This window comes from Drosophila melanogaster, chromosome 2L (genome assembly GCF_000001215.4).
Source record: "Drosophila melanogaster chromosome 2L".
In the NCBI taxonomy this organism is placed as follows: Eukaryota; Metazoa; Arthropoda; class Insecta; order Diptera; family Drosophilidae; genus Drosophila; species Drosophila melanogaster.
Genome location: NT_033779.5, coordinates 11734846 through 12288151, shown reverse-complemented (window position 1 = coordinate 12288151; position 553306 = coordinate 11734846). Strand labels below are relative to the sequence as shown.

General features: G+C 41.2%; 81 protein-coding genes, 13 long non-coding RNA genes and 5 other non-coding genes across 182 annotated transcripts in view, besides 8 other annotated features; 41 read left to right on the top strand and 58 right to left on the bottom strand.

The window, feature by feature from the left end:
• bru1 (bruno 1) overlaps positions 1-113148 on the bottom strand; it is a 138435-nt gene extending 25287 nt beyond the window's left edge. For 3 of the 11 annotated variants that reach the window (NM_165003.3, NM_165004.3, NM_001169492.2), the window contains exons 1-4: positions 16805-17220; positions 16068-16561; positions 9233-9315; positions 5590-5638 (exon numbers count right to left, since the gene is read on the bottom strand). In NM_165003.3, coding sequence (NP_723738.2) covers positions 5590-5638; positions 9233-9315; positions 16068-16561; positions 16805-16887 — 709 coding nt within the window. In that variant the 5' untranslated portion in view covers positions 16888-17220. Of the gene's footprint in view, positions 1-343; positions 930-5589; positions 5639-9232; positions 9316-16067; positions 16562-16804; positions 17221-46371; positions 47285-65814; positions 65956-82021; positions 82310-86380; positions 86827-112731 lie in introns of those variants that run through there. The other 8 variants (NM_165002.2, NM_001273474.1, NM_001273478.1 and 5 more) reach the window with 8 other exon arrangements.
• Positions 2149-2179: a mobile genetic element.
• Positions 25526-25593: a mobile genetic element.
• CG31759 (uncharacterized protein) lies at positions 78042-80443 on the bottom strand. 2 transcript variants are annotated; one of them, NM_165001.3, is made up of 2 exons: positions 80191-80443; positions 78144-80132 (listed from the first exon to the last, which is right to left on the bottom strand). In NM_165001.3, the coding sequence occupies exon 2, from the start codon at positions 79934-79936 to the stop codon at positions 78242-78244; it is 1695 nt and encodes a 564-aa protein (NP_723736.2). In that variant the 5' UTR covers positions 79937-80132; positions 80191-80443; the 3' UTR covers positions 78144-78241. The 2 variants fall into 2 exon arrangements, with proteins under 2 accessions (NP_723735.2, NP_723736.2); NM_165000.2 differs by having other exon boundaries at positions 78042-80233.
• Positions 90804-90838: a mobile genetic element.
• atilla lies at positions 110266-112701 on the top strand. 2 transcript variants are annotated; one of them, NM_135714.3, is made up of 3 exons: positions 110266-110608; positions 111178-111348; positions 112382-112701. In NM_135714.3, exons 1-3 carry the CDS (start codon positions 110554-110556, stop codon positions 112585-112587), a joined length of 432 nt encoding a protein of 143 aa, NP_609558.3. In that variant the 5' UTR covers positions 110266-110553; the 3' UTR covers positions 112588-112701. The 2 variants fall into 2 exon arrangements, with proteins under 2 accessions (NP_609558.3, NP_001260408.1); NM_001273479.1 differs by having other exon boundaries at positions 110400-110608.
• Positions 113149-113513: 365 nt separating the features above from the next.
• lncRNA:CR43356 (long non-coding RNA:CR43356) lies at positions 113514-114062 on the top strand. Its single transcript, NR_047942.1, has 2 exons — positions 113514-113576; positions 113628-114062. It is a non-coding gene; the product is annotated as a long non-coding RNA:CR43356 (long non-coding RNA).
• crok (crooked) lies at positions 114061-115171 on the bottom strand. Its single transcript, NM_135713.3, has 2 exons — positions 115022-115171; positions 114061-114943 (listed from the first exon to the last, which is right to left on the bottom strand). The coding sequence occupies exons 1-2, from the start codon at positions 115080-115082 to the stop codon at positions 114549-114551; spliced, it is 456 nt and encodes a 151-aa protein (NP_609557.1). The 5' UTR covers positions 115083-115171; the 3' UTR covers positions 114061-114548.
• Positions 115172-115565: 394 nt separating this feature from the next.
• CG6583 (uncharacterized protein) lies at positions 115566-116948 on the top strand. The gene is made up of 3 exons (NM_135712.4): positions 115566-115729; positions 115850-116035; positions 116228-116948. Exons 1-3 carry the CDS (start codon positions 115678-115680, stop codon positions 116452-116454), a joined length of 465 nt encoding a protein of 154 aa, NP_609556.2. The 5' UTR covers positions 115566-115677; the 3' UTR covers positions 116455-116948.
• CG17217 (uncharacterized protein) lies at positions 116920-117602 on the bottom strand. The gene is made up of 2 exons (NM_135711.3): positions 117253-117602; positions 116920-117195 (listed from the first exon to the last, which is right to left on the bottom strand). Exons 1-2 carry the CDS (start codon positions 117493-117495, stop codon positions 116956-116958), a joined length of 483 nt encoding a protein of 160 aa, NP_609555.1. The 5' UTR covers positions 117496-117602; the 3' UTR covers positions 116920-116955.
• Positions 117603-117643: 41 nt separating this feature from the next.
• On the bottom strand, positions 117644-145372 carry CG31760 (uncharacterized protein). Of its 3 annotated transcripts, none has more exons than NM_164996.3 (14): positions 145297-145372; positions 142886-143082; positions 134178-134644; positions 132494-132680; positions 127270-127462; positions 126502-126907; positions 125111-125412; positions 124542-124695; positions 121316-121425; positions 121110-121254; positions 120831-121039; positions 119783-120032; positions 119540-119724; positions 117935-119464 (listed from the first exon to the last, which is right to left on the bottom strand). In NM_164996.3, exons 3-14 carry the CDS (start codon positions 134622-134624, stop codon positions 118771-118773), a joined length of 3282 nt encoding a protein of 1093 aa, NP_723730.2. In that variant the 5' UTR covers positions 134625-134644; positions 142886-143082; positions 145297-145372; the 3' UTR covers positions 117935-118770. The 3 variants fall into 3 exon arrangements, with proteins under 3 accessions (NP_001260402.1, NP_723730.2, NP_001162962.1); NM_001169491.2 differs by having other exon boundaries at positions 145319-145372; NM_001273473.2 differs by lacking the exon at positions 145297-145372 and having other exon boundaries at positions 117644-119464; positions 142886-143103.
• ZnT33D (Zinc transporter 33D) lies at positions 121448-123911 on the bottom strand. 2 transcript variants are annotated; one of them, NM_001201864.2, is made up of 2 exons: positions 122560-123911; positions 121448-122359 (listed from the first exon to the last, which is right to left on the bottom strand). In NM_001201864.2, the coding sequence occupies exons 1-2, from the start codon at positions 123831-123833 to the stop codon at positions 122323-122325; spliced, it is 1311 nt and encodes a 436-aa protein (NP_001188793.1). In that variant the 5' UTR covers positions 123834-123911; the 3' UTR covers positions 121448-122322. The 2 variants fall into 2 exon arrangements, with proteins under 2 accessions (NP_001188793.1, NP_723732.2); NM_164998.3 differs by having other exon boundaries at positions 122567-123911.
• On the bottom strand, positions 125547-126385 carry CG31861 (uncharacterized protein). The gene is made up of 2 exons (NM_164997.4): positions 126347-126385; positions 125547-126271 (listed from the first exon to the last, which is right to left on the bottom strand). The coding sequence occupies exon 2, from the start codon at positions 126143-126145 to the stop codon at positions 125657-125659; it is 489 nt and encodes a 162-aa protein (NP_723731.1). The 5' UTR covers positions 126146-126271; positions 126347-126385; the 3' UTR covers positions 125547-125656.
• Positions 131153-131186: a mobile genetic element.
• A 2387-nt stretch (positions 145373-147759) lies between the features above and the next one.
• On the bottom strand, positions 147760-150144 carry Gr33a (Gustatory receptor 33a). The gene is made up of 5 exons (NM_080363.8): positions 150050-150144; positions 149549-149985; positions 148999-149406; positions 148047-148512; positions 147760-147987 (listed from the first exon to the last, which is right to left on the bottom strand). Exons 1-5 carry the CDS (start codon positions 150077-150079, stop codon positions 147901-147903), a joined length of 1428 nt encoding a protein of 475 aa, NP_525102.4. The 5' UTR covers positions 150080-150144; the 3' UTR covers positions 147760-147900.
• Positions 150145-154740: 4596 nt separating this feature from the next.
• On the top strand, positions 154741-157636 carry rho-6 (rhomboid-6). 2 transcript variants are annotated; one of them, NM_001298943.1, is made up of 4 exons: positions 154741-155058; positions 156717-156860; positions 157097-157266; positions 157335-157636. In NM_001298943.1, the coding sequence occupies exons 1-3, from the start codon at positions 154813-154815 to the stop codon at positions 157205-157207; spliced, it is 501 nt and encodes a 166-aa protein (NP_001285872.1). In that variant the 5' UTR covers positions 154741-154812; the 3' UTR covers positions 157208-157266; positions 157335-157636. The 2 variants fall into 2 exon arrangements, with proteins under 2 accessions (NP_001285872.1, NP_788038.1); NM_176024.3 differs by having other exon boundaries at positions 157087-157266.
• Positions 157637-158255: 619 nt separating this feature from the next.
• Positions 158256-173792, bottom strand: CG17211 (uncharacterized protein). Its single transcript, NM_135708.2, has 6 exons — positions 173502-173792; positions 162967-163590; positions 162396-162731; positions 162248-162328; positions 159739-162186; positions 158256-159634 (listed from the first exon to the last, which is right to left on the bottom strand). The coding sequence occupies exons 2-6, from the start codon at positions 163052-163054 to the stop codon at positions 158523-158525; spliced, it is 4065 nt and encodes a 1354-aa protein (NP_609552.1). The 5' UTR covers positions 163055-163590; positions 173502-173792; the 3' UTR covers positions 158256-158522.
• A 2103-nt stretch (positions 173793-175895) lies between these two features.
• Positions 175896-177042, bottom strand: Phae2 (Phaedra 2). Of its 2 annotated transcripts, none has more exons than NM_001298942.1 (1): positions 175896-177042. In NM_001298942.1, the coding sequence occupies exon 1, from the start codon at positions 177002-177004 to the stop codon at positions 176207-176209; it is 798 nt and encodes a 265-aa protein (NP_001285871.1). In that variant the 5' UTR covers positions 177005-177042; the 3' UTR covers positions 175896-176206. The 2 variants fall into 2 exon arrangements, with proteins under 2 accessions (NP_001285871.1, NP_609551.2); NM_135707.3 differs by having other exon boundaries at positions 176157-177042.
• Positions 177043-177487: 445 nt separating this feature from the next.
• Positions 177488-178735, bottom strand: Phae1 (Phaedra 1). 2 transcript variants are annotated; one of them, NM_001298941.1, is made up of 1 exon: positions 177488-178735. In NM_001298941.1, exon 1 carries the CDS (start codon positions 178507-178509, stop codon positions 177697-177699), a length of 813 nt encoding a protein of 270 aa, NP_001285870.1. In that variant the 5' UTR covers positions 178510-178735; the 3' UTR covers positions 177488-177696. The 2 variants fall into 2 exon arrangements, with proteins under 2 accessions (NP_001285870.1, NP_609550.1); NM_135706.4 differs by having other exon boundaries at positions 177630-178533.
• A 300-nt stretch (positions 178736-179035) lies between these two features.
• On the top strand, positions 179036-180931 carry Rab6. Of its 2 annotated transcripts, none has more exons than NM_001298940.1 (1): positions 179036-180931. In NM_001298940.1, the coding sequence occupies exon 1, from the start codon at positions 179353-179355 to the stop codon at positions 179977-179979; it is 627 nt and encodes a 208-aa protein (NP_001285869.1). In that variant the 5' UTR covers positions 179036-179352; the 3' UTR covers positions 179980-180931. The 2 variants fall into 2 exon arrangements, with proteins under 2 accessions (NP_001285869.1, NP_477172.1); NM_057824.5 differs by having other exon boundaries at positions 179036-180865.
• A 50-nt stretch (positions 180932-180981) lies between these two features.
• Positions 180982-184401, bottom strand: ThrRS (Threonyl-tRNA synthetase). Of its 4 annotated transcripts, none has more exons than NM_001298939.1 (4): positions 184096-184401; positions 183600-183660; positions 183031-183464; positions 180982-182976 (listed from the first exon to the last, which is right to left on the bottom strand). In NM_001298939.1, exons 1-4 carry the CDS (start codon positions 184255-184257, stop codon positions 181390-181392), a joined length of 2244 nt encoding a protein of 747 aa, NP_001285868.1. In that variant the 5' UTR covers positions 184258-184401; the 3' UTR covers positions 180982-181389. The 4 variants fall into 4 exon arrangements, with proteins under 4 accessions (NP_001285868.1, NP_723725.1, NP_524839.3 ...); NM_164994.3 differs by having other exon boundaries at positions 181258-182976; NM_080100.6 differs by having other exon boundaries at positions 181258-182976; positions 184318-184401.
• A 465-nt stretch (positions 184402-184866) lies between these two features.
• On the top strand, positions 184867-187387 carry Patsas. 3 transcript variants are annotated; one of them, NM_001370040.1, is made up of 2 exons: positions 184867-186657; positions 186713-187387. In NM_001370040.1, the coding sequence occupies exons 1-2, from the start codon at positions 185008-185010 to the stop codon at positions 186902-186904; spliced, it is 1842 nt and encodes a 613-aa protein (NP_001356957.1). In that variant the 5' UTR covers positions 184867-185007; the 3' UTR covers positions 186905-187387. All 3 variants share the same exon structure in this region, with proteins under 3 accessions (NP_001356957.1, NP_001356894.1, NP_723724.1).
• Ced-12 lies at positions 187313-190314 on the bottom strand. Its single transcript, NM_135704.3, has 4 exons — positions 190090-190314; positions 188786-189796; positions 188174-188725; positions 187313-188110 (listed from the first exon to the last, which is right to left on the bottom strand). The coding sequence occupies exons 1-4, from the start codon at positions 190199-190201 to the stop codon at positions 187611-187613; spliced, it is 2175 nt and encodes a 724-aa protein (NP_609548.1). The 5' UTR covers positions 190202-190314; the 3' UTR covers positions 187313-187610.
• A 150-nt stretch (positions 190315-190464) lies between these two features.
• Mt2 (Methyltransferase 2) lies at positions 190465-191627 on the bottom strand. 2 transcript variants are annotated; one of them, NM_001042890.2, is made up of 2 exons: positions 191506-191627; positions 190465-191456 (listed from the first exon to the last, which is right to left on the bottom strand). In NM_001042890.2, the coding sequence occupies exons 1-2, from the start codon at positions 191564-191566 to the stop codon at positions 190480-190482; spliced, it is 1038 nt and encodes a 345-aa protein (NP_001036355.1). In that variant the 5' UTR covers positions 191567-191627; the 3' UTR covers positions 190465-190479. The 2 variants fall into 2 exon arrangements, with proteins under 2 accessions (NP_001036355.1, NP_477475.2); NM_058127.4 differs by having other exon boundaries at positions 191506-191602.
• A 13-nt stretch (positions 191628-191640) lies between these two features.
• CG6712 (uncharacterized protein) lies at positions 191641-192976 on the top strand. Its single transcript, NM_058131.5, has one exon. It carries the CDS (start codon positions 191732-191734, stop codon positions 192914-192916), a length of 1185 nt encoding a protein of 394 aa, NP_477479.1. The 5' UTR covers positions 191641-191731; the 3' UTR covers positions 192917-192976.
• Pex19 (Peroxin 19) lies at positions 192902-196330 on the bottom strand. 2 transcript variants are annotated; one of them, NM_164991.3, is made up of 6 exons: positions 196026-196330; positions 194242-194464; positions 194041-194158; positions 193671-193974; positions 193441-193604; positions 192902-193383 (listed from the first exon to the last, which is right to left on the bottom strand). In NM_164991.3, the coding sequence occupies exons 2-6, from the start codon at positions 194288-194290 to the stop codon at positions 193140-193142; spliced, it is 879 nt and encodes a 292-aa protein (NP_723722.2). In that variant the 5' UTR covers positions 194291-194464; positions 196026-196330; the 3' UTR covers positions 192902-193139. The 2 variants fall into 2 exon arrangements, with proteins under 2 accessions (NP_723722.2, NP_609547.2); NM_135703.4 differs by lacking the exon at positions 196026-196330 and having other exon boundaries at positions 194242-194390.
• On the top strand, positions 195794-196143 carry lncRNA:CR44594 (long non-coding RNA:CR44594). Its single transcript, NR_124217.1, has one exon. It is a non-coding gene; the product is annotated as a long non-coding RNA:CR44594 (long non-coding RNA).
• Positions 196331-200126: 3796 nt separating the features above from the next.
• lncRNA:CR44593 (long non-coding RNA:CR44593) lies at positions 200127-201531 on the bottom strand. The gene has a single exon (NR_124216.1). It is a non-coding gene; the product is annotated as a long non-coding RNA:CR44593 (long non-coding RNA).
• A 207-nt stretch (positions 201532-201738) lies between these two features.
• On the bottom strand, positions 201739-202503 carry asRNA:CR44592 (antisense RNA:CR44592). The gene has a single exon (NR_124215.1).
• On the top strand, positions 202325-205157 carry prd (paired). 2 transcript variants are annotated; one of them, NM_164990.3, is made up of 2 exons: positions 202325-202689; positions 203064-205157. In NM_164990.3, exons 1-2 carry the CDS (start codon positions 202623-202625, stop codon positions 204836-204838), a joined length of 1842 nt encoding a protein of 613 aa, NP_723721.1. In that variant the 5' UTR covers positions 202325-202622; the 3' UTR covers positions 204839-205157. The 2 variants fall into 2 exon arrangements, with proteins under 2 accessions (NP_723721.1, NP_523556.1); NM_078832.3 differs by lacking the exon at positions 202325-202689 and adding an exon at positions 202774-203009.
• A 920-nt stretch (positions 205158-206077) lies between these two features.
• On the top strand, positions 206078-207347 carry lncRNA:CR44590 (long non-coding RNA:CR44590). The gene has a single exon (NR_124214.1). It is a non-coding gene; the product is annotated as a long non-coding RNA:CR44590 (long non-coding RNA).
• A 236-nt stretch (positions 207348-207583) lies between these two features.
• lncRNA:CR44591 (long non-coding RNA:CR44591) lies at positions 207584-208548 on the bottom strand. The gene has a single exon (NR_124213.1). It is a non-coding gene; the product is annotated as a long non-coding RNA:CR44591 (long non-coding RNA).
• Positions 208549-210412: 1864 nt separating this feature from the next.
• CG14947 (uncharacterized protein) lies at positions 210413-212052 on the bottom strand. Its single transcript, NM_135702.2, has 2 exons — positions 211961-212052; positions 210413-211355 (listed from the first exon to the last, which is right to left on the bottom strand). The coding sequence occupies exon 2, from the start codon at positions 211327-211329 to the stop codon at positions 210517-210519; it is 813 nt and encodes a 270-aa protein (NP_609546.1). The 5' UTR covers positions 211330-211355; positions 211961-212052; the 3' UTR covers positions 210413-210516.
• Positions 212053-213772: 1720 nt separating this feature from the next.
• Positions 213773-220767: a mobile genetic element.
• Positions 220768-221376: 609 nt separating this feature from the next.
• Positions 221377-224695, top strand: firl (firelighter). Of its 3 annotated transcripts, NM_001259068.2 has the most exons (7): positions 221377-221483; positions 221639-221709; positions 222759-222882; positions 223433-223586; positions 223648-223802; positions 223863-224223; positions 224282-224695. In NM_001259068.2, exons 3-7 carry the CDS (start codon positions 222860-222862, stop codon positions 224543-224545), a joined length of 957 nt encoding a protein of 318 aa, NP_001245997.1. In that variant the 5' UTR covers positions 221377-221483; positions 221639-221709; positions 222759-222859; the 3' UTR covers positions 224546-224695. The 3 variants fall into 3 exon arrangements, with proteins under 3 accessions (NP_001245997.1, NP_001285867.1, NP_001033900.2); NM_001298938.1 differs by lacking the exon at positions 221639-221709 and having other exon boundaries at positions 224282-224629; NM_001038811.3 differs by having other exon boundaries at positions 221377-222882; positions 224282-224629.
• A 272-nt stretch (positions 224696-224967) lies between these two features.
• Rab3-GAP (Rab3 GTPase activating protein) lies at positions 224968-229848 on the top strand. Of its 2 annotated transcripts, none has more exons than NM_164989.2 (8): positions 224968-225071; positions 225127-225436; positions 225490-227283; positions 227349-227565; positions 227627-227754; positions 227814-228939; positions 229125-229322; positions 229389-229848. In NM_164989.2, exons 1-8 carry the CDS (start codon positions 224996-224998, stop codon positions 229560-229562), a joined length of 4023 nt encoding a protein of 1340 aa, NP_723718.2. In that variant the 5' UTR covers positions 224968-224995; the 3' UTR covers positions 229563-229848. The 2 variants fall into 2 exon arrangements, with proteins under 2 accessions (NP_723718.2, NP_609544.2); NM_135700.5 differs by having other exon boundaries at positions 229386-229848.
• Positions 229849-229900: 52 nt separating this feature from the next.
• On the bottom strand, positions 229901-231804 carry CG34164 (uncharacterized protein). Of its 2 annotated transcripts, NM_001103682.3 has the most exons (3): positions 231720-231804; positions 231005-231653; positions 229901-230937 (listed from the first exon to the last, which is right to left on the bottom strand). In NM_001103682.3, exon 3 carries the CDS (start codon positions 230257-230259, stop codon positions 229939-229941), a length of 321 nt encoding a protein of 106 aa, NP_001097152.1. In that variant the 5' UTR covers positions 230260-230937; positions 231005-231653; positions 231720-231804; the 3' UTR covers positions 229901-229938. The 2 variants fall into 2 exon arrangements, with proteins under 2 accessions (NP_001097152.1, NP_001285866.1); NM_001298937.1 differs by lacking the exons at positions 231005-231653; positions 231720-231804 and having other exon boundaries at positions 229901-230374.
• Positions 229901-231826, bottom strand: RpL7-like (Ribosomal protein L7-like). 3 transcript variants are annotated; one of them, NM_001103681.2, is made up of 3 exons: positions 231720-231804; positions 231005-231653; positions 229901-230937 (listed from the first exon to the last, which is right to left on the bottom strand). In NM_001103681.2, the coding sequence occupies exons 1-3, from the start codon at positions 231728-231730 to the stop codon at positions 230824-230826; spliced, it is 774 nt and encodes a 257-aa protein (NP_001097151.1). In that variant the 5' UTR covers positions 231731-231804; the 3' UTR covers positions 229901-230823. The 3 variants fall into 3 exon arrangements, with proteins under 3 accessions (NP_001097151.1, NP_001285865.1, NP_609543.2); NM_001298936.1 differs by having other exon boundaries at positions 230736-230937; positions 231720-231826; NM_135699.3 differs by having other exon boundaries at positions 230736-230937.
• A 283-nt stretch (positions 231827-232109) lies between these two features.
• On the top strand, positions 232110-236397 carry JhI-21 (Juvenile hormone Inducible-21). Of its 5 annotated transcripts, none has more exons than NM_001298935.1 (8): positions 232110-232250; positions 232793-233067; positions 233654-233849; positions 234068-234170; positions 234228-234495; positions 235064-235388; positions 235468-235592; positions 235649-236397. In NM_001298935.1, the coding sequence occupies exons 2-8, from the start codon at positions 232856-232858 to the stop codon at positions 235920-235922; spliced, it is 1503 nt and encodes a 500-aa protein (NP_001285864.1). In that variant the 5' UTR covers positions 232110-232250; positions 232793-232855; the 3' UTR covers positions 235923-236397. The 5 variants fall into 5 exon arrangements, with proteins under 5 accessions (NP_001285864.1, NP_609542.1, NP_723717.2 ...); NM_135698.4 differs by having other exon boundaries at positions 232167-232250; NM_164988.4 differs by having other exon boundaries at positions 232203-232250.
• Positions 236103-238734, bottom strand: PLCXD (Phosphatidylinositol-specific phospholipase C X domain containing). 2 transcript variants are annotated; one of them, NM_164987.2, is made up of 3 exons: positions 237120-238734; positions 236771-237044; positions 236103-236699 (listed from the first exon to the last, which is right to left on the bottom strand). In NM_164987.2, exons 1-3 carry the CDS (start codon positions 238054-238056, stop codon positions 236462-236464), a joined length of 1449 nt encoding a protein of 482 aa, NP_723716.1. In that variant the 5' UTR covers positions 238057-238734; the 3' UTR covers positions 236103-236461. The 2 variants fall into 2 exon arrangements, with proteins under 2 accessions (NP_723716.1, NP_609541.1); NM_135697.2 differs by having other exon boundaries at positions 237120-238254.
• Positions 238735-239233: 499 nt separating this feature from the next.
• On the top strand, positions 239234-241441 carry Plzf (Promyelocytic leukemia zinc finger). Of its 2 annotated transcripts, none has more exons than NM_001298933.1 (2): positions 239234-239803; positions 239860-241441. In NM_001298933.1, the coding sequence occupies exons 1-2, from the start codon at positions 239291-239293 to the stop codon at positions 240754-240756; spliced, it is 1410 nt and encodes a 469-aa protein (NP_001285862.1). In that variant the 5' UTR covers positions 239234-239290; the 3' UTR covers positions 240757-241441. The 2 variants fall into 2 exon arrangements, with proteins under 2 accessions (NP_001285862.1, NP_609540.2); NM_135696.3 differs by having other exon boundaries at positions 239860-241295.
• A 31-nt stretch (positions 241442-241472) lies between these two features.
• On the bottom strand, positions 241473-241710 carry lncRNA:CR44589 (long non-coding RNA:CR44589). Its single transcript, NR_124212.1, has one exon. It is a non-coding gene; the product is annotated as a long non-coding RNA:CR44589 (long non-coding RNA).
• A 323-nt stretch (positions 241711-242033) lies between these two features.
• CG6770 (uncharacterized protein) lies at positions 242034-242809 on the top strand. Its single transcript, NM_135695.2, has one exon. The coding sequence runs from the start codon at positions 242177-242179 to the stop codon at positions 242384-242386; it is 210 nt and encodes a 69-aa protein (NP_609539.1). The 5' UTR covers positions 242034-242176; the 3' UTR covers positions 242387-242809.
• A 142-nt stretch (positions 242810-242951) lies between these two features.
• On the top strand, positions 242952-247098 carry CG6785 (uncharacterized protein). 3 transcript variants are annotated; one of them, NM_001298931.1, is made up of 4 exons: positions 243803-244052; positions 244571-245825; positions 245918-246638; positions 246714-247098. In NM_001298931.1, exons 2-4 carry the CDS (start codon positions 245161-245163, stop codon positions 247041-247043), a joined length of 1716 nt encoding a protein of 571 aa, NP_001285860.1. In that variant the 5' UTR covers positions 243803-244052; positions 244571-245160; the 3' UTR covers positions 247044-247098. The 3 variants fall into 3 exon arrangements, with proteins under 3 accessions (NP_609538.2, NP_001285860.1, NP_001285861.1); NM_135694.3 differs by having other exon boundaries at positions 242952-245825; NM_001298932.1 differs by lacking the exon at positions 243803-244052 and having other exon boundaries at positions 245043-245825.
• On the bottom strand, positions 246637-247370 carry asRNA:CR46070 (antisense RNA:CR46070). The gene has a single exon (NR_133080.1).
• Positions 247371-247462: 92 nt separating this feature from the next.
• CG6766 (uncharacterized protein) lies at positions 247463-249521 on the top strand. Its single transcript, NM_135693.2, has 4 exons — positions 247463-247714; positions 247773-247887; positions 247950-248767; positions 248825-249521. Exons 1-4 carry the CDS (start codon positions 247571-247573, stop codon positions 249323-249325), a joined length of 1578 nt encoding a protein of 525 aa, NP_609537.1. The 5' UTR covers positions 247463-247570; the 3' UTR covers positions 249326-249521.
• A 119-nt stretch (positions 249522-249640) lies between these two features.
• Tom70 (Translocase of outer membrane 70) lies at positions 249641-252168 on the top strand. Of its 3 annotated transcripts, none has more exons than NM_135692.2 (3): positions 249641-249780; positions 249982-250997; positions 251088-252149. In NM_135692.2, the coding sequence occupies exons 2-3, from the start codon at positions 250022-250024 to the stop codon at positions 251879-251881; spliced, it is 1770 nt and encodes a 589-aa protein (NP_609536.1). In that variant the 5' UTR covers positions 249641-249780; positions 249982-250021; the 3' UTR covers positions 251882-252149. The 3 variants fall into 3 exon arrangements, with proteins under 3 accessions (NP_609536.1, NP_723712.1, NP_723711.1); NM_164986.2 differs by having other exon boundaries at positions 249641-249859; NM_164985.2 differs by lacking the exon at positions 249641-249780 and having other exon boundaries at positions 249842-250997; positions 251088-252168.
• Positions 252021-253962, bottom strand: CG18788 (uncharacterized protein). Its single transcript, NM_144408.3, has 3 exons — positions 253885-253962; positions 253019-253806; positions 252021-252958 (listed from the first exon to the last, which is right to left on the bottom strand). The coding sequence occupies exons 1-3, from the start codon at positions 253925-253927 to the stop codon at positions 252167-252169; spliced, it is 1623 nt and encodes a 540-aa protein (NP_652665.3). The 5' UTR covers positions 253928-253962; the 3' UTR covers positions 252021-252166.
• Positions 253963-254029: 67 nt separating this feature from the next.
• dmGlut (Dietary and metabolic glutamate transporter) lies at positions 254030-260714 on the bottom strand. Its single transcript, NM_138760.3, has 5 exons — positions 260331-260714; positions 256081-256259; positions 255575-256021; positions 254883-255506; positions 254030-254821 (listed from the first exon to the last, which is right to left on the bottom strand). Exons 1-5 carry the CDS (start codon positions 260368-260370, stop codon positions 254621-254623), a joined length of 1491 nt encoding a protein of 496 aa, NP_620115.2. The 5' UTR covers positions 260371-260714; the 3' UTR covers positions 254030-254620.
• A 2235-nt stretch (positions 260715-262949) lies between these two features.
• Positions 262950-264096, top strand: lncRNA:CR44587 (long non-coding RNA:CR44587). The gene is made up of 2 exons (NR_124211.1): positions 262950-263211; positions 263286-264096. It is a non-coding gene; the product is annotated as a long non-coding RNA:CR44587 (long non-coding RNA).
• A 3095-nt stretch (positions 264097-267191) lies between these two features.
• Wdr81 (WD repeat domain 81) lies at positions 267192-273848 on the top strand. The gene is made up of 4 exons (NM_135691.2): positions 267192-269050; positions 269111-271521; positions 271586-273161; positions 273225-273848. The coding sequence occupies exons 1-4, from the start codon at positions 267411-267413 to the stop codon at positions 273457-273459; spliced, it is 5862 nt and encodes a 1953-aa protein (NP_609535.1). The 5' UTR covers positions 267192-267410; the 3' UTR covers positions 273460-273848.
• Positions 273849-274252: 404 nt separating this feature from the next.
• lncRNA:CR44588 (long non-coding RNA:CR44588) lies at positions 274253-274624 on the bottom strand. The gene has a single exon (NR_124210.1). It is a non-coding gene; the product is annotated as a long non-coding RNA:CR44588 (long non-coding RNA).
• Positions 274625-278319: 3695 nt separating this feature from the next.
• On the bottom strand, positions 278320-279999 carry Rh5 (Rhodopsin 5). 2 transcript variants are annotated; one of them, NM_001298930.1, is made up of 3 exons: positions 279468-279999; positions 279063-279409; positions 278320-279012 (listed from the first exon to the last, which is right to left on the bottom strand). In NM_001298930.1, the coding sequence occupies exons 1-3, from the start codon at positions 279701-279703 to the stop codon at positions 278447-278449; spliced, it is 1149 nt and encodes a 382-aa protein (NP_001285859.1). In that variant the 5' UTR covers positions 279704-279999; the 3' UTR covers positions 278320-278446. The 2 variants fall into 2 exon arrangements, with proteins under 2 accessions (NP_001285859.1, NP_477096.1); NM_057748.5 differs by having other exon boundaries at positions 279468-279774.
• A 5886-nt stretch (positions 280000-285885) lies between these two features.
• Positions 285886-286918, top strand: Hacd1 (3-hydroxyacyl-CoA dehydratase 1). The gene has a single exon (NM_135690.3). It carries the CDS (start codon positions 286001-286003, stop codon positions 286736-286738), a length of 738 nt encoding a protein of 245 aa, NP_609534.1. The 5' UTR covers positions 285886-286000; the 3' UTR covers positions 286739-286918.
• Nfs1 (Nfs1 cysteine desulfurase) lies at positions 286908-288498 on the bottom strand. The gene is made up of 2 exons (NM_135689.2): positions 288298-288498; positions 286908-288239 (listed from the first exon to the last, which is right to left on the bottom strand). Exons 1-2 carry the CDS (start codon positions 288425-288427, stop codon positions 286981-286983), a joined length of 1389 nt encoding a protein of 462 aa, NP_609533.1. The 5' UTR covers positions 288428-288498; the 3' UTR covers positions 286908-286980.
• A 313-nt stretch (positions 288499-288811) lies between these two features.
• On the top strand, positions 288812-290252 carry CG18787 (uncharacterized protein). The gene is given in 2 exon segments (NM_144407.3): positions 288812-289000; positions 289056-290252. Coding segments are annotated over 2 exon segments (1197 nt in total). The 5' UTR covers positions 288812-288923; the 3' UTR covers positions 290176-290252.
• Ada1-1 (transcriptional Adaptor 1-1) lies at positions 290187-291343 on the bottom strand. Of its 2 annotated transcripts, none has more exons than NM_164984.3 (2): positions 290449-291343; positions 290187-290384 (listed from the first exon to the last, which is right to left on the bottom strand). In NM_164984.3, the coding sequence occupies exons 1-2, from the start codon at positions 291246-291248 to the stop codon at positions 290258-290260; spliced, it is 927 nt and encodes a 308-aa protein (NP_723707.1). In that variant the 5' UTR covers positions 291249-291343; the 3' UTR covers positions 290187-290257. The 2 variants fall into 2 exon arrangements, with proteins under 2 accessions (NP_723707.1, NP_001285858.1); NM_001298929.1 differs by having other exon boundaries at positions 290449-291318.
• Positions 291344-291428: 85 nt separating this feature from the next.
• Qtzl (Quetzalcoatl) lies at positions 291429-292412 on the bottom strand. Of its 2 annotated transcripts, none has more exons than NM_001273472.2 (2): positions 292209-292412; positions 291429-292150 (listed from the first exon to the last, which is right to left on the bottom strand). In NM_001273472.2, exons 1-2 carry the CDS (start codon positions 292336-292338, stop codon positions 291909-291911), a joined length of 372 nt encoding a protein of 123 aa, NP_001260401.1. In that variant the 5' UTR covers positions 292339-292412; the 3' UTR covers positions 291429-291908. The 2 variants fall into 2 exon arrangements, with proteins under 2 accessions (NP_001260401.1, NP_723706.1); NM_164983.3 differs by having other exon boundaries at positions 291683-292150.
• A 307-nt stretch (positions 292413-292719) lies between these two features.
• On the top strand, positions 292720-294163 carry CG18789 (uncharacterized protein). The gene is made up of 2 exons (NM_164981.3): positions 292720-292911; positions 292967-294163. The coding sequence occupies exons 1-2, from the start codon at positions 292835-292837 to the stop codon at positions 294084-294086; spliced, it is 1197 nt and encodes a 398-aa protein (NP_723704.1). The 5' UTR covers positions 292720-292834; the 3' UTR covers positions 294087-294163.
• Positions 294098-295250, bottom strand: Ada1-2 (transcriptional Adaptor 1-2). Its single transcript, NM_164980.3, has 2 exons — positions 294360-295250; positions 294098-294295 (listed from the first exon to the last, which is right to left on the bottom strand). The coding sequence occupies exons 1-2, from the start codon at positions 295157-295159 to the stop codon at positions 294169-294171; spliced, it is 927 nt and encodes a 308-aa protein (NP_723703.1). The 5' UTR covers positions 295160-295250; the 3' UTR covers positions 294098-294168.
• A 53-nt stretch (positions 295251-295303) lies between these two features.
• escl lies at positions 295304-297225 on the bottom strand. Of its 2 annotated transcripts, none has more exons than NM_164979.2 (3): positions 296881-297225; positions 296633-296822; positions 295304-296577 (listed from the first exon to the last, which is right to left on the bottom strand). In NM_164979.2, exons 1-3 carry the CDS (start codon positions 297177-297179, stop codon positions 295678-295680), a joined length of 1389 nt encoding a protein of 462 aa, NP_723702.1. In that variant the 5' UTR covers positions 297180-297225; the 3' UTR covers positions 295304-295677. The 2 variants fall into 2 exon arrangements, with proteins under 2 accessions (NP_723702.1, NP_001285857.1); NM_001298928.1 differs by having other exon boundaries at positions 295581-296577.
• dgt2 (dim gamma-tubulin 2) lies at positions 297173-298216 on the bottom strand. Of its 2 annotated transcripts, none has more exons than NM_001298927.1 (2): positions 297897-298216; positions 297173-297839 (listed from the first exon to the last, which is right to left on the bottom strand). In NM_001298927.1, the coding sequence occupies exons 1-2, from the start codon at positions 298126-298128 to the stop codon at positions 297376-297378; spliced, it is 696 nt and encodes a 231-aa protein (NP_001285856.1). In that variant the 5' UTR covers positions 298129-298216; the 3' UTR covers positions 297173-297375. The 2 variants fall into 2 exon arrangements, with proteins under 2 accessions (NP_001285856.1, NP_609531.1); NM_135687.5 differs by having other exon boundaries at positions 297318-297839.
• Positions 298217-298269: 53 nt separating this feature from the next.
• Positions 298270-299417, top strand: zuc (zucchini). The gene has a single exon (NM_135686.3). The coding sequence runs from the start codon at positions 298328-298330 to the stop codon at positions 299087-299089; it is 762 nt and encodes a 253-aa protein (NP_609530.1). The 5' UTR covers positions 298270-298327; the 3' UTR covers positions 299090-299417.
• CG34163 (uncharacterized protein) lies at positions 299351-299882 on the bottom strand. Of its 2 annotated transcripts, none has more exons than NM_001103680.2 (2): positions 299823-299882; positions 299351-299768 (listed from the first exon to the last, which is right to left on the bottom strand). In NM_001103680.2, exons 1-2 carry the CDS (start codon positions 299832-299834, stop codon positions 299517-299519), a joined length of 264 nt encoding a protein of 87 aa, NP_001097150.1. In that variant the 5' UTR covers positions 299835-299882; the 3' UTR covers positions 299351-299516. The 2 variants fall into 2 exon arrangements, with proteins under 2 accessions (NP_001097150.1, NP_001260400.1); NM_001273471.1 differs by having other exon boundaries at positions 299351-299765.
• A 230-nt stretch (positions 299883-300112) lies between these two features.
• Positions 300113-303825, top strand: CG6686 (uncharacterized protein). Of its 3 annotated transcripts, none has more exons than NM_164978.3 (7): positions 300113-300456; positions 300658-300680; positions 300765-301714; positions 301772-302319; positions 302381-303145; positions 303202-303427; positions 303490-303825. In NM_164978.3, exons 1-3 carry the CDS (start codon positions 300207-300209, stop codon positions 300819-300821), a joined length of 330 nt encoding a protein of 109 aa, NP_723701.1. In that variant the 5' UTR covers positions 300113-300206; the 3' UTR covers positions 300822-301714; positions 301772-302319; positions 302381-303145; positions 303202-303427; positions 303490-303825.
• On the bottom strand, positions 303772-306561 carry CG16965 (uncharacterized protein). Its single transcript, NM_135684.5, has 6 exons — positions 306429-306561; positions 305798-306171; positions 305051-305738; positions 304477-304995; positions 303919-304415; positions 303772-303860 (listed from the first exon to the last, which is right to left on the bottom strand). The coding sequence occupies exons 1-6, from the start codon at positions 306518-306520 to the stop codon at positions 303811-303813; spliced, it is 2220 nt and encodes a 739-aa protein (NP_609528.3). The 5' UTR covers positions 306521-306561; the 3' UTR covers positions 303772-303810.
• Positions 306562-317057: 10496 nt separating this feature from the next.
• On the top strand, positions 317058-335952 carry lncRNA:CR43314 (long non-coding RNA::CR43314). 3 transcript variants are annotated; one of them, NR_047940.1, is made up of 3 exons: positions 317058-317895; positions 326085-326224; positions 329482-331922. It is a non-coding gene; the product is annotated as a long non-coding RNA::CR43314 (long non-coding RNA). The 3 variants fall into 3 exon arrangements; NR_047937.1 differs by having other exon boundaries at positions 326085-335952; NR_047941.1 differs by having other exon boundaries at positions 326085-331922.
• On the top strand, positions 334649-334742 carry mir-bft (bereft). The gene has a single exon (NR_047938.1). It is a non-coding gene; the product is annotated as a mir-bft precursor RNA (primary transcript).
• Positions 335953-339348: 3396 nt separating the features above from the next.
• CG16964 (uncharacterized protein) lies at positions 339349-340211 on the bottom strand. Of its 2 annotated transcripts, none has more exons than NM_001298926.1 (2): positions 340118-340211; positions 339349-340047 (listed from the first exon to the last, which is right to left on the bottom strand). In NM_001298926.1, the coding sequence occupies exon 2, from the start codon at positions 340040-340042 to the stop codon at positions 339686-339688; it is 357 nt and encodes a 118-aa protein (NP_001285855.1). In that variant the 5' UTR covers positions 340043-340047; positions 340118-340211; the 3' UTR covers positions 339349-339685. The 2 variants fall into 2 exon arrangements, with proteins under 2 accessions (NP_001285855.1, NP_609526.1); NM_135682.3 differs by having other exon boundaries at positions 339529-340047; positions 340118-340187.
• Positions 340212-341020: 809 nt separating this feature from the next.
• On the bottom strand, positions 341021-344023 carry Crys (Crystallin). 2 transcript variants are annotated; one of them, NM_001298925.1, is made up of 2 exons: positions 343909-344023; positions 341021-343166 (listed from the first exon to the last, which is right to left on the bottom strand). In NM_001298925.1, exons 1-2 carry the CDS (start codon positions 343915-343917, stop codon positions 341742-341744), a joined length of 1434 nt encoding a protein of 477 aa, NP_001285854.1. In that variant the 5' UTR covers positions 343918-344023; the 3' UTR covers positions 341021-341741. The 2 variants fall into 2 exon arrangements, with proteins under 2 accessions (NP_001285854.1, NP_476906.1); NM_057558.5 differs by having other exon boundaries at positions 341396-343166.
• Positions 344024-348949: 4926 nt separating this feature from the next.
• On the bottom strand, positions 348950-350183 carry Or33c (Odorant receptor 33c; the record flags this gene model as incomplete). Its single annotated transcript, NM_078831.1, has 2 exons — positions 348950-349373; positions 349453-350183. The coding sequence occupies 2 exons, from the start codon at positions 350181-350183 to the stop codon at positions 348950-348952; spliced, it is 1155 nt and encodes a 384-aa protein (NP_523555.1).
• Positions 350184-350650: 467 nt separating this feature from the next.
• Positions 350651-351971, bottom strand: Or33b (Odorant receptor 33b; the record flags this gene model as incomplete). Its single annotated transcript, NM_078830.1, has 2 exons — positions 350651-351062; positions 351244-351971. The coding sequence occupies 2 exons, from the start codon at positions 351969-351971 to the stop codon at positions 350651-350653; spliced, it is 1140 nt and encodes a 379-aa protein (NP_523554.1).
• A 464-nt stretch (positions 351972-352435) lies between these two features.
• Or33a (Odorant receptor 33a) lies at positions 352436-353647 on the bottom strand (the record flags this gene model as incomplete). Its single annotated transcript, NM_078829.1, has 2 exons — positions 352436-352850; positions 352926-353647. 2 exons carry the CDS (start codon positions 353645-353647, stop codon positions 352436-352438), a joined length of 1137 nt encoding a protein of 378 aa, NP_523553.1.
• A 5932-nt stretch (positions 353648-359579) lies between these two features.
• On the top strand, positions 359580-473996 carry Pde1c (Phosphodiesterase 1c). 9 transcript variants are annotated; one of them, NM_001144348.4, is made up of 10 exons: positions 359580-359609; positions 362424-362610; positions 376444-376466; positions 449379-449669; positions 452501-453062; positions 454779-454892; positions 457321-457875; positions 469303-469552; positions 469659-470799; positions 471446-473996. In NM_001144348.4, the coding sequence occupies exons 5-10, from the start codon at positions 452767-452769 to the stop codon at positions 471592-471594; spliced, it is 2505 nt and encodes an 834-aa protein (NP_001137820.1). In that variant the 5' UTR covers positions 359580-359609; positions 362424-362610; positions 376444-376466; positions 449379-449669; positions 452501-452766; the 3' UTR covers positions 471595-473996. The 9 variants fall into 9 exon arrangements, with proteins under 9 accessions (NP_001137820.1, NP_001137816.1, NP_001260395.1 ...); NM_001144344.2 differs by having other exon boundaries at positions 362437-362610; positions 471446-472167; NM_001273466.1 differs by lacking the exons at positions 359580-359609; positions 362424-362610; positions 376444-376466 and adding exons at positions 391374-391941; positions 455365-455427 and having other exon boundaries at positions 471446-473222.
• Positions 388123-390984: a mobile genetic element.
• Positions 434227-434722, bottom strand: CG42751 (uncharacterized protein). The gene is made up of 2 exons (NM_001201863.1): positions 434635-434722; positions 434227-434560 (listed from the first exon to the last, which is right to left on the bottom strand). Exons 1-2 carry the CDS (start codon positions 434637-434639, stop codon positions 434434-434436), a joined length of 132 nt encoding a protein of 43 aa, NP_001188792.1. The 5' UTR covers positions 434640-434722; the 3' UTR covers positions 434227-434433.
• On the bottom strand, positions 435271-438194 carry Mal-B2 (Maltase B2). 3 transcript variants are annotated; one of them, NM_135679.5, is made up of 6 exons: positions 438104-438194; positions 436601-437762; positions 436384-436534; positions 436130-436325; positions 435931-436071; positions 435581-435774 (listed from the first exon to the last, which is right to left on the bottom strand). In NM_135679.5, exons 2-6 carry the CDS (start codon positions 437738-437740, stop codon positions 435708-435710), a joined length of 1695 nt encoding a protein of 564 aa, NP_609523.2. In that variant the 5' UTR covers positions 437741-437762; positions 438104-438194; the 3' UTR covers positions 435581-435707. The 3 variants fall into 3 exon arrangements, with proteins under 3 accessions (NP_001188791.2, NP_609523.2, NP_723693.3); NM_001201862.1 differs by lacking the exon at positions 438104-438194 and having other exon boundaries at positions 435271-435774; positions 436601-437845; NM_164975.3 differs by lacking the exon at positions 438104-438194 and having other exon boundaries at positions 436601-437845.
• Mal-B1 (Maltase B1) lies at positions 438983-440926 on the bottom strand. The gene is made up of 3 exons (NM_135678.2): positions 439731-440926; positions 439325-439671; positions 438983-439253 (listed from the first exon to the last, which is right to left on the bottom strand). Exons 1-3 carry the CDS (start codon positions 440919-440921, stop codon positions 439037-439039), a joined length of 1755 nt encoding a protein of 584 aa, NP_609522.1. The 5' UTR covers positions 440922-440926; the 3' UTR covers positions 438983-439036.
• On the bottom strand, positions 444089-445015 carry CG42486 (uncharacterized protein). Of its 2 annotated transcripts, none has more exons than NM_001298924.2 (1): positions 444089-444468. In NM_001298924.2, exon 1 carries the CDS (start codon positions 444397-444399, stop codon positions 444166-444168), a length of 234 nt encoding a protein of 77 aa, NP_001285853.1. In that variant the 5' UTR covers positions 444400-444468; the 3' UTR covers positions 444089-444165. The 2 variants fall into 2 exon arrangements, with proteins under 2 accessions (NP_001285853.1, NP_001162960.1); NM_001169489.2 differs by having other exon boundaries at positions 444140-445015.
• Positions 444140-445324, bottom strand: CG14933 (uncharacterized protein). 2 transcript variants are annotated; one of them, NM_144309.4, is made up of 1 exon: positions 444140-445014. In NM_144309.4, the coding sequence occupies exon 1, from the start codon at positions 444924-444926 to the stop codon at positions 444693-444695; it is 234 nt and encodes a 77-aa protein (NP_652566.1). In that variant the 5' UTR covers positions 444927-445014; the 3' UTR covers positions 444140-444692. The 2 variants fall into 2 exon arrangements, with proteins under 2 accessions (NP_652566.1, NP_001285852.1); NM_001298923.1 differs by having other exon boundaries at positions 444491-445324.
• On the bottom strand, positions 444491-445324 carry CG46426 (uncharacterized protein). Its single transcript, NM_001382140.1, has one exon. It carries the CDS (start codon positions 445301-445303, stop codon positions 445169-445171), a length of 135 nt encoding a protein of 44 aa, NP_001369127.1. The 5' UTR covers positions 445304-445324; the 3' UTR covers positions 444491-445168.
• On the top strand, positions 445707-446650 carry CG44008 (uncharacterized protein). Of its 2 annotated transcripts, none has more exons than NM_001298922.1 (1): positions 445707-446556. In NM_001298922.1, the coding sequence occupies exon 1, from the start codon at positions 445955-445957 to the stop codon at positions 446192-446194; it is 240 nt and encodes a 79-aa protein (NP_001285851.1). In that variant the 5' UTR covers positions 445707-445954; the 3' UTR covers positions 446195-446556. The 2 variants fall into 2 exon arrangements, with proteins under 2 accessions (NP_001285851.1, NP_001260398.1); NM_001273469.1 differs by having other exon boundaries at positions 445926-446650.
• Positions 446948-447461, bottom strand: CG31704 (uncharacterized protein). Of its 2 annotated transcripts, none has more exons than NM_001273468.1 (1): positions 446948-447461. In NM_001273468.1, the coding sequence occupies exon 1, from the start codon at positions 447438-447440 to the stop codon at positions 447234-447236; it is 207 nt and encodes a 68-aa protein (NP_001260397.1). In that variant the 5' UTR covers positions 447441-447461; the 3' UTR covers positions 446948-447233. The 2 variants fall into 2 exon arrangements, with proteins under 2 accessions (NP_001260397.1, NP_723689.1); NM_164973.3 differs by having other exon boundaries at positions 447154-447461.
• Positions 447239-447697, top strand: asRNA:CR43936 (antisense RNA:CR43936). 2 transcript variants are annotated; one of them, NR_124208.1, is made up of 2 exons: positions 447239-447258; positions 447313-447697. The 2 variants fall into 2 exon arrangements; NR_124209.1 differs by lacking the exon at positions 447239-447258 and having other exon boundaries at positions 447279-447697.
• Positions 447823-448240, bottom strand: Sfp33A3 (Seminal fluid protein 33A3). The gene has a single exon (NM_001169488.2). The coding sequence runs from the start codon at positions 448215-448217 to the stop codon at positions 447918-447920; it is 300 nt and encodes a 99-aa protein (NP_001162959.1). The 5' UTR covers positions 448218-448240; the 3' UTR covers positions 447823-447917.
• lncRNA:CR43937 (long non-coding RNA:CR43937) lies at positions 448492-448854 on the top strand. The gene has a single exon (NR_073763.2). It is a non-coding gene; the product is annotated as a long non-coding RNA:CR43937 (long non-coding RNA).
• On the bottom strand, positions 450103-450439 carry Sfp33A2 (Seminal fluid protein 33A2). The gene has a single exon (NM_001169487.1). The coding sequence runs from the start codon at positions 450421-450423 to the stop codon at positions 450271-450273; it is 153 nt and encodes a 50-aa protein (NP_001162958.1). The 5' UTR covers positions 450424-450439; the 3' UTR covers positions 450103-450270.
• Sfp33A4 (Seminal fluid protein 33A4) lies at positions 450666-450909 on the bottom strand. Its single transcript, NM_001169486.2, has one exon. The coding sequence runs from the start codon at positions 450891-450893 to the stop codon at positions 450741-450743; it is 153 nt and encodes a 50-aa protein (NP_001162957.1). The 5' UTR covers positions 450894-450909; the 3' UTR covers positions 450666-450740.
• Positions 451048-451105: a mobile genetic element.
• On the top strand, positions 451344-451712 carry lncRNA:CR45014 (long non-coding RNA:CR45014). Its single transcript, NR_124207.1, has one exon. It is a non-coding gene; the product is annotated as a long non-coding RNA:CR45014 (long non-coding RNA).
• On the bottom strand, positions 452249-452832 carry lncRNA:CR45013 (long non-coding RNA:CR45013). The gene has a single exon (NR_124206.1). It is a non-coding gene; the product is annotated as a long non-coding RNA:CR45013 (long non-coding RNA).
• On the bottom strand, positions 453278-453544 carry CG45012 (uncharacterized protein). The gene has a single exon (NM_001298921.1). It carries the CDS (start codon positions 453493-453495, stop codon positions 453298-453300), a length of 198 nt encoding a protein of 65 aa, NP_001285850.1. The 5' UTR covers positions 453496-453544; the 3' UTR covers positions 453278-453297.
• Positions 453655-454066, bottom strand: CG45011 (uncharacterized protein). 2 transcript variants are annotated; one of them, NM_001298920.1, is made up of 1 exon: positions 453655-454066. In NM_001298920.1, exon 1 carries the CDS (start codon positions 454011-454013, stop codon positions 453810-453812), a length of 204 nt encoding a protein of 67 aa, NP_001285849.1. In that variant the 5' UTR covers positions 454014-454066; the 3' UTR covers positions 453655-453809. The 2 variants fall into 2 exon arrangements, with proteins under 2 accessions (NP_001285849.1, NP_001285848.1); NM_001298919.1 differs by having other exon boundaries at positions 453742-454066.
• esc (extra sexcombs) lies at positions 458747-460948 on the top strand. The gene is made up of 4 exons (NM_058083.4): positions 458747-458976; positions 459049-459182; positions 459245-459416; positions 459781-460948. Exons 1-4 carry the CDS (start codon positions 458917-458919, stop codon positions 460690-460692), a joined length of 1278 nt encoding a protein of 425 aa, NP_477431.1. The 5' UTR covers positions 458747-458916; the 3' UTR covers positions 460693-460948.
• A 375-nt stretch (positions 473997-474371) lies between the features above and the next one.
• CycY (Cyclin Y) lies at positions 474372-478060 on the top strand. Of its 2 annotated transcripts, none has more exons than NM_001273465.1 (3): positions 474372-474427; positions 475470-476558; positions 476653-478060. In NM_001273465.1, exons 2-3 carry the CDS (start codon positions 475721-475723, stop codon positions 477033-477035), a joined length of 1221 nt encoding a protein of 406 aa, NP_001260394.1. In that variant the 5' UTR covers positions 474372-474427; positions 475470-475720; the 3' UTR covers positions 477036-478060. The 2 variants fall into 2 exon arrangements, with proteins under 2 accessions (NP_001260394.1, NP_609519.1); NM_135675.4 differs by having other exon boundaries at positions 476653-477655.
• Positions 478061-478713: 653 nt separating this feature from the next.
• Positions 478714-493825, top strand: crol (crooked legs). Of its 9 annotated transcripts, none has more exons than NM_001273461.1 (8): positions 478714-479026; positions 484254-484367; positions 484478-485781; positions 487830-487997; positions 488747-488917; positions 489002-489487; positions 490111-490323; positions 490411-493825. In NM_001273461.1, the coding sequence occupies exons 3-8, from the start codon at positions 484713-484715 to the stop codon at positions 491025-491027; spliced, it is 2724 nt and encodes a 907-aa protein (NP_001260390.1). In that variant the 5' UTR covers positions 478714-479026; positions 484254-484367; positions 484478-484712; the 3' UTR covers positions 491028-493825. The 9 variants fall into 9 exon arrangements, with proteins under 9 accessions (NP_001260390.1, NP_723687.1, NP_001260393.1 ...); NM_164971.2 differs by lacking the exon at positions 487830-487997 and adding an exon at positions 481995-482104 and having other exon boundaries at positions 484478-485865; positions 488750-488917; NM_001273464.1 differs by adding an exon at positions 481995-482104 and having other exon boundaries at positions 484478-485865; positions 488750-489487; positions 490411-492983.
• Positions 482991-483029: a mobile genetic element.
• A 240-nt stretch (positions 493826-494065) lies between the features above and the next one.
• On the top strand, positions 494066-495740 carry CG14937 (uncharacterized protein). The gene is made up of 2 exons (NM_135674.4): positions 494066-494126; positions 494206-495740. Exons 1-2 carry the CDS (start codon positions 494105-494107, stop codon positions 495519-495521), a joined length of 1338 nt encoding a protein of 445 aa, NP_609518.1. The 5' UTR covers positions 494066-494104; the 3' UTR covers positions 495522-495740.
• Positions 495741-495786: 46 nt separating this feature from the next.
• Tsp33B (Tetraspanin 33B) lies at positions 495787-497127 on the top strand. Its single transcript, NM_078828.2, has 3 exons — positions 495787-496601; positions 496777-496884; positions 496940-497127. The coding sequence occupies exons 1-3, from the start codon at positions 495849-495851 to the stop codon at positions 497057-497059; spliced, it is 981 nt and encodes a 326-aa protein (NP_523552.1). The 5' UTR covers positions 495787-495848; the 3' UTR covers positions 497060-497127.
• A 13-nt stretch (positions 497128-497140) lies between these two features.
• On the bottom strand, positions 497141-498233 carry CG14932 (uncharacterized protein). 2 transcript variants are annotated; one of them, NM_001169485.3, is made up of 6 exons: positions 498147-498233; positions 498037-498093; positions 497938-497976; positions 497842-497880; positions 497726-497782; positions 497141-497669 (listed from the first exon to the last, which is right to left on the bottom strand). In NM_001169485.3, coding segments are annotated over exons 1-6 (648 nt in total). In that variant the 5' UTR covers positions 498149-498233; the 3' UTR covers positions 497141-497215. The 2 variants fall into 2 exon arrangements, with proteins under 2 accessions (NP_001162956.1, NP_609517.2); NM_135673.4 differs by lacking the exon at positions 497842-497880.
• A 443-nt stretch (positions 498234-498676) lies between these two features.
• Positions 498677-499818, bottom strand: CG14931 (uncharacterized protein). 2 transcript variants are annotated; one of them, NM_001273460.1, is made up of 3 exons: positions 499562-499818; positions 499375-499499; positions 498677-499318 (listed from the first exon to the last, which is right to left on the bottom strand). In NM_001273460.1, exons 1-3 carry the CDS (start codon positions 499608-499610, stop codon positions 498821-498823), a joined length of 672 nt encoding a protein of 223 aa, NP_001260389.1. In that variant the 5' UTR covers positions 499611-499818; the 3' UTR covers positions 498677-498820. The 2 variants fall into 2 exon arrangements, with proteins under 2 accessions (NP_001260389.1, NP_609516.2); NM_135672.3 differs by having other exon boundaries at positions 499384-499499; positions 499562-499715.
• Positions 499819-533649: 33831 nt separating this feature from the next.
• Sfp33A1 (Seminal fluid protein 33A1) lies at positions 533650-534067 on the top strand. Its single transcript, NM_001169484.2, has 2 exons — positions 533650-533748; positions 533808-534067. Exons 1-2 carry the CDS (start codon positions 533673-533675, stop codon positions 534011-534013), a joined length of 282 nt encoding a protein of 93 aa, NP_001162955.1. The 5' UTR covers positions 533650-533672; the 3' UTR covers positions 534014-534067.
• Positions 534068-534129: 62 nt separating this feature from the next.
• Positions 534130-534512, top strand: CG42471 (uncharacterized protein; the record flags this gene model as incomplete). The annotated part of the gene is made up of 2 exons (NM_001169483.2): positions 534130-534214; positions 534268-534512. 2 exons carry the CDS (start codon positions 534130-534132, stop codon positions 534432-534434), a joined length of 252 nt encoding a protein of 83 aa, NP_001162954.1. The 3' UTR covers positions 534435-534512.
• Positions 534513-534596: 84 nt separating this feature from the next.
• Positions 534597-535179, top strand: CG42470 (uncharacterized protein). The gene is made up of 2 exons (NM_001169482.2): positions 534597-534694; positions 534751-535179. Exons 1-2 carry the CDS (start codon positions 534622-534624, stop codon positions 534951-534953), a joined length of 276 nt encoding a protein of 91 aa, NP_001162953.1. The 5' UTR covers positions 534597-534621; the 3' UTR covers positions 534954-535179.
• An 8448-nt stretch (positions 535180-543627) lies between these two features.
• Positions 543628-549204, bottom strand: Vha100-5 (Vacuolar H[+] ATPase 100kD subunit 5). 2 transcript variants are annotated; one of them, NM_001273459.1, is made up of 4 exons: positions 549116-549204; positions 544423-546622; positions 544147-544318; positions 543628-544084 (listed from the first exon to the last, which is right to left on the bottom strand). In NM_001273459.1, the coding sequence occupies exons 2-4, from the start codon at positions 546599-546601 to the stop codon at positions 543991-543993; spliced, it is 2445 nt and encodes an 814-aa protein (NP_001260388.1). In that variant the 5' UTR covers positions 546602-546622; positions 549116-549204; the 3' UTR covers positions 543628-543990. The 2 variants fall into 2 exon arrangements, with proteins under 2 accessions (NP_001260388.1, NP_609515.1); NM_135671.2 differs by having other exon boundaries at positions 543860-544084.
• On the top strand, positions 543730-544406 carry asRNA:CR44144 (antisense RNA:CR44144). The gene has a single exon (NR_073762.1).
• A 1406-nt stretch (positions 549205-550610) lies between the features above and the next one.
• lncRNA:CR44145 (long non-coding RNA:CR44145) lies at positions 550611-551750 on the bottom strand. Its single transcript, NR_073761.1, has 2 exons — positions 551351-551750; positions 550611-551281 (listed from the first exon to the last, which is right to left on the bottom strand). It is a non-coding gene; the product is annotated as a long non-coding RNA:CR44145 (long non-coding RNA).
• Between the last annotated feature and the right edge of the window lie 1556 nt (positions 551751-553306).

Below are 553306 nucleotides of genomic sequence, written 5' to 3'. Positions count from 1 at the left end.
ATTCGGCGTCCGATTTTATAGACGCCTTCCTTAAATCGATCCTAAATATAGTTTTGCAAAGTGATACTAGCCAATTGTTCGAAGACAATGAATCCGCTTGCTCGATTTTATTTTGGATCATTTCAATTCGAATCGAACCGATGCGCAGCGATTTATTTCAGGCATGCGACATTTGCAAATTGCATGAAAAGGTTAATGGACTGTTTGCAAAAAGGGTGATTTTGTACCAATATACATTTCATTTGTAGAATATCAAATCTTAATGATTTAAAATTTAAATCCTATAGTCAGTAAAGAATGTTTACTAAACAAAGTAAATGTACAATTACCATTATGGACTTACTTTAACTAATCTTGATTTTTCGTGAAAATCCAATTTATTTGTAAGCTTTTGGAGAGACACCCGTTTTTATGTAAATATTTTTGGTTTGTTTTCCGTCGTTCTTTGTTACTTCACTTTCACAGCCTGTCCATCACCGATAAGTTTCGCTGTGATTTAAATAAATTCCTTTGTGCAAAGGCCCGCACTCTATTTATTTTTCAATTTTTTTTTTAGCCCGACTGCCCTGCCCGACGTATTGGCAAAACTCGATCCACTAAAAATAAATTGACATCAATCAGGGGGCCCGAGGCAAAAGGAAAAGTCATCAGAACCAGACGATGGCGATGGCAACTAATTAAGCAACGTCACACATGCAACGTCCATTAATGAAAGCGAATCAAACAGGACTGACTGAAGCGGATGAAAAGGGATTCGCGCATCGGATTTAAATACCAAACAATAGGCTCAATTAAAAAAGGCAAAATAAACTCGCGAAAATTGGAATTTTAGCACGTACGCGATGGAGGGGAAAATAAATCAAGTTGATTGCTCGCCGATTCGTCTTCTCCACTCGATTCGAACTGATTGACGTTGGAAATGCAACTAACCTGCGCTCGAGATCTAGTCCCTAAAACTCGTATAAACTCATCGCATATTAGATCTAATTTCATCTCATACAAAGATGGTTCTCGACTGCAAAAACTTGATTAGCAACTTTGGCTGACTTGTGAAATGGTTGACTCTGAGTTGAGCTCTTTTAAGCGACTTTTAATGTTGGTCTAGCTTAGTTTACTTTTTGTTCTCTTCTCAGCCTTTGATGAATGTGTGTGTGTGTGTGTGTATTCTTTGCTCATTCGCGTACTTGTAGCACCTGATGCTAATGAGTTAATTAACACCTTTTGCTCCGGCGTTTTGTCGCTCACAAAAAGTTGGCTTTGAGAACCTTTCAGACGCACAAACAAACGCAAAAAAGTGCTCACAAAAGAAAGTTTGGTGTTCTGTAAGTCAATCTTATATCTGTAAAACTAGTTAGATGACTCATTTTAATGCAATGTTTTTAAGTAAGCCATTTAAAATATAAATAAGCAACATTTTGTTTATAAAAGCAAATTTAGCTAATAGATACCAACTACATAAGTTAAACTTTCACCTTCTAGTCGACTCATTGATTTCTGCACCGGGCAAAGTACGAGAAATGCAAATACAATACGTAATTTGTTCAAGGTTCCTTCGTACGTACACCCATGGTAAAAGTTTGTGCGGTAATTTCTTGGCACATTTTGCATTTCAGCGCCACAAAATGAAGACTCATATGTGTGTGTACTCTCTCCTTGACTTGCCATATATTATGGCTAATTTGAATTTTTATCATGTTTACAAGCAAACAATACGTGCATCATCATCATCATCGTAGCAGAAAGAAGGAGACGCCAACGTTGCTGTCTTTTTCCTTATTTTTTCTATTTTCTTTTTTTTCTTTTCTTTTTTTGCTGTAGCTGTTGTTGACGCCGGGGAAAACCTCACACAACATTTGCATATCGATTTCATATGCAGTGGGCAAAAATTCATATGTTCCCCCGCCGTATTTCCACGACAACAACAGCGCCCAACATCATTTCATCCTTTGGTTTTTCCCCCGCAGTTGGCAAATGCAATCGTCTTATTTTGCTGTTGATCCGAAAAATTTACTAAATTAACGTGAAGATGTTTACATCTCTTGCAATTTCATAGCAGTTTAAGATTTTATGTAGTATTTTAGCAAAGTTATTTAATCAATCAATACATAATACATAATACTCGACCTACACCGAATTAAAATCCTTCATTCGACTCTGCTATTGATCCTGATCAAGAATAAGGATCCTCTATATCTATCCATTTCAGAGATGAAAGAAAATCTTAGTGCAACCTACACAAGTGAAAAATGTGAGCGACTTGAAAATTTAATATCACCCAAGTAGCTGCCTTTCCCTTATCCATTTTCCCATAATCCTTCAAAACTTGACATTGTCTTTGGACTCGCTGCTCTTTATTTTTGTATTTTCCACTTTTCCTCGTTGCCTGTTTGAAGTTTGCTTGCATGTAAATTGCTCTGATTACCACGTTGCAGCTTTTCGCACCTTCCCCTTTTTCTCGCCGCTTTTCCACTTTTGCTTACTCATTTGATTTGCTTGCACATTTTGCTGTTGTCTCTCGTTTGCCATCCTTTTTTTTTTACTTAACGTAATGCAAATCGCTGTTATTATGCACTTTTTTCCCTTCGACAATATTCCCTTTGTTTCCCCTGCTTTTTTCAACTTCCTTGAGGTATTTATGTCCTTCTGGCTTTTCTCCTTTTTCGTTGAGGGTTTATCGGCCCAGGGTCAGAGGAGGAAAAGCTCCGGAGTCGCAGAGTGTCATAAAATTTGAATGCAATTTTTCCTTCTCCCTTTGCTTCAATTTAGGTGGAAATGAGAAGTCATTTGTTCGGTATTTATGGCTGTGGGGGTTTCTTCAGGAAAGCACTTTTTGTGGGTTCGAGGATTTTATGTGCAAGCTGCAATCGTTGATTGAATTTGTGATGAAAGATCAAAGGTAAACAAATCGTCGGGGATAATTTCATTTGATTGTTTGACTCGCTTTAATCCGGAATTTTTACATCTGAGCGAGGGAGAGCTTTGTGCGAAATGGGAAATCGTATCGACTTCGAGTTTTAAATTCTTAAAGTGCATTTAAAAAATTGGCTTAAAACAGAACGATGTTTGGTTAGAATAAATTCCAAAATTCTAAGTTCGTTCTTGAGAAACCTATTATGCCTATAATGCTCTTCCCAGAAAAGTATTTTTACCGCGCACTTATATATTCCGTGTTATTTTTCTAAAAGCGCCTGCTTCGATTCCCACGATAACTTAAGCCTTTGACTAAAGCACTCGTTAAAAGACATTTTAGAATCTATTATAGAACGCAGTCAAAGAATCAAGAATAACAATACCTATGGCGAACGAAAATCAAAAAGAAAACCAATCAGAGGGTTGTCCTCTTTAGCGATTTCCGCCTGCCAAAAAGTATGCAACACACTTTGGCGCAAGGAACTTTTGGCCAAAAGGAAAAATTGCAGGAAAGAGAGGAAAGAAGAAGCGTGAGCCAAGCAGGAAACAAAACTCGGCGACTCACTCAAGCATTTTATTAAATTGCCACCTTCCGTTTGTTGTTACGCTGAGACGACAACTGTCTTTTCTAGAAATACCATTTTTTTTCGATTTCTAGGCTCTGAATACCGCCCACATGACCCCACACACCATCCAAACACTTTGGTGGTAAGCCATAGAAAAAAAAAAGAGAAAACATGGGGCGAAAATATTCCTGCCATCTTTTTCTATTATATCGCTTCCGTTGTGAGCTCTAGCCAAACTTTTTTGCCAGTTGTTTTCGTTTGAGGTTTTTATTTAAAACATTTTGTTGCTACTGCTTCTTTCGAGGTTAAAGTGCCAAATCACGAAACAAGCCACATTTCTCTCTGTCTAGTTTGGAATATTGAATTGAATTGCAATTTCGCTGTTTGCCGGGGAGTCGCCGTCGTCTGTCTATAATGCGGCAAACATTGGATGGCGTCCAACTTGAATTTGCATCGAATTTGTTTTAGGCGCAATGCGGGCGGTCGCTACCAAAGGGCTTATCTGAAATTGAAAAGCCCTCACAGGGGGTTTTTGTTTTCAGCCCCAAAAAGGGGTCTCAAAACAAGCTGTCTAATTCACTACACATTATAGAGAAATTAGCAAAAGTTTTCGGGTTGCACATGGCAAGAATGCAGTCTATTTACTTGTTAAATAGCATAAGCCAAAATGGAAAAGGATATATATATATACCCCAATCTACAGCAGCTACGAAGAAGTATAATTTTCCTCATTACCGCCATTGAATGTACTTATCCATCAGCAACCCACTAAAAAAGCATGGGAAAAAATTAGTAAAGCACACACAGAGGAAAGAGTGCCGAAAATTATTAAGCATACGCCATGTTGTACAAGCGTAATTACACATTGCTGAAAAAGCAGATGGTGGGGGATTTTGAGAGCAGAGTTTGGCTGCCAGGAAGACTCGCAGTGCCAGCGAAACTTTTTTTGCACTCAGTTTGCATTTTCTGTTTTTTTTTTTTTACAGCTTGTTAACAATAAACGCCGCAAGGTCCCCCAATTAAACGTGGCATTCTGGCCCTTTTCCCTTCCCCTTCCTTTGTGTGTGTGTGTGGGTGAGGAGCAACATTTTTGTGGTCACTTAAGCAGATTAATATCATGGGTGTAATTAAAAGAAGCCGCCCCAAAAGTGTAAGCGGGTTGAAGCTTCCTGTCTGAAATTAACATAAATTAAAAAATGTTCACCAACTTTTTTGTCAGCTTTTTGAACACTCTTTTTTGTTTCTGCGTTGGCAATTTTTGCTGGCTCACATAATTGATGGTTTTTAATTAACTGCCAAGTGACCGACAGCTGACAACGAACTTTGGCAACAAAGGGATGGAGAGGCAGCAGAATGCAGAAATGAAAGTTCAATGGAAAAATCCGAACAAAAAATTTCGTTTACGCACACACATACATATGTACACCAAGCTAGCTGCCTTTCCATGTTTTTCGCAATTTTCCCTTCCATAGAGCTTTTCATCGTTTTCCCCTTGACCATTGCCAATAAAAACTGTCAAATACTATTGCCCGCTTTTGGGTTGACCGCGTTTTTCGCACGCAATTTCCACCGCCACCAAAATTCTGATCGCTCACTGTCTATCTCTGTCACTCATTGGCCGTCTCTCTCTTTTCACCGTTCATGCGACCTTAGTTTTTCCATGGAATGTAGTTCAGATGCGGGTTTTTAGGCTCTTAGGATATATATATCATATAGACTTATATATAGAATATATTGAATTTGTAAAGAATTATATTCAAAATACGTATAAGTAAAGAACTCTTTTAAAAATTCACTAATTTAGGGAAATATGATGGAGGAAAACTACTTGTATCCTTCCAAGCGCTGCCTTTTCCATCCATAAGCCCCCATTTGTGTTTGATTTCCGATTGAACATCGCACACATATTTCTCACGCCTCGCTGGTCACTTTGTACCGCGTTTTGTTGATTTGTTGGCGGTGGAAATATTTCGGCTTCGCATAGTTTTAGTCACCCACATGCACAAAACACCGCATCTATTCACCGCATTGTGTGCGTATAGCTTTCTATTTCAACTACTAGTTTTTCCCGTTTTTTTTTTGCCTGGTTTTTGTGAATTTAATAAAAACTTACCATTGCGATTCTCGCTATCGGCGGGCTTCATTTGAATGGGATGGTACATCTGAAATAAAACGAAACGAAGAGCAAATTTAATGAGAGTTTAAATTGAAAACTAATTGGTTTGGTTTTGGAAAAGTCCTTGACACAGTTGGTGGCATTAGTAGATGAATTCATTTTTGATGGCTGCCGAAATAAATTTATTCTTTTATATTAGGGTATGTTTAAATAATGTGAGCTCCATGGTATTAGTATGAATTCTTATATTGTACAAATTCCTTCTATCACCAAAAGTCTCGTATTCTTGCTTGTTTTAATCCTACCCTTTACTCTCGTTAAAATCAAATCCGGACTGTGTTAATCACATTTGAAATATTAGAGCGCAATATGCTCCGTGCTTCCGGTCGAAAGAGAGAAGGCCGCGATTAATTTACAGAGCTTAGGGCCAAAATGCAGTCGCCAAAAACGGCGACAAGGGATTGCCGTTGGTGCAATAGGGGAATAGGGGGAAATCGGGCGAAAGAGCCCATTCCTCCTTTCCGCAGGGCCACCACCACCATCATCCACTTAAGCTGCATAATGAATGGAATGCAGGGCAAAGGCAGAAAGGAGCCTCGCGCAGGACACGGAACAAAGCCTCCGCCTAAATCCTTGACAAAAGCCAAACACATTTATTCAGCGTTCGCTAAAAAGGACACGGGCGGTGTGTAAAATGTTAACGGGGTCTGCAGCAAAAATCCTAAAATATGCGTTAGACTTTGCAGCGTGTTTTAAATGTAATTTTTCGCACACACACACAAACACACCTCGTAGCGTCTTCTAATTAAAACAAGCTTAAAGTTCGCACCACGCCCCATTCCACGGTAAAAGAGACCGCGTATCGGGCACGAGGTCAGTCTGCCTTCTGTCCTTAGAGATGGCATCGTGATTTGGGGCAAACAGGAAATGCCATGGCATACAGTGTCATCCAAGTTTTGCGATTTAATTGCTTGCTAGTATCTATTGGACGAAGCTATTTCCTAAAGTTGGACTGGTCGAAACTACTACTATAGTTACTGAAAATACATTTTATTAACCTATCACGCGTGTCACGTCCTCACCTCCGCGTGAAACTACAGCTTGGCTAATGGCGCGTGATTTATTGGCAAACGGGCGGCGAACAAACGACGACAGTCTACGCTAGAAGGCAATGTCCTTGTACTTCCCTCGGGCGCTGCCCTCTGCCACCATTCCGTCTTTCCTGCTTTCATGGCCCAACCTCTGCTAGCCGTAAATAATACACGCAACGCGACTGGTTACAAATTGCAGCCAAAGTCAACCCGGCTCTCCGTCACCGCCACCGCCACCGCCACCTTCTGCCTTTCTTATTCAGCCAATTTATTTATATGCAGGAAGTAGCAATTACCAGTCAAACACAGGCGGCATTCACGCCCCCACCAGGAGAAGCCGAGTTTCGAAGGTGGAAGTCGTTTCCTCGCCTTGTCAACCAGCTTTCGTGGTTGGCTTTTTCCTGCCACCAAGTAATTGGTTGAAATATCGCAAGCAACTGTTTTCTATTGGGGCAATTATCGGCCGGTGTGCACACTTGATCTGCGAAATGTGGATCATCAAATGCAGCACTGCGATAAGTTATCGATATGGGAGGTAATTGCAAGTTAATCGATTGACATTATAACGATATAGAATTCAAAAGCTCGAAGCAATCGGTCACAAACTAAAAGTCAACGATTAAATAAAATTTTAAATAATTCTTTTAACGTTTACCAGCAATCAACATGAATTTTCCCCCCATTCGATAACAATCGCAATTGTGCAAGAAAATTACAAGGCAACGTCAAAGCCTGTCAGCGGAGCTGCCAAAAGCAGTGGCAACAACGATGGGAATCATATGCAGCACGCACATGTCCCGTTCTACGCCCTTTTAGCCGTCATCGCCACAAATGTGTGGCATAGCAATTTTCTAAAATAAATATCGCAGCTGCAGCCACGAAGCTACATGCAAATTATGTCAGTTTCTCTTTTTGGGAGCCGATAACGTGATGACATAAGCATTGTCCATAGGAAGCTTTTCCGCTTTTTCTCCCAATCCTGCTTGCTTTTTCGCAGCCAACACATGGCTTTCAAATAATAATAATATTCAATGCTTATTTGATGGCGCTACAAAAGCAGAAAAAAAGGGTACAGCGCACGAACAAAAAGTGAAGGGAACCCCAAATAAAAAGCAACATTGCCAAATGTCGCTCGCTTTTGCTGACGTTGCTCGCTATCTCCTGACCCCTCCCCGCAACACCCATACCCCTTCGCGTAGCCATACCCATACCACTATATCTTTTCCCTTTGCACTTGTGCTGACAACTTTTCCAGAACTCTGCTTGCTTTTCCGCTTTTCAGCTGCTTCTGGTCCAAAGTGCAAATTGACATTTTTGTGCCTGCGGTTTGGCTTGCTCTCTTACCGCCAGAAAAATTACGGAATAATGATCGACCTATTCTATATCCTTGCAAGGACTCAATGCATTCAAAAAAAAAATGCAGGAAGTACATAGATGTGCTGAATCGAAAACACAACTATAACCTTCCCCACAAACACACTTCTACCTTAGATTGCTAGATTTGTTATATTTATTATTGAAACTTTTGATTCATCTACGTTAGCCTGCTTTTTTTGCACATATATATATATAAAATATTTAACAATTTCTTAGAACTTATCGAACATTTCATCATACCTCAACGCAAGCAAGTCTGAAGAAAATACTTTTGGCGCGTGTCTTGTGCTAACAATTTTCGCAGTTTTTTGCGCTTCTTCTCCATTTTTAAGCTGCCACAGGACACAGGGCTAAACTTTTGAAATTACTTGCATTTTATAGGGAAATGTTCAGAGCGAGGAGAAGAAAAAACACTATATTGGAAAATAGAGGAGGAAAAATTTCACGTTCCACGTTATTATTATTTTTTTTTTTTTTGTTTGCAGGCGAGGCGCTTTACAAAAACATTTCCCCCTGCGATGCATTTTATTTTAGCCCCACAGTATTTCTGGCTTTTTTGTGCGGTGTCATGGCTCTGTCAGTCCAAACGCCAGTCAATCTGTCAGTCAGCGAGTCAGTTAGCCATAATGAAGGAGGCGAGAGGAATCACGACGATGATGCTGCTATCCCCCGTCCCCCCGTCCCTTCACACGCCCACAAAATATCCCGCTTGCTGTGCTGTCAGCCGGATGATAGCGTTTCATGATAAGTTTATAGAGTTTTCCCTTGTTTGTGTCGGATCAGCGAAAATTCCAATTAAAGACCGTGATGCCCATGTCTCTTTCACTTCTCTGTCGAGTGCCTCAATTTAGGCTCGAACGCATTTCGAGGTGACTAACAATGTCTTATTCAAAAGGGTAATTACTACGGCTTTTGAGCACTTGAAGAAAATTTGGAGTTCTAAAATGCAATATACTTTAAATTTTAAATGTAATAATATTAGGTAATTGAACAAATTCAATGTTATCGTTTAAAAAACAAAAATTTATGTCATCGTTTTTCAACGAAATAAATCTTGGTTTAAAATAGGTATATATTCGTTTGAAACTGTTGTTATATTTCCGTTTAACTTATAATGGAGTTGAGAGGGTTTAAGCTTGATAAAATCGTAACACAAATCAAAATTTTCTTACCCCATTTAGCGTCTTAACATTATGCAAAGCATCCTGGGCTTTCAGGGCGGCGTGTCTCGTATAAAATGTCACAAAGCAGCAACCTGGAAAATAAAGGGAGTAGCATAAGATTAGCATGAGGGTTAAATTGAGTTTATTTGCAAGCTGGCTTCGTAAAAGGTGGCAATGGGAAATTATGAAAATTATTGTTATTAGCGGAGGTGGGCAGGGCAAAATGCGCGAATGGAAAACGTGTGAAAACTGAGTAAGCCATGGGCGTGGCCTAGGGGGCGACTAGAAATGTGGCAACAACATGACAGCCTAGCACTAAATTGAACATTATAGCCCCGGCAAATGTGTCGCGTTTGAGATTGGAGTGCTAGTTTCCTGGGAAGGATGTAGGGTGCCACGAAGGCGGTTCGGACGACTTTTGGGCGGAAAGAGGGTGGCCAAGGTGTTGGAATTTATGAGGGTGCGAGTCGACGGCAAGTGTGACCAGCATACTAAGTGATACTTAAATTTAAACATTAGTTTTCTCTACCCTGTGTCATACATGTTGTAAACTTAACATTTAGATGGTATAATAAAAGCTCCTTCTAGTTATCAAGTACAATCAAAATACTTATGTATACATAGTTTACTCCTCTTACTTTAATAAATATATTTATAATATTAAAGCATTCAGATATTTTAAATGTCTCTTTAAATAAAGCCAGAAAACCTTCCACCTACCTTTTTATTTAACTCTCTTTTCGCATGGCATTCCATTTCCATTTTACCAAAATACGTTTTTGTAGATTCTGTTTTGGATGTGGCAGAAATTCCCTTTCTTTTATGCGCCAAATCTGTGGCCAAGTTACACACACATACACTGCCATCCAGAGCTTTGGTTAAATCCATTTCCGGATCCTGCACTCACACACACACACACACACACACACACACACACCTATACTTTTCACTGCATCCCATCGTTTCCCACACTTGCAATTTCCCCACATATTCCCGCATTTTCCCACAATTTTCCCGCCCAATTTCAAGGCCTACCTCAACCTCGGGCTCAGCGGTGTGTGATGGCATCGCTGGTTACAACAAAACTTAATACGGCAATGCAATAGTTGCATAATGCAATTACCCACCAGCGTATCGGCGGCATTTAGTGGTGGCCATTTTGGCTGCCTTTTTCCCCCTTCGGTTGGTTGGTTGGCCAGGGGGGCGTAGAATCCGGCTCAGTGCCACCCCACTTCGACGCCCCACACAGGTAATTCAATCTGTCGCAGTTTCTCTCTTTTTATGCCATGTCACCACCAACATTTTTCTGCATTTTTCACATATTTGCAAATATTTTCATTTCTCGTTGCGGCCGCTTTTTTAACTGCCATTAAATATCTGGCAGAGTGAGGTTAGACGCAGCAGTCGTCGGCACATCCGACGTTTGAGTGAATTATGAGACCAGCTTTTCCGTTTTCAAAAAACATAAAAATATTTAAAAGGGGTGTACGATTTTTTTTCTCTGGGTAAATGGTTCCTCAAAATATTTTTGTGATTTAATGGAGTAAATTTGGGTGAAATCAAAGCTTTTAAATCTAATTTTAATTGGAAGTGTATAACAAAGCTCTTCGCTCTATTATTATTATTCCATCATAAAAGAATATTGTGTTTCACTGAAAAGTAAGGAAAGCTGGTAGAAAATATCACATTCAACTTCCCTTCAATGGAGCAGATTAAATATCACTTAAAATTAAACTAGCGTTAAATGTAACAAATGAAGGAAAATCGAAACCATTTGGAATGCAATAAAACATAGTCGTCGGCGAGCAAGGATACTGCATTCTGGTTCTGGCTGATCGAAGCTATAGATACGGAAAGCAATCGAAGGATAACGAAGGAGGAGGCAACGGAACTGCATCAAAACAACGCAGAAAACGAAGAAAAATCTCACACAACTCCCATTATGTGCATGTCAACTGCAGTTAGAATCAAACCCAAGACACACGCACACACACACACACACACACACACAAACACAACCAAATAGAACAAAGCGATAAAAAACAAGTTTGCCAACGAAGGAAAAATAAAGGAAACGCCAAGGAAAATCGAAGAAAAAGCAACAGCAACATTGATGAAAACGACACCCAGTCACGTTTTTGGACAAAAAGAACTTAATCCCGGCAAGTGGGAGGAAGATGAAATCGAGAGCCGCCAGACAAGACGTGCCAAAGTCCGGCAAAAACTAAACTAACTTATATATATGTATCCCGACCTTTATATATCACCCATAAAGTACAAAAACCTTGGAAACACGTTTGTGAACGAAGAGCGCAACGAAACGAATTAATCGAAGTTAAATAAATCAATGTCCTTAAACATTGCCACCCACAGATTTACTGACTACGACTAGTAGAGGAGCACAAAGTAAATGGAACCAAACACGAGAAATTGCACAGGATCAAGGATGCAGCTGAAACGAGCCAATCTCAAATGTATCTTTGTATATACGATGTTTATACGTGGGATTAAAAGCAATACTGCAATATTGCACTAACTAGAAAACACAGTAACTTTTAGCAATTTTCAATTATATTTAAATCTGGCACACTTTAATTAATATTTGATTTTGGATACTAAAATAAATTTTGTTTGCTTAAATGATGACTAGATTTCTCTATGCTCGTAAAATCTATATCGAAACTATACTTGAATCTTTCACCTGAACCGTGACAAAGGTTTAGTAATGCTCCAATGGCAACTAAAAGTCATGACCAAATTGCAATCTAAAAAAAAAAAGAAATCAAACTCAAACTGCTCGAAATTTACTTCTTCGGAACCTGAATTTGAAATTGAAATTCGCCTTTTCCTCTGGTGCGCAGCAAAGGCAAGGGGGATGTGGAATAAAATTAAGTGAAATTTTATGCATTTTTCACGCTCAGTGCAGCAGCTAAATAAAAATGTCAAGAGCACAAAGTTCCTGGAAGAAGGCAACTAACAAAAAAAAAAAAAAAGAACGACCGATGAAGGCGTTAGATAAGTGCGTTACTTTTCCTTTTTCCGAGGCGACATTGGACAGCTGGTCTTAGAGTTGGGAAAAGCTTTTCAAAATGAAGTTCTCAAGGCAGTCGAAAGATAACTAAAATGGGGACGACGCTAGCAAACAGCCAAAACAAAAAAAAAATCTGCTAACTGACCAAGATTTTCCACCACTCCCCCCTACTTGGGACTGTAAGAAAAACCCCACTTAACCCCGATTTCTAACTCAGTGTGAATTATATTATTTCTTTTCCTTGGTTTTGGGTGGATTCTCATCTGCGTTTCTTCGTTCTTCCTTTTCTGGTTTGGTCAGCGAGTTGGTTTTTTATAAGGCTGAGGTCATAAATCACAGGCTCGACTAAAAAAAAAGTGGGCGTTGGGGGTGCGTGCGATGGGCGTGGCTGGCTTGGTGGGAAACAGTGACATATGCTCTTGTTTTGGGGTGCAGCAAGTTCACAATTGAATACGGTCACGGGGTGGTTTATCTGCAAAAGCCTAGCTTAAGGGCTTAAAACTAATGATTATCGAAATCTTTTACCATAACGTAATGTAATTAAGTTGATTAGAAAGGGGAGCGATAAATAAATGTAAAAGTACGAGGGGAAAATTCAATGAAATATGTGAGCTAAAAGTATTTCTTAGAAACAAATTTAAATATATTACCAATAGGATATCTTTAAAAAAGGAAGGTAAACCTTTTAGAGCACCAGGTTAAGAATCGATTTTTCATTATATCTACTTAAAATTGAAGTGAGATTTGTGCGAGGGAAATCTTAATTTCTTCATAGTTGGCTGCGTTTCGTTGGCCACAAAAGCCGCGAGAACTTCGAATTCCAAACCAAAGAGGCCACAAAACATTTTGCACCGCTCCCCTCTGGCAGCTCATTCAATATCAAATTAAAAGCTACCTGTTTCTACCTTTTCTCACCTGAAACAATCCGAAACGAGAACCGCAGAAAATCCCTCTCGCTATGCTTCAACTCCTTCCAACCTGAAGCTCCGACCCCGAGAAAATAACGCCCATTTATCCCGTATTCGGAAAATACTACCCATTCTATCGCCGAACCGCAAGCGCTAATAAATTATGACCCAAGCGCTTAACCTTGCCCCTCTGCTCTCCACCTTTCCCCGCCGCATTCACCATTCTCTTCTGACCCCCTAACCTTCACACCTCTCACCTTTATCTCTTGGCCACAATGCAACAAAAACATCAACCGTAAAACCGCAACACCCGCAACAACGTCGAAAATCCAAGAGAGGCGGAAAAGTTAGTGGAGAAAATGGGAGGAAAAACTGCCCGCTAACGAAATTTAGTGCCCCAAAAAGGATAACAATTTCGGGGTGCTAGAAGGAAAGGGAAGCATTAGCCCAGAAATACTTGTCCGAAACGAAAAGGAAATTTTTTTGGTCGATTCCTTTTATTTATTTTCGTTTTGCTGTTGGTATTTTTAGTTATTTACGACTTTCTGGTTCAGAGGTCAACCATCGCACTTAAAAGTGTCATTTTGCATTTTGTTTGGTTTAAAGGAAGGAGCGAGTCAGCCGCCAAACAACAAAAATGCAACAGACAAAAGCCAGCAGCAGAATAAAAAGTTGCACAAGTCTAAGGATATGGATGAGGTCCTTTAAAATCCACTGGTAGCCTAAAACTGGGTTACATTTTGCCATCTAAATGGAAATGTTGTTAGCAGGAAGTTTTGCTGGCTTAAATCGAGAAAAAAAAGCGACCAACGAAAAATGCATCATGCAAGCGGAGAAAATGGTGTTCCCAAAAAGGTCGAAATAAAAAGTAGTTCACTAGACAAAGTTTTGTGGGTATTTACCAGGTGTTTACGTCTATTAAAGGTCACTTAAGATTAAGTTAAATATAAAATGTAATACTTAATTAAAATAATATGAGTCTAAAGAAAAGTTAAAAATATAATTTTTATATTGGTTTCTTTTTCATCTCTATAAGCAGTCCAATATACCCTTGAAAATATGTAACCAAGAATGAGTAAAGTTCGTTACCACTTTATTTTTTCGCCACGACTCGTTGTAGGTCACTGGCACGCCCACAAAAAAAAAGGAACCGCCTACTTCTCCTTCTTTGCGCTGACATAAATAATAACTTTGAAATGCAATTTGTGTCGATTTTGTGTTTGTGACTTGCACAAGTCTCTTCCAGCGACAAAAATACCAGCAATAAAAGCGAACATTTTCACATGAGCACTTTGGGAGTGGAAAACGCTGTGACTACTTTTCGTTGCTTGTCATAAATCATCAACACAACGCGCCACTTAAGTGCTTCTAAAACTGTTTTTCCCACTCGCATTTCCCCTTGCCACGCCCCCTCTTTTTTTCGGACACTACCGACCAGAACAGCACAGCCACGCCCACTTTTACAAAAATAAGGATGAACCTGTCAGCGGCAGTCGGAAAACTAGACAACAACAACTAAAAAAAATGGGATAAATACAGATGGAAAAGCTAAATAGACAGTTGGATATGGAATAACAATGACGCTGAGTAAACAAAACGTTTTCGAAACACAAAATATACAAATGCACAATGGAAACGAGACAAGAATGAATCCTCCTCACAGAAATATGAATAGAAAAATCGGAGCCAAATGGCAATTGGAAATGAAAGAGATTAGAAGTGGAAATGTCGTTATGAATGAATGGGGGAAAAAGAGCACATCAATAAAAATAGAAACTTGACTGCAGTTGAGAGGCCTCAGAAAAAGAGGCGGAGAAATGAACAGAACAATGAATATATTGGAATAATGAAAGGGAATACCGAAACTCGCAGAGATTTCCATTCCAATGAAAATAAATAACTGAACGAAATAAACTGATTTTGTCAGAAATTTCGCATAAGTATATTCTATTTTCTTAATAAATAATCTAAATAATAATTTCAAATGACATTAAGCTTTGAATAGCCTACAATTTATTACACCAACTAGTCCTTAATCAGTAATCCCTAAGCCTTGATCTTAAACTCTTAAATAAAACCCAAGAATTGAATACTCTGAATTGTATTATTTAAATCAACACATAGTCCTCCCCCCGAGTTTCGGTGCAATCTCCATTAGCAAAGCTCAAGGCTATTGAAATGTCTGCTCAAACACAAATAGCGAACAAAAAGCAATTTGCTGATGAAATGAAATGGCAATTGCAAGTGAATGCAATTAAAAGGGAGAGAAGGGGAGACATAGAGGAATACATATGTATGTATGTATGTATGCACCGAATGCACGACTTTGGTATATTTGTGTTCTGGCTAGACCAATATCTCATATTAATTCTGTCTGCACTTCTCTCATTTCCATGAAGGGGACGATAAAGTTTTGGCGGAGCTTTTAGCTATTTACCGCAACAAACTCGAGTGTAATTTATCAGCCAGACAAAGGCGATGGACAAGAAAAGAGAAATCGTACAGTGGTCTGTCGCTAACAGGAATATAACTATAGCAAACATAACTTAAGAACGCATTGGTTTATTAAATTTCTTAGCATAACTTCTGGGGACTTCGTGGAAAATATTAAGACAATTATAACAATTATCTTATTAATAATAAACCTAACACGATTGATCTGAAATTTTAAATGAGGATACGAATTTGGTTTCTCTTGAATTTAGTTGTTGTTCTTAGGCGGTAGGAATGAATCACAAGTATCTCTTGAAGCTCTGAACAACATCATATGATAGTGAAAGAAAATGTTTTAGTCATTATTCTAAAGTTTCTATTCTAGGGATGCACAAAACAGGGTTATCTGGGGCTTGTGCAATGGAAAATTAAATATTGTCTAGAACTAATAGTTCCCATTGGAAACACTTACCCTTGCTAATTCCGGTAGCCTTGTCCCGCAGAACGTTGATCGAGTGCACGGCGCCGTACTCCTCGAACATCTCGCGCAGCTGCGACTCGTCCATCGACTTGGGCACCTGGCCGACGAACATCTTGATGTTGTCCGGATCCGGTTCCTTCTCGCCGTACGTCACCGTGGCGTCCGTATCCAGACGGAAGCAGGCGTCATCGTCGACCATGGCGACCACATTGCGGTTGGCGCTGCACGGATTGTTATTGTTGTTGACCAAACCGGCGGCGGACATTATACCGTTGCTGCCTACGGAAACCAGTGCGTTGCTGTTGCTGCCGCCCAAGCTCGGATTGCTGTTGTTGTTGCCAACGTTTAAGCTGTTGTTGCTGCTGGTGCCGTTGCTGTTATTGTTGTTGTTGTTCAGCAGCGATGGATTATTGTTGTTGCTGTGTATGGGACTATTCGGCAGGCTGTTCGTTGCACTGCTGCTCTTATCACTCATACCAAAAGCACTGGAAGAGATTGGAAGGAGAGAGCCAGGATTAGTACAGTGAAGTCACGATAAATGAGGTAATATAAATTTGTGACGTGCCTATTAAAAATTAAAATATGTTACAATACTTAATATAGTTATTTTATTTTAAAGATATTTGTACAATTTTTGCAGTTCTAGGAGAAAAGTGTGGAAAGGAATCGACTTCTACGAGTGTCCACTGTACTCAAATCTTTTACAGTTATCACACACTAGCACTTACTCCAAGTAGATATCGTTGTTCTTCTCGGAGAAATCGAAAATCATGCGGCGATTGGCCAAAAACGAAGCGCGGCTGGTGAACATATTTGCGTTATCAAACTGAATTTTTTACACGGTCGACGCGAATAATGAATAATGAACGGGAAAACTTGAAACTTTCAATTTAGCGGCAGCCAATTACCAATACCAATACGCTTCACGTTTACTGTTAACGCACACGGACACTCGAGGTCGGATTGATTAAATTAAGGGCCTAAATAAATACTTCCACTTAACACGGCACTCGGAACTCAACGTGACTAATTAAAAAAAGCTATATATTTAATATATAAACGCAGCGGCTTCGCTTCTCCTCCCTCTTCCTCTTCTTCTTTCTCGCACTTCCTTTTCGGTCAATCGTCGATGGACAAATGAACGAGAAATCGTTGCGGCGATTGGAATGGAGTCAGGTGGAAGTTGTGACCTTCCAGTGCATTCCAAAGAGAGCGTAGGAAAAAGAACAGACTTCAAGGTCAAAAGCTCGATGGAGAAGGAGAGAGGATCAAAAGTGGAGACTGTCTAGAGCGAGATAGCTACAAACTATTGCATTGGTATTAAAATTAACGGGTGATCAAGTTTTAAAAATCGCTCAACTCCAAGGCCGACATACGTATTTAATCTGAAAAATAAATTCGAGGAATTTATCCTATGAATATTTGAAAAACAGGAAAGGTTCTCTTTATAAGGGTATTTCATGCATGTGAAAATACCACAAACGACAGGACATCATCATTAGGGTGTGTTTGCTACTGCTTAATTATGTGAAATGTGATACGTTGCGATTTGTCTTCGTGCTCAAACGGACTTTAAAGCTAATTCGAATGCCTAAAACAACTTGGACTTTGGCTTGAGTGCGCGCCCCACTTGTTGGCCCTGTCGATTTTCTGGCCGAATAGACCTCAAATAGCATTAACCTAATGGCCATTTGCTTGTGTAAATAAACGATTTGAGCTTTTTCGAATGGAATTGGGTCGGCTGAAGCGCGATGAGCAAACACTTGGGCAAAGGACCTCCACACCACACCTGCTGATTTAAGGCTTACTGTCTACTAACGTTTACGGTGGTGAGCCAAAAACTAGAGTTTACTTTAAATTAGAATAAATTAAGTATATACATAGATAGTAGGTTTAAATATACATTTGACCACTTCGAGTATATAGAAAGTAACCAGTAGAGGGTAGATTTTAATCGGTTAGCAGGGCGTATTAACAAATTATTATACATTTTTTGGTTTAGAATTGAGAATTTCTTTTTATCTGTTTTTGTTTATATCTACACAAATTTGGTGCCCAGTAGAAGTTAGATTTTAATCGGTTAGCAGGAAGTGCAATTAACAAATTATTATAACTTGATATGTCAGGAGAAAAATTTCCCATGTTTTTGGTTTAGAATTAGGAATTTTTTAACGGATTGTTTATCTGTTTTTGTTTATATCCACACAAATTTGGTGCTACTTGTTAATTCTACTTTGTCTTCTAATTTCTTAAAAGTTTCACTTTTATCTACCAAATTCTTGTCATCCCGTTCCAGTTGCATTTCGCCCTTTGCGACTTCTTTGTTGCATTTTGTAATTTAAACTTTTTCTTTGCTCTGTGTTTTCCAGACTCAAACTTTCGTTCTTCCCCACTCTGCCCACTTAACCCTCTCTTAGCTTTTTCGTCTTGACTTTAATTTAGTTAAAGTTTGTAAGTCACTGGAGGCAGGGGCGGATGCCACGCCCTTACACTAGACTGCAAAATCGTGGGCAATCACTAGGGACGGTCTGTAATTGCAACGACCCTTTGACACATTTATTGCATTTCTTGCTCTACTCCACTGATAGAAAATAAACATAAATTTTTAAGGAAAAATCAGAAATATGTATATTCAATGATTCTACGTGTTTAAAGTTTAAAGAACACATTCTTCAGGTTTCACGCATTATTTCAAATATTAATTCTAAGTATTTCAAAATAGTACTCAATATTGAAACTGTATACCCATTTCACCTATTTTTTGCGGTGTAAAATGTACATGATCCGAGTTCAGCTAAGGTTCCAATAAAACATGCAATTGCGACAATTTTATCCCAAACTTTTTTAACCAAAAAACAAAACTTTCACCCCAGCACAAACAAAAAAAAAAAAAAAAAAAACAACTGAACAACTCAACGAAGAATGAACGAGCAAAACGTAGTGAACTTTGTTGCTATCAAAGTTCAAACTGCAATTCATCTTCATCAACAAAAAGTATGCAATAAAATTGGCAACAAGGAAATTCTGCGATATTTTGACCCCAGTAATACAAGTACACAATGCTAACTCGCAATTTAAGCTTGTTGTTTTAAATAAAAAATAATTTTAAAGACTCAACTATGTCCTGTAATCTAACATCCTTAAACTTAAGAAAGACTGTCCCATTTGAGATCCAGTTAAAATTTTAAGATTTCACTCTTTAAATTTTTAAAGCAAACTTTGGCGCTCTTTTCCTTCGCTTACTTTTCTTGGCATTTATCTTCATTTGTCGAAGGAGCCGAAGGAAAAGCAGAAGGACCTCGTCCTGCAGCAGCTGTCAACAATTTGCCAACCGCAAAATTGTCGAGGGAGCCAAGTGGGTGTTTGAAATTCGGCATAGGGATTGGACTTGGACCACGCCTGCGATTCTCTCGAGAAACTCACTAATTTGCTTGATTACTCCAGAGAATATCCGGCGGCTGAGAAATTTGAAATCTATTATAAAAGTTTTTTAGCCTCAAAATGAAGGCCCACTTGGGACAGCTGGCTGAGATGCCGTGCAAAGTTGTGGGTAGGTGTTTGGGGAAAATCATCTTCGACGGCGTCGACATGGGTCAACACTTTGACAGGCACAAGGACAAAGAGTCGGAACTTTACCAACAAAGGTGAGGAAAATTAACACAAAAAAAAAATATATATATATATATGTAGTTGCAGCAGCTGTGAGGCACTCGGAAAAATTGGATCATAAATTTAGTTTATTTTAAGGACACTAATTAAGAGTAAAAGCACCTTTAAATTATAGTGTATAATTATATTCTTGAATGCATTATTTTAATATTTTAAAATATTTTAAGTTTTTTTTTGTATTGCAAAATTATTAAAAGCATGAATGATACTCCACTTGGATTAAGTAAGTATTTTTATTAAGTATTTTTTTCAGTGATGGCAGCAGCTGAAAAATTCTTCAAACAACTTTTGCTAGTCTTCACATTTTACTTTTTATTTTTTGTTTTTCGGATCTCTCTTATTTTGCAGGTGAGCTGGATAATTTTCTTTTTTTTATGTCTAGCGTCTGCTTCACAACAAATCAAGTGCAAAGTGGAGTCGTCCACTCCATGCTATTGTTGTTGTTGTTGTTGTTCTTGGAGCAGAGTGAACTTTTGATTCTTGTTATTTTGTTACTCATTGCTCTTTGTTCTCCCTGATTGGTTTTTTGTTGTTAGTGCGGTATACTAGAGAAGTGAAATCAATGGGAATGGAAAAAAAACCCAGTAGATTTTATACAGAGCTTCACAGTGCAATTTCTGATGTAGGGCATAAGGACTTTGCGAGGACGAAACGTTCATAAAAAAAGGGAAAGAAAGCTTAAAGATTTTCTCAGTTAATAACTCAAGAAACTATAAAATTGCATTAAATTATAACAATATTGCCGCTTTCTTTTCTTCTTTTCGGGTAATACTGCCGGATTCTGTAGTATATCTTAATTTTACAACCATGCATATAAGCCCCATTCAAATCTCATATTTCCCATAATCCCCCTTCATCGCTAAACTATAAAATGAAGTATGCACCTTTACCATTTTTCCTTGAGTTAATAACCAACCTAGCGGTTTTTAAGCAGCTTAAACTCAACAACCAACCCACCCAACCCGGAGTTTCCTTTGATCTGGCCAGAAATAACCTTTTAATGCGACTCAAGTTCAGAAGACTATAAATTACTGAACTGCGCGAAAAACAGCAGAGAATGAAAAAAAAAAATAAGAACATTTCAGCACGCTTATCAAAGATAATTTTAAGCCGCATTTAAAAATGATTTCTTTGCTTTATTTTCGCACAGGCCCTGGCACTTTCTCCAGCCGCTTTCCCCCGGCGCCATTCCCTCGCTTTTCGTCGAGCTACGCGACTTTTTCCGCTGACTGTGCGTTGTCTGGCAACCCTGGAGGCAAATGGAAACGTGGGAAGGTGTACGATTTTGGTGGGTACCAGAGCGGAAGGAAAGGCGGACCAGGGTGGCCAGGATGGTGACTAGGGTGGCCCAATGTTGACAGTCAGTGAACCCCGAAAAAGGCAATGCCAACAATATAACCAAGGAGCGATGTTTTGATGAACGAATTCCCTGATACCCTATGAACTTATCGAGTTGGAAATTTTTTATAAATAATATTTTTGTTAAAATATTATTTTCTGCTATGAAATGTTTTTTTTTTTGCAACATTTTATATTTGCTAAAGAGATATTCCTAGAAATTGTTTTATGGATGCCGAGTCCTTTTCTTTAAAGCGCCCAAAGTAGTTCATTCCACCAACGCGCTGTTCTTTTTTGGTCAAGGGTCCCCCCGTGTCTCCCCACACCCTCATAGACCCAAAAACCTGTGCAAGGACTTGCTCTGCTTTCGTCCTTCCACTGCGACAATTGGATGAGCAAATGCTGACGAAAGGGGTAGGAGAAGATGGGGCTTATGGACATGGAAAAGAGGAAAAAGGGAGCGCAGCTTGGACTTTGCCCAAATATTTGACATGGCCAAAAGCAGAGAGCGGCCAGACCAAGGGGAGGGAGGGGAAACACTGTCTGGGGGACTGGAAGGATGATGAAGGTGATGCAGCTCATTTTTTGACTCTACTCCTGGGATTTCCATGGGACTTTCGGCGATGGGGTCGTTGTTGAGTTTAGGACTCGTGTGTAATTAAGCAAAAATTCCAAATCGTTTGTAGTTGTTGTCCTTGTCTGGCTCTCCCATTCCCAATTTTGTTGTTAATAATCACTTGTAAATAGATCAAAGTTGGCATTTTATTTGAATTCCTCATCGCAGTGGGGAATTTTTGGCACCAGACTGAAAGTCCGAGCCGGATTATGTTGACTAATTAGAGGTTGATGAGGCAGAGTTCATTGGGGAGTTTGGAATGTTTGGGTTGAGTGTCAAGGGGGGACACTTTTGAAGTTAAGTTAGGCTTTGGACTTTTCGACAATAACTAATGGTGAAGAAAAAATAACTTGCAAGTAAGGAATTACATCCACTGGAATCATTAAGAAATAACCATTTCTTGAGACGTTCATTCCATCGAATATAAATTCAACGACTGCAGCATTTCATTTACTTAAATTGCTCACCCATAACATTCCATCTTTACAACTGAAAATGACACACAAATTAAAAAGGCAGAAGCACGAAAATAAAACGCCAACGTCACCGAAGAAGAAAAAAAGTGTGCAATAAATATCCGCCACACAGGAAACCAAATTAAATAAGTAAATCTTGTGGCCATGTAAAAAATGAAACCGAAAAGGCAAAAATAAAGGACCGAAAGCCGAATCGAGTGAAAAATATATATATGTATGTACGTTTGTCTGTCGAAAGATAAAGCAGCACAAAGGGATGCCAGCACTGGGCTCTCAATGTCACTGGGAAAAAAGAACAAAATTCGTACCAAAAAAATAAAAAAAAAAAAAAGAAAATTAAATTGTGAAACGTAATGTTAACGCAGCCAAATGCCCAAAAGTCCAAGAGAGGCGGCGATTCGAGCCAGGCCTTAACCACAATGAAATGAATGGAATACATGTGAGCATACTCTAACCAGAAAAAATATATATTTATTCCCTTTTTCTGGGCCCAATACATACATATGTGTTCCCTTTTTTTTCTGGTATATTAAAAACTTTGGATGCTCTTTAAGGGAACCAGCAATGACACACATGCCCCAAAAAAAAAAAGATTTGAGTTCTGGTGTTAAAACAAAAGTACAGGCATTTCGCCCAACTGCGGAGCAAAAATTTCAACAATGCCAACGGCTTTGGCAAACGGAAGTAAAAAAAAAAGTGAAAAGAAACTCGAAGGACGAAGGTGGGAAAAGCGAAATTTGGATACGCTCAAGTAACTAATGTAAAGATTTAATACAATTTAATTTAATTCCGTCTTAGAAGTACATAGTATTATTTTCCAAAAACAATACATATATCACTTAACTAGCATTTTATAATAGTAGCTTTATACTTCAAAAATATTACCTTCTTTATTTAAGATTGACTTGGGCTAAAATTTAAGAGTTCCCAATTTTTAAGGGTTCCAATTTCGCAAAGATTAAATTCTAGAAACGAAATTTTTCCGCCCGGAGAGACGGAATTTATTGATTCATTCTGAAAAATCCCCAAACTGAATGCGAGCAGCGACAACTGGGGGCCTTGGATGAAAAAGAAAATGATTTGCATGGCTTCGGGAGACAAAAACAAAAAAAAAAAACAAAAAAAAAGCGAAAAAGAATTCCACACGCTCCCCCGAAAACTCCAACCGACCAAGCGAAGCAAGATATGCGGAAAATTGAACCAAATGATTTTTATTTTCTTCTCCCGGCAGTGAAAAAGCAAGGGGTTAACACTTTTGCCAGCATAAGTCTTCGAGAAAAAAATGTATAAAAAAAAGGTTGGAAAATTATAAATGAAAATTCCAAAAGTGCCGAGGGGGGGTGAGCGAAAATAAAACAAAAAACGAATGCCCCGCATGCAAGTTTGGCAAGTTTGAAGCAGGCAAAAATTGTCGCCACTTGGTGCCAATTGTTGTTTACCAACGAAATTGAAACAATTCGATGCTCTTAACTGCACCATTTTCCTTTTCCAACAGCCAACACCATTTTCACATGACTCTTGTTTTTAGCCATTCGATGCAGTGGCGAATAAATTTTGCTGCGTTGATTTTAAAAATGGATGCATTTTAATGCATTTGATCAGTTTCATTTTGAAACACTATAAGGTTCGTTTCAACTCGTTTTGTTTGGGAAATCAATAGACTGAAAGTGGCTGAAATTGTACTTTTAAACTCTTACAAAGCATCTACAATCTTAACTTATATTTATTTATTAATGCAAAATCATTTCAATTGAATATCCCGTTTTGATGACAATTTCGTGCTTTAAACGCATTTGAATGTATAATTTATTTTAAGCCCATTCCGAACTGGAACACATCGTTATCCTAGACCCGAAAGCACACCCTTTCCGCCATTGTTGGCCATCGTGGTCTCTTAGGGACCATTACCTCAACATTGTGACAACAAAGGGGGGCCAAGATTGGGTGGAGAATAAAAAATTAAGTCCCCCCCCCTTCATTTTAATTCTCATGCGGGAGACATTTGTATAATTTGTTTGTGTTTTGTGTGCATTTTTATGATTTTGTCAACGCGGCACAAAAGGAAACGAGCTGCGAAAGCGAAAGGATGCTGCGAAGCCGTGCTAGAGAGGGATGGAAAATAGCCCACAAAACGAGCAAACGATAATCATAATAACGGGACATGGCCAACGAGGCCCCTGGGAAAATGTTGACCGAAAGGATGAGGGATAAGGAAAAGCGTCGGGGAAAGAAAAGTCGTTTAGCCGTGTCTCTAATTGCCCAGGAAAGAGACCATTAAATGGACAAGGACACAGCATTATTCGCCGTCTCTTTCAGACAGGTAAAGCATTAAAGCCAATGCAAAAACGAAAAACAGAAGGACCATCTATTTATTGAAAAACAATCTCGAGACATAAATTGGCCAACAGCCAGGGGCAACGAAGATGACCATATTTTAAACGATCCTTTGGGGCAAAATATTTAACGATGCTCTTTTTATCTCTTGATTGTGGGCGAAATATTGAAAGATATAACAGAAACAAATCAATTCGCAAGCAAGCGAGCACATTTGTCACAAAATTATATCTATTTATTTTTTTTTGTTTATTTCTATCTATATTTAAGTTTCTTTCGGTTTATTTTTAGTCGAGGCAATCTGAGAAACTTCCTCCATATCGTGGAGTGCAACAAGAGCAAATAGAGCACACGAAATCACGCACGCCCACTTGTCTAAAGAAAAAGTCGCGACATCAAGTTTGCCATGTGTCCTTAGAGCCATCCTTATCGCACACACACGAAAGACGCTTAGTTGCCGTCTCTTTTTGGCCAGGCTCTACTTGACGCATGTCACGTGTTTAATTATTTACGTGACTTGGCGGCATTTTTTTTTTATTTTGTATCCTGGCATTTGAAACGCTTTTCCTCGCATAGAACTTTTTTTTTTTCGCCTGCCTTGTGTAAATATTTATTGCCATTTTGTGTCGTGGCTAAAATACATATTGTAAAAGGCCAAAAAAGAATCTTCAACTTACAGGAGTTTTGTTTGTCTTGGCTAAAAGACAATAGCTCCATTATTGTTTAAGCTTTTACATAAACATATTTTTATACTATTATTATTTTACAAATTATTTCCACATGTATTAACTTAGAAGTCCTACATCTGTGATGAATTTCGTGAAAATTCTTGCTGCACACATGCACAAACGCAAGAGGAAAATAAACAGAAACAGAAACGCAGAAATAATAGACTTTTACGCGCTTTGTTATTGTTTAATAAGGCAACAAAAAAAAAAAAAGGTTGAAAAATTATATTGTATGTCTGAGCTGCTTTCCATTTTTTGTTGTTATTTTCATCTGATTAACAGGAGGACAGGATTGGTGCAGAAAAACCTTTGGCTGAGTGGACGCACAAGCAACGATCGGCCGCAGGTCATTTTTTTATTTATGCCGTACTCGGTCCCGTATTAAATTTTAAATTGACTTGAAATTTTTCACTTTTTTTTTTTTAATAAATTCAAAGCACAAAATCACGATGCATGTATGCAACGAAAAACAATGGCACTTTGTATTTACACATGCGATTGCCCAATTTCAGTTGCAATTCATTTCAACATCAATTTTTCACACATTTCGCATCGAGTGTTTGATTTTTGCCATTTGATTTGCCCTCTTTCATATTTTATAACGCAAACGTCTTGGCTCCATTGCTCAGCATGGCCTCAAAAGCTGCTGTTTTCCCATCATCGAATGTGACACACTTTTCCACCTGCACACGCTTCTCTCTCTCACACACACACACACAGATACAGATGCACCTTGAATCTACAGGAAAAACCTTTCGAATCACTTCACTTGAAGACAATTCCTTGGGCCAGGCCACTTACGATTTCTGCTCCATGTGTGGCCCATAAAAAGTGTTTTGAAATGGGAAAAGGGGGGGGGCAATGTCTGAGTGGCACAAAGGTAAACGAAAGAAAGTGCCATGTTGTCTACCCAATACAATAAATATTTAATGCACATGTTATTACATCAATAAGTGTGTCACTCGCCCACACATAGACACACTCGGCTCACACAGATACTCTGTTGTCGAAGCTTTTATCTTTTATCTGTTGTCTGTTGCAAATTGCTAGAAGCAAAAATCGCGAATCGAAAAAAAGGCGGTTACTTCACAATGCTGTTTACGAAGTAACCAACATCTATATAAATATGTTGGTTTTTTTTTCTTCCAAAATTACATTATAAGTCGCATTGAAATACATCAAAATAAAGCTTTAGAGCATTTATTTTTTAAACTTATTTTGTTATGTATCAATGATTCCTGTCCAAAGGCATTTCCTTTTGATTATTAAATTGTCAGCTTGAATTGCTCTCCAGCCGGTACATTGATAAATCGATTCGATTTTATTTTCAAGCTCGAATCAACTTTCGTGTATAATACTTTATTATTCATGAAAAAAGGTTTTTCCGTTGGTGTTTCTATACTTTTATTTCGTTGCTTAAACAAACGTAAATATGAATATGTATATTTAATCGAAATGTGGGTCAATTTTTTATGCATTAGCGTTGGAAAAGCGTTAAGAGAGAGAGGTAGAAATACCAACAAAAAAAAAAAAATGAAGAGGAAACACATTCCCTACTACTTGACGTTTGTTTGTTCGTTTGGCATTATTTTTGGCCATATTTTCTGTGTGGGTGTTGGCTGTCAATCGCATTTTGGGCGGCCTTAATGCCACATGACAGGAACAAAGCGTTGCATATTTTAAGGCGCCACAGGAAATGGACACCAACAAAAAATAGTTTGTTCAGTGGTCAACTTTTTTTCCTCCATATTCAACAGCCAAATATTCATGAAAATATCACATACATTTGTTTTGTACAAAATAAAAAAAAGGAAATGAATTTAGCTTATCGTTCAAGTGACCAATAAATATATAATGCATGCAGCAATTTCACGAATTAATGGATTAGAATGAATGGCTAAATTGTTTGATTATCCGGGGGATATTTTAGTTTGCACTAGAGTTTAGAAGTTCGATTTAACTCACCTAATTTGGTAATGTCAAAAGTTCATGAAAAGAGAAGACCATATAAGAATTTGTTAGATTTTTTAGTTTGGCGCTCAAAAAGAATGTACCTTAAATTAATAGCATTCAACAAAACGATGCTCACAATTCTCAAAAGCAGGTTGGAAAGTGGTTACAATGAATAAGTGCTCACTAAAATGCATAATTCGAATAATTTCCAGTGTAATTAGAGCTGCACTCAAATGGTCAACAAGGAGCAGGACTCAAAAACAGATTACACTAAACACAAATGTGCATGCAACTTACACACAGGCAAATTGGAAAACAAAGGAGCAACATCATCGAGGAAAAAAGGATGGAAAACCAACAGCAGCAAGAAGGAAATAGCCTGGCCATAAATGTACGACAACCGCAAATAAAACGGCTGGCAAATTGCTCCAGGACGAAGTCTGAGAATGGAACGAAAAAGGACACACCGAAGGAGGCAGGCTAAAATTATGTGCTTGTGCTCAGAAGGAGAAAAGGTCCTTTAGCTGCTATTTACTTTGTCTATTCGCCGGAATTACCAGCAGTGCGTCTGATTGTTAGACTGGATTAAATGAGGTTACGCTCTTGTGCAAAGAGTTCAAGTGGATTCAAAAGGTTCTTATTAAAAAAAAAGTAATTAATAAGTTGTGTAATGGGGCTGCTTTTTAATTGTACAAGATATATAACGCAATTTAAAGAAAAAATTACTTTTTTTCGATACAGAAAAGTGTAATGCTACTTTAAACACTACAAAACTGATTTTTTAGATTTATAACTTTTTGCTAGCTATTTTTATGCCACAGCATACTTGTTTCAGCAACAAACTTTCTGTTGATATTATGCCAACTTGTTTGTTAATATATTTATCTTTTTTCCCTGGTTGTCGTCTGTCGAATTATATTTTATAAGCACACAGAAGTAGCAGACAATTTGGACCCAAAAACAAACCAATTTAATGCCGCGACGCCAAAAATTTTCCGGCGCATAGACAACAGCTTAGTAATGTGTGTGTTTTTTGGTCACAGGTGCCACTTATGCGGTCCTTAAAATGAAAACTGACAAAACTGTGAGAGGCGGGGAAAAGTGAGAAGAAAAGGCAAAGTAGACTGCGCTTTTTGTAGCCGCTTTTCGCAGTCGCCGCAGTTTCGACGCTTATTATAACCGTTTTTATAACCAAGTAAAAAGGAAAAGCAAACTTTTTCTGATAAAAAATGTTAGGGTATCAAGGTTTGGAAGAATTTTCTATTCTCAATTAAATTCGAAGTCAACCAAGCAAATTAAATATTAACTATTTAAATAAGTAGTTAATTCGAAGTCAACCAAGCAAATTAAATATTAACTATTTAAATAAGTAGTCAAAATACATAATTACAAGATAGACCAAAAAACCCGTAAAATATGTTCATAGAATTTTTAATTTTTTCATAATATTTGGTATGCCAATATGGTATCCAAATGGTCGACTTTTCCCAAAAACCGCCTTTCTTTCGCTTTCCCGCTGCTGGCCAGACTTTGCTAGTCATTTTGTTTTCCCCCCGTTTTCCTCATTTCCCTCCCATATCCTCTTCTCTTCCAGACGGCGGCGCATTTTAAGCATCTTAAAAAAGTTTTCACTCCGGTTTGGGGCCACACACACACATTTGCGGGTTAAAGTTTCGGCTGGGCTCCTTCTGTTTTTCAGAGTTTTTGCTTTAATAATTCATTCGTTCGCTATTTATGTGACAGGTGATAGCCGTGGAAAGGCTTTTCCTCCGGTTACCCAACCATTTGGTCAAGTCGAGAGTAGAGTGGTCTAGACTTTCGGCACCCGCAGATGGAATAATTGCTGTGTGTCTCGTTCCCAGGGGTCCATTTTTGGCACTTTGAAAAGGGTGTATGTGAAATGCAGGGAATTTAATTTGGAGAATTCGCAATGGTCATATGGGTGACTAATTGAAGCGACCCTTGAGCAAAATAAAAAGCAGAGCTTTGGAAAAGATTTCAAGGTCGAACAAAATCCCTTTCAGGTTCAGTAAGTGCTTGTTATAAATGTTTAAATATCCTTAAACGAAATTGGTTGGGTTTTTGATCATATACCTGAATTTATTCTGTACATAGTTTATTTGGAAAAATCTTGTAACACTGGAATTTCTCTCTAAACAAAATTGCTTCAGATAAGAAACACTCACATCGAGTACGAGAGTGAGTTTGGGTGAATGCCACTACATGCTGGATCATTAACTAAACGACAGTTTAAGCATTTCTGCCGCACAAAAGGCGAGTGGATAAAGAATGAAAACGGAAGCTGGGCGAAATTTGTTGGCCAACCCGGGAGCAAATTTCTTGGCAATCTACGCAGCGGCAGCATGTAGGAAATGTGCGCCATATAACATTAACCAACAACTCATATCCTTGAAAATTTAGCCAGACGACTGAGCGCGCCTGTTGATGGGCAACACATTTTTCCTACTTTATTTTCTTCTACTTGCGGCAAGGTCTAATGAAGCGGCAATGAGGCGTGCCAACAAAATAAAGAAAAGTTCACTCGTAGGGGAAAAACAAACATCGTCGTCATCATTATCGGCGAGGGGTGAAAGGGGGGCAAGGACACGTCATGACCCTGCTGCAAATTTACATATAGCGAAAAGGAAACTTTTGCGGTTTATCAGCGAAAAATAATCAAAGATACTCGAAAGACCGGAATGCCAAATGAGGGAAGGGCTAAAAGAGAAACAGGGATGCGGCCAAATTAATATGAAGAAAAAAGGCAGGAAAATTTCACATTGATGTTGAAAGTAAAGATCTTTAAAGAAAAGAGAATTATTGGAATATTAAGTCTACGTTATTTGTTATCACAAATGATTGTAGATTTTGGCAGTGTTTCCCAGAATTCTGAACTCAACGAATTAAAGAAAAGTTCGCTGTGCCTGAAGAAGAACATTTAAAAAATATTCTTCCTTGCCAAAGAATAAAGCAATCAACAGCAGAACTCAAGGAGCCAACAATTGAGCAACAACAAGAAAAGCGCAAAGAGTACAATTACAACTACAAGTGCGGGGTGGGGGGGTTGCAACCAACAAGCCACACCCCCCCAAAAGACCCAACTACCGACCCCAACACCAAGACCATCATCATCCCCTTGAGACTGCCTCAACAATTAAAGCCAACTGAGTTGCCATATTTGAAGTGAGCCAGCGAAAGGACAATAATAATGAGGGAATGAGCGGGGTGATGGTGGGAAGGGGGAGGGGGGGGGGGGGCGGCAGGAAAATTCTGAGGGAGTACTCATAATCATAATTATGGGCTTCCCTCGAACAACAAAACCAAGTAGAACTACATCAGAAACAGCAAAACCTTAATTGTTCTCATGTGTTTTTCTATGGGCGGGGCGTGGCCTCTTTCATATTTTGCCTTCTCATTGTTCGACAAAAAGAAAAGCACATGCATTTAGCCTGGTCAAAAGGAAAGTTTCAGCATTTATTGTTGCCTGCTCTTTTCTGTTTTACAGCCAAGATAATTAGATTCCAGTTGTTGCTACCCCATCCCCATCCCCATCATCATTATGATCTTCAAGCCTGACCGAATTTGGTTTTAATTGTTTCTCCATCATAACTTGTAATGGTGGTGTTGGTGCCATCAATGAAACTAATTTGGAGCAGCATTCTTCGGTTGGGACAAATATTTCATCACAGCATCTGCCAGCATCCACTTGCAACACAAAACGAGACAATTAAAATGACCAGAATGGTGAGCTGACGAAGACCAGGTGACATCAACAATATGAGATGCAGAGGGAAAAATATTTCTATACATTTAACATTATTATTTTTAAATTTATTTTATTAAAAAAAAAACAGTTCAAGCAGTTTCTTTGCATTAACATTTAATTATGGTATATTGCAAAAAAGAATTATGCCAAATTTCGAAACACTAAAAGAGGTTCTTTTAACAAGTATTCACTGTACCAACGAGTGAATTCCTTTGTTTGCCTGGCCTCATGTGTGTGACAATTAAAATGGTTGGGGTTTTATATACTTATACTTTTGCATCGTTTGCGGCTTTTTAATTGTTTCTGCACTTGCCACTATTTAAATAAAGTAAGTTGTAGTTTTCATGAGACGGAATTTTAAAGCATTTAGTGCACTTGTTTTATACATCTAAATTTCGATGATTTCAAATGTATTCTAATTTATAACATTTATTTTAAGCAACATTTTCTTGACACATTTTCCCTGCAACTCATCAAGTATTAGCATTACACTGTGCAACCATATCACTTTCCCCATTTTTTTCTTTTTAAGCAAGTCAAGTGGGAAGCAAGTTTCCTAATTACACCAACGTCGACGCATCCTCGTCTTCACTTGACATATTTTCCCCGCCATTGAAAAGGAAAATCTCACGCTGCGCGAAAAAAATTAGGATGGAGTGCGAGTGGCTGAACCAGTGCACAAATTTCGTTTTAGAAAAAAGTATACGTGACATTTTTTGGATTCTTTTTGATGACGCAGAGCTTGTGTGTATAAAAAACATGCTCAAACTCACATATTTACATTATAGTAGCTCTGTTCGGTTCTGTAGTGCATGAAAAATCCCTATTTAGCAAAAAAAAAAAAAAAAAAAAAAAAAAAAAAAAAAAAAAAAAAAACGAAACCATTTCAAACGCATTAACGTATGTGTGTGTGTGTAATGTTGGTAACCCAAATAGGGCTCATAAAGTGATAATTAAATAAGTTTTTGCACTAAAGCCCTGGATAAAACTCTAATTAAAAGACATTGTGTTTGTGTGTGCGAATCATTTATAGTTTTCTAAAATTAACTACTAAAATTGAAAAATGTGTGTACTAATTGTGGAATTTAAGCCGCTTAAACTCTTTAAAAGCGAGAAACAAATTCATGTAAAGAGTAATTGCATTTACATTTCAATATATGTTTATGCATTAGTAATCAGCGTTTTAGTTTTGGATGTGCCTTGATTAAAGCCTTAAATCGCTGCATACTTTTTTGAGTAGTTTTTTTATTTTCAGATTTACTAATCTTAATTAATCTATGCACTTAAAGCCAATTCAATCTTTTAATTACCAATGCTCATTGAGCTTATTTCGTAGATGAAGTATTATATTTTTGGGAAGATTTGTTACAGTTAAGTGACTTGGAATGAAAATTGAAGTTAATCCACAAATAAGTTTGTTTGCTTCATCATTTCTGGGCTGTAATTTTGGGTTGAAATTAAAGCACACAAAATACATGAAAGCGATGTCAAAAACACAAAACGCAACAACCTGACAGTTGCACAATGGACGGGCTAACTAGCACAAAGGCAGTAACATGGACCAGGGTCTCCTCTGCTCATTGACCACTTAAAGACAAAGCACGACTCCGCTGTCCCTTGTCCATTGGCCATTGTCCGTTCGGTGTTCGCCAGTTGCCAATCGCCGGTGCAACGAAGCGGCAAATGCAACACCACGACACGACAGCAGCAAGGCTGCAACAGAAGAGGTAACACGGGCAACATGGACGGCAGCAACACGAATGAGCAGCAAGTTGCAAGTTGCAACATGAACACACTTTAACCCAGAAGGAGTCGATATCATTTCCGGGCAAATGCGTTTACAATGTGGCACGGGCATTTCGCCAACCAAAAAGATAGAACGGGTATTTTCGAGGTAAGCATCAAGAGCAGACACACACACACACAAACAAGCCGGCGAAGTTGTGCCACCGCACTCCTCCGGACTTTCATAGTTGGCTTCTATTAAAGCCCGACGCACACATAAAATTGCATTCAAAATATTTCCAAGTCAAAAACGCTGACAGACTGCATCGTCTGGGTTTGTATTTACTGACAGGCCGCCGCCGTCTAGCCGAAAAATGTAGTTAGCCTGCATTCGTAAGCTACACTAATAAAATGGAAGTTTTATAGTTAAAAAGTAAGAGCGGAATGGAAATAAGATGAGAAAGAAAGTGAAAGTAGCTAAAGAATATTGCTCATACGCAATGATGTCCCATTAGAAATTACGTATATTTCAAATAATAATCAAAAGACGCATTTCACGAAATCTTTTTCAATTTGACTATTGAAAGAGTGAGTTAATTTTTTTCAGTGCCTTGCCCGTCCACAAACTGAAGACCACACAAACAAGCCAACCCAGAGCAGTCGTCATTGCAGTCACTCACTCAGTCAATCAACGAGTCATTCCGTTTGCCAAACACTTCGGCCCCCTTTTTCTGGCCGCCCCTGCCGCAGGTCGAATCCCCTTTCCCCCCTTCGATTGCCGCAAACAGAGGCGCCGCCTGTCAAGTTGTCGTCTGGTGCCTGTGAAATTAGCGGCTGCTTGCAATTATGGCCTAAATGCGATGAGAACACCGTTAGACAGAAGGGAAGGCGAAAAGTCTTTAACAACTACCCGCCCACCACATTTTCCTCTCATTTTACGTGAAAACTTATACCATTCGGCACTTGAACGCCGTGGCCGTAGAGGCAGCAACAAGAGCAACAATTTTCGGGCAATTCTTTAATCCCAGGCTAATTGTTGTTGTTAGCCGTATCCGTTTTGGCAGCAAACTGGGCTAATTGGCCTCCGACAGAGTTTGTATGGATTTTTAATTGAAAATCAATAGGAGTGCGCGCAGCCCCAAAATAGTGGGGGCATTGGCTGAGGATGGCACAGCTGGTGCTTCGAATATTCCAACATAATCTATGGCCCAATTCTGGCACACAAAACAGTTTAAGCGGGTTTAAAGATTTCCAACTGCAGGAAAATCAAATTCAAAGCGATGAAAATGGGTGGGAAATGCAGTTAGTTATAGTAAAACAATAAACAGCTAACTAACGCTATTAAAAATTTAAGAAATTCCTTAAATGTTTTGATAAATGTACGAGTATATACAAAGTTTTTTATAAAATATAAAACGCTACAAAAACTTCTTTTATCAGGAATCACTGTACTTTGTTTGCGGAGTGAAGGCGAAAAGCCAGTGAGGAAGATAGAAACATTGCTTACAGCAATTTTGCAACACTTTGGCAACTCAAAGAATGTTTTTAATTAAATCAAAAAAGCAAACCGGCTTCACCATCCCCCCACCCCCCTGCCCATCGTTCTGCACGTATGAGAAAACTTTTCGTTTCGTGAAAAAAATTCATTAAAAATTTAATTTTCGCTCAACAAGTTGAAAAACGGAGGACGAAAAAAAAAACAAAAAAACTAGACGGTGAAGGGATGGGCGGCCAAAATGGAAACTCAAACCTGACCTCGAAAGGTAGAAAGATAGCGCAGAATGCACTTTGCTAATAAGTTTCGGCGCTTTTCGATTATCAGATGACGCGCGTGGTGGAAAGCGGAAAAGTGGAAAAGCGAGCTGAAAGTTTGCACCACATGACAGGCGAAAAATATTTTTGCAACTCTTGAAAAAAGGAAAAGAGTTAAGGGCTGAGTATTTTCGAGTGCTATTTTTAGCCAGCTCAAACCTTCTTTTTTTCCACCTTAGCTCCACCGTAAGTTTTCCCCATTTCTGTGTCAATGTATGCCAAGAGGAGCACCCCCCTTCGACTCACACACACCACTCCCTCTGTACACCAAACCCCATTTTCACTAAAGTGAAGCCTCACTGCACAGCAAAGTGTTTGTTGTTGTTGCTGTCGCCGCTCTTTCCTAGCTGTTGTTGTTGTTGTTTGGTGCGCAAAGGGGCATGCATATGGTTTACATTAGGCTAAGTAGCACATACACACACACACACACACAGGTGATATTGCCCCCTCACACACACACTCGCATCCACAATGCCCCCAAAAACTCACACACAGAGCAAACTCACTTGGCGCCTACTTGGATACCAAAAGTCCAATTACAGTGGTACAGAGAAGACAAGATATAGAAACAGAACAGATATATAAATATATATAGAGTAATGCCTATAAAACAAAATAATTGAATATTTTATTGTTAAATCTTTTTCTTGAAATTTTCCTTAAGCAAGTTCCAAGCTCATTTAGAATTATATCTAGTACCTTGTTTATATAAAACATGCTCCTATAGGATTGACATTGCATTATTTCAATTTACTGCACACGTATGCATATTTCCCACGACCACTGTCAACGCGGCACAGTAGCGTCGAAAAGGTTTCGCACAGCGCCGAGTGTTTGTGTTTTGGCATAAACGCGCCCTGATAAGCTAAAAGGCTAAGGGCTGCCAACGCCGCCACATGTGGCTCAAGGGTTAAACCAAAGGGCGATGCAGCAGCTGCCCTTAAATAGCAAAAAAAAAAAAATAAAAATAAACTCGGCGAAAATTTAGAAAAACAAAATGTGGCGAGCGGGTAAAAACAATGTTGATAAGCGACCAGTTTTCCGGGCGCACTTAACATATTTTTCCAGGGATGAAAGACGACTGTGCATTGTCTATAAAAATTTATGTCGAACAGGGGCAAAATGCCGCAGCTCTTGGTTTAATGGTGTGAATTATATTAAGCGACCTACACACGCACGTGCTGGAAAAACCATCTGCTTAGGTGTGGGTGTGGTTGCTGTCTGTGTGCAGGAAAAACCCCCTTCTTTTGTGTGTGTGCGCCGCTGATTTGTTTTTATCACAGCTCCCCGGAGGCATCAATTATGCGCCGATGTCAGAGCGGGAAACTCCTTCTCGGTGGTAGCAGCATTTAATGGAAGGAAAGAGAATACGGCTGGGGATATGGGGAAATTCTTTGCTCGATTTTTCCGTGGGGTTGCTTAAAGTGGTGGAGTCAACCCACAAGTAAAACCTTAAACTTAAAAGGAAAAGTGAACGCGCACAAAAAAATGCTTATTTTGCTTTTTAAAAATAACAAACAAAATTATTTTTGGACCACATTCGAAAACATGGATAAGCATATTAAGAAAATCAGTTTATAAATTTTCATTCAATAACGTTTTTGATTTAACTTTTGTTAAATGGGCATGAATTCATTGAATTCCATTTATAATTCGATATAAAATAATGTTTTAAACTAAATACTTCAGAGTCTAATATATCTTATTCCGAATTGATTTTTTAAAGCTCTACAAATATTAATCCATATTCATTTATTAAGCTAAGATTGCGAATTTAACAAAAGTGAGCTTCAGTCCAATACTGACAAAAAAACGACCATTATTTTCGCATATATATTGCCCTTTATATGCCACATAAAACCCAGAATTATAACCAAAAATGTAAATGTCAACAATTGCCAAGTAATGCGTTTTCCTTTCAAGTTGCTCGCTTAATCCTCACCCTTCAAGGAAATTTTCCGCCACCGCAGACGCACATAAAAAACAATTTCGCGCATTCAAAAGCACAAGGAGGAAAAACGAACATAAAAAAATAAAATACAGCAGAAAACCGCTTTTAATTCTTTTTTAAGCAAACAAATAAAATTATGCTGAATGGCTGGCAGGGGGGAGAGCATAAACACGGCGAATAAATATGCCGAAGGAGTAAGGAGACGCTGATATTTTCCCTGGGGTGCCTTCAATGCGGCCATTATGACGAGCAGAAAATTCGTTCTTAAAAAAAAAAAAAAATAAAAAAACACATTTCGTTTTGCGAAAGTGAGTGAGTGAGTTTTCTCTGAGACAGACTGAAGAGGGATTTTTTTGCCTTTCTTGATGTTTAATGAGCTAAGCGGAAGGAAGTCAAGTCAGCGACGTCGAAGTTGACGTTTGTGAAATAAAATAAAAACATACAAAAAGTCGCAACGAACGTTTTGAGGACAGGCCCCCTTTTTTTTTGTACTGAAGGCACCCGAAAAATTGGTTGGAGAAAGCGGTGGTAAGTCGCTGAGAAAAGTTGAAAATTAAGGCGCTTCTGTCACTTTCACTTTTCATTGCTTACCGAAGAATTTTCCCGGATTTGCTCGTCATTTGCTTGACGAATTAGAGGCGGGTGGCGGGTTTTTAGAAAATTTAATTTCTTTAAGACCACTTTTTAAGAGCCCCCATTAGGGCTGACAATAAAAGGGCGCAAATTTGTGGGTTAATTTTATTTGTGTTTGGAATGCATTGCAGTGTGAAGTTTTGAAGAAAATAATACAGACATATTTATTGCATTTCCTCTTATTTCATTTCCCTGCTTCAATCCAATCTGAGGCCCAAAAAGCGAAAGTATAGCCTTATAAAGCCCAGAAATATGTATATCTTCCTAGGGATAATTCTCAATGTCTTGAAACCATTTAACCCACCTCAAAAAATCTCATACTCAAACTGATCCCAGTGTAGTCTCCACCACTCACCCAAACCACTTTGCTCAACCAACTGACTTAGTTTCCCAATGTAAAACATTCGCTAAACATGGCGAGTCACTCTAAAATAAGCGGGAGCGCGAGGAAATCAGGTAATAAAACACCGTCGTTTAGATATTTGACTTAGATTTACAATAAAATACTGTGCCAATCTACGCAGCCAAATGCTTGCGACAGCAACAGCCAGCCAAATCCTTTGCATAAGCCAGGACAATCTAATTTTATGGCCAACGAAGGCGGAGGAGGATGAGGAGCAGCAGGGCTGCAAAAACTGAGGAAATGCGGGCCAAACAAATTGCCTCAGTTGAAATGTAAGCCCGGACCTCATTCCCATCCGCTGTCTTCCCATTTGAATCGCGTGTAATGCGCTCAATCAAAAGTCAAATGTCTAAAAATATTATGAAAAGCCCTTTTGCCTGTTAGCCAGGCCCAAAAACAGAACAGACCGGACCAGGATTCGTCCAATCCGTGGCAGGACGTGGCCAGGACGCAGCTCTTCCCGGGACAGACTGAGCTAGAATTCCCCAAGGGGTTCCCTATTCACCGCTGCCGGATTCGGAAACTTGTGTTCGTACAGTGGGTGCAGTACTGCTCAATAAGTAGTTCAAAATAAGGACATATATTTTTAAAAGCACAAATAAATGATAGAATTTAATGAAGGGTTTTCATTCTTTAGTTGAATTTGATTTATTGATTTCTTTTTTAAAGAAATTCACAGTACTAAAATGTTTTGGATTAGTAACGAAAGTTCTTACACACGACTTAATTATTAAATATGTTTTTCATTGTGAAAATTGATTTACTTAAAGTGAGGATTGAGTTTGCACTTTTCTAAACTTTTCTTCAGACATGTTTTTCCTTTTCAGAAATTCCTTATTTTGAACCACTGTGCGGTGCACTTGCCTGCTTGGGATTCATTTATGCTGGCTGGCCCCGGGTTCGATTTTGGTCCGTTTGTGCTGTTTGCGTTCGACTCCTGCCTGCTTATCGTTCACGTTCCCTTGGCCCGCAACTTGGTCGAAATGGTTTCGATTTCTTTTCATTTATACACTTTCCTGAATTCAGTTTTTCCCCCGCCCAAAATCGAATATATCTGGAAATCGTCTTTGCTTGTTATGCTTTATTTAGTTTTTTTTTCATCGTACATTTTTTTTTTTATTATTGGCTCCATTTGCTTTTGGCCTGTGTTTGTTTATGCTTCATTTTGATTTTCTCAGCTCAAATTGTATTTGTTGTTTCCATTTCCGTGGGTGTGGGGGGCCACCCATCTACTACCCATAGTTTACACAGAGCCACTACCACTTTTCCTAACCCCTTTTTTTTAGTTTGCCATTTTAGCCTCTTTTTCTGCTCTAGTCTGGTGGGTTTGTTTTGTTAGTTGAGTTGTTCGTCGGCAAGTTTATTTGGATTTCGGTTTATAAAACCCCCAGTTCGGTGGCTTGTTTGCCCTTTTTTTTTTATTTTGTTGGCCCAGCCAATGGCAAATGACTCGCCGCCTTGCTTCCTTAAGTTGGCCTCCTTCTCAATGTCAAAATGTATGTGCAGCCGCAATTTATTTAAATTTATGTGGCTTTTGTCAAATTGATTTCAACGCTAAAATGGGTTGACAAGGTAAAATGTTTTGGGCCAAAAAGGGCGTTGGCTATGCGATTTTTCAAGAGTCCTGATTGAGTTAGCATGGCCAAATGGCTGACCGGATAAGGTGGTGCTGGGTAATCAGTGGGGCAGCAAGTGGATTGGATTATAAGCCAAATAAATGATTGTGTTTCAATAGAGTAATTTGCTGTTTTTTCTCCGAAGCGTATAATATCTAGTTTTGGAATATTTTAGCCAAGATAATTCAAGGTCTGAGTTGTTTGTCCATATTTGGTTATTTAACATAAATTCCTGCTTGCTAGCTTCAATCATTATTGATGACTTGTTATTGCCTTCGATATCCATATAGCCTGGCAAAAACGATTGTATGTGAATGGCAGGAGCATATCTGCGGAACCCCCATAAAGATGGCAAACTAGGGGCACGAAAAAGGGTTTCGTATCAAAATGGCAATAAATAACAAACAATGCTGTCTGCAATTTTCCACTTTATAAAAGAAAACCCATAAACAAAAGCGGCCTGCTGGCAGGGGAGGGACACAAAACGAGCCCGAAAATTACCATGGATGTTGCTCCTTTTTTTTTCTGGCAGGGGTTAAGGCAGCAGGGGGGGGGGGGGGTAGCACTCGCTTGTTTTTGTTATTCCGACTCATAAATGCAAGGATAAGAGTTAAGGCTCGTGGGTGGAGCAGGAAATGACTGACAGTTGTAGAGGCCTCGACGGGTTGAAAAAGTGAAGTCAGCGGGTCGGAAGGGATCTGAACTTGTAGCATATTTCTGCCTCGCAATTAATTAATCTCCAAGGTAATAACGAACAACAGCAGACTGGATCACAGGGTAGCAATTGTTGGCGCTTCTGTTTTTATTGTTCTCATGTGCTGTTTCCAGAAAAACTGGAATTTGTTGAAAGCACATATATCATAGAATTTAAATCGTTTTTTTTTTCCTAATTTTGGAAATTTAAAACAAATTTAATATGTTTAGCTTTTATGAAGTCGCATATGTAAATCGAAAAGATGCGGAACGAGTACTGCTTTTTTCCTGTGTACCAATAAAGGGGTTTTCGTTTGTCTGCAACTCATTTTGGGTACCGTCATGTGTTTGGCATTTTGTGCAATGCCGCTGACGCGTCGTTTTAATTTATGAAAATGTTTTTGCACAAATAAAACAGGAGTCGAGTCACCACCATCAATGTCATGGACTGGAGATGAAAGGTGTGGCAAGGATTAAAGAGTGGGCGTTGCCAGTGGGGCGTGAATAAGTCTGCACTTTATTTGACATTGAACTGGGTTTTGTTAAAACCTTTTACGAGGATTAAAAAAGACTCTTATTGGTTTTTGAATAATGCGTTAAAGCCCATGTGCCCATTGTATATTTCTTAAAACAACAACACTTAATTCGATTAGCTAGCTAAAACTGCACTTTAGTAGAACTATTATATTTATAACTTTCATTTGCTCACAGTTTTGGTGTGAACATCCAAAAATTGCATACTAAACAAGGCGTACCGCAACATAAATAAAAGTGAAAACAAATAATGCTTACAAAGTGCTGAAAATCTACCAACAAAAACCAAAACCAGCTATAAGAAACTACTGTAGAAATATACATACATAGACGATGGCGAAGGATGTGCTGAAGGGGGACGAGGGGCTCTGGGTATAGGAAAAAACCGGCAAAGTTCATTTCCACACCAAAATCAATGAACCGACAGATGCAGGCAAAAGGGGAGTGGGGAAAAGCAAGTGAAGTGCACAGGAAAATCCAAAAAATAAGATTTAAAAACTATAAACGATTCCTATATTTGGCTATAATAAGAACATACTTAGTCGTACTTATAGGTTCTGTATTTAAGACTTAAAATATTTGGTTTTCAAATTTGAATGTGTAAAAATTTATCGAATTTTTCTCAGTGTAGATTTAGACGGGCCACAGCTTGTGTGGGTCGAGTAGAAGTGAGATAAGAAATGGGGATTTTTGAGTCGATGGCAAAGGTTGTGCAGGGGAAAAGCGAGCGCAGCTTTCCAGCTTTTGTTTTTCCACTGAAGCAGTCGAAGACCGCAAACGCAGTTACACAAACACCCCACACACACACACACACACACACACACCAAGCACACACTCAAAAACGCACACTCACACTCACACACACACATTTGGCGTGTACCAGAGAGCAAACACCAAAAAATGGTAAAAGAAAAACCCGAAACTAACCGCAATTTTCGAGGCGCTTGCATGCAATAGAAATAGAAAAGGCAAACGAATAAAAAAGGGATTGAACTTGGCTTAGAAACAACGAAGAGCTTAATACCTTAATACTTTATTTCAGGGTTTTATATAAAAAAAAAATAGAAGGACATTGGAAGGGCTTATCACTTTACTCTTGATAATATGGATAGTTAATAGTTTTCAATATGAAAATTAAATATTTGGATATGAATGCGTATTAAAAGAAGTTATATTTTAAGTGATATATATTTAGTTACTATAATAGTACAGCTTTAATATATGACTTAGAAACGTACAAAATAGACCTCCAAAACCTAAGAAAAAACTATAGCATACTTAACGGCGCCATTTTTATTAATGTTTTCTGCACCAACAGACTGCGACTGCTTTCACTTTTCACACTGTTTTCGTCCAGCCACATTTTTTATAGCTTTATATTTTATTTTATGTGGGTTCGCATCCAATTGCTTTTTGCTATTTGCTGACCGAGGAGAAACCACAACATAAAATAAACCGAGAATCAACATTTGCAGCAATTTCATTTACTAATTTTTTTGGTGTGGTGAAACTTTAGTTATTGATTTGGAGGGTTCCATTGATATGTGTTTGCGAGGAAAAGTTTGCAGACGAATGGTAAGGTCCACTCTCCCTTTTCGAGTGTGTGTGTGATTAATACATTTGGTCAGGCATTAAAAAACACACACAGGACAAGCAAACCCACTCAAAAGCGAACTCTGTTTTATTTGACTTAACCACTTCAGATGGCCATGTGCCGTGTGTTTTTTATCCCTGCCTCCCCATTTTTTTTTTATTATTTTTATTTGGCCCGAGTTTAAGGACTCTTGAGTAATGATGGCCAGACCAAAAGCGAACTGAATTCATGGCGGGGACGACTCCGCAAATTTGCGGCAACCAGGGGTCGAAAGGGAGAAAAGGAAAAGTGCTGACATGTTATTTGTGCAGTTAACGAGCTGAGTTATTTTCCAGGGAACAAACCGCACTTGAATTCAATAAAATAAAGAAAATAAAACCAACAGCAGAAATCGAGTGAAAATATAATAAAAAAGAAAAAAAAAGGCGGTTCGGACCCCCAGCAGGCAAGCCAAACCAATTTTCGACAATTCTGGTTGCAGCCTAACAAATTATATAAAATGTATTTTGCTGGTTGAAAGTTTATTTGTTTATTTTTGATTGCTGCTCATTAAAATTGGAAATGTAATATTTATGCATTGAACCCGCAAACTGCCCCCATCTAATTATATTTTGTAAATCAAATTTTTGGCTAGCATTTCAACAAATAATATTCGTTTATATAAAATGCTGGAATTTGTGGAAGGGAACTGTTTTCATTGCTTATTGCAATAGCCGTGTTATTGTTAAATGCCCACAACACAATGCATACAGCATATTTCCCTGATTGTTTTTAAATATTTTATTAAGAAACTTAATATTTAAATATTTTTGCTCGTTGTGTAGAGATTCCCCAACGCGTAAAAATAATTTTCGCAAAATTCGCATTCTCTTTTAACTATGCACTCGTAATTTATGTGCAACTTTCTATTTTTATTTAAATAACAAATTTTGGAAAAAGTAAGCAGATGCAAGTCAACTCAAGCCAACTAACACACACCCCGAACAAATATTTAACATATTTTTTTGCAAATAAAATTTTCATAAAACAATAAAGGTGAAAAGTATGCAGACACACATGACTAACACAAATGCGTGTTGGACTTGGCTCGAATTGCAACTATGCAAATGGCAAACATAGAACATCTGACGCGTCCTGTCTCATTCACAAACATATATTCTTTTGAAGGCACTGCAAAAAAAATTTCTTGTAATTAATAAAAAAAAAACTTACATTAAGGACTAAAAACATATTTATATCGAACCTCTAGTTTATTTGAAGAAAAAATGTATTTTTTAGATTTATATAAAATCAAGAACACATTTTTTTCGTTCAGTGTCCAGGGAAATGGATGCACTGCCCCTTGTCTGCTGGATTTCGATTTCACTAGAACAAAACCCCACAAAAAGTCGCGGTAGCTGAGCTTACTCACTGGGTTATCCTTGAATGTCCCTCAGCCAGTAGCTAAATTAGCTTTTCCCGGGTCACACACACACACACACACACACACGCATACTCACTCACACACTCATAAACCCACGAATAAAGAAAAGTTGGCTGTTTTCTGTGGGTGGCGAGTGGGTGGTGGCAGGGCGGTTGCTTGATAAACAAACAACAAAAACAACGACAGAGGCAAAAAGCAGCAGCAACAATTGAAATGATACAAACACCGAGAACGCTGCAAAGTGAAATGCAATGCAAGAATGGGTCTATAAATAGACGGCCAGGGTGGAAAAATGTGGAAAAAGTGGTTCTAGATGCGTTTTTCCCGTATTTTTTCTAAGGCCCAGAAGAAGCAGCAGTGCAGCATTCTTTTCAGCTGCTTTTGTTGACTTGAAAGGTACGGAGGTAAAATTGCAAAAGGGAAGAAAATGTACTTGCGAAAAATCAAGAAAATGACCTTCAGATTATGATGCAAAATTTTACAAGCATTCTAGGATGAAATTATAGTAAAGACTGCAAAATTGAAACTATTGAAAATCCGTTAAATACCTCAGATATAACAAAATATGTTTATAACTTTTATTTGGTTTGTATGTTTTCTACGTGAACATTTTCTTTTGGAATTTCCCTCTTTTATAATGTCCCTTCCCTTTGGCACTCGCAGTCCATTGTCGCCTTACCTTAAGCCACAGCAAAGCTACACTGCCTGCTTAAAGTCCTTTTTCAGACCACCTCCTTCAAACATCCTTGCATTCACATGTGCTGGGCATTATTTGCTTACATGACCAAAGCTCCTCAACTCACACAAACCACCCACTCTTGGCCACTTTAATAAATGAAAAACCTCTCTGCGTTCTGTTTCTGCACTTCTATTTGTTTAGCACTGTGTTTTTTTCCTACATTTTTGTGCTGTTTATTGTTGTTTGTTTTGTCGCGCATTAGAACAAATAGACATTTCACTTTCAGCAGGAAATTCTCCCGTTTGGGGATGAACTATTATTATATGAGTCGCGATTTATTTAATATCTACTTTATCTGAAGCACCAGCGCCCAGTTGCCAACTAATTGAATGTCACATGCAAATGCAACATTACATTTACCTCGAGCTAATTGCATTGCAGCACGCGCTTTAAAGTCAATGAACGATTTTGGTATTTCGCCATTTTACTTGGCCACAATTGCAGGCACGCAAATGTCAAAGCTTTTTAAAATAGCCATAAAATGCCCAGAACGAAAATAGCAGCCAAAGTTGTAAATTGCTAGGGTAGTAAACATAAAATGTCATACTCAGTGGGTTATAAAAAATTTACGCATTGTTTGCCTTTTTCGTGAAAGACGTTAGAGATGGGAGTATGTTATGTTAACTATTGGAACGATAAATGTAGATCTAATATTTAATTTTGCAAATATTTTGAGTAATGAGCATATGTTGTTTAGAAAAGTTTTTCATGAAAATAATCGCAAAATTGCACTCATATTCATTAAAGTACTTATATTATCTGTAATATATTATTCTCAATATCTCATCCCTAGTTTTCAAATCTATTTTTGTTTATAAATTATATCCTAGAGCGTTTTCCACTATAGGTGGTAACCGTCAAAAAGGCGCCTCCCTGGGCGCCAACTATTTGCATGTGTGATAAGGCTCAGACGAAAATGAGGAAAAAGAAGGGGAATATGGGTAAAACCAATGGCAAGGAGACCCTTGGCAGGGCCACAAATCAAAAGCAGAAACATGAAAACAATATGTCAAATGATATTACACATTAAATTAGTTAAGACCAAACAAATGTGAATAATAACGCCGCCTGTCGCGTGTCTGTGGGGGTGTGTTTGGGTGTGAGTAAAGGAAAGAGTACGGTTTCGTGTCGAGCATGTGCTCGGAAAACTCGATTTTCCTCACACCTACGACAACAAACTCACTTAAGTTAACCTAACCACCGCAAGACGATTTTCCGTTGCTACTTGGCTCATATATGCACACATATTCGCCCAGCGGCAATTTGTCACGTGACATTTTCGTTTGGCCAAAAATTACAAATGTTTTTATTATTTTTGGTTTGTTTTTCCGGTTCGCGATGCCATGTAGGTGGTGTTTTAAGGCGTTGCCAAGGATGCGTGTTTCTGGATTTTGATTTCTCGGCGTGTTTACACTGGAGGATACAAAACAACATGACAGCGCACACACACACCTATGGCGAAAACAAGTTCGAGGGAAGGGGAAATGAGCCCTTTCTGTTTAAGCAAAATTTAGTTAACTAATTTTAAAAAAATCCCACTTTAAACATCAAGACTGCGAGCTAAAATATTTTTGATTCTCAAAAATTAAATGCATATTGCATCACAGCCACCTGACTTTCGATGTTTCTTTATGCATTTACCCATAAATGATGATGATAGTTTTAATGGATTTTTCCTGTATCGCTTGTGCATTGTATATATTTACATTCCTCTAAATATATAGCTTCTTGCGCATTTCTCTTAATGAATTAAAGTTGGATTTCAAAAAGCATTCTAGTTGTGCACGCAAACATGCAATGCAGTTAAAACCATGCAGGAAAACCCAAATGGAAATGGTTTACAATTGCTGTTATTATAGTTTCTTATGTGAAGGGAAAACTCGTTAAAAAGTGAAAATTATGATTAATGATTTCATGAAAAATGCATTAATATTGCAGAGAGCACATAGAAATATTATGTTCATATTAATGATAATAATTACATTTTTTGTTCGAGTTCGCTTTTTACATTCTAAATCACATTTTTTTACAAATTTACAAATAACAATATAATTACTAATAATACAATAAAATGTTTACGATTTATGATGATAACAATAAAAAACTATTATTATATTGACAGCGGGATTTTTATAGATAAATATTTAAAAGGATAAATAAAGGTTTAAATAAATTATTGGATCGTACGTTGATATGTTAAACAAAAAACAAGAAAATTGTTTAAATTAATAATGAGAACATTTTGTTATGGTTTAGTGTGAGTTGATTTTAGTTCTTCATTCGCACACTCACCTATCCCTCAGGCAAATTTTGAACTCCGTCTGGGAATCGTAATCGCTGTTATCAATGAAGCTGCTGCGATCCCGCTCCCGTTCCCGCTCACGTTCCCGCTCCCTTTCCCGCTCACGTTCCCGTTCCCTTTCCCGCTGGTACTCCTGCATGGTGGCCAGCTGCTTGTGGAAGAGCTCCTGCTGCGTCTGGAGGAGATCATGGTGATCCTGCAGAGCGGCCAGCTGGGAAAGTTGCTGCTGGTATGAGGACGTCTGTTGTTGCGGTGGCGATGTGGGTCTGGGTCGCTGGTACGGATGATGGTGGTGATGATTGTGGTGGGGCTGATGGTGGTGCAGCTGCTGCTGTTGCTGATTGAGCGCCGTATGGCGCTGCAGCTGGTGGTGATGACTGTGGTGATGCTGCAGACTGTGGCTGCTCTTTAGCTGCGTCAGCTTGGCATCCACCTCCGCGAGACCGAACTCCAGTTCCGCCTGGGCCTGCTGCTCGTAGGCCTGTTGGGCCTGCTGCAGTCGCTCCCGTTCGCTGCGCGGTGAATTGGCCAGTTGTTCCGCCGGTGGTTCAATCTCAACCGCCGAGTAATCATAGTCCAGGCGATGGTGATGGTGCAGCGACTGTGTGTTCTTGCTGTCCGCCGTTACCGCCCCCGTTCCGGGCGTGGCAGTGGCTATTTTGCCGGCCAGCGCGTCCAGCGAACTGAGCATCTTAATGGATCCGCTGATTGATCAGAAGTTGTGGCTATAATCGATTTGAAATCTTTCGCCTTGCGGTGGGTTATTCGCTGACATGCAGATTCTGCTGTTGAGTCCTCGACCTCAAACCCTTCGCTTCGCCACTAGAGCTTCTTGTTGTGGTCTCCTTACTTTGGTATTTAAGCTTTTTTTTTTTAAATTGTAAATTATTGCCTATAATTTGCCTGAAGGAGAAGTTGAGAGGCAAATTGCAATGGATTAGTAAATTTAAATGAATATTTATTAGTTAAGGTAGATATATGAGCGGATGCGACCTTGAGACATTCAGACATGCAATATATGTACATATATTCCCTGTTTATTTTACAGCTTAGGTCAGCTACATTTCACTTAAGCTCACAAACTCGAAAATAAAGAACCATTTCACACACACTCGCACACACTTAGTCACCCACACGAGCACCCGGTTAGTGTGTGTGTGTGTGTGTGTGCTGTCAGTCTGTGTCGTAAAATGCAAACACTTGAACTAGAAAAGAGGGCCAGCCAGCCAGCCAGCCAGCCAGCCAGCTTGAAAGGCAGAAAAGGGGTTTCAGGGATAAGAGGATGCACTGTGTGCTGGAGAGTGTGGATACCACTCACATTGTGTGCACTGTTTGTCCAGCACGTCGCCCATTGCCCCTCGGGCATCATTGCACCCCGCCCACTTTCCACATGGCCACCCCCACAAACACAAACATCTCGAGGGGCAAAAGTCGCTCTTCTGGCTTCTGTGGTCAAAATAATTGGGGGACACATTCAAATGAGGAAAATCAAGAGGAATGCCAAAGTTATACCTTTTTAGCAGACTGAAATTCGTTGGAATTCGTTTCACACATGCTCCGGCTACAAAATGAATATTCATTTATCATTTTATTTTAATAGTACTTTAAAAGTTGACAAGGAAAATGCGTATCTGTTTTAATATAATATCTAATGAAAGTGTTAAAGAATAGTGTTTCATCGACTAGATACAACACTTTCTAGAGGCTAGAAACTAATCAAGATAGTCAAAATATGCTGTCACCAGAGAAGTGTAAGGAATTCCATTAAGAATATATTGCCATATTTGACCACACTTGTGCTAAAAACAAACTCTTAAGCCCCAACTGATCCTATAGTCTGAGAATCCTTATCCACTCTGCTCAACACCTGCTATATCTTCAATCAAATGGCAGCTTACAACAAAAATCCATTGTTGCTGTTGGCGGGGCTGGAGCAATTTTATATCTACAAAAAAACTACAAAGTTTGCTTAGTATCTTTTGCCAGCAATGATTGAGGTGCTGATGGAGAAAAAGTGCAGTGCAGTGCCGAGTGGGTGGCTGAGTGGATGGGCGATATCGTTGTCCCTGGGATTTTGTTGTATGACATACTATAAAAGTCAACTTGAATGCGGTGTGTAAATTTCACCACATCTCCTACACTCCAACAAGGATACTACTCTACTGCAGTACTGCTCAGTCTAGTGGCTTGCAACTTTAAGTAGTTCTCCCTGCCGCACACACACATCCTTTCAGCATCCGTAGCAATGGTTGCATTTGAAAGGAATTTGCCTTTTACAAGATTTTACTCTTTGCAATTTACACGCGTCGACCGCTTTTCCATAAGCACACAAATGCATCTAAAACACACACAATACACGTACACCACGTTGTGTCCATGTGTTTGTTTGACTGTTGCAAGCAGTTGGCTTTTGTAAATGTTACTTCCTTATTACATGGCATTATATTACTCCCAGATACACGGAGGAGTTGGAGAGGAAGTTCCAGGAACAAAAAGATGTGGGTTGCTGGTAGAAAGATTTTCCTAAATGCTTTCCAGGATGTTTGCCCACGCAGGATGTCTTTGCAGCCACAGAAACGGAAAGAAAGAATTCATTGTGCTTGTAATTAACGAGAGGTAGATGTGGGCAATCCATTTTTAAGTTTAATTGAAGGACCTTAAGTTTAATATGAAATTGCATAATGCGACAGTTTGGTTATCCTTATTAATAACATTCAGAAATCCATCAAATAACTGATGCGAGTGTTTCGATGATGAAATATTAAATTAATTGGTTTTTTTCTGCTCGTCACCCACATTCAACCTTTAGTGATGATTTTTTAAAACGGTCATTTAAAATTTTAAACCTGGCGTAACTATTTTTTTGTCGCTACAAAAGAGCTTGTATTATTTATAGAGCAGGCAACACAACAAGAGTTTATAAATAATTATCGGCACAATATTATTTAAAAAATCTGTCCGAATAATGCACAAATAAATGAATCATCAACTTTGCCGAAAAAACGCAAAAGCTTTGTCATTAAAAAAGCTTAATTAAATGTACGAAAAACCGAAATTTGCATTCATTAATTTCGAGCGAGTATAGCTTTAATCCTTAAAAAAAAAAAAAAAAACAATTCAGCAACTTAATTAGGCAAGCAGCTAATTGCATTCAAAGGATATCAAACTCAACCCACAGCCTCAAGGCAAAAGTGCCAGACAGTTGAAAGTCAGCTCAGCTTTTTGTACTTTTCATTAGTCCGCTTATAATAGAATTTGAAAATGGCTTTAAGAACGCTCGCTCTGTGTGTTATCACAACTAACAAACGGAAAACTAAGAGGAATGTGCGCGGAAAACTGCGAATAAAAAAAAAATTGCAAGAGAAAATCGCGCTAGACGGGAAAAACTCTCGTTCTCTGCGCTTCAAAGACACAAGCGCGCCATAACCCAAAAAAACATAAATCTTTTGGCGCAAAATAAATAAAGCAAACTGGCAGGAGGAAAATGAATATGCTCTTCGCCATCGGAGACAGAGAGGATATATAAGTGGAAAAAAGTTGATAAGCGGCATCTGCAAAAGCTTTTTAACACCCGGCCAGCAAGGAAAAGGCGAAAGAGACACATTGAATGCGGATTTTTCCCGCTGCGGGTCCGCAAATAAAGGAAATTAATGAGATTTTTCATGCCATCCAAGTGACTTGGAAATGATTGAGAGCTCAACAATACAAATAGTAATAATTACATGCATATATGTTTCGTTTTTTAAAATGAAATGGGTCAAATACCACAATCGACTCAGATTAGATTTCTTATAATTTATTTGAATACATTTACCGTAGATTTCATACGATATGTGCACTAATTAATTTACCTAAATTAAACCATCAACAATAAAGTCCCAGCCCGGTTGTTTTACTTTGCAAAGCCCTTTTCTTCTCTATTTTATGAATAAATATGTGCACAATATTCAATTATCAGCTGAATCTAAAGCACAATTTCCTGATTTTCATGCTGATGCGAAACTAGTGCAAACATTCATTTTGGCCAGCATTATTAAATCAATCGAATCGTTTGATGCGCCACACAAGCATTGTGTCACTTCACAATATATAATATATAATCTTGAGGATGATATAGAAGCCCAGCAGTAAACGACCTGCCCCACCCCCCAAAGACAATGGCATAAATTGTCAGCCGACAATTTAATAAACAATTCAAACTCAGGGCTAAAGTAATTAGACATTTATGGATGTGTGCTCGATGCCCAAGCAAATGTAAATGCAACGAGTGGAGTAGCTAATTAAGCAGCCAGAGATGCCCCAAAAACAGCTATGCAAATTTCGAGCATATTATTTAAGAATATATTTTCCATTTAAAGCTTAAATCCTTGAAATTAAATATCGCACACAATTACTGCCTTCGCTGTGGGTCGTAAAGAAGAAAGTCTTAACCGCAACAAGCCAAAGTCACGATGAGCGGGAGAAAGCAATTACTTTCTGCTTTGCTTGTTGCTTCTGCCACAAGGAGACGTCGGTGGTCTTGCCACCCGAAAAAAAAAACAAAAAAAAAAACGAAAAATGGGAATAGAAAACTTTTTGTGGCCCTGACAGCAGTTTATGCTACACTTGCTCCGACTCAAACTGTCAATATTTTACTTTAAGACACCCAGAGCCACAAGGAGTCGGGCAGCAACCACATCATTTGCTATAAATTTACTTCATGCCGCTGCTGCTGTTGTAAGAGCCAAAAACTCAACGGAACAGAACAACAAAGTGGCAACTTCTTGTGGGCGGTTCCAGACATAAATTCCTTCTCACTGATTTTCTGAAGCTGGACATGGGAATTAAAAAGAAAAAGTGCTCAAGATTCCTTCCTTGCTGGAACTTTAAATGAAGTAATATTTCCATTTTGATGCAAAGTCAAATTAATAAGGTTTATAAAAGTATGCAACACTTTTTTGTGAACTACGCTGGATACCAATGCACGATTCTCAATTAGTTTTTCAGAAATATTTTATGTGGTTAAGAACAGAAGGAGGTAACTATTTCATGCTTTTAAATCTCTCAACTTTTGCAGATAATAGCCTATTGTGAATTTTCCTATTGCCTGGCTACCAAAAATCCTACTGTACTTTGTGGTCGATGCTGAACATGTTTTCCTGCCAAAGTTAAGACGAAACCTACCCCACCACTTCCACCCCTTTTTGAAATCACCCACCCAAGTGGGCCACAAATTTTGAGGTCAGTCTTGGATGGTCTGGCATAAATCTGAGCGCAAACTACACGGAGGGGAAAGCGTCGTGGACACAGGACACATCTCGGTCCCAGACTCCTTTGGCCTGTGGCGAGTCCTTGGGAACGGACTTTGAACCCCACCGTTGATGCTGGTAATCAAGGCATTAAGTGTGTTTACTGTTTATTTTATTAGACTTTAAGGCTTAATAGCTTTTTCGAGAGCGTTTTTGGGCTCGCCTTTGTTTAGCTGCCGCCTCCTCGCCGAAACTCAACCCCCGCCCATTTAAGTATTTAATTAAAGTCAACTTTGATTTAATTAAAAGTTCTGGCGCTTGCCCAATATTTTGCTCATGAATTATTTATGCCAACAAAGGCGCAAAAATAATAAGAAAAAAGGCGTCCAAACTGATTAAGTCGAATAAACATAAAAAAAAAGCGAGGCAATTGCTGATGGTAGAAAACAGGAAGTGCGACAAGTTACAAGTTTGCACCGCAAAATAAGAAAAACTCTTACTCTCATTAGCGAGAAACTTTGCCCAGCACTAAGACTATAACCTTCCCTATTTTCCTTAATACTCTCTTCCTCTTTTGAATGGCGAACTTTTCCTTAAACTTTTTCAGTCCTCTCACATTTCCCATTTGTCTCAGCCAGTACTTGGTCAATTTCCTGGCCAGTTGCGATCGACTGTCATTGACTGCTTCTGTTGATTGTCGTGAAAAATATATCCAATATCTTTTAAACATATTGCAATGCAGCATACCTCATACTTCATAGAGCAACATCATTAAAAAAAACGAACTATTTCAATAGGTGACTTAAAAATGTCATCGAATTTAAATTTAAATCCAACAATGGAAGGCCAAGAAACCCTAAAATTTTGGAAACAATAATGTTTGAAAAATTTCAATTTCATTTTCTTTTCATTTGATCAATTTGATATCCATTACCATTTAAGGCATAATATTATTGGCAACACTTAAAAATGTGAAATATCGGTGATGAAGTTATAATAAGATGCTATTTTTCAAATCACCAGTTTATTTTTTATATTATAAACCATTGACATTTAGAAAATTCGCTGTTAAAGGGTAATCTTTAGCCTATATTTTGTGTGTTTTTTTCTGATGTCTGGGGCACAGCACTGACCTAGTATAAATATTAAAACAGTAGCTGAACGAGTTTCCCAGCCACACCGAACCAACTGGGGAACAACTGCGACGACTCTGTAATAATTTATATTTATTTTCTGTTATCTATTTGACCAAAAATTGCAAACTGCAAAATTGCCAAAACACAGTACCAGAGAGAGCCTGTGAGTCTGGGCCTCATGAAATTTCTATTGGGTGGATTTTACCGCCAGGTGGGTGGACAGAACTGCCATTATTGTGTCAGGTCCATGTTCATGTTTCATGTCCATATGCACACGCTCTCTGCTGTTTGTTGTTTATGCAAATCTCAAATGCCTCGTAAAAGTAAATGAACAGACAACAGAAGGCAAACTGAACAAAAACCGGCAAACAACAAAAAAAAACCTAAAACAATTTCATATTGAAAATAAGCTGTTGCCCTTTGCGGCTTAGTACTTGATGAAAACTGAAGTGTTTGCTTTTGCGATAATAAAAAACACTCAGTATATATATTTATATTGAAGAACGTAAAACATGGATTTTAATTAAATAGTATGAAATTTTGATTCCAAAACGAAATTCACGAATGCCTGCAAAGAAAGGCATGACTGGCATTTTAGGCTCATTTATTTGGTAAGATTGCATTGGAGAAACCATTCCATGGTTTTCTTCAAAGCAATTAACACATTGTCCACCTTTTTAATGCTTTCAGCCAAAAAGGAAAATGCCAAAACACTTGCGACTCATCGATGTGAGTTGGCCAAAACCAGAAAGTTGCGTGCCAAACACTCGCAAACTGAACAATTTAATATATATCAGACCTGGCCGGCTCTCTACCTTTTATTGGTCAGTGAAATGGGGGAATTATTTATGGAACCCACACACGCAGCTGGCGGCACATTTCTCATTTAACTGCCTTCACCATTTGCTAATTAATTCGAGAAATTCCATTTATTTCAACGCTGAAACAACTAAATTTCACTCCCTATTTGTTCTCATCGGCCGTTGGGGGGTTCTGTTCTTCTTGAGCCGCAAGAATGTCGAAATCAATTTGTGTTGCGTTTGCTTTTTCGACTTCGGCAACGAGATTTGTGCTTTTACGACTTTTGGCATGTCCAGCAGGAAAAAAAAACGAGGAAAACTGCTGCTTTTCCACAATTGCGTGTTTTCTCAACGGGCGAGAAGGTTAGAATCGTTTAACTTCTGACCAAATGTTCGCTCACGCAAAAAATATTTGTACGAAATCAAATTAATGGCCTCCCGTTGATGTTTTATTAATTTATACGGCTTTCCTCTCTCCATTTTCCCGCTCCTCCAGCCACCGAAATGAATGATATTGCTCATACGACGCGTGGTTTGCATTATTGAGTAATTAAATACTAATTAAAGCGTAACATGAGCCAATTCCCTTGATTTTTATGTGAAGCCTCGCGCGCCGTTGAGAATTTTTGGTCGGGGTGGAAAAATAAAACAAGTTAACGAAAAAATGGTCGACTTTGGGTTCTTATCCCCAGATTGCGTCAGCCTTAATTAGTTGACAGAGTATTTTTAAATAGCCTACGCTTTTTTTACGCGCCATAATTAAACGTATTGCAGTTGCTGGTCTCGAGGTAATGAATAATAAGAAATGCTTTATTTTTAAGCAGCTACTTGATTTAACTGGAATTCTATACTTTCGAATAAACCTTTTAGGCAAACGCATTAAATCTGACATGCAAAGTGCTGTAAATAACAAATTAGGCGAAAGGAGACCAATAACAATTTTGCACGGCTAGACGACTTGGGTTTTCTATTTAATTGCCCCACAGTGATTTGCATCCTGGTTGCTGGTAAAACCAGAAGCCAGACATTGAGGGCATGGGTCTCATAAAGGACACTTGTCTGGCTTTCGCTTCGCTTCGGAAAATTCCTCAACTGAACTGAACTAATTACTCGCAGAGTTTCCCGACTCCCAAGAGTGCGGGGCCAAAAAAAAAAAAAGAAGTATATGCATGCGTTTCATACATTGATAAATGCAATAAACTTTGACAATATTGTATTGTCGCTGTTGATAAAAATGTATATAAATAAATATATATTTTTTCGATGCAATGGGCATTTTTTTTTTTTTTCACTTTTTGCCGCTCTGTGCTGACATGTCACTCAAATTGTGCGACGTTCGATTCTGTTTGCCCGACTTCCTGCTCTTGTTGTTGTTTGCTCCTGTTGTATAATATATCCTATCATAATCTTTCCTGACACGCGATGCTCCCGTTGCCGCTTCAGTTTCCTTTTTTTTATTATCCTTATCTTCAACTGGGTTCGTTTGTTTACCATCCGCTCACTGTCCGTATGTGTGTGTGTGTGTGTGTCCCTTCAAATATTGTTGCGACCCATCAATTTGATGTTGTCAATTTTCGTGAAAATTTATTGTTTGTTGCTTTCCAAATTTGACATTGTCATGCAGTTCGTTAGCCATTTCTGGCTGAATTGTGATGTATTAAAAACAGTTGACAGACCATTGCATGGTCAGAAATGTAAGCGAAGGATATTTTCGTTTCGAAATATGAAAGCATATGAAGTACGCTAATTTAAAAACTATCAAGAAAACTGTCAGTACCATGTATGAAACTTAAAAATAGATAAAAATTTAAAACCACCTGCCAGAAAACCAACGGTCTGCGATATAATTCTTCTTCCCTCATATTTCTAAGCGAAATGAAAAATTCTGCAAATATCCTACACAAAAGCACACAGGTTTTCACCAGTATTCGATTTACAGAGCCGCATTTAAATCTTTCACTCGATATGTGTGCATCTGGTGTGCTTATCGGTTCTGCGCCGCCATAGGTTTTTGTCAAATAAATATTGGGTGCAACATTCGCACATAAAGTACACAAAAACAAACTAAAATGCGCCAAAAACCGGTATAAAGAAAACAGACGACAAATAAAAATAGAAACGAAAGATATCGTATGAGGGGGAATAGGTGCGGGAAGCACACAAAGCTGTTGACATTTTGTGGAGGATATATTCACGGAGTGGATGCACCAGATACAGATACGGATTGAATGGGGCTATATAGCTTATGGTGGGGATTCCCCTGCCCAGCTACGCCGTTTGTTTATTTTCCGGCTTCATGTTAATTCGTGTGTAATAGACAATGTGGCCGAAATCAGGCAAAAAGACCAAAAGGGATTGGCCTGAGGAAAAAAATAATAAACATTTAAAATCCTTTTTGCCTGCGTGGTGTTTTGTGTCCCTTCTCGATTTTTGTTATCAAAAAGGGTTGTGCGCTTTGTTTTACACACAATCTGCAGGTGTCCTGTGTGACTTTGACCAGTCGCAGGACCTTTCTCTTTCCGTGAATATCTGTATCTGTGACTCACCTTTCTGTCTGTCTGCAAACAAAATATATTATCAGCAATTTTCCCCTCCTTTGTGGAAACGATTTAAAAAGGGTTTTCAACGTGAAATTGAATTAGGTTTGCGAAATTGCGTAGATTTGTTGTGCAAAACAGGTTTTAAAGATTTTACGCTGATTTGCAGCGATTTAATGGTAAGTTAATGTAATGTAACTAAGTGGACCATTAAAAATATCATATTTAATTCCTTAGGTAAGTTGAATAATTAAGTGGAATTCAAGTTTTACTGATTCCGTGTGCATTCATTTCATTTTCATTTGGCATTTATTATTAGTTTCCTATTTATTTTCGTAAATATTTCACGAAGCCATGTCCAACTCAAAGACTTTAATAGCTATCTGCAAAATATGCAAAATTTATATAGCAACAATCGAGAGATTAAAGCTGGGGCCAGGCCCAAAAGCTCCACTTGCTAAACTGAACTACATCAATAATTGAATACAATAAATGTGCTCCAGAACACAGTGCGTATGAGTTATGTTGTCGTTGCCGACGTCGCCGTCGTTTGTCGCTTGTTAATATGGCTCATAAATAACACATTTATGGCACAGACACACGCACAGTTCAGGACGCATTACAATGAACTCACACAGACACGCCGAATGCTGGCATGTGTGCGTGTCTCTGAATTTACACACACACACTCATTTGTTTGGCCCTGCCCGTGTCTCTCTATTAGCAGCTTTGATATGCAAATTTTGCGCTCACATAATAAAGTTGCACCAGATTTTTAACCCCACTAAAACAGCACAAATACACACACGCACGCCACGCCCCGTTACGCACACTAATGCAAATCCTAATAGTTTAATATGCTTATAATTGTTGGCTAAAATTGTATTGTGCTGCTGTTGTTTTATTTGCCTCGTCGTGCCATCTCACTTTGCCATATTTAAATATTTTATTAATTTCCTATATATTTTTGAGCATTTAAATTTTTGTCGGCGCCGAGCGCTGAGTGCATTTGACAGACAGACAGGCATTGTTTAGGCTTTCCAGTACGCACCACTTGCACTCTTCTATCTCAGGTTTGATTTATGTTTTATGCATTTTACCAAATGAATTTAATTTATGGTAGAATATTCTATACACACTTTTTTTTACAAATAATTCGCTCGCTGTCAGAAATGCTCATTTCGAAATGCTCGACGGAAGTGGTGAACGTTTGTTTGGTTTTCAGGCAGTTTTTACTATTTTTGCAGGACGACGTGAAACAATTTGTTTGGAGGGAAAAAGGGGCCGGGCAATATACATATCGATTTTTAAAACAATGCGTGAAAAGGATATGAGGGTTTTGGTATTCAAAATTCCATCCATTTTTAATTGAGGAAATTGTGTAGGAAATTTAAAAGTACTTTTTGCGTTTTTTTTTTTTTTACTTAGTTGACGCGGTTGCAATCAAGTTAGAAATTGTATAGGACTGCATTTTTACTATTCAAGGAAAAGCTGGTATCATAAGTATTATAATATTATCTTTAAGTTTGATTATTTCTTGAATTTTTCTTTAACGCCAAATCGAGTCAGGCAGCTGCTTTCACTTTTACACCATCAAATTGAAACATTTCCAGTGATTTCACTTGCAGAATTTTCACAGAATTTTCGCATAAAGCCCTGGGAACTTGGCCCAATTATGGACCGGCACAAACAAACACCAGCCGATGTTGTACCGCGCCAGACGCCCAAAAGTCGGCAAATGTTTTTTGTTTGCTCTGGTTACGGGGACTGGATTCTGGGATCTGAATTCTGGGTTCTGTGGATCTGGCTTGGCAGTTAAACCGCACTTGCGGCAGTCACCTTGTCGCTCCGCTTCTCTTTTCCTCTCGCTCTTCGTTTTATGGAAAAACCATGGGTGGTTCGGCTGGCAAGTGGGTGGTTATACATGCATACATACATATACATATACTCTCTGTCATAAATCTCACAATTTCTGCATGAAACTCAGCTGCGTTTTGGCTTGGCTTGTCTTTATTGCCGCCAGTAGACGCGACTCGTTGTTGCTTCTCTACTTTTATATATTTATGTATATATAAAGTTCAGCGTGAAATGTCTTAATAAAGTCTCCTGAGCGCAAAGATAGCTGTTCAAAAAGCCAGAGCAAGATGTCCCGCTAACATCTTTATGTCAAGGACATTTTTATGCCTCCCACAGCCGTCGGACAGAGATAGAGATTAGATATCCGGTGTTGTTTTTACGTTCAGGTTTGACTTTATGGCCAAGAAGACATTTATTTTGAAAGTATTGACAATTAAGTGTGATTTTATATTGGGAATATTGTATTGGTAAAATGATTAGTTTATGGTACTAAGAAATTAAGCAACATTTGTAGGCATTTCGAGAACTACTATTGCGTATCTTAAAGATAGAACTGATGTGGTATAGTGTGCTAAATTTACAGTGCTCGCTAGATTATGCCAACTTGTTTGGCTTTTAAACTTCATTAAGCATTCTTCCCCGCCAGTGGAAAATCTTGTTTGCTTTTAGTTTTTACTCTTCATACAATTCTCTGCACCAATTTAATAAAGTCTAGTTAGGGGCAATTTGCTCACCCAATTCCCACCCAGCCCAATTAGCGAGAGCATCTTTAGCCACAGCACTCGCCATGTGTCCCCCCACTCATGTCTTTATTAAATGCTCCCGATGTCTGAACATCTGCCATGACCATATGGAGGATATGGAGGATATATATAGCAAACATATGTCGAATGTTGCGTGTGTCCGTAATTTAATAAATTTAATGAACATATGCCGCCAGGGGAAACAAGCTGAGATTGAAGAGATTCAGAGGTGGAAAAGAAGATGTTACCCTGGCTAAAATACACACAGACTTCAATGTCAATGGGCATTTGGCTGAGTATAATTTTTCACTGCCCCTCTAGAAATATACATAAACACGGAAAAGTTGAGGGAGAAAGATTATGTGGACGTGTGCCCACTGACTTATGATTGATGTCTTTTGTTATTGTTCCCTCTTTTATGTATCTCTCATCTCGGTTCTCGCCCCCAAACTTTTTTTCCTTTGGTTTATTAGATATAATATTTTAGTGGCCTTTTGTGAGTGTGTTCTTTTTTTTTTTTTTGTTATTCGATGCTTTTCAGCAGACATGTGTTTACTCTTGTTTCCGAGTGCAAAGTTGAATGGAAGGGGATATAATATATTTCACGAATTTTTTTTTCTCTGTGCATAACAAAAGGCGGCACTTAAATGATGTCTCTCTCCTTGTTTTCCGCCTCTAAATTATGTTCCATATGCTCTCTGCATTCTCCTCTTTTCCTTCAGCAATAAATGTTTGCCACATTTTTCTTAACAATTTCATGGAAATTGCTCATTTTATGTTCAAATTTTGTGAGCTCCTTCTTTTGCTTTCCTCATTTTGTTTGCAGAAATTGTTTATTTTTATTTATATGGTCGGGTTTAATTGGCCGCACACACACATAAAAAGGGGAAGGAATGCGAGTAGAGGCATGTTAATGCGTATAAAAAATTGGGATCAAAATGATTTTAGAGTCATAGTAACTAGAAGGTCTTTGCCTTAAGGGTAGCAATAAATCACTTAGAAAATGGTACTTAAAATGTTCTATGCAAGGAATTTAAAAAGGTTAGGAATACCGAAAATTATTAAGCTGTATGTGAATGTTTTATTTATTTATGTGGGATAGCTCAAAAATCTGTAGAACTAAAACAATAATAGCCCCAAAAAGTAGACTTTAATATTTTCCTGTTAATATTACGTATACGCACCATATGGTGGATGAAAAAAAACCCATCAATTAACAGAATGAGAGATTTATTTAATTTTGTATGAAATAATCTTAATTTTTTTTTAAACATCAGTAAATAAAGTTAAGCCGCGTTTTAAGCCCACATTGCTGTTACGGTTATTTATTTGGCTCAGATGTTGCACAATTTACTGGCTATTTTCACTGCATTTTTTACGCTTTGCATTGCGGTTGAGTTTCCTGCGTCTTTTGTTGTTCGTTTGCTGTTGTTGGAGTGGCGTCAGCTGACGTTGGCACATATTCAATACATTTCCTTTATGCCTGCGAACTGGAGCTAATTTGTTTACTGTCGAGTCCAGTTTTCAGTCCAATTTTCCCTCTGCCGCCATTCATTTGTGCCAGCTGGTCAAACCGTTTCCATAGCACACGATGTGCTTTTCCATTGGCTGGCGAAATTAATTTTTAAATATGCCCCGAAATAACTTTTTTAATTAAATTTCTACCATGCCACTGAGTTGACTTAATGCCACGAAGTTTAGCTAATACTTAAACAATTAGTGGAAGAGTGCCTCGTCTTGTTCTCATTTTGTTTTTCTTTGTCTTTTGTGTCTGGGAATTCTTGGGGAGTTTTTGTTTTCATTGGTATACCTTTTTACATATTTTATTTTAGGACAAGGAAAATTGACTGGATTTTATTTTAGCTTAGCTTGCCAAGATTGGTGCGGATTATAAAGTTAATTGTATTGTATATGTATCTAGATGTACTTGAACAGCTAAGTTGATTGCTTAATTTTTATCTAGTAGCACCCACTCCATATATTGTTGGTATTTTAAATTTAATTGATATTCAGCCTCACGGATGGCTGAAAAAAATATTTTCTTGTTAACTTTCAACGCAGTGTAGTTACGGACTTATTTTATTTTCATAACAAGAGCTTAACCTGAATTCAGCGTTTCGGCAGCTGTTACAACCGATTGCTTTTGTTTCGCTTATTGTTAAACAATTTACAGGCTTAGCCTCGAATGTGCACAAAAGTTGAATAAAAATGTTTTCATTTGCATTGGGTGAGCGTTTATTCATTGCCATTTATTAATTAACTATAAATTGAAACGAATTCCCTCTCTCTGCCTTTCGCTTTCGATTCAATTATTGACGGCAAACAAAAAAAATATTTTACAAGCGAATTAATTTTTATAGAAAACCATATTTTTTGTTTAACTTTTTACTGGGGAAAATGGGGGCAATTAGTAAAGAATAAAACGTGGTAAAAAAAAAAAAATAAATAAATAACTGCTGAACTCTGTACGTGGCATACTTTTTCACAGCGAGCCAAATAAAGCTCTTAATTGTTGCGAATGGATTAAGGGTTCACGGTGCGTATACTTAATGCAGGCCAAGTCAATTCATATTGATGTTAGCATTTAATGTGTGGCTGATGTTTTTATAAAGCGCTGTATGCACAGTTGGTTTAAAATAATAAGCATACTCTATAAAAAAGAGCCATAAGTATATGTAAAAAGATTGCAAACTATTTTTACCATACTATGATACTAGTTCTAAACAAAATATTAAATAATCGTTTAGAATTGTTTCCCTATTTTGTTAACAAGCATGAAATTGTATATCCCAGTTTGCTGTCATTTTCCTTACTCCCCCCGCTGCTAGTAATTAAAACTATAAATTTTCCCATAAAATACTTTAAACACATCGCATTGCAATATTTATATTGTTTTTGGTGTTGAAGATTTTTTTCTTTTTTTGATAAGCAATTAATTGAAATATGATTGCCAATTAAAAGCATACTTGATGACCCACAAGCAGTGGCATATTTTAACATTTAAATTCATAATTAATGCAGCTGGCAATAAAAACTGCATAATAAAATAAAAACAGTGTATTTAATTAAAGTTTGTGGCGATATTGAAAATCCGTGTCGTTCACTTTTAATGGGACAAATGCGCAAAGGCTTGTCACGTGCAGTCTAGTCTAGTCGCAACAACTAATTGAAAGGCAGACGGAAGGAAAAGTAAACAAAATTTCCATGCCAAGGAGTATGGAGAGTGGGAAGGACGAAGGCCTACAAAAAGGATGGGCGATGGTAAGAGCAAGGATGGAGGAAATAAAAAAAAAAAAAAAGAAGTGGAGCACAGCTGCCGACCGACGACGTCCTTGCCCATCGTTATTATCCTGTTATCTCTCTAATAATGCCTCAGAGAGTTTGTAATTAAATTTTTCAAACACTGACGTCGTTGGCGACGAGAGTGGCTGGCAGAGACTTGCGATCCGCAGACCAGATGCAAAGATACAAGCGAGGAGGGTGTATTCAGATACAGCTACAGATACGCTCACATAAAGAACGTTACGCGCACGAGTGCCACTAGTTAGTTAGATAATAACGCTCAACGGAAGCCGTTCAAAGCGGAAACGGAAGTCAAGTTAAGCGCACTACTAAACAGATACTTGAACAACGCAGCACGGGCCGGGGGGAGGGGGAGCGGAATGAAATGGAATGGCGGAGCGGCGGAGAATAGGACAGCAGATGGAGCAGGATATTGATTGACTGCTGAAACGACGTAAACAAAACCGATTGAATCCAAATGACTAAAACGAAGGAGTGGTTTGAGTTATGTTCAATTCAGCTCTTAAGTCTTCTTTTCTAGCCAATTTCGCACAAAAGAATTCATTATTCGGAATACAGTTCAGTTAGAGTGCATATGTATATAAGAAATACATAACTCCTAATTAATATAACAACATAAATGATTCAGTTTTTTAATATTAATCAAATCTAATCAAATATTTGCTTTGAAGGATATAATTTATAAATAACCTTTGCTTGCCATGCAAATAAAACAAATGAATGATATTGCTTTCTCTTTTGTGAATATTTGTACAATGGATTATAGAGTTTTCCCTGCTCTTCTTTTAGCTCTCTGTTGAATTTTCTTTTTGAATGTGTGTGGTTTGTTTCTGGCTCACACCAATACAAATTAGTTACGTACGCAGTACGCTTGGGTCCTTCTGGAAGGGAGACGGTGCTAGTCTGGCAGCGTTCGTCCCTCTCCCTTTCACCAGTGCAACCGCAGGAGACTGGCAACGCAACAGTCAAGTCACGTCAAAGGCAGTCTGTCTCCCTCTGGCTCATTTCCCTTTTTTCCGCTTTTCCGTCTGCGTATTTCATTTCACTTTGAATCCGTCCGATGTTCTATTTAAATGGTTACGTAATTGCATAATTATGGGCAAATGTAAGTTGAAACTTGTGGTTTGTCTCGCTCCTCTGTAAACAAGATTTTCACAAAGAGCTTCGGTATTTGTTGTGGGAGGAAAATTAATTCGGGAAAGGCATTCAAGGCAGGTCACTGAACTGGCACCAACTTTTTAGCTGGAACTTGGTGGCCATTTGGCAGCGGAAGCATATAAATGATGCTCATAATTTAGGTTTTAAGATAGTAAGATATATATTCTGTGGTAACAAAAAGAAGGCAATCGTTTTATCGATATAGAAATATACTGAAATGCTTTAAAATTAGACAAAAGGTACACCCCTTAAATCAGAAAATACCCATTCTTTTCTACCCTAACTCATAGCATCACGCACTCATCTCCACCTTAGAATTTAAAATCAGTCCCAGATGTCAGGCATTTAATTAAAAGCAATAAATCAAATGCCTGACAACTTTATGCAAATACCATTCAACCATTTTTAGCCTAAGGTCAAAATACTAGGAGTTTGCATTTACACATTTAAAAAATCAAAATTCACAAAAATAAAATGCTGAATGCAATTTATATAAAAAGGAATTATATTTTTATGCAAAGTAACTATAAGGACATGGACCATGGGACATATTTTTTTTATCCCTCTCACGTTTTTCAATTAAAAGCACGTTTCCTTTTTCCGGTCTTGTCTTTTATCTCGCCTTATATTTTCCCCCAAAATTCCCGCAGTCTTTTGCTGTCGACAGACTTCGCGTTAAAAAACGCCAGCAAGAAAACGCACCCGCGTTTATTTCCGCTAGGCAACCGCGTCGGCACGTGATTGGCAACGAATTTTCATTTTTGTTGATTTCTGCTGTTGTTTGTTTCCCCGCTTGCGGCCACCACTTGCCAATTTAAATTTTGCGGCCTAACATTTATGCAATAGATTGTTAAACACAGTTTTGTACCACATTATATCACATTTAAAATTTTATTAAAATCGTAGCACAATATTTGACTTGATGTTTGCCTGGCAGTTATTTACCCGATTTTGTCAATTAAACATGAAATTTAATTATTTAGTAGAGTTTCTTTTATTTAGGTGTTCAATAGAAGAAACTATTTGTAGAATTGAAATCGAAATATTCTGTAAGATTCCTTGGATTCCACACTGAATTTTCAACAGATTTAATTATATGAACCATTTTCACATCGTTTTCCATGGCACAATTATTTTCAAGTTTGATATAAACTGGCGCATAACTCCGTACCAGTCAGATTACAAAAACTCACAAATTATGCGCAGACCATAAAAACGAAACGAGATTCCACTGTGCCACCATATATACCACACCCGTGGAATATTCTTCTCAGCCAGGAGCCGCCATCTGCTGCCCCAAAGAAATCAAAACACTTATCAAATATGCATTGCGCATATTAAAAATCAATTAAATATTTACACAAACACACAAAATGGCGGCGGCCAAGAGCACTTAAAAATGACTGGCATGGCAAAAACAATGCTCACTGCGAGGAGTTTAACAAAGGCAGCGAGCACTGTAATGTAATTGAGGCAGCAGCAAATATACAAGGGCGAAATGAAATTATAAATTTATTATGCCTCAGCTGTTGTTGTTTTCGGGACGGCAAGGTATTGTTCAGATTCACAGATAAAGGAGCTTTAAAAAAAAACACTAAAGTCCTTGATTTATACGTTTTTAAAACCTAAAAGGACAAACCAAAATATAACATATGAATTTAATTTTGGGATTTCTTTGCACATAAACTTGCATTTCAAACAGAATGTAAGAATATACCTTTTTCTTTATTTATTTATCATCACAATACGATTTCTGATTTAAAAATATATATAATAAGTTCTTTTAAAGACTGGTTGCACAAAAGTTTCTAATATAAGCTGTTAGCAAGGACTTCTTCAAGGATAATAGCCAATAAAATCAATTTCTTGTACTCTTAATACTATTACAACTACTTATATTTCCATAGGCATCATCTCTTCCCGTCTGAAAAATTTGTTTACTTAGTTTTCCAAATCTTTTAAACCAGTTTCTTTGAATTTTTTATACAGCCTGGCAACCACGGTAACGGAAATGGAAATTGCAATTGCAAAACAGACGCGCAAACACATCGCAGGAATGCAAGTGTGGGAAAAAGCGAGGGAGACGGGAAACGGAAGGGAATAAAGGAGGAGAAGGCTGCCATTGCTGTTGTTGAAGTTTTGCATTTCCGGTATGCAAACACACTCACATGCACACACATTTTAACGCAAAGAGAGTGGGAAAGACCCAATCTGAAGACGTAACAATGTGTAATTGTTGTTGCCCATTGATAAAGCTTAACAGTCAAAAAAGCCAAGAGAGAAGCCAGCTACAGAGCCACAGAACTCATTTGCATTTAACACGTTGACACACAGCAGGAAGTTACAGTAACAATCGGCTAAATGCAACTATGCGATGCCACTTTAAAGCAATGAGAGATTAAACTCAACATTGCAAAAGATTTCTTGTTGAAACAAAACTATTTAAAATACTCAGAAAAATTTAAAAATTGTTGACTGCATTCAACCCAAACTGCAAACTAACTAACTTGACCGCTAAACAAAATACTAAAGGTTTATTAACATGGTAACTGAACGCATTTTCTAACATGAATTAAAGCTCGCCTTTTAAACGCAATCAACTCAACATTAAATAATTAAAAAACCAATGATAGCTTTTTTATGTAACACTACTACATATTAAATTGCTTACTTTAGTGTTGCGTTGCAATACACTTTAAGCTGCACAGTGGCAAACGAATTTACTTGCCGTAAATCAACAAAGGACAAAGGCCAACCGAGAGCCTTTGATTACGACTGTTATCATTTGAGCCTGTCTCTTTTTTTTTATTGCACACACAGACGCACTCCCTTTTTATATAGATTTCTTTTCCACTTTGACTGATTGAATTTTCGACGGCGCACCTAATTGTACACTTAACCGAATGCGACAAAAAGGACCGAATGTATAATTAAAGAAGCCGGGCTCCTTGGTAATTCTCTTTACTTTTTGTATTTAATTTTTTTTTATTTTTGGGTTAATTGCAGAGTTAAATTCGAGTCTTACAAAAGTGTTGCCTACTTAAAAGGGCACACACTGGCGCAAATGTCCGGACGCGATAACGGTACCCAACGACAACGGCTAACGACAATCGACGAACAGGACGAACAAGACGAACGACGCAGGATAACACCGCTGATCAGGACATCCGCACCGTTTGAAAGCACGATTTATACTAAATACTGATTTTCGCTTCGGCAGCTGAGTCGGCAATTGTCAAATTGAATTTCGCACACGCACACAGGGTCCTTTTTGGCGAAGGTCCTGCAGGAATTGGCTCTCTGTTTACAGGCGGCAAACGTTGAGTGTGCTAAAAGCCAGAGTAAATAATTCGATTCTCTCTGGTACATTTTCTCTCGTTTGCATTGAGTTCGGCTCTCCTGGCCAACTCTTCTCTTCCACATGTTGCCATCATAGCAACCTGTTAGACTGAGCCCTGCATCGGCCCCTCCGAAAATTGTCAATTGAATTAATGAATGGAAAACTGAATAACGTGAGTTTAACGCATTTCAAATTGGTGTAATACTAGCTAAATAGCTTAGTAATTTAAAAATAAATGTTTGCTTTGGAACGAGTGCTATAAAAACGTTTCTTTTATTCAATATTAATGTTGCTCAACAAAATTCAAACAGAAATAAATAATGAAAAATCATTGAATGGTGATATTGTAAAATGTGCTACACAATTCATAAAACTATTGCAAGTATTGTGCATAATTCCATTTTAAGTTTATTATAAAGCAAAGTTAAGACAGTACTATTTAAAATAAAAACAAAAAATAACGAAAAAATCAAAGGGATATTTTATAAGATTAAAAGAGAAATTTAACCCCTACGAAAGAGCACGCCTGCGCAGGACTTCTTAACGGTAAAGGGAAATTTAGTAAACGAAACGGTTTGGGAAATATTGTACGGTACAAAAAAGACCAAAACATTAAGTTTTACTCATCAAAATGTAAACAATGAAACAAGAAAACAAAAATAACATTAAATATTATTATTATTTTAACAGCTACTGGAAAGCAAAGTTATGCGAAAGGTAATTCCTTACATTTAAGTGTGTTCCATTCATATAGTAAATATATATAAAAATAAACCCCTACAGTTATTAAGTAAGATAACATCTTACAAGTAGGTCCCTAAGTATCTTAAAGGATATTTGCCTATCATTGCAGAGGGCTGTTATTTCCACAAACAGGAAAAAAGGATAACAACAAACAAGGACAACAGCCACAAACGTTGACAACGAACCGTGTGGCCAGCCGAGGAACAAATGCCGGCAACTTTAACCGCGAAAAGGCAACAGGAACAACAAGAAAAAAAAATAACAAATAGTATTGCTCTATATATAGCAACAAACCCCAATTGAATACTCTCAATAATTGTTGTTTTAACTAAAACTAAAATCAACACAATTAATTACTGCTTTATAGGCTTTAAAAGAAATTAGTTGACTTTCTGTTTGTCTAATTAAGTAAGTTGCTTAATAATATTGTAATGCCCGCGTAAAGGGTAAAAGCACGCAACGAACAGCCTGAATGGGGCAAGTTGAAGTGGAAATGGAATGTAACCAACATCATCCAGCGGCGGAGTAGTGGAATTGGGTATGGGAGCTGGATGTGGCGATGTTGAACCTAGACGACAATAAATACGCAACAAAAACTACAACCATTATGTGGAAATGCTGGGGTAATCAGGTGAGAGGGGGGGGAGCAGGACAGAAAGCAGCCATAGCAACCTATCTCTGTCCAACTCGCAGAGCCATATCATCGCCGCATCATGATGTAAAAACTTTGCCCGCTCGCCGCTTTAACCCGTAGGAAAACCACTAACCCAAGACCCCCGATTTCCCACCTCCCCCAGCGGAGAGTCTGGCCTTTAACACAATTTTTGTTTACAAACTTTTGCTTGTTTGTATATATATTCCATCCGAAATGGGGGAACGCAGGGGAAAAGGCAAAGGACCTCGATCCCCGTTCACAAAGGACTCCAATCCCTCATACCGCCAACCCCACCTCTGTTGACTTTTTCTGCGGCGACGCGACGCCCGCTAAAGTTGCGAAAATGTGTTTTTTTTTTTTTTGTATATTATTTTTCTTCTTTTCCCTGGCGCTTAACAAGAAAATTCCTGATGCGATTATGAGGCTCTTGTTAAGGTGAGCCAGAAAAATGGGAGGCACAACAACCAGATCGCATGACACAGAGAATGGAAATTCCTTTGTGGCAGCTCCGGTGGTCTACCGAAGCCAAAAACTTGATTGGGAAGCAGCGCTTTTCCTTACTGTTGCCTTAACAAATTTCATAATTTGCTTAATTATGTACACTCAATCTTAATAAAGAACTTTAATTGATGTGCAAGATGTGTTGTAGTATATTATGTATATTAACTTTAATCCTTCGAAAATACTGATTAAAAATTGATGATTACAGCATTGAGGCGCATACAAATTTGAAATGCGATCAGAGTGGAAAACTCTTGTTGCCATCCATATGTGATATGTATTTCATAGAAGGATGTTCACTCCCAGATGTCAGGCATTTAATTAAAAGCAATAAATCAAATGCCTGACAACTTTATGCAAATACCATTCAACCATTTTTAGCCTAAGGTCAAAATACTAGGAGTTTGCATTTACACATTTAAAAAATCAAAATTCACAAAAATAAAATGCTGAATGCAATTTATATAAAAAGGAATTATATTTTTATGCAAAGTAACTATAAGGACATGGACCATGGGACATATTTTTTTTATCCCTCTCACGTTTTTCAATTAAAAGCACGTTTCCTTTTTCCGGTCTTGTCTTTTATCTCGCCTTATATTTTCCCCCAAAATTCCCGCAGTCTTTTGCTGTCGACAGACTTCGCGTTAAAAAACGCCAGCAAGAAAACGCACCCGCGTTTATTTCCGCTAGGCAACCGCGTCGGCACGTGATTGGCAACGAATTTTCATTTTTGTTGATTTCTGCTGTTGTTTGTTTCCCCGCTTGCGGCCACCACTTGCCAATTTAAATTTTGCGGCCTAACATTTATGCAATAGATTGTTAAACACAGTTTTGTACCACATTATATCACATTTAAAATTTTATTAAAATCGTAGCACAATATTTGACTTGATGTTTGCCTGGCAGTTATTTACCCGATTTTGTCAATTAAACATGAAATTTAATTATTTAGTAGAGTTTCTTTTATTTAGGTGTTCAATAGAAGAAACTATTTGTAGAATTGAAATCGAAATATTCTGTAAGATTCCTTGGATTCCACACTGAATTTTCAACAGATTTAATTATATGAACCATTTTCACATCGTTTTCCATGGCACAATTATTTTCAAGTTTGATATAAACTGGCGCATAACTCCGTACCAGTCAGATTACAAAAACTCACAAATTATGCGCAGACCATAAAAACGAAACGAGATTCCACTGTGCCACCATATATACCACACCCGTGGAATATTCTTCTCAGCCAGGAGCCGCCATCTGCTGCCCCAAAGAAATCAAAACACTTATCAAATATGCATTGCGCATATTAAAAATCAATTAAATATTTACACAAACACACAAAATGGCGGCGGCCAAGAGCACTTAAAAATGACTGGCATGGCAAAAACAATGCTCACTGCGAGGAGTTTAACAAAGGCAGCGAGCACTGTAATGTAATTGAGGCAGCAGCAAATATACAAGGGCGAAATGAAATTATAAATTTATTATGCCTCAGCTGTTGTTGTTTTCGGGACGGCAAGGTATTGTTCAGATTCACAGATAAAGGAGCTTTAAAAAAAAACACTAAAGTCCTTGATTTATACGTTTTTAAAACCTAAAAGGACAAACCAAAATATAACATATGAATTTAATTTTGGGATTTCTTTGCACATAAACTTGCATTTCAAACAGAATGTAAGAATATACCTTTTTCTTTATTTATTTATCATCACAATACGATTTCTGATTTAAAAATATATATAATAAGTTCTTTTAAAGACTGGTTGCACAAAAGTTTCTAATATAAGCTGTTAGCAAGGACTTCTTCAAGGATAATAGCCAATAAAATCAATTTCTTGTACTCTTAATACTATTACAACTACTTATATTTCCATAGGCATCATCTCTTCCCGTCTGAAAAATTTGTTTACTTAGTTTTCCAAATCTTTTAAACCAGTTTCTTTGAATTTTTTATACAGCCTGGCAACCACGGTAACGGAAATGGAAATTGCAATTGCAAAACAGACGCGCAAACACATCGCAGGAATGCAAGTGTGGGAAAAAGCGAGGGAGACGGGAAACGGAAGGGAATAAAGGAGGAGAAGGCTGCCATTGCTGTTGTTGAAGTTTTGCATTTCCGGTATGCAAACACACTCACATGCACACACATTTTAACGCAAAGAGAGTGGGAAAGACCCAATCTGAAGACGTAACAATGTGTAATTGTTGTTGCCCATTGATAAAGCTTAACAGTCAAAAAAGCCAAGAGAGAAGCCAGCTACAGAGCCACAGAACTCATTTGCATTTAACACGTTGACACACAGCAGGAAGTTACAGTAACAATCGGCTAAATGCAACTATGCGATGCCACTTTAAAGCAATGAGAGATTAAACTCAACATTGCAAAAGATTTCTTGTTGAAACAAAACTATTTAAAATACTCAGAAAAATTTAAAAATTGTTGACTGCATTCAACCCAAACTGCAAACTAACTAACTTGACCGCTAAACAAAATACTAAAGGTTTATTAACATGGTAACTGAACGCATTTTCTAACATGAATTAAAGCTCGCCTTTTAAACGCAATCAACTCAACATTAAATAATTAAAAAACCAATGATAGCTTTTTTATGTAACACTACTACATATTAAATTGCTTACTTTAGTGTTGCGTTGCAATACACTTTAAGCTGCACAGTGGCAAACGAATTTACTTGCCGTAAATCAACAAAGGACAAAGGCCAACCGAGAGCCTTTGATTACGACTGTTATCATTTGAGCCTGTCTCTTTTTTTTTATTGCACACACAGACGCACTCCCTTTTTATATAGATTTCTTTTCCACTTTGACTGATTGAATTTTCGACGGCGCACCTAATTGTACACTTAACCGAATGCGACAAAAAGGACCGAATGTATAATTAAAGAAGCCGGGCTCCTTGGTAATTCTCTTTACTTTTTGTATTTAATTTTTTTTTATTTTTGGGTTAATTGCAGAGTTAAATTCGAGTCTTACAAAAGTGTTGCCTACTTAAAAGGGCACACACTGGCGCAAATGTCCGGACGCGATAACGGTACCCAACGACAACGGCTAACGACAATCGACGAACAGGACGAACAAGACGAACGACGCAGGATAACACCGCTGATCAGGACATCCGCACCGTTTGAAAGCACGATTTATACTAAATACTGATTTTCGCTTCGGCAGCTGAGTCGGCAATTGTCAAATTGAATTTCGCACACGCACACAGGGTCCTTTTTGGCGAAGGTCCTGCAGGAATTGGCTCTCTGTTTACAGGCGGCAAACGTTGAGTGTGCTAAAAGCCAGAGTAAATAATTCGATTCTCTCTGGTACATTTTCTCTCGTTTGCATTGAGTTCGGCTCTCCTGGCCAACTCTTCTCTTCCACATGTTGCCATCATAGCAACCTGTTAGACTGAGCCCTGCATCGGCCCCTCCGAAAATTGTCAATTGAATTAATGAATGGAAAACTGAATAACGTGAGTTTAACGCATTTCAAATTGGTGTAATACTAGCTAAATAGCTTAGTAATTTAAAAATAAATGTTTGCTTTGGAACGAGTGCTATAAAAACGTTTCTTTTATTCAATATTAATGTTGCTCAACAAAATTCAAACAGAAATAAATAATGAAAAATCATTGAATGGTGATATTGTAAAATGTGCTACACAATTCATAAAACTATTGCAAGTATTGTGCATAATTCCATTTTAAGTTTATTATAAAGCAAAGTTAAGACAGTACTATTTAAAATAAAAACAAAAAATAACGAAAAAATCAAAGGGATATTTTATAAGATTAAAAGAGAAATTTAACCCCTACGAAAGAGCACGCCTGCGCAGGACTTCTTAACGGTAAAGGGAAATTTAGTAAACGAAACGGTTTGGGAAATATTGTACGGTACAAAAAAGACCAAAACATTAAGTTTTACTCATCAAAATGTAAACAATGAAACAAGAAAACAAAAATAACATTAAATATTATTATTATTTTAACAGCTACTGGAAAGCAAAGTTATGCGAAAGGTAATTCCTTACATTTAAGTGTGTTCCATTCATATAGTAAATATATATAAAAATAAACCCCTACAGTTATTAAGTAAGATAACATCTTACAAGTAGGTCCCTAAGTATCTTAAAGGATATTTGCCTATCATTGCAGAGGGCTGTTATTTCCACAAACAGGAAAAAAGGATAACAACAAACAAGGACAACAGCCACAAACGTTGACAACGAACCGTGTGGCCAGCCGAGGAACAAATGCCGGCAACTTTAACCGCGAAAAGGCAACAGGAACAACAAGAAAAAAAAATAACAAATAGTATTGCTCTATATATAGCAACAAACCCCAATTGAATACTCTCAATAATTGTTGTTTTAACTAAAACTAAAATCAACACAATTAATTACTGCTTTATAGGCTTTAAAAGAAATTAGTTGACTTTCTGTTTGTCTAATTAAGTAAGTTGCTTAATAATATTGTAATGCCCGCGTAAAGGGTAAAAGCACGCAACGAACAGCCTGAATGGGGCAAGTTGAAGTGGAAATGGAATGTAACCAACATCATCCAGCGGCGGAGTAGTGGAATTGGGTATGGGAGCTGGATGTGGCGATGTTGAACCTAGACGACAATAAATACGCAACAAAAACTACAACCATTATGTGGAAATGCTGGGGTAATCAGGTGAGAGGGGGGGGAGCAGGACAGAAAGCAGCCATAGCAACCTATCTCTGTCCAACTCGCAGAGCCATATCATCGCCGCATCATGATGTAAAAACTTTGCCCGCTCGCCGCTTTAACCCGTAGGAAAACCACTAACCCAAGACCCCCGATTTCCCACCTCCCCCAGCGGAGAGTCTGGCCTTTAACACAATTTTTGTTTACAAACTTTTGCTTGTTTGTATATATATTCCATCCGAAATGGGGGAACGCAGGGGAAAAGGCAAAGGACCTCGATCCCCGTTCACAAAGGACTCCAATCCCTCATACCGCCAACCCCACCTCTGTTGACTTTTTCTGCGGCGACGCGACGCCCGCTAAAGTTGCGAAAATGTGTTTTTTTTTTTTTTTGTATATTATTTTTCTTCTTTTCCCTGGCGCTTAACAAGAAAATTCCTGATGCGATTATGAGGCTCTTGTTAAGGTGAGCCAGAAAAATGGGAGGCACAACAACCAGATCGCATGACACAGAGAATGGAAATTCCTTTGTGGCAGCTCCGGTGGTCTACCGAAGCCAAAAACTTGATTGGGAAGCAGCGCTTTTCCTTACTGTTGCCTTAACAAATTTCATAATTTGCTTAATTATGTACACTCAATCTTAATAAAGAACTTTAATTGATGTGCAAGATGTGTTGTAGTATATTATGTATATTAACTTTAATCCTTCGAAAATACTGATTAAAAATTGATGATTACAGCATTGAGGCGCATACAAATTTGAAATGCGATCAGAGTGGAAAACTCTTGTTGCCATCCATATGTGATATGTATTTCATAGAAGGATGTTCACTTCCGTGGAAAAAAACAATGTACGAATCAATTAGCTGGCTCAGATACTCATAAAATTCGCCCCTTTGAAAATGTATCAAATTCCAAAAGGGGCAGCTCCTTGGGCGCCCAATAAACTTCTTGAGCATTCACAAGGAGCAACCGCAGGAAAATGCACTCAAAAGTCTAGGTGACATCGCACACCGCCCGCGCCCCCCTTTTCCCGGGCCGCCCATCTTGGCGAGCGACCACACAATGCAATAACGCCGACAGATTACAAAGTGCACATGTGGTAAGCTCCCGAAGTGCTGGGCGCATTGGGGAGCTACGTGGATGCCAATGGAGATGGGCTCTGAAAATCCATGTAAGGAGCAACGGAAACAAAGCACTTGGAACCTTGCGGTTGAAACCTTGTGCTCTCTGGTCCTTCAATACCCTTTCCCTTGGGATCATTCACAATCCCCGTGGGAAATGAAGATCTTGTAAATGAAAAATCGGACTTTTCTAAGCATTTCTCTTTAAAGTCATGATAATCCTACAAATTAGATGGAAATATAATATAATATATAAACTATGGCGAGGAACTGTATTTGAAACTATATATTACAACGAAACCGTGATTAATCACAATTCTATTGAGCTGATTTCGAAGTAACAATGATGGGAATGCATTAACTTAAGTGTACTTAAGTACTCGGCTTTTTAAGACTTATTCCTTCTCTTATTGAGGTGGCATTTTGCCGAACTCCATTAAGTTTACGCGAAGAACTTTGCGTTTGTGGTCGCTGCTTGTTGCTCCTATCATTGTAGTTCATGTTGTTCGGAGTGTGTCCAAAATGTATCGTTGTCTCCATGTCGAGACTGGTGCCTCAAGCTTCTCAACGGGCACAGGCACTACTTCTACTGGGAGTTGACCTCCACCCAGAGCATTCGCATGCTCATGTGGAAGGGACATGGGAAGGGACAGACGCCCACAAGGCAAGGATATTCCCTTTTCAGGGGCCTCAACTTCAATGGGCATTCAAAGGATACGGGGCTACTCTATTCATGTGACTGACCTATGACAACATCCATTCATAATCATGAAGGACTTGTGCTGATTTGATGATGAAAGCTTGACATAAATAAATCAAATGCAGGAAACACGTCGTTACGTTACTTTTCCATAAAGTTGATTAGAAAGTACAGTGAGTAAAAGCCTTACGCAGAAAACAAAACCAACTCCGATGTTGCCTAGCATCCTTTTTTAATGCGACAAAGAGGCAGTGAATGGCAAAGGACTTTTCCTTTTTGTCCCAATCTATCCATTCCAATAAGCTGCTACCGGAAAAATTTTCTGAGCACAGGGCCTTTTACAAAAAATATCAACGCAGCCTCTGCGAAGAGCAAGCGGATGAATTTGCCGCACGGAGGGGAATAAAGGATCTGAATTGGGAGCAAGGAGCTGAAGGATGAAGCGTCCCCACACACACACATACACAAAGCAGATAAATGGTAGCAAGTTTTTAACAACACCAACGGAACGGGCAGTGCATTGAGCTCAGACATTTCCTGCCCCATGCATGCTCAAACAAAATAGGACTAAGCGATGCTATATCGACTATTGGATACCCAGTAAACAAAAAGCAAAGTTGAAACCATAAATGCAACAAAAATACATTAATGCTGCGACAAGTTTTAAGCATCTTTCATCGACAATGAACTTTTTGTCTATGACATTCATATATACCCTGTAAGTTTCAAGAACAGGGTACTTCAAGAAACAACAACGACAACATGTAAAATTATGCGTCAGTAGGAAGGAAAAGTTTATGGGGTGACCCCAGCAAAGTCGAGGCAAAAGAAGATTCGCAGACATTTACGGTCCAAGTGCATTCATTGCCCCTCAAACTCGCACAGGGAAAAAGGAAAATCGCAGGGGGGAAAAAGGGGGGTTATGGAAAAGAAAAAGCAGGCAGTCAAAAGGCGAGAAAGAGACGGCGCAGAGCACGCAAATATGCCAAAGCTTGCAGAGACAACAAACAGGAAGTACGCATTTCCTGCACTTGAGAAAAAAAAAAACACAGATAAAATAAAAACATTCCAAGGAGTAGGAATCGCTGGGAAAATATGGAGAAATCAGGGATCTGGTGAATCTGGGGAAAAGGGAAACGCAGTCGAGACACAGTAGAAATGTCGCGACGACAACTTTTTGACACAAAAGTGCCCGGAAAACAGTTTTTCTTTAGTTTTCCCAGCCAGTCGCCCTTCGCCGTGAAATTAATTGAAAACGACTAGACCTCTGGGGGGAAGAGAATGAATGAATGAGGTGGATTTGCAGACTTGATCTTGACACTGTCCCCTGGCGATGTCCCTGAATTTTCCAAGTACTCCACCAGCTGGATTCTCCCCTTTTCAATTACAACTGACCCTGCAATTGCAGAAAAATGTCACATTTTATAACTTTACTTGCGCATGTCCTTTAGAAAAACTAAAAAACCTTTAAAAAAAAAAAAATGCAACAAGTTTTCAGTTTTAGATACTAAATCTTAGTTGTCTTTGTAGCGAATTTGTTTACTCAGCAGTCTCGAGCACCTTACCCTCCCCAAATGAGTTTCGTGTCACAGGTTGACCCAGTCGAGATTAAGTGGGCGTTTAATTTGGCAACTTGCAACTTGCCTCCCGAAAAACCAAAGCCCCTCCCCGCAAATCCCATTCCCACCCACCCCCCGCACCACCCTAGTCTATGAAAATACTGCGTTAATGTAATCCACGCTCCTGGCATTTCCGTATGCTTTCGTTTGCTTTTTCTTCGTTGGTTTTTTTTTCGGGGGTTTTTCTTGTTTTCTGTTTTTTTTTTTTTTTTTTTGCAGGACTTTGTCCTCGGCAGTTGCCTCGTAACTTTGCCACTTGGATGATCCCATCCCTGCTGTTATGCTATTTTAGCTTAATCAACAAAGTAAATAAAATGTCCCGGCGATGACCCTTGGTTGGTGGTTATTTTCTGTCATTTTTTATGAACTCAATGTACTAAATGAGTAACATAAATAAGTAAATAAGATTACCGTTTGTACATAAATGTTGATTTTTATAATGTACGCATTGCTAGTTAAATTACTTCAATTAGAAGAAATAAGCAATAGAGGTCCTTCGGAATGGCTTTCTATTGAAATACATGAATAAATACGAGTCTTCACTACTTTCCACTCAACCATACCCACACAACTCATTAAAATCTTTTGAATTTGCCATACACATGTTGCCATGGAAAAAATCAGAACTAAATCAAGCGAATTCACTTTGATGTGCAATAACAATATGCCTCATATGCGCAGGAAAATGAGGAGCTAAAGCAAACCAAACCAAACAGTGAGTGGAAAGCTGAGCTTCCCCTTTTCCCATTTTCCCGCACTGCAAGAAGTTAGTTGTCAACACGGTACCACGTAATTATAGAGTTGCAGGGCTTATAGAACACACCACACGAACACATACAGCCAAAGAAAAATGAATAGCAGTCTTTAATATGCATCTATATTTATTGAATTTATGGCATAGAATAGTTTATAGTATTCTAGAGATTTTGAAATATTTTAAAAATATTTTTTAAAATATCTTATGGTATTTAGCAAAAGTCATTTCACATAGAAATCAAGTTAGGAGTACTATTATTTTCGACGAGAGTGCGCCGCACATCGGGCCACATTTCATTTGCTTTCTAATAATTTCTGTGGAAAATTCCGATTGCACATGTGGGACTTTATATTGGCAGCACTGTGGAAACCAATTAAAATGCTGCACTGGCTCTGATTATGGCCAACGACAACTTTGTGTGGGAGTGGCGGTGTGAATAGATTGGTATGTGTCAACTAAGTGCAGTTAATTAGTGCGAAAATCACTTCAGTTGGCTTGGGATATTTTTTCGCTCTCGGATTTCCTTTCAGCTTTTCGCGCCATTGTTGTTGGCGCCACCTCCGCAACGGAGCGTTTTTCCTTGGCGAATTTTCACGTTAATTGCTCTGCGTCCTGCAATCAGCCGGAAAACAGGAGCAGATGCCGGGAAAGCCAGCTGCTTGCAGGCGAGCTATAAGCCACTCAGGGATTTACTCAATTTGTTGTCACTTCATTCCGCAATTTATTTCGGTTTATTTTCCGTGTTTTACTTTAAATCTACGCAGTTTCTTTTTTTTTGTTTATATGCCACAGTTTATAAAGGAGAAGAAGCATTTGTTAATAGGCCAGGATTTGTTGAACGAATTTTGTTTTGTATATAAAGAAGAAATGAGTATTATTACATTTAAGCATAGTATTTGGCATACGTATACATTTATTTATGCTGAGAAATCCCCGAGATATTCTTAATTTTTCTTATATGCAAGCCCAAAAATTTATCAATCTGACTTAAATTTGAGATCTGCTACAAGAGCAACATGATCGGATGGAAAAACAGCCGATGGTATCGCAGTATTGGCTTTCAACTCCTCCTCCGTTGGCAGTGGCACCACCTTTAGAACTTCGAAGCGATCGTTTTGGTAGAACACATAGTCCAAGCAACCCGCAAAGAGGGTGGTGTAGTGGGTATATTCCGGTGCCCCATAGGCTGATGCCATTTTGAAAGGCTGCGCGAGTTCCACATTCGAAACCGCCTGCTCGGCATTACTTTGCCAGTCCTCCAGTGTTTTTTCGGCGAGCTGCTCCGTCATCAGCTTGTAGATTCCACACTCGGGAACGCTATTGAAATCGCCACAAAATATTAGTCCAATGTTTTTGTGGCTACTTATGTTAAAGTCCTTTATAGCTTTGCTAATAGATTGCTCTACGAATAGCATGGAAAATCCCATTTGCAGCAGGCGAATGTGATCTGCATCCGGATGGAAATATAAATGCGTGTTGGCCACCAGAACGTAGTTATCGGTACCCTTTATTCTAAGCAAACAAGTTTGCAGAGTGGTGGACCGTTCACAGATTCGTTCTGCTAATTGTGCGTTAACTTTGATCTTATTCCAAAGGCTTTCAAATACGGGCAGTGCGGGAATATTGGACCCCAAATGCAGGATTTGAGAATCCAAGAGATCGAAGCGCGAGTTCCGAAAGAAAATTGCCACTCCCTCAGCGCATTTGCCTTTCGGGGCCATTATGCCGTGATAGTTATACGGCGGTTGTTCTAGAATTTCCTTTAAATCAAAATCAAATATTCGCTGATCGACTTCTTGTAGACAGAGAATATCGGAGTTATAACCGATGATCTCGTTGATGAACAGTGGCTTCCTATAGTCTATTTGCAGATACTTTGCCGGGCAATAGGAGAACAGAGTGCTACCGGCATAGTCACTACTGGCATATAAATCGGCCAACAAATTGTAAGACACCACACGAATTTCATTCGATTCGCTCAAAGAATTCGTGGTGTGCCTTTGGCGATCTTGGAATGGACAACGCCCGGGAGATTCCTGCACTGCAGAGTTGGTTATCTTCTCCACCACAGGACCCGTCATTCCCAGTGCATTACCCGGCGTCACCACGAACTTCAAATGGTAACCAATATCCTCAGGAGTCACTAGATATTGAAATCCTTCTCCGCACACCTCCCAATCGGTGTCTGTGGGCTTTTTGGCCTTGAACCAAACTGCTTTGCTGAACTGACGTTCTCCGAATTGTATCTGAACATTGGTGGGGTATATTACAAATCCTGCCAATATGCATGAGGGCAAAAATTTTAGGGATGAAATCCACGGTGGATTGAACACCAAATCGTAGACCGTATCTAATACCTGCAGTTTTACATTGCTGATATCTTGGGTGACGACTAGATCCTCAAATGTTAATTCATTGAATTTTTCACCATATTTGTCACTCAGAAGTTTAACATTGATTTCTGCCGGCGGTTTGATTTTTGATTTTTTGCAGGACTTTGCAAGCCTGCCAATAATATTACTCTGAATCCTGGCCAATATCGCATCAATGGGCTCATTCATCTGGCGACGGAAATTGAATTCCCGGTTTATTTTCAAATTCTCATTCACAAAGCGAAACACAATGTCCAATTCTTTGGTATCACTTGCATTTCTCAAATAAACCTTCTCCATTTTACCAGCCAAGGAAGTGCCACAAAATCTGGACAATAGCGAAACTCTAGTTGGAGTTTTATTTCCGAATAATTTATCAGAATTGCGAACTATGTTTTTAAACAAAAAAAACCCCATCAATGTTGCAAATGTTGGAGCGAAGATCGGCGTTGAAGAAGAGAACTTCTCTTAGTTGACTTGTTTTTCGCCGTTTTATCTGGGAAAATTTTGGGTTAGACAACTTTACTTGGTGCACCGATGTCGTAACAACTCACTTGTCCAGATTTAGTTGCAAAATTAATCACATTTAAGTTGTTTTACACCTATTTACAATCGGCAAACAGTCGTGTTGCACGAAAACACCGCAGAAATTAGGCGAAACTGCGCCGATTTCGATAAAAACGAAGAGAGATTTTTACTTTTTCGCTCTGCCACGCCGCGCGATCAGCTGTTGTTTTTGGCATTCACAACGAAACCAACCACATGCTCGGCATTGAGAAACAGCTGATCTTGAGAGAGCTTCTGCCATTAGCAACGTTGAAGCTTTGACGCAAAAGCTTTTAATAAAAGCTTTATTTAATTTCAAATCTTGAAAGCAAAAAGATTTCACTTAAATATTACTTTTTTTCATAAAATTATAAAGCTGATAAATATATGAAGAGTTGCTATGATCTGAAATTGAACATATCGAAGAATAGAAGATTTTTTCTATGAAATAGAAAAAAAATTTCTATATAGGAAACGTTTATTCCTTTTTTGTGGTCATTAGGAGGAACATTATTATTCGCAAAATATACACCCGAACAAAACTATAAAACCTCCTATTTCACTTCAGTTGAAAACTATTTTCACGGCAAACGTCGTAAACATTAAGCTAAGTGTTACGATCCAAATGAGACATCTTGCCCCAACGAAGGAAACTCAACTTTCGGCCAAGTTAAGAAAGGACAACTGAGACGACGGCCATAAAAATTCGAAACAGAAGCCAGATCATATGTGTAGAGCGTATTTGGCAAAGGGGTGGACCAAAGGTATGGAGCACACAAGTGCATAAAACGCCGAAACAAGCCAAGAGATGACTTGGCCAGGCCAAAAAGGAATTGGCTTGGCCCCGAAACAGAGTCAACAACTGTGCGCCACACAAGAGTTTGCCAAAAAGATTGCACTACGAAGGAGCAAATGAAAAAATAAAAATCAAAAACAAGAGAAAAATCGCATAGAACTCTATAAAGGACACAGAGGACCAAAAAGGACAACAACCTGACTGGCAGGGCAAACGAAACCAGTTGAAGAAATGTTGCTGACACCAAAAACGAAACTGCAGGAAGACGCCGATGATGAGGATGAGCCAGGGAATGAGGCTAAGCCCGAGGATGCAGAGAGCATCCTTGGGCCCGAGATGTGGAGCAGAGGCGGTAAGGACAACAACGAAATTAGTTAGCACTTGAGAGAAAGCAGCTTTGGCTCAGTTCCAGGACTCGTTGCTGGCTTACAACACCTGCGGGAAAAAGAAGAGGACTTTTAGCTGCTCCTTCTGTTCCCTACTCCTTTCCTATTGACCCGAACCAGAGATGGCCAAAAAGCTTCGATTAGACACAGTGGATGGAACAAGGACTAGAAACTAACTATAAGTCATTTAAGAGTTTTACATATTGAACATTTTTTAAGCAATATTATATACACTTTTCAAAAATTTACCAGCATTTATATTGAAATTAAGTATAGATGATTATATTCGATAGTATATTTCTGAGATATAAAGATTAAAATCCACCAAAAATCAGCAAAATAGTTAGCTCATCTTCGACAGAAGTGGTGAAAAGCAAGTTCTTGGAGGCAGGCGGCAGCAATTAAATAGCTTCGAGCACTCCGAACTCAATTGCAGCAATTTCAATAACCGTCGAGGACACTCAAAGGACGGCAAGGTCCTTGCGATAATCTGTCATGCAGCGTGGAAGCCCAAGCACCGTGTCGCACACACCCACTCACACACACACAGCACACAGGACGAGTTCACAGCACACCAACCCACTTTCCATTCACACTCAAGGACAACTAGAATATCCGCTTTTGGTCTGAACACTTGAAGAACTTTCTTGCACTCACCTATTTCACTTGCTGCGGGAATTTGCTATATTTCTTCTTATTTTCCTTTTTACACTTGTAGAATTTGTAGCCGAAAGCGGATAACTGGGCTATTTCATTTGTAGTCTTGTGGGGGTAAATACTTTGTATATTTTTTTGTAGATTTTCTTCTTAAGAATTATTGATAAAAGCATGGAAGAGTGACGCGGTACGGCCGAAAGGTTAACACATTGAGAATTTTGCCACCAATAAGCCGAAAAATTGATAAACTTTTATAAAATTATATGTACGTTACACAATCTGATTTGGAAACACTACAACTAAAAATCTATATTGAATCGATTTGACAAGCGTTAGCGCAGCCAACTGGGATGCAAAGCTCTCGCTGTTCATTTTTTATTTTTTATGAACTTTGCTAAAATAAAACTAAATTAAATTTAAAAAAAAGCAAATGAATTGGATACCATAATTGATTGCTATCACTGATTCATATCAGTCGTTCAGCTCACCAAGTCGAACGTTTGACATTAGCAATAAATGAATCAACAAATATAAAAGTTTTGCCAAGAAAGTAATTTGCTAAAATTGGCGAGTCGAGAAAGAAAGTCAAGAGGGTGAGTGGAAAAAAAACCGAAAGAAATTCAATGAGGCTGAAAATTTCCTGGCTCGATGCCAATTGAAGGCAAAGAAAGAAAACAAAACTCGAGTTTCTAATCAATTAAAAAATACAACGAGCGGCGGCAGGGGCAAATCAAGAGTAGAGGGTACGATTTTCGGCAATAAATAAATTACAACCAGCATGCAGTCAAAGCGATTAAATTGAAGGGGAGGCTTCCAGGACTATCTGATGCCGAAGAAAGTACAAAACTTCACTACGTCTGGTGCAATTTTAATTACGACTGCGATAGGAGCAGGTCGAAAGTAATGGCAAGGAGCAAAGACACCAGTCACGAGATACACAAACTCGTTGCGACTGCGAGAATACCCCGTATCTTATTGTGTTGTTTATAGAAAATGTAGGAAGCTACTTTTTGATGATTACATGGAGTCTTTCTTTCAAATTTGCATGAATATTTCGAAGAATATTTACATGAATTGTTTGAAATCATTGCTATATGGTTGTAGATTTAAAATTTCCAAAATAAATACTACTATAAACGTTAACAAATTTTATAAAGATTATGTTACTTATATATTATTATATTATATATTTTCTCCTCATATTTCAATTTCCAAAACCCTAATATGATAATATCCCTAATATCCTAATATATCCCTAACTTAAAACTTCTTTATAGTACCATTTACAAATGAATTAAATTTTAAATCGATTTCAAAAAGGCTTTTCTTGAAATGTCCTTTTGTCATTAATCAAAAAAAAATCTCTCAGTTGCAAATTTCTTTATCGTAAATGCAACATGATATTAAAAAAAATTAAAAATTAAAAAAAAAAATTGGTAACCCATATTTGATCCAAATTACTCCATGTGTAATATATCCTTAGCGCAACTTTTACAGGGTATAGCAGGGCGAAAGGCGCCGAGTCGACTAATCCTTTGGCAAAGTCTTTGACAGTTGTCTTAGATTGCACAACAACAAAGAGGAGAAACACAATAACATCTTCATTATTATCATTATCATTGTTTCCAGCACTGTGGGATGAAAAAGTACAATAAACGAATAAGTACAATAAATAAGCAAACGAAGAAACAACAAACATTATCGCACATCATTATCGTTGTCATTCAGAGAGCGTCGTTCCAGCTTAAAAAAGCCAGCCCAACAAATATATGTATATATATATATACCTATATATATTTGCTTTATTTTGGTGTTTAGTTAGTTTTTATGAGCGTCATTATTTTCGCTTGCCATGGCGCTAAGCATCTTAAGTGGCTCCTGCTCCCGCATTTCCCTCCTATTTTTTAGTGGAGCACTTTCCTCGTGTATTTGTTTTCATAGGCGCAAAATGTCTTCGTCAACTTTTGACGATTTTATAATTTAACTTTTGCCGGGAGAGCTCCTCCTTTTCTCCATTCCTCCATTTCCGCCCGCCGGTTTTTCCTCTTCCTAGTTTCGAAAACAACTTAATAATAAGTGAGTGCTGAGTGCTGGTTGGAGGAAAGTTGACTTGGTTAGAGAAAGACGCCTGCAATTAAGGTGGCACCACCAAGGCTGTGTATTTTTGTTGGGTCTTTTGGGCTAGGCAATTATTACAGGGGATCCAGTGCATTTAGAAAGTTTTCTGTGCGGAAATAATTGTCAAGGATAACCATGGTAATTGTAGGGAAAAACTGATAAACTGAAAAGCAAAGCTCGTTGCTCATTGTTGTCTTTTGCACACAGAATTCTGAGCAAAATGTTACTAAAATAGGGGCATTGCAAATGCAAGAAGCCCATACGAACGTATTTTCTGAAGACAAATTAACAAATACATTATCATTAAACATTAAGTACTCATATTTGCTGGTCAATTATGCATTAAGATACTCAAAATTCCATGATATTTAGGCACATTAAATAAACAACATACTAAAGATTATAAATATATTTTTTAAATTATATGTATTCATTGTCACAATTAGGCCACAAAGCCCTAACAGGAACGTTTTTTTAAGATCTAGCGAATTGTATTCTATTTTAAAAACTTTATTCTAGTAATATAACCCAATGACATTTAAAAGCTTCTTAATATAGAAAATAAAATAAATTGGGTTGGAGAACAAATAACTTATTCCTTTGAATAGCATTCAAGACATCTGCAAGTGAAGTCTACTACGTTAATGCCATCTCCATTTAATACCTGAGCTTACTCACCTGTTAACTTAGCCCAAAAGGGTTGTTACCAAACTAATTTCAGGTCCTAAAAGTTTACTCTAAGTTAGCTAATTTGATTAAGGTAAATGGACTGGCCAGCTGTAAAGGCATAATGTTTAAGATACAGCCATTTAAATACAGCCATTTGCATACATCACTCGCAGGCATCGTCATCAATATAAATTTGTTTTGTCAGAGCTGCTTTATTTTGTAAATATCGAACAAATGGCTTGGAACATAAGTGAAGCATATGTTGAAAGCTGGAGGAATCGTATACGAAAAGCGTAAACAAGCTGCTTTTCATGTTTGACATGCGTTAGGAAAAAAAAATGAAAGAACTAGGAATCCACATTTTCAACATATTACACACAGTCAAGCAAGTAAAAACAATAAAAAAAATACATACAAAACAATCACAATTCACACAAAGAAAAAACAATGTTAAGAACACTAAAGGACCCATTGCAAAAAGGTTGCTAGCGAGCGAATAAAAAAGAATCTTTAAGCTTCTTTTTTATCTGCCCCCACAAACATTGAACTTTATGTGCGAAGCACTGCAGCACCACGCCCCCTTTTCGTTACCATTATAATGAAACATCTATAAATTGTCAGCCACTTTCATCGATTCTCGGCTCCTCAGCTACTCGCTTCTGTTCGGCGATGTCCTCTGGAGGACCATAAATAATATTATTATGGCTCCAGGAGGCAACTTGTATTTGTCAAAGCAAACAGAACTGCTGGAGCTGGAGCAGGAAGAATCCTTTCCGATAGCTCCATTTGGACGCATGCCTTCCCTTGTTAACGGCATTATTATTGGCAGCCATTATTCATGCAACAAGTGATGCTCAGTGGCAGAGCGGCAACTTCCGTCTAATTACGGCTAATTGAATGGCTCTAAGTTCCGGGATTTGTCAATTGATTTGTAGTGGGATTTCCGTATATAAAATGCCAGAGTACCAGTGTATTCAAATATCGAAATTGCGAGTACAATTATTTATATTGTTTCAACCAGATGATAATCCTGATTGCAAAAAATTAACGCCACAAATAAACCAAACAAATCTATAAATTCGCATGTGAACTTTATTATTTATTTATATATTTGCGGAACAAAAAAAAACATGTATCGATGAATTGAATAAAAACTTGTGAAATTAATCTGTCACTCGAGGAAAGCTGATATGCACATAACAACGTTTTAATCAATTATAATGCCATAAAAAAGTAAACACAAGGATAAGGAAACCTTTATTGGCACATCGACAGCAAATAAAAACCACAGCATCAACATGAATAACAACAAATAGGCGAAAACAGATAACCCAAGCAACAAAGATTTATTGCATTTATAAGCACATTTATAGACTTTTGTGTACGTATGTATGTATATTCGCTGATTTATATAGCCGAGTTAAACCCATGTGGTTTATAATGAGACAACACACTTAAATGAGGTTAGAGTTGCGTTCGTTTTGGCCATAAATTGTCCGAATTGGCCGAATAAACACAGCGAAGAACTTAAAGGCTTAAAAATTAAAGATACTCCACTCGAGGTGTACTCACATAAGACTCAGATGCATGTAGGACACAGACAGTTATAGTAAATGATAGCTGGGATATCGAAATATATATTTGTATAGATAGATACCAAGAAACCCACAAAGAAAGCAAAAAACAGTCACTTTTTTTTACGTTGTACGGAAGACGTGACGTGATGTGACGTTACGCTACGCTACGAGACGTAATGACATAAGCGTACAATACTTTCGATCCTTTTTTTTATTGTTCCAACTGCGTTAACGTCCACGACAATTACGGCACTTTTCCAAATAATTTCAGCTATTTTAATTTTTTTTTAAATAAGCAGCAGTGTTTTATAAACGCACAACACGAAAACGCAGACGAAACACACAGCAAAAAGTCGAATTGAATAGTATAGAAAAAATTAGACACGATCAGCAACGTTATCAAGACAACAGACTCTGACAAACTAAAAAATCAGAAGACGAAAAAAAACAACAAAAAATTAAATAAAATAAATGAAAATGCCAACAACAACTGATCGGTGATAATGCTCAGTTTGAAATAAGAGGCGGCGTTCGAAAAACAGAGAAATCGCATCGAAAAGAAGAGAGCTCCCTCATTCGATCTATTTTCGAATACTGATAAGACCACTTTGAATCGATTCGTTTGGCATTTGATTTTCGAACAAGTAAAATCCAATTGCAATCAATGCAACTAACAGAAGAGGCCGACTATCGAAATGAATTTCTTATCAGTGCGAGAGCGGGAGATCTCTGAGTTCATAAAGATGATCTACACACTCGGTCAAGGGTAATGACTTAATCTGACCTTTTCGTATTAAATAATATAATGATATTTTACTGCATTAGGAATTTTGTAAACATTTATTCAACTTGAAAAACACTCATTTAAACGAAAGAAATCATAGAAGTGTTTAAAATGTATTGCCAATTCCATTAGTACACTGCAATTAGGCATTGCTCAGCTGAACACTTTGCACTGCAGTTTATTTTTTCCGTCCCATTGAGCTAAACGTCTTTTAGGACTTTCTAATGGACTCCATTCGCTGATACTCAGGCCGAGAACATAAGAACCAAATCGATTTACAGGACATGCGGCACGTGACCACCAGGTATTATCAGCGTATCCAGACAGGATCGAAATACCACCCACTCGCACGGTTTCCAGTTCAATTGGCTACTTAAAACTTTAACAGCCGTAAATTCGCAACAAGCAAGGGCTATGAAATTTAATAGCAGATACGAGCAAATACCCCATACTAGCAAAAAAGGAAATGTCTGACCAATACAATACGCAACTGTATTAGCTCACGTATCAGTAAAAGTACGTATTTCGTCTGGTCATTATTTCGATGTTGCTGCTGCTACAGCGAAACACACATTATTGACTTTTATGGCTGTTCCTGCGACTCTGAATGCATTGTATCTATGTATCTTTTACAGTCAAAGCTGCATAAATGAAATGGAAAGGGATGCTTTTCAGCAAAATAAGTTCACATATAACTGAACGCCAAGAAAATGAGTTGATCAACTAATAAATTTAAAAAAAAAAACTTTTAATAAAGATGTAATACGAATTGGTTTGATATGTCTTAGGCAGGTTTCACTGTTTTCCCGGGTTTCCGCTTTTTCTATTACAGATACTTCTGTTACTTCTGCCTTTTCCTTAACCCTTTGCGTGTGTTTACATTTTCCACTATGTAATTCGTTGCATTTTGTTGCATGCGTGTGAGTGTGAAATATTTATGGGGGTTGCAACCCTACTCAGGCACATGGCCAAAACAGGTTCCATCGATATCCAACCCTGCTGCTCAAGTTTAACGAAGTGTTAAATGGCCAGAAGCAGCGAGGGCGTCTAAGAAACGAGGTATCCGCTTCGATTTCATCACATCGCTAGCCGAGCAAACTGGTCAACGCCTTTTTATCGAAATTTGTCACGCACGGTGGAATTTCTGCGCTCCTTTTTGTTTGGTCTAGATTAATAGAGGGAAAAAGATTTTCATTCGGAAAATGTTTGCTACATGAGTCGCATGAATGACAGCTGCGAGAAGGAAAAGTGTCGATGGTCCAAGGGAAGTTGGCATATTGACACGACTGAAAGCGCACGTGTGTGGTCTAATACCACCTTTCGATGACAAAAATTGCATTACTTTCACTTTCTGGCCGGTAGGTAAGGAGGCTGAATGGAGCTTAAGAAGTATTACTTCTTTGTTTGCCTATAAATACCTGGATAAAGGTAAACATGATATTTGGGATTTCCCCTTTTTGGTCGGTGATAAATGTGAGTCATTTAATAGACGTTTATTGAATTCGGAGCAGGTGAAAGGGATGAGATTTCATAGCCTTAACTGTAATAAATAAATATACGAAATACAATATTACATTTAAAATATAATAGAATTACTTCAATTACTTCCCAGTTTACCCCTCAAATTGTATTCTGTATTTTTAAGCAATTTTTCCCCAGTAAAGAGGAATCAATAATGACCACACAGTAAGTTAATAGCTTCATTTACCGACAAGAAACCCCTCTACTTGTGGTAGTTGGTTGGCAGTTGTGTATCTTTCCTTTCAAGGTTCCATTCGAATCTAATAACCGGCAATTTGCCAAACACCGAAGGACCGAACCATTTTAGAGTGTTGCAAAGAAATTAGCCATCATTTAGTGTAATGAGCATAATAATAGCAACTAATGGCCAACCACCAACACAAAAGCAGCACGAGTCGATCCACCATTTGATCAAACAAAGATTGACTGAAGTGCGATTAACTTTGGGATAGGGCGCAAAGTGTTATAAATGTGGTGCAATTTGTTCGAAACGGATGAAGCCAGCGAAATGCTGGTAAATACATATTAAGCAAAAAGGAAAAAAAAATATCCAAGGCCATGTGAATTACTCAATTAATTCAGCTCGGTCTGCCAATAATCATAAATAAACTCCCACGGAACCTACGCTCGGTACACTTTTAATTATTTTCGCTCTCGTCCCTAGCAAATTTAATAAAGAATAATTACAAGGAAACCAATAACAGCCAAGAACCCAAAATGCGTATATGTGTGTGTGTGGAAAAATAATTAACAAAAATCCGCACAACAGCAGGCGGCTTCTTATGCCGCCACCCATACTGAAGTATAACCACAAATGGCATGTAATTAACATATAAATTAAAGCCTAATACATATTTACGTAGCAATAAAGTGCTAAAATTGCTGCTTTAGCTCACGTTCGCATTCATCAAGGATTTAAGTCGTACTCGAGTTTCTAAAAGTTACCACGAAGATTGAACATTAAGTATGGATTAACTGAATCGCACAAAAAATAAAATTGACTATTAATTGCTTGGAAAATAAATAAATAATAGACGCAATAGTATGGTATAATATAATAGAATATATACAATATAATAGAATGGTAACATAATGGAGAACGCGTTTGATGCCAAATCAATTTCCGTTGCGAAAATTTTGAAATCAACGAACAAAGGATAAAGCAAATGTCGGGCTTAAATAAATTTCGCTAAATTAGTTGACATTTTGCGTATTCAATGGATTCGAGTAGGAAATGGAGATGGTTAGCTGTCAGTTTGGTTTAACAAGAACACAAAAAAAAAAAAAAAAAAGACCCAGTAAAAACCAGACAGAAATGGCAGATAAAATAAAACCCATTTTACACCAGAATCATTCATTTGCGGAGCACATTCGTAAAATCGAGCATCGCATTGTTTTATGTCAGCTTCATCAGCAGGAACTGAAACCGAACTGGGGCATCATCGAATGGGGATTCAATTGTGCTGAACAGTGGCAGTAAAATCAACAGCAAGTCGACAAATAACTAGTCGAATTTTGTATGTCCTAGAAGTAGAAACTAAAAGTTAAATTCTATTACTATACTAATACCAATATAATAGATTGCTTACTTTTTAACTAGGTTTTTCTAGCATTGATTGAATTTCTATTGATATGTATTACCAATGTTTAACGGTGACTTCTAAACCAAATATTCATCTCATTTACCATGAAATGCATTGATGACTTTGGAAGTACTGATACTTGATGATGACGGTTTTGAAGTCGGTGACGAGGATATTTCGGTTTGACTGCAGTTTTTAACATGGCACGTTTCTTACTCCCCAAATGCCCCTCGGTGATTGCAACAAAATGCTGACGGATTCGGCACAGCCACACATGGACAAAACATCACATACAAATGGAGACGGATGCACTAAGGAAAATTATTTATTCGATATTTGTTACTATGCCTAAAGTTGGTTTCATTGCCCTAATTTGTGAATTTAATTATTATTAAATTGTTAAAGCCGGATAAAGATAAATGTGTTATTCCTTTTTGATAAATTTTATATATTTTGCAATATTTTTGATTGTGTAGAGATAAAAAGATCTGCAGTGAAAACTAAAACAACAGAAGGACATAATTGTAGGAGAGTGTCTCGACTACCAGATACCGGTTACTCAGCTTAAGGGGACGGAGAAATTCAATGGCTTAGGCTCAAATATCTATCGTTTTTATACAGATATGGTTGGTGACTAGATTTTCCATTTGGAATCTTATGGAATTCTGGGAAAAGCTTCCCACTACCTGTTAAATACTTTAAAACGAATCTACTCTGTGAGTAAAGGCTATAAAAATGGCCTCTAGTTTTTTTCAAATTGTGTATTCGAACTGGTTGCCTTTTAACTATCTGTTTAAAAATGTAGTTTTGCGGGGAAAGGGCTCCAAAATACATGGAAAACAACTATATCCTTAACAATTCACATATATTGAAGAAAATAATATTCAGAGAAGATTAAAATCGATCTATTCTTATAAGGAAAATAATAATTTTTTAAATCGCCGAAGATCTATAAGCCTTATTTTTATTCATTAAGTTTTATTTGCAAAAACATTACCAAGCAAAAATTTCAAAAAGAACTTAGTAAAAATCGGTAAAAACTTCTGCATTTCTTATAAACTCCTAGAACTTCGTCCTCAGCTCGAATCCGCTAACAACTTTATTCAATTTCGTGGCTGTTCTTCACCCTTTCGAAAGATTATCTCTGGTTTTCCATCAACCACATCAAATGCTTTCTGTGCTCCATTTCCCCTTGCAAAACTTCAATGGAGCGCAAGACCACAAATCCCGAAAATCAGTCACAATTATTACGCCCAGAGTGAGGGAAGGTCGGCCCTGAGGTTAAGCCAGCCAGCCCCACTATATTAAGCCTTCCATTTGCTGGGAAAAGCAAGGAGAAAATACCGTGGAACAATGCTAAAACTATTCCCCATAACAAATGCGAACCGAAAGTGGGTTGCCGCCTTTGGGGAGAATTGGGGTGGAGGAGTTGGGACTGCGAAAGTTGGTTGGCTGGTTGGCTGATTGATAGACAAGGAGACAGTCACCGACACCATCGACGTCTATGGTTCCACTCTATCCCGGTCTTTTGAGCCGTGGCAACATCATCTTCTTCTCCCCCTCACCGCCCTCGGTTGTTGTCAATTAACGTACGAAAATGACTTCCGCTTTGATTGTGTGCCTCATTCCCCCCGCCGACCATAAACCTCATCCATCGATCGAATGTCAACTGGTTGACTGCCTGCCTAACTGTCACAGCCTGTTTCCGTTTCCGATTAAAGCTTTGGCAAATAGTTTTGAGAGTCCTGCCAGCGATTCACTGCCTTATCGTGGTGGTGGTGGCGAAATGTTTCATTTGAAATGATTTCTGCAATTGTTGCCAATGCCCCAACATCATCAATCGCTTGATTAATGACCGGTTAATTGTTCGATTTATAGAAAAGAACTTTCGCAAATTCTTTGCTTTTTTCGAGGCGGAATTGTTAGTGCTGATTTATTGAAAAACGTTTTATGTCTGCTTGCTAAAGAAAAACTTAAGGGATGCATAAGAACTTGTTAAAGTTTACGCCTAAAACCAAATAGTCATAAGGATTAAAAGCACCTAAAATATGTTTAAGAGGGTAAAACAATTAAAGTGATTTGATCATTGGAACTCCAACACCAAAGGACTGATTCCATCCCACTGGTGGAAAACCCCCATTTCTCTTCAGCAAGAGGACCATGCAAATTACTCTGGGAAAATCAGAGTCGCAGGGCATCACTTATACATTGGGCGACACCTTTTGCGAGCAAGCAAAGCATGAAATTAGGCAAACAACTTTACCCAGCCAAACAACAACAAAAACACAGAAGGAAAAGCGTCGCGCCTAAGCTGAAAAAAAAAAAGAGGAAAACCTTAAGGAAATAAAGACAGTGGCAGACTGAGAAAAGAGCAAACAAAACGAAACGCACTGGAGCACTTAAAACGCAAGAAGCATCGAGGAAAAGTCGTGCACTGACAAAAATATCATGTGATTTAGATAAATAATTAATATATGACAAATAAATAGCTATAACTAAGTTTTTATGATCTTAAAGATAAATATTTAAGATTAAAAGTGGCCTCTTTGTATGATGATCCTCAAGAGGAAAACATCTTTTGAGTTGGAACTTAGTAAGGTCAAAAATAATTTTATTATAACAATTTAAAAACTGACAATTTTTTCTTTCAGTTTGGCGAAATGGTCAATGGGTGTAGAATGGGGTGGCAATGAAATGCTGAAGACGTCGCAGCCGCAGTGCAGACGACGCAAACAGAACGCCTAAGTAATTGCAGAATAAACAAGCATCAACAAAAGATTAAGACGCGCTCGGGGATCCGCCTTTAATCGCGCCACGCCCACCCACAGCCCAGCACCGCGGATCCCTGCCCACAGGGGGGGGGGGAAATAAACCCAAATAAATAAGCCAAGAAAAACATAAACAGCCAAGAGTGAAAAGCAGCGACAATTGCAAACATCTCGTCTGTTTTGCCGTTGCAGTAGTTTTTTTCCCGCACACTAGGAAAAAAAATAGGGAAACTTTACAAAATTCACAGCAACCAATACAAGACCACGCTAGATCTTTAAAAACTAAAAAATATACAGTGAAAAATTTAAAAAAAAAATTTGATTTATTACATAATAAATGCATGCTATTGGATTAAATAATATTATTTTAAAAGCTTTGTAGTAAAAACAAACCCACATCTATCCTTAGATGGCAACATGCAATCAAGCAGTTTGTAGAGTTTTCCAATGGTTTTTAGCAAAACTTAAAGCACTTAAAGATGTTCGAGAATCGGAGACAAATTTAACGTTATGAGCAGACGTCGGTTGTTAGTTTCCCAAAGAAAGTGCGACAGTGAGTGGAAACTTTCTCCACATTTGCGGTCGATGTGCAAATGAAGCTCAACGCAAAAAGTGGTCATTACACAACACCCCGCTCACCTTGCTGTCGCCAATCGTTTGTAGAACTTGTCGCTGCAAAAATGTTTGGGCAAACTCCTCGAAAACTACGCTGCCACTACCCGCAATCGCCGGAATTTCTTTGGATTTTTGGAAAGCACAAATTTTTAGCACAAAAAAGTTTTAACAACTGCGTTAAGAAAATAAGGCAAAAGGAGTTGAGTAGCGGCGCTTTGAAGCGTTAAGCAATTTGCCAGTTTCATTCACATTTCCCCAACTAACCCTCTCCTTACAACTCTGTACTTTCGGCTAGGTCTTGGCCTTAGCCAATTTCGGTCTAACAGTTAAGTGCGGGATTAAGAAAAGATAAACATTTGTAAGGATTTGGCCGAAAGTTTGCCTTTTGGCTTGCTTGCTTTTGTTTCAGTTCTTGTTAGTATTATTATTTTACTTTTACAATGCTTTGCGCGCCAGTTTGCTTAATACTTTTAAATTTCGTAGGTCAAAACTACGCTGTTTGCTGAAGAGAGGTTAAAAACTTCCCAAGATATACATACGATATATATATGAAATAAATTCGAAGCATACTTTAAGATACATATCGTTTGTCAAAGCAGCATATTTCAACTTCCCTATTTATTTCCCCTGCTGTAAATGCTACTAACTTTTTACGACCGAGTCCTAACTCAAGAATTTCATATCCACAAACACCATCCATGGCAGTGGATGGTCCATTTCGCCGATGACTTGTAGACAAGAATCGTAAAATATCAACGCCAATAACTTTGGCCAAAGGCTGTCCTGGGTTGCCAACGGAATTGCGATGAATTGTGCATGTGGCGGATGTTTTTCCCACTCGACGACTGAGAAGATGTGCACGATGCAGCAAACTGAGGCAAATGGAAAATCATGTGGCAAACGATTTGCGACACAAAACCAAGTATGACAAGCGCCCGGTGGCGCTTTCGAGCCACATGCCACGCCCCCTGGGCAAATGCAAACGCAAGACGAGCCAAAGGATCACTGGGCAGCATTATGCGTGCGTATGGCTCTGCCAGGGAAATTCTTTATGCCCCAAGGCGTCAGGCATACGCATATGGAGAGCAGGAGCAGGCAGAGCTGCAGCTACCATATTGATGATGCACTTGCTGCGGCCAATGCACAAAGGTTGCCCCATGAAGCCGCAGGCGGTGCCCGCTGCTCTTTTCTTTTTTGTTTTTGCTGCTGTTGCATACCAGTTGCACTTAACAAAAACATTGCAAATGTTTATTATAGTCATGCAAAAAGAAACCATAGAAATAAAATCATAGAATAAGAAATTATCAATTAAAATTTGTATCAATTTTGGTGTTCGGTGTTAATAAAATTTATATGGTAATTGTTTTTGAATATTTGTTTCTCCCAGTGCATTAGAAGTTTAGCGCATTTTTTGCCATTCTTTTTCGTTATGCAGTTGGCAGTCTGATTCCAGGGGCGTCGAAGTCTGAGCCCTCTGTCTCGGAGGCGCAAAATGTTTGCACAAAGGCTTAAGGCAAACAAAGCTGAATCAGCAGGACACTCACTGTCTGTCAGCAGGCACTCTCCACTGTACGGGGGAGACAATACGAAACGCGGGGCACTTTGGGTGACAAAAGCAAGCGGCGGGGTCGCAGGGGAAATATTCATTGGCGTAGTACGAGGGTCAGCCCTCCACTTCTATTTTACTCTTCTTTTTTTTTTTTGCCAACGCAAACAAATGAAAGTGGATCCACTTGAGTGGAGCAAATGAAGTGCCATAGTTGGTCGGTTGGCAGGATATTCGGGGGAGGGGGGGATTGAGTTCGAACGGGGGGTAATCGGTACAAGGAGCAACAGCGGCAGGATCGGACAGTAAAAGTGCAACGAAAGCGAAAAAGAGCACATGATACAAAGACAAAAAGAATTCAAAAAAAAAGGGTAGCAAATGCACACAAAATGTCGATGTTAGCCATACAAATGCTACAAGCGAGGTACAGTGAAAAGCCTTTAAGCGGTACTTTTATGCTCATCAAAGTATTTATTATCTAAAGCTAAAGGTTTTGCTTAAAAAATCACATTGATTATCATTGATAGTTATTAAAAAGGAATTTTCATAAATAAGTAAACAAGTCCTTATTCGCTAGTATTACTTGTTGGTTTTCTTGTATGTAAATATATAATTTCTTAACATTGCGAGTTTCCACTGTAACCATCCTGCCATGTGTGGGTTCGGGAGCAAGTTTAGTTGGCAGCAGTGTCGTATGTGTTGCACACTAGTTGATGATGTTGCTGACGTAGCCAGGAAAGGATAGGTCAGGACTCGAGCGTCTGGGAATGTAGCAACTGGAGTGGGTATAGCCCATTGGACTGCTTACATAGGATGAGCCGCGCTGGAGCACAATTTTCAAGAGATACGTCAATATTTGACAAGTCGTCATTGTCGTTGGCTGCTCCCCCCACCGATTTCCCCTCGTGCCACACCCACCAATCTTATTTTCCAGCACGACGTCATCGTTGTGTATTAAGCGTTATTTTCGCTTTGCTACTTGCCGCTTCTTGTTGCTCTTTTTTATGAATATTAGTTTGTTTGCTCGCTGCTTCCTGTCGTATGGCGAGTTCTTATGTTTGCCATGAATACAATAAGCACAATATCAATTTATTATACACATATATTTATAAAGAAATTTAAGCAAAGGAAATCAAACAATAGTGCACCATATTTTTCAGAAATCTCCTATGATATGCATAGGGTATTAGATGGTAGCAATTTCTAATAACGCTTCAAATTCATTTGAAGGCTGACTCATATCTATTGATGAATTTCGTTACTATTCTTTCCCAAACCACCCGAAAACTTGGCAATACTCTTTTGGCTTATTAAAAGTGGCTTGCAATATGAAACTTGTTCATAGACCCTTCAAGCGAAACAAATAAATGGAGAACACAAAACAGTCTAAGCCTATGGCTCAAATTCTATTGAACTTCACTTCAAGCCTGGTTACCCACACTAAGTGTGAAGAACTCTGTTGGATGATGTGCATCATCATGGGGAGAATACACTGATAATATGTAAAGTTATAAAGCCTAATAGTAAATTTTCCAGTCGATTGTAAAATGGTCTAATGATTTTAATATACTTTTTAATAGTGATTTTATAGTGGCACAAGCTAGACTTGAGAATTTTTTAAAGTGTATACCTCGGGACACCTCAAGCACCGGAAAGCCGCTACTCAATGCCCATAGAGAGGGACAAGGACATAGACAAAGGACAGCCGATGAAGAGGCAGCAACAGCAGCAGGAGCAGCTGGTGCTCATGTTGCATTTGATGCTGCTCACCTAAATGCAATGGCAAAAGTTTTATGTTCGAAACACGAGCAGGCAGACAACAACGGCCAGGACGAGGACGAGGACTAAGCTCACTTCCGCTAGCATTAACGATGCACGCCCATGGGTCGGGGTAGATATGGCTGCATAATGGAGTCTGGAAGAGCCAATGACCATTAGATGGGGTCCAGGCACAGTTGCCGGGGGCCAAGTTTGTCTAGCGGAGTGTCCTGGCCATGGAATGGACAATAGGGCAAAACGAGTTATTAATAAGCAAGGTTGGGATACGCCAATAGCATATAACTGAAGTGAAAATACACTTTCTTACCTTTGAACAGAACATGGTTGGTAAAAGTCTTTCAGTTTGAAATAACAAATTCGAATGATAACTGCTGATTACCCTCATTTGGTATAGGAATTGGAGAACAAGAGTTTATATTATACATTAAAAAAGAATTGTACCTCTAGTTCTATGAGTAAAAACATATGATATAGAAAAAACTTCAACAAAACTAATGACTTTGATTGTAGGAATCGGAAAATGCAGCCTAAACTAAACAAAACCCAGCATGTACAATATTGACAGCCGTGATTATGGATAACAGATCACAGACCAATCCCCGTAATTTCTAACAGAACAAGCAACACAACTTCGCCTGATTGGCTTATGGTAAGTGTATTATAAACAAATATGAAGTGGGCTGAGCAAAATATTCCGGCCTAATACAGGAAACGGAAGTGCCGACAAACACACACGGACACACATGTAAGCAACAGTATATAAACAGGGAGAGGGAATGTGTGTGTGTGTGAGGAGGAAAGAAACAGACGGAGTGATAGCCAAACTAAATGTGAACAAATATTGCGAAAGTTTTTGCTGTAGCACATAAATTTCTGTCATGGGCATCATTAATTAGCGCACTCTGCTCGCCACCGCACCCAAAATAGAAAAAACGGAAAAGAGATACATTAGCTCAAACCGGAAGTACAGTCGCGTTAACATAAACAAGCTGGCGATAAGCAGAAAAAAAACGCAGAGTTGCAAAAAGTTAAATTAAGTTGGATGGTAATATGAGGCCGTTTTTTGCCGTTTATGCATCCACCACTTGACATGAAGATTCAAATTGAAACCATCAATCATGCTGCTGGGAGTCAGAGAAGATGAAAGGATTCTAGCAACTAATGAAAACCAAACACAGCAGGTGATGTTGATATGTTATTAGAAAGAGGAGCTGGTGCAGATGAAGGTGAAGCACAAAACGCTGTCGCTGCATTTTGTGGCGCCTTTTCCTTTGCTTGACTTTTTGTTCCGTTTTTCTATTATTTTTTTTTTTTTTGTTTTTGTGTTCAGCTGGTTGCATTTTTTCTTGCTTTTTGCATTCTGTTTGCGCGGCGGTATCAGTGTAGTAATCAGAAATTTTAATCAAGAGGAGAGATGCCCTCCTCGTCATTTGCCTCCTGATGCCGCCTTAACGCTTCACTTAACTTGGCTCCCAGCGTCGAGGTAAACATTGCAATTATGTCGAGCACAAGAGAGCAGTGCGATCCAGGTGAGCTATGATTAAAAACCCGGGCATGAAAAAGCAGGTGAAACGAATGAGGGGACGGACTCTATTTGAAGTTTATGAGAAGCGCGGAGAGAGGCGCTGTAATGTTAACGAATCAAGTGTTTGCACAGATTTTGATTAATGTGTGGAGGAATAAGCTAATAAATCAATGGAGAAAAACCTTGAAAAATAAACGAAGTTCATATGAAAATAAAATAATTAATATTATAGTGGATCACCTTTACTGAAATCCACCTGTTCAGCAAGAGAATCCAGCTTGCAGTATGAAACTGAAACATGTTTTTGGCTGGCCGCTCAAGCACACACAACAACAGCGCATTCCCCCAAAAACAATTGAAGAAAAGTAAATAAAGCAGACCAAAATGGCAAAATAAACGCATTGGTGCATAAGTCGCACGAAGGAAAGAAAATTGGGAGCGGAAGTGTAGATATAGATGTGAGTGGGCCCGGGGATCCATGCAAAGCAGCCACGTGCAAAATGGCGCTCAGCTGCCAGGCGGAAGTGGAAATGACCCCCCAGCCCTCCCGTCACCGTTGCGAATTTCCCATGTGGAGTGCCTTTTGTGGTTATGATGAATATGAATGCTATGTGATTGCATTAGCAACTTGAACTCCTCGTCCGGACCTCACTTCTCGGGCATTCAGTACACGACATGACAACACACTCATTTTCACATAATGCCCCACCAAAGGATGGGTAATTGGGGCCGGGTGGCAAATGGGGGGATGGAAGTTGCAAAATGGAAGGCCGTTGGCCAACAAACGGAAGCTTTTTGAAAAATGTGTTTAGTGTGTGACAAAAGACGAAAAGAAAACTTGGACCAAGTGCATAGAAGGGCGAATACTTTTGAAGACAGGTTCCGAAGTTGGATCATTGGATTTGATTTACAAAAAATGTACGAATGATGCAAAATATTTTAAAGGTAAATATAATAGATCTAATACTTTATCATTCATGTTACAAAAAAAAAAAAACTAAAATATTGAGGTATAATCCAAAATCAATTGATATGAACCTAAATATAACCGGACTCTTCAAAAGACACAATCCTCGCACCTTTTTTTTAGCATTCAATCAGTCAGTAAGGATTGAAGTACCTGTTTCGTAATGATAAGATTCGCTAATAATCTGAACCAGTTCCATGTGAGCCCCCGCAATTGCTCGCAGCCTCATCCGCAAGCGGAAGTGCAGTGCTCGAGCATGCAGCACGAACCGAAGCGAGTCCTTTTTTTGCCCCCAACATTCGTCTGGTTGGCGTCCTGTTTGCGGTCAAAAACTTCACTTAGTGGCATTTTAGTTTACTTGTTCCTATTCGCTAGTGTGTTTTTTGTTTTCCTTCTTCAGTTGTGTGCGTTTGTATGTGGTGTGTGCATGTGTTTATTTAAATTATGTCATGCGGTTTCTAGACTTCCGTTGGCTCAATTAGTGGTCAGTTAGTTACGGACACTGCTTTCCGCCGTCCAAACACACAGCCAAAAAAAGATGGAAACAAAGAAGAAAAAAACGGACGGAGAACAAGGATACACCCACGCTCACTCATAATATCACTCGTGCAAGTTTCCGGCATTTTTGCTGCATTGCGTTTTCATATTAAATGTGATTACTACTCGCCCAATGCCCAGAAGATTGGCAGGACCCAGGGACAGGAAGTCCGCCATCCAATGAACCGTTAAGCAAACGCATTGTGGGCGGTGGGAGGGAGTGGCTGGCGCCCGAACGCCTCCCCCGCAATAACCGCCAATTCATTTGAGTGCCGTTGTCGAATTGGCAACATTTGCCGGCCTCTCCGTTTTTGGTCCTGCGGGATGTCGGTCAAAAAGGGTTATGGCTTACCTTACACAGATATAAGGCGACAATTGAGGATGGTATATTAGTGCTTGTTATGAAGAAAAATTATATTTAACACACATATGTATGTAGAGTAAGCAAACAACAGATTTATATAAAATATAAATCTTTTTGAAGTTTTTGTAGTAAATCTAAGTTTTTATAATCTTAAACATAACTTTGAAAGAACTACTTAATTGGAAACATGTTCTTTTCTACCTTTGTTTGCAGTCTGTGCTTGGCCTTTCCAAGTGCGATATCATTCCTACTAACTTGACCGCGGCTGTGCGTATGTGCGTGAGTGGTGGAGCAGAGCCAAAACAATCATAAAAATGCCTTAACCCAGCGGCTGGCGAGCCATCAACATTTGATTGAAAAAGTCTCCGAACCCGAAAAGCAAAGGCATGATGGAGGGGGAATCGTCATCAGTTGGAGATTTGATTGCATTTGCTCGCTCAGCCGCTTCCTTCAGGAAACACAAAAAAAAGGATATCATATTCGCACTGCTCTCCCCCGAGGCACTCAAATTTTACGACACTAAATTTGGTACTGCATACTAAAAACGATAATAAATGCCTCTGGATGTGCAAGATTTTTTTCCACTTCTCCTGGCGAATTGTTAAATTATTTGTTGATTATGAATATGTAAGCAGGTCAGGGCGTGTCGAAGGGCATTTAAGCGGTAGTGAGAGCAGGTAAATTTATTGCAATATTAATGTTCATTAGGCAGTTGCGTTGGGTTGTGAAATTTTATTTAAAGTACTCGGCTTGCATAAATCATGAATTGCATTTAGGGAATGAGAAGCAATTTTGTTTTATGTGCAATGGAGAAAATCTAAGTATGTTTTTTTTTTTTTTTTTTTGGAAAATTGACACATACATATACATATGCTTTCAGGTTTAATCTAGAGAAACTGGCTAATTGAAACCAAGCAGCAAGTGAGATACATCCATTTAATCACAATATTCTCAGCTCATTGATTTGTTTCGCATTTGGGCAATCAAATACGGTATACAATACCAGATTTGGCTCAGTAACTGACCTCATTCGATATACCCAAACCTCGATCTATTTATTTGCACCTCAATTTCGCTGTTTCTGTGTGGCATGAAACACATTGTGTTTGGCTCACGCGATGCAGCCGAAACAAATTGGTTTCATTAACTTTTACTATAGCATTTTGGCCCGCTTGATGGCAATAAATTGTTATCTACTCCACATGATGTTCCCTGTTGCTCTGATGCTCCTGCCACCTTTCGAAGTCCTGATAGTCCTGCTAGCTGGTAGCTACTTCAGGCTAAATGCCAATACATATTCATTTTGTTGCAAAATTTTCGCACATATGCAGTTGTCCTGCGGAGTGTGTGAGTGAGAGAGAGCGAGAGACCAAGCGGACGAGCGAGTGAGTGAGAAACAGTGTGTTACGGTTTGAAAATTGTGTGGGGAATCAGTTTTACAAAATTGAATTTATTTCGCCTGCGTTGCAGCAGCACCAGCATAGGGGACCTGCACTTAGAAAAATACTCTACAAGTTTATAAAACCTATTAGGAAATGCTTTTGAAAAGCAAGGCAAACACACACACAATTTTGTTTAAGATGCGAATTATTTCCTTTAGAGGATATTTATGGCTGTATTTTCTCTCGGTGTATGCCAGAGGGAGGACCCACTCGATGAGTTTGTTGGTGTGTGGTGCTATAAGTATCAATAAGTCCAACGGCAACATCAGCTGGCGTGTAACTAAGAAGGATAAGTGCTCTGCTCCACTATGTTTCACTCAACCCATGCCAACGAAATTTTCATTATTATTTTTACGGGGCCTTTATCTATCTATGCATCCATCTAGCTGGCCATCTCTTTTCCATCCCGTGGCTCTATAACAATTGTTTAGTGGCGCTGCAATTTATTGCTCTGTTTGTGCGCCACCAATGGGGCTATAAATTGAATCGTGTTCCCTGACCGAAGGCCAGAGCATAATGTGGCGAATAATTGTAAGAATTAGAAAGTCCTTAAATATGCAGCTGTTGAAAAGTATCGACTAATGTGTATAGCTTTCTTTTCGCATCAAAATAAGCTTAAATTATGAACTAAATTAAATTGAGTGTGCACAACACAACTAGTTTCTTATGTGCCAAAAACAATGAAATGTTCAAAGAGATCAAAAAAGAAATTATCCAAACCAGAAAAAGAACTTCGCCCACAAGCAACACATATGAGCCACAAGGATACCGAGGAGTTACGAACACACAAAGTCTATAAACAATTGCGAAAGTTGTTCCAGGCCGCAGCCACGAAAATACCAGCAACAGGAAGAGGAGACACAGAAATCCTTAAATGCCCAAAGTGTAGTAAATATCTGAAAGGATGGGGATGAGCAGCAAGCTTAAGGAGCAGCACAAAAGCCACAGACAGGAAGTTAACTCACAACGAGTCTGTGTGTTCCTGGCAATGAATTGCAAATTTCATAGAAATTGTTTTCGAGCGTTCAACATGGCGTATGCGTAACGCATTCACAGTCTCAGCGTTTTCCAACTCCATCGACCTTTAAATGCCGTTTTCGACACACAATTCTGATTTCATTGAGTCGACAACAACAGACATATAAGAATGGAGCATCGAACGCAGACGTCAAACGTCAACTACGTCGCTTTTATTGGTTTGTTTATTTGTAGCGCAAATTTTTATGATTTTTCCTCACTTGTTCGTAGCTGCTAAACTGATTTCCATGGGGAAATCATAAGGATACGCTCGGCAAGTTTCTTGTTCAGCTAGATATATTTTTGTTTTCTATGCCTTCCAATCGACTATCGTTGCCTTTTTGAGCAGCTTGATTTGCTTTAGTTTATCGAGCTTTTTCAACGCAGTTTAAGGTAGTTGTAAATGAAACGGATTTTTGTTTCGGGGGCAAATTAGCTGTATCCTTTAAGAAAATGTATTTTTGTGCTTGCAATACAAGCTTTATACTTTACTTGAAATTCTTAAACCATTTGAAAACGTCCCAACTCAATAAGTCCGACATCAACTGAAGCTTCAAAAATACGAAATCAACTTTAATTAGCTTCTGAAATAGCAGGGCGGAAATGCATGTAAGCGCACAAGTAAAATGGACTTTTAAATCAACCTCACAGGACTTTGATCCCTCATTCCTGATGCCGGATAATTGCAACTTAGCCACGCCCAGTTGGTTAAGCAGAACGCCCAACTCAGCCGAGCCAAACACTATTAAGGAACAGATGCCGGAGGTAGACGGCTCTCCCAAATGAAATGTAAAGAAAATGTTATTTATGGCCAATTTCACGAGTGTCTGATGCTGTTCCTCCTGCAGCTCCTGCGGAAAGTGCAGCTCCTCCTGTTGCTCATATTGCTCATGTTGCCCATGTTGCCCATGTCCTGGCAACTGCAGCGGATAGCTCTTGGCCAGAAAGGGAGCGGAGGCATCGCATCTCCCTTCGGATCACCACGAAGGATTCGCCCAGAATGCGTGCGTATTTGAAGGCTCCACATCGACGAGGAATGCAATCTGTAATGCAAAAGGCGAATCAAACGTATTTTGCTGAGCCAGCGCCAGCAACAGTGCTGCCCGTTTAGCCGTTTTCAAGCCAATTCGAAATATTCCCTTAATTTTTAGTACTTGGAAAAATAAGAAACAAGAAAGGCTTTTCTCCGAAAAAGTTAAATTAAATTAAGTTTATTTATGTATATGTATATCATTCTAATACATTTTTTAAAAATGAAATGACAATTGTCTTTATTTTGTTTAAAACAATTAATATTGAAATTAAACAGTTAATTTGGTAACTTCAGCTTTAATTTGCAATAAATAATCAAAGTCATCTCCAGCACTTAAATCGGCAGTCGTTAATAGACACATACACTTAAAGAAAAATAAATGAAATAAGTGGTTTTAAGTAATGAAACGGCCTTTTACCATCCACTATTGAGATCCTCGAATATCAGATACATATTGCTGTTTGTGCACGTAATTGCTTTCTAAAACAAACTTGCACAGAATAGGCATCACTAGAATCTCCATGCTTAATCTTAACTATCTTGCTTTTATCTTTATATCTTGTATCTTTTTTATACTTTTCAACGAATTTAGTATATCTAGTTAAAAGTTGTTTTCTCAGTGCACACATGTACATACATATGCAGTCACTATCTGTGGGTAGCTCCATATCCCTTCATTTCTCCGATTCCTTCTCTGTCTGTCGGATTCTCTTGGTGCTTGGGAATCGAATGCAGGTTAAATGAAAATGTTATTTCATTTGGCCGCCACTTAGAGTGTCGGAAATTGAAATTTATATCCGTGTTTCTGGCCAGGATGCGGAGGACGACCCGACTGCGAAGGCGAAGCGGAAGAGAAGTAGCCCATTGAGGAGCGAATTCATTCGATTGTGGTTTATTGCCCCGATTGCTCAGCTGCTACCAAACTCAGACTGCGCCAATGTACGCCCCACTTTGGCTTTGCAAATTTACAATTGTTGCCACGCCCCCTTTTTGGATGCTCGGACGCCCCGTATTTTGAGGGTAATGCTCTGTGACATTTTTAGACGATACATTAATAACGAATTTATTCCTCAACTTTGTTTTAATTTATGGCACTTTTGGTTATCGTCACAGATGTGACTCGTTACTGAGGGTTTTCTATTGGCAGAGTATAATATCTTAATATATGTAATAGAAAAAGTAAAAGTACAAGTATCATGAAATATTTCATAAATACATATTTAAAGTCTTTCAAATCTTGAATATACTGTAACTCTTCAGTTATATCTTGTGTGGCAAATCTCTGTGTTTACGTTCTATATCTAGATTTATTGTTATTTTCGTATTATGCGCATCATGTAAACACAATTGAGTGTTTCACCCTTTTGGGGAAAGGTCTCGAATCTGTCCGGCACTCCAGGATATAGATTCCATTATCTGGGCTGGCTGCAGCCTGTACAATTTAATTAACTTTCAACAGATGTGTCTCCTATCAATTGGATTGCACTGCTGTTGTTCTTCTCGGTTGATTGTTTTAGTTTAGTTGCGAGGGTAATGTCGATGTCAAATGCTGGTTAAATGCCCGTTCATTTTGTTATATTTACATGGACAGAGTATCGAAATTACCTTCAAATTAATTCGGGACAAAGACAACAAATAGAGTGTGTTTGAGCATAGATTCGACTTTATATTGCGACTATAAACGACTTACTACAAAATTAAACTTATATAAATATTGTTTCTCTAGAAACGTTCAAGTTTTTGGAATTAAATTTCTAAACAGATCTATTTGTTCTCAAGATTGCATCTCGTTTAAGCTCAATTCTATCAAAACTGCATTTTTGGTTTTAGCCAAGTGAGCTGCTGATGCCGCTGCTGCCAAGAGAAAAGTGCACTATCGTTTTGCTCCGCAAAAGTCCATAAACACGTGCCACTTTGGAGACATCTTCTCCAGAGCCAGCATTCCTCACCCCATTCCCCCAGAGCCACTGCTTTTATGCCCACGTGCCAAGCGACGTGTTGCAAATTATTTCGACATCTGATTTTAAACGGAAAACAAGAGATAGAAAACCTAAAAGGGGCGAGGGATTTTCTCGTTCACTCTCTTCGGGTCTAAGCGCAAAATTACTGGCTAAAAAGGACAACAGCCGAGCCGGCGAAATGGACAGAGGGACAGAGGGACAGGACTCCCAGTCGCCAATCCCCATGCTCGATTCGGCTATGGCTGAGCTTTTTGGGTGGGCCACTTATGGCCTTCCTGTGTAAACTTTTGAGTGCATTTTTCGTTGCATTGCAAACAAAAGACCGGAGAACACAGCGATGGACTGGGATGCCCAGGCAAACGGGCACATTATGGAACGTTAGTCCAGCTACACTGGCAGAAATTCTCAGCCAGAAGTCAACGAAGGTTAAGGTTGGGATTATTACAGATATATGATGGCATTTATTATGATTTATAAGCTATTTGGAGAGTTAAGTAGCCAGCTTAGCTTAATTTCTGGATATTTATTAGCAAATAAGAGGTTTTTGATTCTTTCAGTGGTGCCAAAAGTTGAGTCTTCATGCCTGAGTAGTAGTAGTACAAGGGGCACGGGACCAAGGAGTGGCGCCAAAAGAGGCGGACTAGCACTGGCGAGGCTCCATCAGAAAGTGGTGCAGTTGGTGACATTTGCATGAACATAAAAAGCTCATGCACAGCAATTTGCGACTTTGCCAGTGACATTAAACGTGGACAGCAGCAGCGGCAGCAGTTCAGCAGCTCCAAGTTTGGGGGCATCTGGAATGGGATGGGGATGGGTGCATCGTTCGAATGGAGCGGTGCATAAATGCGAATTGGTCAGGGGCTCATTTCGTAAAGAAACAGTGGCAGCTGCAATGGGGTTTAGAATCATATGCAGTAAACCATACAATCATAAACAATATCAAACTTTATAAAAATGAACTAACTGATGCTCATTACTTCTGTGATTTATTCACTTATGCTAGTACTAGTATAATATAATTGCTCAAATAACATGATGTGCTTTTCTTAAATGTATCTATTAAATTTTCCTATCCTTTCTTTCTGATAACAGGCACACATCTACGCATCTGGCAACTGGGGTGACTCCCCCACATTGCATACGAGAATGGACACTGAGTTGGGGGATTGGGACTGGAGGATTGGGGCCTGGGCAGACAACACTTTGCACACTTCATTAGATCGCAAGTGAAAGATAATGGAAGGCGACCGAAACAATGCCCCGAAAAATGATGTGTTAACTGCAGCGTTAAAAATCTAGAGAAAATAAGCAAAGAAGGAGCGAACGTTAACCTTAAACAGCCGCTGGGGGTGAAATTGAGTACAGTGTGGATGGAGCTTGGATTTCTTTGCCTGTACGCCTCTATCGCTATTCTGCTGATGTTGCGTAAAATGTGCAATTTATGCCGCCCCCAAAGTGTTGAATTTTAAATTTCCCTCCAACTGCGAGGCGATGGAAAGGACCTTCAAGTTCAGGCAACAATGGCCAGACATTGATTTCTTATCGTTGGCCTGGAAGCCTTGGATACTACACACATCCTGCAAAGTCATTTTGATTTATTGGCAATGATTTTCCAAGTTATTGAACAGATTAGATGGGCGTGTCTTAGTTTCCCAGCAAAGTGCCAAACAATTTGTTTATGTTTTTTGGTAATGGACTTTGCTTCCTCGATCCTTCTTCCCCGCCATTAAATGCAGGAAAGTCAGTCCTGAGACGAAATTGAACATTTTCAGCTCGTTTCTGGTAGAGCAAGTTTTCCAAATGAAATGACAATTGGCCAGACCAGAACCGAATGGAGAAATTGGGTAGACGCAATAGATCCCCCTGCTCCGAGCTTATTAAAATTGTGCACAGCCAGTCGAATTTCCTTAAACGGATTTTCTCCAATTTGTTGCCGTCCGTGTGCAGCGGAAAAGCAGATTGAATATAATAAGTATGAAATAGCTATAAATATCATATTGCCAAATGGTCAGCAACAGGCAACTGGACACCAGATACAACCTGCAGCAACTGGTCCCCATTGGGCAGTAGAAATATGAAGCGAGAAAGGGGTGAGAACATCAACCACAGCACGATGATAATGTTGATAACAACCAATAACGCCGCAGACAAGCTGAAAAAGTTTGCAAACATAGCCGGCATTTAATTGCTCTGCAAATGCAGTTCATTAAAAGTACTGAATAGAAATAGCAAGAAACTTACTGTTTTTATCTTAACTTGAAAATATATCCTCTCTTTTAAATAAAGATAATATTTAAAAAGGGTATCCCACAAAATAGTTGACTGCCTCGTTGTGCCATTCACTTTTAGCCAAGCTTTTCCCCAATATATAATTGAATTCTAAACCAACGCAAACATCTCCAGAGAAATAAGTCGACAAAGAATGCAACTGCAGCTTCCATGCAGCCCCATCCTCATCTGAAATATAATAGAAAAAATTCTATGCTCCTCTATGCGGTGGCGTAAAAAAAAAATAAAAGATAAAAGAAATTCAATCAGAATTTTCTGTTGCATCTGACCACCGCCACAAAGGAAAGCCGAGCGAAGTGAGATGGAGATGTGGCAAAAATGGGAAAAGTAAATCCGCTTAAGATATTGTATAAATCATGAGCCACAACATTCGGCTACCTGCTCCACCGCCCTCCTCAACCCCTTTTCAACATTTGCAATTATGTGGCAAATTGGCGGCATGGCAATGCAATCGAATGCAAAATATTTGAACAATGAACTGCGAAAACCCGCCGAGAGGCCGGAAATTGAAAATGTCCTATGACGACCCCGCACATCTGAACCCTTTATCACTATTCTAGTTTGTAGTCATTATGTTGCTATTACATCGATCCAATGGACATAGCTAATTATCCAAGCTCTTTATGGTGAGTTGAAAATATATTTAGAAATTTGATGACTGAAACATAATGTATAAGTGTTACTAAATTACTTATATTTTTAGAATTAAAATTGAATAAAATGTTGAATTAATGTATGTGTTGTATGTACACGCACACATAGAAATTAAAAAAAATTATTTAGCTATTTGGTTGGTAAAATTGGTGGTTGATATTTTCAAAAAAACATTTAAGTGCAAATCAAAGTTGTTGAGTGAAGCTCTGTGAGTGGATCTATGTAAATATTTGATATTCCTCGCTAATTTACATACTCATTGAGTTTAAAATTTTGTTTTGTTTTTGCGGCGCAATTGAAACAAGTTTCTGAAACATAATGTATAAGTGTTACTAAATTACTTATATTTTTAGAATTAAAATTGAATAAAATGTTGAATTAATGTATGTGTTGTATGTACATGCACACATAGAAATTAAAAAAAATTATACAGCTATTTGGTTGGTAAAACTGGTGGTTGATATTTTCAAAAAACATTTAATTGCAAATCAAATTTGTTGAGTGAAGCTCTGTGAGTGGATCTATGTAAATATTTGATATTCCTCGCTAATTTACATACTCATTGAGTTTAAAATTTTGTTTTGTTTTTGCGGCGCAATTGAAACAAGTTTCGCCGACAACAACTAATTTTGCACTCAACTAAAAATTTGCTCAAAAAGCTTGCAAGACGTGAAAAGTTAATTTTCCATGAAGAGCTTCTTTAATGCGACAATTTTCTAAGGGAAAACCAGCTTTCGAAGTAAAATGAAGCTGAAAAGATTTACAGATATGTTTGTACGTATTTTGGAATTGCAATTTAGTGACTTCCATACACATACTCCTGCTTTTTCTTCTCGAAGAGGATTTGTTGCTCCCCAGACGGCTGGTCTTATCACAGAATTTTCCTTTTAGTCCAAAATTGCCATGGTAACAGACAAAGGAGGCAGATTCAATGAGCCGATTGCTCAAATAACATGCAACAAAATGAGCAATCAGTGCCAAAAAAAAAAAAAAAAGGAAAGGAACAAGCTACACGCAAAATTGCAAGGTCCTTTTCTTCTTGAGCTGCTTGAAAATTATACGTAAAAGATTAAAAGAGCTGCTTAAGTTCATTGAACTCAAAAAAAATTATCTTTTCTTAAACTTTTTACATGCAATTGTGTTTATAGTAGCTGCTTCTTATCCAAAGATCTAGTCAAGCTATAGATTTAATAACATAGTTTTAAAATAACAATACTAAACTCAGAGAAACTAGTACAAATATTGCCGCATCAAAACCAGAGATTTCTGGCTTTAAATTTGAACTCATTCCGCCGATCACCTTTCCAATTAAAGTTCGATAGCCCAAATCAGAGAACTGTGTCACTTTGCAATTTAATTCCATTATCCGCAGTAAGTTTAATTGAAGAAAAGTCCCACAGTTCAACCGCAGTCAATTCACACCGCTAACAACAAATTGCACTCATAACAGTAGTAGTTTAAGATACTTCTTATATGACCGCCTACGAAGCTGCTGATCAAAACAAAATAGTTTTTTTTTTAGTGACCCCAATGCGTGGATCGCCAAATTGACATAACAAACACATAACTCGTTCCGAGTTTCACTCAACTAATGCCAGTTTCTTGAGTGAATGAGCAGAGCTTTTCACGCTGATCGCCACTCGAAAACAAGTTGCGAATGTGGAGCGTGCTGAAAACAAACCCGAAACTAATTTCAGTTGTTCAGCGTCTGCCAAACGGTTCAAACCGAAAACGATTTGAATACATTTTCCAAATATTAAAGTTTGTTCAAAACCCACCAAATATGCTGAAACAAGTGATTTTCGTGCTCCTCATCGCCGTGTGCACAATGCACAGTGGTAAGTGACTTTTCTTTTGAATGATTTTTCACCGGAAAGTAATTTTAAAAATGAGTATAACCAGTTTTGAGTGCAAACGTAGGGTGTTTAGAAAACCAATTACAATTATAATAAGATTGCTCTACAATTTACATATAGGTAAATTTATATACGCATTTCTGAAATTAAAATAGACATAAAAAACTGGAACAAAATGATACGCATTAAGTCATCACGTTTGAATGCCAACCACAAATATTTGAAATACCGAAACACACGAAAATGTTAGGTAAATAAATAAATAAATAAAAAAACAGAAATATTCACGTATTTTTCCGTACGTTTTGGAATCGTATATAGAAATGGCTTCATAGTCGTTAAATGACAGAGGTCTTGAGAAAGAAAACGCGCTTAAAGTTATTGTTTATTCCGGCTGAGGGCGTTACATAAGGCGATCGAGTGAGATTACGAGCGAAATGGAGATCTCAAACTGGTTACAAGCCAAAACAAACACATTCAAATGGTCGACCTTGACCAAGCCATTGAATATTAATTGATATTAATTAATATGTCTTATCTGCCTACTTCAGCATCGGCCATCAAGTGTTATCAGTGCAAATCCCTCACGGATCCCAACTGCGCCAAGGACAAGATCGATTCTGCCTCTAACATCCGCGCCGTGGATTGCGACAGTGTGCCCAAGCCCAACACCATGGAGCAACTGCAGCCAGTGACCAGGTGCAACAAGGTGGTCACCAGCGGTGAGTGAAATCCCACGGAGTTCCCCTTTTGCATACCAATTTTACTACCAGAGGCGCACGCACCTTGAACGCAATCAAATAAATTAATAAGTCATGATGTCACCCAAACAGAGGAGTCAAGATCTGGAGGGTACGAGTTCCAATTAACATATGGCAAACAAAAAACAAAGTAATATACAATCTCTGAAATCGTATGCAAAGTAGATACAGTGCGTTTCGCAGTCGTAAGATCATAGGGCTTAAATACTGTACAAGAAAGCATAATGACTCACTAAGTAGAAAGTAATTCCAGAAAAATATAGTCAAACTAAGTTGTTCATACTTAAAAACTAAACATAAAAATATTCAAGATAAAGACAGAATTAGTCAGAAAATAAAATTCATCAAAATTAAAGTGGTAAACAAATTAGCAAGCCACTGTGAACTAATTTTAGATAGAGCCTGTGACTCATTTAGAAGTAAACAATGTTGTGTATCTAACAATTTTTACAGCGTTATAACTGAAGTTTAATTGTTAGGAATAGTGTAAAATATACCCAAGGCGGCGACTTGTAAAAATTGCCAATTTAAACATTTTTGTTTGTTCATCTGTAGTTGATTACCGGCTTTTTCACAATGGTAGTAAATGGTATACTTTGCACATAAGTCACATGTATTATTGATAGCAGTACTGTTATGTTACATAGCTTTCTTGTATAGAAATATTAATGCAACCAACTAAAATTCATGTTTTATACTTAATTTAGCATATATAATTTCTAATAATTTCTATGCCTTTAAGAAAATTACGTTATTTTCCTTTGAAAACAATTCACATTTACATCGTGAGGGAATGTTCGATGTTTTAGATAATAAAGTTTAAGATATATAATTTTCCGCTATGATTTAGTCTAAAACCATTAATATGACTTATTTTTAATCAGCGCAATTAGTAGATGACAAACCTTATTTCTATGTATTCATGATTCTGTTAATATGAGGATATCCATTGTGGATGACTATTAATGTGTTATTAATTACTTGTGATCCACAGACCGCGCTGGAACGATTGTGTCCCGCGACTGCCACTTCGAGTCCATCGGGCAGAAGGACAACGAATGCACGGTGACCCACAGCCGGCAGGTGGAGAGCTGCTACACCTGCAAGGGTGACCTGTGCAACGCATCCGGAGCAGGCCGCTTTGTGGCGGTCAGTGCAACGGCTCTCCTGGCGATCCTCGCCCTCAACTTGAGCCTGTGATGCCGCACCAAATCCGGTCCAGAAATGCATTAAATAAGTGTGAAAAACATACCTGTACAAAGGAGAAATGTAAATGTTAACTATAATATTGATCAAAATAAAGTAAATCAAACTAAAGTGGACTCTTTTAACTAATTTATTTACCTGTGGTAGTCCCAGAGCTCCAGTCGCAACTGATTAAAGTTAAGCAATAAGAAGTCGGAAAAATCGTCGTCATGAATGCAACCAAACTCAAAGCGGTAGACCGAATCCATTAGTAACTAATGTTGGTTTAGTTAAATAAAACGTTTACTCGACACAATAACAATAAGAAAACGGTGGACAATGTGTACGAAAGGAAAACAAAATGGCGATCAACGGGACTTGCAGGTTTCGCAATCGGCGTATTAAAAAAAACAACACATTTACGATCAAAACGATCACACACAATGCTTAAATCACACGCACTTTTTTATGTCTATAAAACCCAAAACATTTTATCTTCGCTTTTAGTTTAAAACACAATTAACACATTAAAAAATGCAGAAACCGCACAATACGAACAAAAAGGAAAGGAGATGCGAATTAGAGATGGCAGATAAAGTCTAACGGTGCGGGCTTTTATCGATAATGCAGCCCAGCGTGCTGTGTTTACATAAAGGAACATAGAATAAACATGTGCATAATGAGAAACATAGAATTTATAATAATTTCTTATATAACTCAATTTTTTTTTAAGAAACTCGAGTTAATATATATGCAAGATTATAGTCTTCATGAAGACTATAGAGATCTGCGTTTTTAAATAGAATTTTTTAAAATTTCTCAAAGTTTCCCATGTTCCCCTGTTTTATATTTCCCAATCGGTCCTAATTTGAGAAAAATTTACAATACGTTATAGGTTATACCTTGATTTGAATTTTGTTAACCGTTTCAACTCTATGAAACACAATAGAAAGCATAGGCGCTACAATCGAAAAGTTTTCGGATTAGAATGCAGCTTATTTAAGGCAATATATACGTTTTTCGTTTGAATTTAAATTAACTGCTGGCTTTTTCAGATGGAAAACCATTACTTAATTACTACTCCTGGTCGTCAAGGTTCGGAAAATCTCCAGAAGAACTGTGCCGTAAAACGCAGATTGCAATTTGATTTCGTACCGTTGGAGGAGTCGGCTGGTCCAGCCAACAAACGTATTATGTACGAAGATGACTTAAAATCTGGCGAATATGTCCAAGGAAATCGTAACAATCAGTGTGAGACTCAAAATGTGCTTCCGGGAGATTCCTCATCAAATGAGTTTGCAGCTAAGGACATGGAGCCGCCCCATTGCCCAACTTTTCCAAATAGAATCGTTTCAAGAAGGCTTACTAATTAAAACAGCATAAGAGGTCTGCAGAGAGATTCTGGATGTGAATATATATATAAATATATAATATATATATGAGTTATTCTCATCTGCAGTCTGAATAAACAATAACAATGGTCGACTAGTGTATAACCGTTTTTTTTTTTAATTATTCAAAAATGTTCTATTTGACATCGCATTACAATAAAAACTTGTAAGTCGACTAAAACTAGGCGATCTTTCGCAAAAACATTACAAAATAAATGTAGAAAATAGAAAGTATTACAAGATTCAGTTTACGAGATGGAATGTCATAGGCGTAAGATATTTTTTGGACGGAAATAGTATTCCAGGCTTAAGTTACAATACGAGTCCGTTACAGAAAAGGCACTTGATTACACATCGCTCATTCACCACAAGACTGTTCGCGCGTCAGGTAAGTTACTGCTAATTAAGGTAATTTACAAATTTTAAAAATATTTGCTAAATATCTCGGTTACAATTATAGAATTCTTCAGTTTTTATATCTACGTTGAACACACAAGCAAGCATGCTAATACAGTTTATACTATCTGATCAGCCTTGTGGCAAATGGGGCGTGGCATTGGCTACAGCTGAAGCAGGTGGATCCACCTATTGCCGCAGAAGATGAGCCACAATCACCGAGAGCAGTGTGCCAGTTAGGACGCCCATCAGTCCTAGCCTATGGATGCCCGCCGAGTTGCAGCCGTCCTTGCTGTTGCACGTGCAGAACTCCATGAAGATGTTGTAGCTGCCAGTGCGCATCAGGCAGAAGCGTTCGTCGCCCTCGATGCCCGGCTCGCCCATGTAGGCGCAGCTGCGAAAGTAGCGCCATTCACCGTGCACCTTCTGCCGGATCTTGCGACACATTGTCGGTCGCACGCCCTTCAGATGCTCCAGCTCCGGCGCCTGTTGGCAATCGGTGATGGCCAGCGTGCTGTTGTCAAAAGGATCCCCGCATTTGGGATCGTTATCGCTGCGACAGTCCCAACATTTGATCGCCTGGCCTGGAAAAAGTAGTTATGCGGGTTTGTTTGCTTTTTGCTGTCGGTTGCGCAGGCGCAGTTTTGGCATCACGAACTTACCCAATTGCAGCAGGCAGCAGAGCACGATGGCGAATAGGATATATTTCTCCAGTGTTTTCATCGTTATATTTATGTTTTTCTTCGCGTTTCAATTGGATTCAATTTTTTTGGGCGTGTAAATAGCAGTGTGACCGTGTGAGCAGCGTTCGAGTAATCTCCAAAATATGCATTATCCTAGACACAAACCAGGATAAAAACCAAAACCATGTGGCAATATTGTTCATGCTTGAAAACACCGTTGCAAATTTTAAAAATAACCTCTCAGAAAAATAAATGTTGCAGAACAAGAATTTTATTTCTAGCTCAGTAGTTCCTCGCTTAAATTTTATAGGCCATACACTTAAATAGATACAACTATTGGGCATAGAGAACATAATACAAATTCGGTAACGAGAGCCATAGGCTTAATTAGAGAATAACAAATGTATTAAATACGTTTCTTTTTGGAACATTCGTGCTTATATTTTTATATTTTTTAAGAAATAATATTTGAAATAAAATATCTAGATGGCAAACATAATATTGGTATTTTCATAGTTTGGTATTTTATAGCGATCTACCATATGGTCACACAGTAACTCGCGTTATTTATTTTCTTGTTTTAATTCTATTTTATTTAAGTTAAACAAAGCGCACAAAACAGTTTTAAGTAAAAAATGAATGTCCTGCTCCGTTGTACGTTCCTGCTGCTCACCCTGGCCATATGTGGTAGGTCACAGGAATCCCAAGTCGTACGAATCCCAATAAGCCACCTTTTAATCTCGGCTTTTGGGTGTGGCTTTGGCAATTGTTTTTGAGGAATTTTAACTAATTGTTGACTTCATACAGGCAGCTGGGCCATTCGATGCTACCAGTGCTCCTCCGACCAGGATCGCAAGGGACACGACAGCTGTGGCGCCTACAAGAGATTCAACCGCACCGAGCACATTTCCATTGAGTGCAACAGCGACGAGAGCCACATGCCAGGATCCTTCTGCATGAAGGTGGTGCAGCAGGGACCGAGAGGATTCATCTGTAAGTAGGAGTAGCGTACGCCCTAACTCCACAAGTATCGTATTTTCCCAAGGATCTTGTGATCAGTCCATTTGTGTGGTTACCATTTTACCTTGACTGTGATTATTGCCTATTGCAGCAATAGGTGTCCAATGGATTATCTCTCTTGGCAAATATGTGTGTACAAATTAATAATTACATTATATTTTCCAGGGGACGGTCGTTGGCGCCAGGTGATCCGACGATGTGCATCCGTTTCCGATACCGGAGTGGTTGGCGTCTGTAACTGGGGAGTCTACGAAAACGGAGTGTACTGGGAGGAGTGCTACTGCTCCAGCGACAGCTGCAATGGTTCCAGCTTAGTTCAAATGCACGGATCCCTGCAGCTTCTGTTGGGACTCCTGTTGATTGGCGTTGCCTCCAGAATATTTAGAAGTTAATAGGAAAACCAGGCTTATCCTCACCACAAACGAAACACGCAATAAGTGCCTTTTCGCCACTCCACATGATATCTAAGCTAGGATTGACTTTTGATATCAAAAACACATTCCGTCCACCTTTTTCCTGCCTATAATTAAGTCGAAAAGTTGAAAACATTTTAATCGTATAGGTACATTAGTTATCTACAATATCCAAACAAGAGGCAGGTAAATTTACAGACCAAAACTAGCTAAAATATTTAAATGAAAAGTAACGTTAAACAATTGTAAATTTCCTATGTCGCTTGTACTTTTTATATAGTTAACTTAATGAACATGTTTTCAAAATGATTTTACTACATTTGATTTTTAAAAAATGACCATTCCGAAAATGCTTACGTTTGACATATTTATTACTAGTATTTACCTGCCATATCCGAATAACCACTACCATATCGAAAAACCAGTAAATTGTACACACAGAATATGAAAATATATACTATATTAAGAGTATTAAACAATTCAATTTTCATTTCGATTCAAAGCGCAGCCCACTTGCGTTTCCATCAGAGTTTTCAGACCATTTTCCGACCAACCAGCTCTCGCATCCTTAACCACCGCTGAGTAAACAACTGTGGAGCCATCTTCAAATGTTTTCATGGCGTAAAAGGACTTGCCCTCCTCCAACCAAACACGCTGTTCATCCTCGGAATTGCCGGCCGATGGGGCAGACTTTGGGTCCTTGCCAAAGTTTTGTCCATACTGAAAAATTGAAACATTTACTAAATGATCGCTACTTAACTGAAAAATGTAATTAACCCATTTGCGATATAGATCCGTTGGCTGATTCTTGTACGACCATCTCAGAACTTTTAGATAGAACATCAGGAACTTATGCACATTCTCCTTAATCCTAATCGACGATCCCTGGCGGAACTTGGCCAGATCTTCTAGAGTGCTTCGACATATCTCCCGATCTTTTGGTCTCCCGAGATTCTCGCATATGGCCAGCGCTACGCGACGCAGATTCTCGAACTCCTCGTCCAGCAGCTGCTGTCTCATAATGTGAAATTTTGGGGATTTGTATAAACTTAGAAAGTATATCCAAATCGGAATGAAAATGACCGGGCGTGCTTGTAGTTTAAGGAAAATAAAGTAACACACTTGCTTCATTTGTATAACATTTATTCTTGATGTTTTTGATTTTGCCATATTGTTTCCATTACAATATAATAATTTAACTTTAACTTACTCAATAAAAGTTGAATGTTTCGGATTCAGTTATATTATATGTGTATGTTTATTTTATGTTTTTAAATACCTTTCATTATACGTATTGCCCAACTTTACGAAGAAGAATTGCGCTCGTCTGTTAACACTTTTTCAGCTTAAACTAGTACGCTAAAATGTCAATTTATTCATTTATAATATCAGTATATATTTTCATCTTGTACACTAAAATCGACTCCTGTGCTAAGCCTATTTGTAGGTTTTTTTTTTTGTTTTAAGATTATGACCATGAAAATCATGTAAATTTAGCTACGAAGCAAATAATATTTGTCCTATGAATGGGTGCAACGAGAACAAGGAAAATGCAATTTATTTCGCTAGGTGCATGAGTGCTAAATGAGATTTATTAATGCCAAGTCCCTAGGGGCTCCGATGGACTCTATGAGACCCATCAGACCAACTGGCTGCCTACTTTCTTCTATACAACATCCTTCTGTCGATCCGAACGAAGTGAGAAAAATTTGCTCAATGTTGATACTTTTCTGCTGTTTCAAAAACGATGGAGATCATGGATGATGGGATAATGATTTGGGTGGATATGACTAAAAAGCGAAAATAAAAGGTTACACATGAAGTTTGCGTTTATGCGGCTGGAAAGTTTAAGTTTAAGGATGAAACGTTCTTAAAAGTGAAAAGAGGCAATGTTCGAATTGTGAATTAAGACAGGCGTTCGACAAATAAAATAGTTTTGTGAAAAGATATTTTAGAAATGTATATATCATTGTTTCATTTGAGAAAATAAGTAAAAGTTCTAAGAAATTTGAAAAATGTATTTGGTGGGATATTTGCTAAAATTTCTGGGTTTCTATAAATATTGGAAGCTTCATTTGAAATAGTTTAAGCAATGAAATGATGTTCGAAATGATTTGACTTACCGCATAAACGCCTTTAATATTTAAACAACTTTGACAGACACATACACACAAACATTATTTAAGACTATATTAAACATTAAGCGGCTTATTTTTCGCTAACTGTTTGTTGTAGCTCTAAGACTGTGTAAACATAATCACAAGTTAAGCAGAACGGGATTGGAGATGGAAGCCATCAGACGACGATTGGGGTGCGACCATCCAGGGTCTTGCTATCCGTCAGATTCGATGACAGCGAACAGGATGTGTTGTTCTCATCCTCGAGTAGCTGCAGATGGTGTGGCGGATTATGCAGCTCTACCTGCTCGGTGATTGTGATGGCATCACTGCCGGACAGCAACGGTGACTCCAAATTCTGGGGCATCAGGAGCACACCACTGGGATGAGCCGGAGACGGAGTGTGGATGGCGTACAGAGAACTGCTGGCCGTCGAACTGTCGCTGGAGATTGGAAGCAAAAGTTCCACACCCACCGGCGGTGGCGATGGACTGTTCACCTGGGTAACCATTGTCTCCTCTTCGCTGCTGGTCAGATCATTCATCTGGGCTACCGTTTGATGGATCCTCACGTGCTCCGTGTCATCCAAATCGTTGAGTTGGTAGTACAGATTCAAGCTATCATCCAAAATGGGCGCAAAGAGGCGGCGAAACTGTGCGATCAAGGCCGCCTCCTCCTCATCTGATCCTGGCCGCTCGTCTTCCTGGACAATCAACCCCTTCTCCGTATCCGCTAGGTGGAAATTAAATTCAATGGCATCCTCCACCAGGGTGGTTCTGCCCTGCCCCCCATCGATTTCTATTGAGCAATCTTTAACACTTCGTTGACCTCGTCAGACTTTGCCTTTGGGCGATTTTAATTTCGTTGGCGTGCTAAATGTAATTAATAGATAATAAATTATTAATAGGTTATAATAAATGATATTCTTTTCATAGGATATGGCTCACCTGTTCTCATCCTTGCCCGTTTGCGTCTGCGCTGTGGAAACCGTGTTTTTGCTATATGGCGCTTGAAACGAGGTTGAAGTTATGGTAAAATATCCGCCGGGCTTTGGCTTCAGATGCCTGTTGTTCATCTGCATGTGCACAGTCTTCATGAACTCGATTTGGTGGGCCAGTTTCTGGACTTGTTCCTGGAGAAGATTGCCATATGGTGGAGCTGCCTAAATCATAATGCCTCTGTGCCCTTACCTTGAGTTCTTCGTTCTCCTGGTAAAGATCAGGCGACTCCTCCGGGACCAGACCCACTCCATTTAGCGAGAATGATGCTGTTATGCTCCGCACCTTGGCCTTCTGATCCCACTTGTCGCCTTGGCCCTTAAAGACACGCAAAATCTTTGGACCGAAGACGAGGGCAATGGTGGTGGTCGTGGAAAGCTGGGTGCGCACAAATCCCAGCATATACTTATAATCGGGTCCGGCGTTCGGAAAGAGCATTACACTGCAAGGAAATTTTGGTAGTAAGTAAATAATCTATCACAAATTAAGTACTGTCTACTTTTGTATGCCAGCCAATTAGGTTTAGATACACAATAGTAACCTAACACAATTGTAATGGCTACAGGTGCGTGGAAAGTATTCCAACAAATGGCATTAATTATTAGGGCTTCATCGAGGGAACTTCAGTGGACCAGCCGGAATGCTCCGGAATGTCTGTGTAAACAAAGCGACAGCCGGATGGAAGTCCGTGAAAATGGAGAGAAGGATGCGGGTCCTTGTGAGGCCAACAAAAAGGATTACGCGCGAGCACGAGCGCGCACAAAGCAAAAGGAATTTAATTAAAACCGGGCCGCGTAAGACGGGCAGCTTTACATTTCCCCTAATGGACGGGATGCGTTCCCCAGCTTCTCCCAGCTGGATTACCCAACATGTGTCAACTGTTATAATTCAATTTGCTGCAAGTGGGAGCTTGTTCAGGTGGGGCATCCTTCAGGATGTCTAAATAAATATATGAAAATGCTTGAGCGAGCTCATGCCATTTTTTCTCTATTCATAAATAATATTACTTTGGATATTTGGATTTGTTAAAAATTTTGTCTAGAGAAATGTATCATCATATTAAGATAGATTCTATAGATTCGCTTAAAAGATGCATTATATATATTTGGAAACTATTAAAACTTTTTAGCTCCAGTGATATATATTTAGATATATTTATGTACTATTACTCTGTTCAGTATCCTTAATAATGCTTAATATATTCTTGGAACAATTACTAGAATATTACTACAATACTTACTGGAACACCACCATGGCGATATTGACGAGGGCTATGTTGTAGATGGCGTAGGAGATGAGCCGGGCCTCGTTGTACAGACTCTCCGCATTTCGCACATTGTAGCAAACCCGGATGCCCCAGGCCAGGAAGAACACTTCTCCGATGGCCAAACTGTGATCCCACCAGTTGTACGAGCACTGCTTGAACTTCAACTGACTCTGATCTAAGATCTGGATAATTTATATATGAAATATCTAGGATGAGGATTCTTAACTTATTGTACTTATAAAGTTTACTAACCACTTCTGCTGTGGGCGTTGCCGAAATCGTCCATGTGCCCAAGTAGATCAACATAACCAACAGAATGGGCACCATCCACTGCAAAAGCTGCTGATCATTCAGTTTTATTTTGTGGGCCGACTTGACACGATACGTTAAAGAAACCCTTTAAATGAAAGTAAGTATTTTAAAGTTTAAAATTAAATATTATTGTAAAATAGTCCTACCGCCAGGTTTTCATAAGCAGCGAAGTGTAGGTGATGCAAAAACCCATATGCCGCGTCCATTTAGTGGCAATACACCAAGTGGTATCCAGATAGGGAAAGATAGCTACCATCTAAAAAAAAACAATCAAATATATGGATTTAAAAAATACACCTTATAATTCATTTAAAAAGGGCATGTAAATGTAACATGATCAAGTTATTAGATTCATTCAGATCCCGAGTGATTCTTAATTTTTCCCACATCAGATCCTCTTTTGCGGCCAGCTTTTCCTTCGCCCTTTTCCGGATCCGAGGATTTCCGTTTTCCACTTTTATCCGAAGGGCTCAAACATTGCCCGCAGTTCTCCATGCCTGGCGAATACTCCTCAATTTGTATGGTTGTCTCGAAGAATTTGAAGCGCTTGTGAATCAGAGTGGTGGCCTCCTCGAGAATCAGCTGGGGATCGGCATCCTTGGAAATGGCCAAATGAGCGGATAAAGCCACCTTATTGATGGACAGAGCCCATATCCTCAGGTTATGCACATGCTCCACACCCGAAATGGACAAAAATGTCTGTTTCACCTCCTCGTAATCCATAAAATCGGGCGTGGCCTCCATCAGAACCATGAGGACGTCCCTTAAGATTTTGAACGTAACGACAAGAACCAGCACTGAAAAGACAAATGTGCAAACCGAATCCATGAAGGCCCATTCCGGCCAAAAGAATATTATCAGGGCGGCAACGAAAACGCCAAAACTCTGGATGATATCACCAACCACGTGGATGATAGCAGCTCGGACATTGATGTTCTCATGCCCCTTTGCCGCATACTGCATGGAAACGGATTTTCCCAACAATAAGATCATCTTACTTCCTAGCACCGATCCTGCGTCCTTTGACATTTTGTGGACTCCTGGCAGAGAGTGCGAATGGCCGTGTTGCAACTGCATGGCCATGATCACATTAAATAGTATAGCCAGTGCCGATGTGATCAGCATTATCTTGGCATCCAGTTCGAAATCTTGGTTAACCCATCGCATTATGGCCATGTACACGAGGATGCCTGGTATGGAATTCTAGTTTACTTTTCAGAATCACTGAATGATTTCAATTTAAAGTAGATAACTTGTTTTGCCAACATTTTCAAAATCGTTCTTACTGGCTGATTCTAAATTTAATATTATTAAAAGCAAAGAGTAATAGTAATCAGCTGAGCGATTGATAAGACTGGCAAGTTTTTCATCTACCAGGACGAATAATTACCGTTCACCTGTGACTACCCAGATGAAGAATATGGATACCATGGCCCCAATGACCTCAGCCCGATGCCATCCGTAGTTCAGACGCTCCGATGAGGGTCTGCCAGCCAAATGAAGTGCAGAAATCGAAATGAGAAACGAGGCCAGATCCGTCAGCAAATGTGCGGCATCTGTGGCAATCGCCAGGCTATTGGACAAAATGCCTCCGATGACTTCGAGTATCAGGAAGATGGTGCACAGAATGCAGGCGATTATTAAAACTCGCCTGGCGGCCTTGTCAACACCAGTTTCCCTCTCCTTGAAATGACAGTGGCCATCCCATTTGGCGGTTATATGCGAATGTCCTGTAATTGTGACAGTTTTCGTCGAATCGGAATTGTCAATTTTTTTCTCTTCCGAATTTTTTACATTTTCTGGCATAATTTCAACGGCTTTTCGATCGGAGTCCACGGCGGAGTTTTCAACAATTGGTGTTTCCGGAGCTCCTGGTTGAAAGTCCGATGTTCCAGAACCCTTATCCTGGCGTGATGGCTTTTCTGGAACATAATATAAATTGCTTTGGAAGGGAACCTTTAAAATATTTATACACCCATGCGTTTCTTCAGTATTCGTAGCAGTTTGTGGCTTCGCATCCAACGCATTTTCACTGTTTTTGTTGGCGGAATAATTTTGATTTGATTTCAAAACTACTGGCGTTGGCCTCTTCCAAGTTTTAGGCTTCGATGCCTCTTCGATTCGTCTTAATTTGTTCAGAAACTCCGGCGATTCTTCACTCAACTGATTATTTGAAAGTGATTTGATTGCATCAGATTTTGTTTGAGAATTCTCATAATATTCCGATCGTATCAGCTTTTCGTTAGAGGTAACTGTAGAATGTTTGTTTCCACTTCCTTTATTTTCTGTAAAATCCTTTGAGGACCCTTTAGTATTAGGTATATTTTGATTAACTGCATCCGTTTTATTGTCCTTTGTCCAAGCAAACCTTTTCCGAAGAAGTGCTGCCCAACTATCATCGCTTTCTAACTTCTTTTGCCTCGTTTTTGAAGTTGTATCTTTTCCATCACCCGTTTGCGATCCACGTTCATCATGATTTTTCTTAAGTACATTTCCAGTCGACTCTTTTTCCCTTACACTTTCGCTACTCTTTCTGGGTATTATATCAATATCGGGAATCTTGACCATTTCCCTAATTGCCGCCTGTAATTCCTCCTCGTCTTCTTCCTCACAATCATTATCTTTTGTGTGCTCATCTTGCCTCTTAAGCGATTTTTTACTCATAATTTAAGGAATTTATGTGTTCATTTTGATTAGAAAATCGACACATATTTGTTCATTTAGTTCCGTCTTGCATTCCACCCTCTTAACCCATTTTGTTTTCTTGTTCCAAAAGTCATGTATTGCCATTGTGTGTTGCTTTTATGGGTGGGGTGGTAGGTGGTTTTATGTGTCCACCGGGGTGTTTAGCATTGTTGGTTTACTAATGTGGACAACATAATTGCCAGCCAGTGAACGGGGAATAGAAAGCTACACGTTTTTGTCTAGTGAATGTTGTATACCTTATACACTTGTAACAATATACAGGATTTAGCTTTAGTTCAAGTAAATTGGACAATGTATACTCTCTATTTAGCTTTGCCAAGATATTTAACTTCTTTACTTTACTATATAAGTCACGAAATAATTTGAAAAATCTGCAATACCCTTTCGACGCGTAAGTGCTTAAAAGCCGCATTTAAAAACCCATAAGTGGAACTTTTTATGTGTTCGCTTGTTTCCAGATCCCTTTGCCGTCTGTGAAATGGGAATGGGATAAGGGCCAAAACGGGTACATATGTGGGTTAATTATGAATGAGCGCGTGCCGACCACTTTGGGCCTTTTGTCGCATTAGCAACATTGTTTTCAAATGGCCTTTGTATGTTTCTGACCCCTTTCTGGCCCCCTTAATGGGTTAAGAGTGTTGTGCCCAAATGGGGACAAGTACTCACCTCCAGATACATGATGGCGCAGCCGATGAGCGTGATCATCAGAAAGATGGGGCTGGCCACCTTGAAGACCTTCACGCGACGATGCCGAAAGAGATAGCCGGCGAGAACGAAGGTGCCGCAGGCACAGCCAATGGATATGGTCAACAGGGATATTCTAAAGGAGCCAAAGAAAAGACATTCACTTGAAAGATAGCAAACAAACAGCAGTGAGTGGAGTCTGATTCCTTTGGTGGTCTGTACTTTCTTCAGTTAAACCATGATTTTTTAAAATAAATATTTGCTTTGGAAAATTCAAAAGCAAGTTTTGCTTTTGCCATCTTTTATTTGACTAATTGAGACTCTAAGCAGCAATAGCACTTTTAATAAAACCAATTAAATGAAAAAAAAGTTGCACTGCATAAAAGAGAATTTGAAATTTAACTTTCACTTCAATAAAAATGAAGTCATTTAAAAACAATATTTATTGCACATTTTCAGCCTTTCATTTTTTTTTTTTTGCCAACGGAGAAAGCACGCATAGGTATCACTCCTGCCATCACTGGCAAACCAAATCGGATGCGGATACCCACCTGAATGGCCAGTGGTAGTTGGCCAAACATGGCTCCGGACCCGTGCACGTGTCGCAGCCGGGGGCGCAGGGCAAACACTTAAAAACCTCGGAATAGTAATTGCTTATGTTGTCCTGCTGCTCCTGCCAGGCAATCTCCATGATGGTGCCGTTGAATCCGTCCGGATGCCGCAGCGAGTAGAATCCCCCGCGGCAGAGGCACTGGTACGATCCACGAGTCCAGCTGCTGCTTCCGGTCAGCGTGGTCAGCAATTTGCCACCAGTTACGGTAGGAGTCTCCGCACTTGGCTGACGGTAATCACACTGCAAGGAGGCAAACAAATGGACTCGGATTAGTCAGCCTCAGGTGGAATCGTTACGAATTGGATCAAATGTAGAAGCACCAAAGCACTTTACACCCTTATTATATAAACCTTTAAATTGAAATCAATTTGATTAAAATCAGAGCAAGCGGCCAAACATTTATTTCGTACAATATTTACTTATTCATCTTGAATTAGTAACTTTTGTGACTTCTTACAAATGCAATTTGGAAAGCAATCAGTATTTAGTAAAACATATGCAAGGCCCTATTAATCGCATTTAAAAAATATCTAAAAATCGAGGGGTTTCTCTCCGGTATCGGTGGGCTAACTTCAACTATATCTATAACATCATTGGAAATGGGTACAGGAACTTCCTCCTCCTCAAAATGCACGTGTGTTGGAGTTTCTTGAATTGTGCCGATTCTTTGAAAGGCTTGCTTTTCTTCGACGCTCATTTTGCGCCAAATGGAGACGACCTCAGCGCGCAGCTTTCCAGGATGTTCTCTCCTGTATTTGTTAATAAAACTCTTTAATGCCGCACTGGTACGAGCTCGACGCGCCACCACCGATGGACTTGGACTTGGATCGACAGCCACCGGAGTATTGATTCGTTTAATCCGCCTGGTGGGAGTAACATTTTGGTTGGCAGATAGTTTTGGAGAAACAGGTTCTTTAATTTTTCTATTGAGACGCTTGACGGGCTTAAACGACGATCCAGTAGACTTTCCCATTTTCTGCCAACTAAATGACTTTCAAAGTTTCACCAAAGTTGATCCTTATAAGTGCTCTACAATCGGCTGCTTCCGTAGTTCAGTTGTCCACCGAAGCGACTCAGGATTTCGTGGAATGTATATGTTCTAAGGATAATAAACAACTTATATGTATTGTAGGTTCAAAAAAAAAAAAAAAAAAAAAAAAATAAATTTATTTACCCGGGGAGTGGCAATTGAATGTCAAAGACAAATGTAATGTCAATGCTAACTAGATCACATTGTATGGCAAAAAAATTACATAACCTATACGTAAGCTAATTTATTCCTAATCCATAATAAAGAACACTTTTCAATATGTAACACTTTTTACTCACCACCATTGAGGTGCGATGACACTTGTGGGAGCTGTGGAATGCCTGCAAATCGTTGATGGTGCTCTCATCGATGGCCCCCATTCGGCTGCCCAAAAACAAGGATCTTCGTGCCCCCAAACGATTGTGCGTCTGCAGTTGCTGCATTTTCTGCCGGCGACTGCCAAATGGATAGGGCTCCGCCTCGCATTGGTTAACCCGCAGCGTGGACACATCAATGTCGATGCTGATGAAGCCCCTTAACCCATGGCGCCCAATCGGCGGAATGGCAATGCTGTAGGACACCAGCCAGCGGCTCTGCGAGCACGAGAAGTAGGGATATGTCCACCAGCCCTTGTAGTAGTTGTTGGGCGGACTGGGCGCGAATTTGGGCGAACGCAAGGTGGGTGAGGATGTTTCATCGTCGAACCTACGGAGGAGATGCCAAATGAATGCGTGGTAAAGAATGTTGTAGCGTTGCCACTTTGGTTTTTAGTTATACAAATTAGTGACGAATATTTCTATTTCTCTACTTATTAACTTTCTACACAATTTATGGCAATTTTAATTTTATCATAAATTAATTTCAAATATATTATTTTGCGAACGATGGGTTGATTTAATGTCATGCTTATTTCCTTTTAAAATTCTTTATTTTAAAACCTGAACTACATTTTTCTACGATCCTTTAATAGAAATGAAATGCAAGTGAAACTTAATAGTAATTTAGCAACTTTCCGTTAGCTTTCAATTAACAATCTAGTCGCCAACTCTGATGATTTTTCCACCTACCAGGGATAACTGCCAGCGGGCTTTTTGCCAATCTGCAGTCCGTCCTCGTCGTACCGCTGGATTTCCGCCGCTGTTCCCTTGACCCACCAGACGTAGGACTGGACCGCTCCATTCGTTAGATTCAGGGCCAAAATGCGGGCTCCAGTTATAAAGTCATCGGTTAGCAGGCCTTTGGCTAAAGCATCCGACAGTCCTGTTAATGAAAAGCGGCAGCAATCGTTAGCATGGCCAAAATGTTATTTCAATAATTGGTGGAGGAAATGAAATGAAAGTACGCAGAAAGTAATTACACATCGTACTTGCAATTGGTCGTGTCACTTGACTGCCAGTAATTGCTGATTACGGAGCCCAAATTGCCCAAACTTTAATTATTTATGTTGCGAGGTCTGCGGCTTTCCATTTCGGCCAGCCATCGTTTCGATTTCCCAAAAGGGAAATGCATTTCCATTGTTGATTTTCCCAGCCAGCGACGTGTTTCGTTTGATTGCGTTCGCCGTGATTTACATAAATATTTTTGCAATTTCAACATTGTTGGGCGGTTATTGCAATAATTCTTATGTTCGCATGCACAATTATTAATCGAAACCAACCGATATTTTTAACCACTGAAGCATAATTATGAAGCATACAATATTTTTCTCAGCTTAATAAAAAATCATTTGAAATATATTCTATAAATATTTTGCAGAGCTTGTCTCGATTCAAGCTTCTCAGTTTCCATTTTGAAAATACTATTTGGTTATTACACATGTAATAACAACAATGCCTTTTGTTTTGTTAATTAAAACGCAGCTTTTAATTAAATGATGATATGCAGTCCACATGAATTATACATGTACAATTAAATGTGTTAATCGCGCTACGAGACTTTGGGGCTGTTTACCCAATTTGAGTGACATTCTGGGAAACTTTAAGTGCTTAACGTGTCACATCTGTTATTGTTGTTGCGACCTTGAAACAGTCATTAAAATCAGCAGCCGTTGTTGCAGTTGTTCTTTCGGCCTTGGCGGAAGTGTCAACCCAACAGCAATGATTAATATGCGCGGCAGGACATCAGAGGCCTTCTCTTTCCCTCTGCTACCCTCTCGCTCCCACCACCAGCGAGTGTGTGAAAGTGTGTGGGCGGTGACTGTCAAAAGCTAATATTTTTGCAACACTCGTCCGCTCTTCGCTTCTAGTGTTGGCAGGATTTCAGAAACGAATCCGAAAAATAGCTCAAACAATACTGACATTCAAACCTTTGGTTTTCATCAGATATTAAGCGCTTATAGCTTGTTCCTATCATTCCAAGTTTAAGATTAACTATTAATCTTAATCTTAATCTACTTATGATTATGAGTGGCGTAAAACACAAACCAGTACTATTTATTTTAATTTTAAATGTACAAATTTTACAAAATATTTTTAGCGTGAAGTAAAGTGCTACTCTATTTTAAAATATTAGTGTAATGCTTCTTAAAAATAATAATGAAAACCAGCTAGATTAGCGGGAAAACACCCAAAAAGGATGTCACTGTTGTTTAACTTTCTGCGATGGAAAAAAAGGGGGGGAGGAAGCGAAAGCGAAACGAGAATTGTTTACAAAGTAAACTTATTTAAATTCGATTACCGCAACTTCCGTGGCACTTTCTTTATTTTTATGTTTTAGTATGTATAGGGTTTGCTTATTTTCCTTTTCCTGTTTGCCGCTGTTGCTACCGTACAAGGTACGCATCTCAACATCTCGGAAACTTTTCCTCTTTATCCTGGAGAAAGCAACATAAACCGAACACGTGCATTTTTTAGTTGGCCAACTTTTTTGATTCCGTGCCGTGGGAGTGGAACTGAAACAAAGGATTTGCAATGTGCCACTATATGTGGGAAAAATAGCGCTGTACGTTTACTTAGTTCGCACGATTTAATTCATAATTGTACTATTGCTCTCTGGCTCTTTAAACGTACATATGTGCACTGGATTATGGAGCACATTATAAGAAAATATTGGGAATATATTAGGGATATTATATTGTCGAAATTCAGAATATATTTCGGCAATTTGAAAACCAATTTGCTTATACACTATTACCTTATTTTTTCACAATTTAAATAAGTTGTTTATTTAACGTAATATTTCGTACTCAACACTTTCTTTGCAGACAGTTTAAGAAATATGCGCAATTATACATTTTTCACAGTGTATACATAAACGTGTGCTTACTTCTTATCCTTTTTCTATTCTGAAAATTGTGGCCACGACAGAACGCTTATGGTAAACAACATTTCGCATTTGCTGTCAGCTGGTTTTCACCTGAAAAGGTAACACACAGTGGACAGAACGAATAACGTGAATAACGTGAACGATGTGCTTATGGGTCACGGACTCATTCATCATTCGCTGAGCCATTTTGTTCCGCACTCGTTCGTATTCCGTCATCAATCTTTTTTTTCACTTTTTGGCCCCTTCTCTTGGGCCTGTTTTTTTGTTTAACTCACGGGAAAGGTGTTGCAGACAAGAAAACAACAAGTGTAACAACTTGTGTTTGCCTTTTTTTCTTGGCCGTCCGGACAAACAGTAGTTGCAGGGTGTGTAAAATTGGCAATTATTCAAACTACAGTCGGACATGTTTTTGCTGCCATATGTGGGGCTTTTTTTTTTGCAGATGTCAGGTGATTCAGGAATAATTAAATTTACCCGAGATTCGGTTTGCCTGAAACTAGACATTTGGGGCCAATATTGTAGGGGAGTCCACAAGTGGAACAATTAAGTGCGAAGGGCAACTGAATAATTTAAGTGAATTCTTTAAAGGTTTTTATTGTGTGATGTGTATTTTGAATTAAAAATGTAACATTGTACAAGTAAAGAATTTATTTAAATTGCCTTCTGCATTTACATTTTTTGGCATTTTAAATATTTAGGTTTCTTTATTTAATTTAACCTTACGACACTTAGGTAATTGTTTTCAGAAAATAAAGGAAATCCAATGAAACAGAAAAGGGGTTTTCAATAAACCCAACGCGTAACCGTTTTATTTAAGCCCAAAAGCAATGAATTTTCCACACAGCCTCTCTCTGCGCTTCTCACATTTCGTAGTTAAACGCTAGCCAGATATGAAGATATCCCTTTGAGTGGCTACCGATGGTGGCCCTTTTAAATTGGCTTAAATTTATTCGATTTGCGAGGGCACTCTATACGAATAATTTATGCGCCGCATCAAAATTTCAAGAGTCAACATCGTCGGACGAGGCTAAAATGGAGGCAAGTGCCAAAATTGTACACAATTGGCCGCCTCCTGTTGCGCTCCTTCGCTCAACACGATGATGGTAGATGAACAACAACGACAACAAAGGGCACCAATTTGCTTTCGTCTTATGCGATTTTCGCTGACACGTCTCACCTTTTTGAGCACGAAAGGAAAAGTCTGATATAGCTGTCTGCCCGTTTTGAAGACGGTGTGGAAATCATGACCATAATGGCAACTCGTGCGCTCCAACACTTTCAAGCTACCCCTAGTATCCCAATCCCTATGCCAAGCCCAAGGACCAGAGCTCCAGCGATGAGTTCATTGTGCGTTCAGAGCTCTGACTTGCCCTTGACTCTGCATGACACACAGATAGCATTTTATTGGATGATTTTTACACTTTGCGAATAACGCGTTGTCCTTAGCCCTCTTTAAGCAGCTTAGCGATTTACGGCAAACACTTTAAAGTGTTAAGTGTAGAGTAAAATGGTATACTAGATTATACCGTGTATAAATTTGATCAGGATCACTAGCCCAGAACATCGAGATTTGGAAAACTATAAAAGCTAGAAATGCCTAAAACTGTTACACCTACATTTATGAGGAAAGTTTTAAATTTTTTAAACGTGTATTAGTATATTATCAGTATAAAACTTTTATTCATCTTCGTATTCCCATTAGCTGAGTAACGGCTATCTGGAAAATATAAATAGATTTCCAAACAGTTTGGTATTTTCTTAAAAATAAATGTAGATATTAGAATGTTTTTTTTTTCTCTTCTTAAAGTAAACATGTATGTAAATGTAAGGCCAGCTTATGTTCGCATTCATAATTTCTTTCAGTTCATCACTTTGTTGGGCATTGTCAAGGCTGCTGTCGGGCGACTGGCAACTGGATCAGAATGAAAGTCTTGTCCTGACAGCCGTGCAGCGGCATTGGGGTTGACAACGAACGACGCACTTGTGGCGCATCAAGCGATGCCGACGCTTCGTCCTTTTTTGCTTCGCCTGTGGACCCACCACCCACCACCCACCAACACCCACTCGGTGTCCTTTACCGTTGTTAGAACCAATGTGAGCGTTGTTGCTGTAGATTTAATTTAAAGTTCACATTGTGCGTTGTGCCATCCGTCGCATTCGTTCTTGTATTCAACTGTGATTTACCCACGATGCTTTTACGGGAACATCCTCAACGAGAACAAATGGATAGGGGGTTCCAAAAGGAGCAGATTTTGTAAAATTAAGCAAGGACATGTACATATGGCAATAAGTACATATAAACACAGCATTTTACAAGGTTCGAGAGCCAAATGGAATCTTTACACAGCACAAGGGCTTCAGATTTCCACTTAAGGGAATATAAGGATTGTGTTTGAAATGGAAAGGATCCACGATTATGTTGTATATAAATTATATGTTATATCTGAAATATTATTAAAAACCCTTCATTTATTTTTTGTAATTTAAATATTGCGTGAAAGTTCCCAAGTACTTTGCATAAAATGTGTGATAGTACATTTTCCTAGGACCCCGCTTCCATGGAAATTTAAATGAAAAAACCCTGATTCTTTGATGCTTTCAATATTTAATGGAATTATCCATTAAGCGAATGTGTCATCGTAAAAAGTGTGTTGGTAAGTGCTGGAAATTTCAAGAGCACCGATATCCGAAAATCAACTTCAGTGTGGCATTTCCGACGTGGCCAACGAAATAACTTTAAATGGCCGGCATTCAATAAAAAGTTGTGGAACTGAAACCATATCGATACAGTTAAGCTCACGCACACATACTATATTTTAATCGGCCGCATGTGGGCCACGCGTATTGACTTGGCTATATGAATTTTCCCAGCAGGAAAATGTCATCCTACTGCGATAACAGACCAAACATTGCCCCGCACGCAAACAAAAACAAAATCAATAATCGATGATGGGATAAAAAAATATTGCCATATATGCTGGCAGTAAGCTATGAAGGTGGAATTATATATATTCTGGCCAAACTCACCGCCGTGCCGAATGATGCCCACTTCCTGGAGTATCGAGGCGGCCAAATCGGTTTTCTGTCTAGAGCTCTCATATCGTTCCGAGTTGATGGGCACTTGTAGGGGGCGATATAGGGTCGAGATGCACAATGTCCCCAAGTTCTCGGTGGCAATGTCGTGTATCGTCACCAGCGATTGTTCAATGGACGTCTGTAAATGGTTGGGGAGTTGGTCATTATTGTTATTTAAGTAGGCTTAAAAGGGGGGTGGAAAGTACTGTACTGAAAGAATCAAAAAATATTTGTGTTAATCAAATTTGAAAATATTAAAACACATCTAACACTTTTAAAATCTCGCTACAATACATATATTTATTTATTTTATTTATATATATATTTTTAATCAATTATAATGCTTCTTAAAGTTGATTTTTTATTGGTGTTTCATTCTATTTTCCAACATAATTTTTTCGAGTGCATTTACATATTTTGGGGCTACCCAAATCACTTTTTTTTTGTCTATTCAAGCGATTGTTTCGCTGGCAAACGCATTAAAAATATATATATTTTAGGCGGAACAAAAACTCATGGTGACCATCATTTGTTAAGACCCTTTTATCGTTTGATTGGAAAATTACGTTATTGACTTTTCTTTTTATTTTTGAATTTTTCGTTGGTTGGTTCGGTTTTGTTTTAGACTTTAAATTGCTAAAGAAAAGTGAAAGAAATTGAATTGAAAACTTTTCTGAGAATTTTCACTTGAAGCTTCCATTGTTAAACAAGTGTTTTGTGTTTGGCTTGACAAACCAAGACAATAAAGTTTTGGCCAAAAGAAATGGAGCCCAAGTGCGGAAGCTTAGTTACACTCAAGTTTTTTCTAAGGATTTTTTCTCGCCAAGTATTTACATCAAAATTCGCTTTTCTCAACTGCTAAGCATTTAACCTAATTAACTGCGCTCATTAAGTGCACAAAAACCACAAGAAAATACGCCAAAATTGTTGCCGAAATCAACTTGGGTTAATTGTGGTATTTAAAAAAAAAAGAAATTAAATGGTTTTTGTCTGTTTATTACCAAGCACTTAAAATTCGCTATGCTGTGTAAATACTATTTTGTTTTCCTGTGTAATTTCACCAAGAACATATAATATTTTGCCTAGCAAACTGCATTTGACAGCTCTTATCGTCCGCATTGAGCATCATTAAGTGCACACTAAATAGCCACTTTATTAATTTTGTAGTGGAAGGGGGTTGAGGGGCTCAAGTGGGCTTCCGTCTGCATTCTCAATTCAATTAAATTCAGCCGAGTGCCCCAAGCTGCGGAACGCACCTTGAACTCAGCTCCACATTTAAAGCCACTCATTCCCGCTCTTGAGCAACACTTATTCGCATTATTTCAATTGCATTCCTATGTAAGTGCAGCTTAATTGGGGTTAGCACTAGGCAACATGGAGTGGCTGACAACGAGGAATATATCTTTCTATATGCCCAAATGTCGGAAAGTAATCGAGAAGATCTCAATTTTAAAGAAATAAAGACCCTTTTCTATCTATTTCAAGTATTCTGTAAACCACACAAATTAATTGTATATAAAGTATATATAAATACGTGAAATAATCCACTTTAGTCTTATAATTTTGGATTAAGTGGAGTCTGTTCTTCATCAATGTGTTTTCGGGTAAGCAAATTCAGTGAATTTTAATGACTTACCCGTGTCACCGTGTTCCCATCACCAATCCGCACGATATTCCGGAACGAATCCTCCAAGTTGGCCCAGTTGCCGGCGAACTTATCCGCCGCAGATGATAAAGCTGGAGCTGATCCCGATGAAGTGGTTGTCGTGGATGATGATAGTGCCGTGGTCGTCACCGTGTAGTTGCTCACCGTTGTTGTGGTGGCCTCGGGATTTGTGGCAATTGTTGTGGCTGCAGCCGCATGTTTTGCAAATGCGACAAGGAGCAACAAGTGCAGCCACAGCAGAGGGACAGCTTGTGTTGTTAGCCAAGTGTAGGTATCCACTTGTTGCTGCCGCTGGCAGATGGCATCTTCATCTCGAGGACTTGCCACGCCTCCATGCGACCCCTTTGATCCTTTCGCCGCCGCCGCTGCCGTCGGCTTCTTCCTTCTGCGCCTCACCACATTGTGCCAGCATTTCATTGTTGTTTTCGCATTTGCAACTGCAATGGGAGGACACAGAACGTGGATTACTGCCAGACAATAGTGGCTATTAAACGCGAATTGAACCCGTAGCATAAACTGTAAACGTTTTTAAATATAAGGAATATCAGATCTGTATTGTTGTTATACAAAAAAAAATTTTACAATAGTTAGATACTTAAACTCGTGTAACAACAAACTGCTTACAACATGTCATTGGCAACATATTGATGTTAAACTTAAAAGACTCCCTCATAACTTTAATAGTCAAAAAATGGGAAAAGGCATTTCAATCGCTAAGGACTTTATGGCGCACGTATATGTTTTTCAGCCAGGTCCTTATTACACACTTTCTTACAAATGGGTGCCATTTTTCCGAGTTTGAAAGCACTGCAAATAAAATGGCAAGTAAGACGTGGGTGTGTTACACTCTTTTCGGGGGCTGGAAAAGCCATTATTATGACAACATGAGCAGACAGAAGTGGTCTGGAAATCAAGTCCAAAACTTACTTTCCATGCCTTTCAGTTCAGCTCAAACGCAAATGTGTAGCATTTCCCTTTTTTTTTTGCTACGCGTTTTATTTGATATTTACATTTCGCTCGCTTTCACTGTGCTGACGTGGAAATGGGTCGGTTCTGCAAGTGTTTTCCACCCACTCCCACCTATTTTATTTATGCTTTCAGTATTTATTTACGAGTTCGTTTCATTCAGAACAGTATTGTAGGCGTTTAAGGTAAGCAAATGGCTATCTGTTCATGCACTTACTTTGCTGTCATCGCATACTTTAGTTTCTGACTGTTTCGAGTTTCTTTTCGATTAGTTTACACCTTCCGGGCCATAAATAAATATTTTATCAATTTATTTATGTGTCGGCTCAATATTGTTTGCATGTGGTAGTAAACGTACGACGAATAAATGAGCATGGCTTAAGAAAGCAAACAAATATTATTAGTTATTTATAAGCCAAAAAGCAGAAGCTTGCTTATGTCTCCTCAAGATTATAGATTGGCATTCTATATGGATCTGTTAGATGGCTTCATAGATTTACATTGGCTTACGTGTCGTATACGTATTTTTATTCGACACATGATTTATTGTAACATTTGAGCTTTCTATTAACACCTGTCGCTTTTATGTAAAATATTATTATTATTGATGGCTCCAAAGAATTAAAGTTTGCAACTTTCAGTGTCAGTCTTTCATTATGGATAACTGCTCCCTTGTTTGTCCAGGAACCCCTTCCATCACCTCGTATCCTCGCATTCTAAAGCTGTAACCACCCTGTGGCCCCCAACCCTATATGCATTAGCCATTTGTTGGTATATGGTAAATGTTTATAAAAAAAATTTGCCAGCCATTTGAACTTGACTGACGACAGCATGTGGATTATGACGATGATGATGCTGGGATGGGATTATTATGATTCCGCCCACAGCGCTACATGTTTATATTTATTGTTTACAGTTGGAAAATTCCTTCTTCTCCATCTCCATGGTCGCGTTTTTCGCGTTTCATCAGCATGACTAAGCAGCGTGCCAGGAAAAACCAGCACACACATGGCCAAAAGTGCAGACAGGCAGCGATGCTGAAGATATATGAGCAATATGCAAAGGATTGAGTGGATAGCTTTTGACTGGCTTTGCCACCAGAAGCTCGTAGCCAAATGTTCCGAAAGGGTTCAAGGCGCACACACAAACACAAACACACACCCACAAATACACACACACACACCAATTCATCAGAAACCGAAAAAAAGAGACTTATAAGCAAAAATGCTGTTGAACATGGCTGCCAGTTGTTTATCCTTTTTATTTGCTGGCTAAAATAAACATGAGCGGGGACAAAAAACGAAAGTCCCTCTAAATCTGTGACGGCCACATGGGGAATATATGTACGAAAAAATACACTAAACAGCAAAATCATAGTCAAAGCTAGTTTACATTGAAAATTATTCTTAAATGTGTACTTTAGGTATCTTATGTTATTATATGTTAAACATATTATAAAGTGATTATAGCATTGCTGAAAATCTTGTAAAGAAAAATTGAAACGTATGATCTGTGCCATACTTTGATCAAAATTTTGTTAGCCACTGTTAGCATGCATATTGAAAAAATTCTTCTACCTTTTTAAGTTTTAAAATGTTTTTTTAACCCCTCAGCTTGTCGAATTTTTGTGGGCTTCTGCTTTTTTGTGTCTAATTTTCTGCTAACCTCTTTTCATGCATAAAAAATGTTTTTGGAATTGGTTCGACTGATGGAAAGAGACTTTTTAGAGGGTTTTGGTGGCCCCTTTGATTAATAGAATACCTATACTATTCGATGTTTCTGGAATTGGAATTTGCGTGCTACAAGGTAAAGAACATATAGATTTGTAATTCATTATGCACACTACTTCTTTTTGTGTTTATGCTTAACTTACAGTAAAAAATATCAAAAATATGCCTTTCATTTGCAATTAAGGTACCATCTGAGAACAAAGACCGTTGCCACTTTGCATGTTATTTATATAATCTAACAAAACGACTCCGTTTTGGCCATACAATCAAAACTAATCCTGGGCACTCTGCTAACTGTGGTCCTTAAGGGGTCCTGCCAATCATTTCGGCCACGCCTATCAGGCATTTCAAATCTCTGGGACAATTTGGCAATACCCACCGAACCAGATTCTCTTTTGAATTAACCAAGGTCGTTGCTGTCGGCGTTTTTTTTTTTTTTTGGGCTGGAGAAAAACTCCTGAGGCTTGCATTAATTTAATGAGGTTCCTTCTGCCTTTGATTTGCCTGTGGTTAATTTTTTTGGCCATCACATCGTTTTTTTTTTTTTTTTTTTTTTGGCTCAAGTGCCGACAGACGTTGAAGGAAATGAAACGTTTCAACGCCTTTTCACAGGATTTTCTTGCCTGCTTTCCTTTTTCCCCCACCCATTGAATTCATTTGCCAACTGCCTGCGGTCAGGATGTCACAACTCAACTGGAATAAGTGAAGTTGTCAGTTGGATGTTTTAGTTGTTGTTCCTGGGATTCCTTAAGCTGTTTCGGCTGTCATGTGTTTTGCATAATGCTCTAGACTTGATTGAACATCTGATTCGACGTGGATCAACTTTCCCTTGTCTGTGGTCAAATTAGGTTATAAAAATTGGTTTGACGATTAGGGTTATCAGTACCCATTTCACCACGTGGTCTTCAAAGATGGATTTCTCAGAAATAAATGTTAGCCAGCGTTACCTTTTCAATATTGTAGACGAAAAGTTATAATCATGTTTGTGAAATTTATTTATATTTCTTTCTACGCGAAAGTGTTTGTATTTTCCATTGATGTCTTACCTTGCCTTTCTTTGCCAAATTGCCATTTACCAAGTCAGCCCGAAAACATTTGTACAATGATATATGTATATTGTCCACATTATAAAGTCATAAAAAGAAAACACACAATGAGCTTATGAAATGCCTTGGTAACAGACAGGAAACGGAAACGGGGAGGCAAACAGAATACCATAAAAATGAAATCATTGCAGAGCTGAAATCATCGCATATGAGCAGGATAAAATGCATTGCAATGGATTGGCAGATGGTTTTCGTCCTTTTTAGCGGGCACTTTCCGGCACATAAAGCACACGAAATTATTATGATCGAAAATCAATGACAGAGAAAAGAGACAAAATCAGCAGAATGTGGCTAAAACGCACAATTGCCAACCATTAGGATGGGGGTTGTATGTAAGAAGCTTTTACTGGCGAACTCTAAATGGGGCTTAAAGGACGCTTGACCCTCCCCCAGGCATCGCGCCCATTTGAAGAGACGCACAAATGTGTAAAGCAGATAAAAACGTGCTTATGAAAAGGTCCCCGGAGCCATAGATATAGTTTATGCGATGAAAGGCAGCAGAAAAGCAGCCATGGACCCCAAAATAAAGCCACTGGTCGAGTAGCCCGGAGATGGGGAAATTCCCTGCTAAACAGCTCAAAGTTTGTTTGCCGTTTTTTCCGCAAAACGAGGAAGTAATTTAGCTTTAACCCATTTCCATAAATAAAAGTTTGCTTTCATGTCCGCAACTTTGGACAGGTGCAAGTGTTTTTCCGGTGGCCTTAAAGGCGGAAAAGTCGAAAGGCAACAGAAAGTGTCGCAAAAACTGCAACGACATCAAATGAGATAGTGGCAACAGCTGGAAAAAGTCATTTCGCCTCCAGCACTCAGAGCAACATTAGAAACAGACGCACAAAAATATATTTACGGAAAAAATAATAAAATTATATTTTTCAACACAGTTTCTGTTATGAAAACGAGTTGAAAACGATTTAAATTTTAGTAAAGAGTTTACTAATGCGAAATATTTTCTTTATAGTAAATAATTTCGTAATCTGATTCATAACCTGGTTCATGTACTTAATTCCCGTGAATAGCATTTTGTGAAAACTTTAAATGCAAGAAAAGAGCCAAAGCAATGATAATGCTGACAAGCTGCTACGCTGGAAAAACTGGGAAAATTGGCAAGGACAAAGTGGGAGCAAAAGTTAAAGGACTAATATTAATATAAGGAACAGCCACAGTAGTGTCAAATTAAAAATATACTTATAAACATGTTGACAAATTTTGTCTCTGCTCGTTTTACTCGGTCCTTATTGTTTTTCCTCCATTTTCCTCCATCTCATCCCTTTTAAAGGCACGTCATGTGGAAAAATGCGCTGGAGGACACAACTTGAAGCTGGCGGAAGGAATGCGAAAAAAAAATAGTAATAGTCGGCTACCCCACGAGGAGCCCCACTAAAAAAAGACTTAGTTGGAGCAGCTGGAATAGCGCAGAATTCAGGAGCATCTGCGTTTGATGTCTTTACCCAGGAAGTGGATGGCGTTGGGCGGCGGAAGGGGGCTTCGACATTGCATTGCTCCAACGGCATAGATATTCCATATAGTGTTCTTCTTTTGGGCGAAAAAGGAGCGGAGGCCACCAAAGTACAAAGACTGAACATTTTTTGGGTCTACGATACTTTTCTGCTGGTCTTGAGCCTCTAAAAGTCCTGGTCAAATTGCAACATTTGGATATTATAAAGTATTGAAACTATTCAGATTATTATTTTCTCTGAAAACTGAAAGTATGGTTTTTAAGTAAATTCAAAAGTTTCTTTCCACATATTTTAATAAAAACATGATACTTATAACTAGAATAAAAGTCTACGTACACATGTGAAAAATGAGTCACCACAGGACGACGCATATGTTAAATTGGAAAAGGATGAAAAGGACCTCGTTAGAGGATACAATCTATGTCGCCATCGTCTGTGTCGCCGTGTCAATTGCACTTTGCATATAAATTAGCGTAATTAAATGTCGAAAAAATGCTATAAAATTACAGCAACAAAACAGTGCTTAATTGTGCTTTTTATTTTTTAGTACTAAGTTTAGAGTATGTTAGATAAGTTAATGTAGTTCGCTTGGTTGCTTATACAACATTATAACTGAAATATTTTTCATATAATTTTTAGCACCGTAACGATTTTTACTGAAATTGAAAACATATATAAACTTATATAACTTACATAAAGTATTGCGTATACGCCCGGTTGGATTTTATCCACCAGTTAGTTATTCATTTCCATCACCTTTATAATTAAAATATTATTCTTGTTACAAATTCATCGCACTAGAAATTTCTCTTTAAAACACACATTTCCCAATTCACTTCGTGACCTCTCCCCACATTTTCCCACTTTGGCGACCATTAAGTGCGAAAGTTCCCTTTAGAAGAGGCAGGATTCTGACTTGTTTGCCACAGTTTCTTGGGACTTTTAAAGGATTTGCCAGAGTCACTGGGTAGAAGGCAGGCGAAATTAAAATGGAAGTGCAAATTTGTTTCTGTTGTGAAGGCAACTCTTTGGCGTTTGACTTTTGGGCCACGCCCATCGCTGCCCACTGGGAGATGCAAATGAATCTGCCCAAACAGTTTATAAAAAAATGCACGCCCTCCAGGATGTCACGCCCCTTACGCCTCGGTTTTGGACAAACCATTTCTGTTCACTTTGTCGGCATTTAGTTATTTTCCCTGTGTAGGGAATTATTCAGATATATACATATAAATTTGAGTAATGAGAAAAGTTGCGATTGGGGGCAGTGCGGATTATTCATTAGCAGTGGTTTCTGGCTCGGTTTTAAGCTTATTTAAGGCGGCTACTTTTTTTTTTTGCTGCGCTCCCTGCATTGCAGTTTTCTGAGTAAAGTTAGTTCAACTAACACTTTTTTGTTGCCAAAACTTGTTTTCATGGTTATTTCTCAATATATTTTAAAAATAGAATTCTTTTACATTGACGTTATATTAAAATAAAGCTTAGAAGTTGTAAACTTGAGGAAATGAGCTTATAATGGGCTTATAATCTTAATTTTAATTCAGTATCTAAGTAATAGGTATCTTATAGTCGCGACAATCTATTGTAGCACGCTCCCTTGTTCCATTTAATTACGTGTCGTTAATAACGTTGTAAAAAATAAGTAATATAATCACAATTTGGCCATGCTGATTATTATTATACTTTTATTGTGGCTACTGGCTGGTCAATAATAACGTAATTTCCCGTTTTCATTAGGCCAAAACAATCAACACCCAATAAAGATGGCTAATATGAGTAGAAAATGTTGTGTTCTGCTTCTGGCTAGTTAATACCATTAAAATGGCTCCTTTGGTGAGTTATATTTGTTTAAATATCTATTAATTCCGTTGGTCGTTATTATTTATTATTTATTGTCATTGGCAGCAGCCACCATGTGGCTCCTTTTCATTTTGTGTGTTTTTTCTGTGCAATGTGATTATGGTAGACGTAAACTCGGCTGGGAAATGAATAAGCAGCTAATAAGCCTGGAGAACATAATCAGACTAGCGGCTCAAGTGCTTACACACTGCCGCCCATAAGTTCGCATACACTTGGGGCTTTTGTGGAGTCTATTATTTTCCAGGCCCCGTTTTCCGAGCTGCTGGTGGGGCATTATTGTCAGACATTGAGTGGTATGATTGATGTGGTAAAGCAAATGCCTTATTCATGTGAGCAGGGCTTTGTTTAATTATAACAAATGAAAGGGCTAAAGGAAAATGCCATAGGTTGCAAGAGTCTTGTAAGAGTGCAACTTGCAAACATAAATATATATACTTTTCAGTTCTTGAATAAATCTAAAATGTTTTGAGTTAACCTTTTCATTCTCTGAGCCAGCTCAAATTCTTTTACTTGGGTGCTAAGCCTATTTGTTAACTTTAACTAAACAATTATTTTCAATTAAATCTGCCATGTTTTCTATTTTAGTAAAATTCCCATTAAAATTGAGCCATTGTTTATGTTTGCCTGCAGGCAAAATGTCTTTAATTCGTTTAAAACGAAAATTATGTTATTCGTCTAACTTTATGGGCTAATAATCCTGTGTCTTGAAAGCAGTTTATTGGATTTTCCAATTAAATGCGATTAACTGAAATTAAATCTTAATGCTTTCGTTTGGTTTTAGATGCTGACATGGAAAGCAATAAATTTAATATCGCTTGGGATTAGGAATTTTAGAAGCGATTATACACCGCATTAGTATGCAAATGTATACTAGAGGCTGGAATTGATGGTTCAATGCCTTACTCTGGTTCAGAGTCCTGGATATTTACTGAACAGACATGGGTACACTTTTCATTTTCGTCTCAGGAGACACAGAAAAAAAAGGTGAACGAACAGCCAAACGCATACACTCAAACCGCTAAGATACATCAATATTTCTGGACAGAATTCGTAGCATACTTTCCAGGGTCGCCAGACGCGTTTGAGCCTTAAAGCCATTTAATTTTATTACACTTTGCGGACTTTAAGAGTCAAATGGCGGTTAAATGCTGCCTCCGTCGACAACCCCAAAACCCTCAACGAGTAAATAATTCAAGGGATTCAATTATGTACAATAATTTTGTATATGCTTCACATAAAATGTATATACTACATACACGCACAGGTTCTCGAAGGTCTGGGCTAAATTTAAATCTCTAGAGTGGTGGTTTCGGGTCTCATTTTGCTAATACATCTGATGAAATGGAATATCTATGCCGTACTTTGGGGAGCTGCTTCATGTTGTTGAATGAATTATGAAAATTGGGTTAGTTGCGTTTTACTCAGCGAACATGGGAAAATATTGCAAAGGAATAACGCGCAGCTTCAATATAAAAGTATAACGAATATATTTCTGCTTAGTTTATGCATTGCCTAGAGTATCGCTTACTCATCACTTTTCTTATAACTAAACATTTACTTACCTCCTTTTTCCTGAAAATCAAATCATGACTCGCACTTTCTATTGCCTTCTGCAAAATCAAAGACGTCTGATTTTCAAGCGTTTTTCCTTTTGTATCAGTTATCACTGAGCCTGTTATTTTCACTTCATCATCTCCCTCCACTTTAACGTTTCTTTTATTGTTTGGTTTTATTCAATTTTGTTTGTAGCTGCTTTCTTCTGTGTGTGCACAAATATTTAAATACATTTTTAGAAATGCTATTGGCTTTTGCCAGCTTTTGAATATTTGGTGAATGTCGCTTTGGCTCGTTATTGTTGAAATTGGCTTTATTTCAAGTTATGCAATGTTTGCTCATCGAGTTTATGTGTTATTTGTGTCGAGTTTTTTATTGGTTTAATACTTAAGAAGTGTAACGAATATTTGTGATTGCTATTCAAGATTCTCGAGTGCTTATACTTTATATAGTGTTAATGTTGAACAGTTCTGACTCACAAGTACCATTTTAGAGAATTCAAATTTCAATTTAGAGTCATAACTCATGTCTAAATATTTGCGTACTTGTAAATTGGAGGACGCACTTTAGCATAAAATATCAATGTCAAATATTACAAATATTTTGATTAAAATTCCTTCCTTTCCTTCGGTGACTTGCAATTATTTGCCAACTTTATGCCAGTATTCTAGCAATTTTGAACTTAGCATCCGTGGAGCTGAGCACACATTATCGTTAATAATTAATGGAACTAAAAGTTTTCTTCAGCCCACAAGGACAACGGAGGAAAGTTGCTGCACAAACTTTCTGATGGGACGGAAAAAAAAAGAAACTTTTAAATACTCTTAAAATTTGCCAAAAGCAAATCGCGGAAGGAGTACATTTGTTGGCTAGTCTTTCGTAAATTCCCTACAGCTGAGCTGATATATTCATGAATATTTATTAGGCGTGAACTGTCGGTTATTAAAAAAATTAATTGATGCTGCTGTATAACCTGTTGCCGCCTCATGAAGGCAGAAATTTCCATCGGTTTGCCCGTTGGCAGAAAAGTTAATTACAATATTTCATTGCTCAGACGTTGGTGGAGGGGCGGGTGCGTTGTAATTTTTATATCCAACAAATTGCCAACAGCGCATTAAACACAAAAGTACAAAAAATAAAAAGAGGAAAGCAAAATTACACAAAAGCAAAACTGGTCCAAAATGCAAAGCAATTTGTAGTAAATAAAAAGCGGAATGCTGAAATGGCGCGCAAATACGCAACTCAAACAGGAAGACCAACTTTTCACGCCCCCACAACAAACACCCGTATAATACACACATACATATACGCCTATGCGTGTGCGTGTGTTTGTGTGTGTGTGTGTGGGCGCTCACACCGAAGCAATAGGCACAGATGGGGCCAATACATTGACATTGGGCACACGGGGGACTTTGATTTTCATGACCAAGGGAAAGCGAGACGCCAAGAAGAAGACAGCAAAGTGCTGGAGAAAGCAGTGGAAAGTTGTCGTTTCTCCTTTGGCAGGCAGAAGGCTGAATGCTCTTAGCACACCAACGTTTTGAAAAGGTGCAACTTGCAAGGACATTACAGCGGTCAGAACTGCAAAATACGAAACAAAATGGCTGAAAAAGTTAGCCCTATAGCCTAGGATCTTTACTTTTTAATGATCCAAAGTTTAACTGAAAGGGCAAAACTGCTTGAAATAATTAATTACTTTCAATGAGTCGAATGTTTTAATTCTCATCACATAATTGCTACAGTATTTTTCACTTTACTTTGATATGAATGTACTTCCTATCTAATTATATGTTTCTAAATAGGCACAGAGTAAAGGAGTTCTTTTGAGAAATTTATATATTTCTTGTGAACAATACCTAAATATATTCGAAGTAGTTATTCTTTTAAAGCAAGAGTTCCAACACATTGGAATTACTTAAGTGGATACATTATGATAAATAGGAGTGCAAAGATCTTGCGTTTGCATAAGACTGCAAAAGCAACTTGTAAGTAAAAATCAGAGGCAGGCACACCGTTTTCTGTCTAGGAGAGATTTATGTATTTCTTAGGTTTTTTCTGCCCTTTTCTCCGTTTCACTTCTTGTATTTTTGGGCAAACGCCCACGCGGCGCCAAACTGCGCAGTCTGCTCTGCTTGATTATTCAACAGAGTTGATATCAAAACACATTCTTGTGTTTTATTTAATTGCAGTCACTAAATTGAATAACGTTGATAGGTTTTGGAATTTAATATATATTAATTATACGAAGCTGCGTTTGTTTAATTGGCATAGTATCTATGCTTTGGTTTTTATTTATGCCAAGCATATTTTGGATGATTTTTTAATAATAATATTAAATTTTAAGCAGTCATCGTCTTATAGTTTCTTTTTGACAACAAAACACTGAGGCTGAGGCACCCACACAATCGTACACACTCACACACACACTGGCTTTGTTGTACCGTTATTCCGCTATGGCACAACCGACACACTCGAAACTCCGCGACGAACTGTCCCGTTATCCGTGGCTCCTGCTGAAGGAAAAGGAAAAGTTCGCCTGGCTTCGTGCTTTTTCGCTCTCTCGTGTGCTTGCTTTCTCTTTCTCTCTGTTATCAATTTGATTTGATTTCGAACCGAGTCCTCGCACAATCTGCCTTCGCTTGCGCTTGCAACGGTGACTGCGTGCTCAAGGATGTTCGCAAAATTCACCACACTTGTCGCTCGCTCGCAAAGACACCTGTAGTGTGAAAGCTTTCGTTTTGTGCCAGTGTTGTCATGCCAAAGTAAACAATTAGCTTACATCAATTTGTGTCCTTGAATGTACATTTAGTTTCATAAATTGCATAATTTTGTTTAAATATTTTTACGTATCTAAACAGCAACTTGCTTGTTAATATTTATTACATTTTTTATTTAAGCTCTTTATATTATAGAGCAATTTTAGGTAGGGATGTAAATTCCCATTTAGGGTCCTTCATGTCCTTGTGTATATTTAACAAACTGAATGGGGTCAAGCTTACCCCAAATGAGTTATAAATAAGTTATGCCACCGTTGAACGCACTGGAATACTATGTCCAGGGAACTCCTTTCCCCGAAAAACCATTACGTTTTCATCCTCAATTACTGATGCAACAGAAACAACCTGTTGACATTTGCCTGCTTGTGTTTACCGTTTTTTCTGACACAGTATTTTCCCATGCACATCCACCGCATTAAACGCTTCGGTATAAAATTTGCTACCGTCTAAATGAACTCTTAAAAGTGCTCTGACATTTCACATTGCCGTGCAGGGGTCACGTGGCTCATGTCGAGCTTTTCACTGAAAATAAATCTACTGCAGTTGCAGTTCACTCTATTATAAAAGTCAATTATTTCGAGAAACATAGACTGATCAAAGAATAAATATAATATACAATTACAAATTAACCACTAAATTAAGAGAAAAGATACAAATATTCCCCTTCTATTATTTTTTACGGTGAACTTTTGTAGCTGCTTATTTTTTCCATTGAAGAAGCGACCATTTTAACTTGAAGTCCGACCTCTTTTAACCTGACCCGGCAACAGTTGACGTAATTTGCAGGTAATATGTGTGTTGCCTGTTGCTTCTGTTTCCAGCCACTTTACTGACCAGGACAGCCACATTTCATCCGCTTTCTCCGCAGGCCCTTGTGTCTCTTTATTCATTTCTCCACCATGGAAGGGGGATTCGTGTGCAAACGAGCCAATCGAGCCATATATTGATTTACGTGTGTGTTCTAGTAGCCAGTGAAACCAGGCACACAGAAAAATCGCATAAACTTTTTAATTAGTATGTCCACTTTTCCTGATTGACAGTTTCATTGATATGTGTACATACTTTTTTAATTAAATGAAACGGTGAAGCGAACCATACCTAGTTGTTTGAACACTGCTTACTCTCTGTTAAGGTACTATTATTTTTTAAATAAAAAAAACTTATTTATAAGAATTAAAAAGTTTTTAAATATATTTATATTATTATTCATCTCTCATAATTTCTTTATAGCCATATATTTTGCTTATATATTTTAGGTAATTTTATTTTTCTTAAACCACGAAATAGCTTTCAGTGCACTGATAAAGTGTGTAATGTGAAACACGCAGCGTGTGTAAGAAAAAGAGACAGAAAGTGTGACAAAAAATCAATCGAACGCATACTCCTCGCACATAATGTGCAATTAATTGAGTTTCCCTTGACACTCAATGGTGCTCGATTGCCCCTCTTTTCCGTGAAAATAGATTGAACCGCACCCAAATGTAATTTACAATCTAACCTCATTCCGGTTGGAAAATTTTGCATAGGAAAATGGGAGAAGAAACATATTTCTGCACACATTTCCGGTGCACTAAACGTGATTGAAAGCGGAAATTGCTTCATGTCCTTCTTTTTCTGCCGTCGAGCATCCTTCCTCGTTCCCGTTTTCACTTTTCCACGAATCCCGCGACTTCCGTTCGCTGGCCACAAACTGTGGACTGGGCGTGGAATAGAGGCCCTGACTGATGACTGGCAAATCGGGTTTCAATTGACATTTGATAGAAATTGCATTAGAAACCCTGTGTAGCTGTCCTCTACTCCTGCCCTTTTGCAAGCTTCACGGAGTTTTGGCTGATGTGATTACCACGCGGGTGCTGACTGGAGCCATCGTTCGCCTCCTGCGGATTTTCCGCATCTCGCTTTGGTTACTCTCGGAAAATGTCCTTGGATGAGTGATTTATGAGCCAGCAATTGACTGATAAGCGCCAAAAACGTGTTGCAAATTGTCCATTTAATTATATTGGAAATAAGATTTACGCTTGGTAAACATCAATAATGATTTCATTGAGCGCTTGTTAAAATGAGTGTTAAAGATAATTGCTTAAAATGCTTTTTTTTTCTTTTATACACAATAAAAACATTTATGATTTAAGAAATAAGCTTTTTTATCGCAAGTGTGTTTTGTGGTCGACTTTTTCAAGTTCTTTTTTCTTATTCGCATGAAAGGGCTTCAAAAAATTCAATTTAATCGAGTTCGACGGGAACTTTTATGACATTAGCCCCTCGTTGCGCAAAATTGCAGTCATGTCAAACTGCAGCAGGACAATTAAATAGGATGTGGCTGCACTTACAGTCTGAAAATGGACGCTCTTAATTATTAAAAAAAAACTAAAGTAAGCACTCTGAAACTTACCGAGAAAATGAATGTGTAGTCCAGAGCAAACAATCCCACGCCGTTGAATTGAAAGAAACCCTCCCAGTGAAGAAACTGCAGTGTGAATGACTTCATTTTGTTGTAGAACAGATCGTTGCTCAACATAAATGCCGGTTTCTTTTGCATAATCTCATGGACAATCATCGCCGATTGTTTGGAATGATTGTTGGCATTGCAGCATAGTCGAAGCACTATGTAGGCCACCATCATGGTGGTGAAGCTCCAAATCACGTACAAATAGGTCATATAGTCCAGCAGTCGACTCTTGCCGCCCACAATGAAGTTGACCTTGGTCTCCAGGAAAATGCCAAAGATGCTCACCACAAAGCAGGCCGCCATATAGGGTACACACTGTGGTCCAAACTCGCCGTTTGTAATCACGCTGAGCGCCAGGATTTTATCATGCAGCTTGAAGAGATCTGGTAAATTGGCTTCCGATGTGTTTCTAAATTACAATGAAGTTATTACATTTTTTTTAAAATATTTTTCCTTTTAATAATGTGTTGGCAAAAAAATACATATTAAAAAGCCATAAATTAATCAAACCTTTTTTGTGTGCAGAAACCATGGGAAAACCGAAAAGTTTGAACATGTTTTTGCTTCGCAAAGTAATTAAATTTAGTAAATAAATAAGTTATAAAAAAGTCATAAAAATATAGATAATAAACATTTCGAGGTTGACTTTGGCTTAGGCAATGAAATTCTTAATTGCACACTTCTATTACCACTTTTGAAGCTCATTAGTGCTTTATATATAACTTAATTCATTATTTTATGTTGACACTATTTTGATTCGCCTGCTGACAAATAAATTCAAAAATGCATAAATGAAAATGCATATATTAAGGTAGCTAAACAACAAACATAACCATTAATCAAACCATTTTTTGTTGGCCAAAACCATGGCCGCCAATTCGCTTTTTCCCCTTACCCAGTATTTTCCGCGATGGTGGCATTGTCATAATCAAAGTCATCCTCGTCCTCGTCGTTGCTGGTGTCCAAATCGTCATCGTCGTTCTTTTGTTGCCCCTCCTGGCGCTTCATTTCGCCGGCGAACTTGTTCTCATTGCCAAATCCTGTCGTCGTCCTGCCGTCCATGACCGTAATCGGTGTAACGGTCTTCCGCTCCTTTTTGCCCTCGCTCTCGATATCGAACACGGTAAGGGGTGCGTGGCGATGGCGCGCCTCCTGGTTAATCTTCTCCAGCAGCATGTTAATCTGCTCGAAGCGCTGCGAGATGACCGACACGTGATAGATGAACTCACCCTGAATGATGCTGCCGGCCAAATATGGGAAACTGGACACCATGAACGGAATGAAGGCGAGATTGCCGAAGGTCCTAGAACGAGACAATTTGGGCTTTAAAATTCAACTACCAATGATTAGGATATGGCAAAAATATTGCAATTTAAGTAATAATTATTGTAGTTCGGCAACAATTTAGTTCTTTAATCTTTAGTATATTTGAACGGCATACTCACAAGTACAAAGATCTGACGTCATAGTAAAGGGCAAAGGTGAAAACGCAGAATAGGAAAAGCCAGGTGAAGTGATAGGCCACACTGTGTTTCACCGCAGTAACCTTCACCTTGTCCATTTCCGCCACCCGCTGGCATTTCTGGATAACTGCATCAATGTCATTAAGTCTCGCATCAAACTGCTGGAAAAACTCCTTTCGGCGATAAAGTGACAGCAGGGTGATGGTCAGATATAGAAATGCGCCCAAATGCATAAAGAGATGGCTGCTCAGCTTGCAAACACTATTGCAAGAGTCCAGTAAACAGAGGCCAATAATGTGGCTAAGATTTATGAGAAGATAGCAAGCCACATAGAAGATGGGCACAATGCACATCATGGCGTAGTCGAGTATGAAGTTAGTTTCCGATTGCTGGCGATTCAGTGGAATGAGGCCTATGACCTAATTTTTAAAGAATTATGTGATTAGAATGCACGGTAATTACGAGCATTTTCTTAATTTTTACCATTGAAAACCAATTCATAATTTGAATCATATTGCTGGAATTTACTCGCTACTCCGTTTGATAACTTTTCCATATAACTTTTCTCTGTGAACTGCCACTAGTTTGTCGGTCGATTGGTGTTCCAAAAGGGTTTCCATTTTCCCTATGTACTCACTCGATTGTTGGCATAATGAAAACGCTTATACGCAGCGGCGGGGGAAAATAATGCGCATATGGTTAAGATAAATATCTTCGGAGGGGAAGCCTAAAATGCTTTTAGCTTATTAAATGTGAACTGTGCACCCTGAGAAATGAGTGAGCCATAAATAAAAGGCTGGGAAGTTAATATATAAAGAACTCACTGACGAAATGTTTTTAATAAATTCAAGAAATTCACTTCTTGGTAGATTTAAAAATAAGTTCTATACCATTTTTTAACTTAATAAAAGAGGAAAAGTTTGAAGACATAATTTTTTTAAGTGCTTTAGCGTTTGATCCGCTAATGTATTGATTATTAATATTACTAGTTCACACTGAAAATTATTGGTTTCAATAGTAGATTTAATTTATAAAACTAAATAATACAAAATAACTTTGCAAAATAAGGTTTTAACTAGTACAGAAAGAATTACAAAAAATATAGGTTATCCTTAACTAAATAGTTTACAAATTAAATTACTTCCACGGCCTTCCGTTTCATTTATTTATTTAATATTGAAGTGCCATATGCAAATTCCCAGGATACTCAAACACCCATGATAATATCGTCTTTGTGTTGAGTCCTTGAAATCTAATAATTTCCACATATTTTCCCCTTATTTTACTTGCTAATTAAACAATTATAAGTTAGTGCCGCCTAGCAGTAAATTAACAACTATGTAAGACAACACCGGCAATAAGATTTCCCCCTTCGAGTTGCCAACTAGCTAAGACGTTTCTCGCCTAAGAAAACCAATTAAAAGCAAAGCCCTTACTGGCAGCAATAACTGGCGACAAGGGACGCAGAAAGGTAAAGGAAAGCGGGCCAAAACCATAAGATGATAAAATGCAAATTTCCCCAGAGTTGGTTGGGCATACAGCGCGGGTTGGAAAGGGACTTACAACAGTTACAACTAAAACAAGACGGCACTGGGTGAGTGTAAGGTGATTTTCCCGCCTGCTGGATGCCTTTTGGCCCACTTAGTAAATAATTGAGTTTGCATCGGAGGCACGCACCAACCAACATTCATGCACACGCACTCACACATATATTTTTGACCAAGGGGATCCGGCGACGGCAGGAAAGGACTTTCGTGTAGAGCGACGGACAAACATCCTGTGCATCTTACTTATGCTCATGCACGCCCAATAGACCGCAAAATCATCGGTTCTACATGTCTTAGAGATGGCCAATTATGGGCACGCAACGGAAGCTACATGTAATTAATAAATTATTTTGGTTTATTATTAGCCGAAATACCATTAATATATATGCCTACAAAGCTGAAACTAAACTTTTTCGTTCAAGAATATCACTTATACGACTAGTTAGCCAGAAACAAAAAACTACGGTATACTTACTATCAAATTATTTTAAAGAACTGTTTATATCTATTTATTCATTTATTATAAATGTTTTATATTTTATAAGTTTATGTATTTAACAAAAATTTGGTTTTTAAAAAAATTACTCATTCGACTCGATGTCCATAAAAGATATGCATGTAGTATATTACAGACAAAAGATGAAACCGTATTGTTTGTTGTTAGTTATTAAACAAATGATATATATTTAAGAAATACATTTTCAGACTTACAAATGTATATATATTATATTATAATTCTTTATGAACCCATCTCTATCTTGTACACACATGCTAAGCCAATGAAGTGAAGCTGGTTAATATTTGCCTATGGAGCATGTTCTTCCCGAATGTCGTTATTCGCTCCATGTCGTGGTGCGAGGCTTTTCCGGGAAAGTCTTTTAAAACGCCGCCGAGTTGAAGCATGCAAATTTGATGCGCACATTAGATTAGTTTATTGTAGTGCTCGGTAGTGATTGTTATTGCCTTTGGTGTCCTTAATAAAAACCGCCCAGCATTCCAGGCAAAATCTCTCTCTCGACAAGTTGTTCCCACTGCGCTTTATAGCCGGCAATCCATTGGGATTCCTTGGGGCTTCTCCGATTTAACCGATTTGGGTTGCTTTATTTTATTTTGTACTCGCTCCCCTTGGCGGTATCAATAAAATTGCGGTCATAAACTGCGACCGTAATGGTCTTCAAAGTCTGCCACGCCCCCTTTGCACCCAGCCCCTTTTGGGTCTGGAATGCCTGCCAGCAAGTCACTCAATCATGTGGCACACTTAGTTGCCTCGCTCACAATTTTCCCCCCGACTTATTTTGGCTTTCAGCTTATTTTTGTATTTTGCCGCTCTGTAATGAGCTTGTTTGCCCAAGATTTTGGTCGAAAGATTTGCCTAAACGTTTTCTGCTTCCGTAAGTTAGCTGTTAGGATTCTTGGCATTTGGGATTTGGGTGCTGCTAAAGTGGAACATCTTGGTCCTGTTCGAGGCGAAACGGGCCAAGTGGGCTGGCCTCGAAATTATGTCCTTGGGGAAATGCTGGCCTGCTAAAGTGTTTCGCTTACTTGCAACATAAGAGTTTCATCATTTGATAAGTCCTAAGTGCTGATTAAAATACAAGTAATCAAAATATTGTTTCTCCATCATATTAATCTTGAGATGAGGCTGGCTTTAAACTTCGAAACCCAATATTTTCTTTAAATGATTGTCTAGCCACGTGATCCGCACAAATAAAGCAGCACAGACATATCAGACACATCAGCCGGGATATGTGCCTGGGGTCTGGCTTAGTAGCCAACTTTCTTGCTTTCCTTCGGCCTTGCCGCATTTGTCAGTTTGCCGTTTATAGGGTGTATCTCCCACTTTTGTGGCACGTAGCCGTTGACTGTTAATGACTTCTGGCAACACAACCAGCAAAGGAAGTTTACGACAAGCACTGAGAAAAATGCGTGCAAGTTCAGTTGCTGTTTAAGTCAGAGAATTAAGAATTAAGATGGTGTAAGGCGAGAAAATGATAAAATATTTATATTGTTTATACACAACGTAGTAAAATGAAAATTGACATCATGTAATTAAGTTACATTTCACTAGCAAAATTTAACAAACCACTGCTATTTGTGTGTCCACGGTTGTGTGTTGTGCCAAGTGTGTGTTTCCTCGTTTATGTGTTTGCTTTATCTTAGTTCAACGTAGCGTCAAACTTAACTAGCCAAACAATTATTTCCAACGCTCTTGTGCATCCCCCCCTCTCTTTCGACATTTCTATTTCGCAATGCTGCCATCTCTTTCGCATCCGCCGAGAAGCCAAAAGTGCTCTTTATTGCTTGTTACATAAATATTTCATTAAAAGCCATTCATAACCAAGCATTCGGTGTTGACAGTCGCCTCCCACCATCAACGCCCACGCCCACGCCCACCACGTGTCCAACGTAGAAAGAGACGCCTGCTGCCAAACGAAAGAGAGAGAGAAATTTTCCTCTTGCACTTTCACTTGCAGTTGAATTTGCGAACGGTTTGGTAAAGAGGATTGAAAAACAAGATTTGTGGATTTTGTTTTTATACTAGGTAAAATTCAAAACACAATAACAATTACAATTACAACACACCCATTTCGTAGGTTTAATTTTTTCTTATTTTTTAAAACATTTCGGAACTATTAAATTTGTGTTTCAATTATAATATAGTCTTGTAATTGGAATCATGGCTTATTGTACATGCTTATGTATGCGATCGCAATATTTTCATTCTGATAATGTAAAACAGCTGTTGAAATCATCAAGATAAATCTTTAGGAGAAGAAAAACCGAAAAAAAACCGAGAATGAGAAGACTGCTACAAATTGTCTCTTTTTTGTTAAAGCATAAACTTTGAAATGAGTAAAAAAAAGCTCTCTCTGAAAGCTTAATCGCTACTGCCAAGAGAGCGAGTGCTTCTCACCACATTTCTGTGTTTGTGTTTGCTCCTCGGAATTGTTGCTGCAACCTGCGTGCAACATCGCCCGCACCAAAATGTCAAATGCCAAGGAAATGTTTTTAAAATAAGAGAAAATTCTATGTAGGAAATGGTGGTATTTAAATTATATTTCAGTTGTAATTGTTATTGTAAGTGTAAAATGTAAGAAATTAACATCACAATGACACAATGACTAATAATGTACAATAATTATTTATAATATTATCCTAAATGTAACAAAATGTAATCAATGAGATTACGCGCCAACAACACTAACTACCTACCTACCCTACCAACATGTGGTCGCTAAATGAAGCTCCACTGTCACTGCCGTATCCTGGTCCTGAACCTCGTCCTGCTGCACTGGTGACGTCCAATATTTTGTAGCGCCTCGCGGCACCAGCTATCTGTCATACAATTTATTCAAACTTATTCCCTGTAAATCGTTCTATAAAAAAGTTTCAAAACATATTATACATAATAACTACCAATTTCGTAATAAAGAAAATAATATCTTGAAGTGATCTCAAGATTTTTCTTAAAATAAGATGCAGTCGAGACAAAAACCGTAGGCCGCCTAAAAGCATGCTTCTGAAAGTCCCAAAATCACTGTATTAGCACAATGCTCGCAATGATGTTGTAGGCAACCGGCGTGATTCGATCGGATCGGAATGGATCGTGGGGCATTTGAAAGAACAATCACCCACTCGGCCTAGTCGCGCGTTCAACGTTCCGTGCATCGGTTGTCGCCGCCGACTTCGAATCGCATTATGTCTGCCCAAGTGGAGAGCAATGGTGCCAGTGAAAGTAATAACAATTGCGTCAAGGATGTCAGGCTCCTGCTGCTGCCGGAGAATTCCACGGATTCGGATGGCAATCCGGCGAGTGTCGCATTCAGTGCGGAATCGCACAAGAAATTCATTGATGACCTGACACGAACCATTGACGTGGGCCATGTGAGGAGGAAGCGATTGTGGCGGGTGCCCTGGTTTATTTTGCTGATGAGTTTTGTGCAGGTTCGATTTTATGCAGTTGCTCCACTTGTTCGATTCTCTATTATTTTGTGTTTTCCTTTTTTGTCTGCCCGTCAACGTGGCGTATGAGTGATTTTGTGATGCGTGTGTTCAATTCAGAAAATCATCTATATACGATGTGTATAGATGAAAAGCCCTCCGTCAGATAAGAAATTACGTAGGCTAATAAATTACCTGTGAATGTGTCAAAGGTGAAACTATATGTGATGACTACGGCGGTGCTTATCAATGTTAAATTAATTGAGTTATGAATTCCTTAATGTGAAACGAATTTTAAAATATTAATCACAAATATAAAAACAGAGTTTAAAGAATTTTATATTCAACAAAATATTATGAACTTTGAACTGATAAGCTCTTAATTTCTTACTCATGTTTAGCTAAAAAAAAAGCTAACATAAGTGATCTACAATGTGTTTGTTTATACTCCCGCATCTTAATAAGAATCTTTTTACTTGATTTGTTTTAAACAAAACATTTCGTTTGCTTTTGTTTTGTTTATCCGTGTATGGTGCCATTGTGTGAGTGCTTCGTAAATAATTGCTTTTCAATTCATATGAATTTTCATTCACTGGAAAATTTTTTCAATAGTTTACGTATGCGGATTTATTGCGGTTTTAACTAAGCGGAAAATAAGTGATATATTACACCAATCCATTCAATCAAAATGCACAACAAACAGACAAAATGAATGTGTTTTAAGAGGTTTTATTTAGACATCACTGATAAATTTGTCCTTTGATACAATTACTTTTCGATTTTTAGTTATTTAACGTGAATAAAAGTTGTGTTTGGGCAACATATTATAAGACAAATTAGCCATTTTAAGTTGGTCATTTGTTTTTTCTTCTATCAAGTGCTCAACCGCTTAATTGCCAATTGGCCCCTGGGAAATTGTCTTCGAAACAAAGTCCCACAAGTGTGGCCTATTTAATTTGAAACTCATTAATTAATACCTGACTGCATACCTTCATTACACACTCTGCACACTTAGTAATGCAGATCGGTGATTTGAAAGGTTTTATTGTTTGGCCCAACCCAGAAATCGATAATGATTACACAATCGAACGCGTCGCTTAGTCGTCCGATTTAGCAATATTGCCATTTTAGTCATCGGATTGATCGAGTGCTGCAACTTGGAGCTCTGGCATTTGTCATATTTGGTGGGATCGGGATGCATGTTGCACCGATTTGGTGTCACCGCCGTGTTTCTGCGGCTGCTGTCAACTCATGCGGCGCGCATTGTGCGGCATCTCAACTCAACACTCGCACTTTGCAGTTGGCCAAGTGTCGATCGATTGAGCGAAAGTGACAGCCAGTTACCATGACACTGTTCAGCAAAGTTGGGATTGCTTCGTTATGGCGAAGACAACTTACTTCTCACGATTTCAATCGAAAACTGCCACTTGCCTGAGTTTAATTCTTAACAAGAAGAAGTTATCATGAATTGCATTACTTTACTACACTTGTACATAAAATTCTAATTTTGCTTGTGAATAAGCTATATTCAAATTCCAAATATTCTACCAAAGTATGTTATTACATAAAGTGTCAGATAACTACCCTAAATATATGTTGCTCTAAATTTTTTCAAGTTCCATGCAGTATGGTGCAATGTAATCTTCTTTGCTCATTACCAGATATCTTTGCACTGGATAGCTAGTGAGTGTATGCAAAAAGTACTGATCTTCAAACCGGAATGGAACGTCGAGTACTGGCGCCTACTGACCTATATGCTGCTCCATTCCGATTACTGGCATCTGTCTCTCAACATTTGCTTTCAGGTGAGTACCCAACTTTGACCTAATGAACTCTAAACAATAGTTCGAATCAACAAAGTTAAAGTAGCTATAGAGATTCACTTTGTGAAGCAACGACTTTAATATTTCCTAAACTGCTCGTTTAAATGCCATAAAGCACTTAGTAGTTGGCAGTAATTCGATAGTCACATCCTGTCGCTAGCCACCTGTTGTTGCATTGTGTTACTAAGAAGGTTAATGTCTCTGCCAGTGCTTTATAGGTATCTGCCTGGAAGTGGAGCAGGGTCACTGGCGTCTGGCCGTGGTCTATATGGTGGGTGGCGTCGCTGGTTCGCTGGCCAATGCCTGGCTGCAGCCCCATCTCCATCTGATGGGTGCCTCCGCTGGGGTCTACGCCATGCTGGGAAGTCATGTGCCGCACCTGGTTCTGGTCAGTCAGCTGGAAACCGCAATTTAATTTTGATTTAATGTTTACACGATCCCTACTTTGTCGAACAGAACTTTTCGCAATTGTCGCACCGCTTTGCCCGCATCGCCTCCCTGCTGATATTGTTACTCAGCGATGTGGGCTTTACAACTTACCACTTTTGCCACAATCACAATCGCAATCCGCGCACCAGTCTGGAGGCGCATATTGGAGGGGGCGTGGCCGGAATTCTGTGCGGTTTCATCGTCTATCGACGCCTGCAGCCAGCCAATCAAAAGGCCATTTACTTTTAGTCTCAAATAAGATAGTTCCATTCAAATATATATTATATTTATATCATAGTGAAAAATACGTTTTAAAACAAATTGAAGGCAGTCATGAAAGACTTTTATCTTATAGCCGATAAAGATCAATCATTAAACGCAATTAATGTCTGATTATTAAACCTGCAAAAAGTTCAACAACTTCTTAGACTATTTAATATTCTGACAATCCAACAGTCCCTAAATAAATATTTCCTGTGTGGACTGTCTTTTATTTGGTCGCAAAATCCATTGAAAATTATTATTCTATCGTCGTGGTTAATGTTTAATTTCGGTGTTATGAATAAACATTAAATTTACACCTCATAAAGAAAGGGTGGGCCATGTTTTATGGCTTGTTTTTTGTGCTCTTCACTCGCCACACATTTAATTGGCCTATACTTGCTAACTGAATAAGTCTGTATAGAATTTATTAATTACTCATCGATTGGCTTTGGCCAATTAATGCTGACGCAGACAGGAATGTTTAATTTAAACTCATGGATTCCATAATGATCTTGATGTGCAATTAAATTCAACACAATTCGTAGAAACATTTCCCCAAACTAGCAATTTGTTATTTGTCACAAGGTTGAAATGCGATCAATATTTATAAACCAATTTGTTGGTTGTTGTTTGACTTTTCATCAAAATAAATAATAAAGTGTAATAATTCAAAACAAAGACTTTAGATTTTGATAATTTATTTGTTAGTTTTATTAAATATATTTCGTGTACTTCTTATTTAATTATAGCCTTAATTATTGTATGTTATAAATGCCATGCTAAGTTTTAAATATATTAATCATTTTTTTCTATAATACAACTTAGGGTCTTGAGAAGGCCTAAACTACCCTGTAGTACAATACGAACTAAAAGCTACTGCTACAAACTGAAACTTAACCGCTACAGACTTCCTGGGGGGATTACAATCGTAGGGGGGGGGGGATATCTAAATTAACAGTCTAATGGGCCGCACTTGACGCCCACCTCGGTGCATTTGCATTCCAGGCACTGGCTGGATAGCTCCACAATAATCCGACCCACCCGATACATGCGTCCGTATATGTTGCAGCCAGCCAATTTCAACTGACCAAGCGGATCATCGCCACCCGGAAGTCCACCCACCAGTCCGCCTCCACCAGTCCGCTCAACCGAACCAGAACCTGAATCCTGGTGCACATCCTCCGGGGATGATGACGCTGCTGATGGGGCTGCTGTCGGCGGTCGCGTTGCATGCTGGTAATGGTGGAATTGCTGCTGCGGTGGCTGCTCATGTTGCTGCGGTGCTTGCTGCTGCTGCTGTTGCTGCGGTTGCAATCTGTGCGGTCTTACCTCATAGCTGGTATCCATGAAGGGTAATTTGTCGAACGGTGAGTTTAAAAATGGATGCAGAGTGCTCCCCGTTGTTGTGGCAAGCCCCGCGGTTGTTGACGCAGTTGATGCCGTTGATGTCGCTGCTGGCGGGGATCGAGTGGTTGCCGGTGTACTCTGGCGTCGCGTGCCACTCTGGACTTTGCGTCTATTGCCGCTGGTCTGTTTGTTTTTCGTTTTGCCGTTTCCCTTTTTGGCCGGAGCACGTGTCGTCACTGTTGGCCGACCAGAGGTCGATGTTGCAGCCGTGCTTGATGCAATTGCTGCAGTTGCTGTTGCTGCTGTTGCACTCGCATCTGCTGCAGTTGCTGTTGCTGCTGTTGTTGATTTTGCTATCGTTGGCGTTGCCGTAGGCAGTTGCTTAAATGCAGGCACTGTCCTGCTTGCTGCATCCTCTTCGGACAACTCCATACCGAGCAGCTCATCCAAGAGCTTATCCAATTTATTGATTTCATATTTATCTATCAAGGGGGCTTCCTTTTCCGTTGTCGTCGACGTGGATGTGCTGGTTGTGCTGGTTGTGCCGCTTGTGGATGACGATATGGAGGAGGCTGTTGAGTTGCTAACACTGTAAGTGACGGTCTCGATATGCTCTTCAATCGGCTTTTTGTTCGCCTTGTCAACGATTAGTTCATCGAGATTGGGCGACGGTTCTGTGTGTATGACATCTTTGAAGGGGTCGGGTGTAGTGATTTCTGTAAAAGGGCAAAACCAAGTGGACATTTTTAGATAAATCTCTCAAATTCAGTGCGGTGCAAGAATATACAAGCTTGTTAAAGTTCTAAAAACTTCAACTCACCTATTGAAGCAGTATCATTTTCCTGTGCGCCCGAGGTTGTGATGTCGATAATGTGCTGTGTCACATGGAAGTTATCAACTGGGCCGCCGATGCCACTCGAGGTGACGTGCTCCTGAAGGATTTCACCATCGATAACCAGCGGTTCCTTGGGCATAAATCCGCCCTCCGTTTCGGTGGGTGGTGAGAATCCATTGTGCGGAGGTGGCACCACAGGACTTTCGAAGTCAAAGTTGACGTAGGCCGCACTTCCTTCGTATTTCCCACCCACATGGACCACTGGTTCTGGAGCAGATTCCACCGCTGGCACTTCCACGTTGAACTTGTACTTGTAGGCAGCCTGATCCGGCTGGGATTGTGAGTATAGAGCCACCGTGTCATCCATGGTATCATAGCCAACCACATCCATCTTATCGGAAGCCACTTTCTGCTGATAGAAGTTGGTGGGATACTGCTCCTTGGGAACCGTATCCACAGCATCGGTTGGAAGGAATGGTATAATCTTTAGGTTGGGAAGACTGGGAGGCAGTGTGGGTTCACCATTGATGTCCAGTGGCTCAGCCTCCAAGATACTCGGATTTGTTTCGATCACCAACGGTTTTGGAGTACTAGTAACATAGGGTTTGGGTTTTGGCTTAAATTTTGACTTGCTGGTGGTGCGTAATGTGGGTTTTGTTGTGGTGCTGGTGGTGCTGGTTGTTGTAGTTGTGGGTGCCGGAGTGGAAGGTATCGGAGTTGTGGGTCTTTGAGTTGTGGATTTCGGTGGGAGTGCGGGTTTTGCAGAAGATGACTTTGGAGTTGTGGTCTTTGTTGTTGAAGGTTTTGGCGTTGTAGGTTTTGGAGTTGTAATTTTTGGAGTTGTAGGTTTCGAAGTTGTAGTTTTCGGAGTTGTAGGTTTTGGAGTAGTTGGTTTTGAAGTAGTAATAGTTTTTCTAGTGGTCCTCGGCTTGGGTTTCACCGTCGTACTAGGCGTTGCTGTGGTTTTAATCGTGCTATCTACTTTGGTTTGCTGGGTGGTGCTCGTACTTGGTTTATCGGTGCTTTTGGCTATTGTAGAACTAGTGGTTGCATTGACCCTCTTATTTGCCGTCCGATGGGTCACCGGTTGACCATATTTGCTAGTCACCACCAACATGGGCGGCGTCACTGTGAGATTCGCCAGCTTGGAATTGATTCGCGTGTGAACGGGCTTGCCACTTGGCAGTGGTCGAAACATGGGTGGTGCAGGCAGATTAGTGGGTTTCTCAGTGGTAGTTGTGGTACTTGTGGAGCTTGCTGTTTGATTGAGTGGTTCTTCGAGTATGCCAGACAAGCCATCTATCAGGACATTGAATAGACTTGGTTCCTCTTTCGGAGGAGGCATTACTTCTGTGGCTGGTGTTGGCCAAATTCCAGCATTTGCGATACCAATTTGTTGGGCCTCCGCCGGCAGTTCACCCACAGCCATTTCGCCATTGTCCAATTGCTCATCAAAGTCCTCGGCAATGCGTTTAATGCTGTTAGTTGAAGGATTGAACTCATCCGGTTGATTCAGAGTAGTACTAGTCTCCAAATAGGCTTCTGTTTTGGGGCCCAGTTCCTCTTCATCCGGACCCAAGAGTATATCCATCCAGGAGAGTGTGTTTTTGGCCGTCGTCGATTCCGGTTGTCTTATTTCTTCGTGACTCGTTGTTTCCGTATTGGGACCCAGTAACAAATCCAGAAAACTTAGTGCCGTTGTACTGCTCACCTCCTCACTGGATTCAGTTCTCATCAAAGGCGGTGCCTGGGTGGTTCTTATGCCCACAAGATCCAAATTATTGGCCAACATTTTGTTGTTATTACCATCTATGAACTCAAGGCCTTCGCGAAGTGTGTCCATAATGCTCTTTTCACTACTGACCTCCAGGGGATTGCCCAGAGTAGCTCTCGTCGGATGACGATCGTGTGGATACCTCTCGGCCATGGAATTCTGCGGAATTAAAGCTGTCCCCTGTTGCTCCGGTTCCTCCTTGCCAAACAGCATATTATACAGATTGAACTGTCTGGAGTTGTGGGATCTACGATAATCCCGCTGACTGCCACAGTCGTAACTCGATGGACAGCACTGACCCTTCGGCACCACTGGAATGCAGTTCTTCAGTGCCGGCGAGCACTTCTTGGGTGCACAACGCCTGGTTCCCCGGATACAGAAGCATATGTCGCATGGCTTGTCCGCATCCGATCGCATCTTCTGACCCTCTGCGTAGAACTGGGCACCTACAGTGCAGCCTCGATTGCGCTGCAGGCGCTGTGACATGCGCAGGAAGTGCTTGTTCGAGGTCTTCCTGTAGCGCACCTCCTGAGAGGATTTTCCCGACGTTTTGCTACTGCAATCGTATCTTACGGGACAACAGGTGGAGTCCACAAAGATGGGCTTACAGCCCTCAACGGGCAGCATGCATTTTGGCTTCACACACTTCTCGGTGCCACCTATTGGGTAAAAAAGGAAATTATTTATATAAAAAATATATTATTTAATTTTTAATCATACCTATGCAATAGCAGTAGCTGCACAAATTTGAAGATGACATGGCAGATCCCGACTTGTAGACAGTTCCATTTTTCACACAAACTGTATACAAAATACAAAATGAACTTTAGAATCTTTATTTTTATCAATTGTCAATTGTGTTGTATACCAAACAAATCCGTATCGGAATCATCTGAACGCCTCTGCAGCATATTATCGTTGACCACCCGATCGATGGACTCCCTTTCGTAGTGATCCAGATACGCGATGATGCGACGCTTGGTGGGTATCTTGTAGAATGCATCCAATCTTGCGCAGGAAAGATACGGACAGCAGGAGCTCTTCTTTTGGACGACCACACAGCCTCGGGGCGGTGGCATTGGCATTTCGGGACACACTTTCAGGCGACACACTAGTGTCTTTCGGTTACACTGGCAATTCAGACACTTCTCCATGCTGGGCACCACCGATTTGTCCGCAAACCAAGTGCCATTGTGATGGCAGCCTAATGATTTATTGCAACAAATATGAAATAAGTATAAATAGTAAATTAATAGCTGTAAGTCGCTAAACTTCTTTTTGAAATAGTTTGATTTTGGGCTTTGCACTAAGCTTTCTATAGCACGACTAATGGATTCATACCATTTTCCACTATATTAACTCTTTTCCGCTGCAGAGATGCAACCATCTCACCCAATGCCACACATTTCACAGACATTATCCGCTGGCCCCGAACTCACCTGTGTTCGGTGTGATAAATGCATCCAGCTGTGCGGGCCATAGGAGTAGTAATGCCGCCGATAATATGCTGACTAAGCGCAGCGTCATCTTCGTTCGTGAATTTTGTTCCCGTTCCCGGTTCCGTTGCGTAGAAGTGGACGTAGATGCCGCCGAAGAGCATGAATAATGCAACAGAGGCGACTTTGGACTTGGGCCAGGTCCGAGCAGAGTTTGGTACCCCCTGGTTGTTGTGTTACCTCTTGGGTATACCCACGTATATATATAAATATATAGGTGTGTATATTAGTATCCCAGCTGATGCGGCAGGGCAGAGCTCCAACGTGTCTGCCAGATGTGGAGTCGAATGCTTCTAATGCTCCGCAAATGTGTGTCACGCAGCGGCAACTTTCGAATGACAGCGACGGCCAACGGTGCGCATGACCATTTGGCTGCGACTTGGAGCAAATTAAAACGAGCTGGAAATTACCCGCACAATTTGCTGGAGCATTGCCACAGGTCGTCGTCGCTCGTTACTTGTCGCCAGTGCCAAAGTTCTGCCACACTTTTAATGAACCATATATATGTGTATATATATATAAATCCACAGACGGGCGGCAAAAAAGGAAAATTTGTTCGCCTCACAGCTGCAAAGATATGGAGAAAGACGGAGATGTGGGTAAGTGCTGGTCATTAGTGAGTGGTGCTACGTTGTTGAATAATGTTAGCGAAACTATGCAACAGGTTGCCGGTTCAAACAACTTCATTTGAATAAGCTTTTCCACCGAGCCAAATCGACATGCGTACTACACGATGTGCGCGGCATTGTGAAGATTGAGATTAAGTAAGAAGGCACGCGGGTAGTAACTTGAGTTATTACAGTCTAATTTATATTTGTATGAAAGACAAATTCAAAGGGTATTATCTGGTATCAAACATAGGCAGAAATGAAATAATCATCCTAAACAACTAAGCCTCTTTACGATGATTAATAGAACTGCTTTACCTTAACAGTATTAAAACAACAAATGAATTTCCCTCTATGTTAAGCCCTTGCTTAGTTCAATCTTTCGCCTCAATGCCATAAACTTTCAGCGAAAAGCAGCTGAACACGAAACAGAACTTTCAGAGTTTCCAACTTAATTCCCCAATAATTTCACACAACTTTATCGCTTTGTTTATCTGCACTGCACTTCGAGAGTTTGGCATAAATTGGCGCACGGAAATGGGCCAAACGCAAATGCTGCCAAAATCCATCAATAAATACACAGAAATACACAGGGGATGGGGCTGGGGGCAGCGATACTAAGTCGCAGTCATAAATAATAATACTCAAAGCAAGAACTGGTCTGAAGAAGCGTCCACTTCACACTCCTCGGAGTCCGGAAAGCCAGAAAGCCAGACGCGAGTTGCATGCAAACGCAGCAACTGGAAAACAGCCAAACAAACATGAAAATCAAATAAAGCCCGGCGAATGGCGGTCATTGCCAGGGAAAGATCCACCGACTGACTGGCCAGACTGCTGGCCACCGAGTTCTCCAAGAACCATCGACCCCCACTCCAATGGCCAACAGGCCAGAGCCAAAAGCCAACTAACAACACACAACACACAACTTACAACTAACAACAAACCACAACGACATTGTCGCTGTTGGACGGAGCACTCCGAACTGGCCACTGCAGCCACTTTCATTAAGAACGTGATTAGCAGCGAAAACTCACTGGCATGCAAATGGAAACGAAAAGTCTGGAAAGAACCGGGCAGATTTTTTGGCTCCATGATAGAGAAGGATTTGATACCCTCACTAAATGTGTAACTAACTAACTACAAGTAATTAAAAACATCTTGTTCATGGTTAAGAACTTCAATGTAATTTATATGTATTTAAGTTTAAGAAACGATGCTAGACTTCTATTAATATCTATATATCTAACATATCTAATATAGATACATCTACTTGTTTCCATGTTAGCTTTCAAGCCAAAAGATTCATTTGAAATATTTACTAGAGTCAGGAGAACCCATCCAGGGGCCATACCCCCAGTGATCTCTGCAGGAACCAAATCTCCAATGGGGAGAGCTTCTTCGCTTAATTGGAGCTCCGTTTGCATACCGGACTGGTGGGTCTGCTTCTTGGCCTTGCACAATTTAGTTGGCAGTTGGTTCTCATGACAACTTTTAATCAAGTCATTATATCTGACTGGCGCTCCTCGGGAGATCTATGCTAGAGAAACTTTCACGAGCCACGAAAACGAGCAGAAGTCACCCCGAATACGACGAGGCAGTTGAATTTCAGTTTCACACAATAAATCAGCTGCAGTTGACTTTTATTTTGTTGCGGTTGACTCTGCTTTTAATTGAGTGCCACTTGTGGCCTGTGCCTCATTTGCATGCCAGTCTCCGTGTACTTGGCCATGAAAATGGAGGCTTAGAACACTGAAATTACTGGCGGCAACCTGAGTGATGGTGGGGGGGGGGGAGTGGATCATGAAGAAATCTCTCTATCGCAGAGTTTGCCCTAGGACCTACAAATTTCAGTTGGTGAAAATCACCAGCTTAATTACACATTTTCCGTAAGCAATTTGCCAATGGGGGCCAAACATAATTCCATACTTTTCCACGCACTCGCAGATAATATCAAGCAATTCTATGGTGATTCTGCCATATTCAGAACGTGTGTAAGCCCAGTCGCCTCATAAATAAATTACTGTAATTACATGGCCAAAGACAAAACCAGACCAAGCCAAAGCGAACCAAAGCGAAAGAAAGCGAGGCTGTGGGAGCAAATGCCACTCAGGTGTCCAGCACAAGAACCTCTATAATGGGGCCAAGCAATTACGCCCAGACACAGCTTTATTTATTTATTTACCCCTTTTTATTTTGTATTTCGCACCGAGCAGCATACACTGCGCCAAATTAATCAAGTCATTTATTAGACTGCCACCGGGCTTTTTGAGCGAAAGTGTTGAGATTAAAAGACCCTGATTGCTCGATTAGTTAATCACAATGAAGTCGTTCGCGCGGTTTCATCAACCCAGTTAATTCGGTTTTCGAAGAAATTAAAAGTTTTTAGAGTTTCGGTTTCACTAACCCAGTTGGTTGAGTTTGTAAAGAATTACAATGGTTTTGAAAGCTGAATCTAGCCAAGAACTGTAAATGATAAAAATACCAGAGTGATCAATGAAAATCAGGCATTCATTACAGTTCTAAAAATTTCCCCTTCAAAAGTTCAAAAGTTATAAAATGGATTTTAAAAGTTGATCCGGTATGCTATGTCTTCTATGTATAAAGTTACTGTTAACAATGCTATTCAAAATACGATTGAAATTTCATGGTATGGCACATGCAATGCAAAAATCAGCTCATTGGAAGCTCTAAAATATATTCCACTTCAAACTGAAAATTAAATGAAGTGTATAACAGCTTCTCAGCCGAGTGTAACATGAGTATTTAGCAAAACTGAAGACACACACACACATGATGGTGTTTAGCCAAAGAAATCAACCCAATTGACTAGTTCGACTGTTCCGAATCGAATCGCCCCAAAAACCACTTGGCCGACAATAAATTCTCGATTTGAGCCAGAAAAGAGCGCCAAGTCGAACTGTAGCCGTGACATCGATTCGGCAACAATAAAATTGGGTATTGAGCATTCGCATCTGATAGATACTTTGTTGGCCACTCCGACCATTTGACACAGTAGCAACGCCCCACTGACAGATTTATTTATCCGCATCTGACTTTTCGGGAAGGCGATGGAGAGCACTCCCTCCATATTTGGACGTTGATTTGTGAAAGGCGAAAAGCCAAACGCCAAAGTCTTGAGTTGTTTTCCACTCGAGATCCCAGATCTATGGATCTGGCCTTTGTTTTTTTGTTTGACTACTACTGGGCATATTTTTGGGCGCATTCTAAACTTATAATTTGTAACAACTTTCACCGATCGAGCGATCGTGGCTAGCACAACTAGCACTTAGGATTATGTAAATCTCGGCCAGGCAAAATATCTAATAACAATGGGTAGCTACGGAAAGTGGGCATTGGATTGAATGGAAAGCGAAATAACGCGCCCGCGATTCAGATTCAGATCTGGGCCTATTTTCACTTTTGCAAATTGTCTTAGAACACGGAACGCGAATAGAAATCGAAGTCAGTGCGAGTCAATAAGCGATCATTGAGAATTGAAACGTGAGCATGACTACACTAGTCAGCAAAAGTGGGATCGCTGATCGTGTTACTCAAACCGTCAAACTAAAACTTCACGTTTTATACATTCTTTGTAGTCTGAATGCACGACAAAACGAACTTTAAAGATGACAAGGGATCTTATGATTTCATTGTTGGGTATTCAATAAAATCATTTTCAAACAAAAGAGCAGTCAACCAGTCAAGATATTTTCCATCGCAAATAGATATAATTTCTTGAATTGAAGTGTTATTCTCCTTTCTTTCTCAGCAATTTGTAATGCTTTTAATAAGCATAGGCACATTTGCATATATGAGCTCGTCTGTGCGGCTTCATCATAGAGTGAAATTCGTGTCATCATAATGGCAAGAAATGCCAACACGCTCAGCTTCACAGCTAGAAAAAAAAATTTGGCAATACTCGAGCCATTGAAATGATTCCAGCATAAACTATTCAGCCTTAAAAAGCTGAACAAAAAATACGAAAAAAAAAAAGGAACGAACAACATGTGTGGCTCATTAAATATGCTGCGAACACACAGCAAGTACATGAAAAGCAGTCGAGAACCAAGGAGTTTGAACAATTTTCCTGTCCAACTCTATTGATGCGACTACTTCGATATCGGCGGTGCACACGAAAAAAAAAATTGGCTTGTAAACTGTTTAATTGGCCTTTCGGATATTCAGCCATTATCATCCAGTAATAAACTTAATAGCTTCGGTTAAGTAGAAGCCACTTAATCAATTGGTACATACGAGGAGTAATTTAAGCAATCGTTTCCTTAAATTAAAAATAAGTATGGTGCGCTTTTTTAAGATTTAATGTGTGCATTAAATAGGTATGCATAAGATATATTTCATATATTTCATAAGTCAAGTTTTAATAGGTACCATAAAACCGCTGTTCTAGAATTTGCCATGTTTGAAACTCTAAATTGAAAAAAAGGAATACATAGCATATGGATTCTTAGGTAAAGATTTTCTGTATCTTTTTCGCTCGGTGTACGTATCCAAAGTTCCCCTCGGCTGCAGACAAATACCTGTCATTTAGCGGACGTCAAACATGTTCGACCTAGCCCCTTGAGCACCTGTGGCCCAGCTCCACCTCGCTTATTTTTTTCCAGCCCGCGATCGTCGATCTGCAGTCGGAGACTCCCCAACCCGATCCCCATCCAAAGTTATTAGAGCCGCGAGGGCTCAATAAATGGGCGTCGTTTATGCACCTCATCATCAGCGATTGCACAGATCGCAGCTCTGTGTTCTTGCCTCTTTTTTTTTTTATTTTATTCGCTGTTTGGCCAAGCGGAAGTTGTTAAATGAAAAGGCAGAAACGAGCATAAAAGGGGTAGAGGTGTCGCAGCGGAACGAAGAGCAAATGCTCTTGGAGGAAGGTCCTTCGGATGGTCATGTCCTCAGCGGAGATGTCATGTTAATTTCAGATTCCTGGAAGCCGCGATTTCGCATGTTGGTGTTAAAGCCACGACGGTATGTGAGTTTTCTGAATAACTAAAGAGGTTTTTGAGGGACAACGAAAATATATATTGTATATATACCCTATCTTTCTAGCACCCCAATGGGTTAACCCATTCACTAACTTCCCTCGTGCCATTAGTCATAAACTTTAATTGAATCTCTTTCGGGCAGTTGAATGAAGTAATAGCTAACTTGTTAATTAGGAATGTCCAAAATCGGGCAGTTACATGGATTGGCCAAACCCTCAGCCCGCAAGATAGATAACTAAACGTGGATCGGGTGAAAGTCAAGTGAAGTGGAGTCGGACTAGCTAGCTTCTCCTTCACTGTAATGAAACTAGAACAAACTGCACGATTGTGGCAAATGGATAAGAGCGGAAAACCTGCAGAACTGGGAAAGGTTTTTTTGTGTCGTCCAGCTATGGCACCTTTCACAAAAGCCAAAACCATCAGCGAATCCACAAACGAAACTGCGCCAAGCAATCAACCGAAAGTTCTTAATACCCCCAAGTACCTATTGGCAAATTGATGTCGCCCTGCTTTGGTTCTTTACTATACTAGTTTTTTAGGTACAAAAGGTTCCATTCGAGGTTAAATAATCGGATTCGTGATGCGGCCAGAACGGCGTAATAAAATTGTCAACATGACAGGCCGCGATTAATATAGAGTTCATATTTTTGTAATGCATAAATCATGCAGCAGATGGAACGTGCTCCATTGCCTTGCATTACTTTTCCCACAATTTAAAGATGCGACTCCTTGGGCGAATTCTAAATTCAATTGCTAGAGATGGCACTTATTTGCGGAGTTATAAGTGGTTTCATATCTTTGAAATATATATACCAATTAGTAAAATCGAAATTTGAAAGAAATACCAAGCTTCGTGCTTTAAATTCGTATAGACCACATCTTTAAGATGTGTCCCAGTTTTTGAAGTCATGGCAAGTGCATATATTGTGTGGTTTAGAAAACTCCATAAGTGCCGCGAAACATGATCATAATTCCATCACACGCGCATCTCTGTGGGCCAAAGCCAACGACCGGCCAGAGTTTGTGGCAAACTTGTTCTGACTTTTGTTACAATTGGCGATTCCTTTCTTTTTTTTTTATTCAGCTTTCTAGCGCTGCAAGACAATGCACCATAAAACTGCAATGGAGTTGTGATCGCTGTTGTTTTTTTTTCTTTTTCCTGGCTGCTTCTCACTCCACCCATTTCCATTTCAGTTGCCATGCAAATTTCTGACTCGTGTTGTTTTTCCGTCTCGAATGTTTTCCTCTTTCCGGGCACATTTGTCAAGGTGTCTTGTAAACAAGGAAACCGGGCAGCCCAAGAAAATCCAGAGACTCCAAAAGAATCCAAAAGAACCCCAAAAGAACCCAGAGCCAAGCACCGTTAGATCAGATGCAGACATAGTGCTTATATAACGCATTGCGCCAGCCAATTGTGTTTTTTTTTTTTATTGGTTAACTCTTTAGGCCATAAATGGTAGTGACAAAAGTCGGAATTTATGGCCCGCTGACAGCTCTGATAAATAACCCAAGGCCCGACTTTGGCTTAGAGTGGCCCAGGGTTTGGTTTTTGTATTTTGTACTTCAACTGGCGTTGGAATGGGGCGTGCTGCAGGTGGGGAAAGCACCTAAGAGAGCCATAAAATGTTTTATCTTCGACTCTGTTCTTGCAGCACGTCGCCGTGAGGAGTCCGAAGTTAATTAGCAGGGAATAGATGGCTTTTAAAATTCCTCCTCCTGTGGCAATTAATCTGACAATGCGTTACAAAAAATGTGCCGACAGAAGTCAAGGAAGCACATGGGTTTACGTTTTATTGAAGCATAGAACAAAGGTCATAAAAAGGAAATTTATATCTCCCCATTAAATTGTATTAATATCTATGGGAAAAATGACACCTAAGTGTCCAAATAAAATACATTTATATATAAGCTAGGTACTAAAATGTTTGGTTACATAAACAACAATCTAATAGATTAATTACGAAGCCCATATTTTGCATAATATAAACCTCATATATGGACCAGCAACACCCTTTTATAGGGGTAGGTATATCTAATTTCCATAAGTCTGCTTATTTTCCGTGTATTTCGCTGATGTTATTCGGATAGTGGCGACACAAAAGAAAGAGATTCTCCTCATATGGCCAGGCTAAGTTTGGTTTGGTTTTTGCTTTTTCGCTGCCTTCTTTATACGTGCACTCTTTTTCAGCTGCTTGCCTCACCGTTGCAATATCAGATTACGTGCGGGCCAGCTTTTGTTGTTCTTGGCCGGGTAATGGGGCCTCTCCTTAAGTGCCCAGTGCTATTCGGCATATCAGATGTTGCTAATGTGGCCGCGCTAACTGTGGGCTGGACTACAGCGCTCCACTTGAAAGGAGAGTTTAGATACCAGATACCAGATACAAGATACTTTTTTTTTCGACCTTGAGATGGCGGTCGAAGCTCAGCTCCCGGCCCTGATAATCGAATTTGTGGCACACCACACTTTGGTCAGATTATCGAGATGACCAAAGGGCAGTCAGGAAGTTCTTTTGATACCTTAAAGATATCAAGTGGCTTTGTAAGCTCATTAACTCGACTAGGCTCTACAAATTTCTGGTAAGATTATTATTTTTTACAACTAATTGCGTAAGTGAATAAAATGAATTTATTATTCTACGATTTTTGACAAACATTTTTAAAATTTTCTTCAGTTTCTCAAAGTTGAGACTTACATAGAATATAGGTCATTTATGCACCATATAATTGTCGTGTATTTCGACTTCCAGTTAAAGACATTATTATATAGCCTAATGAAGCTTTCTTCCCGTCTTCGTACCCAAGCTCGTAGATTTCCTTTAGCTCCCTGAGTTCTTTCACTAACATTTTCAATTGCAGGCAATTAGCAAATTCTCTTTTGGCTCGCCTTAATGGCCGTCTAACGTAAAATGTCGTCTTACACACGAGTTTTATAGCTTCCGCTTTGCATTATCAAATATTATTGGTGTTGTTCTACCGCTTCTTATAGCTTCTTCTTTCTACCTTCTTTGCGATTGCATGTCGTCACGTCAAGCTCCAAGAAGTGGCAAGAAGAAGCAGTAGAATCGGCGCAGCAGCTGGATGGAAGAGAAAAAAACCCTTGGCTATCTAATGATGATCATTAGGAGCGGTACTGTAATCACACAGAAGCCAAACACAAACTCAAACTCCCAGCTCAACCTTAAGCCAGTTCTCCTTCTTCTAGCGCAGCTGCTTCTTCTTGCTTCTTTTTGTCAACATAAAACGGTAATTTCTTAAACAAAAAAGTAAGAACAACATCACAGTCAGTATCTGAGTAGCAAAAGATTACTCTGAACATTTATACACAGGAAACAAAGACGAGTATATAATAATGACAAGGTAGATCTTAGAAATCCACATTTTTTCTTACGTAATGTATTTTGAAAGATTTATTTGTATTAAGCCGAAAGATAGATTTATTTTACTAAGTATTACATTTAATAAATAATAATAATATCTTATTTTATATTCCCATTTTAGGATGGACAAACTTTGCCCAAAACTTGTACGACGGTGATTTTTTTCTAAGTTATATTTATCTTTTATTTGTTGACCCTCCTTTTTTGTGCAGTGTAATTAAAGCCAGTGCAACCTACATTCTCTCCCTTGATCTCCACACTCTCGGTCTTCTCCCTTCTGGTTTCCCCGGTTTTCCAATTCCGAGTGCGTTTTTTGCGGCTGTGCGACCATTGTAACGGCTTTGATTTGTCTTAGGAAGTCGCCTAAGTTTTTTTTTTGTCGGCGTTACCTTGGGTTCGTCTTGCCCCAATTGAACCTCCCCGCTTTTCTCACAGTGTGCCCCAGTGATGCGACTTTTTATGTTTGCCTGCCGCTGCTGGCATCTTAACAGTTAAATGCTTAGTTTACATCATTAGCATGCCGTTTCCAGATATTTTCTTTTCTTTTGGCTAATAAATAAGCAATTTGGTGGCTGCTTCTTTTACTGTCATCGACTATTTCTTTAATTGGTCTGCGCAAGCTGGTAAGCATTATTTAATTAGCATAGATTTGCTGGGAATCGGAATAACTTGATTAACATTATACAGTTGGGAATTTCATTTCTAATTCAATTAAATAAATACACCATTTACTTTTTATTACCAGAAAGTTCGTTGCCTCAGTCTTTCGTTTGTATTGAATAAAATATGAATTTTCATGTTCTCTTTACGCTTTGATAAATACGCAAAGAAGTGCAGAAATCTTTGATAATATTATTAGAGTCTTCCAAGAAACGAATTAAAATGTATATGTTGTTTTACCGCACTCATTACACCTAGATCAACACACAGGAATCGTTGCCTGTGGAGTCAGTTCGTTGCCTGAGTCTTTCGATTGTGTGTGATTTTGCTTTTGTCTCTGCGGCCGCAAGAACGAGTGCACTGAAGCATGGTCTTTTGGCTCCGGCTGTAGGTTTTTGTGTGTGTCTACTAGTATTTATTTATCTGGCCACCAAGTCGGTGGGTTCTATTAACCATGTAAACAATACCGTTAACACGACACGACGCGGAAAATGCTTTTGGCAGCGGGAGCGAAACAGATAAATGAAATGTGCCGCAAGAATTTGCCAAGTTGGTGGCGGCAAAGAGGGACGTGCCAACTGCATATACCACACCCCCCCCCCCTACGGTAATGCATCACAGAATTGAACAACAAGAACAGCTACGTAGAAAAAAAAAGCGTGAAAAAGAGGCGACAGGAAAAACGGTTTGAGGAAAACACTTATTAAATTTTAGCATGCCCAAAGTGTGGAAAGAGCTGGCGGCGAGGCCACAAAGAACCGCAACAACGACCCCAAGAACGAACCAAGAATTCCCAATGATGCATTCCTGGAGTTTTCCGCAAGTTCACATACCTGTCCAGTCTGAGGTTTTCCTATATCCACTCTAACTGTGGGGCACAAAAACAAAAAAGCATTGAATATAACTCCACAGCTTAGTTTATTATTGATTTGTTTGTTTGCTTATGCTTGCACTTCACCACTGCCACTCAAGGGTTCGATCATCGTTGACCACAAGAAGTGTCTTCTAGTCTTTGAGTCTTCGAAGAAGAGTCATTTATTGTGTTTTTTTTTTATTATTATTTTTATATCCACCTTGCGCGTATGGTTTTCTCGTTCTGAACGCGTCGCGTGCTGTTTTCAAACTGAGGCTCAGCAACAAGTTCGAGTTGCTTTTAAGAAAAGCATTCGGAAGAAAGTTGTCTGCATACTGAATTCTTTTTCTGTTCGAGCGCGCCAAAGATTCTCGTTCGAAAGCTGCAGCGAAAGAGATATATTCTCTCGAGAGAAAGAGAGCATCTGCTAAGAGAGTCTTCTCCATTCCACCGAAGGGAGATTAATTGCTGGTTGTACTGCCGATAAGCATGAAATGTCGCTTGTCCGCAGTTTGTTGGCCAATTAAAAATTAGATTTCGCTTTAGATTTTGTCCATAAGATTGGCCAAAGTTCGCGGAACGATTGCAAAGATAAAAGTTCGGACGGGCTATTTTTTTGAAAAATAAAAACCTTCAATAGTTTATTTAAAGAGTTGAATGAACTAGAAAGTGACAAGCTGCCTTCATTGACACCACACATAATTGTCCGTGACATGTGATTAAAATAATGGTGTAACTTTTGCGGGGCTTTACTTTCAACTTCATGTACACAAAATTATACCTAGCATAATGCAAATATGAATATTATTTGTTAAGACAAGAATTTATTTGTTCACACATATTTTGTATATTTTACACTATTTACTATTTTTTCAAACACATTAGTCACTTTATTTGAATCAACAATGCAATCTATACCTCTTATTTATGGCCCAATCATATCTAACTCATTTCAATAATCCGTTCTTCCCTTTACCAATTATAAAACCATTCGCAGTCTTTCCGACCGCAGAATCCCGACATGAAAAAATATAATAATATATACTTGCGTGTGTATATACACAAAAGACCATAAAGCACAGACATTCATTCCGATGCCAAATGCCGACGCCAATAAAGCCCCCAAGTAAATAATTCCAGGCATTACTCCATTACTCATAATGGCGCAGCCAAATGTCGCGGTCGCATCCTCATCCTCATCCTCGTCGGCGGAGGAACGCAGCAAACGATTGAGGGAGCAGGGATCTGGAGACTGGCGACGGAGGAGCAGCCGCCCATGTTGTTCGCCAGGTTGCATAAATCTGTTCGATTCATAACACAAAGATTGCGAAGGAAGCACAGTGATCTGGCCTTGCCTCAACTTTGCTCAGATGAATTTCTTTTGTTCAGAACGGAGATGACATCGTGAATGCAACATAAGTTTGTATTCACTTTTATAAACTAAAAACTCTTTTTAAACTTATACTAAACAAATTTTTTGAGTTTTAAAACTTGTTCTTCATAATATGCTGCAAATGATCGCAATTGATTACTCTCTATAAGAAATGCAACTTCCACTTTTTCGAAATTCGGGTGGACTCACTGCGGCATCTCTGGTTCCCGCATGGTGACTCCTTTATCAGCCTTGTCTTCATCGATCGCGTCGGAGATTTTGTCCGTCTGATGGAGGCGGGGGTCCGTCGGTGGGTCTGTTCTGGTGGACTCCCCTGTCCATTCCCGTTGAGTCGTCGCTTTGTCTTGACTCCTTGGCCAGGCAGCTTGACTGGGACTTGGAGGCGTGTTTGGTTGGGGGAATGGAAACAGAATAATATAGAATGAAATATTTATCGCCATTAGAGCCTGATTAGCTGCGGGCGTGTTCTGGCCATCGTTCTTTGGGCCACGTTCCGCGCTCTTGGCCGCCTTGCTTGCGAAGCTCTTTTGGAGGCACTTAATAAGCTTTGCTGGTGTGATTGTGATGGGAAATTGATATGTCCATTCAATTATGTACTGGTCGTGTCAATAAACTGATTGCGATCGTGTCCAGCAACTTACCGAGCAATTAGTTTCCCAATAAGAACATTCCGATCAATATGATTGATAAAAACAGCGATTGAAGAGGAGTGTCTGGGATGAAATGAAATCTGGACGTGCTGACACCAAAAGTGAGACGGATTCAAAAGCAAAACTCATTCCAAGTGCTAAGTTCCCTGGGGAGTATAGTGCTCAGAATAGTTGTGCAATAGAAAAATGGAAAGTTAATCCGGATATTTCTTGGTAAAGATAACATCTTGTTGACATTACCCTTTTTTGGTTTATATTCAGTTTTTTATAACAAAAGAAAAGATAAAGCTTATTTTTATATCTTTATTTTTGCTACTTCTTGGAAAGCTTTATCTAGTTAAAATTGGGTTCACATATAAGTTGGATATCTAAAACATTTATAGTCTTATCTGATTTACTTTGTTATAAAATATATATATACATTGGTTACCATCTTCTTAAACTAGCTCTATTTATTTATTAGATAAGATAATTCGACATATAACAAAATGTATATAAATGCTTTTAAGTTCTTTCAAAGATACATTACAATCAATTAATGCATGATTTTAAAGACTCTAAAAGTTGTCATTTATAATAAGCACGTGATACTGCAATCTCATAAGTATTTCTTTATTCAGATACTATCTTATACTCCAGAATTCATTTCTTTTGGTTGGCTGCTATCCATGTTATGAACGAGGAGACCTGGACATACACCGACGGAGAGTTGGGCTGACCACATGGAAGTTTTCCCCAAGACACGATGCCGATTAGAACGTTTCCCTGGACCAGCGGACCACCGGAGTCCGAGGTGCAAAAGCTGGTGCCGCCGGTGAGAGGACCTGTGCACAGGTTCGTGGTGTGCACATCCTGACCCTTAGAGCCAAGTGCCGCAGCGCAGGAGTCGAGGCTTATGATGGGTATGTTCTTCGCCTCCTGGAGGGTTTTCGGATATGAGGGGCTATTCGTTTTGCTAGTACTGCCCCAGCCAAAGAGGTCAGCCTTTCCAGTTGGCCTCACGCCGGACGATGGCAGCTTCACCGGAGCCACTGCAGCGGTCCAAGTGAAGGCGGTGGGCGTGTAAATCAATCCGATGTCATAGGGCACAGTTCCGCCGGTATAAAGATCATTGATCACATAGTGGGTGATTTGCCTCTTCTGTGTTGTGCTCGCTGTTCCGGCCACCGCAATGCTTCCAGCCACCAGGGTGCTTCCAAGTACTTGATTCCTATTGGCCAGGCAGTGAGCAGCCGTTACCAGCCAGTTGGAATTAATGATGTTAGCGGCGCAATAGTGAGTTCCTCCGTACTGCATGGACACTATATACGGAGCACTATTGGCCGCCGCCGCTTTTCCACCCACAACGCGTCCTTCGGGTTGGTCCAAGGCTAATCCAGATCCTTGGGAAACGCACACCGCCAGCAGGAGGATAGTGGCCAGGTGGCGATGGCGCCACATGGTTTGTTGTCCATTCGCAATCATGGTTTTCACAGAACTGTTTACATTGGCACTATCGACGGCTTTTTAAATTAATTCGTGATAAAAAATTTCATGCGAGCCAACCGAGAATATGATAAGAACTTTCAATCAGAGCCCTTGTCTTTCAGATAAGAGCCTATTATAACTTAAGATTATACGATTTTATATATATATATTTCTCTCTTGTTATGATAGACTCAGTCAACAATGAGAATAGATGCAAAAGGGTGTTGAGGGCAATATCTCAAGTTTGTCATTCTGTATTTTCGAGGGGATCCCCGTCCATTGATAAGGAAAATATTATAAATATAATATCTATAAGACCATTGTTAAAAAGGTTAGTTCTGGTAAGAAATGTTTAGATTTTGAAACCATAGTCTCAACATTATTTACTTAACTCACATATTTCACAATGATTCGGTTCGTTATTCTGTTATTGTGCAATGTAAGAAATTGTTATTTACAGCCCGAAAATATGTGAAGCATATAAATCTGTTCGTTGGTTGCTCACCGTGTTCCTCTCTCTTTACGAGATAAGATAAACTTTAAAAAACAGCTCGTTGTTTGATATAGTAGCTGTGATGCGAAGGAAAGTCCCACATTTAAGTGACCGCCACTAGGGACACACATTTGATTGCTTTTATTGAAAAAATAGGGAAAAACTCGACTATTTAGGACACCTGCTGGTTAGCCGATATCCACGATATAAACGACGAGACCTGCACGTAAACCGACGGTGAGTTGGCCTGACCACAAGGTAACTTGCCCCAGGACACGATGCCAATAAGGACATTGCCCTGGACCAGTGGTCCGCCCGAATCCGAGGTGCAAATGCTAACGCCGCCAGTTAGAGGACCAGTGCACAGATTGGTCGAGTGGACATCGCTGCCCTTGGTGCCCAGGGCGCTTTCGCAGGAGCTCAGCGAAATGATAGGCACATTGGTGGCCACCTGCAGGGTCGACGGATAGGAGGCGGTATTCGTGGTGCTAGTGCTGCCCCATCCGTACAGATTGGCGGTGCCAGTGGGCACCACTCCCGAGGATGGTAGCGTCACTGGGGCAACGGCGGCGCTCCAAACGAAGGCGGTGGGCGTGTAGATCATTCCGATGTCATAGGGCACAGTTCCGCCGGTGTACAAGTCATTGATCACGAAGTACGTGATGCTCCGCGTCTGCGTAGTGCTTGCAGTTCCGTCCACCGCGATGCTTCCGGCCACCAAGGTGCTGCCCAGCACCTGGTTACTATTGGTCAGGCAGTGGGCAGCGGTGACTAGCCAGTTGGCATTCAGAATGCTGGCGGCACAGTAATGGGTGCCACCGTACTGCATGGACACCGCATAGGGAGCACTATTCACCGCTGCCGGAGATCCACCCACGACACGCCCCTCGGGTGCGCCGATAGCCACTCCGGATATTCGGCATATGCCCAGTAGGAGAAGAAGCCCACTGGCCAACGACTTTGTTTGCTGTCCGTTCGCTAACATAGTTTTCGCGGAACTGTTTACATCGACCTTTATCGCGGCACGTTTAAATTAATTCGCCATTCCAAAATTTTGCCAGCGCCAGCAGATAAGGCTTTCAATTAAGGACCGTGTGTTCTTCAGATAACCACTTATTATAATTTGAGATTAAGCGACGCCCGAACAGTGACTCTTTGACAGAAGTACGTCAAGTTCCACCGATAGGATGGGCAAATACCTACGCTCGTTTATCTAAAAACAAGCAAATCACTTTAGAGAGCTTTATATTTGAAAATCGCGTTATCACCTGTTAGTATTTCTTACACTTAGTATTCACTTTTTAATATGAAATAAAAAGTTAAGCAATTACCTTGTACTTCATCAGTATTTAAACATTTTAAGCAGGTAAATTTTAGTTAAAATTATTTAATAACGGTAACGAATATCAATCGATTTTTTTTTAAATCATAAAACATCGATTTAGTACAAATATGCGTTTATCGATAGCGTGGCAGAGAAATTGCTTTTGATTGCCACTCTGGTCACACAGCAACTGACTCAGAAGTTAAAGAAGAAGAAGCAGAGACCGTAATTTTTCCACGACTCAACCTAGCGATTTACCAAGCCATTCGAGCCGCAATTGAGTCTTTAGCCAGACGGAAAGCATTTAGAGCGTGTGTAATAGAGTGCGGCAACTTGAAAGCGGTGCATCCCGAGAAATCGCAGTGCGAAAGGGCCCCGAAAACCGCTGGCCCAGCCCCATTATAAACAGTGAGGAGGGGTGGAGATTGGTGAGAGCGGAGCGGAGCGAGAAGAGAGTTCAGCAAACCCGTAATTAAGAAAAAGTAGACACGTACGTTGAGGAAGATGTCATCCGGAGATTTTGGCAATCCGCTGCGGAAGTTCAAGCTCGTCTTCCTCGGCGAGCAGAGTGTGGGCAAGACCTCGCTGATTACGCGCTTCATGTACGACAGCTTCGACAACACGTACCAGGCGACGATCGGAATTGATTTCCTATCGAAGACCATGTACCTGGAGGATCGCACTGTGCGCCTGCAGCTGTGGGATACGGCGGGACAGGAGCGATTCCGCTCGCTGATACCCTCGTACATACGCGACTCCACGGTGGCAGTGGTCGTTTACGATATCACCAACACCAACTCGTTCCACCAGACCTCCAAGTGGATCGATGACGTGCGCACGGAGCGGGGTAGCGACGTCATCATCATGCTGGTGGGCAACAAGACGGATCTCTCCGACAAGCGTCAGGTGTCCACCGAGGAGGGTGAGCGCAAGGCGAAGGAGCTTAACGTGATGTTCATCGAGACAAGCGCCAAGGCCGGCTACAATGTGAAGCAATTGTTCCGACGGGTGGCCGCGGCACTGCCCGGCATGGATTCCACGGAGAACAAGCCCTCCGAGGACATGCAGGAGGTTGTGCTAAAGGACTCACCCAACGAGACAAAGGATCCCGAGGGCGGCTGCGCCTGCTAGAACCGGTTGAGCCGACGATCCAACCATCCTCTCCCCCTTTTTCAACAGCAGGAGCAGATGCAGATGCAGGAGATCGGCCAGCAGCACTGGTGTACACAGGTGTCAGGTGTATGTACTGGCCGGATCTGCGGCGGATTCCTCAACATCTATACACACATACACACTTTACGTTTAAGTTTATTTATAAAGTAACAAATGATAGCAAAGGCAAATAGACTAAACAACAATTAACGAAATCGGCTAACTAATTACTGTTAATTGACGAGCTAATCCCGAGCGCAGGCGAGTGCGAATGCTAACTCATTGACACGAGATCAGGGATCAAGATCAGAGTAATATTTGCGAGTTAGCTACCAGACAAGAATATAGTGTAGTGCATTTCCGATACCCCCTAAACCCTCTAAACGAAAAAAAACCCAAGACCATGTACTTATGTCAGGCCAGGCGGTCCCAGGATCCTCCGACATTCCAGCTCTCGGCATCTCCAGCAGTCGTAGATACCACGCAGCCAGTCTGTGTTCAATGATTCCACCAGCCAGGCATTTTGTTTCCAATTTTAGCCCCCGTTCTGTTCTGTTTGCGGCTTTTGTTTCGCCAGTTTTGGTTAGGATTTCGGTTTTTTTTTTAGCACAGCGAACGCGACTGCTAACTGGAACTGTGGATGGCATAGGACTTGGCCACGTGCATCTTATGAATAAATATACACAAATATAAAATATGTATTTTTATGACTAAAACTGAAACAGATAAGCAGAGCACGAGCAGAGCAAACACTTAACAATATTATTAACGATTTTTGCTTCGATTAGCGAGAGAACTTTGTGCATTTTTTACGCGAAAAGCAAAAGCTTACAAAATTGATAATTGAATAAAAACATAAACTATTGATGCAATTTTTAATAAATCAAATTATGAAAATGAAAAGTATACAAGATACTAGCAATAAATTAATACAAAAAAATAAATTCAAAACATGACTCATACGTTGTGGGTGCACGCACACCTTTCCCAAAAAGTTTTCCGCCAAATGTGGGCCGACTTATCTTATCATTCCAAATCGTTCCTGAATGGACTACAGCGCACCTCTGTGTCGGCATGACTAGTCCTCAATTGCTGACAAATTCCACTGATTCGTCAAGAAACTGGAGTGAAATAGGCGGCTTAAGGTGGATCAGAAAAATACGATTTTTAGTTGGGGAAGCTTAATAATCGTATATTGAATCGAATTGCTTTTATTTGATTGCATGCTCTTCTCTTCTATTTGAAACACCTTAAAATGTGTTTGGATTTGGTTTTTTATTTGTGAATTCCGGTTTCGTAAGCGTAAATACATAGAAAGAACAAAAATGCGTACTTGCTTTGCTATGCAAATGTTAAGTATACTTTTGATAAATAGTTCGAAATAGAGTCTTAGAAGCTGTCCTCGTTGGCGATGAATTCGTCGCGAATCTTTTGCAGCTTTGTGATGAGTTCCGCCACGGAGACCTCGCCGTGCACCTTGTTGTCCCGAGTGCGCACGTTAACGGTATTCGAGGAGCGCTCCTTGTCGCCCACCACCAGAATGAAGTTGAACTGGGCCAACTGAGCATTGCGTATCTTCTTGTTCATCGTGTCGCCGGCATCGCAATCCGCCTCGCTCATGAATCCAGCATCGTGCAACTGATCCCGCACTGACTGGGCGTACTGATCATAGGCAGGACCCACTGGAACGACCATCACCTGGCGCGGTGATAGCCAGAAGGGCCACTTGCCAGCAAAGTTCTCCGTGAGAATGGCAATCATCCGCTCCACTGAGCCAAGAATAGCGCGATGGATGATCACCGGCCTCTTCTTCTCGCCATCGTCGGCGATGTAGCTGAGATTAAAACGAATTGGCAGCTGGAAGTCCAACTGGATGGTGGCGCACTGATGGGCACGCTTCAGTGCATCCATAATGGTAATATCAATCTTCGGTCCGTAGAAGGCGCCATCGCCGGGGTTCTCCTTCCACGGCATTCCAAACTCGTTGAGTGATTCAGCCAGCGCCTTTTCCGCATCATTCCACTGTTCCAACTCGCCAAGGTAATTATCCGGGCGTGTGGACAGCACCAGCTGGAAGGAGAATCCGAAAATGGTATACACATACTTCAGGAACTCCAGGCAGCCCTTCATTTCGCTTTTAATCTGCTCGGGGGCACAGAAGATGTGCGCATCGTCCTGCTGGAAGCGACGCACGCGAGTTAATCCGGTTAAAGCACCGGAGAGCTCGTTGCGATGAAGCACACCGAAGTCGGCCATTCGCAGTGGCAGCTCTCGCCAGGATCGATTGCGGTTATCGAAGATGAGACAATGTCCTGGACAATTCATGGGCTTGAGGGCGAACTTCTCCTTCTCGGCCTCGAAGGAGAACATGTTCTCGGCATAGTGCTGCCAGTGGCCGGAGGTCATCCACAACTTAGCGTTGTAGATGTTGGGGGAAATGACTTCTTGGAAACCACGCTTTCTATATTCCGCCTTGATGAAGCCCATCAGGGTGTTGTAGATGTGCGCTCCTCGCGGCTGGAAAAAGCATGAGCCAGGCGAAAGTTCATGGAAGAAGAACAGCTCCTGCTCGCGACCGATTTTGCGGTGATCACGCTTAGCCGCCTCCTCCTGAAGTTTCTCCCACTCCTTGAGCTGCTTCGGGTCGGGGAACGAGATGCCGTAGACGCGTTGCAGTGTCTCAGCGTCAGCCTTACCCTCCCAGTAGGTAGAGGAGTTCTTGGTGATCTTCAGGGCCTTCACCTTGCCGGTGTGACGAACATGAGGTCCGCGGCAGAGATCGATCAAAGAACCGCACTTGTAGACAGTGGTGCGGTCGGTGGTCACCTTCTCGTTGAGAATGCGCACCTTGAACTCATTGTATTTGAACATCTCCAGCAGGTCGGACTTCTTCATCTCCAGACGTTCGAAGTTCTGCTTCTCCTTGACAATTTGCTTAACCAGACCCTCCATGGCGCCGTAGTCGTTGGTGGAGATCTAATTGGGCGTTCAATTTAATTTAATTCTTACTGAACATCACAAATTACTTACACCCTCGCCCTCCAGATGCATGTCGTAGTAGAAGCCGTTTTCAATGGGCGGACCGTAGCACAGGTGTCCACCATAGATGCGCTCCATGGCCTCACCCATGATGTGGGCAGAGCTGTGCCAGAAGACGGCCTGCGCCTCAGGGTCGTCGAACTTGAGAAGCTGCAGGGTGCAGTTTCCCTCGAGCACACGGTCCAAATCCCACACCTCGCCGTTCACCTTGGAGATGACGGTGTTGTCAGCGAGACCCTGACTAATGCCGCGGGCCACTTCGTACGGAGTGGTCTCCCAGGAGGTGGCGTCCACCTGCTTGCCATCGGGCAGTGTCACCTTGATGGGCTCACGCTTCTTGGCCGCCAGTTCGGCCTCGTATTCCGCCTTGCACTTCTCCCAGAAGACATTGCGCTCCTCGATGTACTTGGGCAAGGGACTGAGTTCTGAAATCAATATAGCAGAGATCAGTGGAATTTCAGGTATTAGAGAGAAGAAGGCAGCTAATCTTAAAGATATGCTACATATCTTACAGACGGAAGTGCGTTTTGTGTTTTTAATTCTTAGTTAGAATTACTTACCCTTGCGAGTATCTCCACCGCCGGATGGCTTCTCCTTTTTCTCCTTCTTCATCTTGGCAGCCTGCAAATCCATCGGAAATAGGTTAAAAATCAATATAAACCGGAGATATTCAAGTGGCCACAAGTGTGCTACGTATGCAATTAGACAAATGCTCTTTTTCGGTATCTACTTTCGACTGATGTTTTCTTATTGTTTAAACAATTGGGGACATGGCAATGAGCACTTTTCGGTGCTATGTTTTCGGTGCTCCTATCTCTGTTTTATCGAGCCGTCTTTGAGCGTATCTTCGTCGTTTTATGGCTGATGCAATAGAGTAGCAAAAAAAAACAGACACTCATGAAGTTGGTTGGTTGTTAGTGACGTCACAGCCGGCGGCACTGATTCATTGGAGAATCGCATACACTCACACAGACAAGCATAACATTTACACGTGCCAGCAGTAACAGGCGTTTAAATTGAAGTTTAGGTCAATTCTTTTTAGCTTAAAACACCAACCAAAGTTGCGTAGCTGTGTTGTTGTTGTTCTTTCAATTGTGGTTGCTGTTGTTGTTGTTGTTTTGGTGGCTTCGACTGCGTCTGAATTTTCGGCAAAATCCACTGGCAAATGCGGCTTATTTGGCTATAATATCTGCCGCCCTGCGGCGCCAACTTCAACATAATTCGGCTAACTAGCACTTCTCATACACTCGAATGCAGTTCGAAAAGAGTTTAACATGCCTTTTGATTGTTCAAATCCAAGTTATTTAGTTCCGTCACCACGTTGTCGCCCATTTTTTACGAAACAAATTTATCAAAAAGGGGCACAGTGTTACCAGGTGGCAAAATAACAGAGACATGGGAACCTTACAAAATGCAATGCTAGCATCAGTTCAAAATGCAACATTCGTACCAAGCAATATAGTAGTATACATTTTAAAGGTTTCTAGCGGCGGAAAACAAATGTTTCCCAATAATGTTAAAACTAATATAAAAGTCAGTTGATAAACCTTTTTTTTTTAGTTTGCTTATGCCACGAGATTTCTAGTATATTTAAGTTAAGCTAAATGATACCTCGGTTTCAACAATTGACCTTCCAACAAATTAAATATATATATTTTTTCTTTAATACTTCTTGACTTAAATCTTAAATCACCCCTCGCTGAGAAAAGTCTTAATTACCAGTATGTGTTGGCAACACTGCGCGCCCAACTGCGAAAATAACGGTCAGCTGTTGATTTGTTTGGCGCCAAGTCGAGTTCGAAAGTGGCCCCAATTCGAGTCCTGCGATTCGGGACAAATATTGATTTTCTCACAGTGCTGACATAATTTCCTCGCCATCGAGTGCAGTCGTGTTTACCTAGCATTCCACGCCTAAGATTGGCCAAACAGAGTACAAATTTCGGTCGGAGCGTAACGGAAAAAGGCGACAAGATTGCACACCTACTGGAAAACCCCCTGCATCAAGGCAACGGTGGAACGGCGGACCGTCTGGGCGTGGACTTCGAGTTCTACATGGCCTCGAAGGTGCATCCAAGTCCGGGGGCGGCGCGCAGTGTGTGGGCGTTGCCCCTAACCGCCTCCTCCTCCTGCAACATGGTCGTCGCGGAGGAGGATGGCCATGCCCACGCCGACGACATCCATTTGGATCATCGACCGCATTCGCCGCCATTAACGGGTCGCGGCACGGACGGTGGACACGGCAGTAGCGGCGTCGAGGACCACGAAAATGTGCTCCTCTTTGAGGGGCTCGATGGTGCCACCACCGTGAGTTTGGACGACATCTTCGATATTATCAAGAACGGAGAGGTCAGCGAGGTGGAGAATCTCGTGGACAAGTTCGGCATGGAGTGTCTGTCGGCCAGGGATCGTCATGGCTACACGCCAGCCCACTGGATAGCTCTCAACGGCAATGTCCAGCTGATGCGATACCTCATCGAACGCACGGCTCCGATCGATCTGCCCTGTTTGGGTACGCAGGGTCCACGGCCCATTCACTGGGCGTGCAGGAAGGGTCATGCGTCCGTGGTGCAGGTCCTCCTCCAGGCTGGAGTTGCCGTCAATGCGGCGGACTTCAAGGGACTTACACCCCTCCATCTCGCCTGCATGTACGGCCGTACTGCAACGGCGGCCTATCTTCTTGGAATGGGAGCGCTGAACAACCTAACTGACATAAACGGCGATACGGCACTCCACTGGGCAGCGTACAAGGGACATGCCGATCTTATGCGACTCCTCATGTATTCCGGCGTTGAGCTTCAAAAGACGGACAACTTTGGATCGACTCCACTGCATCTGGCTTGCCTGTCTGGTAACATGACGTGCGTTCGCCTGCTGTGCGAGAAGTCCCAGCTGGATCTGGAACCGAGGGACAAGAATGGAAAGACGCCGATCATGTTGGCACAGGCTCATCAGCACCAGGATGTGGTGCGCCTGCTGTACGGCGAGGTGAAGAAGAAGTCCCGTTGGATTCCCTCAGTCTCGGAAAGTTGGGGCTGGCTCTTTGGCGGAGCTGGAGACTCCAAGGGACCGCTGTTTCTATTTCTCTTCTCTGTGCTACTTTGGGGCTATCCCATGTACATGATCCGTGCGATTCCCATTACGTGGAACATATTGAGACGCTCGCACTATTGCTTTATATACTGGAACGCCGTAATGTGGATAAGCTGGGCCATTGCCAATCGCCGGGATCCGGGGTATATACCACTCAGTTCGGATGCCTACTACCGGGCCATCAAGCAGATTCCGTACTTCGACAAACTGAAGAAGCGAAATGTGATGCTAACCCGACTATGTCACAGCTGCAGGTGCCTCCGGCCGCTGCGAGCCAAACACTGCCGCGTGTGCAACCGGTGTGTCTCGTACTTTGACCACCACTGTCCCTTTATCTACAACTGCGTGGGACTGAGGAACAGAATGTGGTTCTTCCTGTTCGTCCTCTCGGTGGCCGTCAACTGCTCGTTCACCATCTACTTTGCCTGCTATTGCGTGATGATCGAGGGCTTCACGATGCTCTATGTGCTGGGACTCATCGAGGCGGTTGTGTTCTGCGGCTTGGGTTGGATACTCACATGCACTTCGGTAAGTGCTTCTTTTCCAAAAATATTAATCGTTTTGACATCATTTGCACTGGCAGATCCTGCACGCCTGCATGAATCTCACCACAAACGAGATGTTTAACTACAAGCGTTATCCTTACTTGCGGGACAAACGCGGACGATATCAGAATCCCTTCTCGCGTGGTCCCATCCTGAATTTACTCGAATTCTTTGTCTGCCTGCCGGACCGGGGCGATGACAACGATCTCCTGCTGGAGGATAACATTTGATTAAGGATCTAGGATCGAGCCCCTGCTCGCCGGCGCAAGCTGCCCGTGCGTGGATAATGTTGCGAGGAGGCAGCCAGAGACCCACTCGGGTAGGCTGCCAGTTTGGTTTTGCTCCGCAGGCTTACTGCTTACTCGAATGCTTTAAAGTTCGAACCAAAGGTCGTCAAGTGCGTGTTTTATCATTTACAATTGCAATCAACATATCCTTGCGGAAGGACAAATCGATAGCAAATTCCAAGTGCAATTCAGAGCATCAATAAATTACATTGCTAAGATTCCATTATTGTTAACGGCTCCAAATCAATTCCTTCCGCAATGGTGTTCAAAGCATCGGCCAGCCGTGCTTTTTGCTTTTTTTAACTAACTAATTACCTTTTAGGCTTGGATAAGAATACGCTTCTCTTGTTAGTTTTTGTACAAAATTGTTATGTATAAAATGTGTTATTTAATGATCTCTATATATTATATACCTATTATAATCATAAATGGTGTAAAGTTCACTAAATGGCTAGGCAGCGGTTAGTCACTTGGACGTGACCGTCACCAGTTTGTTCATTTTGTGTTCGGGGAATTGCACAAGTAATACTAGTAGAAGATCAGATCGGAGAATACGATTATGTTGTGTGTACACTTTGGCATGTATCTTGGGTGATGGGGGAGTCTAGAATGAATCGAATAATTCGTGAAGTAATTGTGCTCGTTATGCTTAGCTCTCAAAGCAAAAATCATAGTTTTCGGGATCCTCCGGTATTGGCGGTGGGTCCTTGCTGATGTCCACACCTTCCGTGTCCAGCAGGCGCAATTTGATCTCCATCGACAGCAGAGTGTCGAAGTCCTCGTTCTTTTGCTTGCTGACCATCGGTTGACCCAGCAGCGCGTTTATTCCATCCGTCCAGTAGTTGAATATGCTTTCGTCGGGTGCCACAAAGTCCAACGTAGAGTGCTCCATGTTTTCGAAGGTGATGGAAAAGGCCAGGTTTACCGCCGATTTCCGAATGCGAGTTTCCTTCATATGCGGGCATTCCTTGCCCTCTAGCAATTGCTTAATCTCACTGATGGGCAGTTTCTTGGGCAACTCCTCCATGGTGGGTATTGTCTTCTCGTCGCAATCTCCGTAATGAATCACCTTGTGATTCGGCGAAAGACGAGCGTACCAGAACTTGTCCTTTGTTCGAGTGCCTCGCAAGTATTTTGCAAAATGTGTACCTATAAGTGCAAGATTTATCCATGTTAAGATTGCCCTTGAAATGTATTTATTAGAAATTGTACCTTCCACCAGAAAAGAGAGCCGTTGCTGCTTGATTAGCTCAAGAATTTGCGGTGATATCTTCTCTTTGAGCTTAACAATCGCCGAAGCTGTGGAATCACACTCCTCCTTCGAAGTGCGCTCCTGCTGGCGCAGTGTTGTGATCTGCTGATAGGTCAACAAAGCGATCTTGTTTCGGAAATCGTCCAGGTTCTCGGGTCTGCCCTTTAGAGTGCGCTGGATCTGCTCCCGCACCACGCTGAAGGTTGTGCTGAAGTCCTCGGCAGTGGCACGCATATCCTTCCATGTGCGATTCAGCGTAATGACGCATATGCAAAAGAATTCCTCGAACGGCGAATCGTGCGTAAAGAACATGGGCTGAAAGTCACCGGATTGCTCGGCTGGTGGCTCGCCGATGCGAAGGATGTCACATAGCACCTTGACCAATTCGATGGAGGTGCGTCCGAAGGGACACTCGTGCTCATCCGCACGGCAGGAGTTCTCCCTGACGATCTTCGCATACTGTTGCGTGTAGTTGCGTGCAAAATACACCATGCAATCCAACGCTAATATACCTGAGAAATACGTTTCGGATTATCAACCAAAATAGCTTTAATATAAGAACATATTCTTACCCGGCGGCGTCTCAATGAAATCCTGGGCAGGGTTAATATCGCACTTGAAGCCCAGCTTTTTGTAGTACTGCGAGAAGTTGACATTGCCAGCTCCGGAGCCACCGCCACGACGGATGTGATCGTCGTTTTGATTCAAAGCGTTGGTATTATCGTCGAAGGCAATGCGCCGCAGCTCCTTGATCTTCTCGTGCGCGTCCTGGTCCTGCGCGTTCATCTTCATACGCATGCGCTTCTCCAACAGGCCGAGAGTCAACGTTTGCAGCACGTACAGCTGGTGGGTCATCTCTGTGCCCAGTCCATTGCCGATAAGGGCCAGGCGGAACTGCTTGGCACTAATAGTTTGAGCAATGGTCCTGCGGCGGCCCTCGTCTGCTTTGACGAACAGAGCGTTCAGCAGGGCTATGGCATTTTGTCGCATCACCGGCGAATTGACATCCTGAAGCAATCGGAGAATATCCTGCAGCTTGATGTCCTCGGCAACAAGCACATGTTTATTGCTGCACATAACAATGTTCTCCAAGTTGGACAGGGCGCTCTCACCACAGTTCGTAGGATATTTCTGAAAGTTTCGCACGATCTCAATGTTGCGGGCCACGAATGAGTTTTCCGGCACCTCCCAGGACACCGTGCCGTGCTCCATCAGCTCCACAAAGCTGGCCAGGCTGTATTTCAGAATGTCTTCGTTGGTCTGGCCGCCATCCTCAATCATCTTAATGAGTGTGTCGAGACCCTTCTCCTTGATGAACTCCAGGGCAAATGTGTGATCGGTGCTTAGGGAAGTGAGCTCCTTTAGACGCAGCGCCTTCTCCTGTGGACTGCCATTGAGCAGCACCTCCATGGCATCGCAGGCAGTCTTGGATGGCGAATACTGCAGCTGCAGTACGGAGCCATTCTTGATCTCATTGCGATTCTTTTCGGTCACGTACTTTCGGTTAGTGGGCTCGTAGAACTGGAGTGCATAGTTCTGGTGATCGCTGATGGACCAACCATTGCAAATTTCCTGGATTTTACCTGCAAGCGAAGGCGGCATTAATACGCTGTAAATAGCAACTTCCTGACCAATTGTATGATTTGCATATAAATGAGAAAGAGGAAATGAGTGCGCTGACATCACGATAACACTTAAACATAGCGAAGGGCGTTGGTTGGAAGTTCCTCCCTTATGATGGGTTCCTTTGCTACTTTCAACATAATTCTGGTTTATTAACTTCTTGGAACTTTGTTTTACATGTTTAAAGCAGATTCTCTTTAAAACTGCTGCTCAGCAAGCGAAAAATCTTTGTTTTTATCCGCTATTTACTCACTTGCCAGCGGATGCCTTTGATCCAGATTTATCAACTGCGCTATATGGTCCTCTCGCTCCACGGCTATTTTCACAATGTGTGAATCCTTAACCGTCGTCTTTTTTGGTATCATTTTGGCACTCTTTCAATTAGCGATAATTGCAATTATTATTGTTTTTCTGCGTAAACTTATATTCTTTTTTTTTTTAATTCAGTGCAGTGTGACCAATTGACAAGTAGTATGGAATATCACACAGCACACAACCGTTGCGTTTTGTGGCATAGGCAACACTGGGCGGGAAAATTATGTGGATTTGAAATAAATATTTTAATGATAACAGCGCAGAGTAATTTCCTAGCTAATAAATGTATTAAAGTGAAAATAAGCAAGCAAATATGTTGTATTTTGTTTTATTTTATCGTCAGCAATTTAATAAGTTCACCGACAACCTTTACATTAATACTATTTCCCAGCAGTCGATACTTTTGTCGATTCGTTGTTTCTGGCGGAAATTCAAAATTCTCCGGAAAACTCATTAGACGAGCAACTTCCCGTGGCGTGAAATAGCGCAGTCTCACCTGGTGCAACAGGTCCAAGCGTTGCTGCAAAATCTTCTCCGACTTCGATGCATCCTGATTACTTGTGTCAATTTCCTTGACCAACTCGAAGATGCGGTGGGATTCGTCCTCCGAAAGCGGTGTGTATGCAGAGCCCGTGCCCTCGGTGTAATGGGTGTAGCCCTTTGTAAAGCACATGGATCTACTTTGAGCAGGATGTATTATGTCCATGACCAGCACTCTTTTGGTCAAGACATCGTCGGGCACCAGGAAATCGGGTGATACATTTTCCTCCACAATCTCGGCAATTTGTGAAAGACCCTGATTCTGGGCTATAGCACCCGGCATTTCTTCCCAGATCTTTCCACCGGCAAATGGAAAGTCTGCACCCTTGCGGGCGATGCAATAGTAGCGATATCGAGTATTTGGCACATTGAATTGCGTTGGCGTTAGAATAAACTCCCGCCAATGGAATCCCGACCGCTCCAGCGATTCAATAAACTGATTTCGCGCCTGTGAGCTCTCGAAACCCTTGACGTTTTCCATGAGTATGTACTCCAGTTCCTGGCACTCTGGGATCAGTCCACACAGATGAGTAAGTGCATCCGATCGCTTGTCTTCCGTGTCCCTTTGCAATCCCTGGCGAGTGTGGGGCTGACATGGCGGGGACATCAGCAGCATGTTGGCCTGAAGCTTTGTGACTTCCTTTACACTCAGGCTTTGAATATTCCTAGTTTTCACCAAATTACTGCCGTAATTGTGCGCATAAACCGCATTGGCCACGGTGTTGACATCCAAGGCGGCAACTATTTGTCCATCCAATTGGGCATCTTCAAAAGTATATATTAGTTTCGCATGTATCATGATCGACGAACTCACAATTAAAGGCATAATGCATGCCGCCAATGCCACTAAATAGTTCTAAGACCCGAAATACCATTTTAATTAAATATATTTTTGTTTACAAACTACACGTTGTGAGTGGCACGTTTTCCAACACTGCCCCACACAGCAGATTGTCTGCGTTTCCGTGTGATTGGTATAAGAAGAAGAATATCAACACGTGCCGCTCGCATTTTTGTGAATTCGTGATTCTCTCGGAATAATGATAAAAATTAAGCGAAAAACAGCCCCTCCGCCCGTGGAACAGGACTCGGACAGCGATTCCAGCTTTGACGAGGAGGAGCCACAGGATTTGGAAGTCCAGGAGGGGCCAGTCACTGATAGCAGCGATGAAGAAGCCGCCTCCAGCAGCAAAAAAACGGCCAAACAAGGGGAAGCCAGTGAGGATTTAAAGGAAGAGGATGATGACGACGATGAGGAGGAGAATGACGACGACGACGAAGAAGAGGATGATGACGACGACGACGACAAGAAGACACGAATTCCTGTTTTGAATCCCCTCAGCTGGATGCGCAACAAGGAGCAGCGTTTGGCGTTGTACAAAAAAATGAAGAAGGAGAAGCACAAGAAAAAAATGCAGGAGCGCCGTGCCCGACGGAAGGCTGGTGTACCCGCCAATCCTGGTCACACCATAGAGAGCCTGCGAGAGAAGGACCAAACAGAGGTGGCCAATCTGAACGATTCCGACAACGAGGAGTTGCAAAAGGAACTCCAACTGGACGATTTCAGCTCGTACTTCGAACGTTCGTACGAGCCAAAGGTGCTGATCACTTTTGCTGACAATCCGGTGACCAAGACGCGTAAGTTTGGACTGGAGCTTTCGCGCATATTCCCCAACGCCCTGGTTAAGATTCGCAACAAGTCGTCGGTGAAGAAGATATGCAAAAGCGCCGAGCGCGAGGAGTTCACAGACGTCGTGATCGTTAACGAAGATCGCAGAAAGCCCAATGGGCTGCTGGTCATTCATCTGCCCAATGGTCCCACTGCCCACTTCAAGCTGTCCAACGTGAAGCTCACCTCGGACATAAAGCGCGATCACAAGGAGATAACCAAGCACAGGCCCGAAGTGATCCTGAACAATTTTACCACACGTTTGGGTCTGACCGTGGGCCGCATGCTGGGTGCCCTCTTCCATCACGATCCCGAGTTCCGCGGCCGCCGAGCGGTGACGTTCCACAATCAGCGAGATTACATATTCTTCCGTCACCACCGCTACGAGTTCACCAAAGAGGGAAAACGCGTAAAGCTGCGCGAACTGGGGCCGCGGTTCACCCTGAAACTACGTTCCCTGCAGGAGGGCACATTCGACAGCAAGACCGGTGACTATGCCTGGATAATCAGCAACAAACGGCACGCCATGGAGTCGCGACGTCGCTTCTTCCTCTAGGTGTATTTCGAGGCATTGTATTTAGGTATAGAACTACTTAATAAACCAACAGTTAATACGAAAATAATAGCTTGATTGAAGAGAGAGGTGATAACCATTAGCGACCGCCGTATTGTTTTGTCGGTGATAAAATAAAATACAAATTTGCCTTAGCCTAAAAAATGTGCAACACTCAACAGTTAACCAATTGGCACACCACGAGACTATCGTGCTCCGTCAGCCACTACATGGTTGGGCACTGGGGACCGGGACCGCCGGCTGCTACGCCGGCAGTGGGATCGCCGAAGGGCAAGTCGCCGCCCGTCTCGGCCAGAATCTCTGGCGGCGGCTGGCCGTAGTCTTGCAGTTTGCGCATGTCGTCCAGCACGACGCGGAACTTCTCTCGCTTCACGGCGGCCGAATCCTCGGTCTTCTCGCTCTGTAAATGCCCCTCAATCACCTTGTACAGCTCCATCTGCTTCTGGTACCTGTATGTATTGGTTTCTCAATAAAAGTATCTTATTGCGAGTTGATTTCGAGCATACCTTTCCTTGTCCTCAGCGGAGAGCTTGGCGTCGTTCTCCTCGAGGTACTTGGGGTACTTCTCCAGCAGCTCCCGGATGCTGGGCAACAGAATCTCCGCCGAGAGCAGGCTCTGCATCATGCCCTCCATGAATGGTAGGAACATGTTTCCATCACCCTCGCCAGCCTGTCAAACGGGGATTGTTTAATGATTGAGCAAGGAGAATTCATATTTCATTTTCAGGATGCATACCCCTTCAAGATTCAGTGAACCAAACATGCTGGCTATGTCGTTCTCCGAGGCGGGAGCAGCCAGGTTCTCGGAGCCCTCTTGCAGACCCTTGAGAGCCTGGGAAATGCTATCAGAATACTTGGAGACATCCTCGTCGGTGGCCGAATTTTCGCCGCTCAAGGTGAGCGCTGCCGCTTCGGCCATCTTTTTGAAACCGGCCATGATCTGGTCGGGATCCTGGGGCAGCGGCGGAATATCGCCACTGGGCGTGTCCGGACCTCCGAAGAGCGTGTTCATGCGATCGGCCAGCACCTTGGCCTGCTCACTGAAGGCGGATAACAGGTCAGAATACAAAGTTCAAGTGCCGCGTTGCACTGGCGCATTGACTCACATGAAAAACGCATCTGGATCCTCGGAGCCCTCAGGTCCAGCGTTGGTCGCCACATCCGATGATGCGGACGGCTCCTTTTGGTCACCGGCACCACTTTTATCGAAATCCTGGAGAGCACCTGTGCGAAAAGTGGACGACGCAGTGCGCATTATGTAAGGGGTCGAGAAGGGATCGCCAAAGGCATTTCCGGGCTGTACTCACTGTCCAGCAAGTCGTTTAATTCATCGCCATTCTTCTTTTCTTCGGACATTGTGCAATTTCGGGATGCTTTTCCTTGATTTCGTGGTGGGTGGGAAATGGTAAAAAATAAAGACTGACTGAATCAATCAGTGGGACCGTTCATCTGCTGCTGGTGCATACCGCAGTCAGCTGAACAGGTGTGGCTACACTGACTCACATCTTAGTGCGACCGCATTCGTAACGGCTTTTTAAAAGGATGCGAAATGATAAGAAAAAAATTTAAAAATTAACTTTTCTATATAATTGTTGGTTTTAATTTTAAGATTTCAGTTTCGGTTAGGGCTTAGACAAAATTCATATTACTTAAACAACTTTTAAATGCATTTAATGTTTTTTTTAAGAAAAATAGCTATATTTTGTTTAATTTTTAGTAAATATATTCCTTAAATTAAGAATTCTTATTTGTTACTATTATATAAAGTTCAAAACAAGTTCAGAATACCTATTTCGAAATAATCTGGAATGCATTATTATTGTGGACTACACATAAGTGTGAAAATGTCTAGCCATTTAATTCATATAACATATATTTATTGTCAATGAAAATTTCGAGTTTTGATTTAGAAAATTATATGTCTTACAACAACAAGTCATCAGTACACCCATCTACAATATAATAGTGTACATATTTAAATCTAGGCCTACATCAGACTAATAAACTTAAATTCGAAGCACCTCAATATCCCTCCTGTCTTGAGAGACAAACCAAGGACATTAGTCGAAGATTATCTAAAATAATCACCCAAAATATTTACGCATCTTCTGCGAAACTCTCAGCCAATCTCCCCGGGAATGGCACCTCGCTGTGCGCGGACGGAGATCGGCGACCAAACTGCGACCAGAGCCCAAACCGCACATACTGAGTGGTGAGGGAGGGGTCGCAAAACCATCAAGGTCACGGCGCGACGCTGATGCGCGACCAATTCCGAAACCAGAACGTCACACCCATGGACGGGACACATGGATTTTGCAGTAGGGCGTCCAGCTCTAGGTCCACTCCCGCCCGAAGGTCACCGCTGCGGAGGAACCCCGCTTGGTTTCCTCAATTCCGCTCATATGGTCAAATGGCTGGGCTGGGATGGGCTGTGCTCTTTGCGACTTTAACCGCACGGTTTACCAGAAGAGCAAAACGAATCTTCGATTCGGTACGCCCACGCAGCGAAGTATTGTGGTAAATTTGTGTTTTTTCCTCTATTTCCACTATTGGGGCGGAGTTTTCTTCGGTCAGTCGGTTCTCTGAAAATGTCAGCATGGGCGGAGCTTCGACTGAAATAATGCATAATTTGGTGTTTTATTTTGCGGCTTAGGGTGGAACAAACCGCCTGAAACTCTTACATTTCCTACAGAAACAGGGTAATTTGACTTTTTATGGGCTGTAATCCATTTACAGAATATGCATACATATAACATCAAAAATTTCCCTAAAAACCATAACTCTCTTTTTAGGGAAAAATTTCATTCTCTATTCGCTGCGAACATCAGAGTATATAGTTCAACTTCAAATTTCTTAGAACCCAAGCAGTTCAGTTCAAAAAGTCAAGACAACCGTCAAAAAGTCAAAACAAAAGTCGAAAACGTAAAAACCCCTTCGTTGGCCAAAACAATGGTTTTTGGGTCACACTCACACCCGATCCCAATAAACCAAGAAACTCGCTCTTTTTTGACATAATTTTTAAGGCACCAACAGGCGCGTCATAAAGTTGTTTATTCCGATATAATCGGTTTGCTAGACTAGCTGAATTTACCTGAATCTCCAGCTCTATTTCCCCAGAAGAGGAAGGATTCCAACCGTCATAAAATGCCCATCAGCGTCTTCACAAGCATCTACACTTCCCTTCCTTTTTGCAGGAACTTTGCCAGGATACGATCCTGTACATCCTTTTCATATGCTGACTGCGATTTCACGCTCGCTGATCGCATCGCTATTTTTTTCAACATTTCCGCATCCTTCCAGCGAAAGATGCTCGATTTTACGATGCACTGAACAGGATATAATGGATTTCGCGATTGTTCGGTAATGACGATGATTGCGACTTTATAGACACATTATTTATATTGTGGCTGGTGTCGTGTGGCTATGGTAATAAAGTGTAAATAATAAGTATATATAAAGGAGTAAATAAATTAAGACACTAAATATATGTAATATATATGTAATATAAAAGGAATAAAAGTTCTTTAAAATAAAAAAATTATACTAATTAAATTAAACTCTGATTCTAGAAATCTGAATGTTACATTACATTCAAAATAACTTGTAGCTTTAGTACACCTTGTATTAATCATTCAAGTATCACAAAATATAAGATATTTATATATGTTTCGACATATTTTTGTGTCTGGCCAGGATGGCATTATCTTTTGATATTTTGGCCATGGTAATTGCGATTACAAGGCTCCCAGTCATTCCTGGAAAACGCTCACTTTTCCTTTGAAATCCTGCCCCGAAAAGAAGAACTGGAGAAGTCAACTGCTGGCAGCTTCCCGAAAGACAAGACACCCACATCCACCATCCAACATACAACATCCACCATCAACCATTGCGCAATGGGGCGAGCTCTTCATGCTCCGACACCCATCGCTCTCCATCAAAGTGGCCATGCAAATGAGCCCTTGCGTCTGCCATACGTTTTCCTCTAGAGGATTGGGTCGAAGGGTAGCCGACTCCAGATGATGTGGGTTGCTCTGTCTGTGCCCCCCCAGTCGCTGTTCTGTTTGATTAAGCGGAAATTAAGTGTGCGTTTCGGTTGCAGCCTCCCAATTCGCCATGCCCTGCTTTTTTTTTATCGTGAACTGCAGCACATATATGTTTTATGTTTCCCAATCGATTTGGTGGCTCAAGAGCTGCTTTTGGCTTCCTCAGGTCAAATAGTTTTTATTACAGTGGTTAGGAATTACTCCCAATTAAGTTTCATAGAAATTATAGATTGCTAAAACATAAAACCACTTCTAAGTAGGACATCATGAGAAACTTTTTAAGCTCTTCGCATAAAACTGAAGATTCTTTCCCACTAATGTATAAATAATCACGGTCTCTGCAGTCAATTTTTCCATTGGCAATGCATTTTTTTTAATAGAAAACGCCGACCGTAGCCAGTGATTAATGAAACAATTGAATGATTTTATTTAAATTCGCATATATCCGATGCAAACCGTGGCTAATGGACAAACGCCGCCGAAGAGAAGATCCAACATCTCCAAATCGAGATTCCATAGAAACACTCGGGATGTGAGAAAAACGCCACCTACTTTGTGGACTCTACGCCGAGAAAACTAATGATGTTCTTTCGCCATCCATCGAGTTTGTCCATTATAGTAGAGTATATGATCGATCCGCGATCGAACCTGATCGACTACCACAAAGCAGGGCAATTACAAATCGGGGAACTGGACAACAGGTTGCCGGCTGAGTTGGGAAATATGGATGTGGATGTGGCTCTGTGACTCTGGATGGAGATGGAACCCGGCCGGAAAACAAATTAATCTTGTTGACGTCGCAGCCTCGTCACTTTCTTCGCCAGGTCGAGGGCCCAGGTGTTTGATCTCGACCTGATGCTCCGATGCTACGATCTTCTGTTGGACAACGATGGGTTGCGCCTACATTTGCGCCTTCTGTTTAATGATCAATTTGTTGGCCTCCGTCGCCGTCTCTCAGATGTGTGCCGACAGCGTTTAGCAGTCGATTGGGCTCGGGATTGGTTTGTTTGTGCCCCGAGTTGCCGGGTTTGTTGTGCCCCAGGCTAATGAGTTTCTCGAAAGTGGGTGTATGTGGCAGGGGCTCCCCTTTTTGCCCCTGGGACACTTCCTACATGATCGGCGAAAATTCAGCCAGACTCTGTGACGTCCCAATACACAGGAAGATAATCCCTTTCAACTAACTAACTATTTATTATTTAATTTATAGCTTCTTCATTCTTATACATTTAGGTACTGAAAAATATATATTCTTAAGCAATAATTATACAGAATATGAATATTTCTTTGCATGAACAACATTTGCTAAGTATTTTCGCTGAGTGCATGACGAATGTCATGTGGTTGGAGTGCCAAAACCAAACGTTTGTGGGCAGAGGCGCGAAGTTTCCACCAATTGCGATCGAAGGTATATATGCTATGAGAGATGCTAATTTAAGGACAATGGAGTTCCGGGGAAGCCAGCTCGCGACCCACAAACAACTAATGCCTTCAATTAGCCCGGCTAAACTGCTACCAAGAGCAAGGGTTAATCGCCCGGAGATCGGGAAAGGCCCTCAGCTTTCCGCCCACTTTTTGTCGTAGAGTGGGCGTGGGCTGCGTTAAGCCGCAGCATTTTTTCGATAACTACCTGGACATGGACTCCGAGTTGGCCCGACTCGTCCTGACCCACCCAGATTGCCATGGGCCATGGCAAATCGTTTACAATTGTTGATCAATAAAACGTCGGGCTGTAATGCGATTATCCGCTATAATCGGGCGATCAACACTCGAGAACTTTTCCAAAATATTTGAAAAAGTCAACTGGCGATCGACGGGATCCAGGACACAGGCTGGCCAGGATCCAGGATCTAAGCTGCTGCGACTTTCCCTCTAATCTCGCACTTTGCCGCTATTTGTTTGCATGCTTTAGCGGGGATTGCGATTTACGATCGCTCCGGTCACAGGACTCCTGCGAAAGGACTCGCTCTGGGAGATTCAGCTCAGATGGGATAGGATGGAATGGACCACGGGATAGAATGCGACTCATATTTACTAAAACTTACTGCGGATTAGGAAAAAGTCAATCGCCGCCTGCCAGTCTGTCGAGCGAGTGGAAATATTTGAGGATCAGCGCAGAAGCGCAGGATCAACAGGGGGCTTAAGATTTCAGCTAGAAACATAGCTAAATGAAGGTATTGAAAATCAATTAAATTGTATATAATACTACATTAAACCAAAAACAAGGATTATTAGAAAAGTTGAAATGTTTGCTTTTCCTTAAAATATCTTTAGTAGGCCTGTAGCTAAATAAATAGTGCTATTTCTTTAGAATCTAAGTACTTAGATTTGCTAACTAAGTATAATATACGATGTCTAAAGATGTTGCTTGCCACGGTGTATTACGATATGCCTTCCAGAATTCCCTAATTTCTGGAAATCATGGCTCTAAATAGTCCATTATCTAAGCATCCCGTAGTGCGTTCGTCGGTCAGAGCCTTCTGTGGGCTGTGGACATGGAAATTCGATGCACACCACAGCATCCAAAGAAAAAAAAAGTAAGGAATCACCATGCCAAAGGGCCTGATAAAGACATTAGGACCCGGGGAACGTGAAACAATCAAGGCCGTTCCAATGTGTGACAACAGACCACATTACGTCCGGCCAAAGCGAATCGATTGCCAAACACAAACAGCAGCGGAAACTTGTAGAGTATAGGTAGGAAAAGTACCCTGGGATTCTGTGGACTAAACCATACCTATTACTATGATAACTATATACTTGTTATATATATAAAATACAGTTCCATCAAATATGTGCAATGAATGAATGCGCATGGTTATATAAGTTATATCTGATTCAAATATTTATTTTACGATGGGTTCCTATAACTACACTTTATTGCACTGCAATGGCATGCTATACTAAAGTTTATAGCCTGGCAATAAAACAAACTGCATGAAAGGTGTTGCGCAACTTTCGTCTGGGTTTTTAAATTTATGGAAAGGTCAAATGAACACAGCAAAAACTAAAAACCACATTAAAGAAACTTGTAAAAAAATATAAATATTAACAAAAATCTATGTTTAAAATTATTTAATTTAATGAAGTTAAATAGGCTTTCCTTTTCAGCACATATAAATATTTTCTTAAAAGATTTTGCGTTGAATTTTGAATTGAAACGCGTAGTATAAAAGCAACAGCTAGAGATTCCAAAATGCTTGAGAATTGAAAACTGCCAATGAATTTGATCGTATAAATCGCACAATGTGTGCATTGTTTTCATCGATTATATAGCTATTTGTGTGCATCGATTGAGCGCACGAGCCTCTCGAGGCAGTTCCTCCAAATCGGATGAGATTCGAGTCTTGGAGATGTGTAGTAGGGTCGCAGGTAAACGAAGCATTCGCTGGCGAAAGTTGAGGATCGCGAGGTGGATTTTCATTCATAGCACCCTGGGTGGCATCATAAAAAGTCTCTTAGCATCCTTATTCATTGCACGGATGTGTCTTCATTTTCCCGCTGGCCGATTCGTGGAAATGCGAGCGAAGCTGACTTGCAGCGTTTATGGCACCGATGCCTCCTACTGCTTCCTGCATTTCGGCCAGGATTCAGGACCTTTCTCTACCCAAAGTGACGATCCCATAGCAGAATCGCCTTTTTCCAAGCGTTGATAGCGCGAAATTAGCGTTATATGAGTTGCCTATTCAGCGCTCATTGTCCTGCCAAATTGTGAAATCAACGAGGATCAAATCGAATGGTGGGTATCGATGGTGGATTGAGGCGCCTCTCCATTTGATTCGAGTTACATATGTTTGAGGATAATTTAATTATCACAGAATACTTGCTAGTCTGCCATCGTGGCCATGGGCTCAAGGTCATCGGGGATTTTTGCTATCCTGCCAGGCGCAAATGTAGCGATTCCATACTGGGTGCCTGGTACTGCGAACTCCTCCCGTTGGGTTTGCTTAACCAAACGCCCAACGGGCAGCCGCACCGAGCAGTAGAAACCCAACCTTTGTTGCCTTGCGGCCTCCGTTGTCCTTGATCTGCATCTCATCTGGATCTTGCACTCCGGCACTTGGATACGGATCCTGCCGAGGAGCATGCACATTCGTCACATCTCTGTGGGTCAATTTCCTCGCTGGCGTTTCAAACGGAGGTTGGGGTCCATCATTAATTCTTGCAACACTTGGCGCTCTCTATTGTTCGCGGCTTTCAGGTTTTTGTTGTTATCCCACTCGGCGCTTTCTTTTCTTTTCCATCGGTTTTGTTTAACTTCTTTTCGAGGGTCTCTGTTGCGTGAAATTCTACAATTAATCAAACCCACGACGGCCCATAGAAAAGGGTCGAAACTATGGTTATAAGCCGGAGGCAGCGGAGCATAATGGTGGCAAAAGCATGACAAGGATGTGGATGCGGTCATGGTAAGGATATGGATGAAGTCACTTTGTTAAATGTTAAATTGGAAAGTTGGAAACATAAACTGATCAATAGTCGCTGATTTTGTATTCAACTGAATATGTTTCCCTGCATCCAATATGGTGTTATATATTTAATATCTCACTTATTTTGTTTGAAAATAATTTACTATGATCTATCAATAGATAGTTCTAAACACACACTTTTATATTTATATGTAATATACTGATAATTAAAATAAAACCTACAATTTGAAATGAAGAACTTTGTTCACCGTTTCCGAAAGCAATAAATAACTGAGAGAAAAGAGGCTACTCGAGTGGCAATATAAACGAAAGCCATAATTAGGTATCAATAAAGGATATATTACGCTTGTAAAGAGTGTTAAACGCGTACTCGATTGCATTATGGGTTCCAGTGAATATCTAATTTGATTTCCGGGGCCAAGTGGAACCCCAAAGAATATCTCAAGTGAAGAGTGAAAAGCAAACGCCAGGCAGACTGATCTCTCAAGTCCAGTATTCCCTTATCCTTATAACAAGGTATCCATAAAGGATATGTAACGCTTAAATTGTATCGTGCTACTTACGGCATTAATTAATTTCCGGAAACCAGTGAAAGTCGAAACTATGCATAGGATTTGAATGGATGGAATGCCCAGGATCTGGAGCAGAAGTATTGTGGTTCCCTTGTACTCGTATACCCCCCAATCCAAAGTTCTCTGCTCTTCTCCCATTCCACGGTGCTTTTCACAGCTGAGACGCCCCCTGGCGGCGAGCGAGACGGTTGCTAAATGGGTCGAGTGAGCCAGAGCGAGATGCCGTTGTGGAGAGCGCTGCGATTGGTCCGCGTAGTGGTTACCTGCCAAGTGACTGTGGGATATGGCCGACGTCTGGGCCGTGGCTTCACAGAAAGGCAACGATCTTGGCCGACGTTCGGATGGTGAAGTCAGTCAGGCACAGACTGCGCAACGAGCCACACCGCATCTCGTCCTCGTTCTCGTCTTCGCCTTCGCCTCCGTTTCATCTTTCCCATCGAGATTGCGAACTAACAGATACTTAGATATTCGAAGTGCAACTAATCGGTTAATCAATACCTCGCAACGCTTACTTATGACTTTGACAAAGTGTCCAGACATTGTCCAGAACTAAAGTGATATAATCAAGTGATATACGAACTTCGAGACTGAGTTAACACCGGTTTTGTGCCGGGACAAGCTTACGCATCTTGGAGCTCCTCCAGAAACTATGACCGTAACCGCCTTTGCTGCCGCAATGCACAGACCCTTCTTCAATGGATATTCTACCATGCAAGGTGAGTGTCTATCGCTTATATACAACATCCAGCAAAAGTCACTTTGGAATATAAGTCACTTTCACAATGTACTTACTAAATATCAAAGCCTAGTTGATCATTTCCATATATCTTCATTTCTAAACCGACGGCTCAAGATCCCGCTAAAGATCTCAGTTTGGGCCAAGGCCGTCGGCTACTCTCTAATGGCCATTAGTTGCCCGGCGGGAGAGTCGCGCGCCTCTGACCTTCGACCTTAGCTCCGAGTTTCCCGTCTTCCCGGGAAGTCAACTCCGGTCGAAGGTGTCGTAAATCAAGTGACACGCGCTCCGCTCTACCTAGCTAGTATTGGAAAAGCCTCTAAAATTTCCATTTTCTCATCTTCCTCATTCCAGACATGAACAGCGGCCAGGGGCGCGTCAATCAACTAGGTGGAGTTTTCATCAACGGTCGTCCTTTGCCCAACAATATTCGTCTTAAAATCGTCGAGATGGCCGCCGATGGCATTCGGCCCTGTGTGATCTCCAGACAGCTACGTGTGTCCCATGGCTGCGTATCGAAGATCCTGAATCGCTACCAGGAGACTGGCTCCATTAGACCAGGCGTAATTGGTGGCTCCAAGCCGAGGATAGCCACGCCCGAAATCGAGAACCGAATTGAGGAGTACAAGCGCAGTAGCCCGGGCATGTTCTCGTGGGAGATCAGGGAGAAGCTGATCCGCGAGGGTGTCTGCGACAGGAGCACAGCACCATCTGTGTCCGCCATATCGCGCCTGGTGCGCGGCCGAGATGCTCCATTGGACAATGATATGTCTTCTGCCTCTGGATCTCCGGCGGGTGATGGCACCAAAGCATCGAGTTCCTGCGGCTCCGATGTCTCAGGTGGCCATCACAACAACGGCAAGCCCTCCGATGAGGACATCTCTGACTGTGAAAGTGAGCCGGGAATCGCCTTGAAGCGCAAACAGCGCCGCTGCAGGACCACCTTTTCCGCTTCCCAGTTGGACGAACTGGAACGCGCCTTCGAGCGCACCCAATACCCTGATATCTACACCCGTGAGGAGCTGGCCCAGCGCACCAATCTCACGGAGGCACGCATTCAGGTGTGGTTCAGCAATCGGCGTGCTCGTCTCCGCAAGCAGCACACCTCGGTCTCGGGCGGAGCACCTGGCGGAGCAGCTGCCTCAGTGAGCCATGTCGCCGCGTCCAGCTCTTTGCCCAGTGTGGTATCAAGTGTGCCCAGCATGGCTCCGCTGGCCATGATGCCGGGATCCCTGGATCCAGCCACTGTGTACCAGCAGCAATACGATTTCTACGGCAGTCACGCCAACATTTCCGTATCCGCCGCAGCTCCAATGGCCAGTAGTAATCTATCGCCCGGAATTACAACCACGCCACCGCACCACCATCAGTTCTACAATCCCAGCGCTAACACAGCCAGCTACATAATGCCGGGTGAGAATGGCAACACCACACCCACCGGGAACATCATCGTCTCCAGCTATGAGACTCAGTTGGGTTCAGTTTACGGCACCGAAACGGAAACCCACCAGACTATGCCACGCAACGAGAGCCCCAACGAGTCCGTGTCCTCCGCCTTCGGGCAACTGCCACCCACACCCAACAGCCTTTCCGCGGTGGTGAGTGGAGCTGGTGTGACCTCCTCCAGTGGGGCCAACTCGGGAGCCGATCCCTCGCAGTCGCTGGCCAATGCCAGTGCTGGAAGTGAGGAGCTATCGGCTGCCCTGAAAGTGGAATCGGTGGACCTGATCGCGGCCAGTCAGTCGCAGTTGTACGGCGGATGGAGCTCCATGCAGGCACTGCGCCCCAATGCGCCACTTTCGCCGGAGGACTCGCTGAACTCCACCAGCTCGACCAGCCAGGCTCTGGATGTCACCGCCCACCAGATGTTCCATCCGTATCAGCATACGCCGCAGTATGCATCCTATCCGGCACCAGGCCACGCCCATTCGCATCACGGACATCCCCATGCGCCGCATCCGCACGCACATCCGCATCCGCAGTACGCAGGCGCACATCCGCACTATCCGCCGCCCAGTTCGTCGGCGCACTTCATGCCCCAGAACTTCAATGCCGCCGCCTTTCCTTCGCCCTCGAAGGTCAACTACACAACGATGCCGCCACAGCCGTTCTATCCCTCATGGTACTAGAATCAAAGGGACACGGATCCACCACCTACTCCTCCAGGAGCAGGAGCAGGTGTCACCAGATCCATGGTACAAGTCGCCAAAGATGTACATACCCATAGAGCAGGGGACGAAAATATAAATAACATTTTATTTGTGGTGGAGCAGTACAGACATTTTCCGTTTGGGAAAACCGCTGACAGACTCGCTCCTAAACAATAAACATATGTATTAGTTCCAATTCGTAGATGTAAGCCTAGAAAATAGTACCGACTTAGGATTAGAGTTTAAGATGATTAGCCTAAGTAGCAAGTGCTCTTAAATAAAAAAATATATCTATGCTAATTTACAACGTACTCCAATGATCTTTCACTCGAAACGCTGGCCATTCAGCAGCCTTGACACGCTTCCGTACGCAGCGGGAAATGGGAAATCCTCTGGGCCATTAGAGCCTTTTAGTAGCTGCGCATTCCACGGACCTGGCTGGAGATCTCAACACTCGCCCCGGGTGAGATACCGATTCCGATTGCTGCTCTCGGAACTTCAGATCCAGCTGTGAGCGGGTCGCATAGTTTCCGGAAAAAAAGAAGAGAAAACTCCCGAAATGCAAGATGATGATTTGGAACGTCCAAAATAGCGAAGACAACTCCAACCAAGGTGTTAATTGCCCCCTCGATTCCATCGAATAGAGAGTGTTGGTCCCTATGGGACTACGAAGTAAATGGAGTAATTGCCCTCGTTCGGACTTACCTCAAATTCACACCTCATCCTCGGGGATCTGCCTACCCAACCATATTCTACGTGTCCGAGCGATGGCAATTAATGAAGTCATTATCCTTGAATCCTCACCTCCAGACAGCTCAGACAGCCTAACGCACACTGGCTCTATTATTTTAATCTAGAAAAAACTCCTAATCGCTATTTGCTCTATCGCTCTGGCCATCGAGGTGAAAAGTAAATATTGACTTTACAATCGACTTAGGAATCGGAATTGGCAAATGGCTTAAACAGGTAGATTGGCAAAGATCTGTGCACGGATTGCACAAAAACCATTTAGATCTTAGATTTTTGTAATTTCTCTAATCTCATGACTTGAGATCTTGTTAACAAACGTCTTTCTTGCATCTCTAACCAAAATCGAATGCCAATTTAATAGCGCCCATCATGGCCAACTGGGCTAATAAACCAATTACGTTTTTTAATCGCTGCCCACTGAGTTGGGGTGAAAATTCTAAGCCACAGTAGCCGAGAAGAAAGCTTCGATTGTCGGAATCATTAAATTCAAAATATTACGCATTAATTTTCGGTAGCGATATAAAATTACCCAGCAAAGCTACGAGCGGAAAAGCTCGACGATGTAACCTCGATAAAAAAAAAAAAAACCAAAACCGAGTGGCTTCTGTGGCCATAATGGAAGTAATGGTTACCCGGAGATCATGGACATACATATGCCGATCCCCATCACTAGGCCCTCCCCAAAAGGCCGTGATTAATGAGCTGACAAAGTGTTGAACATCAAAGGCAGGGAAAACAGTAATTTACAACGACGCAACGCGACTCGAGATGAAATTTAATTTAATTTTTTATTAATTGTTGCTGGGCATCTGGGGCACAGGCAGATCCCGATCGAGACTAAGATTGGGATTGAGATCGAAGTGTACCTGCTGATCCGATGATGAACCCAATAAACCCAGGCGTTGCCTGGCACATAAGCAGCGCAAAACCTCAAAATATTTACTCGACAGCAAGGTGGACTAACCCAAAATAGGGATTTGCCGAGCGATTTGCGAATCAAAATTTCCAATTCCAGGAGGTGGCCTTAAGGTTGCGAAAGGATTTGCAGCGTCAGTGGCTCGCACTCGCACATGCACTCCATCTCTTTCGCGCAGCGAGGATTAGGCCGTTTCGGAAATAATCCTTTGCTGCCAGGAAGAATGCAGTAAACGGCGCACAGCCCTTCGGCGGACCAGGTCAACTCGTTTTCGGCCCATTTACGATGGTGCCATAAACTTTTATTTGCTGTCATTCTTCGTCCTCGTGCGCGGTGTTCATCGCTCAGCCGGGACATGAACCCCTTTCCGTGCAGGATAATAGGTCCTTTTGCAGGCAAGAGTTAAGCCAGCAGCGTAGGAAAGGCTTAGCTTTCACTCAGGCAGGCAATCGGTCAGTCAGTCAGTCAGTTCGTCCGTCAATCAAGCCGAGTCAAAGTCAGGTAGAGATTGCGCTTCGTAAAGTCCTTTGGCTAGAGTCCTTTCTCCCGAGTTTCGAGCTGCAGCGATAATCCCTGCTAATGAGGTGTCCTGTGCAAAGCAAAACTGTGGGCATCGCGATATGCGAGGCGGATGAAAGTCTATAAGTCAAGGATAATAATGGAAACTAGACGGATTACGGAGATGGTAACAAAACGCTCCAAATGAATGAGACAATCATGAGATTATTAATGCAAGGGTCTTAATACAATATTATAGAATCAAATTGATATGTATACATTTTGTGCATTTAAGACTAATTCAGTAAGAATTAGAATACACGTAAAGAATATACAGTTTCAGAGTGTTTATAATATCCAATAAATAAAATAAATTTAAATAATTAATTATTAGTTCTTTAATTTAAATAAAGGAAAACGAAAGAGAAAAAATCAAAATGTACTTAAACCCAAGGAAACGATTTAAAAAATTTTGAATAATAAATTAAAGCTTTCAGAATGCAGACCTTACATTTTAAGGTTAATAATAAAGATATGACAACAAATTCGAATAAATTTTTAATTTTCATTCATAGAAAAGGACATGCTAGTTCTACTTTTAGAGCATCCCACATTGAAGATTGATTGAGTTACTGGGATCGTTATATTCACAAATCTCTAAAACCCATTTGTTAGCAGCTACACTTGCACACCACGATCTGCCCAAACAGTTTCCAGCCGTATTGGCAAACATTTCGGTTTGGTCCTTTTGGGCCAACTACTCGTACTGTGATCGCTGTCATCGCCCATGTAGAAAGATGCTATATCTGTGTGCATATTGGGCGAGTCGAGTCCTTGGCTCGTCCTCGAACTATCCCACTGACTTGCAAACGGACTGCGAGTCGAGCGCATGCTGTTAGCGCACAAATTGATTTGTCAAATCGGGGCGCACAAGGACATTGCCATCATTAACGATGATTGCTCGAGGACCCTAGGATCCTAGAAGGTCGTTGCGCAGTCGGTGCCAACTTTGTGCATTGTCAACACTTTGCGTACCACCAACTGTTTCTGTTGCTGTTTCGCGCCATCTCTTTCGTTCGCCCTGTGTGCGTCTCTTTCGAGGCGAAATGGTTGGAGTTTTATTAATAAACACCTTGCTAGCTGCTAAAACGGGATGGCTGCATATCCCACTCGCTCTTTGATCTTTGGAAAAACAGTCGTAATCGATTTGGAATGCTTGGCGGGATCTGTTGCTCCTTGGCTGGCAACTTGTCAGCTTCCTTTTGGCATCCCTGCCCAGCAAGTGTCTTCTGTTTCTGGCCAAGTTGGCCGGCTGCTGAGCGGGTTCCATCGCCAGTCGGATCGGAGTGCCAAAGTTAACGTGGCCGGAACGGTTACGCTACTTTCCACCAATTAAGCGGAGCTGCAAGTCGGATTGGCTGGCTAATTTGGGTTGTATTCGATATGTCGGATATGCAAAAGATGATCGACTGGACGGGGGCTAATAAGGTGTGGCAAAGGTAACTGCCTTTGTTAACATTCGGTAACCTTGAATATTATTGTATGTTTGGAAAGTAATCTCAGAGTAGAGTAATATATAACTTAACATCTGGCCAAAATCCACGTTGTAAAACCAATGTTTTTATAAGAGTAATAGGTAAAAGTAAAAGTTAACAAGGACATAGGTTTTTGATAAGTGTTCTCACTTTTTATTATAAGTGTAGTGCTTTGGCTTTTAATCATTTCATATTTGAAATACATACTATCTTTAAGCTCGATCTATGCTTGTTACACTTACCTTCCCACCTGAACAGGTGCTTCATAGCCCCAACCGCCAAATTTCCCGCTCACACACAATGGCTCAAAGCCAATTTCATGAACAATTTGGACAATAAGAGCCATCCAATTCAGCATTTGGCCCAATCCAAATGGTAATGCGCTCGCCTCATGCCGACATTATTATTAATGATAAGCACAAGTCGCCCTTTTCGCGGCGGCGGGGAAACAATGGAGAACTCTATTTTGTGCACTGAGAGAAAAGATGAGTTATTAGAAGGAAATGCAATTGGAACCTTAACACATGTGCTGCTTTTAAATTGGTTGCCTAGTTAACTTATTTTGTGTATTTAAAATGGCAATAAAGCCAAATAATATATATATACTAATGATACATTAGTTTTTGTAGTTGAAAAACATTTTAAAAAAATGTTAAAATACCCATAAATAAACTAATTTTATATTGTATCTAAAAGGGTAGTCTCTTGGAATTCAGAATAATTTTCCAGTGCCCAGTTCTCGCAGTTCGATTTCGATTTTTGATGTAGGAAAACGCTGTGTTCTTATCGCCGCGTTTTTGGGGGGAACTGGCATATTAATGGTTCATTACGGTGACCCGCTGGCCCGATCCGCTCTCGACCTGGCCAGCCCATGTGCTGGTGGACGACGAAGGTGGACGTGGATATGGACTTGGGTGCACCGCACACCGACCGGACCAGCTTCAGTGGCAGCTCCTTGTGGACGCGGTACGCTTGGGGTTTCGATGGCTTTGTTTTGTGCCGCGATTGTTGGTCCCGGTACTGTGGGGGGACTTGCACTGACGCCTGGCGTGACGGTTTTAATTTTATTTTATTATTATGTATATGGTGGCGCAGGGTGCTTGCAGTCTTGCCACACACACCCCTCCCCCCTCCCCCCCCCACGCCCGTAGTTGGGCATTTTATCATGAACTTGTTTTTATGGCCTGGGTCTTGGCGAGCTGCCCTCGTAATTAGTTGTGGGCTCCTGCGGCAGCGCCACCTAGCGGCTGTGGCGGGAGTAACGAACGACATTGCCCGACATTTTTCAGGCCCCAAAGCTAATGAAGCAACAGCCCGAAGTCTGCCTATGGCCCAAACAACCAACCAACCAACCAACCCCCCCCCCCCCTCACTAGATGCCTCAGACTTTCGGGCTTCATGGACGCGTGCAAATTCCATTGAAAAATAAGTTTAAGTCCACTTTTATTCCTCGTCCTCCTGGCTTTATCTGCATTGGCCCGGCAATTTGCGTGGTTCGTATTTTGTTTCTTGACTTCTTTGTATTGTTTTGCAGTTCCGCCAAGTTTCCTAGAGTCGCGGGTCCACACACAATGTGGCAAGCTGAAGTTGCCGCGCCAGCCACTAATTTTGCATACGGAAATTGGAGTTTAACATGTGCCCATGAGGGCTTGAGGATATAGTAGCATGAATGAAAGTAGTATGTAAATTACAGCCAAACTATCCATAAACGTTTAAAGAAAAACTTCATGATTGAAATTTTGGTAAATGAAAAATATTCCAATATTTTCTAGACATTGTATATAACTAATATTTATAGATTTTTATATTACTAACATTTCGAATAAGTTCTATACATGTGGGAAGTACCTGAATATAAATTAGGTATTTAAAAATCTTTATTGAAACCCTTAGTTTTCTTCAAGTAATGGACCCTTAAGATACTAAGCGTATGAAATATATACAAAGTAGTTAGCCGCTCAAAAAACTGCCGACCGGCAACGACGAAGTTCTGACTTCTTATCCACCACCGTGTCCACGCCGAATCCATGCCATAGTGTATCCGGCGGTTTGCTCCAACGTACGAAGTATGTTTTATGAACGGCAACCTGCTGTGACTTGGACTTGCTCCTCGTGTCCAAGCGCCGGCGAAAGGGCCAGAGGAACCAGTGGAGTGGACCTCGACTTGTGAGCGGCACCTGCAGCTGTCCGGAGGCCAATGATTGGATCGCTTCCAGCTGCAGCGTAGGATGCGGCTGCTCAACTATCACGGAAGCTGGCTGTGGACTCCGGCCTGGCGTATTGGTATTAGTTAACCTGGTACTGGAATCGAAGATTTCCATCGCGTCCTGATTTCGTGTCGACCAGAGTTGCAGGCAGCTGGATTGCGGCGTAGAAGAGTTCTCATCCGTTTCTTCCGGAATGGGGGAAACTCGACTGCCACGGTTACATTTGAAGCAACGCGAAATCTTGGACTTGGAAGGAGGCGGTGAAGGATCTGGCAGCGCCATTTTAACCAAGATGAAGTGGTCATTCAGCAGACAGACATCCGAGACCTTCTCGTACCTCTGCTCTTCGCCGAAGAAGGCATCTAGGTCGACGTTCTGCTGGTAGATGCGGTAATCCTCTCCAAGACGATTCGATTGCTCGCGCTCCTGTTCCCAAAGGCTTGACTTGCGGCATGTTCCGATAGTCTGGACAGGACTACTTTTTTGATACTGATTCATGAGGCTGCGGCGCAGCAAGAGGATCCTAGCGAAGATAGATCCATGAAGGCGATGATTCAGGAACATCCTGATTGAGTTTTATAGAAGCAGGCCTTACAAAAGTTGAGACGGATATAATAATAATAAGTTATTGGACTTAAGCCAAAGGGATGCAAGGTGGGTTACTATGATAGCATACTTTCAGGCGATGTTTTTAAACTCCACAAACCTTATACTCACAATCATAATTCAAGAAAGTTTCATTTTCAAACTCAAAACTTTTGCATAAAATACACTATGTTTTTTTACAGAGAAACACATTTTCAGATCCATCTCAGATCTCTTTCGTTTTAAGTGGGCCAAGTTTAGTTTCGGTTTTGGATATAGGTTACACAAAATTGACTGGCGTTTTTCTTGTCGGACAGGCACATTATCCTTCGCTTGACTTTTGACACTGCACTTGGCCAAGAAACGGACGAGGAAAGGAAAGGAAGCGGCAGACAGGCGTCGAGAGTCCTTCGCCGGTTTGTTCCTCGAATCCGCTACCAATGCCAACAGCAACAGCAACAACTGGCCGTATTTTATGCCCCACGAAAACAAAAGTTATATTTATTATTTTGACAGGTAAACAAATCACGAGCTCACCGCACTCACACATTCACATACAGACACACAGGCGGTGGGGAAAACAACGAAATGCAGGCAAGGAGACACTCACATTTTGACGCTACCCTACTCGGTTCTCTGTCTTCTTCTTGCTTCCGGTTTCCGTTTTCCTTTCCGCTGCCAATTGGGCGTTGTTTGCCGCTTGGCTCACCAACGGCAACTGAAGCCGGCTTTCAGGCCGCCGTCGAATGCAGCGCAGCCACATGCGTGGCCAATTAAATACCCTTTCGAAATGAGGCAGCATGCAAACGGCGTGCATTTTGCCCAACTAAAGAGTATAGGCGATAAATCGTGGAAAATAGAATAGATTGCTTTGCTAGAGGTAAAAATTCTAAAGATATATAGATTACACAATAAACTAAAAAAAAGCTTATATTCATTTTAAGAGCCTTAGTAAGCAGATATAGAGTGTTAATGCTTCGGGTTTTCGTTCTTCGTTAGCTTTCACTTTTTGTTTTGCATGTTAATGGAAGGACGTTCAGACGAATTGATGGTTGACAATTAGCAAAACATACCAAGTGCAATGTTTTTAAATACTCCAATGAAGAACTTGTTACCTTAATGGAACATACATATGAGGTACATTACAATAAGTGCTATCCAATGTCAAGGTTACATATGTTAACTTTTTCTTATATCCTATAAAACTTGTTTTGTTTTATTTATTATTTTGATTGTGCTTAGCACTGAAATATACATAATTCGATTTTGTCGATAAAACTTTTACTTCCCGTTTAGCCCAACATAATTACTTCTTAAATTTTCTATTTTTACCAAAAGAAAATGATAAAAGTTTTTATGGCTAAACTAACGCTCGTCAACATGGCGCATTAGTGACTATTTTAGACATGATTGAATTAGATATATTCCTGGTCTATTCCATAGGGCTAATACGCTGTTTGGGCCCCTCGATTCCAATCTTATTTCCCAACTAATTCAGGTGCCTGACATGGCGTATTGATTGTTAATGCACGCCACATCGATAAGTCAAATGAAAGCAGAAAGAAAATCAGGTAGGTGGAATAGGGGATAATATTGGAATGGAGCCATAAAGACTAAGCATTAAGCAACAAGCTGTTCCCAAGACGAATAGCCCCACCCATTAATCATGGGGGAAGTACATAATAGGCAGAAATTCTTTGTTTACTTGGGTTTGTGGTCATGATTATTTGAGTAACAGGCTAGGCGTTAAATTCGCGTTTGTTTCCTGTACCGAATAGTACTTATATAGGTTTTCTTTATATGCTTAGAAACCGTTGAATAACTTTAAATATCAGTTACCTTTAAATCATTTTTAAAAAAAATTTGCATTTTCATGCACACAAAACTTACAATGTTAACTAACAGTCTGCAAAACACAAATCTCGTTACTGTTAAATTTATACCCCTTACTTATAATGCAATGCGTATACAAGGCTTGTTAAAAAGTAACTAAAGGATTATGTCCATCTGTACTTATGAATTCTTCAATTTTGAGTTATGGAAAATTATCTCAATTTAAAGTGGTTTGAAGAAAAGTAAACGCGAAATATGCATACAAGTAGATTTAAGTGAAATTATAATGTTCAATGTACACAAATTAGTTAGTTCTATTGAGCGGACATCATTTCTCTTTAACAAGCGACGTATTCAAAGTATGTAATCGAAGTAATGGGTATCAGATGGACTCTCTTTTTTATTATTATGTTATCATGACTACTACTGCTTGTTTATTGCACTCGAAATTGACACCAATTATGTAAACGGCTCGTCGATCGCTTGAAATTGAACGGCAAATGCGGGGACAGCCCTTAAATGACCTTTTAACAAACTGATAATGAAACAAAAAAATAAATATTTTCGAGTTGCCGAATTACATGTATATAGTAAAATTGTTGTTTTATTTATGAGTCGAACTAATGTCCCGTCAGTTGACTAAGGACAACGCCAAGAAATAAAAAATAGTTTTTAGGAGAAATAGTTTCACGACTTTATTCTTTGGATCTCAGCTTAAGACTAAAAATCAAATGCAAATTGGATTGAGGAGAAGCCTCAGTATTTGAACAATATTTGTATTTCGGGAGAGCCTCGCTCTTGGGTTCTTAAGATTAGGTAGCGTTGAAAGAGGGCAGTCAAATCTGCTTAGGTCAGGCTTTAGGATGTTTACAAGAACGGCTGCGCTGCCAAAGATAAACGAATGCTGCGCAGCTGGGATACGTTATGGAAAATTACTAGAGTGCATTACTGATTTCTTTGAAATAATGGAAGTGGCTGGTTTGGACCACCCAAATACGTCACTCCCCTTCCCTTAAAGAGAAGCCTATACTTGGGCTGGGATTGATGGATATAGTGTGGGAAATGGAGTTTCTTCTATTTCTGTTTGTTGTGGTGTGTTTTGATTTTGATTTTTTCTTATTTTAAGTTTTGCATACAGCATCATAAATGGTTTAAATGATACATATCTTAAATATGAGTACAACAAAATTAGTGCGATTATTACAATGATCATTTGTATGTAAAGTGTAATATTGTTCTCTGAAATCATCTCAACAATGTCGTTGTGTTTTACAATTTTTATTTTTGTTATATTAAGTGGTGTGTATAGTGGTGTCAAATCTATTTCTGGTTCTAACAGATTTTCACTTAAAATTATATTATTGATTTCTATTTTGCATTGCGTTACTCTTATCATTTTGTTTCCTTCTATTTTTATTTTATTAATTGAATTTTGGCAATTTTGGTTAAGAATTGTTTGGGTTAAGTTCCAGGTTACAATTGTGTTTGGTTCTATGTATTTTATTATTTCGTTCGTGTGTACTGGCTTAAAATTACAAATTGGATTTAAGTGTTTAATAATATTGGTGACACATTCATTTTTTACTTCTTTATTTTCGGTATTATAAACTTTATTTTCTTTTTCAAAATATGATTGTGTGTCTGTGTAATCTAGCTGATAGCCGTTGGAGTCTGGGTAAGGAATTATTTTAATTGTGCTTATTAGTGAAAGGTAAATGGGTATGTGGGATATGATTAATACTTGGTTATCATTGTAGTTAATCCAAGTGGATGTTTTAATGTTCAAAATGTTTTGGCTGTTCACATTTTCAAGTTTGTCGTAGTTTAGTAATTTGGGGTTAAACAGTCCAAGTCTGGAAAGCTGCATAGCCATTTCCAAATCTTCTATGTATTCCGTAAACTGCATTAGTTCGAACAAAAGACTGTCAATGATGGTGTGGTTATTTTCATAATTCTGTATTTTTTGCATTCCGTCATTTATCAATCGTATGGCGTCGTTGAGTTCATGTAATTTTACTGAGTTATGGACGTTGATTTCAAGTTTTTTCTGTATTTCGACTCGATCATTTTCATCTAGTGTTCCAAATAGGTATTTAAAACCTGAACCCACAATGTTAATAAGACCCCGTTTGTTTCTATGTTTCAGGGTTATTCCGGCTAGTTCTCTTTTTATTTTATTGTATAAAAAATTGATCTGGGGTGCATGGTAATCGGTTCGTAGTCTTTGCTCAAAATAGTCAACCACGATGTCTATTTCAGTTAAATTGATTTTTAAGGAGTGATGTTCAAAGGAGGATGGTATCTGTACTGGCTTATCAGAAAAAAGGAGATATCCGTGGTTGGTGTCAATATTATTAATTTGAATTTGTTGTCCATGAACAGCTGTGATCAGTATAAACAATAGTGTTATCGGGTACCAGGTGCCTGTGAAATTGAGAGTTTATTATTTTTCTTTTGTTTTTTGAATTGTGTTTTGTAGTAGTGCGTAACTCTATTTCTATTAGTGATTTTGTAATGGTCAGGGTCTGTCTGTTCTACATTTTTGGTTGGTTTAAATGGGTTTTCTAATTTGCCTTTCTGTAGTGGACCTTTTCTGTAATTAGTGTCAATATTAAATTCCTGTCTGTCTTCATTTATTTTGTCTATTTTCTTCTCTTTAATTTTTTGAGTGTCTAATATGGGATGCCCAGCGTATAAGAAAATTTGAGCAGGTGTCTGTCCAGTAGTGTCATGTTTAATTTTATGGTTGTATGTGTAGAGGATTGTTTCTATCTTGCTTAATTTTACTTCTTCATCATCAGATGAATTGATTATACGAATTTTTTCATTTATTGTTTTGTGTAATCTTTCGACGTCTGCTACCCCGTTTTTTGCTGTATTGAGCTGTAATTCGACTTCTTCTTCTTCAAGCCATCGCTTTAAAGCTAAACTGGAGAAAGCTCCGTCTCTGTCTGCCTTTAATAATTTGGGTTTACCTAGTTGATTAAAAATGCGCATTAATGCGTTTCTGCATTCTATCCAATCCTTAGTTTTAATTTGCTCAAGTGTAGCGAATTTAGAATAAATATCAATGCAACTGATGTAATGTTTTCCCTCAGATGAATAAATATCTACTACAAATTTTTCTCGGCAATGTTCCGGGTTGGGTGTGATTTTTAAAGGCATTTTGGTGTTTCTATGTTCTGTTTTGGCCAAATTGCATATGTTGCATTCGTTTATTATATTCTGAATTAATAGTTGGCTATTTGGAAAGAAGTGATTTTCTTTAAATAATTTTGTCATTTTCTGTATACCAGGGTGTAAAAGTTTTTCATGTGATTGAAGTATGATTTCTTTGAATTCGGCGTATGAACCAACGTTCTTTAATAGGAAAAGACTGCGAATTACTTTTGTGTAGGTGGTATTAACAATTTCTATGTGTGCTCTTTGAATAATTTCAAAATCTACATCGCTCTCAATATAAATGGTAATGTTTCTATGGATAAAGTGATCGAGTAAAATTTGTTTGGCCTTTTCAAGTGTCATTACATCATATTGAATTGTGGTAATGGAGTTACCGAATATTTTTGAATGCTCTACTTTATTTTTATCGGATTTAATAAAGATTATTTGTTTTTTGAAATAATTTATTGGTTTTTCTGTTAAATGAATAAGGTTGCTATTGTCCTCTTCTGCACTATGTTGAGTAGCTTCACTATGATGATTTTCTTCAATTTTAATTCTTGATAATGCATCGGCAACTGAATTTTCTTTCCCTTTAATATAATCTATTTTAAATTGGTATTCGCTTAATCTAACTCTCCATCTTTCTAACTTAGCATTCGGTTCCTTTAAGTTATGAAGCCATCTAAGAGGTTGATGGTCACTGGCAATGAGAAATTGTCGTCCTAGTAAATAATGTCGAAAAGTTTTTGTGGCCCAAACTATGGCAAGTAATTCTTTTTCGATAGCACTGTAATTTAATTCGTGATCGTTAAGTGTTCTACTAATAAAAGATATAGGATGACCGTTTTGAGAAAGGACAGCCCCGAGGGCCAAGTTGCTTGCATCTGTGGTTAAAACAAATTTCTTTTCAAAATCAGGTAATTGTAAAATTGGGTCACGAATTATCAAAGCCTTAAGTTTTTCGAATGCCTCTATGTACTCAAGTTTTTGTGTATCTATCTTTGCTCCTTTTTTTAAGCAGCTGGTCATGGGTTTTGCTATGTCTGCGTAATTTGGAATAAATTTGCGATAATAACCTGTTAATCCAAGGAAAGCTCTTATCTCTTTTACTTTTGTCGGAATTGGGTATGAAACTATGGCTTTAACTTTAATAGGATTTGGTTTAATACCATCAGGGGTAACTATGTGACCAAGAAAGTTAGCTTCCTTTTTTAAGAACTCACATTTGTCTAGTTGCAATTTTAAATTTGCATCTGCAAGCTTTGTAAAAACTAATTGTATTGAATTTAAATGTTCTGTAAGGGATGTTGAAAAAATTATAATATCATCCAGATACACCAAACAGTGTTTGTTAAGCAACGGTCGAAGGATATTATTCATGCACCTTTGAAAAGTAGCGGGTGCATTCCTAAGGCCAAATGGCATTCGAAGGTATTCGTAATGACCGCTTTTTGTGGAGAATGCAGTTTTAGAAATTGATTCTTCGTCCATTTCTATTTGATGAAATCCCTTTGCCAGATCGATCGTTGTAAAATATTGGCATTTACCCAGTTTGCCAAGAATTTCGTCCATATTTGGAATTGGATATCTGTCAGGTATGGTTATTTCATTTAGCTTTCTATAATCAATTACTACCCTGTACTTATTTACGCCAGAAGCATCCGGTTTCTTTGGTACAACCCAAGTAGGACTATTGTATGGAGAATTACTTTCCCTAATTAATCCCTGATTCAGCATTTCCTGTACTTGGTTTTCTACTTCGATTTCGTGTGTTTGCGCAAGTGGGTATTGTTTCGAATAAATTGGGGAGTTATGTGTTGTATTTAGTACGTGTTTAATTGTATTTGTAAATGTTAATTTCTCTCCCTCCTTATATTCAAGATTTCTAAATTTATTTAACAAGCCTTTTAACTTAAAAGTTTCCTCCTGATTTAGGTGATCTAATCGAAACTGTGAAAAATCTAAATTTTTTATTGATTCCTGATCTGAGCTTGCAATTGATTCTGGTGTCCTTTGGATATACAAATTTTGGTTTCTTTCGGATTCTGAAGTAATTAATTTGTATGTTTGATCAAAAAGGGTAACTGTATCATTTTTGTAATTAATAACTGATTGAGCATTTTTCAACAATTTTCTGCCAATTAGCATATCGTAATTATTAGAAAATCTGTGCACATAAAATGGTTCGGTTTTTTTGAAAATACTATTTCTGGGTAACATAATCAAGTCGTTCAAGGTAATAGGGCCATTTGATGTTAAAACTTCACATCTACTATTTTGAATGGGAAGACAAAATATATTTTCATTGATCATATTAATTGTTGATCCTGTGTCTAGAAGGCATTTGTATGAGCGCCCTTTGTATACTATTTTTATGTATTCGTATTTTCCGGGGCTGTTAACCGAAAATTTTCGTTTAGTTCAGAATTATTTTGGTTTTGTTTGTTATTAATTTGTACAGATTGGACTTGTTGTTGCCCTTCATTAATGAAGCTATGATTTTGATACGGATTGTATTGATTTTGGTTAAAATACTGTTGCTCGTAATAATTAGGTTGGACTTGTTCGAATTCATGCGCGTCTTGGAATCTAATTTCGTCAATAGACATTTTAGTTTGTTCACTGTCCGATGGTCTTAGTCGTTTAGTAATCGGGAAGTTAGTATTTTTATATGTAGAGGGTTGTTGTAGTCGAGGGTATGTATTTCCTCTAAAATGCGTTGTTTGGGGAAATTGGGCTTTGTTGGGATATTGTTGGAAATGATTTTTTTGAATAATGGGTTGTGGGTTTATGTATTGGTTGGGTCTGAAATAATTAGGTGCGTGCCACATGGGTGGGTTGTTAGTTATCTGCTGTGTATAGCTAGGTCTAAATGGTTGAATGTATTGATTAAAATTAGGTTGGAAGGGTTGGGAATATTGTGAGTAACTTGGTCGATTTTGAGTTTGAACATTTGTATTGAATTTTTGTGTTTTCGAATTCTGGTTAGAATTTGAATTTTTATTACGATATTCTGGTTTTTCATAAAATTCAAAATTAATGTGTTCTTCATAAATTCCCTCATTTTGTGCAATGGTAATTAAGGATCTTAAGTCTGTAATATCGTGATGGGCTAAAATAGTGAATAATTGTATTGGTAGTTTCCTTATCAGTATCTTAATAGATTCTTTAATACCCTGAATATAAATAAGAAAATCCGATTGGTTACCTTCCAGGTGTAGTTTCGAAATTAGTAATTGACGTCGTCTCTCCGCTTCTTCGCAGAATGCTCTTAGGCTTCCTCTGTATGGTGTCTCCCTGAAGTTCTCCAGAAGTTTGTAGTTTGGTGTTTGAATTTTAAATTCCGCGATGAGTCTTGCTTTAAGGGTAGGCCAATCTTCGATGTTCGGAAGTCCCAAAGATCGTGTAATTTGTCCGTCCAAGTTCCTTTCGATGGCTCCCAGTAGAATCCTCTGTTGTCGGACATCATTTGTTTGGTAGAGCGAAATTACGTAATCCACTCTGCTGATAAAGGTGTGAAGGGTTTCTGGATCACCCTTGAATGGCATAATGTCTTTAAGCTGCCGACGGGCTTCGGCAAGGTTTATGTCGCTCAGCGCAATAATTGGTTGTGACATTTTTATTGTAAAATTTTTAACTTTTGTGTTTTATTTTTTTGTTTTGTTTCGGATTCAATGTTATTATTATTTTTAAGCTTTCTAGTTTCACTTGTTTGTTTTTTTTGTTTTGTAAATTTTTGTGTTGTATTATTAAAATTCTATATTGTTTTAATTTTTTATTTTTATATGTTGGTTTTAAAACTTAGTTGCCTTTGGACTTAATATTTTTGTTTCGTATTTCACTTCCACTTATTATTGGATAACCGAATTGGAATTATAATCCAAGTTGAAGAGTTTTCACGAATTTATTTTGGGAGATGTTTCGAGCACTGGACTATAAAATTTAACTTATTTTCCACTCGAAGGTTCTTTTTTTCGGATACTTTTGTATCCTACCGACTGCGCCAGTAAAATTGTTGTTTTATTTATGAGTCGAACTAATGTCCCGTCAGTTGACTAAGGACAACGCCAAGAAATAAAAAATAGTTTTTAGGAGAAATAGTTTCACGACTTTATTCTTTGGATCTCAGCTTAAGACTAAAAATCAAATGCAAATTGGATTGAGGAGAAGCCTCAGTATTTGAACAATATTTGTATTTCGGGAGAGCCTCGCTCTTGGGTTCTTAAGATTAGGTAGCGTTGAAAGAGGGCAGTCAAATCTGCTTAGGTCAGGCTTTAGGATGTTTACAAGAACGGCTGCGCTGCCAAAGATAAACGAATGCTGCGCAGCTGGGATACGTTATGGAAAATTACTAGAGTGCATTACTGATTTCTTTGAAATAATGGAAGTGGCTGGTTTGGACCACCCAAATACGTCACTATATATATTATATGTGTATTTTTTAGATACTTTTTTCTCATGTTTTTATATAAATATACCCGTTTTCGACACGATTAATGGGTATAACAACGAAGGGGAATAAAAGCACATAATAAAATGCATTCGAGTAAAAGTGATTTTCGATTCGAAAAAGCATACAAAACACAAACATAAGTTTATTTCGATTATCAACAAAGCACAAATTGGATACACACATTATACACTTCCCTGCTCTGTTTTCACTTTTTATGATCGTTGAACTTGAACTTGTCAGTGGACTTAAGCTTACTCATCTTGAAAATAAGCAAAAACAGAGCCTGAAAACTGTAAATCATGCTTAGCCAAGTTGGTTTAAGCCACGTTTTTGCTTCCCGGTCTTTTGTTTTCGTCTGGACCGCAATGAAGGTCGCTCAAGTTGTTTTTTCTTATTTCTGTAATGGAAAGGGAAACAAAGTAAACATAATTTTTTAGTCTTAAATGGCTGTGACTTCAAGGATCGCGTTCCAGCGCTCTTCCAGTCGGTCCGCTCTCTTAAGCCTCTCTTGGAGCTTCCAATATTCCCGACTTTGCTGCATAGGCTTCATTGCTGTGGAAGGCTCGAAACTCGAATCATTTGGCGCCGAGCAGCCAGACTTATCGGTCGTTGCAGTCTCGTCTTTGGTTTCGAAATTTATCCAAAAGCAAAGATAACGATCCATTGGGAGTAATCATATTGTGTAAATAAAGCATATTATTCATTTAAAATCGCATTGTTGTATTCGAGTTGAAAACATTTAAATATAGTGTATAGTGTGTGATTTGTGAAAGTGATTTGAGTGGCTTGCCAATAGATTAAAACTCCCCAAAACTGAAAACTAGTTTTTTATTACAGGATATTAAGCCAAATCAATTATATCAACCATTAACTAAATGCACACACCTATTCACTGGAAACAATGATTGGTTAGCTAGTCGCAGATTCATTAAGAGCTACAAATTTTTAATGTCATAACTATCAGCATTTGTAATTATCATTCTTGAGCCACAAAAACGCTGGTAAAAGTAAATAATTACGATTAAACTAATCATTATTACACACCTTTGCAAAAATGAATTTAAAAGACTGTATTATAACCAAAATGAATGCCATAAATTAATTATCGCGTAATAGAGAAAAGCTTACGTAACTTGTGATTAGACAACGTGAAACGCAGGGAAAACTCTTGTTACCACCCTCGTTGCATTTTATGGTTATGGCTTACGATTGTTGCAACAAACATCTGGCTTCCCCATTGCAGCAGGCCATGTGTCTGCCTCTTGCCAAGAAAATAAAAGAGCCTGAATGTGCAACTGGCCAAAGCGAAGAGAACGGCCAAAAGAGAAAAAAGAGTCACTTGCACTTTTTTGAGCCCCTGTCATCGGGACAGTGGAGTACGGAGAAATTTCAAATGGGGCGACTTTAATTTATATAATGTTCATTTATAGATCAATAGAAGTGTTGAGTTTATTTCTAAGCAATTTTGAGATTCTATATAAATTCTATATAAATCTAGTAAAATTTCTTTAAATACTTGAATGAAGAAAAATGTTAAAAATATTTGCTTAAATCTTAATATATTTAATTATCAATATAGACCCCCTTTCCTACGCTCCTGCATCCCGTTTTTTTTTCGTATGGGTTTGTCTCTTTTCTGTGTGCCACATTGGAGTGCACGTAATTTTCCATTTAGTGGCAGGCAAATCGAAAACGAAAGTGGAAATGTTGCACTGTCGCCGGTGGCTCCAGCACCTCCTCGCTCGCCCACGCCGCTCGCTCTTGGCCAGCCGGTTGTAAATCCGAGGAAGAAACTTAAATAAAAAAAACCAACAACAACAACTCCTCCTCGCCAAACTCAAAAGCCAAAAATTGTGAAAAGGAAATCCGCAAATGCGGAAGAGACCGTCCAAACTCAGTCCAGTCCAGTCAGTCAGTCAAACGATCCGTGACTCAAGACCATTATCTTTCATTATAGCCATTGCACCGCACTTGGTTCTGCCCGATTGAGCTGTCAAAGGGCACCGGATTTGGGAAGCCAGGGAACCCAACCCATATACCCGATAAGAAACCCTCACCATGATAGAACGGGAAATTATCCAGTAAGTGTTAATCCTTATCGGTGGTTTGTCCACACATATGGCACGGATGAAATGTCACAATCAGTTGGTGCAGTTTAAGCAATATAGTTGATATGTTGAAATTAATATTTATTTACAGCTCTAAATATGTTATAATTTATAATATTTACTATTTCATTTGTTTAGTAGCTCTGGTTAAATCTATCAATATATGTAAATGCTTTTTCCAACCCAGGCAGCCTTGACTATGATTCCCTTGGCCAACAACGGGAGTACCCGAAAAAGGGGGCCAAGACCCAGTGTCAATATTTCGAGGCGCCTTGAGCCCCACCAGCATTCTCCAATATCTTATGTTGTACTATATTATGGGGTCTTGGCAAAGTCCGAGCCGAGCGCTTGAACATTGCACATGCAGCGGGCGCATACAAATAGATAAATTAAATCATTTGGGGGTTTGTCGAGACTCGACTTTGTTTCAATATTTGCCAACTCGGAGTGGCCAGCAAACGCTTCTAGCTGTTGCGAATTTCGCTACGATCGGTGCACTATATATGTATGTTCTATATTGCAGCACAACACCTGCCTCGAAGCGCATCTTCGACGTCCTCAAGGATGTCCTGCAATTTTTCGAGCTCTATGTGCGAATTCTGTTGGAGCTGTTTGTGTCGCTGGTGCAGATTGTGCTGCCCAAAAAGCAGAAGGATGTCAGCGGGGAGATAGTTTTGGTAAGAGCATTACATGTGCAAAAATAACATAATAAGTTAATACCAACTTGTATTTGCGCAGATAACCGGAACTGGGCATGGAATTGGTCGGGAGTTGGCCCTACACTATGCTTCATTGGGTAGCACAGTGGTTTGTGTGGATATCGATGGCAAAAATAATCTGCAGACGGTGGAGAAGGCCAAACGGCTCAATCTCGGCGAGGTTTACAGCTACAGGTATTAAGTATACTTACTAAATGTTTAAATAAATAATAACATTATGTTCAACATTGGCAGCTGCGATGTTTCCAAGCGCGATGAGGTTACGGCACTGGCGGATCGGATCAAGTCGGATGTTGGATGCATATCGGTGCTGGTTAATAATGTGGGCATAATGCCAACGCATCCCATTCTGCAGCAATCGGCCGAGGAAATCCAGCGGGTCTTCGACGTGAACGTGTTCTCGCAGTTCTGGACCATCCAGGCCTTCTTGCCGCACATGCAGGAGAAGTGTCGTGGCCACATCATTTGCATGTCCTCCATTGCCGGCTTGGTGGGCATCTCCAACCTGGTGCCCTATTGTGCCACCAAATTCGCTGTACGCGGTCTGATGGAGGCACTGCATGCCGAATTACGACAGGGACCTTTCAGGGATCTGGTAGAATAACCATGTGAATGTGCTAGATTATGTGATCCATGTGTGAATCCATTTACAGATTCGAACCACCACCATCTTTCCCTATATGACCAACACTGGCCTCTGCAAGCATCCCAAGGTGAAGTTCCCATCGATCCTGGGCCTGCTCGATCCCAAGCAGGTGGCCAAAAGGATCGTGGAGGCTCATCGCACCGACCTCATGGAGGTAACCATCCCGAGCTGCCTCCTCTACATCAACAACTGGACGCGACTCCTGCCCGATCATTGCGGCCTGATGCTTAAGGACTTTATCGACAGCGGTGTGGAGTCGGATTTGATTTAGTTTACCTTCTATATTCATATATTAGATCTTAGATCGAACTACAATATGTTGCAGTACAATAAACTTACTATTGGAGTATGCATTAAAATAAAGCTATAGAGATTTTCAGCTTGGTACAAAGTAAGTGCACAGTTTACCATTTTGATCATTATCAAAAAATTATTTGATTTATTTTGTATTCTAACTTATAATTTAACATCTATGCATATAAGCCAAGTATTTATTAGTTTGGGCAGATTAGATGAATAACATCCTCTCAGTTTATAATGTTTTAAAATTACGTACAACAAAGAAAATTACTTTAATGAATTTCATTAGTTCGTTATTATTGGAGTTACCTGTTGCATTGAAATCGATACATAATCGATAATCGATACATCTGGCTATAGCTAAATTTACCTGCACTGTCAACTCCACTGCAAATCAGCTGTGTGATGAAAACAAAAGGCGATGGCTTGCGAAGTAAAACACTGCGGAGAAATCCGTGATTTTAAGAAAGTCCAAGAATACTTTGGACTCGGACATGGTAAGATAAGACAAGTCTCTGCAGCAAGTATTCATAGCTAAACCGATCCGTGCAGATGACAACTGGTTAAACGCGATAAACCATGCCATTTCACCAACTGGGGAACTGATTGCCATGGCGCAGGGTGAAAAGTTGGCATTCCTCAGCACCTGCTGGAGCAGCCATGGCAATGGCAACACCTACGTTCTTGGCTGGTGCGGCGAGCTGGAGGATCCCAACCAAATCGTGACTAGCCTCACCTGCTTGCCGATGACTCAGAACAAAAGCACCGATGGAGCCATCGAATGGACCTGCGTGGCAGTTGGCCTGTGCTCTGGCATGGTTACCTTCTACACGGACTCGGGTGTAAAACTCTTCTCGCAATGGTTAGTTGTGGAATTAAATGTATCTACGGCATTAACCATCTATATTTTTCAAGTTGCCAAGAGGATCCAGTAATTGGAGTCAAGCTGCAGTCCGCTCCGCGACATTCTGAGGCAGATTCACTGCTCTACATCATCTATCCTCGCTGCCTGTGCTTCATCCAGGGCCAGGACATTTTGCCCACGCTGAACAATTGCCGGCACAATGTGCAAAGAGGTGCATTGGAGCGTAGTTCGTATCCCACTGCTGATGTGGTGCCATTCCAGAAGTATAAGTTCAAGCAAGAACGAGAGGCCGTCATTAATGATGCTGCCATCTCTACCACCCAGCGACCTCCCACATACGACTACATTGTTCAGCAGACCATCGGTCTCGGTTATTTCGCCAAGGTGCACGCCACGCCGCCGAGGAGCTCACAGGTTCTGGCCGCCGGAGCAGAACCCTATTTGGGCTTCTTTCAGGCGGAGGAGGGTTATAAAACGATGTCGCTGGGTGAGGTTGCCAAAGACGTAATCGGAATAGCTTACAAGAACCTGCTGGGCGGAATCTTTCGACGCGCTCCAGAGCCCCTGCCATCGCCCGAGGAATCACCACTGCCGGTGCCCACGAAAGAAGCACCGATGCGGATTCGCTGTCGTCTATATGACGGCAAGAGAGATGGACTGACCTTGTCTGTGGCACCTGGTGGACGCCTGGCTGTCGTTACCGATAATCTCGACCGTGTAATGTTGGTGGATACGCACCAGGCTATTATCTTGCGTGTTTGGAAGGGCTATCGAGATGCACAGTGCGCATTCGTGCCAGTTAAAGAAAAATCCGTTCGCGGTATCAAAACGCACAAGCGAAAGGCTTTGTTCCTGGTGATCTACGCTCCTCGAATGGGCTGCCTGGACATATGGGCTTTGCAAAACGGACCCAAGGTGGCTGCATTCAATGTTTCGAAGAGCGGGCAACTTATGTACAACAATCATAGTCCCCTAGGCTCAGGCGGCAGCAGTGGATCTGGTAATAGCAGTAGTCAGTCAAGAAAATCTTTAGCCATCAATCATTGCTTGTTCCTGGACCCCAGCGATGGCAGCCTGAAGGAGATACACATTCCTTTTCACTACGCGCTCAGCGAGACCAGCTCCCAGACATCACGGGATATCCATATGCTGAGGCGCCTCAGAAACCAGCTCAGAACCATAAACCATGGCCAAGCCAAAGATGAAGCGCTGCAGGAGATTGGCGAACTGGCAAGTGAACTGCAGACGTTAGAGGTGCGACAACAGTGTCTGGAGATGTTGCTTAAGAGCAAGAAGCTGCAGCCACAGGTGTTTCAATCCATCATTAATGCCTTCATAAAGAAACCTCTTTCTGAATCAACGGGCTCCGAGGAGTTTGTCAACCAAATCGAGAACTATAAACGCTTGACTGATCTCTACTTGGCCCTAAGTCAAGCCAATCAGCGTGAAGACAACGAGCCACCCGTAGAATACTTGGAGCTTTCCGATGCTGATCTTGTCACCATTAACAAGTTGGTTCTGCTCCTGGACGATGGCACCGAGAAGGATAAACCCGCCGCCACTCGTGAAGTGAGCTTCAAGTTGCAGGCGGAGCACAAGACCGAAGAATTTGTCGATTACCTGAGCATCTTTAACATCGATAGTCCGGATGGGATAAGTCTACTTCCGGAGAAGTCAGATAAGTTTGGCGCCGTAAGCATCGATCTCTTTAGTCAGTTCTTTGCCCAAGGTCTATGCTTTGGCCAATTCAAGCAGTGGATCAATCAGGCGTGTTTGCCCAGCAGAGATTTGCTTAAATTGATTATTTGGTTTTGGCTTGAGAAGCCCTTTAAGTACAACAACTGGTGAGAAAAACATATTTTATAAATTCCGTTCTCAATTTATGTGCAATCTACTTTTCTTACTTTAGTGATGAAGTAGTGGAGGACATGTCCAGAATTGCTGCTATGGTGCAGACCATTTGTGATCTGGCTGGTGAACACATCCATGACTATGCCTACAATGCCATTTCACCGTGGTGGCAGGAAGTTCGGGAACTTCTCTTGGAGAGTAAACAATTTTCGGGCTTGCTGGTGGCCATTGTATGCAAAACGGTAGCGACTAATTTGTGGCGAAACAGAAAAGAGGTAGGTCTACTCCTAGTCATTAAAATCAAAAACTCTTTTGCGAAAAACACTTTTTCCTTAGGGATCTTGTGATGAATCCTCGCAGAACGAAGATGATGAGCGCTGGGAGCGTATCTCCCACGATGAGGCTCAGTGGGGATTGCTCACTGGCAAGCTAGAGGATGTGGCCGTGCTAGGAGCCATACTAAGGTAAGTGCCAAATCAATCGTTCCACTTAGCTCCTTTATGAACCACTGCTTCCTTCGCAGTAAGCCTCTCATCTGCCGGGATCCTGTTGGTCCAGAGATGTCCTACGAGCCACCGGACTGCAGTCTCAAAAGCATTGTGAGCAGTGGCAAAGGCATCGTCACCGAACTGACAGCCAAGTGGCTGATCAGTGCACAATTGCATCCGAGTAAAGTTTTGGAGATATCGCCTCCCGAAAACGAGTTAGACGACGAGAGCAAAGTTAAGATAAAGGATGAGCCTACCAAGGAGTCAGTCGATGAAGACGCGGAATCAGAAGAGGATTTGGAAATGGCAAAGGAAGTGTACGCGGCGAGTAAAGAAGCCCATGAACCTATTCTTGAAAGATTGGCTCTGCTGCGTGCGCATTTTCCCTTCAGCTTGGAATCGGGCGTCCTCTTAAGTCTCATGTCGTGGCAGTACATGGTCCAGTGGAGCAAGCAGCTCTCATCGCTGGACCACCTAAAGGCAGCATTACTTTGTTTAAACCAATTCCGTACACCTGACTGGGCCCTGAAGCATGGAATATGTTGCATGCTGTGGAATGCCACCCTGAAGTTTCCTCTACAGGCGGCGGCGAAGCTTATTCAAAAAGTGGGACGCCTGCCAGTGGACAAGATGTGCCAGCAAGATCTCGAGATGTCTGCGGGTAAAGTGCCAGAGTTTCTAGAACTCAGCCTCGAATTCCTGCAGCATTTCACCGCTTCCATGGAGCACGATAAGCGTGAACTGCACTTCGAGCAGTCGCTCAGCGAAGGAGCCCTGCCATTGCAGTTTCTGGCTCTCCAGCAGCACCATGCCATGCCGCAGCTGCTCCGTCTTCAAACAGAACTGTGCAGCGTGCTGCACTTCGTTTCCTTTTTCCAGCTGCGCATTCCAAAACCACTGACCACGCTTTTTGACTCCATGAGCAACAAAGCTCTGCTGGCGGACATCAATAAGGAACTGCCTTATGTTTTGCCTGCACCAGATCTTGTCCTGCAACAGCAGCGCACTGAGTTCCTGTGTCGCCTTGTCACCGCTACCATGGATCTGATTAGAGAGGATTTGGAGCAGCTGTACATTCTCGATCATGTTTTCTACATGGGCAAGATCTGTGCCTTAGCCGACAGTTGGGAGGTCGATAAACTTCCTATCCTACGACGGCAGGTAAGAATGTACATACATATATGATCCCAGAATTCCTAATCTAGGAACCCATGAACACACATGACAGGGAGCTTACAATCCCTTTTGCCTTTCAACATCAGTTCGTTAGTTTGCTCCGTAGAGAGCACAACAGAGGAAACACAATGGAATAGAAAATATATTCCAAATATTTTTCCCTCCTCCAGGTGGTGGAACTGTACGCTTTTGGGTATGATGCGGAGGCTCAAGTGTTGCTCCAGGACATCAGCGATGACGAGGAGCTGGGCCGACTGCTGCTGGAGATCGCTGGCCGTAGACTTAATCTTTACGCACAGAGCTCGCAGTCCACGTTCCTGAAGATTGCCTCTGTTGGCCACCAGTTGCTGGCCTACCTAGACAACCTGGTAAGTGCTGCAAGCGCATATATCATTCGCAGTACTGATCCATTTCTCACGCCGCTTACGCAGAAGGAACCGATGACGGAGAACAACATTCAGATCGCGGCCACCAAGCCCGACGAGATCGATGTGGCTGCCCTGGACAGGCTGTTGTCGCATGCCTACAAATACCTTTGCCGGCGCGAGTCCAAGCAGCTGCCCATCATTGGCCAGATGTACAACGCCGTGCGTATCCTGCAGAATTAGGAGTGAGGATGACACATAAACACTTGGTTATTTTACATTTCTCTCATGATTTTTATGGATTCAAGAATGAACCCAATATTGATTGTTAAAGCACCACATGCGGTCCCATTAATTGTCTTATACTTATCAACCTAGTAGCGATTTAAACAACCTACGAAAAGCATCATATTAATTACTTTCAAGAAAAAGGATACTAAGATCTGCACCGATAGGAGGATGTATTCAACACGAATTTGATGTGAAGCTTATGCCTACAAGGATTATGAACATGTATATTTAATAAAATAAAAAAAAAAATTTTAATATTCTTTTACTAAATTTAAGGGATACCAAAAGATAAAATAACAATACTTTCTTTATTGATGCCCAACGTAATTTAATTTATATTTGAGCAGGGATCCAAGCGGGTCTTTGAACTTCGTGCCTTGGGCGCTGCCTCCAAGTTCTCCGCCTGTATTCGTCCGATTGCCTCCGGCGTGGGCAATCTCTCCGGCATCATGGTGGCGTGCACTTTGAGATGAGTGTAGACGGCAATGTAGCTCTGGCTGGTGTCCAGTTCGATGGGTGGACTCTGCTCTATGCGGCCAGGCAGGGCAAAGTGCTTGCCAAGAATGGGTTCCTTGAGAGATCGGGCCAGAATTTTTTGCAGTCCATCGCGGTCGGTGTCCAACTGCTCGCTGTTGAAACTTGAATTCATTGAGAATTAATTGAATCTAAGGATTTTGAATTCCAATGTGTAGTCCCTGGAGTTTTATCCGAACAAAAGATACGACGACCCGAGTTGCACTAGGTTAGTGGCACTGACTCCGACTAATCGAAAAACAACAGTTCCTCCTTCATGGCAACAAGTAGTTCAGTTTGGCATACCTTTCGTTTGCGAGGAGCCACCTCGGTTATGACTTATTTATTATTCGAGGCAGAAAGTTGATTCTCTGGTTTGTTCAATTTGGGAACTCGGCTGGGACACGCAAGGCCAAGAAGCAAAGAACTTGTTTCGTGGGTGAAGTTTATCATGTTGATAAACATGTAGAATAATGAGGAATGTCGTTAGAGACAGTTTCATGTGGTTCCTTAATAGTCGCAGGATTGCTTTTATAGGCATACAGTAAACTCACGATAGTGCTGACCTGACCATCTATTTTCTTCGTTAAATAAGTACGCTCAAATAGAATACGTTTGTATATAGATGTGTATTGGGCTTAGCTACAGAATGGGTTATAGAGGTTGAACAATCACTTAAGGGTTTACTAGGCTAGGGTCTCTACAGGCAGCGGGCAATCAGTTCGTTGATGGCAGTGCCACGATCGCCGTACTCGCCACCGCGTTTGTACGAGACGGATACCTTCTTTTGCCAACCATTGCTGGGACTGGACAACTGGAAAAAACCAAATGGCGGTAATAGTATAGTTTTAAGAATTGCAAAAGAGAAGTTGTTAACCAACCGTGAAGGCGCACAGAAACTCATTTACAGCGGCGAAGTTTGGACCCACTGTGCAAATTTCGTGGATTATATCCTCCAGACAGATGACACCCTTGTCGCCCAGCTGTTGCTCCACCATGGTGTTCGACTGGATGGCCGTCTTCTTGCCGTCGATGCGGGCGAAGCCCTTCTTGAAGACCAGCTCGCGAATGGAGCTCAGCGAGGGATTGCCGTAGACTACAAAGGGTTCGATAACGCGCAGCAGCAACTGGTTCTCCTTGGTGTTCTCCATGAAGACGGCGTTGTGGCGCGAGCCCATGCGCAGGGTTCGGAATATATCCGCGGTGGTCTTGTCGAAGATCTTCTTGCCCGCATGGCGCATCACGAAGAGCAGTTTGGGATTGGAATCGTCGGCAGCTTTGGCACTTTGTTCGGTGACATTGGTGCGCAGAATGGTTTGCTTGATCCGCTTGGACGTGCGCTCTGCTTTCAGGTAGCCCATTACGAAGGATTCGGCACGGCGGAATTTGTGGTGATTCTTGGTGGCGGTTCTCTTTTTGATGCGGTCATTTCTTTTCTGCGTAACAACAGATTCATCCTGCAGAATTCTCCTCTTGCGATGCTTTAGCACCGACACTGTTTTGCCGGGCAATTTGTTGGGCACCGCATATCTAGGGATCAAAAGTATAAGATAATGTTTAGGGTCAACACATTTTTATAGTTTTTCAATCACTCACTTGTCTGACATTGCTGGTATTTGGCTTTTTAATCGAAGTAAATTAAAACACGTGCAAGCACCAAAACAATAACTAAAAAGGATAGAGGTGGGCGCGGAGCGATAAGTGCTTTGCTATCGATAAGTGATGTGTGCAACAGCTGAGCGCGTTTCGTGGTGAATAGCTAACAAATTTGAAATTTTTGGCGGGAACATTTAAGAAATTGTATTATTCAACTGAAAACTATGCTTAATAGTTATGCCATAAGATAAATTTAGCATTAGCTAGCATTCAAGAGGACAGCTTTAATGTTTTCTTCTTGTAAGTAACCATTTGACATTAATTTCCGGTTTTGAGCACTCATTTCTCATTTTTTTTCTTTACACTCATTCTCTCTCTCTCTCTGTTTCTCTCTCCGTTTGCTGCTCTCACTCTCTCACTGCGTTTTAGGGTGAAAATTGCGTTAATTTTAGTATGAAAATGCCGGTCTCGATGCCAACGCACAGTCGCTGTTCGCAGTCAAAGCCGTTTTGTTGTGTCCGCGCTCTCGAGGTAAAATAAATCGTGTTTTACGTGCAAAGTCGCTGGGAACAAGATAAACCGAAATTAATCAGCCAAACTGCATTCCAAACCTTGCGAATAACCAACAAAAAAAAAAAGAAGCGAATAAAAGCAATCGAGCAATTGCCAGAAAAACTGCAACTCTGCAACTGCAAAATTCATTGCCACGCGTCGTAAGGTGATGACGAAATCGTGGAAATTGGCACGCGGCAAAGGCGTCACCATAAAAGTGGAGCTCCCCATTAGGCAGCTACACACCACAACATGCCAACCCCAAAAATCACCCTACTTTAAAGCTAAATTTCGTGTATCGAAGATAGTGGCGTCGGGGAAACATTCAAGTTTATGCCTGACAATGGGAGATTAGTTAGCTGCCAGCGAGGCAAAAATCGGGTCTTCTTCACTAGCAATTAGTAACTAAAATCAGCACTATAGCATTTGTTTACAATTTGCGCAACACGTGCTCGCGCCCCATTTGCTGATAGTAATGAAGGCTTTTTTTTCTACATTTCAACTTTTACCCTTCATTCCAGTGACAATGTGCGCTATTCGCCATTAGAAGAGGGTAAGCAGAAGAATCCCACAGTGCAGACATCATGACGGACCGATATGCCAATGGAGTGACCACCAGCCTGGTCGAGCCCACAAATGGATGCGCCGCGCCGGGTAATCCAAATCCCGCTGATGGCGAGGAGAAGATTGTCCTCAAGCGGAAGCTAACACTCATCAATGGAGTGGCCATCATAGTGGGCACCATCATTGGATCGGGCATCTTCATTGCTCCCACGGGAGTCTTTATTTACACCGAGTGAGTGGTGATACAGAGCATCCTCCTTAATTCAATTTATGCACAAAAAAGGTCAATTTAGCTGTTAATTAATGGATAGATTGTCGCAGGCATTCCTTTAGCACCAATTAAGATACATTTATTAGTTCTCGATTTTCCCTCAAAGATTCAACCTTGAAATTCTGCCCACATATTGCGTCAGCTTTTTAAAGTGTTTTTTTTTTTTAAGCGAATTGTCTCCAGTCACAAGAATAACGTCAATAAGGCGCGCCAAACATTTAAATTATTGATAAGAGCCACAAAAAAAGGTGTGCGTCATAAGCTTAAGGCGGCTGCGAAAAATTCCAGGAAGTTAAATTCATAAAAGTATTTTATCGAAATGAAAGCTAATCCCCAGCACTTGTTTTTTTTAGATGTTTTGTTTAAATACCATTTTACTATTATTGCTTACAAATATTTGCCACCGAGTTAATATTAGATCTATATTTATAATTTTTATTGCTTTATATATATATATATGTATGTATTCCCTGACCATATTTGTTTACGAGTGTTTATTTTCATTCAAATTGTTTATTGATTCGATGACTACTTTAAATCATTTCAGATCCGTGGGAAGCTCCCTTTTGATTTGGCTGACTTGCGGCATTTTATCGACGATCGGAGCTCTGTGCTACGCGGAACTGGGCACATGCATCACAAGATCTGGCGGGGATTACGCCTACCTGCTGGTGTCCTTTGGACCGCTGGTGGGATTCCTTCGCCTCTGGATCGCACTGCTCATCATCCGGCCAACCACGCAGGTCAGTTCCTATAGTACTCATCAATTGAATTACGGAATGTTTACTTATTTGGCTTGATTGATCGATGGGTTGTTGATGCAAATAAATAGAAATTTATTAATGGGCGGCTACCTTCGACCGGAATTGAATTCAATTACGAGTAGGACAGCTTTCTCCGCTAGAAACAAATGGCATGTGGGATTTATAGTATGAATACATTGTTTTATTTTTTTTTTTAGACCATTGTGGCTCTATCTTTTGCCCATTATGCGGTCAAGCCATTCTTTCCGGAATGCGATCCCCCACAGAATGCGGTGAAACTGCTGGCTGCCATATGTCTAAGTAAGTTGGTTAAACAATCCACTCAATGTTAATTAATTGAAACTCCCACTCTCCCAGCTCTGCTCACCACAATCAATTGCCTGTCGGTGAAGGTGTCCATGAAAGTGCAGGATGTGTTCACGGTGGGCAAGCTGCTGGCCCTCATCATGATTATCCTGTCCGGACTGTACTACATGGCCACTGGCGAGCTGGAGAACTTCAGAAATCCGTGGGAGGGTATCTACACGGCCCGCAACATTGGCTACGCCTTCTACTCCGGTCTGTTTGCCTTTGGTGGCTGGAACTACTTAAACTTTGTGACGGAGGAGCTACAGGATCCATACAAGTGAGTAGTGGTGACAAGGATAAATGGTTGGGTTGGGCTGGGTTTATTTGCCTCATTCATTCCTTGTGCGTCATGCGCAGGCAGCAACAAGTGGAAACTTGTTGAGTGTCCTTGATGTCATTCCTCCTAGAATACCACCCAGTGGGTGGGGGATGCTGCCTCATCCCTAACGAATTCAATTTGCAATCAATTTAAGTGCTACGCTCCCTGCACAGCCAAGTGGCTTTCTCGCTGAATAGCACGTTCTTTGACACACTGAAACAAATTTCAAGTAGGAAACTCAATTCTTATGCGCAGTAAAGCCCGTAGATTAGTTTTAGTTCTGATGTTTCTAGTTATTACAAACCAATTATGATTTTTTCGAGTATAAGGTAAATGTTTTCTATATCAACGGTCATCGAAAGTGATAAGATATCTCTTATTTTACCTGAAAGCTTTTTAATGTTTTAGTTCCGAATGAAACATCATAGTCAACTATTAAAGATAGTAGTTATTTGCAAAAACAGTAGTTAGAAGTTTTTGTTTTGTATAAAACTGATCTCGGTTTCTTTGTTTTCTCATTGCGCAGGAATCTGCCGCGCGCCATTTGGATAGCCATGCCCCTGGTCACGAGCATCTATGTTCTGGTCAACTTGGCCTATTTCGCCGTGGTAAACAAGCCGGAGATGCTCAGTTCGCTGGCCGTGGCGGTGACCTTTGGAAACCGAGTGTTCGGACCGCTGGCCTTCATGGTGCCCATTTTCGTGGCGCTAAGCACATTTGGTGGCGTCAACGGGGTGCTCTTCACATCGGCGCGCCTTTTCGCTACTGGGGCTCAGGAGGGGCATTTGCCCAAGTTTTTCCAGCTGTTCCACGTGAAACAACAGACGCCCATTCCCTCCCTGATTTTCACGGTGAGTTGGCATGAGCATTTTGCACCAATCAGCTATCAGCAGAGAATTGTGCATTGATGTAAGCGCATTTTTCCCACAGTGTCTTATGTCGCTGCTCATGCTGCTCACGGATAACGTGTACCAGTTGATCAACTACTTCAGCTCGGTGCTCTGGCTCTCAGTGGTGGCCAGCATAGCCGGAATGTTGTGGCTCCGGCATAAGAGGTGAGTGATATCACTGACTTCTTCTGAACCCAATGTGTAATGTGTATTCCTTTCAGGCCCGACTTGCCCCGACCCATTAAAGTCCATCTTGCGCTGCCCATCACCTTCATGGTAAGCTGCGTGACACTCGTACTGCTGCCCAATTTGGAGGAGCCACAAAATCTGCTCATTGGCATCGGCATAACCCTGGCTGGCATTCCGTTCTACTACGCCTTCATCGCCCGAAAAAAGAAGCCCAAGTGCTACGGCCGATTGTCCAATTCCGTAGTGGAGATTTGCCGGGCCATCTTCAATACCACCATTATCGAATCGAATGAGGCTATTAACTAGGCCTACATATATGTGTGTACCACAACCGTAGAATTTATGCATTTAGTTAAAAAAAAACACTCGTAATTGATATTCGAAAAACGTGAAACTGAAAACTTGTTAAATTTGAAACCGTTTTAAGTGCCGTTTGTATGATATTTTAGCATTGCTCATCACCAAAATTGGCGTCGATTAGAATTTAGTTTTTATCGTATGTACGTATTTATTTTTTTTTTAGCGATCCCCTCAGTTAACAGGTTTTTGCAAAACCCCCGCCTTTTTGGCCCACTTCCCACAAAAGTTTACTTTTTATGTCTATGGTTAGGTGCAACAATCCGAATTCCTTTGTTAAAACAATCAGGAAATAAGTGAATGCGCTTATATGGGAACAAACTACGAATATGTAACATGTTTAGGGAAGCTACACAGCTAGCAGTACAATAAGGAGCATATTGATGTTTAAACATAACCGCTTAGCAAATAAATGTATTATTGCAAATTCGGTCTGTTACTTTGAAGTTTTAGAAGGATTCATCTTCTAATGAACATATAGTTAAGATCTACATGTAAATCTTACGAGCATTGTATTCAATGGCAGTTTCCACTAGAGTAGTGCCCCTTATGAAATCCGCCGATACTATATTCGCATTCGTGCCCAGTTCATTTCGATACAACTGAGAGATGCGCCAATTCACATTATCGGCCATCTTGCGCAGTCCGCCGGTCTTGTCCAAAATGACGTCCCACGTCTCTGGGGTCAGCTCCGCCATATCGGACACCGGGCGACTGGAGAAGCGACTGTGGGAATAAGAAACGAAACGATACATGTTCCACATCTTATCTAATCATTAGTGAGAATCTCCACTTACGACACATCGAAGTCATTGACGTTGCGCAAATAGGTCTCCAGTTGGTCCCATGTCTGCTTGTTACCCCACCGCTGCTCCACGGAACCAAACAGGACATCGGGGAACTCCTCCACCATGGCCTCGTGGTCGTAGGCTAGGAAGACGTTCTGCCTTCGGGCCCAAATGTCACGCAGGGATGCACCCCAAGTCAGCGAAGGATGGGCTATCAGGTCCTTTAACTGATCCCGCAAGTAGCTGATCAGCAGACGATGGACACCAAGTCCTTTTCCAAAACCTAAAAGGAAGTGAATGAGTAGATTACATCATATGCGTTATCCTTCATATATCCAAGCGCGAACGTAATCCTTACCCACTGGGAACTCCTTGAGTCCAAATATGATAATCTCATTGGTTTCGTAGACAAAGTCTCGAACCTGATTGATGACTTCCTGCAGCGGACGTTGTTTTGTAATCCCGTGATAGATGAAAAACGGATCGGGTGAGTTTCGGTAGTAACCCACGCGTATGTCCAAGTAGCGGACTCCGTGCATCAACTGTCCCCGGATGTCGTCGTCCTGTGTGAGCGCATACTTGGTCACCAGACTTTCGCGGAGCAGCGGATCGAAGTTGGGACGATAGGAGCCGGAGTCATGGGTGCCTGGTATGAAAAGATCTCTCAGACGCATCTCTCCTATCTTGGACTTCAGATCGTTCATCCAGCGGGGGAATACCTTGAGGCAGGTTTTGGCCAAGATATTGCCCTGCGCATCAATGTAGCTGGCCCAAAATCCGTAGCAGGCCGTCTGAACCGTCGCATTCCGGGAGAGGGCATAATCAAAGGGCAATCCCGTTGTGAACCACTGGGTGCTCAGGCCCTGCCTGGGCTCAATGGCAGCCACAACCTCGGTGGCTCCTCCGTTGGCCACCCAGTACTGCTCCTGCTCCTCCTCTTTGCTGGCCGCTTTAGTCGCCGGTCTTGCGGTGAACCCACTATTGGGCACATAGCTGGGCGACCCATCGCCGGAGCCACTACCCTCCTCGCTGGGAAATCCCGCCAGCGGAGTGTGTTTGCGCAGCAGTTGGCTTTGGAAGCTGAGTGCATCCTCCCGTGTCACGAGCAGTTGGTCACCCTTGTTAGCCGGTGCATTGCTCCACGATACCTCCAGGAAGCGCTTGCGGGCACTGATGGTCAGCCAAACCTTGAGCGCTTTGGGATTCTCATAGGATTCGGTCTGTGCACGTCCCTCATTCGTCCAGGAGGCGAGGAGCAGCAGCACCAGTGCAAGGCGTAGAACTTTTCCCACCATATCGTTCTGATTGAATTACCCTGCTGATTCGCGGTGATTGCAACTGACGCTAATCGGCGTTCCGGAATCAGAGCAGTAATATAAACACGACACCCCGAGAGATCAGACCAGATCAACCGTTCGCGTCGAGAGCTCCACACTCAATGATCTGCGACCCAGACCCCAAATAACTTGGCACAGGTAGATCTTATCTATGCTATGTGCTGTTTATGGGGGCGCCAGTTATAAAGGAAAATTGGAACCTGGCACGGGGGAGCTTAGCGAGAAAGATATGTGTAAATTAAGCTAAATTTCTATTTACTTTGGGATTCCCAGTAATTAGCCGTTATGCTAACCGAAGGATTAGGTTTCAGCACAATTGCAATGACTGCGTATAAAGAACATTTGACCGCGATTCGAAGCCGATAAGATTTCAAACAATAGTGGGTGGGCAAATTCTCAGCCTATTTATTTGCACTCGACTTTAATTGGCAGTGTAATGTTCGTTGGCCTTTGGTAATTCAGAACACAAACAAATTTGCCGGAGGTTAAGCAAGCGTATTTCCTATAGGAAGCTAAACAATGGATGCGTTATGATTTGATTTAACTCCGCACCGACTAATAAATTAATGCAAAAGCGACCGATCTGTTCGTGTGGCCGACATTCCGAAACCAACGTCTCCTCTCAACTGACGCTCAAATGTTCGAACAGAACTGAGAAGAGCTTATTAAGCGGGCCCTATTATTTGTTTAACTCTTCCAATTTCCCTGCAAGTCGCTGATGTTTGAGTGTCAAAACATAAATAAACAATTCAATTCAACACCCATGACGGTGTTTGATATTCTGTAAAGTTCATTGGCTTTTTTATAGGTTTAAAGTTTTGAAGTTTTGAAAGTTGAAAGTTTTAAAAAGCATTTTTTAAAACCAATTTTTATAATGTTCTAAAGGTTTCTAAGAATCTAAAACAATAAGTTTTAAAAATATCTAATCTTAAAATAACTAAAAATGTGTAAATGTGTGTATGTGCTGACTACATAATAATTAAATAATTAATTAAGTTTTTTAAACAAATATTTAAGAACTGTCTTTTAAATTCCCATTTTTAAAGTAACGGTCGAAAAATACTAGTCAGTATTTTAATACACCGTAGCGCATATTGGTCACACTGTTGAACAGCTGTTTAGCCGTCCTAAAGCAAAACATTTGATTATTTTGTTTATATCGAGTGCTAGTAGCATTATCTAAGCTGCAGAAATGCTGCACTCACAGACAATGCAATCCATACCCACTCTGCACCAGCCGCTACACTCCAAGGTATCGAACTATCTAAACAATCAGCGAAGAACCGGACAATTCTGTGACCTGCTCCTCGAACTGGATTCGGATGATTCCCTCAGCTTAAGCGTCCATTTCTGCGTACTGGCTGCTCAGAGCCAGTTTATAAACTCTAACCAGAAGCAACAGCAGTTCTCCATTCACAATCCGCTGAAGATCACCATCCGTAATTTCAGCTGCACCCAATGCCTGCACACAATTGTGGACTTCTTCTACGAGGATTTGGTGTCCGTGTCCAAGGAGCACGAACTGCATTTTAGGGAGCTAGCGCAAATTTTGGCTGTGACAGAACTACTGAATCTCTACCAGTTGCAGCCCTTGGGCGAGGCGAAGGAAGCAACGGAGATCCCAGCACCTGGAGAGGCGCAACCAAATCCAGATCCAGAAAAGAAAGCGGAGGCTGTGTTTGAGAATCGACAAAGTTACTTCAAGGTGGATAATATGTCATTGAGCCACTGCCGTAACTTATATTCGCCTTTTCCTTAAAGCTTAAGAACCCGCGAGCTGTAAAGTCCAGCAGCAAAGTGAACTACTGCATTGGCTGCGACTTCAAGTGCTATCAGGTACAGAAAATGATCGAGCACATGGGCAGCTGTGAGCCCTCCCATTTGATTTGCTCGCTGTGCGAAGTCGGCTTTCTGGACTGGCGGGAATACGACACTCACCTACGACGGCACTCTGGTGATCTGCGTAAGCCCTTCTTTTGCTTACAGTGCGGCATCCGCTTCAACACACGAGCTGCCCTGCTCGTCCATCAGCCTAAGCATTCCACGGAAACGCCGCACATATGTCCACATTGCGGCAAGGGCTTCAAGTGGAAGCAGGGCCTGAGCAATCACATCCTGGTCCACAATCCCGAGAAGCAAATGCTCTGCGACGTCTGCGGCTATAGCACCACGCACATGAAGGCCCTCAAGTCGCACAAACTGCTTCACACCGGAGAATTCTTTGCGTGCACAGTTTCAGGCTGCAAGCATCGAGCCAATCGCAAGGAGAACCTCAAATTGCACATTGAAACTCACAAACAGGGTCGCGATTTTATCTGCGAGGTCTGTGGCTGCAAGTTCAGCCAGAGCAAAAACCTCAAGCGTCACGCCCTCAAGCACACGGAGAATGGTCCGAACCGCTACAAGTGCCAGCTGTGTGGATTCAGCAGTCATCGCTCCGACAAAATGAAGGAGCACGTGCAGCGGGTTCACACAGAGAAACCGGTGCAGTTGGAGCTCTCGGAAACGGTGGACAGTAGCTTTCCCGATGACTTTGAGCTTCCCGTGATCGAAACGTCACCCAAGAAGAAGCCAAAGAGTGTTAAGAGCAAGACTATAAGGAATGTTAATCCTGACAAGCGACTGAAAACACTACTGCCCAAGGAGACTGTAGAATAGGAATAAAACGGAAGGTTACCCCATTCATAACTTCTCAGAGAAAGAGATTTGTGAGGCAAAGGTCAATAGTAAATATTTAGAATAACTATGTTGAAAAGAGACTGTATCAGCAAGTTTAGAACATTTGCTATATTTACAAAATGAGACGTGGGATCTCTCGTTCTGAGTTCTAGTACAACAAAATTGTATCTAGAATATTCACGGAAACCCAGTTTCTTTTTAAAGCCATTAAAAAAGAACCATCGAGAAATCTAAAGATTGATTTGCTACCAACGAATTGTAAATAAAGTGGTATATTGTGGCAGGTTCTTGAAACAACATTGTTGAGGCCGTTCTATCTTATCTAAGATGGTGACTACGATCTATTGCGTCGTTTGAAGACGAACTTTCAGAACGAATACCTGCCAAATGACTAACTAGAGCGATAGTTAGCACCTTATCAACGCCAGAAGGCTATGTATATATGTATGTACGTAACATTTGTTTATATAAAATCCATTAAACCAAAACAAACTGAAAGCTTTTCGCTATTCAGAAATAAACAAATGCGTTGCCTGGTGGGAGGGAAGTGGGTCAACCGATCAGGTTCTAATGCACCAAAATAAATATCCATTATGAGTATATCTTTTGTAAATCAAAAATGTTATTCGAATTATAATTATTGCTAAATTGTTTCTTGTGCCCTAACATTCAAATATTGTTGAGTGTAAAAAAATAAACAAATTTTGAGCAGTGTATCCAGAACATATGATGCATTTAATTCTATATTTATTGGGTGGAGAAACAAATGCAGGGTAAATGCACTTTGATGGTCGTTTGCGGAGGGCCAAGGTGGGTGTGTGTTATGTAACCACTCAGGAACGTGTGTATGCTTAAAAGTTCTTAAATTATTAAAATAAATGAACAAGGCGAAATAATATGTTTGGCGATTTCAGTTTTTTTGTTTACCGCGCACTTTGTAAACAGCAAAAAATTAAATTGCGCAGCAAAAATTGTCAAGGAGGCACTCTCTTGAGCGCAAAAGGGTTGTCAGGCCCAATAACTATGAATTTTAATAACTAAAAATTCTTTTACATAAAAAAGAGCAAATATATTTTGTAAAAGTTCAGTAGAAAGTTATAGAAAAATTAAATATTTTTAGTAACTACACGTAAGCAACAATTAAATGCCCTTCTAGTAGTTTCTTTAGCTAAATCCGGCAACTCTGACGGAGAGAGAGCTTTGGTTACGGAACAGAAAGCTTGCGCGCCTATAAAAGCCGCTGCTCGACCGAAAAAATTCAATTCCGTTCGCAGCTCAGCGAAAAGTGAACAAAAAAAAGCAGAAGAGAAATTTGGAAAGCAGCCTGCAAGTTTGCAGAGAAACAAAAAGCAGACACCAACCAAGAACGCAGTTAGTTTTGCAACCTTAAATCGCCATTATGTCCGAGGCCCACTTCGATGAGTACGAGCACTACAACTTCGACCATGACAAGCACATCTTCTCTGGACACAGCGGCAAGCAGCGCAACAAGAGGGAGGCCAATGAGCACACCAACCACTTCGATCCCTCCGGTCATTCCCGCAAGATTCTGACCAAGCTGATGAACACCAACAACAACAACAAGAAAGCCGCCGCCTGCAAGAACTGATGCAGGGCATCGACGGAGGCGGTGGAACAGGAGAGAAAGAAGTAACGGGGCCGCGCTGAAAGGAGAAAAGAAATCTTCGAATTTAAAAGGAAAGCAAAAGCAAAGGAGAGAAGAAAAAGAAGAACAAGCAGCAGTTTTGCTGGAAGGAAAGAAAGAAAAACAAAAGCCAGCTGGAAATACACATTGCATTTGTATTGTGCATTGGCTTTTCATGCGGCGCTAAACTTTGTGAACATTATAATAATTTTATTTCGCTTATAATTTCACAAACACAAAAAAAGAAAGGCACATACTACTCTTAGCTTCTAATATATTCCTAAACTAATTCAGACTTGCAAGTTTTAGTTGCTAAGCCTTAGAGCGTTTCAAATAATGAAGTTTGACTTAGGTAATACATATAAAATAAAGAGAAAACCAAAACTGAATAGCCTGGTCGTCTTATTTTCATTTGCATTTGCAGCGCACCTTTCCAAGCGAGAGAGCTTTTTGAATGCCGTTGGTGTGCTGTTGTGCATATTTATAGCCTTTTAGTTGAACTCATTTGCACTCAGCTCCTCGATTATCGCAAAAGCAGTTGCAGTCGACTTTTTTCTTTGTTTACAGCGATCGACCAAAAAGAGAACATGTATGAACATATTTATTTGTGTATGTAATGTATGTATGTTAGTTTGCAAACGGAAATATTCCCGAGACCTTCCATTGAAAGTTCACCAGTTACACAGGTAATTAAACTTGCACACACATATTCCTGCATCATTTCTTCCGGTTTAAATTTGCGTGTAAGGTTGCATTTATGAATATTGCGCCGCTTTTATTGACTTTCAATACTAAACGATATTTTTACATTAGGTGTCCAAAATTACAAAAGCTATGTTATTTTCCACTCACAAACAAACAAGCACACGTACAAAAATAAACCGAACAAACTTTTCCAGAAAGGTCCACTCTAATGGAATTCTCTCCTCTCTCTCGCTCTCTCTCTCTCTATAAACGCCATTTGCCGGCTTTTTGAATTGCGTTGTTGATATTTGGTAAACAATAAAACAGACTCTCGATCAGGTGGTTTTGCTATAATGCATATTAATGAAATTGTTCGAACATATTGACAATTAAAATTCCAAGACTCTTATGTATGTTTAAATTCGCATTTTGGTTAGTCATAAATATTCCTTATCTTCATTAAATAGCATTTCGTCTGAATCATTGATCTATCTAAAAATGTGGTGTTCCAAACTTCAAACAAATAGAAGGTGATGAAAAACCTGTTTTTTTATAAAATTAAACATTGCAATATATTGCGTGTTAAAAGTGCCTTAGAATCGGTTTTTTATTTTTATTAAATGTATTTCTAAATTAAAGATTCGTTAAACTCGCATTACAAAAGTAAAACAAAATCGATAGATAAACATTATCGCCGCGGTTTCAAACAAAGCAATATCAACAAATAAAATTTACAATCGAGCTTTTTAGAGGAAAACAAGCAAGAGGTCTAAAAAACGAGTAAACAATTTTGGGGGTAACGAAACTAGTTTGCCACGCTGCGTTTCGCCGGTAAACATATGACGCATTAATAGTTCAGTAAAGTCTAGAAATCGATAGAAGTTGAGGTCTATACATATTTACATACATACATACATTCATATTTATGTGTATGTAAGATTTGAAGGTAAGATAGTACATCGAATATACATACATACATATGTATACATATGTACATATGTACATATGTACTTCGTGATTGCACTTTTCTAGTTGCGCTCTTAAGATTAAATACTAACTTCATAACATGAGCAATTTTCATTTCATTTCAATTCGCATTAAAGAATAAAATTGTTAACATCGCTTTCTTTTCTAAGATATGAGTTTTAATAGGTGGCTACCTATATGTATCTATATAATAAACTATGATAAGCTCATATGTGTATACAATATTCTAATACGATATCCTTTCTTTTTGGTTACTTTGTGTAGTATACCAATTTCCCAAAAAAAACTGTGTATTAGCATTTTTAAAATGGTGTTGTCTTCAAATTTCGAATCGTTAAGGCGATCTCACCAATGTACAAACACCCCATTGATGTTGACTTAACGTATCTTAATTGTAGAAATAGATTTCTTTTCAACCCCATTAATGAAAGTCGCACGCTTGCCACGATTTGTGTCTAAATATGGGCATGTATGCAGCTTCCTAGATCGTGATCTTCGCCTGGCACACGACCGACGACGGACCTCGATGGCGGCCACTCCACAGGCGTGGATCTTTGTGCTCCAACGGCACAAAGCCATTCCAATTACGATTTCCTAAATTCCATAGTCCATCTTCTGGAAAGAGAATCATATTGCACACTTTCACCGCGAAAAAAAAAAACGAATTTGTGGCGAACAACAAAATCGGGAATTATGCATAACTGAATGGAGAATGGAAGTTAGCATCGGATGGGATGGGATCGTAGTACTGGCTACATTGGTGATATGGATGGTGCTAATTGCCGCGGCACTTGGTGGCTTGGATGAACCGTTAAATCGAAACTGGAGCACTGGCCCAATAACGATGATGCACGCGGCCCGCGGATTAGCACCTTTCAACGAGCCACTACGGATGGATGTTCTAGATACCCAAAAACCCGCCATTAGCACCATTGCCGGGCGGAGTTTTTCTGGCTCAGCATTGGGACATCTTCGGTTAGTTGTCGACTTAACTCCGAGCCAACTGGCCGTGCGGTGTGTGCTGAACCAGGATTCGAAACAATAGAATCAATAGTGACAAACGGATAATGTCTGCCTACGAGAAAATGCCGGCGAAGGCGCCACGACGCCTCTCACCCATATGGTTTCTGGTGGTCACGTTTCTTCTCTTTGCCACCACCTTAACGGCGCTGGCCGTGATCGAAGCTGGACGGGCACAGAGCAACGCGGGCGGAGAAAGCGATCTCCTAATCCTTACGCGCATGTGGAATCATTTCAAGTCCGGTGCCGATAATGATACAGAAATTGCCACGGTGGAGCGAATTGCTAGGGATGCCGGAAATGCAAGCAATCCGAGTGCATCCGCATCGCAGCAGGGCAGAAACTTCTACGAGGAGCAGCAGGCGGTGGTGGTGAATGCAGAGAGCATGGATTCTCCCGTGTTGGGACAACGCCAGGATGCCTACGGTCCGCCGCAGAGTCGCGAGGATTCCTACGAGCAGGATCCGTACTACGATGTGGCCGATGACTACGGACCTGAACGATATCCCAGTGCAGAGTCCAAGCAGGAGTCGGAAGAGGATGAGCGTTTCTATGATAAGGAATACACCGGTGAGGGCAGGTCACAGCAGGCACGTCCCTACGATTCCTTCTACGCTCCGTGGTCATATAAACAGCAGCCAGCTCCAGTCGCTACTCATCCCGCTGCCGAGGGCAATAATAGAAAGCTTCAGGCGTCTTTAGCTCCTAGCAGGTGAGAAATGCTTAATCCAACTAGATCTGGGTCATGGGTGTTGGATGAAATTATTACAACAACATAAACGAAACGTATGTATTTTTCTACAGATCGCCTTATCCCGCCTACGATGAGATGTACGACTATCCCATGGGCTTCCAGCCGCGCCCACATCCGGAAACAGCGATGGCCAAACAATCTCAGCCCACGTCCGACAATGCAGTAGTCCAAATCCAAAGTGAATCCACACTGGTCACCGTGCTGAAGAGCCTCAAGCAGATCTGGGATCTGTATCAGGCACTGATGAGTGCCTGGAACGCGGTCAGCGAACGCCATCAGCAGAGCACTGAGAAGTTCCGCCAAGAGCAGGCGGCGAAGAAAGCCGAGAAGGAGCAACTGCGTCAGCAGCAGCAGCAGAAGAACAGGATAAACTCCAAAAAACCGCCGCGCATCGAGGGAAACAAAAAGAACCAGAACAAGAGGCCGGCTACAACGACAACTAAGGCAACCACGACGACGACGACGACAGCTGCTCCAGATGTCTCTGATGAGGAGGAGGAGGAAGCGGAGGAGGAGGAACAGTCGCAGAAGACAGTGGAGAAAGTTGAGACAGTCACACCATCGGCACCCGCCACCAAAGTCTCGGCACTAAAGGGGGAAAAGGGAAATCTGAGATCGGTGCGTGGACTGCGCCAAAGACGCGATGCCGAGGCGGAGGACAAGGCCGACACGGATGTGGGCGAGGGTCGCTATATCAAGGGTGATCCTCTCAAAGGATACTACGATTTCGTCATCACGGAGGGCTCCTACAAGTTCTGGGCCGTCTTTCAGGTGAGTGAAAATACATAAAGTATATGAGTGCAATGTGTAATATAATCGTTTTAAATATGTATATAAAACTTATAGGTGGGCACAGCACTGCTGATTATCTACTCGACGTTCGCTGCCATTTACTACTCCAAGGTGAATCCGCTGACCAGTGATTACGACTACACGGATTACCTGGGTGGAGTTCGTTCGTTGTCCGGCGGAGATGCGGATTTCGTGGATGACGGCGATGCAGCGACACCGCCCGTCTCGACCACCTCTCGTATCATGGAGTGGCTGCCACGGACGGCGCATTCCATCCAGTTTATACTGGATGCCATCGACAAGGTGCCAGTGGATCATGATAAGGACAAGGAGCTCGGCTGGTCCACGGCGCAAAAGGACACGCCGGCGCTGGGAATGAGATAGGGAACTGACTACCATATGCGATATTTGTTAAGGAAAATATAATTATGTTGAAGATAAACTGGGAACTGAGTTTAATTTGTTGGAGGACGTGGCTTTAGTTTCTCGACTTATTTTGGATTTTCATACAGATTCTTAAAAGATTTTATGATGAATGACCATTAAATCTGCAATAAATACGAAAACATTCAGTTAAGTTTAAGAGATAAAATTTTGTATTTTGTTAATGAGAAATATTCAATGACTAGATTTAAATGCAAAACTTAGATTTTAAAGAATTTGAATTCAAAAAATTTGTATGTGCCGTCGACTGCGACTGTTATTTTTTGATATTTAGCTATTTCCAAGCTAAAATGCCCATGCAGGCCAGCAGATTTTCTTCTTCTTTCGCAGTAACCATTCACAGTGCCGCACACACAATCAACATATGTTCCTTATTTTTTTGAGAAAAACAACACGTAGCATTTGCAACTATTTGTATATTGTCACGAAAATACTCATGTAAAGAAATCGCTGCCTTAAACACGAAAATGGGCAAGTCCTACGTGATAATTGCGAGAATAGCATTGCTGCTGAATTTAATAATTGCAGCGGTTTCCCACGAAGCCAAAGATTTTGACGATTCAATTTTGTATAAAATTGATTTCGAAGTGCCGGATTTAGATGTGCAGCCAGTGAGTACAAATTTATTAATGCAGACATAAACAAATTTCCTTAAGTAATGCTGTTTAGAGCTTGGGCAATCAGCTGCGAACATTCTACACGCCGGATAAGGAGAAGTACGACTGCCTGATTCCCACTTTGGAACACCAAAAAGAGGAGGAAAAGTCCGACAAGCCAGAGTTGTGTAAGAAATTGGCATTGCAACTAACATCCCATTGGATTATACATAATTTCCGAATTCCGCAGCTCCAATTACTCTGCTGCAGCCCATTTTCTCCGCCCTGACTTGCACGTACCGCATCGAGGCCTACTGGTCGTACGAAATCTGCCATGGCCACCATGTGCGTCAGTATCACGAGGAGCGCGAAGGAAAGAACGTCAAGTTCCAGGAGTACTACCTGGGCAAATGGACCGATGAAAAGATGGAAATACTGACAAAAGCCTGGCAAGCAGACATCAAGGCGGGCGTTAAGCCGAAATACAAAAGCCTGAAGATCGACAACACTCGGTATCCATACTTTGAGATGGAATACAGCGATGGCACTATGTGCGACATAATTAACGCTCCTCGCACCACAATGGTGCGTTATGTGTGCTATCCCCATGGTAAGAACGATATCTACTCCTTCAAGGAGACATCCTCGTGCAATTATGAGGCCATTATACTTTCCTCGGCGCTGTGCCCAATTCGCGCCCTTCATGCCGAAGAGACCAAGGAACTATCCATACAATGTTTCAACTCCGAATCGAAACCGCACAGACCGCTGAGCATGCTGCGGTCGGAGCTAAAGGAATGGGTTGAATCCGAGGCGGATCTGCTGGTTTTCAAGGAAAAGGCTACGGAAAATCTGTGGCCCAAGACGGATGGCGATTTGGTCACCCTTAACTATGGCGGTGATATGGAAAAAGTCCTGCTCGAGCATTTCAGGAATGGTGACCTGAAGGTAGACGGAGACTTTCAGCAGCTCCTGCTGTCTATAGCAGCCTCTGAAACTGGACCAACACCCATCACTGATCTGACGCCCCTTAAGGACTTTATATCGGGCAAGAACTGCCTAACTGGGGTAGGAATAACATGCAGCTGACCCATGCATTTGCTTCAATAATACTCTTTTTTTTAGGGCAATGGCTGGTGGAAGTACGAGTTCTGCTATGGCCGACATGTGCGTCAGTTCCACAAAGATAAGACCAGCGAAGTGGAGCTCTTTCTTGGCTACTTCTCAGAGGAAGCGCATCGTGCTTGGTCCAACGCCAACCCGGACAAGGGTGCACGCCGTTCCGGCTTCACGACATCCATCTGGCACCATTATGGCAAGGGAACCCACTGCGAACAGATTGGAGTGCCCCGCGAAGTGGACGTGAAGTTAACCTGCACACCTGTAACGAACAGCGGCACCGCTGTATCCATGTACCTGCTTGAGCCGAAGACGTGCCAGTATATCCTGGTCGTGGAGTCGCCCACAATATGTGATCTCATCCACAACGCCGATTCCCAGGGCCTAGTTAAACTGGAGAATCTGGACAAGATCTTGGTTACGGAAACCGATAAGTCGACTACCAGTTCCGCTTCTGCTCCTGCTCCAGCTCCAACTTCCAGCACAGATGAGGAGAATCACCCATAGGCTGTCCGTGTATTCTAGTGAATTCCTATAAATACATTGATTGTAATATTACAATGCATTTGTATTTCAATTTGTAAAGTGGATGAAACCGATTTTAAAATTTAAGAACTCTGTTTCGGTCTGATAGAATGTAATATAGAGATCTAAAATATTTATTCGTACAGTATTCGTAAAGTATAAATTCAGGCTTTATTACAAATACATCATATTCGAACTCCTTAGTTTTTTTTTAAACTATTCACACAATTTATTCTCTCACTGATCTTCTTCTTCCATAATAAGCATTCGCAGTGCCGTTATTACTCCATACCTATCGATGTCTATCGTTTTTCGATGTCGTGTGCTCAGCAGGCTGATATACAATAGAATCTAAGTTTCCCGAGTTCTAACTGAAAATAGAACAATCGACGTTTAACAATTGCCAAATTCACAGCAGTGTAAAGTTTTAAAAAAGTGTAAGTTCCGTTCGCTGACTGCACTGATTCACATCCCGGCCAGTTGGGGGTGTGAAAAATCAATTGGGTTGGGGGTTAGGTACTGCAGAAACGTGCCCCCCGCCCGGCATTTAGCAAGCTCAAAAGGCGCTGAGCGATAAGCCAGCGGAGTATTACACAATTTGTGGCGGCACCCAAACTGATTCAGCTCTTTTCTTGCAGTTCATCACACATAACACACATCCATAAAAAGACCGGCTCAATGGCGATGACTCTGAACATTGGCTCGATGAAGCTGACAAAGTGGCAGCTGGCGCTCATCCTTGGAACTCCCCTGGCCATTGGACTGGGCACCTATGCGGTGAAGAGCTGGACGGCTGCGTCCAAGGAGTTGGACGGGGAGAAGAAGAGACCAAAGGCCAAGATCGAGAAGCAGGCCATCTCCCTGGACGGCACCGCACCGGACCAGGAGCTAGAGCGCAATCAAAAGTCCGCTGAGCTGGGCGAGAAGCTGTCGCCTCTTAAGGAGGCCAACAACTACAAGACGGAGGGTAACAACTGCTACAGGAATGGGAAGTACGATGAGGCCATTAAATTCTATGACAAGGCCATCGACAAGTGTCCCAAGGAGCACCGCACTGACATGGCCATCTTCTACCAGAACCGCGCCGCCTCTTACGAGATGCTCAAGAAGTGGTCCAACGTCAAGGAGGACTGCACAGCCTCGCTGGAGTTCAATCCTCGTTACGCCAAGGCATATTATCGTCGTGCCCGTGCTCACGAAGCCACCAAGGATATGAACGAGTGCTTGGACGATGTCACAGCCACCTGTATCCTGGAGATGTTCCAAAATAATCAAACTATCATGTTCGCTGACCGTGTGCTCAAGGAGACCGGCCGACTGGACGCCGAGAAGGGTATGCGCAATCGGGTGCCAGTCGTGCCGTCGGCTTGCTTCGTAAACACCTACACGCGTTCCTTCATCGCGGATCCGCTGCAGACCATGAAAGTCCCAGCCCCTAAATCCGATGCACCCCCAAAGGGTTTCCTGCGCGCCCACCTCGCTTTCCTCGAGGAGAAGTACGAGGAAATTATTCCCGCCTGCACCGAAGAGATCGAATCCTCCGAGGCCGAAGCACAGTACAAAGTGGAGGCTCTGCTTATGCGGGGAACTTTCCATCTGCTGTGCGGCTCCTATGTAGAAAGCCAGCAGGACTTTGATGCTATTATAGCTAATGGTAAGAATTTGTTTAAGTTTAATTCATTAATTAGTCGGTTTTCTTCAGTTGTTTTTTGATTTCTATTCTATTAACTTTATTTCACTACAGACTATGCTGATCCCAACTTGCGTGCGTATGCCTACATAAAGCGGGCAGCTCTCTACATCCAGCTGGATCAGCGCGAAAAGGGTATAGCCGATTTTGCTGAGGCGGAACGCCTGAACCCAGAGAACCCAGATGTGTACCACCAGCGCGCCCAGATACTTCTGCTGCTGGAGCAGATAGAGCCCGCCTTGGCCGAGTTCGAAAAGGCGGTGAGCATTGCACCCAACCACGCCATCGCCTTCGTCCAGAAGTGCTATGCCGAGTACCGACTATCCCTCCTGGCCGGCGACCAGCGGCGCTTGGAGAGCGTAATGCACACCTTCCAAAATGCCATCGAGCGTTTCCCGAGCTGCGTTGAGTGCTATAGTCTAACGGCTCAGGTGTTGGCCGACCAGCAACAGTTTACCCAGGCGGAGGAATACTACAAAAAGGCCATGGTATTGGCGCCAACAAATCCTGCACTTATCGTTCACCAGGCCATCATGGTGCTTCAGTGGCGCGGAGACATTAATTTGGCTGTCCAGCTGCTCAACAAGGCGATCGAAGTAGATCCCAAATGCGAGCTGGCCTACGAGACACTCGGAACAGTCGAAGTTCAGCGGGCGCAACTCACACGGGCCGTCGAGCTTTTTGAAAAGGCACTGCTTTATGCCAAGAGTCAGGCGGAGTTGGTGCACGTTTACTCGCTGCGCAACGCGGCAGTGGCCCAAATCAACGTCACCAAAAAGCTGGGTATCGACATGAACTCAGTGTCGGCAATGGCCCAATCCGGATTGATGGCCCAGGGCGTTGCATAGAGTATGAAACCGGTGTGTGTTGGGATTGATATCCCGAGAAAATAAGAGCCAGCGCGGAGCATTTAGCCAGCAGTCCTACTCTAATTAAGTTAATATCGACCATACCTGTTATTTATATATATATATATAAAGCTTGTTTACGTTTATGCTCCTAGCTTTAGCATAGAAATTGTCATGTATTATGGTACATATGTAAACTAGAATCTGTTGCCTAAGGAATCCACTAAGACAAATCCAGTAGCTTATGTTTAAGCGTAAGATTAAACTTAAAACAAGCAAGTCTCCTCATTGTGGCTCCCGTTCCGGTTGGTTAAACGCCTGGACATCGCCGGATATGTAGCTGGCGCCGATTACCCACATGGCGGCCCTCACACTGCTCACCAGCTTGTAGTCGGTCTCCAGTTGTTCCAGATAGGGCATCAGAAGTGCTGGAAGCGCGCCCATGCCGCCCGAAATGCCCATCAAAGTGCCAGCATAGTTGGGACTCATATCCAGCGGTAGCAGCTTAATGCTCGCATAGTAGGCTCCCATGCCAAGAACGCTCCAGATTCGTGCTCCGCTCATCTTGATCTGTAGCATGTACATGGATCCGCATAGGAAGACCAACCAGGACATGAGGCGGCGTGTCTGAGTGCGCGTGAGAATCTGCTGCTCGATTAGCACGTCGCTCAGCCGCCCTGTTGTCAGTGAAGCTATCCAGTTTCCAACGGACGGTGCTATCGTTTCGATGATGGTGGTTAGTTCTGAGAAACTGGTGCCACGGGCTCTTACTTCCTCTAGCGCAATTTGCAGCTCCTGGGGCAATTTCTGTTGGAATTCCTGCTGCATGGAGGTGGAAACCAGGGCCCAGAGTGGCGTGCTGTTAAGCATGCTCCGCCAAGGTGCAGTGTTGCACGTTGCTTCCACTTCTCTGCGGTGCTCCCTATCCTCACCTTCATATCCATCTTCCCCGTCCATCTCCTCTCTTTCTCTGCCAGTGGTCAACAAAAAGGAGTTGCTAGTATTGCACCTTATGTATTCCCTTTCTTCGCTCTGAATAAACGGACAATGATCCGGAGTGCTATAGCAAACTAAGGTCTTGGGAACAAATTGGTTTAAACTATGATTATCATGACTTTAGACTTCGTATAGACTTACAAATCCCAAGAACCAGGCCACGGCTCCTCCACCAACCAGATAGAAGAACACGGGCCAATCCTGCTCCGCAATAAGCAACCCGCTGACCAACTGGACCATCGTGATGCCGATCTCACCGCCACTGAGTACGCAGCTGGCCAGCATTCCGCGCTCTTGTTCCGGAACCCACTGGGCCAGGAGTGCACACACGGCCGGAAAGCAAGGGCCCTCACAAATTCCGACCAATAGACGGACAGCGACAAGGGCATACAGACCGCCCTGTCGCACTGCAGTGGGAGTTAGCAGGGTCAGCACCGCTGACGTGAGTATGGCCGCACTGAGCACCCACTTTCCACCATACCTCTCCGCCAGCCGTCCGCCCGGAACATGACTGAGCACATAGCCGGCATAGAAGGCCATTACTACAAGGGATTGGGTTTGGCGAGGCCACTGCTCGGAGCAGCTCAAACGTTCTTGAGAGTCCTCTTGACCAGGACGTTTCTCACCGGCAGGTTCTCTATCCCGCGTTCCTTTGGCGCTTATCTGGTTGAGATCTGGTTGCTCCTTTCCCGCTTTTAGGCGGCTTCTCAGTTGATATTCCGTGTGATTCAGTGCCATGGCCAGTTCAATACGCCAGTTGGGCAGTGCCTTTGGATTTAGTACTTGAGGAACGTTGTCCACCCTATGACCACCACATTCCAATATGATTCGGTTAAGCGTACAGTCCAAGCACAAACGCATTGTGTAGGCATTAATGATCGCCAAAAATGTGAAGCAGCAGAGAACCCAGCGCTGTCGCACCTCCAGATCTGTGGAATGGAACGGGTAACCATCTGGTTGTAGTGGATGCCACGTAAAATCGCTGAATTATGCATACATATACATACATATAAATATATCGCTCAACTTTTGCTCAACAGCGGGCAGCATTTTGGTAACTTTGTTTTATAGAAGTTGGACAAATCGCAGAACGCCTACTAGAAGATGCCCCTTTAGACTATTTAATACCTATTATATGAGTATATCATGAATACATTTTTACAAACTGGATTTTAGATTTATAGTTTTAATTAGCTTTATACACTTTATTTGACTAACATCATAAAAACAGTAATGTCTTAACAGAACAGCTAAAAACACGCTTTACTTTACACATTGATCAACAATTTAAAATGTACAAATTATTTCATCATTTGATTTACAATACGGCAATACGAGCTCTGGTACACGAAATCCTTAATGCGAAATCGCAGTTTGTTTAAATACTAAATAATAATTAAGAGAGTACGTTGCGTGCGCGGCATAGGGGTATAGTTTAGGATTAGGATTAGGCTAAGGATTATCCTAGCTAACAAAAGGGATAAACATGGTAGCACTGCGGACGTTCGGGAGTGTAAGTAAATTCGCTTAAATTAATTAGTTGGCGCTGATGCCAGGGATCGGCCAGATCGGGAATACTATAAAACTAGCAATTTGAACAACAGCCACTGCGTATACAGCATGACACTGCTTTTGGGAACCACTCGGATCCCAGATTACGGATTCCAGAATCCGCGTAGACAGCACTTTAACTAGATTACAATGTATACATATATGTATGGCACTTTTTTTTGGCGATCCACCTTACGAGCTCTGCTCCAGACCACTTGTCTTTTCACCACCCACCTTGCGCTCCTGTGCCTCAAAGTCGACGGAGCGCGGCTGGATGGGTGCGTTATTGAACGGCTGCACCTCTCCGGATGCCCAAATGCAGTAGATCACGGCAGTGAAGCAGAGCACGCCAAAGGCCACCCAGAACACAAGACGCCACTCCAGCAGCGAGGCCTGTAAAAGGAGAACAACCAGATTAGCTAAAGTTTCAAAACATCACCTTTATGATACTCACATTTGGTGTCATCACGCCCACCAGGTACGGCGTGATCACTCCGGTGATTGCTCCAATTCCGTTTGTGATGGCCATGAGCGTTCCGGCATAGTTCGGACTCATGTCCAGGGGACTCAGCTTCATGCCCGCATAGTAGGCGCCCATCAGACCCATGCAGATGGTGAAGAGCACCACGACGAGGACACGATCGCAGCCGGCGTAGGAGGCGCCCACCATGAAGATGGCCGGACCGAAGGCAGCCAGACCAGTCATCACCTTTCGGGTGTTTGTGGTGCTCAACACGCCACGGCGGATCATCCAATCGGCCACAAAGCCACTGCCCACGGAAACGATCCACATCATGACGTAGGGCAGCGAGGAGTAAAGACCGTTGGCCTTGATCGAGAACTGAAGAACGTCGGCCATGTACTTCGGCAGATCCGTCACCATGATGTAGAAGCCCCAATCGTGACCAATCTGGGCGGCCACCAGGGCAAACATGGGCAGGTTGGTGAGGATGGCCTTCCAGGGAGTGGGGGGCAGGTCCTCGTTGCGGCTAATGGTTCCAATCTCCTTGACCAGATACTCGCGCTCGCTGGGCTTGATGAAGGGATGCGACGTGGGATCGCTGTAGCAGAGGAACATCTACGAGCAAGAATAGTTTGGATTATAACGAGTCTTGACTATGTGCTAAGTGCTCAGCCTATACTTACAAAGATGGCAAACCAGACAACACCCAGACCCCCGAAGAAGTAGAAGACAAACTCCCAACCATAGGCGTCTATAAACACGCCAGACAACAGGTTGCCCATGATAGTACCCACTTGACCGCCACCCAGCACCAGAGCACCGAGCTTTCCACGTTCGTTGGCCGGAACCCAAGCAGCTAGGAGGACACTCAAAGCGGGGAAGGTGGTTCCCTCGCCCAGACCCATCAGAACTCGGGTCACAATCAGCCAGTCGGAGTCACCCTTGTTAATGGCCAAAGGCGTTAGCATGGTGAACACGGCGGTGGACAGAATGCCAAGGCCCAGGGTCCATTTGCCACCGAACTTCTCGGCCAGCAGACCGCCGGGAATGTGGGTGACAATGTAACCGATGTAGAATGAGGACAGGATCAAACCTTGCAGCTCCTCGGACCATTCGAAATCGCCACCAACCTGGAAAGATTTTGTGTTTAAAGTATTATCTTCTGATATTACTCTTAGACTCTACTTACACTGGTTCCCTCGTCGATGTCATCGGGTTCGCAGATCGCCTCAGAATCGTCATCCGTTGAGTTCTTCTTGACCACCAGCACCGTGATGGCCTGTGATAGACAGACGCGCATCGTGTAGGCATTCAGGATGGCCAAGAAGCCCATGATGGCCAGGATCACTCGCTGGGGTATCACGAAATCTATGGACGAGAAGATAGCGATCGGAATTGACGTCAGTGGGTGTCTTGGTGTACATTAATTAACCTGCTGGGCAACATTTGACCAAACACTGCGTCAAACATTTTACGAGCCAAGCGGATTTGCGTCTCACATATATATTGTTTAAGCAATTTACTTATTTAATTCGGTTAGCGTGCGAATAAATAGTTTGACGGGTGACTCAATTGGGTACAAATCAATTTGCGCTGATAAACTTCAAATTGCACTTGATTGCTGTGGCACTATATCAATTAGCTGAACTGTTGAAGCCGATTTTAGTCATTTTTCAATACGAATGATTGAAAAAAGAGTAGTAAATTAAGTATAATATAAAAAAACGCTGCAAACTAGGTAATAGAGATTGTCTAGAACACTTTCAGAACATTTTAAGTTTTAATGCTTAAACAAATTATATGCCACGCAGATATTTAATGAACGCTTAAAATAATCATGATGACAACAACATATAATTTTTAATGCTCACGACAGATCGTTTAGTTTGAAACCAGTTTATAATTTTAATGATAAAGAAATTATGCGTAGACAACTGCGACATGGCGATATGATCATTTAAAGATTAAAGAATATATTAGGCCTGTTCCGATTTGTAGCCCTATTTTCTCCCTTTCTCTAGCCATGAATCATTAGAATGGATTTAAAGATGATCAAATGTAATATCTTAAAGGTAAGCAAGGGTATATAACCTACATAACTCAGATTGCAAAAGTATCTTCTAGTGATCTGCCATAAAACAACCAAATAATCTTGTTCCAATCAAACTCAATAAATAAATTTGCGGCAATAAAGTGCTTAGTTTGATTAAATATTTAATAAATCATGTGCTGATATGCGGGGGATCGCAAGAGTAGATAATTTATATGCTCTTATTTATGGACTGCCATTATAAGTTATTTTATTTTTTATTTAGTTATTCAAAGGTATTTGAGGAATTTGTCCAGTTTTGTAGACCCGCTCTTTCACGAACTTCCTGTCTCGTGAGGTTTATGGCTCGTGCTTAAGTTTGGGTTGAGCAGCATGGTCGAAAGATTAGCGGCGCTATGCACTCGTGTCCCAATATCAATCACCAATCACCAGGCAGCGATCAACGGACGTAGTTTATACGACCATCGTATCGCAATCAAATTGTTAAGCGGAATTACGGCCCGATAAGGCGGAGTGTGCTAGATCTGCGATAAACATTTGGAGTGCAATGTGAAGTATGCGAAATCGCTAACCGAGAACAATGATCATAAACCAATGGCGGCGCCAATTAAGTAATTTTGGGCATAAATTCATAGGGCCTCGAAAATAGATGGCCGCCTATGAATGTCGAAGGTTGAATTGATCATGTTCTTTGGCACGCTTAGTTAACATTGACCAATCTCATTTCAAACGTATTGAAATAAACGATCTAACAAGAACGGCACGCAGATCACTTCAATCTGAATCTCTGGATTGCGAGTAAAAAAACAAATAGTAGCCTGGCTTCTTGGGTAAACACACAATCAGAATCCAATTCATGACAATATTATTAGATCACCCCCGCCGCAGTCGACGACTTCTGTTGTTTTTGTTGACACCTAACCACGACGACTCCACCTACGTCAGATATTTATATGTTTTGTTTTGTTTTTTTTTTAAGCCAGCCGCCAGTAAAAGTTAAACAATCATGTGTTTGCCTTCTTAATGGCATTCGAAACTCCCCTAGTTTATGAGAAACTGTTTCGCAAAAAAAGCCCATCGACGTCACCAGCTGACAAGTTTATTTTACCTATAAATTAACATCAATATATCTTTTGCTGGCCGCAAATTGCATTAAGCCACCGTAGCTGGCAAAATTAACAATGTGCCAATATTTGACAGGTTACTTAACCAAATTCGACACGAACATTTATACGCGCTCACTCCACGAGTGTCAAATAAAAAAATAAAATAAAGAAATAAAAAATATGATTGCCAAGTGATAAGTTGATAAGCCGCCGTATATGTAAATGGGTGCTAATCATATCGCCGCCCGCCAAGTATGCCAATAATTTCAGACCATCCAATCCAATCGGTGGCGTTAATATATGACCGTACTCCATCTAAGGACCTCCACCCGCGATAAGCTATTCAAGATTTAATCAGAGCTTGCTAACGCGACCTTATCTCGCGCATATGAGTGGAAAATGAAAGCTGAGTGGGAGGCGGCGGGGGTGAGACTCACTTTTAACTAGATTTAATCGGTCACACCTTTTCCGTAAAATTCTTTTCTTGCAAATGCAACGAACTTGTAAAGTTGGCCCTTTCTATTGAGTACTTATTGAGAAACTGATTACATTTAAAGTACCTTTTACCTATTTAAATAGGTTTCACAATCCCACGAATAAATTATCTGCGACCTATACATCATTACTATTTCAATTGAAATACTTTCTAATTAGCCAGACAATGCAATTGAACTAGTTTCAATTATGGGAGTTTTTGTTGAAATCGATTTGCACAGATACTATATATAGAATATACCTAAAATAAAGCTAAGTGTGGGTATTTTCAATATTAAATATGTTGATAACAATTTAAAAAAAACATCTCATAAAACTAATTCCCCTAAATCTTAGTTAATTTCAAATTTCTACTTCCTTAAATCTTACTTAATGGTTAATTTCTTATGATGAAGATGACTTTTGGTTTTTTAAGTAATAACGATTGTCGTTCGTATCCGTTGCGTTAATGAGAAAACGAAAACAATTCCATCCGTTGACATTACTGGGCCTGCGTCTCTTTGTCCGGCAATCGTGAATGTCTAAGAGATAGCCCCGAATGAATATAAACCTCATTTCTTTCGCTTGCATTTCCGCGGTCTTGCGAAAATTATGTCAATGGGCCTGGGGGGCAGAGGGTCGCTGTCAGCGAGGTCCGATTGCCGCATAAGAACATATACACCAGATAGTACACCCAGGCCAGACCCTTCCATATGATAATGAGACTTTGAGTAACTGGGACGGGGGCCATAAACGAGGCGATTAGTCGTGCTGATTGCCGTAGCTCAAAACTAATGTCCAATAGGGTGATTTATGGCCAAATTGTAAATTTTGTTAGTTCATTGGGCTAGAACTTGTGGCAAAAAGCCTTTGTTGGTTGAAATTTAAAGCACAACATATAATTCATTGGAAAAACAAGCAGAATACTAAGCTATATAACAGAGCTAGTTAGCTAGAACTAGTACAGCTCAAAAGCTAATTAGTTTTTATAATTACTCTGGTTGGGGTTTAGTTTAGTCTAAAATGATACGAAAATCATAATAGGCTTACGTGATTTTTATCACTCGCATTCCAAGTATATTTAATATTTTATTTTCGTAAAACTCTTACAGCTGAAATGGTTGCCCAATCGGTCGAAAGAATTCTTTATTGCATTGACCTTGCCCAAAAAAGAACAGAGCGAGATGGGGCGAGGAAATCGGTATAGGTATAGGTATATATTTGGGCAGGTCCCATAATTGGTTGACAAAGTCCGTAATAACCGTTAGCCCTTCGATCGTGGTGTTTTAGAATCGAACATATGATACCCTGTTCTTTATCGCTGGCCAGTTAAGCAGCAATTCACATGCAAATCGTATGCAAAATATTTACCAATTATGTGAACGCATGCCGGGAATTTCAATTTGAAGAGACCACCAAGCAGCGAAACACAAACAAAATGCACACAATTCGAAACAAATCGGAAGTGGCAGAGGCGTTTTGTCATTGTTTTCATTTATGCACAATACATATGGGATTTTATATACGTTTCTTCTTCTTCTTCTTCCTTTTTATTTTATTTTTTTGTTTTATATTGCTGTCGGTCAATGTCGGTTAACTTTAAGCGAGCACTACCACTCGAAAATGCCCCCCGAACGATCGCAGGTTCAACGATCCGCACAATCCGCATTCAGAATACACCGGCGCACGCAGCACTTCCTTATGGCCATTTCATGATGATGATGATGACGATATGATGATGTTGGTGGTGATAGTGGTTGATGGTTGTGTTTGTGATATCCCATGGATCGAAGGATGTGGCACACTTACACCTCGATAGGCTTATGCCCCATTGTGGCTGTTGCGTCATCTCGGTACTAATTGGCGGCGGCTGCGTCAACAAGCTGGTCAGTTCCTTCGCCACGGTTACACGGGTTTGAAGGACAACGGCGGATCCTTAATATGAACTAACGCGCACACGACTCTACGCTTTTTACCGCTATTTCGGCTACACAGCAGTCTCTGTTTTCGTTTTGCAATAATATTCTATTCGGAAAGCGCAGATGCAGCGGAGAAGGAGAATGTGGATGATTACTGTTAGGCCAGTGATCTCGAACTTGTCTCCAAATCGGATTCGAAGTGCTAACCGAATTCGAACTCGAATTCCAAACCGAACCGCGCACGCCGCCAGCCAAATTACAAATGAGAAATTATTCCCGCCGACTTTAGTTTATATTTATATGAGAGCAGATAAGCGCCGCTCTGCTGCTGCTGCTGCGCAGTCGGCGTCTCTGCGGCAGAGGGAGTTTTTTTTTTCATATTATTTGATTTTATTTTCATTTTTCGCTTTTCGTTATTGTTGTTGTTTTTATTGGATGCCGGCCAACGATCGTGTATCGCTATATTGACAAGGGGAGTTGACTCGTAACACTTGCTGTACATGCTGCCACAATTGAGCACTGCGAGAAAATACGTGCAGCAATACAATATTTAGTTTGTTTATTGCTCAATGGTACTTGGTACAACGAAATATTAACCACTCTCACAATACGTGTTAGACATATACCAAATTTTTAATTAAATTTTATTTATTTAATTAACTATTATTTTGTTATACAACGGTAACTTAACAAAAATACAACTGAATCTCTATAGTGCACTATTCCAACCATGCTCCAAATACAATTAAGCTCAAAATACAATTAACTGAATGGATTAATATTTGAATCTGCTTATTTCCTATCAATTTTGCTCACCACCATTTACGCTAAAACTACTTGCTATAATTAAACTTCAATTATTAATCTAATCTGTGTTAAAAAAAAGCTATCTTCCAAACCACAGTACCCACACCTCTAAGAACCCTTAACTATGATTGAATTTGCTTTTTGAAAATATTCAAGTGTTGGTAAGTTGACTGCTTTTCTCTCTGTGCACGCATTGTAGCACCTCATAAACGCGGTCGCTATCTTGGCCGGGTCGATCGGCGATCCAATCGCATTCAATCAGCCATCGGGCCACCGCATGCGTGTAGTAGATCAATTGACCAAATGCAACAACTATTAGTGCGCACCACTATTAACTATTGGCCGCGCGGAATGGAACTTTGGTTCATTTGGCCATTTGAAGCCCGATTTCGATTTCAGTTGGTATCAGCGGGCAATCGATTGTGCGCCGAATACCTCAGCGGTTTTCCTCGCATGCACGCGCTCACTTTATGTCGCTCTATAAACGATTGGATCGCTAAATGAAAAAAACGAAAAAAAAACCCACCTTGCTACCTTGCTACGTATATGTATACAGATGCCAAGCTTCGGTTTAGAACTCGCAGAACCGGAATGCACGAAACCGAAACTTTGGCCAACAGAATGGCCCAGACAGAAAGGTAGCTGCACCCAACGAATTGTGCGTCTACAGCCCATTTCTCCGATGAAATCATGGTCAACTGGCTGCTTACCAAGAATTTTCCCTCCAAGTATACCCTACCTTTGGTACAAATTACATATATATGCTTTATATATAAAAATAATGCAAGTTAGGATCTGTTATCTTAATATAGATATATTTTTGTTGCAACTGTAACAAGTTAGTATTACTAACTTTATCCTATTGATAAATAATACTTATAACAAGATACAACCGCGATTAAGGTTTGTCAAAACAATAGGACCACAATAAAGCGTGCGGCAATAAACTATTCTAAGTTTGCGCACACTTTTTTAAAAATACAATTTCAAGAACATTTACATTTTTTTATACACATCTCGTCTGGATATAAAACTATATGCCTATATATATATGTACTTTAAATCCCATAAGTATGTCAGAGCACCAACACATTTCTTTGTTCACCACCCATCCAACCAGCCGACCGAGCCATATATACTATACATCATGTATCAAATGGGACATTGATGTCCGCGCGAGTGGCGATAGCAACAAGTTCCATCTTCAAGACGCACTGCAGCAGCCAAGCTGCCCGACAGTCTGCGTTGTAGGGTATTCGACGGAGAGCGACAACTTGTTGCGGCTCCATCATCAGAATTAGTTTAGTTGTAGTATCGGCTGTGTTAGTTGGTTAGTTAGTTAGTCAGCAGCGTTTACCGGTTAGAGGCGGGTTGCGACTTTATGCAATGCAATTAACTGAAAAACAGGGTGGTGGGCGGTGGGAGATGGGCGGTGGATGGCTGGGGGTCGCGAGAATGGGGAATCGCTATCGTTTATAGTCGCTATAGGGTGAACCACCTCAAATCGCCCCTGACACTTCTATTGTACGTTCATTCAGTATTCATTACAGCCTCAGTTTCGATTTCAGATCGAATTAAGAATCGAAACGTTGCTATACTACTACTAAATGTGGATACATCTGTATCTGCATACTCAAAAATTGACTGCCGAGTTAACCAGTTACAGATGCGGTTCAATGCAGCTCAGCTGGGTTATTAATATACATTCTGTACTTTGCTTATATTCATATCTGCCGATATATGTATATACATTTCAAGGGGATACTTAAACGTATTATTCGTGGAATGTTATGCGATCTGTTTCGGTTTTACTTGGAAAGTGCTCAATTGGTGTCTCAATGAATCGTACTTATGGCGGGGATTATTGTGCGTCCGTTAAGATTTGGCACATGCATTATCTCAATCACTATCGCCGGAAATATAATCCTTTGCCGAGTGCTCTCCATTTGAAGCCCAAAGAGTATGTAAGTATGTATGTATGTAGACCATGTTTATCAGTTAAACTTTGTCGGCCTTATCGATGGCACACTTTGTCCAGACCAGACACGAGATCATCCAGGTGACATCTGGGCGCAGATAACCGGAGTTGGCAGAGAATTCCAATCTGCTGACAGCGACTTGGACTGGAAATATTCCGCGTCTTGGGCCCAAATGAAAAGTGACAAACTTCAATTGATGTGCACCCCATCAATTAGCCGCACGCACATCGCATCCGATCCACTTGAAACGACCGAACATCCAACATCCATGATATCCGATATGACCACCACTGAGCTGTGATGATCTTCAAGCTCCATCGTCGATCGTCTCGTGTTGAGTTCATTAAGTCAGCGAACCATGCTGCGCAAAATGATGCTGTTCTGCAATTGAAATTGAAATGTTTGTCCACATAAATTATCGAAATATTCTGAATATATCCGACGATATGGAAATGATAATACATACATGTTCGCTCGACGGACGGATACTAGAATCTAGCCAAAACTGGCTCCAAACGTCCGTGACCGAAAACTTAACCAGCTTGAACTGGTAATTTGGACAGATGGACAGATGGACAGTTGGACGGTTGGACGGTTGGACGGTTGGACGGACGGGCAGACTTCGCGGCAGACGAACAATAATAGCACTCAATATTTAACTCGCATACCAAATATTTTGCGTTATTTGTATAATACTATGCCGCAAATGAATTGAAGCGGCCCGAAAGTCGTTCAATGGAATGTGACGAACTACAAATATGAATCCACAAAGTATACACTCTACAAGTAATATGATACCCACCTCTCTTAAATGTAAATCTAAAGAAAGTATGTTCCATTAAACTATACTATCTTATAAAGTAAGCAAATAAAAGCATACCAAAACAGCCACTAATAAACGATCTATTTTACAGATAAGCTTCGAAACTAAACTTAGTTTTCAATGTTTCATCTTTGCCTTGATATAGTCCAGAATTTTCTAGCATTTCTAGAATTTCCAGCCTATCAGGAAGATCGATCAGTCTCTTTCAATTAAAGCTTGGAAATCAAGTGACACTTTCATCTATGAATTCCCCCAGATTTCAGAGGGTAGAAGGACATACATAAAAGTCAAGAACTTTGCGTGCTGAGGAGAGTATCAATCATCTAGATAAATAAACTAATGGTTGTGCAAATATTTTTAGATGAAGGGCCACCACTTGAGTTTCAGGCAATTGAAACTGGTTGAAAGAATAATATTTCTCCAGTGAATTTCTTCAGCAACAGATAGCAGCATTATCATATACTATCTTTATTGAAGGGATCAGCGGTAATGATGATATAATCTAAAAATATATCAAATTATATCTGTCGCGATAAGATATCCTGTATCTGAAGCTAATCACGCTGACTAAATTCTAGCTCAAATTCCATAGAAGAGTAGTCAGCTTAGGATATAGAATAAAGTGCTATCTACAAGCAAAAAAGGATATATTTATTTATCATTAAATGAGAGCTATAGCTTAAACATCATAAACTTTTAGCCACATGCCACTAACGAGTTTGTAACAACCATAAATCATTCGAGCGAAATCTGAACAGGTGATCGACATCGGTTAAGGCGCGAATAGTTCGCGTAAAATGCAGTAAGTAAGCACTTAAGCAATTAAAATAGTTAACAAATAGTCGAGGCAAGGAAATGGTCGCACAATTGACATTTTGAGGGTCATCGGCGATGCTGAGAAAATACTCGAGCTCACTACTATAAACCGCAGACCGAATTACTTGGCCAAATTGGAGTGGATCGAATTAAGTGGATATCAAGTGGGGTCAACTGTTCGAAGGCTAAAGCCCATTGGGTCACGGGGTTATAAACTATGGCTATGGCTATGAGCACCATTGAGTTCTGGTTAGTTTTCGTGTTCTGGTTCCATATTTCGAGGCGATCATAATAACCATATAAACTGCGGAAAGTTGGCTATCTTAGATGTGCCTTTTACAAGGGTACTAACCATAATATCGGCACCAATCTTTATAGCCGTCAGAGGCTTTATAGTGCGACTTTTGTACCAAGACTCCAAGGAAAAGATAAGATTGGTCATGGGAGGACAGGCGGGAATCTCCGCTTCAGCCATGGATATATCATACCTATGTATGTACGTATGTATAGCTTCCAAATCCGAGCATGTGATGCCCACTAGACTATATGATGCAGAAATATTTCCAACTAGCGATTCCCATTGATACCGATTTCGAGTGGAGCACGGGCACGAGCACGAGCAGCTGAAGGAATCGTATGAGGGTGTGTCATCATCAATGGGGCTTAATAACTTAATTGGCCATATCTCACTTTGATCGCCAGTCGTGTGCGCCGCTTTATAAGCCAAGGGAAAGTGCCAAAACCAATTGCACTCGTATATGGGTTATTTTCGTACTGGTAAAAATTCCGTCCCGCTATATGACTTTATATTCAGTTAAGATACATATGTATATGTATACTTCCTTCCCCCCTGTAATGAGTAACATTCAAATTTGTGTGCACAACTCATTTGAAGTGTGAAAAATGGTAGGAACTTTTAGCAGGCAAACACATGCAAATCGTTTAATTGTGGCACTTTGCAAATATACCGATCGATACCAGTGAGTTTCCTAACCACATCTGGACAGCTGAATGTTGGAGCCGGAGACAAGCCTTTAACACGTGATACTGATATATATATAAATATATATACATATACATATATGCAATACTTAAGGCCTCTAATTTGTGCGAAACGGAAGTAATGAATCCGTGCATCGCATTTCGAGTTTTTTTTTCGGGGGACAACAAAACCAGTTGGATGCCATAATTGCACTTCTTTTGAGCCATACAACATGATATTTGCCGCCAAATTTTGCATGCGAGTCAACAGAGTAATCTAAAATACATTCGTGTACACATGTGAAACCCAAACATTTTGACCTTAAACTTGGCTGCTACCTTGGAGTTTCTTTCAAGTGCCGTTCGCAAACAGGAAAGGCAATGGGGAAAAGAAATGGGGAAAGACGCTCTGCAGAAGGCGGCAAATTACAAAACCGAGCAACTCATTGATAAGATTAGGATTTCGGATGAGAATGCGGAATATTTGGACAGAGGAGCGTGGGAATTTCCACGAGGGCAGCAAACACAAAAGATTAACCAATTTAAATGAGCATTAAACAAAATTAACTTAGTTGTGCGCTTCGCTACAGCTCTTTTTTTCTTAATCCGCCTTAAATCTGCAATTAAATGAGTTAACAAATAAACATTTCTGCTGAAACGAACTTCAAGTAAATCCATAAGCGATGGAAATGCTCAGACATTTGTTTAGCAGACTCGTTCTAATCCAAATACAAGCCCATATTGATTTAATCAATATATTTGTGCATATTCGCCTCTTCGAGTTCCAAAAGTTAACTGCTGATAATAGCACGTCCTTTGATTACTTTTGCGTTTATTATCGGTCAAGTGTTTCGCACATGCGTCGCATGCCAAGCTTACATGCAAGTTGTTGACTTCGTTTGAAAATGAGCATGTTTGTTCAGCGGGGCAAATACAAACACACGTTTTTGTGGACTTTAGCATATTGTTCGAATGCTTCCTTAACAATATTTGAATATTATTCTAGTAGTAATAAATAAATAGTACAAGATATGAGCACTGTAAGCAATTGAAATTATGGTTTTCTTGATTTTCATACATTTACTTGCGCAATTTACAAAATCGCGGTTTATAATAATAAGTCATAATTTTGGTTGTTTCCCGTATTTGATGTATTTCCATAAATCAGAACTATAAAAAGACGATTTTGTTTTTATTTCAATTTGATACATTTTTAATAATTTCTGTAAAAGCCAAATTTAAATTTTGGCGCCCAATGTTCTAAAACTGAACTGACCTAAAATACCATTCAGTCTTTATGTGCAATATTTTTCACAACACTCCGACTGGTCACACTGATCAACAGCTGATTCCTCAAGTTCGCGAAAAAAAATAGTAGCATTCTTTGATAAGATAAGAAAAAATTATCGAAACACCCAACAAATCGCCGAGCTTAAGCCCAAAAAGCCATGGCTGAATAAGATCGAACCTCGCCCCAGTCGGAAAATGTGATCGAACCGCGGTGGCAGGCAGCAGCGGATTGAAATCGCAAGATTGCCAATTTCGAGCACCCCCCATATGAAAAATGGGCGACAGCGAACAGATTTGGCCAGAAATCGGAGTGGATCCGCAACATGTTTGTGAGGCAGGCGGCGATGGTAGATTCCAAGTGATCTGCGACAAGGCGTGGCTGCAATCGCTGGAGCGCAATAGGCGGCTAACACACTTTCCCAGTTGGCCACTGCTGGATCGCAGGTCCTATCCCATTGGGCAGTTGGAGCATCCGTGGACGAGGATTTTGGTCCAGACGTATAGGAAGCAGCCGCAGTCAAGGGTGTACCCGCTGCCTAGGATCTCTGGGGATGCGCCTTCATCCGAATTGCCACTCTCCTACTCGCAGGCAGTATCCTTTGTGGCTCACAGCAACTTCAAGCAGCTATGGGAGGAGGCTTACAGGAAGTACAATGGCGCCCATGTCCGAATGTGCAGATCAACCCCGTCAGCGCCCTCGACGAAGCCACCAAGTGGCCAAGGCCAGCTACAACCGCATGATGTGGTGCTCAAAGAGCTCATCCAGCGGGTGTATCGTTGCCCCGTGCTGCACTGTCAGCTAGATCGTGACGGAGTTAGTGACTCATCGAATGCTACATCTTGTTCCGCAGGCAGCTGTCATGCCAACGTCTTGCCCGCCCTGGTGGCCATAGAGACCTCCACGCACATCAGCGTCTTCTTTTATCCTCCAGCTCTGGAATGCAGCCTCTACGATTGCATCACCTTCAGTCCGGCATTGTTGGGGAAGAATTACAACAAGACACTGTTTGTGATCTACCAGATTCTGCAGCTGGCAAAGCATCTCCAAGGACAGGGACTTTTTCTGGGTGATCTGCGTCTGCAGGATATTGTGCTGCGCGAAAATCTCTGGCTGCAAGTGCTTCCACGGCTGCAGTGTAATCTGCTGGACGATGATCCGGCTGGGGAGGACATGTCGCCCCTTACGCCGCTGGTCAGCGAGGATTTGGGAGAGGCTAGGGAGGCGCAGCAAGCACTACCCTCCAGCAGCACCATGTTCGACCTGCGATTCGCCTACGATCCCGCCCACTTCAACTTGCGCGAATATACCGAGATGTGGTGCAATGGTCAGTTGTCCAACTTCGACTACCTTACTATCCTGAACAATGCGTGCGGCAGGAGTCTGACCAATGCCGCCTACCACCACATCATGCCCTGGGTTACTGACTTTAGTGGACGCGGAGGAGGCGCATGGCGGGATTTGACAAAGAGCAAGTATCGCCTGAACAAGGGCGATGTCCATCTGGATCTCATGTACGCCCATGCAAGCCAGCATGGTAGCGCAGACGGTAGTTATCAAGCAATCGGTGATCAGGCGCCTCATCACGTCTCCGACTTTCTTTCCGAGATCACCTACTTTGTATATATGGCGAGGAGAACGCCCCAGTCCATTCTCTGCGCCCATGTGCGTCCCATCTGGGTGCCCGCCGAGTATCCTGTGTCCATTCAGCGACTCCAGGAATGGACGCCAGACGAGTGCATACCCGAGTTCTACTCAGATCCCATGATATTCAAGAGCATTCACGAAGACCTGCCGGATCTCGAGCTGCCTGCTTGGGCCACCTGTCCGGAGGATTTCATCTGCAAGCACCGCGAGGCCTTGGAGTCGCAGTACGTGAGCGAACGACTGCATCACTGGATCGATCTCAACTTTGGGTGAGTTTACTTTGAACGACACCTTATTTAGTCCTTACTAATTTTCCCATTCCATGTTAGATACAAACTGAGTGGCAAAGCGGCAGTTAAATCGAAGAATGTCTGCCTTACTCTTGTGGATCAGCACCGGAATCTCAGCCAGCGCGGCATCGTCCAGCTCTTTGCAAGCGCACATCCTCCACGTCGATATGCGACGCCCTGGTTTAGTAGAACCGCACCCAGGCTAAGCCAGCTGTACGCCAGTCCTGCAAAACGTCTAGCCAAAAGTACGGAAAACCTACAGGCTGAGAGTGCAACTGGATCATCTCACCTATCTTTGCGTCTTGGTGATGACGGATCAAGCGGCTCTGTTCACAGCAGTTCTGCATCCGCATCAGCTTCCAATTTCTATGCAATCACAAATTTCATTGAACTGCCGGAGAATTATAATCCAGCTCTTTTGCTACACAATCTGGAAACTCTGGAGGCGTTTTACGCACGCACATTCCCACAACAACGCGCGTCTGCCAATCCCGAGGAGAAGATGATCAGCAGTGACTTGATGTTCGAGCAGAACTCAGCGGAACATTCGTTCACGAATCAACTGTTTGCCAGTGGTGATGAGCTACCACCGAAGTCAAAGAATCTCTTAAGAGAAAAAAGGAATTGTCTACAGCATCTGCTGAACGTCAGGAAAGAGCGGGATCTCCACGTCTTGGGATGTCTCATTATTGAACTCTTCGCCATGCAACGTTTGCGACCTCTTCTGATGGGAAATGGCTTGACTGCAACCTTTGATTCCCGACTCTCCGCCTGCCGGACGGTGGCTCAGCTGCATCGTCAGGAGCTGCCAAAGCCAGTGCGCCGAGTAGTGCGCCTGCTGCTTCAATTGGAGCAGCCTGGAGAGGAGGATCAAGGCTTGCCACAGCCGCCAAATCCTGCCCAGCTGTTGGAGCCCATGTTTAGCAATTTGTTGCTTCCATTCCCCAGCCACTACATGGCTGTCTACGCTCTTGTCAGATCTCTACATGCTTTTGAGGCTAATGCAGTGTTACTGGAGCTGCAAACTCACTTCAGCTGCAAAGGAGGCAGGGAATGTGAAAGATACACGGAGATGGATCGGCAGAGAGTTCTTTTCGAACGAAAGATCGCCGAGTGCAAGGTGATGTCGTGTTGTGCCCATGTAAAGAGGCTTCTAGAGCCCATGTCCTTTGCCTATGAGCAATTTACTCCGGTTGAGTTGCTGCTACCGCACATCATAGATCTTTTGAGAGATGAACGCACATCGATATTGACTGCCTGGAACCTGTTCGATCCCATTGCACAGGCATTGGGCGTATCCCAAACCCAGCAGCATTTGCTACAACCACTGCTCAAGCTGTACGATGTGGAGAGTGTCAGTTCCCCGGACGACGGTGGCTCCAATGGCTCCACTAACAGTGGTGGCCATCTTCGTTTCTCGGCCAGCAGTTCGTTCAAGTCCCGGAAATCGGTGAAGCTTTATCACCACAGTTTCCTGCTTCGTCTAATTGTGCGTTTTGGACTCCGCTGTTTTCTGCATCATTTCATAGCGCCACTGATTGAAGCTGTTGGTGGCTACAAAGAACCGGAACAGGGCAATGGTTATCACTATCACAGTGGCGGAAGCAGAAGGACGAGTAAAAATCTTAACTTTGCCTCAGAGAATGAAGTTCATCAGACAGAAGTGGCACCAGAAATGAAACCCGACATTGAGGAGCTGTTCACCTTCGAGGATGACCACGACAGGGCGTCAACGCAGGACAGCAAGTCGATTGACTCCTTTGACATGCGTCCCAGCACCAGTGCGGCTAGTGCGGAGGAAGCTCGAGAATCGGATGGATCCCCAGATAAACTGGTGATCAACGAACTAATCTATGGAGCAAGAATATCGCCAGATAAACTATCTTTAAAGGAGAGTCAAACACCACCCGCATTGGTACCACCTCCCATAGGACCGCGATCGCCCACCATTGAGATTCCCATGGGTCCCACTGCCGGTGGCATTCGTCGTAGTTTTCAGCTAAGCGCCATTGACTGCGATATTGGTTCGCGGAAGAGTGTGGACAGCTTTGATCTGATCAGCCAGGCGGTGGAGCAGCTACCTCCTCCAGCGGAGGAGTCAGAAGCGGAGGCATCGGACTCCCTGCAGGCATCGGTCATCTCTCGGTTGTCGGAGGCCAAGGCCGTGCAGAACAATCGCATCAGTGAGATGAGTGCCGAGAGTTTGGTGTGGCTGTCGCATCGGTTGGGTCCGGTGCTCACTTCCCGATTCATCACCAGGAACCTGCTCAAGCTGCTATCCCTGTGCTATGTGGGTCAGGAGAACCTGCTACCGGAGGTGGACGATGGTGGTTCCAGTTTCAATTCCAGTCCCGATGCAGCCAATCTCAATTACTTCAGCATTGCCAACGCGAGGGTCGTGGGCGACCGGAGTGCAGCTCGCGTCCTGGAGTGCCTCATGTCCATTGCGGGTGAGTTAAGCTATAGTTATCTTAATCACATTGAAATATCATAATTTGTCTTTGTCCTTTCTAGCTCTCTATGGGGAAAACTTTTTGCTGTTGCAATACTTTCCCCACATCAGCGAACTCATCAGTCTATGCTCCAAACGAATAACTGGCAGCCTCGAGGGAGCCATAATCAGTTCGCTACAATTGCTTAAATACATGGTTCCGTGTCTAACCGACGCCAGTATCATGGAGCACCTACAGCACATAATGCTAGACGCAATACTTCTGCCCATTTTGCGCCTTTTGAGCTCCACCAACCTTGTGATGCCCAGTGGTTATCTGGGACGTTCGCTGTTGGCACGCAAGTTTCTGGATGCGATCTACGCTCTGAGCGTTCGCTTGGGTTCGGATATGACGCGGGAGCACCTGTGTCAGCCGCTTCTCAATCCATTTTTCCTGATTTTCAACAAGGCCTTTGGATTGCCAAATGACTTTGCCTGCGATCTCGCTAATCTCTCGCTCGTTGGTGGTGCATCGCAGCCGGAACGAGCTCTGGAGGAGCTAAGGGATGTTTTCGGACCGGAGCTGGCGCACACCGCTTATCTTACATTCCTGCGCTTCTTGGGCGAGGCCAACATGAAGAGGACACTGAGCAATCTGGATTTTGTGCTAACCTTATGCCACGAACACGAGCAACCCAATGGACAAAGCAAAATTCAACTAGCGACCAATGTGAGTTCTGGGCAAGATGTGGACTCTGTAGATGCAAGCTGCGAACTGGCCGCCAATAGCTTTGGCACTCAGATCGTGGGAAATCGCCTGCAAGTGGCCAGAAACAATGTGGAACTCATCGACATGGTGGCGTATAAACTGGACCAGATGCCCAAAACTCGTCATCTGAAAGGCAACTGGTTGGCCTACTGGCGCAATGAGACGACGCGCAATGAGAAGGACACTCAGACACTTAATCTCAAGCAAATTCGCCTGCAGTCGTTTGTAGGACACACGAACTCAGTGAGAGCTATATATGCCCTGGATAATGAGAACAGTTTCATTTCCGCCTCCAAGGACAAGACCGTGAAGCTGTGGTCACTTCGCAGCGAAGGAGATGGCCGCAAGACGAGCGCCTGCCAATTTACTTACACGGCGCACAAGAAGTCCATAAACTCGCTTGGCTTCCTGGAATCCTTGCGATATGTGGTGTCCTGCGATTCGGGCATTCATCTGTGGGATCCGTTTATAGGAAGACCGCTTTCCGTACTGGATGCTCCTCGTCATAGTGCTGTCACAGTGGTCAAATGTTTGCCCTCCCATTCACCGCTGGTAATTGCCGGCACAGCGGAGTCCACTGTCAAGATGGTGGATGCCCGGAGCTGTGAGTACGTGAACGAGTGGCGGGTGTGCAATGCTTCTCTGCCCAATGCAACTGTCAGATGCCTGGCTGTGGCCCCTTCCGGCAACTGGCTGGCAGCGGGACTCTCGTCAGGATGCATCGTCCAGCTGGATACGCGCACTGGCATGGTGATCAACTCGTGGCGACCAATGGAATGTGATCTGCTGCAGCTGGCCGCTCCGAGTGATCAGTTCTTGGTTAGCTCCGCCTTAGATCATAGCCTGGCCGTTTGGCATGCCCTGGATGGTATCATGCACTACCAGCTCAAGTGAGTCGTAGATAAAGTCGTATCAATCATGGAAAGTTACTAATAGTATTATGTTCTTTATAGACCTCCACCGGAACCCGCCCATTTCCTGCAGAGCGTTGGCCCATCTCTGGTCTATGCAACCACTGGCAACCGCGTGGGCGTCTATGCGGATGTGGCCCACTCCCATGCCTTCAGCACCATCACCAAACTTCGCTCGGAGACATTCCGCGGTGTGCTAACCTCACTGGCCGTGTTGCCACTGAATCGAGCCTTCCTCGCGGGAAACGAGAGCGGAAACATAGCCCTGCTTTGCTAGAATTTTTGGTATCACACCATTTGTACAATACTATGATATTATAGTCTAGTTTATTTTTATTTTCAACGGCACCAAATATTATTTTAATGCAACTAACGAGGGTTGGACATCGACAAGAAACCTAACCCGCCTAACCCAATAAATTAATGTATTGAGGTAGCGCTTGCATTGCTATTATTATTTATTATAATTACGATCGCACATTTATAGCTACTTTCTTCTAGCATAATCAAAGCATTCCAGGTCCACAATTTATATGTATTTATATATTTATGTATGTCCATTACAATAGAAGACATAATTGTATTTAAAAGTAACTACTTAAGCTGGAAAGAGGTAAAATATTTATATAGATATACAGGAAAACAATAAAAATGTAAAACCCAAATAACTTTTTTAAGTCAAATATTATCCCTGTGCAAGGAATAGGGCATTCGCAAGCTTATGTAATACTCATTTTGAATTGATAATGAGTGCAAGATGATTCAGTGCATCATGGGTAGCATACACTCGATAACGACCGTCCATCGCAGTCGTAACCCTCGAAACCAGTTTGCGGGACGCAATCTGAATGATTTGCTCGTTCAATTTTCGCTGTGTGTCTCTTCGCTCGATTTCCTTGCCTTCGCATCGCCTTGAGCTGGGCCAATGAACCTGCTGGGAGCAGCAGCAAACGCAGCAGCACAGCAGCAACATCCCAGCAACAACGGACCTTGCATCCGACGGGTTGGGATCTCCAGGGTCTGTATGGAATGGGGGGGGGGGGGAGGGTGTATCTGGGAGATCGTCCGTTCGAAGGCGTTGCATTTATTTTTGGGCGATGGTGATGCGGAGATGGGGACGTCGTTGTCGTCGTCGTTTCTTTATGGCAACTTTTTTGCATTGGCATTCTGTTGTGCTGCTGCTGCTGTTGTTGTCGTTGCACTTTTTCGAAGTCTGGAGTCAGGGCGACTTGTGCGTGAGGCAATGATTCTGGGCGCTTGTTACAATGAGGATTTACAGAGGACAATAGTGCGTCTAACTCCAGCAGCTCCACTGCCACCCACTTTCGACCAGTGGGAGTGGAACACTCAGATGGCCAGTTGGCTACGTCTTACAAAGCTGGACGAAATTGGGCTTTCTTTCAGTCAAGCGGTGTAACCTTGAATTTAAGGAGTCGCATCGACGGAGTGCGTAATCTAGAGAGGGGTTAATGAGCCCGCCTCCCGACCAATGCTCTTCCTTCACTTCGATGGACCCAACTTTTAGTTGGGCAGTCGGGATTGGTTCGCCACATGTTGTCCAGCAGGTCTTCTCACTGCAAGATTGTGCTGAAGTAATGCACTTTAAGTGGCGAAGCTTTTAAGAAATTGTTTTCAGTGTGCGAATACCTATAGTCCTTGCTGATTTCGCACTCAGACTCCACCTCATACAGGTATCTATATACATATAAATACACTTAATGGCGGACTTTACAACGACAGGTAAATGAGTTTCTGTTTTTATTCAAGAAAATATTAAGAAAAACTGTTTAAGTATTTAAATATATATAAAACAGAAAACAGTTTTACATTTAATTCTTTTTGCTTCACCTTTAAAGATATACAACTTTTTGTGATAAAAAATATTTATTATACCATAAAAAGCCTAATAAAGATAGATTTAACTATTTATTTTGCTTACTTTAGATAATGACATCTAAATAAAGAATATCATTTTTAACCAAAAGTTTCTAACTATTGGTTTATTATATACTGTAATATGTATGTGCAAACATGCATTTATCCTTATTGGTATATACTCCGTTGTTAATGCTATTTACCTTATGGTTCTATATTGGTCATTTAAGCCCAATCCAAGGTCTCACAAAATATATCAATGTTCACAATTCTAAGCACTTTTCAAATATCAAACTCAATTGTCTTGTCCTCTAGATTAAGCATAAATAAACAACAAACATTTCAAGGCTTTAAAATCTACATTTGCAAGCCGGCTGGTCCGCCCACTCAAGGTCGCGATGCGCGGAACCAAAACACTGGGAGAGGAAAGCCAGCGACCCCCTGATTATAAGCCATCCACACATAACCCATAAGCCACCAGCCATAACGTCATAATCACGAGAAGAGTGAAAACGGCGGAGGCAAAAAGTAACACACAAACGAATGCCAGCGGCACGCCACGAAAATATGTGGGGAATTCGAAATTTGTGAGAATCGCGCTGCATGAAATTTCACTCAGCTGCCAGAACAGGCAAGCAGCAAAAAACAGACGGCCTCGTTATGTTAGGAATGCCATTGGCCCGTGGAACGCCCGACCAGGGCTGCCGTGCGGCCGTCAGTTCGACGACCACCTGTTGCGCCCCCATTCCGCGCGCTGGACTGGCAACCCTGGCTCTCGACGCGATTCATGGTATGCCACCCCAAAAATTCCAACAATGCCGACGACCACAGAGAGGAAAGATGATTTAAGGCGAGAAGCGTTGCCAGAGCTGACCCGCTTCCGCGGCGGGCTCGAACATTTTTTGGAACCACAAAATGTTACCAACATACAACCGAAAATTTTAACCAGGCACCCAGAAGTGGGCAGCTGCTGGTTGGCAGGCCGAAAAGTTCATCGCTCCGACGGTGGCGCATAAAATGACTACAAAATGTTACCATACATTCGAAAAAACGCCTGGGAGGGCAGGAAATGCAAGTGCGAAATGGGTGTATGCGGTTTATAAATTCACCAGACAGTTTATGCCATCAATTTTATAACTCACACCCCCAACTGGGGGCGTCGAGTCAATAAATTCTCGTCGGCCGCATACGTATTTTATAGTCGCACATTGCAGATCTGACATAATAACTAAGAGGCGCGCAGAATGCGTAGAAAGTGGCTTCGCGACTGTTAGCGCCGCCCGTTTCCAAGAGGGCCTTTTGTTTGGTCTCGACTCTGTAATTACGATTATATTGTACATGTGTATCTGGGCGAACTCTTTTCTCGCTCTTCGGGGCGTTGCTGGAATTCTATAAAATCGAATTTTTAACGTTCAAATGTTAACAGAGCCGCAGGATAGGATGGCCAGTGGGTGCCATCCAGAAGCCGACCTGCCTGCCATCATCATCTGCCATCGATTTCCGACATGGTAATGCTGTAAGCCTGCTGCTAGTTAACAGGCGCCCACCCCATGAATTGGCATTATTAGGATTGCCAAAATCATAGAAAGACGATTAATGTCGCGCGACGGAGATGGCAGATGGTCGGTTCTCAGTTGTCGTCCGAGTGCTGCGGGAGCAAGCGAGATGGCAAACTGGTAATGTTAGTGCCCTGTGGGAATTCGGACGGGAATGCATTTCTAAACGAAATTTAAAATTTCGTTCTGTTGATATGATAAGTTGACTCTGTATTATTATTGTATCATTATTTATTATGATTGGAATATATGGCGATGCTGGCAAATGATATTTATTTATTTAACTAGGCGTGATTAAAAAGCAATGTATTAAGCCAGATGATACCATTGAGTCAGAACGGTTCTAAGCAGCAAATTCGCAACTGGGTCTCAAGTTGCTCGCCCAACAAGTGTGGGAGCGAGACGACCGTACAGCGCCGCCCATTCGGTGGGCAATTTAAACTCGTGTATGAATTTCAGTGCGAGAAACGCAGCGGCCATAATGGCCGGACGACCGACTGTGTGACGCTGAGCGCCTGTTCGCAAACGATTAAATTCAGTTTAATCATCCACTAAACAGCTACGATACCGTTTCGTTCGTTATTATTATTATTACATGCAACAAGTCGGGCACACAATAAGAGGAATGTCGAAAACGAAAACGACACACCACACCGCACCGCGCACAGTGGAAAGAAAAAAGTTGTGCCACTGAAGAGGCAAGCGAATTGAATCGACAAATTGGATTATCCGGAGAATTGAATCGAGTGGGCCACACCAAACCATTTACCACATAGCATTAAGCATTCAGATGCTGATGAGTGCACTGGCACATCACATCTGTGCATCTCTCTAATCCCTACGCTCGTCTCGCTCGCACCTGCGTGCGCTGCTTCTAACGGCGTTTCTATTGAGTTTCCATTGGAAATCTAATCGCTCGCTAGCCGGGCGGCATGCTGCTAAATCTGCTGGATACCTAGTAAAAATGTTTGTTGTTTCTTAAAGAGCAAGAAGAAGCCCCACTTTGCGCCACTCGCTCGCACATCCGACTGGTCTATATGCCATATGTGTATCTGTGGCTATATATATCTATGTGCACACACGCATCTACTTCCCATCCCCTTGGAGTACGAGTACGAGCAACTGCAACATTGTTGCCATGCTCCTCGCTCCGGAGGTATCCGGACTCGATCTACCCACCATCACCACCACAACCACACCCACACCCACTCGGCCAGCCAGCCAGCCAATCACGCTTTCAACGAGCGCGTCCAAATGTTGTAAACCGTCGCTAGCGTCTCTGTTCGCCTGGTATCGTGTGGAACATTCGCTGAATTGAAACGCCGCTTTTCGTATTCGGATTGGTTGGATGTGCGCAAGCAACAAAGAAGCACAACTTCTTCAACCTCGCCGGTGGTTGGACTGTCTGCCCGGACCGCCACCACCTATTGAAATCGCCGTTGCCGTCGCCTTTGCCTTTGACTTTGCAGCCGCCGCCGCCGCTTTCATTTTACGGTTCCCCGTTTCAGTTTCTGTTTCCGAGTGTGCGCTCTACGAGGCAGCCAGCAGTCGAGCAAAAGTGTTTCGATTTATTTTTGGTGTTCTTAGATAGGATGGGATGGGATGCCCTTAAAACATTGGATTGAATGCAATCTTCAATGTGATTTTCTTGATAGGGTTATTAGGATAATATGATCCCTGAATAAGAAGAGATTTAATAATTTTTTAATGCCAACTTTTTTTGGTTTGTATTTTTTGGAACTCTTTCAGTTCATTGCACGACCTACAACTAATTAGCTTAATTACGTATGATTTTTAGAAAGTTTTCACTTCGTTAATCTGACAATTGTACCATTAGTTTTGCACGCTGAGTGCCAAAGTATCGCCGCTGACACTGGCCACACTCTCCTGGCCGCCGGATGTTCCGGATGTGGCATGCTTCTCGCGGATGCCCAGCCACGGCAGACGGCGCTCCAGCTCCAGACGATACTTGGGATGACTGGTGGCATAGACCCAGGGATCCAGACAGGACACCGACTTGCAGGCCAGGCACGGAAGCATTGAGACGAAGGGCGTGATTAGCTGCTGCTCCCCGAAGCATCCGATAAGTGCCACCACGGAGTAGGGTGTCCAGGCCAGAATGAAGAGCATGTATATTATGAGGGCCGCCTTGGCGATCCGGAGTTCCACACTCATGTTATCCGCATTGGCGTTGGCCGACAGCGACTTCACGTTCATTTTCTTGGCCTGCTCGGCCAGCATCTTCTCGTGCACGCGGACGTGGGTGAAGAGCTTGTAGTAGGACACCAGGATCATGGTCATCGGTATCACGTAGGACCACACGAAAATCGTGCGCACAAACAGTCGGTTTTCGTCCGTGTTGGTCAGGTAATCGAAGGAGCAGGTGGTCAGGAAGCCCTCTGAAAAGAATGTTTAGTAATTGAAGAGTCTTCATGAATTCACTTCTCACCCGGCTGGTAACGTCCCCAGATCTGGAACAATGGCAGCACGGAGAACGGAGTGGCCCACAACCAGGTGAAGAGTATCAGCAGTACAATCTGTCCGTAGCTCAAACGTCCGTCTATTGGATTGGATATTGTCTTATAGCGATCGAATGCTATGAAGGCATTCGTTATGGAGGCTCCCATCCCGGAGATGCCTCCGTTCAAAGCGTATATATCGCAGCCCAGATCTCCGCCCACTATATAGCCAACTGTGGCGTTGATAAGATAATGCGGCATATTGGTGCACATGAACAGATCGAAAATGGCCAGGTTGAGAATCAATAGGTTAGATGGAGTACGCAGGGATTTCGAACTGAAAGAAAATGGATTTCGTCTGGATTAATGTGGGGATTAATGGGTTTTCCACTCACGTCGAGAATATCCAGATGACCAGTCCATTTCCAAAGATACTCGACAGCATGAGGACGATAAAGGCAATGTAGAAACCGGCGTGATAGTAGATAGGTGCCTCACGGAATCCCCGCCAGTGGGCGTGCACCATGTGCTGGTACTCCGCCGGATATCCATGTCCCATTGGAAAGACGCTGCCATCTCCTAAGCTATCGTTCACATAGGCCTGTGGCCCACTTGGGCCGTTGATGTGCATACTGCTTGATCCGCTCCAAAATCTAGTTTCCTTTGCAGGTCGACATTCTGGCCTCCGAGTCACCTATGGTCTGGGGCAAGTGCCGTCAAAATGCTTTTATAGCCCGCCAAAGAATCTAATTAAGACGGATTAAGTGGTGACCATTTGACCTTGGGGTGCGTGTGCATTCCAGGAAGGATAATCCCAACGTCTTAGCCGCAGCTTAAGGCATTTCTGAGGCGGTCAGGTTACGACAGTCAGCGTGAAAAAAAGTTTAGATTCACAAATTACAAAGAATCTACGCTTTTATTTATATATAATTTACAGATTTTTACAAGCTTTACATGTTTATTTTTCAGGCACAAAAATTGCTTACTAAGTTAATTGTTAATTGTTGTAGCTCTAACGAAATTAGAGATCAAAATATTTAATTCAGTACATACAGCTAATTGTATTAAATAGTTTAGCTTGTTGTTTTATTTATTTTTTTATTTATGAAATTTAATATCTTATTTTCAAATCATTTTGTTTATTTTTAAAACTAATTGGTATAATGCCTCTCAATGCCAATGAAGCCTGGCTACAATGCATACATTCCTTTCAGTCAGACTTCTACTCATTCAACTCAACATTCACATGCGACTGACTGCACGATTTGAATTACCCGCTTTGGCGGTACGACCACCGGAGGCAAAATCAAGTCAAATTCAAAATGTAACGTCTCTTTCTGGCGCTTGCAGCGACAAATGCGAGTGCGAGCGAACACTTGCACGACATTTTCCGACATCGAGGACCAGGGGCCCAGAATTGACCAGACAGCGGCATTGGGCATTCGCCTCGAGCAGCTACATTCGCATTAATCACCATTTCCGCGGGTTTTGGCCCGACTTCGACCTGTTTCTTTCAGACGCAAAAATGCGCACCGGCGCCCAGCATTCAAAGACGGGCGTCAGACAGGGACGGAACTACGATGCTGCATTGCAGCCACCGAGCCTAGAGCTGTCTCGCTCTGGCGGGCGGAAAGAGAGTTAGCTAGTGCATGCATTCTGCGCGCCTGGTTGGTTCGGCGCTGTCATTTCACAATGACCCACCTTCACGACTGACAGCGACGGCAAAAAACGCGTCGCGACACGTCGCTTCGCCTCGCGCGATTTGTGCCGTTTGCTGTTCTTGCGGCTTGGGGTTGCGACCACCGCCTCTGCTGAATGGATGGATGGTTTGTTTGAACAGCACCCAGCACCACCGGCACGGCAACGTCGGCCGTGTTTTATTATATCAACAACAAAAAACAAAAACAGCAACATTTTCATTAGGCGGCCAGAAAATATCGTACACATGACGACAAGAACACAGCCGACAACACAGCAACAACACAACATCACATCGACGCCAGAAACAACATGGCAACTCGAAAATCCACGGCTAAGCACTACTGCCAACAAAAACAAGGAGCAATAGCAACAACAAAGGGCCACACTTGATTCGCTCCGCCTTTGTTGCGAGGCGGATATCGTGTTCATTGTACGGTACCCCTCAAGCGTCGAGAACAGTTCGCGAGTAGGCGGCTTTCTGACACCCTTTTAATATATTAATATAAAAATATTGATAATAATACTAATTGAATACGAACCTCGATATATGGCTATATCTAATGCATATAAGAATTAGTTGTTGTTATTAGTTTAGTATACAAAATAGATCAAACATTTAATGAAATTCCTTTTCATGTATAAAACTACTTTGTATACATTTAATGAGAATCCTTTAAAATTTTATCAAGCAAAATACGAATTTATTTTATTCAGTTATCCCTCCCCTTCCTTAATACCGTTTAAGCCAATATGCTCGAAAGTGCAGGGTACTGCGGGAGCGAGACCCCTGCTGACACATAGCCGTCGTCCCGCTCTGGCACATTCTCATTCTCGTTCTCGTTGGCCTCGCCCGCTAACATTAACCTTCGGCTGGTGGAGCACTCTCGCCTTGACCGGAATTTCGGGGCCGTTCCCATTGCCAAGTGAAGGACGCACCTTGAAACTCAAGGATTTTGCGAGTTTTGCGAAATTTTGCAAACTTTTCGGCAATCAGTAGGTCGAAGCAAAATTTTGGCAAACTTTTGCTGTCGAACAGGGGAGTGTGGGGGAGACACATAAATATATTTGGGGTTTTTGCTCGACTGTCGATGACTTAAGCAGCTCATATATGTACATTTGTATGTACATACATACATATGTATGTAATCTCCGAGTGGCATTGAGATGCGCCGCCAAAACAAGTTCCGAGTTTTTTTTCTGTATGGTTTTGGTGAGGGGGATTTGGGGCTAAAATATATTCACTCGATGCGTGGCGGGTTAAATGAACTCTCGCCCGATTTTCCTTGACGTCGCTTTTTCGGGTGGCCCGGCCACCAGCTAAACACTTTTGGGCGCCTCATAGCACAGGTTTCGATTTGAGCTTTTTTGGAAGCTAAGGTTAAGGTTACTCGCTAATTGCCCCACAGTCAACCGCAACCCACCCACCAAAATGGGTGTGGCCCTCTGTGACGCGGTCGGTGGTTGTACGGTGGTGCAATGGTGCGATGGTGCGGTTCGGTGGTTCCCGGCCGGTTCGATGGTTGATTGGTAAATTGGCAAGTGTCAACGCCTCGCTTGTCCGTCCCGGCATTCGATAGTGCGGTCAGTCAGGCCCCAAAATCCAGTTTGGTTAACAGGCGCTCACGATCGCGCAACAAGTGGATGGGCGGCAGCGGCGCAAATCACATTCACGTCAAGTTCCCCAAGTTCCCCCATTTGTGGCTTGGCCAGGGCGTGGTCTGTCAGTCGACTGGCCAGTGGCTCTCCACTGGGGAATGGGCTGCTGATGGGGCCGTGCTGGTAGTGGGCGGAGGGGTACTTCAGGGGTATGGGGGCTGCGCCAAGTCGTTAACTCAACTTGGCACTCATCCAAAAACGCCGGGCATGCAGCATTTTAGAGCGTCGCCAGTGCCAGGGTCAGTTGAACGTTAACTGGCCCTTTCGTTTGGAGTGTATTTGGTTCAAGGCTGTTCTCATGGCCCCCAGCCATGAGCTCCACCAAGTTCAAAGTGCTTAATCTGTGGGAAAGTGTAATTAAAGTCAACTATTCATGTTAATGAATATGAATATATTTATTAATATGAATATACGAACATGAAACTAGACAGGTGAGTGGGAATTCAGTACTAAAACAGGTAAGTAGAGCTAACTTACTCTTAGTCTGAATTAAACATCCATAAAGAATTTAAAACGAAAAACAAATACTTTGTACCCCAGAGAAAACTACTCAGTACACATTTAATTTGTGGGGAGCACTTAATTTGCGCCTGTTAAGCAGCTCCCGCTTGGAGCAGTAGGGTTGCTGGCGATGGAAAAAGCCAAGGCAAACATCAATAGCTGACCATACGCTCGCTGGTCAACGGCTCCACTGGCCATTTGGGGGCCATCGCCGGCAGAATTGCCGGCGGAATCTTGGAGCAGAGCCAACAAACTGGTTTCCCACCGTCGAATCGAATGCTGCTTCTTCTTTTATTTCGCCTTGGGGTTCGCATACACACACACACGCAAGGCAAATAGTTGGGTTCGCTTTTTCCCCCCCGTTTTTTTGTTCAGTTGTGGGGTATACGCTCTTTTTGTGGCTTGTGGCTGCTGCTTGCCTGTTATGATTCATGTGGGAAAACGTTGAACGCCCACAATAATGAACGCTTTTAGTCGCCGCTTCTTTGGCACGGCTGTTAGTTAATCGGCGGTGTTAGGCGATAGTTTTTTGGCGCATAAATGGGGCAAGCTGTGATTTTTGCTGCGGGCCGAGTAGAAATTTGTGCAATAAGCAAAATGACGGGCACAAAACAAAATGTCCGGCCGGAGTGGGCGCCCGCAACTTCCGCCGCGGGCGCCATCATGCAGTTCTCTATTCCCGCTCCAACGGCCATCGCCATCTTATCGCGTATGTGCCATACCATACCATTCAATACTATGCCATACCATGTACCCCATAGTGGCATAGTCGTAGAACACAAGCCGTAGCGTTTGGGGGCAATTTTCCGTTTTCTGTTGGCCTGTGATGTGAGCAAACAAAATGACTGCTCAAAATTGAGCAAAATGTTCAAGCGTTTGCAGGGGCGCGAGTGTTTGCATTAGAAATTGTGGTGTTCAAACAAACAATATTTACCTATTTTTTCCCGCCTTTCTTGCTTTTGTTTTTGTTTTTCTTCTCCAATTGCTGGGCATGTTGCACAGTGGAAACGAGAACGAGATGGCAAGAGGGGCGCGCAGGGCTCGCATTTGTGGGCGTGTATAGAGGCAATGGGTTTTCATGACTTTTTCGCCCTGGGTTTTTACATACATATTCATATGTATGGAACCCCTCACCATCAAGGTGGCGCCCTCTGTTAGCCGCTCGCCGAACCAGTCAATTTGTTTTGATTGCCCTTCGCTTTAAACAAGAATGTGTAAACGTGCACTTTGGAGCGAAAGAGAGCGATGAATTTGTTAGCTCGGCTTAAAGAGTTTCGATTATCACTAGCTTTTGCCTTAAACTGCCGCAATTTGTCAGCTTTGGCAATTTCATTGCCGGCACACACACACACACGCACACACCGGCGACCAGTCACATTGAAAACCCCTGCCATTGCGACACTAGCGTCGTCTCGCTCGCACTCTGCCGAATGCCGTTTTGCTGGCATTTGACGGCATTTCGTTGGTCTGCCCGCTCTGGGCGCCTGGTGAAAAAGAGGGAATTCACTTTTGGCGGGGTTCTCGTTTTTCCAATTTTGTCCAATCGGCCTTTGTGGGCGCTGCTCTGGGTGAATTGCCGCTCCGCCCGTCGTACGGAACGAGTCCCGTATAGCAATCGCCGCTGCTGATAAGCCAGGCGGGCGGGCATGCTGGCTATTGCTGCTGCTGATAAGGCGTCGGCTTTTTTAGGGGAGTAGTTAGTAATTTGCGTTAAATGGGCAGCACCAGCAGCAGCAGAAGCAGCAGCAAATTAATTCACAGGGTAGGCGTGGTTGCGGGCCTCCGCCCACATAAAACAAATCGTGTGCAGCAGCACGTGCCGTGTTGTGCCGTCCGGCCTAGCGGCCTTTTGCTTTCGGAACAAAAGTTCCAATTCCGATTGCGAACGAGCTGCGAATTTCGACAACGGCGACAAGCGATTCGCTCCGGCTGCCCATTAATGGAGAGCTGGGGTCGGTCCACAGGCAACACCACACACACGCGACTTGGCAGGTGGGGACGTGCACCGGTCCGTGGTGGTGGCGGACTTTTTCAGACACGTTCGGTTTTCGGTTCGGTTTCCACCAGGCGACCAGAAAGTTTAGCTGCCTTGCTGGCTCATCGCGCAAACCAGCCGTCGTTCGCTGGGAAACGTCAGCTGCCGCCTACAGTGGGCTGCTTTAAGCGAAATGTGGTTAGAAATGCAAAGCGTACAATGGGCTAGTTCTTATCAAAAAAATTGATTTCTCCACCTTGTCGTTAGCGATAAATTTTTATATGTCGGCTCATAACCACCCATTATCCATTGTTCTTAACCATGCTTTACTATACATTAAAGAAAGAATATATATGATAGGTATTAATTTTTACTATAATTAAAAATTATTATAGTTTTACTAATGATACTAAGAATATTTTCGAAGAAATATAAATTGTGTTATTATTTAGTTTATTTACTTTAATTTGTACTAACATAAGAAACGGTAATTCAGCTTTAAAGTAAGTTGATAGGATTTAAAATCATAGTTTTCAAAGAATTTTAACGTTTTGAGACTTAACTTAACTTAAGTGAAATAACTTTGCACATAAAAACGACTTAATTGCTAAGCATGCCTAATGGTTGTGGCATTGTTAACTTAGATTTGCGATCTGTGAATAGAGGAAAGGTTATAAGGCTATGCACTTTGTACCCGTTGACTTTGAAAGAATGAAGTTCATCTTTTATTTATACTCGTTGGAAAAATTGTGAATAGCAAAAAACAAAATTCAGAGAAAATAAAGGCGAATGAAATTTTATATCAAGAAATTTTAATTAAATGATTATTAATTTACAAATGATTAAATGAACAATTTTCGATATCAAAGCGTTTTTATTTATAAAAGATATTATATGGAAGGGTATTTAATAGTTATATATATTTCTTAGCCCTTTTTTTTGGTATTTTTTGTGTGGTCGCCGTGCGGTCATACTGACCCAATCAGGTGAAAGCGACTTCGGAATTATCGCGCTACAGGGCGATAAGACTGTGACGACTGATTAGTTAACCAGCGGCGATCGGCAAGGTGAAAGTTCACACATCTCCGCTCCAACATGTCAGCAAAGGCAGTGTCCAAGTCCAGCAAACCAGGCGCTTCCAAGGAGCCGTCGGCGGTCACTAAATTGTACCTGTTTGCGTACAACGCCGGCCAGGTGGTCGGATGGAGCTACATCCTGTGGCAGCTGGTCAACTACTACATATTGCAGGGTCCGGAGTTCCGTGCCCAGGTGACGTTGTGGGAGTATACTCGGCTGGCCGTGATCATCTTCCAGAATGCCGCGTTCGTGGAGATACTCAATGCTTCTTTTGGATTGGTCAAGTCGAACCCGGTGGTCACTGGCTTCCAGGTGTTCAGCCGCATGATGGTGGTCGTCGGCGTGGTGATGGCCACGCCTACTGGAAAGGTTTCACCCGGTCTGCCCATCGCCCTGCTGGCCTGGGCCATCACTGAGATCATCCGATATGGATATTACGCTCTGAACATCGTCAAGGTGGTGCCGCATTTTGTGGTGTTCCTGCGCTACACCACATTCATTGTCCTGTATCCCATCGGCGTGACTGGGGAGCTGCTGTGCTTCTGGTGGGCCCAGAGCTATGCCCGTGAGAACAGCGTGTGGAGTGTGGTGATGCCCAACAAGTGGAACGCCACCTTCTCGTATTTTGGATTCCTGTGGATCGTCATGCTCGGCTACATCCCCATCTTCCCGCAGTTGTACTTGCACATGTTCGCCCAGCGCCGTAAGATCCTGGGCGGTGGATCCAGCGGCTCACCCCAGAAGAAGGCCAACTGAACCTTGACCAGCGGCGAATGCAAATTATTGCATCATTTGCATATCATTGGCCGTCGCACTTTGAGCCGTTTTCGCTTTTTGGGGTCTCTCTTGCCTCACCTCTTACACAAGCACATTCGTTCGGACTAAGCTTAGTTATAAGTGGTTTTGTGTACAAATAAACCTAGATACTCTTCCAACAAATTTATTTTCCCTTCGCTTTCAAAGTGTGGTGTAACAGTAACGGCTTAAATATTAGTACATTAATGCTGCGACCATTGGATGGTCTTTAGGTCGATGCCCTCTTGGACCATCTCCCACAGCGGCGACATCTCGCGCAGTCGCTCCACATGCTTGATGCACTTATCGGCGGTGTAGTCCACCTCCTCGACGGTGGTAAAGCGCCCGATGCCAAAGCGTATGGAGCTGTGGGCAAGATCCTCGTCGGTGCCGATGGCACGCAGAACATAGGAGGGCTCCAGGGAGGCGGAGGTGCAGGCGGACCCACTGCTCAGGGCCACGTCCTTAAGAGCCATCAGTAGTGACTCGCCCTCGACATAGGCAAACGACAAATTCAGGCAACCATTGTATGTGGCTTTGGCATCACCATTCCTGATGACATGCGGCAAGGCACTTGAAATCCTGTCCAGCAGGCGATTGGATAGAAAGTCCACCCATTTCTTGTCGTAGTCCATCTCACGCAAAGAAAGTTCCGCAGCAGCTCCCAATCCCACGGCGAGCGGGGCTGGAACCGTTCCGCTCCTTAGGCCACGCTCCTGGCCGCCGCCACTTTGGATGGGCTCGAGGCGAACCCTCGGCCTTCGTCGGACATACAGGGCGCCTACACCCTTTGGGCCGTAGATTTTGTGGCCGGATATAGACATCAGGTCAATGTTCATGGCGTTAACGTCCAGCGGGACCTTTCCCACCGCCTGAGCGGCATCCGTGTGAAAGAATACTCGGCGAGACCGGCACAGTTTGCCAATCTCATCGACGGGTTGCCGTACGCCGATTTCGTTATTCACCGTCATAATGGACACCAGCGAGGTCTCCGATGTGATGGTTTCCTCCAGTTGCTGGAGGTCGATGAGTCCGTTGGCCAGCACTGGCAGGTACGTGACTTTAAAGCCCTCGTTCTCTAAAGCACGACAAGAGTCCAGCACGCACTTGTGCTCCGTCTGGGTGGTGATCACGTGTCGCTTCTTAGTGCCGTAGAAACGGGCAACACCCTTTACTGCGATATTATTCGACTCGGTGGCGCCGGATGTGAAGATGATCTCCTTGGGATCGGCGCCAATCAGGGTGGCCACCTGCTCGCGGGCCTTTTCTACAGCGGACTCTGTTTCCCAACCGTAGGCGTGGGTACGGGAGTGGGGATTTCCGTAGAAATTGGTCAGATAGGGGAGCATAGCGTCCAATACACGTGGGTCCATTGGAGTGGTGGCCTGGGCATCCAGGTAAAGTGGTCTACCCTCGGTCTGTTCGTTCTTTATGTTGAATCGCACCTGTCTCTCCCGGAATTCTACGAACGAATACGATTTTGGTAAGCGGTAACTGTGCATCTTGGAGGATCCGCTTACCTTTGGATGTGGCGGCTGGTTTAGCCGCTGTCCTGGAGGAGGTGGCCTCGTGTCTAACCACATTGGCTAATGCATTCGTCGCCCGGGAGCGGAGGACCTGCGCCTGGATGCGTCCCAGCACTTTTTGCATTCTGATGGAATCCTAGAAATTCTGGTGTTAAAATTCGTTATCACGGATTTCACAATCAGTGGGACCGTATTCGGCGGCACGAGATATACCAAAGGACTCCGGAATTCACTTTAAAATTATCTGATTCGATTATGCAGAAGCAAGTTTCTGAATTTCTTTGAACATATGAAAAATGAATAGCATCTGTGCAAGAAACCAATATTTTTCAGATATATTCGCACTTAATGTATAATTTACAAGGAACTATATTTTCAAAAACCAGTTTTCATCTTAAATATGTTTGCTTACAAAATTATCTTAATCATTCAGCGAACTTAAGTTACGAATTCACGAAATTGCGCGCATAGGCACGGTATATTTTTCTCAGTGAGCCATAAAATACTCAAAGAATACTCAATACGCAAAGTAAGACAATTATAAACAAAAGTACAAAAGTTGAAGCAGTTTTGAAATAATAAATATAGGAAATAGGCAAAAATTAAAATCAAATTTAAATATGGTTGTCTGCCGGTTCTTTCAACAAGGCTCCTGCCGCTATGGCGCAAAGTGCAACAACGAGCATTTCGATGTTAAGTGAGTACATTGATATTAAAACTATGCAGATGAACTAATAACTTAATTATTTTAGGCAATATCTCAAAGCCGACATGGAATCCAGCCTCAATGGCAAGATGTGGCCTTTGTCCGCCTACGGACCCTTTAAGGACAAAGCGAATTTCCCCAACTTTATTCAGGACCAATCCTTCGAGGAGGTGCGGTTCATGTGTTACGAGGCCAAACGACAAAACCAATTCGAACAGTTCAGCCAACAGTTTAACCGTGAGGTCCTAGAGGCTAACAACAAGATGAAGACCATGCTTCAGATGTCGCCGCAGGTCCTGGAAATGATGATCAAGATCCACGAGACGCCGGAGGGCGGCACTGTGTCGGCTGCCCCTCAGCAGTCCAGTAATCCCTTCGCTGCAGCAGCTCCGGCTGCCGCCAATACATCTGCATCCATTTTTGGAAAGCCCACGCTGAGTGCGGGAAATATATTTGGGAATGCCACAAGCCAAGCCAGCAACACCAATAGCATTTTCGGCGGAACGATTAGCAATGCCAATGCAAGGAATAGCATTTTTGGTGTAGGAGCTGCGGCAACAGGTGCACAAAGTGTCTTTGGACAGCCACAGCAGCAACAGCTGCAGCCTGCTGCACAAGCTTTCCAAGGGGGCAACATTTTCGCCCAGGCGCAGGTTCAGGTGCAAGCTCAGCCAGTGAATCCTAATCCTTTCGGTGGTTTCCAACAGCAGCAGCAGCAACCGCAGTCGACGGGAATCTTTGGCCAAGCCGCAAGCCAAAATATGGGCGGAATGTTTACTCAGGCTTCTCAGCAACTACAACAGCAGCAGCAGGCAGCTGCCTCCGGATTATTTGCTCAAGCAGCAGCATCTGCATTCCCTAATCAACAACAGATGCAGCAGCAGCAACAGATGCAGCAGCAGCAACAGATGCAACAGCAACAAATGCATCAGCAGCAGCAGATGCAATAGCAACAAATGCAGCAGCAACAACAATTTCAAATGCAACAGCAACAGCAAATGATGCAGCAGCAGCAGCAGCAGCAAGCTCAACCGACCAACGAAATCCAGTCCTCAGTTTACAGTCGCATGGAGGATCTCAACGAGCAGGAAATCGAAGCATTCAAGGCGGATCAATTTCTACCAGGTGCCTTGCCATTCAAACCGCCTCCACGGAATCTTTGCTGAACCAAACACTTAATGGTACACTAGCGTATAATGTATATATTTTTACAGAAGCTGATATAATAAAATAATTAGAACTTATAAGCTAATGCATCATCATATTGAGTCGTTCCATGTTTATGGAGTAGACGGCATGCGAGCCTATCAGGTTGCGATCCCGTAAGGCCAGTTGGCAGTCCTTGAGGGTGATTACTGTGCGTTCGGTGGGTTGGCTGAAAGAAACAAAACCTAAGTTTGTGTTTCACATGAAAATCTCATTATTATTCAGGAGCTTACACTTCTTCGCAGGCGGAGAGGAAGGTCACATCGTCGTTCTGTCGCCGCATAAAGTTGGCCGTATTCAGTTCCTTGTCCAGTTCCAGCGGCGTGTCGTCGACCTTCTGCCGGGTGACGGTGTTGCGCAGCGAAGGATCACGCAACGGAGCACCTACATCGTAGTAAAAGTTTCCCTCGCCGCTGGTCTTGTAGTGCTTTCGTTTCTTGATGATTGCCGATAGTAGATCCTTGAGCAGAACTTGCACGGCCATGGCAACGTACTCGGCGACATTGTCGTCCACGGAGACAAGTCCGATTTCCCAGGCACCGATCAGAAATCGTCCCATAATGAATCCCGCGTCGGGCAGGAAAAGTTCCTGCGCGCAGTACCGCTGCGACTGAAGCTGTTGCTGTTGCTGGTCCGACGGAATACCGATCGTGGTTGGCGGACGAATGATTTGCATGTTGTCCTCGGCTACAAAGTCCAGGACGTCGCTGAGCTCAAAATTAAGGCGTTCGGCGAAGGTGCGGCAACTTCTTTTGCGCCGTTTGCTTCGGTTGCCACTACTGCTGCTGGTCTGGACGGCCGGAGGATTCTCCAGGGGAGCAAAGGCGTCGATCTTGTTGAGCAGGGCGAGCAGGAACTGATTGTGCAGGTGCAGTTTGTCAGGTGTTAGGATTTTCCGCGACTCCGCATCGAATTCCTCCTTAGTCCAACGGCTCCGAAACCAATTCTTCATGTTGGCCCGGTAACGCTCCCAGTTGTCGCCCAGAGCCACCACTAGCGCCTCCTTGGTGGCCAGAACTCTGTCGGTAAGCATTTTAGTATTGGGAATAACAACTAAACAGGAAAATCCAACTGTTTGCGAATTGCTATATAAACAAATGAATGCAGCTGATTCGAGTGACCGTTCAAAGAACGGCTGAAAATACCAGATACATTTGAGATAAAAACCGTTATTTTTGAAGAACCCTTTAAAAAAATATTGGTTTTAATCTTTAGTGTTCACAGTTTTTATTGTGTACAAGTTAGTTAGTTAAAATATAAACATTAAAGATAGAGCCCACGCCATTCACACAACATAAGATGATAATATTTGCGAAGCTATTTGATCATTAAAAAAGTAATAGAATAGAATAAATATCTTGGTTAATGTTAAAAAATTTAACATAATTTAACATAAATTGTCAATACAATGAGTATTGTATATAAATGCTACGCATAAGAACATACTTAATATTGAAGGTAAACATTACACTGAAAATAACTATGGTTACATAAATATGGTATCGGATTTAGAAGGATAAGGAAAATTCTTTTAGCCTAGAAACACTCATCCTAATTGACGCGATCCCATCGCCACACGGTGCTGTCGTCGCACACGCAAACTAAAATGGAACCGTCTTTGGAGAAGGAAGTCTGTCGGATGGTGGAGTTGCTTTTGGGATGAACCAGCTGGCTACACTTTGTTAAATTGGGATCATTGCAGTCCAATTCCCAGACAAATGTTGTGCCCAGTTGATTGCCCAAGGCCAGAATCTTTTGCCAGGCGTTGAAGGCGAAGCGTACGAACCAGATTTCCGTAGAAATTGGTCAGATAGGGGAGCATAGCGTCCAATACACGTGGGTCCATTGGAGTGGTGGCCTGGGCATCCAGGTAAAGTGGTCTACCCTCGGTCTGTTCGTTCTTTATGTTGAATCGCACCTGTCTCTCCCGGAATTCTACGAACGAATACGATTTTGGTAAGCGGTAACTGTGCATCTTGGAGGATCCGCTTACCTTTGGATGTGGCGGCTGGTTTAGCCGCTGTCCTGGAGGAGGTGGCCTCGTGTCTAACCACATTGGCTAATGCATTCGTCGCCCGGGAGCGGAGGACCTGCGCCTGGATGCGTCCCAGCACTTTTTGCATTCTGATGGAATCCTAGAAATTCTGGTGTTAAAATTCGTTATCACGGATTTCACAATCAGTGGGACCGTATTCGGCGGCACGAGATATACCAAAGGACTCCGGAATTCACTTTAAAATTATCTGATTCGATTATGCAGAAGCAAGTTTCTGAATTTCTTTGAACATATGAAAAATGAATAGCATCTGTGCAAGAAACCAATATTTTTCAGATATATTCGCACTTAATGTATAATTTACAAGGAACTATATTTTCAAAAACCAGTTTTCATCTTAAATATGTTTGCTTACAAAATTATCTTAATCATTCAGCGAACTTAAGTTACGAATTCACGAAATTGCGCGCATAGGCACGGTATATTTTTCTCAGTGAGCCATAAAATACTCAAAGAATACTCAATACGCAAAGTAAGACAATTATAAACAAAAGTACAAAAGTTGAAGCAGTTTTGAAATAATAAATATAGGAAATAGGCAAAAATTAAAATCAAATTTAAATATGGTTGTCTGCCGGTTCTTTCAACAAGGCTCCTGCCGCTATGGCGCAAAGTGCAACAACGAGCATTTCGATGTTAAGTGAGTACATTGATATTAAAACTATGCAGATGAACTAATAACTTAATTATTTTAGGCAATATCTCAAAGCCGACATGGAATCCAGCCTCAATGGCAAGATGTGGCCTTTGTCCGCCTACGGACCCTTTAAGGACAAAGCGAATTTCCCCAACTTTATTCAGGACCAATCCTTCGAGGAGGTGCGGTTCATGTGTTACGAGGCCAAACGACAAAACCAATTCGAACAGTTCAGCCAACAGTTTAACCGTGAGGTCCTAGAGGCTAACAACAAGATGAAGACCATGCTTCAGATGTCGCCGCAGGTCCTGGAAATGATGATCAAGATCCACGAGACGCCGGAGGGCGGCACTGTGTCGGCTGCCCCTCAGCAGTCCAGTAATCCCTTCGCTGCAGCAGCTCCGGCTGCCGCCAATACATCTGCATCCATTTTTGGAAAGCCCACGCTGAGTGCGGGAAATATATTTGGGAATGCCACAAGCCAAGCCAGCAACACCAATAGCATTTTCGGCGGAACGATTAGCAATGCCAATGCAAGGAATAGCATTTTTGGTGTAGGAGCTGCGGCAACAGGTGCACAAAGTGTCTTTGGACAGCCACAGCAGCAACAGCTGCAGCCTGCTGCACAAGCTTTCCAAGGGGGCAACATTTTCGCCCAGGCGCAGGTTCAGGTGCAAGCTCAGCCAGTGAATCCTAATCCTTTCGGTGGTTTCCAACAGCAGCAGCAGCAACCACAGTCGACGGGAATCTTTGGCCAAGCCGCAAGCCAAAATATGGGCGGAATGTTTACTCAGGCTTCTCAGCAACTACAACAGCAGCAGCAGGCAGCTGCCTCCGGATTATTTGCTCAAGCAGCAGCATCTGCATTCCCTAATCAACAACAGATGCAGCAGCAGCAACAGATGCAGCAGCAGCAACAGATGCAACAGCAACAAATGCATCAGCAGCAGCAGATGCAACAGCAACAAATGCAGCAGCAGCAACAACAATTTCAAATGCAACAGCAACAGCAAATGATGCAGCAGCAGCAGCAGCAAGCTCAACCGACCAACGAAATCCAGTCCTCAGTTTACAGTCGCATGGAGGATCTCAACGAGCAGGAAATCGAAGCATTCAAGGCGGATCAATTTCTACCAGGTGCCTTGCCATTCAAACCGCCTCCACGGAATTTTTGCTGAACCAAACACTTAATGGTACACTAGCGTATAATGTATATATTTTTACAGAAGCTGATATAATAAAATAATTAGAACTTATAAGCTAATGCATCATCATATTGAGTCGTTCCATGTTTATAGAGTAGACGGCATGCGAGCCTATCAGGTTGCGATCCCGTAAGGCCAGTTGGCAGTCCTTGAGGGTGATTACTGTGCGTTCGGTGGGTTGGCTGAAAGAAACAAAACCTAAGTTTGTGTTTCACATGAAAATCTCATTATTATTCAGGAGCTTACACTTCTTCGCAGGCGGAGAGGAAGGTCACATCGTCGTTCTGTCGCCGCATAAAGTTGGCCGTATTCAGTTCCTTGTCCAGTTCCAGCGGCGTGTCGTCGACCTTCTGCCGGGTGACGGTGTTGCGCAGCGAAGGATCACGCAACGGAGCACCTACATCGTAGTAAAAGTTTCCCTCGCCGCTGGTCTTGTAGTGCTTTCGTTTCTTGATGATTGCCGATAGTAGATCCTTGAGCAGAACTTGCACGGCCATGGCAACGTACTCGGCGACATTGTCGTCCACGGAGACAAGTCCGATTTCCCAGGCACCGATCAGAAATCGTCCCATAATGAATCCCGCGTCGGGCAGGAAAAGTTCCTGCGCGCAGTACCGCTGCGACTGAAGCTGTTGCTGTTGCTGGTCCGACGGAATACCGATCGTGGTTGGCGGACGAATGATTTGCATGTTGTCCTCGGCTACAAAGTCCAGGACGTCGCTGAGCTCAAAATTAAGGCGTTCGGCGAAGGTGCGGGAACTTCTTTTGCGCCGTTTGCTTCGGTTGCCACTACTGCTGCTGGTCTGGACGGCCGGAGGATTCTCCAGGGGAGCAAAGGCGTCGATCTTGTTGAGCAGGGCGAGCAGGAACTGATTGTGCAGGTGCAGTTTGTCAGGTGTTAGGATTTTCCGCGACTCCGCATCGAATTCCTCCTTAGTCCAACGGCTCCGAAACCAATTCTTCATGTTGGCCCGGTAACGCTCCCAGTTGTCGCCCAGAGCCACCACTAGCGCCTCCTTGGTGGCCAGAACTCTGTCGGTAAGCATTTTAGTAATGGGAATAACAACTAAACAGGAAAATCCAACTGTTTGCGAATTGCTATATAAACAAATGAATGCAGCTGATTCGAGTGACCGTTCAAAGAACGGCTGAAAATACCAGATACATTTGAGATAAAAACCGTTATTTTTGAAGAACCCTTTAAAAAAATATTGGTTTTAATCTTTAGTGTTCACAGTTTTTATTGTGTACAAGTTAGTTAGTTAAAATATAAACATTAAAGATAGAGCCCACGCCATTCACACAACATAAGATGATAATATTTGCGAAGCTATTTGATCATTAAAAAAGTAATAGAATAGAATAAATATCTTGGTTAATGTTAAAAAATTTAACATAATTTAACATAAATTGTCAATACAATGAGTATTGTATATAAATGCTACGCATAATAACATACTTAATATTGAAGGTAAACATTACACTGAAAATAACTATGGTTACATAAATATGGTATCGGATTTAGAAGGATAAGGAAAATTCTTTTAGCCTAGAAACACTCATCCTAATTGACGCGATCCCATCGCCACACGGTGCTGTCGTCGCACACGCAAACTAAAATGGAACCGTCTTTGGAGAAGGAAGTCTGTCGGATGGTGGAGTTGCTTTTGGGATGAACCAGCTGGCTACACTTTGTTAAATTGGGATCATTGCAGTCCAATTCCCAGACAAATGTTGTGCCCAGTTGATTGCCCAAGGCCAGAATCTTTTGCCAGGCGTTGAAGGCGAAGCGTACGAACCAGATCTCGCACATCTTGTAGTCAAAGTGATGCAGCACCGTGGTGGCCGACTCCTGTGGCTTAATCTCATGCCACGATTCTGAAAGTTTGCCCGGCTTCCAGCAAACAATTGAGTTCTCGCAGGATTTCGAAAAGACAAAGTCGCCGAACCACTGAACGCAATCCACATAATTTCGATGTATATCCCTTGTCGAGAAGTCCGGAAAGTGCTCCTTGATCGTGGGAAACGGACCCGTATTCTTGTTGGGACTAAAACCAGAGCTCAGCTCGATGGCCTCTTTTATATCGGGCTTATCCAGTCGCCAGAGCTTCAGTGAGTGATCCATTCCACTGGACATGATGCGATCACCGCGCAAATCAAAGTCCACAGACAACACTTCGTCGCGGTGTCCTTCTACGCCGCCGAAAACCGCCACACACACGTCCGACTGAATGTTCCAAAGGCGCAGGGAGTGATCCTTGCTGCCGGACAGAAGTAACTGCGGTCTAGTCGGATGAAACTTCAGCTCGTTAATGGCGTGCCCGTGACCAATGTAGTTTTTGCTGCACTGGTGCTTAACCGGATTGAATATGCGAATGACGCCGCGGTAACCAGCCGCGGCAAGCACAGGATCGCCGGTCACAGAGTCGTAGGACCAAGCGCATGTGTAGAAACTTTCATCGGTCTAACGAGGGCGTAACGATGATGTATGTAAGTAATAGCATATGATGAGTACTTACATCTGGGTCTGCGTAGACTTGCAGCAGTCGAATGCCTTCGCAGGACTCCTGTCCGGTGCTCCTCTCGCACTCATAAATGGAAACCCGATCCTTGCCAACGGTGGCGAACACCTGCGGCTGGCCTCTGTCCAGGAACGGATTGAACTGCACTCCGAAGATCTGATGGTTGTGGTCCTCGCGGACATGGGAGCTGCAATGCATCCGGGATATAAACATTATGACTTATGTTCTGCCTGGAAAAATCACACCTATATTTGTACAAGGGCTGAACCATTTTGGGTGCCTTGATCCGCCGACACAGGCGGTTCAATTTTCGTGTATTTGGCGATTTGCTTCTGGTGGTGGTCGTAGTAGTGCTGAACAAACTGGCGGTGTCCTCCCGATCCACGGAATTAACTTCGTGCTCATCATCCGGCTCCACAACATTGCAGACACTCGAGGAATTATTGCTCAGCACTGCCTCCGCTGGAGAGTGGTCAGTGGATTCGTCCTCTGCCGGTGGCTCTTCGCTCGGAGGAGATATTTCACTGGGATTCGTTTCGGTCATATCTGTTTTATTCCGGCAAACTTAAAAGCTTCTTTTGTTTACAAATTGTTTATCCCTAGAGTGACCGTCTGCAAATACTGCAGTGCAAAACAGTGTTGCCATTCTAGAGCGAAAAGACCTAAACGAACAACCCTGTTTAAATCACAATTATAATGTATTTAAAAATCTAATTTACATAATACTAGTTTGCTTAAATCTACTTCTTGGCGGCGAGCAGCTCGTCCAGGTGCGCCTCCACCTCCTTATGTGCCTTGACGCTATGTTCGGTGCGAGAGGCGGCCTCGTGGACGAAAAATCCGCGCAGTAGTTCTGCTTTTGTTTGAACAAGTTGCGCCTGCGCCTGTTGCAATTTTAGTTCGTTTGCCAACTGCGGCCCCAATTTCAATTCGGCGGTCTCCTTGAGAAGCGTGCACTTACGAGTGAGAAGCGCAACCAATTTCTCCAGACCGCTGCGATGCTCCTCCTCCAGGCGCAGAATCTCCTTTTGGTCGCAGCTTAAGTCCGCCTCCTGGCCAAAGGCGTCCGGGAACTCCTCGCGTATCCTGTCGCACAATTCGGCAATGGGTTGCAGAGTTGTGCGTAATTGAGCGGACAATTTGGTACGCACCGTCTTGCGATCCGTGTAATTCAAGGGCGGAAAACTGCTGCCGCTCGGTAGACCTGTTAGATTTCCAATGGTTATTCACTGCTTTTGGAATAAACTTGTAACGCGCCTACCAAGCACCTGCTCCTGACCAGCTCCCTCCATCTCGCCGAGTCGCGCATAACTTCCAATGGAAACCAATTTGAGGGCTCTTTTGATTTCATCACTCGGATTTGGGCCCACATCCAGGCGTCTTAGCTCGTCCAGCACTAGCTTCAGCTTGAGCACCTTCTTCAGCTCCGCATCGCGAGCCAGCCGCAAATCTTCCGAGTGTTCGGGCAAGAGCGTGGCGGATGGATCATCCATTTAGGTGGTAAAATGCTTAAATTGACCCGAAATTGATTGTTTGATTCGAATGGGCAAGCGCATGGCTGCGATACGGCAACGCTACTGAGCAACAGTGTGACCGGTAGCTACTAACGATAATATATTTTACTTATATTTTATAATGGTCACCCCAAGATTATTATTTAAAGCGCGCTAGAGAAACGAGCTAAATTCAAAAATGTTGATTACCCAAATAATTATGAAACAAATTCGAGACTATCCCATTGTGTCCACAATAAGCATTGCCGTCAGCACTGTCCTGGCCTCAGAGGTGATTTGGAAGCTGGTGCAGTGCTCGCGCAGCAAGCGAGAGAAGGCAAGCCGCGTGCACGAAGTGATCATCTTCAATGAACTGGGCGAGATCTGTGCGGCGGTGCATATGCGCAACAGCAGCATGGGATCCCAGAAACCACAAGTGTCGCCCTGCTGCAACACGCATTGTTCGCTGCGGAATGTGGCCAAGATCGTAGAGCAGATCGATCGGGCTGTATACTCCATTGACCTGGCCATATACACCTTCACCTCGCTTTTTTTGGCGGATTCAATAAAGCGGGCCCTGCAGCGCGGCGTGATTATCCGGATCATCAGCGACGGGGAGATGGTCTACTCCAAAGGTTCTCAGATCAGTATGCTGGCACAATTGGGAGTTCCAGTTCGCGTCCCCATTACCACGAACTTGATGCACAACAAATTCTGCATAATCGACGGCTTCGAGCGCGTCGAGGAGATTCGTCTGCTGAGGAAGCTCAAGTTTATGCGTCCGTGCTATAGCATCGTGATCAGCGGCTCCGTAAACTGGACGGCTCTTGGACTGGGAGGCAATTGGGAGAACTGCATTATCACAGCTGACGACAAACTCACAGCCACGTTTCAGGCGGAATTCCAACGAATGTGGCGGGCTTTTGCGAAGACCGAGGGGAGCCAAATCCAGCTCAAGTAGAAATCAATTGATTTAATGTATGACTACCAAACAGTTCCTCAGTATGCCAAATAATTATAGTTCTTATTTTCTAAGTGCCTTCAATTAAACTAAAACTTTTTAAGGCAGCTTGATCTTCACACACAAAGGAGTGCCAAATTAATTAAGCAAAACAAAAGTAATCAAAATGTATACCTAACAGTATAATCCGTATGAAATCTTTATCACTTCGATTGAGTTGACTAATTTTCAACGTGCATTTAGTTATGATCAGCTTTGACTATATATATAACTTTCTACTTTATTCATCATGTTATTGAAAGCTTTTAAGTAAATAAAAGTTAATTACAAAAAAGATTACATGTATGTATGTACAAAACATTCCGAAATATAACTGCTACAGATTTCTTTACTCTTATATAGTTTCTAAACCAAACCAACTTATCAACTATTTGTCCTGTTGCTTCAGCTTATCAGCGCGGCGCATAAATGACTCCTTTAGGCCGTTGAGTCGTTCGATTTCTGCCAGAATCTCATAATATTCCAGATAGGATACACCCGATTTCAGTAATATTTCTTGTTTTAAAGTGAGCACGCGGGCGACTTCCTTTTGCTTGCGATGCAAAGCGTTCAGTTTGAGCGAAACGGACGACTCCTTGGGCGCCTTGGACTTCTTGTCGTTCTTTGATTTCTTGGACTTCTACGGGGATCAAAATGAAATAAGTTTTAGGTCGCAAATAATTTGTTTACGTACTTTAATTTCCATTGTTTATGTGGAGATCTCCGCGTGTTAAGTTGTTATTAAGTTCGTGGTGAATGGCAAAACAAAAAATAAGAAGAAGAGTAGGCGGTGTAAGTTTAGTCATTCAAAAAGGTAATTTTAACAAAACGAATTCTAAATAAAAAGGTCCTTTTAACAAATAAAAAGTTCCGAAGTACTACATTGCGTGATAATTTAATAATTACATTCAGTTTTAATATCTTAAACAATTTCGGTGGCTTTGTGCGCGCATCACTGTGATTGGCATTTAATTTTACCGTGGCACACCTGGTATATTTCCGCTTCCCGAACTGCGGTCACACCGGCGTCTTTTTCTTGTGAAATTTTCTGTATTTTGTTGTGAAAATAATAATAAATATGGGTTCCTCGTCGTCGGGAAAGAAACACAAGAAGGACAAGAAGAACCGTCATCGCTCGCGATCGTCGGAGCGACCGCGGCGCGTCACAGAGGACGAGGATGTCACACTGGATCTCACCGACGACTCCTCGTCGCGGCACAGACACCACAAGCACAAGAAGCACAAGGAGCACCGCCACAAGCACCACAAGCAAAAGGAGCGCGAGCGCGCGAACGAGGTCATCTCCCTAGAGGAATCGGACTCGGATAGTAAGTGTTTGCCCTATATTTCACACACAAAGTGCAGGCCAGGCTCAAGGGCGATTGCCGTAGGCGGGGGATCCGGCGGAAAAGCGATATTCTGATTGACGGACCGCCCATTGCCCGGCAATTGTCTTGGTGCTGCACTTTACCATTTCCGAACGTACTAAAACCACCGTTGCGTTTCTCCATGTTTCTCCTTTTTTTCAGGTATCCCGCTGCTGATGCAGATTGTGAGTGGGAAAGCGGAGATGTGGTTGAAACGATTCGCCAGCTGTGATGATTAGACAGTTCTAACCGGTGTTCCCTATTTCCAGGTTCCGACTGCGTGGAGGTGCCGGTACAGGCGCAGGTGCAGGCGCAGGCCAAGTTGAGGGACGCCAGAGAATCGTCCAATCGTGACAAGGAGCGGGATTCTGGACGCGATCGTGAACTCCTAAGAGAAAGGGAGCGAGAACGAGATCGTGAGCGGGAGAGGGATCGGGATCGGGAAAAGGAGCGCGAACGGGAGCGTGAGAAGGAGCGTCTCAGGGAGCGGGAGGAGCGCGAGAGAGAGCGTGAGAAGGAACGTATCAGAGAACGCGAGAAAGAACGCCTTAGGGAGCGCGAGAGGGAGCGGGAACGCGAACGTGTACGGGAGCTCACAGCTCCTCCACCACCCCAAATCTCCAAGCATGCCGAATATGAGTCTAGGCGAGAGCGTGAGATCGAACGGGAACGGGACGCCCGCAAGCGATCTGGCAGAGAACGTGAAAGGGAACGTAATAGGGAACGGTCCCGATCCCAGTCGCCAGCATCGTCGTCGCGTAAACCAGCCACTAAGGAACGCGAACCATCGTCTCGTTCCTTCTCGCCAATACCAGAAAACGGAGCCGGCGATGTCCTGTCCATTACGGAGACGAACAAACTTCGCGCCAAGCTGGGTCTGAAGCCACTCGAAGTTGATAGTGGTCCCAGCAAGGCAGGCCCTCCGCCTGGAAGCAGTAGTCAAGGCGAGATCAAAAAACCCCATGGCGAGGCCGATCTCTCCTCGTACAAGGATGAGTGGGGCGAGTTCTTGCACAAGCCGGCCGACAATCTAAAGGAGAAAAGGGAGGCAGAGAAGCTGCGCGAGAAACTCAAACAGCGCAAGGAGAAACGATTCTTAGAGGAGCGCCTGGCTCGCATCAAAACACTGGGAGAGTCTGATGAGGAAACTGACAATGTGTCCAAGTGGGTGGACAAGAACAAGCGGGTTGTCAACGAACGCGAGGAGGCGATGCGTAAGGTATGTAATTAGTCTTTCACCCTTTATATTGTTGTAAAAAACCTTTCCTTTCCTTAGGCCAAAGAGTTGGAGGAACTGGATGAGGCCTTTGGTGTTTCGGAGATTCTCGAGCAAGAGAAAACCAAAGCTCGTCAGCGAGCATATGGCGATAGCAATCTAAAGGGCCTGCGTGTGGATCATGATATGGATGATTTCGGCGAAGGACGCACTGTTATTCTAACTCTTAAGGATCAAGATGTGCTTAACGAGGAGGAAGGCGACACTCTAGTCAATGTTAACATGGTCGACGAAGAGCGCTATAAGAAGAATGTGGCCAACAAGAAGCAGAATCCGCTCAGTTATGGTTATAACGTATACGAGGAGCAGTACGATGAATTGGGCAATCCCATCGAACGTTCAGTGCTGGAGAAGTACGATGATGAAATGGAAGGTCAGCCGAAAAAGCGCAAGAACTTTGTGATTGGTGAGAATATGGATGAGGAGCGGGAGCACAGACGCAAGCTCCTGGAGATTAAGACCAAATTAGCCGGCAAGCGTTTGGAAACCTTGGAGGACACCAATCTGCAGCTAGCATCGGACACTTACAGTGCAGAAGAGTTGGCCAAGTATGTTTTTAATCACAAAATGAATTACAGTTTTAATGCAAATACGTTTATTAAATTCCAGATTTAAAAAGCCAAAGAAAAAGGTTAAGAAACTTCGGCAGAAACTTAAAGCCGAGGATCTTGCGCCTTTGGCGATGGGCGAAGCATCAGGTTCTTCAGACTTTGGTAGTCGAGGTGGACGTTATCGTGATCACGAAGATGCGGAAATGGAAGAGTTTAAACCCCAAATAAAAGTGGAAGTAGAGGATGATGATTTGGAACGTGTACTTGCCAAGGCTCGCAAACTAAAACAAAAGGAGAATATCATCAAGAAGCCTTTGCCCGTCGACTTCGAAAGTATACAGCGGGAGATAAAACCCGAACATGTGGAGGACACCGCATCAGGTGTGGTCCTTACCGGCGTCGATGGCAACATTGTCTTGAACGCCACAGCTGAGTTTTGCCGCACTCTGGGTGACATTCCCACGTACGGTATGGCGGGCAACCGTAATGAGGACTCCAATGACATGATGGACTTTGACAAGACCGAACAGCCGGAGGAGCATATGGAAACACATACCGATGAGCCTGCCCTGAGTCACGGCACCTGGAATTCGGTCAATCCCGATGAAGTCATGCAGCCCGCCGATTTGGATAATCTGGGTGAAGACCTGGAAGATCGTGCCATTCTAGACGAGGAGCCCGATGTGGGAGCTGGTGTAGCGAATGCTCTGCGATTGGCGCTGTCCAAGGGTTACCTTGAAAAGGAGGAAAAGAACAGACCTAGCAACACAAAAATGGCCCATCTGCAGGCCAAGAACTATTCCATTGAGGATAAAGCGGCTGGGTATGTTGTTGTGGTAGTTAAACAAGCAAACTTATGTTAATATGGTATTTTTTTAGTGAGGACGAGAAGGTTGGCCGTCGCGATCGCTTCCACTTTGGACCGATTACAGACTTTAAGGACAAGGAGACCTTCAAGCCCAATGTCAAGTTGGATTATATCGATGACAATGGCCGCATATTGAACCTCAAAGAGGCTTTCCGCTACTTGTCACATAAGTTCCATGGCAAGGGGCCCGGCAAGAATAAGATTGAGAAGCGTCTCAAGAAAATGGAGCAGGATGGGGTGAGTTGGTCATTAATCTAAGATGTTGGGCATAAATAAATGGGTAACTTTGTTTCTTCCAGCTAATGAAAACCATGAGTTCGACAGACACACCCTTGGGCACACTGACCATGTTGCAGCAGAAGCAAAAGGAGACGAAGACCGCTTACGTGGTGCTCAGTGGCAACAACAAAAATGTACCAGGTGTCAGTGGCTCCGCAATAGCCAAATTTAAGTAGAGAAGGGCGCAGGAAAGACTAGCAATTTAATTAACAAGATATACACAACCAAATGCAATAGACACTTCCTAATCCGCGTACTAAATACTTAAGTTTAATACCACAACATATGCATCCGGCTCAAATATGTAATTTTCTTCATATTTATTCAAATACACTTTGGATTTATCTTAAAAAGCTAATCTCAATGGGAGGATCTTCATTTTGGCGGGTCACTGAAAGGAAGAAAAGTAAGTAATCAGGATTATGGCCAATGTCACATTGTGTACTTACAGTTAAAGGATCTGCCAAGGATGGTTCGCTTCTGGCCTTGGGCCATCTTAAAGCCCTTACCAATCCTGTCGTAACACGAAATTTCAGAGTGTCTGCTTTTAAATCGAAGTGTACATTTAGCATGCTGCCCGTATGGAATAGAGTTGATAAAGACTTCTTCAACATTTGGCGGCGTCAAAGATATACCGAAAAACATCAAAAATTGATCGTCATCAGTACGCCCGAAATCCAAGCCACCGTAACCGAAGATCAGAGCTTGAAGGAAACCACCAATGCCGGTTAGGAAGTTCGCCGAGCCATCGTAACCAATGGGCGTTTCACTCCATACTTTAAACTCCGGCCGTACGTAGCTCTTGTAGCCACGTTCGAAATACTCATTTGCCAGAGTTAGCTGAAGGTTTCGTAGATAGTTGGCTGCGAACATGGACCACGTCATTGCTGGACCAGATTCACGGGTTACATTTGCGTAAAACCGTAGATCATTAATGTGTGTGGAGCTTTAGCAGGAAGCAGTGGGGTTATTAAATGGATACTATCTATATTATGCATGAATCTTACCTTTTATCGAAATTCAAGGGGTATCCAAGTAGAATGGTGTCTGCCTGCTTGATAATGGTGTCGCGGACATAGCCCGCATACTCGGGATGATAGTTTAGGCTCTCATCGCGTAGAATCACCAAACCATCGCTGACCTCGCGCCATTTCTCCAAACGTTCGGTGCTGGCATTACCACAATGTTTGGCCAACCATTCGGCAAAGTTTAGTGCAATTTTGGACACAGCATTGGTGTACACATTATCGTTAACATTCGGATGATCTTCATCGGGTCCCATGACGTTTAGCAAGTGGCATGTTTTGGTGGAATCATCACAGGTGGCTCGGCTAACGAGGAAATCGGCCACATCGGCGGTTATGGGCCATGCAGTGCCACAGGTCCATTCGCTATCGTTTGATTGGGCGAAAAATTTTTGTAGGGCAAAGGATATATCGGGGGATATATGTATCTCCTGTTCCGCCACCTCGGGACAACAGGGATTTGTGACCTCTGTGCCAGTGTACGCACTCTCCCAGGGAAATCTATAAAGTTTGTTTTTTAGCTAATTATATGAATTAAACATATTTAACAACTCACCTAGCTCCCTTATAACCAGTGGCATTTGCATGATATTTGGCTGCCTCCAGTTTTCTGCTGCGATAGCCCAGCACCTCTTTTGCATAATCCAAGCCGAATAGCGAAACTATCGGCAGCATCCAGATCTCCGTGTCCCAGAAGTTGTGCCCCTGGTAATCCGCCTCCAGATTGCCACGCCCCAAGCCAGTAGGACTTAATCCATAGAATAGTTCGTTTTTCTGATTGGTTTCCAGTGACGGAAGGGAACTTACTATATAGAATATGCCAGCATTTACAATCTGCGACAGTTCCAGAGCATCACCCTTGATTTCAATGGAGAACTCATCGTCCCAAAAACTGTTCCACGATTGCGAGTGCTTCTGGAGAAGATTATCGGAGCTCAACTGAAGCACATCCTGCAGTTCCTTTCGTGTCACACTTTCGTCTCTGTCTATGGCAATGATAACTCGATGGCTTAATTGATCCTGCCACGTGGGCCACTGCAGTTCAAGGGGTTGCTCCAAGGATTCACTGAAGAGGACAAAGATCTCCTGAGGATCTGGTTGGAACTGCTCGTTCTCAACCACCTTTGTTTGTCCGCGAAGTGTGCGGTAATTGCCGCTGGCTGAGCTGCCATTGTTGACCACCACAAAGTCGAAGGCATCACTGAAGTTACCAGCGAATTGTGTTAGCCTTAGGAACTTTGGAGCTGGAAATATGGAAAAGTTGTTATCATTAAAGTTTATATTCAATAATAAATAAGTTTACAGTTAATCCTTGAGTTTCGGCCAGCAAGTCTATTAGCCACCACTTCATAGACTAAAGCACGATTGTAGTACTTGTGCGGATAGGTTCTCTGTTCCACTGAAATCCCTAGTCCTCTGTATGTTGTGACAACCCGGAAGTAGCCATCTCGTAGATTCATCTCGTAGCTGGTTCCATTTACCACATCGCTGTCAGTGGCACAACCGAACCGATCACAAGCTTCCGTGCTGATATTTATCCAGTTGGGAATGCGAGCACGCTTGCTGTTTCCGCCGGCTCCGTTGTAGACTCCATTCATAAAGATCGCATCTCCGAAGATCGTGTATCCCACGTGGCCATTGCCCAGGGTGGGCATAAAATTCAGGTCCGAGGGAAGACTGTAATAATTATGCCATAATACGTTTAGTAAGTATTTTCATCATTGGATTTGACTGCAAAAGTATCTGAAAATAACTGCTAGAAGTTTTTTGAATTCTGTAGTTAGCGCATTTCTTATAGATGATATACTTAGCTAGCTTAGTCACTTGTAACTCATAATATATACTAATTATATATTATATATATTATATTATTATACAGTAATTCAACCAGTTTTTTCAGAATCTATCCTAAATAGGTCCCTTAGTTTTTCTACCTGTGTGTTTTGAGGAGATACGTTTCCGGCGTTTCAGCCAAGCAACTCTGGAAAAGCGCTATTAAACCGATGAAAACAATACTTTTCCGCATATTTTCACGATCTACTAAGCAGCGAGGTCCGAACTATACTGATTTCCTTTCTTTCCTCGACTAGTTGCAATTTCCATGAGTGTGATAAGAACGCTGATAATATATGTATTAGATTTAATCTTTGCGGGGTGGAATGAGCTGATTCCTACAATCGACTGAATTGAAGTCACTTTTCCTATTATTGTGTACCATCGGTGCTTTCCCTAAGTTTTAAGTGCCCTCTTATCAGCTCATATATATATCATATTAAGATTTATGATTAATATTAGCAGTTGTAATACTCAAAATCTCACTAGCCCTCTAGTTAAATTGCTAATTTGGCATTAAATTGACTCTATTGTTATCAAGTTCAATGGTTAATGTAGTAATATTGTGTGTGATTAAACCATTAAGTTCAACTGACTTATTATCCGTAGCTGTGACTAAGAAAGTGATAGGAAAGTGCTCATAAAATGTAGCAAAAATGTAAGAGAAGATTGCCTTGCGGCATTGATCTGAGTTTCTTGTGCCACAATGCCGATAATAGTGTCCCATGTCCAAAGGCAATTGGCATTCTTCACAAGCACTTGAAGACAATAAAAAAAAAACTGAAAACATTGAAGAACCCGGCTTTTTTATTGCACCGCACTTGGTGATGAAGATCTGAATGGGTAGACAAGAAATCGACTTGGATGATGGGACGAGATTATCAAGTCGGAGATTAGACCTGACCCACAGAGAAGCTGCGAGTGCTGAAAGGTGGAGGACAATCATGGGAAATCTTATGTCTAATGCATAGGAAAAACTCAAATAGAAAATGAGAATAAAAGTCATTAAAGATTGACTACTGTCAGGTGGTGGCTGGTCTAAGGTCTGATCTCTGTGGCTGGGTGGCCCTAGACTACATATTTTTTTTTTTTTTTTTTTCACCATCTTCTCTGTCTCATTCTTTTTATGATATTTTCATAATTCCTGGTTACAAGGTAATTATGGTCTTTGTTGTCGACTCTAATTACCTGGGAGTCAGCGTCTGCCCTTTCCCACATCGGAAGTGGGCTGTGCTCCCTTGCTGAGCTTTACATCTGGCTTGGTTGGGTCTGCCTGTCGACCCGACCCATGATCCATATAGATCCGATATATATTCAACGCCATCTTAGATAACTGACAACGAAGCGTAACCAGGCAAGGAACCGACTAGCTATAACCGATATGCGTTCGTGACTGGAACCCCATGTGATGGCTCTACCCCTAGATGCATATGTGTACGGATACATCTCTATTCGTACACTGAAAACAATTACCAATTCCTATTATAATAGATCTGTCTAAATTACATGTGTATCTTAGTTTATAATCAGAATAATAATAATCAGATATGTATGATATTATGTAAAAACCTTTGAACAGCAATGTTTTGTATGACATATTGTTGTAAGTATTTCTGGTTCATACCGTTTTTTTTGGATTTTTCTTGGAGTGTATCTGTATCTGTTCCTTTATCTGAATCTTGCCGTGCTACAATTCTCTCTCCGAAACTTTGGAGTTCGGCTCAACCGAGCTCGGCACTAATTTTAATGGCGTTACGCCGCTATAGGTTTTCTGCTCAAGATCCATAAAGAAATGCTCAGGTGTTCGTTCCCTGGTCGGTGTACTCGGTTGGTTCGACTTGGCGGAGTCTTCCACGGCTGTGGTTTGGCTTGGCACGAGATCTTCATCGGTGGGTTTGTGGGGCTGCCCCCCCCCCCTGCGATTTACCCCATTTCACTGTATCATCCCCCGCCACATATGTAACATGCTACATATGTACATACATATGTAGGTAAATACATACCTATATGCATATGGTACTTTTCAAGAAGTCAAAGCGGGGTTTAATCGCGATGTTGTCGCTTGCCGGAGCGTAACTGAAATATTAAAACAAATTTTTCCGCTTTTTTTTTCTAGTTTAGTTTTAGTCATTTTGTTATTGTTTTTTCCTTTGTTACTTGTCGGCCATTTTGCTGGCGGTTTTGGTTTGGTTTGGCGTCAGATCAGATTTTTGTTTTCTTCTTGTTTTATTTGAAGTTTTATTTGTTGTTAGCGTTTTTGTTTTTGCCAACCTGTTGGCCAAAGAGTCGAGTCGAGAATTTTACGCAACGAAGCGTTGCCAATGAGTTTCCGCTTTTGGAGGCATTGGGCTTAGTTGTTGGCTATAATGCCATGCGATGCCCAGAAGTAACAGAAATCATGTTATAAATGTAGTTAAACCAAGCCGATTTGGCTTATAAATGGGGCTATATATTTCAAAGGGCCGAAGATGAAAGTAATATTGCACATTATTTAATATTGATGTATATGAATTATTAAAAATATGAATAATGTATTTTTCTGAATAGATTGAAATTTTATTCTTTACCTAAAATAAGATTTTAATGATTTTTTGATGGAAATTAATACATTTTACTTCGCTATTACTAAGTAAATATTACCATTATTATATGTAAACTACTCAGCTAATTCTTCACACTACTTTCTAATCGCAGCAGAATTACGAAATAATTGTGAACTTTTAAATTATTGCGCTGTGGCCCAAACTATATTGCTGACTTTTTCATAAGTTTTTTAGGGCCCGAATGTTTTTCTGCCTAATTTGTGAGCAAGTGGGGTGCTCCACACCCCCCCCCCCCCTCATGCAACGAAAATGAAACGCGTGTGAAAATCATGTTTATTGTGCGGCCACCCAGCCATTGTGCTCCACAAAAATACAAAATACAAATACAATGTACAATGTGGCAAGAGGAGGGACACATTACCACAGGCAGCCAGCCAGCAGTCATTTGCTTTCCCCTGGCATGGTTTTGTTTTTTTTTCGGTTTTTTTGTCTCTCGGGGTTTTGGGCCCAGTTTTGTATTTTGGGTGCTTTCCAACTGCGAGCCGGGAGCTGCCTAATTGTTGTAATTTGGCTAGATATTATATTTATTGTTTGCCAGATAATTATGATGATTATCTATGAAACGGAGTGTTTAAAACGTTTTCCGCCAGCCTGGGAACCCAATGGCCAAAACAACCAACCCCGCCGAGCATTTGCAACTCAATTATGGACGAGCAGCCACTTCTACTGGCTCATCTTCACCAGCTGCGGCTGCTTCATTGTGCACCTGACCACTACTGGCTGCAATTTCTAGCTGATAATTTGCATTATTTTGTGCACCCAGGTGGCTGTACATCGCATCCGAGGAATACCAACATTCATGGTTATCCATGGGTTATGGCAGTTGGCAGTGGCAATGGCAATGGTGATGGCTGTGGGTTCTGCCTCATTCTTGGATGATCTCACGCGCTGGACACTCGATTTAATTACACTAAACAGAAGGGATATGTTCGAAATTTGTTATTAAAATATGAACTTAATAATATTATATATTTTTAAGCAATTTTTGACACATGAGAAGTTTATTCAAAGCAAAAAGAACAGATAAATCCAGATTAAATCCTAAAAATCATCTTCTTCAACTAAGCTCATTTTTTTTTTGTATCCATTTATGATATTATAATTTGGTATTAAATGAGTATGTGTTATCATTTAATATTATTTAACATTATTTTGTATTAAAATCCATTTTTTATCCATACTTTGCAGCCTGGTGTTGCACTTTTCGCTGGATGCGCCTGCCATGTGCAGTGTGTGTGACCTTTTCGCGGCTGCACTCCAATTCAATTACCAGTTGCGCGGGAAACAGAGAGAAAGAGACAGAGAGAGAGAGAAAGAGAAAGAGACAGGTGGAGAAATGGCGAAAGAGAGGGCACCATGGTGTGCAAAGATAATTATCAGCATGAGGCGCAGGTTTCGGCGATTGATATGTAAATTTCCATTTGCTTCATTTGCAATGCGTAAGTCATCCACCAAAAAGGAAAAATAATGGAATAAAATGCAACTGCAACTGGGTGCGACATGTGGTGACGCTTGGCTGGCTGCCTAATTAAGGCAGGTCAGGATCGTGGGAAAGGTCTCCGAGGGCATTCCCTGTTGCCAGAAGGATACCACTGACCAAGCGGCGTATGCGTAATGTTTTCGAGAGTGGCGATACTACGGCTCCCAGTTGGCCCCACCTGCCCAATTTTCCCCCCGAAAGGGGTTGGTTAAACATTTGCTGTAATTTTACAGCTGCTGGTTGATTTAATGCTTAGACAGCGGCCAACCGTAACCGCAGGCCAAAAAGTATCTGAAGAAGAATATATAAATTTCTTGGCTCGCGCGCTCACTCACCGTGATTAGGGTTTTGTGGAAAAACAGATTTCAATTATTACACCTGTTGCTGCTCGGTCACCGAGCACCCCTCTCAAGATTTTCAACTTCTTGGCTTTTTTTCTATACATTTTCATAAGTTACTTGGAGCGTGCTTCCTGCTACGCAACTATGTACTCAGGAAAATCGTTGATTAATAAAATAAAAATATTTAAAGACTTGCAAGACAAAAATATATTTAAGTTGAGTATATATAAAGAAACTAGCTGTCAAATAATTGTCTAATAAACTTGCTTTTAGTAATCTACATCTTTACGTTATTTTAAAGATACTTTTTTAAGTGCAATGTGCATCAGTGCTACTCCGTGGCCTTTTGGAGATGGAGTGCCGATAGAGTGAGAGAAACTCCCCCTAGATGGCCCCGCGATAGTCCATTCAGCTGGCCAGTCAGCCAGCCAGCCAGCCAGCAGCTTCCATTGATGAGGATCTGAGTTGGGGCCATCGGTTCATAAATATTTCTCGCTTCTTTCTCAGGTAATCACAGGCTCTCGAGTTACCAGTCGCCATTTAAGGTGTGATCGGGCTAGGATGGGGCATGAATCGACATCTACTTCGACTTCGATTCTACTTCCATTGCGACTTTAACTTCAACTTCAACCGGTAGCTCAGGTCCCTCCATTGGCCTCAACCTCAACACGTTTACGCATCAATGCCGCTGTCCGAGAGTCGGAGTGTGTGGAAATTGATTTCAGATTTTTATTGTTTTAGAGCGCTTCATATCTCACGTCATCGTGGCGAGTGGACGTCGCCATTGGCCAATAATAGAGTTGTTATTGGACTTTAATTGAAGTTATGTCTATGGCGCCAATCGACAGATCCTAACACCTGGCAGCAAGTCTCGTAAATTCTAGGGGCATGAGTAATACTTGTTTAAGATACCTACCTAGCCCCAATTTTTGATTATATGTACTCGTAAAATGAGTTGGGCTTGTAATAATCCTAAATATTGTATAATTAAATGTCTTAAACTTGCGCATGGCTTAAATAATAAACAACAGTTTAAGGTGATCTTACTTAAATGTTGATTATTTTAATTTAAATATCGGTAAGGTTTGCTAAGTTGGTAGAGCTACACAAAATTGAAAGGAGGTCACTTCAAAATAAAGTGTTTCTACTAAAAATAAAAACAATGACAATCAAAGATTAAAGTTAGGTGTGGGTTTTATTCACATACCTAATTACAAATATTCCTAAGATTTTTACTTGATGTCTTTGGTTAACCTATGGGTATATGTTCGCGATTCTGTTGCCCAGTGTGGACGAGAATGTTCTTTATATTTTGTGCTAACTGTACTCGCTCAGACTGCGTGTTTAGCACATAATTTTTCCTCAGCTTTCCACTCACAACAGCGGAAAACTGTTTGCATTTTACAACGAAGTTGGACCTAGATCCGTGCCACATTGCATGCATGTCGGTTGGCTCCACCAGAAGATAACAGTCTAAATTATTATCATACTTGTAGGGTCGCTGGCATTATCTTTCGCCCTCTTTCGCTCAGTGAGGCCATCTCCCTTGCACCCTCGGACTTTGGCAACCTGTTGATGTGTTCTGCCTTTTGCACTTTTTTGATTTTCTGCTCCGTTGATTTTGATATGTTGCATGAAACATTCGGCTCCGCTTGCATCCATCCTCCTCCGCCAAACTCAACTGTACCCCCCAGAGGTTCGGCTAGTGCTAGATCCCCCATTAAAATGTGGAAAACTATAACGACTTGCCAGTGCTTGTGGCGAACACCCTGAAGGAAAACACGTGCGACACTTGGCTTGGCCTGAAAATGGACGAAAAATTCTCTTTTTTCATTTCGCTATCGTAGATCTGTCAAAGGCAGCCGTCCGTAACCAGAATTTCATGTGAAAGTGAACAGTAAAAAAATAGTTGAAATTAGGGGTTTTTTTTTTATATTGATATTTAAGTGTCCTTAAATTTTATGACATTATGTGGGTTTTTATGGATAGGTTTCATGTGCAGCATTGAAGCAGCATGATTGAAGTTTTGAATGCACAAAAATATAAGCAATCAAAGGAAAGTTGTAACTTATGACGGAGTGGTGGGTGATTCTGATTAGTGATAGCTTTCTCACTCAAATTCATACAGCTTATTTATTTGTTTGCCCGTGTCCGTATAAGAGAGAGCCCCGAACGGTTTTTGAGTGGTTTATTCTGGCTTTAGTGTTGGGTAGTAAAATAATTGCCGACAAGTAGAGCTGCGATAGAGCGCGACACATATCATTGCCCCGATGAACGGGGACTCGTAGTTGGAATTGGTTGTCGACTTGGTCTTGGACTTGGACCTGGGATCACAAACTGAAACTGAAACAGAAAGAGAAGAAGTGCTCTGTAATTATGATGAGGCCAATACAAGAAACGACCCTAAACGCGGCGATTGTTGTTGTCTCCCCGCCGCTTCTCCTCCGCCCACTTTTTCTTTTTTAGAGTAATTAAGAAATCCTCTTTACGGTTCAGTTTCTCTCCCTCTTTCCGTAATATATTTTTTATTTTATTATTATTTTGTTGTTGTGTTATTTTTTGTTGTTTGTGGGTTTTATGTCCGGGGCTGTGGCAAAAGTTTCACAGAATTTGGTTCGTTTTGTCGCTGATGCGGCCTGTTTTTGATGACTTCACTTAAAGTCAAATGGTCTTACATACCGGTACATGTGGGTTATTATTATTGTTTCTAGTATTTTGGTAGTACAAGTAGGCTGTTTTTGACTTTCGGTAATAAATGTAGGTTCCACAGGGTATGTTACCAAAAGAAAATATGGGTATTTTCGATAGCAGATGTATTTTATATAACAAAATTTGATAAAAAAGAAACTGAAATATATCTCTGGTTAATAACTGCAAGGAAGTTTTTCATTTTCGTATATTATGTATCACATATTTTAAAAAAGAATACAGACAACAGGGTATTTCCAAGTTCGAACCTTACCTACATTAACCCCTTGACTGGTCAGTGGAACCTTAACCCGACTGCTGTTCTTTTTCTGTGCCGTGTTGATATGGAATTAAGCATTTGGCCCTTTTCTCGTGTTGGACGTTCTCGCTGGGCGGCCAATTGCTTTTGACCCGAACCCCAGTTTCCTCCACTTTGCACATCCGTTAGGTTCTGGAAATGATTTTTCCTGTTTCGTAAATTTCGGTGAAAGTTCATTAGACTGTTAATTGCAATGAGAAGTGATGGCGCGCAGAGAACTGTGCATTTGCAGGATTGACTGATTTTGCTCCATGAGGTGAAAGTTTGCTCGTGTCCCAAAAAAACAAAAGAAAAATCTTTTTCCCGAATGCAATTTGCCAAATGTCTTCACCAATGATTGCAACAAAAGCGGCAACGAAAGCCAGCCAAAAACAATAACGAAATCACAAAAATTGCACAATTGGCCGAAAGCAATCGAGCTCAGCTGACTCATTTTCATGGAAAAACTATATCATCTACGGCAGAGACACCCCATACAAAAATATACACATATGTATGTATGTATGTATGCATGTATATGCTTAGACAACAGAAATTGGAAAACAATATCATAAGCGGAAATTTTCTACCTTTCAAAACTAGAACTTCCGCAGGCGAGATATTACAACTTCTATCTTTGTATAGAGTGTTAGTTTCTATGGTGGAAAACATGAAAATTTTCTGCGTTTTTGCGCCTCGTCACTTCCTTATCGCAAGGTGAATAGAATATAATAATGTCACCAGCAGCAGCAGCCGACGCATAATTAATTATCCCTTTTTTTTCGGGGCTACCGTTCCGATACAAACTGGATGTCATGCAGGCGCTCATAGCCAACAGTTGGGATCGCTGGATCCGTTGGGTTCACCCCTATATAATCGAGTTTTTGTATCAAATGCGAACCGAGCAAACGACGGCCATAAACATTATCGCATGTTCTACACTTAGATCATCAGCTTCTGCGGGGGCTATACCGCCTGTGTATATGGCATACATACATATATGTATGTAATATACCTACATATGTAGGTACAGGTACATCACAACAACAACAACAGCAGCAGCAGCAACGCATCGTCACGGTTCGATGACAGTGTAAAAAAAAAAGAAAATAAAATAATAAAAAAACGAGCATTTCAAATGAAACACATGAGCTGCGAACGGCCCGAGTTTTGTGGGCTGTTTTCTGACCGAAATGATAGCTGCGTTCGTTCACCACGCTAGCTGTCTATTTAACGTGTATTTCTAGAAATAACTATGAATAACTATGAATGGGTTTCAGAAAAATAATAATCGCAATAGACCTCATTGGTGTTTTATTTATATAGTTTTTTAACAAAGCCTAGAAGTTACTGCGTATAATGTAGCCTAATTTGTAAAAGATATATCCATGAGATGCTTTTAAATCTATAGTTTATGCTTAATATTTGTATCTATCTAAGGCATTTAAGATACTGTTTGTATCTATTACTATACAACTTACATCTAAGATACTATTTGTATCTATTACTATACCACTTAGTTAAAATCTACTTACTAAAGAAACTGATAAGCATTAACAGATACTTCTCCAATTTAATGACAAATTAAAGCGATTTTTCCAAGAAGTCGATCGAATTCATATATATAATTCAAAGTTGCTCTTAATCCCATTTTGCTGCTGTCCGCTGGGTGGAATCACATCATTAGATGGATAAATGTGTTTCGCCAACTTCCTTTATTATATTTTGCCACAGATCATTTGCAGAACGCTTGTATTTAGGCTGCTGCTTAGCCAAATGGAAAGCGGACCGCCGGGCATCTTGGCAAATGTTGCATCCTCGATCCGCGGCAACAGCAGCAGCTGCAGTTTGTTGCTGCAACTAATTGCATTTGGTTGGGATCGCCGTCGAGAGCTGGGATTCAGATGCAGCTATAGCTGCATATAGCTTTGGATGCAGCGTCTAACGGTTGCGACCGCTTCCGTTAAGCAGCATGAAAAACGACAAATGAAGTTTTTCTTTATTTCTCAGCATGTTCTGCCGCTGTTATTCTGTTATTTGCCACGAAATCAAAGCATCGAACACCCCGTTAAGAACTAACAGTAGCGCCCAAAATCTTCACTTCAGTGCGCACAAAATAAATAAATCAGCAAAAGTTACTAGTATTTTGAAAGGAAGTACCACTTAAGAATTTTACTTTCCTGCAACTAAATAGATTTTTTTACTGAGCGGTTATAAAAGACCAAATATAGTCTTATGCGCAATATATAGTCTTATTGCAGTTCTATATGTTTATATAATACAATTAGTGGATTTTTTTATTTAAGTTATTACAATATCAAATTCTTTTCCGTGGAATAGACTAACATAGACGTGGTAGGTTTTTCTATGCAGTTGCCAGCGGAAGCTTGAACTTATTACAATGTAACAATCTCGGCTCGAACCTTCCTTCTCAATGGTAATAGGGATCGATTAAGGCCGCGTGCTGGTACTTCCTATGCGCCCAAAGGAAGCTAGTTCCGCTTGGCCTGGCCCATAATGATAAGGAGTGCGTATGGAGGCTGCTAAGAAGATTGCTCTAAACGGTTTGGTAATGGCCAAACAAATTATGTTTGATCGTCCAGCGGAAGTCTTGGCCAGCGAAAATGTCATCGACTCAATACACGGCGAAAAATTTGTAAACGAGAAATGTAAGAACCTGTAATCTGAATATATTTATAGTTCACCAATGAGTAATCAATATAAATACCAGTAAATGTCTATTATACAGTTGGTGTTATCATGTATTGTGTTAAGACATTGAAACGTTAAAGGTTAACCTTATTTATGTACTTAATATATATGAGTACTTATATGTAATAGAGATCAGAACTGTGTGGAATTTAAACACTTAACAGCTATAAACTGAGACTTGGATCAATTCCACTTAAATCAAAGAAACGCTAAGTTAATAAGGCAAATATAAGTCATTGTAATATTATAATAGATCTTTCCTTTCCTGTAAGCAGTGCTGTGTATGTTAGATGATATATCGGAAGAGTCCGGTGAGGAACGGCTTGATTCCAGGTGACTCAGCTCAGGTGCCTAATGATCATTGGGTTCGAAGAGCGCGGCTCTCTTATGCCAGTGCAAGCGAGAAGAAAGACAGATAAAGAGAATGGGTCGCAGAGAGAGAGAGAGTGCACGAACGAGACGTATATACACCGTGCTGGCAGGTAATTACACCTGTGCTAATACGGTTCGCTGCTTTCCCTGCGACAGAGCGAGACAGCCAGCTGTCTGAAGTTTTGGAGAGTTCGTACCGCCGCGAGGTTACAAAAACCCCGTGCCATCGTCGATAGCAGGCAAGTCGCAAAGTGGAACGCAGCGGCGAACGAGCTAAGAAAGTCAGTTGAAAACAGTGGAAACGCGGTGCCAGTCACTTTTTTTCATTGCACATAGAGAGAGGGCCCTGTATACTCAGCAGCCTACCACCAACAATCAACCAACCAACCGACCAGCCCAACCAACATACCTGTCGTGTTGGCCACGTTTGTGGCGATCCGATCAGTGCACCGTCAGCCAGCGACGCGCACACACCGAACCACACAATCCAGCAGTCTGGGAAACGAACACCACTGTATATACTATCAAGCGAAGTGTTAGAGATAAACTGATAATACAACGGAGCCGAGAAAAGAAAAGCACTAACGTGGCGTTAACTCTTTTAACTAAAAAACACTCACTCACTCAACCAAAAAAAAAAAAAAACGTCAGTAAAGACAATAAACAAAGTAAAACAAAAACGAGTCAGCGGCAAAGTGTCAATAAAACTCTCGAATTCATTAACACAACTCAAAACGTTCTATTAGTAAGCACTTGCAAATTTAAACGAAACAAAAAAAAAAAATCTTGACAGAGAGAGAGAGAGACAGAGAGCGATAAAAGGAGAGGGAACATTAGACAGAAATTAGCGTGGCCAACAGTCAAAAGGTCTAATAGAAGCGCGTGTATACGAGTCAAAATGCCCGTATACACCTCGTCGAGACCCACAAGCCATGATCGTAAAAACCACATCAACAAATGTTCGAAACGAGATAAAAAAAACAACAACCGAGAATATATGAAAAATACAGAAAAAAAAGATACAAAAACCCAGACGAGACCGCTGAGACATGTCCTTGGCCTGTAAAAGGGCAGGTGAGTTCAAAATTAACAAAATTTTTATATATCTAGGTGGTGTAGTTTTTGTGTTTTTATGATTATTGGGTGCATCATCATTAATCACCGCTATAGAGCGGATCGGCCCCGGGGCTGAAAAACCTAATGGATCTTTGGGGCTCCGAGCGAAGAAAATCTATTGAAGGCGATTGTTCGCTAGGAAAAATTGAAAACTAATTGATCTGAGCACAGTAAATTCCATTCATTTGGCTGCTCTGGATGAATGGCTTCGAAGGTTCAACTTCGTAATAGACGGGTCTATAAGGTTTCTTAACTTAAATTCCTCAGATTCATAGAGGGCTTAAAACTTTATTTAACACATAATCTTCATCGAGAAACATCTGTTGGCAACAGATTTAAGATCCCCAATTCCATTTATAGAAACCCTATTTCTTTCATCTGTAAACTCACAATCATGGCTTAGCTTACCCAACCTGCTAATAATTTTGTGGCCATAATTCGAGCTGTCAAAAGAATCGAAAAAATGGGAATGGAGGGGAAAAAAAATCTCCCCGGTTTTGTGCTCAATCATTTCACATAATTTGTAGCATAGCATTCGAATGGCATGGAAAACATTTAGCGGCGCTTTAAACAAGTCAATAAACGATTAAAATAATGATTTTTCAAAACCCCCCAAAAGAAGTCGAGATCCCACACACACACACACACATACAGTCGAATATATGTATATAGATATATTACAAAAGCACTCTCAAAAAAAGAAAAAGGAACGAATATGTTTATAACCAACAAAAGTGATATAATAAAAGGCAACCTCAGTGAGCTCAGTGCTCAGAGTGTTGGCTATAATTGCGAGCTCGACTTTCGGGCCATCGAGTGACATCATTTTTGGGCAACTTTTTATAATTCGGTTTTCATAATATCTCGAGTGTCGGCGAGCGGCTTTCGGGCCATATCTCTTGCCAAACAAGTTGTACGGTGTATATTGTATATTGTATATTGTATACATATATCGCCGAGAGCTTTAATTGCTATGACTTTATTAGGTTATCAGAGCCACCGAGCAGCTAAAGTCGATCTTGATGCCTGAGTTATGTCTCATTAGCAACACGTGTGTGCCTCGGCCGGATCGAAGACGCCGGAGAAGACGAGTGCTGAAAGAATTGCCAGCGAAAGAACCCACAATCGCTCTCTCTCTCTCTCTCTCGTTCTTGCCTCATTCCTCTATCTCGCTCGCACACACACACTCACACAGTTGCAATATCAATTACAGCATGCCACAGGAGCAGTAGGCAGTGAGCAGAGTAACTGGTTTTGGTGAGGGTAGATAATGCCAGGGTACATCGGCTACATTGAAAGGCTAATTGTCCGCTTCTGAATATGATTAAATTTATTACACACTTCTTGGAAGTGTTCGCTAGTTCTTGGTTCTAGTTCCAGTGCGTTTTTTAGTATCTGGTTTTTGATTATATGGCGTTATTTTGGTGTTTAATTCCCAACCATTCTGTCGTAAATCACATTAGAAGTTGATGGCAAATCACATAAGAACATAAATTAAACAAGCCGATCAATCATTCAACCAGATATATGCTCTATTGAGCCCGGATTGGAAAGGTTGTACAAGTCTTTGCATTCCATTGATCCTACCTGTGATCCTTTCACAGTCGCATACAACTGGTTAAGTATCCACTTGGCTGTTAGAGCACCGGAAGGTCGACCAGTTAGCCCCTTCAACCTGGCAGTTGCTGTCGCTGGGACACCTTATGCTCCTTGTGCTCAGAGGTTTCATGTTGCATTTGCCTTGACTGCATCCTCTCAGAAAATGACCCAGAGCTATCGCCACGACCAGTACCAGCAGTGCTGCCACCGTCGCTGCTAAAATAAGAACCACTGCCAGCGACGTGCCCAATACCCATTGCCCATAAAGTTGCAGCAGGAAACCGAGTTAAACCGGCAGCAGCAACAGCAGCAGCAGCAGCGGCAACAACAATTTGCAAACTCATGATGCAGCCTTAAAAGGCCGCCTCATCCGCTCGGGCAAATAAAAAGTGCGTGATTTGTGTGATGTGCCAAACCACCAGAGAGCAGAAAGGCACGGATCTTGGATCTGGGAGATCCCAGTTACCAGCTCTCCAGTCAGTCTTTCGAATTATTCTCGAGTCGAGTCCCTGGCAATCCATCAGGGCAGTCAGGGCCGACAGTTTGCCGGAGGTCTGTTGACCCCTGAGTGCTCTTCTTGGCCCGGCAACAGCAGTTGCGCATGTCTAATTGCAGTCAAGTTGGTAGTGAGATAGTGAGAGGCTCTCAGGGTTCACGTACCGGGCTCCGTGAGAATTTGCCACCTGTCAGCCAGCGATAATTGCCAGGGGGTCAGACAGCAGCAGCAGCCACACTTACTGCTGCAACATCAACAGGTAACTTGAGCACCTGAAGAGCGCTTAGCCAGAGCCATCAGTGCCCAAATCCGACATAGATTCTACTTACAGCTGGACTGCGAGAAGATTAGAATGTGGCAAGTGTAAGCCCAAGTAGCTGACATAGATGCCACTTTAACTGCCGAGATACGGTCAATATTTTATATGTGCTAGGATTACTTTAGAAATTATTTGTAATAGGTTGCAAACTCTAGTAAATCTGCAAACTGAGCCTAAAACTTCCGAGTTGAAAACGATTGAATCTTCGCCTCTAAGCTGTTGGAAATCTCTTTCATATCCCAGTTGACAAATGCAAGATTTGGAGCTTTGATTCGCTTACATCATTATTTTCAAGCTAATCCGCCTGTCAGAGATTTTGGGAAATGAGCAAAAAAACAAAAAAAAGGGCAAGAGGAGAAGAAACCAGAATAGTGACTCTGCTTCCGCTTAAATCTTTCCCCGCCCCACATGGATAACATATAAGAGTTCCCAACCAACAGCAGCTACAACATTTTTATTAGGCTGACTGGCCAAAGGTTCCCATTCAAGTGGCTTGTCACTTGTTCTGTTCTGTTTTCTGTGTTGTTGGGCACTTCTAAAAAAGTTGTCGGGTTTCCTGGAATGGCCCCAGCTCAGACAATATCTCCGCCTGTCCCCCGACTTATTTTATGTTATTTTTTTATTTATTTATTTTTTTCTCTTCTTATATATGGCATAGTAGTTGTATATATTATGTTCTCGGGCTGACGGTAGCTGACCTTTTTGTATAGGTTTCTTAGCGGTTGCTGCGGTTGCTGACTGGCTGCTCATTTCGGGCGAAGTTGTAAAATGTTGTTCAAAGCGCCGCAGAAACCGTTGGCGTTAATGATCGCCTTCGGGCATGCGACGAGGATGAGGATTCCTAATAGCTGAGTGGAGCCCACAGTCCAAGATCAGAGGCAATCCCGGGAAACGTGGCAATTCCGAAACCCTCCGCAGCCCAAGAAATCGCAATGCTGAACGTTTTTTGGCTACCGGTTGCGTTTTCACGCAACAAATGGCAACATTTAAAAGTCCATTTCGCCTGCTCATCTGCTCGGTTTTTAGCCAGGCTCATCTCCTCATCCACATCCTCGTCCACATTCACATCCACGTCCACATCCCTGGGCACAGGTGCACAGCGGGCAGCAGTCACAACATAGCACTGGCTCATATATCTTGGGTCTGAATGGTTGGCCGGAGGAGCGGAGATCTCGACGATCTTGGGAGCCATCGGGGCTCGGCTTTTGCGGTGTGGAGCTGGCTCAATTGATGCTGACAGCGAATGAAAGGCTCTGGCTGAGAGTCTGCAACTGAGACCACGGCCAGAACGGCAAAGCCCTGGGCACAGTGGTTGAAAAACGATTTGGTAGTAACATACTTATCTTAAGGGATCTTGAAAGTAACCACCGAAAGTATATGTATATTTAAAGCATATTTCTTGATATATTTTACTAAAGTAACAAAACTACAGAAATGGAACATTTAAAAAGCCAGCAAAATAGTTTCTGAGAAGATAAAATACTTTTAGGATCATATTTGCTTGTTTAACATTTCCATTTTATTGAGCCATGTAACATACGATCTAGCATGTTCAGCAGATTAGTTTTAATTAATATGTGCTACAATAGTATTAATTAAAATCCTTGCTTCCTTACATTTATTATGCAATAAATGCATTGCTGCAATACCTTGGTTTTATCATGGACACACGCTCTTGAAAAGTATTCATAAAATAGGATTTGATGGTGTTGGAAATGGATTTTTTAATACTCGCATGTTCTTGGCTTGTACTGCAGTGATTTTATAGCTTCGTTACCCCGGGACACTGTTCCTGGGCTAAGCTGCTGTGCCTTTCGGCCAATATCCCTGCCAGATGGGCAAACCAGTTTTTTGGCTGCCCATTCGAATCGAGCGATGCAGCGCAACCGCAAAAGAAGACCAAGACGATGACTTCGACTCCCCACAAGATCAATTCTAGCAGATTTCACTTTTTCCTTGGCCCGGCTCAAAGTTGGGATGTCAGTTTTTTCGGTTTTGTTATTCATTTTTTTTTTTTGGCTTTTGCAGTTGCGCTTAGTTGGCCCGTGTGTGTGTGTGTGTGTGTGGAAGGTGCAGCAGCTTGAACGGTTGCAACATCTGAGCTGCGAGTGTTCTGCGTGTGTGTGTGTGTGTGTTGCCTGCCTTGTCGTCGTTTTGTAGCCAAACCTCCCCGCATTCCAGGATCTCTGCACATTGCACATTGCAGTTTTATCTCAATGAGTTGAGCGAACAACATGTTGTTGTTGCTGGTTGCATGCCACAAATGTGCGATTGGCATGTCAAAAGAATTATGTATTGATTTTTGATTTCTGCCTAAAAGCGGAAGTTTCTTCTCTTGCGTTTTTTAAAGTGTTTTTTTTTGTTATTTTTTGGTTTTTGTGGCAGTGTCCGCCTCTTACACGAAAACTTATTAAATTCAAACAAATTAAAATCCGGGCCTTAGTCGCCATCGGCCCATTGAACATCTATCGATGGATGTGGATGTGTTACTCGTAGAGTTTGGTGAAATGAAAACGGGTTTTAGCCACAAGTGGGCGCCGCTCGGACGCAAAATGAATGACACTAAACGCTCCTGACAGCAAACATTTGTCCGCCACAGTGGTAGTTAATTAGTTTTGCACGAAATTATGTTAGTTAATTGATTAACTATCGAAGAGGGGCATAGGTATTGGCGCAGAGCTACAGGTACAGCCAAAGATCGATCTGCTCGTTCGGTCGGTCTTAAAGGCCCTGCCTTAAAAGCCAGCCAATATAAATTGCTGTGTTTTCTCCTCACTCTTTAGGATTTTCGATTTTTTCGCCCCCCATTTTTATTTTTATTTTTTTTTCTGCTGCGAGGAGCATGGGCCGGCTGCACCCACGCAAGAGTTTCAAATAAAAAAAAGAAGGAAAAAACCACAATCCAGGCTAGTCGAGATCGCTGGGTTGTGCGCTGTCTAAATATTGACATGGGCGGCCTGAAATTTCGAGGGGCCGAAAAGACCGAACCTGGTCATTGCGATCGCTGTGGAGGAGTAACCAGCCATTGGACTGGTCCACTGGATTTCGGGGAGTCAGTGATCTGCGCAGAAAGCAGAAGCCGATCTTCAGCCGCCTGATTGTCCCCCTTCGGAGGTGAAATATTATTTTCGAATAGATTTTTGCCAAAGAAAATGGTTGCTAATGGTAGGGAAGGAACTCCCTATAAGGCAAGGGATTGTAAGCCATATAAATCGAAAAGAAAAAGTATTCAATGGAAAATATTGTATTTACAATCGAGTTTACTGTTTCTATAAGTATGCAAGCCATAGAGCACTAGAGCGTGCTTCAAAAATAGGGAAAGTTTTATTTACTATCTTTAAAGATACACAATGTTTAATACAAAACCCAAAAAATAAAGTGAGGGCAAAGATCAGATGGTGAAATAGTTAAAACCTTGCGCTAAAACTAAGCTCTTGAAAAAAGAGAATGTTCCTAGCTGGCCCTCTCATCAGATCGATCTATTGTGCTATGTATCTATGTATATATATATGTATATTGAGCCCGAGGAGAGGGCCAGGGAATGGCAGATCTCGTAGATAAAAGTGGCTTAAACTATGTAAGCCATCAACGTTTTATGAGAGTGGTATAAACAACAGATACGACTTAGAACGCTCTGGTGAGTGGCAAGTTTCGTTTCGATTCGATTCGATTAACTTGTGAAGATCGTGTGCCAGCCAACACGTAACTATGAAATGTCTTTGTTTTCGACTATAATGGTATATGGTATGGTATTGTGCCATATACCATTTCTGTTTCCTCGCCACAAGTCGCTCTGTTGGCCCTAAGCTGCTCATCAGCTTTGTTGATTCGCAGTCGCTAATGAAGTTCAGAATGGCCCAAAAGCGGGATGACTGTTTTTTGTGTGTGCCTTGGTAATTAATAAAAATTTCAACAAATCCGACACGACACACCGCTCAAAACAGATACAGAAAAGCTGAAATCGACTAGATGGGTTGGAAAAAAAATTAGAGGCATTCAGACAATGGCTATAACCGTGCCAAGCTGCTTTGCCAACGCATTGAAAATTGTGCGCATTGTTCGGATGACTATACAATGTGCCTCGGTTGCTCTCTCACTGTCAACTACTTGAAACCAGAAAGGCAAAAAGTTGAAAAGAAAAAAAAAATGTACAAAAAATAAACCATATAACAGGCCCAACAAAAATCACATACACGACTTTTTCGTAACAGTCACGTTTTTTATTTCATTTATTTACTTTGCTGACAAAACAAGAAAAGTACTGGCCAAAAAAAAAAAAAGAAGAAGGAAACAGACTCGAAAATCGAGCAGAGCTCGCGCCCAAAGTTGACGCATCGTGCCAACAAACAAATCATAAATATCATGACAAAAAAAACGAGTAAAAAATGGTAGCCAACATGAAGAGGCATAAAATCAGATCTGATTAGAAGAGGAAAGGAGTTGAAGCAGATATGAAAGATAGTTAGGACAAGTAGGAAGTGGTGGCTATTCGGGCATGGGATTATGTTGTTGCATTCGATTTAATGACAGCTTCGGTTTATATCTGCCGCTTCTGCAATTAGTTGCCTCGATCTCTCGCCCAGTGTCTGTCTGTCCCAAGTGGCGTATACGCAATACGCTCGTATATCATTCGCTGTGGCACTATAGGCGCATTTGTTGTTGCTGCCTGTGTGAATGATGAGTGTTGAGTTGCAGGTAATAATTGCTACTGGTCGTCATCGGGCTTGTCGTGAGCTCAGCGCAAACATATAATTAAGATTGAGCTGAGTTCCCGCTCAAGTTGAAGTCTCCAAAAAGGTCACTCTCTCTCTCTTCTTTTTTTTCGTCTCTTAAAAGGCCATATATTAAGAAAAAGCAAAAAAAAAAAAAAAACAGAAAGAAAAGTTAAAACAGCATAGCTTGGCACAATTATGAAATATTTTTGCAAAAACGCCAAAAAGAAACAATCTCAAACCGGTTCTCGCTTCACGTAATGAAGGATAATGATGATGATGATGACGATGCGCAGTCCAGGCTGCCAGCAAAAGCAAAAGCCTCCGATCTTGAAGATTCAAGATTCAAAACCTCAGTGCCGACCGAATAGAAGTGGAGAAAAGATTTATGCCCCATACCGAGCCAAAAGGAGCCGGGCATCCACACAAGATGAAGATGAAGATGCCACTTGCCACTTGCAACAAGCGCAGCGTTGCGTCTGCTCGCCCGCAGGCCGCTTTATTTGTCAAGATTAATTACAAAAATTTGCGTTAAATCATAATTTTCAATGTTTTATGAGCCAGCCGCCCGCCTAGAACACACTGCAAAAACGAAACACCTTTCGTTGATTTACGACTCATTGTTGGTTATGGCACACACACAAAAAAAAAAATAAATAAAAAAGTAAAAAGTTGTTGACAAGCCCATGCTGCGATTGCTTTTGGCATTTTGCCTGCGAATGACATTTATCTGAACCTGCGGTAAAATGCAACGAAAATTTGTTGCCGGCCATTGGTGTTTGATAAGATTGAGTGGCGAAATATTTGGCAACTCATTGGGCGTCAAGTTGACAGAGTGCACATAAATTTGAAATTTTGTGGGAATGGTATGTCGAATTTTCAGTTAGTGTGAACATCAACATAAAATTGCTTAACAATATAATATAGTCAGAGAGTTTAATAGTTAAACAGTCATAAATATGCCTATGAAACGGCCAATTTAACACAGCGTATTCAAACAAAAACTCCATTTCCTTTGCAGTGAAATTCCTGGCACTCCATAACAACATCATCAAAGGATGGTGCGCAACTTCGGTTCCCAGGAGTCCTTTCAGCTGAACCGCTCTACTGAAGTACAGAATTACAGAAATTCAAAGCCCCCCCGCTGAAGTATGCCATAAGGTAAGTCAGCCAGAGAGATGCTGTTTATGGTTTTAATTAAACGGGGGCAACATTGGTGCGCCTCATTAGCGGCAATTTGTTGGGCATGCCGCCATCAAATCGAATCGAGTAGCCTTTTTCACGGAAGCCACACGGTCCCCAGATAACCCACAATCCACTATGCACTATCCAGTATTCAGTGTTCGCTGCTCGGTACATGTACAACCATACATACATACATACATACATAACCGATACTGGATAAGCTGGCACCGGAGTTTCAGCCCGGAGTTCCAGTTCCCGCCGCCGGACCTGCTAATTATGCATGTGTACTGTGTGACGGGCTCATGGGGTTTCTCGGTTGTTAGGTTCCTCGATTTCTCGGCTTCTTGGGGCCTTAGCCTTATCTATCAAAGCGTTGCGGGGCATAAAATTCAAATTGACACTACTGCGACGAGTGAAAGCGTGTGAACTGAACTTGAGACGTGGCACAGATAAAGATATACCGCATAGACCAAACAGTCGGCGGAGCTATATAAATTAAACTGAAACCGCAAATAAACATGAGGTTTTCCAATGGGTGGCAAACAAGTGGTGAAATAGATAACGAGTCAGACGCGTGACAAATGCATAGAGAGAACAAATTGTTTAGCAAAGAAATAGTTTAAAATCTTACAAAGAAATTAAATACATACATTTCAAAATACTTTTGACCAAAAATCAGTTGAGATATCCGTGACTCACGCACATTCTCGCAATCTCCTCATTTTCATGCATATGCAAACCGGGCAAGACAACAAACAGAAAAACACATTTAAGAAAAACAAACCAACAAAAGCCGCTGGCACAACAATCACCGAGCTTAACCCATAAATCTACACATGTTTACATTGGCTTAGCCACTCGATTTGAGGCCGTTTTCTGAGCCCGGTGCGCTTCCATATCAGTTGACAAATTTGTCAACTTGCCTGGCAACTTGAATGACATTTTCCAAACCAATTTCCCCCGACCAACCACCACCACCACCAAAAGTGGAAACCACCCAAAGGAAATCCAAACAATGGACAAACAGCGAACAACTTGAGTCAGCTGCGACGCTTTCAATTCATGAAATGGACAATTGTTGTCTCGCAACGTTGACTCAATTGAACAAGGCCCACAGAAACAGGTAACAATATTGGCCATCAGCAGCGGCAACGGTAGCAGTCAACAACTGTAATTACTCCGACTGCGATAAGGTTGGCCAAGTTGAAGTTGGAGTTGCACAAGTCAGTCTTATCAGACAATAAATTGCAGTTGGATGAGTCAATTGTTTTTACTTTAATGGATGCCTCTCTGCTTTTTGTTAATGAAAGTCATGCATGTAATAGGAAGTTATGCTCACACAGCACAGAAATGTAGAAGTATTTGTTTGTTTTCCTTCCATGGATGTCATAGATTTTCAAAGGATATATGATTGGCTTTTTGCTTAAGGCCAAACTACCAAGTTCATAGATATATAATTCGTTTTGCTTTTCCAAAGCTTATACATTATTACATTGAGTGTGATCACAACAAATTATAAAAATGCAATGTATAAGCCTATGCGTTACTACGCCTCCATGGTTAGAACATAAATCATGGCCATATCTTTATCAACTATCTGCTATCTAATGCCATCGATGCAGCTGCTACCGGCCAGAAGTCGAAGATAAATGCGACCGCGAAAACTTTGACAAGCGATTAACTTTACAATTTATCGCCGAGCAATTTGAATCGTCGTAAATCTCGGCGCGGCAGCTAACCGTGTGTTAAGAACTGGTGCCCCGGCTCATGTTGCGTCATTAATTTAACCAGTTGTTGCAACAAGTATTAGCTCAGCCATTGGGTCAGGTTCGAGGCGCTCTCTAAGTATCGCCCTGATTAAAACATCAGGCCGAGCTTGGGGTAAAGTTGTTCCACCAGTCGAGTGGAGCCCCTCCGCTGCTCCACTGGCACTTTGCCACTCGACTCCTCTTCTGCTTATCCCATGGAGTCTGTTTTTATTTATGCATGTTTAAACATATTTAATGTCATTACGGGCACCTCTTGCGCCCAGCGCCCATGCCACAAAACACGCATTTAATTATCTGCCCGGCTCCACATGCCCCATGCGCATTAATTTAATGAACGCATGCATTTCACATTTTTATCATGTCCAATTGGATGGAGGAGGGGCATTTGGAGATCTGCGAGGGATCTGGGGGCAACTCGGGGGATCGCTGGTGTATCCCGGTAGCTGTCCGGCCTGTTCCAATATATTTATTGCATCGTCGCCTTCAATGTGGTTGCTCTGGTTAGCGCTGCCGTTGTTGTCGTTGTCGTCGTCGCGTTTTTAATCGCATTTAATATTTCATTTTATTAAGCCAATCGTTGAGTCCAGCAGTTGGGTGTGCATCTGCATCTTCATCTTCATCTCCATCTGCGCGAAATGTGCATCGCCATGTCCGCGAATGTCTGCTGATCGTCTGGCGAGCAGTGAGCAATTTGCTTAATGCTGTCATAAGGCTGTCAGTTTATCATTTGCATTGCGGCGCCTTTGGCGACATGGAGATGACACTTAATAAGTAGCCAACTTAGTTGCCACCAATTGCTAGCTGGCCGTTAAGAGTGGTCAGCTTGGAGTTGGCAGTTGGTTGGTTGGTTAGCTGATGGAAACGGACGAAATGCCAGACATTTCATTACTGCCATGTGGCTGCCACAACTCTGCAGCTGCAAACTGAATACAAACTGCATTCCATTGAGCCAGCCAAGCGAAGTGTAGCAGAGCAATTGTCAATTGCACCACCCTATAAAAGAATGCACAGGAAGAAATTCTATATTTTCAAACTATTTTATACATTAAAAATCCAATGAAAGTAAAAAATGTATAATGTAATCAAAGTTAAAATGTACAGCTAGTTTATATATCAGGTTCCCATACCATCTTAAAATTTTAGTAGTTTCGGGACAAAAAATGGGTAAATCAACTGTGGCAACCTATTGAGGCAAGTTTTTGTTGCTCCTGTTTCCTGTCGTTACATGAGATGCACGTTGTAAGCGGATAGGCTGTGAGGGTTGTTCAGAAATTCACTTAATAATAATATTGCATTATATATTCAATGTGAAAGCTTTAACTGAAATGATTATCTATGAAACATTTAAAGAGTATTACATTCAATATGTGATATACAATTTAAATTCAATACTCACCAATCTGCCCTCGCTTCGTACCCATTGATACTTATGCCAATTACCATTCTCCGTTCGCCTCTTTGCAGACAAATGCCATGGACTCGCTTACAATTTGGTCTCGTCTTGTCAATCAATTGGGATCGAGTCGGGGTCTAGAACTGGAAATGGCCAAGGATGACCGGCGACCGTTTCCTGTTTGGGTTGGCAAGTTGGTAAGTTAATACTCGGACTAGGCTCTAACTTAATTAGCCGCACGACAGACTGAAGACTAAAGACTGAATGCCGAAAGCACACGACCCCGACCTCTGGTGACCTCAAAGCTGACGGAGGCGACTAATTTATCAAAATGGCTAGAAAAACTGAAATAACTCTACGCATAATTAAATCCAGCTAAAAACGAAAAATGAGTGAAACACCGCGATACTCAAATGCGTTTTTAAACCGTTGCGCAACGCCTATTTCTAACAGTTTTAAATTTTGTTGAGACTTTTCTTTGGTGTTTTGTTCGAATTTTTCTTTTGCTTAATTGCCGCCTATTAATCCCGACTCCGTTAATGGTCTCACAAACAAAAATTCTAATTAATGAAATATTTTTCGGCCTTTTGCATGCATTGTCTACTGTAGGCATTCCAGCCCACCGAAAGTATAATCAATCATGGCCCAAGACCTCATGGATCTCACAGATGGTGGAGATTTTTGGACAAAGTGAACTTGAGTGTGTTGACAAATTTGTGAGTTGCCGGCATGGATTGACAGGAAAATTGAGTAATCAATCATGGGCCATCAAACGAAGCCGACCACAGCGAATTGGCCTTCGAAAGGTCTGTTTAGTTAGTTAGCGAAATCAAGTCTTATCAACTGATGATGCACGTCGCGGCCATTATTTAAATGCTAATGTTAATTAACGAAATCACGTTAGTCGAGAATGTTGACAAAAATCTCACAATCAGTAGTAGTAGTTGCTGCTCGAACAAGTTGATTCAGGTTTGCTTATATTTTTAGTCGCTGTGCCTCGCATGCGATTGAAACGAAATATAAAATTACATTAAATTACCGGATGTAATTGCGGTGGTCGTGCCAGTCGCCTCTCTCAACCCGGTCAATGAATCACGGCCCGGCGCACACGAAATGCGTCGAAACAAAAGACTCAGGCAACGAACTCGAATTCAACTCGGCCAGATTTCAAGCGGCCGAGCACTTCACTTACGTATGTCCAAATCAGGGAAACCAGCAACCCACACAGAATGGTAGAAAAATCGAAAAACAAATGAAGAGAGACCCACACAGAAAGGCCAGTTGAGTGGTATCTTATCAGGGCTAACGATTTTGTCAAATGACAATTTTCTTGGCCCCATTGAATGCCTCTTTTTCACGCCATTCATTGACTTTTGTATGGTCCATTTAGTTGTCAATTATTTTTGATAGCCTCAGCTGAGGCAGCTGATAAGAACTGGTGACTAGCAAGCACAAGACTTGTTTAACAATCCCAGGAAATCCGTACATTGAAAAGAGGAGGGGAAATAGAGGACACCATCGGATCTGTGGCTGTGGATCCAGCTACTGCCTCTCTCCGTTTTGGCCAAATTTGCATATTGAACGGCAGTTTGTCTTGAGCCTGAGCTTTTAGTTATGGCCGAGCATTAAATTTAACTATTAAGCCATTTTCGGAGGCCAGTTTTGTGGAGCTTGACTTTCCAAACATTGTCCCCTGACAGTTGTACCCTATGGGAATTATTTTCTTTTTTTTTCTGCCGCAATTTATGAGCCAAAAAGACACAGATAGACAGAATGATTAACATGAAGTGGAGAGGCATGGGAACCTTGGATTGGCAAAGTGAAATGTTGAAAGCAATATAACTTTGACATATAATTAAACAGAAATAAAGGCTTTATTTCTTAAATCAATGGTTCACTCAATAGTGGCACACCCAAGTAGGTTTATATACACTAGCTTGCCAGCTGCAATTGAAAAAAAAAACAATTGCAAGAGTCGACTTAATTTCATCATAAAAATGCGAATTATCTCCAGATGAAATTCATTTCTTGCAACTCAATCAAGAGGCATGCAACAGAGGCTGCTGACCTATATATGGTTAATAAGAATCAACTTACATGCCCGCAAATGTATGTAGGAATGCTGGTGGCATAAAGACCATACAGATATACAGATATCCATATTGATATCTCCACCTCTGTTGCATTTCGGTTCGTGCAACAATTTTCGTCGAAAACAATTTTCAGAGCACGAAACGAAACGTAACGAAAACGGGAGGGGAAAGATCAGTGCAGAAAATGAGAAATTTTCGCAGTGCATCATATGCCACGCACGTAGAAACCAAACCAAAAGCAAACGAAACAGTAACAATCAGACAATCATGCACATAATCATGCCATCAATATATGGCAATTATCAATGAAATTTATAACAATCCACGAAATGTAACGAAAACTTAACCGACCAATAAAAATTTCATTTTTCAAAAAGGAGCGCTCAACTCACTGCAGTTCGTCATCCTCGTTCTGCAAGAAAAAAAAAGGTGGAAAAAAAAAATCAGGAAAAATACAGGGGAAAAATGCCAGAAACATGATCATGATGTGGCCAATGTTGCTGTTTTAGCCCCGTTCGCTTCGCCTTGTGATCTGCATCATAAAAACGTGCCAGATTGATGCGTGATTGAAATGCCAATTGGTTTCCAGTTGGACGCGGTTCGTTCCTCTGCTCTTCGTTTCTGTTTCTTGTTGGAGTGTGCGTGCTGTTACCGTTACCAATCCAATCTGCATTGTCATCTTGGACAATTAGAACCAGCAGAGATCTCAAAGATACATTTATTTTCGAGGTACCTAACCTAAGCTAACCTACGGACAAGAAAAGAAAAGTGGGAGGATGGAGTCCGACAGCCAGATCTTTGGTCAATATCTCAAGAGGAAGAGGGTAAAATCAATCCGCTAGATAAACAGTTAAAGCCATGGCCAAAAGGGGCGGCTGGCTGGCTGGAGGTGGTCAGGTTTCCGTTGTCCACATACCGTTGGGAGAGGTTTTGTCGCCATGGCCATGACTTGTGGTGTCCGTATGTGGGTCACACGCTCTGACGAGGGTTACCACGATTTCTTGACGGGATTCGTAACGTAACGAAAGCGGGAGTCACATTACCCACTTCAGTTCGATACCATCTATCTTCCCGCTGATTCGGGATTTATTTCAACAAATAATACATGAAATAGTCATAGTTTGTTTCTTAAAGTGTTTAACAAAGTTTGTTAGCTTTATAGAGTGTTAACCATTCGGATATCTGGCACCCCATAAATATGCATGTCGTAAAGTCTCTGGATGGCGTGCTGTCGCAGTTGGCTGATGAATGGAGTCTGCTGGCGCCACCGGGAACAGCAGAACTATCAAACTCCACCGGATGGCCGGCCATCTAGGGCAACTTGATCGACTGGAGCTCAGAGTCTGGAGCTTGGCGCTGCAAACTGCGACTCGCACTCGGTGTGGATATATCGGTGCAATAACATCTGGTAAGAGCAATCTGCGATGAAGAGCTTCCATTTGCTTTTTTTTTTTTCTTTTGTTATTTACAACGTCTGCAACTTCCACTCTTATCGCTGGCAACAAATTGACCATTTCAATTAATGAAACGCACTTAAACACCAGAGTGTTCTGTTGTCCGCCGTTTGCCACTCAAGTGTTGGCGCTAATGAACATGGCCAATCGTAAAGGCCAACACCGCGATGATCCTTTTTTTTCTGTTTCTCTGCTACTTTTCCCGCCTCGTCCCGCTCACATTTGCATATTTTGTTGTCGAGATTAAGCGCGTAAATTTGTCGTTAAAAATCATGTTTGAGATCGGCCACAGAGACACACGCGATTGCTCAAGAGGAAAGGAGGTAAGAAAAAAAAAAACAACATTCGAAACACAGGCAGCTGTTGATTTTCAACTGTTTCGAATCGAGTTCGTATTTCTCGTATTTTGATTGCGAACCGCTCGATTTGATTGATGGCTGTCGCCTCACGGCGCATGCGCGGCATGTCTATGCCAACTGACGTACTGATTTACCGTTGCCTGATAAGCAAACTAACCGAAAAAAAAAAACGAGTGGCAATTACCTCAAGTGGAGCAGCATTTGGCATTTGCATAAATTGGCCTAAAACAAAAAAAAAGGCAGACAAAAATCGGGGGAAACTATCGAGAGCCAAATGAAACGAGACGAAACGAGACGGGGCAATGAAATCGGAGCTTTCTTCGTGACTGGCGACGTTTTCCCAGCCTTTCGAGCCGAGAAGTCCTCTATAATGAGTGACGTGAACCCAGGGGTCACAGATGTCCAGAGCAATTGGATGTTACAATTTGTTTGGCCAGCGACAAGTCAATTTGGGGTTACATGCCCTCGGCGGAAATTACCAACTAAACAACAACTAGCTTAAAGATCACTTTCAAATCGTTAAAAAAAAAAATTATTTAGAAATTTACATTTTTAAAATCTTACACTAAGGTTCATTTCTTTCCCATCATACCATCTTTCCCATATAATAAAATTTTAATTTTTTAGTGCACCTACACCCAATTACCAAGTAGAGCATGGAAATGCTCTTAAGCTATCCGCTATCTAATTAGTTTATGCACCATTATAATTTTTAATTGCCTCTGCTCGCCGCAAACAAGATGGAAAATGCTGGGCACAAGGAGCGGGAAAATTCCAATTGTAATTTTATGCAACACGCAGCCGCAAAATGATTTTCACAGCAAATTATGCGGCCAACCGCAGTTGTAGCCATGGAACATGCAACATGGATTTCCCACGCATGCCCCCAATGAATGAATGTATGAGTATATATATGTACCTATATACAGATATGTGTCTCTATAGCGCAGAAGCGACTTCCGCGATTTGAACCTGCCGCAGAAAGAGAAGAAACAAAATTTGCGTTTTTGATTAAATCGTGGGATAGATCAAAGCCATCTTATCAGGGGCAATGTTTTGGCCAACGTGGGACAGAAACTGCTGGGGTGTTCAGGTTTTAGTTCGCACAATGCGATGAGAATTTCGAGTCAAAGAATGGCGGAAGTGGTGGCTGCTAAAAGATTTTCTCCAAATGCTGACGGATTCATGAACTCATTAACTTGTTTTTTATTGATTTTATTTCTAGAATTTCATAAACTAAATGAAGATTTAAAGGGTATCCAGTGCATGCGGGTGAGTAATCCAATTTAAACTGACAAAACAAGAAAAGTAAATATACCATCTAATGGTATATAGATCTCGGCACAGTTAATGGCACTGGAAGAATTCACGGGGTAATTTTTATACAACCCGTGATCTCTTAGTGGCATCTATGGTGCGAGAATAAAACATCCAAAATGAAACGAAATCCGAAACTTTCAAAGTTAAAAATGTGCTAATGTAAACTGCATTGAATCCGGTAGCTCAAACGAAATCAATTCTATCTCTTATGAAAGTAAATTAATAATTAGAGCGGCCTAATTAGCACCTTCAATCGCAGAGTGGGAACCAAAAAACAATCTAATTCATAAATTTCAAATCTACAGGCAAGGAAAACCTTTCAAAAAATGGTAAAAAAAAGTGCTGAGAAAGAGAATTGAAGGGAATGGAGAGTTTATGAGTCCGGACATGGTGGCAGCCTTGAAAAATCACCTTTCACACCGCCTAGAGTTCCCGGTTCTCTTGCTTATTTTTTGTAAATTCTTTTTTTTATTTTTTTTTTACCCACAATTAACAGTTCAATGAACCAGGTTGCCGCCGATTCTTCGCAGTCCCTTGAAGTTTCAGCCCAGCGGATGGAAGAAGAAACGAACTCACAAAGTACCAATCTCCCGAAGAATAGCACAAAGCCCATGGATAATAGCCCAATGGAGCTGTTGGGCATGCCATCGCTACAAAAAAAAAAAAGAAAAAAAGATACATACAGATACAAAAAAATAAAGGCTAAGCGAGGTAAAAAAAAGATAATTAACTTTTTTTCTTTTAGCACTAAGTATGCCAAAGAGGAAGCACTAACAACAGCAACAGCAAGAAATTACAACACATTACAATGGATGGGGGCATTCGGCAAGTGTGAGAGCGTTCCCTTAAGTCGGCGCTACCCGTCTCTCTCTCTCGCTTCCCTTACAGCCGTCTCTTTCCAACGCTAAACGCTTCAATGATTTTGTCATGCATAAATTTTGCAGGTTTGCTGAAATTTCTGCACTCCGCCGGGCGAGAATCAAATAAATTCCGGCACAAAACTCTTTTTCCCTTCTGGCCAAGTTCCGCTCGAGCACATTTATGCGGAAGAAGAGGGGTCTTTTTAATGATGACGCTTCCTGTTGGCCGGCCGCACATATATTTATGAGACACCTTGGCGTTGATAAGTCCCAGACGAAGCTTCAATTGAAATTTGTACTTAATTAAGTCTGGTATGGCGAACCGGCGTTTCTTTGATCATCGACTAAGAAGGAATTCTGAGAATTCGTCAAGTAGCCTACACTTGGGAGCAATTATTCACTTAGGCTTAAAAACAATATTTTTTAAACGCGGGAAAATAGAATTTACAAATATTTTCTCAAAATAAAAGGTGGGAAAACAATTGTAGAGGCAATAGTTTTTTATGAAAGAAGTTTATACCCCAAAACAAGAAACTGTAGAAATTCTATAGCAAACCTATATATAAGATTAACAATTTAAATATTCGACTAATTCGACTTTTTTAATTAATACTTAGATATGTATATGAAAATATGAAAATAATTTGTTGAAATCATAAAATTGTATTAGTTTACCAATAAATCAAGCAAGCAACTTAAGATATTAATTTGGTTTTTCTTGAATGTGTTTTCCGTTGACTTTTAAATAAAAACCAAAATTGCAATGAGTCTAACGAGCTGCAACAAAGTTGCATATTTTTCGTATTATAAATAATGATATTGTTAATGCAATCTGCATTCCATTGGTTCATTATATTAGTTACGGAAGTGCATACATATAATCCAGCCAGCTGGTAGGGAAAACAAATTGATTGGCGGCAAATGGTTTAAATTTCTGCATAATTCAATGCGCACGCGTTCTGGTTTTAGTTTCGGCAATTTTCTTCTCCTTTATTTTCCCGCAAACACAGCTGCAGAAAATGGTCAAGAAAACTTGGTGGGAACCATAAGAGAAGGGGGACGCAGGAGGAGGATGTAGTTGGGCCTGCTCCGATTCGGAATCATTAAATAGACGACAGGCGAAATCGAAATTGCAGTGCCAAAGTTGCCGCCTGCTGTTGTGGCAGTTGGAGTTTTTTGAAATCTGAGATGGGAAGATAGTTCTTCTTATCTAGGTACTTACTTTTTGGTAGTACAGCTGCAAATTTTATATCATACACATCCCAAGCTTTTAAGAAAACATTACAGATTAAAAGTTACAGATTACAGATTACTGTTATGACGACAGCCATTACCCAAGAAAAAACCTAAGAAAATAGTTCAAGACAATGTAAAGCTCAACTCATTTAAATATTAATACATTATTATTTGTTTTTGTACAAGCTTTTGTACAAGCTGTACCTAAAGTTAAGATTTGTACCTGAATCCTTCGCATCACTGGTGGTAAGTTGTTGTTGCTGGTGTCGCAGGGGGTTGTTGGGAAAATTTGAAAATTACCTTTAATCAGAGCGAAAATGAGATGGCTAATTTGAGTGTGCCGGAATCGGAATTTGGCTGGAAAATGGAAAATGCCGACTGTGGGAATTGCCGTTCTTGTCATTTCGGTCAGTGGGAAAACTTTTTGGCGTGGGTGGGCGACAGAGACAGCAGCTGTGCGTCGGAATGCGTGCCGTCTCTTTCCCGCTTCGTTGATCCTAAACTCGATGAGAACTGGACTTGGTTCACATAAACAAAAGAAGTCGCTGACCATGTTATGCAAAATTGCCGCACGGCACAAAAAGATCTAAGATAAAGCAGTGGACTTAAATATCTAAAGATATATTTTAAACATAGGTGAATAGACTGCTAAGGTAAAGATATTCACCAATGATGTTTGAAATATGATTTATATTGTGGTTCCAAGATGATATTTCGATTTTTAGATCCTAATTACTAGAAATATATGCAAACCTTTTCAGCAAACTGTTTCAACTTGTTTATTTTGACCAAAATATAGCATAGTCTGTTTATGCCTATCACAAGTTGGTAAATAACTTAAGCTATCTTATAAGCTTATTTTAAATGTTTTCCTAAGTGCTCAGATTTTTCTCGCCGTGCAGTCAGAAAGAGAGGCAGCTAGCACGCGTTGCGCTCGCCTGTTTTGATCTATGAGCTGCGATTACGAGGCGCAGCTAAAAGCTGCACAAATAAAGCGCGGCGATCTGCTCAAGTTGATCCCCAAGTGAGGCAGCTGCTGCGAATTTTTGCTCCGTTGCTGCCAGCAGTTGCAAATGATGATGAGGCAGCGGCATCAACAACAATAACAGCCGCCACAGCGGCAGCAACGCGACTCGGGCCAGGAGGCCATGACAAGCGACAAGTTGTCGTTAGGCCCAAAATTAGATGCATTTTGTATGCCAGGCATAGATCGCAGGCGAGAGCAATAGCTTACACTGCGAAAAATAAGCAATTCTTTCAATAATATAAAAGTAGTTTTAAATATCATCTGTCGTACGATCGCATTTGTACAAATGGTTTTGTATAAAACTCTGTTAGGGATATTGTCCATTTAATTGCATCATCTGCAGCTCTTTTTTCCCTCAGTGTAGCCATTCACCTATGTGGGAAAGAGAAGGCCAGCCGGCGAGTTGACTGCAGTTATAGGCTTAGGGTAAACATTTGGCGACGCATCAATGCAGCTGGCCAAGAGCTACAAAAACAGCAACTACAACAACAACAACAGCGAAACATCATACAGCAACAACAAGCAACACAACAACAGCAGCAACAGCAACAACATTAAGCTGCAGCTTGTGGAGTGTGCAAATATTTTAGCAGCAATTTTCAGCTTAAATGCCTGCAAAACGAGGCGCATCGTGTGCCCAACAGCTTTTGGCGGCTCAGAGGTTTTCTTTATACATATGTATGTATTTCCCGGTATGATAATTATGTCCTAAAGTTGAAAACAAAATCCGTTGCGAATAATATGAGAAAATGTAGTATTTAAATTTAATAACCAACTGTTTCTACATTTGATTTAAACAGTTAAATTGTTGTTAAATTTAAAGAATATAGAAATTTTATCAGAATATAATGCTGTAAAAATATTATATATTATATATATTTTTATTTCAAAATTAACTTGCATCGTATCAAACAAACCTCTTAAATTAAAGCAAGCTTTTATTCCCTGTTAAAAGTTAGTACCCAGTATATGAATATGTAAGTACATTATGTGAATCACCTGGCAATTAGTAAGGAATCACACGCAAAAGGGGTTATATTCGAAATATAATAATAACTATTTTATCACAACAGAATCTTGTGAAGAACCTATATCTAGAAACTCCCAATTAATAGGAAGCATACGCTAATTTCGATTACCGGGTAATTAAGTAATATCTAAAACGAGCCAGAGAAGCCCTTAGAACCAGATATTCAGATAGTAGTTCTCTCTGTTTTTCAGATACTCTCTCTCTCTATGGGATCTTCGGGGAATTTCCTAGTGCTAATTAGTAAGCGGCGTACACGTGATGGCAATGACTCTTGATATCGGTTCATAGATCTCACAATGCAAAACAGATACCCGGTTGTTTTCAGTTCCAAAGATCTCTGATATCTCTGATAGCTCAGCTATCGTATTGCGTCAATGTGTGACGACCTCGAAGACGGATCTACGTAGATATCCCTAAATCAGAATCCAATGTTCGGTTTTTGTTTTGGTATTCCGCCGCTGGTTTGGTTTGTCCCTGAATTTGTGCAGCAACCCCGTTCCCGATTCGAGTTTCCGTTATGCCCCCCTTCCACAGTTCTTGTTGCGTGTTGATTGATTTTATGCGAATTTCTGATACAAATTTATTAACAATTCAAATTGCAAGTTGAAGTTAAAAACTCAAGGCAAAAAGAACGGAAAGAGTAGGTTTTAAATTCAGTGGCTGTCAAACTGTTTTGGTTCGAGCCTATGAGGCGCTTAGCTTAGAAACCAACCAAACTGGTGAGTTTTGCTGTGTGCCTAACTAGGCTGCGGTGAGTTTATTGATTTGAAATTATTTTTAGTTGTTGTCTGTAAACATTAATATTTTGAATATTTCTATCTTTAATAGTAAGTAAATAATTCAATCCTCATTGTATGATATCATCGCTTATCTATTAATGAGATTATTGTCACCAACTACTTGTTTACATATTCAATCTTACGCTTTTGCAACTCATCAATTTTCTTTGAATACTCATCTGCTGCTTGCTTGGCGCGAAGAGTAGCTTCATTTAAATCGTAAATGGAAAACGGATGATAGTTGTAGGTGAACATTTTCGTCTGCCCATCAACCAGTTGATCCTGATTTTGAACACACCTTGGGCTTATAAAGTAGGGTAGCTTCATATTGGATACGCCGTCCACTTCCTCAGCTTTTTGCTCAAATTTTTCTTCGGAACTTGCGTGGGATTTAATCAATGTCGGGAATCTGCGAAAATGGGTCAGTGGCCAGATGGGAAGTTTCTTTGCGCTGCCTCTCATCGTGGTCAACATTTTTGCTAAAATCGGAGACAGGAAGTAGTAGAGGTTTTTCGGAATGATGTCCAAAAGTCAAGAGGATTCACTTACTAGCTACGTTTTTTTCTCGTTTTTTGAGCTCTGAGCTCGAATTCGGTTTTTGTGTGCTGCTTTGTTTGTGTGCCACGGACTTGACATTCGCAGCGCAGGCAAACTGTTTCCCAGTTCTTCAGCACTTGTTTTTCTTTTCCCGCTTTTCCTTCTGCCCATGTCAAGCCCATTGTCAAGCCGAAGGGCTTAAGGCAACCAGTCGGGCTGCGCTTTTGATGAACTTTTAAGTGATTTCCTGGCGAGGACTCACTTGCGTCATGCACAACAGCTGCAAGTAGCTCACCATGTCACTTCACCAGGGGCTTTTTATTTAATTTACCAAATTTTGACATTAACCGATGTCGCTGAGGCGCTAAAGTTGTGCAGCTTGTCATTATTTTAAAGCTTAACAAGTTGTATACAAGATTTATTTCCTAAAATCAGTATTAAGTGTATTTACTTGTTTTGTTAAGAAACTGGTGAAAATAGTGAAATTTAATTATTTCTGCCTTCTAATCTACCTTCAAAAGGACTTAACAGCTGTCAAATAGAAGAAACGTTTATAATTCAACGAATCCACTGGATTTCCCAATTTATAATAAATGATTGCATAATCAGATTTATGAACACCTTAGACCTTAAATCAAAATGTTTACAAAGGAAAGCTTAAGAATTTACTAAGTATTTACCGCAATCTCCCAATCGATGTGGTTTTCATCCGACCACAATTTTCATTTACCTCCGACTGGTTTTCATTACCTCTTGCCACTTTATTATTGCCTTGGCATCTTAACAGCCACAGCAAAGCTAACCTTTCCTCCCTTCCCAAGTCAAACACTAAAGTGCAACTTTATTTTTAAGTGTACACGAGACAAACTTTATGGAATGGAGCAGAAAACTTTCAGCATTCCCTCCACGCTGTTTATTATTAAAAAATTTGTAGCCATTCGCCTGGCTGTCCCAAGGAAACTTAGCTTCAGGGTTTATGGCCAAGTGGCGTGCACACGTGTCCATGAAGGTTGAATTGTGGGGCAGAAAAGTGAGAGAGGGGCGAAACTCGTGTGTGAAAGTGCAGCATCCATGACCAAAGTGTCAGAGTCCATGAAAGGCGATTAGGGTCAACTGGCTTTGGTTAGTTGGCCAGAAGGAGTGCAAGAGCCAAAACGGAAAATCCTTTACCACCACCTGTGGACGACGCTCAAATCTGGTGCTGGTAAGTTAGCCGAACTTAATTGGCAAGTTGACACGAATTAAGTTTTGCAAAAGAGCATGCCGACTTAGTTGAAGTCCAGCAGCCTTCTTTGAATAATCTGGTTTATTTTTTTTACATTTTCACATTGATGCAGTTGACTAACTATAGAGTAACACAAAAACAATTAGACTTACAACTAAAGTTAGCGGAATGGAAAGCGTTAGAGCTTGGGTTAGATTCTTGGCAGAGTTTGCTGTATGCATTAGATGGGTCGAAAAGCTGAGAGAATTACCAAAATCCCCGATTCTAGGCTAGGTGAACACAAGATTCGATCTAGAACTTATGGTCTAAACATATTCGTTGTCCGGTTGGCAGATCGCTGAGGTCGCTGGTTGGAGTTTCGTATGAGTTCAGTTGAAGATTGGGTTGAATCATTTCCATGTTCCGGAGTGTCTACCAGTTCTTAGAGCGACGTTCGGCACTGTTGGAACGCAACTCCTCGCTTTCTCGCCGATTATCTGCACGGTCATCCAGCCTGTCCAGCTGCCAGAGATCGTTGTTCAGCAGGCGGCGTCCATTGGACCAACTCAAGGCGGCTCCAGCTCGTGCAGCATTGCCATTCAGCCGGGTGGTTATCAATCCGTTGAGGTTTCCGGACTCCAAAAGCAGTGGCGAACTGATCAGCTGAGCCTGAACGGTGGCACTGGATGGCTGACTGAGGATCAGCGGTTGGGAGCTGCGATCGATAGTGATGCGGGCATTGGGCAACTGGCGCCAGGCCTCCAGATCGCGTTCCCTGGTCAGCAGAGTGGTAGTCCTCGACGAGCTGGTGGTGGTGCTGACGGGCAGGCGGGTGGCGAGCAAAGTGGGTGGATGGGAGACCACGGTGGCCTGAATGCTGGGCAGGCTTTGGGCCAGGAGTAGGGTCTGCTGGTCGAGCAATCGCTGGTTCTGACTCTGACGACGCTCCGCTTGCTGGCGGCGATCCTCGCGGTCACGCTGCTCCCGATCACGCTGTTCCCGATCCCGGAGTTCACGATCACGGAGTTCACGATCACGGAGTTCGCGCTCGCGCAGCTCCCGTTCCCGGAGTTCCTGTTCCCGCTGCTGGCGCTCGCGCTGTTCCCGCTCACGCTGCTCCCGCTCCCGCTGCTCACGATCACGCTCCTCGCGATCTCGTTGCTCCTGCAGGCGCTGCAGATCCCTCAATTGTTGTTCCTGCTGCAGACGCTGCTGCTCCTGCTGTTGCACCTGTTGTTGGAACTGTTCCATGAGCTGTTGGGCTTGGTTGCGTGCCTGGTTTTCCGATTCTCGACGATTCTGCGCCTCCAGCTGCAGTTGGCTAGCCTGTTGGGCCTCCACCAGAGATTGGGCTTCCGCAATGGCCTGGGCGGTGAGACGGGTCTGCAGTTCCTCGAGGCTGTTGAAACGGGACGAAGTGGAGGCGGAGAGCCTTTGCTGCTGCTGCTCATCCAGACGCTGCTTAGACACAATGGCATTGAAGCCACTCACATCATCGGCCGTGTACTCCACAATGCGACGGGTGCCATCGGGTTCGATCAGGGAGTACTGACCCTTGACCAGGTCGCCATCGCGCTTCTCCTCCTGCCGCTTGTCATCGCCAGTCAGCGAGTCCCTCACATCGTAGGCAAAACTGTACTGGGGACGAGTGTCGTAATCCTCGTTGGAATTGGGTGCCAAGGTGGTGGCATCATCGTCATCGTTGTTATCATCTCGGTTCAAAGCGCCACGCAGCTGCTGTTGCTGCTGCTGCTGAAGGTTGGAGGACTTGGCTAGCTGGTTAAGATCGATTGGACGCAGGTATGCCGAATTGGCCACATTGCAGGTGAGGAGACTCAGGCAGAGCAACAAGTATGTCTGGAATTGGAAAGGATTCACACAGGATTCGAATTAAATAGTTATCCGGTATAAATCACCCGTTGGCCTCATCAATTTGTCATTCCACAATGGCTTTCCCTTTTTATTTGTTAGTTGCGAGGGTAATAAATTAAAAACGACAACAGGCGATTCTTGTTACCGAACAAAAAGTTGTTGGGATTTGTTGGTTTGTCTGACTCTATTGGCTGTCAAGTTTACAAAAAGAATAAGCTCAGTTGTCTGGAACAATAGTATAAAATACACTGATAGCTGGTGGTAGATAAAATGAATCAACATTGAAATATCTAATAATCTTGAATGATTTAAAGTTTAGTATCATTTACTCTGTAACTTAATAACTTATTAAATGAATTGTGTATTTTAGAAAATATTTTAGGTAAATATTCATTTACTCAATTTTTTTGCCTATCTTTTCTCACAATGAACGAAAAATGATTGAGTTAAAAATGTTAGGAAAAATTATTATCCAAATATATGCAAAACATAATATATTATCCTATCGTTTTTATACTTGGTTTTATCCCCAACCAAGCTCGGTTGATTTCCATTTGGCTTATGCCACATCTCTGGGCTTTTAAATTGGCCTAAAACGCTGTGGCCCTTATCGTTTTGTATTTTTGATTATCCTGATTTATGGTCCCAACTTCCACTTTGCCGGATTTACATGGCGGCAGAACAGCAACGAATATTTATGGCCGGCAGCGGTTGACGGAAAACTTACCCGTTTCATGGCTGCTGACGTTAAGTATACGACTAGTTGGCTGCTGCTTATTTGTTTGGCTACTGCTGCTGTTTTCCGTTTGCTGCCGATGGCGAACTGATGCCACCACCAACGCCCACTGGCCATTTTATAACGACAGGGCATAAAAGGGCCATCGCCAGAACCAGACCACACCTGATATGCCGGGCACCAGCTTTCAAATTTGTTTAGTTAAGGTTACAAATGACCTTCCCGAGGCACTGATACACAGATACAGATGCAGATTAATTGGAGCTGCACTGCAGCATTCACTTTTAAGCCATGCCAGTACGAAATTGTCACCCACTGGGCCAAAACCAATGTGGGGCGCTGGAAGTGGGCGGCAAATCGGTTGACGCTTATGAAAACGGCCAGCAAACATTGCGTACGGAAATTGAAAATAGGCCTGTCTTTGTTGCGCTTCGGTCTCATGAATTCGAAATTTTGTAATCCCTACTCCATCCGAACGAGATCCGATTGCAAAATGCTTAAAAAGTAACCAGGCGTTGGTATAGGCGGCAAAAAAAAAGGGGGAAATTCGATAGCTGACCACAAGTAAGTAAAAGAGGTTCCGGGCTGGAACGGTCACCCTAATGGACTTCCCCTGTAACCAGGCACACTTTATCGATTATCTCGGATTCATCATTATCCGACAGGTTTTTCATCATCATGTGTAGTAACGAGAGCTGTGGCTCATTTGTTGTCTTTTGCGTAGATAGTTCGTAGGAAGTGAATATATCTGGTCAACGGATGTGGGTTTTTGGGAGGCTTCCTTGTTTCACGCAATGCAGGCGATTGATTTATGATTCGATGTAGGGAATTACACAGCTCTGTAAGTTTTCCAATTTGGATTTTATTAAGATTGGTAATTGCAAATTTCTATCGATTTACCCAAAAACTTCTTGCTACGCCCCATTTTTGAATCATTTTTCGATATTTCTTTATCTTTAAAATTAGTCTTGTAAATTTATATAGATTTAAATGTGCTTAATAATATCACCTAGAAACAGGAAAAGCAAGCCAATGACCACAAATTGTAAATGATTGTAACTTAAACAAAGAGTCAATGACTCAGTACTGATTATTCAATAGTTTGCTTTACAACAGCAATAAAAATTGACAAATAGTGTGTCAGCAGCTATCAGTTAAATCTATACCCAGCGATTAATGTGCTCGACCTTAAAGTAATCTTTTATGAGATACTCATATATGAGTTGGACACATTAATGGGCGGCACGATAAGTCGGCTTTGGGATGCGTACTAACTTTATCAGCTGCAAAAACAAAAGTGGGGCCAAAACATCAAGCCAGAACATCTGTGTCAGTGCGTTCGTAAACAAAAAGAAATCTTCAACGTGATCCAAACAAAGGGGCCCCAACAATAACAACAGGAGCCGTGGCAAAGGAAAACCCAAAGCAAAAAAGCACAGGCAACTGTCTGGAAAAAATTGTCATGCATGACTAAAATACAAGAGTAAGAGCACAAGTAGCACTGCACAGTGAAATGAAAGAAAGGAAATTAAATTGTCTAAAAAATATATACATATTACTTACAATTTATGTTTTTAATAAGTTAACCTAAAGGTTCTAGAAATTTTAATAACTTAATCACTTAATAATGAGTAGTGAGAGATTGTATATTTTTTCGCACTGCAGAAACAGCGAAAAAAGCTAAAGACCTGATCCGCTCTGTTATTCATGGCGTGGAGCATAGTTTTAGGCGCCGCCAGTTCGGTTGTCCAACATGTTGGACACTTTTTTCAAACAACCCAACAGCCCCAACACCCCAGTTTTCCCTACCCCTGCCCCCATCTCCAGCTCTGTTTGTCTTTGATGCGCGTTTTCCGCTTGTTTTTCTCGCTGGACGGGGGGAAAATTGAATGCCCAACAGCCGACAGTCGGCCACGTTGTAATTGAGTTGGCCGTGTGGAATGGGAAAATAGTTTTGCCAATTCCGACACGAATCGCAATGCAGTTGTACATGGAAAATCCCTATCCCTGCGCCGAGTATGTCGGGTCAATTTGCCAGGGGGTAATTAATCATTTTTCACTTTTTCATTCGATACAGAAAATGCGCTCAACAATTTCTCACCATTTGCAACTGCCAAAAGGCAATTAGAGTCGACACATTTGCTGTATTAGCGTTCATTAAAAATCACATGCAATTGCCACCGTAATTTCAATTAAGTTTCTTGTGTATCTGCTGGTTTGGTTTTGTTTGTTTCAATTAAATTATATTGCAATTAAATGCAAACGAAAATTATTTTATAAAGGAAATTGGAATTGAGAAGGGCATGAGAATATATTTTATTGTGAATTATCCATATATATATTTAAATTGCATAGATAGCTGGAACCTGAATGCTGTTTTGTAATATCTTCATTAAAAGTAAAGAACTGCATATATTAACTGAAAGTAATCGCATTCTGTTGACTTTGGTGGAATGTGCAACACCCAGAAGCAAAGCAAAATGCAACGAAAAGTGTGATTGCCTTAGTTGGGCATCCCCATTTCGAATTCCGCTGGGCTTGGCAATCAAATTGCGTTTTTCGGCCAGAGGAGGCAATTCAATCTGCGGTGGGAGGACTCGTGACCAGATCTCAGATCTACTTTTATGTACAAGAGGTGCATGGCTTTTTGGTCTGATGCCACCAATGCCACGACTCTGATTGAGTGGAAGCCTCAACGGGGACTTTTTAGACAGACAGCCGGGGTTCGGTTGAGTGTTTCAATTTATTTTTCATATTTTTGTTTAACCGCTTTTTGTTTTACTTTCCTATTTTAGGCAGGCGAAATTCCCCCGGTTCGCGCACAAAATGCCAAAAGTTAAAATAAACAGCAGAGCCAGGAGTGCGGCGAAAGGAGCCAGTCGCCATTCGCCATCAGCCAGGAGCAAGGACAACATGCAGGAAGGCAGGAAACACTTGAAAAAGTATGCCAACAATATTTCTGCCATCTCTCGCCGCTCGGTGTCTGTGTGCTTTTGTGCTATTGAAAAGGAAATGAATGGCAGGCAGAAAAAGTTAAATCACCTCCAGCAATTGGGCCTGCTGTGGCTCCCAACTCAATGGATGGGTCTAAATGGGTGACTCGAATGGTTGGGCTCCTAGATTGTGCGGACTGTATTTTGAGTGCTGCTCCCTGGGGTGGCGTATGCGCAATATTCGCGCATCGGCCTCTAAGCTGCGGCTTGAGCCCCCGCATTTGTCGCATTTTCTACTGTCCTCTGTGTGATTCTATTTTATTTCATTTCATTTCATTTTTTCGCATTCTTTCTCGATTCGGTTTTGTTTTTCGATTTTCTATTTGCCGTGGGAAATTGCTTTCAATAATGACGCAAAGTGTTGCTGGGGGGATATTTTAATGGTTGCTTGGGCGCTATGCGTTCGACAGATAGCGCCATCTGTTGGCGACAAATTTTACCGACACAACCCCTTATCACACCTCTCACACTGCACTGAGAGAAATGTGTTTGTTTCAGTTGATGCCTATGAAGTCATTATTATTTTCTTATTTATATTAATATAAAACTTTTTTATTACCAATAACTAGGAAAGCGATGCATTTATATATATAACAAAATAAATAATGCTTGTAAAACTTTAAGCTCAGTGTACCATTGACATCACTTCAGGCAATTTGTTCGCACACTCATCGTTGCGTTGGCATCAATAAATTGACGCGGTAGCGTTGCGTTCACTCCTTCTTGCCACGAGTCCTTGGACAAGTGTGCGCCAACGTTTGTCCGGCGCCGCTTTCCTGAACACTTATGCAGTCCGTTGTCCATCGCACTTTTCCGGCATGCAACGCCAAGGGCTTTTCCTCATTTGCATTTCGAGCAAAAGGCTCGCCGTCCACTGAAATATTTTTAAATATATTTTTCATTTCCACGGCGGCATGTTCACGTTGCAAGGGGTTTCCAGTTTCGCGATGCTATCACGATTCATCTTCACAGCATCCACGGCGATTCACTTAACCTTATTCTCGGATGCTTTATCTAAAAATATGTATATAAAATAAGTCAAGTACGATACAAAACTTTCCATTGCGTATTGACCAAAGAAATTGCGTCTGCAAATTTAACAGATCACGTATAAAACATATAAATCGTAAAGAATTTAAGATATATTATTAAAGTTGTACTTATTATTATATATACTTTAAGAAATTTTAAGGTTTAGTTTGAGTATTTTTCAAACCCATTCGCGATGAGTTCTAGAGTATGCCCAATAATTTGCCATCAAGAAACAGCGAAACTTAATGCAGTGGAAACATTTCAGAATTCAATTATTCCCGCTTGGTAAGAGTTTTAATTAAAAATCAGTCATATATTGTACGTGTGAGCTCCGGGTGCTTAAAAATTGAACATCGATTCGCCGAGGCTTTCAAGTTTGATTAAATTCATCGGATAAAAAAAGGCAAAGCAACCGAAAATGTGTTTGCATCACGTACCCACTTGTGGGTGCCCCAAAATGGCCCTAAATGAAAAATTCTGGGTCTCTCGTCAAAAGTTAATAAACAGAAAAAAAATATATATACGATACGACAAACCAAATGGGAGATATTTGCCATTTACCCAACCGAAAGGCTGTGAATTCAAAATGATAATAAAACAATTTCAAGGGCAATTTGCAGACTATGAAAAAATACAACTTACATGCACATCTTTTTTACTATTCATTGATTGGCGTACCATTTTTTATTTTAATTACAGCAAGACAAACCAGACTGATTCTATTGAGATTTATACAAAGATTACAGCAACAAAATATACAAACAGAAATCAGAATTGAAATTGTGTATACGTAAACAATTTATTTAACTTTAATGTGCCATTGTTGTTCGTTGGAAAAATCAGAATTTCCGTGTGGCAAACTGTTTATTTGCGTATCGCGACGGGGCCAATTAATGAAATTTCATTTTCCCGCGTTGATTGCCCCACTTTTGGCCAATTTCAGGGGGGCCAGAATCAATAACAATACGCTTGCCGGGTCGTGAAATCCATTTAATTAAACAGACTCTCTATATACCCTTTGCCCGCACCACAACTGCAAAAAGGGAATAGGCCATCTTCAGGGTGGCGAAAAAGGCATTCAAATTCAGCTCGATAAGACCTCCTGCCTTGATGATCCACCCCCGGTTTCCCAGTGTTAATTGTGTAAAGATGAGCAAATCGAATCGATGATCCCGCGATTGATCGTACCATCTGCTGGAGAAGATCGCATATGGCAGCCGTTCCAACTCCTCGGCTACTTCGCTGGCAAAATAGCAGCTGGGAAAGAGCTGCACGCAGACCACTCCAAAGAACACCAAGTAGTAGACCAGCGAGATTGTGTCGCCCACAAAGAAGAGCATGTAGGAGACAATGATGCACAGAGTGGCTCCACATCCGCCCAGCTGCACCAGTTGCACTTCGCTGATGGTCCGGCTCACCAGGTTGTGGAATCTGCACATTGAGTGCATCGTTTTTGGAACCAGTTAAAGTGAATAAACTTCTTGTCAAAAGTTAGTTAATCAAAGCTTACCGCACCAAGAGTTTATGCTGCTCAATGTAATCCAGCAAACGCTGATGATTCACCACCGTCTCGTCATCGAAGTATCCCAGTTGACCCATTCGTATGGACCACAAATGGACATGTCCGGCCAGAAGGCATAGGGTCAGTGGGGTATAGGTATCGTTGCCCAGCCCCTGGAAGCCTTCAACTAACATGCTGAATACCTGATAGCCCAAGGCTACTGCGCCGAGAAAGCGATTGCTCTCCAAGTCGAATGGGAAATAGGCTGGATAGAGAAGTTCCCAATTTCCGCTAATAACCTGAACGAAGACGCCGAACAGGAAAAGCGCATAGATCATGCCAAAGCTAATATAGAGACATCTTGTAAAGCGCCTAGCATGGCAATGTACGTGATCCCGATAGTAACGATGCTCCTGTTCGCTGGCAATAAATGTGTCTAATTGCTCGATCAGTGATTCGATTTCCACAATCTGCGGCAAGTGATACAAGTGGGCCACATGCTTCAGACTGCAGGCCACACAAGTCAGAGACATGGTCAGGTTCTTAAAGAACTCAGCGGTAGATGGAAGTAGCAGAAGATGCAGCAGCAGATGCAGTGGAAACCACAAGGTGACCAGGATGTGCAGCAACACCACGTACAGCTGGACAGGACGTGAGGAATCCTTGAAGAAAGTCGGTACCAGCAATCGCATGCAGATCCAGAATGGACGATAAAAACTAAGACTGTCGATAATGACCATTGTTCACCTAATGCACATTTCCCAGCAAGGCTGGAGCTTTTATGCAGATGTCATGAGAGGAAACACTGCGAGAAATTATACCACTATGAACAAGAAGATGCTCATATATTCATATATATATATATAGATTTATTGCATTTATATATATAATGGAGCCGTCTGCTTTTTACAATATTATTTAATTAAAAAAGTGTATGCAAATAAATCGATTGTGTACAAGAAACTTTAGTTATTGGACACAAATTTTCATAATTTTAAACCAACGTAAAAACTTATTTAAATGTTGAACATAATTTATTACTTGTTCGAGTGTAAATTCAGGTGCATAATCCGCGCTAAATGGCATTTAAACGCAGCCAATGCAATTTTCATGAGCCGCGCGTTAATGGCCGCCATTAGTGGTAATTAAAATTAAGCGAATATGCAAATTTATGGGCCAAATGCCTGGTTGGTTAGCCGCCCACTTATTAACGCAGCGACATGGCCAAAGTGAAGAAGGAGTAGGCCAATCGCACGGTGGCAAAGAAGGCGTTCATTCCGATGCCAATCATCCCACCGGCCTTGATCTGCACTTCCGCCAGGGTGAGTTGCATGAAGATCAGTAGGATGCGGCTGTAGCTCCGATTCATACTCATCCAGTTACTTGAGTAAATCGCATAGGTCAGCTGGTTCATCTCCACGGATATCAGGGTGCCGTAATAGCAGCACGGGAATAATTCCAACACCATCGATAGGAAGTACACTCCGTAGTAGGTTATAGCGAAATTATTATCCGCAAAGAAGAGAATGTTGACTAGTGTTATGGAAATATTAACACCACTTGAAATAAACTGGCCGAGCTGCGAAATATTCATGGTGCTGCGCAGTAATTCCACTATTCTGGAAATAAATAATAAAGATTCTAAATTACTAATATGATAATTGTTTGCAAGGAAGTATTTAATATCATATGTAAATTAAGGAAAATCGATTTCCGTGACACCCGACAAACAGAATGGTTTTCCTACAACACGTTCATTTAATGATAATAACTAAAAACCATTCTATATATGTACATTACTTCATTAGTTTTCGGTGATCCTCGATGCTTTCGATTAATTGCTTTCCGGTTAAGTATATTGTTTCCTCTGGACCTTGGCCAATTCTACTCAAGCGCATCGCCAAAAGTCTTACATGACCGGCAACCACGCAAAATGTCATCGGTGGATAGGAATCATTGGCCAAATTCTGAAGTATGGCCAAACTTACTCCGGCAATTTGGTATGTTACACTTAGCCAAAATATTAGTTCCGTGGCCTGCACATCGTATGGAAACCAGGCGGGATATAATAGCTTATGTCCACCGCCGAAAAGAACTGATGCAATAGCCGAGATATTCGACAGTCCATAGGCCACAATGAAACTTTTCCAAATGAAATTCGCCTCACGTCTCGTATTTTGATTGAAAAACTCGCATTCCTCTCGACTTAAAGCTCGCTGATCCAGCTCTTTAAATAATATTTCGATTTCTTTAATTTCAGATAGCTTGAAGCGAAAACAAATAAATTTAAAGCTGGCGAAAAAGCATGCTGCCGTAATTGGTAGACCCTTGCAGACATCCCCCAAAGATCTTTCCATAAACAGTCCCAGAATCAGGTGAATTGGATACCAAATGGTTACGAAAATTGTAATCACCAAATCCAACAAGCGATTCAGAAAGAAATTGCTTTCCAGGCCCAAAAGATGCCAATATAACCAATAGGTTCTGTAGATATCTTCACTTCGAATGACTCGCGGTTTTAAGTCCATGTTTGAAACAATTGAAAAGGTCCTGCGGCATTTCCTCTTTTATACTAGTCGTTCTAAATGGCTAAATTATAGTCCCACATCGTTACGCCCATCAATTTACTGCGAGTTTGATAACCCTATAATTTGCTATGACCAATTCACACCTTTTCTTTGGTAAGAACTGCGTGGGAAGTTAACAATTTGGGACCGACAGCGTAAATACAAATTTTTGCTTTGGTTAATCATATTTTATTAATCTAGGACCTGTGCAAAAGAGTTAAATTTCTTTTTAGATATCTGGGTGTTGTCTGTGAACAATAAATGCACATGTTATAAATTATAAATTTACTGATGTGTTAGTTGCTGTCTAGCAGGTGAGCTAATATTTTGGATTCATGTCACATGGGTTAGTGAAAATGAAGTAATTGTTTATCAAAAATGCTACTATCTTAAATAATAAATTATTGAGCTATACTTCTATTTTCCTATACTCGAAATGACAAGGCTAAAGTGTAAAAGGAATATGCCATCCGAACTGTGGCAAAAAATGCACTCATATCGATGCCAACAATACCACCTGCTTTTATATTCACTGGAACCAGTGTTAGTTGCATCAGAATTATCAAGGATCGATTGTATCTTTTATCCATTTTAAGCCAGTTGCTGGAGAAGATGGCATATGGTAGCTTATCAAACTCCATTGTCATCAGAATTCCATAGTAACAACTTGGAAATAGTTCTATTAACATTGCAGCAAAGAACACCGCATAATAAAGCATTGCAAAGTTGTTTTCCGCAAAGAACAGGATGTTGATGAGTGTTATGGAAATGTTGATTCCACTAGAAAGGAACTGGCCCAGTTGGCTAAGATGTAAAGTGCTGCGAAGTAGGCGTATTATCCTGGAAAAGTTACATTTGATTAATTATCAGTTCTCTGAGCTATCAAACATGCGGTTCTTAAATCTTTATTCTTACTTCATTAGTTTCCTGTGATCCTGGATACCTTCGATGAGTTTTCTGGTATTTTCCGAACTTGATAATTTTACATCGTGACCAATTCGACTTAAACGCATTATCAATAGTCTCACATGTCCAGAGACCACACAAAATGTAATCGGCGGATATGAATCGTTGGCCAGATTTTCCAGAATCAACAGACTAGAGCCAATCGCCTGATAGGAAAAACTAATCCAATAGATTGCGGCGGTTGCTTGAAAATCGTAGGGAAACCAACCCAGATACATTAAATTTCGACCAGTACTAAATAAACCAGCTACAGTTGCAGTGATTATGGCCGATATAGCAGCTACCAAGTAACTTTTCGAAAGCATTCGAGCCACACGACTTGGATTTTGATTAAAGTAGTTGCGTTCTTCTTCACTTTCAACTCGACTATCGAGATCCTGGAGCAATCCTTCGATGGTCTTTATTTCTTTAAGTTTCCAACGAAAACAGAAAAACTTATAGCTGCAGAAAAGGCATTCCGATGTGAAATGCAGACTCCTGAAGACTTGAATCTGGGGCTTTTTATACATTCCCAGTATAAGATGCACGGGAAATAAAATCGTAATGAAAGACGTGATTGTAAAATCCACTAGCCGTCGAAAAGGATAATCGCCCTCGACTCCCAGAAGTCGCCAGTAAAGCCAATAGGTTTTGTAAAGATTTTCACTTCGGACTTTCCTTCTTGAATCCATATTTGAAACAATTGGACAAGTTATGTACCGCCTTTCCTTTTATACTGGTCCCTTTTAATAATTAAATTTAAGTCGGGTAGACGTAATTGTTGTCCCCGCAATTATATTTAATTGATTCCAGCAATTATCACCTATTTGTGTAAAGCAAGTGTGAGCCGTGGCGTAATAACATTAATAAATACAAGTTCTTCACTTAGATATTTACGGATTAGGTAAATAATTGACCAGATGTTAATTTTTAAAAAATAATACCAAGCTTAATTTTACAAAATTTTCATTTTGCCTAAATATTACAATCCACAATAAAGTTAATAGTGTTTAATAGTAAAATCATTTTTTTCAGTAGGAAAAAAGTGACCAAAAATAATATTGCCTATAACCTTTTTAGTACTTTTAGTTGAAGAACCCCATTTTCTATCATTCTACACACAAATCCTGTGCGGTAACTAAGCGTACAAAATGGACATTAAAAATGTAGTTAAAAGTCGTGCAAATGTTGTCCCATGATCTCTTATGCAACTGCACTGACTTAGTTGCCATTATTTGGCATTAAAACTCTTATCGACAGCTGCTGGGAGTAATAAAAAGGGATAGATTCTTTCGTAGCTGTTAAAAAAGTTGTAACTTTTACCTTTCAAATGTTTTATAACCGCCATCGATAAGTTTTGAATACAAACAGTTCGCTTACATTGTTCATTGCTACTCTAAAACACAGTAAAAAGGGGAGTTTTTTGCAATTTAGTTTTTTCTGTTACCATTCCCCAATACTTTTTATGGTTTCATGTAGCTTTTGGGTAATGCTCTTTCGGCCAATGAAATATGTCAAGGCTAAAAACAAAAAAATTAAACTTTATGTTGAAGCATACATTGCATATACGTAATAACCAAATTAACAGCATTGGCCAAAAATAAGGTAGGTTGCATTTCTTTACTTTAACTAGCAAACGTTATTTTTATAAATTATTTAAAATTTGTTTAAAAAAAATTTTGTAGTATATTTTATAACATATAAAATGTAGCATACTTCAAAAAATAAAAAAAATATGCTCACTTTGACTGTGAAAGGTATAATTAAGAGGCAGCTGCAACTTTCTTATTTTGGCAAACTTTTTGTTTGTGGTCCATGACAAAGGAAAGTTGCCAAAGTTATTTGATTTGGAATTTTTTTTTGGAAAAGTTTCTCTCTTCTATATGATTTTTTGGCTCCAACTGCCCTGCGAGTGTGTGTTTATGTGGCACTAAATTAATGAAAATCACAACTGTGTGCAAAATGTAATTTAATCTTATTTTTCCCCACAGTTGGGCCCGAGGGCAACTGGCGCGTGGCATGCGATAAACTTCCCGGATAGTGTGAGTTGGTGGAAATATTCTTGTTTTATCAGGCGAAACTGACAGTTTTCAAATTTATCAAGTGGCCGAAGGTTTCGGAAAAGGAGGAAGACCCATCTGGTTGTTCAGTGTGTTCGATTTGTGATAGGCAAGGTCACACGGTCTTGAAGTTGTCGTTTTGTCTGTTCATTAATTTATTAGATTTTTCATTGCCCCACGTTAGCTACAAACCATCAAAGGATTCGTTTTATTAGTCTTCCAGAACTAATTCTGCAACTGGGATATAAACACGAGCGAAATTCGGGTAAACAATTAAATGTTCATCTAGACAACTTAAGGCAGAAAATCCATTTAAAAGTCGAAGGTCCATAAAAGACATCGCATTTATCGCTGGATAAGCAGGCAGTAATGTGGTTTAGCTGCATATCTATGCCATTAAATGTGAATCCGTTGCCCCTAAAACTGCAAAATATCAAAGCAATAAAATGCAGAAAATAGCCCGAATTTTGAGATCTCTTTGCTTGTAACCACCAAAAAAAAAAAAGAAGGAACGAAAGAAAAAGTCGGCATCGTCAGCAAACCAAAATATACCAAAAATGTTCACTTTGCAAAAATCGTAATATTCGTTTTATTCGTTCGCTTCGTTTCTCTATTCATAAAGTCAATATTTGCGGATGGTTATTTAGCAGATAAAGCACCTTGAAATCTGTTCATTCGTGCACTGGCTAATATCTAATTCTGCGAATTGAGTTTGCAGTTCTTTCCATTAAATGTGTATACTTTCGGTTTGCTAATTAGCATCTGAAAGATACCCACGCATTATATAATCTATAATGAATATCCCACAGCCTGATATAATATCGCCCATGACATTGACCACATTCAGAATTTGTTTACTCTAGACGAGAAGGCATTGTGTCAAGTATTTATTGCTTTATTGCTTTATCGCTATGTTATGTTTCGTTCAACTAATTTCAAACGATTTTTCACAGCAGAAAAATTTACCAGAACTGCGCCAAAAATGGTGTGTGTTTCTCTTGCTATATGGTTTTATATATATTCTGTGTTTTTTTTTCCACCACTAAGAGGTCATGGGGGTGAAGTGGTTTGGGTTTGGGTATTTTGAGGGCTCCAAAATCGAGTGTCGGCGGAACAGCTGCGTTTGCCGTTTGTTTACTTGCTCTACTCGGGGTCTCTGAATGGACTCCGGTCTGCTCTGTGTGCTTTTGTCAGGGGCGTGACCCCAAGGGGGCGTTCAATTATTTGTGCAGCCAACAATCAAGTCATGCAGAAGTGTGTACATTGGCCAAAGCAAGTAGACTGGGGACATTTTTAAAGATAGATTGTCATAAAGAGGATATTTTTAGAAATACTATGTTACACATAATTTGTAGCATTTGAAACAATAGATTTAAAGTTCGCTTAATTAAGACTTATTTAGTTTTGTGGTTTGGTATAGTTGTTCATGCTTACTAAATATTTTTTTTTTGATAATATATTTGTAAGACATTATTATTTTTTCTCGTATTTTTTTATCTAAAAAATCCCCTTTAGCTGCATCCATGTTTTCTAAATGCTTACTTCCTCAGTAATAGTGTCTGTGTATCTGCACTTGCGGTCACTGCTAATCGTCTAATTTTATCATGTGGTTTTCCCCATTTAAGTGCCGCCAAGTGTTGAACGATTTGTGTAGTTTTTCCTAACCAGCGCACCGATAGCCCGCCCCGTTCCCTGTGGCAGTGGTTTCCTTCGTTTTTTTCTCATGGCTATTTGTGGAATTTTCGGTATAGTTGTGCTGGGCTGGTATTCTTTGCTTATCATTAGACTAAGTGCTTGCACATTTGACCTTGCCACGCCGACTCATTAGCAGGTTAATGTGTGACAATGCCCAGTTGCACTTGAAAGACTTTTGTTGTCTGCCAAAGAGATGCATATTAATTGGACGCATACGTGGAATGGGGAAAACAAAAAAGTTGGATGGGAAGATAGACATGATACAGCGGTCACGCGCATTCCATATTTGTTATGTTCTCATATTGCGCATACGCCAGGGTGGTCTAGGCAGACAACACGCGAGGGCAATCAATCATGTGCCGAAATTACGCAGCCGGCTCCCAATCTGGCCAAGTTCAGCCTGGCTTAATCTGCTAACCGTGTTTCCGGTTACCATTTTGCATAGAACGCGCGTTTCGCTTGCCAAACAAAAGTTTTGCATAGTCAGCTTATGTTTGGCAATGGAACAACAATATTTGAGTCCAAGGATGGTTGCGCAAAGTTTGCCGACCCATGGAGCCACCAATTTAAGGATTTTAAATTAAACTTAAACTTCTTATTATGCGGTAAAGTTTCGTGTAGAGGAACAGTTACAGATTATTAAATGTTACACAAAGTGTAAATAAAATATTATACGCCAACTTAGACTTAGTGGGAAAATGTAGGAAATATTTATTTTACCATGAAATTGAGCTTAATTCGCATAAAATCTTGAATATTGCCATATTCCTCTGCAGACTGAATTATATTGATTGTTCCACTTGGATTATTTGATTATACCTTCTTCAACACGTCTCGTTCAGCTGTTGCCTGGGTAAGTGCATTTCGATTTCGCTCTGTCAAATTATGAGCTGCCTGGGTGGCATCTATTTCTGGCTCACTACGACTGCTTTAAGCGGCTTTTGGGAGCAGCTCCATTTCCTTTTAGCCAGCAGCGCAGTTATTACACGCCCACAAATGCTGACATTTCAATTGTTCGGCCGGGCTTAGAGCCATGCTGTCAGTGCCAAATATTGTTGGGGTCGAGTATTGCGTTTTGGCCATTAGTTGGCAGTCCAGTGTGGCAAGGAACTGGAGAGCATGGGAACCTCGAACTATAACCTTAATTCCTCAGCCTTTGCCTTCGATATCCGTGACGACGCTGGTCGTCATCGTAGCCGTAGCTGAGCCCATAAAATATGAACCAATTGACGTGAAATTGATTGTTCTCCTCCAAGCTGTGCTCCACTCTGTGTTCCCTCTCTTTGCTCACGCTCTTTTACCCTGTTGCCGTCTCCTTCTCTGGCTCCCTCAGTGTCTTGGGGTTTTCTGTTTGCGCTTTATTAACTACAACTGCCATAAAATGCAGGCGAAGCGAGCTTCTGCACTACCATTTCTCGTTCACACCTTCAATTCCCAGCGAGTGCACTGAAATAAAAAAATATCTACTTTTACTGTGGTCACTTAAAATAATAAATCAAAAAGTGTAAGAAATTAATGGCTTTTTAGAAAGAAAAAGTTAAACTCATTCTTGAAATTCGTTATATTAATTAAATGAGACAAGTATTTAGATAAAATAAGATATGTAATATTCAGTACGTAAACCAGAAATATGCTAGTATAGATTCTTGTGTTTATTTCTTAATATCCTATTTCAATAAATCAAGTATATTTTCTCTGTGTGTACTTTTATCCTACTCCTTCTGCCCTGCCTTCTGCACATCCTGCCCCACCGCTTATCGCTCATTTTACACGCTGCCAGCTTTGCGAGGCGTTGCCGCAAAATTCCTTACAGTTGGCATATTTTACGTGCCGGGCCAAGGGCTTAGAATACGCTGGAGAATGGGCCATGGCAAGGATTAGAAGTTGGCCGGATCCGGGATCCATGCCCGACCTTCTTGGCACTTCCAGTCAAATCGAAGTATTCGAATAGGATTTTCTGGCGTGCTCTTAATTAATGTGATGACTTGCGGTCAGACAAAAGGTCCAGAGCATCATCAATACATGACATTGGGCACTATAAGGCACTATACATCATGAAGTAGTAGTCTGATGGGATTGGCAATGAATGCAGGTGTAAGTTATGGAGAAAGTTCGGAATGCGGACAATTAGTGAGGGTTTCTGGAGTCTCCTTCATGCCAATTCATTATCCAGAGAATTGTTTAATGATAGTTTACAGTGGGTAAGAGGTAACACATTGAAGTTTTATAATAACAGTCAGGCAAATACTTTGATCTGAAACGATATATTAAATCGGTTTTGATAACAAATATCACTTTAAATACCCAAATTTGTAGCCTGAAGTAGTGTTATGAATGTTTAAATGTTTAAAATGTTGTAACCGTTGTTAAATCTGAATAAATACTCCACTTGCTCACCATTAGCTACTGATGGGCCTGCCCCCCCCCACACATAATATAATCCTTGAACGTGGGCCATATGTCAGTCATTCCTCACCTGTCCGTGGCGCAACAGAAATGGCCATTTATTTGATGTCGCTACTTACCTTTACACACACGCTTCATTTCCATTTGTAAGCAATTTTTCAGACCCAATCCTCGTGTGGAAATACGCTTACCAACCAGAGTTTTCCACCAAGCAGGCCTCTCTCTTTCGGGCTTCGACCATTTGTATGCGAGTTGCAGCATCTTTGGCTCGGATGTGGCGCTGGGTGGATCGGTGGGCTGGTGGAAAATGGGGAAAAAGCCGCTTCGGCTCATGCAATCGGCTCGCTTCGAACCCAAAACACAACAATGAAAATGCCGCATCGAACAAGTTCGGAGCACATGGCGCGAACCGCAACCGAGGACGCAACTTGCAAGAAATGTTTTCAAAAGCGTTGGCGGAAATTCAGTTGTTTGGAAGCCATTGCAGCTAACGGTACTCTCGTCGGATTTCCCATTCGCTTCGATTTTCCTTACTTGTACACTAGGCCGTTCAAGAAACGTGTGAAAAACAATAGAACAAGTGCCTGTGTGTGTGTGTGTGTGTGCGAGTGTGAGTTTGCTTGTGACAAAAGTGAGGGATAATCCTCGATAAATCTAGCGCAAGCACAAATTACAAAAAAAAAAAGAAAAGTGCAAGAAAAATAAATAGGAAATGTAACAAAACGAAAAACTTGGACAGTGAAACTAAAAAGCTATACTTATTCACTTATTCAAATCGAAGTATTTTCAATGTCAGACCAAAAACAACAGCAGTAACGACTTAAAGAAATGGCTACCTTTTGTTTTCCTCCACTGCTGAAATTTGTACGGCTTCAAAAATAACCATAAGTTGTCCTTGGCCAACGGGCGGCTATTTTTAAGCGTTTTGCTGTTGTTGTTGCCAGCGAAAGACATAAAAAGTGAAATCCAAGTGCAGCGAGATTCGCATCGGATAAAAATATATGTTTATATGTATATGTATTTAATTAAATTAAACAAGAGATACGCGGCGGCAAAGCTGCCAGAATCTCGGTACTCCGATTGACAGGGGAGAAAAAAAAGAACAAGTGTCCTGGACTCTGATGGATGGCCCCGTGTGACTTGTGTTTGCTCTTGAATTTGTTTCTTATTGTTGGTATATTTTTCTGTTTTTCAATTGTTTTCTTTTTTTTTAATGTCGCAAGTTAATTTGATGCGTTGGCAGGCTGTCAACGTGGCTGGCATTGTGTTGACGGATTTGTTTTTGATCAGACAGGCGCCACACGGCGTATACGCAATTTACAGCGAAATTTCCTACGGTTAATAATTGATGTGAGAATTGGATTTCCAACCAAATGTGCCCCGGGAATAATTGTCAAGTAATTTATTTATAACAGCTTACCCAACGAGAGAAGCCGTGGCATTCGTTGAATTAATCAATAATGTAGAAGGGGTGTGCATAGAACATCTTAAACAGCTCACTTGTCGATAAACAATTCATATAAGCCATCAACGATGCCACGCCATTTCAGCGGAAATTCATTTGAAAAGTGGAAGGGAGCCCACTTGCTCAGACAATCAATGCAGTGCGCCTTGCGAGGCCGGAAATTTAATTTCCAGGTAAAAGTAAGGGCAAAGGAACCGCACGACCTGAATGCACATGTGGTTAATTGCTTGTCCTCAAACGCACACATTGTACCGAGCAGGAGCAGCAGCCATTACGTATACGCCATGGGCTCCCGACCTCCGACCTCAAAACTGGCTTCATTCGCCCACATACGACGCATGGGGCACGTTCTTAATAATTTTCAAGTCGAACCTTTGCCGGGGCACGTACCTCGGCGTAATTAATTTATGCAATAATTTTTCATTGCCGACATAACTTGACAATTTTTCGTCGGGCTATGCCCGAAAAACGCAATGGGAAAATGTTTTAATTTTAGAATTTGTTTTCCTCTTCGGCTGAAGCCATAAACAAAAGTTGCCACCCAATCGTGAAGGTCTGGCTCTTATTGCCACTAAATTTTCCGTTGGACAATTGAAAGAGTTTCTGGTGGCAGGGACGTCCGAAGTTATGATAAATGACAAAAGACAAGGCACATAAAAGCCTGGGCCAGTCCAACTTTTGAGACGTCACGAAAGGGAAATGGCCATGAATGCCGGTCATTAGGTTAACTGACCGGGCAGGAAGTTGGCCAACGCTTACACCACTATTTCCTCTCAACTTCAGCTCCCCCCACAAAAAAAAAACCCCTCCATTTCCGTCATTGTGTTCGGCACTTTCTTTTTTGGACACTTCACTTTCGATGATTGGCGACGCCACTCGAAGGAAACCCAGCACAAGTGGCAACAGTAACGCTCAGAGGGGCGGATAGCGAAAAGGGGCAAAAAAATCCAATCCAGGGCAAAAATCCAAGAAGCGGGGCAATCCGGGAACTCGCACTTGACAATCGCCATCAAGGACGCGGAAATGCCACGTTCCTTTTGTACTTCGGCGCTCAGACACGACATGCGATTGAAAGGAGAGGTAGGGGGGCAGCTAATCGAAAAGGTTATTGACTAATCCAATGGAATATTTGACAAACCTTTGATCTAGACATAAACAAATATTTTATTGTAGCATTTTGTATTCATTTTATGTGTTGAACAAGGCAGTGAAAGTGAATTTGGAACTGTGGAATTAATTTGATTATCAAATGATTAAGTTTTATTTGTATTGTTGCTACGTAAACTCTGTCCTATTTTTACTTAAGGAAATGTTAATAAACAAATTGCGACAGGAAAACAAATTTTAAAGAACTTTTGTTTTGTTTGTTTCCTTCCACTACCTACGTCATTGATTGCCGCCTGCTTTGAATTTTTATTGGACCAGCTCGCTTGTGTTCCCATTTTCTCCCAAAACTGAAGGGCGTCCCCCACCTGCGGGAGTTGGGGTTATTGGTTTTGGGAAACTTGCGGCACTTAATGTCAAGTGCACGTGCTGTACAAAAGCTACTTTTCCTGACCGCTGTCAAGCACTGTCCCCGCCGCTTGTCCCTCCCTATTTTTTCCATATCCAAAACAAAAACCGGCAACGTGACGTATGAGTGATACAGGCATATATTAACTGCTTCCCAGTGTGCGAGTGGTGTGTGCTTGTGTGTGTGTTTTTGGGGTGCTTATTTAATATTGCGCAGTCCCGGCATGTGTCAAAGTAAAAGTTTACGACTGTCGAAAAATGATTCGCGATTCGGCAGCTGCTCGCGTTCATAACTAACAATATACTAACTGCAATCAATCAAAATCAAAGTCGGATTTTACAGTCGTAACCAACTGGGTAGGCATATAAATCACAGCACTTTTCAAATGCCCTAAGTTTGGCGGACAGAACGCAATACCAAAACTGTGTGCAAGCAGTGGAGCCAACAAATAATTACAATTTAAGCGGAATCCGAGAAGGCAAAAAGCACACAGAGCGGAACCCGTCGAGAAGCTGAGTAAGTAAAGTGGAATGGAAGCACTGATGACCTTACCCTACGCGTCGTTTCTCAATCTCAAATCCACATTCCCTACGAAAAACCCCCAGATCAAATGGGAAATCTGAAACAGAACAAAAAGCCAGTTCAGGCCAGGCCAAGCCAAGCCAAACCAATGCAAAGTCATGCATAATGCAAATGCGAGTCAAGGATAGTTTTTGGCACTTTCCAGCACACAAAATGGTGGCGTCGGCCTGACTTTCTCCTTGTCTCGTCCTGCACTTGGCACAGTTTTAATGCACTTGCAATGGATCTAATAAAAAGTTGAAAGGAGTCGTTCATACGCCTCAAATAGTCAGTTGAATTTGAAGTTTGTACTTGTCTAAGCGATGGGAATGTAGAAGAAATAACATCACCTTACTTATTTAAACATGGAAACAATATTATGTTTTGACTTAAGTATTATGAGTATTTCATTTGGGCATTGTTCCATATCAAAAACATTGAAATTTCTACTCAAGAGCACACCTTCCACAAATCACAGCCATAATTAACAGACAATATTTACAATGTTTACCCAAAACATTGAATCCACATAATGTATTCGAAGAAACAACTCAGTAGACTTGGAAAATCAATTAAATTTGTGATTTTTTTGGTACACCCAAACAACGTAAATTTTAAACGTAATAAACTTGGTGGAAAGCAATACACTCAGAAAGAATACACAAATAAAATATTGTGAAACGCAGTGGTTTTTCTTATTTGTATACATCATTCAATTGGAAAACAAGTTTAGCGAACAAAAAGATCATAATATAATTTTAGCTCAGCTGCTAATTGGCGTTTAAGTTGTGTACTAATAAAAGTACATAAAACAAGTGTTAACTTTTTAGCGTTTCTTAAAGTGTTTTTCATTCTCAATTTACTTTTGATTTGTTTCTGGCGCGGTATGCAAAACAGCAAAAACTGACCAAGAAGCAGGGAAAAGCATTTCTTTACAGCAAATACCCTGTACTTCTAGGGGATTTTTGTTACATACTTAAAATAACTGTTATCTAACCTGTTAGATTATCGAGTTTTTGATAGAGTAACGGGTATAAAAATACCCATATGTTAAATGGCTAGTTTTTAAAAGGTTAATTTAGTTATGATTTATTTATTTATAGTATGTATTATACAATAAATGATTAGAAAGCGTTACAGAATATTTAAAGGGTATTCTTAAGTTGAGCCTTCCTGTTTACTTACTGTTTTACTGTGTTTCAATGGCTGTTTTTGTTTATTTTTGCGCAATGCCCCAATTAAGAATTTTGCGCATCTCCGTAAGACTCACCCTGCACTTCGTTTCGCCTAGTTCGCTAGTTAATTATCAACAAAAACGTATTAGGCAAAGGCTGAATCATTTTTCAAATCTGGACAAATAACAAATGAATGGATTTCGCTGGCCCGCTGGCCCTTTGCATCTGTTAATCACCTGCTGCCAGAAACTGAGCCTCAGGTGCGCAGACTGCTGGGTATGGGTGTATTTTCCTTTCGCAGGCCCTTTGAACTTTTGTGCTCTCAGCGAAAAGCGCAGAAAAGTTTCTACATTCTGCCCTTGTGCCGAGAATTTTCCATTTTCCTCGACTATTTTCATTATGCATGTGAGTGGCGGAGGCCTCCGTCTGATTTATTATATGACCTGGCACAGCCGGAGAAACTTTTGATTTCTCATTGTGATTATTTTATGATAGTTTAAGCGCAGACTTTGCAGAACCCGAAAACTTTTGCGCACACAATAGCCCGCATCTTCGAAATGAAATGAAATCGGGATGTCGAACGATGAATGTTGAGTTCTGAATGCGAATGCGAATGGCAGTGAGTGCCAAGCAAATGCATTGAAATTTGTAAAGCTGTCAGTATGGGAATGAGAGTGTGGCATATGTGTTATATATATATAACATATATATTCACGCTCAATACCAGCTGAATGGAGAGTTCTTAAAAGCGATTTTTATCGTCTTTTTTTTTTAACCCCAATTTCCATTGATAAATCGTTTCCGATTTCCCAGAAAGGGTTGTATAAATATTTCCACTTCCCTTCAATGCTGAAATTTTCGATTTTCAAGAATATTATTTATCTAGAGCAGCAACAAATTGAATACATTTTCATAGACTGTATGCATGGAGTGGCACTTGCAGCATGAGAATATTACGTATACGCAACGATGTCGTCAATTTACCCAAATATTTCTGCTGATGCCGCTGTTCTGTTCTATGCTTGGTAATGAGAACACGTGGTGCCTCGCATTCGCAATTACACATTTAAGCTGTGTGTCATGCATATTGAGGGGCTCATTAAAACCTAGTGCGGACAGGAAGTGAATCGCAGAGATGGAAAAAGGATGCTTCTGCTAGCCTTATGAATCTATTTATATTTTCAACTAATGACTTTCGCTTCAGAGTTGAGAATATATGACTTCCCACCTTTATTTCTTGGCGTGCAGGTGATTAAATTGTCGCCTTTGGGGCTGGCATCGTTATTTCAAGGCATCCAAGGACGAGTCAAGCTCTTCAGAACGAGATTCACAACAATGGCGCGATGCATACATTTCAGGGCATATTTCATGAGCTGTTAATTTCGCGCGGCGGAAAAGTCATGTGTGAATGCGGGAAAAGCGCCTTTTAATTGAAAATTCACAAGAAGCGGGGGTGGCGAGAGCGCGGGGCAAATTGAAATGGGAAAAAGAACGAGGGGAATGTGGCGCTTAAATATTTTGTTTTCATTCTTCCGTTTCGGTAAAGCGGCCAACAATGGAGGCGCCGCTTAAGTGGGCGTAGATTGTCCATGTAAATGCCAGCGGCAAAGTAATAGAGAGAGATGGAGCAAAAAAATAGAAAGAGTCAGCGCTGGCTGGCTAGAAAAGGAGGTTAACAAGTTGAAGCTGTTTGCCAACGTCCCATCCCGCTTGCTCTGGAAATTATGCGAAAAGTATTTTTCGCACCAGTGAAATTTTTTAACACCATGCGCTATGCAGTGCTGTTAAAAAAAAGAAGCTAAAATGTGCACTTTAACAGCTAGTAATTTTTAAAAAATTATTAAAATTATAAAATTATACATCTCGTTGATAACTACCTTGACGTTTACCTAGCAGCTAGCTGAATTTTTTGTATTGATAAGTTGGGTTTCCGTTCAGATTGCACTCAAAACTAAAACTAAGCCAAATGGGCAGCACTATTTGGAAAAGGGGTCTTTAAAATGGAGTGGATGGGGCAGGAGAGATGTCCCTCATCATCAAGTGGTCCAAAAGTGAGCTTAGCATGCCCGTCGCCGCCACTCGAGGATGCAACATGGCAAGGCGAAAATAGACGAGTTGCCATCGCCTTCCTCACATTTGCCCACGTTAAACATATCTCCTGAGTGGAAACTGTTTCCACATTCACTTTTCCCAAGCCACCCACCCTACACCATTCCGAATCCGCTACAGAACACTCGTGTCAAAAGGCCTGCTGGGCCTGCCATAAATGGGCCACTTGCATTGCTGGCGACCAAAAAGGCGAATGATGAGTTCAGGAAGGAGGGACCTGTAATGTGGGGGAATAGTCTTTCAATCTGGTCTCCTTGAAGCCATGGCGCCACAAGGAAAATATCACCCGGTAGCTGGTTAGGTAACGTGTTATTCCACATGGAAAACTTTAAAACAAGAATGTAGCCAGGCAATTAGGATAATAATTAAGTGCACATGTGGGATTTTCATGAAATTGTTTGTGCACCTGTTTTTCAAATATTTTTGCGCGGTTCAGTAAACGCCAATTGAAGAGCAATTAAATTAAGGAATGTCTAAGGTCAGTTGTTTGCACTTACGTAAATGTTTTCAAATCCATTGTTGGATATATTATAATTAGATATTAAATTTCCATTTATGTATCATTTTAACATTTTCTATTTATGGTTAATTATGTATGTACTTAATTCATAAATTTGCACATGGTTTATAGAGTGGCTAAACAGTAATTATTAATTCATGATCTCGGCTCTTATTTATTTATATAATCATATTTATATCAACAACAATATTTAGCTTTGTTATGCAAATGTCATTGAGGTAAATGCATGGCATTTAAACAAATACCATGCACTTATTTTTAGTCCCATGAACTTGGTAAACATTGCATTTGTTCGAAACAGTTATTTAATAGCACACCGAACTTCGTGTCGTCCTTAAAAAAGTCTCAGAAATAAACACATGTCACGTATTTTACTTTTGCAGTTCTTGTTTTCCTCAACCTTTTACTTTTCTGTATATTCTTTGCCATTGCCCTCGGCGGAATCAGATGTCAGCGTGGCTCGAGGATTTTCCGGCCGTGGATGTGTATTCCGATGTAGATTGGTATGGGCATGAGTATAAGGATGGGGATGAGGCTGTCGTCGGACACCTTGTGGCTGTGGCCTCGACGCTAAGGTCTTGGATATGTCATTAATTGCCTGGCCGCCATTTTGGCTGGGCGGCTATTCGCTCCTGCCGGTTAGCAATAACCCGTAAAAGTAACCCATGCCTAACCATATCCGTGTCGCCTGCAGGCTAGACTCTACGTAGTTAAACAAATCAACGGTTTCATGGCCACTAATGCAATCAGGCCGCAATAATTTTAACGCTCAGCGTACTAGCAATTTGTCATTTTCCAATCCGAGCTGCAGGCATGGCGATGAGGGGTGAGTTAGCTAGGGGAAGGGCGAATCAGGAAAAGCAGCTTTGGCATTTTCATTTCCATTTTTATGCGCTTGTCATCGCTGGCTCGGAATGGGAATGGTATATGTGGGATGGGGTGGGCTTAAGTGCTGCCATTTGCAGCTAGAAGCGCCTTAGTTGCCTCAGTCTCATTTGAGATACACACACACGCAGGCAAAGATATACGCACACACAGATACTCTCACTTACGTGTGAGCGAGTGTGTGTGCGGACACACGTTGAGATGCTTTTTAGTTGATGGGATTGCTTTAGTTTCTTCTTCGCTTGCCGTTATTCTCCATCCACAGCACTTAAATGTGACCAGAAGGTTGCAGATTTCTGCAGATAAATATGTATTGTCGAAGACACACACACACACACTCCTACCATGGCAACTTGATTTACTAAATAGCATCGAAAAAATAAAAACCTAAAAACTAGAACCATCATGGACAAAGCTGAGCTACTTAGTTGCTGATAATGATTTCCAAATTCAAAATTCAAATTCACCTTTTTAAACATTTTACCAGTTTTTCCAAATTACAAAACCTTGTCTACATATTTTTGTACCCTTGTCAACAAATAGTAAACAAATCAAGCAAACTGAAAAGCAAAATAAATAAAAATCTTAAACGAACCGTGATTCTAATATTTGTTTTCATTGTTGGAAGCTTATATTTTCTTTACACACAACGATTTAAGGTTAGTATAAGCATATTATTGAAATGAAACGACCAACTAACAAGCAGTCAAAGAAAGAAGCTAAAGGCCAAGTTGTTTTTCATCGATTGATGCAAATGAATCACTTTCCTTTTTGTGGTGACCCAATCAATTGGTTTACAATTATGTCGAAACCGATAAAACACAGAAAATCAATTTAATTCCCTCAGCAGCAGTGGCAGAAAAGTAGGTTGGGGAAAAAAGCAAATCCAAGTCAAAGTTATTCCGCCTTTGGTCTTGTCTAGTCTTTTTGGTTTTTTTTTTGGGATTGTGGTCAGCCAAGCGTTCAATAGATAACAAACTGACACATATAAACCACACCAACACAACCATACGAGGCTCACTAACGCACACTCACTTAACATCCATTAAACACTTCATAAAATGGTCATTTCTTGTTCCTTCGCCGCCTTGTGTTTAGTTTATTTTGTCATTTTATGGCGGCATACTTTTAGGCGTTCGGTGCCCTTTTTTGTGTGTTGGCTTTATATATATATGTATGTATATATCGAAATGTATTATGTGACCCTTCCTCAGTCAGTCGGTGAAGGGAAATTTTTTGGTAGTAGACTGAAACGCTAAATATCAGTCAATAAATCGATTTCTTATGCATTATTTATAATGAGTGCGGCACGCAGTTGGTTAGTTAGCTGGCAGCAACCAAAAACCAAGTATGAAAACCCTTCGGGAGTTTTTCCCACCGATCCAGAGAACCAATTCCATTGTCTATCATTACAATCAGTGTTTTTGGTATTTTTGTGCTGCCTCGTTGGCTGATGTTCATTAATTGCTTTGCCTTGACTGATTACTTTTATTGATTCCGATTGAAACGAGCAAATCATGAGAAATCTACGCAGTTTTTTTTGTGCCTGAATAAATCATTTTAATCATTCGACTTTATAAAGAAGGTAATTTCTTAAAAATACGTTTCTCGCGATGATGTATGACAAATTTTTTATCTGGTTAACTACATTTCATTTGTCTCTGACCTTTGCGTCAAAATTCCATTTCCGGTGAATACTTTCTAAGGACTCAATAATAGGTTTGTAAATATAATTTATTCAATATTTATGTTAGGCACACATGATTTCTTGTTTATCTACTCTTCACCTTTGGCCAACATCTGCTTGGCAAATTGCGTTGTATTTTATTTTATCTGCAAACATTTGGCTGTCTTGTTGTTCTACCATTTTAAATCGTTTCAACTCGGCCGAAACTCAATTAGAGTTTGTTGTGATTCCATTTGGAAGCCAGGCAACAAATTCTGATATAACAAATTTCATCCTTCTTTTGGGGCTTTTGGTGTTGGCTTTTCGATTTCAAGGCTCTTGACGCTCTTTGCCGAGCACTTTCCCAGTTTTGCCGGGTAATGGGAAAAGTTTGCCATTTCTTTTATTTTTTTTTTTTTTTGATTTTTCTTTTTTGTGCTGATATAGTTTTGGGTTTCAAGCGTGTGAAATTTGGTAATTGGCTAAAAGCGAGATTGAGTTGCGAGATTGTCGTAGACCTGTTGTCGATAATGTGCAGACAATTGGCTGGGCATTTAAATTGTCTCCTCTGCAGTGGCTTCTGGATACCCTCAGCTGTGGTCGAGCGAGTCATACATTATGTATGACATGATTGGCGTATTTGTGGCGGCATCAAATGGGATTACGGCCTTGAACTTTTTCATCCCCTCCCCGCCCACACGAGGGCTTCTCCATTGCCCATCACCCATCCATTCCCATTACCAGCCTTCTTCGCTGGGCTTGTCATTGATTTATTGGCTTTCAGCCCTCTCAGTCTCTGTCCTCCAAGTCGTGTGTACTTATATGTGTGTGTGTGTGTGATTGAGTGGGTGTTTTGGGTGGAAAATTCATTTAAACTTGCTCTACGCATATTACTTTTATCTAAGAACTCCCACTCCGCACATTGTTTTAAAAGTTCTTCTGGCCGCAGAAGCAAACGCAAACGCCGCCTACTCTTGCATAATTAAACAACGGCAAGACAGGTGCAAATGAAAGAAAGTACTTGTGAAAAAAAAAAATAGGCCGTAAAAAGTTTTCGCCATGACACAGTTTTTGTGTTACGACACTAAGCGCCTTTTGGTCCTTTAATTATGCAGTTGACAGGTCACCGAACACCCACAGTTCCCTATTATCGAAGCGCGACACTTCCCATATTCCCCCATTAATGCCCAACAAATTGCCAGCGATTGACATAATTTATGTCAAACACAAATCGGCAACGGTGTCCCGACTCCCGAGGGATCAATAAAAATGCCCAACAGGGATGAAATACTAGACCTGACAGCCAAATGGACAAGGCCAAAATCCCCCGACGGAAAAAAAGGAGGAAAATAAAACAAAAGGATTTTGCCCCGTCACCATGCCCAATCATCTATGTAAAGTTTCCCAAAAGCTGGTCAAGCTGATGTCCTTGGGACCCATTCCACCACTGATCGATCAATTGCAAAAAAGGGAAAATGTATAAAAATATATATACAAATGCTTGTGTCAAGTGCTGACAATCAATTTCGTTTTGATTTCACCAACTCAATGAGTGAGTTTGCTCATCTATTCGCTTTGATTTGAGCGAGAAAAGTAGAAAAATCGCTGCTTTGACATTGATCAAATACAATTGCAGATTGCTTTCACATTTTGTGACAATTTTATCAAATCAAAATATACTCACTCGTGTTTTGCCATAGCTGAAAAATTCTAGAGAAATTTTGATGGATTGGAATTGGTTTTATATAGAAAAATTTTTACTTTAGATTGATTACTATTTTAAAAGGATTGTGCAATTTAACAGAAGTTGTAGTTTGTCTTGAATAACACTTTATCAAAGTAATTCAAAATGTTAAGTTAACAAGGTCAAGCATTCAATCAATCATAATTTCTCCCCTTAATTTATTTAATTGTCCTGGGCTTTCTGAACTGGAATAAATGGTGTGCTCCTCTTAATTGCCACATTTATTGATTTTAAATGTTACTAATTTCCAAATATTCCCTGTACGTTTCATACAAAGCACCAAAGCCAAAGTAATAGACATTTTTCGATAAGATAACACTGCATAAAACCATCAATTGTCGTTGTTTTGTCATGGACTCACCGTATTTCATACGCGGCGACATCGAATGAAATGGATGAAGAAGGTTTAGTCGAGCCGACGTCATCGTCCATCACCCATCATCGTCCATTCCATCACTCTGCCATCAAATCCCATCACAATAGCCATGGAATGGGTGTACCAGATCCCACCCCCTATGGAGCAGTATTGTAGATATATCCACCCGATGTCCGCCCTGTCGCTTAAAGCAATGAACTTTAAGTAATTTGCTTTTACTGCCTGACAAGTGACGAGTAAAACAAAATGTGGCGTTTACTTTCGTATTTTTTATTTCAGCCGCAGGACCTTTCATCCAGTTCACTTTTGGCGATGGTGGTGCGGGGGGCATGGGGATTGCGGGAACGGTGTCATGTTATCAAAATCAATTTGCGGGGTCCGAGAATAAAATGTTAGAGGAGGAGAGGATGAAGGACTGGCTCAGTTTGTCGCCTATTTCGGTGCTCTATTTTTGAGTTTGCAACTTGCTACTGCTGCTGCTGCTGTTGTTGCTCTGCCATTTTATTGTGCAATGTTCCGGAAGGCTGCTTTGTTTCAGCAAAATGCGCTATAAACAAGAGCAGCGTATAAAAACACAACAAAAGTGTTTTTTTTTCACCATTTGCTAGATATATATCTCGACCGTCGCTCCTCCGTACATACAATGTTTGTCGGATGATTGAGTTGGCCCAGCTGCAATTTATGCTCCTGCTCTCGAGGAGATCACTTGGTTTCTGTTCCTGCTCCCTGGTTGGGTATTTATCTCAGTTTTCAAGCTTTGCTGGGTTGCAAGTGCTGGATTAGACGGGGAGCTGCTCAGAAATGTTGGGGATTTCATCTGAAGTAAGTGGTCAAATGCAATAGTCGTTCTGATGATGATTTTTTTTAATGCTGCACTTTGAATAATATTATTTTTCGAATTTTTTCGAGCTATTTTTATTAAATTCTTAAATCATGTATCCAACATTCAGTTTAAACATTTCTATAACTAGTGAAAACCATGACGGACCGCAAATAGAAGACCTTATTACGGAAATTCCTCATCGCATTAGCCAACTTATCATTTCCGTTTCTTCGTTCCAATTTATAACAACTGTCAGGTGAAGGAGCAACTGCTTCAAAACTTTGTATTATAGATTGTTTTTCGTAAGCTGCTTATTACAGCTCAAAAAAATTTGCTGGCTTGCAGTCTTGAAAAGTCGCAAAATTGCCAAAAATATATATTTAGAAAAATAAATGAATCTGATTTAGTCCGTTGCCATTGTGGCTGTCGTGTCCCAGTATTCCCAATACACATATAAATAAGAAAATACCAGCAACGTCCGAGGTGAGCTCGTAACATTGTTTTAAAATGGCAAACGCCTTGCGTATTTGGGTCGAAAAGCACTCAGACAGCAGGGCCCAGGTAAAGTGGAGTGCCTCCGAGAAGGTGCCCTCTTCAAAGGGAAGGAATCCCACACGTCCACAGTGGCTTGAAAGAGTGTTGGTGGTGGTGGTGGTGTGGGTGTGGGTAAGTTGTGTCTGTATTAGCCAGGTGACAGAGTAAGCGCCTTAAGCCGCCTCAGAGAGCACACACATACACACACCCACACACCCACACACACCTGCGGGAAGGAGAACAGTTGCTACTTGGAAGGGGGAAAAAGAAACCTACAAAAGCACAAGCTATATAGAAACGGATATTTAGTATGTAAGTGCAAGCATACACTCAGAAAAAATGTTATCAAATTCTTTTAATTTTTGGATGAGTTCCCAGATGGATTAGTTCTCAGCAGTTGCCAAGCAAAAAGAATAAAAAAGCTGTAGTTTTTACTTGGATATTAATATGTATATATTATATTTATATTTTCTTGTATACTTAATTACAAATATTTTTTTTCTAAAGTTAAGCATTAGTAAATCGGTCCTGAATTTATGCAAATGTTTAACGAGGATTCCAATTCCATATTCCATTCAATTTGGCCCCGTGTATCTACCTTTCGCTATATATAATACGTACTTTATTTTACGTCGTATCTGTGACCATCTTGTGAACTCTTGACATCCTTCGCTGAGCAACCTAAATTTAAAAGTTTTTCCTATATACATATGAGTGAAAACTTTCCACTAAATTGAATTGTCTGTGGGCTGAAGTGTACGAGGGAAATCGGATAGGGCTGCTGGGCGCTACCGGTTTCCCAGCATCTGTACTTAATTTTCACTTCCGTAGCAGATTGTCTAGCAAATTGAGTAATTTAAATAAAGCGCATCGCAAATGCGCCTGACAGCCCTTCGCCATGTAACCCATATAGTCGCCTCCTTCTTCTTGGGATTCCCCACAATATGCTTTCCATGTTAAAGAGAAGTCATTACACCAACACTGTCACACACACACGCACACACATAGGCAGACATTCTGGTGGAAGCAAAAGCCGATACAGCATCGGATACAAAGATACATTCCATAGTGTGCAGTTGTGCTGACGTTTGGCCATTTGATACAATTTGCCATCCCGGACGTTGCTCAATTTTCGGGGCAGTCAACTGTGCAACGTGTCGTTGGCAGAAAGAGAAACAGGACGAAAAGGACTAGACCGAGCTGGTAACAATCCCATAGATGCATATCTGCAACTGTGCCGTCGCATTCATGCAGCCAGAAACAGAATTTGCATATTTCTTGTACCACGATTCTAACGCTCGAAACATGAACAGCAAATGAAATCCTCGGCAATTGCAAAAGCTTTAACGCCTCGAATACATTGGAGCCTAATTGGAGCAAACAAATTGTTTTGGATGGGAAAACATCTAAATAATACAGAAACAGTAAGCGAGGGACAAGTAGATTTTTTTACACGGCCGCCTCTCCCGGCGAACTCATCAAAATTTCATACGTTGAAGAAATTGCTTCTTCGCTCCCCAACAAAATTCAGCACTTTACATTTTTATTTTTGTTTATTGCCTTGCCGTGTCCGTTTATGCGCATAATTTATGCATAAATTTCAATTACCTAGCCCTCGAAAGTATGCCACGAAAATGTGCGCAGCCTGTGACTCGCTTTAATTCACTTACACTCGAGTGTGCAGACCGAAAATCGCAAAGGACACTGTCATAGTCATCCCAAAAAGCGTCGTGGTGGAAGGTCCTTTGCCAATACTTTGATTTGATTTATAATCTGCGGTGTCTTGTGGGAAAGAACATGTAAACTTGAGATCGTTCTAGTGCTCCATGGGGAAAAATTTAGATAAGGTAATAAATTCAGCGATGAGATAATAACGTTTTATTTGGAAAATATGTTTTACAACAACGCCTTTCCAAGTTATTTATTTCCATGTTAAGGAGTACATATTTTGATACATCGTTTTTGAAAAGTGACCCACAAGAGATATATTTTATATTTTTAAACATTCTCATCACACCCAAAGATAATCATTTTGCCGTAATTATACTAAACTTGCCTAAAACGCTTCTTAAATTCTATTAACAGATATAAATACTGCTGAGCCATTTAATTTCAATTATTTCTGCTTTAAAAACAATAACGGTATCCGTTATCATGCGATCCATTAATTTTATGCCCCAACATTACATTACATTCTCAAGCCATTCATATGGCTATATAGCCCCCAGTGAAATGTAGATCTCGTTGGAACCTCGCATATTGGAACCCCACCTCCGGTGACCTAGCAGTCATGTCCATATTTTTGGGTGAGAAAAACGAAATGATGGAAAAAAGCGAGTGTAATTTGAAATTCAAAGCACGTAAAACGTGCCAGGCGTTGTCGCTGCCACGCAGAAACGAGTATGTCTGTAATTTATATCTGCAAATATTTGCGTGCCCCAATATCAGGATAATGCCAGGATGAGGGGTGCTCACAAGGCTGCAGTTTGCCAGGACCTGCGAATACCCCTCGACTCATTACAACTTCATTAAAATGTCGGGTCCTGCCCTCGTCCAAAATGTTGCACACTCGGCAGAATTTTCGCCCTCAGGGAAAAAGGATTCTCTCGCATACATGTACATGTGCGAACTTAATCGAATTGCAGGACCGCTGCGTGAGTCTGTGCGTGTGTGTGTGAGTAGGCGGCAGCTGCAGCTTAACGCAATCATTAAATTTTTATTGATGACCAGGGCTTTTGGGTGTGACAAAGTTAATGGAAATCCAACCGAATGGCCAGTTGGCCAACTGGCGTGAAAATATGCAAAGTGACAAGGCGAAAGCAAAATCCGCCGCTAATTCTGATGGATAATTAATTTTGTATGACAGTGCACTTAAGAAAATAATGTCAATACCTAAAATTAGTTTATTAAAAAAAAATTTTTTAAATATACTTAAAAATCTAAAAAAGTACCATTGTAAATGATTTAAGTGCATTGCATTTTAAAAGTATAATAGATAGTATTAAAAAGCATTTTTTTTTGAGTGTACTCCTTTTTCGATGCCCCTCCTATACTGGCATTAATGAATTTTCACAGCCCCATAATTAGATTGCGCTAAGGGGAAAATGGCCAAGAAACGAAGCTGGAAAAAGTTGTTCTAAAAATAAAAATTTGCACACAAAAAGATTCAAAGGACGCTGTCTGGTCGCTGGCATTATGCAAACTCTGCAAAAGCCAAGACGATTAGCAAGGACTCCTTGGTCCAGAAGGACTCCCCTTGGGCTGCGTTAATGAGTGTCATTACCACGCCGGCCAGCCAAGAACTTTCGTTCTGACCTCAGCAGGACTCCTGGCCGATCAGCCGCACCCACTCCTCATTAGCCAACTCAGCTTGTTTGGGTCAAGTTTTCGGAAATATCTTTATCCGAGTTGGCCAAGACCCATTAAGGACACGACCTGGCGGACAGATTCAAATGCCACATATGTTTGGTTGTCATAAATGAGAGATGCCCAGCATCAATCCATCAGTGGCCACTCGAGTCACACTTCATCTGCGAAATTTGCGGGAGAGGATGCTAATGACTAATGGCTGACAATCAGCGCAAAGTTAGGAGGTCCTTCGACCCATAAGCTTATTGAGCCGTAACATAATATTTATAAGCTGCAAAAATATGCAAGTCAAGTGTGTGGGAGTCCCAGTTTGGGCTCTTCAAGTCGAGATGTCCTGGCAATCGGCTTAGATACCCAACATTTTGGGCGGTAGTGTCGTAAACGCAAACAGGCTCATCTCTTGAGCAGTTCTTCATCCTTCGGACGGTCAATCTCAATCTCAATCTCAGTTTCTGTTTGTGCTTCTGCTAAGCTTTTAGTTCTCCATAATTTGATATTCATGCATGTATGTGAATCCTGTTTATGCAGCGTTTAAGTCTCTGTCTTGCCCTCCTAATCGACTCCTTTACCATTCTCTTTTCTTGCAGGCGACGGAAAAAGGCGAAGATAGGTAAGTCCTGGCCCTTTTGCTGTCCATTGTGATCGAGTGAGCTACCCGTTTTAAGGGTCAAAGGGACAGACAAACAATTTGCATATTTATCACGCCTGACGAATGTTTCACTTTCTGCTCCCGACATGGGCATATATAAATAGCCAGTATAAAATCATTTTTCAACGTCAATCTGCATTTGGCATTTGGCTGTGAGATTGGCGAGTCCATAAGTTATGAAGCTCTGAGCTCGAATTATTCTGAAGAGTCAATTCATTTGATTAAAACCTTTAAGTAATATTTTAACTATATTTATTTATATTAATACAAGATTAAAGGACACATTACCTGGTTAAGTACAAGTACCAAGTACAACAGAACTAACTTGGTTTCTTAAACTGTATCGTTTTAGAAAGCCTCGAATGCCAACCCTCGAGCCAAGTATTGTATATATATAAATATATAATTGGACTGTTTTAAATCTTTAGTTAAATATCTATCTGCTAAGCTCGAAGGCGAATATTCTGTGTGAGAATATTTGCCTTTTATAATTAAAAATCTACTCGTTAACATTGTGGCGCACGTGATTAATTGTTCCCGCTGTGTCAATATTTATTAAGCCCCCCCAACTGGGAGCAGGCAGTTATGATTTATGAGAGTATGTGGGCCAGGTGATGAGCTTTGGGCCCCCACAAAATCCATTTCCCGTTTGGGCAAACAGACATCGGCAAATTGACTCCGAAGTCGTAATTAATAAAGATTTTGCGCGTGGTCAAACAAAAGTGCAACAATGGCTGTCAATCTATAATGTGCATAATCATTGCCATTTAAGCCTACCAGATGGTTTTAAACGGCTTATTGTATTGGCCCGCATTCTTTTCTCTTCATTATTGGCTGTCACTAATGACAGCTTTATCGTCGCGATTGTGTGCGTGCGAATTTCCTGTCCAATTAATGGCATCAATTATCATTGCAAACAAAAAGTTAAAGTATCAGTGCATTATTGTTTGTTTTTAATTTATTTTATTAAGGAACATGACATATTTACTCGTTATTTGCTGTTAATTGACCACTATTTACTTTTATAATTATGTTAATAATATTTGGCCATTCTAATGCGCGAAAATAAATCATTTATTTAAATATAATGGCAAAAACGTGCAGACGATTAAAAATCGTTTTCGGCATTAGTTAACTTAATTTAAATTACAAACATATTTGAACTATCGTAAGTGCAGTCATTTTTTCCGGCACATTAAACTAGATATTGCCGCATCAGCAGAGATTTTTCCGTATGGCAAATGATTAAAGCTGCCACACATAAAATAAAATAATTATTTCTGCATTAAACTTCAGTGCCTCTCGCTTTAACGACACAATTCTGATTTTAAAGCTGGCATAAAAAGGCGAGAAAAAGGAGAGAAGGCGAAAGCCACTTTCCTGGGCGTTTCCATAAAATGAAACCGACAGTTGGCGAAAACTCGGAAAAAGGGGGGCGTTGTGTGTCGACTTCCGGTTTTCCGGGTGTATCATGAGAATCCCCCGCTCCTTTCGCTCGACGGCGTTAATTTTGAGCGGCGGCACCAGGCGAAAGCTAAATAAGTTATGTCATTTTGGGGAGCATTTCATTTTACTCGGTTGCCATAGAAATTTAATAAAGCAGCGTTGAAAATTATTAGCATATTTAAAGGGCCAAGAGCTTGGCATGAACCTGAAAGTCAGCCAAGGATCAGGATCAGGATAACAGCTCAAGTTCACATGGGGTGGCTAACCGAAGGAGCGTCTAATAAAAAACGAGCTCCCAAGTTATGCACAGCTCTTCTCAGCCCGAAATGACAAGTGGTAAGAGGTTTTACTTTTCCTCACCTGGCCATCTATATGCAGGAAACTGCATTTTTCCCCACCGGAATTGTGGAGCGGATTAGCAATGGAAATGCGAACAAATTGAATTGATGAATGGCAAGTGTCATCACTCAACCAGGAGGCACCCAACTTAATTTAAGAATACCACCTTACAGATGGTAGCAGTTGTTTATAGGATTGCGTTCTTAAATGAGCCACATTTCTCTTCCACTTTTAACTTTCCTTAGATTCAAATAGTTACTTTTATGGTGTGCTTAGGGTTTTTCATTGCATTTACACTGGAGGAAGTAAATTAATTTCACTTGTTACGTGACAAAGTACGTCTTTTGTTTTAATTTTCCCACAGTCATTATGGCCTTCATTAGGACGCATTCAAATATATTGAAATTGCTCCAGTTGTCAATTGATTTGCCTTTAAGCCCTCTGCAAACAGTCCTATTTGCCCAGAATTGACCAAGGAAGTTGCTGAGCAATTTCGATGGAGCGAACTGAAGGCAGCCTCAATCTGTGGATGTCTTGGCATATTTGCCAAATCCGAAATCCATTAGCTATGCCGATTATTTATGGAGGCTACTCTATAAATAGAAACTATGCTCGTTTGTGGGGTCAACTACCACCAGGAACTGGCAGTAGAAATGTGTATGTAGGCAAAGCAGTTCGAGCCGAGATAGCTGACAACAGATGTTAATGCCTCGGTAGGCAAAGTGCGTTTTGCTGTTGGCCTTTTGTGTGCTATCTGGCCCGGTTTCCATCGACCAACTTGCCAGGATACGTCCGTTGGATGTTTGTGGTCAGCGTGGGCATTTGTTGTTGGCATACGCAATGTGGCCGCAAAATTGTTTGGTCTATATGGCTTGACCGGTTTTTATGACGAGCCATAGAGGCGGTGGGCTTTGGTGTACCGCTAAGGGCATTATATCGAATTATGTTATAAATATGAAATATATTTGGGCATTCCAGGGTAATACGTGTGAGCATTTTAACGCTCGGGTCCTCTGTTCTTTCCTGTTCCTGGCCCCATGAAAAGTGCTGTCAATGGCACTTGGCCGGGCTTTTATGGTATTTTATGTGATGTTCGTGGCACGAAAAAGGGAATCCTTGTTGCATAATTAAGGCATTATCATTGTGCCCCCTGTCACATTTCGGCCGGCTGATGGTTGTGGACGGCACTCGTTTAAGCGACGCAGACATCCATGAATATTGAAAGTGGACACCACGAAATATTTAGTACGACATTGAATGGCATAAATTTTAACATTATCAATTTCTGAAATTGTAAAATCTTATCAATATTAATTTATTTTTGTACCAGGGGCGCTCTTTTCTGAAATAGAGAAAATTAAACACGGTGATATTACATTATAAATGGAAATAACTCAAATTGTATACTCCTTTTTGGTTTTTATATTTAAGATATTATCCCTAAACTAATTGTGTTTCTATTTTACAATCTTGATGGCTTTCGTCAGCTGCAGAAACAATTCGTGCTTAAATGAGAAAATTCCACGAAAAGTTTGGTAATTAAAAAATCAACATTTATCCCCCATGTACCCGTATTACATAACTTAAATTGTATAACAACGTTTACGTAGTTAGCCCTTTGAACCATATATGTATATATGTGTGTGAGCCTTGTTATCCTCTTACGGCTGATAAATCCTCTTATGATTGCAAATTAGTTATCACGGACATTGTCCAATAAAAGTTATCGTCCAGTGGTTTCTGTTTCCGCGAAATATTGAACCATTTGCGGTTTCGCTGGAAATGGCAAAACTAGCTAAAACGCCAGGAATCTGCAATCCGAATCGACTTTTCCACGAACAGTCGGCCAATATTATCGTTGCATAATTTCCGCTAATTTGTGCATTCAATAACGCAATAGGGCGACAAATGTGGGCCAAACATAGAAATGCAACCAAAAGTGGGTGTGGATGTGGTGCGGTGTGGTCAATGCCGCCAGCTGTGTGGGTCATTTGCTGGTTAATGCTGACCCCTGACCCCATCCACCGGCCGTTTACATAATGAGCGCACAATAAGTGACTCATAAATGTTATATTAATATTGTGGCACAATGACTTGCACTTCAGTGGCGTGCTGAGGGGAGAAATCCAACAGGGAATAAATACATAGCACATCCGACCGGCTGTGCTTGTAATTTGTCCGTTTGTCGCATTAATCAGCTCGCATAACAATAATGCCAAACAAACAATTATTGCAAATCAATATTTGGATTGCATTGTATTACATTGAAATCCCAGAATATAATTTTCAGCTGTCGCCTTTTGTGGGCGGATGCACTCAAGCGAACCCCGAGGTTGATCCAAGTGGGCACTCGAGAATCGAGAATCGAGACCAAGAAACCGTCTCAAACCGAAAACGAAACCAGAAACGAAAAACCCAAACCAAAACCCAAATCCATGTCTCGGGCCAAGAGTTTTTCATGGCTGCCTCGAGAACATTTTATGCCTGGCCATGCTTTAGTTTTATTGATTTATTCGCTTTGCCTTGGTGCAAAAGCAAATTACAAGTGCCTGTTGCGGTCCACATTTTTCCGCTCCTCTTTTTTGGGGGAAAACTATTTTGATGCACTCAACGGTAGGACAAAACGAAGGAAAATAAAAATAATCTGGGCTTTTCCGCAACTCTGCTTCGAGTGGAGAGACTGCAATGTTTCCGTAAAAATTCGTTAGAAAGCAAACCCATAATTTAATGGAGTCGTTTTGGAAAACTGTTGTCAGCTAACTATAAAACAAAATAGAAGTGAATTTGACAGAATGTTTATATAGAAGCAGCCATAGTTCTAAATGGAAATTATAACGTTAAAGACATAATTTAATATATAACATTCACATGATCATTTTTTGAAGTGTTGTGGTTATAATACATTTAGTTGTCGATACGCGCTAGTTTTTTACTATGTAAATTATACAATTATTTTAATAAATTTATAAATATTTTGTCCAAGCATTGTTCACAATTTTCCGAATTTTTTAAAGTGTTTTGACATTTGTGCAACATTTTGACCACTTGTTATGTTATGCATGTTGTCTTTTCGCATTATTTTTGGCCGGCCCAAGCTGGCATGGCAATTTGTCTTGCACATTTTTGGTGTTTCACTTTTTTTGTTTTCCGCCTTTTTTCCTCTTTCAAATTGTTTTGTTTTCGCTTTTCCGAGCTCTAATTGCTGCGGCTGTTGCTGCTGGGTCCGCAGCTCTCGTTGGCCCATTGTGGCAAATTATAAAAACACGAACAGCGGCGGTTACTAAGGGCGGTAGCAGCAACAACTACAACAGCAACAATAACACCTGGAGCACCGGAGAGCAGCAACAATTGTGATGTCGTCCTTGGCTGACCTTGCGCTCTACGGGACTTGCATGAAATGCTCATTATGCGCTGCCATGTGGGTGGTGGGTGGTGGGTGGTGGCAGTTGTTGGGGAAAAGCGTCGAGTTGCGCTTGCATTTTAATGGTAGCAATCAAAATTTCAATGCATTGTTATGAAGAGCTGGCAAAAGCAAAAACCGACCAAGGCAAAAGAGGCGGTAATAATAAGGAGCTGCTGAAAAACTTTGCGTCAAGCCAGAGGAAAATTGTGTCTGGCCTACGCTGCGTATACTTAACCTTCTAATTGGAAAGTTTACCGAAAATTATGGCCCTCTAAAAAAGAATTGTTGCAAGCTTCACTTTTACGGCAGCAACAATGAAAAAGTTCTCCAAGCTGTAATTAGACCACGCCCCTAATGGGATGGCAGAAGCTAAAAAAAAAGTAGGTACCAGAAGAGCGAAGATGGCCAGCTCAGCCCATTCCACATCCGCCCTGTGGGCGTGAGCGAAATGATGAGACAAATGAATGAGAATTTAATAGTAAAGGCAAATAAAAGCTGAGCAACTCAAGTCAAGGACCAAGGACGAAAACGGGAGCAGTTTAATTTCATCAGAAGATGATGCTTCCCTTTGTTGTAAAGGAGCGCGGGACAGATGTGTAAGCACATCAGCAAATGCCTGATGATAAAATAAAATGCCAAATGTGCTCACATTATTCAAATGTCATGATAGGATAGTCTTCTAGTGGAATACACAAGCAGTGGAGGCAGTGGGCCAGATAGCACAGCTTGAGACCGAGGAGACTCCATCCATTCCGCTCTACGCAGTTCCACTCAACTCGACTTGACTTGTGGCCAACATGCGAGACTTGATATCCAGCTAGATATATGGCAAGGGACAACCACAATATTTAAGACCATCGGGGAAGTGGGACACCATTGCAGAAATTTGAACTATAATTTGCCGTGAAATTTGCAATTTAAAAGACTAGAAAGAGAGTAAGTGGCTCACAAAGCAACAAAGAAAGCTATTAAATGGCAGATAAAAAGTTTAATTTAAAACTTTCTCTGGGGAATGCTATTTTTATAAGGAATAATATTTAATATTTTATATGAAAGAATATAAGGCTCTTATGTAGTTTAATGTAAGATATTTAAAATGTGGGAGAGAAAATTTGGAAAAATATTTGTTTCCCCTTAAGTCTGTACGATTTATTAAAACCTAAAATGAATCTTAAGGCATCAAAAAATATTCAACGAATATTTAGATGTCGTAAAATGATATTGTATACGTGAGCAAAGTAAATAGAAAATTTCGTTTGCAACATAAACGAATACCAACAATTCAGATATTTTAAAAATATATGTGTTAAGAGCATGTCAGAAAACATTCAAGTTATCAATTAAGATGTTTTCATATTCATTTGATAGTAATTTCACTGCAATGCAATCTACTCAAAACGTTGAAAGGCATTCCCTTAATTATGGATCACAAAACACTACTCCCCCTGACAACTTTTTCAATTAGAACTGTGCATATCTTAGCAGGGACATTATTTTTCGAAAAACAAACCATCAACATGTAAATGTACATACTTTAACTTAGTTGAGGCAGCTGCTCAAATCTCGTTTATACGACCACCCAATAAATGTTTTTATTGGAGCATTTTCGGCACTTGCAGAGCAGATTGAATGTGAGAAATGGGACAGAGTGAGTGAGTAGAGGATTGGGTCAAATCCTTTATGGCTGATCCGAGGAAAAAAAACCCATTCCGATGATGTCTGCTCGCATTCAGTAAGGAGCCTTTGTTTTGTTTCTTTATTTAGCATGCGGAATGCAGACTTTGGATGACAAGGCATAAATAACTAAACACCTGCAGAATGTTGGGAGACAAGGACTCCTTTAACTTTTCCTAATCTTTTTTTTCGGTTTTTTTTTTCTTTTTTTTGTATATGTTTTGTTTTCGGCTGTCCTCGGTCGTTTGTCGTGTCTGCAGTAGCATTATAAATCACACACGACTCGTCTGCGTTACACCAAACATTTGTCAATATATCCTTGGCGCAGGGACTAACCAAAAGAATGCCTTCAGATTTACAACCAAAAGGAACTTGGTATTTTGAGAGGCGCCATCCTGCGGCTCGTAGTGAAAGCTAAACTAAAGAGTTTCTGAGCTTTGCGTGGTGAAAAGCTTTGGCAGTTAAGAGACTAAAAGTGGTCCTTTTTAATCAGCTGTTGCAGGAGATAAGCAAAACATATGCACATAGTAATCAATAGTGAACTCAAGGCTATTTTGGTTGATAAGATATGTAGAGAATCAGAGTGCTCAAAAATCATATTTATATGTTAAATTTAAAAAATCGACATAAAAAATATGTTATGTACCAAACACTGTTACTCAATTCAGAATATTTATTTAAGACATAATTTGTATAGTTTTTATTTTTACACAAGCCATATAAATAAATGATATATATATTTATTTATTTTGCTAAATATTTACTAAGATTAAAGTGCTGGTATGAAATTACTACAAATGCCTTTAAAACTTAGTTTGCTTCTTCTGTATTGATATATTAAAATATTTAAATTAATACATATATAAGAATTAAGAGAAACATTTATGAATATATTTGATCTGCTTTAAAACTGCTAAAACGCAATAACTGAAATGTAAGCAAATATTGACCTAATCTATAAGCGCTCTGAAACTATTTCTTGGATAAATATACTTTCTATAATTAGCCAATTGTGTGTTTTCATTTTGGCTGATAAACGTTTCAAGCATTTTCTGAGTATTTCCGCTCTTTGGTTTTCCAAGAGCTTTTATCACTGATGCTCTTGCCGGAGAGCTTCCGCTCTTGAAATGCTCGCTCTTCCTCTTCGGAGGACCAACACAGAGCCAGCTGAGGCAAGGACATGATTTGCAGCCAGTCAGTTGATTGGCAACACGTTTGCCGGAAGGTAATACGCCCAGCCGAGGACAACAGGAAGTGCCTGCAATCGCGACTTTGCCACTTCCGAATCGGGCTCGTAGTTATCGTCCTTACGGCTTCGTTTTGGCCCAGTGTGTATGCATAGTTCGTGCGGCCCATCCAAGTGAAGTTCCTGGCTGAAATGAAAGAAAGAAAAAGTGATTCGAGTGGCAATTTTAATTACTCAGCAAATTACTAAAAAAAAATATATGCGAAGCGAAAGGAGGCAAATTGCGCTGAAAGTGGATTGTTTGGCCAAGTCAACTTGTTGCTTTGAGTCTGTTTTCAGAACCTGTTGCCCTTCTGGCTGATGGCCATCGTCAATGGGAACCACAAAAAATCGCTGGTTAACAGCAAATATTTGCACAGCAATTTGTTGGCTTTGTCCTGGTTATGCGCCTCGATAAATTAACAGCTTAATGCCCCGGTTTGGTTGCCAGCAATTAGGACATAAGGACAACTGAACTACACATTAAACACGTTTTAAATTAACAATTATGTAACCCGAAAGAGAGAAAACCTCCCGGCAAAGGACACCTGATCCTGCTGTGTGCCAAACAATAACAAAAGCGGATTAACACTTAACTCGACGGCAATGATATGACCCACCGACCTGAAACAAAACCCTTCTTCATACCTAAAACAAAAACAACAAGAAATACCCGCTGGCGTTGGCTTGACCCGAAAACCTTTTGCTCAGTCAATCTAACTGGGGTTAGGAACCCTTTTCAGGTGTTGGTCGCACTTTTACAGGGGGGTTGCGTGGAAATAAAAACTCGAAAATTACACTATGCAACAGGAAATGAGCTACAAAAGTGCAAAAACCTAGCACGAACAACAAAACCAATTTGCATAGGCCTTTGATCGTATTTGGGTAAAACAAGCCGCACAACATTTTTGATTAATTTTCATTAGAAGTTCAAAAGTTGCTACCGCCTGGCTTTTGTTGTCCAGTGCACCGAGAAGTGAGCAACCAATTGTTGTCCTTAAGCCGCAAAATTTACCCAAAGTTTATATTTGCTGGCCCTTTATTTTTATTTATGTCCGCACATATATACATATATACTCAAATATATTTCTGGACCCGGCCTCAACAATTTGCCTTTTATCCATTGCTGGTTATTCTTCATTTTTTTTATTGGTTGATGGCTTGGTAGCTTGGTATATCTGCTTTTCCGGCAGTTTCCTTTTCAGTTTCAACGCGAAAATGTTTCCAACTGAGTTGATTATACTGGGCGCAAATCAAAGGCTGCCAACGGCCGCCCTTTTGTATCCTTATATCCCGGAATCCTTAAATTTTCAACATTCTCTTTTCCACTCTTTGTTCGATATATATATATACACATAGCACAGTCTTTTATCTGCGTCGAGCTTCCTCATGACGTGACCTTGCGAGTGGGGTTGGATTTTCGTGGGGGTCGTGTGTCCACGGGGGATGGGTTGGATATTTGCGACCTAAATATTTCAGAATTAATTTACCAAATTAAAGCCGGTCTGCTTATCCAAGCCACTGAGCATCGCAATTTATCTGCGAACATGGCCGCACACACCCATACACACGCACACACAGACACACTAACACGCACATAAGCACTAACACCTATGCATGAGGAACGCCCAAAGGTAATAATTAGTATGGCCCAGCGAACAAAAAATCAAGTGAAAGCGATGGAAACACACAACTATAACTTGCTATACGTTGAACAAAAATGTAGATATTCAGATTAGAAGAGAAATATGATTTAAAATCTTAAAAATTTTTTATATATCCATACTTTCTATGAGGAGATTTCTGTTTATGAAACGGAAAACGGAAATACCGGAAAATGGGTTGATTAGTTCAATTTATTTGAAGTGTATGACATTTTTCCCGTGTATACATAAAACTCGCAGATATAAAAATCCATAATCCCAACCTGGTAGTTTATTCTCTTCAAAGAGTCGGAACATTGAGACCATCTTTCAGGGTGTTGACACGACATAAACGAAGATAGCACAGCGAAAGAGACCGGTAATAAAACCTGGTTCGTCTATATAGCACAGTAATACTAGCATTTTTAACATTTCGACAGGTAGATAAACGAGCAACAAAATTGTTACGTCAATTGAATGCAGACAGACGGAATCATAAAAGCAAGATAGAAAGTTCAGTGGTTTTTTTTATGTGGATTATGATTTGTGCGCTGCGGAAAGCAGAACCACCAGTTGCGGATTAAAATCCTTTTGAAATCAGCTTAAGTGTAGAGAATTATGCCAGTACTCTGTTATTAATAAAGCACAATTCATGAATAGTGACCCATCTGCGTTTGAATTTATTTTTACGGCCATTGTTTGTCTCTGCTTTTTGCCTCTTGTTTTTTTTTTTTGCAAGTGGCATTTGATGTGGCAATTCCCGGCGCCTTTTCCGCAGTGCGATAAGCGGGAAAAACAGAGTAAGCCCCCTACCACTAATGTATACATTTGAATGCCATTATCACAAAAAGCTGGCTGATAGGCTGCTGGGAGGAACCGGTGGCAATTTAGCCGCAGAAAGCCAGCCACTCATTGTCTGGTGGTTTTGCCTGTTTGTGCGGGTGAATCTTGTTTGTGGTTGTGTATCTGTGTGTTTCTAGGAGGCCTGTATGATGTGGCACTGGATGTGATTATTTCCAAGCAATTTACTTTAATTCGTCGCATTTTAGACGGCCCGGCCAGGGAAATATGCCAGAGACAGCGGCAAAGTCATCATCAACTCAATGCCAAAGTGTACCGGCACTTTCCCTCGATTTCCACTTAACCCCACTCTGCATCCGCTTAACCTGTGCCCACCCACCAGAAAACTCCACCCACCGAAAACGTTGGTTCAGCCTGGGTAATTCCGTTTTTATTGACTGCAATCATCATCATCATCATCATCATGATCACCATCATCAATGCCTTGCTTGCTTTTCGGTCGCATTCGATGTGTTTGTATGCGGACAGTAATTTTCCAGGATTTTGCTTTTCACACACTCACACACAGCTGTAATTGCAATTTTGCTTAAAATTTTCGATGAAAGCAAATTGAAACTGCAAATGGCGAAACAGTTGGGAGATAAAGTGATACATATCTATTGTTGAGCCGCCCGCACAAATATAAATACACACTATCCCACACAGAAACACAATTTGCTGAATTGCGGTTATGGCAAAATATTTTCAAAATTTAAATTAACTTCGGTAATGAGACATTCAGACGTTTTTTTATTGCTCAATTAAATGTTTCGAATGGAAATTCTGTTTGGCTGGAATGCCTGCGGCAACTCCACGCATACTTCGTGCTGTGAAAATGGAAATTGTCCGAAGTTCCCATTTAAACTTTCCAAACAAAAGTAGTAATTTAAGAAATAAACTTCTTTGAATGGCAGAAGAACACAGATTTTATAGAGTTAAAACTTTCATGAATATGTGACTAGCTCAGAGAAATTTTGCTGGCTTACTTGGTCTGAAGGAGTCAACTAAAAACTAAAATTAATAATCGTATTTCTAAACTTTTTTTTTTTTTTTTTTTTTTAATTTATTTATTAAGGCATACGGGGAAGTCTTGAATCCCCTTTGTGTCCTTCTTATCTATTAATTCAGCCCATTTGGGCTCGCCGGCTAACTATAGTTAGCTTTTTCAAATTTACAGTAATTTAACTACAATTACATAACAATCACATATAACAAATAGGATTTAAGATAAGCGTCAGCTTCTGCGGACCCTTGTCAAAGGAGATCGGGTAATGAGATCCCTCGGTTGCCTTCTATTGAGCCTCCTTGGTGGGCGAGATCTGTTTAAAGCGCTGGCCAGCCGATTTCTGTGGCGCTCCAGCCTGTCATGGTATCTGCTCGAGTGCTTGTTTATTTCGTCAAATACCGTTGCGAGTTTCAGGTCTCTGTGCAGGGTGGTGTTTCGAACAAACCACTCGCAGCCGGTGATGAGTCTTGCTACCTTATTTTGAATAGCCTGGATCCTTTTGATGTGGCTGTCGCAGGCTAAGCCCCAGATTTGGCACCCATACTTCCAGTTTGGTGCTAGGATCTGTTTGTAAATTGTCAGCTTGTTGGATAGCGACAATTTACTGCGCGAAGAAAGTAGCCAGTAGTGCTTCGCCACCTTAGCACGTAGGCGCGTTCTGATGTCGGTCACATGCTTGGAAAATGTGAGTCTGCGATCCAGAAGCACTCCAAGGTACTTTGCTGCGTTCGGCTGTGGTACGGGGACTTCCTCGATGTAGACGGGCGGTGGCGTTCTCCGCTTTAAAGTGAAGCAGACGTTGTTGGATTTACTGCTATTGATGCCAATATTCCATCGTCTTGCCCATTCCGAGAACCGGTATGCAAAGTCCTGGATACCATCGGCTGCGTCGTGCTCGCATCGGGACCTGTAGGTGACGCACACGTCATCGGCAAATGTGGCCAACATAGATTTCCCGTAAAGGCTTACATCTGGCTGCGGCATGTCGTGGCTATACAGGCAGTAGAGCAGGGGGCCGAGGACACTACCTTGTGGAACACCAGCTGCCACGTTGTGCTCGGTGGAAATTGCTGAATGAAAGCGCACAGCGAACCTCCTTCCTTCCAGGTACGATTTCAGCAACCCAAAATATGGAGCAGGCAGCGTCTGCTTGATTTTCAGTTGGAGTCCAATGTGCCACACTCGATCAAACGCTTCTCGAATGTCCAAGAAGAGGCTGTTACAATATTCCTTACTGTCGTAGGCAGTCAGAATTTGCTCGACGACTCGATGGAGCTGCTCGACAGTACAGTGGCCAGCACGGAAACCGAACTGGTGCTCAGGGGTAATCCCCTGGGCTTCCATAATCCTTACAATCCGGACAGCAATCAGTCTCTCAAACACCTTCGAAATTGAAGGGAGGAGACTGATCGGCCGGTAGGAGGCGGGCTCCCTTTCCGGCTTGCCAGGTTTGTGGATCATGGAGATTATCCCGAGCTTCCACTGATAAGGGAAGTATTGCAACCTCACAATAGCGTTGAAAACCAACGTTATGTAGAGGATCGCTTGTCTGGGCAGGGCCTTCAATGTGGCGTTGCAGATGACGTCATGTCCAGGTGCTTTGTTGTTACTCTGGCGCACAATGACTTCGGCTACCTCGCAGGGTTCAAACGGCGTGATTGGCATATCCATTTGAAGCGCTTGGTTCAGCTGGTCCTGAGTTTCTTCAACCTGTTGCAGGCTGGCAAGCTTGAATGGTTGAAATCGCTCGGCGAGGTGCGCAGCGAATACCTCCGCTTGTCCCAAGTCGGTCCGACACCATGTCCCGTTGCTATCGACTAGAGGCGCCTTCCTCGTGCAACGCCTTTTGATTGCGCGCGTGGCCTTCCACAGCGAATGCGTCGCTTCGCTTTCGACTCCGGTATTGGCAAGCCTTTCGTCGAACCATGCGGCTTTGTGCAGCACCAACGCGCATCGGAGCCTACTCAGAGCTCGGTTCCATTCCGTTTTGTCCGACGGGTGCCGAGACCTCATCCACCTAGTGCGTAAGCGCCTCTTCTCAGCTATAAGCAGCAGGATCTCCCTGGGTATTGGGATTCGATCTGCCGCGGGCTGCCGAGATATGCTGCGAGTTGCCAATCTAGCTGCTGACTTGATATTGTTGGTGAGCAGTTCGATAGCATCATCAACGTCCTGTCCAGAGTTTATGGCAGTGTTGAGGGGCAGTGTGGACTCCAGTTGCGATTGGAATACCTCCAGGTTAGTACGCCTAGTGATAAGCCGCTCCATCTTAGGGTAGGATATTGCCCCCGCATCCAGCGTAATTACCAGAGGCAGGTGGTCGGAGCTAAGCTCAACAACCGCACTTATGTTAGCGTGGATGCCCAGCACACCCTTTGTCAGTGCAAAATCGATGTACCCTGGTGAGCCTCTACAGCCGTACGGGTATCTTGTTGGTCCTCCTGTTGCTAGCGAGTCCACCTCCGAATTTAGGACGAGATTCGCTAATGCAATGCCTCTTTGGTTGCTCCTTCCCGCACCCCAGAGCCAGTGGGACGCGTTCCAATCGCCTGCAACAATGAACTTCGTCTGGAACTCTTCCAAAATGTCCTTAAACTCGTCCGTAGTCCATGCAAATCTCGGTGGGCAGTAGACCGCTCCAAAGCTTATAGGACCAAGTGCCGTTTCAATAACCGCCGGCGCAAGTTGCACCTTGGCAGTGGCTATTGGTGTTAGCGGAAAGTGGGCAAGGCTATTTTTGATTAAGATAGCTGCTCCGCCTTTGGCGTTGCCACCACTCGGATCATTGGCAGTGTAGGCTACAAATCCGAATAGCTTAGGCGTCTCTGCCCCCTTGCAGTGTGTCTCGCTGAGCAGTAATACATCGATTTCGTGACGTCGCACGAAGCACTCTACTTCAGGCACTCTACTCTACGCAGGCTGGCATGCCTGCGGCAACTCCACGCATACTTCGTGCTGTGAAAATGGAAATTGTCCGAAGTTCCCATTTAAACTTTCCAAACAAAAGTAGTAATTTAAGAAATAAACTTCTTTGAATGGCAGAAGAACACAGATTTTATAGAGTTAAAACTTTCATGAATATGTGACCAGAGAAATTTTGCTGGCTTACTTGGTCTGAAGAAGTCAACTAAAAACTAAAATTAATAATCGTATTTCTAAACTAAAACTATAATATTTTTTACTTGTTGATAAACGATATAACTGAAAAGCCAATTGATTTCCGTGGCACCCATTTTCAATTTACAAACGAACCAGATATTGCCATTTAATCCGTGCCACAGGCGAACTAATTTCTGTTTGCCTTTCAATTTCCAAACGTTAATTGCAACAAATTGGCTTGGTCAGGACCAGAGGTCTGACCTATAACTATTTTTTCGGATGAGCAGGTGCCCAATTGAAACGCTGACCTTTGTTCAGTGCCAAACAAAATGAGTGTTATCAAGTGACCTGCGACAGAAATAAAAATCCATCTAGCGAAAAGGAAACGAGGGACAGGCGAGTGTGCAAAATGTCCAATTTGAATCTAACGAATGCTCCACGCCGTTTGGCCCCCGGGACGGCCACACCTGTGATGAGCAGAGCTCCTGTTCCCGGTAGCAGTCCGGCTGTTCCAGCTGCAGTGCCCGCAGTGCTAACGGCACGACTGACCTCGGACAACACCGTGGCCAGCGGAGTGGCAAGCCAGCAGGTGTTGCACCATCAGGTGTCTTCGGAGCGGCATCCACCCAGTTCCTGTCCGGACTCACCCATCCGCCGGGTATCGTCGAGCTTGAAAAAATCAGCTCTGGACTTCGCATCGCGTTTCTTCAACAAATGCAAAGCGGCCACATTCACGGTGGATGGTGCCACCTACACAATCGGTAAGTTAATTACTTAGTACATTAAAGAAGGGATTGGATTCCAAATACATAAAAAAGATATGAAAGCAAAGATCCTTTTTCCACTGCGCTTTCAGACTAAAAATGTAGTGTTGCATACTGTCGTTCGCTTTGAGATAGTATTTGCTCGCGTTTCCTGTGAAATACATACTTTGTGATATATGCAACACAATTTGCCAGTGCCAGTCATCTTAGTGCCCAATAAGTAGTTGTAAATAAATTAAGACCCCTGTAGTACACAACATTGCAGACGAAGGTAGCAAAGTTTCATAGGAAATGAAAATGAAATCTTTCAATTTTCCCGTGTGCATCAAAGGGGAATAACAAAAGCAATTACAAGGTCAACAAGTGTCTGTAGATGCATGCATAGAAAATGCGTTATTTCGGCATTTCCACCTTTATTTTATATGGCCCACACCCGCCACACGCCACCTCCACCGTCCATCTGACATTGGGTGGCAAGGTCACCGATTGACATTGGCCAGGTGTTTTTTTTTCACCCTGGTTCGATTTTGTTTTCGCTTTCCCTATCGATCTGCCACAGCCGTCACAGCAAAATGGGTAATTCAATGTGAACCGACGATGACGCGTCTTCGTCTTGTGTGTCATGTTCTGAAGAAAGATTGATTGCAATTTAATAAGCTGCTTATCATTTTCTGTGGGAAAGTGAATGGAACACTAAAATCGTTAAAAGAGTTGATATATTTTACAAATTTATATTCAGCAGATTCGTAGAGACACGGAACATAGATGCTATTTAAGATTCCATTTTATCAAATATACATAAATAATTTAAGGCTCGCGCTGAAGTTAAGTTTGTACAGCGATTTGAAGAACAATATCTGATGGCAAATATTGATTGAACGAATGCCATTTCTTATTCAATTAAATGCGATTCCTTACCCGGAAAGACGTGTGTTGACATAGCAATTGTTGCCGAAATTGGAAACTCACGTGCCTAGGTGTTAACTGTGTCTTACTGGTCCATCCTTGAGCGCCACTTTTCCTCTTTACCCAGTGATATGCCGAAAGATAACTTTGATACGGCACACAACTTTGAATCCGGCCAAGTCCCAGGAGGCAAATTCGTAAACAGATTTTTCTGACTGAAGAGGATTTCGCTCGCTCTCTGCCTAAATGTTTGTGTGTGTGTGTGTGTGCGTGGGTGTGATGTCCTGGAAATCTGCGTGAAATCGTCGGCTATATGCAAATCGTTTGATATTGAACTTTTCGAGCTCTGCGTTGCCAGGTGGAATTTAAATTGCGAGCAGATATAAATATTTTTAATTGAGAGGGCCGTGAAGCGATAATGAAATGTATCTTCATCTGAATCGATGTATCTATACCGATGTATCTGCATTAATGACACACGTGTCACTTAGCATTTTTTAATGATGTGAGGTTGGTTCGATTTATTTATGGTCAGACAATCAGAGCATCTCTCAAAGGAAATGGTAGAAAGAAAATGCCCCAGCTGTGTGCCATCAATTAAAACTTGCAAATGGAAGGGGTTAGGAGTGCAGGGACTCTGGTTGCATCCATGGCAATTTCCACAGGGCGTAATGCAATTAAGAGTGTCACCCAGCAAAATGGCTAAGGAAAATGGAAGGTACTCCCAAGTCCGGCCGACGTGGCAACATGTGCGTCATCCACATTTCTAAGAACCTTTTATTAATAAGCCTGCCTGCTGGCCAAACTTTGCCTGTGGCGTTTTAATCTTTAATTGTTGATTATGTACGCACAAGTGGCAGCGGCGGAAGCTGCCCCACAAGTGAGCATCAGCCCTTGCAAACGACAGGAAACGTAGCCCAACTTCGTCCGTTCAGCTTACCAACCCACCCCGTTTGATTCCTATGTTCCTGCGTTCTTTGGTTCCTCCGCTCCTTGGTTCCTTGGTTCCTTGGTTCCTTGGCTCCCAGGTTCTATTTCACCCGTCGTCGATGTCTACTTGTATACTTTGCAGTCGGCGGAAATTGCTTTGTCAACGCTGCCAGTGTGGGAAATTCAGGCCAGACTGCAACAGAAGGTCCTGCACGACGGTATAAGCTCCTAAGGTCCTGCAGCTCGTCTCATGGCTGACTGATGTCATAGATGCGCAAATTAAAAATAATGACAACGGAGATTTCGCAGTTAGAAGTTCAAATTGGTTTGCTCTGGCTTTTTAATAGGTTTTAAGACTAGCAGACTACCAATGTTTAAAAGGCTATATGTATGTAAAGGATATATGCATGTTTGTATTTCATGTATCTTTTGTTTAAAAACTTAGAAACTTGCAATTTAGAAGCTTAATAACCATATCAAGAAATCAAAAATGTTGACAAAGTTTCCTTTAAGCTTTCAGACGGACTTAAGCTCTTTGGGAATTTGTCTTACAACTTTGTGAGCTACCCCTTTCACACAAGGCTATTCGGCAATCAACGCCTTTCTGCACCTTGATTGCAAGAAATGGCGACAAGGAGGAGGGCGAGGAAATAGCACCACAAATCCAATAGTGATCCCAGTGCCCATTTCGCATCTTCCATTCGCCGATCCATTCCGCAAAACGACATTAATCAGGGCAGTAAACGATGGTGCCAGTGGGTCGGGCATGACCAGAGCCATTACCATGGCAGAGTCGTTGATTTAGTTGCTTTCCACCGGCCAGTGGAACAGTCGTACCTGTTGCAATCGACAATTTATCGATTTTCGCCAGAGGATGGTCCTTACAGTCCTTGCAAGCCGAGGCGCAAGTCCTGGCGGCGAGCAACAAGCGAGTGGGAGAAAAATGAAAATCGATTTCACGCTCAAATTGATTTGGTTTTTATTGCTTTGGCCATTTAATTTATGTTCCCCCGACAAAAGCTGACTGCTGTGCCAGCATGCCAGAGGATAACACAATGCAAAAAGGATCCGATCCGACGGCAGGACTCCGAGTGGAATTCTTTGTTGCGTTACGCTTTGACAATATTAGCGCTTATAAATTTAAAATGCTTATAGGACTGACGGCGGAGGGAGAGCCGTTTTTCTTTGTAGAAAAACAAGGAAACATGTCGACTTGTGGGCGGAAAATATTCCTTAGGCATCGAGGTGACGGCCCTGACATGATGTCGCTGCTCCTCGTTTGTCCTGCTCCTCCAGTTCCTCCAGCTCCTACTGTTCTTCCTGCCAATGCTGTTGTTGCTGGCAACATTGATTTTCTGCTCTGCCACCAACTGCCAGCAGCAGACTATAACATACCAAACCCCCTAACAAAACCAAACCAAACCGAACAGTATCCTGCCTTTTGGACCCACGCACAGCCATACAGTATTTGGTTGTGAATGTTGGTTCTCTTTTTTTTCGGGTGAAGAGTGAACAAGTGGATTCGCCACTAACTCCATCGTCCCATGTGGGGGAATTCTGTTGAGGTTTGCGGGCATATTTTGGCAAAAACGTTTTTCCACCAAGCCAAATAGAATGTTATAGGGGTATATAGGGCTTTTCAAGGCTTGGTTGTCAGGCAAATGTAATGGGCTTCTAAGCTCGTCGAACAAACTACGGAAATTCTGTAGGAGTTACAAAGAATAGGCAATAAGGGGTATAATTAATTACTATATATATATCAGTTTTATTACTTCTAAGTATTGTTTATTAAAACAATTGGAATATATTATGCAGTGAATCAGCAGAAATCATTAGTTAGGGTACCTATCCATTCCATAACTACCCGCTCATTAGCTTTCCCACAGCAGAGCAGCTCCATCGTTAGACATCCTGTTGGCATCCTTTACTTCCTGCGCCTGTCGCTGACTGCCGTTGTCACTTTCAACACTCTGCCACCGCCTTTTGCAATTTGTTTCGAATTTGGCATTAATTTTTCACACGGGACTTGGGAAATTGAAATGTTGCCATAACGAAAAGTCGTTACGTAGATGGTGACGAGTCTCAGAAAATGTGGGGATGATGGCAAATTGTGCAGGTTTTCTAGTTTCACTGAAGGCTTAAAATTCAATTAAAAGTTTATTAGTCAAGCAGGAGCAAAGACTAAGTTAACTCTGTGGCTAAAACTGTGTTAATCGAATGAAACTACTTAGGCCGAAAGTTTTCGAGCCTTACATTTGCCGTCAGCCACAACATCGAGTGAGAATCTCATAAAACCCTGAGACCAGACTGGATAAGTACTTTGAAAGCAGCCGAAAATAAATATCCATTTCCAACTCCCACTCCGTTTGGCATCTCATCTTTAATGGCGCTGGCATTCAATTTAATTGCCATCGTTTCCGCAGCTGATTGCTCTCAATTTCCAGCCACCAACTAGGCCTAGATATATAGGCCTGCTTTCTGGCCTGGTCGCCATGGCCAGGTGTTTGGCAAGTCGTTTGCCAACTTCAATCAACGGAAATTGAAACGCAAACGTCGAGCATCCATTTCTCCACCCTCGACAAAAAACGTGCGAATGATGAAAGTGAAAGCAAGTTCGCTCCGCTTTATTCCCTGTACTATACTATGCCATTCAATAAATACATTTTGGGCTCTGTGGCCATATCTATTCCGTCAGTTATTGTTTGCCCAATCCATAGCTGGCTTCATATTTATTTTATCGCCGGAATGGAGAATGAAAACCAAACCAGTCCGCACCTACTCACCCGCGTGAATTTCCACTGAGGATAACGAACTTTTTGTTTATTTCCAATGCCCAAACTGCAGAGAAAGAAGCGAGAAATTTAATTTAAAATACAAGCAGCTCGATTGGCAACAGTCTCCACCCAAGGGTGGGCAAAAAAAAAATGTGGAAATAAAAAACTGAATTGTTTACATTTCATGGGCCAAAGCCTCTGCGTGGCGGGTGACAACATGGAAACAAAAATAACAAAAAAAATGAAACTATTTTAAATGGATTGTCTATGGTGTTAAAAATACGATTCGGGCTTAAGCCGATGGAGGGCGATAAAAAAACAGAGGGACTGCTTTAATTTACAGCTGTTAATAAAGGCAAAAAATATACTAAATTAAATACACTTTTTTTTACAGCTCGTGCAAAGTGCGCTCGAGCATATTTGAAATGTTGAACCTTTTAAGAGCTCAAAGGGCATATTGTGTGGCTCGATTGCCGTTCTAAAATGGCTGCGTAGTTTTCAGAAATATTTCACACATTTTTCCCACCAATTCATTTACATTTCAAATGCAAAAACCATATATAACCCAACGTCAATGGGTGTATACAAATATCTCGTGCATGACGGGAGTTCATCTTTCCATCGTGCAGACCGCAACCTAATTGAAATTGTAGTAGCATCATCAATCATAGCCACATAACGTATACGCAGCGTATGCGCACTTCAGAGCCTGCCAGCAGCATAAGCAATATTCTTATCAATTTACCAAAACACACTCCACACACCATACTACAACAGAGCACCTTGCTAACCGACAGCCTCGATATAAATTATTATGGCAATCATCGGTGACTTTTATTTAGGTCCCGAGCCAGCTGGGGAAAACCCAAAGGAAAACAGCTTTGGCCAGTCTGAGAACGAGAAGCAGAGAATGCGCAAAGAGCTGAAAAACAATAACAGCAGGTGATATTTTTTATGGCCGAGCTGAGCGTACTTTTTGGGTACCTTTATTTTTTGGGTATTTTTTATGGCTTTCTCTTGTGGCGCCTTCAACGTGAATGAAACTGCTGGGCATTCATTAAGCATCCTTATTTCCTTTACCATCTTTACCGGCTCGTGTAAATTTAATTTAAAGTAAACTTTTCAACTGCAGCGAGTGAAACTTTTTCACGCACAATAGAGGCGTGACTTGGTCGGCACTTAGCAGAAGTGCACCTGGAAAATAAAATGAAGCCCGACAATAATCAGGTTCTACCGACATTGTTGGCCTGTCGATGGATGAGAATGAGGAAACCAGTTTATCACCATGCCGCGTTCGCACTTTGCATAATTTGTAGCCCCGGGCCACTTTTGACTCTTCTGAGCTGTTCGCTTACTTATCAAGGTTTAGTTTGTAAATGCCCATAGACAGTTTTCCATTTACCAGTCTCTTGCAATTTATCTGTAAATCTATGCGACAAAGAAAAACTTTCTGCTTTATACTTTTCCCCTCCTTTATTCCCCTTTTTTCTCAATTTTTACTCAACCAACTTGTTGTGGGTGAACGGAAATGTGGAATGAAAAAAGTGGGATGCGTTGGGCATTAGTGGGTGTGTCGCACTATGGAGGACGTCATTGCCATCGCACACGCTAGAGAATTGTGTTTTTGGGGCGTGCCGGCCAAGTTAGTGTGCTGCTGCTTGGGTTTTAGCCTGTTTATTGCCCTGCCCGCAGTTTTGTTCTACTTTCCTCCCCTTGGGCGCTGATAAAAATCTACTAAACTTCGCGCCGCGTAATTGAAAGGCCAAAATGGATGGATGCACACAAGTTTTCGGCGGATTTCGTTCAAACATGGAAAATTTGGGCAATGTCTTAAATCATTTCGATTGTAAAAGTGTGTATTATAAGCTCTGACTGGTTGCTCAGTAATAATGTTTGAAGAGCTTAGTTGAAGTTTTCGCTCTGATAGTCCAAAGGCAAGTTGAGTTTTGTTTATCTTTCAAAAGTCCATCAAAGATAGTTGACACTAGGAAAAAGTGGTTCATGGGAGATAAAATAAACTTTTTTATAGACAACATTAGTTTTAATTTAAATAGAATCTAGTTTCTATAAAATGATTATGTAACCTTTAGCTCTACATTATCACATTAGTTTCAAATGTAATGTAGTGTAAAACACTTTAGAAGGTTCCTTAAATTTCATCATTAAAACAATATCTTCAAGAAGTTATTCTTCAACTGTAAAAATTAATCACAATGTGAATAAAAATCATAATCCCAAAAAAAAACAACACATAAACCGATAAAAAGCACAAGCTCCTTTTCATATATCTTTCCAACCGACCGGAATCAATCTTCATTTCGCTGTCACACGCTGCGTATACGTAGCATTTTTGCTGCTCCCTCTGTTTTATGGAACACAAATCAAATTTATGCGCTGGTCAACGATTTTGATGGCCCTCACTCGGCACTTCATCCCCACTAACTTGGCCCTTACCCCCCACTTCACTTTCCCCGCCCCGCGAACACTTGCTACGTGTTTGGAAAACTGATTCCACTGCAGCTGCTGGTTGATGTTATTATTATAACCATTCCCCACGATATGTGTATAGATGTGTATTTGGAAAAAAAAAATCCATAGATTTGTATACATGTGACCTTTGATGGTTCCTATTCCCATTTCCGCTGGAGCCTCGGTTCCCGTTGCACACGTTGGCCCGGGCAAATTGAAATTGAATTGCGAACTTTAAAAAGTTTATGGCCAAAACGAGGCGAGTGGGCCAAGAGCGCACTTAGCAGGCCAAAAAGGGGATATGGAGTGGCTTACTGGTGGATTCCTCTACGGCATAAATAGAAAAAGTTGTCTTCTTCCGCTCAGCGTTCTCCTCGTTGGCAAGTTTTGTGGCAACTGCTTTGCCCCCAGGACTTTCGTTCCTCTATTTTGGCATCCTCGACTATATTCTCTATATCCTTGTACAGGATAACACTTACAACCATGTGCGTATGTATATTTGTTTGTTTTGTGTTTCAACTGTAATCAGACGCACACAAGCAAATAAACAAAAATTCATTTTTATTGTTGACTGCACTCAATTACTTATTTATTTATTTTTCTCCTGCTTAGAACTCGACGGCACAGGACGGTAGTGAACTGGTCAAATGTGCGCAATGATTTTTATTCGATTTGTTTGCAAACTCATTTAGCTAAAAAGAGCGGGTTAAGGCAAAGGATGCTGCGATGGTCAGCCTGCGGTTTATACACGCCAGTTGAGTATCTTTAATGATATGTGGGTTATTAGGCAGGCAGGCTCTGTCCAATGAAGCGATTAGGGAAAACCTCATCGATCGAAAGGCCTCAGCATTTGAGTTATCTTAGTGCCCGATAAATGTGGGTACGAGATGATACAGGGTGCTCTGTTTTTTAATAATAAACTAGATATTCTTATTATAGCATAAGCTTATAGTTATAGCTAGAAGAATATTCATCTAAAAATAAAAGCAAACACCCTGTATTGGAATCCCTGACCAAAAGCCTGGGCAGTAAGTCATGCATGAAGCGAAACTCACTCGCCTTTTTCGTCAGTCTGCCTAGAGAACATAAGGACCTCCGGTGAATTCAGGAGGAAGGATATTTACCATCTCCACCCCCCTTAATCACCGTGCCTTTTTATTCCCACTGTGTCATTGATTTCTCTGCTCTGAAGTGCTTGTTTGCTTTTTAAGCCAGCGACTAGCCGGCCCATACTACGTCTTGACCAGGAAATGTCTCAACGAATCCATGATTACATCTGGGCCTTGGATTCAGGATTTACCAAGTCCTTCGAGCAAGCACACAAGTGCAATCATTCTGCCGCACATACGAACAGAATCGAATCGCACGCATAAATAATCAAAAAGATTCCATGATCTCGCACAGCAAGTCAATAAATTAATGCTGAATGCAAACCAAATCGATATTCATTCGACCCGTACAATTTTTTCAATTAATTTACAATGCGACTGTTGAATAAGCAATGCACTTAATACACTCACAAATTATGAACTCATCGCGCATGCTGAAAATATGCTGAAAAGGCCCGAAAAATGTTAAAACATTTCGCTGCCTGGTAAATAATTAATTTTTATTTACAACCAGCGACATGGGGGAGAAACGAATACGTGTGTATGCGGGCATATTGGTTCGAAAGGACGAAGGGTACGAAAGTGAAGGGGATGGGGCACTTGAGCCAAACTAATTAGGAGCAAAAATATAGTATTCTACAGCTTGTAACTGTGGCTGCTGAATGTTTACTCGCTGCCGGCAGCAGTTGTTTTGTGGCATTTGCACTGAGAAAAACTGCTTCAAATATTCATATAAAAATGTTCATTCTACGAATATCATTCTTTTACACTTGTTGTACAGAGCGCGCCACAAAGATTGAATTTTACTTACTTCATTTCCATCATCATCGTTAATATGCTGCCTTTAAAATAAATATAGTTTTTACTGTTTTTCTCTGTGTATGTCATACTTCCTGCTTCCATAGCGTTCGCTTTAGAATTAACCCAATAAAGCTTAAAGGCGGAGACCGTGCATACATGCCAACATATTCCCTTCATGCCAGGTAAATTGCTGCCAAGTACCTGGCAGCTCTTTAACACTCTCTTACAGCCCTTATGCTCGTGCCCAGGACTTTTAAGTGCATTAATACATAAAGTCGTCCTGCGACTTCTCACTACCCGCTCCCAGCCTCGTAAAGTCAAGTGGACTGACTGTGATTTAAGAGATCTCTGCATCTCTCACGTAGCATCAGCATCAGCTGGCCCGAGCTGTCACTTTTTGGATTCCGGATCCTGTATTCAGGATACTGGGCGACTGTGACCGAGGGGCATCAAAATAACACTCCGATTGCAGATGGCAGCTTTACAGGCCATGATCCTTAATAAAACTTTTATATTGCATGTCAGTTGAGCAGAAGGGAAGCAGGAAAAATCGGAAAATTATATGAAAGGTGGAGGAGGAGTGGCAAAGGATAACTTGGATGAAGTTCGCTACTCTTTGTTCGCTCGACAAGCGAGTTGCTTCGAATGAAAGCACTCAAATTAAATTGAAACTATGCGAGAGTGATTAAAAAAATATGGTGATTACGAGCATTTTTACACATTAAAATTCACTTACAAATTAAAAATGATTGCACAATAATCGACAGACTCAATATGATTTAAATTGGTGACAAAAATGTGATATTCATGAATGCCATTCGAGTGAATCAAATAACAGAGAACATATACTCATTCATTTGCACATTTAATTGCCACCACTAAAATATTCACTGTTCATTTTTATGACATTGATGAATATTTAAGTCATTTACGTATTAATTACATTTGAGCACATAACTCATTTCGTAAGTGCATCGCAATCAACGTTGTTTTTTGTCAGCTTTAAAAGCCTCTCGTTGAAATTAATTCAAGTTCCTTTGCGTATAAAAGTTTCCCCATCTGACGGGAAAATCGATCGGGAGGGAATGGGTGTTATCCTTTTGGCTATCGGCATCTCTTTGCCGGCAATTCAATTTGGACAATTTTCATGCTAGCCTACGATTGAAAGTGCAGCAAAGTGGCAAAGTGTTGGCCAATTGCCTTTAAATATTCCCCTCGGCAAATATTGATTTATGTATGTGTGTGTGTGTTTGCAATTCCTTGCCAAGGACTTTCGTGTCTGGCTAAATTCGAAATATGAAATTCCAATTGCAAGTCCGGACCAGAATCCGCTCACCGTTTGCAGCTGATGGCTGCAATCCTTTAGGGTGCGCCGAGTCCTGGGGATCCTGCAACGGGATTAACATTTGTGATTGCAAAATGGGTGGGGTGGGTGGTTATGAAGTCGGGAAACAGGATAGCGTCTTTCAGGATTTTCCTGCACCAACGAGGCCATACAATTGGCCAGCGATTGTTGCTGCTTAGCCCTGTCATTGTGGCAACTGTTGTTCGCCGGCAATCGAAGGTGGGCAGGTGGGCAGGTGGCAGGATGCGCTGGGGGAGGGGAAGGGGCGTGGTCGTGCGGTTTCCTGTTCATGGCAAATGCGAATGCCATTGAGTTGTGGCGACAGTTTGGCCATTTCACCGTCAGTTTGCAACTGAAAGGCCCGGATAATTGGTTTCTTGCGAGGTGACTAAATGGAAAGTACTATTATTTAATGAAATATTCCCAACTCAACTGGCCATTTCTTTACCTTTTGACCCCATCGCATGTCTGGCTGCAGTACATGCATTAGCCATCTGATTTATGTACCGGGATAAACATGCAAATGACCCCCAAGCCTTGGCATAAATTGCGGCTTTATTTTTTTAATTATTAAACAACGTCGCGGTGTGGCAAGTTATATATGTCAACGAACTTGCTCATTAAGCCGAGCTGAAGGCAATCAAAACTTTTTCCTGTTTTTTTTTTTTTGTTGGTTATTATTTACTTTGGACAAAAGTTTTAGGCCCGTCAATTATGGTACTTTCGGTAAATCCTGCCAAGTTTGCCGGCTGCTTGATTCACCAATGACTTTTACTCTTTAGCTGTCATCTGACCGGCAATATTCCCCTGGGGCATTTGGGACATCTCATTAATGGCGCATAGAGATGGGGTAATGCCTTCAGTCGAGCGGATTTTCCCCTAGGTCGTCCTCGCGTGTCCTTGACATAATTTACAATTTCAATAACATTGCCAGTGCGTCTAAGCTGGGGAAATGTCGAGCAATTTATTTAAGCATTATCCTTTTGGCACAACTCCTTTGTCGTAAGTCGCAATCATCATTGTCATCATGACGATGACGAGAGGAAGGTTGTGGGCGGTAAACGGCACGCGCATTTGTCATCATTAAGGATGGCTTGCAGGACTAAAAATTAGTCCTCAGTTGCCGGAAAGGAAAGAGGAGAGAGGTGGAGACACTTGGTCCAGGATACGATTTATGCGTGTGCAGTTCTACTCAAGAGTCACGCCTCGGCGTTCGTTCGTTGTTGTTGCTGCTGCTGCTCATTATGGCTTAAAAAAATGTTGAGCACGTCGACGCTTGTTTGCATGAAAATCGTCCTGCCGGTGTCCGTTGTCCTTCGTCCGTTCTCCGTTGGCCATAGTCCGTAGTTGTCCCCCTCATTTTCGTCCTGTCGGGGACAACACTTGAAGCCGGTCGCTGGGGTCCAAGCAGCTCTGCTCACCACTGCGGCCACTTGATAGTCAACGCTGACATCTCATTATGGTTGTCTGCCCGTCACCAGTGCGTATGCGTGATGTCTTCCTGCCGTCTCCAATGGCCCACTTTTTTTTCCTTTGCTGTTACATTTATTTTTTTGTGCTGGCAAAACGTCTGCAACGCGAATTATTTTTATGTGTCATTGAGGACCAATTTCTGTGTGCGACTTATAAACATGCATTTCCTTTGCTATAGAAAATATAAGTCTCTGTACATTTCACTAGCATGTGACGACAGGAAGAAATGGAGTGAAAGGCGGAAAAGGCTTTTTAGTCCGGTTGGAGGAACTCTTCTTCGGAAAAAAATTTTACTGCACAACGGGCTTAACATATTTTAGAAATTCCTTAAATGATATCAACATATTACGATTTTCCATTACAATGCACAGAGTGTATAGTTGCATACGTTTAAATCACTTAAAATATTACATTCTATAAGCTCGCTTGACTGCTTCAAATCTATTTAACACCAAAAAGCTCAAACTACACAAATTGGAAAATCTCGTTAACAATTTGTATTCAGAGGCAATTTAAACAATCATAAACTGTGAAATTTGCAGGGAGATTGCAATATCGTCGGGCAGCCCAAATTCAGATCAATCAATGGTGAATATGAAATATTAATGTAATTGTGTAGATGCTCATAAATTATAAAATACTCCCACAATGCTTATACTTCAGTTGTATTACACACAGAAAAGTGGTATTACACATAAATTGAATAGAATTAAAGTGGCTATGAAATACGCTGTCCTATGTAACAATGAGTAGGATTTGCATATCCTGACTGCTGCCCAGAGAGTTTTCATTTCCAGATTCCCAGAATTCCTATCCTCCAGACATATATCTTTCGCTTGGCCCTTAATGCAGCCAAGTCAATCATGGCCCACTTGACCACTGCCACTAAATCACTTTGAATGAGCCCGTTTCTCTGTGTGTTGGCCAGGCCCAAGCCACTTATCAGATGTTTATCTTGGCAGGGAGTACTCAGGGACTTTGGCATGGGTACGAGTCTGTATGTACGTCAGTCCTCTACAATCTCTGCCCTGCATGTTGACAGCGACATTTACATAGCGGGCGCCCTTACATCCTTGTGGGCGTGGCAAAATCAATTGCATTGTTGCCAAAGAGCAGGGAAGTGGAGTGGAATGGAATGGGATGTTTGAGGAGTCGCTGGAGCCACTGACAGCACATTAACCCGCAGACAGACAAAATACACAAGGACGCATGCATTATTTATTAGCATTTTCCGAACGAAAGACAAAGCGGCGAAGAAGGAACCTTGGGGCCCCAAACAAAGGCAACTTTCGAGGAGCTGCCGAAAAAGTGCTCAATCAGCAGGTCGAACGAATCGCTGACTGACTTCGTTCCTACGCACGAATTGACACTTGAGATGGATTAGCATGACGCCTCAACGGGCCGAATACTGGGCTAAAAAATGTAGGTAGGGGGAGAAAGGCCGCGGGGTGGGACACAATAAATCAAAGCGATTGAAAATTTATTGTACAATCCCGAAAATACGGAATATTTAAATCCTCCTTCACATGGGCCACATTTATATGGATGAGCTTTTAATCTTGCATTACCAATTATTTAAATTGAAGAATAACAAACTTACAATTAATATAAATTAAATGGTGGTGTAGGAAAGCAAAATAACAACTTGAAAAACTATGAAAATGACTGTTAAATTTTCAATGCTTCAAAGCTAACAAAAGCCAAATTAAAATGTGCCCATAAACTATAACTGTTACTCATAAAGATAGCTATATTTTAGGTAGCTTAAAAATTAAAAATGTTTCAAATCAAATATTAAACGCTAACAATATTTACATAACTACAACCAGCTTTCCAGCCAAAAAGGTTTTTCCTCTTACCAATTTTCCTTTCCATCAATCCTTTGTTATCGTTCATAGTTAAGAAAAGCAAGTGAAAGCAAGAATCCATTATGGCGAAAGTCCTAAAAAATGTGCTGTGTCTTGTGGTCGCAGTTGGGGCGTTAAATTGGAACAGCTGTTCCAAGTTGTTAGCCTGGTTGGCTGGCTGTCGACTTTGGCTCATTTAGCCCGGATCCGCGGCGCTGGAAACTAACCACTTTTGTTGTCTTCGCCGGCTCATTTTCCTCTTTCACGGGCACGCCCGTAATGCCATTTTCCATTTCCGGCTGTTCCGCCTTCTGCTTTTTGATATCACAGTGGGAGCAACAACAATTACGCAGCGTTTTACCATTATTCGGTAAATTATATATTAGCTGTGAGTGAGATCCTTTCACCACCAACGCATCGCGAACTCCGTTGCCATTATTTCATTCAATTCAACCCAACCAATGCTAATCCTAAGTGGGTTTTCCGCCAGGTCCTTTATAATTCATTTAGTGGATCTCTGTCAACGTTGATTTAAAATTAACGAAAACCTTAGCCGTAAGTGTTGGTTCACATAAAGATGGCTGCATGTTAAGAAAATCCATCAAATTTGTTCTTAAGGTACATGAAGTTAATTAACAGATTCAAATATAGAGAACAAGAGAACATCGCTGATTTTAATAAGTATATTTACTTTATTATAGTCAACATTTATAATTTTGTTGGACAGTGTATATGTATTTTTGGAGTACTTTAGGTCCTGACAACTTTCCCGGCAGGTCCTTCACATCCTGGCCCGTGTGCTTGTCCTATGTTAAATGCTTTGTCGTACATCAAAATTATGTCGGCATTTATTAATGAGCTGTAAATGTGATTGATGCGAGTGTTGTTGGCCCTGTTCATTATATCACACCGAATTTGGTTGTTGTGCACAGCTGCAATGATGCGGCATTCGACTATAATGTACGCGTACATATATTGAGCGCTTTAAATTATATTGCCTGCAATTTACTTAATTCAGGATGAAGTGAAGCGAAATGAATCAAAATGAAATAGAACGAGTGCCTTTCTGTGACTGCCTTCCGCATTTTTGCATTACTCTTCATGATTTTGTGAGGAGGGATTTTCTTGGAAAAAGAAGGAATGAAAAAATCAGGTAGACAGCCGAGTAGAAGATTAAGGATAATTTAAGGACTACTGTATAGAATGCATTTCATAATAGGGAAAGTTTAAATCTACGCACAAGTTTGTAGATTTAAAGTTTCCAATTATTTATACGAATACATAGGACGAATAATTTTATTCTTTCTAAGAAGAAACTAAAAACTACACTTTAATCTTTTTCATACAAGCTAAATCCCAGCAGTCGGCTTACTTTCCTTCTTGCGCATTGCAGTCCAGCACATCCTTCCTGTTTATATATGGATCCTATTTCCATTTCCGTCTTTCGCACAATCCTGTTTTTCCGCTTCGTATTTGAAATCCTCTGACACTTGCGAGGCAAGAATAAATATATTAAAACTGAAAGAGGTAAATAAGCAAAGCTCCTGGGTGAGTGTGAATGCTAAAATAGAAATCCAGCTCAGCACGCTCCTCAAGTTTGTTTCAACAATCCGTGCAACGCAATAGGAATCAGCCATTCAACTGACAAAGTTTCAAACAAAGCATCTAATTTGGCATAAAAACGCTGCATTCCCATTTCTGTCCTTCGTTTCGGTGTAGTGTAATTAGACGTAGTCAATTAGGCAAATCATTAGAGACCAATCTGGAGAGCAGAACCAACAATGGGCAAACAAAGAAGATTAACAGGCATCCTGTGTCGGTAAACAAGACCAGGCCAGAAATACTTAATTAACCTGAGCAAGGAACTCTCTGAAAGGGTTCCAAAAAAGCTGGGATTTGGCTGGATTTCGGTGCTTGGTGCATTAAAAGTGCATTACGCCAGCTGCAGTGTGGGTGGTGGTGGGCGATTACGACAGAGGGAAAAGCAACAGACAACAAACTAAGTGAAACAGATTGCAGCTGCAGGATCTCAAGCACCTAGCTCCTACTTGTCCCACGCCGCAGTACCTCTGCACAATTTAAATTAATTAAGCTGACGGGGGTAAGGGAAAACAAGACATTGTATCTACTTTAAATGCAAGCCAAGCTTCTATTAGTCATACGCACTGTGGTGCGACAGTGTTTACCCCATTAGCCATCTAGAGACCAGGATATAAGTCAGCAATAGCTTGCTGCGAAGATATATATTTATATTGCTTGCCTTGAAAATGAATGCTAAGGAATTTCTATATATTTCTTTGTAATATGCTGTTTTACTTTGAAGAATCCCATTTAATGCACCATCTAGATAAGTAGTTTAAAGTTATAACTTTGAAAAGCCTGTTAGAAATATTTTAATGTTAATATAATGACGCATACTTTATTTAATAATTGTATAAATTAAAAGTTTGTACGAATAAATATATGACGAATGGCAAAGGCATAGGACTCGCTTAATTCTTCTCGGATCGATGGCAGGAACACAGCTAATTAAGGGGTTAAGCATACGCACCGTGTTCAACGTGGCAAGTGGGATGCGACGTGGCTTACCCGACGATAATGGCATTTTTAGCACCTGACATAATTAAACAATCAAGGACCGCCGCCGCTTCCCCGGTGGAAGGATCCAAGGGATTAGGTGTCGACTTCATAATGCGAGCGCTTGACCTTCGGCGGAGGAGCGTGAAGTGAATCCAAGAATCCGGCAAGATGGATACGCACACACAGTGGGCAATGTGTGCAAGGACCTGGCAAACATGAACATGGATACACGGGCACCCATACATATGTATATAGCTCACACACAGCAACGTGGAGGGCACTAAAATGCGCTTATGAGTTTTTGCGGCAACCTCGACAACCTCGGCAACAACACCAACATCGCCAACACCACCACCACCACCAGCAACAACTTAAATATGCAAATATTTGCACAATGGCAATGCAAAGACAAGATGGGAAATAAGGGGTGTACGAAAGGGTGTTGATGATGCCACACGACCACGAAACCCCCCACCTCGTCATCATGTGGCTCAGGCGTCACTTGGCAGCGCCGAAAGCCCGAACCATCCAACCGTTTATGATTTACTATATACTTATTATCGTCCATCAGGCCCAGCGACTCTGGCACCGCTTTTGTGGCTTAATCTAGTCGAAAACCGAAATTGAAACAGCTCCATGCACATTATAATATCAATTTTGGCCAGCACACACATAATGACTGCAATTAAGACGGGTTAGTTGATGAGATTTTGGTGTTGCCAGTACGTTTATGCCATTTTCATTTTTCTGGGTAGTGGGAGGGAATAGGGCCCTTATCGTTATCATTTCGAAAGGCAAAGGAGTGGAGTGTTTTGGATAACTAAGAGAGTTTGCATTTAAAAGCTCTAAATTGTAGAATATTGTGGCTCTCTTTACTACTCTCTCACTATAAGCATAGCTTTTCACCACTGGAAATGCTTTCACAAAAGTTTTTGAAAAAGCTGGTTGCTTGTTGGTTAGCATTACTGACCATAGATGGCGCCCACAGGCAAGGAAATAAGCTCAACATATAATAAAATATATTTAAATACTACTTTAAAATAATTTATTTGCATTAGTAATACCTTTTGATAGAGAAAATTATATTTTTTATCAGAAGGCTTTGTTAAGAAGTTAAAATATCTTTAAATACAGCGCGCTTAGCCTAAGTTACAGGTTAATAGCCAATATAATCAAGGCTCAGCTTTCCCAGCGTTGTCATGTGGAATTCGGCGCACCTATTTGGCCGGTATTTAACCGCCCGTTGACAATCGGGCGATAAGGAAAAAATGAATATGGCTAACTAGCTGTCACGTGGTGTCAAATAATAGTTTAGTGGGAATGGAGCGACTTTTGATATGGCATCGCCGCAGCGGTAATTCTGCTACCGCCGCTCATTAGGCAAAGCATCGAAAGTTGCTGCGATCCACAATTTGTATCGCCTGCTGATCGGCTGGCTCATTGAATTAAATTTAATTGGAGCCCAGGTAAACAGTCACTCAGTCAGTCAAACATTCGGTGGTCGGTTAAGGCTTCTCCCCACCTCAAACACGCGCTGCCCAGCCATATAAACGGCATTTTCAAATCGATTCGGATCGAATTGAATACTCCTCGCCCCCTTGTTGACCAAAAAAAAAATAAATAAATAAAATAGATATCCCCGCAATCTGCGCATGCGTGGCGCGCATATTTCATGGCAAGGCGATAATTAATGCAACCAAAAACTGAAATACAAAGTGTCTCTTGTTGTTGCTGTCCAAAGTTGAGGGGTATAAAAAGTCCAAATATTATTTTTATTAAATTTGTTCGTTTATGGATACGCTACACAAAGTTGGTTGGCGGCACTTTTATCGATTGGTAAAAAAGTCGTGTATTTTATATTGCTTTTAACAAATAGTTGCAAGTTCTCAAGATACACATTTGATTATGCATATATTTAAATCATTATACTGATGTCAGGCTTTGGATAACAAATTTAAGATTATTGCAAACTTGTTGTTAGATTAAAGAAAGAGAAAGTATGTAGACTCAGAATAACCACTATTAAAACGCAAATGCAAATTGTTATACTAAAACATTTAGTTATGTAGTACTTGAAAGCGAATCCTTTTGCATGTCTGTCGTATGGAATTTTTTGGCTAATCAATCGGATCCGTAGGGCAGTCAACAAATCGGTCGATTGCAACCAGAAATTGCTTTCATGTCTGTCAACAGGTTTTTGACGTTCAACTCTCCAGTTCAGAGGGGCAAAAGTGTCCAGATAGCGACTGCAACGCGGCTCAAAAATCTGCGCATGATGATTTATTGCCGGTGGCCCGCTTTTGGCATTTGACGCATTTGTGCAACATGCGTTTTGACATTTAAAGCTGATTTGTGTGAAATTTGAACGAACAGGCGGCAACATCGCGCGGCGAATTAGTCTTTTTTTTTCATATTATTTTGCACCTCACATTTGACGCTTGTCTAGTTCTAATTTTAATTAGAATTTGTTATTGATTTAGCTGTTGATTTATTAATAGCAGTGATTAAGTGCACGGCTCCAGACCGGTGAGACTGTGGCGCCCGCAGCTTATTTGCCTGGCACGCAATGCCAAGATCCGATCCGAATCAGGCCAGATCCGAGCTCCGAGCCTGTCCAGTTTTGGGCAAGCCTCAAACCAGCTTTCTGGCCAGCACGCACCACCAGCTCCAACAGCACCACTAGCTCCACACGCACCACTCGCTGGTTGAAGCAGCTGCAGAAGTCCAGCGTCGCTTAAGCTGATCACAAGGCTCCGGTCGCGTATCGGTGCAGCATTTAAATCGGTTGATAAAGTTAAACAAGTCCGAATTAGATACAATAATTAATCAGGAAACCGGCAAAAGCCTATGTAGTGTCAAATTTGGGATAACCCTGAGGTGAGTGGCGGAGTCAACTGGATAAACTCAGTGAATGCATTATAATTGCTCAAATGGTGATGGTGATATATTTGTTAGGTGCAATTTGTAATGGATATATTTATATAAGGTGTTATGCCAAATTAAATCAACCACTCTGTGAAAGATGAAAAACAAAAATCGTATTTTCATTTGGGTAGTTTTGAAAGGAAAGAGGTACCCAACCACACAAGTGAAATCCAAATATATATAGTGAGAATAATGTAACTTAACATTCGTCAAGAGAACAGAACACTTGTAATTAATCAATATCTCAGTTCAAGTTTAAGCCAAACTTCACCAAACTTTCGCTTTAACTCAAATTATCTGGTTGGAATTCATAGGTGCGTTCATAACTTTGGCCAAATTGCAATGTCTTGGAATTCGGCAATTAGCATTGGGATAATTATTGCAAGCCAGGCCAGAGCCTCTGATGCCCTTTACTAATTGGTCTACCTAATTGTTAGTCCTAAACGCAGACCCCTTTCCAGCTGAAATGGAATTCCAGGCGCTCAACGTTGCGTATGAGCAATATTTACATTTCTGCAGCTGTAAATTGCATTTTGCACTGCTCTGCATATCCCAAATTTAATTACGTATTTGCCGAGCACAAGTCATAAACATTGAGTTAGCCAAGAAGCCAAATATTTAATGGATGAAATCATGAACTTAAATTCAATTTCCGAATGTCGGGCAAAGTCTTGTAAATTCAGACATTTAAATGCAGTTGTTGCTAAATTAAATTTTCAGAGCGCTCAAATTTTGACAGTGTCCGTTGATGTGTGTAAAGCAATTTGTCATGCACTTGATCAGTTTAGGAAATGCAGCTGAATAGAAATTTTATTTGAATTTTAACACATTCACTGCGAAAGATATTCGGTTTTTATACCGCTCAAGGCCAATCTAATTTTCTGTCAAACAAGATTTTTGTCTATTATTTCTTGAAAAGGAGCGACTTTTTGGCAATTTAAATTGACTATGCAAACTTAATCATTCCAAATACAGATGTTACCATAATATTTGTTTTGGGCATCAACGCATAATACGTTTGTATGGTTAATTTAAACATTAAAAATGGATATTTGTTCAATCGATTAATCAATACATGATTTTTTTCATTAAAGTTATATTAATCTCTAGCTATTTCCAAAGAATAATTTATTATCTAATAAGCATGGGAGTGGGAATACTGTTTGATGAAACAGCCTTAAATAAATATAAAATGCTGAATGGGCAACAAAGAAAAACGTATAAGGACCTTCTAATCTTTCCGTTGCGGGACTTCCTGTCTTATCCGGATGCTGAAACGTCTGTTAATTATGAGTTGTGTTCACGCAATGCCGCAATCTCATGTTTCCCTCAATTAAAACTGATTGCCTGACTGTTACATTATTTGGGCCTAATGATTCCACCCTCCTGAAAAGGAGGATTCTTCATTTAAAATCCTCGATAAGTCTGCTACAATTATTACACGTATTACAATTGTTTTGATAACTGTTTTCCATCTGCTTTCTTTCAGGTAAGTCGCTGAGATACTTTGTGCTACTTAAAATCTTCGAAGGGCTTTGGTTATTTTTGGTGCCTGGTAAGTCAGCCCCTAAAAGCAAATAATATGCAAAACAAATGGGAGTGAACGACGTTCAGGAACTGAGAAAGGAAGTTGCAAACACTTGTACAACTTAAGAGAAACAAGAAATTTTTAGAATATTTTTATCTCCAAGGCGCTTCAAAAAAGGGGGCGTAAGTGTGTGCGTGCCGGGGGTTTATTTTATAAAAGTATCTGTATGATTATGTATGCACCAGTGTATGCGTGTTTATGTGCGTTTGTGTGTCTGTGTGCTGGCCCCAAGGGTCGCCCTGCTAAAAATGCTATTCATTTTGTTTTGACTCCCGAGCAGCAGCAGCTGAAAAAACCCCCAGTTGTGGGTGGCAACCTGTTGAAGGCGCCCCTCTGTAAACAACAAAAAAACCAAAAAAAGAGACAATAACAATGCTCCGAAAGCGAAGCCATAGGAGAGCAAAGAGTCATCGATTTTGGGAGAGGGAAAAGCGACCGGAAAATATTGGGAAATTCAAAGATACGTTCCAGTTTTTACTTCCTCAAACAAGGGACTACGTAACAAGCGATATAAACTAATGTATTTATTTTATCGGACACAAAAATTATACAATATATTTTAACTAATTTTTCCTTATTTAAAAAAATAAAAACTTAAATGGAATCCATACTTTTTTAAAGTTAAATATATCCCCAATTTAAATTAGATTTATAACCGCAGCTTTCGGCAACTTGTTATAGCTTTTCTTACCACAAGCTCTTTGCTTGGCCGAGCTTTTAGCCAATTTCCCCGATAAAATAGCGGGAAATGGCAGCGAGCTTTTCCTGTTGAACCAAGCTGCAATTCTCTCTCGCTTGGCAAATTTTCATGCGCAGATTTCTTCGGGGCCTGAAAGCTTCTTGGTGGGGGCCAAAATGATTGTTGTTGCTGCTTTTGGACGGGTTAGACACTCGTGAGTGTGCGTCTGTGTGTGTATGGGTGTGTGGCGTCTCTGTTTTGGATCTCGGTGTCTCTGTGATTCCGCTGCTGCTATCAACTCCGAATCCGAAAAATCCAGTTCCAGTTTATCCCCAGCAGGCAGCATGTGCGGACGTAGTGCTGCTCCTGCTCCACATTTTCTTATCGCGTTCGCGTGCTTTCCACCTGAGCATCTCCATCCGCCGGCTAATCGAATGTTTATCGCAAGCAGATCAGCTAGATCGGGAACTCAGATATCGAAATTAATTTCCGTGTGAACAGTGCTTTTTGAAAATCCATTAATCAGTAATAATATAAATAATAATAATTATCATTATAATCACTTGAACAAGTGCATAACCAAACAAGTGTCTTTCCGCTATTTTGTTTTGTAAATTTCGGTTTGTGGAACTTTTCGTTTATCATTATCAAAAGCGTACACACCCTTGCCTATAATTTGTTATTTATGCAATTGACTTTTTATCTCGCTGTTAGCTTTATTACGCCCTCACACACCCATCATACAAAAAACAAAAAAGTGGAAGATAAATATATATCTCGGTATATTTTCACTAATTTTGCTTGATTTATGTTCAATGCAATCAGTCGAATGCAATTTGTCAAACTAACAAAAACGAATCGATTGTATCAATTACTAAGCTCTGCCCCTCGCAAATAAAACAAACAATTTTGCAATCCAAGTGTAAAATATGGCACAACGAGAATTGTTGCTAATCAAATTTATATATCTCCGCTACCGATTCGCTTTGGCGGGGAAATCAGACTGTCAGATTTGACGTCATTATATTAGCATAAATAAATACTATAATCCATGCCACTCCATTAAAAAACACTTAAAAGAAATAAATAGATTTATACAAATGATTAACGCAAATCTGACTCTCAATATGCTGCTCGGCCTCGTTTATGATATCATAAAAATCTAGTAAATACAATAATAATATGGCTACACGCATTCGAGGTCCTCAGATTTATGCGTACATTATCGCAAAATTTGTTCGTCGACAGAAACGGAAACTTAACTTCCTCGATGGTTAACGCATTAATGCTCAGCCCAATGGGCTGGCATAAAAAGTTGTAATAAAAAGACGTGAATATCAGGCATTTGATTTTCAATCTTTTCACGCATTTCCAAACCACTTTTATTCGATGTGTATTGGACGTGGACATATCGTCAAAATCACATCTAAATGTTGCAAAATGTTTATACAAATCTCGTTAAACTGTGGCCACATCATTTTGCCGCTTTTATACACAGACACATATGTACGTATGTACTTCAATGCAAACAAAGTTGAAAAACTTTTGGCTAGTACCGCCCGCCCCCTTATTCCACCCGCTCCCCCTTCTAATGCTGATCAAAGCCAACTGCGCACCGGACGCACGCGTCTACGCTGACGTCGCAGTCGAAGTCGAAATCGGCATCCAAAAAAATATATTAGTAGTTGGCCGAAAATTCACATCGTTTGCATTCAGCCACACACACCTAACGGATGCAGTATCAACAGCACACGCACGCCACAAAAAGATACCGAGATACAAAAGTATCTAGCACGTTTTCAGCATTTCGCCTACGTCACGCCACCAAAAGCAGACTTGGCCTATGTATATACGAATAATATCGTATATATATATATAGATATTGTTAATTGCCCGCAGCAATTGTCGCCCCCGAAAATTGGCACAGTGGTCGGTACATGAAATCGATCCCACTGTGCGGTGATCACATCTATCATTTGTTGTTTGGATAAAACTCTAGGCGATTGGGAAATACTCTAATAACTTCGTGGGAGCAAATTAATATGAACTATATCTGTGTAAATGCCAAAATTATATATTTGCTTCTGAAAAAATCAAACGGGCTTACAGATTTTGTATCCAATATTTTAACAAAAACATTTAAATGAATGCAGGAAAAAACTCGTCAATAACCTAATTATAAAAACCTGTTACACTTCATTTAATTTATTCATTTTCACGACCTATGAAAAACATTTTTCCCTTATTCATTTTCCCGTTGTCGGAGTTTTTTACGATAAACTTTAATTTCTATGCGCTACATTATTATCATGTAAACTTTAAATATTCATATAATGATATCTGCTTCTCCAATTTTCAAAATTTCATAGGGCATTTAAAATACATTGTTAGATATCTAAAAAACGTATACAATGAAATGCATTTATATTATAATAATAGCATTTATAATATAATAGTTAACCATTTTTAGACAGCCCTAATTCAGTTAATCGCATTTTTTCTATCGGTAAACTGCATGAAGCATTAAAGGAATTGCACGAAAACTTCTAAATAAGTTCTATAAATTAAAAATGTATTTTATCTTTAGAAAAACAATTTCATACACTTTGAGTTTTTGCAAAAACACACTTCTTTCTCCTCCACTTAGCCGCCAAAATTGTAATTACTGCCATTGCATTTGCAAAAATTTGCAATGAGAGAACGCTCTCTGAATAGCTATGCCACAGGTCTCGGATACTTGTCATTCTGGTTAGTTTGCCATTGTCGATGTCTATTTCTAATTTGGACTATTGTTAGACATGGTCAAGATCCAGTCCAGCAGCTGCGAGATGCGGCAGACGAAAAAAAAAATGAGAAAATAAGTCGCGTCGAGGTTTTAGAGTGTCTTGAAGTGCACAGCCGGTCGAGTGTTTGCTTTGGGCCAACATACCAAGTTGGCCAGCTAATTGCGCCCATGCCCAGGGGATCAATTAGAGCCACAGCCAGGTAGTGCACTCGTAATTCGGATAGGCCTAAAAATGGTCGACAAGAAATCAAAAACTTTGCTATTGGAATGCAATTCAAACAGCGCGTGTACATTGCTCGATTTCGGTTACCCTTTTAAGCGGCGACAGGCACTTGAGAAATGCCAAAAATGTTTGACCTACATTCGGCGAGAAATTAATACAAACAGTTATGATACTAAAAAACAAAAAGGCTGAGCCGAACAAAAAGGCAAGCAGAGAAAATCTCATTAAATTTCATGCAGCATTCGACGCAGATACAGCGATACAAAATGTTACAAGACAACCGAAGATATTGAAGCGTCCCATCAATTTTCACTGCGCATCAGGCGGCGAACTTGTTTCGGGCTTACACGCAACGTTGCCAAAAACTACATGGCCAAAACGACGGAGGGGCCGGAGGATAAGAGCTGGCCACTCAGGACAGCGAGACAGGCAATTTAATTAAAGGCATTTATGCTTTTTACTGCCAGCTGCGGTTGACTCTTCAATTTCTGTATTTCATGGGACATTGCAGGGTAACAGAGTATATAGAGAGTTCATATTTCGTGCTCACCAATAACATTTGTTATGTCCTTAAAGTATGGGTTAACATTACGCTATACATACATTATACAGTTTTCGTATAGTTATTATTTAGACACGTTTTTCTTACTTTATTCAAAGTAAAGTGAATAAGTTCTCAACTAAACTTACTACTTTAAAAATGAAATGAAATGAAATTAAATTTAGAATATAATGGCATCAAACCAGAAACTAAAAGATTTCTTCATCTGATAAATGCTATCATCTTTAATGGGTATCCCCACGTCGAGTTTATGCTCCACTTCCTTCCAGTTCACCGACCACCTCATATTCCAATTGCCTTTTGTCATCGTATCTGCATTGTCCACTTGCCATCTTCACGTTGCTCGCGATGATCACAAGTGCAGAGTTCCGAGCCAAAAACGGGTTTTAATCTGGCCAAAAGAGGCAACGGGATGGACCACTCACTGGGCGCTTTTCTGGAACTGTCTTAACTGCCATAAATGATGTTAACGATGCCCTTTGGGTGTTAATTACGAATACGATTTAATCTGGACAATCGAGTGTCATTAAGTGCAGCGCAAATGATCTGCAGCTATGTGCTAATTAAAGCGACAGACCTTGAATAATCGGGCATTTTTTTCCATTTAAAGGGTATAGCAAAAAATAAAACGAGTATAAAGATGCGTAATAAATGCACATTAATTCAATTAGCCTGTCATAATGTTTTCGGTTTTAAACGAATAAACAAGCGAAGATAAATAATGAAAAAAGTAGATTTGTGGTTCTTGTTTATAGATAAATTTAGATGTCAGCGAGCGACCTTAGAAAAGTTCATAACAAAAAACTCTGACGCCACAAAAAAAGGGGAAGAGCTTTCCGAAAATGTTCTCAAAATATTTAATGTGCGGCTTTTCTTTCTGCTGACTTTTCCTCCTTCAGTTTCTCGCACTCTTTTTCGTTCTTTTTTTTTCAAATTTTGGCGTGTTTGCTTGGCGGCGTGGAAATGCCGACGCTTTTGTTTTGTTATTTTCCTTCATTGTTTAGCATTGTTTTCGCTGCCTTTGTTTTGTTTTTTTTTTCTACGCTTTTCTTTTTTGGATTGGTGAGAAGTGAGGCGGAAAAACGTCTGCTATAAAAATTAAACGCCGTTTCGAGCCTTTTGATTGACTGACAGCAAGTTTTGAAAATGTTGGGCAGGTGTCAACCAAATCTGATAACGCATCAAATTATTGTTCTGACTGATAAAATTATATTGTTTATGTTATAAGGGAAATGTAAAACTTTTGTAAAGGAAACCAATTGAAATACATTTTATGCAGATATACAAATAATAAGGAATATAAGAAAGCTTTGTTTAAAAAGGTTGTACAGAAAGAGCATTTTTCGTAATGCCTGAAATTTAGTCAGTAGAAAACTTTACCAGTAAAGAGATAAGTATTCCAACAACCAAAAATGAAAGAAAAAGTGAGAGTAAACTTCTTACTTGGATCCAACCACTTGGACTTGGAGTTTCCTTGCTAATCGGGAGATCTGCTGCTGACTCAATATATTAAGAATACTGTCATTGTCTAATTCTCACCCACTCTCGACTTATCGAGTAGATAACGGTCGCTCCCACTGGCCAAGTTAAGTGACTTAAGTGCCGTCAAGCTTGCTTCTTTTTTTTTTTTTTGTTTAAGCTTTTACGGCGTCGGCTTTGCGCTTCTTTGGTTTTTGTTTCCGACGCCCTCGTTCTGTGGGGATTTCTTGTGTGTGTGTTTTTATCTAATCAATAATCGCAAGAAATGTCCGAATAGCAAACGTGTAAAACCGTTGGGGACCACGACAAGACAAGGACGTGCTTGAAAAAAAAAAAAAAAATGGAAAAATCAAACGCTAAGGCCAAAGAGCAGACAACATTGACTTCGTTGTGTGTGAAAAACTTTTAAGCAAACAATTGTTGGGCGGGCCTAATAAAATCAACACACACAAGCGTAGGTCAGCACACACAGCTTCATCGGCACTTAAGTACACACACACACACACACACACTGGTGCACTCGTGCTGACGATAATGGAATATTGGCGAAATTGATGAAGTTATTTTGCCGCCATTGTTGCCGCTTTTCGTAGCATACTTCGCAGCGCTTTCGTTGCAACGAAATTCGATCCGCAGAGGCAGAGGCGTTGCCTTAATGGTCCTGGCGACGCTCAGCACACACCGACACGTGCCAATCGCCGCCTGCCAACGCCTAGCTGTATGCAACGATATTCCGATCCGTCGGGCACACACACATATATACGCGAACCAATACATAGCCACCCCAACCACTGCGGCCATTTGACGGCTTGCACTTAATGGCATAATGAATTTATGGCGGCTAGCCTAATTATTCCAGCGAGAGTGGATGGGGAGAAAGATAGAAGTGTGGCAGAGACAACAACTAAAGAGCTTATAAAGCGGGGGGAAATTCGGTTCAAATAAAATCTGGATTATAAAGTACTTATACCAAATTAAAGAAAATTCTCAGTTAATTGGTAATGAAAATAATGTTAATATAATAATAACAATTCTAGCTGAACTTTTATTAATACAACTAATAGCAGGATTCGAATTCGCACAAATGACATATGCCCAAAAGATTCTCTCATTAATTAAAACTAAATATTTTCCCAGTCATCATTGCATGACAAACTTCTCACATGAATAATTACAGACGCTTGAGGGCCTATAAATTTCTCTCATTTGAATTCATCTCCAATTAGGCGTGAGGCCACACGGCGTATACGTCATTTATGTTGAATATTTATCAAAAGATGACTTCTAGTTTGAGCATCAAACTTTAGGATAACTTTTGATCGTTTAAATTGGTTCCCACACGAAATCATTGCCCTAAAACTCTTACTATTCCCCTGTAGGATACAAACAGCCTGCCAAAAATATCACAACTGGAAAATGGTAAAAGAATGATAGCTGTGGATGTGGATAAACCGAATCCGAAAACTTTTCCTGACAATTTGAAACATTTTGTGAGGTTTTGGGACAAATTCGTATTCATTGCCATTGCGTGTCTGTGTGGTGGGGTATGTTTTGAAGGCCCGGAGAAATGGTTTCACATTTCAGCGCGCCTAGAACTATGCTACATTGTGTATCTGTGTTATTTTGGTTGCCTGCCAGCCGCAGAGGCCGCAGAAAACACAACGCAGTCATTTGTAGTCGAGCAAAAAAAGGTCCTGGAAAATGTCTTTTTACTTGTCGGGTAAATTTGTTTAAATTTTGTTCCTTTTCCCTGTCATACCGCCCTGCTACCCACTCTTTGTTATTTTTTTTTACCGATTTCCAGTTGCGGTTTATTTTGAAAGCCATTTTAATTAGGAAAACTTCGGTTGCCTGGGCCAGCTGTTGTCCTGGGAACTCGGGCAGGTGGAAATCATTGCAGGGGCATTTGAATTGCTAATCAAGTTGTTGATTCATGAAATGTGACGCAGAACTCTCGGCTAAAGAACAACCAAAAAAAAACAAAAAATGTTCTAAGAAGTTTTTAATGATGCTGCACCAAAAAGTTTCTATTCAGTAAAAACAGAAGCAAGTGTAATTTGCTTTTAATTAATGCCGACAAAGCAGTTGAAAGTGGCATGGCCAAACTTGGCCCGCTATGTCTGGCCTGTCAGGATTGGCCCTTGGCCAATTGGGCCATTTCAACTCGGTTCGAGCGAGGCGATAAACATGCCAAAAGCGTCAAAAGTCGGTGCTGCACAAATTGCTCAGGAAGTTGCCTCAGCGAAGGAATCGAAAGGGGTATAAATCTGGGCTGGTAGCAGTAGTTTCTGGCATTTGCAAGTTCCTTTTGCCGTTCCACAATCTCGAAAGCCAAAAAGCTGTGCGAAAATGTTGCATACTTTCCTCGGCTTAGCAAAAGTTTATTGCACCATGCAAATACCAAGGATTTTTTGAGGGCAAGGAACCAGAAGGCAAGCTGAATTTTCCAGGATATACATAATCATAATTGCGATACCTTGCTCTACAACCGAGTAAAGATAGTTTACATTTTTCCTTATTTCCTTGTTGGAAAACCGTTGCCGCGATGCTTAAAAAATGTTAATTGAAAATGTGGGTTAGTATTTGGTCGAAGCAAGCTTGCCATTGGACTATGCAACTAACTATATACTTCATTATTACTTAGAATTTATTTGAAAATTGGTTAAGGGTTAGCTAAAATCTTTTTGTTTCGTATATTTGAACATACTTTTCTATTTTGAGCCGAGCCATTTCTTTTACATGGCATTTCATACATGAACGTATTCCATTATAATCCCCATTTTCCTGACATTGCGTCATTCTAAAGGTACACAAATTTATAGCCACACTTGAGTATGCATTTGATGATGTCACTAATGTTTATTCATCCTTCGTGCGTTCCGAAAAACTCAAAGCCTATGACCTCATAAATCGCATTTAATTGCTTGAATACCTTAACAAATGAATAGATGCTACGCCCGACCCCCTAGCAATTTTGGTTCGCTAATAAACTTGATAAATGACAATGGCCGAAAGAAAAACCTCCCGGCGCCATTTTGAATTTCACACCATTACATGTGAGAAAATTGTTCAAATCGTTGTTGTTGCGTGCCCGAAAAGATTTGAGAAATGGCGCATCATTTGGAACGGAACAGGCCAAGTGGTGTCGAGTGCCAGGACTCCCAAAGTGATTCGCCGAATCATCCACAGAGTGGTGAAGGCACTCGAGGTGGCAAGCGGATGGGCATGTTTATTTACCCAAAAAGTCACAACTTTGTGTGTATGGCAAATACAAATAAGCAAACATCAAAACGAAAATTGCACAAATATAACCGGGTAGGGGTAAAATTGGGAATGAGCAGTAGGCTATCTGAAAATGTTGATTTCTGTTTATGATGTAAGACATTTAACTACCCCTATTCAACTCTTTTTTTAACCAAATCAGAAAGCATCCTTTTTATGTGCACATAAATGATGTTTATAAACATTTGTAAATATCTTAACAAATTAAATATTGACTAGACAAAATTCTTTAAAGAAAAACGTATCCAACAATCTAAATTTTTAAATACATATTCCAATTTTATAAATATACAAAATATTGCATTCTAAGAGCCTATTTAATCCAAGTGTTCTCAGTCAGGCAGAAAATACAAGTTGCATTTTTAAAATGCGAGTATATCCATTCGATCTTCCCAATTTTTGCCATTTCCCGCTTGAGTGAAGCAAATTTGGCCAAGAATACGATTTTCGTCCAAACGTATGTACGCTGACGGAGCAACTTTTATGGCCAAAACAGTTAGGAGACTTTGTTGGGGTTCGTGGCCAAAGTTGGTTGGCCATTTCGGCACTAATCGAAAGTTCCTTTCTTTTCAGATGGCCAAATGAAGTGTTTGCATTTAACGGCCCAGGCAACAATAGTGACTGGGTGGTATGTGGGTGTGTAGGGGGTTTTAGGGGCATTATGCAAAAACTGTTGCAAAAAGTTTGCACTTCGAAGTGAAGAACCGGAGAACGTGCCACAAAAACAGCAACAATGACGTGGCCGCCTTGATTTGTTTTGAACCACACTCGGATTCAATGAGTTGCACAAGAACCGAGCAAAACTTCCAGACAATCAACGTTGGGTGATGTTAGGTGGGTGGTGTAGTGCAGTGGTTCAGTGGTACGGTGGGTGGTGCTTTGGGTGGCCACAGCAACAGCTGCAAGTGTAAACAGAATGAGGTCAGTTCTTGTGTTGCATGTTGCTCGGGCATTAGGGTAAACTGTTGATAGACGTTGGACGACGACTAATCACCAACTGCAGACCGGCAGATAGGGATAGATAGGTTTTCTGGTCGAGAGGACGTGGTCCGTATGCAAATGAAGCAACATTAATGACTTTAAAAGCTGCCCGCCGGACTCTCAGAATAGGTTGTAGTGTACAATATAGTGCACCATGCCAACTGTACAAAAAAGTGTTTACTTTTTTATAGCACTTTTTACTTAGTTTTGTAGCAAAACAATCTTAAGGTGCTACAAGGTGCGGTGGGAAATTTAGTAATAATTCTTAATTTGTAGTTAAACGGTGAAATAAAAGTAGGAAGAATCTGAAAGAAACAGTATTGCAATCTCTTGTTTAACCTTAAACGTTTAATGCAAAACAGCGGCAGTTTAAAACTTGGCAAAAAGGCTCAAGATTTATTGCACCTTATCCGACGACTTAAACTTTTCCCTACGGACGGGGGCAATCCTTCTGCAAACTGACGACCCCATCCCCATCTTTCTTTTCTTCACTGCGTATGCCATAAATAATAAATACGTGGCACATTGCCACCCCAAGTGTAACTTTTCTGCAGTGCGTTGTGAGGTGCCTTTGTGGTTTTGCTCGGTGCCAGAGCCCAGGGCGAGCTCCTCTCAACCTTCCATTTAATTGACAATTGTCTGCAGCTGAGCAGGAATAGGGCCATAAAACATTGGCAAAGTCAACAGTGTGAAAAAAGTATCCAAGAAAAAGGAAATGTACGAGAAGAGCCTCGGGAAAAGTTTTGTGAAACAGGTCTCTGGAGCCCACGAAACATTTCTATTTGTCGCCCTGCCAAGTACATAAAGCAAAGCTAAAATGTAAGCACCATAAACGCATCTGAAGGCTACTGCTCCCCTGCCACGCCCCCTTTCTACATCGGCACTTCCTTACGTCCTTTTTTGCGCACATATTTTTTGACAATTTATTTATGCGTTTAATAACGACATCATCAGCATGTAAGCGAGCGCACGCATAAAGGACTCGCACATATACATATATACTAACATTTACATGTATGATGTGTCGGAGGGGCGGGAAAAAAGGGGGGTAGCAATAAAAATGTCGCTGATTTGACAATGTTCTTTATGTTCAGAAAGTCGCTCGAAAGGCTTTCAACGCCACAATTTCTCCCCCATCCGCCTGTGAAAGGTGGCTCAACTCATTATGCAGTAATTTAAAATGACTTGGAACTTTCCGAAGGTGGGGAACAACCTTGGGTTTCACTTAAAGGGTTAAACAAATGCTTCCTGTTCCCCCAATAAATATTTAATTTTTTCCATTAGCAGTGAAATCAGAGCTTAGCCTACCGTATAATGAACGATATTATAAAACATTTTAAACAGTTAATATTTTTGTATCATTTATAATATCATTGTATCAATATAACGTATTAAATATATATATTATATTTATATTTCTTTAAATCTTAATCAATGAATACATTTATATATTTTTCACTGCGCTAATCCTACCTGTTCGCTTGCTCAGTTAAATCCATTCAGAATGCTAATGAACATTTTTTATTGATTACGCCGATAAGCTCCCTATTTGAAATAAACAATTCGTGCCCCAAAGAAACCGAAAGGCAATTGTTGCATGAAGTTCCGCATGGTTGATTGCCAATCTGTGGCAATTATTTTCTGCCGGGAAAAAAGCCAACTCCCCTATTATCGTTTTCGCATTGTTTATGCGTCAATGGGAAAACGAGTAAACAAACATGGCTATAAATAAGCGGCTAATAAGGATAATTGCCTGCTTTACAAATTGTCGCAAAATAGGGTGGCGGGAAGGGAAAAGAGGAAAAGGACTCAAGACAGCGATACGAAACCACAAACACACAGATAAGGAGCAGCACATCTACAAGTCAAAATAGTAATAAATTGCTGGAGAAAATTGCGTGGTGCGGCGGGAGAAAAAGCCCAGTCGCGAAACCGGAACATATGGACAAGGATGCCGAGGAGGTCCTTTGAATTTTATGTGTGTGTGCAAAAAGAGCGGGACGAAGTGGGGTAGCCGAGGACAGACATCCTTATTTATGGTCGTGCGGTGCGGCAAATTAATAATGCGACTTTTCTCATTTGTTTGCCGTTTCGTCTCTGGCTTTCGTTCTTCTATGTAAATGGGACTTTGTGGCAGGAACTGCATTTAACCCACAGCTGGGAGTCCTGTTCGTCTGTATGTGCTTGTGTGTGTGTGTGTGTGTATAAATAACAAAAAACAAAAGCAATTTGCAATGTAAATGCTGATGATAATGTGGTTCCCGAAGCCAATAACGACGATGATGAGGTGGACAAAGTCAAGTAAGCCTGTCTGGCTTCCTTTTTACACATTTGACCTCATGTGGCACCGAAGTTTGCCTTTTTCCTTTGCCCCAAAATGCTAATGAGCCGAGTCAAGACATTACCACTCTATCTCTCCTCTCTGTGTATATTTCCCATGACTTCTCCTCCAAAGTTTTGCCCCTTCGGGCAGTTGAAAAATTTATTGCACACTTCCTGTCGCTCGGTTTGCTGTTACTGCTCCCCTTCAATTACATGCAATTCCTTCTGGCTTTTTATGGCATCCCGCATCGATCCGTCGCAGAATGTGGTGTGTGATTAACGGGTGCAATACGCCGAGTCTGTCGTCCTTCGTCCTGACAGGCCGACATACTCCTCGTCTTCAGGCCTGCTGTCCTGCGCAACATTCTTGGCCCCAACTATCGCACTTTAACTCATCTTTTATTTACACCACTGCCGAGACAAACCCGCCACGGCGACGCATTGGCGCAAACCCCCTCCCCCTAACCGAACATGGGGGAAAATTACACCAACAAACAAAAGGAACGGGTCATGTCAAGGGGCCACACCAACAACATCACCAAATTACAACAATTAAAACAGGGGGAAACCGTAGCGAAGGCCCTAGTATATAGAAACATACGTACTCGTTTATATGCGCAAATGACAAGGGCGACAATGCAGCTCCATTAAATATACACTGATCGAAAGATGTAAATTTTCATTAAAATTCTATAATCAGTCTACAGTTTAAATGATCTTAAAGTGCCCCTAATCAACGCATATTGAAAAATGTATGTTCTGTATTTTAAGCATCACCAATTAAAATGGCATGCTGTAAACCACAAAAATATTGTTTGAACAGAAACAAAGAACCACATTCACTAAAGCGCATAAAAAACGAAGTGCATTCAATAAATGAACATTTTCATTTTCTAAAATTGCCAATTTTAATTGGCTGTCTTGGAAATTGCATAGCATTATTTATCGGAGATTCCTGTTGGTTTTGTGTTATTGTGTACGACTTTCAATGCGGTTTTTCCTTTTCCATCTGAATTGTGTATGCGCTTTTAATTATTGCCATGAGATGGTATTGTCGCTTCACTTTTATTATTCTGTTATTTGCAATGTTTTCCTTCGAACATCAGCCCTCATGAGGGACACGCCCCGCCTTAAGTTGGCTTCAACGCCCACATTAACAACATTGCCACATTGCGTCCTGGCAAGTGACAGCTTTTAATTAAATAATTGACTATGTTTCGACTATCTGTGTCGTGTGTGTGTGTGTGCCCAGTTGTTTGGTTCTCATCCAGCTTTCATCTGTCAGATCAGTGAGACAAAAAGGCAAGCTAACAAGATGTGGATGTGGAGCTATCCAGATAGACGTGTTTATGATGCTGGCTAGAACGAATGACAGACGCGAGTTCATTGAAACTTTTCGACTGCTTTCTGACTTTTGTTAGCCATCAGAGGAACATATAAGTAGATATACTATAATAAATGGTTTTAGTTATGCGGGTCGCTAAACTTTGCTCCCAAAAAACCAATAATAAATGTGGGCGGTGCTAGATAAATGGCCAAGACCCTCGCTGGCCAATGAGTATCAATTTTAAATTTATTCCATAAAAGGAGTTCTCTGAACTCCAAATGTCTCTATTCAGGGGTTATCCAACCCCTCGAACCGCAGAGAGATAAGACGGATTTCGCAATTTATGATGCCACAAACGAAATTTGCAACGCAAAATGTTCTCCGCCCGGTCATAATATCTTTCTGTTCGTTGCCCAGAGCATTGGCATTGATTTCAGGCGAACATCTTTCGTTAATTGAGTCGTAAATGCGGTGTTATTGATACCTCATTAGGCAGGCTGATAAACGCGGCGTATGCGCAATATTCCAGCGCCTTAAAGCGACTTTAAGTCGAGTGTTTTGGGCCTGCTTATGTAAGTCCTGTCAGCTGCTCCTGACATTTGCCTCTCGATTCTCCACCACTCAGTCAAGTGGACGCCCTGTGGCATCAGCAGTAGCAGCAACAACAATAATCTCGACCACAAAGCAAGAGGACAAAGGACCAAAAGGCTGGCAATTGGGTTTTCGTTCAATGCGGGCATTCTCGGGCAACAACAAAAACAATTTTATATATGTACATAAAAGCTTAATTAAAATTTTATGATTATCATTTGGAATTCATCTGCTTACCTTGCAGGGGTTAGAGTTTAATAAGGGAAAACAATCTCGGAACACTTCAGTTTTGTTTGATAATTAAAGTTGGCAGACAACAGCAAAGCAGTTGTTTTTTATTGAACATTTTTATAACAAGCTAACGCTATAAATATATATTTCATTAAACCACAAAAGCTGTATGATTAAAGTTATGGTCTGTACAGCTATAGTTAGACGAAATTGTCTCTAATTACAACCAAACTAAAATATATTAATTAAATGTAAAATACTCTTAGTCTCTATGAATATCTGCGCGCTTATTAAGTGAAAGCTCCCATTGGACCCATTTGTTTACGTTTTAATTAGGTGGCTAATGTTGATAAAAGCGCCCTTTCACATTTAGCAAATAATCCTTATTCAGCGGCAACGACCTGCAACATTCCCAAAAGACGGCACGTATTTCAAGTGTCTTTTTAGCCAAGTTAAGTGGAGTGAAGCGCTTGAGCCACGTGCCAAAAGTAGAAAGAGGTTCCACCTTCGTTTCCCCGCGGCCGCATGTTTCCTTAAAAGTGTCGCCATTCCACTTTATTTGCTAAACGTGTCGAGCCAACGACTTGAAAAAATATATATATAGTAATAGGTTCAAAATCAGTATAAATACAAATAAAAAAATATATAAATAGACCACACATGAAGCACCATAACGATTTAAAAGAATTTAAACGTTGTCATCGGTGTTGTGTAAAAACAAATGGTTTTTGGAAGCATAAACTACAATAAAATGGGGAGCAAGCATAAAGAGAGAACCGAAGCCATATGGCAATGATGGATTTTTGATAAATGGACGAGCGTTATGACAAATATGCAAAAAAAAATCCCATGACAAACTGACCAACCAAAGAGCCATGCGAAAGGCGATAAAATCCGAATCAAATAACGCCAAACAATGTCAGTCAAAACAAGTGGAGTGGCGGGGCAAATTGAGGGGACAGACAGACGTCGAGTGAGCCAAATAATTGACAGTAGCATCGGGAAAAAAAGAGCAATTAGAGCGGGAGCTTTGTACACTGGAAAAAAAAGTAAAAAAAAATGCAGCCGTTCTGCTTTTTTTTCCACAGTGAAATGGCATAAAATATAAAGTGGGCCAACTGAAAATCAACAGCATTGTCATCAGAAATATCCATTATTGTCAGATAAGAATTCATAACGAAAACCGATTCTGTGTTTTTTCCAAACCACACCAATCTATGCAGGCAATACATATATTTAAATTAAAATAAATATGAAACATTTCTTTGTTAAGTAAACTTTCATTTTATATTCTTTTGTGTAATACCACTTTAATTGAGTTATTTGGAATGCACGTCGAGTGCACAACGCTGCGTATGCGTAATATCAGTCACTTTCTATTGTTTTGCCTGATTTCACTTACCCTATTTCATTTTCATTTAAACGTAATTTTAAACAGAAAGACATCATAAAAATCCATTGCAAGAGAACATTGTGAGTTTAAGTGAATTTCAATAGTGAAAATGCATATAAAATTTAATTCAAATACATATTCAACTGGCATAAGTCGACAAGGCAAATTAAATCCCACGGTTTCGTAAAATGCATTTCGAGTCATAAATTAGATCCACCGATATACGTAGAGCGTTCTAATCTAAATCGTTTGAAAATGGGCGATACTTTGGACGAGACGCCGCCAACGCGACGCGACAAACCACAAACATTGAACATTGGCCAGGAGGAGCAGGGATCCGATCCTGCATCCGGCAACACCTCCTCCCCCGTATCCTCAATCGCAATTCCCGCTGCCCGCGTACCACGCCACCGATTGCGTCACGCGGATCGGGATCAGAAACGGGATCACTCGAGCGACGGTCTGGTTTCGAGTGGCGAACTCCGAGACGAATTCATGGGCATCGATGCCCAGCCGCGTCGCGAAAGTCTCAATAGCTGCGAGGTGGGCAGTCCGGGGACCATGTCCTCCAGTCTCGGCAAGGCGGGACGGCTCAACAGTTCCAGGTACCCGTCCGGCGGCGCTGGTGCCATCGGCCTGAGTGTCATGGGCAACCTGGTGGGCACCACCACGCGCAAGTGCGTCCTCACGCTGGACGGGTACTCCTATGTCATAGGTAAGTGGCTGCTGGTCGGATTTAATGCAATTCAAAGCTCCTCTTTTATTAAGTACGTACAATGAAAGGACATAGCAAGGGAAGCTTTGGACGATGGAAGGATAAAAGACAAGTGGTTTGGTGGTATGGGCTAAGAAACAACCGAGGAAAATTAGAAATACTAATACATATTAAAAATAATTACCAACTGCTAACTAGTAACCATTTGAAAAAAACTTTAGGAAAACTATATCTTTTCAAAATTAAAAATGTTAAGGAAGAAATATTTTCTAATAAACCACAACCACTGTGCGGCAGGAGTCACCTTGGGACTTGGTTTCTTTGTTTCCAATCTTTGACCTGACCTTTTCTGAACTCCGTGAACAATAAGGAGAACAAAAGTCTAAGCAGTATCAAAGATCTAGTTTAAATTTCGTGCCACTCACATTTCCTCTTGAAACTCATAAAATAATACTTGGAAGCGAATGTGTGTAACTTATTTTTCTATCATTTCATTGCAGGTAAGTCAATTCAAATGGCAACAAAAAGAGCTTCACAAAAAGCAGCAGATTGAGGGTAATTCTCTGCAGGAAAGGTACGTTCGTGGCTCGGTGCAGCATTAAATTGAAAATGAAATTGAATTTCCAACGAGCTGCGCTATTATAAAAGTTATCTCTTCGCCTCAGCCCCCAAACCCATCTACCCACTCAGCTTACGGGTAGCAACAATTCATTTAGGATTCTTGTTGCCTGTAGCCCGGTTGAGGTAAAAATTTATGTGCAACTTTCTATGCCTTCTGCATATGCCACGCAGATTTCCTGGCCACCAAAAGCTTAGATTCCCAGCCAGTTGCTTACGCACACGGTGGGGAAATTTTTAAAGTCTATGACCAGGCAAACAAGGCTCTGGGCCCCGATCCATTTTGAGTGGCAGCCGTTCTGGCCAACCTGGATAACCGCCTTCTGCTCTGTTGGCCATATGTACGATGTATTTCCGTTTCCTCCGCAGTGCCCCTTTCAACTTGGCTTACATGGTTGCCGGCCAGTTGTGTTTCGGCTAATAAACTGCCCGGGACCACAGTGTAAGCTCAAGAGGGTGTGCTTCCATTTGTGTGTCCATTTCAGATTAAAATTCATGAATTGTATTTCGGAGTAAACGAATTCAGCCGGCACCGGTGGAGTGCATCAGATATTCAGCAAAGTACGCATGCAATTTCGGATTTTCATACCAACCGATGGAAGAAATGAAAAATGTTTTCTCGTTAGATGTGAAAATCCGTAGATAGATGCTATTTGTATTTGAGAATTGGTTATTGCTTTATTCAGTCCTCAAAATTATTGATTTCAAATTTGAATTGTCAGATAATAATTCACTGTCCTGTCTGTGGTATTTAATATTATTAAATACTCTCATTATTGGCCAATAAACTAATTATCCAGATTATTTATTATAGATAACTTCTATACTAAGCCAGTATAATTTATTTATATATATTTTATACATTTTTGTCATACTTTCCTTACCTGTATGCTTTTATCCTCGTATTTAAAATCGCTCCTCTCTTTAAAATTTTTGCGTCTTTTAGCAGAAATAGTCAGCCTAAATTAAGCATTTGCCCATAATACTATTGCCAATTCTTTTAGCCCAAGGTCAGGTTTGTGCCGCACGGCCCCTTTGAGCCTTTGAATGTCCTGGCATGTCCTGGGGTGGCTCGTTTACCCGGTCACGTAGCGGCCACAAATCGTGCGGCGATTTTGAGACAAAGCCGGGCCACGTGGAGTTTGAACCCCACCAGTCCCAAAATGCCACGCCCCCCAATTCCGATTCCGAACCCAAGAACGAAGCCTTCTTTTTGTGCCTTTTTACACAAGTCGCTTGGCGGTCGCCTGTCCTTTTAGCTTTCAATTTATGGGCGCTGCAATATTTCGCAAATATCCGTAGCATATCCTGCGGCGACAGCGCAGACAGCATTGCAATAAATAGTCAAGAGTTTGCCAGGCTGTGTGTGTGTGTATGCATGTATGTATGTGACTGGCTGAGTGTTTGGCTGGAAGTGTCCTTCAATTGACATATTACACTTGTTGTTGTCCTGGTCGCGGCTGTTTTGTCTTTCGCCCTTTTACTGGTTATTGCCGTCGATTTGTTTGGCCGCCCCCTTTCTGGAGGTGGGCGTGTCTGACAGGGAGGAGATGAATGTTTCTGTGGACGGGATTTGTATGGTTCTCGTCTGGCTGAAGGCACCGCTTGGCTGATCAAGCATTCGGCCAACAAGTTCGACCCATAGGCAGCAGCCTAATTGATGTGCCGGAAAACAGCAGATGGTTTCATTCCCTATTTTTAGGTATTTTCTTTACCCAAAAACCCTTGCCTTTGTGAAAAAAGGGTTAAGTGGCTCATTTAGTTTGCGGCTCATTGGTTAATTTCAGAAATTGCCTTTTAAGTAATTAATTGTTACAAGAAAAGATGGAGAAGAAAGGGAAGTCAAATGAAGATCGATTAAGATGACTTTGAGTTTCAAAAGCCGTAAAATGTAACAGAAAATGCTTAAAATATATAATCGGGAATATTATTTGTAATTGTACCCAAAATTTAGGGAATAAATGTGAGCATATTACAAGTTGACTTTGTCATAATAATGTTACCATCATCCAGTGATGGGAAAAAAGAAAACTTTTTTAAAAGAACCACTTACCAATAATTTAACCCCAAATTAAGGTTGGCAGAAAAGAACTTCTCGTCACTTTGGGCAAGGATCCCAGGACTTAACTTCCAATCGTGAGTTATCAGAATCCGTGGCATTCTCTCAGGCGTGGCAATGGAGGAGTGCATAACTGAGATGCCTTGACCTGCCTGAGCTGCGTAGTAGGGCTTTCTGGCCAAAAGCTTTATGGAAATTTAATCAAATTTGCATAAATTCCGCTCGAACACAAAACGCTCAAAAATTCTCCGAATGCTAAGGAATGCGACAAAGGCAAGGAAAGACAGCCAACACATATACTCATATATACGAACATAAAGTTTTATTGTCGTGTAAGGGAGCTTCATTGAATTTTCCTGGGCCAAAGCATACTTTAAAGGATAATATATGCAACTCGCTCTGTCCTTTTGGTGCCCCCCGCGTTTTCTTTTTTCTGCTTTTATGCCAATGGCCTCTCAATTGGCAATCAATTTGCCTTGGTCTCTGTGGGACAACTTTTTCTTTCAAGTGTCAGCGACAGCCATAACAATAAAGGAAAAAAAAAGGCTTAAAATCAATTTTCGTTAAACCCTTCGAATAGCACACAGACAAAGGCACAGACATAAAAATGATTACCAATGGCCCGAACTCGGAAAATTTTTTAATTAAAAACAGTTAAAAGCGGCGCCAACGACTGTCTGCAAAATGTATGTATATGGCCAAAAGTCCTGCAGAAAAAAATCACATTAAAAGCAAACTCCAAAATGGCGGCTGCCAAGAGCAGAAACACGCGCGCCGAAATGTTGGTGAAAATCTGTCGGAAAGGATGCCCGCAAGGCTACCACTGTTGGCATCAAGGTGCGCAGCCTTTCTGTTAGAGCCTTCCCCTTACCTGTCTGCTACAATTTGGCTAACTAGCACAAAGGCTTAAACACACACACACACATACATACCAACACATCGCTTAGCCACACAGTGTGTATGTGTGCATGTGTGTTTGTCCCGCTTGTTTGCCTTCTGCCTCCTCGAATGTCAGAGAACAAAGGCCAGACATCGCAGCGCCGTTGTCCTGACAATTCGACAAGGTGTTCTTGTCATAATTTGCAACTCAATTTCGCTCGGATTTTTGGAACACTTTCCAGTTAGACGCTGATAAGTTTGTTCGGCGCAAATGTTTCAGTGAGCAAACTTAAATGTAATTTAAACTTTTTAAGTACTACTCAGCTTGCTAGATAACTTTTTTGGAGGTTTTAACTTTCTTCCTTTGATTGAAGTTATAGGCTCAAAGTTACAAGCGGAATTTTACAAAGTTATTTGTTAAGAAAAAGATTTTAAGCAATATAAAACCACACACTTTTAGCTAATATGATAATGTAGTAGGCCTCAAACGTATAGCTTATGCGCATTTCAAATCTCAGAACACATTTCCTGTCTAATCCGAGTACCAGTTCCGCAGTTAATCGTTCACTCGTGGAGGTCCTTGTTGTCGCAGCCAGCTTTTCGCTCTGGTTAATTTGCAGGCACTTTGCTGTAATTTCATTGGCATATCCGGTTCCTGCTGTAGCCGCTGCCATTGCCAAGGCATCTGTCATTGGCCCAACTAGTCAGCTTCGGTGGATATCTTCTGTTCGAAGGCATCAATGCGTAAAATTCGCAGTGACGGCTGTCCTTGCGAAACGCGAAACTATTTGAAAGCGGCAACAAATTGAATAGGAACGATTGCCGACACTTTTCCATTCACCGCTGAACTCACTCACTTCAAATTCAAATTCCCCCGAGCCAGGATAATTTATCAAGTTTGTTAGTGCAGCTGGAGACAAAAAAACCGCACTTCCTTCTCGTCGTACAGATTTGTAAAGTGATATAGAGGTATGCAGTTTCAGTCAGAGGATAACACTTACATTTATTTGCTTTGCAGAGTGTCAAGCGCTTAGCAGGAAGATAAGTGCCTTTACCAGAAAAATCTCAAATATTTAATAGGGCATTAGGATAAAGAGAGCGAGCCAATCAAAAATGATATATAAAATGTTATTCTTAGTGTGTACATTGTAGTTAGTAGCAGGAAAGCCATTTCGAATTTAAGTTATCCATATTTCCAATTTATTTAAATTATTATTGTTCTTCACTACATTTTTCTTCTATATAATTATTACGAAACATAAGCTTCTATAATTACGAAACAAGCTTAAATTGACTTCATACAAAGCTATAACTTTTAACAATACAAGGTTGAACACACTCAAACCAACCACTTGGAAATCAGTTCCGCATTAAATACCACTCAAAAAGAAAAACTCATCTATCACCGCATTTCCCTCCGAACTTTTCTCACCACTTGACAGTTCCACTGTTAGAGGAAATTAAATTTGCAAATCCCATCGGCCACATTCAGGAGTCGTTAATCCTGGCCAACTGTTAATGACATTTAAGCTGATGTTCGATTCATTAATTAAGCAATCAATCAATCAGCGAGCACACATACACACAGAAATTGCCTGGGGAATAGCTAAAATCAATCAAAACCGATGCTGATTGAAATTCACTTTGGTCCATTTGTGACGCCACAAGTTGTAGACCAACAGTCCCACCAAAACCACATTGGCCGACTTGATGAGTTGCTTAACCAAGTAGCGACGTTGTTGGCTAAATACGGAAATGCAATCATTATCACCAGGCTTAAAAGTTGTCTAAAACATCTATCTCGGGCCGGAACTCACCTCATTATCGCTGTGTTGCGCTCTCTTAAAACAATTCCGCCTCCAGGGGGCAGATTAAATCCAAAGTCGTCGGCCAAAATGCTGTCGCTGGATTATTTAAGTAGTTTATATTAAGTACTTTCACCGATTCCGAAACAGACTGGGTTAAGAGCAGAACGAAATGAAACGCAGCGGGGCATATAGACAGCAAAATATATATACTTTTAATCCGATGAGAGATCCGGTTCAACGTGGCGTATGGGTAATGAAATTTTTAAATTTCGTGTGAATCGGTTAAGAGCCGAGCAATTCTTAATTATATCGTTTGTCGAACTGAATGGATACATATCGCTTAATGATTTTAAGTTTTACTGAAAATAACTGGGATTAAAGGTTTAAGAAAGAAACTTAATCGCTGTGCTATTTAAATAGTAGTAGTTTTCTCATTTTCGAGCTAACGGAAAATTAATGAAATTGCATGGAAGTTAACAACATTTTTGTAATTTTCCGGCCATTCGCAACTATTAACTTCTAATCCAAACAACTTCCATTTGCTGGCAAAATATTTGTACAAGCATCGAGCAATCAAAAGTTTCCAACAAGTTTGCCATAGTTGCCACTCACAAATATTAAATTCAGTTATTAAAGGACATTTAAAAACTTTTGCATGTGGTATTATATTTTGTGCCGTCCTTGCGACATTTCCGCATGGGTGGGAGGATTCTGCACCAGTTCCATAAATCTTTCTTGGTTCCTGTGTGTGTTCTTCCTCCATACATGAAAAATTACAGTGACCGGGCAAGAATGAAACACCAACATCAACAGCGGCCAAGTGTTCTGGGCAAGTTGCCAGGAACAGGCGACGTTGTGGCCACTTTTTTCCGGACAGGATCCGGACCACACTGCCCCCTTTGCCTTCATTACCACTGGACAGCGTTCAATTCAATCGAGTCAAACGAAAAAATGTACCAGCTCGAGGGTCATTAATTTTCCCCCCATTATGTATTCAATCGCGTGACATTTTGAACTGGAAATGCAATTAAAGAGCAAAGTTTGCCGCCATCAGCTGGTAATTCCTCTAATCCCATTCCCGGCTAGACCAGCCGACAGACGAGACCCTCACGGGCGGCCAGGAGCAATGCACTTGCGGCGAGGGATTGACTGCAGCGGGAATACAGAAAGAAAATGGTAAAAGGGACATTGAGATTTAAGGGAACTCTACATTGATGTTCTTCGAATATTATTTAGCTTTTTACGATTGTTTTTTACGGTGCAAAGCGGGAAATGAGTGACCACAATTCAAAGGAACAAACTTACCCAGGTTGATATTTGGAATCCACGCCGGAAACTTCAACCACTAGTTTCTTAGGCTGGCTAAGAAACTCTGAGAGATCCACCAACTGCTCCTTGTCGCTCACATTTATCACGGTAATTATCGACTCAAAATTGGGATAGGACCTGCAAAACGGTTTTCCAATTAATCAATGTCTCTTAAGGGCAAATTTCGTTCATCTACCGCTTAAAGGCAAACACCCAACGAGTAAGGGGTTCAATATTAAATCGGCCCACACGCATAATGGCCGATTTTCGCAGCTCAAGCAGATCCTTGTAGACCTGGTAATGGCTCCTGTTGGCCACCTTCTGGGCCTCAAGGTTGAGCTCGAGGTAGTTCGGGTGGACAGGCAGCCAGGTTTTGGCGGCAGTGGAAAAACCTGTGCGAAAAAGTTAATGAGACATATTTAAATTATAATAATAATATCAATGGCTTACCAGCATTGGTCTCGTTATTCCACTGGAACGGTGTTCGGACTGGGTCACGGGAGACCTCCTGGTATAGCTTCTCTCCAACATTTCTGGCCGGTGGATCCACCGTTTCCTCCCAGCTCAGTTCGCGGTAGTCCACCATGCCCAGCTCCTCGCCCTGAAAAGTGTAGGGGTAAAGCCAAAGGACCACAAGCAACCAACCAAGTCAGCAACAAAATCTCACATTATAAGTGACGGCGACACCGGGAAGGGTGAGCAGTAGCATGTTCATGGCGTCCACACTGGCTGGACCGAATCGAGAAGCGACTCGGGGGTTGTCGTGGTTGCCCATGACCCAGTTGGCCGCGTGCCCGCGTGGCATGTAGATCAGCCACTTCTCCACGTTGTAGACATAGTCACGCGCATCCGAGTCGCCTTTGACATCCGTGATAAAGTGAAAGTTGAAGGGCAGATGGGAGCCCCGAACCCCGTTGGAATCCTCGTAGTAGTCCGCCAGCTGGGTTAGTCCTGCGTACGCCTCCGTCATCATGATGCGTGTTGGTCTTTCGGGGTGCTTGGCACTAAAGTCATCCAGCAGTTGCCTCCAGTGATGAATCATTTCCAAGACTTCTGGCAGATCTCTCGAGTAGATGTGCTTAGTGTAGTCATAGGAAAGTGAATCCGTTGTTTTGCCACTCAATGGCTCATCTTTAAGAGATTCGTCCTCAAACAAATGATTCACTGCATCGATGCGGAAACCAGCTACGCCCTTGTTGAGCCAGAAAAGCAACACATCATCCATGGCCTGAACCACTTTGGGATTGCGATAGTTCAAGTCCGGCTGCTCCTTGGTGAACTGGTGCAGGTAATACTGCTCACGACCTTCGTGCCACTCCCAAGCGGATCCGTAGAACACCGATGGCCAGTTGTTGGGTGGCACCCGAGTGCCATTCTCCTGGACGATGCCATCGTGCCACACATAGAAATCCTCGTAACCCGGCTCCCTTGCCGCAGACTTCTTGAACCACTCATGCTGATCCGAGCTGTGATTCGGCACAAAGTCCAGAACAACCTTGATGCCCAGCTCGAAAGCCGTGTCGATCAGCTCCTCGAAATCCTGCATGGTGCCATACTCCGGCTGGATTGCCTTGTAATCCGATATATCATAGCCAAAGTCAATCATGGGCGACTGAAAAATGGGACTCAACCAGGTGGCCGTGATGCCAGTGTCCGCCAGATAGCGCAGCTTGGAGGTGATTCCTTTCAAATCGCCGATACCATCGCCATTGCTGTCCTTGAATGACCTCGGGTAGATCTGATAGAACACCGTGTGCGGCCACCAGTCGATAAAGTCCTCCGTATCGCTCTTAACCAGACCGGCCATAATGGAGCCGGAGTTTAGTAGACTAAAAAGAAGGATTTGGATGAGTGGAGCGCGCATTGCGGCGAGGTATTCTATTTAATGTGCTCGAGAGTTGGCAGTGCGACAGGCACTTTTAAAGCGATTCTACCATATAATTAAAATAATTTTTGCATTAGTCTTTGTCTAATTATCAGCAGTCGTATTAAAGCTATAATTTGTTGTCAGATTTTTATCAGCACCAATCAAAACAAATTGCGGTGCAAATTAAATGAGTAAACAAAATTGTTTTTCCCAATTTTACGGCATTCTGCACTTGCCAAGCCAATCGGTGGAAAACTAGGTGCTTTTTATAGACACTTCGCCGACCAAAATCACTATGCTCACCTCAAGGAAATTAAAATAAACTGAACACAATTATAATTCTCGATGCGTTTTTAGCATCTGCCGGCGGCGATCAACTCAAAGCTTTTGGGGAATTGGATGCCAACAGCTGTTCGAGAGCTTTGGATCCACAGACGATTGGAGAAGATCACAATGTACAGAACTTTCAGGTGGCAAATAAAAATCTCGAGAGTTTTAAGTAATTTTATTAATATATATAAGTTTTAAATAAAATATATTTTTTGTTTATAAATTAATTCCATTGAAGCCTTAGAGAGTAGGCAATTATTTATTTAAACTTTGTTTCTTCTTTGCCTGTATTGTGGTATGTAGTATGCAAATTTTCTTTCACTGTACTGTAAAATAGTGAATTGATGAGAAATTAAAATTTCACATTGTCAAGTGTAATCACAGAAACAACGCAAAAACGAACCAAATACGAGATAACATCAGAACATTGTCATAAATTTTGAATAATGCCTTTGCTTTGAGAACACCTACCAATCAACTAGTTTATAGCATACAATTGCAGTGAGAATTAAAATCAAAGCAAATTTTAAGGTCGTCAACCACCGCTAAGTGGGAATTTAATTAAATTCGGCAACCATTTGTCAAGCGGCCTGAGCCCCCGAAAAGGGCCAAAAAACCTGACGACAATTATGAATTACGACTTGGAATTAAAGTCGAGGCCAAACAGTACAGGGAAAGTGCCCCAAAGTGAGAAGTAGAAGGTCCGACACCAAGTGCTCTCAATTCAATTAAAATGTTTGCAATGCGCTAATGTAAATGGAAATGTGTTCCGCTGTCAAATGAAATGGAAACTCGATTAGATGGCCCCTGTGAGATACATTTAAATACGAAAATAGAAAAGCACGGCTGGTTGGCAAATGGAAAGTTTCCTCGTACTTTAATGTGGAATTCCAAGTAGTTCGCCGCTTACTTTCGCTTATTCAGCTGAATAACTAATCCCTCGTTGGGCGCCAATTCAATTGTCTCGGCCTTAAGTCGATCCCCCACCCGGTGTTGCGAGTCCACTCCCGCCACAAGGACACTCAATCGATTGGGCTGTTCTATAAAGTCCGCGATGTCAACCAGTTCAGTGCGGTTGCTCACGTTCACAATGGTCAGCAGAGTGTGCTCGTTCTTCAGTTCTCTGATAATATAGAATAAAGGTCAAAATACATTAAAATGTCAATACAACGCCAATATCCATTCCCTACTTACCGCTTGAAAGCGAAGACCCTGCGATTAACCACTTCTGGAACAAAGGATCCGTTCTTCAGAACTGGCAGTTGTCTGAGCTTCAGAAGGGACTGATAGATCTTGTAATGACTTCGCCTCGCCTGCTGCTGATTCCGAAGATTAAGTTCCTTATAATTCGGATTGACAGGCAACCAAGTGCGATCGGCGGAGGAGAATCCTGCATTCACATCACTACTCCATTGCATGGGAGTTCGCTCAGGATCTCTAGAAATCGTCTTGTAGTTGTCGATTCCAGCCTCACAAGCGGGCTGATCCACCGTATCGCTCCAGCTGATGTCCCTGTAGTCAGTCATGCCCAACTCCTCGCCCTAAAGTAATGGAAAGTCTGTATAAAATTATCCTTTAATAATGAGTGTTCTGTACCCACATTATAAGTAATACCAATTCCTGGCAATGTCATCAGCAGCATATTCATGGCGTCCACAGATTTCTCACCGAATCGTGATGCCACTCGAGGATTGTCGTGATTTCCCATCACCCAGTTGGCCACATGACCATGTGGCATATAGATGAGCCACCTGGAGATATAGAAGACAAAGTCCGCAGCTGTCGAATTGGCATTCAGTTCGGTGATGAAGTCAAAGTTGAAGGGAAACTGGGGGCCCTGTACACCATTCGAATCTTCATAGTATTCCATTAGTTGCGACACCGAAGCATAACCCTCGGTCATCATTATCCTCAATGGCCCATCGTGGTTAGCTGTATAATTATCCAGAAGTTGCCGCCAATGCTGAAGTAGACCGTAATCCTCAGGCTGATTTCTGGTATAGATGTGGCTCAAGTAGGCCTCATTATTTGGATCATCGGTAGTGCCACTCGGAGGCTCATCCCTCAGTTGAGCATCCTCGTAAATATATATAATGGCATCGATGCGGAAGCCGGCAATACCCTTGTTTAGCCAGAAGAGCATCACATCATCCATGGCCTTAATCACGGCGGGATTTCGGTAGTTCAAATCGGGTTGTCCATAAGTGAACTGCCTGAGATAGTACTGCTGCCTCTCATCGTTCCACATCCAAGCGGATCCGGAGAACACCGACAGCCAATTGTTGGGCGGCACACGAGTTCCGTTCTCCAGGAGAATACCATCCTCCCACACATAGAAATCCTCGTACCCTGGCTCTCGGGCTACTGACTTTATGAACCAGGGATGCTTATTTGAGCTGTGATTGGGAACAAAGTCCAAAATAACTTTCACGCCCAGTTCATTGGCCTTGGCTATCAAGGCGTCAAAGTCCTCAAGGGTGCCATATTCCGGCTGTATATTTGTATAGTTAGATATATCGTATCCAAAGTCTACCATTGGTGACTCATAAATGGGACTCAACCATACGGACGTGATGCCCGTATCCTTGAAGTACTGTAGCCTAGAAGTAATACCTTGAAGATCACCAATACCATCACCATTGCTGTCCTGAAAGGATCTCGGATAGATCTGATAGAAGACCTCGTGCTGCCACCAATTATATTTCGCATCCAGCTCCTTTGACTGGTGCTTATGGGCCAATATGCCTACTAGGCCCACACTCAAAATGAAAGCTATTTTCACTACAACCATCGTGGTCAACGAACGAACTTGTTTTCTATTATCATCAAACTTTTGCCGGCTTTTTATACTGCTGCCGGCTTTTCAATTCCGGTTTTGTTTATTTGACTTGGCGATTTGATCGCTTAAATATTTGAGCAATTGTTGAATCACTTTGAAAATTGTTTAAATGGAATTAAGCATTTAAAGTTTTTTTATTCGAGCCGGCTTTTACAACGGCCAGTTGACCAAACAGTGGGAAATTTTCCATTAAAACAATGAACATGTAAAACTGGCGGGCAGGAAGGACGGAACTAAATCGATACATAGTTATTGCTTAAAGATGACTTGTAGTATTGTTGAAACAGCTACATGGCAATTTTCTTTACGACTTACACTATAAAACAGAATAAACATTTGTTCTTAACCGCAATTCTTGATGAAATGTAATATATTCATGTAATATCTCACCAAACATAAACTGAACGTTTCACAAATTTCTAAACTATTGTTTTAATTTATAACCCACTCCATTTTAAATAACAGATTTTTACCCACTTCACAAAGCAGCCATTAAATATACGCCAATTAAGATTTCCAACCGCGAACTTCCGTTGCGTGACCAGGTCGACCAAATGGAATTTCACCCAATCTCCCCCAGACTTATTGTGGGCTGAATCTGGCAGCTTAATTAAACATTTTACTGGAGTCGGGACAGGAGAAACAAGGAGCTGCTATTGCGTTCCTTTCTACCTTTGAGCAAACAGCTTGCTTAGAAGTTTATGTATATTGAAAATTGTTGCACAAATATGTGCAAAAATCTTCACGTGTAAGCGAGTCGAGTCGGCATAATTTTCTTGCTTTTCACGGCGACATGAAAAGGGTTTGACAAGGGGGCGTGGCTGTTCGCATTGAGATTCCTTTTCCAACCAAAATCAAAGCGAAGAAAATTCGCTGTAATTTCGAGGCCGCACCTCTGGAGAAATGCCAAAGAGGCGGGGAAAGTGGAAAGTTAAAGCGAAATGTTTTGGTGGCGGGCGTGTAAAGCGTCGGCTAAAACCACCCGTCTGCATCCCCAAACTCTGGCAGCTCTCAGTTACCTGTCTCAGCTGTCTGTGGGTTCCTCGCAGGACACCAGGGCTTACCTTTCATGTCGCGACTCTGATTGAATTGGCTTTTGCGCGAGCAGAGGCCGTGTTTCGGCAGCCTTTTGTGTTAGGGAATTTGGAAAGAGGAAGGAAATTCCCTTTTTTTCCAAGCACTTTTCAATTTGGCTTTCTGGCTGCGCCGGTACGAATAAGTAAATATACACGGCCTACATTTTTTATTATGTAAATATTTAATCATATCAGAAAATTCGGGGTGTCTCTCATCCAGCTTGGCATATTAAAAATCAGCTCCCACTAATCCCAGATATATTTACGAATTTAGCACACGCGCCTAAGCATATGCTACGGTTTTCCCTCATCCACATTTTCCTCTTTTCCGCCTTATCCATTTTTTATGTGTGTGTGCGTTGTCTGACAACCCTTGAGCATCAGCAAATTTGAGTTGGGCGGTCTCTCATCCAGCATTTGATTTTATGTTTTTTCTGGGGCTGCTATTTAGTGCTGTCAATAGGTTTACGCTTATCAAATACTTGTTATCAGAAATCGATTACAAAAACAGCGGCTGAAGCGGTACGATTTTGTTGGCTTGTTGTCATTTGTCGAGATTGCCGTTGTCATAAGTAGGTTCCACATGTAAATTTCCATACATCTAACCCGGTTTATTTGCCTGTTTTTCGTTCGGGCCCATCCGACCTTCACTATCTCGCTGTTATTGTTATGACTCCAGGCGGGGCAATCCTCTTTCGACCAAATATTATCATTTTATTTGCTTTGACTCTGTTCGATAAGCTGGCATTCAAGTCACTGACTGATAAATGTTCGGCATTAGGGCACTTTCGTTACAAATTGGTATTACAAATTGGTATTTGCCAACATAGGTTATTTACACAGAGCGAGTCAGTTAAACAGGTTAAGAGTGTTCATAGTTATTAAAGTGCCCTATTTGTGACTATTTAACAATAACATTAAATGTATAAACAAATCCGAAACGAGAGGAATTATTTCACACTCTAAATAAGGTAAACAAAAAATGTTGATTGTGCTAACGAACAGTTTGAAAAAAGACGTTTGCTTAATCGTTTTTACATAGGTAATAATGCTTATTTAGATGCATATATGGTTATTAGAAAAACCCTTAAAAGTGGTTAAAAGCAAAGCGGAAGGTTTTCCAACTTACCCAATTATGAGCTCTGCTAAAATGATTTGATATAATAATAATAATATAATAATCTTTACCTGGAACAAGATAAAAACACCGTGATTCAACCCGTTTTGTTTTTATCTTTTTAATAACTTTGTGACTAGTCGAATTCTGGACTCCAGCTGTCAGCTTCCTGTCATAAAGCCAATAGCAGTAGCTTCCCCATAAAAGCGGCCCATTACCTTTATTAGACTTGCTATTCGGTCTTGTTAGTACTACGCCTTCGGTATTAGCCAGTTGGTTTGTTTGCATCCAATTTGGATGTTGCGCGTAGGCACGTATTGGGATTCAATTAGTCAAGCCACTGTGCAGAGTTAATAAATCAAATCCCAACCATCAGCCATCCTCCAGAATATCGAATCGCTACTGAGGAACGATTAATTATGCATAAATTTGATTGATGTGCGTGAGGCGAGTGTTTAATCGGTGCCGAAAGCCTCTGCGCCTTAATCTTCCACCAAAAGTGACAACGAAAACGAGCTGCGACCCAAAGTCACCAGTTGATTAACGAGGTGATGACGCACTCGACGGCGATTTTAATTAGCATTGAATGAAGCTATTTGCATATAGTACACACCGATGCGCCTCGTCGAGAAACAGATTATAAAACAGAAATGCAAGCTCACTTTAACTTAGACGTAAGTAATACACTTACAGTGTAAACAAGATCACGTGATAAACAATTAATTTTTTTAGGGAATTTAAACACAAACTAAAATTCAGTAGATTCTTAGAAATTAAAACTTCAGAATGACATCTATGTATACCATTAAAGTGATTGGACATTATGGGAACATATGAATACTCGGAGTACTCACACCACAGCTTATTCGTATTCAGCTGTACACTTGAAATCGTTGGTTTTAACAAAAAAGAAAAAAGAGCTCGTCGTGCTGATGATATAATTGGTTATTCTTTATTATTATTTGTGTTTTTTTTTTAATTGAATTATGAAGTAATTGCGTAATCAAGAGAAACGATTAGCTTGACAAGATCCCATTTTTTTGATGTTCAAAATTCTTCCGAGCTTTCTATATTCCCGCTGAGTGCACTCAAAAACACATCGATTCTGATAGGTCACACCATTGGTTCCACAGACCTCTGCCTTTCGAAGATTACAGGGGCAATAACTAGCCTCCGATGAAGACACAAAGAATATAGCCAATAGGCCCAAAAGAGCCATCATAGCCAAGAACTTCATTTTTCCTCAGAAAATGAAAAATTATCCGATGCTCGCAGTCGTATTCCACCGAATGTTCTACCAAGACTGAATTTCACTTTAATTAACATACACAAGGCTTTATTTGTTTAGAGTATCTTGGTTATAATATACATTACAGATAAACGAGAGAAAGCATTTCAGAGTGTTTTAATAAGAGTATTAAGCTTTTGATAGTTATTCATATTATATCATCTCAAAAACTATCTCACAGCACTCATCACTACAGTGTTTAGGTATTTGACTCCAGTTGGGATCGAAGGTTGAATAATATTTCAGTTTGTCTCGTTGCAAGGTCCATCCTTCCTGATGTTCAGGGTCCGTCCAAGTTTCTTATAATCCCTTTGGCTGCACTCGAACTCGCAGCGATTTTTGAAGGTGACACCATTTGAGCCGCAGACCTGAGTGCCCTTGGTCTTCAGATCGCAAGGACAATAGCTGCCCTCCGACGATCCGGCAAAGAGGGCGATCAAAAGGCCCAAAACGAGCAGCAAAGTCAGATACTTCATGTTTTCTATACGTGTGGATGTGTGGAATGAATGGGGGTTTCTGTGCGGAACACGTCGTCGTTGCGCTGCCGAGCATTCAATTAAGACTGAGTTTCGAATCTGAGTTGTTTGTCGAGACTGTGAATAAAAGTTGTCGGGGCCTTTGTGTGTGCGTAAGTTTTGCTAATTAGTCAAACAAGCTGCTGATTACTTCGCACTCCTCTCCCGACCTCCAAAACACGCCCAACACTCCTCACTTTTTCTCACATCTGCCGGGTATTCGTTTCATTTGCATGTGCCTTCCGGGCTTCCAGTAACTTACACGGCTGGCAGTTTAGAGCGCGAACCGTCAGAATGGCGAAGATGAAGAGCATCAGAATCATAAGTAAACCTCTCATAGCGGCAGTGACTCCACAACTGGATATAACTTAGACGAATTTCCCCAGGGCCGCCCAGGCAGCTAAGCTAATTGAAATTGAATGGCAATTGAAATTGAATAGCTAGTGTCGTGTAAATTGGCTCACAAAAAGGCTGGCGTTACATTAATTACCGTGCCTCCTAAAAAACGTAGCAAAGTGCATGTAAATTTTGTGTAGATTGGGAAATTCCCGCGACACTACCTGATCGCTGATAAGAAGGCAGAGAGAAATGGGGGAAAAGCTCTTAAATATACTGAGTAATAGAGTGAGTATGGTATAGCTTTTCGGTGTGAGCTTTTTGTTTGACTATAAACAATTGCGTGTTTGGTTCTGCGATAAGCTAAATAAGTAATTAAGCTGAAAGTGCCGGAGTCCATAAATTATTCAAATAATTTGCAATGCATATGCTAAGCATAGCAATCTCTAGGAACTGGAATAGCTCGTATTTCAACGGCTAGCCAATCACAATGTACAATAGTACAAAAAACCAAAACACTACTCACTCCAAAGCACCACGAGTGCTGATAAGATAAGTGGCCAAATCGAAAACCAGCCAAAGCTCTATTGAATGAAAAAATGTGTGCAACTCCAGTATGGAATCAGTCTAGCAAGTGGATTAACCCGGTAACAATGAAATTCCTAAGCATTTTAGTGGCCCTGTGCCTCCTCCTGGCCCTCACCATATCGCCCATTAGCTGCGATGATACGGAAAAGGTGGTGAGGCCAATCTGTCCCTGTCCCAGGAACTACGAGCCCGTTTGCGGTTCCAACTTGGTCACCTATCCAAATCGATGCGAGTTCGACTGTGTACGACGAAATGTTGAACGCCAGGGACGCAGTATGGGACTTCTGAGAGACGGAACGTGCTAAGCCAACAATCCTTTCGACACACAAGCCAAAGAAGAATCCAGAAATCAAATCGTATAAGAGTGCCTTGTATTAATCATCAATGTGAAAAATATAGAAATAAATCAGCTTATCAACAAGAGTATTTGGCATTGCATTTGATAGCGCTTGAACACCTTATCGCCAATACGAATCGTATAAAACGCGACACTGGCAAAAACTAGTACCCACTTCCGAAACTTGCAGTGATTTATGAACTCAATACTTTCGTTCAAGTGGCTTTCGCCACCAAAGATTACGAAGAGTGCATTTCGCGAATAATTTAACATTAATCTTCGATGAGTCACTTTAAAAACACCTATCTTTCACACTATGAACCAGATTGTAAAAAAGTAATTACTTGTTAGTTTATAAATAAAGTGACAGTTATTTGAAACCATATCAATAAAGTTCTTTCAATGCTTAAGTATTTGGCACAAATTTTTCGAAGTTTTTTAATTGGGCCGATTTAAATCGTAGCTTAAATAAAAATATGTATAAGCATATTTTTCATATATATGCGTGTCAAGTCAATTATTTATTTTTAGAGCTAATCAAAACACCTGAAAAACCTACTTTCATTCCCCAGCCCTGGCTTTTTATAATATAATTGTTGTTTTATAAAGGCTAAAGCTATGGCAACATTTGTCTAAATAGAATCCAAGCCAACAATTGGGTCAATAACAGAAACCTAAAAATTGCACACATAGAAATTCAGTACTCTGTAGACAGTTGTTTTTCATATAATTTATTTTAAACCCGGCTTCGGCATACCAATTGAATAAATATGAATATTCAATTATTTAAATGGATTAGTTTTCTTTGGCATTGAACAAATTAGTAATCACATCACCTTGAAAGTATTGCAAAAATTGATTTGTTCCACAGAAGATTTAAAAAATACCGATTCGGTCTGATACCAGAAGCATATACATTTTTAAATTATTTATACATATTATTTATTGTTCATTTTTTATCATACGAATGTAAGTCGATAACCAGTTGGCGATCCATGTTCAGTTTTCTAGCATCTTCCCTTCTTCTCCACGGTAATGGAGCGTCCTTCTTTAATTAAACAATCCAAAACACACTGGTTACTATAGGTCACGGAGTCCGATCCGCACACAGGATCATAGTTTCGAGGACACGGGCAGGAGTACTGGAATACCTGGCCCACAGCCATGGCCAAAAGAGCAGACAGACAGAAAGCGATGAAGGCTAGGCAACGCATGGCTAAAATGCTAGACAGGCTTGGCAAGACTGGAGCTTTCCCACTTGATCGCCACTTATTTATAGATAAGCCAGAACCTGCCACCTTAGCAAGCCCTTGTTCGCTGGAAAAACTACAGCAATAAACCGAGACTTTAGCATTTTTTTGAAAGTTTAAAGTTAACCGATGCTCGCAGCCCTATTCCACCGAATCTTATACCAAAATATAATATGCAATACTGATACGCAGGCAATATTTGCCTAAATAAAAGCCAAGCGAAAAATTGGGTCAATAACAGCAGACTCAAAAAATGCATACTTAAATATTTAGTTCTCTGTAGACAGTTGTTTTTCAACTAATTTGCTTTGTTATGACAATAGAATAAGTATGAATAAGTACATATGTATTTAAATTTTATATTTATTTGCATTGTCATGAACCTATTGGAAATATATACTGCGAAGAAGATTTCAACAATGCCGTTTGTGTAAACATAGTTTAAGCTATAGCGATTGGATCTTTTCGATTAGATTTTATACTTTTACACAACTGTAAGTTTATAGGCAATTGGCAATCTATCTTTATTTTCCCCGCACTTTCATTGCACTGTTTCCATTTTACCACTGTTATGGGGCTTCCCCTTTTAACTTCACACTTGAATTCACAGTAGTTGTTATAGGTCTTGGAGTTCGATGCGCACAATGGTCTATAGATAAGATTACAATTGCAAAATTCCTCGCCCACAGACAGGGCCAGAAGAGCAAACAGGAAAAATGCGATAAAGGGCAGGTATCGCATGGCTATAGTGCTAGACAGGTTAAAAAGGAATGGAGCTTGATCAGTACTTTACAAGCCGTATATAGAACGTGCTATACTATGCCACGTGACTTAAGCACTTCCTGAAGTTCAAAAGCCGTTTTTCAGGGGAAAAAGTTCTAATTAATTATATACAGTTTGCTTTATGTATAGGCACAACGAAACGGATTTAAACTATAGCTGTGTAAATTATCTCGCTTCTCAATGGGAAATGCCCATCATCTAGACGACGTGGCGTATACTCAATATGAAGTTTAAGCAAACGAAAATGGAATCTATCTATAAATCTATCTATATATATATATATAGTTGTATAAACGCTTATTGTTCCCCTAGTTCGCTAGTTGGTCGCAGCTGTTGGCCTTGGCAACTTTCGTACAATGAAATCTTTTTTAGCTTGGCCTAATAAAATCCTTTTAACGCACAAAAGCAATTTCAGTCTAATCTTGTAGTGGCAAAGGAGGCAGCTTAGCCTGGTCGAATCAAAGCAGAGGATATTACAAGATGAAGCTGAAGAAAAGCTTAAGCAGAAGGAAAATAAGTGAGGAATCACGGATGCCATAGCGATTGCCAAATGCTCTTTTCACAATATACAGCATGTGATAATATAAACTTAAATAAATGGTTGAGTTAAAAACATGAATATTAATATTTGGAGATAGTGGAATTTCACTTTAAATAATAATTTATATCTAATAAAACAGTGATATATTGAATTTTCGACATCTACAGAACCATTTGCTGTCTAAGTTTAAGATACGCCCTTCCAATTTAAGGAAAAAAGTATTCCGACCCTTTTGGCCAAGAAGCAAACAAAATACACAACACAAATACACTTTTGCTAAGCCCGACAGCATTAGAAACGGGGGATTTGCAGCAAGTGAAAGACAACAAAAGGATTTGGGGCTCATATGGATGTGTGCACAAGCGAGGATAGTTTGAATACTGATTGCCATGCGGAAACCTGTTGGATGCCACACTGAAATTCAGATACACACTTAAGCAAGCATTAAGTAGAATATGTGAAATTCAGTTTAAATGTTCTTTCGATTTCTACTGATATTTTTGCTATTTCTATAGATAAATTTGTATGCAATATAGTTAAATAATAGTATGTAATAACACATCAACTTTTACTTTCAGTTGCCAGCACGCCGGAAAGTTTGCCCAGCAAGCGGGACGAGGCAAGTGGTGGGCCGGGCTCCAGTGGCGGCACAAGTGGTGCGGCAACCAGCAGCAGCAGCAGCGGTGGTGGTGCAGCGAGCGGTGCAGCGAGTGGGTCAGTTGGCCCTGCAAGCGGAACGGCAACCGGGACGGGATCGGCGTCCGGAGGAGCAGGTGGTGTCAGTACGCCGGCACAAGAAGCCGCCAGTCCCACGGTCTCCGAGCTCAGTGGCAGCGGCTCAAATGCGACAATAAATGGTCAAGTGGCAAGTAAGTAAAGCGCAGCTCATGGCATTTCGCAGCCCAGTTGTGTCCTCGCTGTTGTGTTTCATTATTTTTGCATATTTCATCATCTAAACCTAGTCCTCCTAGTCCTGGAGGTCCTGTGGGGAGGTGGCATTATAATTTCCATTTTGAGGACAGGATACTCCGTGCATAATCCATCCAGCATCAGCTGCGGAGATTGCGGTGGCTAAGTCGGTTTAACATCGCTCGGAAGTTGCAGGAATTTAGATGAGATGGCAATTCGTGGATTGTTGTGGTTCGAAACCAAATCACCTAATTGAAATTGCATCGCAGCGCAGTGGTCTTAATTACATTTTTGTGCTATTGTTTTGCTTTATTAACCCAATTAATTTGACCAGATATAGAGAGCTTTTTAAAAACTCTTTCTGCGGCTAGAAAATTTTGGAAATAGCATTAACAGCTTTAGGCAGTAATTTTATTGTAACATTTCGGATACAATAGTCAACATGTTAATATACACATAACTTATTGCAAACTACTGGAATTACTGACCCTAATGTTTTTATTTTTCGTAAAATATTCTTATGCGGCTTGTTTTACAACCTGATCGTTGATCTATCCGCATCTATCTTCCGTAGGTCCAAACATTCGCATTGCTATCCCAGCACCATCCTCTATAGTTAGGTACACAAAAAGTAGATCCTTCCTTTGGATTCAACGCGTTGGTCAAATCTAATAAAATAATCACGCAAAGCGCATTTAAATGATAGAAATGCATGGCCACAAAATATAGTGAACAGCAACTGAGATTTATTTATATATATCTATAAATGAGGAAATCATTACCACCTACAGCGTTAAATTGTAATTTTCCCACTACATTACAAGAGATTTCTATTGAACGTGAAGCGTTAACTTACATTTTAATTGTCCGTAAATATACTATTTCGAAGAAGTAATGTTATTTACTTTAAAGTTTATATCATACCTTGTAAGTATTAAATCTACTTACATAGCTTACAAAAAGAAAATAACCAACTTTATTATCGAAAGTTACTTGGTATCATGATTACAAGTCACAAGCGTTTATCGCATCTACTTTCCCGTGGGCCACATATTAAATCTTTTATCCCAGCATACACCATTAAAATAGGATACACAATAGGTAGAACTTTCCTTTTCGTTCACCCCGTTTGTTAATTCCAAAAGAGCGAACAAGCAAAACGCAATAGGAATATAACAATGCATCGTTGCAGAATATAATGAATACAACCTGATAGTAAGTTTGATTATATACTCATTAGCCAGGAAATCCATAGAGCGTTAAATCCATAATTTCGCACTATATTTACAGTTTTTAATGTATCAAATTTTTTGGGCTAGCAAATAAAGCACCAGATAGGCTTTAGTCGAGTTCCCCGAATATAAGATACCCATTAGTTAAGTAGTGGAAGTGCAAACGAGAAATTAAAATGTTCCATACGGACGGACAGACGCACTAAATATTTACTTATTTATTATACAGTAGTTTACAAAACGAATAAATATATTTATGATTTGCACTGCAGTAGATGGAAACCTAAACTGTCTTAGTGTATAAAAAAGATTGATGGTTGGCCATCGATCATGTTACCAGTTGCGAAACGCACTTTATGCGGCCATCAGACCATTTAATTGCCGGCAATTTCCATCGCCGTGCTCACATGGGTCAAAACTACATACGGAATTGGGTTTTTAGTCGTAAGGCGATGCCAGGTGGGGATGCCAGCAGAGCACTTTCCTCCGGTTTCCCCAACATTGTGGGGTAAAATGAAGCGTTGAAAGTCATTAAGGACGTGAAGAGGCGCCAGTAAAAGGAGCATAAAACATTTCATCCCAAAAAAAACTCGACTCGATAAAGAGCCCGCGTATCTAGCAGTTAAGCGAAGGAATCTCGGGTGTAACATAAATTTAAGTGCAGCATAAAGCGGATTTTATGACTGCCCCATCACCTTTTCTACCGAGGTGCTTGCACTGTCAAAATAAATGGAATGCAGTTAAGATTCTCGCAGCCAGTACGAAGACACTCCGCTCTTCTTGGGGCAGCAATCCCTGTGGGGTTGGGGTATTTGCAGATAGATTGCTCCCTGCAAACCCCCAACTTGCCACTTGACAAACACACACAGATAAATCCTTTGCACTTTTTCGACACGCCCGGGATGGCAACTTAGGGCCAACTTAGGATGATGCCACTTAGCGAGCTCAAAGAGGGGGATTGGTGCGGATGGGGGGGGGGGTGGGGCCAGGACATGCCTTTGGGGGAGAGCAACTTCTTTGGGGCTTTTGTTCGCTGCTCGTTAAGCATTTTGCCCTCACTGGGGGCTAAACTAAATAAAGACTGCCATGCTACAATGGCCTCAAATGATGGGAATAAATTATTGATTTCTTGTCCATTGCGTCCAACGATTTTTGATCGAACAACGGTGGAGAAATGCAAAGTTAAAATTAAAAAAAAAAGTTGTTTTCAGAACCACAACTTGATTAAAATGATGTATATTAATATAAAAACAAGTGGGGTAATGAAATAAATCACAATTTAGAATTATTAATAAAAAGAAATTTTTATTTAAAATTTCTTCACACAATTCTATACCTGTTATCCTAATTTTGCATATGGTTCGCATAGCTCTGTTACCACTGTACTGGTTTCACCCAAACCCTTCTTGCATTTTCAAGACCTTTGGGGCTGCCTTGTGTGCTTCGTTAGATCCCAGTAGGTCCTTAATCAATGTGTCAACAGTTAGAGTGATATAACTATATATATAAGCAACCGATTCAGTTCTTCGCCCACTGAATTCTCAACGGCTTTCTTGCAGGACACGGCTCACTGACGATTATCCGACGCACCAATAGCCGCAACTTTACCCAATTCGACGGCCAACTGGCATCGCCCTCATCCACCGCCTGCAGCAGCACAGCGCCGGGAATTGGCTTCGCCCAGACGCCGCTCAGTGAACCACTTGCGGAGCGACTGAGCTTTCGTGCTTCCGGTGGATCCAACGGATCCGCGTCCGCCGGCGACAGCCGATCCAGCAATCAAGGCCCATCAAACTCCGGACCAGCCGCCTCCGCCGCCGTGAAAATGCAGCCATCATCGCCGAATGCAACCAACTATCTGGCCGATAATATACAGATCTCGTCGGCCAATCTATCGCAAACCGAAATGGTCGTGGGTCGCGATTCGGCCGATTATACCGCCATGCATTCGATTAACGTTGGCGTCGGCAATTCGTTCCTGCGGGGGGACACCGATATACCGCAGGAGTCGGGACACTCCTTCGAAACGCCCTCGAATATGTCGTTCACCGCCGGGCAATGGGATACGGAAAGTTTGCCGCCAGTCGACACGCCAGATGCTCTTAACAAAGCGGCCGGAAGGTAAGTTCCTATCAAATAACCAATAACTATAGTAGGTATGCGATGTATGAGCAAACGAGGGATCACTGTACTTTAATATAAATCCAAGCCCACTTATACCGCGGTACAAAGGCGAAAACGATCGCATATTTAACATACAGCCATTGTGACGAACCTTTTTCGCTTTCTCCAAGAAGAGTATAAAAGTTTTTTTCTTATAACTCCAAAATATATTTAAAAAGTATACTTTTGATTACTAGCATCTTCCTTTCTTGACAAAATTAACATTTTCATGCCAGGCTTTACATATGAGAAAGCATAAGTGAGGGTAGGTGATGTTGTCGGATCCGCAGACAGGCTCAGAGATTTTAGGACACGGGCAACGAGATTTTTGGGCCTCAGTCAGGACCAAAACTGCAAGTAGGCACACAGCGAAAACAACTTTGCAATGCATTGTATTTTATTTTCACTGATTAGATACGAATACAACTTTCAAATCCGATGGATACTGTTTCTTAAGGGAATAAGCAAAGGGAATTCATCTAAAGCGATACATTTTAATTTCACGTTTTATGACATTGATTTATTCGTGGTATCGGCTTTGACTTTTAACGTTTCACTACAGTTAATATTTATTTTTATTGTATTTCATATTTTATATTTAATTTTTAGATTATTTTTAATATATTTATTTATATTTATTTGTTATCAAATGCTACTACTTGTGTGATGTTTTTTTATCTATATTTATTATTTGTATATCTGATACTAGCACCTTCCGGCCTTGACCACATAAATCAATTTAATTTGCGCTGCGCATTTAAGTTCGCATGAGTTGGTGTAGGTGACGTGGTCCGATCCGCAGACAGGAAAGTAGATTCTTGGGCACGGGCAAAGGGGTCTTGTGACTTGGGCTTCAGTTAGGACGACAAATGCCAGGAGGCACAGTGCAATGAAAATTGGGCTATACATGGTATAAGTTTTTGGAGTGATCCGATGCGAATGAGACTTTCAGTCGATCGACTCGCAAATATATTTGTATATGCAACAGGAAATGTTTTTTTTTTTTGTAAGCGATACATTTCAATTTACCGTATCAGGGTATTGCAGTGACTTAATTTAAGTTAATCAGACTGAAACGTCTGGACTCAAAAGTGGTTTGGTTTAGTCTAATAGATGCAGGTCATGATGAAAATGTAAAGGAAATAATGATTAGTCTTGTTCTTTAGATACTATGGATGCAATTAGATCAAAAGAAGAACATCTGATCGACAAATAAGTCCATGTAAATCTTAAATTTCACTTTGCTTTATACATACACAATAGTTCGTAACTCATTAATTTCTAATCCCCAAAAAAAAATGTACATAAAAGTGAGTTAAACAAGGAAATATTTTAATGTCAACGTGACTTTGCATATATTTTTACTCTTTATGACATATTCGTAGACATGAGTATATTTTTTAAGTTAGGAGTAATACTTGTATTTGTACATACCCAAAGTTAGCTGTTCCAACTGGTTAATTATTATTATTTTTTTTTAAGGCTTATTTTATTTAAATTATGTACATAACAACTCCCCTCTTACTGTCATACTTGAATTGAAAATTTGAGCTTCACAATTCTGTAACCATTATTATTATTATTTTTTTATCACAACATACACATAAGCGTATATGCTAAAGTTACAAATTTATAGTTACACAAATAAAACTAATGTTTTCTTTATTTCCACAGGATACGCAGTCTCCTCCGCCGCATGGATCATGAGACCGTTGCCTACGAGGACATGCAGCGGAATCTGCACTACGCGGCTCGTGTGCTCGAGGCGGTCTTCATAGACGAATCAAGGTAGGTGAATGTGGTGGCTCTGCGGCCCAATGAGATATTCCCAAAAAAAAAAAAACAAAAATTTTGCAAGCTTCTTGGCGAGCTAGCCTGACCAAGAGGATAGCGAGTCGAATCGAAATGATCTGTGGACAACTCTGCTTCAGCTTGGGCTTCTTTGGGGCTCCCATCGAATTGGTGTAGGCATTGTTAACCATTTTGAGTAGGATACAAAATAACTGAAATGCTGCGTAGTTTCAAAATTTCGGATTTGCACCCAAGGCAAGCTTTCCCCCTCAGCGATAACCAAGTCCATTTACCCATCATCGAATCATCTAATTTCGCTATATAATAAGCATATTCCTAAAAGAAAAAGAAACCTTCGTTTGTTCGAGGTCCTTGTTAAGCCTATTGAATGTATACATATATCTGAATATTTTTCTTTTTATATCCGTTCTGTTACTGTTACTGTGTGTGTGTCTGTGTTATTGAGCAGAAGCCCCACAACAGGTAAAACAAAGTTGGGGCAGATTGCGTCCTCATCCGTTGAGAGCGAAGAGTAAGTGTTCCCATCGAGCCAACCTTTTCGCTTTGGTTTTGTCGTTAACTCTGTTGATTTTGAACTCTAACATCTCTTCTATAGTAAAACCATACCCCAACTCGCGTCCACATGAATCCAATAACCCACAATAACCACTATTATTCACCTATATCTCACCTCTTTCTATTTTCAACTTTCAACTTCTTTCTAACTCTGTTACTGACTTTTTCTATCCTCATTCTTTGTAGTGCTCTCTTCAGTTCGTGTATTTCGATTATCGAAATCTATTCTTTGCCTTGCTCTACCAGTAATAAAAAGGAACTCTAGACCATCATCTTCAACATCTTCTACATTATCGCCATTGATCGTATCTATACTGTCTTTCTATAACTCATCGAACTCATTGCCATAGAACGTTTGCAGATATCGAGTATTTCTTAGCCTTCATAGCCTAGTCTTACGTAACGTATAACTGTGTACTGTATTCTAAGGATCTTGAGAGTTACTAAGCTAAGGTTAAGACCCCAAAACACCGCCCCTAACGAATCGCAGCACCGTATCTTATTGAAGTACTGTCTCTAACTCAACTCTCGGTGTCTTACTTATGTGCTCGCCATTTCTTTCGGTGTATTGCATTACGTCTACTCAATTCGTTTGTCAATTCACCAGATGGAATTCTCTGTGTGCTTCTACTGAATTTAAACCGTTCTCCTTTCTTTCTGCTATAACTTCGCCTTTGAATTTGACATACAACTTTAACCAGAATATTTTTGAAGGGCCGAAATTGGAATAATATTTTTAAGGGTTTTTACAGAACTCAACATTCCAGCTAGCAATTTTTTTTATTATTGAATATCTTTTATCGAGCCTATTGATTGCAAAACATATTGTTAGCTTGAATACTGAGCCTAATTGCTGTTTTTATGTCAGAAAACGACGTTTTTTTATTGATTTTAAAAATGTTAAAATAGTAGTCCGGTGTAAGCTATGCATTTTACAACCCGATTTTGGTTCGCTTCCCAGCCGCAAAAGTGGACTCTCCACAAATACAAGCCCAATGCATCAGTGCATTTTTATTATTTACCACACTTTCAATTAAATCAACCCCCTCAAAAAAAAAAAAAAAAACAACCGAACCACTCCCGAATGTCATCTGCATATGTATGGAGTATGCGGTATCCATTGTATTCAGGTGCCGGGGAACATGAATTAATAAACATTTTTCTACCTGCCGAGCCCACACATGACACGATTCTTCGATTTACATTGCCAAGTGAGGTTGAGTTGAAAGTCGTTTTCCCATTTGTTTTAATTTTGATTTTCGTGAAATATCTCACAAAGTTACGCAGTTAACTCCGATTGCCATTTCGTCTAGGATTTTTGTTTTGTTTCGGAATTGATGCATTTTTAAAAGTTGCCCTACCAGAAGGAAACGAATTGTTGAACTGTATTGTCTATTTTAACAAAATATTTGTTTTTTTTTTTTGTATATAAATGTGAACAGTGAAATTCTTGAAGGTTCAACTTTAGAACATGATTGACAGATATTTTATTTAGAGTAAGGCAATCTTCGTGGGAAAAGTCCAATCCACTGCCCCTACTAAACCCAAAAGCTTTATCACAATCTCTCAACTGATGTTCTATTTATATATTCTTTCTTTCTATTGCCAAAACTATTTACCTAAAACCAAAAAAAAAAAAAAACATGAAAACTAAATGAAAACTTTTGCACAAAACACACAAACAATCCGAATGCTATGCAACGTCAAATCAACGTGGTGTCTCGTTGCCCAAAAATTGCCCATTTGCATTTTCGCTGTTACTCACTGCCAACTGCTGGGCGCCGAAAAACTTGACCGCCTTGGCACTCGAAACTGGCGCCCAACGTATGCCGGCCATTTACTTCTGCAGGGAGGGCTGCAATGGGAATTGCAAGAACCTGAACTGCAGTCGCCATAGCCACGGACGCGATGACCAGCAGCAGGACAACAACAACTCCAATAGGAGTTGCAGCCTGCAGGAGGCGTCGCCTGGGGGAGCAGGTGCAGGTGTCACACCAGGCGCTGACAACCAGGACAGCATAGAGAGTCGCACCAAGGGCGTTTCCCAGGCGCCGCAGACCCACAGTGGCCCAACGGGTCCACCATCCAACACCTCGAGCGAAACTATCGCACAACCTGCCCCTAAGCTTCAACCCGCCCTGGAAACCGTAAGGGAATCGGTGATGGAAGAAAGTCCTTCGAAGGATCCCGGCGACAAGGGACCACCGCCGCCCGCCAGCACATCCACATTGACATCCCAAACCACCACCTCCTCCAGCGCAACCGCGGAGCCAAGTGCCAAGGCGGCCGAGAGTCAAGCGGGAAGTGCCGGCAGCAGTGGCAGTTGCAGTAACCCAGCGGCGGTGCATCGGCAACGCCGCCTAAGGACACCCACCTGGGCCAGGTCCATGTCGACGAACAAAACGTACTTGAAATTTGATTTCTATGCTAGACTAACGTTTATCCGTTACGCCTCTTCAGTTCGTTCGATTTGCCTTTATCGTTTCACGTTTGCGTTAACCAACCAACAACCACACAGCTCCAGAATGAACTACTTTCTATATATACACACATAACTCTATGAACTCTGTCTCTCTATCTCTCCTTTATCCAATCTATCCATCTGTCTGCTGACCTCTGTCTGCGATTTCCACTGCTGTAATCTTCTGTCTAGCCTCTGTCCCCTACCCCAAATCTTTTGCTCGCTTCTGTTGTAAATAACTATTTTATCCTAGACTAATCAAAAAAAAAAAAAGAAAAAAGGACACTTGTTTCGTTCCCCAGCCGCGCTCAGCGGGATTGTAAATGTTTCGTTGCCGCGTTTGGACAAAAAATTGCTTACTACGTTTAAATACTCCGTGCAACTATTAAATCAAACTTACATTCATACGTAGTAAGCACTTGAAGGAGTGAGAACTGGAAGATATACTTTAAATGTATTCAAAACTGCTTAAAGTATTTGTATGATACATTTGCATTTCTGAGAAACTATATCTTCCACTTTTGACGCCACTCGCAAGCAGCAACTCTCCTAGTCTTGTCGACCAGTGTAATTTTGTGAATACATGTACAAAGTTTGAATACCGCACATGAATCCATGGCATGTTGATTGTCCTACATTTGTTTGTTTTCTATATTAAAAAACTAGCTTGCGCATGTGTTTTGTCGTTTTTGAACTTTTTTTAACTTTCCCGCCTAAGTGTGTTAAATACCGTTTAATGTTTACCAACACTGGCCAGCCGATCGTGACCAGGTGGCCACGCTGCGCAATGGTAAGACCGTACTGCCTGCAATGCCTGGGTATTTTACGCGATCCGTGACTGGGGTCACACCATTGCCGCCAAAAAAAAACATTTTCATTCGCCTCGTTATTTAAACATTTAAAAAAAGCATTATCGAATAGTTCATTGAAGTCGCGGCCTAATTTGGGTTTCATTTAACCGTACAAACGTGCCGCGCGTTCGAAATGAGCAGTGATAAAGTGAAAAACGGCAACGAGCCCGAGGAGTCGGAGGAATCATGCGGCGTGAGTAGCGAATGACAAATGGCTGTGCGAACCGAGAATTAATGGATCTTTTGGGCCATGTGCCGGCTGCAGGATGAGTCGGCCAGCTATACCACCAACAGCACCACCTCGCGCAGCAAGTCCCCGTCATCCAGCACGCGCAGCAAGCGCCGCGGTCGCCGGAGCACCAAATCGAAGCCAAAAAGTCGCGCCGCCTACAAATACGAGTAAGAATATGCACTTTCTCAGCTGGCCACTGATACTGAACCTACAAATGATTACCATGAAGCACCCACGTGAAGGAGAACCACGGAGCCAACATCTTCGGCGTAGCCTTCAACACGCTGCTGGGCAAGGATGAGCCACAGGTCTTCGCTACGGCGGGCAGCAACCGGGTGACCGTCTACGAGTGCCCTCGACAGGGCGGGATGCAGCTGCTCCACTGCTATGCAGATCCGGATGTGAGTCGCCAGGATACAGAATACACTTTCAAGACCCTATTGATCAGTTGGCTAAAGTTAGGGGCTTCATACATTAGACATCGCATTCAAAGCTGTAGAAAAAGTGGGATCCAGTCAAAGTTTCTATTAAATCATTGCTTTTGTTAATTGTTTTAAAGTAAGAACAATCGTTACAGGCTTTCAGCATGGTTTCACAATATCCAAACATTTATCATTTCTTGTATTAAGTTTGGTTTTTCATAACAGTCAAGTTTTCAAATTAAAGCTTATATTGTTAATTTAGCCGAGAGTAACTGAGAATATGGTCGCAAATGTAATTGTACAAACTCGAAATACATCAACAAATCTTGAATTCCCTTCCCAGCCCGATGAAGTATTTTACACCTGCGCCTGGTCGTACGACCTTAAGACCTCTTCACCTCTCCTGGCCGCTGCTGGATACCGCGGAGTCATCCGGGTTATTGATGTCGAGCAGAATGAGGCGGTGGGCAACTACATTGGCCATGGACAGGCCATTAACGAGCTGAAGTTCCATCCGCACAAGCTACAGCTTTTGCTTTCGGGCAGCAAGGATCACGCGATAAGATTGTGGAACATCCAGAGCCATGTGTGCATTGCCATCCTGGGCGGAGTGGAGGGACATCGCGATGAGGTGCTGTCCATCGACTTTAATATGCGTGGAGATCGCATTGTGTCGAGCGGCATGGATCACTCGCTGAAGCTGTGGTGTCTGAATACGCCCGAGTTCCATCACAAGATCGAACTGTCGAACACTTTCAGCCAGGAGAAGTCAACGCTGCCTTTCCCCACGGTGACCAAGCACTTCCCCGATTTTTCAACGCGGGATATACACAGGAACTATGTGGACTGTGTGCAGTGGTTCGGCAACTTTGTGCTCTCCAAGTCCTGCGAAAATGCCATTGTCTGCTGGAAACCGGGACAACTACATCAGAGCTTCGAGCAGGTGAAGCCGAGCGACTCCTCCTGCACGATAATTGCGGAATTCGAGTACGACGAGTGCGAGATCTGGTTCGTGAGATTCGGCTTCAATCCGTGGCAGAAGGTGATTGCCCTGGGCAATCAGCAGGGCAAGGTGTATGTGTGGGAGCTGGATCCCAGCGATCCCGAGGGCGCACACATGACCACCCTGCACAATTCGCGTAGCGTGGCCACTGTGCGCCAGATAGCCTTCTCTCGCGATGCCAGCGTACTGGTCTACGTGTGCGATGACGCCACCGTGTGGCGATGGAACCGCAGACAAACAACTTCCATCTGATGGCGCAGCTGGGCGCAACCACAAACCAAATCTCACGTGGCCAAAACTTACAACATTTCCCTCAATTAGTTCCTAGTTGGTTAGCATTAAGATATAGAATTACGCTCCTGTGCTGTTCCAAATTATTTCAAGTAAATCCAATTAATAGTTGGATGAGATTTAAATATGTTAAGCCGGTTGCTTTTTAGATGTAAGAACGAATAGTTGTTGCTTACTCTGCTGCCTTTATTTATTGTAAATAAAGTGAGTACATTGTAATTTCACATGTATATAAGCAACATTGAAGATGTATTTTCTGCTTAACCAGAATCCAAACTGCTGCTCTTTAAGCCATGTAAACGTCTTCAAGCTGACTGAGTGTCCCCAGTTGGCAATTCTAATTGCGAAACAAAGCAAAGCTGCGCATAACAAATGGCTTTCAATTGCTACGTCATTTATATGCATTGCTGCAACGCCATCCAGCTCCAATCTGCTGGAAATGCGGCGAATAAGCGCGACGAAATTGAAACTGCCAACGGGCGTGCGAACCGGGATGAGTGGGAAACCAAGCCAGGCCAGGCGGACAGCGATCCCGACCAGCCATAACAGCTCCCAGCAGACTGATTAAGCGAGCAGAGTCCCACAATGATTTGCCATGCCCTAGCTGGATTTTTATCGAACGCTTCTCTCTCGTTTTGATGAAAGTGCAGGCCATTTCCATCATGGGTTTTTTTCTTTTTTGGGGGGTTGTATCTAATGGAAGTTTATGAAAATAGCTTGTTTCATTACGATGGGAATTTGGATGGGGCTGCTGCCAAATGGAACACTACTTGTGTAACATAAACATGAAATGGAATTTATGATACAAGTTTGCCGTAATTTTCATTTAGTGTGCACATATGCACTTATATAGCTTACTTTTGTTTATTTTTTTGAGAGTATTTGGTTCATGTTAGGGTATTCGAAAGTTCTGAGTATAGTAAGCATATATATTTTGGCTCACATCGTTCGTGGCTGATTGCGTTTGGCATCTTCTTTGTCCGCACTCCTTTGATCTCAGAGCAGACCCGATTCCACTCCACTTGGTGGTTGTGAGTAATTAGCTGAAGTTGACTCGGAACGACTTGGCAGCGGCATTAAGTTGTCGAACTGGCCGATGATTCTCAGAACTCGGCGAGGCTTTAGCCTTGACACGCAAAGTCGAGCTAATCCGTAGCCCCATTATTCTAGTTAGCTTCTTTTTTTTTTTTTGGGGGGGGGGTCATAAATTAGATTGGAAAGAAGCAACCGTGGAGAAGTCCTCCTGGACGCTGCATTATTTTTGTCATCCGTACCCGTTTGTCTGTCTGTCCAGATGCAACTCGGCACGCTCCACGGCCACCAGCTCCACACACGTCCTCAGCTACGCCCGTCGCCACAGTCACATCCACGAGAACGACTACGACCACTCCAGCAAACGACGCATCATCCGCCTGCGGTTTGTCCACCCATCATGTTCCTTCTCCTCCACATCCTGTCTCGATGTTGTCGCACTCGAAGAAATCGCACCCAAATGTGTCCTAGCTTTTGTCACGAAATTTATATTATATTTTAGATTTTTATTATATCATAGAGCTCTTGTAGTGTAGGGGTAACTTCTATGTTAAACATTCGATTCTAGACAAAAATGTTTTTTAAAGATACCTTCGAGAGAGAAAGTATGATTACTTCTAATATTAAAAATTCCACTATATTTCGTTATGTTCATAAACTGGAAATCTACGTATATTGTGTACTTTGTTTCTTCAAGTGTTCTTGTGTGATTGCTTCTGCTGTCTTTTAGTGTGCTCACTCGCAAAATACGCAATTACCCGCACCCTGCACTGCGTCACCACGAATCCGAATGTGAATCCAAATCCGCATCCCACAACGATGATGATTTGCGTCTGCCACTTGTCGGGCCAAAAATTAATCAAGCCAAGAGCCGCGCCGCTGGCAACGAAAGAACTGGGTTGCGGAGGAAGTGCGTCCTCCGCCTGGAGGAGCCTGTCACTTTAATTCGGTTAACATGTGCCGTCGACACTGAAATTAGTTAAGCGTGTCAGTTTTTGGCAAAGCTCAGAAGTCAGTCAGTTGGGGTTTGGGGCGCGAACTGTTTCCACTAAAAGCCCCCGGAATCAGGCCGAGAAAATCCCGGAATTAGGTTTTAAGCTCTTAAAAGGGGGGGGCGTGGCATGCGCCCACTTTCGATTTATGAAGACAAATCGTCAAAAGGCAGCCGACGTGCACTAAGAATAACCAAAAGCCCAAAAATTACTTGGATCTAAAGAGCTGAAAAGCTGGAGGAGAATATAAAAAAAAACCCAAGGGGAATCCACTTGTAATCTGGGGGCATCTTTAAAGGTATTAAAGCTTTTTGAATATTTTTAAAGAGCTGCCAAATTTGACAGTGAAAATAAAAGTATAGGATATAGGAATAGATTTCTTTTAAATTACATTAAAGGGTATGAAATGAACCTTCTTAAAAATGAATACCCAGTAATAACACTTGAAGTTTATTACTCTTCAAATTCACAAGTTCCCCATTCGATTAGCATATCTATCCATACTGCAGACCCATAAAAAGCCACAATATCCAAAGTATCTTATCATTTTCGCTGACGCAATTTTGGCATTATTTAATTATGATAAAAAACAACAAATAGAAATAAAACTTTGAAAGACCCTCTACTGGGAACTGCAGGAATCACCAGCTCTGTAAAATTTCGAGACACATAGATACGACATATAGAAACTGCGCATGTGAGTGTCGTAATCAACGGCCCAGATATCTATTGTTTAAAAATTCACAAATTAAATGCCATTTTGCGGCTTCATTCATGCCGATAAGGTGGAAATAAATTTAATGTGTTTTCGTTTTTCGGACTCACAACGCACACACAACGCGTTGATCGGACAAAAAAATAGTGCAAAATATGTGGAAAAAAGGGCTGTCAGTCGGCGAAAATAAATAGCAATTATTCAATAAATCACAATTAAAGGCAACTTATTTTGCGAATATGCCGCAGAGGAGGCGGCAGCGGCGCGAGGGCGTGGCAAGCAAGTAATTGGAACTGTTTCATTAATAGTCATTAACTCTGGTTGTCAGCATCGATTAAGTGATGTATGTGCATTATAATTAAGCGGTTTGCGTATGTAGCTACCTATAAAACACACACACACCAGCAGCGGGAACCAATTAAAATTGCGAATAATATTCAAATGAGTCAGAAGCAAACACCCCCATCGACCGCTTAGAAATTGGGTCAACAAAACACCCAAAAACCCCACCCACGCTGTCCAAGTTGAAGGTTACTATAGAGTATCGAATGTATATACTCGCTATCATCAATCATCTAACGGCGAGTACAATGGAAGTGACCCAAAAAGGGCAAATAACCCCACAGGACGCAGGACAATCGCAGGACGAATGCCTTGGCGGCACAGCTGATAGCACCATTTATCCGAATGCGAAAATCAATAACAAATGATGTTAACTGCCAATTTCTGCCACATCGGCAGCTCGAAGGTGCCGCATGGAATGGTTTCGACTGAGTTGGGGAAATGTATCCAAATATCCAAAATAGTCGAATCAAGTGAAAGGACCTTGGGGCCATTCTGTTGTCCAGCCATTAGGTTTTGGCGTCTTCCGCCTTTTCGGTAGCACAAAGCGAATACGCACTTTAATCGCACAAAGCCGTGGGCGTACTTTGTGCTGCGAGGGTCGCCATTAAAGTGTTTCGAAAGTAAATCGAAAAGTTTTCAAAATGTTAAGAAATTCCATCTAAATACTTTTAAAGGTGGCGACTTTAAGATATTACACTACTTCAACTTTTATAGTAATTCTTATTAACAATGGTTGGTATATGTTTTTAATCATATGTGTGATTAGTTTGTGGGAACCCTTCAAGCACCCCTCTCCGTATTTTTGCCAGGTTATCTTTCCCCTTGGCTTTTGTATTATGTTGCACGTACGTCCTTGCGCAATCTCCGCCCATTCCATAAATATTTGGGAGTGGAATGGGCCGAGGCCAATGGGACATGTGAGCCGATTTTGTGGGTGGTTTTTTCAAAAAAGCCGCCGCTGACGCAAAATCATTGGCACAAAACAAAGCTGTCAATTTGCCAGCAATTTCCCGTGTGCCTCCGATGGCGATGACAACCAGGAATGTGCCCAGACAACAACAACATCCTGGGAGCAAGGACAAAACGCTTGGGGCACAAGTACAGGAAATTGCACGCATAACTATTAAGTAGCATGTTTCCCGGACAAAGTGGGTGGTGGTTGGGCGGATTATCATTGCCCCTTTATGGGGCAGCAGTGGCATCGTTTTTGGCCCCAGCTACAGCTGCCTTCACCAAAATGACCCCTAAAAAACTAAACTCTAAAGTCCACAAGACATTAAAGAACCATTTACAAAGTTTAAGCTTGTCGCTGCACATTTTGTACAGAAACTACAAAAAATGTAGCAGAAAAAAAAGTGAGCAAACATAACTGATAGTTAGTTTTTAAATTCAACTTAGAAAAAGTATAAAATATCTGTTGCATGCACTTACAGCTGCACTTATTGCCATTCAGCTGCAACCTGTTGCAGGCTTTAAGCCATTTTCCCTACAATTAAAGCTCGCGTGCTGGCCAACTGCATATTGAAAATGAAGCGGAGGGGGAAAAGTCGACTGAATGCTTATGGAGAAATCATGCAAATGTGCCAATAACTGATGCAATTTATTTTAGCAAACGCCGCAGCACGCAATTTGCCGCCGCACGCTCGTGAAATGAAAATTGAATCAAAAGAAAATAAGTCGAGTGCTCACGAATGCTGAATGCAATTGGTAAAAAGAACTGGGCCGAAAGTTTCATGACTACCAACGTAGCCAAAAATGCCTTCAAGCCCCCATTGCTTGGCCATAAAAATGGCATGAAAGACCAGGAGGGAAATGTTGGTGGAAAGTCATTAAACAAAAGGCAAACGCCAAGGCCCCCGAAGAACAAAAGTTACTTACAGATACAGATACTTTTGCTGCTAGCTGCTACGAATTCTGGTTAAATGAATTCGTGACGTTGTCGTGTTTATCAGTCTCCGGTTATTCCCACGACTTCTGCTGGTTATTACAGCCAAAGCCGTTCATCCTTAGGAAAAGGATACTTTGTTGCTATTGTTTCGTGGATGCCTCTTAGCATTTTGTGTAATTGTTTTGTGGCAAATAGTAAAAATATACACGCTCGAGTGGACTAGATCCGCCTTGGGAATACGCTGGCAGAAAAAGGGCGAAATTACAATACAATTAGATGGTATTGAAACAATTAAAAAACACCAACAAACTTTCTTTAAAATATTTAGAAAAAAGTTGAGAAATAACTAAAAGCTCTCAACTTGAAGCTTCAGTTCTAGTAAAAACTAAGCATTTGAGATTCAGCTAACGGCATTATAATGTTAAATTGGTATATTACAAATCTACTATAAAGCTCTGCAAGGATGTTTGCATTTAGTTGTGAACCACATCGGATTTTTCTCTCAGTGCCTTTTGCTACATAATAATAGTTGAGCGTTGGGCTTGGCATGACTCGGCGATGTCCTACTGCTGACATAATTGATATGGCCCAGCTAGCACAGTTTTCTCCGAGTTTTCCATTTTTTCCTGCCGGCCTTAAACTCCGTCCTCCAGTGTTTTTCCTCCTCCTGCAGTTGGCGTGTGCCGCACCATGTACACGCAATCCAGCTGGGCCAGGACTCCGCGGACTCCCAGGATCACGCAACTCTGGTGTACACTAACTGGGAATGGCTCTTTCTGTGGCAAAATTTCGCCAAGCGTTTGCGGGTACTTTTTTTTCGCTCAGTTTAAATTTAACTCGCAACGGGCCAAGTACACAAAAATTCCACCAACGAGCGGCAACAAGAAAGAATATTCGAAAAGAGAAAAAAAGTAGACGAAATACCCGAAAAAAAAACGTGCTGCACAAATATTTGCTATTCCGCCGTCATTAAAAGCGCATTTTGCTTTTCGGGCCAGCTAATTACGAGAGTGAAGTGGCAGTGAAATTTGTCGGCCTAATAGAGCAGAGCACCCCCATCCCCTAACCACGGAAAATGTCCAAGTGAAAGTGATGTATTAAATTAATCGAGTGCCAAAAAAGCGGGCACGACATTGCCACAAAGTCAACCTCCAGCTGAATTCCATGTACGAACCGGGTACGAGCAGCGAGGAGGGTGTTGTATCTGAGACTGAGCCCGAGCCAGCAGGAGTATCTGTATCTGTATCTGTATCTGTATCTGAGGAGCCATCGGCGAGCCGCTCCAGCCGGCTGACCGTCATTACCGTGGTCGTGGTCGTCGTCGCCGTTCGCGCCATGAGTCGTCTGAGGCGTGAAAGCAGCCGACAAAGCGTCATCACCGTCGAGCTGATACAGTTCATCATTCAGTATCGCGCCAAGGAGACGCAGGAGAAGAAGAAAAGGTGCGATCTAGCCATATCCAGTCACGGATTTCTTTAAGACATAAAACAAAGATCCCCATACGATAGACACTAACTATGTTCTGTGTGTCCGAAGTGGAGCATGCCATGCTGAGCGAATGGTATTAAATCCGGCGTAATTCTACTGCAACCAACAAAAAAAAAAAACCACACACACACACACACACAGTGTCTGAAAAGCCCAGTGAATTTATATTGCTGCAAAATAAATAGACCAACCGCAACATTGGTAGGAAGTGCACAGAGAATAAATCCTCCACATGACACACACTCGCCTCACTTTATGGGCAGTGTCCTGCAAGGATGAAGGACACCCAGTTTTGGGAACTTCAGTTGGGGAATTATGGGATCAGGAGGAAAGGGTATTTGTATCACACAAAAGTGAAGGCTATGCAATGGGTGCAAGTTCTTTAAGTGAAATCAGTATCTACTATCTTGTGGTACTTTAAGTGATACTTATCAGATACCAAAAAGTGAATTAGCTGTGCAGAAAACTAACATGTGATACTCATTATTACCAAATATTAAATTGATTGTTTAAATTGATTACATTTATTAAAAAAAAACCCTGGCCCACTTAAGCTTAACGCTTTCTTTAGTTCGCGGTTCACCTAACCAACCGTTATGCTATCATCTCAAGTTAACCTACTAAGCCAAGAGCTACTTGAGAATCCTGGCCAGAAATCGTGTGCAAAGTCTAGATTATTTGTGAGTAGAGATGCAGATGGGGCCACTGACTGAGCTCTGAAGTTAGTGTAATTAACCATAATTGAATCATTCGCTAATTGGCTTAAGTCACTTGTCCCCTCTTTTTCCACTCACTTTTTATTTAAGTTAAAGTGCTTTCATATTGTGGGTAGGAGGAAAATGGCCAGTAATGAGAGGAAAATGATTTTCCAAGAAAACTGTCATCTTCGTTTGAAGTTAATTAATAGAAATTTAATATTCACCATTTTTGTCATCCTATACTTTGAGCTCTTAGCCAAACTATGTGTATAAGTAAATGTTTCTAGAGATGATGATATTAAATTTATCTTTCGACTATGAGGCATTCACTAACATTAATTCTAAATTCTAAAAATTCAAATCATTAAAATATATGTATGAAGTGTATCTATATACACTATAATAACAATTTTATAATAATTTAATATATCCATATTCATTTCTTGCAACAACTTCCTGGGAATAATGTGGGTTGTCTTTGTGGGGTTATTCATCTTGTTGTCAAGGGAATGCATTGATTGGGTTCCTGGTAAAAAGGAGCGACATTGATAGGGCCAATTACTACGGATTTCGCCAACTGTGCGTGGGTGGGTGGGCCAGTGTGGGTGGCGAGTTCCGGAGCCAATTAGGAAGACTTGGGATGCTTTTGTGGGCCAGTTGGTGACTTTGGCAAGTGAAACCGGCCGTACCGAGCACGAAATTCTGTTGCAGTTACTGTTGTCGTTTTTTCAATGTTGCACATAAAATGCACAGATACTTGGCATGCAATTAAGACAATCCGTTGAGTCGCCACCATAATATACACACACACACACTCGCACCCACACAAGCGTCACACACATGCCACTTGCCACATGCCACACGAAGCATGCTCTTGTTAGCTTTTTGCATAGTAGCAACTTTTGCACCATCCACTTTACCCCTCCCACCCAAACACGTCCACAAACTTTTAGAGATGTTAACTAGCTACTGCAAATATATAGCGTATAATCTATAACTATCTGTATTTGTAATTGTTGCTCTAACCAAGTGAAACTACTTATTTTCCTGCGCTCACTAATTAAACTTTTATACTATACAAAACACTAAACTTTCTTTCTACCCCGAAAACACCAAAAAACTTTCCTTTTTAACGTGCAAAATTTTAATCAACACCGAAACTTGGTTTCGTTTTAAGTTTTGATTGTTTTTAAACTTGGCTACCATTTTAAGTTGAACTTAGCTACAGCTTGTCGAACTCGAAAGCAGTCTTAACCAACTTAAGATTCGGTTTTAATTTTTGTACATTTACTGAGTATTGTTTTGGTATCCGATTAACCCGGAAAACCCCCTCAAATGCAATTCAACTAACAGATGATTCTCTTTTCCACTCCAACCCCAACCCCAAACCCATTCGGGTTGTTCTTCAAACAGGCGCCTGGCCGACGAGGACGATGAGCTGTCGGAGGTGCAGCCGGATGCAGTGCCGCCGGAGGTGCGCGAGTGGCTGGCCTCCACCTTCACCCGCCAGATGGCCACCAGCCGGCGCAAGAGCGACGAGAAGCCCAAGTTCCGTTCGGTGGCCCACGCCATCCGTGCTGGCATCTTTGTGGACCGCATGTATCGCCGCGTCTCCAGCTCGGCCCTAACGGCCTTCCCACCGGACGTGGTCAGGCTGCTCAAGGTGGGTGCTTCATAACATACACAGTACTCATTCAATACAAGACAAACCCCTTCTTACTCTTTCACATCCAAAACCAATCCCTAACCACCTTAATAATCCGTCACAGAACCTGGACGACTGGACCTTCGATGTGTTCGCCCTGACGGAGGCAGCCAGCGGCCAGGTGGTCAAGTACGTGGCCTATGAGCTCTTCAACCGCTACGGCTCGATTCACAAGTTCAAGATTGCGCCGGGAATTCTGGAGGCGTTCCTGCATCGCGTGGAGGAGGGCTACTGCCGGTATCGGAATCCGTATCATAACAATCTGCACGCCGTGGACGTGATGCAGACGATCCACTACTGCCTGTGCAACACGGGTCTGATGAACTGGCTGACGGACCTGGAGATCTTTGCCTCGCTGCTGGCCGCCCTGCTCCACGATTACGAGCACACCGGCACCACCAATAACTTCCATGTGATGTCCGGTTCGGAGACGGCACTGCTGTACAACGATCGGGCTGTGCTGGAGAATCATCATGCCAGCGCCAGTTTCCGGCTGCTGCGCGAGGATGAGTACAACATACTGTCGCATTTGTCGCGCGAGGAGTTCCGCGAATTGCGCGGCCTGGTTATCGAAATGGTACTCGGCACCGATATGACCAATCACTTTCAGCAGATGAAGGCCATGCGCCAGCTGCTGACGCTCCAGGAGGCGACCATTGACAAGCAGAAGGTGCTGTCCCTGGTTCTCCACTGCTGCGACATCTCGCATCCGGCCAAGCAGTGGGGCGTCCATCATCGCTGGACGATGCTACTGCTGGAGGAGTTCTTCCGCCAGGGTGACCTCGAGAAGGAGCTGGGTTTGCCCTTCAGTCCGCTGTGTGATCGCAACAATACGCTGGTGGCCGAGTCTCAGATCTGTTTCATCGATTTCATCGTGGAGCCCAGCATGGGCGTCATGTCCGACATGCTGGAGCTCATACTGGCGCCAATTGCGCCGATGAACAAGTCCAAGCCCGCCACTCTGGTGGAGCACGAGACGACCGCTAACTCCACGACAAACTCGGCGATCGTCATACCCAATTCGGGAATCACGCCCAGCATGGACAAGCCACGGGATCATCGCACCGAGGCCAAGACCACCGCCGCCGAGTGCCTCGCACGCAAGAGTGTCACCGGCACCACCGCCTCCAAGTTCAACATACCCAAGCCGTGGCTCACCTGTCTGGTGGAGAACAAGCGGATATGGAAGGAGCAGGCCGTCAAAGGTGAGTTCACTGCACTGAGGCAAATTCAAAGTAAAGAATTCGAATTGAAGAGATATTCGTGAAATGCCAATGCCATGCGTAGTTCTCAGTGTGGTGCGCTTTCATTATCATATTAATTGCCTGGCGACTCGGCCGCTTTTTGTAGTCACATTTAGAGCGCTAATTGAGTTTGACATGTCCTTCGCTTTGATCTGCCGCCTGCCAATGGGCATTTATTATTCATGCATAAACCTTCTTACGCAGAGCTGATAGAACGGCGCCGAAAGAGCGGTCATTAGGCATCAAGAATCAAGAGCCTCTACCTTCCACCATTCCCAAGACAAACCCAATCCTATTACGATCTAAAGTTAATGATGAGAGAGGCATTGCAGGATATGGCAGGAAGTTATGTGCCATCAAGCTTGCTCTGAAGTTAAAGATGATTTTTGCTTAAAAGTCCTTGGAATTTTAAGTTGGAATTTGCATTTATTTACTTCCTTATACATGACTTACACTTATTTCAATTTTAAATATAATAACAGCTTTCATGATCTGAAACAAATTATGGTCTAATGCAGTCTGTAAGTGGCCTGGAAAATAGTTCAAATTATGCTTAATTAACTTATGCAGTGAGGAATTGGAAAATTAAAAATTCACCTGTTTTCAGATGCCGAGGCTCGGGCTTTGGCCACCGCAGCGGAGGAAGCTGCAGCTGCAGCGGCGGCGGAAGCGGAGGAAAGCAAGCCGGAAACGGAAACGGCCGATGGCGAGCAGAGTGAGCCAGCTGCGGAGCCGGCAGATGGCGCTGCGGCCTAAGGGGACAATTGCGCCACCTGGCGGCCAGCGGCCAACTGAATCGGAAAACTAATGCGGAAAAACGGAACACAAGAGGAAACTTTGATGGCTACACTGAGAGAAACCGAGGAACGAACGAAGCTGCAAGAATATTGTTTACTAAGCTTAGAATCAGCCTAGAATTATTGATAACAAAACGCTTCAAATGCGCTCTCTATGTGAATTGTGGTAGAGTTAGAATAAACGTACATCATCTATACGCATAGGTACATTAATATCGATATATATGTATAAATACTGTTTACTTTGTTGTTGCAAAAGGAAGAAGCAAATTGATAAATATGAAAATATTAGGGCCAAGCACAAATACAAACGAACAGTGGAGAAAAAAAGAACGCGTAGATGTAAATAGCAAAGGAGTTCAACTGAAATTTGTTGTGAATTTGTTAGTTCGTTGCGAGCATTTATATTTAGAATTCAGTTGTACTTGTGTTGTACTTGATTAGTTTTAGTCAAATGTGGAATTTATCGTATGATTTGTCTAAGTTCGATGTACGCAATATCGTTTCTAATTAAATACATATATATTTTTGTAATCGTTTCTACCTTTTATTTTTGCCCTTAGTTTTTTGTGTGTTTGCATTTACCAAGCATTCGAATTGCTCAATTAAACGAGTGGTTTTTCAAGAAAGGAACGACAGACGCGTCGATCTGTCTAGATATTAAGTACCTAACTAAAAGCTAAACCAAAAAATACCTGACAACTAGCTATACGACTTGTATATACTCTACACCAACCCCTAACAGACTTTCCCCACAAGAAAAAGAAAAACCAAAAATCCAAGAAGAAGGCAAAGATTTCAAAAACTTTCCACTCTACAAATGCACATAGCTACCTATACGATGGGATATATAATATTTATTGTTAAGAATATAATAGTCACGTTTCTACAAAACATATTTATTTTTATACATGAGCGCGGGACAAAAGTGAGAGCAGAAAGTGGAGGGCTTGAGTCGCAGGAGGATTTGATTTCCTTTCGTTTCGGTTTTCCTTTTCCTTAATCAACTTGAAATGTTTTCAAACGTTTTTCAAAATGTCTGATAGCGGGACCATTCTTTTAAGATTTACCACTGCTCTTTACCAATTTGAGCAGGGCGAAAATCGTAGGGAAATTCGAGGTGGAAAAGCCGCCGAGCGATAGCAGCAGAAAGTCAAAGGGCAGTGGTAAAAGTGCTTAGCAGTAAGGTACCAAATTATCAGCTGAAATTGGGATCATAGCTTTATTAAGGTAGTCGATAAATGTACGAACAAATCGTGGTTGCAGATGTGTATAGCGGATGTCTACTAGTAGCCATAGCCACAAATTAAAAACAAACACGAACAGAACAGACAGAACAAACAAACGTACACAGCAGATTAATCTACTCCTAAACATTAATGGGATAAATATAGCGCCAGAATACCTATTATGCGGACCGTAAATATTATTGAACAACCAGTGTATGTTAGTGTATATCAAACTTGAACGCTCAAAGCGATGCGCATGCATATATCGTATATATACATATATATATATATAGCGACCTCTCTCGAAAATCTGTACAAAGTCCTGATTAATATAGCGTTAGGCTGCAGACCCTCGAACAAAACAAAAAAAAAAAAACCGAAAAAGTTGTTATTTATCTCTGTTGAAAAATGGGAAATCCACAGAAACACTAATCGAACGTATGCAAACGGATATATATAAATATATATGAGGTTTACGATTCAATGTTATTAGCAAAAAGTAGTCTAGTAGTATCATTAACACACACATAGACATATTATATAGTTCCGGCCGATGTGCAAACTTGTTAACGAGAGAAACTTAGCTGATGGAACAATATGAAATACACACTTGCATACGGTAAATAAGTTGAAAGCAATCATTACATTTAAACAATAAATATAAACTACTTAACTATAAAGTCCCTAATGGAAAAAAAATATATATAAAATACATTTTGTGTAAATACAACTTGCACAGGATGCAAAAAGATGTAGTATATTAGCGGAATGCACTCTAACTAAAGGGAATACTGTAGCCATCCCACACCAACTAAAAACCGAAGGAATCGCATATTACTGAGATCTGTAAATAACTTTGTTTCATCTGTTCATTTCTAGCCCAGTTATTTATATATCGCATAAGCAAACTAATTGTGTACTTTACAAGTTATCTCGAAACAAAAGCCTACTAATGAAACGTTTTTAATTTTCCTACTATGTTAAACTCAACATTTAATATGCATAAACTAACGGCGATGGTCTAAAAATTGCAAAACAAGTATTTGAGATAAAGGGTATATGGCTGAGATGTATGCTTATTACGAAATACTTTCAAGTAAATTATAATAACACCATATGACTTTTAATATACTAATAAAAATTCTTATTAAACCTAACTGGGGACGGTTTTTTTTTAAAGGAGTTTACATATTTTGTTTAATTAAAGGCCCGCCCTTTTTTTGAATTTAGTGCTGCCACATAGTCATGTGTGATATCGATAAGTGGCGTTTCAGTACTTTACTTATCGACTTTCTTACATTGCCCTTTTATATATCCTTTTGTTGTTATTATTGTAATTGTGAATGATCATATATTTCAGGGACTAATTTATTACTTATTAATAATATTTAAGATTTTACGCAATGTTTTTAAAACTAGGCACTAGAGCATTTATCTGGTATTTTTATACCGCAAAATGCCATCTCTTAGCCGGATGGTGTTTTTGTGCTAACCATCAACGGGCACACCGCCACTGATATCTATCGATATTTATAAAATACGATACATTTCATTTTCGAGCAGGTAATTAAACAAAAAAACGCGAGAAAACACCAAAGATGTGTGAAAAGTGTTGCATTACTACCTTGCCCAACTGACGGCCATCGCCTCATCAGTGAGATAGCCACCAATTAAGCCTAATCACCCAATAATCCCGATTTGGTAGTCATTCGTGGGTGTTTCTCCGGGCAGAGGCCGAGCAGCGCTGCCGGCGACGACAGCGGCGCCAGCGTTCATTCATTCATTCACTGCAATGATTAATGTGCGGGGAAAAAACAATTCAAGTGATTTGAGCAGAGATAGTAGGAATCTAGGAACTGGGCAATCAGCTGCCCACCCGGTGACAAATTATCCAATATCTCCGGCCTTCCGCGCCGTAAACAAAGTCACAAGCTTCGCTGCCGCCCCGCCCCTCCCAGAAATGGGAAGAAGAAGAAGAAGTTAGAGTCGTGCTCCCCACACAGAAAACAAGAAATCGGCGAAAATAAAGCAAAGACCTCGCCAAATTAGGCAATTAGGTTAATTAACTTTTCGCACAACAATCTGGCCGGCCTTTAAGCCAAAACGATTCCGCCTATAAACAGAGCAAATATAAATGGTAGATAGTGAAAATAGCACAACTTGCAGATCGAATGCTGAAATACCCTAACCAAAGTAACCCTCCTAGGCTAAGTTCGATATGCATGGCATATTTGGTTTTCGTCATGTGACTTCTTTCACGTTATTATCTTTAAAAACAACAAAGTTTTTATCATATCTACAGCTGACTTTCCCTACAATTTATATGATAGAAGTGCCCCCAAACTTTCAAATCAATCAAATAGTCAGTCTTATCAGGTCATTCAAATTTGTAGCACTAGAAAGTGTTATTAACAATAGTTTAAATGCCACCACAAGTAGTGAAAAAGTAGTCAAAACTTCTCTAAAATCGAATAGCACCCTCCCCAAAAAAGGGCAGTGCAATTAATAATGGGTTATGGGATGAGAATGAGAACAGATTTGCAGATAAGATCGAATGAAAGCCGAGGCTAAGCGTTATCTATATACATACATATACTCTTTGCAGCAAACGCTCGACGACGGGCAGCGGTAATTGTGGAGCGATAGAAACGCCAGCGCCATGCCCATAGACATAGACGCACGACGACCAAGTGCCAAAAGCGAGAACCGAGCGTGAGCGACTGCCAGGAGCAGGATCCGTAACCACGGGGTCCATCCGCTAGTCAAGAGAGAGTGAGCAAGCGAGCGAGTGAGTGCCAAGCCAAGTTTGCATTTAGTTTGAGCGCCCGACCAACCGAACCAATCCGAAACGGCAAAATGGGCAACAAGAACTCGTGCTGCGCGTACTCCAGTCCGCAGTCGGACCGCAAGTCTAAGGACATGCCGCCCGTCTTCGAGGAGCGGATTATCCAGCTGGGTCATCCGCCGCACACGTCACAGCACCAGTTGGACGGCCACCATGGATCCGCGTCGGCGGTGCACCTGCATCACCATCATCACGGCCACAATCAGCAACAGAATCAGCAGGGTGGCGGCGGTGACAACTATGAGAACCAGCAGAATCTGCAGCACATCTCCGAGCGAGAGGCGCTGGAGGGCGAGGAGGATCCGTCGGTCGATCCCACTGCAGCCACCATGTTCCTGGAACGATCAAAGGTGGAGAACGGCGGCATGACGCGCAAGCGTTCGCAACAGCAGATTGCCCAGCAGGCGGGCAGCGGCGGCGGAGGAGGCGGCGGCGGTGGCGGCGGCAGTACTCCCGGTGGCAATAGTTGCGGCGGTGGTGGCGGCATGAAGAAGAGCTCCTCCTGCTCGACGATCTATCTGGACGACAGCACTGTGTCGCAGCCGAATCTTAAGAATACGGTCAAATGCGTCTCACTGGCCATTTACTATCACATCAAGAATCGGCAATCGGATCGCCGGCTGGACATCTTCGACGAGAAGCTTCATCCGCTGACCCACGACCAGGTGCCGGATAACTATGACACGCACAATCCGGAACACCGGCAGATCTACAAGTTCGTGCGCACGCTCTTTAACGCCGCCCAGCTGACGGCCGAGTGTGCGATCATCACGCTAGTCTACCTGGAGCGGCTACTCACCTACGCCGAGCTGGATGTGGGACCCTGCAACTGGAAGCGCATGGTGTTGGGTGAGTGGAGTGCTGCAAGCATCAGATATTCAGAACAAGCAGTAGATCACTAATTTGGTATAGCTTACTAATTTCTACTATTGATGTTCTGCAGGTGCCATTCTCCTCGCCTCAAAGGTGTGGGATGACCAGGCCGTTTGGAATGTAGATTACTGCCAAATACTCAAAGACATCACCGTGGAGGACATGAACGAGCTGGAGCGCCAGTTCCTCGAGCTGCTGCAGTTCAACATCAATGTACCGTCCTCGGTGTACGCCAAATACTACTTCGACCTGCGCACGCTCGCCGAGGCCAACGAGCTCAACTTCCCCACGGAGCCGCTGTCCAAGGAGCGGGCCCAGAAGCTGGAGGCCATGTCGCGTGTGATGCAGGACAAGGTCACTGCCGAGGCACTGAAGAATGGGATCAAGAAGTGGTCCTCCATGGACAACATCAGTCAGGGCGGGCCGCGACGCAGCGTGGCCATACTATCGTGATTTATATTAGCTTACTAAAACCGAACAACCAACCAACAGCAGCAATGAGATCCGTACTCTGTAGTCCGTAGTCCGATCGAACGTCATTTGAGAACCGTAGCTCTGCGCTGAATCAGATTTTGCACACAGATTCAGATACATTTCGTAGGCCACCCGGTTGCATAAGCTTTTGCGGGTGGCTTTTTAGCCAGCACACAGACTCTAAAAGGAACACCCAAATACGTGCAGAAAGAATCACAGTCTTATATACAATATATACATACACGAAGAAAAGCGTTTTAACCACACGTCTCGAATTAAGGACCACTTTTTACATATACGTACATGCGATCGATGTATGTAAGCGAAACTACCGATGCAGTCATGGATTTGGATGATGATTTTAAACAGAGACACAGAAGTACTACTACAGCAACGCGTAACCAATTGCCAAACGAAAGATCACAGAAGCAGAAAGAGATACAGAAACCTAAACCGAACAGTAGAGAATTGTTTGTACAAAACGGCTTAAATAATATTGTAATTGACTTGGCCACCTAATCCAGCTGGCATCTAAGCAATTTAATCTCAACGGTTGGCCACGGCCACCAAATTGTCATTTACTTAGCGCGTCCGCGCCCAAAAAAAGAAAAGAAAAACATTTCCCTGTACATTTGTTACGAATTTAATTTGTTTACCTTACATCCATGTTTTCTTAATAACTCAATATGATTTCGTGTGATTCTTATATAGTTTCCATTTAGCTTTATATACGATGAACGATATTCGGCTTCCCCGCGTCAGGCTTCAGGCACAAATCGATTTTCTGGGGGCGCGGCCTGCGGCAAGTTGATTTGTTTTTTTTTGGTTCTTAGCATTAGAAAAACAAACAAAATCCGAGCGAGAGTTGCAAGGAGCACAGCGCAATATTAACCCAAAAGATTTGTGAGTAAATTAATGTACTAGACATATAAGGATACGAATTATATGCAAAATGTATTTTATTTTGTAATTTATTTTACGATAAAGCTAAATAAAAGCAAATCAAAGAAATAGACTTTCTATAACTTAGTTTTTGTCACTTTTTTTTCGAAAACGTGGGTTTTGAAAACGAAAGCGCGCTTATTCGAAGTCAAAAACATGGCCATATGAAACAGAAAGTTTTTGAAACATTTTTTTTTTTTTATATAGAAAGGACTTCTGGCTATTCTATGTATAAAAACATTTTAGAAACATATCTTATTCTAAATAAGAAGATCGATCATAGGATTTCTTTCGAAAATCGTATAAAATGTATTGTATAATCCACTTATTTTCTTTCCCTCCCACAAAATATGGATTCAAAAATCTCGAACAAGATTATGTGGAAAAGTATTGATAATCACCTAAACACATTGATTTTCAACATTATAAATACTCCACTTGCAAATGCAAAAAAAAAACTCTTTAGAAATAGTCAAGATCCTACTATTTAAGTTTATACTTTCAGAAAATCTTATAATTCCAATTACACTTTATAACTTATTAAATTTACGCTGCTAATTATTTTTATTATTTATAAAATACTTTACGAAAAACTTAATTTTCAAAGCTATCGACGCAGTGCCATCCCTAATTTGGTATTTTTGTGTATTTGGTATATTTCAAAATTACATTGAAAATAAAGCAGCCCGGTCACACTGCCAGCTCTGGAGAACTATCGATGTCATATCGATACTTCTTCCAGCTCTATACACTGCTTCTCTCGCTCTTCCGCCCGCAACTAAAACTCTGGATCCGCGTTAAATGTTAAGAAAATAAAGGCACCGCTCTAATTAAATGGCCAACCGCAAGTGTACAGTGCGCGCAATGCAGTTAGTGACCAGTGGAGAGTGATGTGCAAGATCGGGCCACGAAACCAAGATCGCCATTGAGCAATCCGGGAACGGCGTCTGTTGAAAAGGGACGCTGCTGCAGGCAGAAAAAGGAGTGGTAGCTCGCTGGTCTATGGATAAAACGTAACTATATCGCTGGTGAGTGCAATTCGAATTGGCGACTCTTGCATTCGTATTCAAATTGGCCAATTGGACCCGGCCGAATTTGTGTGCTTAACCGTTTTGCCGCCTTTTTGTGCCCAAGCCCCGAAAAAGCAGCACAACAACGGGAGGGGGTTGGTGGAGGGAGCGGCGGAGACAGCGGCAGCAAATCGTTAATAAGAACAACGCAATCGCACGCACACACACACATGCGGGCTCGAGCACGCATTGTATCTGTATCTTGCGGTGTCTCTCGTAGTCGCTCTCGCTCTCTCGCTGCCTCCACACCTCTTGCCAGTGCTGGCCACTTGGATTCTCTCTAGCCAGTTTTTGTAATTGGAGTAAGTGCAGGTGCTGCTTGGCTAGTTATCTACTCTGAATGCTAAAAGTAGTTTAAGTTTTCATCTAATATAAAAATTTGTTGAAAGGGATACTTTAATCAGTAATTTATAAATGCTTTTTTGACTTTTTCCATTTGAATATAAGGTTATAAAGATTAAATTGAATTATTTTAATAAGTGTTTTAAATTTTCATGTATTCCGATCAGATAAACCGCCTTGTTATTAAAGTTATTTTTCTCACTGGCTTATGTAAATGTTAACTTTTTTTAGCATTGGATTGGGATTATTGGGCTTTTTACAGCTCTAAGCTAATCAACTCATTACCTGATATTTGTTATGCCTTTGCCATATTATTAAAAAAAACTTATATTTGATATTTGACTGTCAAATTTTCAATAAGATAATCAGATAGCCTTGTTATTATGCCACACTTAGGAAGTTCAATAAATAACTTTTAAATATAAGAGTCGAATCAATTGATCCCTCGTCAAAGCCAAACCGCCTGCACTGGCTCTCCCACTGGACTTTTGTGCTTTCGGCTGCCGCCCGAACGCGCCGCACGAAGAACTTTTACATCGGTCGCCTTTGCCTGCTCGCCTTCTGCTGCCTCCGCGTCTCATTCAGTTTTCAGTTTGCTTTGCTCTGTTCGCCGTTCACCACCGCCTCTCACCCGCGCGGCGTTTCGATTCTGATTGCCACTACTGTTGCACACACACACACACATTCGCCGGAGAGTGTGCCCGCCACCACCACCGTTGCAATATCAAGTAAATTTTCATATACTGGCGTCATAAGAACGAACCGAACAACCTTTTTAAAGCTTGTAAAAAATGCAGTGTTTTGTACGAGGGGAGAAGCTGCTAGAGGGGGTGGGTCGGATATGATGGGATGGGGAGAGGGACAAGTACCGGGGCTGATTGGAAACAATTGAGTTTATTTGTGAAATTCGCAGGCCAAAAAGAATGCGAGAATTATTAATCAAATGACTTTGCGGTCGACTTCGCTGTCAGTGTATTGGTGTGTGAGTGTTTTTGTGTGCGAGTGCGAGAGTATCTGTGTGTGCTTGTGTATGAGCTGCGCGCACATCCACAGCTACAGAGTTTCCATTAACGTCATCATCGTGTCATTCTTGCAAGTTTTAGAGCGAGAGAGGGCAGACGCAGGGTTGCATTTTTCTAAAATTTATTAACTATAGCACTTTAAGCGATCGGTGGCGCTTTCCGTATTGGCACTTTTTTCGCCGCCATATGTTAGAACCCAGCTCCCGATTCCAATTCCTTTAGCTTTTCCAATTGTGCTCAGATGTGTGCCTGTGTTTTGTTTAACAATTATGAAATGCACACTAATTGGCTGTAATGAAAATGTGACGGACGTTTCTCCAACTTGATCCTCCTTCTCCTCTCTCTCACTCTTTTTCCCATTCGATTCGCCGCTCTCTCGGTCGAAATTTGAGCGACAGCCAAACAAACTTAAAAATAAAAAGCGGCAGCAGCGGCAATAATTATAACTATAACTCGAGTTTCGGATCTCGGCATATAGAATGTGAGCCAAAAGGCAAAACTTGTATCGACGCGCCGCCTGTACTCGCTTGTCTCTCTCTCTCTCTCTCTCTCTCTGTCTCTCTTTCACGCTCGCTCGTTAGCTACTCTCTCAGCTTTCATTTTTTTCTGTCTCGCCTCCTCGCTTTATTTTGTACTTACGCTTTGCGATTCAATTCGTTTTTATTGGTTTTCCGCTTTAGGCGGCTGGGAATTGTACGTAGCGTCGTTCGTGCAAAACGTTGTTGCTGCTGGGCCAGGGGATAGGGGGTGACGTTGCCGTTGTCGTTCAATGAATAATGAGAGACAATGTAAGGCAAAGAGAGGGAGAGAGGCAGGAGCGAGAGAGAGGCGAGACGAGAATAACAAAATAAAAAAAGCAAAACCGTGTACAAAAGTGCACGAAAAGCAGTGGGTAAGAAGGGAACAAAGAGGAGGCGGCATGGCAAGAAAGACACAACTTTTTTTCCCTGCTGGCAGCCAAAAGCAAACCAGAATGGTGAGAGGGAGAGAACGAGGAGAGGCCCCCCGTCTAGAATCTAGAAGAAAAGCAGAGAAGACTGACTGGTCGAGGAGATGCACGCACATACAGCTCTTCTAGATATAGATACAATTAATTTGATTTGTTAGCACCGAAACCGCACCGCACAGCACTGCTCGTTTCGAATTGGAATAGTTGGAAATGTAAAATTTGCAATGCCCCCCCGAAGGCAATTCCAATTCCCATTCCCTTTCCAATTAGAGTTAGAATATTTTTGCTCTTCTTTCCACGCAGACGCAGCCTTAGTTTCGTTGTGTTGGTGACTTTTGCATACATATGGATGTACATATACATATATTGACTGCAAATAAATTTTCGCTTGATTTGCTTTTGCCCCCCTGTCCGTTCTTCCCACACACGTATGCAAGTATGCATGTGTTTGTGTGTGTGTGTGGAAGTGGAACCAAAACTGAAAGCAAAGGGAAAAGGGGAAGACTGTACCGCGGGCCGTTTGAATATTTCGCGTAAACATAAACACCGCAAACAAACTGTTGCTCACTGGTTATTATTGTTGCCATGTCTCCCCTCTCGTTTCTGCTTGCAGGTGGCCCTGCCCAAAGGAACATCCGCATCCGTCTAAATATACTTTCAAGTCCGCTCCTGGCGAGCCTCCCCAGTAAAATCGGCGGAATCGGGCCAAGAGAATCACATGAGGTAAGTGATTTCAATTGCTGCAGCTTTCACATCAAATTACAGGGTGACTTTGCCACTCACCACCCAAAGGGGTTATTCAACCCCATTCGATACGGATCATTCTTGTTTCTGGACCATATGGCATAGTGTTTTCGTCTAAAACAGCGCTTTCGAAATTTATAATCCCTTTCGTAACGAGTAACCTAATTCGCTGGATAGCAACTGATTAAATGCAAATCTCAAAGTTTCAAAATAAACTTTAATGGTTGTTTTCCAACTTCCTACTTTACCAGTTTTTGGATATTACCTCATCAAGATACATATGACTTTAATAACATTGCTTTATAGCATATTACTTTGGCACATTAGATTTTTAAATCTATGTCATCGGTCTATTTGTAGATCATCCCAATGATTTCAGTATAATCATAAGATTCTTGATGTATACTTCAATTCTTGTAAAGGTTAGGGGATTCGTGTTACGATGCAGATTACTTGAGCTTTAAATGTAAATAACTTGAAATATTCTTCATTGAACCATGACTCAAAGGGATACACCTTGCTGAATCAAGAGTGAATTGCGATAATGGACCAACTCTAAAAAGTTATCTTAAAGATATGCTTAGATATATGGAATTGGGGATACCCGGTAGTTGGCACAAAATTCTTTTGATCCGTTGATGAAGTGCTAAGGTTTTTGACCTGCGCTTGCGGTTTGCACTCGATTAATTCGTTCTGTGGCGGTGCTTGAGTTACAGTTACTTAATAGTGGGCGGGGGTCCAGCCCCTTTGTAGATTGGGCCATTTGTCTTGCGTTCTGTGCTTGGCTTCATCAGTACTTTTCATGCCCGAAACGAAACCCGCCCACTTTTCTTTTTTTTGTTTCTGCCCGGGCTGGGCACTTGCTCACACACATGTGTGTGCAGAAGACATACATATGTATGTACATATTTGGAGATTTGCACACACACACATCAATGAAACATTCCTACCTCACCACATTAAAAGTGGCGCCCTTTTTTAGTGTCCTTTCTCCCGCTCTGCGCTCTCCTCGATGTTTGCTGAATTATTTGCTCGAGAAAAACAAGAGAGTGTGAGAGCGCAATCACGGGGGAGATTCGCTCCACTCCTCGCCTCCTCTCTTTCTCTTGCTACCATTTGCTTAGCATGTAAGCTGTAAGCTGTAACTGTAAAGCGCTTAGCGAAAAGGGGCGAAACCAGGACCTATGCAAACACTCCCCACCTCTCCCGCTCATGCGCGCGCTCTCCCTCTCTTCTATTGGAGCTCCCCTTGCGCTCTCCCCTCGTGCACTTGCTCATCCATCTTTAATTCGCAGCTCGGTTTTTCCTACACACGCACACACTTACACGCGTTGTCTTTAATCGATTTGTACTTCTTGATATTTACATCAGCCACCCCCCCCCCCCCCCCCAACTCGTTTTGCTCTTCCCTCTCTTACACGTTGCGCTCTCTCTCTCTTCTGCTTGCATTCTCTGATTGGATATCTAAATCCTGGATCCTGCCCCTCCCTCGACTTAACAGCCTCAAATTCCAGCTCCACTCCCATTTTCGTGTCCCTTGTCATTCGTTTTGCTGCCTTTTGCCATTTACAATTTATATAAAGTTATTTCATTGTGCGCCATCTTCTTCTTCCTCTTCCTTCGGTGATGAAGACATACATAGCAATATGGGTGTGTGTGTAAATGTGTGTGAGTCCTGCGGTCCGCTAATGGGCAATTTATATTACTTTCATTGACCAGCAGCAAAATCAATAAAATGAAGAGCTAGCTGGCCAACATCTTTTTACATAAATTAGTTCTGGGTGATGATTGTTTACTTTGTGTGTAAGTGTGAGGGTTAAGGCTCAACTGTACTTGTATGCACGTACATACATGCAACTGACATTTGCATTGTTGCATTGCAAATGTCCTGTAATGTCCTTCGGCACCAGAATGCTGTCAAAATGCCAAAGGACCAACACCTTCACCTCGACTGTGTACTAATCTTTGTCTGATCATAGTCCTTATTAGGAGCAAAGCTTTTAGATTTGGGATATGCAGCATATTTGCAACATCATACATCCCATATCCTCGTAGATACACCTTTAAGAAAAATACACCTTCTCGTCAGTCAATAGATTTGATTCCAATAAATTTCATTCATTTACAGGTGAACAATACAAATTGGTTGTGCGCCAATTAAACACCCAAATGGATCAACTGTTACAGTAGCAGCCACAACATCAGCACAACGGGAGCCAGAGCAAGAGGCAGCAATTTCATGGTAATTGTCCCCAGTCAGCGTCGATAAGAAAGACCTCGAAAAATACCTGAGCAGCCAGAGACTAAGTGACACCACCTCCACCTTCCACTTGCATTTTTTGTTTGTTGTAGCCACGCTCAGCGAAAGCAGTCGACAGCAGCAACAACAGCAATATGTAGGCGCTCCTCAGCAGCAACACATGAAATACAACAGCCAAGAACAGCAGCAACATCAACAACAACTACTCCCAACAAACCAATAACTCCCAAAACAAAAAAAAAACAACACAACAACAAGAACATCATTAGGATATAGGAATCAGGGAACGAGCAACGCCACAACGATCGCCCGGATCTGGACACAAGAATGCAGCACGTGAGCGCTGCCAGCTCGGTGCCATCAGTAGTAACTCCTGTTGTGACCACTGGTGGGACAACGATCACATTGGGCGGCCCACCACCGCTCCCTAAATCCGAGCACAAAGAGGATGGCAAGCCGCCGCACGGCATCGAAATGTACAAGGTGAACATTGAGGACATTTCGCAGCTCTTCACCTACCACGAGGTCTTTGGCAAAATCCACGGCGATGTGGTCAATCATCAATTAGCAGCGGCCCACGGCGGCCAGTTGCCACCACCTCCTCCGCTGCCGCCGCAGGTTACCAGTCATGCGGCGAGTGCAGCGGCAGCCGCAGCAGCGGCGTCCACGAATAATGCCGCCGTTGCAGCGGTAATGGCATCAGCGAATGCAGCAGCGGCCGCGGCGGCAGCTGCATCGGCGGGGGGAGGACTACCGCCGGCCACCAGCGGCAATGGGGGCCAGCAGGTGACGGTGACGACGACCAGCAGCTCGACTAGCAGCGGCGGGAGCACCACCAGTGGGGGCACCACGACCACGGCGGGTGAGTTGCTTATGCCTAAAATGGAGGGCGGAATTCATGGCGTGGACGGCAGCGGCAATGGCGGCAATGGTGGCGGACAAAACGTGGCGCTGGCGCCAGACGGTACGCCCATTGCGACGGGGACGCACGTCTGCGACATCTGCGGCAAGATGTTCCAGTTCCGGTACCAGCTGATCGTGCACCGGCGCTACCACAGCGAACGGAAGCCGTTCATGTGCCAGGTGTGCGGCCAGGGGTTCACCACGTCGCAGGATTTGACGCGCCACGGCAAGATCCATATTGGCGGGCCCATGTTCACCTGCATCGTGTGCTTCAATGTGTTCGCGAACAATACGAGCCTGGAGCGGCACATGAAACGGCACTCGACGGACAAACCGTTCGCCTGCACCATTTGCCAAAAGACCTTTGCCCGCAAAGAGCATCTGGACAATCACTTCCGCTCGCACACGGGCGAAACGCCCTTCCGTTGCCAGTACTGCGCCAAGACGTTCACGCGCAAGGAGCACATGGTCAACCATGTGCGCAAACACACGGGTGAGACGCCACATCGTTGCGATATTTGTAAGAAGTCCTTTACGCGCAAGGAACACTATGTTAACCACTACATGTGGCACACTGGTGAGTGTGATTGATTGGTGGGGGCGGACAATGCGAGCGGCGAGCGCCAAAACAAAAAGACAGATCAGATTCTCTCAGAACTAAATACCGAAAAAAAAAAAATATCCAAGACCAACTCCAGTCAGACCAAATTCTATCCATAGAGTACAAGAACAACAACAGCCATCACCACATCACACCAACCAACCAAACCAACCAAGAACCAAATCAAAAATTCAACCAACCAACCAAACCAATCAAAAAGAATTGACAATAAGCACCGCAAAAAAAAATATATATAAACTTCATCGTGCGTCCTACGTCTTCTTCCACCCACTCTCTCATACACTTCTATCTCGCTCATCGCTTGTGCTTCTTCTACCCGCCAACTCCCACAGTCCCGCCCACTGTACTCACACAGAGAGAAAAACATAAACTGAAATTGGTCATTAACTTTGGTACCTTTCCTGGTCAAATAGCTATACTTTCTTATCACCAACTTACTTAGAAAGTGCCGGAATTCAAAATTCATTTCGTTTAAAACATCTTACAAATGTTTTCCAAATTCCATGATATATAATCACACTAAAACCGCATGAATTTCATTTTAAGCTTTATTTCTGAAATGACAACATTCTAAGGATAGTATTACAAATCAGTTCAGAAACAAAACAACTAATTCTGCCTAAGGGTTTCATAAATTCATTAATTGCATATATATTATAGAACTCAAGCTAAGGTTCTTAATTCTCTAGAACTTTTAGGTATAGATATAGTTCTGATTTTTTTCTCTGTGTCAACTAACGCTTCATGCGAGCGAATCTCCAAAGAAGTGGAGAACGCTCCTCGCCTAATCCCGCTACAAAATTAAAAGAAAACACGCTCACTCGCTCATACCGCTCCATTTCCCCCCAACCATGATCTCTGCATCACACATCCCCAGCTTCACCAAGTCTTAATCATGCTCACATGCACCACCAATCCAAACACTTCATCCAGTGCTCGCTCCACTCCATCACTCCAAGTCCACGTCCAATCCTTTACTCCCGTTTCGATTCGATATCTAATGCCTGTGCAACTTTGTCTACGCTCTCTCTGCTGTCGAACAGGGTGTCCAAAGCAAAGCAAAGAAAAGTCAAGAAAGTAAAGAAAAGCTAAGAAAAGTTCGTTGTTGCTGCTTGTCGATTGCCAACGTCTCTGTGTAACTGCGACATTTCACACTCGATCACACGAAAGCAATTGGATCACACACAACACAAGAAACACGCACACACAAACACACCAATCAGCTCACCTGCATAAATATCTGCTAGGTAGGCTTAGATACCTACCTTAAACTTTAGCTCTTTGGCGAAACTTTCTTCTGGAACTGCACGTTCCGCACAAAAAAAAAAAAACGTAACAAGAACAGCATCCTGAGGATCAGCATTGAGTAGAAGCAGAGTTGACAGGCACACACAAAACAAGACACACATCCAATGAACATCATCCACACCACATACAATCCACAACACATCTGACACCACCACGCCCACGTCCATATGCCCGAGCCAGCAGCCTCCGTTCGCTTCGTTCGTTCGAAACCACAACAACGCAAGCCACGGCCAGTTTCACACCAAACAGAAAAAAAAACGAAGAAAAGATTTTAATACGAAAGAAATAAACCCACCCACCCACGCAGCCACCCCATCACTAAACAACTAAAAAAAAAAAAAAAGACAACAAAAAAATAAGACTGAGCGGCGGTGCGCGCGAGGATGGGTCGGGGGATCTGAAATTTTGTTTTTTCTCCGATTCGCCAACATTTCTCCAATGGGCTGCCGCAAGGATCCCTCTTGGAGAAATGACCGCTGATTCGAGTTAAGCGAGAAAAAAGAAAATGCTTGCGCTTACGAATGCGATTTTGTCTTGTCGAACGAGATCAAACGCCATTCCCTATATACAACAATTCCGTTCTGTTCTGCTACCCTCTCCCACATATCCAGGTCAAACGCCGCACCAGTGCGATGTCTGCGGCAAGAAATATACGCGCAAGGAGCACCTAGCCAATCATATGCGATCCCATACCAACGAGACGCCGTTCCGTTGCGAGATCTGCGGCAAGAGCTTTAGCCGCAAGGAGCACTTCACCAATCACATACTTTGGCATACAGGTAAAGAGACAAAACGAATCGTAAGCCCGCTTCCTGCACCTCGATCCCGATCGAATCCTACCCAGCCTCCAGCTACAGTCCACGACACATAAAAAAAAACCCTGTATACACAGACACTTGGCGGCGCAGCGATAACGAACTCTGGCTAGGATTGGGGTAAAAGCTAGTTGCACTCCACTGTTCTTTGTGGATCAATTACTTTTCCAACTTTACTTTTAACATTCTTGTTAAAAAGAGATTAATCATTTCTAATATAACTAACTTTTGATTTAGAATGTAGTCTTAGAATTACTTACAGCAATTGTATGTTTTGATAGTCATTTTCAGCGTAACTCTCTATAAAAATATGTTTTGATAGGACTTAACTTAGAAGTCAGCAAGTCTTTAAATTATTTTCTTTAATCCTTTTTTTTTTAATGTTTAAAAGCTGATTGATTCTAGCTTTTAAATTCTTCTACTTCTCTTTAATCCCTTGAAACTCAAGGTTTAGACATATGGTTTGTTCTTGTAGTTAGTTTTCCTAAAATCCAGATCGCGGGGACGGTGAACACACGATTGCAACACGCAGCTCTTTTCCCCCGTCGCCTAGAGGAGATAAACAACACAAGACCAATCCGCGCCAGGTGTCCAGTGACCCGCAACCAGCCAGACCAAACCATGACCGCCCCCCCTGTTCCATGGCGATGATTACTAATCTCTAAACATTTTCTCGTCCCATTCGCGCGACACCCACACATTTGCCACGCAAGCAGGCGAGACGCCGCACCGGTGCGACTTTTGCTCCAAGACGTTTACGCGAAAGGAGCACTTGCTTAACCACGTGCGCCAGCATACGGGAGAGTCGCCACACCGCTGCTCCTACTGCATGAAGACGTTCACGCGCAAGGAGCACCTGGTCAACCACATACGCCAGCACACGGGTGAGACACCGTTCAAGTGCACGTACTGCACGAAAGCGTTCACGCGCAAAGATCACATGGTTAATCATGTACGGCAACATACAGGCGAGTCGCCGCACAAGTGCACGTACTGCACCAAGACGTTCACGCGCAAGGAGCACCTGACGAACCATGTGCGCCAGCACACGGGCGACTCCCCGCACCGCTGCTCCTACTGCAAGAAGACCTTCACGCGCAAGGAGCACCTGACGAACCATGTGCGCCTGCACACGGGCGACTCGCCGCACAAGTGCGAGTACTGCCAGAAGACGTTTACGCGGAAGGAGCACCTCAACAATCATATGCGCCAGCATTCGAGCGACAATCCGCATTGCTGCAACGTTTGCAACAAGCCGTTTACGCGCAAGGAACACCTGATCAACCATATGTCGCGGTGCCACACCGGTGACCGGCCCTTCACCTGCGAGACGTGCGGCAAATCGTTCCCGCTCAAGGGCAATCTGCTCTTCCATCAGCGCAGCCATACCAAGGGCCAGGAGATGGAGCGGCCATTCGCCTGCGAGAAGTGCCCCAAGAACTTCATCTGCAAAGGTGAGTGAGCTCTATGATTGTTGGCTGTGCGTTGCATGCATCCAGTGGAGGCACGCGTGGCGTGGCGTCAGCATAGTGTCCCAGCTACAGTCATAATCCAAATACCTTAATCCCGATCCTCTTCTCCAGTTGCTGTTGTGGGGATTGCTTTCACAGCCTCCAAATGTCGTTTTCGTGGGTCGATTCTAGTCAGAAACCAAATCAAAAATCGTTTAGTTTTTCAGAAGATTCATGTTTAAAAACTTGTTTTATTATTTTAATATATGTAGCTATTTTAATTAAACAGTAAAGAAAGTAAAGAATTGCAAATCATATAGAAAGGAATTAAATAGATAATGTGTACATAATTCTTGATTTAATACATTTATTCATTTTATGATCAGTGCAAAACTTGTTGCATTGAAAAGCAAATTATGTAAATACTTATTAGATAACTTCTAGCATTATTTAAGATTTCGGTTTCTTGTTAACAAAAATGATGACTAGACATTTACCTCTTGAGCCTAATTTGCATGCCGACAACGACTGTGAGAGCAAGCCCCCAAAACTTACCTGAGCCGTTTTCGAAATTCAAGATCCCCGACGATCAGATCTTCATGTCGCTTCCATTGTCCGTTTCGCAGGTCACTTGGTCTCGCACATGCGCTCCCATTCGGGTGAGAAACCACACGCGTGCACACTGTGCAGCAAGGCGTTCGTCGAGCGCGGCAATTTGAAGCGCCACATGAAGATGAATCACCCGGATGCTATGATGCCGCCACCACCCGTGCATCCGCATCCGCAAATACCGGCTGGTGTGCTGACGCAAGTCAAGCAGGAAGTGAAACCGATCATAAGTGAGTCGGCAAACACGACTGCGCTAGCGCAAGCGAGTCTTCCCGTGCCCAAGTCGCCCAACTTAACCGGTCCTCCTACCGTTTCAGTTCCCCATCACTCGGCGACCACCACAATGCACACCATTCAGCAGATCACGGCGGGTGCGGCGGGCGGAGCCGGTGCGGTCCAGTTAACACCGGGTCTGGTGCCCCTGGTTACCTCTACGCTCATCTCACATAATGCGGCTGCTCAACAGCAGTCGCAGAAGCAGCAAGCAGCCGCCGCAGCAGCTGCACAGCAACAGGCCGCAGCCGCCGCTGCTGCCCAACAGCAAGCAGCTCAGCAACAGGCGGCTGCTGCACATCAGCAGCATCAACAACAAGTGGCCGCGCAACATCAACAGCAGGCTGCAGTGGCTGCACACCAGCAGCAGCAACAGCAGTTGCAGCAGCAGCAACAACTGCTTCAGTTGTCCATCCAACAGGCGGCTCACCATCATCAGCAGGAGCAGCATCGTCAACAGCAGCAACAGCAACACCAGCAGCAACAACAGCAACAGCATCACCAGCAGCAACAGCAGGGTCATCCACAGGCCCCGCCACCGCAGCAGCAACAGCAGCCGCCGCCCATCGCCTTGATCAGTGACCCAAGTGCTCTGGCACGTGCCGCCATCCAGCTGCAGCATCTGCCAGCGAACGTGGAACAGCACCCGGTTGTTTACTAACAGTAGCCCCTCCTGCACGGCTACACTCCCACCACAGCCCACTCCAGCAGCACGACCAGCACCTCAATAGCTGCCACAGCGGCCACTGCGTCGTCGCAAGCGGCGTGGTGAAGGCATGCGTGCCACCAGTGAGCCAGTGCTAGTGAGCCGAGCTGACGCGACTTCTCTAGATAGGACACACATCATAACAAGCGCACCCCATATAAGCAGCTAGTTGTATGTACAATAGTTTTAGCAGCGCGCTGGTTACGCTGATCGGTGGCCCCAAGCGGATATCGTGATACGCTGGGTTTCTAGGGTGTGTCGATTTTTAAAGCAAGCGTGTGTGGTAAATATTACTTTTAGGACGAAATGGCACAGTATTGCCTTTAAAATGTCCAGTCTTCTAAAGCCCCAAAATTTAATTGATGGTAATTAAATATTTTGTTATCAATTATTAAGATTTTAATTCGTGAAATATTTTAAATCAAGTAATTTAAAATAATCAAATCACCCTGGAAACTCAACGAGATATGTGTCCCAATCGCAAGCAAATTAAACACTCCTCAATTAGTCTGCCGCCGCCAGCTTTAACGTGCAATACGAATCATCTCATAGTTTGTTCTTGGTATCTCTCCCTTTTATGTGTATCTTTAATGCTTAGGCGCTTAGCGTCTAATTTTATTCACGTGTTTTCTACATTTTTGAAATGTGTGCCAGGCGGCGCGTGACTTTGTTTGGGTCGATCGATATGGTTTTTGTGATATCCGATTGTTCCTTAGCTGCGCTCAGTGAATCAAATGGATCCGAAGACCAATCCGTCTCAGGCAATTTTCTCGCTAGACACTTAAAGTTAAGGGGTTTTTGTTGCCGTAACCAGCAGAAGCGCACCATCTTGTATTTTTATTGTGTTTTGACTAAGTTATGATTATATCCATATGGAGCGACATTCATAGAAAGCATCCTCATCATACATAAACATATGCAGATATGCATAGGCATACAATTATAATATATACTTATAGTTTGTAAATAACACGCAACAAGACCCTTGGAAATCTATCGAAAATTATTATCACAACTGTATTATTTTTGCATTTTCCAAGGAGGAACATTAATAACGAGCTAACGCGCGAAAACTTTCACATATATTGGCCAAGTGTAGTCCTTAACCCAGTTTACAATATATCGAGCCCTGAAAGTGGGGCTGTGATGATTATGAGATATATATACAATTATATGACAGTGGAAACAGAAGCAGCATAACGGCAGACCCAACTAACGAGATAATGAAAAGGGATTAAACAAACAAGTTATTATATTTAATGTTAGTTGAACTACTAAAAGTAATGATTGAAAGCACGGATCGAAGGAATGGAGATAGGAGTTCCCGCGTGGGAGTGCGAGTAGTTTTTAGTTGGGCGCGTCGCCCAATCATTATGATTACAATTACAATTACGATTATGATATATGGAATACTAAACCTATAACAACAAGTTATTACCCCACTATTAAAGTTAACAAGCAACAACAACAACAACCCATACATATACATATATACGACTAGGCACAACTCTAAAATTAATTATAACCCTTAACTGTGCTTGTGTTGAAAACAACAAACATTAAGAACAAGTTTAAGCCGTAACGAAATAAAAGAAAGTGAAACAATTAACGAGAAATCCCCAAGCGCCACAAGCAACAACATATCTGCTTTAAATTTTACAAAAAAGGAAGAGAAATCTAAAAAAAAGTATATTAAACACGAGTCAAAGTTTAATAATTTAGTAAGAAAACAATACACAGACAAACTGACAGACACACGACCCACACATTATGCTTCCTTTTAAATGCAACATTTTATACATTTAATTATCGAGAATTAAATGCTTAAAATACAATTTTAATTTAATTTAACAAACTGTAACTGTACACGAATAAACGGAAAATGTAAAACTGTTTGTTTAACCATTTAAAGACAGAACTTGGTTTTATTTAACCTAATTTTATTGATTCACGATCATCGCAGCAAAGTGCACATTTTGAATACACTTAGAATGCAGGGAACAATTGAAAATTGAAAATGAAATTATCATTGATATGCATGTATTTTGCTTTCACACTGAAAATAATTGTTTTCGAAGTCGCAAACACACACTATCACACGTCTATAATTATGTAGTTGAGTATCCGTGTTAGTTTTTGGGTGTTTTTGGATTTTTGGTGATGTGTATAGAGCGCAGTATATAGAATGCATATAGAGATATATATTATTGTACGATTATTGACTAATATATAACGGATATGTATGTGTAGTACGTGAAAGGCAAGTTTATGGAGACAATTCACTTGTGTTGCAATATTAATGAACAAACGAAATAATTTACTTGTAAGTTGCGTAGTGCAAGCCGTGAGAATAGAGGTAACTTTCTCCACAACCCACACTCACTGATCGACAGACACATACCCATTAACCTTAATGATTAAACGCTGGGACAGCGGCAAAAATGTTTCCTAGGAGAAAAATTAACAGAAGCTGAAGAAAACGCTTGGAATGCCCCAATTAACGTAAACATTAAAAGCAACAAACAGTAACAATACTAAATAGAAACAATAATGTACTATAAATCAGATACAATACAACACTATATATACCTAAAATATATATGCCTATACGACAGAAATTGGACAACAAATGAAATATATATATATATAGTATATATTGTACAAGTTACGAGTAAAATGTAATTAAAATTTATGAAGTAGTAAGCACTAAACAAAACAAATAAATGAGCAGCAAAAACGCGCAGCATAAGCATAAAACCGGATTTTACAAGAAACTGAGTAACCCTGAGTAGAATTATATTTTTTGGTTAAGGATATTATTATGATTTCGTATCTCTGGGATACCCCGAAAACTATCGCTTCGTTTTCCCATCTCCAAAAGGATAAGTCGTTTAGGTAGCGCGAATTCCGCCCGATCTGCCTGGAAACCCACCCCTAAATGACCTTCGCACTAGGTAGCATCGGACTACTGACCGTGGCAACTGCGTGAATTCATTAGTATTCCAAGTACCACGATCGAGAACAGACCGCAGATGACGTCCGCAAGCGATACAGGTAAGGAATTGGCTAAAAACGAAAAAAAAAAAAACAATACAACTGAGCCTATTAAGACGATCGTCCTTCAACTTTTTAGAACCCACTGCAGTAACGCTGCTCCAGCTGAATGACGATGTCCTGGCTTTGATCATCCGCCAGCTGGACACGTACCAGCAGTTCCAGATTAGCAGGTTGAACAGGCGCTTGGCGGGCGTAGTGCACATGCTCTGGGAGACCCGTGTTCGCAACGTTGTCCTGCAGGACGAGATGTTCGGACGCTCGGGAGCCAATTCCCGACAGTTTGTGGCTTTCATCTTGGCCCTGGCTCCGCACATGCAGCACCTGAGTTGCAAGCAGTTGGATGTCCGAAGACTGCGACTGCTCAGTAACCACACGCTGGAGAGGATTCACTCTTTCGAGTGGCTGGGCAATGTGTATAGACGGAGACGCGTTCGCTTCGTGGATGAGGATGTGCGAATGCTGCAGAGGGTATTTCCCAATCTAAAAAGCCTCAAACTTAGAGGCTGCCAAATTACCGGAAAATACCTATGCGACCTGGATGAGCTTACCGATCTCCGCCTGCATGATTGCCATTTTCTGGAATCGCAACACTTTAGGGACATCTTCCGGCAGCTGCGACTACGCAAATTTGACATAATGGAGGACTGTGACGAGGTGAACTGCTGTGATCTGGCGGATCTGCAGCTGTGTCCCACACTGGAGCATATCAAGATTGCGGATTACCACGTGTGTATGGAGTCGGATATTACGCAGCAACTACTGACATTGCCAAACCTGCGAAAGCTGTCGATCTATTCCAGGAACTTTGTCTTTGATGTCCTATCGAGGATAGTTAGTCCCACAAGTCCTCCCGGCGATGGCCGACAAATTGAGGCCTTTAGTTTCAGTGGAGTTTTGCACGACTATGGCCGGTTCTTCAGGGAGCTGGGAAATCTTAGTCACTTGACGCGACTGGAGCTGCACAGCCAGCCAGAGGAAGAGGAGGAGAAGGAGGAGGGCGTCCAGGTGCAGTGCCTGGGGGATCAGATACTGCGGCAGCTAGCCAGTCAACTGGGTGAGCTAACCGAACTCCATTTGTGTGGCTATCAGTTGGAGAGTCCTTTGGGCCTGCTGGAATTCGTGATCAATTGTCGACAGCTGAGAGTCCTCGACATCACTCGAACCTTCTGCCATGGAGAATCCTTCGTCTGGAGGTGTATTGCCATTTTGGCCAAGCAAAGCTGGCGCATTCGCCCTCTAGAGCTGTGGATCCGGCATAGCGATATCAATCCGGAAATAGTTCAAAGTTCGCGCTGCGTTGATAACATAAGGCTGATAAAGGTGGATGCAAAACAGATTGGACCCAATACGGACTACACATCTGGCGTACTCAAGTTTAGCTTTGTGCGGTAAACCGCTGCCCCATGAGTGGGATATGCTCCAACTGATCAAGCTCCAAAATGAAAAGGTTTTAAACTGAAATATAGTTAAGTGTATACATTTATCAACTGCTTACCAAATAAAAAGATGTAAATATACATATTTGTAAAGCGATTTTTCAATGCATCATTGTTTTTACTGCCCTTAGGGATAAAAAAAATTAAATTCAAGTTGTAGTACACTTTAAAATTCAAACACCCAAGTCCTTGCAATCAGCGTCAATCCAAATGAAATTCGAGTTCAGAGCTAAAACCTCGTCGACAAGCCAAACTTTGGATCGATGCCCACGAGGATGACCAAATGCGCCAGCCCTTCCGCCGAGCCTCCGTCTACCTCCACCTGCTGTTAATAACCGAGGCCGTGATCGGACTGCTGATCCTGGTGGTGACCGCCTACTACCACACCGTGCTCACCGGCTATCTATCGGATATTGAGTGCCGCCTGGTCTACGGCTATCTGTTTGGGATCTACGTGTTTGGCGCCCAGGTGGTGGTGACCTTTCTCTGCAGCATTGCCATGTGGCGGCGAATTTGGCGGCGTCGCTGCACGCCGAACATTCGCCTCTTGCTATCCGTGTGGGCCTTCTACTCCTGCGTAATCATTGCCTCCGGTTTCGGGTGCGTTTGGAATCTTTACCGGGGTGTCGATGTCCTCGAGAATGCGGCGGACACCTCGCTGACCCGCGGCATCGACATGTACTACTCGTGTCCCGAGTGGAAACTCCTGTGGGACGGACTGCAGTGGCACAAGGAGTGCTGCGGGGTGCATGGCTACAAGGACTGGATGAACGCGGAGTGGATGCCACGGCGGGAGAATAACTGCACGTCGATGGTCCTGGCACCCTTCGCCTGCTGCAAGCGCTCCTGCGACAGCTGCTTTAACAATTTCCTGCCCAGTGAGGGGCAGTCCATCGGTGGCAATAGCCGGCAGCCTTTTCCCGCTCTCACCGTGGACTCAATCAATGCGAACGGATGCTTGCCTGCGTTCGTTAGTGCGGTGTGGAACTGCTTTTACATCCTGATGGCGTTATGGGTCCTGGCCCTTAAGTTTCTGGTAAGTAATTGGTAATGGGCAACGTTTTAAAGTCAGAACAATGGTGAATATTGGAGCCATATTCATTAAATTCTGTCAAATTCATTAGCGTAAGTCATATTGAAATCAAAAAATTTGAATATGCAACAAAATTGTATTTTAAGATAAGACCTCCCTAAGTCAATCATCTTTTTAGATCGTGCTTTGTTGTATGACCAAGTTCATAGTTCACCGGCAGAACGAGGGCGATGGCTGCGATAATGTGGGACTCACGGACGATGATGGACATCCCTTGGTCGTGGTGGTGGGTTTATCCATTTACTATCCATCGATAGCACCTAAATCAGTCCATTCCCCAGAAATATCCGTGTAACGTGCGCTGTGTAACAATTGCCGAGGATGATCTGGTATCCGACAACGTTCCCGATATTAACTACTGCAATTGCACCGAAATGGACGACGAACCGTGTGGATACTAATATTGTGCTTAATTTTACTTTTATATTTTATATTAATTTAATTAAATTTACGAATTTGAGTTAACTTCATATCCAATCGGTGAACGCAATATATTATTTATTGGATATTATAGGATACTTATTACATGGATGTTGTAACATTGGATGTTAAATGGATTAACGGCGCATCCTCTTGGATTTCTTCAAAGTCTGACCCACCAGTTGAGCAATATGTTTGCGCAATGCCAAGAAAGGCTTCAAGCAGACGCGCTGCTCGACGAGACCCACAGCAATGCGGTGAAAGAACTCGGTGACATCCACGGGCTTGGCCAGCAGCTGACCTTGTGATACCGAGCCGTTTTCCTCTGAGGCCTCGGGCGTAGGGCTACGTGCCATTCTACGGATGAATGGTTCCAAGTTGCCCCTGCTACGTTGGGAAACGCGAGCTCCAATGGACTCTGATAGCGCATTATTGGCGCGAGAGAAGGTGAGACGCTCCTGAGATCCCGAGTCGTTTTGATCCGGAGTCTCTGGCTTCTGTATCACCAGTTCGGGTGAGGTGGGGTTTTTCTTTGGAATTTTCGGAAACTCGGTAATTTCGGTAATCTCCAAAGCACTGTGGGGACGTCTTCTGTAGAGAATCCGAACCCGTTATTCCACGTTCTACATTACGAAACTATAACTTACGGTGTACCCGCCTCATAAGTGACATATGGGGACCAGTCTGCCCCATCCAAATCCATACTAAAAGGTTCACAAAATGAAGAAAAATGATTTTGTTTTATAACATTAAATTTACTCACTCATCTTCGTTGGAACAGTCATCATCTTGATCACTTTCCCTGATTATAAGGCAACTTAAAAATAATCTATCAAAACATTATATTAAAAAGACTTACACAGAAGACTCGCAGGTAATCTCGTCACTTTCGGGAGCACTAGAAAGGAAATACATATATTGTCAGTGTTTTTCTGAAGCTAAATTAATGAAGTCTTACGTAGCTTCTTGATATTCATCATCATCGCCCACAATATGAGGAACCTTTGATTGGGACCTGCAATGAATAATCCATCAATATATTTAATGAACTGCTTTAATTTTAATTACATTTTTAACAAATTTTCAACGCCTAGCTCCTGGAAAATGACAATGTGAAAAGCCGTGCGGCCAGTGTGTCCACTCCAAGGAATGTTTAATAAGAACATCAGTGTTGATCAAAATACTGTTGAAAACTTACTGGAGCATATGTAATTAATATATAAAATTCAGTTAAAGCTCAAGTCACGTGTTCTTAACATTTAGTAAAAATAGAAATTTATACTAAAGGTTTTGGTAAATTTGAGCCTTAAAATTTTGGTTAAGTTTAGCCTTAAAATGGCAGTTAAACATAAAAAGTTTAAATTCCTATAAAAAGACGTACCAGTGTTGTACAACAGGCTTAATTTACAAACTTCCAAATACAAATGTAATTATACATATTTATGTAAAGTCAAGCCATCACAATTTAATTCCACCTTTGGAAATGTTTTTATATATTGGGTGTTCGTTTTTATTGAACTTGACATGCTTATGACTAAATAGTTAAGGAAACTGGAATTGGAATAAATACAGCTCGACCAAAAACACAAGCCACAATTATGCAATAAATTCAATCCTTTAATGTGACATATAGTTAACTTATTCGAGTACTCTTTCTTAGACATATGTGGGCTATAAACATTGTAAAATCTCTACTGCATTCGATTGGGAAACATAAACCACAAGACATGGGCGGAAATAGCCTATTCCTGGCTGATTTCATTGGCATCTGAGAAATCCGAGACGGCGACGCTGCTGGTGCTGATTAAATGTCGATCGGGCATTTCGCCGATGGAAGGAAGAGTGGTGCTATCGCTGGCGCTGGACAAAGATATCTCCTCCCAGCTGACGCCGGAGTCGCATTCGTTGCCCGGGGAAACGGGTGTGGCGTCGGCATTGTGCGGCTCATCCTCCGGTGCCTGGCCAATGCTGATAGCCGGCGTTGCTCTGGAACGTTTGCCAACTAGTTCGACGTTTTGATTGCGATCCGCAGCAATGCGCTTGCGATCGGGAATTTGATTGCCCGTGGTGGGACTCCAGTCCATGGCACGGTGCACCAAAGCCCGAAAAGTTATACGGATCGGCTCGCTCGGTGGACTGTCCATGTCTGAGGGATTTCTTCTGGACACTTGCGGCGACATGATCATCGTGGAGTTGTGCAAAGCACTGGGATGCGAAGTCAAAAAATCAGACTCGCTCTCCTGTCGACATTAATGAGAAGCTAATTACTATTTATTGTTTATTGTTAACTGAATACTTTTCCCACGTGCAGAGCCCTTTCTAGATCCTCATCCTGGGGACTGATACTAGCTGATTGCTGCACGACACTTGCTAATTCGGTCATTTCCTCAATATCCATGCCTTCCTCGTAAACGCCTGCGCCTGAGCAAATAGTTAGTTATATATGTATGTATGTTAAGGACGTCTAATTTAGAATATCTTACTTTTGAGGAAGTCAACTAATCTCCTGTTTGTTCGGCTGCGTAACTCCATTTTCAATGGGACAAAAACAACAACTTTAGTACTAATATTATGTGGTTACAATGCATTTGCTCTTGTTCTTGCTGCTAACGGAACTTTTCGCCAAACTGAAATCGTCTATAACGCCATATCGATAGTTAAGATGTGATCTCAAGTAATGGTCACACTTAGAGATGGTGCAACAAGTTTTCGAGTTGTATGTGAAAATATTAAAAACTATTTAAAAAAAAAAAAAAACGATAAGGCTCTGAAAATGTTGTGGTTATTATAAAGTGATATAAGTGATTAAGTTCTATAATGTAACTTGATAAAATTGTATATGTTTTCCTCGTAATTTAAGTCCAGTCTTTTAATTACCTCAACAAAAAGCCTTTAAACTTCGTTTGGTATTACACTTAAAAAACAATTTATGGGTAAAAAGCTGGGCTCCAAAATGGCGAAGTTTTAACACCAGCTCTGCGAAGTTGAAATGCATCGTGAAAAAAGTAAATACTTTGCGAACTTTTTGTGTGGTCAACCTGCTGACCAAAGTTGCAGCTTTCACTACCCACAACGCTGGCAATTGTTTTTCTAATTTAAGTAAAAAAATATGCGTCTCTTTGCATTTCGTTTGCATGCCCAGCCACCTGCGAGTTTTCTGGCCCCCTGAACACGCCCCTTTCACTTTTTACATACATACCTCGGACCCCATCGTTGCATCCCAAAACGAAAAGCGAGTTGAAATTCAACAAAATGTCAAAATGCCACTTGAAGTCAGTTTGCCATTTTCGCTGCCATGGAGCGCCTTTTCGACCCGAAAATTGTTCTTTCTGTGGGGCAGTTTTCAGCTCGACTTTGTCCCCATGGAAAGTCATAATACCCTGAATATTTTGAGATCATACACGGACTGGGGTGCTTCAGAAATATGCAGGCTTATGAAAACCTATTTAATAGCATTCGTAAATTTTTCGTGCCTTAATTTAGATAGGTTAAAAAAAGAATTTACGTTACATGTGTACCTTGTTAAGTTTTTTAAAAAACAAAAATATATAATTTATTATATTCCATATATTTACATATTTTATACAATTTATTTTGGTTTTTCATATTTTTCAAGGTATTTACATTATTTTCTTGTTATATTTTGGGCATAACTTTTTTCCTGATACTATTTTCTATATAACCAAATTATTTTGCTGGTTAAAACCAGCGACACCAAAAATAAAAGCACAAAAAATAGGAAAAGTTTCGATGTCGTCGCGTTGGCGAGCATTGCTTCTTTTGCATAGGAGTCGCCATTGAGTCCCAACTGCATTTGGCTTTACTTTCCCCTCGCCGTCGACCCACCCAAACCTCAGTTTTAGTGGCACGTCAAAGGCAAATAAATAAAAAAAAGAATGAAAAAAAAAAAAATTGAGAATAGAAGAAAAACCTGGACCAAAGCCGTTTGTGTTAGCCCGCATTTTGTACAGTTTTTGGCTGGCATTTAAAGTCCGTTCAATTACCGCGAAACACGTTTGACAGGGCAACAAAAAATAAAATAAAACGTCGACTTGAATTATTTGCGTTAGCTAAGGTAACGAGTTTAAGCGTTCTGAGTGGCGAAAATGTATTCAAATTTTATGCGTTCCTTTAACCCTTTAATGCCCCACCCCTTTTCGCAGGCAGTGAAGCAGCTAACACTTATTGGATTAGCAAATATGTGCCGCTGTCGATTTGCTTTTAGTGGCTCCGTTTTATGTTTTCATTATGGTGGGGGACTAAAGGATTTTCGCCATTAACTTTTGCTCGCCAGCTTTCCGGCACATTAGGCAGCCATTATTTGGCTAATTTTGCATCTTTCGGCCATATAATTTACACCAAATAACACACGACTGCACACACATACCCGCAAATACCTTGAACATGGCCAGTTGTAAGTGCTGCGTGACTGCTGAAATATTCGCGCAACACTCATACGCCGCGTTGGCCATTGCTGCGTTTCCGGCCTTCGAGCTGGCTAATCAATGATTCGGAAATACTTTACACAACATTAATTCTACGCTCCGACCCTTTCCATCTGATGTTTACGGCTTCTTAAGCTTTTTTTTTAAATAAAACATTTAATAATTAACCAAATTTTTTGTTAGTTTTTGAGGAAAAAAAAAAACAATTTCTTCTTGTGTTCATGTAAAGAGTGCTGGAACTCAGATTTCCGTCATTTTCTTCTCTTCCATAAACCTGTTATAGCAATATAAATATACAATATCTTTTCAAATACCACAATCCCATTATCGCCCTTTTTCTTCGTTTTTTCAGCATTTTTAAACGACTATCTCTGGACTGACGTTGGTCACAGTTCCTGCATTTGCATTTGAATTTTCACAACATACGTTACACAAATAAAATATGCAAGCAGCAAATTTGTAGCCACACACACAGTCAACAGTACAAATTTATTGGCAATTTTTGGGATTTAGCCTGCTGGCTGGCTGCTCCCGAAACTCCGATTCCATCCCATTCGAGCCTTGGCAATCAAACGATTGTGCAAAATTGCAAATCAAACATGACTAAGGGACCCACTCGATTCCAGGGAGGAATTGGGCGGTCTGTTTACAAATGGCAAAGAAGCGGCAGCAAAATGGTTCGAATATTTTACAGATGACGATGGGAATGTTGCATTTTCCGGCTGGCGTTCTTTTTGTTGTCCGTGCTGCACATCTGTTGCTAGCAGGATTTCCAAATATAAAGTGAAATGCTTAGGACAGCCAGGCAAGCAAGCACTTCCTTGTACTTTTGACTATCATACATTTTTAGACGTTGTTATATGGATATTGTGGCTACAATAATTTTTATGCGGTTGCTGGTTTGACTGAATACTTATAAATGTTAATAAAACTTCAAATTTCTTATAGAAAATTAAATTAAACATAATTGTTAATAAGCGTTAAACCCAGAGGGTTTTAAAATTCGTTTTAATAAAATTAAATGCATTTCGTTTTGTTTGACCATTAAATTACATTAAATTGCCTTTGGACTAATTCATTTTATTAACCTGTCTAATGATTTCCGTTCTCATTAAATTACTTGTCATTTGTTTTGTGGCAGTTTGTTTGCTGACCAAATGTTTAGCTGCTTAAAAGCCGCCGAGATATTGGCATACCGAACTTGAGAATTTACATTCGAAAAGCATTTCAGCTTGTGTTTGTTTGCTGTTGGCGATTTTCATATATTTATTTCTGAGTTCAAGGAACTGCAGCTTTAAATTTAGAACTGTTTACACGTTCTGACCATTTGTCTACTAATTTTCCAACCTCTCACACAGCAGCAGATGCATTTTCAGATACAGATACACCCGGGGCGCTTAGAAGTATGCTATGGTTTGCTTAGCTTAACCGCAAATTTCGCGTGGTGTATGCGGGGAGATAAATGAGCGTGTTTCAGTTGCATTTCCGTTCCTCTATGCATTTCCCCCAGAAAAATAAAATGAAATAAAATATATGCAAATAAACATAAATAACGTGAAAAGAAGGAAACCACAAGCAGACATAACTAACAGTGAAAAGTGAGTGCGGAATAAAAATGAAATGAATGCCGGGCCACAACTAATGCATGTCTTGGTGTGTGTGTGTGTGAGAGTCCTGGATGCGCCATCATGTGTGTGTGTATGTTTATGTGTGCATATGTTTATATTTATGCTTCTGTTCAGTTTTTCACATGTATGCTGTGCATTTCATGGCGAAATAAATATGTTTGTGCGCTACTCATTGTCGCAAAATTTGTTTCCTTGCCCGCATTTATTTCCGCTTTTTGGGAGTTGAGTTTGATTAGCTGCGTTTGAATGGAAAATATGTGTATTGGGGGTAACTTTTATATTTGTTCAACTTTTAAGAGCCATTTTGTTTGGATTTCATAAGCTCAACAAACTGAGAGTAGTCCAAAAATGAAGGAGAAGCTGGACTAATTGGAAACTGTTTTGTAACTCAACTGAAGGAATGCATGCTATACTTTTGAGAAAATCAGCGTATTGATTTGCTTGGACTCACAAAACATTATTTTTAATAAGAGTAATAATAGAGGTATAAATATGCAACAATATACTTTTCCTACGAAGCATTTCTTTTAAATAAAAATGACAGAAATATAAATTGAATAGCAAAACATGTCGTTCAAAGCAGGTAATATGAAAATCTTAAAATCCTTGATCAACAAATCCGTATGTCAGAAGCACAAACTTTTGCCTGCATCTCAGTGTCTTCAGTTCTATTTTATATCATTTTATTACATTTGCATGTGCTTGGAGTAGACAACGTTTTGTGTCCCCAAGTCCTTGCATCATCATCCTTCGGATGCAGTGCCACATCCGGTGTGTCCTTTTCCACATCCTACTCTCTTCAATGGAGCGAATTTCTCCTTGGCATGTGTTTTGCATTTTCTGCGGTTGCCCTATACTCTACATGTATGCAGATGCATTTGTGTGTGTTTGCACACATTAACACATTATTGTTGCTGTTTTCGCATGCACACCAAAAACTTAACGAAGCAAAATATTTTCGGTTGTTGCATTTTCATTTTTCTTTTTTTCTTTCTTTTTGCTAAATTGTATGCCAATTTTTCTGTGTTGTCTCTCACTTGGCGCTTAATTCTCGACTCCTTCGTTTTGCATTTTGGCATTGCATATGTAATTGCAGCAGCAATTTTGAAGCAAAAGCAACAAAGAGAGCGCTTGTTTCACAGCTAATATTTAAACGCTGAAAGCGAAAAGGATAAAAGGAAAAATGTTGGTGGTGGGTGGCCTCGGAAACGTTATCTTAGCTTTGGTTGCAGCCGCAGTCCCAGCTGCATTTTCAACATAAGGATCAGGGGCGGCATCCAGTGGATTTTAGATTTCATAGTTACACGAATAAATATTTGAACAAATTTTCAGGTTCCGTATATTTTTGAACTCTCTTAAAACCCTAATTCATTATCAAAAGTTAATTTATTTAAATGTTTTTTGTTTATTAATCCCTTTTAGGCCACGCCACTGAGCATGCGGAGCATGTAAATTTTTTGCTTGCCCAACAACTTCGACATCGACATTGACAACTTTGTTGTCTTGTTGCTTGCGTGTAATTTCTTTCTGCTGTTGCCGCTTGTTTGGCTTGTGGTTGTTGCATGGCTGCGGCCTTCAGACCACCCACCATCCCAACCGACCCCACTTTTCTCGCCCAGCATCAGCTGTCTGCCTTTAAACGTGTCAAACTCAAGTCCCCCTCGCCTAGGTGCACTTTGATAGTTCCCCAGCAGTCCCACTTCCGTTACTGTGGAAAAGTGTCAAACGCAAAGGCAAAGGCAAGTCGCCTGGGGAAAAGTCGAGGAGCTCACTTTCAGGTGGAAAACGGCTTTCCTGGTGTCCAGCTGTGGTTCTATCAGCCATGTAACTGGAGCTTTGTGCTTGCGTTTATTGGGGCTGCTCGGTAACTTACTTTCACTCAAAGTAAATTATTCATCATTGAATGATCGAATCGGAAACAGATTTACAGACCTTTCAACGAATCAATTAAACAATTTTAAGCTATAATTTAGAACACCGCACCGAAGGTACCAAAAAAGTATCAAAATATTTGCCAGTAGTAATAAAATTACATTGTGCCTAACCATTTATTTAAATCCATTATTAATTAACCATTCACAATGACCTATTTATCAACTTTTCTGCTTTTGAATTAGTTTTACAAAAACATGATTTTAGGGAGCACACCAATAAAAACCAAAATTACAATTGCCGTACAAGGAAATTAAATACGAAAAATATTTTCACATTAGGTGCATTAATTTTTTATGTATATATTGGCGAGCATTTTGGAAATGGCTGAAAGGCATTGCACGCACATAATTTTCATTTGTGATTTGTATAGCTGAATAATCACAATCAATAATGAATTTGCATAAATATTAAATGCCATTAGTCTGTCATCATAATACGATATGTTGTTTTACAATTCATATTGTGTGTGTGAGGTCTTTTTCGGTTATGTTTCAATGGCCAAAATGAATTGAGCTTTGCCATAAGGTAAGCAAACTAATTTAATATTAATTTTAAAGTTGGATGGAAAGAAAATGTTTGGCATTTAATATATAATTATTAAGCAGCGACAATCCTGTTTCATATTCCCTAGGGTTGCCACTGCCATCGTTTATGCGCGTAATTAGTTGGCATTGCAAACTGGCGAACCCTAAAACGTTTACACTATAAAATACAAGGTTTTTTTTAGAAGCCAAAATGAGTATAATATAAAATTTTTTAGTGCTACTGCAGCAAGGTGTAAAATGTGTCCAGGCAACGGGAGGTCCTTGTTGTCCTTGTCAGTCTCGTTTGCCATTCTCCGTGGCGTTTGCTTAATGTCTTCTTTATTACACCGAATTTATCACCGAAACTGAAATTGGCCCCGACTCCAGACTCCCGTGTTCTTGTCCTTCTGTCGTTCAAGCCAAGCATGCCTCAAATTCTCAAGCCTTTGCACATTGGCCGGACTTCCAGGACCATCGGTAAAATTCGAATTGGAAAATATCTTTAACTTTTATCAATAGTTGTCCTTTTAATATTATGTTATTATTCTAATTCTTTTAGGTATACATTAAAAAAAAAAAGCTATCTAAGTAGTTGATACAATAAAAACAGTTTAAATATTTGTCAAAGTGAAAAATAAGTTTCTATAAAAAATGTATGCGAAAATGTCAACTAATTTATTTAACACAAGCATTTAATTATCTGAACATTTTTTAATTGTAACCTTAAAGCTTCCATCTACAGGGCATTCAATAGTCGTAAAACTCGTTCTTTATGATTCCATTTTTTTTTGCCTTGAGTTTTCGATATTAATGCTGCAGTCGTGGTGCTACATAAAGTTACCAACACATGCACATTTTAGGGCGTGTTAAAAACACGGCTTATATCCTTTATGGCACACCAGCATGCATTCTTACTCCCCGAGGATTAAACACCCACACAGAGACAAGGAATTAATGTGTGGGTTTTGTGCTAATGAACGGCACATGGACGGACGTCTGTGTGTGTGTGTGTGTGCGTGTAACACACTGTGGGCACTGTTTTTGAATTATAGCATAATTTTTACCACTAAAGTGGGCGGCATCACTGGCTTTTTTGCTGCTCGCATGTAGATTGTTCAGTGAAATTTATACCACATATATTTGGCCAGTACTTAGGAGAAGAAGAAAAGGCGGATGAAAAAATATGCAAATGTCTGCTCATACTAAGATTTTTTCATCTACTTTTTTTTAAAGAATCATGAGCTTTTACAACATTTAAATTTATTTTTATTTAGGATATTTATAGAATATCTGTTAAGCACATTTAAGACTACAATGTAAACCAAACTTTAAATATAATATAATACATTTTCAGATTGCGATTATTACATATAAATAACTCTAACTAAATACATTGATTCCCATGTTCTGGCAATGCTTTTGATGTCCTATATATGTATTTATTGAAGCTTACCCATTTACTGACTAAATTCAACTATTATTTAGCTTTCATCTGTTTGGCTAACGACCGCCTTCAGAAAGTGAAAGCTAATGTAACCAAAACCGGCTGCAGTTGCCCTCAAAGACGTTGGATAAGCGCCATTCCTGACACAATGGGACGCAAAGTGGATGCAGTTCAGCAAAATCGGTTTGCGTAGATAAGGAAAAGTCAGCAGATGGCTGGCCCTCGAAGCTGAAACCTCGCATGTTGCACTGTCGAAAGGAGGTAGCGACAATGGCAGTTGCCCCAATTGCAGTCGTCATTTGACGGCCCTTTTTTGGCGATATTACTGGAACAGCAAGGGCAGAAAAAACGCAAGGATCTAGACTAGATCCTCCCTCATACCCTTTATTTAATGAAAACAATATTGGATGACGGAATATTAAAAAAAAAATTATTTCATTTACAAATCATTTAAAAAATATATAGTATATATCCAATTTGAATTTTAATTTAATATATGTTCGATTTTCTGGTATGAGTAAGACCCCTTCGACCATTGCAAATCCACTTTCCTCGCAGGACTTTTTGTCGCTCTCTTCACCTGCCACTCACTTTGCGACTCGCGACTTTTGAACGTATATCGTCGTGTTTTTTCAAGCGTTTTCTTCTGACTTGACGTCCTTTTGCCAAATTGAATTTGCATGGCTGAAGGCTAAGGCCAACGTTAAGCGGCAGAAACTGGCCAAAAAAGGAAATGGGCATGCGGGGACCGGAGATGCAGATGCAATGCAATGGCAATTGTCGCTCATTGGCCGAAATGGCAGTGCATTTTCCGTGTGCTTTTTTCCCGTTTAAGTAATGAAAATTCATGACGCTTTTCGGACGGTCAACGGGATCACTTGAATGGCTTTCCGCGTAGCCGTTGGCCCTTTTGGTGAACTGGCTCGAATGCATTCGCTGCAATTATTTTCGCATTTTTAAGCAATTAAGTGGCGCCGTGTTTCTTGGCCACCTTGGCCACAGGTGTGTGGCCCCATCAGCCATCTACGGAGATAAAATAGCGCACAGGCACAGAACAGAAGAAGGATGCAGAAGCGAACAGGAGCAAAGCAGCTGCCACTTGCATTGTTAACCTCTTGTCCTCGGCAACCTAAGTGCAAATAAATTGAGGCTGTTCCGGTTACTTGTTCGCCCTTTATAACCGCATCCCCAACTCGCTCCCTTCTCGATTAGCCTCTTTGACTCGCTCTTCTCATTCATCCTCCCCCCCCCGGCAAATGACATGCAACCGAAGCTGTTCTGCTTGAAAAAATGAAGGGGGAAATCGGAAAAACCGGGACGGGAAAGCTGTGCTGACAAGCGGCGCGATAAACCGACAGCCATGTCAAAGACAACATTTCAGTTGGTTAGTTTTGCACTGGTCTGCGACTAGAGATGGTCGAGTTAACCACGATTGAAGTTGCAAAAAAAATGTCAAAAAGCCACTTCATCCGCTTTCTAACCACTCCTACATTTTAGGTTCTTTATTTCGAGCGTAATTATACATTTAAAGCAATCAAGTTTTGAGTAGAAAACATTTTTGCACTTTCAAACGAAAAGATATAATTCCAAGAATTTCGATAAAATCAAGGTCCCTATTAATTTTATTTTAACTTTGCTAGGATAATGTGTTTAATGCAGCTATAAATAGTTGGTTTTAGTTCACAGAAGCTTATCAAATTCAACATCAGATATTAGAAAAACTAAGAAAGCTACTTATGATTTGCCGTTTAAGTTGGAAAAATTTGTAAAAACCCATAAAAATAAAATGCTAGTGTCAGTTAGAATATTTTTTTGTTAGCCATGTTGAAGAAAAAAATACTTTTGCATTTCGCATGCCCCCTGACACCAGCTGGCTAAAAGCAGCAAAAAGTGGTGCCAACAAAGTTTCCAGCCCATCGGGACTTGGGTACATCTCTAGACCGGCTTTTGGTGGGTGGGAAGCACTCGAGTGTTGGCTGGCTAACTGGCCAAATCCTTTGTGGTGGACACAGACGGGCAAACGACTTGACGCTTCGCTTAACTTAAGCGATTTTTTATGCGGCCATCGGAGGAGCTGGCAAAATATGCCATTCATGTTCTAGCTTTGGCTCAGATGTTGCTACTTGGCTCTCTCTCTCTCTCTTTCTTTCTTTCTGTTTTTCAGCTCTGTGCTGTTCTGCTGGCTGCAAATCTGCCAGCAGCTAATTAGCAAGACTCCGCAGTGGCAAATGTCGACATCAAGTATACGCCCCGTAACAAGTGCCAAACAAATTGCATTTTCTCCCCCACTCTATTCGTTCGTTCACTCCCTTATACTTCGATATTTTTTTTTTACCTTTAACTTTCTGTGAGTGACCAAAGGCAGCCAGCTCAAAGTGAAAATATGTTTGCTGTGAGAAATCATGTTGGTTGGGTGCTTGGAAATTGCATTAAGCTCCATTACAAGCAAACTGCGTTGCCCTCGCTCAGGAAACATCTTTTGGACTTGGGGGCCACATTCGCCCAACATTCTGCCCAATATGCCAGTGCATTTACTTTTGCCAAATTTATGTGGGCACTTCGACGCACTCAAAGGGGTGGGTGGATGTTTGGTCGTTGTGAATGGTGGAGTGGGTTGAGGGGGGCGTAATGAAATATTATCGATATATATTATGGGGCTTACACACATGGCACAATGTGTGCCCCATTGGAGGCACACAAGAGGTACAAAATCTGCTTCGATGCCAAGGAAAACACTTTTATATGGCTTACACAGAGTTCCGAGAGATTATCAACTGTTTACTATTAGTTTTACTCAACTGATTAGGTTGGATCGACCAGCTTTGGGCTTTACTGAAACTTGGTCATTGTTTTGCAGTTTGTGTAAAGAGTTACTCTAATATAATCCACAAACTAACTAAAATGTGAATACTTGAAACAAACGAACCACGAAAACTTTAACAATATGGAAATGAAAAGGACGTGCCATTTAGGATTATACTTAACTATTTGTCAACGAATATTTCTCAAAAACTAAAATTTGTCATAAACTTTCGGTTCACTCGAAAAACCGAGAGCAGTGACAAATGAAAATTCGTATTTATGAGTTGCTTTTAAAAATAACGTAGCTTTAAATAAAGTTGATGTTTTTCCCCACTTTGATTTTGTTTATAGACCCTGTGTATGGATTAACAATTTTGATTTATTCAACTTGCAGCCAAGTAAAAATGCGAAATGCGAAATGCACAATTCGCATGCACACGAAAGAGGAGTGGGCAAAAAATAGATGAAATATAATAAATATGGTCGGAGTTTTGCCTGTGTGCGATGGTATGTGCAATGTCGGGCAATTGTTGGTTGTATAAAATATATAAATAAGAATTGATTTTTATTTTTCATAAATTTAATGAACGGCTGACTGGTTGTCTGACTGGCTGAGCCAGAACGGCGCCCTATTTGCCAGGAATCGTTGCACAATGAATGAATAATTGACAAAGAAATGATTTTTAATTGAATATAAATTTACAGCTGAACGATTGTCTGTCCGAAGTGAAATCTACCAAAGGACGGCATTTCTGTGAACCCAAACATTACTTTGCAACAATGTGTATACGGAATTCATGTTTTGAAGTGACTATCCGGGTATAGCTTTAATAATTTGATATTTAATCGAGAAAATACCAGTTTGATTCGATAATTGTTGCACGAAGAAATACAAATACTGTTCCGTTCTTATTTTCAGATATATTTTACAAGTATTCAAAACTGACAATTAGAATTGGAATTTTATATCTTTCCAGACCTCACCGTTTTGCCCACGTCAAACCGAATTCTTAAACAGTGTGCAAAGTACATCTAAATTATTATATTTAACAGATAGCAACGTAATCAAAGTCAGTGCCAGCCAACAATTTGCAAATTTATTGCCGGCCAGAATGGTCGTCCTTCACGGGCTTACATTCAACACAATTTGAATTTGAATTTGAATTTGAATTTGAGTTTGCCGACTTAGAGTCGAGCCAGGACAAACAACAAACAGTCGAGGAGCCAAGTGCAGCTGCTCCTGGCTAATCCAAACAGGAACACAAATGCGAGCTTGGAGTCGGGAACTAGGAGATGGAGTTGGTTTTAGATTTGGAGTTTCCATTACCCTTGCCGGCGGAGCAATAAATGCCAAATGCAAACCGCCTGCATAGACCAAAAACATCTGCCCGTCTGTCCCGTTCGGTCCAAGCAATTGGAAAATCCTGCACCCATTATTCCCCACTTCGCCCCAACAGCAAACCCCTCCATCCAGCGTCCAGGATCCAGCATCCTCGACAGCTCGGTTGCAGGACCAAGCTGTAAATCTTTGATGCAGTCGAGTGAATTTACAGTTGAGCGGCCAATTAAATGTTTTGTGGGGCACTAAAGTGCGTTGTTGTGTTTTTAGCAGTGAACGCACCAGGTAAATCCATAAAAAGGGAAAGCAATCGGATGCCATTGAAAGCCAATAGAATGTGGGTTACTTAATTACCAGATTCAGCTGAATCAGCCAGGACTGAAAGGGGCCCAAAGCTGTGCAAATGCCCCCTAAGCAAGTGTTAATAAATTGGTTGTGAAGAAGAGTTTCCTAAGATAATTTTCGATTTTTGCCTTTTCTCTTCTTATTTAAACTAAGAGGTCAAGGCGAATATTTCTCTTGTCCTAGGACCTTTTTAATTTAATACAAGGCAATATACTAAGCACTTCATTTATAATAAACACACCCAAATGACGTTCCGAGTGGAGCGTTAATTGATGAACTCATTTGTAGAACACTTATACAGCAACCCCCAATGCAGTAAATATTCCCTGGCAGCCATTGAATAAGAGGTCACCGGGCAAAGCGGAATCCAAATCCAAACAGCTTTAGCTATTTTTCCGGGCAGCTTTGAATTGGCTTCGCCACGATGCTGGATGTGGGAAAAAAATGCGAAGAAAAACCGAGGCGACTTCAATAAATAATTGATTAAGCATAGTTAAGGAAATTGTGCAGCCACGATGGTGAATGCTGCAGCTGCAACGAAGGATAAAGGATACGGTATAGGGAATAGGGATAAGGGACAAGGGACAAGGGATAAGGTCTGGCAACCACAATGTTGGCTAATTACTCAACGATGCTCATTAAGAGCGCTGAATTTTCACTTTTCAACGCTTTCCACCTCGCCGCCATCGCGATCCAGTAATGAAGATTTATGAAGGCCAAGCGACGCCTGCGCTGGGAATTTGTATTCTTTAAACTTTAACTGCCCCAGACATTGTGCGCTGTATTGTGTTGATGAAAGTTTAATGCATTTTTTAGGTTGTGCGCTAATTTTAAGGCAAACTGCAATGAATTATGCATTTGCCGGAAGTCAGTATTCCCCATTGTCTTTATGGCAAACTTTAATCAAGTTCTGCATATCGAAGCGAAGCAAAGACGTGCCCCAAAAGAGGAAATAAGTACCAAATAGGTGCACAGAGAAAAAAAACAAGATTCAATGGCTAACAGGAAAAATTATACAGTATTCAAAATGATTTTTTACTCGGTTAAAAAATAAAGTACTATGAAGCAATAATTCTAGTTTTGTCAGTTAATCGAACTCACTCCTAATGCTTGTACTTAAAATTTGAATAAAGATATAATTTCTATGTGCAATCCGACGGACTAAACAAGAAGCATTCTTAATTCGGAATAATTCAAATTCAAATAAGCCGAGAACGAGAAGCCCCGGCGTGGCAAACTTTGTGTTACATTTTTATTTAATTTCACTATCTACTAGCTGGCGGCCAAGTGGAACTTGCAGCTCGAAGCTCGGCTTTGTGTGCTGCGCGTGCTACTAAAAAATGCGGCAGCAAAAGCAATTTGATAGCTGCGCGGAATACGTAAAAAACAATACACCCAACCAGCCCTCCAGTCACAAAAAAAAAAAGAAAACAATTCAGAAATTACAAAAAAAAAAAAAAATGGTAAGGAAAAAAGGGAAAATGAAAACTCACTGCTAACCGTTCGCAGTTTCTCCTGTTTGTGTATGTGGCTGTGTGTTTTCTACTTGTGGCAGCTAATTTTCATTATTCTTTCAAAATGCAATCAAGAAATGTTGCTCTAGCCAGGCTGCAACAGCTCGGGGCAGAAAGGAATGGGATCTCGCCCCTGGCAGACAGAAAACTGAATCGGGCGCACGAAAGAGAATCCTCCAGGAGGGCTGTTACATCCAAGGGCCCTCTGGAGGAATGGTCGGCTGTTCCTGATGCCTTGGATTACTGAATTGGACAACACGCTCTCAGGTAAATGACTACTGTCTTAAATAACTCGTTGGAAAATGAATGGAGTCGGGTTCAGAGCTTGAATGTGCGAGACTTAACCCTAGGACATTGCAAGAAATATAAGTATGTAAAAAGTGATGCCTTACTTAGTTCATCGAGTATTAATTTTCAATAAATGTATTCATTTATTTATTTATTTATTGCACCACATAAATTCACGTAAATTTCCAATCAAACCATACGACATTTGTAAAAGACTTAAATATTAAGAACGTTCTGATTGCTTTCATGCACAGAGCTTAAAACAAAAAAAATGTGAATATTGAAATACAAGCAAATTGGTTTAATGTAAATCCTAAGTAATTAACATATTTGCCCTGTTTGTCATTGATTTCGGTTTTAAATTTCATATGAAAAAAGCCAATCTGTTCTCTTCTCTGCTTACATCCCAAATTGCTTGTTAAGACGATTATATTTTATCTCTGCCCCCTAATAAATCTAGTCATTGTGCTGACTAAAACCAATCCAATTAGAGTTTTTGTGGCTTCCACATCCCCCCTCCCCCCAACCATTTCCTTCGTATCCTCGCTGCATTGAAGGGGCTTTGAAAGCCAGCTTGATAACACAATTTGACAATCAATCAATATGCAAACGCCACATGCATATTCTTTGTTAGGTACTTTTTCCACAAGCTGCAGTATAAGCCAAAGGCTAACAATGCGGTAAGTGCAACAATGGATCCACTCACTTCATTTATATTTATAAGAAAAATGTACATTCTGGGTGCCACGCCCCCTGGCACCGCCCCCCTCTCGAGCCAACACAATGGGAAACCGCTGAGGTAGCCAAACATTAAATGTTATTAAATGCAGAGCATGCGGCGTTCAAAGCTAAACAATGGCCAAAACTTTCGATGGTTTCGAACTTTTGCCACAACATATTACTAATACATGGCCAAGTCACGGGGCTAAATTGACAGGCAAAAATTAAAGACGAAAGTCGACTAGCGTAATAATCTTCAACAAAGAAAATATTAGGTTAAGCATGAGCTAACATAAATATATATGATTAGGTGATTAGGTTTATGAATGGATTGGAGTAATTATAGTTAAATGGGTGAAGAAATATTTAGAATTTACGGAAATTGATAATGGTTCAGTAGAGTGATGCTTAAGTACTAAACAAAAAAAAATAAATGAGTTGGTAATAACAATTTAAAACTTAATTTAAGTAGTGTATACATCCGTGCTCTCGTGTTGCAACATAACTGTAAAATCCACATCAACCCAGAATAGAAGCCACAACAATCACGTTGGCTTCAAACTTGACGCTTGAAACTGGGAATGGTTTGCGGAATTGGATAAGGCATAGTAACGAGTCCCATTCAATGGGAAGTCAACGGCGACTGGAATTGTGTCAGCCACATACCTACAAGTAGACACACAGTGTCGGCCGAACATGGCCCGAAAAGCTAACTAATTTAAACGGCACCATTGTGCACCATAACCCAAAAACAATGCTGGTGGCATGATGGCAAAAACGGAAGCGCCGCCCAGAAAAGCCGGCGATAAGGGCCGCCCAGCCAGCCGATCCTTCGTCCTCGAAAAGTCGGCGTGAGTGTGTGTCTGCATTCGGCGTATTAATGCCACTTCAAAGTTTCTGGCCCAAAACTCCGCTCCCCGCTGAATTATCAAAATTTACAACAATGCGAAGCGACTGTGGTGGTAGCAGCGGTGGTAGCAGCAGTTTGCTATCAGCAGTCCGGGCCGCATTGAAATATGGCCAAAACAGTGGAAAAGTACCTGCGGGCATTTTATAGATAATACCCATTTGGCCACATATGCAGCAATGCAGGTGGTGGTGGAAATCGGTGGGCGGGGCGAAGACGGGGTGAACACTTTCCAAGAAAATGCAATGCAAACGCCGCTGAAAGCCAGCCAATTTTATACTATGTAAAACTTCTTAAGGGCTTCGTGCACTTAACAAAATAGCACTATAAGTTTAAAATTTATTTGTTTTTATAATGAATATTTCAATATAATATAAATCTTTTTAAATTTATTATATTGTTCATACTCTTTTGCTAACGCCAAAGTTAAATAATAACTCTTCAAAATTGTTTTTATCGTGCACGATTTCCCTGAATCCAAGCATGTTGTGGGCGACTTTGGGGAAGGATATGCGAGTTAAGAAAGGGACTAGCAGAGGCCAGAAGTGGGTTCGAGCGATGCATTTGTCTGATTTGCATAGTTTGCGGCTGCCGTTGCTGTTGCTCCTGCATTTATAATGTTGCCAATGTGGCAAACATGCAGCGGAAACAAAAAGGTACTGCGCATGCAACTTTTGTGTGCTGCTGCAGCACAGGGGCACAAACATCGCCGAACATGACCGACCCCACATTGCCAACCCGTGGCACTGACTTTTTCCTGCTGTTGCATTTTAAACAGGATCCTCTTGGCTTTTTTGCGTTGACAGCAGCTACAAACATACATTCAAATTACGCACACGCAATCGCTGATTTTTCCCACAAAATATGAATAAAAACAGTCGCGATTTTGAGGGACGACAACATAAGTTATGGATACATTACGCATTTTTTAACCGGGATTAGGGCATTTTTTGAAACTAGGTGTGGCTTAAAGGATTGACTTGCCTCCGTGTAATTGAATGTCAATGAGCTACCATTCTGGGATTAAAATTGAATACTGGGATTTAAATTGAAGAACTGATTAGTTCAAGAGTATAACAAAAAATGGTTGTCAAGAAAAAAAAAATAGCTTTACGTTTATGAAAACGGCCGGCCACAAATGGCACACCTTACGTTTTTTAAGCCAAGAAAAGGGAAAAATGATTCAGCACCGCAAACTCATTTCCTTCTCAAAATATTTTCACAGCACCATGAGTTCAGCTGGGACCAACGCGCTGCCCACAGAAGCTGTCGCCTGGTTTTGATGAGTTTGGCTTGCAGCCACGCCCCTCGAGGAAGCAACCAACTAACCGCCCCCTTGCAGTTTTTCGCCATTGTGTGTGTGTGTGTGTGTGTTTGTGTGTATGTGGGTGTGGCTGGGTGCAGCGTGTTTGCTTGGCATGCAAAGCCCGAGAAAAGTGCCAAAACTAACGAAGATTAAGCGTGGCCAAGTGGCACGTGCTGACCTCAAGGAGAGTTGTGAAATATTTTACGTGCTCGCCATTGGCTGGCCATTGATTTATCCCACTCGAATGGAGCTTTAAAGTGTCAATAGCTGACCCCCGACGACCTCTCGAACCGTAGGCGCTTGGCTCGCTTGCATTTTAGCCAAATTGCTTGAGAAGCATGCTAGCAAAGCACGGAAAAGCAGCTGAAGAAGCAGTTGAAGCAGCTCTTTGGCAGTTGCTTCCGGTGTTGTTAAGTGCGCACATGGTTGGCACTTAAAAATAATATAATAGCCCCAGCTCGAGTAAACTTTGTAACTAAATACGAGCGCCCTTTTCGTGCTTATGCCATGCACTTGAAACACACACACACACACATGCCGAGAAATACGTACAGATACGAACATATATATACATATACCATATTGAAGTGTAAGCGGGTACAAAGGTCTACGAAAGTGTATATAAAACTGTAATTCCATTAAAGTCCATTACACGAAATGCCCTTCGCGAAAACTTGCTGGCAGACATAGATGAAATGAAATTTCGGCTACCTTAGGATTGCATAAACCATTTCAAATAAAATTGTACCGAATATGTTCATTTAATATAAATAATAGGACTTAAATATCACAGGGTAATAAAATTACAAAAACACAAAGCCATTAGTTTTTAATCCATAAATTTAATGTAAGTAATTTATATTGATAACGTACTATTTAGCAACATCCTAATATACCCTTTCACATCCACAAAGGGTACCAAAAAAGAACTCAAGTAACTGCTAAATCGAGGCAACTGCATCTGTGAGTTAAAAGAAAATTCGCTCTTTCAGTCGAATTTGTTGGTGCTGCAGCACTTGTAGCGACTGCTCTTGCCAGTTGTCCTTGGGCAGAAGCATAACATTTCAGCATGGAAAATAATAACTTAAGTAATGTCATTAGCCGGCCAAAATGGATTAGTCGATGCAGCTACCGGATTGCTGAAGTACTTTATTTGGCGCGAATCGCATTTCTTTCGCAGCGATTTCGTTTGACATCGCTTTAAGGGAACTTAATTTAAGGACCTGCGTTGTGGGAAATCAAAAATAGATTGCGCATTTAAACGTATTTGACTTGCAGTGGCATTTCAGTTTAAGCTAGCCATAAATTCGGGGATTGGATATGGGAAATCTATGGCACACACACACACAAATGCGTGCGTGATTACAAATTCCTATTGCGAGAAAGGAAAATTGCCAACGAATCAAATCGAGAATGCATTGGATGCAAAAACCGCATTGATGAAGTTCTCGTTGGGTTTTGCGGTTTTCCCCCAATGCTTCACTCATAATGAATAGCTGCTGGTGTTCTTGTTTTTCTTTGTGTTGTACTTGTTATTGCCGCTTTGGTTGCATTGGAAAACAAGAAGCCTGTTGCTAACATCGACTGCAGTCGAACACACACATGAGTAGCTACAAACATATGGGTGGCCTCCAGACGAGTACACTGTAAAAAAGTTTCCAGTCCCTCGACATTTTTTCGGCTGCCGGAATGAGAATTTTTGACTGAGGCGCTAAGAACCACTTAACCTTTTTTTAAATTCGAATTCAACTCAACAAAGCAATTAATATATTTATTTCGTAGTTTATTATTATTTTTATTTTTGTTTCATGAGGTAATCTTTCGCTTACCTATTTAAATTGGAACTCTTAAGCAGGGTGTTTCAATTAATGACTCTTAAGTATTTGTTTTTATGTCAGTGCACCGCCTGCTGTGACGCACATTCTATTAGCATACTTTCCCGGGCACTCAGCCAATGAGCGGAACGATTATATGATGAATGGCGACAGAACCTGCCCCACCATCTCCTCAAACTTTAAAATTAGCCCCCACCTCCGTCACTTTGCGCCACAGCGGGTGTGTGTCAATCAATTGTCTATGCGATATTTTCGATTGTCCAGTTGGGGCTGATTGTCTTTCGGATGGAGCATGCAGATGGTCGGGTGTCCTAATAATTAACTCGTAGGAGGGCTATCTGCCAGCTACCCAATAAACAACTGTGTCCCCATATCACGTGTTTACAATCCGCACAGCTGGCAGTTGCCCTTGCCACATCGCCACCTTGCTTCTCGTCCATGTGGGGCATGTAAAAAATTCAAGCACGAGCTTATGAAATATTTGACGCCATGTGCTGGGTGTCGTCACTCGCCTTTTTACGACATGCCAATGATGGCCGCCATAAAAAGCCATAAGAGGTACAAAGAAGTCCAGCAGGCCAAAGCATACTGCGATTCAAAAAAGTCTCTTCAGTTTAAAATGATTTTTCTTGGTTTTTAGATTTAATAATCCATCTTCTACTTATGTTTGCCAATAAACCAATAAGCCGAAGTTTAACATCTTTTAAAAATTTATCCGTTTCCCTAGCTAAAACTATTGCCTCATACGGCTTCGCTAATTCTTGGCTTGGATTTTCAACTTTAATATGCTATTTTCACTCTACTTGTGTCTTAAAATGCAGAAAAGTGTTTCTCTTGAATCATTTTTGGCTAAGTTTCTCCTATTTTGATTATGGTTTTATGGTTAACTGCCTTCTTTCGCGAATCTTCAAAGGGCACTTCAAAGGGATGGGCATTAGCTGACTGAAAAGTGGAAAAAAGGGCTAGGCAAAATATGTCTGCTTGGATAGTTATGGCTGAGACTTCATGCCGGAAACCGTCACGCGGCGCAAAATGGCGCAACTTCCGCTCGAGACTTGTCAACTGAAAAGTGGCGGACGAACAGACTTTGGTCCCTGGACGTCTCCAATGGCCGCCTGATTTATTGCACTTTAAATTTGACGATATTTTTTCGTTGCATGTCGTTTATCTTCATTGCGTATGCCAAAAACTAAAGCACACGAATTCCGTTCATGGCCCATAAATATAAAGCATGAAAATATACATAATATCAGGGTGTGTATATGCGCAGACGAATCCTTATCAAACACTGGACTTGTAATTTTCTAAAAGCTTACTTTAGAGTTTTGCATATTTTGCATCAGAAATGCATCTAAAAGAGTACAAAGTGGGCAAAAGATTCAGTACCAGACACTGAGCTGTCGTTGCATTTGTTTTCTGCCAGTCACTGTCCGCTTTTTCTTTTGAAGCACAACATGAGTATGATCAACCACGATGAGATGTTTTACCTTACTTATTTTGAATGGAATTTTATAAGAGCTCTAACTGTATTCAAATTCTATCGAAACTTCAAGTTCAGTACAAAAGGATTAGAATACGCATTGGAAACCTTTTTTTTTTAATATTCCCCTTAAAATTATTAGCAGTTATTTGAAAACTATAAGCTTTAATTAAAATACTAATACTTTTGGAGCCTCAAACAAAACCATTTCAGACGAATATTGAGTCATTGCATTCACATATTGGCCGTGCCCTTTCTATTTAACTAAATTTGAGCGATTTAAATTTAATCTTCTTTGAACATGCCATTTTTGGGGTTGCCTAAAAGCTAAGACAGAGAAAAGAAAATTTCAGCAATTTACATGCATTCGATGGAGTGGCCGAACTTTCTGGGACGTCGCATGCAGACATATTACTCATCCGCCCCGTAAACTAAAATTCGAAATACTCTTCAGTGTTTGTGGTTTTCTATTTTGCTTTCGTTTTATTTTCCATCGGTTTTGACTGCACCTTATTTGGGGCTTAAACGAAGCGCGAAGAATACCACTAAATCTTGAGCGCCAATAATTCAATAATTTTACGCTTAAATCATAGCAAATTAACCCATTTCCGGCGCAGACAGCGCCATATAAATTATGCCACGCGACGTGCGACTTGAGACGGCTGAAAAAGGTTTGGATTGTGATGGTGAAGGTGGTTCCCAGTCTCCTGCTGAAGTTATGAGCTCTAAAGATTTTTTTTGGGTATGCAGGAATTTTTGAATTGGTTAATAAGTGCACTATATTACACTATTGAAAGCCTTTTTTTTAAAGGTTTAAGAGAAAATTATAACACTGCTTATACACCATTACAATTCTCTCCCAACATCTAACTTAATTTTATTTCAGTGCCTGTTTTTTTTAGAGAGGTACTCAGCCGTCTGCTCTATAATTGAGGTACTGAAAAATCGTCTTCAGAAGGGTTTGGCTAACGCTTATCTCTGGGGCCAAGAAAATGGCCCAGTCGCGTCGAATAGAGCGCCTTGGTGGATTGCCAGGTGTGAGTCAGTTGATAGTTGTGGCAGTGGCAGTGCAAAAAAAGCAAAACGGAAAGAACGAAAAGTTGCTACAAGCAGTCGCGTGAGCGTGAAAATGGTTTTTCGTTTCGCTAGCACCCACACCCACAACCACCACCACCCACCGCGCCTTTTCCTTTCCGGAATTTTCAGAGCGATGGACGTGGGGCGTTGGCTTTGTGTTGCGCTTCGCCGAAGACGAGCTGACAAATGCTGAAACGTATCGTATGCCATCTATCATCGTGCATTAGAGCAGCGTCCGTCCGGCTGTCCGTTTGTCCGTTTGCCCGCCTGTCCGTTCGTCCAGCAGTCCGGTTGTCCGCTTGTCCGTCCGCTCGGCTTTCCTTTTCTCCTTCTCGGTTAGTTGGCAGCAAGTTAAGTGCCCGTTCAATGGCCGGTTTGGGCCACGTTTTATGATACAATGTTAATTTCCTACTTGGGCTTTGGTCTAGACTCTGCTGTTGGAAACTGATTGCTGCCTCCATTTAGTCGTGGGGTTAGCTTGGGGCACATTTGAGTGCTGAATGGTTGGGGGTCCTCTGTATGAGTGCTAGAGATTTATGCGCCAGCGGGGCAATCATGTGGAATGCATGTTAATTATAGTACATCGAACGAACCGAACCGAAATGGAACGAAATGAAGCGACAAAACACGGTAAAAAATATTAATCACAGGGCAGGAGACGCCTCTAATTTGCTGTCTCCAAAAAAAATGTATTGTTATTTCAAAAATATATATTCTTCTTTTTTAGATTTTAATAAAAGCACAGAGATGTAAAAAATACTTTAATGTTTTATAGAACAATTTTAAATGAATATCACAACTAAATCAATTATGCTGTACAAGAAAAAAATTGATTTGCATTGTGGTATAAAACAGTGACCTTAAACTAAAATATTGAGCTGGTAAACAAAAAAAGTAATTGTATTTTTTGTAGACCGATTATCGTAGTAAGGGTTAATAATTTGAAAAGAAAACAAAAATTTGTATAAAAAATTGGCAGTCAGAAGTGAAGTTTTTCCTTGCCAAAAGGTTAGTTTTTTTTCAGTGTAAGGCTAGTGAAGCAAGTGAGTCGTGTGGGCTCTGATCTGGATGTTGTTGCAAATCAATTTGATGTTATTAGTTAATAATTAGAAGCCGAGGCGAGGCAGCAGCAGTCCCATCAACAGCGTCGCGCACTTAACCAGGCAGCCTGGGGTTAATGCATGCGACGTGTTTGAACTGTAAATGAGGTGGAAATGTCAGATGGAGGAGGGTATTCCGTTCCTCACCTGTAAAACTACAGCAACTCCATCGCTCCACAATTCACCCCAACCCCCTCAGCCGAGTTTAAATCGCTGGCAGTTTGTGGTTCTTATTTATGAGTGGAAAATGTCTGCGAATAATGCCACTTAATGAATAACTCAGGAGCAGACGAGGCAATTTAGAGGGGCGCTACAACAAATACGTTCGTATTGCCAATAATTTGACAATATTTCCGCACGTGCCCAACATCCGAGTTAACCACCTGCCACCTGCCCCCGTGCCTCATGCCGCATGCCAACCATCGATCTGGACTCTCACGCAGGCAATTGGCCGGAAATGTTGCTGCGGCATAATTTGTCAATTGTGCGTGTTGATTTCTGAATTAGCTAATTTGGATTTTAGTTATTAGATGGTGATTACGTGTGTTTCTGCATGTCTGTAGATGCCACCCCACCGAAATTGTGCCCTCATTTCTGTCAAATGAGCTTTGTAATTATTTTTTTAGCTATCCCAGTTTGTCAATGAGCTGCTTATTTTTGTGGCTGCGGTTTGAAATGCTGCAGAGCGTATTTATTATTTATTGTGTTTATTTTGCTGGAATTTAAGCTCGTATAAACATCGGCATCCGTATCAGTTTTGTAATATACATTGGTTGGCAACGTCGGCTTTAGCTCTCAAAACATTTAATTAGATATGTTTAGGATGTTGGCATTAGTAAATTGCATTTATTGCATTTATGGTAATGCATGCATTGTAGCCCCAACTTTAATTAATGACAAATTATTTTCAGATGTGAACTTTTAGAGGGGGATTAAATATTATTTAGTTTGTTAACACATTTCATATGGCCTTGCGTTTAATTATTATCCCCAAAATGAAACTAATTTCCTGTATCGAAAAATTATCATTTTTCGGATGCCTATATTGAAATTATTCAGCAATTAGGAATATTATTGTTTAATAAACGCCTAATTGGTGCACACAAGTTGAAGGCTATATAAATCATGCATTAGTATTATTTCGATTGGAAACAAAGGTCATATTTTCATTTGGATAAGCAATGCCGTTTATGTTTATATTTTATTGAATTAGTTTTGAGAATTATTTAGGTTTGCATTTTGAATTGTTTGATTGCAATAACATATTGGCTATTACAAATTGTGCAAGCTTACAAATTGTTGTTTAGAAATGTTTAGGACCTAATCGCTATTGAAAAGCCAGAGAATTTCTTGTTAATACTAAACTGTTCCCACTATAAAAAGTCCCTCGGCTAGTTCAAAGCGCCATATATTCGAACTCTTATACCCAGTGGGCTTAGCCTCAAAAAGCTTTCGCTCTATTTAAGCCAAATACTCTCATAGTTATTATACAATAATGTGGGAGTTAAAGCTCCTCCAGCAAAGCTGCAAGGATAAAGGCCTGCAATGGTGTGTGAATTTCCGCTACCAAAACAGCTGATGACTGACCAAATCCAAGAATTAAATGAACTGTTTGACCCAACGAACCTTTTGAGAGTAACAAAGGTCTTTCGCCATATATTCGCTTGAAAAGCGAAAAAATGCATATTTCATTAGCTTTGAAAGTTAAACGACTTCCAGGAATAAGTACTTCTACTTTCGCTTGAAACAGGTAAGCGGATGCTTTGTCTATTCCGCCTTCGGCAATGGAATTTTTCATTTCATTTTCCATTTCTCTAACAAAATACGACAGAGAACATAAAAATAAGATGTTATACATATAATGGCATAAATATAAAAAACATAATAGCTTTAAAGGTAATAATTTAAAAATGCAACCTTTCTTATTTCAAAGTTTTTAATTGATTGCTTAAATTAAATTTAAATTTGTATATTTTTACATTGATATTGGTGTACTCTCATTGTCAAAAGTACTTAGATAAAAAAGTGCAACACATTCAATAAAATGTATATTTAATATTAAGAGTAATTTCTTCAAATTTTTCGTGGTCCGTAAACGATGCGATACAAATTAAATAGCAACACTTAGCGACAAGAATAAAAATAATAGCGTGACAGCGCATTTAAGTGGGCTTGTGGGCGTATCATTGGCTTAAAGAGATAAGATGAAAATAAACTACTTTTAGTGGGTAGTATCTGTGCGAGGCACTCCTCCACGGGCACACATGCAAATGAAAAACACATTGCACCGCCACCAACCGCAAATTGACTAAAACCATGCCCAAAGGGGGCGGATGGAAAAGTGGGCTTTGGCGGCGGGCTTGCCAAAGAGGCATCCGCCACATCCTCGGCGCCGCTTCTGTAGTTTTCACTGTCTGTCACAAGACAATTTGTGCGCGCAAAATACAAAATAATACACATTCATATAAACTTACAGAGCGAGAAAATATTGCATTTAGTTTAAGAATATTTTAACATAAATTAGTTTGTTTCAAACGAAACTAAAGGGAATGTATTGGAACTTATGTGCTTATGCTTAAAAAAATATTGATAAAGGAAGGTTTTCTAATAAAATATTTTATTTTTAATACAGTTTTTGTCCGTGCTAAACTGCATATACATATTTATAGAGACTCTCGCACAAATAAGCATATGCATGGCACAGTTGTTCAGCTGCTGCCTGGCATCAGACTCGAGGGACGCTGCTCCTCCGCCTTTGGCTTGGCACACATCGCGTATACGTAACGCAGCCAACTACAATACGTCTAGGATATGCGATACATACACGGATACACGAATATATGGCCACGAGGATGCCCGACACATGAATACATACATACGTATAAACCGCTGCACTGTAGAGATTTCAAGTGAATAACTTGTGCGGGTAAACATTTTAGATTTTGATAAATTGCAACTTATACGTTCTCTGTATAAATAAAAGATTTACGTAAATCGCCTGGTAAATGGCTGTAAAGAAAATGTGCGCGGTGTCTTCACTTTTACCCCACTACCACTCCCTTTTCTTCGACATCCTGGTGTTGCTGTTGCCCTTATGTTTGCCTGTGTGTATGTGGGTGTGCGCATAACAAATGCTTACCAACTTAGCCACTGACTCATCTGGCAACTGAGCCTGGACAGCTTATGTCATAGCCGAAAGATGGTGAGAGGGGGCGGGAAGGTAAACCATATCATGAATTTGGCTATACCGTTTTTCGCAACCATTTTCGTTAGAAAAAAAAAAACAAAAATAATATTAACTGGTCTGATGCAGCGGTATTGTGGTAATCAAAATAAGAATTTAATAAAGCAGTTAATTGAGGTAAAATTGATAGAATTTTAAAGTGATTTTTATGATAGATTATATTAATCATAATAAATTTTCGAGATACTGTAGGAAAGATATGTTTAAAAACTTACAGAATTCATTAGAATTGAACACATTTTGAAAGCTTTTTTTTAAAACAGATTCTGAAAATTCATCTTACTCCGTTAATTAATGTGTCTTAAATGTTTATCTAGCCTGAAATTGTCTGGAGCCGTATCCTTAAGCGCATAAGTCATCGCATCCAATCGTTTCTGTATACGGCATGCAGTTAAATTTCGCAGAGTATCCCCGGGGCATCACAAGGCCATTGCAACGAGTGCAATCTGCGCCTGCAAGCGTGACTCCCACGCCATTTAATCAACATTAGTGGAACCACAGTACACAGTGTCCTCGACTCTGTGTGGGTGTGTGTGTGTGCTTGGAAGGACGACAAGGAAAACATACACCAAATGGCATATTAATTTCTGTCAGCTTGCCGGTTTTTTTTAACAGCATTTTGTGTTGCCGGTAACAAATGAACTTGAAAAGCGTTTGCAGCGGATAAGCGTAAGCAAGTTGGCCACTTTAATAAATAATCCACTAATTGCTATTTAATTGTGTGTATTAGTATTTGGTGTAAAAAAAGTTAGTAGCAAATTTTACTAGAACACTTAAATGGTCAGCTAACTACCTAAATAAAATACCCACTAATGCTATTCAACATATTCATACTTTAAAAACGCGAAATTCCTGCAATGAAAGTTCAGTGGAGCAATTTTGATTATTTGTAACTTTATTTTGTACCAAGCAAACTATTAACATTCCGTAATAGATTTTGTATTTAAGCATAACCATTCTACAACTCATTAAACTATTAAACATAAGCCCCCGTTTTATCGCTCGCTCATATCCTTGCAACTCCCCGCAATTTTTTTTTTTTGTAGGGACTTCTCTGCTTCTGCCTCATTTCATCATATCGCATTTCAGGATTTCAGCGCTAATGCTGCTGCAACTTTGCTTCCATTTAGCCCTAACTGCCATTATTTTCAGTTTTATTTCCGCACAAGGTCAAAATCCACTACAACAACTATAACTGAAACTCGCGCAAAGCGAGTGGGGTAAAACAGGCGCCTGGAAAATGTTTTCGGTTAAAACCGATTTGTAAAATACCCTGCATTTAAGGATATATTGGCAAACTTTATTTAAATATTAAGTTGATAAGGTTTGATACAATGTAAAGTAAATTTAAATTAAAATATATCAATTGGCATATTGTCCTTGCGACTTGATTGGATTTAAAGTCATTTATCTAGTTAATTAAAAATGTTTTTTTTTTCAATAATAGGTAGTACGAACTAGAAGTCTAAATCGAAAGACTCTTTGCGTGGCAACGATTATAGGAACTACGGAAAATGTTATTTACTACACATAAATTACACAGGGGTTGGCTGTGGGTGCCTCTTTTTGGGTGGCAGGAGTTGGGTGGAGCCAACTGGGGGCTGGAAGTTGGGCAGCCTCAAACAACAAGAAGAACTATCAAACAACTTTTTTTCACAGCATACCGCAGAGCATTTGTTTAGTGGGCGTGACCTGGTTCTGGCCGTAGCTCTGCTGCCGCTGAAATTGGGTGGGTGGGTGTGGTTGTGTGAGTGGTACCAGCGCCAGCGCCAGTTCCATACCGATGGGGAAGGTCGTGGGGGCTGTGAGGTGCATATGTACATGCTACATTTGACCGCAAAGTAAAACGGTTTTTTGGTTGAGTAAAACGTTGAGAAGCAATTTCGGACCAAAGTTGCAATGAATGCGAAACGTTGCCATGAATGACGGACGCTTTGGCAGAACTTTGACGGCACTTTGTGTTCCCATTTGGACACCACCCACCACCCCCCATTCACCCAGCCCCATCCCGCCTTCAAGGTCAACGTACATATGTCGAAAATCTGAAAATGTGATTGAAAGCGGGCAAATAGAATCTGTTCGTGAATTTCCACTCAGATCTTGTGTCACACACATGATGTCAGGCGATGCGTGCTCGCTTTGTACATTCCACGATATTGCAACTCAGCTGACGTCAAAGGAGTTTCTCATCTTATGGGGGGATTTTATCGATACAAAAGATAATTGGGGATTTCAGATTGTCGCTAGGTGCACTTACACAAAAAATAATCAACTTGAATGTCATCCAATACATATATTTTACAATTTATATATACCAATAATAGCAGTTGTATGATATTAAAAAACGTACTTAAATTTATATTTTTATTTAAGAATATATTTATTATTCACATAAATGTAATACATATTTTAGCTAAAATTCCGTCTACGTGCCATAATTATTTCCAAGTGCAGCTGAGGAAAGTGGAACCCCCTACGTTTCCAATTTTTACTGGGCACTCAAAGTAGTTTTTATTAACAGTTTACTTCCAAATCATTGAACTGAGCCCGCTTAAACTGCAGCTGCAGCATCATCGAGGACCCGAAGGGCTATAAAAACTTAATTTGATTTCGGCTTAACTATGTGCTAAATGCATTTTTATATCTAGCGACTTTTTAAGGAACTGAACGTCGAGGCTTCGACCGTTTCCCCGTTTCCGCGCGATTTCGGCCTAGTTTGGCTGTTGAAAACTTGGCCAAACTATGCAAACAACACTCGTAAATAAGTTCGACGACATTTTTAATTACATTTAAGGAAAAGTTATTCGCCCTGAATGGTCTCTGTGTTGCTGGCGGCGGCGGTTGAAGATCGATCGATACGCAATGCCAGCCATAAATAAGCAATGCCAACGGCAACGAACGGCAACGAGAAACTTAATTTCAAAATAATTTTACCAGTCGACGGCCAAAGTTTTCGCTAAGCCAAAAGTTTTTGGCTCTGTCTAAGTTGGTGTTGACTTGGTCCGCATCCGCATCTCTCTTCTTTCGTTTCGGACTGCTTATGTTTTGTTTATAGTTCGCTGAAGCCGTGCACTAAATATTAATAGTTTTATGTTGTTAAAAACGCTAATGAAATGCACTTGCTGCAGTTAGTTCGCAGTTGCCAGTTGTTGGCCAGGTGAAAGTTTTCACGGCATATTAATAGCTGATTCTGCGAAGGCGGTGACCTGGCCAAAAAGCAGCTTCACTCGAGGACACGGCCAAAACGAAAAGTGCTTACCGCAAGCATCCTGCGTCCTGTGTCCTTCGTCCTGCATCCTTCGTCCTGCATCCATGCTGCTGGTGCTGCGGAAGCATGCGTGCGTGCAAGGACGGAAAACTGGAACATTTTCAGCGCGTTACGTGTCTGCACACTCCATCCATCCCGCCGCTGCATTTTCGCCCTCTGACCCACCGGCAAGTGGCATGGCATTAGATTTTTCAACAAGAATTTGCAGCGTTTGTGTATTTTCGCCAGCCCTTCTCCACCGTGTATGTATGCGTATGTATTCGTTCGTTTACCCAAAACAAAAATGCGGCATATTGGGACTTTAAAATTGTACGCATTTTTCCATATGCTGCTGACCGGCAGTGAAAACTTAATATTTCAACTGGAATTGAAGTATAAACTAATACAAAACTGGAGCATGAAGCAAACAAAAAGCAGGCAACATTGTTGACGTTTGTGTAGGAGCTCAATTATATTTTTAGTATTTATGCCAAACAAATATTGTTTTTGGAAACGTTATTTTGAGATTCTCAAACCAATATTTATGCTATTTCCAGAAATTGGCTATAAATGTTGGCACTTTTATTACGGAGCTGCATTGTAAATATTAGATTCATAAATGGAACCATATTAGAAACAAATTTTATTTGTTTTAATACATATTATTCTAGACAGAGTTTTGATAGGACTAAAAACATTTTTAGATTTTCTAATTCTTAAAGATTGTCAAAGTTCATAGGCGAAACTATTTCTCTCTTTACAGATGTGCAAAAGCAGACAAATTTATTCGGCAAAAACACCTTATTTTTCAATACTAAATTTAAAGATCATCACGAATTCGTGTCCTTCTCAGGGGTAATAATAATAATAATAATAATAATTCTTAGCCAACTCGGATTCTTTCTATTCCGTTCGGTTTCTGTGGGTGTTTTCTATTGCGTTTTGCGAACAAATTCAATTGCAGCACGTGTCGTTTGGCCATGTACACAAAGATATGTGAGTGCTTGTCTACATATATATATATATATATGTATTTTGCACCAATATGCACACTTATAGAAAGGAGTTAAATGTGAAAGGTAGAGAAATATTAGGCAGATAAAAATGATAGAAATAAACCTCAGCCTAATGCAGCCTAATAGTTCCATATCCTTGCCACTATTATTCTTTTAAATTGTTTATTTGATTATAACTCTTTTCGGTTCCATTCGTAAGTACCAAAATTATTTTTCTCAGTGCATGCGTAAGCCGTTGGAGTGTGTGTGTATGTATGTTAAAAGCAACTGACGCCAGCAGTTTTGGCCACTGGGCAGCCCACGCCCCCCTATCGAGTTTATATTTGTGCGGAAGAAATGTCGCTGGAGTGCAAAAAATGCAAGGCACAACAAACTTGTTTGTCAACCTTCCAGTGGGTGGTGGGTGTTTTAGAGGTAGGTGTTAGAGGGTGGTGGTCTGAAGTGTTGGCAAAGACCCTCACGTAGTTGACGGTGGCCACGAAAAAGTTGCATAAAGTCAACAACTTTCAGTGGTTTAGTGATGTGAAAGTTGTTAAGCTCGAGAAATGTGGCTCTTGTCTTCACTTTACCAACCCCGCCGCACCAAGAAGGTCAATTACACGAAGAACTCGAGTTAAAAGGCGTGAGAATACACAAAACTGGACAAGGGATAAGTTTGGTCAGCAAACTGGTGAGATTTTCCTAAAAGACAGCAGCGTTTTGAGCAGCATTATTAAATTTAGATTTTTCAAGTGCCAAAAATGTTGGCAAATAATATTAAATTTTCGCTTGCCAAGCAGACACGAGAAAAACTGACAATTTAATTGTATTTCCATCGCATCTAATCCATTGTGATGGGCGGCCAACCGACGCTGTCTGGCCAATATCAATCAAAAGTTGGCCACGCCAAATGCCATAAAACTCTGCAGCTTATCAACGGCTAAAATGGTGGGGGAATGCTCCTCCATTCGGCGTATAGAAAAACTACACAATCAGCAAAATTAGCGCAATTTGCGCCACAATTGCAATGGCGAAGGGCTGCAATTTATTTAAATACAACGGCATGTGCACCCGTCAAAGCTAACAATGTTTGACCAACATCGGCAACAGCCGAAGGCACATGAGAAATCCAGCGCGGTTTTGAGTGAAATAAAATTTAATGCCATCAACAGGCGTGGGAAAGAGCCGTGTGGATGGGCATGGTGCACGGGGCACGGGGCATGAGCCATGCGGCATGTGGCATGGAGTGGTAAAAATGTTTGCGGCGCATAAACAAGAATTGTTGCCACAGAGCGCCGGGTAACACGCTAAACCATTAACTAAACAGCTGAAAATAAAACAAAAGCGGTCATAGCAGTGCAATCGAGTGAAAAGTCGCAGGTTGAATGCCCTTTGGCGGTAAAAAGTTTGCTGCCCTTCAAAATTTGCTGTAATTACCAAAAAATATAAGAAATCCAAATTCAAAGGGGTGTTTTTTGACCTCAGGACTAAAAACACCCAAAACATTAAAATTTAATGAAAATATTTTGTGTATAATTTAAAAAAGTGTACATTGCTAGTAGTATGAAAAAAATTTAGTAAATTGATAAGAGATAACATTTGGCATTTAAATTGTGGCTACATGTTGATTTAAAGCTAAGCTAAGCTTAACTAAATAAATCCCTTCACCCAACCAAAAGCAGAAATTGTATTAGTGCAAAATTAGTTTTATGCTAATAATTTATAAAGCTTCAGCAGCAGAACGCTGTCTAATTTAGTTGTTACCCGATGGGGACTTCACCCATCCTCAGAAACAATTAAACCTGGAAAGCTTCGTCCACGTTGGGAAATTTTGCGCTGAATTTTCCGAGGGGAAGGAATGCACTCACACCCGCTCATGTGCAGGAGCAATAAAAATAGCTGTAACCGAAAAATAGCGGCACTTAATAAAATAAGCGTGTGGCAGGACCGCACAAACACACACCATCACACACCAACACACACACACGGTAGTCGTTGGTTCAACCCTCATGCTGTCAATGCATAAAACAATTTTCCACGGAAATTGCAGTAATTAACTTTAGTACCTGCTTGAGTGACATTGTGAAATTGTCTGCATGTGTGCGTGTGTGTATGTTTGCCGGCGAGTGTATGAGTGTGCGGATGTTGTAGGCCAAAAACAGGATGCTCGTTTGAGTGTGTTGTTTGCATGTGGGTTTGTATCTGTGGGTCTGACTATCTGTGATGCACTAGAAAAAATATTTGTTATTAATTATCTATTAAAATGAAATATAAAACATAGTATTTGATAAATTAAACGGTAAGCTTTATTATAGCTAAATTAAATTTATTTGATTATATTTTGTTGAAATAACAGAAGAAGTATCTTAAATATTTACAGTGTTGCCAAACCCTCTTCTCTATGTTTTTCTAATTCAATTAAAATTGGCAGCTACATCGGCCAAACAAACATCCGGCAACAAACATCCAGTCCGTTGCAATGGCGACTCATTAGGAGGTCTGCGTATGCAATCGAACACACAACACTCAATCGCACACACACACATTTAATTCCCAATTGCACACCAACACCATCCTCCTCTCGTGTAAGCATATGTTTACGCTTGTATTGGTGTTAATGTTAACTGTCACTACGTTTGCCTGCAGCCTTTTTGGCTTCGTCCAACCCCAACCCCCCCTCTCTCCTATGTTTTCAACTGGGCTGACTGGTCTTGTTTTATTTTTTTTTTTTTTTGTTATGCAACTGTAAAAACATGTCAAACCAGCATGAGTCCATGTATGTATGTGTCCATGCGTACGAGTGTGTGTGTGTTCGTGTGAGTGTCCTTTAGGCTGCGTTTTTGCTTTTTTGCCAGCATGAGTGAACTGCTCTGACTTTATAAATAATTCAGCAGCAAAAATCCAGCACTTTATAACATCAATACTATCAATAAACCCAATTGATCTGATTTTGAACAAACTACGATTGATAGCATTTAGAAAAAGTTTTCGCTCATGCACTAATTCGCATTGGAAATTGCTTTTTTATACACTACTTGTACATTAATGTGGTAAACTAGATTCGTTTAATAGTATGTAATTGGGTAGCAGCCCAATATGCCTTATACTTTACACTTGACACAAAAGTTATTATTATGGCCTCACTAACAAGTATTCTGTTGATAGATAAGATTTCAAAACAAATATGTAATGCTAACTTAAAATAAGTTTTACTTAATTGTCAGCTTCTAATCAAGCGATGACTTTCAGCAAAGCCTAACTGATTTTCCAGCTCCTATTTATGACCCAAATTTCGGTCCAACTGAGTGAGTGAGCAATTAAAGCCGCACATATAATTTTCGAATTACGAGTCCACAGAAGTTATAAGCAGCAATTTATTCAAGTATGCATAATAAGCCCACACACACACACACACAGAAAGTTTCTTTTGCTTGAGTTATTGTCAAAACTATCCCCCAATGTCTCATGCATAATTGTATAGAAATTCAGTTCTGGTTTTAGTTTTTGACTACCTCACCCACCGATTATCCTGGCTAAGCCTTCAAAGTTCCTTAAAATGGCCCATTCGAGATATATATTTACACTGCTGCCTGTGTGTGTGTGTGTGTCTGTGTGTTCGTTTGATTAATGAAGATTAATAACGAGGAAAATTGTTACCGATCTTCCAAAGGTTGGTCTGAAGTGCTTTGAGTTTTGGGGTTGACAGTTTATTTGCCTGAGTGGATTTTGCCCAAAATTTTATAGTCAATGATACGATTTAATTAAGCAGCGATTAGACCGTGTGAGTGAACTAAGCGAATCAACTGTGGCATAAGTGCTGCAATATTTAACATGTGAATTACTGCGTCCATTTATGTGCTTGTAATTTTAAAAATGATTTCTCATTGCCTAAAAACCATTATTCGTCACACAATTCATACTGAGCGTATAATTGAAATATCGTGACTCGGCGTTGCGTTCGCACATAAAATGTTATTAAAACGCAGAGAACCAGAAGAGCGAGCATAATGTGAAAACTAGACGTTGTGGCCGTTAAAAAATCGCTTAAAATTTATGACAGCACTTGCGGCATTTGGCGTTGAATATTTTTTTTATATTTATTTCGCTGCCTGTTTTTCCATTGTTCTATTTTCAAACTTTGCGTGTCGCCATAAGATTAAACTGCCATTGTTTCCTTGGCAATGGAATCGACAAAAGCGAACTATTGTGCACAAAGATATTTTGATACTCAGCCAAATGAAAGTAGGATTTATAATACGCACCTCTTCCAGCTTTTTCATACTTGGCTATATCTTTAAAATTTAAGCACACATATTTCCATAAAGTTAATTTGTTTTAAGTTTTCCATGCTGTATTATACGCTCATTAGAGTAAGAAATATAATTGACTTTGAGTTAGAACTATTGCAGCTGCGACGAAATGAAGTTCTTCATTTTGATTTCATTCTTACTGGTCTGTCAAGGGTCCAACGAAGAGGAGGATAACATAATAGCCGGTTGGTATTTCGATTAACCATAAATGTAGAATAAAATGGCATAATCTTATAACTTTTAGAGTTGTGCTTCAATCCGAATTCTGGACCTCCTTGCCAGAAATTAAAAACATATTATTGGGATAAGGAAAAGAATCGATGCGTGCTCTCTCGGTATTTAATGCAGCCTTGTGGTTTCTTTGACACAATAGACATGTGCGATAAAATATGCACCAAGGAATCGTGGACAATATCTCATTTGGAAGTATATGTTCGAAATATGCCTTAAAATATACTTGTTTTTCAGCTGCCAATTGACATTTAAGAAGTGGTCACGCTTATTAACTAGTAAGAATTCATTTATGGTGGTTGCCGCGGTATTTTCTTTATTTAGTTAGCAGTGATATGAGGGTCAAAAGCGTTATCGTTCTACTGGCTCTGTGTTGCTACCCATGGGACGCCACCAACGCTACAGGTCCAGTTTATTCCAGTAAGAGCCTTTTTTGACTATTGAATATGGAAATTTCTGAAATGCTTTTAAAGCTGTTTGCAGGCGAACAGGCGGCTCAATAACTTGTTATCAGGACAACACTTGGAGCTACAACGAGCGTACTCGTAAATGCTATCGTGTTCAACAGAATAAGGAGCCATGCGGCTTTTTCGATGGCGAAAAGGGTTGCAAGGACTTCTGCTACAGGCCCAATAAGTAAATCAGAACTAGCATTCCCAAAATATTGTACATATTTATTTTAATTTGTACAAATAAATCTGCTAGCTTTTGTTGATATAATCTGTACCCGTAGCAATTACATTTGCAATGGTTATCACATTAAGTCGTATAAAATTCTCAGGAACGATAGTAATACAATAGCGTTCACTGTGACTACAACAGTTCGTATGTGTATCTTAAATATACTCTTTATAATGCTCTTCAATACAATGTTTAAAGATGTCGTATCAATCAAATCCAGTAAGTTTAATTATTAAACTTGTCGTTGCTTCTTAACTTTAAACAATTATTAAAAGTGCTTTGCAGGCGGGACGAAGAAAAAATGGCGTGCGTGGAGAAAAATACTTGGGTATTCGATAGAAATGCCCAAACTTGTATTTCTGTCATTCCTGACAAGGAACCCTGCGGGCACTTTGTTAGCGAAAAGGCTTGCAAGGATCTCTGCCTGAGAACAGGTCAAAAATATTTTTGGATTGAAGAAAAAGGAAAAAACTTCTGAAATTTTTATTAAAGTTTGGAAATGAAAAAATCATGTTAAATATAAGGCCTTTTTAGATTTAAATACTGCATAATATGATCTGACCAATTCCATGTCCGGCTTTATCTGACAGTCGAGGAAATCTGGTTTAACAATATCTCTAGTTTCACTTAGAATTTACATTCATTTGCATGCTCACTTGATGTAATGTAATTAAAATAATTAGTCTTGGAAACGAATTATTATTAAAGTTTCTTCGGATTTCTTCGTCTTTAAAACTTACATACTTTGAAATCGTCTTCATGAGTTTACTGGTTTTCCCTTCGTTTATTTTGCCGGCTGTATATGAAGTTCATCAGGCAGCTCCAGTAGAGCGAGCATGTGTCCTTGGACGACCATTGTCCTTTGGTTTGTTTGTTGTCTGGTTTGCAACTGCCGCTAATGAAACATACTTCTGGCACTTTATTTCATTTGCTCTCTCGCCTCGCCCTAACAATCTCAGGCCCACCCAACCCATTTCACTCCCCTCGCAGCATTTAGCTCATTTTCGCAGGCTTGGCTCAAGTTTTTGTGTCCTTGGTTTTATTAGATTTTATTTGCACAGTCTCTATTTGTCTTCTGACGTCGTCTTCTTTTTTGCCAGCATTAAGTGTCCGATTTTAGTTGAGGGCTTCCTCTCGCCGTAGTATTTTTAGGTTATAAGATTATGGTTCACCGAAGTTAAGGGTGATAATATTTTGCTACTTCTCAGTGGAATCAATAATGTTAACCATTTGAATATGTTTTGCAATCAATGAAATTTCATTAAAATTCGCCCGACTATAATAAGCAGTTTTGTTTATATAACTTAAATTGAATAAATTATGGCTCTAATTTTTGGTTTTTTAAGGAATACAAAGGGTTGAAAAATCTAGAGGGTAGTAAAATGGCGGAGTCCTAGCTTGGATTACTCCTTTTTCTTTTGGTTGATTTTCTTTTGTGCTCGGCTTTCGCTTGCCACAGCATAATCCTTGCTCCTGGCTGCCGCTTCTGTTCTATTTGCTTTGGCCTTTTGTTAGTTTGTTTTGAGCAGCAAACTTTGCTCAGCCAGCTGGCCACATATGCCCCAGGATCCTCATTTGGTTCCTTCTTTTTTGGATTTTTACACAAAGTTCACGTTTTTTTTATTTTAGCACATTCGTCAAGTTTGTAAACACAAATTATGACAATTAAGTTGACTGTTGACTTGTTTGAGCTCGTCGTCTGCAAACTTTGCTTGCAATTTAAAAAGCTCGCCAAATTGCATTAAATTCCTGCCGAAACCGTTGACGGGAAATTCAATTAGGCGGGCAGGGCCCGAAAAAAAATGTCACCCGTTTGACATTCCAGATCGAGTTTAATTTTCGTTTTAATCTCCGTGCATTTGCAGTGCACAAAGTTTCTGGGGGCTGCGAGTGGCACAAGTGGCACAGGAGCCACTGGAGTGTCGGAGCTCACGCAGAGTTCGTCCTGGGGGCAAGGAGGTGTTAAAGGTGGCCTGCAGCCACAATTGTTCATTAGATTAGCAAGTTGCAAAAGCAAAAGTTTGTAGCCTGGCTCAAATGCCACTTTCACGGCTGCTGACACACTTGAGTCGGATTGCGTTTTCTGAATTTGGCCCGACCTTTTCCATTTCCATTTCCATCTCCCCATCCGCATCCGCATCCCCATTCACTTCCTTTTTTCTTTTGCGATTCGAGGAAATTTTATGAATTTTCTTATCAATTCAAAAGGCGAGAAACGACAGAAATTTACGTGCTCAAAGTGGCAAGTTGTCACAGCGACAAGCCAATCTATATATGTATGTATGTGTTAGCCAACTTTTCGGCTCTTTTCGCCCTCATTGCAGCACCACCACACCCACATCCACATAGCTGTCTCAATTTGTCATTGAAGTTGCCGCTGTGCTGCCGATAAGAAAGTTTTCACTTGATATAAGCAAATGCGGCTATTGATGCTAAATGTTGGCAGTTACTCTTCTCCCTTGACTCTCTGCACTGTTTTCAAGATTTGAATTGAATTTCAACGTATTTTTTTTAAAGTTTTCTTGACGCATATATTCTCAACGAGAAGAAAACACAAATGATTTGCGCTTGAAAAATGAAAGTGCTTTGTCACCATTTATCCAAAGCACTTTGCCAATTAAACTTATCTGTAATTGCCTTAAAGTTTGAATTGAGTTTTTCAGAGTTTCCAGGAATTTTAGCCAGTTGCAAAACCAGACTAAATTTAATTCATTAGAAATACGTGTTTTTCATTAAAATAATTATAATTGGTCAGTTACTGCGGTCTGGTTTTTGATAGATGTATGGCCACTAAGCTTTATTTAAATATTGAAATCTGCAGTTGTATTATAATATAAATTGCATTAAATGGCACGTAAATGTGGTAACGAATTAAATGTTGAAAATGTGTGTGCCCATTACCACTTAAGTATATAATATTTTTAATGGAATTTAGTAAACTACGGCTATTCATGTGTATGTGTATACATGAATATAAATGCAAACGCTTTGTCACCATTTAGGATAGCAATTAAACTTATCAGAATTTTCGCTTTATCTGAATTAAGTTCACACTTGAAGAACACGCAACTACTGGCCAACGGAAGTGTGGAATATGCCCAGTGGGGGGAAAAATGTTGGCAGGAAAATGGAAAATGTTTGCCACCAAAAAGGACCGCAGACCGAAGACCGAAGTGCGTAAGGCAACACTCCTGTGGTGGCGCGTGTTACATAATTAAAAGGATGACTCGAGGTGGCAGGAGCGTGAAAATAAAGCGAGAGACAAACTATAAAATAAACCAAATATCACTGGGAGCGGCACACTCGAGCGCATAAAAGAGTTTTTATTACCACGTGGTACCTGGTGCCTGGGGCAAGGAAATCCTAGTCCTGCTTGGCCCCCCAACCTGAGTAATAGCCAGTGCGGCTCATTGTCCTTTTCCGGTAATAATTTCGCATTTACCCCCAGCACGGTGGCAACCTAACACGTTTGTTCTGCTGGCTGCCCGGCTAAATTAGCTGTGACAGCCGCGTGGCATAGGCGGTGGGTCCTTCCCATGTCCTTCGTTCTTCGTCCTTCGTCCTGCGTGGCTGCGTGGAGGGACTCTTTGGCGGCTTGAGACATACCTGAGGCGACTCGTTGCGACCACGTTATCATTTATAATGAGTTAATTACATTTAATACGCATGTACAATGGCCTGTTGAACATGGCGCACAATTAAATGTGACCCTGGCCAAAGGAGCGTCAATGGCAATAACAACAAAGGATAACGTGGCCATATCTCGAATGCTGTGGGTGTATGCGTGTCTGTGTGTGAGCTTAACGCTTTAAGCAGTCATTGCATTTAATGGCTGCTTTGAGGTTTATTAGCTGCTGATTGTTAGCGTAATTACAACTGCCTAGTATTCTCGCCTAGTGCGGATATACAGAAAAATAGCTGGACAACATACAAGCATACATACAATATCTATAAAATTCTACAAAATAATCTTCTATAATTTTTTGGTTTTTGAATGCAAGGCATTAAATCCTTGCATTCGCCATAATTTGTTTGCTAAACGTGGAAAAACTTGTCGGTAACTAAAACAATATGCCATTTATCAAAACCCCATTTTTCATATCAGCAGACCAATGGAGTGGGCGAACTAAAAACATTTATCAACACCCATCCCCCCGTCGAAAAGCTCCCCTTTGTGGTGCATACTTTCGGCAGCTGCCATCGGCCATATTACGTATACGTGATGGTGACTGGAAATGGAAAATCCATTTCCAACGCCTCTTGGCGACGAATTCTTTGCAGACATCTAAGCATTTAACAATTTGCGACCACGCCCACCCAGACTCCCACATTTTGGCTACCAGCCATTGCATTTCTCAGACAACTAAAAAAAGGGAACCAAAAAATTATTTTAAACCACAATTTTGTGGTTCGTTTTTCCTTAGTTTTCCTTTCCTTTTTTTTTTCGTCCAGCAAATAAAAATTTTGCTTTGTGCCTCCTGTTGTGCCTCGTGTCCAGGCTCGTGCAACTGACAGCTGCAAAATTTGTGCGCTCTTGTTCATTTGTTTGACTGCCCATTGTCGTGTGTGTGTGTGCGTGTGCATCAGTGTCTGTGAGTGTGTGCATCAGTGTGCGTGTGTGTGGGGTATGCGCTTGTTTGTTGTTATACCAAAAATTGAACACACAAAGCAATTGCTATGCAACATTTGTGCAGACATGGCCCAGAGTTCCGAAAAAAAAGAAGCCAAACATTGAAAAAAAAAGAAATACAAATAAAATTGCTGTACAATTGAACGAGTACAAAGGCCATTCATGTATGTGTCTGTGAGTGCAAGAACGCTTAATAGTTTTATTGCCTGGCCACAAGCGTTCTTGATACTCAGCAATCAACGACTTACATAGACTAGACGAATGGATGTGGATGCATTCGAAGAAACCTCAAACAAGGCTAAGAAATGGATTCTAATAATAATTCGGTTTTATTGTGTAACAACTTTTTGCAAAATTGGTATTTTAAAATGGTTTTAAAAGCTTATAAATTCCACTAGGTGGGACACAAACATGTAATGCCTTTTAAAATGCATTTATTTTTCTGCTACTTTCTAAGCCCCGTTTGGAATAGGTACATCAGTAACGACTCTTTTCAGCCAAAAGTAAATTTTGATGGAAACATTTTTGGCCAGCACACTCGTTGGGTGTCATGTCAGTGGTCAATTGTTTATTGTTAACATGGTCAATTGAACGCCACCCATCCGCCAACCCTGTGGCATGCCACTCCCATATATATTTCACAAAATATCAAATTACTTGGCTTTCCTTTGATGCGGCTCCAGAATGTATATCTTGAGCAATTTGCGGCTTTGGCTCGCCTGTCAGCACTGTTCACATTCAGAGACGAATTAATCCATTTTCAGCTGTCTGTCAGGAGACTCGGTTGACAGACGGAAACTCGGAGACTCAGCTTCAAAGAGTAGAACCTTAAGGTTTTAAGACCACCGAAATGCAGATCCATATGCAGATGCAGCTGCAGTGCAGTTCTGGCTAATTAGGAATTATATTTCGGTACGGTCTCGGATGAATGTGCGTCGAGTGCTAAAATGGCTAATGCACTTTACTGTTCCCACTGACAGACGGCCGAAAAGGAAGCTGGATGTTGGTGGATATATTTTATGGTTTTATGGTTTGACAAAGGACAGGCCACCGCACAGAGATGACCGACTTCATCATGAACAAAGCTGGCGCCTCGGGCGCAAATTTCAATGCGTTTCGAGCATAAAATAAATGTCCACTAAAAATGTCCCTGGCATTGTTGTTGCTGCCCCTGAGGGCGTGGCAGCATAAGGGGGCGGCCAGGCGGATGACGAACAAAAAGCAACGATGGTGTGAGTTTAGCGGCGCTTTGTACACATAAAACATACCCACTATCGAAAATAATATATAATTTTAATAATAATTTTTTATAAATTATTCCTTAGTATATCAATGATTCAAAATATTACCTTTCAAGTTAAAATAAATATCATTTAATATTATTCGGAAATTAGAAAAAAAAAACATTTTACAACTATCCATAATTTAGTGTAACTGGTTTTTAGCTCGTTTACAACACATATATTTTTTGTCATCAAATGGTTTTTCCCAACTTTTTTTTTCGAGTGCCGCTCTCAGTTCTCTTACATGTCTCAAGGACATGTTCATAGCTGACTGCCTCAGAGTTCTCGCTGAACTGAACTGAGCTGAACTGAACTGGACTGGACTGCTGGACAGAGCTGGCCCAAATCGCTGCAAGTGCTTTTAAGTCGTTGTCAAATGCAAAGAGCACAATAATTCAAATTTATGACGCGCAATTGTGCTCACACACTTTCTCTGCGCCACCTCGTCTACTTTCCTGGCCATTTTGCCTGCCGGTCCTCGATTTCGTCCTTTTCGCAGGCATAAATAAAGGAAAACTTGGAACGTGCGTCCAGCTGAGTGGGCGGTCGCTCGTCATGGGAGTATGTAAATTTAGTGGCCTCAGAGTTGGGGGAAAGTAAGCGTAAAAATTTTTATAATTTGTGGCTCTCTCACTGAACAATTATTTTATTTCTTCGTTGTCCGGTTCGGTTCGGTGCGGTTCGCTTTGGTTCGGTTTTGGTTCTTTGAAATCAAGGATCTGAAAACTGGGATAGGTATAGGTGAGGCCGCAAGAAAGTGAAGCTGTTGGAAAATTATCTGCTTTTGATTTACGGACATTGTTGGACGTGGTCGTAAAATCTGGTAAAGCCCACGCGGCGTAATTTCGTATTCGGTGATTTGGTCGTGGCTTTTGTGGCAAGTGATAATAAAATTGGAACACCAAGAAGTTGATCTAGATTTGAGCTCATGCTTTGATTTTCGATGGTTATAAAAGCTTTAGTACTTCAAGGAAATAAATTGGTAATGCAAACAGAATTTTGGGCAAATATTCCATTCATATGAAATCAACTCAACAAATTGCATATTTATTTAATTGCTTCTAATAAATCCCGAAATAAATACGATGCTCTCTCAACCAAAAAAATAATAAAAGTGCATGGGAAACAATAAAAGTATCATTTAGTTTTGCTTTGCTATTCAATTAGGCGTCCAATGGCTGCATATGTCATAAAAAAAGCACACAAAATTACAAAGAAAATATGCAGAGTCGAACAATTAAAAAGCAATATCTATGGATACATTTATTGGGGAGAGGTAGAAACTATTATTTCGATTTGGGATGTGTTTGCGGATTTATAAACAAATCCCGATGCAAATCAACGACATCGAACAAATGCAGTTTGATTTATATTTATGCTTTTGCAGCAGGCATAAAAAATCAAATGACATTGCCAGAAAAAAACACAATATGCAGCAATGCCAAAAGAAACTTTGGTAGAACAAAATGCAAATAATTGCGACGGGCAAATAAATTAAAGCAAATTCGAAAGAGCAAATGCCGCAGTTGTTTGGCACAAAAAAAATGGAGGCCACACCAAAACCAGCGCAAACATTGATTAATACGAGGCCAAATGCATTAGGCCAGTTCACATAATTTACGACCAACTGTCTATGCATGCACAAACATTTATTTGTTTAATGTATTTTGCAGCCATATTTATATGCCGATCGCCTGAATTGCCGTTGTTGTTTTCGTTGCATTTATATCCGATGCTGATGTTGCTGGCGATACGCGGCGTATACGTAATGCGAAATGTTCTATTTTCACAAAGAGCGCAGCGGCAGCAGGGAACTTGACCAGAATGTCAGCTGCACAAACACGGTTAAACCATGGATGCCTCTAGGCCAAAACTGCCGACTAGCCGCTGGGTGGCAGATAGTTGATAGCTTTTTTTTGTGGCACACTCAGTTTGGCTTGTTTCAGAAATCGCCTGATACTTTCGGTCTATTGGTTTGAAAAATCGGTCAGTGTCACCGAAGTTTAATTTGGTTTAGTAGAGAAGAGATTTTTCCTTAAGGATAACATCTATTTTAGTGCATTTTATAGCATAAGCATCGTTAGGAAACGAACTGATATGTATCCCGTGTTTTTATTACCAGTATTAAATAGGTTTTTTTTTTATATTTATTAAACTTTGCTGTTGTGACTGAACTGATTTAAATCCGATTTCGAATTTCATTGGAAAGTATGAATATTAAAATAAGCCTTTACGCATAAAAAATTATACTTGCATAGTCACTATGATAACCTTAGGGTATTTTAATGTCCCAACACAATAGAATCATGAGCTCTTGTTCTTTTAGCCGCCTCTGTTGTTCGGTTGCTGGGAAAATAGCATTTGACATGCGGGTTCAAAGCGTTCGGCAGCCTGTTTGAATTCCTATTTGCATTGCGTGTGTTTTGGCTGTATCACCTGTCCTCCTCCGAAGCACCTGAGCATTGCCCACTGCCTAGTGACCAATGTCCATTGTCCATTGCCCGATTGTCAACACCCCGTTGCTCGCGAAAATATTTTTTGGCAGGAGAGCAATGGCGGCGACAACGACAACGAAAACCCAAAAAAGATACACACAAGAACACGTTCGATTTTGCCAGCAAGCAATAGGCAATAAACACAAAACGCAGCCAATTGAGTTCGAATGCAAATATTTGGTAACGCGCAGAGGGCAGCTCTGAAGCAAAAACAACACCGGCGAAAAGGTTCCAGGAACCCAGAGAATCGAGGGTTGTCGCTCAAAATTGAAATTGAAAAGAATTTCGCGCCATTTAACAATTTTTTTTTTATAGCGAAATCGTTGGCATGGAATCCATGAAAGGTTTAAATTTGATTGCCAAGTTGTATATATTTTCATGGAATTAGATTTAACTTGCTTGAAAATAATATATTGTATATATAGTTTTTAGTTTAAGTGGAAAAAAACTTCGTAACCTACGTTTTTTTTATCTGTCGTTATTGATCCACTGACTTACTTGGTAAAATAAATCAATTTTGCTCATTTCACATGCACCGAATGACAGAAACAACTGCGCTATAATCCGGGCCTTCTCTTTCGTTGATGCGATATGTCATACTATTATTATTTAAATTGCTCAGTGTTCAATTTCGCAACTCAATGCCCAATGGACAGTCGAACTGACAACATAATTTCAGCATATGACAACTTTTCTAATGAGAAAAAATCGGACACTCACACACAGTAGAGCAAACTTTCTTTTGCGGATATCAAGCAATTTGCTTTGAGATTGTTTCGAAAATGTGCAGTCAGTCCGTTTGGGAATGTGGGTGTGTGTGTGTTTACACACAAGATGTGTTTTCTAGAGTGTGCTTTGCAGTTGTCACTTGCGTGCCCAAAGCAAAACTGTCAAAAAGCATATGACAAACATTTGTCGTCGGCTGACAAAACCCAGAAATGAGCCAGACATACATACATAGGGAGACACCCGAGTTCTGTATGCATATCAAACGAAATTTATTTTTCCGTGAAAAAACGAAAGATAAAACGGAATAAACGGAAAATTGCTTTAAGGAAGTGCGTCCTGCGCCCTGTCGTTCTCCTTTGACCTCTCGTGCCGCGCTCCTTAGTCATCCTCGCTGACATCCAAAATGGTCTTAAAGGCAAAAGGCTCAAAGGCGTAACCAGCGCCCTCGTAGAACTTGCTCATGAACTCAACCCTGAAAGAGCAAATCGCAGGTTAAAATGCATCTGAATTGTGTCCTCATTATTCGCAACTCACCAGTGCAAACGCAGTGTGTGCAAGAAGGCCGAGAGTCCTTCGATGAGCACCAGGATACCGACTGTGAGCAACGCCCAGGCTCCAAAGAATACGTAGATGAGAATGCCGCCAATATAGCTGTCGTACTTGAATCCCATGGAAAACACCATGTTCCACAGTACTTCGGAGAGCTCTGTAAACATGAAACATAATATATTATTGAAAATGAATAATAATTATATAAAAGGAAATCAATACAACAATACGTTTAAAAATTTAATAAAAAGTGTAACTTACGTGCGTGAGCCAGGGATAAGGCCCACAATCGGAGGTATGAGGCCGTGTGGGAGACCGTACTCAGGACATATTCGATGGTGTGGATGGCCTGATGGATGAAGATCTCGCCCATCTCATCGTCCTCTCCATGACCCTCCCCTCCACCGCTTTGTGGTTTTGGTGGGGGAGCTCCGTTCGTCTTGCGTTTGATCATGATGTACAGAGGCTTGCCCAAAAGCATCCAAGGAATGCAAATGATGGCAACGACGACAAAGACCTGTTGGATGCTCTTCTGACCGTCGAACATGAACTCCTTGCAGGGCTCAGGAGTGTCCTGGCTGCCCTGCAGTATCATGTTGATGAACAGGATCAGGATAGAAGGAGCACAAGCCGGTGAAAGTGGTCCTTCAACGGTGTCGTTGTAAACGACCCACTTGAAGAACATCATGAAGACCATGTAACCGAACAACAGGAGAAGGAACAGGACTTGAGGCAGGAACTCTAGGAAAATACTTGCGTACTTCTTGTAGTAGGCAAAGTTAACCACCGACATGGAGACGCCGAAGATCATGTGGATCACACCCACAATGATCGACAGCTTCATCTTAAAGGTGTTTAGAAAGATGATCTTGTTGTCGGCCAGTTGCCAAATGGGATCCATGCCGAAGGGATATGTCTTGTAAACAGTATCGTTCGGCCTGAGGGTGATATATTTAAGGTTTTCATCCTCAACCACGTCCCTTGTATAGTTCATGTGCCAAGCGGAGCCGAATATATTCATGGACTTTGAGAACACATCGTTGTAAATGAATCCGGTGTAAATGGAGAAAATTCCCATGAGGAAGATGATGTATCGGCCGCCGAAGAATATGTTGAAGATCTCCTCCTTGATCGAAGACAATTGCTTTTCCTTGATGATTAGCCAGGAGGCGAAGAGCAGCAGGATCAGTCCGTGTCCCAAGTCACCGAACATCACGGCGAACAGAAAGGGGAATGTGATGCAGGCGTAAAGAGCCGGATTCACTTCTCTATATGAGGCCATTCCATACGAGTCAACCAGGTTCTGGAAGCCATTGGTGAATTTATTGGTTCTCGTGTAAGTCGGCGGCATTTCGTTCGTCTCGATGACATTCATGAATGCCGGTATGGAACTTTCCGAGATCTTCGAGGCTCGAGCTAGTGCATCCTGAACCGTGGATATATCGTTGGTGGGCACCCAACCCTCGCCAATCAGACACTTGCCCGTCACATCGGGATTGAAGAAGTTCAGAATGTGATAGATAGCCTTCATTTTGCGCACCATAATCGACCAGCGTGGCAAATGCTTAGAGGCTGAGTTCAAAACCCGGCTGCGATGATCGGCGCTCTGGCTGAGGACCAACTTGAGGTCCTCCAGACGGACATTCACATCCTTGATCATCTCTTTTCGCTCGGCATGCGAACTGGGACAGGGATAGACGGCGGCATGATAGCCCGTGCAGACTTTCTTGATTCTTTGCTTCAGCTGCTCTCCCTGGAAGAAGGCCACGAAGACGGTCTTTAGTACAGGCCTTCCAGTTTCCTCATCGGCGACGAGCCCATCAATGTCGGCTCTCCGCAGGAAGATATTTCCTCTGGAAATGCGCCACAGCATGCGCTCAAAGCTGAAGAATCGCTCCAGCTTGATGACACCAGCAACAAAGGCCAGTTGACCCCGCTGGGCGGCTCCTGGCAAATTGGCCGGATCCTCGGGGTCCAGTTTTCGGTTGACGTCCAGATTAATGACTTCCTGATCGGAGAAGAAGCCCTCGGTGTTCTCTAGCACGTATTTGAGTTCTTGCATGTGCCGGAAGTTGGCATCCAAACTCGCTCCATTGGCGGACATTTCGCGCAGTTCATTGTCGGTCTTCTCCAGCTGAGCCTCAAGGTCTACGATCTCGCGGGGATTGGGAGCAATGGGCTCCTCCTCCGGTCGCAGGACTGGCAGCTTTACCTCGTCCTTCTTCATCTCGGACTCCACGTACCGGAGGCGGCGCTCCATGTCATCACATCTCCTGACCTCGTTGACGTACTTTCGCTGGAAAGCACTGACCTCCTCGTTCAGATCGCGAAACTGGACACATCCTTTTTCGCCCAGCTCGGCAATGGAGGCGTAGGCTGCCTCCGGCTGGATGAACAGCTGGCACAGGGCCATCTTCTCGCTGCGGAACATGTCACCCATGTTCAAATCGAGTGTCTATAACTGCAAAAAAAAATATATATATAGTTCAAAATTGGTATGCTAAAGGTGTAATTAATTTGGCTGTGACGATTTTTTAAGTGTTGTTTATTCATGTTCTTTATTGGTGCATATTGTAATATTTTTATTTTATGACAAAGCAATCAGGTGCACATAAAAATTGACTTTTTAAGCTTTATTAGACATTTTTATTGCCAAGGCATGTGATCAATCGTAATAATAGGCACCAAAAATTCCAACAATGATAAGAGGGCAATTTCTTAATAAATTAGTTTATAACGGTGTCAAAATGATAGGAACCTTGTACAGAACTGAAATTCATTCATATCATTAAATGTTTCTAATAATATTCAATGAAACTGTTTGTTAAAAATAGAAAGAAATGATTTTTCTTGCAAAAAGAAAATTTATAAATCTTTGAAGAGTATGTAATGGAACATTGTATCTTTTATAGCATTTTTTGCCACACTTTGCTAATCAGTTTGGATAATGAGCTGTTTAGCAGGGCTTTAATGGGTCCGCCGCCTGACAGGTGGACTCAAATTTGTTGATCCAACTGACGCACATTGTTTATGGTCGGTCCACTTGAATGCAGTGCCTGCCAATGTCGCAATCAATCAGCTAAGTGGAAACCAACAATTTGGAACAGAACCTGGTCAAAATAGATTAGATTACGCACCACAGGCTACCATGTCTATCGAGATCGTTTCGGTTGTTATCTACTGGCATTCGCGGCATTATCTGGAGTGGGCGTTGAGCGCTGAGCGCATTAATAATTTGAAATTATTAACAATTACCGACAATCAGTTGGTTTATAAATAAGCCCCGAAAGTCTTTTATTGCATTAAACGCTTATTACCAGACCCGGGACTCAGTGCATTGTCTTCTGATAACCGTTTTGGGCAGGCCAGATTATATGGATATTTATGGTTAGAACAATGCCTGGCCGAGATTTTGCCCCGCCTGTCTGGCCATAAAATTATGATTGACTCTCGCTCTCGACTGGCTGATAAAAAGACACGCAGTCTGTGGCCTCACTTCAGCTATTTTTTGATAGTTTCGACTTATCACAGTCACCAGGAATTTGATTTACAGCGAAGGGAAGTGAGTTTTTTTTAAACGGAATTGTGGGATTAAAATAAATTGTTGATATTTTTAATAGCTTCGTAAATGGTTGAAAGCAAAGGCAGTCCGCATATTGTATACGTATTACATATAAAATAATATATACTGATGAATCATTGTATTTTTTCTCATATCAATTAATTAAAAATATCCAGAAGTTGTTAAGAAAACAATTTGTTCGCACTGGTTATTATCATCGTTAATCGTTCCGTAATCAGTTTGACGCTGAAGTCAACTTGAAGTAATTAAATTTATAATTTTTGTACCTTTGGGTCATGTGGTTAAGACATTGTGTCACTCTTTCTACTTGATTTCTAAAAAATGTGTTCTGTAGAAGACACTGCATATCAACTTGGAATTCAATTGATTTTACTTTTGCTTACAATATGGAGCACACCCTTTTAATTTGCACAAACGGTTCATAGAATTGATTAACTGCAGCCGACTGGGATTTGCTGATGGCCATCTGTGGATAAATCAGTGCACGTCGGTGCTTATCGGTTTCAGTTTTGTACATCAGTCTAAGCCATAAATCTGCACAGACCAGACAATTGCCTTTAAGATGCCCATAAATCTTCGGGGGCAAACTTCACGCAAATGCCTGATTATCGGGCGGCCAATACCCACGGCCCATTCCCATTGCCCATTCCCGTTTTCCATTCCCGCTGGTTTATGTCTGCAATTACGGTTTCACTGGGGATTGTTGGATTGTTCGGATTGCAGGCGGCGTTACGGGGCTCATTAAGAAATCCGTTCGTGGGCCGTAAAAATATTATCGAAGCCCCAATCGGTTGGGTGGCAAATTTTAACTCGGCGATTGAGTGGTTCAATTTGTACGCCCCACATGATCCATCATGTGCTCTAACGTCACAAGGCTATTATGGCTCCATATAGCAGACATAAACCGATTTATAGTACAATACTAGTGTCAGGCTAATGAAAATCGATGTTTAATGAACGTTATCGAGTGATTATCAATTTCCAATTAAGATACGTTATCGCTGAAGAAATTACCATTAAGTCAAATGCAATTTTGAATAATTACGTGAGGAGTGGCTAACAAATTACTTTGTTCGCAAGGAACATTTATAATGTGCCCAGTTAGAGCTTATCTCAGACAACATTGATAACCTCATATTATTAACCCTAAGGGAACTGATAATAATAAGTGTGTGCCAAGAAATGGCCGAGGAGTATGGCTAACACGCGCATTAGCAGCATGTTTGCCAACGTGGCGTATGAGTAATGAGGGAGTCTCTTACTCGACTACTTATTCACAGCGATAACGGAAAGAATTGACAGAGCTAGAGCAATCACTTTAGCTATTGAGGAATGTTTAAGGATACTTTAGATTTAAATCACTACACTTACACTACGTGAAAAGGTAATGTTTCCAAATGGTAGTTACTAATTTTTTATTCGCGACCTGCCACCTCAGCGGCGCTGAAAGAACTGTGCGAACGCCTAAGACCTGTTGAGCCCTATGGCCAATTAGACTGGGGCTAATCTAAACAATACACCAATACAACGGGCCAATTGCCATGGGAGAGAGCTTCATAATCTTTGTGCCTACAATTTTTTATCACACGCTCGAAACCACTTTTGCGATTGTGGCTTATCGTCGGTGAGAGACGGTAATCGGCGAGTAACCGAAACACAATTATGCCAGTCCAGCAACCTCCGATTGCTGGTCAATTTTCTTGCGGCCGGCCATTCCCCAAGGCATTATCAATGATTGAGTGTAAGCACGAGTTGGCCAACACTCCAACCACCCACGCACACAACTCCATTATCTGATTGACACTATTCGGGCTAGTGGGTCCCTTGTGTTGCAACAATATGACACCCGCTGATATGGCACTGCCACCGATGCAGACTTTATTAAGACACCACCAGGTGATTGAGGGTGCGATCAATCAATCATCGGACATTGGCAGTCGTACATAAGGTGAGGTGAGAGTGGTAATGAGATATTAAAGTCCTGAATTCTGAAAATGAACTGAGATAAGTTTTCATTGCATAAATAAATTGCAATCCATTCATATTATTGCAACTCAGCTTTAAAGTAATCAACGATATTCGGTAAATTTCTTAACGGCATCCGTTTCACGGATATATTTAACGGTCTTTATAAGCTCAAACGTTAAAGTATGGCCTTTCTGGTTTAAATTGAAAAGAAATTTACCATCTCTTGCATATACATATATCATTACTTCACCGTACTTTAAATATAGTTTTAAGCTGAATGTGTAATCCTTTTCAGGGACTTGAATCTTCCCCGAGCAAACTTCAATAACTCTCCGTAGCTTAAACCTGCTTATCTTCTGTTGCAAGTGGCACCACCCAAAGACGACCATTCCACCTGAACAAAACGCGGGGATTACTTAAAGATTTCTGCCAGGATGTGTGAAGGGAAGGCTGAATGGCAACCTTATGTCTGCTCAATTGGTATTAGCCCCAAAGTCAAGTGCTTTGTTTATCAGGCGCGTTCTATGGAAACCGTCCTAAGTACGCCGGTCTTATCGTGAGTCACGTGCTCCTGTTGGTATGGCAACGTTTGATTAACGGAGCACATGATACATTTGAAATATTCGCAAATTCACTCTCTATTTTAGGGCCCATAAATCTCTGATATTAAACTATTGCTTAGCAATACCATTTGAAGCCAACTGAGTATTAAAGCGTTAAGTCCAAAAAAAAAATCACATAATATATTAAAAGCTGCGAATTAATCGTTTTCAGCGATTAAGAAAAGTTTGTTATCAGCAATCATTGTTCAAGCAAATGAAGTTAAAAATTTATACAATATAGAGTATCCCCGCTCTTGATTCGATTTTAAATTCAAAGGCGTACAAACGGAGTAATTAACGTTTCCGTTTCAGTTTAAACGTTTGGACTTTATCGGTTTGAAATTGGAAATGTAATTCCATATATTTTAATTATATATCTACAATATTTACAGAATTGCAAAAAATACGTGTGACTTGACGCAAATTCGTAGGAACTGCATTAGCTGTATAATCATTATAATTTTTGGCAACCACTTGACTGCTATGATGGCCTTTTGCCTTTGCCCCCGGATGATAAGCGACCACCTGCCAGTCGTTGGTCATTACAAGGACTTCGGTCCAGTTTTGCTAATTAAAAACTTCCACCTAATGAGCTTAAGCATCTTAATTTATGCTATTTAAATGAGCTCGAATTCGCTTTTTCACACACATGCGCGCGCACACACGCACACACACATACACACAATAGGGGGCAAGAAGACCGCAAATAAATCGCATACAACTTTAAGCTGCAACAACATCATCATCCTGGTGGCGCGGCTCCTAATGCCACATAATGATCCTGATAATGGCCATCAGTTAGCGAGTGTGTGAGTCAGTGTGTTTGTTGCCAAGGAGAGAGGATGAAAAAGGAATTTAGCTGCCAGCACGTTCAACTTTTCGCTGTTGCACATTAAATGGGGCAGGGACTGGGCCACTGAGTTTTTGGAGTTGCACTATCGGCTAATGTGCGTCACCATTCCGTCTGCTTTGAGCGAAAAAAAAACGCAGTTAAGACCCAAGTAAATGCACTGCGCAAAAAATCAGTAATACTTACATGTATTTAATTACCAGATGCCAGTGTGTTTTTATAATTTAATTAATTTTCACTGTTCAATTTTATGTTTTAGGTACAATTTTCAATGCCCTGCGAAATAATGCATTCCGCTTTACAAAAGCCAATTTTAAATATAATTTTTATAACGGAAGTTTAATTTGCCGTCGCGATTTTCTCTCAGTGACTCGATTTTCCGGCAATTCCGGGACTTCTGCCGACTGCTTTCGGCCATGGCCAATAACTAAGTTGTTGCGTGCGGTACTCTGGATTAGTCTAATGCCAATATGTACGAGTTGCAACAAAATGGCCGGCGGTGTAAGAGCTTTTTGGCGTGGTTTGCCGCACAAACGTGCAGCCAATTGGATTCTGATGTGTTGGCCAACGCGGAATAGCGCAGATCTGGCCCGTTTTATGTGGCGATTGCAATTGCAGTTCCAGGGGCACTCGCCAACTCGTTATCTTTAGTGATTTTCGGGCTCGGGGCTTTATTGTGGGTAAACACATGCCGGGAATGGAATTTCGTGTTTACTATGTATATTTCTGAGGCGAATGAGTCAGTATTCTCGTAAGACGGTGGCTTATCGCTGGGTTATCTTTTATGGCCCAGGTTTTATCATCGTTTACACTCTTGATTAAACAATTAGGCACTATGTAGCCTTGATTTATGCCCCACTATAAAAGCTGTATTAAATTCAATCTGCAGTTTAGGTTCAGTTTTAATATTGTTTGCTTATGCTCGGCAATATTCGGACTGTTTTCATTTTTGCTGGCAAGTGTACTCCTTATTGCTCGTAAAATAAAAACTAATGTTAAATAAATAAGAATGGCCTGAAATGAAATTAAAGAATCCAAACAAAAAAAAAAAAAAATAACGGAACAATCAGCACGATTACGAACTACCAAAAAAAAGGGAACTAATGTCCATTGCCCCAGCCACGCCTCCTACGCCCACCTCAAGGGGGCCCGAAAGTATGCTGCGTAAAATTTAACATTAACAGCAGCCGTGGCAGCAACGTCATTTCGTATTTATTGTACTACCTTTGTCAGCATATCTAACATTTATTTGTTTTTTGTTTCACCACTCTTTTGGGTAATGTTTAATACTTATTATTTTTTGTAGCTACCGGGGGGGCTTTACTGTTATTGTCTCACCCGGTATTTTTTTCTTGTTTTGTTTTCCATTCAAGATGAAAAAATCCAATTTTCTGCTTAAAGCATTTTCATAATGCCAAAGCGCCCCAAAAAAATCCGACCTCTCGAAAATTTACAGTGAAAAGGGTTCAGCTATTGTTGCTTCTCACTTTTGTTGCGCAATAACGCACGTAATTTGTTCAGAAACGAAAATGTGTGAAAATGTTGTAAAAACCAGCGCTAATATGCCGTGCCACATGCGAAATGATATATCGTTTGTGGCTAAAACAATGTTGAGGCTTACACAACAATTGCGGGCAGTCTAGACAATGGATTTATTTGTTGTTTGGTGTTTATTTGAATAAAGGTTGAAATGGGTAAGTTTTTAATAATTTGCGCGAGCTGTTTAAAAAATGGGAAACTGTCACTGACTATATCGCTTTAAGGAATTATCCGTGGTTTATTTAATTTATATAAGTGATCAAAGCATATATTGAATTATGAATTAGCTATCCTTTAAATACAGTATTTTTAATGAGACTTTTTCTGGGTAAGAGGCACCTCGACAATTATGGACATTGTTACGTGTATTACTCATACGCCCCGTTGTGCGCCAGTTCAACTGCCATGCATATCAGTTCGGAGGGTAAAAACGGAAAAGTAAACCGATTGGACACATAAAGCTGCGCTGCGTCATGTCGTGCATAAAAGTCAACTGTTGCGTTTTCCCCGATTTTCCCCTCGCCCGCCCCCTTCCAACTGCTTCAAACAATGGCAAAAATATCATCGTAGTGGCTCCTGTGACTCTGCCGTGCTTGTCTCAAT

Bases quoted from the DNA above. Each gene is read 5' to 3' on its own strand.
- Mal-B1 (NM_135678.2), bottom strand. From the start codon at position 440,921: ATGGTTGTAGTGAAAATAGCTTTCATTTTGAGTGTGGGCCTAGTAGGC. The intron at 439,672-439,730 runs GTGGGTACAGAA...CCATTACTTTAG, and splicing joins GAATTGGTATTACTTATAAT to GGCGAGGAGTTGGGCATGAC. The intron at 439,254-439,324 runs GTAAGTAGGGAA...CTATATTATCAG, and splicing joins AGGGTCTTCGCTTTCAAGCG to AGAACTGAAGAACGAGCACA.
- ThrRS (NM_001298939.1), bottom strand. From the start codon at position 184,257: ATGTTGAAGTTGGCGCCGCAGGGCGGCAGATATTATAGCCAAATAAGC. The intron at 183,465-183,599 runs GTAAGTAATTCT...TATTGATTTCAG, and splicing joins CGGTGGAGATACTCGCAAGG to AACTCAGTCCCTTGCCCAAG. The intron at 182,977-183,030 runs GTAAGTAATTTG...ACGCCCAATTAG, and splicing joins TGCATCTGGAGGGCGAGGGT to ATCTCCACCAACGACTACGG.
- CG45012 (NM_001298921.1), bottom strand. From the start codon at position 453,495: ATGCATTGCAAAGTTGTTTTCGCTGTGTGCCTACTTGCAGTTTTGGTC.
- Mt2 (NM_001042890.2), bottom strand. From the start codon at position 191,566: ATGGTATTTCGGGTCTTAGAACTATTTAGTGGCATTGGCGGCATGCAT. The intron at 191,457-191,505 runs GTGAGTTCGTCG...ATACTTTTGAAG, and splicing joins CATGCATTATGCCTTTAATT to ATGCCCAATTGGATGGACAA.
- Rab3-GAP (NM_135700.5), top strand. From the start codon at position 224,996: ATGGCTTGCGAAGTAAAACACTGCGGAGAAATCCGTGATTTTAAGAAA. The intron at 225,072-225,126 runs GTAAGATAAGAC...CGATCCGTGCAG, and splicing joins ATACTTTGGACTCGGACATG to ATGACAACTGGTTAAACGCG. The intron at 228,940-229,124 runs GTAAGAATGTAC...TCCCTCCTCCAG, and splicing joins TTCCTATCCTACGACGGCAG to GTGGTGGAACTGTACGCTTT.
- CG44008 (NM_001273469.1), top strand. From the start codon at position 445,955: ATGAAATTCCTAAGCATTTTAGTGGCCCTGTGCCTCCTCCTGGCCCTC.
- dgt2 (NM_001298927.1), bottom strand. From the start codon at position 298,128: ATGGATGATCCATCCGCCACGCTCTTGCCCGAACACTCGGAAGATTTG. The intron at 297,840-297,896 runs GTAGGCGCGTTA...GAAATCTAACAG, and splicing joins TGGTCAGGAGCAGGTGCTTG to GTCTACCGAGCGGCAGCAGT.
- Vha100-5 (NM_001273459.1), bottom strand. From the start codon at position 546,601: ATGGGTGACATGTTCCGCAGCGAGAAGATGGCCCTGTGCCAGCTGTTC. The intron at 544,319-544,422 runs GTAAGTTACACT...TCATGTTTACAG, and splicing joins CTTATCCCTGGCTCACGCAC to AGCTCTCCGAAGTACTGTGG. The intron at 544,085-544,146 runs GTGAGTTGCGAA...TTGCTCTTTCAG, and splicing joins CACACACTGCGTTTGCACTG to GGTTGAGTTCATGAGCAAGT.
- Rh5 (NM_001298930.1), bottom strand. From the start codon at position 279,703: ATGCACATCAACGGCCCAAGTGGGCCACAGGCCTATGTGAACGATAGC. The intron at 279,410-279,467 runs GTGAGTGGAAAA...ATTTTCTTTCAG, and splicing joins GTCATCTGGATATTCTCGAC to TTCGAAATCCCTGCGTACTC. The intron at 279,013-279,062 runs GTGAGAAGTGAA...CATTCTTTTCAG, and splicing joins CTGGGGACGTTACCAGCCGG to AGGGCTTCCTGACCACCTGC.
- Wdr81 (NM_135691.2), top strand. From the start codon at position 267,411: ATGGGCGACAGCGAACAGATTTGGCCAGAAATCGGAGTGGATCCGCAA. The intron at 271,522-271,585 runs GTGAGTTAAGCT...TGTCCTTTCTAG, and splicing joins GTGCCTCATGTCCATTGCGG to CTCTCTATGGGGAAAACTTT. The intron at 273,162-273,224 runs GTGAGTCGTAGA...TGTTCTTTATAG, and splicing joins ATCATGCACTACCAGCTCAA to ACCTCCACCGGAACCCGCCC.
- Pde1c (NM_001144345.3), top strand. From the start codon at position 428,802: ATGGGCGATACTTTGGACGAGACGCCGCCAACGCGACGCGACAAACCA. The intron at 429,262-449,378 runs GTAAGTGGCTGC...TTTTACTTTCAG, and splicing joins CGGGTACTCCTATGTCATAG to TTGCCAGCACGCCGGAAAGT. The intron at 470,800-471,445 runs GTGAGTTCACTG...ACCTGTTTTCAG, and splicing joins GAAGGAGCAGGCCGTCAAAG to ATGCCGAGGCTCGGGCTTTG.
- CG6686 (NM_135685.4), top strand. From the start codon at position 300,207: ATGGGTTCCTCGTCGTCGGGAAAGAAACACAAGAAGGACAAGAAGAAC. The intron at 302,320-302,380 runs GTATGTTTTTAA...ATTAAATTCCAG, and splicing joins AGTGCAGAAGAGTTGGCCAA to ATTTAAAAAGCCAAAGAAAA. The intron at 303,146-303,201 runs GTATGTTGTTGT...GTATTTTTTTAG, and splicing joins ATTGAGGATAAAGCGGCTGG to TGAGGACGAGAAGGTTGGCC.
- CG31759 (NM_165001.3), bottom strand. From the start codon at position 79,936: ATGGAGAAGGTTTATTTGAGAAATGCAAGTGATACCAAAGAATTGGAC.
- CG31704 (NM_001273468.1), bottom strand. From the start codon at position 447,440: ATGCGTTGCCTAGCCTTCATCGCTTTCTGTCTGTCTGCTCTTTTGGCC.
- Nfs1 (NM_135689.2), bottom strand. From the start codon at position 288,427: ATGCAAAAAGTGCTGGGACGCATCCAGGCGCAGGTCCTCCGCTCCCGG. The intron at 288,240-288,297 runs GTAAGCGGATCC...ATTCGTTCGTAG, and splicing joins ACCAGCCGCCACATCCAAAG to AATTCCGGGAGAGACAGGTG.
- PLCXD (NM_164987.2), bottom strand. From the start codon at position 238,056: ATGGTGGGAAAAGTTCTACGCCTTGCACTGGTGCTGCTGCTCCTCGCC. The intron at 237,045-237,119 runs GTAAGGATTACG...ACTTCCTTTTAG, and splicing joins ACTCAAGGAGTTCCCAGTGG to GTTTTGGAAAAGGACTTGGT. The intron at 236,700-236,770 runs GTAAGTGGAGAT...TTATTCCCACAG, and splicing joins GTCAATGACTTCGATGTGTC to TCGCTTCTCCAGTCGCCCGG.
- rho-6 (NM_176024.3), top strand. From the start codon at position 154,813: ATGTCTGCCCAAGTGGAGAGCAATGGTGCCAGTGAAAGTAATAACAAT. The intron at 156,861-157,086 runs GTGAGTACCCAA...TGTCTCTGCCAG, and splicing joins CTCTCAACATTTGCTTTCAG to TGCTTTATAGGTATCTGCCT. The intron at 157,267-157,334 runs GTCAGTCAGCTG...TTTGTCGAACAG, and splicing joins ATGTGCCGCACCTGGTTCTG to AACTTTTCGCAATTGTCGCA.
- Ada1-2 (NM_164980.3), bottom strand. From the start codon at position 295,159: ATGCTTACCGACAGAGTTCTGGCCACCAAGGAGGCGCTAGTGGTGGCT. The intron at 294,296-294,359 runs GTAAGCTCCTGA...TGTTTCTTTCAG, and splicing joins CTCTCCGCCTGCGAAGAAGT to CCAACCCACCGAACGCACAG.
- ZnT33D (NM_164998.3), bottom strand. From the start codon at position 123,833: ATGAGTAAAAAATCGCTTAAGAGGCAAGATGAGCACACAAAAGATAAT. The intron at 122,360-122,566 runs GTGAACGGTAAT...ATTCCATACCAG, and splicing joins CTTCATCTGGGTAGTCACAG to GCATCCTCGTGTACATGGCC.
- Qtzl (NM_001273472.2), bottom strand. From the start codon at position 292,338: ATGCAAAAAGTGCTGGGACGCATCCAGGCGCAGGTCCTCCGCTCCCGG. The intron at 292,151-292,208 runs GTAAGCGGATCC...ATTCGTTCGTAG, and splicing joins ACCAGCCGCCACATCCAAAG to AATTCCGGGAGAGACAGGTG.
- CG14947 (NM_135702.2), bottom strand. From the start codon at position 211,329: ATGTTCCTGAATCATCGCCTTCATGGATCTATCTTCGCTAGGATCCTC.
- Mal-B2 (NM_001201862.1), bottom strand. From the start codon at position 437,797: ATGCGCGCTCCACTCATCCAAATCCTTCTTTTTAGTCTACTAAACTCC. The intron at 436,535-436,600 runs GTGAGATTTTGT...TACACTTTTCAG, and splicing joins GTGTCGCCGTCACTTATAAT to GGCGAGGAGCTGGGCATGGT. The intron at 436,326-436,383 runs GTAAGCCATTGA...TTTTTCGCACAG, and splicing joins GAATAACGAGACCAATGCTG to GTTTTTCCACTGCCGCCAAA.
- esc (NM_058083.4), top strand. From the start codon at position 458,917: ATGAGCAGTGATAAAGTGAAAAACGGCAACGAGCCCGAGGAGTCGGAG. The intron at 459,183-459,244 runs GTAAGAATATGC...ATTACCATGAAG, and splicing joins CGCGCCGCCTACAAATACGA to CACCCACGTGAAGGAGAACC. The intron at 459,417-459,780 runs GTGAGTCGCCAG...TTCCCTTCCCAG, and splicing joins ACTGCTATGCAGATCCGGAT to CCCGATGAAGTATTTTACAC.
- crol (NM_001273464.1), top strand. From the start codon at position 484,713: ATGCAGCACGTGAGCGCTGCCAGCTCGGTGCCATCAGTAGTAACTCCT. The intron at 485,866-487,829 runs GTGAGTGTGATT...CCACATATCCAG, and splicing joins CCACTACATGTGGCACACTG to GTCAAACGCCGCACCAGTGC. The intron at 487,998-488,749 runs GTAAAGAGACAA...CCACGCAAGCAG, and splicing joins TCACATACTTTGGCATACAG to GCGAGACGCCGCACCGGTGC.
- Pex19 (NM_164991.3), bottom strand. From the start codon at position 194,290: ATGTCCGAAGAAAAGAAGAATGGCGATGAATTAAACGACTTGCTGGAC. The intron at 193,975-194,040 runs GTGAGTCAATGC...ATCCGCCTTCAG, and splicing joins GATCCAGATGCGTTTTTCAT to TGAGCAGGCCAAGGTGCTGG. The intron at 193,605-193,670 runs GTATGCATCCTG...CCCGTTTGACAG, and splicing joins GTTCACTGAATCTTGAAGGG to GCTGGCGAGGGTGATGGAAA.
- Patsas (NM_164993.2), top strand. From the start codon at position 185,092: ATGGCCTCGAAGGTGCATCCAAGTCCGGGGGCGGCGCGCAGTGTGTGG. The intron at 186,658-186,712 runs GTAAGTGCTTCT...TTGCACTGGCAG, and splicing joins GGATACTCACATGCACTTCG to ATCCTGCACGCCTGCATGAA.
- CG6785 (NM_135694.3), top strand. From the start codon at position 245,161: ATGTCTGCCTACGAGAAAATGCCGGCGAAGGCGCCACGACGCCTCTCA. The intron at 245,826-245,917 runs GTGAGAAATGCT...ATTTTTCTACAG, and splicing joins GCGTCTTTAGCTCCTAGCAG to ATCGCCTTATCCCGCCTACG. The intron at 246,639-246,713 runs GTGAGTGAAAAT...TAAAACTTATAG, and splicing joins AGTTCTGGGCCGTCTTTCAG to GTGGGCACAGCACTGCTGAT.
- CG31760 (NM_001169491.2), bottom strand. From the start codon at position 134,624: ATGAAATGCTGGCACAATGTGGTGAGGCGCAGAAGGAAGAAGCCGACG. The intron at 132,681-134,177 runs GTAAGTCATTAA...AACCATTTACAG, and splicing joins ATGGGAACACGGTGACACGG to ACGTCCATTGAACAATCGCT. The intron at 121,040-121,109 runs GTTAGTAAACTT...TAAATTATCCAG, and splicing joins CAACGCCCACAGCAGAAGTG to ATCTTAGATCAGAGTCAGTT.
- prd (NM_164990.3), top strand. From the start codon at position 202,623: ATGACCGTAACCGCCTTTGCTGCCGCAATGCACAGACCCTTCTTCAAT. The intron at 202,690-203,063 runs GTGAGTGTCTAT...TCCTCATTCCAG, and splicing joins TGGATATTCTACCATGCAAG to ACATGAACAGCGGCCAGGGG.
- CG17211 (NM_135708.2), bottom strand. From the start codon at position 163,054: ATGACGCTGCGCTTAGTCAGCATATTATCGGCGGCATTACTACTCCTA. The intron at 162,732-162,966 runs GTGAGTTCGGGG...ATAAATCATTAG, and splicing joins ATTTATCACACCGAACACAG to GCTGCCATCACAATGGCACT. The intron at 162,329-162,395 runs GTATACAACACA...TTTTGTATACAG, and splicing joins TTCCGATACGGATTTGTTTG to TTTGTGTGAAAAATGGAACT.
- zuc (NM_135686.3), top strand. From the start codon at position 298,328: ATGTTGATTACCCAAATAATTATGAAACAAATTCGAGACTATCCCATT.
- CG18788 (NM_144408.3), bottom strand. From the start codon at position 253,927: ATGCTGCCCGCTGTTGAGCAAAAGTTGAGCGATATATTTATAT. The intron at 253,807-253,884 runs GTATGTATATGT...TCCATTCCACAG, and splicing joins GTTGAGCGATATATTTATAT to ATCTGGAGGTGCGACAGCGC. The intron at 252,959-253,018 runs GTAAGTCTATAC...TTTGTTCCCAAG, and splicing joins TGGCCTGGTTCTTGGGATTT to ACCTTAGTTTGCTATAGCAC.
- CG16965 (NM_135684.5), bottom strand. From the start codon at position 306,520: ATGCGGAAAAGTATTGTTTTCATCGGTTTAATAGCGCTTTTCCAGAGT. The intron at 304,996-305,050 runs GTGAGTTGTTAA...CAAACTTTATAG, and splicing joins ACTGGTTATAAGGGAGCTAG to ATTTCCCTGGGAGAGTGCGT. The intron at 304,416-304,476 runs GTAAGATTCATG...TTCCTGCTAAAG, and splicing joins CCCTTGAATTTCGATAAAAG to CTCCACACACATTAATGATC.
- Phae1 (NM_001298941.1), bottom strand. From the start codon at position 178,509: ATGTTAGCGAACGGACAGCAAACAAAGTCGTTGGCCAGTGGGCTTCTT.
- Plzf (NM_001298933.1), top strand. From the start codon at position 239,291: ATGCTGCACTCACAGACAATGCAATCCATACCCACTCTGCACCAGCCG. The intron at 239,804-239,859 runs GTGGATAATATG...TTTTCCTTAAAG, and splicing joins ATCGACAAAGTTACTTCAAG to CTTAAGAACCCGCGAGCTGT.
- CG18789 (NM_164981.3), top strand. From the start codon at position 292,835: ATGGTTGTCTGCCGGTTCTTTCAACAAGGCTCCTGCCGCTATGGCGCA. The intron at 292,912-292,966 runs GTGAGTACATTG...TAATTATTTTAG, and splicing joins AACGAGCATTTCGATGTTAA to GCAATATCTCAAAGCCGACA.
- CG31861 (NM_164997.4), bottom strand. From the start codon at position 126,145: ATGGGAAAGTCTACTGGATCGTCGTTTAAGCCCGTCAAGCGTCTCAAT.
- CycY (NM_001273465.1), top strand. From the start codon at position 475,721: ATGGGCAACAAGAACTCGTGCTGCGCGTACTCCAGTCCGCAGTCGGAC. The intron at 476,559-476,652 runs GTGAGTGGAGTG...GATGTTCTGCAG, and splicing joins CTGGAAGCGCATGGTGTTGG to GTGCCATTCTCCTCGCCTCA.
- Sfp33A2 (NM_001169487.1), bottom strand. From the start codon at position 450,423: ATGCATTTCTATCATTTAAATGCGCTTTGCGTGATTATTTTATTAGAT.
- Tsp33B (NM_078828.2), top strand. From the start codon at position 495,849: ATGCGCCAGCCCTTCCGCCGAGCCTCCGTCTACCTCCACCTGCTGTTA. The intron at 496,602-496,776 runs GTAAGTAATTGG...TCATCTTTTTAG, and splicing joins TCCTGGCCCTTAAGTTTCTG to ATCGTGCTTTGTTGTATGAC. The intron at 496,885-496,939 runs GTGGGTTTATCC...TCCATTCCCCAG, and splicing joins GACATCCCTTGGTCGTGGTG to AAATATCCGTGTAACGTGCG.
- CG14931 (NM_001273460.1), bottom strand. From the start codon at position 499,610: ATGGAGTTACGCAGCCGAACAAACAGGAGATTAGTTGACTTCCTCAAA. The intron at 499,500-499,561 runs GTAAGATATTCT...CTATTTGCTCAG, and splicing joins ATTAGTTGACTTCCTCAAAA to GCGCAGGCGTTTACGAGGAA. The intron at 499,319-499,374 runs GTATTCAGTTAA...TAATGTCGACAG, and splicing joins GGGCTCTGCACGTGGGAAAA to GAGAGCGAGTCTGATTTTTT.
- atilla (NM_135714.3), top strand. From the start codon at position 110,554: ATGCTGAAACAAGTGATTTTCGTGCTCCTCATCGCCGTGTGCACAATG. The intron at 110,609-111,177 runs GTAAGTGACTTT...TGCCTACTTCAG, and splicing joins CGTGTGCACAATGCACAGTG to CATCGGCCATCAAGTGTTAT. The intron at 111,349-112,381 runs GTGAGTGAAATC...TGTGATCCACAG, and splicing joins CAACAAGGTGGTCACCAGCG to ACCGCGCTGGAACGATTGTG.
- CG42470 (NM_001169482.2), top strand. From the start codon at position 534,622: ATGTGTATCTTAAATATACTCTTTATAATGCTCTTCAATACAATGTTT. The intron at 534,695-534,750 runs GTAAGTTTAATT...AATTATTAAAAG, and splicing joins TGTCGTATCAATCAAATCCA to TGCTTTGCAGGCGGGACGAA.
- escl (NM_164979.2), bottom strand. From the start codon at position 297,179: ATGACCGAAACGAATCCCAGTGAAATATCTCCTCCGAGCGAAGAGCCA. The intron at 296,823-296,880 runs GTGTGATTTTTC...GATGCATTGCAG, and splicing joins CAGCCCTTGTACAAATATAG to CTCCCATGTCCGCGAGGACC. The intron at 296,578-296,632 runs GTAAGTACTCAT...CGCCCTCGTTAG, and splicing joins AAGTCTACGCAGACCCAGAT to ACCGATGAAAGTTTCTACAC.
- Sfp33A4 (NM_001169486.2), bottom strand. From the start codon at position 450,893: ATGCATTGTTATATTCCTATTGCGTTTTGCTTGTTCGCTCTTTTGGAA.
- JhI-21 (NM_001298935.1), top strand. From the start codon at position 232,856: ATGACGGACCGATATGCCAATGGAGTGACCACCAGCCTGGTCGAGCCC. The intron at 233,850-234,067 runs GTCAGTTCCTAT...TTTTTTTTTTAG, and splicing joins TCATCCGGCCAACCACGCAG to ACCATTGTGGCTCTATCTTT. The intron at 235,593-235,648 runs GTGAGTGATATC...TATTCCTTTCAG, and splicing joins TTGTGGCTCCGGCATAAGAG to GCCCGACTTGCCCCGACCCA.
- CG16964 (NM_001298926.1), bottom strand. From the start codon at position 340,042: ATGTTGACCACGATGAGAGGCAGCGCAAAGAAACTTCCCATCTGGCCA.
- CG6766 (NM_135693.2), top strand. From the start codon at position 247,571: ATGGGCAAGTCCTACGTGATAATTGCGAGAATAGCATTGCTGCTGAAT. The intron at 247,715-247,772 runs GTGAGTACAAAT...AATGCTGTTTAG, and splicing joins CGGATTTAGATGTGCAGCCA to AGCTTGGGCAATCAGCTGCG. The intron at 247,888-247,949 runs GTAAGAAATTGG...CGAATTCCGCAG, and splicing joins GTCCGACAAGCCAGAGTTGT to CTCCAATTACTCTGCTGCAG.
- dmGlut (NM_138760.3), bottom strand. From the start codon at position 260,370: ATGACGCAACAGCCACAATGGGGCATAAGCCTATCGAGGT. The intron at 256,260-260,330 runs GTAAGTGTGCCA...TCTCGTCCATAG, and splicing joins GGGCATAAGCCTATCGAGGT to ATTTCGTGATACCCCAGCGA. The intron at 254,822-254,882 runs GTGAGTATCATA...CTCCTTTTACAG, and splicing joins TGGGCGTGATGACACCAAAT to GCCTCGCTGCTGGAGTGGCG.
- firl (NM_001259068.2), top strand. From the start codon at position 222,860: ATGATAGAACGGGAAATTATCCA. The intron at 223,803-223,862 runs GTATTAAGTATA...CAACATTGGCAG, and splicing joins GGCGAGGTTTACAGCTACAG to CTGCGATGTTTCCAAGCGCG. The intron at 224,224-224,281 runs GTAGAATAACCA...ATCCATTTACAG, and splicing joins AGGGACCTTTCAGGGATCTG to ATTCGAACCACCACCATCTT.
- Gr33a (NM_080363.8), bottom strand. From the start codon at position 150,079: ATGATTCAAATTATGAATTGGTTTTCAATG. The intron at 149,986-150,049 runs GTAAAAATTAAG...TTTAAAAATTAG, and splicing joins TTATGAATTGGTTTTCAATG to GTCATAGGCCTCATTCCACT. The intron at 149,407-149,548 runs GTGAGTATGCCG...GTCTCGTTCTAG, and splicing joins GACGTCAGATCTTTGTACTT to GACCTTCGGCAATCTCGCCT.
- CG6770 (NM_135695.2), top strand. From the start codon at position 242,177: ATGTCCGAGGCCCACTTCGATGAGTACGAGCACTACAACTTCGACCAT.
- CG45011 (NM_001298920.1), bottom strand. From the start codon at position 454,013: ATGTATAGCCCAATTTTCATTGCACTGTGCCTCCTGGCATTTGTCGTC.
- Tom70 (NM_164985.2), top strand. From the start codon at position 250,022: ATGGCGATGACTCTGAACATTGGCTCGATGAAGCTGACAAAGTGGCAG. The intron at 250,998-251,087 runs GTAAGAATTTGT...ATTTCACTACAG, and splicing joins TGATGCTATTATAGCTAATG to ACTATGCTGATCCCAACTTG.
- Phae2 (NM_001298942.1), bottom strand. From the start codon at position 177,004: ATGTGGCGCCATCGCCACCTGGCCACTATCCTCCTGCTGGCGGTGTGC.
- CG14932 (NM_001169485.3), bottom strand. The intron at 497,977-498,036 runs GTAAGACTTCAT...TTTCCTTTCTAG, and splicing joins GATGAATATCAAGAAGCTAC to TGCTCCCGAAAGTGACGAGA. The intron at 497,881-497,937 runs GTAAGTCTTTTT...CCTTATAATCAG, and splicing joins ATTACCTGCGAGTCTTCTGT to GGAAAGTGATCAAGATGATG.
- Ced-12 (NM_135704.3), bottom strand. From the start codon at position 190,201: ATGATACCAAAAAAGACGACGGTTAAGGATTCACACATTGTGAAAATA. The intron at 189,797-190,089 runs GTGAGTAAATAG...CTTCGCTTGCAG, and splicing joins TCAAAGGCATCCGCTGGCAA to GTAAAATCCAGGAAATTTGC. The intron at 188,111-188,173 runs GTACAATTTCTA...TTGCACTTATAG, and splicing joins GCTCTCTTTTCTGGTGGAAG to GTACACATTTTGCAAAATAC.
- CG6583 (NM_135712.4), top strand. From the start codon at position 115,678: ATGAATGTCCTGCTCCGTTGTACGTTCCTGCTGCTCACCCTGGCCATA. The intron at 115,730-115,849 runs GTAGGTCACAGG...GACTTCATACAG, and splicing joins GCTCACCCTGGCCATATGTG to GCAGCTGGGCCATTCGATGC. The intron at 116,036-116,227 runs GTAAGTAGGAGT...TATATTTTCCAG, and splicing joins GGGACCGAGAGGATTCATCT to GGGACGGTCGTTGGCGCCAG.
- CG14937 (NM_135674.4), top strand. From the start codon at position 494,105: ATGACGTCCGCAAGCGATACAG. The intron at 494,127-494,205 runs GTAAGGAATTGG...TCAACTTTTTAG, and splicing joins GACGTCCGCAAGCGATACAG to AACCCACTGCAGTAACGCTG.
- CG6712 (NM_058131.5), top strand. From the start codon at position 191,732: ATGATAAAAATTAAGCGAAAAACAGCCCCTCCGCCCGTGGAACAGGAC.
- Sfp33A1 (NM_001169484.2), top strand. From the start codon at position 533,673: ATGAAGTTCTTCATTTTGATTTCATTCTTACTGGTCTGTCAAGGGTCC. The intron at 533,749-533,807 runs GTTGGTATTTCG...TATAACTTTTAG, and splicing joins GGAGGATAACATAATAGCCG to AGTTGTGCTTCAATCCGAAT.
- Rab6 (NM_001298940.1), top strand. From the start codon at position 179,353: ATGTCATCCGGAGATTTTGGCAATCCGCTGCGGAAGTTCAAGCTCGTC.
- crok (NM_135713.3), bottom strand. From the start codon at position 115,082: ATGAAAACACTGGAGAAATATATCCTATTCGCCATCGTGCTCTGCTGC. The intron at 114,944-115,021 runs GTAAGTTCGTGA...TACTTTTTCCAG, and splicing joins CTGCTGCCTGCTGCAATTGG to GCCAGGCGATCAAATGTTGG.
- Hacd1 (NM_135690.3), top strand. From the start codon at position 286,001: ATGTCAGCAAAGGCAGTGTCCAAGTCCAGCAAACCAGGCGCTTCCAAG.
- Ada1-1 (NM_164984.3), bottom strand. From the start codon at position 291,248: ATGCTTACCGACAGAGTTCTGGCCACCAAGGAGGCGCTAGTGGTGGCT. The intron at 290,385-290,448 runs GTAAGCTCCTGA...TGTTTCTTTCAG, and splicing joins CTCTCCGCCTGCGAAGAAGT to CCAACCCACCGAACGCACAG.
- Sfp33A3 (NM_001169488.2), bottom strand. From the start codon at position 448,217: ATGCGATACCTGCCCTTTATCGCATTTTTCCTGTTTGCTCTTCTGGCC.
- CG17217 (NM_135711.3), bottom strand. From the start codon at position 117,495: ATGAGACAGCAGCTGCTGGACGAGGAGTTCGAGAATCTGCGTCGCGTA. The intron at 117,196-117,252 runs GTTAATTACATT...TCAATTTTTCAG, and splicing joins CGGATCTATATCGCAAATGG to TATGGACAAAACTTTGGCAA.